This window comes from Culex quinquefasciatus, chromosome 2 (assembly GCF_015732765.1).
Source record: "Culex quinquefasciatus strain JHB chromosome 2, VPISU_Cqui_1.0_pri_paternal, whole genome shotgun sequence".
Classification (NCBI taxonomy): domain Eukaryota; kingdom Metazoa; phylum Arthropoda; class Insecta; order Diptera; family Culicidae; genus Culex; species Culex quinquefasciatus.
Genome location: NC_051862.1, coordinates 194208810 through 194777316, shown reverse-complemented (window position 1 = coordinate 194777316; position 568507 = coordinate 194208810). Strand labels below are relative to the sequence as shown.

The following is a 568507-nucleotide window of genomic DNA, read 5'->3' as shown; positions in this document are numbered from 1 at the left end:
GCCTTCCTCTAACGTGGGATTTCTGCTCCAGCGCCTCTGACGAGACAGGAGAAACCGGGACCGACGTTTTACTTCACCATCCGATAGAAGCTCAGTGGATAAGGCGGGAATCGAACCCGCGTCTCATAGCATCATCGAGATCGGCAGCCGAAGCCGCTACCCCTGCGCCACGAGACCCAAAAACTAGGAAGTGCAATGCAAAAAATGTGTGCATGAAATTTGTATGAATTTCTTATTGACGTTTTTTAGTGATTTTATTTTTTGTTATTGTTTTTTTTTCTATTATTTTTTTCTTGGGACAAAATCATTTTGGTCAATTTCATGTACCATGTTTAACACCTCAAAACATTAGAGCATTTCGAATATTAAAAAAAGTTTCGTTCGTAAGCTCAGTAAAAAAAAACCTAAAAACCATTGAACCATCTAAGCAATATTGGCAAGATATTTGCAATTGTGTCTTCATTAAGGGGGTACAAATGTCAGAGGTTGGTATGAGCACACATTTTATTTTATTTTTTTCTAAATTTGTTTTCAGGGTTTTGAAATATCCATTTTCATCTGCTAACAAAATAAATTTAAAGACATTTGGTTGAATCATTGCAGAGATATGCTATTTGAAGTTAGCAGTTTCAAAAAACGGATGCCACAATATCTCAACACTGCGTTGACCAAATCGGCTCAAAATTTTGGTGAAAACTCGTTGAACCAGTCTCGTGTGCATGCACGCAGAAAAATGTTTTGTAGAATTAGTCTGTATGAGGTTTGTTTCAACGAAAAAAAGTTGAATAACCTTAATTTTCTTAATCAAAACTTTATTTAAAAAAAAGATAAAAATATGTTGTATGTTTTTCATATAAAAAATCGTATTTTTTTGATCTTTGTATTTTTTTAAACAAAATTTAATTTTGAGTTTAAATCGTCTCTAACTCAGTTTATTCATGAAATATCTTCATGAAACTTCCAAGAGTGATGATAATCATTTTCTAGTGAATTCATTTTTTTGCGATATGAAATTTTGTGATTACTTTCATGTATGTAACCCCTTAAGTTTAATTGACTGATTTTATTAGCTTCGCTAGGAGACGGTGATTTTAGCGAATTGCAGACTGAATTTTCGACATGTGATGTGATGATTTTCTAAGCCCAAGTTGCCTTAGAATCATTAATTGGGAATAGAACCAATTCCACCTGAACCAGATTATCATTACCATGGGGTAGCTGTCCATTGTCGGCCACTCCCATCTCCACCGCACACCAGGGACAAGAAAAGGGATTTGGAAGACGAGAAGTGTTGATGCTCCCCTTTTTCAGAGTATTGAGGGAAAATCTTCATGGTACCCTTTTAGTATATTTCGCTTGGAGTTGGACTAAAGTTACTGATTTTATTACTCACAAAAAAATGGGGAATGGCATGTATTTCCACTGGTCAAATGTAGGCATATTGACCTATTGACACTTTTACGTTCCATTACAGTTTCTTAAAAACTTTTCCAACTGAAACCAAGTAATAAACAGCTCAGTAAGAATTGAGTCAAAGACTGTTAATTAAAAGTTTTTCAAAACAATTTGTTTAAATAGTGTTACCGATTAATCATAAAATTTAAATTAGAAAAAAACGCTGAAACGTTTAGATTAATGATGGAAAAGAAAACATTAATTCTACAATATTTTTAAAGGCACTATGGGATTTCAGTTGTTGTTTTTTTTTTTTCATTGTAGCTATGGTTGCTTAGGTTGCTGATCTAATTACTCACAACCATTGATGAACTTCAACATCAACCTGTTGATAAAAATATGAAAAAACGAAGTTGACTTTATAGCTGTCGGCCACCATTGCTAGTACCAACCACTAGTGTCTTCCTTTTAACTACAAGGACTTCGCCGCCCTGGGCTCCTAAGTGTTTTGAGTACGGCACGGAGCGACGGCGCCGGATACCCATATTTACACTTAGAAATTTTAGAGCGCCCGCCGCGGGATTCGAACCAGTAACCTCTGGATTGTGAGTCCAGTGCGCGGTCCGATTGATCCACACGGGCGGGACAAAAATATGCTTGACTTTATTCCAAATTGATATTTGTTGCCAAATCATTGTGTTTTTGAATTATTTTTGAATTCATGAAGATTTCTTTTTGAATAAAAAAAGTGAAAATTACTTACAATTTGCAACAAAAATTTAATGATACTTATTGTTCACAGAGGCCAAGAGAAAATCCACACATGACTCTCCAAAGATCCGTCACACTTTTGCACAATCACATGTTCATTCATTGTAAATAACTGTACAGTGTACCAACGGAACCACGTGTACCGGTCGTATGCATCAGTGTGGGTGTTTACACTTGCCAACGTGTTTTTGTTGTCGCTCTCGACGGCGCGCTGGAAAACATCTCTGTTTATTTTCCAGCACGTGCTTTTTCCCCGCTCGCCTGTGCTGGGAAACTGCTAGTTACTGTCACTAACTCTCCGGTTCTCCCATTTACCACAATTACATAGAAACAACTAATCGAGAGCGGGAGAGAAAGACATTTCCTTGGCGAGAGAGCTCAACGGCATCATTCAGACCGACGTTCGCCGTGGTCAGTCATTCAGTCCCGTGATTTTGTACGCGAATGTTGTACAGCTTTTCGTTTTGTTTCCCCGGTTAGGCGGCTAATCTCACCATACAATCAATCTGGCCAGGACAAACAACTATTCAAAAAAAGAAACCAAATAATGCATCTTTAGTTTGTTTGTCTAGTTGAAGTGCGAAACGGAAAGATTTGGTGAATTTAAATTTTCGAAACAGTGTTTGGACTCAAAAGTGATGATTTGGTTGATTTTGGAGAAGATAAATAAATTTTGAAGAAAAATTTACGAAATTTGTGTAGCTTCAGTGATTTGTTTTTTAAGAAAAATAAACTAAGAAACCCAAAGTAAGGATGTGTTGGAGAATGCAGTTAATAGTCATAAGCTAAATTAAACATAAGATATCACCTATAAATTTATTAGAATATTACCGAATTTTTGGCGATGTTCAGTCGCCACTAACTGCATTATCCAATAATACAATGAACACAATTTTGTAAGCAGCACGCGGAAATTATGTTTGGAAACAACACAGTGGAAATGTGACAAATTTGGCATTGAAAAACAACAAAATGTGTGTTTTAAAATAGTGCAATAAAATTAGTCTCAAAGGTTCCTACCGTTGAATATCTTCAGTAGCATCAACAACCCCGTGCTGTTGAAGGAGTTCGAAAGGAACAACATCAAAAATCGTAACCTTCAAATACCGTACTCAACCATGAACCATCCCCCGAATTCACCGGGTCCGTCCTGAGCAACCTTCTCCGTCGCAACGCGATGCTCTTCGAAGCGGTTCAGTGCGGGGATCTCCCCAGGGTGGCCACTCTGTTGGACGGCGGCGTTGACGTAAACGGTCGCGATGACAAATTCTTCAACACGGCCCTGCACCGGGCGGTCTTCGCCAAGGAGAATCGTCTTGAGCTGGTCGACCTGTTGGTGGGCAGAGGAGCGGACTGCAACGCGCTGAACAAAAAGTATCTGACCGCTTCGGAGCTGGCGCTGGAGACCAAGCAGGATGAACTCGCTAAACGGATGATCCTGCGGGAAACCGAACACCTCGCGAATCATTTGGCGTACTATCTGCTGATACGTCGGGGGAATTTGCAGCTGTTCGAGTACCTGATTTCGATCAAACGGCTCAAGTACGAGGACGAGATTCTGATCATTGCCAAGGCGTACGCCGAGCTGCGACTCAAGAATGTCCCGCTCAAAGAGCACATGGAGGCCTACCTGAACGAGATCCTAATCAACCACGACTACTGGCTGATAAACAGTGGCGGTGGAGGTCGTGGGAGACAACGCAAGGATCGAGTTCAGAACGTGCACCGGATTCGGGAGATTATCGAGAATGTCCGAGAGCTGTTCGCCAAGTACGACAACCACAACCTGATGGATGTGGACAGCATCTTTCTGCTTCGGTTGTCGTACATCTTGGAGAATATTTTCTTCATACGGAATCACTACAAGGAGTTGCCGCTGCATCATGTCGAGTTTTGTATCGGTAAGTGCTCAAATCTGATATTTCATTATGATTTTCGTATTAGAGTATAATATAAGTTACAAAATTTTTAAATACAGACTATGAATTTTTATTGCACATTTGCTTAGCTTTAATGTTTACGTTGAATGGGACAGTAAAACTACAAATTCTGAGTTTATATTCAATATTAAAATATTAATTTTAAACTTTTAATTATATTTAGACATAACATATCACAATATACTCACAACATGGTGCTAATACAAAAATTCCTTAAGAAAAATAACTATCTTGTACGAAACTTTAACAAATGTATTACAAAATAAATCTTTCATGATTTTATTAAATTGAAAATTCATTTAAATAATAAGAGGGATTAATTTGTTGTAATGTTTTTTATTCATTTTGATTTTAATGGTTTTCATAGTAATTATTGATCGTAAATAATTTTCAAAGCTAAATAGCCTGTTTTTTACTAAGAAACACTTAAAAATGTACATGCCTTTGAAAATTGTGTTTTTTGTCTATTTTTACAGAACCAATGAAATTAGTTGTTAATTTTAATTATTTTTTTGAATATCAACGCTTTGTTTTCGAAATAATAATTTCCTATGCATGAAAACTATGCACATGACACTATTCGAAATGATAAAATTAATATGACCCAAAAACTTTTTCATGATTTTTTGAATATTTTTTGACATTTTTATTTCGTTTATTGACTTGTTTTTTTGAAAATCAGTAATCAGAAATTACTCTTAGCTCAGAGATATTTAAAAAAGGTTACCCATTCAAATAAAAATGAATTAAATTTATGATTTCTCTAACTATCCCTTTACTATTAGCTATTTCGAAGATGATTAGTTATTTATTAGTTCTTCTTTTTAGCAGTGAGAAAACAGAAGCCGTAAAAAATGGAATAAAAAAAAGTATACAGAAGTATGAATGTGTTAATATATGAAACATTTAGTAATACATTTTGCTCCAAACTTTTAAAAATTGAAATTTAGTTTTTTTTTAATTTTTATTCCTGATGTAAGAATGATTGATTAATTGATTGATTTTCTTGCTTTTTCAAACATAAATAATATCTTGAATAACATATTTATTTTAAGCAGTTTACATTGGGCTTTGAAATATATTCAAAATACAAAAATAAAACAAAATATTTGTTATTTCTTGATATTTTAAAAGAAATATTGAAAGTATGTATGAAACAATCATTAAAACAAAGTTTGTCTGAATAAAATCAAACACTACTAGACATATGTTTTCAAACGTTTAAGTTAATCTTTTTTTTTATTTTTTTTTTTTTGGGAGGGTGATCCAGCCGCACATCGTTGATGTCGAAACCTCTAAACTGGGCCCTCGTCCTGTCACGTCGGTCAGTAGTCTTGTCGTACATTACAACTAGAACCAGATCTGCCAATGAATTAGTACACTTCGACCAAATAAACACTGACGCTGTATGGATCTGACTCTAGAATAAATGCACAGTTGTGTGTTATTCATAAGTCCAAAATGTTCAATTATTCATATAAGTCCAAATATTCATTTGCGGATAACTACCTAACTTGAATTGAATACAAGATTTAAAGCAACCTATCCGAAAGCTACTCTTATCTCAAATCCCCGACATTTTAATTATTAACCGAAAAAAAACGTTTCTTTTAAAACTTGTCTGGCTTCTTTTAAAAAACAAAAAAAAAATAACGGTTGATATTTTACAAGTCGTGAATTGAAAAAGAGACGACCATTTGTTCGTCAGAATTCCAGTAGATCCTCGATTCGCAACAATGGTCGATACAATCATAATCCGACAACCGTTAGTTCAACAGATCAATGAATTTAGTCCGATATCATTTCACTATTGATTGATCGAGACTCTATGGAAATTTTGACAAATCAGAATGGTTTTTATGCTACTTGAATGAAAATCACCGATTTTGATAGAATTACTAAATTCACAGTTACTAATTTTGTCCCTAAATAACTAAAGGCAAAGTATAAAAAGTTGATATTTATAGTTAAAATCCTAAATTCTACAAACACTATTTTTTTAAACCCGCATCCTAACCTGACACCCACATTAAGATAGGGAAAAATCACATATGTAGCGGTTCATTGTACAAATGTGATATTTCCACTATCAGAGAACCTCCTTGTCTCGATGACAGCTTACCGGCCATCGATTAAGCCCTGAGACTACGCCAAAGTGAGTTCTCGCAGCATGAAGTGGTGTCCATGTGTAAAAATGGAAGCTTCAGCAATATAGTTACTGAACACTTCGATTTTAATTCCACATCGAATCAAATCATACTCTTTGCCAAACAAGCATCAATCCTATGACACTCATCATGACAAAGCCCAGGGTTTTCAAACGTTTAAGTTAATCTTTGTAATTTAAAATTCCCTGAAGTATTTTCATGGCATGTGTTTTTTTTTAAATGTGACATAATTGATGAACTCTTTAAAAAATAATGTTGAAAAAATTAAGAAGCTGCTTTTTCTGGAGACATCTAGTATCTGGAAACGAAATTGATTTTAAATAAATGTGAATCGAAGATTTTATTAGATTTAATTTTTTAAAGAATTATTTAAAATGGATGAAAATGAACATTTTTAAGCATGTTTCTTTTAAAAAGTTGACTCTGGAACACAAATATGATAAAATTATCATCAGAAAATGAGTGTAACTAATGGTGGGCTACCCCAGCATCAGTGAGACCCCCCTCTTTGCCTCAGGGTCGGCATGTTAATCCGGAATCGGAAAGGGAAACACTCGATTGGACCAACGGACAAAACAAACCCACTTTATTCCGGAAACTCGTGTTTTATTCAGCAGACTCAAGCTGCGCGTTCTTCGTTCCTCGATCCCCCACTTCCTTACTATCTAATCCTACCTCACACGACCTTCTTCCTTCTTCTTCGGGCCCTTTCCGGAACTGCTGCTTCCGCTTTCTCTCCACTCTCAGCTCGCGTTCCTGGAACAACGGCTACACGCCTCCACCGACCTCCGGGACTCGGTCAACCGGGGCGGGACACGTCTTCCTCTCACGTTCAGCGACCACTATGGGCGGTCAGATACTGTTCTCGTACTCGACCCTCTTCTGCGCCACCTGCCTCGACGCTCCCGAGTATGTTGACGGACTCTGGGACTACGGCGGACGAATCCACCGGTCTGCCTGGTTTCCGGCGTCGGTTGGTTTAACGCCTGGCGAGGCTGGCGTCTTATCTCGCGACGGTTGGTCCACAGACCAAAATGGCGGCGTCGCGAGGGCGGTTCCCACACCGGAACGGTGTCGCGGGCGATCCTCGTGCGTGAGCGATCGTGCTCGGCGGTACGATGTACCGCGCGGGGAATACCGCGGGTGTCGGGTGGCTTACGGCGGACGGATGCGTCTGCGCCGGCCTGTACGCGAAGCGTACGAACACCGAGGGTTCTGTGGGCACAATGGGGACGGAAATTAGCGATGGCGGAGGGAGGTTGGACGGCGATAGATCGGGAAGCAACGGTATTTACCTGGATGTCCACAAATCAACGCAGGCTCCTCCTGCTTGCGTCCGGATCTCCAGATCGTCGGACGGCTTTTCTCCGGGATGGCGTCTACCGGATCTTCCACTTCACTTCTAAAATTTCACTACTTCGTGACGGTGATTTTCACGGATATCGACCGTCCTCTTCAAGATACCAGGCAAAGTGACCGTTGCAATGGCGGGGTTTTCCCAGCGATCCTCAACCTCCCCCTTCTGGACTCCTTCGTCCCATCGTCCCATCGTCTTGGTCATCGCCGCTACCCAAGGCGGGCGTTTGCGATGATCTCGTGCGCTCCTAGCGGTGACTAGCGCAACTAGCGGTGCAGCGTTGGTAGCGTCCGTAGGGGCTGGACAGCTACGCTAGTAGGTCGTTCTGCCCGCAAGCCTTCTCAAGTGCTCCCTCCGTAACTTGCCGCGGAACAAACGATCGCACTAATCTTGGGATGCAAATACCATAGGTTACATGAGATCTAAGGGTTCCTCAGTGCAAAAATGTACAACCAAGAAATTTACTAAAAGAAAAAGTATCTATTTTATGTGTTAAAAAAAATTCATTAGGGCCTATCTACAATCACTTTACTTCGCACTTCACTACAAAAATCGCACTTAGCTTAGGAATTTGAATCAATGGAAATGAATCTCATCTTCTACAAAGGAAACGCAATCAATTTTTAAAACCCTTTTAAATGCATTTTGTAATTCGAATTTTAATTGATTCTTGCCTAATTTACAGCCTTTTTATGACGTTGACGTTGTTGAACCGTAAAACTTTGTGACCCAATTTGCCTTACTTCCCTCTGACCCAAATACTAGTTTTATATATACAAACAACCCCTGAAAATTTCATTCAGATTGGTGAGGTCCAAACGACACAACATTATTTTGAAATTTTGTGATAAACTCTTCAAAATTCATTAAATTTTCAAGATAAAAAAAATACACACCTAATTCTAAATTCAATATATGCTCGAGACACAAAAAAAACTAGCCAACACTTAAAGTCCATCCAACTCCTTCTCCACAAGTGCCGCTCGTTAACTCCATTCCCGGGGAAATACCTGTGGCCAAAAAACCGCCGAGGTCGTCGTCGGGGCCGTACCGAACCACAGTCACTCGCTCGCTCGCTAGAAAACTCGCAATAGTGCAAGAATTTTTAATTTGTTGTGTTAAACAACCTCCGCTTTGAAAAATTACATTCGCCGAGAGCCTGCCCGGCGCGCGGAAAGTCTGGGGCGAAAACGAAACGCGCGCGCGGTTCCCGGGGTCTGTCTCTTCTACCACGGAACCAAAAACTCGAAGGACTCGACGCCGTCCAAGAGGGTGGGCGCGCGGGGGTTCGGGAGGTTGGAGGTTCCTCACTCTCTCACTCCCTCTCGTACGCACTCGCCAAAAACCGTCGGTGGGTTGTTTAGTGTGTTACGCGTAATATACGCACCGAGATCGGAGTCGCGTAGAGTCAAATATAGGGATGTATTGATGGGGGGTGGGTAAGGGACTGGAGAAAGGTTCCAAGAGCACCCACACCCGGTAGCGGTAACCCCCGCAATGGGTACTGTCACACAATTCTTCTATACATTGAACTGAGGCCTATCGAAGGCAGGGTTGGCAGATTGACAACGATTTTTAAAAGATAAAAAAAAAACAAGTCTTTAAACTTTATTAATCCAAAATCAAAATTGATTTTTATATGTAGTTTTTCTGATATTTTTGTTATGTTATTTGCTTTTAAAGAAACCATATTCTGGTAACGTTTCGAAGTAATATACTTATGGGTCATTCCACCCCAATCGTACGCAAAAAAGTGCAAAATTGAAATGGGGCCATCCATAAACCACCTGGACATTGTGGTTTGGTTGAGCGTTTTAGCAGAATGCATTACTGTGAATACAAAGAGACGAGTTGTTCCTTTTAATTCCGCTATATATTTTTTTAATATCTTGACAGATACGTATTTCGTCTACTACTTGCAGACTTCATCAGTGTTCTGTTCTCGACTGAAGGTTCATCGCTGGTGTATCCATATTTGTAGTTAATGTAGGTACTACCTCCTCGTTCTTCTTTTGTGCCTGTATAGGTAACAGCTTAAACAGCCACGTTGATCCGTTACCTGAATCCTTGTTGAGTAAACGTTTGTTGCCTGCCTTGAAGATTTCCAAACTTTCAGCGACAGCCAGCTTCGATGGGTTAGTGATGTGTCTTAAGATGACCGCGTCGCTAGTTGTGATGTTATGTTTTTCCTCGATGATGTGTTCGGTTACTGCTGACTTGAAATGGGGGACAAATCCTTTCCGTTTTTCCTCCCTGGCAATTTTGACATATGTGTGTATATGCTCATCCAACCTGGTTTGCAGCAATCTCTTAGTTTGTCCAATGTAGCTCATATCACAGTGGCCGCAGGATACCTCGTAGATGCCGGGTTTGCCTAAAGTCGGTATGGGGTCTTTCGTTGAACCTAAGATGGATTCCAACTGGCTGTTTCTACTGCTGAACACTAAATCGATGCCAAATTTAGCCAGTTTTTTTCCCTATACAGGCACAAAAGAAGAACGAGGAGGTAGTACCTACATTAACTACAAATATGGATACACCAGCGATGAACCTTCAGTCGAGAACAGAACACTGATGAAGTCTGCAAGTAGTAGACGAAATACGTATCTGTCAAGATATTAAAAAAAAAATAAATATATAGCGGAATTAAAAGGAACAACTCGTCTCTTTGTATTCACCACCTGGACAGTTGAGGGGGGAGGTTTCTGGATGGTCCCAATCAATCAATGGTTGGGCTGCTAATACTATCAAAACAAGCAAGAATCTCAATTTTCGTCCAATTTGAAGCATCACCTGCTTTTGATACCACCCCAAACTTTCAACTTTTCGCAAAAAAAGTTCAAAACCTTCATTTTCAAACTGCGATATCTCTGAAACGCTCTTAAACAAATTAGAAAATTAGTGTTATAAATGCATTAAAGCAATTCTCTAAGATTTCGGTCATTCGATTTTTTGTATTTTTTAATCCAGCTGGAACATTTTTGGTGCCCCTCGGTATGCCCAAATAAGCCATTTTGCATCACTAGTTTGTACATATAATTTCAGCAGCTGTCCATACAAATTGATAAAGGAAAATTCAAAAATCTGTATCTTTTCAAGTATTTTTTGATCGATTTGGTGTCTTCGGCAAAGTTGTAGGTGATACACGATAAAAAAAATATTTCACTTTTTGTCACTAAAACTTGTCTTTTTTTAAATTTTCTGATATGTTTTAGGGGAAATTAAATAGCAACTTTTCAGAAATTTCCAGAATGAGCAAAAAATCATTGACGAATCAATACTGATTTTTTCATAAAATCTAATTTCTTTTTTTCGATGTAAAATCGAATTTGCAATCAAAATTTACTTTAGATAAATTTTGATAAAGTGCACCGTTTTCAAGTTATAGCTATTTTAAGGTATCTTGTTTCAAAATAGTCGCTAACTGCTCATTTTTTTTAAATTAATGTTTGCCCACTCTTGAAAAAAATATGTTTGAATAGCTGAGAAAATTATCCATATTTTGCTTTTTTGAACTTTGTTGATACGATCCTAAGTTGCTGAGATATTGCCATGCAAAGATTTAAAACAGGAAAATTGATGTTTTCCAAGTCTCACCAAAACAACCCACCATTTTCTAATGTCGATATCTCAGCAATTAATGGTCCGATTTTTAATGTTAAAATATGAAACATTCGTGAAATTTTCATTCAATATTACGCCCTTTTGATGTGTTAGTGGCTATAACTTGAAAATGGTGCACTTTATCAAAATTTCACTAAAGTACTATTTGATTGCAAATTTGAAAATTATTAACAACGGCATAAAGTAAAAAAAAAATGGCATAACGTATCTAATATTTATGTTTGGTACCGGAGTAATGAATTTTAGAAAAATTACAGTTAAAAAAAATAACTAACGGTAATAAAAAATAGATTAATCGGACTGCTGGAGCCTTACAAATTTAAAATTTGTGAAAAATAAGTGTTTCTCAGAACTGTCAGTACCTAACTATCCTTTATTTTCCAACTGACAATGTCTTGAGAACAATTTTTCTAATTTGTAATGTTGAAAATGAAGCCGATTTCATTCTTCGCTTTCCAAATAATTTAATGTTTTTAATGAAGCCTTTCATTTCAAAAAGTCTAACAAATATTTCTGTTGAACAAAGCAGAAAAAAAAATTTAACCCGAACCAAATGTTACTGCGATATCATCAGCTGAAAAATCAAAGATAATTACACTTCAGACTCGATTATCCGAAAGCCTCGAACAAAATTCTACAGCTACTTCTACTATTCTAAAGTGGTTTAGAATTTTTAAATCCAAGATGGCGGCTAAACTAGTGATGATGAAATTTTGAAAAAAAAAAACACCTTTTGTTATTTAAGAGCGAGTCCACGAGCAAAGCATACCCATCTCGCATCGACCTCACCAATCTGCCTGAAATTTTCAGGGGTTGTTTGTATATATAAAACTAACATCTAGCCAAAATATGAACACTCCAGGTCAAAGGGAAGTGGGGCAAATCGGGACACTAAGTTTGAAGGTGCAAAAACATCAAAAATCTTTGAAATGCTGTGACTTAGGCAAAATTCAATTTAATTTTAAAATTCAAAATGCATCCGAAAAGGCGTAAAAAAACAACAAAATGCAGGGTAGAGGGATAGCACAATTTTGAAACTCAAATAAAAAAGTGTTCCATCCAGATATCAACTCGGTTCGACCTGCAACTTGTAGAAGACATCTGGGATTCCATCTGAGACTGAGAACGCTTTGGGAAAGGCAGTTTAACATATGAAAAAGACACTTTTTCTTTTATTGATTTTTTTATGCAAATTTTTGCTCGGAGACCCCTTAAATCAAATTTTCCGGTAATAATTTTATCATATTCGTATTCCTGAGACAATTTCACAATAGAAACATGCATAAAAATTTTCATCCATTTTAACCCTTTAAAAAATTAAAGTTGAAAAAAATTAAAAAGCTGCCTTTTTCTGGTGACATCCTAGTATCCTTGGAAACGAACTTGATTTTCAATAAATGTGAATCTAAGATTTTCAAATGTGATGATGATTCGACTATCCGAAGTCCCATACAAACCTTCGGATAATGCAAGAGCTGTCTTCTATTCCTCGCTTGGTCCAGACCAAAATCCATGATAGAGCTGTCAAAGAGTGAAAAGTAAACAATCTTGGTTTTAGAAGTAGGTGCAAACGGATCAGGAAAAGAAAATTTTAAACATTTTTTTATTCGTTTCTTTGCAAAATAACGTGTAATGTGTAATAATGAAAATGATCAAATAATTTGACGTCCTGAACACAAACAAGAAGTTAAGAGCCATATTCGTCCACTTTAATTATTGATCGCGTTGTCGGTTTTCACCTGAATAAGCTTGAAATTTGTTATGCGGATTTTGTGACTATACATTATGGTGACAATGAAAAAAATCGACCTAATAGATACCCTCTGAATCGATTCCTTAGCCAAAAATAAGTATCTGTGCCAATTTTGAGCCAAATTCAGGTTTAAGGGGGCTTTTTATCTTTGATGTTTATATGGGAAAACCGCAAAAATGTCTGCAGAAAAACATCTTTTCCGTATTTTTCTGTCAGGTGGCGCGGGTCTCGCCCAAAATTGTCCAAGTGTGAGATTCTTGTAGGAAATTATATTTCCTACAATTTCTTCCAAGGGTGCAAAACTGTCCGTGTTGATCCTGATTTTTGATGAATTTTTTAGTAAAAAGTTTTTTATTATATACTTCCCATATACTCCTTATATACTTATACAGCAATTCCCCACGAAAACAGCATGGAAAAAAAAAACAAAAGTGCTCGGATCGGGCTCAAAATTTTTCTGGGGGTTCCCTGGCCGAAATAATTAGACCCGTATTTTTTTGTTTGGCCATTAGGGTGACCTACGCTGTCTTAGGGTGGTCTGAAAAATGGCCATTTTCGTCGATTTTCGCAAAAACCACTTTTTTCAAAAAATCATAACTCCTCGCCATTTCAACCGATTTCAATTGTCTTATACGCAAATGAAAGGTGATAAGTTGGCCTATCAAAAAAAAATAATAAAAAGTTTCAAAAATCTAGCCTAACATATGAAAAGGTCGAATGAAACTTTAAAATGCCGTTTTAATGGTGTCTGGACCAAAGAGTTCATGTCTGGAAATATTTTTATCGGATTCCCCGGACATTTTTACATGAAATACTAAAAAATGGGAGGAGTTCATTAACAGGATTCTGAGATATGATTTTTTGAAAATAAAATCCGTGTTTTTCGACGCGCTGCGCGCAAAAACACGAAAATGACAAAATCGGCAAAAAATCAAGTTTTTCCACTAAAACTGCGATAACTTAAAAATTTCAGCGATGACCTATACATGTCTATGTACCAAAATTTTCGTAATTGAAAGACGCAACTTTTGGTACCTAGACATGTATAGGTCATCGCTGAAATTTTTAAGTTATCGCAGTTTTAGTGAAAAAAGTTGATTTTTTGCCGATTTTGTCATTTTCGTGTTTTTGCGCGCAGCGCGTCGAAAAACGCGGATTTTATTTTCAAAAAATCATATCTCGGAATCCTGTTAATGAACTCCTCCCATTTTTTAGTATGTTATGTAAAAATGTTCGGGGATTTCGATAAAAATATTTCCAGACATAGGCTCTTTGGTGCAGACACCGTCAAAACGGCATTTTAATGTTTCATTCGACCTTTTCATATGTTAGGCTAGATTTTCGAAACTTCTTATTATTTTTCTTTGAAAGGCCAACTTATCACCTTTCATTTGCGTGTTAGACAGTTGGAATCGGTTGAAATGGCGAGGAGTTATATAAGCTGATTTCTTTTCATCGCCTTGCTCATCAGGATCAACTCGGATCTTCTTGCACCTTTCGGCAAAGTTGTAGGATGTTAAATTTCCTACAAGAATCTCACACTTGGACAATTTTGGGCGAGACCCGCCTGAAGAGACGTTTTTCCCCAAACATTTTTGCGATTTTTCCCATATAAACTTCAACGATAAAAAGCGACCCTTTTAACCGATTTGGCTCAAAATTGGCACAGTTACTTATTACTGCCTAAAGAATCGATTCAGGGGGTATCTCTTTAGATATTACAAAATTGACAATGAAAAAAATATTTTTCACAAATTTAATTTCGTTACTTTTATTATCATGCAAATATTTTCAAAAAAGATGCAAAATATGACATCACTTCTCCTAAACCTAACGACCAATTCGTCGGTCATTCAGCGCGTTCCGCAAGGAAGACGCACGTAAGGTGCTGCTCTCCTCCAGGACTGGTCCCCTACCTCCCACAACCAACCCCCAGGATGCATACCCGTTATGTGCATGTGCGTGTCTGTGCGAGCGCGTATCTGCTCACCACGGTGTATAGTTTGCACGTACACAAAAGTGTGCAAACTGCACTCACTCACTCCTACTGCTCGCTGTGGTGGTGGTGGCGCATTTCATCTCCCTAACGCGAGCTCGTTTTTGTTTTATAATAGTGTTTTCTTCTCGCGTGGTTCGTCACTTCTGCCTAGGGGAGTTGGGTGGGTGGGGAGACCATCCCACCCCCACATCGTGACCCTGGTCCCTGGTCGATTGCGGTTTGGTCCATTGGCTGGAAAGCGCAACTTTCACACACCCAGATATTGAACGACCCTCGCGCGTTTGGTTGGTGGCATTGTTGGGAGGTGTGCGAGCTGATGACGGTGGCCTTTCTTCACCACGTGTCTGTCCCTCGGTTCAAGTCCCGAACCCGAGATGACCTGCACGCATCTGGTACAGGACTGCTGACTGTCTATATCGCCTCACAGATCTATCGGACATGGGACATTCAATCACAAATTTAAGGTTAAAAATTTAACGGTCATTATTTATGAATTTGAATCAAATTTTTGACAGCTGACTTCTTGAAAATAATATGTTTTTGTTACATGTTCATGTTACACCAATGAACCTTTTTTTTCTTCAAGAGTCACGACTGATAGTCTGTGATTACAGAGGGCAATATTTTGCGAATTCCGCCGATTGCGTGCAGCACACCAAGCAGAGTGCAGCCCTGGCAGGATGCACACTTTGTGTATTAGCAACGGCCATCCAGGGATATGCCCATAGAGGGACAATGTTTGCCGAAGAGACGGTGCAGAAAGAACGAGTGCTCGCGCGCGAAAGTGATTAAATATTTCTGATCGATAGTGCAACCGCGCTGGTACGAAATATCGGGTCGTGTTGGAGGAGAAGAAAAACCACGGGATTGTAGGAAAAAGCTGCACACTGACTTGACCATTGTTTAATGCTGGTCTGGTCAATATTGTTCACTCAAGAGATTTTTTTTGTTTTAAAAAAATAAGATTTATATTGCATTTATTGATGGTAAAAGTGTGTAATGATGAATTTGACTGACAAAATGATTTTAAAACTTAATCACGAAATCTTGTTTCGTGCATTCCTATTACACTTTTTGCAATGAGGTAATGCTTTTTATTAACCACAAATCAGTTTTTTTTAAGATGGACATGATTTACTAAATTATAAGATAAATCCCGAACAGATTTCCAAATAAGCTAAATAACACGACCAACTCCGCTAACAACCTAATTATGTATCACTTTTCGTCACAGATCGTTTAGATTTGCCATTGCCCGCTAAGTAGCGATATTCACACCCATCTCAGTCCAATCCCGTCAGACCGTATCAAAAACGAGCTGGATTGGGAAAAATGCCAACGCCGGCGAATCCCTCATTGCTCAACGACGCATCATAACACCCTCACCTCTTCCGTTTCGTCGTTTGGTCAGTTCCATCCCTTACCTTCGGAGTTCAACCCCTTCCAAACAGCTGACTCTCGGGTGGTTCTGCACCAAAGGGTGCCTCGAAAACTTTTTCCCTGACATTGGGTGGGGGGCCAAGGTCGGAGGTTTCACCCGCAGTAAGCGGAAGGACCGGCATGTCTAGCCACCGCCGCCGTCGGGGGTTGGTCAGGTCGGCTGGACCGAAAATTAAAATTAGGGCTAAACCTTTTCAGCGATGTAAATTGATTAAGTTATTTACTCGGAGCGAACCGGTACTGACCATGGTTAACGGTCGCTGCAGTGACCTTCGCCGGATCAGATATTTTACAGACAAGCTTCCAGCTACAACTAATTAATGCAACAATATTTTTTCACATCGTATTTATTTCTTATCGCTGGAATCAACTCATCCCAGCGGCGAAAACGTAGCTATACCTTATAGATAACCTTCTCTAGTCAGGGCCAGTAGAGACAAAATAAAACTTTGCCAGATGCATTTTCACACCAGGAGGAGAGGTTAGTCCGTAACTAAACTAAACAGAGAGGACTTTGCAGCCAGAGAGAGAGAGAGAGAGATAGTGAGGGAGAGAAAAAGTGCACTTTTATTGCCATTCTTAAATAAATATAGGCGAATATGCGAAAAAAAGGCACACACATCGTGTTCCATACGAAAGGCAATAACAAAAATAATAAATAATAATAAAAAAATGCAGTCGCGAATAAAAATCCCAGAACTGTTTGTTGGTTGGCACTAACTAGGGTTGCCATTAAAACTACAGATCGAATTAAAAAAAGTTCAGATTCCTTTGGCGGAATAGTCTGGATTTATTAATCAGAGTTCTCGAATTGTTTTCTTCCACGTTGATAATCTTAAACGAATTAGAAAAAATAACATAAACTCGTAGTGCTTCTAAGGTTTTATTATTTTTACTCAAAGCATTTCGATTTTCATTTCGGAGAACTTGTATATTTATTTTAAATTACAGGAGAGACAGAACTTTAGGAAACCAAAACCAAATATTCAGAATATTAATATAATGCTTAGCAAAACGACGGATCATCGATAAAAGAATCTTCATAAACACTAATACTTCGACGCCAACATTTCGAAAAGCATCATGTACAAACCGTGCATTTTGAGAAAAACGCATTTGAATGTTGAGCATCATTTTTCAATTCCCATTTTAATATAAAAGCAAAAGAAGAAGTTCTAATGATAACAAACGATGAAAAACGTTGCTTTTATTGATATCTGATCATCCGTATTCTTTTGAAATCACAAACGTCTATATCACCCTGCTGTCATTGGAGGTGAATGTCTTTAGCAAGTGGAGGGGAAGTTTTGTTATTATTCGCGTTTTGTCGGCAAATGTACATGGTGTCTTTTTCATGATGCTTTTTTTTCGTCACGAGGTTCATGTAGTCTTTTATTTGACAGGTTGACAGGGCTGTATAAGCAGGCTTTGCCGACGCCAGCGATTATGTTTATGTTACTTTATTTAAAATCATTATTAAACAGGCTTTACTGAATTAACTTTTGCTCGTTTTGGTGGAGAGGTAGCTTATTAGGAGTACTTTCAGAATATGTAATAACCCAGAAAGTGTCCAAATGTACTGATGCCTTTTGAAATGTTGCTGTCGATTTGTTAAAAAACTATTTTTGTTGAAATGAAGCTTTAAAATAATAATAAAAATACACCACCTTATTGTTTACCTTTCTTACTAAAGAAAGGTTTAGGTTGTTCTTTATTTTTGGACATCATTTCTATCTTCGAAAATATTACATTTTACCATAATTTTTCTTCGGAAAATCGCTTTAAAAAATCACACTACATCGATTTTTTATGCTTTATCGATTCATAAAGACAGAATTCGTCTATCTTCAGCCCTTGTTTGTATTACGTTTTGTTTTTGCTTTCTGAAAAAAATACACGCCACTTCTATGAGATTTTTTGATTTTTAAGCTCAAAAGTCAAATTTTAAGATTTAAGGTGATGTCACGATTTTTTTCGTTCAAAATTTTTGAGGAAATAGCCTAAGATGTTACAAAAAGACTGACGAAAAATGCTGGATGGTATTTCTCTCCTAAAAAAACAAAAATCATTTACTAAAACTGTTATTCTGAAAAGTAAAAAAAAACGATAGTGGGAATCGATTTGCCCGAACATTTAACATAAAAGTCTCCATATTGACCATTGTCCTATGTCCAATCCTTGGGAAGATACAGCGGCTTAAAAAAATTAAAATGTCGAAAAAATTGGTGGTTTTTGGCAATTTCTATACGACAGACTTGATTTTTCAGTCTCGTAAATATTTTTACCGGAAAGCTCGTCCTATTTTCCAAAAGTTTGCCTCTGACAGCTTAAATTTGATTTTTTTTTTATTGCTAAATACAATTTTTCAAATAACTTACGCCCTTCTAAAATGTTATTTTCGAGTACAATTGCCTCCATATACACAAAAATGGCTTATATAGGCCTAGTATAACATGTCTACAACGTTTTATTGAAATCGGAGAGGGTCGGGCACAAAAGTACCAGAAAAATTCCTGATTTGAGCTGGAATTGCTCTAAAATATTTAAAATCAGCTGAACAAGTTAGGGGCCATCCATATACCACGTGGAACTTCAGGAGGGCGGGGATGATGACCACCGTTTTGTTATAATTGTCCACGAAGGGGGGTAGGTTGCTTTGTTATTTCCAAGAAAGTGCCCACGTGGTTTATGGGTGGCCCTTAATTGTTTTTTTACAATGAATCCTCCAAGAGCTCTTACTTATACCTTGTACCCTACGACTGTTTTGTGATTTTTATTGAGGGTTTAAGTTGTTGTTTGAAAATATTACTGATAAATTAGCTGAATATTAAAATTAAATAATTTCAAAACTAATTTCTTTCAATTTGAGCGTGTCCCTACAAACTAGCTAGTATTTTCAACTACTGCAAAAATACAGATAAATTTGTGCAAGTCCGAAGGGTGGAGGCAGAGGGCAGTTTGCAGGGCAGGGAAGGTGAGAAAAAAGATTGCGCGCAGTATATTTCGCGAAAAAGTGTCCGACGAATGAAGAAGTAGGGGAAGGTGGGGCAAGACGACCATATGGGGCAAGAGGAACAATCGCTCGTACGGCCGTAATTTTTACAATTTTGATTATTTCCAGTATGAGGAATAGTTGCTAGTAATGCAATTAGCTGATTCTACTACCACATAACCGCCAAAACGACGTAAACGCCACGGGGCATGAGATTTAATGAAGTTTTTTTCAAAACCTTTGTTTTCTTATAATATTTGGAAAGTACAAAATAAGGCTTAGGGTTCGATTTAAGGCTCATTTTATCAAAATGCTATTTTTCCTAGATCAGTAGTGTCCCTACCAATGACTTGCACCTATTATAAAGTATGATTTAACTTTTGGCTATTTTTGTTGAGAGCTTTTAAAAAACCTTGTCCAGGTGGGGCAAGTGTACCATATGGATTTTTATTATGGAAAAAATACGAATTGCTGCAACATCATATTTTATTGGGAAATAAATACATAAAAGTACTTAAAAACTGATAAACAATTGATAAAAAAAATTCCGTACAAAATATAGTGATATTATTAAAATTTCCTTTTTTTCATCTAAGTAATAATTTGTTTTTTTATAAACGATCAATTTTTTAGTAAAATATTATTAATTAATCTAAAAATTAAAGAAACGTTTCAAATACATTCTAATCTGATGTACCTAAGTGATAACAGTTCAATTGTTAGCAAATTAACATGTTATTTCATGCATTGTTCCTCTTGCCCCAACGGGTTGTTCGTCTTGCCCCACTAGTTGAGAAGAACGTACGGAAAATCATTTTTTTTTTAAATCAATTTTTTACATTAAAAAACAGGATTTTTAAAAAACTTCTTCTATCAAAGTCTTAGTCAAGACCTGGAATAAGATGATTATAAAAAAATCCGACAGATTTTTAACGTTTTTGATGGGTTATAACGAGCATTTCCTTAGCTTGTTACACTTGCCCCACTTTACCCTAAAGGCCGCGGCGGTGCTGGAAAGAAGAAGTGTGCAATAATGGTAGTTTTGCATCAGTTGCATGCATAAATATAGGAGGGCATATACGGCGAGGTGTGTACGAGCGAGTGTGTGCCATATCCAACAGAGAGAAAAAGAAAGAACGAGAGCGAGCAAAGAGTTTTGGCGCAGCAATCAGCCAGAAGACAGAAAGAAGGCAGTTGGGAAGGATAAGGGAAGGGTAAGTTAGGAAAGAGAGGAAGGTAGGATAGATAAACAAATGATGTGTACTGCAGCGAACGATGCAGTTCGCAACTACACAAGACTTGCGAAATAAGATGAAACAGATTCACGCGAAGGTTTGAAGGGGAAAAAAATAGTTGTGGTTGTTAATGGACACTGAACCGCAGCGAAAAAGTCTTCCAATATTGATACAAGTTGGCTAACTTAGACTTAAAAAAAATAGCATACAGTATCAGTAACCTGAGTTATAAAAATACAAGCTCTTCCCGGCAAACTTCGTCCTGCCCTTTTTGGTTTCGTGACGTTTCATGCTTGTTTGCTTATTCAGCCTCCTGTGATCAAAATTTGATTTTACGTATCTTTTCCCATACAATCTGCAGCTTTTCCGGAATCGGTTCCAGAGTGGCCAAAGTGTCAATTAGATAGCGTAAGAACCTTCCTTGGGCTTATACGAACCCAACGCAACAAAGAGCACCTCGATCCGACGCTCCGTATTGAACTGATTCGCGTTCGAACAAAACCGTCGAAATTTTTTATATATATAGATGTAATAAATACTAATTTGTTCTAAATATATTTCGATTTTTACCAAATCATATCTATATTTGTCTTGAATTTTAAAATTGCTCTCAGCAACAGTAACTAATATGTCTAAATTGTAAAAAGTGCAAACACACACACACTAGTCCCAATAGAGAGGCAGTGCAATTGCACCCATATGAGTACGGTAACGCGCGCGTGTTTGTGTGTGCAAAATAAAACAAAGCAAGAAAAACTGTTTAAATTTAATAAAAATTGATGGAAAAAACGAGCAAAGAAACGGCCCGGAGAAAGAAAGTTTCCACTGCAGCTCGGAATGCAAATGCAGAGAACGCAACCTGACGTTGTTGAAGGGGGAGAAGGTTTGGAGAAAGAATTGCACACCCATGGTCTCGTCTAAGTTATAGTGAGGCAAAAAATAATAATAAAAAATACACCAGCACTGGGGAAAGCAAAACAACGCAGCCGGCGAAAAAACACAAACCCGTAAAAAAAGATAGAAAAGTGCAGCAAAATCTCGTGCGTCCGTTCGGTAAAGTTAGCACACATTGACGCAGACAAACCACCAACCCAGGGAGAGCTCTATTACCATTGTGCCCGTATTAAGAGAAAGTGTCAACATTAAATTTAAAAAAAATATAACTGAATTTAAATGTAAACATGAAGAAAGAGCAACTATATGATTGTTTTAAATCGGCATAACTATTCATTTGTTATTACTTTTTATCTAATAAGGAAAACTACTCAAATTTCTAAGAGGATAAGGGAAAATCTCCACGGCATCATCAAATAACTTTGCTTTGATGTTGGCAGAATACACAGCAAATAATACGATGGTAAAATCGCATGCAAAATCATGCACTTTGTGAACAAAGTCACTTAATATTACACACTGCATGTATAATTGTGCAAGTACATATACATTTGGTATTAGCGATGATCCACACAAAAAAGGAAAAAAAAGAAATCTGAAAAACTATATTTACGATTTCAAAAATAAATGCCATAAAAAATATTGAAAATAAAAAACCAAGACGGAAATGGATCCAAACGAGAGTTAATCCTTCCGATCATCCTCGATTGCTCGGGCATCCGGACAGTCTATTCGGGGTGCTGCTCAGAGTCCGGGTTCCTTCCATACTAGACACCAAGTACAGAACTTATGAAACTGTAAACTTTGCAGTGTACACACACACTCGGACCGTGTGGCGCACATAAAGAATGGCGATTTTTTGTTTTATTTTATTTCGCGCTCCTACCGCAATATGCATTTTGTTAGAGTGCGGATGTTTTTTTTTCGCTGTCTTGCTTGCCTTTGGAGCGAAAAATCTACAAATCTTTGGACGAAGGGATGGTTCGGGAATTTCGTTTCATAAAATTACTTTTTTTTGATTTAGTTGCCAATAATTTCAAAAAAAAAATCTTCAAATAAAATAACATATGAAAGTAAAATTTGCTAATTAAAAAATTACAGCAAAACAAAAAAAGGTAAAAACTACCATTTCATCTCATATGAATAATCCTTTCGCCACCGTTTTTACTAATCCCTTGCAGTAAACATATCTGAAAAACCCCAATACACTCAACCCCCGTGTTTGGTCACTTTTTTGTTCGACACTTTTTTAGTTTGTACCCCGTTGGTTGGTCAAAGTCAAACTAAAAAGTGACAAACTGTCACTTTTTTCACGGCGCTCACGCTCACTATCAAAACAAACGTTCAGTAGTGTGTGTGTGAACTCCATGTAAAAGGGGTGTTAAACTAAAAAGTGACCCCGTTCGTTTGACAACAGTTGGTGTCAAACCATCGGGGTTTGAGTGTACCAGCTAGAAGAACCCAGACTGATGATAGTAATTTCTCCTGGCAATATTCTTCACCGAAGCACGAACGATGCTAAGAAGTATGCTAGTATGCCATAGTAAATTCAAAACTAAGGTCTGCGTACCAAGTGTGGCGTGGCAAGGAAAAAAACGATTCTGACTTTTGAGACAGCTTAAACATCTGACGCAGTGTTGGTGACTGCATCCACCAAGTAACCGTAACCGTTCTGAGAAACGCTATAATGCGTTGAGAAGAACTAGCAGTTGCACAAAAAAAAAGTTGGGTATGGTTGGGTGAGGTTAGGAATAATACATATTGTAAAAACATATTTTTAAATGATATGTTAACGTTGACGCGACAATTTTCTATAAATAGTTTAGTTTTGTTTTTTAAGTTACTTAGAAGATTAAATTCATCTCGATTCGGAGTGTTTTACATTTAATTGAATAAGAGTATTTTTTCAATATTTTGGAATTGCATAAATGTCGTACAATTACAATCATTTGTTCAGGTGACTTCACAACAGATTTAACAGAATTAACAGATTTATCATTTTTTTTTCAAATTTATAAAACATTATCTCACCAAAAACAAAAAACAATCACCGATTTTACAAGAATGAGCAACATTATCAGAAACCTATTAAAGCTTGAACAGCCATAGCGTAATCTCTACTGCACTACTTGGCATCTGGAGAAAAGAAAACTTTTTGTCAACAGGAGTCCCATAACGATGACGACATCATCAAGGATATGGTCTGCCACCTCTGAATCTACATACTTTCTTTTCATTGTCTTTTTATCACCAAAATTTGTGACTACACGGAGAAAAAAGAGTTCCCAAAATCGTGAACAAGCGTTCTTGAAAATGGGAACCACGAACAAAGTGTTCAAATCCCATGGTACGTGTTTGGAAATCGTACCATGGGATTTGAACACTTTGTTCGTGGTTCCCATTTTCATGAACGCTTGTTCACGATTTTGGGAACTCTTTTTTCTCCGTGTAGAGAGGGTGTGGTGACATTTAACCAACAAATGGTCAGAAATATTATATTAAAACGAAAAAAATATATTTTCTAATAAATATACTACAATTTCATTTTTGATAAAAGCCTAAACCGAAAAAAAAGTTCTTCGATCGGGCTCAAATTTTTTCTGAGGGTTGGCCAAAATAATTATACCCGTATTTTTTTGTTTTGCCATTAGGGTAACCTACTTTGTGCTAGGGTAGTTCGAAAAATGGCAATTTTCGTCAATTTTCGCAAAAATTACCTTTTTCAAAACATTATAACAAGTTGCGTCTTTCAATTACAAAAATTTTGTTACTCAAACATGTATAGGTGGTCATCGCTGAAATTTTTAAGTTATCGCAGTTTTAGTGAAAAAAGTTGTTTTTTTTCTCTTTTTCGTCATTTTCTTGTTTTTGCGTGTGGCGCGTCGAAAAACCCAATTTTATTTTGAAAAAATCATATCTCGGAAACGTACGGTTCAACATCGCCCAATTTTAAAATTAATATTTTCCGAGAAATCCGATAAAAAAAAATGTCAGACAAAGGCTTTTTGGTCCACACACGGTCAAAACGCCATTTTAAGTTTTCATACGACTTTTTCAAATGTTAAGCTAGATTTTTGAAACTTCTTACTATTTTTCTCAAATAACCAAACTAATCACCCTTCTTTTGCGTCTAAGACAGCTAAAATCGGATGAAACAACGCGGAGTTATGATTTTTGAAAAAGGTATTTTTTGCGAAAAATTACAAAAATTGCCATTTTTCGAACCATTCTAGCACGAAGTAGGTCACTCTTATACCCAGAAAAATTTTGAGCCCGATCGGAGAACTGCGATAACTTAAAAATTTCAGCGATGACCACCTATACATGTTTGAGTAAAAAAAAATCGTAATTGAAAGACGCAACTTGTTATGATTTTTTGAAAAAGGTAACCCCCCTAGCACAAAGTAGGTCACCCTAATGGCCAAACAAAAAAAGACGGGTCTAATTATTTTGGCCAAGGAACCCTCAGACAAATTTTGAGCCCGATCGGAGAAGTTTTTTTATTTTATAATCTCAAAATAAAGTTGAATTTTCAAGTGCCGATAACTTTGCAAATATGCGTCCGATTAACAATGTCAAAAAATGTGAAATTTTTGAAGCATTCGAAAAAATATTTTCAACATTTTGTTATGATCCCTCAAATTTGCTGTCCCATGTACTTATTTATTTTCTTCTGTTATTTGTGCAAAAACTGTCCCGATTTGTCGTTTATATCCTGGCTCATCCCAAAGATCCTATCCTTCCCGAAAATACATTTCCTCGAATGCCACAACCCCGCAAAGACACTTTCCCGAATTGTTATTTTCCCGAAAATCTTTTTCCTGAACATTCCATTTCCCCGAACGGCAACTTCTCCGAAAAAAAACATTTTCCCGAATGAGCCCTTTCCCTAAATTGCCACATCCCCGAAAATCGTTTTATTGATTGTTCATATTACCCAGAACGGGTTAGTTTGTATCATTTGGAGAAATCAAAATTAGGGATTATATAATGAGTTTTCTGAAAAAAAAACCATTCGGGAAAACGATAATGAGCAATTCTCTACGAAATATATCTTTTTCCTTAAATTTTAATTTTTGTATTTTTTAATCCGACTGAAACTTTTTTGGTGCCTTCGGTATGCCCAAAGAAGCTATTTTGCATCATTAGTTTGTTCATATAATTTTCCATACAAATTTGGCAGCTGGCCATACAAAAATGATGTATGAAAATTCAAAAATCTGTATTTTTTGAAGGAATTTTTCGATCGATTTGGTGTCTTCGACCAAAGTTGTAGGTATGGATATGGATTTCACTGAAAAAAATGATACAAGGTAAAAAAAATATTAGTGATTTTTTATTTAACTTTTTGTCACTAAAATTTAATTTGCAAACAAACACTATTTTTATTTTTTTATTTTTTGATATGTTTTAGAGGACATCAAATGCCAACTTTTCAGAAATTTCCAGGTTGTGCAAAAAATCTTTGAGCGAGTTTTACATTTTTATTTTTCGATTTAAAATCAAATTTGCAATCAAAAAGTAAAAAAAAATTGATAAGGTGCACTGTTTTCAAGTTAAATCCATTTTAGGTGACATTTTTGAAAATAGTCGCAGTTTTTCATTTTTTTTTTTAAGTTAGTGCACATGTTTGCCCACCTTTGAAAAAAATATTTTTGAAAAGCTGTGAAAATTCTCTATATTTTGCATTTTTTAACTTTGCTGATACGACCCTTAGTTGCTGAGATAATGCCATGCAAAGGTTTAAAACAGGAAAATTGATATTTCTAAGTCCCACCCAAACAACACACCATTTTCTAATGTCGATATCTCAGCAACTAATGGTCCGATTTTCAATGTTAAAATATGAAACATTCGTGAAATTATCCGATCTCTTCGAAAAAAATATTTTCAAAATTTTTAAACCAAGACTTACATTTTAAAAGGGCGTAATATTAAATGTTTGACCCTTTTGAAATTAAGGCACCAAAAAAGTTTCAGTTGGATTAAAAAATACAAAAAAAAATCGAATGACCGAAATCTGAGAGAACTGCTCTAATACGATAATTAGATAAAATGGCAATTTAGGTAAATGATTTTCGGGAATGTGGCCTTTTTGAGGATATGAATTTCGGGAATGTAGGATTCAGGGAACAGGGATAAATCCCTCCTTTTTTCGATGGATTCTTCATTCCCTTCAAACAGCATACTTCGATTATTTCGTTCTATTCTATTCTTTTTGACAAAGGAGCGACTGTATTGATATTTTGGATATAATTATTCAAAATTAGGTTGTTACAAAATTTACTTAATTATGTGAAAATTCCAAATCTTGATCAGAAAAGGGATGTCAAGCAATCAAACAAAATTCAAATTTAGGAAAGCAACTAAAGTTGTATCAGACCAGTATTTTATAACAGTAAATTAAATTAGAATTTTATTATTAAGGTTCGATCGCCTACCCAATTTGACCACACCGAGTTCCACTCTTGGATAAATTTACGCCCTTGTATATTAATCGATGGCCCTGTGCTCTCTTGCAGGAATTCCTATCCAGTTAACATAAGAGAGCACAGAGCCATCGAAACTCATGCGTTTTCTACGAAGAAGAGAATCAGATTCAAATTCAAATTTTCCGACCAGTTCTTTTCCGACCGTGACGCCGGTCCTACACATAAGATGCTAGCACTAAAAGGTGGCAAAAAGCTCCCGGGGCCAAGACACCATCCAAGAAAATGCTCTTATTCTTATCTGCTAGTCCCCCCCACTTGGCACCCTGCATCCCTTGCACTGGACCACACTGTTTTATATTTGCATAAGAAAACCCAAACCAGGATTCTGGGGACGTGTTTGGACCATCCTACCCCCACCCAACCTGGCCAATAGTACATCATACGAAGAAATGTATGTGGAGTGGAGTCTCGAGTCACCCAATTGTTCAGCATCTGTCTCGTTCTTTCTGCCTTTCACAATAGCGTCCAGTCGTTTAATTTTAAACCACCCTCAGCCCTGCGGAGTGAGAAAACGAGGGGTTATGTACCCCCACCTCTCATGTGTGAAAAGAACCAAAGAAAATGGAACCATGCATGAAAGATAAGACATGTACACACATAAAATGTCTAAGAAAATTTCAAGACATAACACACCCCGGCCATCACCGGAAGAAAGTGCTGCTGCTGCTGCGGCTGCTGGAGAGCATGAAAAAGCTTTATAACCAGGTCTCCCCAACCCTTTACCGAGTCCAAGCCGAAGACCACCATCCGGTGGCCAGCCGTAAGAAAACACACAAAACGTCTTAAACAACAGCATTCGCCCTTCCACCCCCGTTCCTTCACCTCACTGCACACGTGGTGCACGTGCAGCACACATACAGTCAGGAGGGGGTTGTGTGGTTTGGGCTGATGGGTGGTCTAACCACCCACCGGACGTCCAAGAAACAAAGTTTGTGCTATCCTTTAAACGTGTGTATGAGTGAGTGTGTGTGGTTTAAGATATGCAAATTGCCTTCGTATGTGTGTGCGTGTGTATGTGCGAGCAAATATATGTGTGTGACCTGTGTGTGTGTGTGTGTGTGTTTTCCAGGTAAGATTTCTCACCCTACACCACCCACAACAGTCTTAAGATGGCAGGCACGCCACCTGCACATACAGGCTGGCTTTCTTAAGATGTTCCTTTATGTCCAAGAAAGTAACAGCTTCTTGGAATGGGCAGGGTTGCCAGTATAGGCTTATGATTAGTTAGAATCTTATTTGCATTTATTATATTAGAAAACAATCCTCAGCTAAATTTAAATCATCCAGTCTCTCCCCATTAATTACTGAGCGGATGTAGTACAAATTACAATTAAAACTAAATCTTTCTCAGTTCATAAAGAGAGCACTCTTGCAGATAATCGAGGCCGCCATTTACAAACCGGATTTCAGAAAGTCATATTTTCAAATTAAAATTGTCTTAATTACCTTCAAAAGTGTAGCCATTTTATTTTTATTTTTTCGAAGTCTTTATAAACTCCTACAAATTTTTTAAAGTTCATACAAATAATGAATCATTTAATTCATTATTCATCATTGGATTTATTTCATGAATTCTTAATAGTCTTATCAATTATCAGTTGATTTTTCTTTAAACTACACTCAACTTCAGAATTGTCACATATTCAAACAAAATTTATTCCAAAAAAATGTAACAATTTAAATATATTATTGATTCTCTACAAGTTTAAACTATCTCAATTGAAATATGCATGGTAAAATTCAAGTTTTTTTTATTGAAATAGTCTTAAAATAATGTTAGGACGATGGATATATCTTTATCAAAAAAAAATTTTCATGAAATTATGTTAAAAAAGATACCTACACAGGTGAAACAACATGGCAATATTAACCTGAAATTGAATAAATCTGCCACCTTTTGCCTTCCTTACTAAAGAAAGGTATAGGTTTTACTTTATGACTGGACATCATTTGTATCTTCGTAAATATGAAGATTCAGCATGAATTTTAATTGAAAAAATCGCCAAAAAATCACACTGCATCGATCTTCGACGCTCTATCGATTCACCTTGACAGAACTAGTCTATCCGCAACCCTCAAATTTTGAGAAAATAAATACCGTGGAGTTCGGGTGATGTCCGTGTGTGGTAAAATTTCGCAAAATTTTGTGTCGCGTAGGGGAAATTTTCGTATGCTTGGCAGGTTAAGCACTCGCTCCTAATTCCATCTAATTTGCTGATTTTCACTATTTAAACAACTAATTTCGCCAAACTTTTGATAGAAACTTGCTTGCTCACTTCTTATTGCGCTATTTATCACTCGATTTCAGTTGAAAGCGCTTTGAATTAGCGTTAATTGGATGCCAAAGTTCTGACCTGCCAACATAAGAGGCACGCTGAAATTAGATGCTGTTCTCCTAGTCCTCGGCTCCCCTATTTTCGATTTTGATTGTTCCAAGTGCATTTGAAAGCTAGTGTGCTGAACCCGGACCATTTTGAGGTCGAATTTAGAAATATCCATCTGTTTTCGGATGTGGCCAGACTTTTCAACGAATATTATGGTACATTTTTTTCATTTTCATATCATTTATTTATTTCAAAAAATGCATTTTTCGAGCTCTCCAACCTCCCAAATTTTCATCGAGATTCAAAATTTGGTTCTGGAATTAGAGCCATTTGATTAACCTTCCATAAGAAAAAAATCCCTAAAAAACGGTAAAAGCCCAAACATAGTCGATGTTATGAATTGAAAAAAGTTCTATCATTGTTATATTCATTTGTAAGAAAGGCTCTATCTCACCCCTGGTGGGATTAAATCGGGTTTTTGGTCGAAATTATCCCTCCCAAATTTACAATAAAGAGGCAATTTTTTAATCAAGATTAACATTTCAAGGGGTCAACTATTCAATATTGCACCATTTTTAAACGTTTGTCTTGATTCCATTTTCTGAACTTTCCGGAAATATGTCTTAAGAAATCGTTACTATATGTATCGAAAATCGAATAACATTTTATTTTATGCATTTTATGTTTAAATGACTATATCTCAAAAATGGTGCACGTTATCAAAATTTTTGTACTTGAATTTTACACTTTTTGATTACAATTTTAATTTTACATTGAAAACTTTAGTCGAAAGCTGTATTATGATATATATTTTATCCAAAAAAAAAAAAAATATTGTAGCTCGGTGGCAAAATATTTCTACATTTTCAATAATTCATTGCACAGTGGTCCAGATAGCAAAATTAAGTGGAAAATGGATTTTCCGAAAAATGGTGACGTTTGGAGCTTTGGTGTCTTCAGAAGAGTTGTTGCAAATGGAAAGGGGCAACTTTTGGTTTGGTTGAAAATTAGGGTGGTTCACGATTAGGGTGATTTTGAAAATCTAACTTTACAGGAACATTTTTGGGATTTTTTTTCGTCTTCTAGAAAGTTGTTGGGCAATTGGATATTTGACCATATTTTGGGTTTAAATGAAAATTTTACATGGAAGCCCAAAATATGGCCAAAAATCGATTTGTTGACGCTTTGGTTCAATTCTGAGGGCAGATTCAGATTCAGCCAGCAAAATTACACGGAAAAACATATATTTGGACAATTTTCGAATTTCGCTAGCGTGGTGCCATATGGTTTTCCCTTGAAAATTAGACTTTTTCAAATGAGAATATCTCGAGTTTAAAGAAAAACTAACTTAATCCACCTATGTGGTTGATGCCTTCCTCTTTTTTTACCAACAATGGGTAATATGAGTGGTTTGGACACATATTTCAGCTTTTTTTTTTGAATCCAGAAAAAAACGTACACACATATAACTTAAGTAATCATAACTCGAGACAAAGTTGCCAGATCTTCAATGTTTTGGACTCGTTGGAAAGGTTTTTCGATTATCTAACCAACGATGGGTCGGGTGGTGGATCCGGACATAGTTTACATACATTTAAAAGAGATCCGGCTTCCAAAAAGTACATAAATATTACTTGAGTGGACATATCTCGAGACAGGGTTGCCAGATCTTCAATGTTTTGGACTCGTTGGAAAGGTTTTTCGATTACCTAACCAACGATTGGTCAGATGGTGGATCCGGACATCGTTTACATACATTTAAGTGGGATCCGGCTTCAAAAAAGAGCATCAATATCACTTAAGTGGACATATCTCAAGACATGGTTGCCAGATCTTCAATGTTTTGGACTCGTTGGAAAGGTTTTTCGATTACCTAACCAACGATGAGTCGGATGGTGGATCCGGACATAGTTTACATATATTTAAATGAGATCCGGCTTCCAAAAAGAGCATCAATACCACTTAAGAGGACATATCTCGAGACAGGGTTGCCAGATCTTCAGTGTTTTGGATTCGTTGGAAAGGTCTCTCGATTACCTAACCAACGATGTGTCGGATAATGGATCCGGACTTCGTTTACGTACATTTAAGTGAGATGCAGCTTCAAAAAAGTACATAAATATCACTTAAGTGGTCGTAACTCGAGACAGGGTTGCCAGATCTTCAATGTTTTGGACTCGTTGGAAAGGTCTTATGATTACCTAACCAACGATGGGTTGGATGATGGATCCGGACATAGTTATCATGAATATAAGTGAGATCCGGATTAATGTGAAAACACATTTTTATATATAACTTTTGAACTACTTATCGAAACTTCAAACAATTCAATAGCGATGTATGGGACCCTAAACCAAGTCAAATGCAACTGATTTGATCAAAATCGGTCCAGCCAGTGCTGAGAAAACTTGGCAAGATTTTTGAACACAAACATACATACACACACACACACACATACACACACACAGACATTTGTTCAGTTTTCGATTCTGAGTCGATAGGTATACATGAATATAGGTCTACGAGCTGTATTTCAAAAGTTCATTTTTCAAGCAGGATTATAGCCTTACCTCAGTGAGGAAGGCAAAACACTCCTGAGGTTTTTTCAGCGTTTGTAGTGCTAGATCTCCTCTTTCAAATGCAACCTGGTGGTTAAAATTTGGCTAGCGCCTTTTCGAGATATTTAAGTTTTTAATTTGCATCTTTTTTACCTTAAAATGGCTGTAACTTTTGACCCTTAAGGCCAAATTGACATGTCAAAAAATGAAATTGTTCGTTTTTCGAGCTCTAAAAGTGCTCCGAATATCACTTTTCTCTAAAAGTTAACCCTGAATTGCCACGTTCAAAAAACTGATTTTTAAAGGTTTGCTCAGATGCTTTCTATAAATTTGGTCATAGAAGGCGTAGATTACGAGATAAAATTTTGGTATCTTCGACAAAGTTGCTTGAATTGGCCAGCTCAACAACTTTCTAGAAGGTGAAAAAAATCCCAAAAATATTCCTGTAAAGTTAGATTTTCAAAATCACCCTAATCTTCAAACAAACCAAAATTTGCCCCTTTCCATTTGCAACAACTCTTCTGAAGACACCAAAGCTCCAAAACGTCACAATTTTTGAAAAATCCATTTCCACTTAATTTTGCGATCTGGACCACTGTGCATTGTCTCCAGATGTCTCAGTCTTATTTCAATTGTTTCCTTTTTGGCTGCTACCAATATTTTTTGAAGTTTTTTTTTATTTTTTGCTAGAATTAGACATTTTTTTCTAAGGCAATATTTTCATGATGAGCGGCAGTACACTGAAAAAAAAATCAATTCTAGAAATCGTGAATTAAATACACGAATGCGAGAACCACGAAGGAATATATTCATCATTTTCAACATTAAATTGAAAACTAATTGCTGCTGTTGAAACTCTGCCTGTCATTCCATTTCTTTGCACCCTAATCTCTATCACAGGGACAATTTTTTTCAAAAATACAAAGTTACACAAAAAAGATGTAAATTGACAAATCACTCTGACACAAAATCACAATACACAACTGTAAATTTTAACAACCGATAAATAAAAGTTCAATAGTCACATATGGCATCACTTCGTCTTCCCATTTGCATATCCAACCCCACCATTATCCCTAGTCTGAGACACACGCTCAGTGGGTCGAAGAAAACTCATCCCACAACCCGGTGGAGTCGCACGCACCAAGATCGAAACCAGATCAAGAACAAACCACCACCACCCAACACCTTCCACACTTCGAAGCAATGCACAGTGGGCGGAAACCCACCTCTAATCCCATTAAATTGAAGCCGCTGTTTTTTTCTTCTGAAAAATAGTTTTTCTTATGTAAAAAAATCTCAGGAATCGATTGGCGCATAGCAAACCCACCGGAAATGACGGGAAAGGGTCCATTTTGCCCCATTTGTCCTAATAATTGGAATTTTCTGTATTTTCACTCTACTAGTTAACCATATTAACATTTATAGGATATCTTTATACTTATTTTGATGTAAAATTAGCAGGGGAATCGAATGGTGATATTTTGGAACCATTTGAAGTGACCCATTTTGCCCAACGGGCCCTTTTTGACGATTTTAGCTAATTTTACTTCTTTTTACAGCATTCAGCGTAGGAATTTTGTAAACTTATTTCTGCTATGCGTGCAAAGTCGGCACAAGAATCATATAATGCAAATTTAGGATTACTTATAATAACCCGTTTTACCCCATGGGCCATTTTTCCCTATTTTTCCTAATTTAATTTGTTTATAAGTCTTTTGCATATAATTTTAATAAACTAATCACTGGTATTTGCATAAAATGGCCATGAGAATTGAAAGATATAATTTTGGAATTATTTGAAACTTCCTATTTTGCCCCAATTCCCCTTTTTCAAATATCTCATGTAATTTGAATTGTTTTTCGAAACAATTTGCAAAATATGGTGATAAATGAATTACTTTGTAATGTGTAAGATGTTCAAGTAAATTAAATCTTGATATTGTTTGAAATAACCCATTTTACCCCATTAGCCCTCTCATCATATTTTAGGTCATTAAGTTCCTTTTAGACACTTACTACACTTTGCATAATGATAATTATCTGTGTTTTATGGACAGAAGAATTAAACATAGGTATTTTGGGATTATTTCGAACAGTACGCGATCAGTGAATCCTGCTCGCTCCCAATGTAAACATCAACAGCGTGACCAGAAAAAACAGTTTGAAGCTGATTGATCTTGTTGAAAAATAAATAAAGCCGTTGCACATATTTTTTTAAAGTTTATGTCCCTCAACATTTGAATGAAAAAAGTGTTTATAATGCATTTTAAACCTGTCCAGTTGTTTTGTAATCATTAGTTTTCAGAATATCTATGTTTTGACGATTTGTTTTGTCCGAGAAAAAAACTTTTTCGAAACTGTACATCTAAAGAAGTTTTTTCTAATACAACAATAATTAAATTAAGATGTTATGGAAAAAACATAATTGATTGATCTTCATAATCTTATTGGGTGATCTCATCCGATATTTTTATCATGCTTTAAACATACTATATTTCATCGATCACAGATATTCAATAGACTGAATGACACATTTGAGGTCTCCTCGCAGTACTTAGCGGATTTGGTTGCCAATTTCTAAGATTGAGGATCTTGTGAATATTCACCTTATCTTCCTGGAGCTCGATTCTCGTTGATTATTTTCATTATTTTATTTAGTATTTAGTTGAAAAAATGCTATAGAAGTATTTCATACCGCCCGCGCGAAAAGTCTATAATAGGGTGCTCATTTTCCCTGGATTTGAATTTCTCTAGAAACGGAAAAGTATTTGTAGAATCCTGGAAATTTACGGGATCCCGAGATATTTAAAAAAAAATAATAAAAAACATTTATCACTACATTTGTTATGTATTCAAATCTGTCCAAACTGCAATTTGAACAAGGAGAGCAGATATTTCAGATATTATAATTTTAATATAATTTAAAAGCATCAAATGATTTTTGGAAATTAATTGTTATTATTATTTATTGAATGTTTATTCAAAATCAACAACAATTCTTTATCCAATGCGATTCATACTAAATAAGTTTTGCATGTTAAATTTCTTTTCTTGTTTAGTATTAATATTTATGTAAAAGCTTAAAAATAAAACACAAATTTATGAACATTGGATGTTAATGTTAAATTTAAAATAAGTTTAAAATTAAGAATATTTTTTTAATTTTCTTTTATTTCCATATAAGTCACTATCGCCAACTGAAGCAAATCAGGACTAAAGTCTGATTAGGGACAATAGATTTTCCAGCAATAAATTTGGAAATCGGTGAACTTATTTTGTTGTTCAGTGTCTGTTTTAACCGAAATCAAAAATAAAATACACACATTTTAAAGTATATAAAATTACAGAGAAAACATTTCAAACAAATGAATTTTCAGGTCAGAACACTAAAATTTCAAAAAAAAAATCAGTAATCCAAATTAATCCTTACCAAGTATTCAGCGTTTCCACTGTTCAAACAACCAAATCAAAATTTTCCAAAATATTTTTTTCAATTTCGGGAAAACCTGGACAAAAAATAAAAACCTCCCAGGATTCGGAAATTTCCAGTTAAGGCAAATTCCCATGAAATCCTGGGATGAACGCACTAACCGATAAAAATAAACTCAGAAATGGATTTTTAGGGGTTATTGAGTTATTTATCGATTTCTCAAGTACATTTGCATATTAAACTTCTCAAAGTCTTTACAAAAAAACGTATGAAAAAGATTTTCTTTGTCATTTTTTTAACCTCTTCTCACTTTCGCAAATAAGAAAAGTACTTCAGCAAAAAATATTCAATCTCTGCTATAAATTTGATGTCTAAATTTCCTGATTAAATTGATTATTATTAAATATTATTATTTTTTGAGCTTTATTTTAAAGGAGTCTAATGCGTAAACCAGATTATAAAAAGGCAATATTTTCTCGTGCTTTGAAAGAACCATGAATTAATTTATGGATAATACCAGCTAAGGCAACACAAAATAATTGAATGCAAAAAAATAATTATGGTCAAGTTTTTGGAAACCAGAATTTGGTTCATTCTAATGCTTGTATTCCTGTAATTTTATTTAAAATAGGTGAGCAGATAATATTTTGAACAATATTTTATTCATTCAATTAATATTTAACGACAATCTTATCGAATATAATTAAACATTTTCCAGTTTGTTGTTACATGTTAACAAACAACGTTAATTCTTCTTTTATGTGGCTAAAACTTTGTCAATGATTCTCGTTCACCAAAGAGGGCATTTTGCATCATAAATCTGTCCATACAAATCTTCATAGCTGTTCAAAGTAATCTTTACAAAAAATGTATCTTGATACTTCGGCAAAGCTGCGTGTACAGATAAGAAGACTTTAGGAAACAAGAGTTTTGTTTTTACATAATAACAGTAACCAACAATGGCAATGGACTTTCAAATGAATTTGTAGGGAAATGTAGTAAAAATTAATACAACACAATTATGTATTTTTAAATCAGGTTATGAATGAAATTATGATAATTAGAAAAGAAAACAAAAACAATTGTCTTAAAAAACATATGAATAATAATTATTTAGCCTGATATTTAATCTTTTTTATGATACAAATTTATTAAAATCAAAACTCTGTACCGCTATGATAAGCCTTCTAAAATATTTCAAAAATAATGAGAAAAACAAAATTATATTTAAATATAAATATAGCAAACAATTTTGAATGTATTCCAAAAATAATGAGAAAAACATTTTTTTCAAAACGAATTTTTGGAAGCTTTTGCAAACAATTTTAATATATTCAATCAAATCAAATATATACTATGAAATTTCAGGTAACTTTAAAATCAATAACAGTCAAAAATCTAAAATTATTGTTACTTCGATGAATTGTTCAGTAAATTATTTATCAATAGTTACAAAAATTATATTTCAATTATCAGAAGCAAAACATTTCTTCGAAAATAATAGTAGAGTCAAATTAAACCATTCAAAATAACATTTCATTATAAATTATGTTTTATTCAGTTTAAAATAGTTAAAATTTACCGAAAACCTTTTTTTTACACATAAGTTTTTTGTTGAAATTTAGGTTCTTTTAACTGAAAGCCTCCCAAAATCGTTCAAATATATAAAGATGAAGATTTGATCCGCAACATTAACATGTTTTTATTCACTTATTTTTTTTTGTTTTTCGATTGAATAGCTGTGATCGCTATAATACATTTATTTTTAAATCGATCAGTTGAGTTAATCCACTAAGAATATGAAGATCAATCAATAAAGTTGTCATTCCATCACATTCTAATTTATTTTTTATAGGAGTTGTTTAATTAGGTTTCTTGTATTTATTTATTTTTCAACAAGATCAATCAGCTTCAAACTGTTTTTTCTGGTCACGCTGTTGATGTTTACATTGGGAGCGAGCAGGATTCACTGATCGCGTACTGTTCGAAATAATCCCAAAATACCTATGTTTAATTCTTCTGTCCATAAAACACAGATAATTATCATTATGCAAAGTGTAGTAAGTGTCTAAAAGGAACTAAATGACCTAAAATATGATGAGAGGGCTAATGAGGTAAAATGGGCTATTTTAAACAATATCAAGATTTAATTTACTTGAACATCTTACACATTACAAAGTAATTCATTTATCACCATATTTTGCAAATTGTTTCGAAAAACAATTCAAATTACATGAGATATTTGAAAAAGGGGAATTGGGGCAAAATAGGAAGTTTCAAATAATTCCAAAATTATATCTTTCAATTCTCATGGCCATTTTAAACAAATACCAGTGATTAGTTTATAAAAAAAATATATGCAAAAGACTTATAAACAAAATAAATTAGGAAAAATAGGGAAAAATGGCCCATAGGGTAAAACGGGTTATTATAAGTAATCCTAAATTTGCATTATATGATTCTTGTGCCGACTTTGCACGCATAGCAGAAATAAGTTTACGAAATTCCTACGCTGAATGCTGTAAAAAGAAGTAAAATTAGCTAAAATCGTCAAAAAGGGCCCGTTGGGCAAAATGGGTCACTTCAAATGGTTCCAAAATATCACCATTCGATTCCCCTGCTAATTTTACATCAAAATAAGTATAAAGATATCCTATAAATGTTAATATGGTTAACTAGTAGAGAGAAAATACAGAAAATTCCAATTATTAGGACAAATGGGGCAAAATGGACCCTTTCCCGTCATTTCCGGTGGGCTTGCTATGCACCAATCGATTCCTGAGATTTTTTCACATAAGAAAAATTATTTTTCAGAAGAAAAAAACAGCGGCTTCAATTTAATGGGATTAGAGGTGGGTTTCCGCCCACTGTGCAATGGGCGAAAAGTCATTCCGAAAGCAGTTCAAGTTCCCATTTCAGGGTTCATATTCGTAGAAACAAGTCTTGCCAACTCCACCTCCACCCATCCCCCGGTTTTAAGTGTGTGTGACGTGTCTGTGTGCAACCACCCACTTTAGTGCCAGCAAAAGACCAAGTTCTACAGGTCCGCTCCACGGAGCTATGGAAGGTGGTGATGAAGATGCAACACCAGGTTGCGTTGTCGTCGTCATCGTCTACAATCAACAGCATTTAGGGGAAGTCGGAGATTAAACAGTCAAATTTAAACAAAAGTTAAACTTGAACAACTTAAGCGTTCTGAAAGTTCCCTATTGGGAGGGAAAACCCCCAACCGGCAAGTGCATGGTACAAGTTTTCCTCTAACTTTCTCAAGAAAAGCTTCGCACCACCGCTTAGCTGTAAGTGTGATTTTATGTGTGGCGAATGCCTTCTGGGCCACATACAAACAAGTACGTACACACACACACGTACTGATGTGGCAGAGAACATAATCACCCAGAATCCGTGCCTCGAATGGGGAATTGGCAGCTTTGGATAAAAACGAAGATGTTGTCGTTGCTGATGTTGGTGGGTTGATCAATGACGATGATAGCTCATCCGAGTTGGGGATGATTGTTGTTGTTCACCGGAGGACTTCCTGAAATGCTGGACGTGAAGGGATATCAGTAAATGTTTGTCAAAATAACCTTATAAATAAAGCTATGCTGCCAATGTTTTGTACGTAAACATTTACTCCTTGTAAGACATGGAACCTCCGAAGTGGTGGTGATGAACGAATGACTGCGATATTTTCCTGAAAGGAAATTTCCTGTATTATTGTTTAGCTCATTAAAATATCTTGGATCCTGTTTTTAACAACAAAGCAATCAAGACACTAATGATTCAACGATTGTAACTTTTCCAAACCAACGAAAACAAATCGTTGTTTTCGAAATCGCAGAAAATTTCCCAGCTAAAAAAGCTTAGGGCAAATGAAATAGAAACGTTTTTTTAATTTGTTTAAAGAATTGCTCAATTTTCAAATATCGTAATATATTAACAAGGGGAAAAAATAAAAATCATTTATCTATCATACTCTAGTACAATTTTAAACATTATTTGAAAAGCTACCTTAAATCATTGCCTTTAAATTTCGTTTCCAATACAGAAACCGTTCTCCCAGTCAGCTTCAAATTTTGCTTTCTTTTTCTAGAGCCACCTTTTTAAATTTAAATTTTACTACCCTTTCCATAGCATCATACCACCCACCTCAACTCAAAAGTCCACCGCCCCGTTACCAACGAAATTCAATTAAAATTATTTTTCAAGTGCCAGTTTCTCTCTTGAAAGAAAAACTCTCCACCATCAACCAAGCATCGCAACGGGCATTGAAAAGTGGAGGGGAAGGAGGAGAGTTTCAGTTTGTTCGTTTGCTGATTATTTTTTTGTTTCGCCCAGCGAAGCACGATTTTTTGTGCCACCCAACCCCCGACCCCACCTCTCTCCCTCTCTTTCATCTGTCTGTGAGTGTGCGTGCGACGTCCGTTCGTCGGAACCGATCCCCGCGCGCGCCAAAAGTTTTCCCGGACTCCAAGTTTTTCCAGCGGAGCGAGAGAGAGAGTAACGTCCAATACAGGGCACAGAATATAAAAAAAAAAGTTGAAAAGAGAAACTGCGAGAGCAAATTGAGAAAAAAAATGGGCACCCCACCCCGGGGTGAGCCCACTCCCACCCCACTTTCTCCGCCACCAATAAAAGGGGTGGTGGTGGTGCCTAGTCGAAACCATACACGCGTTTTTCCAGATCATCTGCGAACCGTCCACACGGGGATTGTGCGAGAGAAAAAGAGCGCAAAAGCTTCGGTGGACGACGGCCAATCACACCGCCACCACCACCACCGGAAAATCGATAAATATGAGGCGCACATCCCACATGGACCCACGGTCTCGGGGACCACCAGCTTTTGCCACGTGGAGGGGTTAAAATCCGATACAGTGCATGACGAGAGATAGAGAGAGTTTGAAGTGTGGTCCACGAATTTAGCTTTTCAATGACAATTGGGCTAGAAAATGCATTTTTTTAATGCTCAAAACTATATCATCTCGGTACGTGATCAAACTCACGACCTCTGGATTGGAAATCCAGTACGCCACTTGCTTGTAATCCACCTCGTACAGGTCCTAGCGACCATTACTTTTTTTTGAATAGACAAATAAAAACTGAACCCATCACCTTTCGCTAAACAGTAAAAAAAACATATTACATCATTTATGTCATAAAAATTGTTTAATTTACCTCTGGCAAACGCAAGGCAAAAAACGTTACTTAATCCACCCTTAGGTGGTTAATGCCTTCCTCACATTTAGAGGGTAATGCTATTCAAAATAGTACACAAGGGCGGACCTTTCAGTGTCCTATCAACTTGATTCATTATTCATACCATCAGATTGGGTAGTCAGATCTTCATAATTTAGGGCACTTATGTGCTTATAACTTTTGATAGGGTAGTCAGATCTGCAATCTACTGAACTCGTTGGAAAGGTCTTTTGATTACCTATCAATCGACAGGTCGCATGATAGATCTGGACAACGTTTTCATCGAAATATATGAAATCCAGTCTCTAAAAAGTTCATAAATGACACTTAAGTGCGCTTAACTTTTGATAGGGTTGTCAGATCTTCAATCTTTTGAACTCGTTGGAAAGGTCTTTTAAAAAACCTTTCTAAAAATGTATAACATGACGGGGATTCTTACAAAAACCTCCCTTTTTACAATCTTCCGGACTTTTGTTAGAATCGTTTTTTTAGCATAACTTTTGAAGTACTTAACTAAACTTTATAATTTTCAATAGCGACTTATGGGACCCCAAGACGGTTTGAATGAGACCAATACGGTCCAAATCGGTTCAGCCAGTGCCGAGATAATCCAGTGCAAATTTTTGTGATCAATATCCCACCACACACACACAGACATTTGCTCAGAATGTGTTTATGAGTCGATAAGTATACATGAAGGTGGGTCTAGGAGGTCAAATTAAGAATTTCGTGTTTCGAGTGATTTTATAGCCTTTCCTCAGTAGAGTGAGGAAGGCAAAAATGAGGGTTTGGCTTTTGTCCATGCTCCATACAAACAAGTCCACAAATGCGAGAAGAGGTTTGAGATTTCAAAAACAGGGTTACCCGTGGTTTATGGTAAAATCGAAAGTATTATCAAACAAAATTTCAAAAATCATATTGCAATGCAAAATCTACACACCAAAAAAAATCTGTGTAAAATCGCATACACATCACCTTTGTGAGCATGTAATGTTGTATTTGAAAACGTGTACACAAAAAGCATGTACGGAAGAAAGAAAATGCAATTTTCATTTTCTTTTGTACCGTCATCTGGGGCGAATCGGGACTCCAGTCTGAATAGGGACAGCAGTGTTTACAGCACTTAAATGTTTTAAATTTGGAAATGGATGAACACATTTTGTTGGTCTGAGTCTGTTCTATCTGAAACTTACCAGTAAAATCAAAATATTGTGCTCTAAGATGGTTAAAAATGCTGTCCCAATTCGCTCACAACGGTAATGTGCATACAATATTACTATTTTCACGCTCAAAAATTGCAAATTTCACGGGACCGTAATTTCAAAACACCAATTTTCACGGAAAATGTTAAATGTTAAAATAACTCTGAAAATCTTATGTTTAAATCACAGAAACTACTTTTTATGCTTCTTTATATATTATTCTTTAACAAACTAAAAATAACTTCACTAAATTTGAACGTGCCACAAACATATCTGTTCCATTTTCAAAAAAAAATTGCATCTATTTTAATCTTTTTACATTAAATTGAAGTTCATTTCAAAGCAGGATTAATCAACCTTGTCCAGCCAAAATGATTGAAATAGGTTTAATTTTCTAAATGTGCAAGCTTTCAAAGAAAAAATACAAAATACTTTTTGGTATGAGAATAACTGAAATCAAATGATTAATGTTATCATCCTTGTGATTACTTGATGATTACGAGATATGTTTATTACTTAGAGTGATTTTTGTTAACATGATTTATGTATTCACAGCATTCACTTTTCATTAATTATTGTCACAATTTTATGGTTATTTATGTTTTGCTAACCATTCTTCAAATGGTTCACACAAAAAAAAAATAGAGTACTTTAACATTTTCAAAAAAAAAATATCTAAAAATGCTCATAACTTGATAACAGTACACTTCATAGAAAAATGTGTGAACTATTTTGATATTTTCGAGAATTAAATTTAATTAAATTTCAAGAGTTCAGATACCCTATCTGCAACTCTTTTTTTTGTATAGATACTTTACCATTTTACTTTAAAGCTAATAATACCATTTTACAGTAAATAAAACTAAAAAACAATCAGAAGGTGACTGTAAACATAGGAAAACTTGTAATATGCACAAGATGCATTTAAAAATAATGAAAATAAATTATGAAAAACATAGAACAAGAGATGAAAAATTTATCGCAGAACAAAAGTTTGCTAACCATGAAACATGAGAAAAAAAATATTGTGAAAAAATAACCAGTACATTCATTGCAAATTGCTATAACTTTTAATGCATTTTTATTTTGTTGATATAGTGTAATCTGGCCATTGCAGATTCTGCTAACTTTCATACGTTCAAGAAACTTTAATGAATGAAACCAAATGCATAGTTATAGAAACCTATACCAAGTTATTGCAGAAGTCAAATAAAGAATGCTATTCTCTAACTATAACTCTTTATTTTGAAAAGTCCTTAGCAAAATAGACGTGCCTTTGCAAGAAAAGACCTTCCGAATTGGAAGATGATCCGACAACGAGGTAAACATGTCGGCACGCACAACATAACCTCTTTCTCCCAGCTCCGTGTGTGTTCCCGTGTGTGGAATTGATTTAATCAGGTTGGGGGATGACCAGGTTTAGTCACGTGGTCGATGGAGGCAGCAAGAAAATCGAGCAAAAGGAGGCTTAAGCAAACACTAGGTATATTCCCGTACTGCAGAATTCTGCAATTCTGTACAAAAACGGCAGCAGAGCGTTCCCGTACTTTTCTGCAACAAAAGTAACTTTTCTCTCAGGTAGAACTTCTGCAGTGAGAGAGGTAGAAGTTGCAGCAAAACCGTTCCCGTACTTTTCTGCAAGCTCTCTCTTCTCTTTCTTGTTGAAAAGTTACTGCAATTTGGTGTGATGGATGTTGAGTACACACTTACGTAAAATTTGCAAGTTGGGTGAAATCATCAATTTAATTATTAGTTGCAATAAACTTTATGTTTTATTATTAATAAATTAAAGTAGTCTTTTTGAAGGGAAGTTTGTATATTTTGAATTAATGGATTTTTGGGGTAGTTTTTCTAATATCTGTTTTTAATGAGAACGGTTTCAGGCTTAGTTCTTTATGATATAGCGATTTTTTAGTGTTAATATTTTAACCTGACAAAAAAAAGATAGCTAAAGTCAGTATTACAGCACGGCTAATACCTCAACAAAAAAAATATTATAATAACAGATTGTTTCAAAAAATCTTTTAAAAGACACATTTCTTTTGTGTTTAATAATTTCAAATAAATATTTGTTTAGAAATAATTTTTGATCTTCAATTGATTGTGAAAAGACTAAATATGTTTGTTTAAATAATAGGTAAATTTAATTGGCAAATAATTCATTGTACCTTTAACGGTGCTACCAATTTGTATTCTTATATGAACCAAAAAAAATTGATGTGGTTTTGTCGAATTCTTCTATTTTAAGAAATTTAAATTCTAAAATTCGGAAATTTTTAAATGCCGCCATCTTGAATCATAAAAGTACAATTTTTATTGGAGTCATATTTTAGGTTAGAAGCTCAGATTAGAGGTTTTAGAGGTTGGAAATTTTGACAAGTTCTTCGGAAAATAGAGTATTTTTTTAATATCTGAATTTTAAAATTTTTGATTCACAGAATTTTAAAACATTACTTATTTTGAAATTTTTAGCAACCTTTTTTTAATTGTAGCTTTTGAATTTTTGGTGTTCTGGACTCTGAAATATTCAAACTTTTGATTTTTTTATTCAGAATTTCAAAATATAAGAATTTTTAAGTTTAAGAACTTTTAAGTTTAATTTGAATTTTAAAATTATGATTTTTTTGATATTTTGAACATTTTGATATATTTATTTTTAATTATTTGTATTTTTCAAGCTTTGAACGAGGCTTTGAATTTGTGTTTTATTTTTTTCTGATATAAATATTTGCATTTTTAAATTTCTCAAATATCAGATTTTTTTTATGTTTCTCAATTTGAAAATATAAGTTTTTTGTAAATATTTTTAATCATGAATTTCTAAATGTCTAGATTTCTAATTTTATGATTTTGTGATTCACTTATTTTTTAAAATTTGTCAATTTCGCTGCATCACCGTTGTTCTTCTATGTGACATCCATTTATAATTTATTTATGGTTTCCTGAATAATCTTTTAAACATTTTGCTATTAAAACGTGTATTTATGGTACGTGTTTGTCATTTTTTAATTATTTTTGTAAAACGTACCTGCAACCCTCACTATTTTTACCTAATGTAAAAGTTTTGAATAATTTTAATGTATAATTTCTACCTAAGCATAATTTATTTCTAGTTACCTAATAAATGGTACATGCTTTTAAATAAAATATTAAGTTGAATAAAAAAATAATGCCCCCGTTCTAGAGGCAAACTCCTTTCAATTACTGTTTTTCTCAATCCCCTCGTCAATCCCTCTATTTTAATTTTTTGAAATAATTAAATAACTTTCATACCCAATTTGAGTAAATCCATTCAACTGTGTACAATACTGCAGAAAAAGTACTGGAACGCGCTACCCAGGCAAAATAGTTGCTGCTTCTCTCCTTGCAGAACTTCTGCAAAAGAGAGAGATGAAGAGAGCGAGTTGAAAAGTACGGGAACGTGCTGCAAAAAAGTGACTTATGCGGGCTGCAGAATTCTGCAGAAGCTGCAGAAATTCTGCAATTCTGCAGGTACGGGAATAGACCTACTGTGTGCCACATAAATCTTGCAAATGGCTTTTATGATGGGAAGTAAAATCGCCTTAAACTTTAAAGTGTTCGTCCCTCTCCCCACCCACCCCTTTAATTTTGTGGGGTGGCTCGGTTGTCGTGTTGTGGGTGGAGTCCGGTCGTTATGTACACATTATTTTGGTTGAGTGAGCCCCAAACCGACCGACCGGCCGGCCGAGTTGATACCACCCCCCCATACAGATTGAGCAGGTGCCGACCTCCAGCCTCCCCATTCTTAAGCTGCCTCAGGGAGGTTGTCTGTTTTTGCGTGCCAGCAGTTTATAGATATTTCCTCCGGCGTCGACGTCGTCGTCAAGGAGGCATCTTGAGATTCCTCCACCGTCCATCCCCAGGAACTCGTCATTATCATTAACGAACCATCATCAAACCTCCCACCCAAGATGTAACACTCAATCCACCCCCGAAATGTGGGTGGTGAGGTGGACTTTGCCAACCCCACACTCTCTTGGGGTGGGGGTGGGGGTGTCTTTGACTTGGGGCGATTTCATCGACGTCGTCATTATCGGCACCAACCCCCTCCAGCTTCGCTGTCAACACCTCTTCTTGTTGCCGGTATCGAGCGGTATCTTAAAGTCTTGTCCGCTTGCTACACTGACTGCCTGCCTGCCGGATCAACCGTCGTTGTCGTCGGTGGCCTGATTTGCTGGAGTAATTAGTGACAGTTCGTTTGCCGCCGAGCATTCCACTTCCAGATGATGGGATATTTATTGGACACGATTGCGTGCGTACGCAATATTGGCATCAGATTCGAGGTATAATTTGATCCCATGAAATTGTATTGAAAATATTGCTTGAAATTAATTCTAGTTACATACAACTGAAAAATATTCTAGAGAGGACTTGAGGATATGCAGTGTATTACACAAGCTAGCTTCGCGAACAAAACATTGAATAGTTACTCCATTGCTCGATTGTTACATACAAGACTAAGTAACGATACATTCAGAATATTCACAACTAACTTTTAATTACACATGTCACTTGTTTGGCCTTCCCAATCCAAACTTCGGACACGTTTGGCCAATTTGCTTTCAAGCCCTGTCCCCCAAACTCAAATCCACCCCAGCTGTCCAGCCATCGACGCCAGAGCAACTTTTTTTCTCTCTCCTAATTTCTCGTAATTAAAAAATAACACAATTAAAACCTCATCAACTCAATTCAACAGCCATTTCACTCTGTGTAGCACTGCTGGAACCATGCGACGCCAGAAATTAAGAAAGAATCCCGCGTCCTGTCCTGGTCTGTGTCCCCTTGGTCGGTGAACCAGTGGGACGACGTCGTCTTGAAAAGAAGCAAACATTTCTCAAGGATTTCTTCCATTTGGAGCGGAAACGGGGTGTACCTCTTCCCTTTGCAGGGGAATGAAAAAAGTTGAGTTTTCTTTTATACATTTTTTCTTTCAACTCGAAATTAGCAAATTTTGCTGTTCTTTAAACTAAAAACTAAAAACTAAAAACTAAAAACTAAAAACTAAAAACTAAAAACTAAAAACTAAAAACTAAAAACTAAAAACTAAAAACTAAAAACTAAAAACTAAAAACTAAAAACTAAAAACTAAAAACTAAAAACTAAAAACTAAAAACTAAAAACTAAAACTAAAAACTAAAAACTAAAAACTAAAAACTAAAACTAAAAACTAAAAACTAAAAACTAAAACTAAAAACTAAAACTAAAAACTAAAAACTAAAACTAAAAACTAAAAACTAAAACTAAAAACAAAAACTAAAAACTAAAACTAAAAACTAAAAACTAAAAACTAAAAACTAAAAACTAAAAACTAAAAACTAAAAACTAAAAACTAAAACTAAAAACTAAAAACTAAAACTAAAAACTAAAAACTAAAAACTAAAACTAAAAACTAAAAACTAAAACTAAAACTAAAAACTAAAAACTAAAAACTAAAAACTAAAAACTAAAAACTAAAACTAAAAACTAAAAACTAAAAACTAAAAACTAAAAACTAAAACTAAAAACTAAAAACTAAAAACTAAAACTAAAAACTAAAAACTAAAAACTAAAAACTAAAAACTAAAAACTAAAAACTAAAAACTAAAACTAAAAACTAAAAACTAAAACTAAAAACTAAAAACTAAAAACTAAAACTAAAAACTAAAAACTAAAAACTAAAAACTAAAAACTAAAAACTAAAAACTAAAACTAAAAACTAAAAACTAAAAACTAAAAACTAAAACTAAAAACTAAAAACTAAAAACTAAAAACTAAAAACTAAAAACTAAAAACTAAAAACTAAAAACTAAAAACTAAAAACTAAAAACTAAAAACTAAAAACTAAAAACTAAAAACTAAAAACTAAAAACTAAAAACTAAAAACTAAAAACTTAAAACTAAAAACTAAAAACTAAAAACTAAAAACTAAAAACTAAAAACTAAAAACTAAAAACTAAAAACTAAAAACTAAAAACTAAAAACTAAAAACTAAAAACTAAAAATTAAAAATTAAAAATTAAAAATTAAAAATTAAAAATTAAAAATTAAAAATTAAAAATTAAAAATTAAAAATTAAAAATTAAAAATTAAAAATTAAAAATTAAAAATTAAAAACTAAAAATTAAAAATTAAAAATTAAAAATTAAAAATTAAAAATTAAAAATTAAAAATTAAAAACTAAAAACTAAAACTAAAAACTTAAAACTTAAAACTTAAAACTTAAAACTTAAAACTTAAAACTTAAAACTTAAAACTTAAAACTTAAAACTTAAAACTTAAAACTTAAAACTTTAAACTTTAAACTTTAAACTTTAAACTTTAAACTTTAAACTTTAAACTTTAAACTTTAAACTTTAAACTTTAAACTTTAAACTTTAAACTTTAAACTTTAAACTTTAAACATTAAACTTAAAACTTAAAACTTAAAACTTAAAACTTAAAACTAAAAACTAAAAATTAAAAACTAAAAACTAAAAACTAAAAACTAAAAACTAAAAACTAAAAACTAAAAACTAAAAACTAAAAACTAAAAACTAAAAACTAAAAACTAAAAACTAAAAACTAAAAACTAAAAACTAAAAACTAAAAACTAAAAACTAAAAACTAAAAACTAAAAACTAAAAACTAAAACTAAAAACTAAAACTAAAAACTAAAAACTAAAACTAAAACTAAAAACTAAAAACTAAAAACTAAAAACTAAAAACTAAAACTAAAAACTAAAAACTAAAACTAAAACTAAAAACTAAAACTAAAAACTAAAAACTAAAAACTAAAAACTAAAAACTAAAACTAAAAACTAAAAACTAAAAACTAAAAACTAAAACTAAAAACTAAAAACTAAAAACTAAAAACTAAAACTAAAACTAAAAACTAAAACTAAAAACTAAAAACTAAAAACTAAAAACTAAAAACTAAAAACTAAAAACTAAAAACTAAAAACTAAAAACTAAAAACTAAAAACTAAAAACTAAAAACTAAAAACTAAAAACTAAAAACTAAAAACTAAAAACTAAAAACTAAAAACTAAAAACTAAAAACTAAAAACTAAAAACTAAAGGGTAATTCTCCGCCAACTCACACAGCAGTTGCCCCGACCCTCTTCGATTTGCGTGAAACTTTGTCCTAAGGGGTAACTTTTGTCCCTGATCACGAATCCGAGGTCCGTTTTTGATATCTCGTGACGGAGGGCGGTACGACCCCTTCCATTTTGAACATGTGAAAAAGAGGTGTTTTTCAATAATTTGCAGCCTGAAACGGTGATGAGATAGAAATTTGGTGTCAAAGGGACTTTTGTGTAAAATTAGACGCCCGATTTGATGGCGTACTCAGAATTCCGAATAAACGTATTTTTATCGAAAAAACACTAAAAAGTTTTAAAATTCTCCCATTTTCCGTTACTCGACTGTAAAAATTTTGGAACATGTCATTTTATGGGAAATTTAATGTACTTTTCGAATCTACATTGTCCCAGAAGGGTCATTTTTTCATTTAGAACAAAATTTTTCATTTTAAAATTTCGTGTTTTTTCTAACTTTGCAGGGTTATTTTTTAGAGTGTAACAATGTTCCACAAAGTTGTAGAGCAGACAATTGCAAAAAATTTGATATATAGACATAAGGGGTTTGCTTATAACCATCACGAGTTATCGCGATTTTACGAAAAAAAGTTTTGAAAAAGTTGGTCGTCATCGATCATGGCCATTCATGGTCACCCGCGACAGACACGGACGACGAAACAAAGAGAAACGCAAAATGTAACTTTTTCAAAACTTTTTTCGTAAAATCGCGATAACTCGTGATGTTTATAAGCAAACCCTTATGTCTATACATCAAAATTTTTGTAATTGTCTGCTCTACAACTTTGTAGAACATTGTTACACTCTAAAAATAACCCTGCAAAGTTAGAAAAACACGAAATTTTAAAATGAAAAATTTTGTTCTAAATGAAAAATGACCCTTCTGGGACAATGTAGATTCGAAAAGTACATTAAATTTCCCATAAAATGACATGTTCCAAAATTTTTACAGTCGAGTAACGGAAAATGGGAGAATTTTAAAACTTTTTAGTGTTTTTTCGATGAAAATACGTTTTTTCGGAATTCTGAGTACGCCATCAAATCGGGCGTCTAATTTTACATAAAAGTCCCTTTGACACCAAATTTCTATCTCATCACCGTTTCAGGCTGCAAATTGTTGAAAAACACCTCTTTTTCGCATGTTCAAAATGGAAGGGGTCGTACCGCCCTCCGTCACGAGATATCAAAAACGGACCTCGGATTCGTGATCAGGGACAAAAGTTACCCTTAGGACAAAGTTTCACGCAAATCGAAGAGGGTCGGGGCAACTTTTCCCGATTTCGTGTGAGTTGGTAGAGAATTACCCAAAAACTAAAAACTAAAAACTAAAAACTAAAAACTAAAAACTAAAAACTAAAAACTAAAAACTAAAAACTAAAAACTAAAAACTAAAAACTAAAAACTAAAAACTAAAAACTAAAAATTAAAAATTAAAAATTAAAAATTAAAAATTAAAAATTAAAAATTAAAAATTAAAAATTAAAAATTAAAAATTAAAAATTAAAAATTAAAAATTAAAAATTAAAAATTAAAAATTAAAAACTAAAAATTAAAAATTAAAAATTAAAAATTAAAAATTAAAAATTAAAAATTAAAAATTAAAAACTAAAAACTAAAACTAAAAACTTAAAACTTAAAACTTAAAACTTAAAACTTAAAACTTAAAACTTAAAACTTAAAACTTAAAACTTAAAACTTAAAACTTAAAACTTAAAACTTAAAACTTAAAACTTAAAACTTAAAACTTAAAACTTAAAACTTAAAACTTAAAACTTAAAACTTAAAACTTTAAACTTTAAACTTTAAACTTTAAACTTTAAACTTTAAACTTTAAACTTTAAACTTTAAACTTTAAACTTTAAACTTTAAACTTTAAACTTTAAACTTTAAACTTTAAACTTTAAACTTTAAACTTTAAACTTTAAACTTTAAACTTTAAACTTTAAACTTTAAACTTTAAACTTTAAACTTTAAACTTTAAACTTTAAACTTTAAACTTTAAACTTTAAACTTTAAACTTTAAACTTTAAACTTTAAACTTTAAACTTTAAACTTTAAACTTTAAACTTTAAACTTTAAACTTTAAACTTTAAACTTTAAACTTTAAACTTTAAACTTTAAACTTTAAACTTTAAACTTTAAACTTTAAACTTTAAACTTTAAACTTTAAACTTTAAACTTTAAACTTTAAACTTTAAACTTTAAACTTTAAACTTTAAACTTTAAACTTTAAACTTTAAACTTTAAACTTTAAACTTTAAACTTTAAACTTTAAACTTTAAACTTTAAACTTTAAACTTTAAACTTTAAACTTTAAACTTTAAACTTTAAACTTTAAACTTTAAACTTTAAACTTTAAACTTTAAACTTTAAACTTTAAACTTTAAACTTTAAACTTTAAACTTTAAACTTTAAACTTTAAACTTTAAACTTTAAACTTTAAACTTTAAACTTTAAACTTTAAACTTTAAACTTTAAACTTTAAACTTTAAACTTTAAACTTTAAACTTTAAACTTTAAACTTTAAACTTTAAACTTTAAACTTTAAACTTTAAACTTTAAACTTTAAACTTTAAACTTTAAACTTTAAACTTTAAACTTTAAACTTTAAACTTTAAACTTTAAACTTTAAACTTTAAACTTTAAACTTAAAACTTAAAACTTTAAACTTTAAACTTTAAACTTAAAACTTAAAACTTAAAACTTAAAACTTTAAACTTTAAACTTTAAACTTAAAACTTAAAACTTAAAACTTAAAACTTAAAACTTAAAACTTAAAACTTAAAACTTAAAACTTAAAACTTAAAACTTAAAACTTAAAACTTAAAACTTAAAACTTAAAACTTAAAACTTAAAACTTAAAACTTAAAACTTAAAACTTAAAACTTAAATCTTAAAACTTAAAACTTAAAACTTAAAACTTAAAACTTAAAACTTAAAACTAAAAACTAAAAATTTCATATATTTACGTTACCATTTTGTAGACCAAAAAATTGTGAGCAAATTTAGAATTCCAAAAAGAAATAAAAAATGCTATTCAAACAATTAATTTTGTTTTTGTCTTGGAAATCAAAAAGAACTGTTTCGAACAACTTTCACGAAAACGTAAATCAAGGAAAGCTTTGTGACCCAACGACCGGAACAAATATTTGGCCATTAAAATGGTCTTGGCACGATTCGAAGAGGAAGAGACAACGAAACTTGAATGAGATAACAAAAAAAAATCTAACGACTGTCCACTAGCACTGCAAACAAAGTTACGGAAAATGTCCTGTCTTCGGGAAAAACTTGCTTCCCGTATCAAACCCGAGCAAAAAAAGAATCCCGCTGCAAGATAATTTAATTATTTCAAAAAGAAAATTTAATTGAATGGAGATAATTTATTCTCCCGTTAGCGACGACGGGCCGGGACGCAAAATGTCATCCCCCGTCCAGCGAGAAAGAAAATCTTGGAAAAAATGAGTTTTTCCTGCAAATGAAGTGCATCTCGAAAGACGACAAGATAAGAACTGAAGGCGCGCGCTCGTCGCCTTTTTCTTGGAAGAAGAACTGCAGAATAAATAGCATCATCATTATTGAAGTACCTGGGTTGGAGCTGGTGCTGCTGGCCATCACTGCTAGGGAATCCTTTCTCCAAGATGAAAAGGACATTCGCGGGTTTTCTTTTTTTTTGCTAGTCTTGCGCTCAATTTTTCATCTGCTGCTGCAACTGATGGAATACCTTCCCCGCTGGGTTGGAAAAACTACAGTTGCAGCAGAAGAAAACTGAGAAAAAATAGATGAGCTTTTTTTTCACTTCATTCAGGATGATAAATTCTACGCTGTGGTGCTAATGGACAGTGTTGCCATTTTCAGAATAACTAAAAAAAAGCATTTTTACAATTAGAATTTAAATAAAAACTGAGTATTTTTCACTTTTGAAATGTTTATTCTGAAAATAATCTGATAACACGGTCTTTCAGACCAAACCTCGGTACCCATCAGCTCCACCTCCTCCGAAGGGGACTGCAGTTTATTTTCCGCCATGCTTGTTTTGAAGAAATAAATTATTTTTTCATCCAACTCAGTCTCCGAGCGCGCAAACAGAGAAGCGGAATACACATTTCACCATAATGGCGAGCTTGGAAAAAGCTTCCCCTCGGACGTCGGCGCCAGAATTGAACAAAGAGCAAGAAGGGAGGGTCGTGACTATGAAAGGGACACAAAAAAAACAACCAAACTCCCACTTTCTTGGTGCAGAAAAAAAGAGAACTCAGGACGACGCCCGTCATCTTTGCGTCATTATCGTCCCCATTCGCGACTAGTTTGTACTGCTTCATCGTGCTTTTTTATGGTACTGGGTTGAGGGATTGTGAGAGATTCGAGGATAAATTTGGACAAAATATTAACCAATCTTCTGAATTTAAAGTTACTTTTTTGACTAATAGTAGTTTAGGCAACGAGTTGCAAAAAGAAGATTTTTAAGCACGGGTTCTACACTTATCATTCACAAGTTTTTCAACGATTCACATACAACTTTTTTTTTTTCAATTCCGAAACAATCTTAGAATGGAATTGTAATTTAAATGGCCATTAGGGTGCCAAGAAAAAATGACCCCCTGCTCCACAAGCGGAAAACGGTTTATTGGGTTATTTTTTAGAATCTGTGCCAATTTTAAGCAAATTGCTTGAGCCTAAGTTGATGAAAACAATGTTTTTTCATACTAAAATGACTTTTTAAAATACCTAATAACTTTTCAGGTTCAATTTTTACAGCTTTGGTATGTTCTACAAAGTTGTAGAGCATAAAATTTCAATGAGAATCTCACTTCTGAGAATATTTTGATGGAAGTAGCGTACCATGCAGACCAAACCGATTTTTCCCATACAAACTTCACCTTCGATTATCAATGAGTTAATGTTGACCGATTTTGCTCATATTTGGCCCAGAGTCCGAAAAAAAGTTCAAGGAACAATATTCAGCTAGTGGAGCGAGATTTTGAGAAAAAGTCCCATATTCAGGGCACCCTAATGGCCATGCATATAGTCGATCCACCATTGAAATCAAAACAATTTTAAAAAGTATTATTTTTTAAAACGGGTGAACTTTTTAGCATCCATTGCAGGGCTTATAAGGAATGTAAACAATAATATTCTGTGCATTGCCCCGAAGTTTTGTTGAATTTGGTTGCCGAAGTCCCGAGTTATAATCAAACATGTTTACGGTAGACGGGCATGTACGTATGTCAAACGCGTTCTGCCCCGAACTCCCTTTATCCAGTTGTCTCACTAACACCAATGTCAGAGTGTGTCAAGATAGCACGACAAGATTAAAACTTCTTTCATATAAAGAGAGACAACAATGCACGGAGTTTTTTCGGTTTTATTTAATATCTGGAAATTGGTCTTTAAGCAATTCTCTGAGATTTCAGTCATTAGTTTTTTTTAATCCAGCTGAAACTTTTGAGGTGCCTTCGGTATGCCCAAAGAAGCCATTTTGCATCATTAGCTTGTCCATATAATTTTCCATACAAATTTGGCAGCTGTCCAGGTATGGAAAAGGACAACACTGAAAAAAAATATTCACGTTTAAAAAAAAGATTTTTCATTTTTTGTCACTAAAACTTGATCAGCAAAAAAAAATACTATTTTTTTTTTTTTTTTTCATTTTCTGATATGTTTTAAGGGACATCAAATACCAACTTTTCAGGAATTTCCAGGATAGGCAAAAATATCTGACCGAGTTATGAATTTTTGAATCAATACTGATTTTTTTCAAAAAATCGAAATATTGGTCGCAATAATGTTTCAACTTAATTTTTCGATGCAAAATCGAATTTGCAATCAAAAAGTACTTTTAAAATTGATGCCCATGTTTGCCCACCTTTGAAAACAACCCGTCATTTTCTAATGTCTATATCTCAGCAACTAATGGTCCGATTTTCAATAGTAAAATATGAAACATTTGTGAAACTTTTCGATATTTTCAAACTTTTAAACCAACACTTTCATTTTAATAGGGCGAAACAAATATTATAAAATAATAATATATTATAATTCTGCAAATTTGTCCACCCGACCCCCCGCAGTGCCACCATCGTCACCCCATTTCTTGTAAGAAAGCTATAAAATGAAAAACCGGAGAAAGCAACAAAAAAAAAGAGTCGCTCCCGAGAAGCCCTGCGAAAATATATAGATTGTCTTGGCTCTTCTTTCATTTTGCTTATGGAAATGAAAGAAGGAAAAAAACTAAAAGGAGCTTCGGCGCGAGCTGCTCGGAAAAACTATACCCACACCACCACGACCGCCGCCGGAGTCTGCGAGAGAAATTAATATCCCTCGCCGCGTGTCCTTTCTGCCACCCGGGTGGCACACGCCTCCTCCCCCCACTGGGGACACTACTGGCGAGGACACAACTCCTCCCGGAGTGGGTCTTCAGTGGGGTTCAGAAAAACGAAAGGAATTGAGGGCGGAAAAAACCCAGCGACATCACGATCGTCGTTGTGTTGAGGTGGGAGGTCTGGGGAAGGAAAAAATTAAATTATCTTCAATTTCTTTTTGGTATTTCATTTACAGAACTGTATATAAAATGTATGAAATATTATGCTTTCTTTGTTGAAGTTGCCAATTGGTTGGGGAAGGTGAATAAAGACGTGTTCTTGTAAATTAAAATTATTTAGTTTTTAATTAATGTTTGTTTACTTGTTATGTTTGTTTGTTATAATTTTTACATCGAAAATGAGTTTGAATCAGGGAACGGACCACAATTTAGAACAATTTTACACTAAGATAAGTAAAAAATAATTTCTTAGTTACAAGTTTGAAGTGTTATTTTAACAGAGTTCAAATTAAAATATATAGGCAGTAAAACAAGTTTCTTAATAAATATGGAACAAAATAGTATCCCCAATGCAATTGTTCAAATTCTTGAGAATATGTTTAAAAATGTTTTTTTTTTAATCATATTTGTAGAACAAGTTTATTTAAAAATGGGTGAATTTGTTTAAAAATGTATCATTTTTCTGAATTGATCTCACACTTTAGTAAATCTCTGACACATCAGACAACGATTTTTTTTATTTGGATAAAACTTTGCAAAAGCAGACATTTCACATCATTAGTTCGTACATACAAATCTCCAAACAATTTTATCAGCTGTCCTTCCATACAAAAAAGCTATTAAAATATTCAAATATCCGTATCTTGAGAAAGGATTCTCTATTCTATTTAGAGTTTCCGGCAGAATTTTCGATCCTTCCAGAAAAAAAAAGTTTCGTTCTAATAATCAAAAGATTCATCTTGTAACACAAAACAATTAATTGCTCAAAACAATTTCTGCCGTTGTTGCAATTTCATTTTTGGGTATTTTTTAGAAGACACAATTGACCGATTCTTAGCACTTGTTTACCAAGCAGTAATTTTTTCAAGTTGAACTTTGGATGGTTCTGATAATTTTCCATGTTTTCCCACTATTTGAACCACACAAAAAACATATTTCCACACCAAAGTTCCTATTCTAAACATATATGTGAGCAGATGTTGTAAAATGTATAAACGCTGGGAATTTTTAATTTTCCCAACTGTTTTAAATAAAAGCTCAAATTAATGGAAGGAATGAAGATATTTAATCAATCTAAACGGTATTTTATAGTAAAATGACTCTTTTATAAGCCCTCTTATTGACAGAAGCAGATTCTGTAGGTATAAAATTATACATATAAAATTATATATGGAAGCGTTGTCCCGTCACGAAAAATGACAATAGTTTAATTTGCAATAGTTTGTGAAATCGATTTTGCATCATATTTTGGATTCTCTTTGTACTCAAAAAACCCTTTAAAATGCTTATTAGAAATCGAAAATTGGCCAAAAGGATCCAGAGTTACGGCTGACGCAAGTTTGCGTTGTCCCGTCACGCCAATTTTTTGGTCAAGGCACGAATTCAAAAAAAGATGCTCATTTCTCGTGTCTAGAAGCAAATCGTGTAACAGGCCAGTTTTTGATCGATCTAGACTAAATCGACCCTCCAGAATCCAAATTTGCCTGTTGATTTTCCTGAGTCTCAAAGGGAAGCGAGATATTCAAGATGGCGTCTAATATGGTGGCAGAATGGAAAAAACACCATAAAAGGATTTTTAAGTTCTATCAACTAGTCAAATTTAACTAATCTGGGGTCGCTGAACTCGAATATGAGCCATATAATACTCCAAAGTACTCAGAGAATGTGCAATCCAAGATGGCGGACAAGATGGCGAACCTAAAATATTGGAATTTTTATACAGAAATGTAACAGGCAGTCAACAGGTCAAATTTAATTAATTTGGGGATGCTGAACTCGAATATAATCCTTAGAATATTCTAAAGTCCTTAAAACAGTCTGTGCGGCATAATGCCAAATACGGTGACAACTAAATAAATAAGTACTCAGGGAATGCAATTCAATTTTCTAGCTTCGCCATCTTGGATTGCACATTCCCTGAGTACTTTGGAGTATTATATGGCTCATATTCGAGTTCAGCGACTCCAAGTTAGTTAAATTTGATTCGTTGATTTCCTGTTACAACCCTGAACAAAAAAAATCAAATTTTCTAGCTTCACCATATTGGCCGCCATCTTGGATTGCACATTCCCTGAGAACTTTATTTTTCTATGGCACATATTCAAGTTCAGCGACCCCAAATTAGTTGAATTTGACCCATTGATTGCCTGTTACACATCTGAAAAAAAAATCAAATTTTTTAGCTTCGCCATATTGGCCGCCATCTTGGATTGCACATCCCTGAGTATTTTGGAATATTCTAGAGCTCATATTCGAGTTCAGCAACCTTTTGTTAAATTAGACCTGTTCATTGCCGGTTACATTTCTTTGTAAAATATCGAATATTCAAGCACCGCCATATTGGCCGCCATTTTGGATTGCACATTCCCTGAATACTTTGGAGTATTCTAGGAGTCATATTCGAGCTCAGCGACCCCAAATTAGTTAAAGTTGACTAGTCAGTAGAGATTTTCACAATTGCTTCATTTCGTGACGGGACAACGCGAGCAAAACCCTCTTTTGCAAAATATCTGCGTTGTCCCGTCACGAAAAGAAGTACCTGTCAAATCAACAAAATTTGACGAAATTGGGTGATCCAGTAAGCAAAATCTTCGTTTTTCATTTTAGAAACAACTGTAAAAAAGGGTTTTTCCAAAAACTTACTAGGAGAGCAGAGTTCTTCACTTTTGTGTATGAAAATCAAAATGATCCAATTGTACGATGTTGTCCCGTCACGCTACATTTGTAACTCTCTTGACTCAAACTTTGTGTTTTTAAATGTTTGCTGGAGTGAATCTTATTGGAAATTTAATGTACTTTCCAAATTTGTATAAATATTGGTACCTTTTCTCACAGATTTTGAAGTTATCAGCAAAAAACTGAAAACATAATGCGTACAAACGTTGTCCCGTCACGAAAGAATCGGTCAATTAGCATCTTTTGAGCTATGGCACTAGCTTGTTAAAAAAAATTTGACAATGTCGCTAATTTAAAAAAAAAGGAAAAGAGTGGAAAAAACCAAAAAACTTTATTGATTTTAACAAATTTGTTTTCACGTTTCATCGAAATTTAAAAAAAAAACAACTGCTCACCTACAATTTTGCTGAAACACCAAAGAATTTTCAAATTGATTTGAGTGCTGAAAAGTTGATCTTTTCAGCCAATAAGTATTTATTCTGTGTTGAATTTCGACACTTTCTTGACGAAAAATAATAATCAAGCGGGGTAACAAATATTCACAGAGAAAATCCTATTCAAAAAGTGTTTTCCATTTGTTTTGCAAATTTGCAAAACAAATGTATTTAACTCCTTGCAAAACTTGATTTTTTTTAGCACAGCAAATTTTTGAAATTTACGACTGTGTTGAAAATTTCTTTATTCTGAAATAAAAATTAAAACCCGAATTTTTCTTAAACTTAGGCTTCATTTCCAGGAAAAATGAAAAGCACCACCTTTAAATTGCATGAAAGATGTTGATCAAATAAGGATCGCGAGAAGGGACGTAAGAAAAAATCGTGCCTTTTCCGCAGTCGAAAAAGCCAAAAACGGCGGGGCACGAAATGAGAAAAAATGTGTTTACTTTTGTTATTTAAACAACTTTTTATCTGACAGTCTTTCTTGACGCCTTCTCCTCCCCTTTCCCCACCTGCTGCTGTTATTACTTATATACATTTTTTTTTTGCTGCCGCAAGTCATCTTACCCAGTGGCTCTTGCGCCAACTTTGGGACTGTTGGGCTGACTCTCTGGTTGGTTTGCCTTTCCGCTTCGGTACCCTTTTTCATTTGCTCCACCTCTTCCGGTTCTTCCAAAGTTTTTCTTTTTTTTTTTTCGCTCTTTGGGGGGGTGGTCGGACGAAATTTGTTCTCCCTCGCCGAAGAAAGAAAAAGCTCCCTGGCCAAAAGACAGGACTTTGTGGCGTTTGGTTTCGGGTGGACGTTGCAGGAAACGGGATAGCTGGTAGCGCTGCAAATTATAGCTTTGGAAAATTTTAAATTTCTGTTAATTACAGTACAGTCATTCAGCGCCGTTCTAGAACGAGGAGCGACGGCTAATTTTGGGACGATTGTGGGAAAATGCTGAATTGAGATTAATTTAAATGATTATTAGAAAAAAGTTGAACACAGGTCGAAAAAAAATTAGAGATTGTATTTTTTATTTTATTTTAATTGTAGAATGTACTAAGAAAAATCTTTTAAAAAATATGAAAAATTTTGACTATTTTTGAAATATATAGTATTATTTAAGGAATAGTATAATAAATTATAAACACCCAAAATTGATATAGAAATGTATTTTGAATAAATAAGAATACATAAATAATAACTGACAAAGAATATACTTTCGAGGTAAAATGCTTACCGCCTACAAAATAATTTCAAAGAGAAAAAAGCAACGATTTTTTATCGAAAATCGGTATTGTTTGTCACACTCATACTTGAGGCTTCCCAGAAAAATGTTCACACCAGGGAGTCTGTGAAAAACCGAGAAGAATTCGTCGCTGTCGTGCTTACTTGTCGCACGTGCATTTTGGACCAAATTAAGTTAAGAACACCTCACCTATTGACCTTCACAGATCCCCAATAATCGATTTCAATCATGAAATATTCAATAAAAACCGAAAAAACTTCGTGCATTTTTTCACTTTTCATACGAAAGAAGTTTCAATCTTGTCGTGCTCTTTTAACACAGCCTAAAAAATGATGTAAGTGCGACAACTGACCAAAGGAATTTCATATCAGAACGCGTTTGACACACGTACATGCCCGACTAACGTAAACATTTGTTATTGTAACTCAGGACTCCAGCAACCAAATTCAACCAAATTTCAGGACAATGCACAGAATGGTCAACCAAACCAAACGTGTTTGTTACTGTTTACTTTGCGTGCTCTTGTTTTTGTTTAAAAAAGCGACGTGCGACAAGTTCGCACGACAGCGTCGAATTGTTGACATTTTTCACGGGTTGAGTGTGTGTGTGTGTAACTTTACACGATCAAACTGTCGCGAGCTGTTCCCTCTCCTCCAAGTTTGGTGTGTATAATTTGAAAAATAACTGCTTATTTTTTATGTGACACCATCCGACGTAGCTTGGCAAATTAAGGGTTTGAGGGAGAAGGGGGTGGGGCGAAAAGACAAAAGCCAAGTCAAACGCATGCATGAAAAGTGACACACACGCGCGAGGAAAAATGAGAAAAATCCGAGAAGAAAAATTAGAGGAAAATAAAAACAGGTTGATGGGGAAGAAGATTTGTGGGTTGATGGGGAAGAAGATATTGGCAGAAGGTGAAAGTGATGTGCTTGCGGTAAAAAGTTTTTATTGGATAATTTAGAGCTTTTTTATACTTTGTTTTTTTTTTTAATTAAGAAAACCTAGGATTGAGTATGCTTACCCAAGTGAATATTCGATTAATGGCATCGTCTTAGCCATTAATCAAGGAAGTTGATTATGCTTCAAAGAAACGATTAAAAAATGGTTTTAAATTTCATGAATGTTAATCTATCACGTACTGCAGGGAAAATATAAAGAAAAACATGCGAATTGCAGCACAAAAAACCCACTTTCCCTAACGAATCATGCAGAAAAGAGCCATGTACAACTCCGGTAAGATTCGGGGCACTTTTTAAAGAACTCAGGAGAAATCAGGAGAAGGGGGGCAAATATAACCCACGTCGGCAAAAGAACTGTGCGGAACACTGCTTTATATCCATATTTTTCACCGAAGAAAAATTAAAACCAAGCAAAAAATAATCACACACGAAAGACGGTCCAAACTGGGTGGAAAATCGAGAAGAGTGAGCTGGGAAACGGAGAAATGAGCGCTGCAAACAAAAGAAAATTATGTGGAAAAGGGGAAAATAAGAACATCACGAACGAAATGGAAATAATGGGACGGGGGGAGGGGTTGAGATTTGCGGGGAAAGGTCGAGTGAAGGAAAAAATAAGAACTCGTACATGCAGCAGGGGTTACTGAAAAAAGTGGATGCCACCCCGAAGATATATGGACCAAAGTTGGGAAATTTGGAGGAGGTGGAAATCCCCCAACTCTCACAAGAAAAGTGCAGGAAAACACACACAAGAAGGTGCCGCTGTCTGGTCTCGAAACGGTCACATATTCACCAAGAAATTGGAAAAGCAGACAATTTTAGGAAAATTAAGAAAAACAAAATAGAACTGAAAATTTGGAATCTTTCAATATCTTACAAAAAGAAAGTTTTTCGCAAATCACTCTGTTTCGCAACATCTAGGAAATTTAATTTCGCCAAACCTCCAAAATTCAACAAAAAATGCCTCAAAAGATAAATTTCTTTGGTGAAACATTTCTACCCCATCATTCTGAGGTTTTCACTTTTTCTCACCCCTCAAAAACGCACACACACACACACCCAAACCCGCAGCCGGCAACAAAGTCAGTGTGTTCAGATTAAAATACCGACAAAACACTTACGCAAACATTGAATGTTCAAGAAAAAGGGCCCCAGCATCACCGCCCTCCCGGTGTGCTGTGGCAGGCAGGCATCAATAATTCTCAAACCCCTGTCACCTGGCGCCCTGTCCCCACCCTCCTGATCGGAACCAACAAAAAAAGCTGCTGGTTGAGCGGAGATTCTGGACCCCACGAGAAAGGAAAGACCCCTTCTTGGGGTGTTTCGACGGGTTGTGAAGTTTTGGGGGAAAAAGCGTCGGGTGGGAAGAAGGATGAGCTTTTGTGTTTTTCACCACCTCAGCACCTGGCTTTGGAACGGGTGAGGCTTGGTTTTAGGAAAATTGGGACGTTTTTACATTGATTTGATAATGAAAATATAACGCTGCTATGTTCAGACAATTCTCTGAATATAAAATATGAAATAAAAGCAAATATTTGATAAAGAAAAATAATTTCAAAACAATCAAATCAATTCCACGTGTTCTGGGACTTCTCGGGTCCTTTCTACATTTATGATGTTCAAGTCAGTTTAGCGCCAAATTAATTATTTTGTCAAAATTGGTAAAAAAAACCCGATTTAATATCACCAGAGGTGAAATAGAGCCTTTCTTACAAAATGATGAAACTCCGAGAAATATATTGGTGCAATTAATTTTTCAAAAACATAATGATACCATCCAGTGAGATTAAGGCTTCGAATCATTTTAGGCTAAACCTCAAATGCCATTTTTTTTAAATTTCAGAAGTACATTATTTGTCGCAATTTAAATTTAATTAAGAAAAACATATTGAATTGACATTATTAGAAAAAAAAATAAAAAGTACTCAGTCTATAATGTTAGTGTATGATTAACTTAAAAAAATATGTATCGCTATTGCACTTTGTTAATCAATTATGAGAAGCCAGAAAGAACACTTTCACGCGCAGCGTAAAACGCGCAAGCGTAAAAGCCCTGGCGTTGAAGCTTCGACTTGACGACTTGTCGAGCTTTCGAGCGAGACTTCGAATTTGATGTTCAGTATATGATTTTGTATAAATCCAAAAATTTAATAGGAGAAAATAGGGTAAAAATAAAACGAAAAACACTAAAATTGCTATATCTCTAGAAATACATTTTGGAAAAGCTTCAAATTTTGGGCCCAAACAGTTTATGGCGCATGTTTTCAAACGGCTTTTTGTTTGAAACTGAATTCTTTAAATTTGCTAGTGTTATCTGTAAAATAGTCCAAAAAATACCTCTAAAAATGGCTTTGACCACATTTACTGGTCGAAAATTGTGAATCTAAAAATAAAATGTTCGTCTCCGACCCCACGGCTACAGATCTAACTTTTAAAAATTGTGGGTTTTACGAGCGGTTTTCCAGTGATGGAAGACACAAATTTTAAAGAGCGGATACAGACATCGGCCATGTATTTCAGAAAAAGAGCTCTCAAAAACCAGACTTTGAGTTCCGGGTTTCGGGCCAAAATTCAATTGAAAGAGCGCATCTATACCTTCAATTTAGTAATAGGATTTTTTCCTGGGACGAATCCTCGCCGTGCACGATTTTTTTTAGATTTCTGAAAAAAGCGTTTTTCCAAAAGCAAACCTTAAACCTTTCTTTTGTAAGAAAGGCAAAACTCATGGTTTCAGCATTCAGAATTTTAGCGCAAAATTAATTATTTTGTCAAAATTGTCCCATAGTTTTAGAGGAATTTGATAAAATACTGTAATCCCAAAAGAATACCCAAAATGTGGTGTCCGACCATTGACAAAATCTAAAATCTGCAATTTTGCAATATCAAAACAATACCTTAAATTGGTATGATACAAAATTTTGCTCTTGCATAATTCTTAAGACAAATTTGTTTATTGGTACCAGTGAAAGGTATTATGACGCATTTCCCTTGTTATTTACCCATTCTCGGGTAGTGACATCTATATCAAAGCCAAAGTACGACAAGACACTATTTTGACCAAAGATTTTTTTTCAAATTTTGTTCTTGATTTGAAATTTTCAATCTAAAAATTAAATTAAATATAATGACAGTAATTATTCTTCCAAATAAATCTAAATATCTGGGAATTCATGTATAAAAATAATTCCCAAATACCGATATTGATTTATCAAGTTGTCCGTGGCTTGCTGTTTAAAATTTTTAAGAAGGAATATCCAATTTAAAAAGACTTCAATCTTTACAAATAATTCTTTGCAAAAAAAGGATGTATTTTTTACATTGTTCATATTTTGAAGATCAAAAATAAGCCTTTAATATATTTTTTTCGTTCAACACGAAAACCGTTTGAATTTAATTGTTTAGCATCTTTAACTTGTGAAATTTTAGCATTTTTTACATATACTCTTTAAAAAATACCGGAATCAAATATTTTAGCTAAAATATTCAAAATAAAAATAAATTAATACATTTTTCTATTGATTTCGATAAACTTTCAAAAATAAATGTTGATTTAACAAGTTTTTAGTGTTTTATTGTTAAACTTTTTTTAAAAGAAAGTTCAGTATAATAAGACTGTATTCTTTGCGATTTTTTTGTTTTTTTTTTAAACATTTTTATCATATTCTCAATAACTAAAATAAGTGGTTTTATTTATTTAGCACGAAAAACTTTGGAATTTGATTTGATACTTAAGCACTTAAGTTTATCTACTGTTTTTTTTTTATTCGAGCTTATTCTTAAATTTTAACATTTGAACATTTTAACAATTCAAACATTTGAAAAATATATACAATGGCTCAATGAATCAATTCTCAAAAATACTTTTACAAAAATTACAAAAAATTTAAATTGTTTTTCAAAGATTTACGCAATATGACAAAATGAAGCATAATAACATTTCTAAACTGGTGCTTAGGTTGCGCCACAAATGCAAAAAGGTGAGCTAGACCGCATAGGCGGGCAGAATATCATAGTTTCATGCCCACAAAAGCTCTCCTGAAAATTTCAGTCAATTTGGTCAAGAATCCGAGGTGCCCATACGGTTTAAAATTTGTATCGGATTTTGAACCCGTTAGTATGGGGAAAACAACACTTTTTACATTTTATTGCCCTAAAAATCCAAAATTGAACCAAATAACTTTCTGGGCGAGCCGTTTATAGATTTTTATATGGGGAACAACTTTGTAGAACATCGCAGAACGATCTGAGCAGATCTGGCTTAGTTATAAGTGGTTTAAGCCAAACGTTTTTTCCAGGGTCGAACTTAGGATTTAGGTATAGCCTTTTTATCTATATGGTAACTGTGATCAGAAAAAATAGACTGACAAGTGATGGATTTCTTGTTGAGAGCTAACGACATCATGGTCGTCAAACAGGACAATAATTCCACTTTTTGTGAACTTCGGGACACCGGAAGGACCTAAAAGGATAACAAACTGGTCAAAGTATAAAGAAAATCAATGAAAAAGACTTAATTCTTACCTCAACTCTGCTTTCATTGGAATTTGCAATGAAACTGTTGTCAACAAGAAATCCATCACCTGTCAGTCTATTTTTTCTGATCACAGTTACCATATAGATAAAAAGGCTATACCTAAGTCCTAAGTTCGACCCTGGAAAAAACGTTTGGCTAAAACCACTTATAACTAAGCCAGATCTGCTCAGATCGTTCTGCAATGTTCTACAAAGTTGTTCCCCATATAAAAATCTATAAACAGCTCGCCCAGAAAGTTATTTGGTTCAATTTTGGATTTTTAGGGCAATAAAATGTAAAAAGTGTCGTTTTCCCCATATTAGCGGGATCAAAATCCGATACAAACTTTAAACCGTATGGGCACCTCGGATTCTTGACCAAATTGGCTGAAATTTTCAGGAGAGCTTCTGTGGGCATGAAACTATGATATTCTGCCCGCCTATGCGGTCTAGCTCAACTTTTTGCATTTGGTGCTCGATGAAATTATACTTTTTTCCCATTTGTTTTTTCTCAAATATTATTTTCATTCTCAAATATATCAAACAAGTGAAAATTGAGTTATGTTAACAAAACGAATTGAATGCAACTAATTTGATAATTGTAGAAAAGATTTTAATCATTTTCAAGAGTTGAATCGTATTTTTAAACCGGGTATGCTGAGGATTTCAAAATTTTTGGCAAGAAATCTCGATTTTTGCGATATTTTGTCGAATTTCTGACTTTTCCGATATCGCGACTAGAGACCCTGGTAGAACTCAATGTTTTCATGATTCTTTCAAATATTCTTTAAACACGTATTATAGATACAATTCTGCAAAGAATTAAATTGAAGTCAATTATTTCTAGCACAAGGTGTTAAAAAAAATCCACAAAACGTCCTACTTTGCTACGTGAACGTGAATTTTAGAACAGAAAACTATTTTACTTTTCACAGCACACCGGATGGCACAAAATACAAATCCTGTTATAAACTTAAAAAGTTGAAAATTATTATAAATGAAAATTTGTCGAAGAAGTGATTATTTTTTTCAAAGAAACAATAATTTTTTTTTAAAGTTATGTCTTCTTTTTTCATTTACATTTCAATTTTTCAATTCAATTCGGGTTTATTTGTGAATAATCCAAGTTACAATGAGTTCATTTAGGTATATAACAGAGTTTTGGTGTTCCTTTCAGCTGTGTTTTACATCGTAATTCAATCGAAAAATTATTACTTATAACTATGGAATAGACAAGAGTAAGAAAAAGTTTTCAAAAAACTGACAGAATTCACACTTCAAAAATACAAAAGTAGTAACATTTTATTGCAGATTTTCAAAATGGAGTGGCTTGTTCAATTTCAACCTAGACCAATTCAAAAAAGCTGCTTTCATCACTACAGGCGGAAAGAAAAGACCCAAGGGGCATCCACCGTCACCACCCAACCGAGTGTAAACGAATTTCTATCGGCCGGAGGCTGAGCCCAAAAGGTTAAGAAGAACCAGCCCAAGGTGCCCTACACCAGCGCCACCCCCAACTTTTCTCCCACCCACCTTCTCCAGAATGATAAATGTTGTACGGCTTCTCAAGCCAAAAGAGGGGAGAATGACTGTAAGATCCTTCCATTATTTTTTTTTCTTCCTTCCTGTGAGAGAGGGTGAAGAAGGCCAACGAGATATATGCCAAAAGTAGATTGCTGTGGGTTTCCGAACCGAATTGGTGAAATTGTTGTGGGTGGTGAATCTCTCTGTCTCTCTCTTTCTAGGGAGGGGGCAAGAAATTTACCCAGAAAGACAGCGCATCGACCAAAAAAAAAATAGCTCAGGAAACTCAGCAAAGGAAGTTGTTTGGATTATTGGGAAATTTCGGGCAAACACACAAAAAGTGAAAAATGGGCTTCGTCGAAGCTTTGAGGGGTGAAAAACGATGGCGCAAGCAACTTTTCGGGAAAACAGCCGAGCAAATATGCCTTTTTTATCGAAAATGAATTATTAATCTCCCAGGGGCTCTTTTTTATATTTTCCTTGGCCAGAACCTGCCGGCTTCAGCCAGGGTCTTTGTGTTCTTCTGACAGAGTGCCAAAGCACTCTTTTTTTCTGCCGGTTTGGAGATTCTCGGATCTCCCGGCCAGACCATGAAGTTTGGAACCTGGGGAGGTAGGTGGTGCTACTGCGAATGCTCCGTTGGTGATAAATGAATGTTTGCTGTTGATTTTTTGTGCAAACGCCAACCCAGCACCGCTGCCGGGAGGAACTTTTCGTTAACTTTACTTCAAGTTGGATGCTTTTTCATCCCTGATGGCCACTGGGAAAAGAAGGCAAACGGTGAGGATTCGGAGAAAATGAATGACTTTTTCTACCTTTTGTTGTCGCCGGTAAATTATATACCAGCTCCTCAGTAAATGAGCTTGATGCAACTTTTTTTTATAAATGAGTTTTTTTAGTCTTCAATTTCATGTTGAAATGTTGTGGTGATATGAAAAACAGAACAAATAAACGAACAAAACACAACACATTTTTTGCACAAAAAACCACATAAATTCATAAAAAAAAGTCACACGCAATTAAAAAAGCGATTTAAAGTTTTTCAAATAAATTTTTGACGATTATCTAATCAACATTTTCAAAAAAAAAATCAATATTGAAAACTACAATTCTCATGGAAAAAAACCTAACCTTTCGCCCAAACAATAATTACATTTTTCCTCGATTTTATTCGCAAGTCGATATTCTTAAATTATGTAGATTTGTCTGTGCTCTCACGCGAGGATTTTTCTAACCCTTTCTCCCCGAGTGAGACGAAACTTTTCCACCCAGCTCAATAACCGTCATCAAAGTTCGATTCCAGCCAGTCACACAGCCACAATATGCCAGAAAAAAGAAACGACTGCCTTTTTCGACCCGTGTTGAAACAAAAAGCTTTCCCGCGAACCACACTGAGGTAGGTGAAGAGGGTGGAGGAGGTGATTCGTTGCCAATATAGAGATAAAATTGGCCAGGACGAATGTATTGACATTTTGCCGAGACCCGCGAGCTCAAAGTGGGAGAGCGCGAACGAGAATTTTCAAAGTACATACATACATCTGACGAGGGGGGAGATGGCAAACTTCCACCCACACCTACGATTCTAATCGCGATTTGTACGCGTGTTCCACCCGAACACCACCCCCATCGTATCACCCCCTCAAAGGCAGAACGGGAATGAAGTCAATAGATTTCCCTCTCAAAACTAACCCCCCCAGTCGCACATCACATACATGAACCTCACACCAATACCAGTGTGTTCGTCACAAAAGTTCGACCCGGTTTTTCCGATTTTCGTAAAGCCATTCCCGGTGATCGGATCTTTCGTGTCCCTATCGGATGCCGGTATTATCCCGCGTGGAGCGGCATGGCATGGCTCCACGCGTCGTACATAGAAGCAGCATTGTGTCCCGTCAAAGGATGGTGGACAGTGTGGCCACACAGCAAATAAAGTAGTAATCCAGCTGCGTGTAAAAGGCCTGGATGTAAAATAAAATTTGCATTATTTTATGAAATTCTATGTAATATTACACCCTGAAATATGTAGCCCATCAGTATGGGAAACCTACTTGACCGAAATGTGAAGCTTACATATACGTTTATCCTTTCCATTTTACATTGGTCTAATGGCCGAGCGGGCTAAGGCGCCAGTCCTTACTGTAGGTGCTGGGTCGTCCCGTCGGATGCAACTTTTTTGTGTGTTTAAAAAAATTGTACATGCAGCGTGTAATATTAAGTGTCCAATTATGCTCTCAAAAATTCAGATAAAATCTAAGACTGAAAAAAAAGATCGGATAAGAGTTTAAAATTAATTAAAGTAGGAAAATTTAGAATGACGTTTTTAAATCGATTCCTCATTCATCAAATTTCTGCCAACACTTCCCACACGTGTGTTCCATACGGATCCACTACGGCACCACCACACCGGTGGTACGAACGACGCTTCATCCCGTCAAATTCGCAACGTGTCCTCATGAGTCTTCCCCACCAGAGCACCTTCTACCCCAACTATCCCGTCTCATTCCAATACAATCGCCATCATCATCATCATCCTCATTCCCAATGTCGTCATCGCCGTTCCTCTTCCTGTTGGTGGTGGACTCTGAATGCCTCCTCAAAGGACCCTTCCCTCCTTCCACAGCACACAAATGAATCTCCCACTCACACTCACACGACCATTTACACACACCCTCAAGTGGGGAGAGCGAACGAACGCGTTCGATTCCTCATCGCCACTACTTCGTCCTTTGTATGAATGTATGTGTAAACGTGTAGTTGTGTATGTGTGCATCTCTTGGTCATCACTTCGCCCACGAACTCTTGGAAGTGCGCCGCGTGTCGTCGTGGTCGTCGTCGTCGTCGTTGTGTTTGTACGTACGTACACCACTATCAGTTATTATTATTTTAAGGCAAGTGAACTTCATAATGAAAGTTGTTTAAAAAAGTTGTCTAAAAAATAGCGCTCCGCTCTGCAGCTCACGGAATTACGTCCAAAAGCACCGCGAGAAGCGTTGTTTAAAAAACCTAACCTCCTTTTGCTGAACACGTTGAGAATCTTCAGTGCGTCTTCACGTCCTGAACGCCGTCCTGCGTGTCCTTGGGCCTTTCTCGTCGGCAATTTCTCCAAGAAGTGTGCCATTCATGCCGACGAAAGGAAGTTGCACCCCTCGTCCGTCCGGACCTTTCCTTCTTGACCTTCCCAGCGTCCAACAACATTGTGTACGCCTCAACGCCATTGATCCGGAGTTTGTCCTACTTTTGTACCCCCGTCGTCCTGCTAGACGACCGAACGACGACGTCCTACTCCTCGTTCCGTATATCGTCTACAGTGGCTTGGGACGTCGAGTCGAGGTATGATCCGCCGGCTGATGTCTGGGTCGGCATGGTGGTGTAGCCATCAACAGCTGGCCGACGACGACGAGGACGAGGGGTCGGTCTTGGTTAAAAGTTCGACGTTCGGCAATAGACACACCAGCCGGGGCGGTACGGAGAGCAGGTCGAAATTTTTGAACCCCAACCCCCCCTCCACCACCATGGTCTCAGCGAAAGGGAAAGCTTGCAATGCCGGTGGAAGCTCGTCCTGAAGCAAAGGAAGAGTGTTCGCTTCTAAAGCCTCGCTCTATGTGTTTAGGAAATCTCTACATTTGCATCATTCATCCGTTTGGGGCAGGGCTAAGAGGGGTAGACAGCAGGTGAGGTGTGATTGCCGAAAAATATTCCGACACCCCCATCATTATCAGCAGGTAGAAGGCCGGATGTGGGCAGTTTGGCAGGATGGTTCCGGTACTGCATGGGGTGATGATGACACACATTTGGCACATAAGAACCGGCAGTTAATGGTAATGTGCTTCCTTCATGAATATGGATTGAGCTAAGGATTAAAGTATTGAGGATATTTTTCAAGAAGCTGGCTTATTGCATCTTGGGATGGACTTAAATTTATGCTGTAATAAATAATGTATGCTCTAAAAATAGAATATTATTCTCCATCAATAAATGATTGAAGCTCTAAAAAAACATATGAAAAATTAAAATGTTATGGGGAGATTTGGTCTTCGGGACACTTGTATCCCGAGGACACTTGATCACTAGCTTGTATCTCGTCAGCGAGTGGAAAATAATGCTATGTTCTAGAAAGTTTTGCTAAAATGACACAAACTAACTGTATACATAGTTACTATACTAACTATAGTTATAGTTAGTTACTATGGTAACTGATTTTTTTAAAGATAGCGTAGAGTTGCACACATTTCTCTAAGAAGTATTTCAAAAATCACCTAGATATCCTTTTTCTTTGTTTTTGTTAAAATTGCCGTGATTTTCAAAAATAATAAAAAATAACAGAATCGAATAGAACAACGTTTCAAAACATACAAAAAAGGGGATCAAGTGACAAGACCCCCTTATTATTCTACTATCTACTTTGCCGTAAGGCCGTAAAAACAAAATGGAAAATAAAATGTTTTAAAGTACTTTACATTTTTATTTAATAATTTAAAAAAATTAAGGTCACGAAATGGAGTAGCTCAGAGACAACTATTTTTATTTATTATGTTTATTTTTTATTTTTTTTATAAATATTTTTTTTTAGTTCAAGATCAAGTTTTAAGAAGATTTTTTTTGTGATGTACATTAGAAATTTACAAATTTTCTAATTTTACAATAAAAAAATTTTAGCATCGACGATTTTTCTGCAGAAAAAAACATTGTACATTTTACAAAAAAAACAATCCAAATATTTTTAATCAAAAACTAAAATTTTGTAAAGGGTAATTTATGCCAATTCACACAAAATCGTAAAAAAAAAGTTGCCAGACCCCCTTTCGATTTGCGTGAAACTTTGTCCAAGGAGTAACTTTTGTCCCTGATCACGAATCTGAGTTCCATTTTTCGATAAATCGTGGCGGTGGTTCAGTACGACCCCTTTCATTTTTGTACATTCGAAAAAGACGTTTTTTCAATAATTTACAGCCTAAAACAGCGACCAAATAAAAATTTTGTGTCAAAAAGGCTTTTAGGAAAAATTGGATATGATGGCGTGCTCAGAAATTCAAAAAAAATATTTCTCATCGATAAAATACAAAACCAGTTTCAAAAATTCTGCCATTTTTCGTTACTCGACTGTAAAATAGATTATGAGACATGTCTTTTTATGGGAAAATTTATGTACTTTTCGAATCTGCAATAACCCAGAAGAAAAATTTCTTCATTCAGAAAAAAAAATTATTTTTTTTTTGTTTTTTTTAAGAGTATAACAATGTTTTAAAAATCGTAGATCAGACAATTACATAAAGTTTGATTATGGACAGAAGGAGTTTGCTTGAAACTAGAGGTGGGCAAACCCGCTCTTTGTTATGAGCCGCTCATTTTCGTTCGCTCATTAAAAAGAGCCGGTCTTTTTCAATTTTTTTATGAAAAGGTTTTTTTTAAGAATCGTGTGATTTTATAAGTTAGTTCACATTGTACTTTTACAAATTATTTGATAAAAAAAATTAAAACTGAAAACGAGCCCTTGAAAACCATAGCTCTTTGCTGTCACTATGTCAAGATTTCTACTCGAACCTAAACATTCGAGTAATTGAATGGCACCCAAACTTAAATCAAGGATGTTGGAAAAAATGCCATTAATTTTAAAATTGCGTTTATTTCTGCAAGAATTGAACTTACACTGATATTTAATTTGGAGAAAACATTCTGTGAACTCTTTTCTACGTTCTGATTTAATTGATAAAGTCTATAATCGCTAAAGTTTAATCGGACAAAAGGATTTATTTTTTTCCAAAATCACTAAACTATTCAGTAGATTTTTGGTAATGTTTTACAAATTATGCAATTTGAAATGCTTAAATTTGTATTCCGGTAATACTTAAAAGTATAATCAGTTGTAAAGTGAAATTTTTTTCTCATGTTGTTTAAAAAATCATTTACCCCTGGGATAAATTTTTATAAGCATTAAAACATTTGAAATTTCATTTTCAATTCACAAAAACAAATTTAATACTCTTTTTTTGGAATTTCAATAAATTATATTTAAAACAAAAATTATGGCATCTTGAGCCGTTTCTTTCAAAAGACCGAAGTTTAAAAAATAATCTCGGTTCTTTTTTGTGAGCCACTTTCGCTCTTTTCTGTGAACCGGCTCTTTGAGCGACTCGCGCTTTGTTTGCCCACCTCTATTTGTAACCATCACGAGTTATCGCGATTCTACAAAAAAAAATGTTTTGAAGAAGTTTCTCTTTTGATTCTTTTTGCTGCGTCGTTCGTGTCTGTCGCGTGTGATCTGAACGGCCATGATCAACAACGACCAATACTTCAAAACTAACCAAAAAATCAAAATCAAATTATTCGCTCTACAGCATTGCCTTGGCGTTCTCGATTGCGAGATTCCTACTCGAAACTAGGTGTCCGAAGGCTTGATTGTTGAGGCAATTGGGTCCTAAAATGAAGCTTAGATTGCTGATATTATTGTTTACAGCGATAAAGCTTATTTTTCTGAGTACAATGACCCTTTGTACGACCACAAAGAGTTTAAAATGGATTTTCAAATTAATTTTGAAAAATTAATCTCGCGGTCCTTCTTGACAGAAAAGCTCCTACTTGACAGCTCGTTCCAAGGGGACCATAGTTAATCCATCGAAAAAATGTTGTCTTGTCAAAAAAAATTTGCATTAAAATGAAAAAAAGTGATCAGAAATTGTATTTAATCGTGTTTTTTAACGTTGTACATAAAAATTGACATAGGGCTTTAGTACCCAATTGCAAACCTCTTTCTACACCCAAGCTTCCATCCACCCCGGGATTCAAACTGACGACCTTTGGATTGTGAGTCCAACTGCCTACCAGCGACTCCACCAGTACAGGACCCAGGGAGATGACACCTGGTTTGAGCTACCGACCTAACCTCTAGGTTAGACCGGGGCCAACATTTACTTTCCCGTCCGACAGAAGGCGTGATCAGGTAAATCTCGTCTCGAAAAATACCACCGGGACCTTCTGGGATCAAACCCAGCCTGACTGGGTGAGATGCAACCACGCTTACCCCTACACCACGGTTCCCGGCTTCAAAACTAACCATGCAAAAAAAAACACGAAAAAATGAAAAAAAAATGTAAAAATGACCCTTTGGGAAGAAGATTCGAAAAGTACATTAAATTTCACATAAAATGACACGTCCCAAACTTTTTTACAGACAAATAGTGCGTCCATCCCGGGAATTCCCGGGACAAAAATCCCGGGATTTTCCCTAAACCGGGAATTCCCGAATCCCGGGATTTTTTATATTTTGTCCCGGGAATGTCCGAAATTGAAAAATAAATCATTTTTTGGTATGGAAACTCAGATTTGGTTGTGGAAAAAGATGAATGAATATTTAGTAATCGAAAAGAATTTTAAAGCATTAGCAAATTTGTATTCGGCACATATCAACATTTATTTGGCTTATAAGGAAAAATTATTAAAATTTTGCAGAATGCTTAACGCTTTAAATATTTTACATTAAATTTTATTTATTTTATAAATATTTACGTTTTGTGATGATTTTAAACTTGAAAAAAAATAATTATTTTTCATCAAACATCGGCATCTGGAGCAAATTAGGACAATAGTAACGAACTTAGACAGCTGTTTAACCCAATATTTTTTGCATAATGTTCTGATTTAGTATAATAATTAGTACACCGATTTTCTAATGTATTGCTCTAAAATATCCTGAACCTATTCAGACTGCAGTCCCGATTTCCCTCAGTTAGCAATAGTGGCTTTAAGATAATTTTTTAAATATTTTTTTTGTAAAACATGAAATTATAAACTTTTCTAAAATTTAACATTTGATGGTATCATTTTATTTGTTTTCGTTTCTTGTTTTTGTTTACAGTTTCAATGAATTTCTTTAAGCGTAAGAAGTCATTTTCTATGAAAAATAATAGAAATTTTTAATGATTTTAAGATGATTTATATGAAATAATTTAAATCACATTGGATTAAAAATCATGATTCATTAAAAATCCAAAGCACAACAAAAAACAACAATATTTAATATTTTTTAAACAAACTAAAAATCACTCTTTTTGTTTAGATTGAAGTATAGAATATCAAAAAATAACAGTATTGAGCTTATTCTATATTAGTAAACTTGAAAAACATAACAAATTTAATAAAAAATTAGATTTTATGGTTGTTTAAAAAAAAAATCCCGAGATTCCGGGAATTCCCAGGATTTCAAAAATATTTTTCCCGTTTCCCGGGAAATTCAAAACCCGGGAAAATTGGACGCCCTACAGACAAACAACAAAAATGGCAGAAATTTTGAAACTATTTTTTTATTTTTTTTCGATGAAGAATACGATTTTTTTTTTAATTCTGAGTACGATCCAATCGGGCGTCCAATTTTACATAGAAGTCACTTTGACACCAAATTTACATATCATCACCATTGCTGGCTGTCGAACAAAAACTAAATTTTAAGTGAATTTATTTTTCTAATTATTGCTCCGAAATATCTGGGAGCGAAACAAATTGTTTGTGTACAAAGTGTATTCAACTGTGAATAGCACAATATTTATTCGCCATCATTGTCACTATGTTTTAAAAAAAAATTAATTTTTTTTTTTTTAATCATCAACACGAGCTGCAACCTCGCTTCCCTCTGTTTCAACCGGACTAAATCTTCGTGCACTCTTCCCAGTCGTTCAGCTCGTCGAACTCCAAATCGTCCGGCATACTGCCGATGCCTTCGCCTCCGCAATCCTCCACTAGATGCGTGTCGAAGCAAAAGAATGGTGGCACCTCGAATCGCAAGTTTTCATAAAAAATCCTAATTAAACTCGCGACATATTTTCTTTCTAAAACTAAATCAAAACAAACTTGACAGTTCTGCCAGCGAAAGTGACACGAGGCAAATCTATGTTTTCAAAGCAGGTGTGGTGCTGTCAAATATTAAATGACGCGAGAAATTTAATTCCTTAATTAATTAAACGCGAAAATTAATACATTAAGGCCAATGTCACGCCCCTCGATTTTAACTCTTTTTAAAATATTTTGAATAATTTTTAAATAAAATAAAATATTTTGCTAATACTTTTTGTTTATCAACCAATAAATCAATAAAACATGCAAATCGACTGTTGGATTTATCATGGCCATTTTTTTAAAACTCGACTCAATTTGTTAAATCATCGTTCTGCGCATTGTGTCGCAGATTAATTAATTATTATTTTCTGCCGAATTCTCGAGTTACAATGAAAAATGTGAAAAACAGAAGTGCATGTCAAATGCATAATTGTGACAAAAAAAATTAATTCGTTCAAATTAAGGGACACTGAAGTCAACAGCCTTCTGACTTATTCTTCCTTTTTACTATATGACAACTTCCGTCCGTATTGTCGATAGTCCCAATCGGTGTTGCGAACAACACCGATGATCCCACATGGTACAACCCTATACACCATCCGGGGGGATTATTAAACAACGCGTCGCGAAAGCTCCGACAGCGGTCGAGCATCCGGAGTCCTCCCCAGTGGGCACACATACGCGCAATACAATGAGCTTTTCCACCTCATCACCACCTAGCGCATTCGATCGTGGTGCGTGCACAAATTGGAAAATGAGTAAGAGAAGGAAAAAAAACCGCAAAAATGCCTGACATCGGTGCCAACATCCGGAAAGCTCTCTCCATCCTGGTGGTGAAAAATGGTGGAAAATGGTCACAACTAGTCGGTTCAGGAATATGGGAAAGAGCAGAAAAAAAATCTCTCTCCCTGTTACACCCCTAACCGTGTCCAGTGTTATGCTGGGGAGGGATAAGTCGAGGGGGAAAAAAATGTGCCAGAGGAAAAAAAAGCTTACGTCCGAGAAAAAGTGGGCGGAATTTTTCCCAACCTTTTTTTTTCTTCTTCTCTCCTCTGTATTGTATTGTGTTATGTATCACCACAATTCAACGAATCATCATCGACCTAGCAGGAAGCGGTTGTGTTTTTTTCACCGATTTCCACGCAGAAAACTCCATTGCGAGGGGGGCATGTGCGTGCCCTGAGCAGCGAAAAAAAAAGCCTGTTCGCGTTGAATGGATAAAATGTTTTCACGAGGGGGATGAAAAGTGGGTGGGGGGTGGTTGTCGATAGGATTACCAGCACACAAAATGTACTATATTCACGCAGAGGTCCTCTGCTAATACAGTGAACGGACGAACCCCGGGAAAACCGGGCGTGTTGTTTTTTCGCAGTGTTTTTGTTGCCGGTGAATGGGGAGTTGGGGGGATGCAAAAAAAAGTTTCAGTTTGTCCAATCCGGTGCATTGGTAGGGCTGCAATCACTGGCAAGGGGGCAGGGAGCTGCCTGAACAGTTCGGAATGGGATGTTTATTGTTGTGTGGGCGATAGTCACGATACAGAGGCCTCAATTTTATTGGGAGGAGCCAATATCGAGGTGGTGATTTGAATGAATGATGAACGAGTCGATGGCACTTTGGAGAAGTTAATGTTGCAAAATGTTTCTTTCTTTAGAAGACTTTAATCACAATGTCTTCAACGAAGGAGAGATAACAAAAAATACACCAATAATTGAATGAATAATTTTTTACATGAAATGGATCAAATTTTGAGCGTACAATCTCCTTGACAAAATGACCGCTGTCATGCTAACTTGTCGTACGTCGCTTTTTGACGTTCCGAGAAAACGCGTTTTAATGTTTGACCTTGATAAACAAATACGAGAGCACGCAATTTAAACAATAACAAACATATTTTGTTTGGCTGAACTTTCTGCGCATTTTCCAGAAGTTTGATTGAATTTGGTTCTCGAACTCTCGATTTAAAAAAAAATTAAATTATTAGGGTAGTCGAGCTCGTACCTGTGTCAAACGCGTTCTGACCTGAATTTCCTTCGGCCAGTTATCGCACTTACATCAATTTTTAGGCTGTGTCAAGTTAGCACGAATAGATTAAAACTTCTTTCATATGAAAAGTGACAAAAATGCACGTAGTTTTTTATTTTTTTTTTTTTAATATCTTAGGATTAGAATCGATTTTTTGGGTTCTGTCAAGGTCAAAAGGTGAGGCATTGTGAGTTGCACAAAATGGCGTTCTTAACTCAACTTGGCCGAACAAAAAGGTTATTTTCGAAAAATTTAATAAAAAATGTCAAAATTTTTGTTATTGCCGGTTCTTTAAGTATGGGTTATTGCAGTTTCGAAAATTACATAAAATTTCTCTTCAAATGACGATCTCACGATTTTTTACAGTTTAGTAACAAAAATTGGCAGAGGCAAAAATACATTTTGAAACTTTATTTCTGATGTAAATTACGTTTTTTTTTTCAACTGTTTGATTCTCCATGCGTTTTTGCCCATAGAATTTGAATCTGCTCTCAAAATTGAGCCAAAGTGTCAACATATCGATTTTGATCATATTTTGAAATAATCAAAATCAAATTATTCGCTCTACAGCATTGCCTTGGCGTTCTCGATTACGAGATTCCTACTCGAAACTAGGTGTCCGATGGCTTGATTGTTGAGGCAATTGCAATCCTCTTTTTACACCTAAGCTTCCAATTCCACCCCAGGATTCGTACTGACGACCTTTGGATTGTTAGTCCAACTGCCTACCAGCGACTCCACCGAGACAGGACCCAGGGAGACGACTCCTACACCTTGACTGAGCTAACGACCTAACCTCTTGGTTAGACCGGGGCCAACATTTACTTCCCTGTCCGACGGAAGGCGTGATCAGACAAATCTCGTCTCAAAATTTGCCACCGGGACCTTCTGGGATCAAACCCAGGCCGACTGGGTGAGAGGCAAATTTCTATCTAAAATTATCATATAAACCCATACAAACGCAAATGTTTGTTATTAAAAGCTCTAAAAGTGCACAAAACATCACTTTTAACTGAAACTTAGGCCTGAATTGCTACGTCCAAAAAGATTTTTTTATGGTTTGCTTAGATGAATTCTTTAAGATTCGTCGTAGAAGGCGTAGATTGCGAGATAACATTTTGGTGACTTCGAAAAAGTTACTTTTATTGGAAAGCTCAACACTCAACTAGAAGACAAAAACAATATTCCTGAAAAGTTAGATTTTCAAAAACTCCCTTCTCGTGAACCACCTTAAATTTTCCGGGATTCCCGGGATTTCCCGAAAAAAAAAATATTTCCCGTTTTCCGGAAAATTTGTAAATTTCCCGGGAATTCTCGAAATTCAAGTGGAAGTATACATTTCTTAAATTTTTTGAACTTTTTTTTGAAGTGCTCTGAAAAAATAATAAATGAACAAACTTAACATGATTTTGTTAAATTAAATGTATTGTTTGGTTTATATATAATTAATCAGATTATCAGAAATTATGACATCAAAATTATTTCAGATGATACTTTTTTTAAGGCAACTGGGAATAGATCTTGTTTAATGAGTATTAAATTTCATTAAATTTCCACAGATTGATGTAATTTAATCAAAACAATATCAAGTCCATACCTCCAAATTAAAATTGTGATTTTTTTACGTTTTTGTTTACCATGATCAAATGAGATGAAAATCGAATTTGTGCAAAAAGAATTAATTCAATTGGTTGAATACCTAGTACTAAAGAAATTACAATCTGAAGTAAAAGAATTATGGAGCACTGGTGCAACTACAGGTGTTAGAGGGTTAAATGCGAAAAATAGAAGACTTTTTGTGGATTGATGTTAGTTTATCGTGTAATTTAAATTATGTAACATGATAATAAAAAAAAATCATTGATAAATTACTTTCTATTGTTTATTCTCAAAAAAATGCAAGAATATATTCAAAGTTTGCTCAAATATTTGGTTGTTTGGAGTAAAACCAACACTAAAAAGCTTTACCATTAATTCAAGAGCTGAAACCAATATTTGTCATGAAAAACATAATTTCTGCATGTTTTTTTTCTCATTTCAATAAACTGGTCACAGAGGCATGTTTAAAAGTTCTCATCAAAAATACCAAAATACATTTTCTTGTAGTTGAATGATTTTTCACATGCAGCCAAGCTGTTAATTGATCTTCACATTTATTTAAACCATTTATGTTGATGACCTATACAATTTTGTTGCTTAATATTAATTACGTTTACCGGGAAATTGGACGCTCTAGTTCGTCACTTTTGAGTTTGACTTTGACCAACCAGCTAAAGCTAAACTAAACTAAAAAAGTGTCAAACGAAAAAGTGACCAACCACCGGGGGTTGAGTTTATTCTTTTTTCTTCTAAGCATTTTTCAATTTATAATAGTTTTTTAGATCGATTTTGCGCCTTCGTAACTTAGGGGAACAGTATGTAATTCCATCGTGCACTAAATGTTGTCACTTTGGTAATTAATTACATCTCCGAAAGGGAATTTCCAACTGAAATCGAGTGATAGGTAACATAGTTGTTCAATGAGTGAAAATCACCAAATTAGATGTGCAATTAAATAAAAAATATACTTTGAATCAATCTTGTTAGAAAAATAATATATCCTTCAAAGGTCCCAATAAAATCCACACAACCGATTAAATTCAAAAACATAACAATTTTCTATCCGAATCCAACCCCCTCAAATTCAAATTACGAAAGAAAATTGAATTTCAAAAATATTAAACACCATAAAAATGCGAACGACCCACTCAAAGTTGGAGGCAAACTTTGTAAATAGCTGGCACGATTCGCATCTCGAGCGACCAACAGAAGGAGGAACCCCCTCACCGGGATGGGAAAAAGCAAACGAGGAAAAGTTGAAGGAAAAATTGCGAAAATTAAAAAAGACAGACGACCGGACGCTCCGGGATGGAAAGAAGGCAAGCACAAAGTACAAATTCGAAGCTTTCCTGGGAAAAGCATTTTCCATTACGGGTTGCGGAAGGTGGGTCCAGGTGCGTGGTGGGTAGATTTAATCGACAAAAATTTTAAATTATTTTCCATTTCTTTTCCACCTTGGGACCCTGTGGGGGGGGGGTGTTGGAGTCGAAGTAGGAAGTGGGTTTGATGGCCAGTTCGAGGAGAAGCACAACACAGCAGAAGGAAAATCGTTGGCATAGTTGAAACGTGCCAGCAGCTGCCTTCAGGGTGTTACTGCTTTCCAGGATTATACGGAGCGTGGGAGGGGAGAAGTTCGTGCTAAGAAAACAGCGTTTACGGCAGTTGCAACCCGTTTTCTTTGTACAGCTTCTGTACTGGGAAATTTACAAAAGTGCAAACGATTGCAAGTGTTTTCTTTTTATTAACAAAACAGATGATGATTTCGAACGCAATGAAGAGATTAAGAGCGATAATATCGGACGCGATTTACTGAAAAGGAACTCTTTTCTTTTCTTCCACAGGAATCTTTTTGCACATCTGGAAAAATCCCCCCCATTATGACACGTATAAAATGCTGATTGACAAACGCCAGTTGCTGACATACCTGGAAGCAGTCGCCAACGAGTTGAAGAAAATAGTCGTTCTACCGTGCTACAATTTGACGCCATCACCAAGTCCTCCACCGTCCTTGTACTTCCCGTCATCCCCAACTCTATCCTCGAACCGTTTTCGGTGGTCTCTAGAACTAAACCGTGACCTCATGTTCTGCTATTACGTCGTTACCGGAGGTGGTCAGAACACCATCGGCTACCGTAGTCGTCTACAGGACCTCTGGTGTACACGTCAAACCTCGTACGGACACCTCACCGAACAGAACCTACTGAGTCAACTGCGACGGATTCAACGGGATCACCTGCTGCCGGAAGATGTCCTGCGAAAGGTGCGCACCGAGGCTAGCGAGTACGAGTTCGACTATCACTGTTCCAGGTCAAGGCCACTGAAGATCTCCGACAAGAATCGAAAGGTTTTCCGCAAGATGGCGAAAAACTACAGCCGCATGAAGGAACTTCACTCGATCAACCGAGCCCTCAGCTATGTGAACTCGGTTGTAGACATGAAGTTCTGTGCCAGTCGCGAAATTGACGTGCTAGCCATGAAGCGGGTCGTGCAAGTCCTAGGTGAAACTATCCGAAGTAGTAGAGATATGCCCAACATTGGCCGCCATTTGACTAGCTTTCTCAGCATTTTGATTCCGAGGTACTTTCTGAGCGATACCAAGGTACGTCACTATCTGTCGCACTGCCGTAGAGATTTCTCCTCCTTGCTGGAAACAATGGACGAAGAGGTCGACTACGCCGAGCTGCATCGTAATCTTAAAATTTTGAGAAATCTTCTCTTGTACATACAAAACTTGGGCTACATATTAGCGATCAAAACCCTAATGAACCGTCTGTATGATAGTAAATGTTTAGAGGAAATCAAATCGTACTACGCTTACATTTTCCGCAACAACTCGACGGATCTTCTAAAAGATTTAGAATTCGCACCGTTCCTACTGCTGGAAATTGACACCATCGTAGACTCGATTGCACAGCATCTGCCCACCACCAAGCTAAGCGATCGTTTCGAAAAGATCAAACTCAGCATCAGAAAGGAAATTGACAGCTACAAATCTCTTCACAATCATTTCACCAACGCAATCCTACTGTTTGACTGTATCGTATCCAAAATCAAATCCAATCACAATCATGATAAAATCAAACACCTCTTTCGATCACATCTGCGAGTTTTCCAACTCGACCGGAAAATCAATACCCTCTTCCTTAACCGACTCAAAACCAACCTTCTAACATTTCTACAAGAAGATCTTCCGTCAATTAACGACGATCAGGTTGAATCCCGAATAATTCTTCTCGTGACTCGAATTCGGCACGCCATTGATACACACCAAACTAACCTCCTCAAACCTGCAACAGAAAATTCCAGAATCTCCTTCTTTCCCTCAGTAGATGACATCACGGATCTAGTCAGTCGACTCGAAAAACGTACAGGTCGATCATTAACCACACTAGCTCAAGATCCACTATTTCAAAAAGCGAAAGATTACCCCGAAAAACGGTACGACCTTCTCCGTCAGTGTCTGCAAAAGCACAAAATTGCCATAGATTCAATAATCCTACAAGATCTCAAGCAGGAAGACCAAAAACTGATCGACGCAAAGATATCCCAAATGCAAGCACTATTTATGGACCAAAACATGAACCTGCGAGCTTTCGATCAAACAGAGGAGATCGCGTTCGAGATGCTGATGCTCGAAGCGACCTGGGCACTGTCTTCAAAGTTGCTGAACAATGCCGAAAGCATATCTGGCTACGTCCCCGTCCTAACCGGGCGTAACATGAGAAACTATCTGGCCCATGGAGGACTAACGTACGAAGTGCTCATCCCCAATACCAGCTCGAAAACGATTCTTCAAAACGCGCTCAGCGTTATGAAACTCTCGAAGAACATCATCTCCGAGATCTACGAGCGCCACAGCTGGAGCTTTGCAGATCGCTTGGAGTGTCTTCAACGTCAGAGCAATACGCTGGAGGGGTTTCGGATACAAAGCTGCGTTGAAATACTGGACACCATAAAGGCGGAGCAATACTTGATCGGACAGGATCATCTGCACCGGGGAGTTGTCGATCGGCTGGTGCAAACGCAGAGTTGCCTACTGTTGGGACACTTGCTCGACCTGCGCAATGTTGACGAGCTGCTGAAGATTCTATCTCATCTCATGGAGGACGTTAAAGTCATTCCCTGCACCGTCAAGTTCCACGATCTGCTGACGAACCTGACCGCGAGAATACGCTTTTGCTTCAACCTTGCCTTGCTCACCAACGAAGAGGACGTACTGCTGAAAATTGCGTCCGACTTTGGTTACGACCAGATCGAAGCGATCCCGATGATCTTCACGTTCGACAAGCTTTTCACAAGCTTCCTGGAGAATCACCCGGATTACGACGTAAATGCCGAATCGAACGCAGAAGTCCTACATTACGCGGTACTGTCGGGTAATGTCGAGCTGCTGAACCTGCTGCTGGATCAATGCGAAGATCTGAACCAACAGGACGCCTACAGCCAAACCCCGCTCGATGTGGCATGTAAGCTAAGTAACGTAGACATGATCAAATCGCTTACCAACGCCGGTGCGAAATGGTACTCGAAAAATGCCAGTCAGTACACGTGGCTGTTTCTGAACAATGATCACGAAGCTATCATATTTTTAAAGAACAATGATTTGCTTGACGAGAAAATAGCAATGAGTTGTATCACTCTGTTTCTGCAGTACTGTGAAGACGATAAGGAAGAAATGGTGGAATTTATGCTAAATTATGTAGAATACACAGTTCTTTACCCTTTAGCTGCGCGGCATCGAAGGCTTCACGCACTGAATTACATGATCGCGAATGATCCAAGAGTAAAAATCAACATTAATCGGAAAGATTCGTTTGGCCAAACAGCGCTACAGATATCTTGTCACAGGGGGTACCGGGAGATTGTTGGGCTTTTGCTGAATCACAGCGGTAATCCAAATCTACAGGACGTGGCAGGAAACACTTGCCTTCACTTAGCAGTTGAAAATGGTGATAGCAAGATTGTTCGTTTGCTGTTAAAGCATCACGTGAAAGTTGAGACAAAAAATCTGCTGGGTAAAACTTCGCTGGATCTTGCCGTCGAGTTGGGAAATATTAGAATAGTCCGAATGCTTCTAAAACACAAACGATCGCTGAAAGCTGTCCAGATTCCGGAGTTTCTGCACTCCTTGGAGATTCTGTATCTGCTGAAAAAGGCAAATTTACAGTACAAATTAGAAGCTGAAGACTGTTTGACACCACTGCACATTGCCAGCGATGAAGGACGAATACGAGTCCTGTTGAACTTCTTTGAAGTTGATACGCAAACTTCCAAGTATTTAGACACTCCTCTGCATATAGCCTGTCTAACCAATCAGACCAACGCGGTGCGTGTTTTGTTGAAGTATGGAGCCAACCACAATCTGCTGAATTCCAACGGCGTATCGCCGCTTCATTTCGCTGTGATCAATCGAAACACAGATATGGTCCGAATACTCGCCTGTCACAGTAATCTGCTCGATCCGGGTCACGTCAATTCAGCTATGGTAATCTCAATTCAAAAAGGATATCTGGAAATTGCCAATATCCTCCTGAACTGTGGGGCAGATATATCATTAATTGCTGAATCAATAGCTCCACAACAATATTTGCTTCATGCTGCTGCACGCTCAGGTTTCGTAAGCATTCTACGATACCTGCTGCAAGGGCATACCTTGAACGTCAACGGGCCAGATTCGACCGGATCTACCCCACTCTTCCACGCGGTGACCAGCGCAGACATTCAAACAGTCGAACTCCTTCTACAGCACGGTGCTGACGTTGAACACACGAACAAGTCAGGTCAAAACGTAATTTCTACGGCAGCGATGTTCGATCGACTGGACATCATTCGCTACCTGATCAACAACTTCCCAAACATAACCCCGTTCATCCTAGCTCCGTACGTAGCACAGAACCGTTGCCTACACATAGCGGTTCTGAAGGGATCCCTCGAGATGGTACACTATTTTATCAAACTGCACAAAGACAACAACTTCCATCTGAACTATCGCAACCAGGAAGGCTTCACGGCGCTTCACATCAGTGCCCAAACCGGAAACGTACGGATATTCCAACTCCTGCTGGACAGCGGTGCCGATCCGAGCATCCCCCTCATCAATAAACAGTCGATTCTGCACACGGCAGTCTCGAACAACAATCTCGCCATCGCTCGGATCTTGCTTACGCGAGCGTTGATCGACGTGAATGCGCTGGACGATGACCGGCGAACGATTCTGCACTATTCCGTGTACTCGCGCAATCCCAGCTCCGTACGAGAGCTGCTCAAGATCCGGGTCCTGCACATCAACGGCCAAGATCGGGTGGGCAATAGTGCGTTGCACTTGGCCGCAGAGCATCAGTACGTTGATATTTACAACTTGTTGCAGAAGCGAATCGATAACGGTCTGATAAATCAGGACGGGAAACGTGCAATCGACATCTTGCTGAGAAAGTAGGAACTCTGAATCGATGTCTTAAAAATGCTGTTGTATTTAATCCATCTTACAGGTAGAGTAGAAATGTGGTTCTTGCAACCAAGTGTCGTCGTGTGATTTCGTGTACATTTGATAACAAAACAAAAAATAGATTTAATTAAGAAATATTAACCAGTAGTTTAAAAGATTTTATCCGTAACATCTGCTACAGCATTTGAAGGCTGATATGTTACACCTAACAAAAGTTAAGATTAGTGGAAAGAATGGTGCGATCTGTACAGAAAATGTTTTATTCATGTTTAAAACTGGATAAAGAAGTCATAAATATCCAAAACAATCAATGTCCAATTACAATCAATCATTTGGTGACTAATTTGATTACAATGTTTGAAAATCAGACAAAATTAATTCCGATATTTAACATAATCAAACCTCGCATAAAAATTTCGTAAACTCAACACGTTGAAATGAAAATTGCACTTAAATAGTGCTTATAACCAAGGGTGTCAATCGCAAAAACAAGTGCTAGTGTTAATATATTTAAAGAAAAATGTATACTTTGAAAAAGATGAATAAATCTTCGATTTCCAAATATTGCCAGTTTCTCAAATATGCCCGCAGTCCTTCAACTCACTGGAAGGAGCGACATCTGCCACTCGATAAGGCGCAATAGTATATAAGACAAACAATAGCTATTCATATGGGTGTATTCACAGGAAATAATACACACACATATAAATAGAACCGGAAGCATTATAACATTACACATACAATAATAAACCAATTTTTAACGGGCAAATACAAACAATTGGAAAATCGTGCAACACTACAAACCTAAGTTAAACATTTTAGTTCAAAATTACCGACAGATGAACCAAACATGGTCCGAAGTTTCCGCAACTTCGGAGCATGATAAGATAACTGCAAAACTGAAACTACCATAAGTTTACAAGTACAACATTTTCGTTACTCAAAACTGCAATAAACAAATATATGTAAACTCAACAGATTTATATATAACCACAATACAACCACACAGATAAAAAACTTATATTGAATGGCAGATGCCGCGCGCGCGGTTCACAACATTAAATGTCCAATAAAAGCACAGTTGCGCAACTTCAAAACAGCTTACAAGAAGTTTGGTGTCTTGAGCGGACACCATCCGGCTTGCTGGAGAAAATCGTCAAAATGAAATAAAAGTCTACGAACAACATAAAGTATCTCAACCATCAAAGTGGAATGCTAGTCAAACAAAGAACTATTACAAAAAAAACATAAAAAACCATATTGTTTACGTTCTCAAATTCGATTATAGTTGATGGCATAATAGCTGATAACCCTTCAATGCCGTCAACGTTAAACGATCAGCCATTACGTCTTTAGGAATACTTGTATGTTACTACCATATTGAATGTGTAACCCTATTCTGGCAGAAAAAAGTTTATAAATAATCATAAAAATAAATTTAGTTCATCAATTCTCGGTTTTACAGTTTCAAAAAAAATATCTTGATTAATTTGTTTGAAATTTCTTGATTAGGGTTACAAATTCAACTATATCTAGTTTATAATACTACAAATACAAACGAAAATCAGCACAAACCTGCAACATACTGCGAAAGAATCCCATGGAAACAAAAACTGAACTAAAAGAAGAACTAAGATGTATTACCATAGCAGCAAAAAAGAAAAGATAAATCGCAGCAAAAGAAGAAACATATATGTAACTTAGATGCAAGTTTCTTGAACGGTAGGTCAGTCAAAGATTGTACTAACAATATAGAAGAAAGTATTGCATTGCTACATACTAATGATCGAAACAACACAGAAACATAACAAATAATTCACATACTTGTTATACACATTTTCGTTACTAATGCATGTTTGTGTAATCAATTAAAAAATACAAAACAAAAATTGAACAAATAAAATTCCAAACTAAAAACCAATAAATTACTCATCTCATGGAATAAATTAGACGATGTTGAAATTTTAGACCATCAAGTAACACGTTTAGATAAGGATAATCGTTTGGAATACTGTCCGGGAGAAAAAGAAATTGATGGAATTTCGGAAATAAAGATGCAGTTTAATTTTTTCATCTCACAGTGAGTATTATAAATTGGGGTGTTTTGTTTTTTATTTAAGCGAGATATCACAGTCCATGTTAGATTTGCTTTTTCCTATTTGCAAAATAAGTTCGAAATAAATACCTATTGTTAGGCGCCGACGCTTTTTTTCCGAAAAGTTCACGAATATTTAATGTTTTAACTTAAGAGCTGTTTTCGATGAAGTTCATGAACAGAAGTAAAAGCAAGCAGCAAACTTAGTTGTAGCTGTTTTATTTCTCAGAAACGAAAGAAAAATTCTTCTTTTGAAAAAAATAAATCAGAAATAGGGAGTCAAACTAGCAAAGGAGCCAAAAATGAAATAAACCGAGAAAAGGAAAAGAGAAGAAACGAGTTGAGTAATCTGAATAAAAAGGAGTAGAGCAGTAGAAAGAAGTAGAGAGTAGAAAGGAGTTAAGAGGTTGAAAAGCTTAATTATGAGCTTCTTTCTACTCTTTTATTCTTTTCTACTCCTTTTCTCTTTTTTACTCCTTTACTTTTTTTTACTCCTTCTAATCTTTCCGGCTTCTCCTGTCCTTTCTATTCCTAGAGGAAAAAAAGGAGAGAGAAAGGATTTAGGATAAAAGAGTAAAGAGGAGTAGAAAGGGGTAGAGAAAAGAAGTAATGAAGTATTGATCCTTGCACTGTAACTTGGATTTGGCCCGCACTTTTCTCTCGCACTTTTGACAACAAAATTTCCAAAAACTAGGCAACCAGCAGTTATTTATTTACATTTTCAGTCGCAGTTTCCACCAAACTGGACATTCGCACTTTAAAATTGCGATTGACAGGTGAGCAACATCGGCTCGCTTTGATCATTTTTTGAGAAAATTAAAATTTCCCAGGCCAGTTTGACAAGTCGCAATAGTGCGATCGATAGCAATAATTTAGTGCGAAGTCCAAGTTAGTGAGAATTGCGCAATATTGTATCATTATTATTATTTTGTTTTTACTTGTTTTATTTTTGGCATCTTTTTTTCTTTCTATTCCTTTTTACTCTGTTTTATTTTTTCTATTCCCCTTTACTGCCGATGTTCGCATAAATGTCCCATATACAAAAACAGCCTGATAAGTTTTCTCGAAAAAACTGGATTTCCTCCTGATTTCTAGAACAAAGTACTGGATGTTATACACTTTTCTGAAAGATCGCACGATTTAGAACAAAACTGCATCAAAAACGATGAAAATGCATATGGGACATTTATGCGATCAGGGGCAGTATATATTTTTCACTCCTTTACTTTGCGTTAGAGGAGTAACGAGGAGTAAAAAAATAATTAAAAACAGTAAAAATGAGTAGAAAGAAGTAAAGGTGCTATGACCAAACGAGTAGAAACATTTTTTTATCTTTTTCTTTCGTTGCTCTTTGCCATTCTTTTCATCCCATTTTCTCCTTTCTACTCCTCTTTACGCCTCTTTACTTTTTCTACTCCTTTTAATTGTTAACTCCTTTCTTCTCCTTTACTCTTTCATACGCATCTACTCCTTTACTTTTTTACGCGTCTACTGCTTTCTGCTCCTAGAGGAGTAGAAATAAATAAAGGAGTAGAAAAGATTAAAGGAGCAAAACAACGACGAGTAACGAGGAGTAGAAAGGAGTAAAAGGGAGTAACGAGGAGTAGAAATGAGTAAAAAGGAGTAAACAGGAGTAAAAGGAGTAGAAAAGACTAATCAAGTAATGGAGTAGAAAGGAGTAAAACGTTTGCTTCCTGGCATCTGTACTCCTTTCTACTCCTTGATACTACTTTACTATTATTACTTTTTGTTTTTTTTTGTAACAGCATGGCACTAGGCAGACGAATGCGTTTTAAATCAAGTTAACATTTATTTTTTAAATTTATTGTCATAACCAGACCGTACGCCATTTTTATCATTCCTACATACTGCCATCTTGCGTTGACTAGTTCAATTAAGAAGGTGTTCGATTTTTGGTAAACTACGTATTCAATGTAAAATTCTTTAAACAAAATTAATAACATTAACAAATTAAAACAATAAACTTAACACATTTATCAGTTGAAACATATTCCTCAACAAATCTACCGCAATTTATGGATGACCCACAAACCTCCCCCTCTCCAAAAACCCCTCAGCACAACTACACCCAAACGGTTTGTTTTTGTTTACCATCTCACGCCGACAGTCGCCACATGTGCCTTGCGGCAAGTTCATCTCAGATTTGCACCGATAACTACAGCCCCACAAAACCATGAATCTGCTACCCAAAACGGCCACCGAGTTCGGTACGACCGAGTACTGGAACAACTTCTTCAAGAAGCGCGGCAAGCAGGCCTTCGAATGGTGAGTGTTGTGAGCTGCGAGGTGTCGAGGAGATGTGGGTTCTGAGGTTGAGATTTTTTACAGGTACGGCGAATATCCGGAACTGTGCGGCCAGCTGCACAAGTACATCAAAACCAAGGACGAGGTGCTGATGGTCGGCTGCGGCAACTCCAAGCTCAGCATGGACTTGTACGACGTTGGGTTCAGGTAATGAGGTGTGGGTGGTTGGGAGTCGGGGAAGTTGCTAATTTGGTTGGTATTGTAGACAAATCACCAACATCGACATCTCGCAAGTGGTCATCAAGCAGATGCAGGACGCGAATCGGACGACGCGGCCGGAAATGCTGTGGTACCACATGGACGCAACCGCGATGACCGCTTTCAGTGACGAGAAGTACTCGGTGGTGTTGGACAAGGGTACACTGGACGCGTTGTTCACTGATGAATCTGAAGAGACGATCACGACGGTGAGGAAGTACTTTTCGGAGATTGCTCGTGTTCTGCGCGTGGGAGGTCGTTACGTGTGCATTTCGCTGCTTCAGGAGCACATCCTGAAGGAAGTGTTGAGCTTCTTCCCCGAGCACGAGTTCATGTTTCGGGCGATTCGGTGCGTTGAGGCGGAACAGAAAACGGCGGAGGGGAACAGCGATGGAACGTCTATGCCGGTGTTTGTAGTGGTGGCGACCAAGTTCCGCAAGCTGCCGATGAAGGTGTACGAGGTTTGCCTCGCCGGAGATGAGATTCAACGGGTTCAAAAGCCGGAAGAAATTGTTCTCTCGGTGGCCGCCGCCCAGAAAGCTTCCATGGTGTGCAACGGGTTGGTCAGGGGGAGTATTGCCGGGATGAGCGAGGTATCGCTGGATTTGCATCGACCTGGCGAGGAAATTGCGCGTTACACGATCCACGTGCTGGACCAGAAGCCGATCCGGGGAAACGGGAAGTACGCGGCGTTTATTGTGCCGCAAGGGCGGGAAACGGAGTGGCTGTTTTCAACTCCTCAGGGTCGTCAGAAACTGCTAGCTTCGGCAAGTCACGATAGGTTGGCGATTGTTTCGCTACATCGCGGACAGGTCTACGCAAGTTGGGATGCCGTCAAGGATGAGTTGGCAGAAAGTGTCAAATCACTGGCCCCGCACGGATTACACGCGCATATTCCGTATCTTTCACTGGGTTCGGAAGTTGGTCAACGCGAAACGATCTTCAAAGGACACTCGACTATGTCCGGAGACTACATCGTGGAGGAGATCTTGGGCAACGACAATCGCATCTTTAGACGCCTGATCTTCCTGAACAACCAGTTTGTGATTCAATCGGAGGCCGCGGTCAAGCTGGTCAAGGGAAAAGGCAAATCGAAAGCTTCGTCAAAGGTCGTCGACCCGGGATATCTCGCCTGTCAACACCACTTGTACATGACTGTCGGTGTCCACCTGGCGACCTGCTTGGATACTAACCAAACAACGAACCCCGTCATGGTGGTCGGTTTGGGCGGCGGTGGCCTGTGTACCTTCATCCATCAGTGCCTGCGCAACACCAGTCTTGTCGCGGTCGAGATCGACCCGGAAATGCTAACCGTAGCGACCAGCTACTTCGGCCTTGCCCTGGACGACCGACTGGCGGTTCAAATCCGCGACGGCATCGACTACCTCGCGGATTGCGTCCAATCGTCGCAACGCTTCCGCGCCATCCTGTTCGACGTCGACAGCAAAGATCCAACCCTCGGTATGAGCTGTCCACCGCAGGCCTTCGTCGAACGAGCCGTTCTGGACAACGCCAAGACGCTGCTCGGCTCGGACGGACTGTTCATCCTGAACCTCGTCTGCCGTGACGAAACGCTCCGGGAGTCCGTGCTGGAGGAGCTGCGCCGCGTGTTTCGGTACGTGCTGTCGTACAAGCTGGAGGAGGACGTCAACGAAATTTTCTACTGCGCCGACAACGCCGCCCTGGACAGCGCAGACAAGTGGCAGGAGGCGATGAAACGATCAGCGCAGGAGATCAACGCGCTCGCCAAGAAGCATAAGCTGAGCCGAGAGGAGCTCGTTGATTTGGAGGAGTTTGTGCAAGCGTTGAAGATTTAAAATAAACGAGTTGACCACTGCTTGGGAAATGTTCTTTTTGTTCTACGCGAAGGAAAATCAGTCGTACCTTTTATGTTTAATACAGAGCACATCATATTGTGTGTGTTTTATTACGTTTCGTACTCGTACTTTTTTCCACATATTTACACACAAAGCGTCAAGCTTTTCAAACACGTACGATCAATAGTTATGACTAAACGTAAACATATTAACAGAGCTAAGGGTTAGGCTATCCTCCTTCTTCGCAAGCAGGCATGATGGGTATTTTGTTTTGTTTTATATTTTGTTAAAATATCGTTCGTTTTTTTTTTTCTAAGATTTTTTTTTTTGGGTTAGCTCAACATGATTTTTTTAAACGCTTCAAGCGTTTTTTGTTTATTTTTTAGTTTAGAACTTTCTACGTGTGTATGTTGTGTTGTGTGTAGATCATAGTTTTGAACAAGTCTTAGGTTTGTTATTTTCTAATTCCTCGTAGGAGGTTAGGAGAATGTATCGCGAACGTAATCGACGAAATTCTAAAAATCTCAATGTATTTTTCTGTCTAGTTTTATTAATTTTTATGCTATTTTTAGGATAATTGTATCAAGCTGAAAAATATTAAAATGTAATTGAAATTATCAAAACTAAAAGAAGTAAAAATGCTTTCTCTCAAAAACTACAAAACACTTCAAAGACTGACGCAACAATAAGGCCACATTACTTCTTAATAAGTCAGCAAAGAACCCATCCAAGAAGTTTCAGCCAAATAAAAATCATTTTTTTTTAATTTGGTTATGTCTTTAGTAAAAACATCAAAAAGAGATAAATAAAATAGACTAGGTTAAAATATTGTTCAAGAAGTCTGGTTGAGCACTTGAAAATTTTGTTATTTGTGGTTGTAAATAAAAGTCTCAAATTTTGAAAACGCTTTCATGGCTTAAATGTGAACTTTATTACCGAAACATATGAATTTCAACAGCAAATTGACAAACAATCACGAAACAAAGAACCTTCATTGCGACACATACACTGATAATGACAAAAAAACGATTTATCGATGCACAACGCCGATCCACGAATAATTTAGTTAGATATATTTCAAGATATACTTTGCCCTACATGTACAATTAAAAAATAAACGAACAATTACTATTTTCTTTTAGTTACTGCAGCAGTGTTGTGTGTATGTTGTGTGTAGTTGTTTAGAGTACGCACGCACACGCACGCGTCCTTCATTCATGCGCTTTTAAAGCTCCACCCACCTTCTTATCGGTCTCTCTCAGTCAGTCAGTCTATTAAGGAACCACCCCCGCCACAGTCGTCCTCGCGGACCTGCGGCGGCCCGCAGCAGCAGCAAAACTAGAAAACCTTCCGGAACAGCCGCCGGAAGCTGCCCCCGTTGGCACTCTTGCTGTCCGAGCCGCCGTTAAAGGACAGCGACGATTTGAGCGCCGACCCGTTGCCCACCACGTCCGCGTCCGGGCTTTCCGATTTGGATTTGCGTTTGGTGAACTTGTCTTGACTAGAGGACTTTTTCAGCTTGTACCACTCCCAGCCGTTGCTGGAGTTGTTGTTGTTGGTGGTGGTGGATCCGTCCACCTGGCAACTGTCGGCGTCGTCTTCGACGGCGATGGCTCTGGCACTAGGGCTGTGAACGTTAATGCTAATTCGAACATTACTACTTCCTGCGTTACTACTCGTGTTACTACTGGCACTGCTTACATTTTGGCTGGGTGTGGACTTTTTGCCCGAGGATTTGCGGCTGGACCGCAGCAGGGATGACTTGAAGAAGGCCGGCGAGGAGAGTCGTCGGCCCTTGCCGGATTTTGTCGACTTGGAGTCTATCGACGAGGTGGAGGAAAGCATCCCGTTGCCGGTTTTGTTGGCCTCAGAGGTCGAGTCGGGCACAAACTCGTTGTAGGAGAGATCAGAAGCCGTTGGAATGATGAACTCATCGTTGTCTTCGAGGAATGGGATCTCGTCGATACGGTTGGTATCGTCTAAGCTGGTGACCGCCTCGGGCGATGGCTTACGCGGTTCCGGCGCAGACTCGGTTCGCATCAACTCGGTCTTGGTCACCGCTTTGACCGCGGGAGGTTCAACCGACGCGGCTCGTTTGGATTTCCCGTTCACCTGCGGTAACTGAGACTGCGTCATCGCCGGTGCTGAAACCTTTCGATGCTTATTTCTACCCTTTTTTCGCTCGACCTTGGCGCTGTCTCCTCCCCCATCGTCGATCAACAAATTCTCGTACGTCCCACTAATGTTCAACGCCTCTTCACTGGGTCGTTTCTTCCGCAGCGTTCCACCCGCGACCGACTGCACCGAGCCTCCAATAACTCCATCGATCGACTTTCTCCTCAACAATCGCTCCCGAATCGGCTTCCCACTCGCACTGACCTGCGCCAACTCCCGATCGATCGAGTCACGTTCGGATTCCCCCCTCGCTCCACTTCCCCCACCACCACAACTCCGCACCAGCGCACACACCATCACGATGTTCACCACCGCGAAGCCCACCAGCCCGATCGTGATGTTCTTCCAGCTGAGAATGCTGTCGCGAAAGCCAACAAACTCTGCCCGCAGCCGTTCGTTCTCCTCGCGCAGCGTGGCCTCACTCTCGTGCATCCGCCGAGTCTGCTCCTCGATCTCGTGCAGCGTTTTCGCGTGCGACTGCTGCAGCTCCTCGACCTGTTTGCGGTAGCGACGGCTAAGCTCCTCGAGGTACTGCCCGGACAGACTCATGTTGCGCTCCAGGGCCTAAAAGAACGAACATTTGCGATTAGTGCTGAACCGAAACGAACCTCAGCGAATCAAACCTACCTTAATGCGATTGGAAAGTCGCAGAAACACACTCTCCGGTTGAACCTTCTGACCAGCTGCTGGAGATCCCGGCGTTGGCGTCGTAGTCGTGGTGATCATCGGAATGCCACCGTCATGATGATCTAACAGCAAGCTGTCGTCCAGATCTTCCTGGCTTGAATGCACATCGTCATCAGGAGCGACGTCCGAAGGAGGTGGCACGATCAAGGGTTCTTCAAGGCGCTGCTCACTTCCCGCGGATGGGGGCGGTTCCAGCGGAGGTGCTTCCTCGGGAACGTTGAAGATGTTTACGTTGTCTTTCTGGGGTGTCTCCGGGTCTGTTTCGGAGGAGGTCGCTGGACGCGACGTCGTTGGTTCGTCTTTAGTTGCAGGTTTCGCGGCGGGGATCGTGGTGAGCGTTGGCTCTTCTTGAACCACTTTCGTTGGGGACTCCGTGGTCACGGTTGAGGTCGTTTGTTCCGCCGTTGTTGGCGCACTCGGTGGCTTCTCGGTGACTACGGTTTTTAGCAGGCCCTTCTCGTACGCTCGGATGTTGCAGAACGCCGCGATGGTGTCGGCGGGCAGCAGGTTGATCACGCTTCGGTTGATGTTCTGGCTTGACTGCTGGGCGGATTCGTCCAGGCAGAACCCAAGAATGTTGGCACATAGCAAATGCTGAGATTCGTCGAACGACGCACTGATTAGGTCGATGGCGAGTAGACTAGTTAAGAGGTTGTGTTTGCAGCTCATGGTCTGCTCGACGCGATCGCGCAGTTCCGGGGAACAGGACACGCATCGCGGCTGGTAGGGGAGTGTGAAACAGTGCACGCGACACTGCGGTTGTGACAGTCCGTGGAGGACGACACTCAGTTCCGTATCGGTTTCGTTCTGGTCACCTCCACTAGGCTCCGTATCATTACTTAAACTGTTATTTTCATTAGTCTTGCCCAGAACTTTCGCTGCCTTCTTGACAATGTTCATCACAGCATCCGAAGCAGACTTCAGGATGTTACGATCGTTCCCATCAACCCCATCCACATGCTTCCCCGTGGAACCTCCCGTCACCAGCAGTTCCTCATCGTCGTCCCCTTCGTCCCCCAACGACGGCGTATTGTCCGTCTCGAACGCCTCAAACTCCGACGTTCCGTACACCCGAAACAACGACACTGGACAGTAGTGTTCAGAGTTGTAGTGTGAGTGGATCTCAACCCGTACAAACTTCCCAAACAGGTGCGGATGCAGGTTAAAGTTCTGCACGTCCCGTTCGTCCTTCGCGGTAAACTTACCCACGTTGGACCAGTCCCTGGTCGGAAACCGATTGCTCACCGCCACGGAAAAGTCCTTCGGCGACGATGAAAACAGCTCAAAGTTCGCCAACTCGACCCGTTCCGCCTGCACGGGTTCACACAGCTCCACCACGAACCAAATCTTGCTCGTACACGGGTTCAGCAGGTACTCGTCCTTGTGGGACGTCAACACCGAGCCCGTACTCTGCGCTTCCGGGTTCGAGGCGATGATCTTCGCCCCGCAGTCTGGCGCGGCGTAATTCTTCGCCCGTAGCTTCAGCGGCGGCATCTTGTGACCGGGAGGTTTCGCGCTGCGCTTCTTTTCCGAGGCGTTCACATGCTCGCCCAGCTTCTTCTCCGCCTCGGCCATCTGCTTCTGGGCCCATTCCGAGAACACCGGCATCGGATTCTCCTCCGTCAGGTTGGACTCCTTCGTCGTGATGTTCTGGACATCCTCTACCACGCGGTCCTCCGCGGATCCTCCTCCAGAGTCGTTAATTTTGTCATCCAGCAGGGTCGGTTGCTCGCTAGGTTGCGCGGGAACGTCCGCTACTTCCGCTTGCTTCTCGTCCGGTTCAACCGTGACTTCATCTGCCGCGGCGGCAGGTTCTCCCAACTGGTGGGTGATGTTCTTCAGCGTCGCTTCGATGTTCTCCTCGAGCTTAGACTCGATGTTCATCTCACTGGTCTGGTAATCGACCAGGGTGATCATCGACGGCGTACCCGGAATGTCCTGCAATCTGTAAAGAGAAGAAAAAACAATCAGCTCAACGCCTTCCAAGATCACCAACAACGCACACCGCCTCCAACACGTAGAACCAAAACATCTTCAGGAAGATCATCATCATCACAACACCGGTGGACTGCTGCCGAGTCCGTCCGGTAGGAGCTACAACTACAAAATGACCAAACACGCAAGAAATCCTGCAGACTCTGAGAGCATTCCGCGCCAAGTCGACCCAGGAGTCTAAAATTACAACCGATCAAATCGGTGGCGCAAATATCGGCGGCGACCGCTTCGGCGTGTCCGCTGGACCACGCAGAACGCAACGAAACAAGATTTTTCTCACCTTTAGCTGCTGCGTGGCAAGGGTGGGTGCGTGGGCACGGACACACGTGGACCACCGTGGCGTACTGGAATGCGTGATTGAGCAGCGCAAGGATGGGGATTGTCAACTTGGAAGGGTCTTCCGATGTTGAGGTGGCACGAGTTTCCTATTGAGTCAATTTCTTCAGCTGGTGTGTTCAAACACGTGCCACGACCAGATTGTTTGGAGCTATAAGTTTCCGCAGGTGGGTATCGCATTACATGGATACAGGTATGAAGTAACGGAGGTGGATAGAATTGCAAACAAAACAAAGTGTAGGTTGGTGGGTTTGCTGCTGGGGCACGTTCTAAACTTGCTCAGGTGTGGTGGCAGTGAAAGTGTTGCAATTTTTCAAGCTATTTCAAGTTGACGGAATTTCAAAAGTAACAGTTCCCAACCCTTCCCCACCCACTCTTCTTACCCATCGTTGTAGAGGCTCGAGATGGCCAGTATCTGGGACACCAGCAGCACCCAGCAGAACGCGAGCAGCACGGTCAACTTCCGCATCTTGCGGGCCCGGTCAAGCAGCGTCTCCAGCAGCTTCATCGAGAGCCTCCATTCGACGTAGAACCACACCACCAGGTACAGACTGACCACCATGTACATGGGCCGGGGTGTACGCGGGGTCAAATTCCAAGTATTCTAACTATTTTTTATGTTTTTGTATCACAATAGTTTATCTTTAAAAGGTCGTCAACGATTTCGGCAGTCCAGTCTTCTTTCGTCCCGTGAATATTGTATGGTATGTGGCACTTTGACTGCAATGTTCACCGATTCAGGGTTGCACATCTTCACCCCCTTGAAATCGTGCACTTTTTGTCACTTTTCACTGAAAGTTTCACGTTTAATTGGTTTGCAGCAACATTCTGGAAACTGGAAGGAAACACGACCAAAACGTTTATCTCGACCCGTTTAGCAAGATGTCACACAGCAAACTGATAAAACAAACAACTCGGAATTCAGAACGGCACGAATTGTGCGAATGTGTTTGGCGCGACTGGCGCTAATTTGTGGGCCGTCTCTGATGTGCCTGACGTGGCCCAACGTGGAAACGTGAAACTTTATGGTCCGCAGAGTTCTTATCGGGGAGTGCTGTTTTGCTACAGTTGTGTTGGAACGAAATTAATACCCCTATTTTTTATATATGCAAATCATGAGTAGACCAAAAAGTAACAACACCCGAAATGTACTCAATCTTACAAACCACAAACAACGCGTCAATTCAATCGCTTTCAAAATTTCGCACAAAATATAAAATTTATTAAAACGCTGAAACCCAAAACGTGACCTTCAGCGAAGCTGAACAAAAACAAAATCCCATTATTACAATCTCTGGATGCATCGTTACCTCCAACACGAACGCGTCCGGGAAGATCTCCGATTTCACGTGTCATGTCTGTGGGCGCGCAATGCTCTTAATTATGACGGATGGTGCATTTAAAAAAAATCAGGCTGCGCCCGGTTGGTCAGCTGCTTGTAAAGGGTGCGAAATTGAAGTTTAAATAACAATTACTTTCACTTTTTCAAAGCATTATCTAAGGGATTGTTTAAAATTGAAACAAGAGGTAAATAGGCAACACCGAGAATGTACAGTACGAATGAAGAAAAAATCTTTACTTTAAATTTATTCAAATAATGAAGAAATGAACAGATGACATAATCAAATTTTTATAATTTTTCGAACAATGTGAAATGTTGTTTGCATTGTTTAAGAGATATTTTGTAGTATGTTCAAATTGTTTTAAAAAAATCAGATTTTCATTTATATTTGCAATCAAAATATACCAAATTTTGTATGCATTTTCACCTTTTTAATATTTTTTTTGCTAAATACTCGAATTTTCACAAATACAAATAATATTTCATAAAAAACTAAAATTTTCATCATTTGCTATATTGTTATTTCATATTCATAACTCGGTCAAAAAAAGTGCCTTTGCTGAGCCATACCCTAAAAAATCTATTTTTTTGTCCCCTAAAACATATAAAAAAAAATCTAAAATAGTATTTTTGAGTATTTCACTTTTCAATTCCAAAAGTTATTTGGAAAACCAGCAAATTTTTGTTAACTATGAATCTATTTTTTCAAAAAGTCCTTACTAATACTTACAACTTTATCGAAGACACCAAATCAATCAAAAATTTCTTTGCGAGGTACAGATTTTTGAATATCGCCATGCCATTCTTGTATGGACAGCTGTCAAATTTGTATGCATAACTGTATGGATAAACCGATGATAAAATTGTGATTATGAGCAGTATTTGTCAATAAACATGAGTCTAAATATAAATATTTTAGCAATTTCATTTTGACTCACTATTCCTTCAATTTTATAATGATGAAATGACCTACTTTTCACCAGTAATAACAGTGCTTAAAAGTTTATTAAAGCACTAAACTTTTGAAAAATAAAAAACAACTTTTCAGCACTTGTGTGAAAAAAAACTTGTTGGCAGCGTTTTGAATAAATCAGTTGACCAAACACATGACACAAATAATCCGATTTTCAATGAAGAGCAGTTCACTCAGATTTCGGTCGTTCGATTTTTTTTTTTTTTTGTATTTTTGAATCCGACTGAAACTTTTTTGGTGCCTTCGGTTATACGTTATATAAGAAGCCATTTTGCATCATTAGTTTGTCCATATAATTTTCCATACAAATTTGGCAGCTGTCCATACAAAAACAATGTATGAAAACTCGAAAATCTGCATCTTTTGAAGGCATTTTTGATCGATTTGGTGTCTTCGGCAAAGTTGTAGGTATGGATATGGACTACACTGAAAAAAATGATACAGGGTAAAAAAAATTGGTGATTTTTTATTTAACTGTTTGTAAACTTAATTTGCAAAAAATGACACTATTTTTATTTTTTTTATTTTTTGATATGTTTAAGAGGACATCAAATGCCAACTTTTCAGAAATTTCCAGGTCGTGCAAAAAATCTTTGACCGAGTTTTTTTTTTAAACTTCATCATCCCGGTACGAGAATCGAACTCACGACCTCTGGATTGGAAACCCAGCACGCCGCTAGTCGAAACCCATCCCCTACCGGTCAGTATTCCCAGTGAGTAGAATTACTCTTTGAAGGGATCTGACTTTGCCGAGCCAGACAGGAATCGAACCCATCACCTTCCGCTTACAAGGCGAAACCCGTAACCTCACGGCCACGGAAGCTCGGCAAGTTATGAATTATTTAATTAATACTGATTTAAAAAAAAAATCTAAATATTGGTCGCAAAAATTTTTCAACTTCATTTTTCAATGTGAAATCAAATTTGCAATCAAAAAGTACTTAAGTGAAATTTTGATAAAGTGCACCGTTTTCAAGTTAAATCCATTTTTAGGTGACTTTTTTGAAAAGAATCGCAGTTTTTAATTTTTTTAAATTAGTGCACACGTTTGCTCACTTTTGAAAAAAATATTTTTGGAAAGCTGAGAAAATTCTCTATATTTTGCTTTTTGAACTTTGTTGATAAAACCCTTAGTTGCTGAGATATTGCCATGCAAGTGTTTAAAAACAGGAAAATTGATGTTTTCTAAGTCTCACCCAAACAACCCATCATTTTCAACATTCGTGAAATTTTCCGATCTTTTCGAAAAAAATACTTTCAAAAATTGTAAATCAAGACTAACATTTTAAAAGGGCCAAAAATTCAGTATTGCGCCCTTTCAAAATGTTGTGTGTGTGTGTGTGTGTGTGTGTGTGCAACCAATCAAACGGGACCACGCGGCCGCTTCTTACAAATTGAGTTGTTTCCATGTATTTTAGATTTTTTATTCTATACATGCAAATAACTCGCATAGGCATTTGGAAGGTGTTAGCTCTGCCGAGCTTCGGTGACCCATTTCTACGCTGGCTAGCCAAGCGCGAGGTACCTCCGCTGAACCGACAAGCCCCGCCCTAAAGAACGGTTGCATCAATTTGAACCAAACGTTATTCAGAACTTCCGGACCCTCGTCAAATGGACAAAGATCCAGCGCGTATATAAATGTTAGCAGTAACAGTATTCCTAATTTCAGTCATAGCTCATAACGCCGCGAATCTGGACGGGGGATCGAACCTCGCCTTGAGCAATTTTGATTTTTGTTCATGTTTAGGAATTTCAAGAATTTATATTTCCTTAACTTTCTCGTTGGGAGCAGATGGGAATCGAACCCAGAACTATTCGCTTATAAAGCGAACACCGTAACCAGTCAGCCACGGCCGCTCTTATTGCGCCCTTTCAAAATGTTTGTCCTTTTTTTAAAAAAATTAAAATATTTTTTTCGAAGAGATCGGAAAATTTCACGAATGTTTCATAATTTATCATTGTAAATCGGTTGCTGAGATATCGACATAAGAAAATAGTGGGCTGTTAGGGTGAGACTTAGAAAACATCAATTTTCCTGTTTTTAAACACTTGCATGGCAATATCTCAGCAACTAAGGGTCGTATCAACAAAGTTCAAAAAAGCAAAATATAGAGAATTTTCTCAGCTTTTTAAAAATATTTTTTTAAAAAGTGGGCAAACATGTGCACTAATTTTAAAGAATGAAAAACTGCGACTATTTTCAAAAAAGTCACCTAAAAAAACCACTTTATAAAAATTTCACTAAAGTACTTTTTGATTGCAAATTTGATTTTACATCGAAAAATGAAGTTGAAAAATTTTTACGAGCAATATTTCGATTTTTTTTAAATCAGTATTGATTAAAAAATTCATAACTCGGTCAAAGATTTTTTACACAACCTGGAAATTTCTGAAAAGTTGGCATTTAATTGTCCTCTATCTTAACCTATACCCTAACTGGCTCAATCGGCCTTGCCATCACGGAGCCGTGTGTCTATTTATAGATCTCGAGATCTATTGTTCTTGTTCATGATGGATGATGATGATCTCCAGGGGGGTCTTCTTGGAAGAGTCTTCCTTCCTTCCTTCACCTGATCGTCTGCTTGGAAGGCAGATCGCTTAACCATCAAGCTAAGTACCCGGACAAGTTGGCATTTAATGTCCTCTAAAACATTAAAAAAAATAGTGTTTCTTTGCAAATCAAGTTTTAGTGACAAAAAGTTAAATAAAAAATCGCCAAAAAAATTTTTTACCGTGTATCATTTTTTTTTCAGTGTAGTCCATATCCATACCTACAACTTTGCCGAAGACACCAATCGATCAAAAAATTCCTTCAAAAGATACAGATTTTCGAATTTTCATAAATCATTTTTGTATGGACAGCTGCCAAATTTGTATGGAAAATTATATGGAGAATTTAATGATGCAAAATGACTTCTTTGGGCATACCGAAGGCACCAAAAAAGTTTCAGTCGGATTAAAAAATACAAAAAAAATGGAATGACCGAAATCTGAGAGAACTGCTCAGCAACTAATGGTCCGACTTACAATGTTAAAATATGAAACATTCGTGAAATTTTCCAATCTTTTCGAAATAAATAATTTCAAATTTTTTAAACCAAGACTAAAATTTTAAAAGTGCGTAATATTGAATATTTATATTAATTTTTTTTCAGTTAAGTCCATATCCATACCTACAACTTTGCCGAAGACACCAAATCGATCAAAAAATTCCTTCAAAAGATACAGATTTTTGAATTTTCATACATCGTTTTTGTATGGACAGCTGCCAAATTTGTATGGAAAATTATATGGACAAACTAATGATGCAAAATGGCTTCTTTGGGCATACCGAAGGCACCAAAAAAATCATTCGGATTAAAAAATACAAAAATTAAAATTCTAAAAAAACGATTTCGTAGAGAATTGTTCTGAAGAAAAATAAGTGTTTTAAACCCGTTCAATATATGACTTCTGGTTTAAAAAAATAGAAATATTTTTTCATGAACAGAGCAGTAAATTTAACACAATCAGACCATTTTTCACTAAATTTCAACTTCAACCGGCTGCATCAAAGCAACCATCAGTCCGATCAACAATGGTTGCGTTGGGTGCTACCGTCAACAGGGGTGACATTGGGTCTGGGGTGAGATTGGGTCATACAAAAATGCTAAAATTTTTATGACTCAATCTCACTCCCAGACTCAATGTCTCCCCTGATGACGATAGCATTTTTAAATTGCAAAAAAAACTGAACATGTTTCTAAAAAGATTACCTTAAAATGCCTTAAAACTTGAAACTATACATGTTGTAAATTTAATTTTTCATTCAATGTTTTATTTTATGTTTAGGTTAACAATATTTTAGATTTTTTTCAAAATACACGTTTCAACATTCATATCACTGGTACCAAATAGATGCTTTTTAAGACCCTTTAAACAAATGGAAAATTTCGAAAATGCCAAATTCCTTTTTTTAATTAGAATTTTAGTAAAAAAAAGTAATAGAATAAATCGGCAAAATTTTGAACAGAAGGGGATGTTCAACCAAATAAAAAAAAATACAAAGAAAATCCGTTTTGCGAAAACGTAGTACACAGAAAAAAATATTCCTGTAGATTTACATAATTTATCATGTACTAAAAGGTATCATGATAAATGATGTATATTTACATCAACTTCATTGGAAATTTACATGACTTTCATTGTAAATATTGAAATTGAAAACCTCGTAGAGTCGTGTAAATTTCCTATGAATCTAATGTAAAAATACACGAACCAAAAAAAATTTTGCTCCGCTGAATCTGGAATCCGCTTTAGATTCCAGATTCAACGGAGCAATACATATGTTATTTGAAAAATAAATCAACCTGGTTGAATGAAAACCTCACCAAGGAAAAGTTTAACCAGAACTGTAACAAAAAGCGTCCGAGGGTTGAAAATATAATTATTTGTTGCAACAATGCTTTCTCTGCTCAAAAATTGAAATTAAACTATAAGCGGGCATTTAAAAAAAAATCCAAATTTTAAATGGGCATAAGAGCATTGCTGATATGGCCTTTTAATATTAGTAAACAAAACTCTTTAGAACCGCCTTGGTCGAATCTAATGTAATTTTCAAAAGCATCACGATTTCTTTTAGCATGAATGCATATTTGAAACACAATCATTCTTATAGTTTTGTTTTAAATTATTTCAAGCTAAATACAAAACAAAACTATGCAACTCCAAGTTAGAAAAGCAAAACAAATGCAGGCTTTTGAGAAAAGTATCAAACTCTTAATTCAACAAGGTTTGAAGGAGGGATGAATTGTTTTATTTCTACTCTAACAAGACATTCTTATATGTTTGGCCGGTTAAAGATTTGGTTGTATTTCCATCCAATTTGCCAATTCTCACTATTTTTTTTTTTTTTTTTTTTTTTTGGGAGGGTGATCCAGCCGCACATCGTTGATGTCGAAACCTCTAAACTGGGCCCTCGTCCTGTCACGTCCGTCAGTAGTCTTGTCGTACATTACAACTAGAATCAGATCTGCCAATGAATTAGTACACTTCGACCAAATAAACACTGACGCTGTATGGATCTGACTCTAGAATAAATGCACAGTTACGTGTTATTCATAAGTCCAAAATGTTCAATCATTCATATAAGTCCAAATATTCATTTGCGGATAACTACCTAACTTGAATTGAATACAAGATTTAAAGCAACCTATCCGAAAGCTACTCTTATCTCAAATCCCCGACATTTTAATTATTAACCAAAAAACGTTTCTTTTAAAACCTGTCTGGCTTCTTTTAAAAAACAAAAAAATAACAGTTGATATTTTACAAGTCGTGAATTGAAAAAGAGACGACCATTTGTTCGTCAAAATTCCAGTAGATCCTCGATTCGCAACAATGGTCGATACAATCATAATCCGACAACCGTTAGTTCAACAGATCAACGAATTTAGTCCGATATCATTTCACTATTGATTGATCGAGACTCTATGGAAATTTTGACAAATCAGAATGGTTTTTATGCTACTTGAATGAAAATCACCGATTCTGATAGAATTACTAAATTCCCTGTTACTAATTTTGTCCCTAAATAACTAAAGGCAAAGAATAAAAAGTTGATATTTATAGTTAAAATCCTAAATTCTACAAACACTATTTTTTTAAACCCGCATCCTAACCTGACACCCACATTAAGATAGGGAAAAATCACATATGTAGCGGTTCATTGTACAAATGTGATATTTCCACTATCAGAGAACCTCCTTGTCTCGATGACAGCTTACCGGCCATCGATTAAGCCCTGAGACTACGCCAAAGTGGGTTCTCGCAGCATGAAGTGGTGTCCATGTGTAAAAATGGAAGCTTCAGCAATATACTGAACACTTCGATTTTAATTCCACATCGAATCAAATCATACTCTTTGCCAAACAAGCATCAAACCTATGACACTCATTATGACAAAGCCCAGGGAATTTGCCAATTCTCACTATTTAAAACATTAATTTACAAAACTTTTGATAGAAACTTGTTGCTCATTCCTTCTGAACTATTTATTGCTTAACTCCAGTTGAACAAGCTTTCTACAAACTGTTATCGAAAGTCTAAGATTAATATTACGTGTTCGATGGAAATACATGCCGTTCCCTTATCGTGATCAAATTTTACATGAATAGCAATTTGAGAACAAATTTTCAAGAATCTAAGTGTGATTAGCAAAACAATAACACAGAATTCTTTCTTTACTCACGGTTTTTATTGAAACGTCATCGGCTGACCATAGCTGAACCTGTTAGATTACCATGATCATGTCGTCGACTGGTTCTGCCAAAACTGACGTCTGATGTTGGTGCCGTGGATCGTTTGCCGCACGCCTTTCGCGGGAGGAGTTTTGTTCGGTAATAAGCATGCGGCTCATGGACGTCAATCTTGAAAATGTACGCATCCACGAAGGGCCCCTGGAGTTTCTGGAAAATAAATTGCGTTAAACTAAGTGCCAAGGTAATTCTAGGGTTCAGCTTACCTTCTGAGCGTGCCGAATCTGTTGACCATTGGGGTAAAACCGCTCTAATTACAAATACAAATTTGACCTCCAACGTACTGCTCGATCGCGCCGTTTCGAGTAACAAGCGTTTGTAAATCTTATTGTGCGTTAATTGAGAAAAGTTTAGCTAGGTGCCGCCGTACCGGAAGCGAACTCATCATCGAAGGCTACAAATCTGCGATGATAACGAAACCGCAGCAGCGCACTGTTTACTGGAGGTGGATAAAAAGAAATTCTCGATGATTATTTTGCACGAAAAACCTTTTACCAAAAGAAACTTATTACACTGAGTGCGACGGGAACATCGTTCCCGGCTGGATGCTATTGCTCGAGTTGAGGCCAGGATCAAAACCGTCACAGGCATGCGAGATCCCCGACATCAAGATTGACGCTCCGTCCGATATTTTATGCCGTCAGCAGAACCGGACAAAATAGTCCTACGTCAAAAGTGAATCAGCATCAAAATAAACAGTGCACGCTGAAACAAAAGTAAGACAAATCAGACTAAAGCTTCATCAAGTTACACGTTTAGAAGCTAACAATAAGTTTATATTCAGTTTAACCCTTGATAGACTCACGAAATGACTACTTTCTCCTCAACGTGCAACTCAGGAGAAATATTTTGACGTTTCAAATCTTGACCAGAATAATAACTGCTGTAACAGTGATGTAACCATGACCAGAATAATAACTGCTTTTTCTGCGGAGTTTGTGTACCTTCCTGTGATGTAGTGCAATTGCCACATTATTGATTCTCGGGTTCCAGTCGCGACGCGTTTATCGAGTTGATGTGCCCTGCCCAGTAGTTCCTATCTGGACCCGGTTCTTACGATGACGGCCGAACCGATACCTCCACCAACAGCATCGGTCAACCTTAGATTTTGGTTCCACCGAGTCATTGTCCTGCGTGATCTCGAACAGCTGTTCGAGAGTAAACACTAGTTTGACGGCGCTAACTACTTCGCCACAGCTTGTCGTACCGGAAACAACTCGAGCCGTGATTATTGAGGCTATCTTTTGGATTGTCCCACCTAGGAATCTTAGATGCATTACTATGCAAGCCGATTCGTTGCAGTGTTTTTTTTCTGTGTGGAAGATGCAAAAGGAAAACAGGGTAATTAAACACGAATATAATCTATTTTTCAGTAGGAAAAAAACAAGAGATGCCAACAGGCAAGCAGTTAAATTGCCCAATATTTTTCGCTTCCACCCTCAAACGTCTAACCATACAAATTTGCTGCCGATGCTTTTCCGGAAGCGATCCGGCAACAAATTTGTATGATTAAGTTGGAGGTTGGAGTCAATGTAAACAAATCAACTCGTTCATCGCCAATAGTATCGAATATTTACCTCTTTCGACGCCGATTCTTGAAGATCGTGACGACGCACTTGATAACTTGCACCATCTCTACTGACAACTCATTCAAACACTTATTTCGACAAAAGCCGATTGATCTTAAAACGTAAACAATCTCTCAACAAAGCACCAAACAAAACTGTTTCGATTTCCTTGCTATCATCCGCAGCAGCACTCTTTGCTTGAACTTTACATGTTTCAAAAAAATACATTAGCAACATTTACATTATTTTCTTCATTTACATTGTTTTGATTTGTCAAAATTGAGCAAACGTGGGAATATTTACATGCGATGCATCAATTACATGAGATTTTATCTTACATCATAACCAATTACATGACATTTGACTTTTTACATTATATTTCAACATTACATTGAGTAAGTTTACATTAGAAACATGGTTTACATGACATGGAAATTTACATATTTTTTTCTGTGTACCTCATAAAAAATTTCATCCAAACAAAACGAAGAAAACATTCTACCTCCCGAAAATTTTCCACCAGGACCAGCAATCCAATGATAACTCAATACGTAATCTTCAATGAACCATTCAAATTACCAATTCATCACGTACGAATGAGAGAAAAAGAGAAGGCTTTTGTTGCAAACACAATCGTGGAATTCATCGAAAACAAGCAGAAGCCAAAGCAAACACAAACAGAGCGTCGATTCTGCTCGTTTGAACCACGAATTCAAGGTCGAAGTGTGATGATGGATGCGCAATAAGACTAAACTTGGACTCGGAAGTGCGTACTTCCTTAATCAATCAGTTTGGAATCGAATACTTTTTGAGATAAGTAAATTTTGTAGTGTTCATGTAAATTTTGTAGTGTTAATGTAAATTTCAAGTTTGGAAAAAAATATCAAAATCTTTTGAAAATTCCGTAAATTATTTTAAAAACACTATTTTTTACAAATAAAGAGCTCATATTTAGAAACGACTGAAAATCTTTAACGACAAGAACTATGCGAATCACTCTTAACCCAAATTGCAAATTAATCAAACGTTAGTCACAGCTAGTTTTGTGCTGGGCGCTACTTTCTCTACAATACATTGCAAGAGGTCGTCGCGACGTCGCCTTCCGTCGTCGTCTTCCACTAATCAATTTACAAAACGACGTCGCAACGTTGTCGCGGTCACATTCTGCACCCAATTGGCAATTGGTCCACGTCATAACTTTAAATGGTGTGGCGTGAGATTCCATACGTGAGACACGTAGCCGTGTATGTCACTCAGTCACCGCTAAAGGGTATACTGTACTGATTGTGGACAATTGAGTTTCTTGGAATTACAGTTTTTGAGTTCGTTTTTCTTGTCAGGTTTATTGTCATTTTTTATTTAATGTCTAAATCTTTGGAGTGATTGTACCATACAAAATCAGATTCCAATAATAAACTGATAGCATCGAATAAGCTAGCAAACTGGAAATCACTGACAAGTTTTGTCCAAACTGTTCTTGAAACCTGTCCTAAATCAGTGTTGGTAGGTCCAAAATAGGGACACCTACCTTACCATGTTTGCATACTCAGACCACCTCACCGGCTGACGACGTCAAGTAGCTGCCCAAAAAGTCAAACAACTACACTCAGCAGATAGTAGCTAGTACAACAGTCCCCGTCACTTCAACGCTACGCTGAGCCTACTATACCGCTGCTAATTTGTTTACGTGTTGATAGCGACGTCGCGCCTGAAGGGAACTTTAAACGTACCGTGGCCCTCAAGTGGGTGAGGGGACACCAGGGGGCAGTGCCGAGCTTGAAGCTGCTGTTTTGTTTTGGTCTAGCTTTTCGTAGTGGACGTTGTTTTGATCAGCAGAATTGTAGCAAGTTGTTGAATTAAAATGATTCTTGTAAAGTTTTAAATTCCGAAGAATATGTTTTTCAAACAATTATTTAAAAAATAAGCACACCGTGCTCGTCCATTTGAGTAAACAATCCAAGTGGACTTATCGCACAGTTTGTTTGCGATTTAAGTTGATTTTTCTCTACTACCAAAACCGGAATGTACACCGATCTCTATTGGCTTGTGGCGTGCTTCAAACCATCGACCAATGATAGTGTGTGGAAAAGCAACAACAGCGCAAACTAGACGCTTACCCTCATTTTCCATGCATGAGTTTTACGATAATTATGGAGCAGGTACTACAGTAGAAATGAGCACTGTCACTATCAAGGTCGAGGCGCATCGTGGCTTCACGGTCGATATACCGTAAAGCGCGGTTCAATGTCAATGCTAGACAGTTAGTCTCCACACCGGTACCAGCACGACTGACAGAAAGCTACTGAACTGATGAATCGTTTCCTCGTCCTCCTCTGCGAACCGGTATGTAGATAGGAGCGGTTAGTTGCCCAATGTGATTAGGCTGTACCTGCTCTAATGAATGAGCGATTGGAGAAAGCAATTTGTGCGGTCGTTGTAACAACATTGATGCATCGATATTGATCGATTTGGGAAACGATTTGTTACAATGTTATCATACAGTCATATTTAATTGAACAATTTTGTAATTGATGAACAAAGTAAGTAATCATCATTACATTTATTAATTAATTTAAAGTAAAAGTACAGCCATGATACAGATATCTCCCTCATAAAAATAAAATTTAATTCAGGGATTCTCTTAAGGTAAAAATGTAAAACATTTAGTATAGTCCCATTGCGACCTATTAAGATGCGACCTATCATAAGATCATAACATAAATAAGTCAAGTTTCAGTTCGATTAACAAAATTATAAATAGCAATCAACTCCCAATCGTCATCAATCAAGCAATTGTCAGCTTTGCAGTCGATTTTGATTCAAAGATATCATCAAAAGGACGTATTTTTATATAAAACTTCAACTTTTAAACTAGTTGAATCCAATATATCTACTAAATAATTTATTCGTTTGCGAATCACAAGCACAAACTTGTTTGCCTCCATCAACAACAGTATTTTTGCAGCTAAAAATAGAATCTTCAAATGATAAGCGGTCTCAGCTATGTTCGTTGACGCCATCAGCGATTGGCGAATGATGTAAAAAAGCATATACGTCATTGCATTAGTAATTTAAATTACGATTAGTTTTGGTCTAACGTACTGGAAGTAAGACCGATTAATTTATGTAAAAACTTTAACATTTCAATGCAATTTTAACACATCTAACACTAATTGGGTACTAAAGCATTGTTATGTACAACGGTGAAAAACACGATCAAAAACCATTTCTGATCACTTTTTTTCATTTTAAAGCAAAACAAAATGACAAGACAACATTTTTTCGATGGATCAACTATGGTCCCCTTGGTAAGAGCTGTCAAGTAGGAACACTGTGGTTAATTTTTAAAAATCCATTTTTAACTCTTTGTGGTCGTGCAAAGGGTCATTGTACTCAGAAAAATAAGCTTTATCGCTGTAAACAATAATATCAGCAATCTAAGCTTCACTTTAGGACCCAATTGGATAAAAGCAATATCTACTGAGCAGTTCTCTACGGAATTGATCTTTTTTTTTAAATTTAAATTTTTGTATTTTTTAATCAGGCTGAAACTTTTTTGGTGCCTTCGGTATGCCCAATGAAGCCATTTTGCATCATTAGTTTGTCCATATAATTTTCCATACAAATTTGGCAGCTGTCCACACAAAAATGATATATGAAAATTCAAAAATCTGTATCTTATGAAGGATTTTTTTTTATCGATTTGGTGTCTTCGGCAAAGTTGTAGGTATGGATAAGGACTACACTGAAAAAAATTATACACGGTATATTTTTTTGGTGATTTTAAATTTAACTTTTTGTGACTAAAACTTGAGTTGCAAAAAACACTATTTTTATTTATTTTATTTTTTTTTCAAAAAATCTTTGAGCGAGTTATGAATTTTTAAATCAATACTGATTTTTTTTCAAAAAAACGATATATTGGTCGCAAAAATTATACTACTTCGTTTTTCGATGTAAAATCAATTCTGAAATCAAAAATTACTTCAGTGAAATTTTGATAAAGTGCACCGTTTGTAAGTTATAGTCATCATTAGGTAATTTTTTTGAAAAAAAAAATCAAAGTTTTTTTATTTTATTTTTTTCAAATTAGTGCAAGTGGGCAACCACTTTTGAAAAAAAAATAATTAAAAAGCTGAGAAAATTCTCTATATTTAGCTTTTTTTGAACTTTGTTGATACGACCTTTAGTTTCTGAGATATTGCCACGCAAAGGTTTAAAAAAAGGAAAATTGATGTTTTCCAAGTCTCACCCAAACAATCCATCATTTTCTAACGTAGATATTTCAGCAACTAATGGTCCGATCAACAATGTTAAAATATGCAACATTCGTAAAATTTCCCGATATTTTCAAGAACAATACTTTCAAAACTTTCAAATCAAGACTAACATTTCAAAAGGGCCAAACATTCAATATAATGCCCTTTTGAAATGTTAGTCTTGATTTGAACATTTGGAAAATATTGTTTTTGAAAATATCGGAAAATTTCACGAATGTTGCATATTTTAACATTGCAAATCGGACCATTAGTTGCTGGATATCGACGTTAGAAAATGGTGGGTTGTTTGGGTGAGACTAGAGATGGGCCTATTTGAGCGAACCGTCCTTATGAACCGGCTCAAGCTAAAGAACGAATGAGCGACCGCTCAGAAAAAATGAGCGGCGGTTCATTTTGTGAACCGGTTCTTTTCAAAGAACCGTCAAATCAAAGAGCGAGTCGAAGAACGAACCGAACGAGAGCGAATGAGCGAGATCGAATGAACGGAAGGAACGAACGGAGCGCTTGATAAGCGTCGCTCGCCCCGTCTTCGACGTCGTCAAACGGCGTCGTTTTCGCTCACTCTTTCGTTATTTCGCTCTTGCTCATTCGCTCTCGTTCGGTTCGTTCTTCTACGCGCTGGTGGTGACGGTGCTGTTGAGAAAAGAGGGGAAACTAGGTTCTCACCGGTAAGAATTGTTCCAACATAATGGCGCACTTTATGCTTGTTGCTAGCCTGTTTCGGGGCGCCTGTGATTTTGAATCAGCTGACTGTCGCCAGATGTTGCATGATCTCATTATTAATATCGATAGATTTCTCAAATGTCATGTACATGTAGTTGTTACACGTAAAGTGCCTAATAGAAAGTGGGGACAAAGCACTCAAGATGCAATGCCACTCACAGTTGGTCACTCAAAATTTACCAAGCGTTTAAATGGAAGGTGTTCATTTTTTGACAAAACCTATGGAAGAAGTAGAGATTGTAAGCACCTTATCTGTAAGATCTTGGAGGTGCTCAATTTTTTGACAGAAAATCGCAGGGTTCTCAGTTTCTCGTGTCCCCACTAAAGTGCCTAATAGAAAGTGGGGACAAAGCACTCAAGATGCAATGCCACTCACAGTTGGTCACTCAAAATTTACCAAGCGTTTAAATGGAAGGTGTTCATTTTTTGACAAAACCTATGGAAGAAGTAGAGATTGTAAGCACCTTATCTGTAAGATCTTGGAGGTGCTCAATTTTTTGACAGAAAATCGCAGGGTTCTCAGTTTCTCGTGTCCCCACTTTCTATTAGGCACTTTAGTCCCCACTTTCTATTAGGCACTTTAGTTACACGCATTCGAACATAGCTCGTATGCTAGTTTGCGGGTTAAATCCATTTATTGGACCGTTTGTGATTTAAAATGTTATTTACCACAGCACATCACACAAACTTGGTACTCTTTTGTGGTAATTGTTCAATAGTTTTCTTAAGGCATTTGTTCAGATCTTCTTATTTCAAGACTATTTTATCAAGTGCAGCAAAACGCTACCTCAAATATGCCTGTTACTGAACACAGAATAAAAACTATTGTTTCACAAAATAATGGGAAGATAATTATCAAAACGATAATTTAGCTTACTTTTCATTACTTTTCCAGTCTATTTTCTGACTTTGAGCGAAATGAGCGGATGAGCCGCTCAAAAGAGCCGCTCATTTAAATGAGCGAACGAAAATGAGCGGCTCACAGAAATGAGCGGTTTTGCCCACCACTAGGTGAGACTTAGAAAAAATCAATCATCCTGTTTAAACCTTTGCATGGACATAAACTTTGAAAAATATTTGCAACGGCCTTATCAAAATTTTACTAGAGTACTTTTTGATTTCATAATTGATGTTACATCGAAAAATGAAGTTGAAAAATTTTTCGACCAATATTTCGATTTTTTTGAAAAAAAATGTATTGATTCAAAATTTATAACTCGGTCAAAGATTTTTTGCACAGCCTGGAAATTTCTGAAAAGTTGGCATTTGATGTCCCCTAAAACATATCAAAAAGTTAAAAAAATAGTGTTTTTTTGCAAATCAACTTTTAGTGACAAAAAGTCAAATTAAAAATCACCCTTGAAATCACCAATTTTTTTTTACCGTGTATCATTTTTTTCAGTGTAGTCCTTATCGATATCTACAACTTTGCACAAGACACCAAATCGATCGAAAAATTCCTTCAAAAGATAAAGATAAGTTTCAGTCTGATTAAAAATACAAAGAAAAAACGAATGAGCGAAATCTGAGAGAGTTGCTCTGCCGTTCTACGCATAATTGTCCCATGTCAGTTTTGGACGATTTTGACTTTATGACATTTTTAAGTTTAGTCTGATGTGTACTTTAAGAAAAACACGTAAAATCTGGTACTTTGTTCGGAAACTCATTATAAATAACATCAAGTCTGTTTGTCCCATCGTTGTATTTCTACGCATAATTGTCCCACCCACTAAGAAAATACACAGAATCATTAGTTTTACGAAGCATTATGTCTTGTTTACCTGTAGTGTAGCAGGAGAATAAAAAATAAGGGTGATAACTTGCTAACTGGGGTGATTAGGGACACATAGGGCGAATAGGAATCCACGGGACAACTATGCGTAGAAACACCTTAATCGGTCGAACAATTTCAATCGAGTTTTTCTCAGTTGCACTTTTTTGAACATGGGACAATTATGCGTAGAACGGCAGTGCTCTACTATCAAATTGTTTACACCTATTTGTCAACTTTTTCAATTGCGAGCTTATATTACACTATCCCCATTTCAAGATTGCCCTTGCCGATTACATAACATCGACACTTTGGGGTTTGTTTTTACTCGGCCTTCGTGCGAGTGTCTGGCAATGGAACACCCTTTTATTGGAAAGAATTCTCCTCGACGAAAACATTCTACCAAGGAAAAAAAAACAACAGCGACAAACTGAGCCCATTGGGGCACTAAATTTACCATACACTGTCTGGGTAATAATTTATTGCAATTTCCACCATCGATGGTAATCGATTTTTTGTTCGTCGCTGCAAACGCTATGTGTAAATTTGAATGGGTGCAAAAGGAAAGATGAAGAAATGCTTCAAACGAGTGACATGAAACTAATAAATTTTGTAGAACAAGTTACGCAACATGACTCGACGAGATATCGAACTGAAGGACTTTCTCCCTTTTTTTCGCTCTTACTGCATATCGGAAATGACAAATGTTAGCACATGTCACTAATGGATAGTTCGTGTAATGCTGCTGGAGTGATTTTCCTTCTGGTATTAGGTTCGACTCAGACAACTGTGATTCGAAAACTTCATTTTGATCATTCCAAGCTTCCTCTCCAGACTCAGAATGTAGACCTGATCTATTTTTGTACTTCAAGGAGACCTACAGCAATAAGGTTACAAGTTTTCTTACTGCGCGGTTGACCATTCACCAATCACCCAGCAAAAAAGTTCACGTTCACTTTTCTGCACTTTTGGAGTCATTACGACGCACTTTGGTTGGCAGCTGTCATCTAACAACCCACAATGACATTTCAAACTCTATGGTGGCACTCATAATCCAGTTGCATAAACTTCGGCTGCGCCGTGCACCGATAATGGTCAGTTATTGCCAAAAATGATAGATTCCCGCTGGTCTGGGAACCTCGATCTTCAAAAAAAAAGTATCAGCAGCAAAGCCCCGGCGTAATAACCGGTTCGCTATTTTTAGCGGCCACCCTTGGGATTGGATGGCTAGCCTTAGTTAGTAGCTGGGGTTGCAGCATAATCTGGAGTTGCAGCGATCTCCACAATTGGAAAGTGAAAGCATAATGCGCAATGAGCTGCTGCTGCTGCTGCTGCTGGTGTGGACTCCTTGACTTGACACAGGTTCCCATTGCGCCATCGCAACGCAACGACCAGCAGAAATGTCCGAATTGAGTAGGTTGCACCTTGCTGGAGTTGTGATTTAATGGTGCGAAGGGGTTGGCCTAAATTTGAGCAGATTTTTTGTTTGGATACTTATGCAACCATGCAACATGCTTGAAGTATCTTGTGTTTTGGACACATATTTAGAGACACACAGAAAAAAAATTGAAGCTGAAATTTGTGTGGTGTAAATTTATCCCAATCACACGAAAACAACACTTCTCGTGAGGATCGATAATCACTCTCAAAATCAAAAAATCAAATTATTCGCTCTACAGCATTGCCTTGGCGTTCTAGATTGCGAGATTCCTACTCGAAACTAGGTGTCCGAAGGCTTGATTGTTGAGGCAATTGCAAACCTCTTTCTACACCTAAGCTTCCATCCACCCCGGGATTCGAACTGACGACCTTTGGATTGTGAGTCCAACTGCCTACCAGCGACTCCACCGAGGCAGGACCCAGGGAGACGACTCCTACACCTGGACTGAGCTAATGACCTAACCTCTAGGTTAGACCGGGGCCAACATTTACTTCCCCGTCCGACGGAAGGCGTGATCAGACAAATCTCATCTCAAGATTTGCCACCGGGACCTTCTGGGATCGAACCCAGGCCGACTGGGTGAGAGGCAATCACTCTATTTAACTTTATTTGCCGTTCGTAAAAAGATAATATAATCCTTTGTAACACATTTGATAACGTCGTCTCGTTCACCAAATTGATGATGGACAGTTTTAAAATAACTTTGTATCACTTATCTGCGTAATGCTTACGCTGTTATTCAAGTACAGTTGAGCAAATAAAGGCAAAAAAATGAAAAGATTTTTTTTTAAATGTGGGTTCTGCGGATAACAAGTGAGGCATGGTTCGACATAATAATTTTCTCAAAGTCGTAAAACAATCAGCAACCCTAACTCTACAAAATCAGATAAACTGACCACTGCTCATCGTCGTAATTTTGGCACATTTTTTGCTGCCAACTTCCTTCCGACAACGCATCGAACCGCCTAATTGCAAATTGAAGTGCACCGCGGCGGCATCGGCTCCCCATTAAACGGCCACTTGCATTGAAAAGGTGGATGCAACCTGGCGCGGTACGGTTATGACATGGTGCGAAAATTGTCCACGAGTAGAAAATAAAAAAATGGGAGTGTTTTGTGCAACTTTGCAGACCCAATCAACGAGACTGCTTTTTTTTGGTGAGAAAAAAACAACATCTAAATTGACGACTTATAGGACGAGGAGAAAGTTTTTTTTTTCGTTTATCTGAGAAAATTATCACATTGGAACCATTTCAAACATGATAACCGTTCAGGTTTGCAAAGCCATAAATATGATATCATTTTCGTACAACAGTTTATCACCTCAAACCGCGATCAATCGATTAGGGGTTTTGAGGTTTGTACCCGCAAACAAAAATCCACAGTCTTGTTGTTGGCAATAATTGAAAACATTCGCCGGACGCCAGATTTGGCAAAACCTGTTTGACCAGGTTCGGTAACCAGAATAAAGCCAACTTTGGTGCTGGTGTCTCTTGTTTGCGTTCTCGAAACCAGAGTAAAAAAAATACAGCAAAAACCAGTACGCAGCTAGTTTTATAAAGGCGGATTAATGCCGGTTGGAACTGGAACATGCAAAGCTCGATGACGGAGTAGAGTTGGATCGAAAATGTGGAGCAAGTAGGGCAAAGTTTAGTCCTGATTCTATGCAAGTTTGATGCTTTAATTTTATTTTAAAATTTGTATTGTTTTCGAAATAATAAAGGTACTCAATTATTATAAAATCTTCAGTGCTTCTAAACAAAACAAATATTTCAAAAGAGCCTACACAGAAAAAAATAATGTAAATTCTGAAGCTTTAATTTTAGATGGCTGAATATTACCTCTTTTATGATGTAATTTTACCTCAATTTAGACTGAAAAAGTGACATTACACCAGAAAAGTGGTAAAATTACACATTTCCAGAGGTAAAATTACACCTTTTTTCTGACATAAAAGATGTACCCCTTCCCAGATGTAATATTACCATTATTTTTTTTCTGTGTAGCTAGAATTCAAATCGAGTTCGTTGGATAGGTTTTCTTAAAAACCAAGCTCCACATTCTTTTAGACCCAATAAAAAAACACCTGTGTTTTTGCACGTTCAATTCAATCCCATGCTTGCTGACCGGCAGCGAAATTATGGGAAAGTGTAGTTTGTATCAGACTAAGATTATGCTTATCTCAGGACATTTTATTAGGTGGTAAAAGCCCTCGCGCTGATTCCAATGCATAGTGATCCAAATCGCAAAATTTAATGTAAAAGTGATGCCTGAAGCATTGGCGCCTCAAGAAGAGTTGTTGCGAATGGATCAATATTAAAAAATCTGTGACTTTTGAGTAAATTTTCTGATCAATTTGGAGTCTTCGGCAAAGTTGTGGGTATTGCTGAGGACTATTCAGAATAAATAGATACATGAAAAAATCATTTTTCGCTGAATTTTAACTATCTTTTTTCACGAAAACTCAATTTCCCAAAAAAAATTGATACGTTTTAGGAGACAAAACCCGCAACTTTTGAGCCACAGAGAAGTAGGGCGTCCAATTTTCCCGGGTTTTGAATTTCCCGGGAAACAGGAAATTTTTTTTTTTGAAATCTCGGGAATTCCCGGGATCCCGGGATTTTTTCAAAGAGTCATAAAATCTATATTTTCATTATATTTGTTATGTTTTCAAGCTTAAAATCATAAAATCAGCTCAATTATATTAATTGGTGATAATCTACACTTCAATCTAAACATAAACGACAGCTTTTAAATAGATTAAGGGGTTACATAAATGTAAATCAGCATAAATGTCAGAGATTGGTATGAGAACACATTTAATTTTTTTAAATCTATTTTCAAGACATTAAAATATATATTTTCATCTATCAACTAAATAAATTTGATAACTTTTGGTTATACCATTGCCGAGATATAACAATTTGAAGTTGACACATTCAAAAAACGGGTGCCACGATATCTCAACACAGCTTTGACCAAATCGGCTCATAATTTTGGTGAACACTCGTTAAACTGGTTCTGTGTTCCTGACGAAGGCCGATTTTCATAAAAGTTCTTTTGTGGTCCTTTGTGGTCTCTATTGCAAGTTTCTGCTCGAACCTAGGAGTCCGAAGGCTTGAATGGGGAGAGCACCCAAACATCTTTCTACTCCAAGGAAATGTGTTTGAACTGACGACCTTTGGATTGTGAGTCCAACCGCCGCCAGCGATTCCAAAGGAGTAGGCTTGGTTTGGTGTGTTGTTTGTACTTATGGCATGGAGACGACTCCTACACCTGGAATGACTTAACGGCCTAACAACCAAGGCCGGGACCGACATTTTACTTCCTCATCCGATTGAAGGTTGCAGTAGATGGAAATCGAACCCAGAATCATCCGCTTACAAAGCGGACAGCGTAACCATTCGGCCACGCACTGCCAGATAAGAATATTATTTTTTTTTTATATAAAAACAAGAAAGCTTTTGATTATTGCATTTTTCAAATATGCAAAATTTAAAAATCAGACATCGTCATGCACATGGGAGGTCTTGTGAGTCTTCTCCCCAAATTGCAGCCAATTTTGTCCATCCTATCTTGGGAAAAAAATGTTCACAAAGTTTGACAGTTTGCTTTGCGCATGGCAAAATTTTGTGCTTAAATCGTCTCTTACTCAGTTTAATAATTCAATATCTACATAAATCTTTCAGGAGTGATCATCTTTCAAGTGGATTTAACAATTTTTCAGTCAATAAGATTTTTGCTTTTTTTACGGGCCTACACTGCCGTTCTACGCATAATTGTCCCATGTTCGAAAAAGTACAACTGAGAAAAACGCGATTGAAATTTTTCGATCGATTTTTGCGTTGCTACGCATAATTGTCCCGTGGGTCCCTTTTAGCTCTATATGTCCCTAATCACCCCGGTATTCGTTTTATCATCCTTATTTGTAATCCTCTTGCTATACAAAAGATAAACAGGATAAATTGCTTCGTAAAACTAATGATTTCGTGATAGAAAATACTTGGTGGGACAATTATGCGTAGAAGTACAACGATGGGACAAACAGACTTGGTGTTGTTTTTAATGAGTTTCCGAACAAAGTACTAGATTTTATGTGTTTTTCTGAATGTTTACGTCAAACTGAACTTAAAAATGATAAAAAGTCAGAATCGTCCAAAAATTACATGGGACAACTATGCGTAGAACGGCAGTACAGTCTGAATATATTTTTACCAATTTTTAGAATTATTGATATTCGTAAATGTAATAACCAGTCTTTTAGAAATATAGAGAATTAAATAGCAAATATTTAAAGCACTAGGCATTTTGTGAATCTTTTAACTCATATTTCAACAATTTTCCCGAATAATCCTAATTAATGCTGACATATGCCAAATACAAATTTTAATGCATTTAAATTCTTATCTATTACTATGTATTCAGCTATAAACGTATATCTACCAAAAAATATATTTCCGAGCCAAAATTTGATTATTTTTTTTCGGGAATTCTCGGTTTTGGAAAAATCCCCACTATAGAGAAGTATGATATAGTGATTTCCAGAAAAAAAAATTAAATTTTATGTAAGAATTATGTTTGACCTACTTTTTCAATTAAAATTGAATTTGAGTAATTCTCTACCAACTCACACCAAATCTGAAAAGTTGGAAACACACGAAATTTTAAAATGAAAAATTGTTGCTTTGAATAAAAAAATTACCCTTCTGGGTCAATGTAGATTCGAAAAGTACATCAAATTTCCCTTAAAAAGACATTTTTTAAAATATTTCACAGTCAGGTAACGGAAAATGGCAGAGTGGCAAACTTTTAAAGTGTTTTTTCGATGAAAAACACGATTTTTCGGTTTGGGGTATGCCATCAAATCGGGCGGTACATTTTACATTACAGTCCCTTTGACACCAAATTTCTTATCACCGTTTCTGGCTGCAAATTATTGAAAACACCTTTTTTTAGCATGTTCAAAAATTAAAGGGACACAAGTTACCCTTTAGGACAAAGTTTCACGCAAATCGAAGAGAGGTCGGGGCAACTGCTGTGTGAGTTGGCAGAGAATTACTCATTTGCAATCCAAATGTTCGATTTCAGCGAAATATTTGCAGTTTTTCGATTTTTAAAAATAGTGACCATGAGCGACCATTTCTATTATTTTTTTTTCAAATTCAGAAAAGTTGCTATAAAATTGGTTGCTGAGATACACCGGCTTAAAGAAAACGAAACAAGCAAATTGAAGTTTTCTAAGTTTCAACCAAACAACCCATCATTTTCTAATGTCGATATCTTAGCAACCAATGGTCCGATTTTCAATGGTAACACATGAAACAGTCGTGAAATTTACCGATCTTTTCCAAAACAATATTTTCAAAAAAAAAATGTATCAGGATTAAAATTTTGAAAAGGCCAATTATTCAATATTACGCCACACAATGCATTTATCATAAATCCAGTTTGTTGTTTTGCAAACATTAGTTTTTTTTTAATATGTAAGTATCGACCAAAATATTTATTGCGGAAAAAAAACTTTTGCGGTGCTGTACATCAGCATATCATTTTTTTTTAAATGTTCTTAAACGAGCCCACACATGCTGAGTATGAGTATGGACACGGGAAAAAAAAATCTAAAATCAAACAACACTTCAAAAATGTAAAAAAAAACAAATTTGTGATTATTCAAAAAAAAATTTTGAAGTGTTTCTTGAATTTTTTTACGACTTTATAAAACTTTAGGTAGGAAAACATCCGTAATTTTTTATTTTTTTTTTTGAAGAGCTGAGAAAATATCCAAAAGCTTCCTTTGTTTGAATTTGATAATAGGATTGCTGGATACTGAGATACAGCCTCTTGAAGCTAAACATATTGTGCAAAATGATTTTTTCTTAGTGTCAACTGATAACTCCTTCAATTTTTTTTTTTTTTTTTTCAAATAGAGAATCCAAAAGTTTTGTTTTCCGTGTACCTTTTTAATTTTTTTAAATCCATATGCTTCTGTTAAATTTCAAAATTTTACGCATTATTTAGGTAATGTTACGATTCCAACCTGCCCAGTTATTTTTTTTGTTTTGTTTTTGTAAGTGCTATTTTTTCTTCGTGAATTGTCACACAAAATTTCATAAAATAACGCAACATTTGTAATCAATCTACGACTTTTACATTCAGCTGATATGATATTTTTTTAAGCTGTGATTTACTGAAAAATATTTTTGTTAGTTTTTGTAAGTGTATTTTTTGAGTCCATAGCCCCAAATTTTAAAAACTGCTGTAAATATTTAGAAAAAAAATATAGGCAAAATAAGCTAAAAAGATGCATTTAAAATAAAAGATTTACAAGTGGTTACAAAAAAAGCCCAATAACGTTAAAATGAATTATAGAAAGACATAAATCTTTCCTCTAAATTAAGCTGATTTGCACTGTAAACGTATTGCTGCAAACCAACTGATTATGTGCACATAGACAGCAGCTTTTAAAGGGCGACGTTGTAAAAATCTGCCCACAAATCTTTACGACAATTTCACTGATTTTTATCGTTCACCCGTAAAATCGCGCAAAACAAGTGTTTCCCTCCTTCTTTCGTTACACAACTTGTTCCAAGCCACAACATCGCATTCTCACTTCCGATAATCACGCTGATAAAACACCTTCTTACTGGCGGATCCGTTTTCCACCGTTTCACGTATTCCACGTGAGTTAGCCGAAATGTTTTAAATCACAGCACACCTCAGCCGGCCCACTTCAATTAGCTCCAAACCCGTGGATGCTTCAAGCAATAAGGTATAGCTATCGATCTTCACAGATCTTCAAAATCTGATCTTCCTTACGCCGTTTTGCACTACACACTTCGGAAACCCACTCATCCGACATAATCTAGTTAAGAGCACTTCCGCTGCGGGCCACTTGAACTACACCACAAACTTTAATTACTGCGCGAGGCAGATCTCGGTGGAATGTTATCCCAAGACCGGTTGGGGTTCAACTCATCTCGCTTTTCCTCATTAAACTTGTTTCTTGAGGTGGTGGAAACTCGCGACGGATTTCGGGCATCCCTACAGACTCGTCTCAGTCTGCTGATGGAGTCTGGACAAAAACAGCAACATCAACCGGGGACGACGACGACGGCTGCACATCCAAAATATCGACCCGGCATCGTCGTCTTCGTCGTTTACCGCATTATGCTGGATTTGAACGCTTGATCTGCCACTTTTTTTTCACTTTACTTCAAGTCAAGCGCTTCTTCGCGAGATTCCTTCTCCAACTCCAAATTCCACCAACCCCTGTTTAATACGTTATCCAGAAATGCACTTGCAGCTGCACTTTGGGAACAACCGGCGTCGCGGCGTTTGGACCTGCTCCTCGAAGCGACATTCCCGGCGAGTGTTTCGACCAAGACTGGCTGGCTTGTGTTGGCACGGTCGGGCCAAGTTTAGTGCGGAGAGAGAGCAGCGACTGCCAACTTGCCACATGTGTGTGGGAAGGAATCGGTGACGGTGATGACGTTGCCGAACCAGTTCATGGAGAAGCGCAGCACCGAGTGAATGTTGTTTTGCCGTTTATTGTTGTTGGTTTTGTTCGGAAACAAGTGAACACACTTTTCCGTGAGAAAGAGAGGAAGAAATTGCTCCGGAGAAAATACGTCGGATGAACCGCGCGGCAGCACGTGCAATAGTTGGCGATTAATTGAGTTGTGTTGAAGAGTTGCCAACAAAACGTAATCGAATTAATTGACAATTTTGTAAGTGAGATATTAAATCACCTGGTTATAGAAGCAGAACCAAATCTCGATATATTAAATATCATAAAACTTATTGTATTGGCCTAACTGATTTTTTTTTCGAATTCTTAACTGTGAACCAATACGTTCTATTTTTCTGAAGTTTTATCCCTGTTCACAAACCACACGTGGAAATCAACCGAGGTTGTGGAAAACTCTCTTTTTCCCTCCGGCAAGTCACGTGTTCCGACCGACAACAACAACAACGTCTTTAGCGCGGTCGTCGCGTTTGTTTGGCATCACGCAACTTAATAACTGCGTCGAACGCGTCTTGATAGGGGACGGTGGGGCAAGACGACCATATGGGGCAAGAGGAACAATCGCTCCTACGGCCGTAATTTGTACAATTTTGATTATTTCCAGTATGAGGAATTGTTGCTAGCAATGCAGTTAGCTGATTCTACTACCACATAACCGCCAAAATGACGTAAACGCCACGGAGCATAAGATTTAATGAAGTTTTTTTCGAAACCTTTGTTTTCTTATAATATTTGGAAAGTACAAAATAAGGCTTAGGGTTCGTTTTAAGGCTCATTTTATCAAAATGCAATTTTTCCTAGATTAGTAGTGTCCCTACAAATGACATGCACCTATTACAAAGTATGATTTAACTTTTGGTTATTTTTGTTGAGAGCTTTTAAAAAATCTTGTTCAGGTGGGGCAAGTGTACCATATGGATTTTTAGTATGGAAAAAATTACGAATTGCTGCAACAACATATTTTATTGGGAAATAAATACATGAAAGTACCTAAAAACTGATAAACAATCGTTAAAAAAAATTGTACATACAAAGTATAGTGATATTATGAAAATTTACTATTTATCATCGAAGTAGTATTTTTTTTCTCGTAAAAACGATAAATTTTTAGTAAAATATTATTATTTAATCTAAAAATGGAAGAAACCATTCAAATACATTCTAATCTGATGTATCTAAGTGATAACAGTTCAATTGTTAGCAAATTACCATATTTTTTCATGCATTGTTCCTCTTGCCCCAACGGGTTGCTCGTCTTGCCCCACTAGTTGAGTAGAACGTACGGAAAATCAAAAATTTTAAAATCAATTTTTCACATTAAAAAACAGGATTTTTTAAAAACTTGTTTAAACAAAGTCTTAGTCAAGACCTAGAATAAGATGATTATAATAAAATCCGACAGATTTTTTAACTTTTTAATGGGTTATAACGAGCATTTCCTTAGCTTGTTACACTTGCCCCGCTTTCCCCTACACTCACACGAAGTAAAGAAGGATCCAACAATTGGCGCAATAGGGCATGAAAATTGCAACTGCTAGGTTGGTTGATGCGTTCACGCTCTGTTAGTTCTGTTTTCGTCAGGTGCAATAAATGGGCTCTGCTAGATGTTGATGGTGTTTGGGCAGTCGAGTTGGATAACCCATAACACAGAAATGATGGATAACAGATTTTTCTTGTCACGCCTCTCCGAATCGCTGACCGACCATGTACAACTATAGCTACCTTGACTTGGTTTTTAAAGCTCACGTATATTGGAGTGCGGGGGGAGGAGAAAATCGGCTTAGTCATAACAACTACATTGAGGGAGAAATAAAGATGAGCAAAAACTGTGATGATTTGTTGAAAGATTCATTGGAACCCTTATATAACATGCTATTTTAGGAGTAATTTTGATGAAGGAACTATTAGTACAGGGTGGTCACTCAAATGTTTTTTTTTAATTATCCTATTTTTTTCGCAAACGGGATGGAATTCAAAAACAAGATCAAAAAATGTCAAACAAATAAAAAAAACAAATTTTTGTTTAGAAAAAGGAATTCAAACTAAATAAATAATTTCAAAATAGAAGTTCTCACAACTCTGATTCAGAGAAAAAAAGCCAATTAAACCTCGCGGGGCATTTTGATAATTTGCGGCATAATTGCGGGCCGCATGTGAAATATCATTAAAAAATACTGAAAATAGCAGAATATGAAAAAAAAAATGAAAGTTCAATCAACTAATTCATTAGATTTGGAAATCCTATTTATTGTTTTCGAATTTACAAAAAAAAACTAAGTTCATTCCAAATAAATTCCATCTTAAACTATTTTCTTTGCAAAAAAATATATGTACTTTTGTTCATTTCGACACTTTTAAAATTTAAACTTTTCAATTGCTTGCAAACATGTTTGGATTGATCTATTTTTAATCTTGAAATTTGGCTGGCTACTTTTCCCAATGCACAGTGGTCCAGATCGCAAAATTAAGTGGAAAACGGATTTTCCGAAAAATTGTGAAGTTTTGGAGCTTTGGTCTCTTCAGAAGAGTTGTTGCAAATGGAAAGGGGCAACTTTTGGTTTTGTTGAAAATTAGGGTGGTTCACTATTAGGGTGATTTTGAAAATGTAACTTTTCAGGAATATTATTGGGATTTTTTTTGTCTTCTAGAAAGTTGTTGAGCTTGCCAATCCAAGCAACTTTGTCGAAGACACCAAAATTTTATCTCGTAATCTACGCCTTCTACGACCAAATTAATAGAAAGCATCTAAGCAAACCTTCAAAAATCAGTTTTTTGAATGTGGCAATTCAGGGTTAAGTTTTAAAGAAAAGAGATGTTGGGGGCACTTTTAGAGCTCTAAAAAACAAACAATTTTATTTTTTGACAGCTCAATTTGAACTTAAGGGTCAAAAGTTACAGCCATTGTAAGGTTAAAAAGATGCAAATTTAAAACTTAAATATCTCGAAAAGGTGCAAGCCAAATTTTAAGCACTAGGTTGCATTTGAAAGAGGAGATCCAGCACTACTTACGCTGAAAAAAACCCAGGGGTGTTTTTCTTTTAACTCGAGATATCTTTATTTGAAAAAGGCTAATTTTCAAGGAAAAACCTTATGGGACAACCCTTAAGAATTTTTAAAATTGTCCAAATATATGTTTTTCCATGTAATTTTGCCCGCTGAATCTGAATCTGCCCTCAGAATAGACCCAAAGTGTCGCAAAAACGATTTTTGGTCATATTTTGTGTTCAAATGATAATTTCACATGGAAATTCAAAATATGACCAAAAATCGATTTTGCGACACTTTGGGTCTATTCGCCTTTTCGAGATATTTAAGTTTCAAATTTGCATCTTTTTTACCTTACAATGGCTGTAACTTTTGACCCTTGAGTCCAAATTGACTTGTCAAAAAATAAAATTGTTTGTTTTTAGAGCTCAAAAAGTGCCCCGATCATCTCTTTTCTCTAAAACTTAACCCTGAATTGCCACATTCAAAAAACTGATTTTGAAGGTTTGCTTGGATGTTTTCTATTAATTTGGTCGTAGAAGGCGTAGATTACGAGATAAAATTTTGGTGTCTTGGACAAAGTTGCTTGGATTGGCAAGCTCAACAACTTTCTAAAAGACAAAAAAAACCCAAAAATATTCCTGAAAAGTTAGATTTTCAAAATCACCCTAATAGTGAACCACCCTAATTTTCAACAAAACCAAAAGTTGCCCCTTTCCATTTTCAACAACTCTTCTGAAGACACCAAAGCTCCAAAACTTCGCCATTTTTCGGAAAGTCCGTTTTCCACTTAATTTTGCGATCTGGACCACTGTGCAATGATTTTTAAATGTATTTTTGGAATTCTCATTTTCAAATTATGATCTCAAAGTACAATACTTTTGGATTTTTTGATGAAATATAATATTCACAGAAAATTTTATTTGGCTAAAGAATCAAAATAATGTTGCACAAGTGTTTTATTGTAAAATAAGATAGAAATACTTTTCTTATTTTTTATTTTCCAGTTTAATTTGTATTGAGCAAAGCAGCGAAAGTTTGTGATTGTATTTGAAAGATTAATAGAAAAAACTAATGTGCGTTAAATTTTTGAGCAAAAAAAAATTATTATTCATTTAAAAAAAAATATTATTGAAATAACAAGCCATAGTTTCAGCATTTGCATGGACAAAGTGTTTTAAAATGTATTTTACATTAGTTCAGTTGTTTTTCAATCATAAATTTTCAAAAAATGAAAGATTTTACGAAAACAATGCTAAAAGTGATTCTAAACGCAGGGAAACGCATTTTAAATTGATTTCAGCTGATACTTGTACTTAAATTTCCAATAAAATTTTGAGGTTTTTTGAAAAAATACTTCAAATAAAATTTGTACCAGCCTAATTTGAATTATTTATAATTGTAAATCAAATAACACTTGTTATGAACATGTATAGATTTTTATTTAGTCCGTTTTTGAGACACAAACAATTATTTTGTCACGATTTTGCTCAATATTTGTATAATTTATGTTTCCCCCCAATTGAAACAAGTTTCAAAAACTATTATTCTTCGATTTATTTTAGCTCGTACCATTTTTTATTTGTTTTGAGACCCTGATTTGTAATTTTATTTTCTTAACTCTTAACTTTGTGCATCGTTTAGCTTTAGCTTGATCTATGGAGCTGAAATTTGGCTTACAATTAATGTATTAATTTAAATTTGAATTTGAAATTTTTCAGGAGGATCTTTGGTTGTCCACAGAATCTAATTTGACGTTTAGAAGTGTTGGATATTTTTCTGGTATAAACGGCATGAAACATCGTGGTTTTCAAAATAATTAACACTTATTTTTAGAAACACAACTATATCAAAAATCTAAGTTATTAAAAAACGAAATGAAAGTGTTTATTATTTTCCAGTCGTTCATTCATTTATTTCCCACTGTGGATCAAAACATTTTTTTAAATATTCAATTTTTTTTTGTTTTTGATTTTAGTTTAAATTGTTTTAAATTATTTTTAACATTTGTATTGAGAGAAATTTAAATAACAAAATATTTAAAAATATGTGGAACGCGCAATGAAGAAAGATTTCGCGAAAATGTATTATTTTAAAATACAAATCAGAATAAAAAATTATTTTGAAAAGCTTTATAAATACTTTCAGAGGTTATGACGTCATGACGGAAAAAAAAAACAATTTTCCTCCATGCCATTTTAACATCCCACTAATGCTCATTATCGCACAAACTTTCCGCACTTTTCTAAGGTCGTCCGGTTGTTTTCGCTCAAAACTTTGCATCGTCAGTGTGAGGAGGAAAAAATTAGAGAAAGGCGATTTATTCATGAAAAACCAGCTCAAACAAAGCAAAACGAAGACGACGGCTTGGCGACATTTCCGCTAGCTCGAGGAGAGAGAGAGAGATTGCATAATATTGGCCATTCTACTAAAAAACGACGACCGCGACGTAAACGACGCCGACAGTCAAAAAGGTGTTTGTGTGCGAGATTCGATCTTTGCTTCGTCGTGTTGGCCTTTTCATTCAAGTCGCGTGTATTTGTAGTGGTCGTACGACAAAATACAACAACAAAAAAGAAAACAATGGCAAGGGTCTTATTTTAGTAGCGCTGTTTGACAACAAAATGGCAATGTCAATGCCAGGAGGTTCTATCTTGCTTCAATATCGAGCTTTTTTTAATTTCCCCAGCTTGTACTTGTTAAATTTAGTTTTAGTTGACTAATGTCAGTCACCCGACCGTCGTTTCCGGAACTCGTGACGAAAGGAAACCGGTCCGCGTGACTCACATGGCTTTGAACAAACTTGGGAGTTATTTTTCCTTCATTTCAAAATTTTCCCTTGAGTAAACGTGTGCGCCACACCGCGCCACCTTTTCCCGTCGGCCACGTTTATGAAGACATTGAACGCCACCACCAAGAAGAAAACACGAGGGAAATAAGCCCTCGCAGGTTTTGCTGCGACGCCGAAGAATTTCCCAGGGTGACTGCTAAGTTCTTGTTAACGTGACTTTAAGCAACAAGCATAATTAAGAATATTTTTGATGAAGTGACTGAACCAACCTAAATAGTTTAATAATTTGTGCTGATCACAACATTCAATGTTAAAAAATTAAACTTTTGTGAAATTCATAGCTTTTTTCAATAAATACTATTTTGAAATTCAAAAATCAAGCTCGACAATTTAAAAATGTCCAAAATAAGCCCATTCAAAAAGTTACCATTGAATCTAAAATTTCACGATTATATAATCTGTGTTTTTTTAATTGGATGAAAGTTTGTCCATACATTCCCTATGTCAAAATAAGCAATTTTGAATATTATTAATCAGGGTGACCACTCAAATTCCATTTTCAAATTCCCGACTTTTTCCCGACTTTTTTCCAGACTTTTCCAGAATGTTCAAATAATAGGCATTTCTTATCTAAAGAATGATTTCAAACAAAAAACTTTCTATAAGAACAGTCAATATTAACCAGCGAAAAAAAAATCACAATGAATTTTAAAAAAAATCCAAATATAGGCATTTTTTGTAAATACAAAAACTAAACAATAAATAAAAAAAACACTTCAAAAATGGAATTTCATTATTATGATTCAGAGTAGAAACACAAACAATTAGTCTTTGAAAAAATAATCAAAAGTTCAACAATACTTATGATTTCCATGTTATTTTTTAAATTGGCAAACGTATAGTTTTTGATACTTCGTTTCAACTGAAAATGACAAAAAGTTAAAGATAACTGAACATAAAATAGCGTTCCTATTTTTTCAAAACTTCATCATCATTTTAAATCAAAGAATGATTGAAACATAATTGCTGTTATTATTTATTCAAAGGATTTAGAAAAATGTCAAGGAATTCATAAAAAAAATGTTTTTGACAAGTTCCCTTTTTAATTTTGTTATTTTTATTAATTTTCTTCATCAATTTGAATTTATCTAGTGGTCAGTATTTAACTGTTTTTTTTTTTTTTTTTTTTTTTCAATGAATATGAAGTTTGATATGATTTTATGTTTTCAAACTTATTTGAAGCAAAATAATTGAAAAAATATTTTTTTTTAACAATTTTGCAATAGCTAAAAATTTCTTGGATTATTTTTTTTGCAATTTCAATATTTTCTTTAAGTTTCCAGAGCGTAAAAAAGTTTTTCAATTTTGGATTTTATTCGATATTTAAGTTTTCCGAAAACTGAAAATCAAGCTTTATCTATGGTAGGTAATTTACCCATACTCACAAAAAAAGTTCAAGGGCAACATTTGGAAAAAATAATTTTAAATTACTAAATGAATTTAGTTAAACAATTAAAAATATTCACCAAAAAAAAACCATTGCCAAACTCAAGTTGGAATCTGTTACCAAATATCCAATTATGTGACAAAATGAAATAGAATCATAATTCTAAGCTGGCCATAAGGCTCTATTTTTATATTAGTTTTTCATTAACTTCACCTCTTGTTTGATGAACAAAAATTAAAGCGATCATTTGATTCATAAAAAATATTATGAAAATATGTGTCAAAGACTCCAATATTCATTAAGATTTTGAATGCCTTCAACAGTTTTTCTATACTCAAATATATTGAAATAGTGAATCAAAAATCAAATTATTCGCTCTACAGCATTGCCTTGGCGTTCCCGATTACGGGATTCCTACTCGAAACTAGGTGTCCGAAGGCTTGATTGTTGAGACAATTGCAAACCTCTTTTTACACCTAAGCTTCCATCCACCCCGGGATTCGAACTGACGACCTTTGGATTGTGAGTCCAACTGCCTACCAGCGACTCCACCAGGACCCAGGGAGACGACTCCTACATTTGGACTGAGCTATCGACCTAACCTCTAGGTTAGACCGGGGCCAACATTTACTTCCCCATCCGACGGAAGGCGTGATCAGACAAATCTCGTCTCAAAATTTGCCACCGGGACCTTTTGGGATCGAACCCAGGCCGACTGGGTGAGAGGCAATCACGCTTACCCCTACACCACGGTCCCGGCAAATAGTGAAAAGAACCTTAAATTTAAAGTAAGCTACTAAGACCATCTCCACCGGGCGCGCGCAGTAAGGATTTGGAAGCGCTCCACCATCACTCATCCCCACACCGGTCGCTCACAAACGCGCTCATAAAATAGCAGCTCGACCCTCGGTGAACAGCGGGTGACCAAATTTAGTCGCCCGCTAGTAGCGCGCACAAATATTTGACATCTGCTTGAAGTTAAAGGAAAATCAAGATTTTTTTTTAAATGGTCTTTTTATGGTTCCACGGAACTGGACATTGATGATGGACAATTTCATTGTACTGGCCACAATCCGGATTGGCCCAGGTTCCCCGGGGGATGTTCCGTTGGAAGGATATTGGCGGTACCTATGAATATGGACAGTGTTGGTGTCAAACTTCACGATTTTTTAAATCGCATATGAACATTTCGAAAATGGACATTTTTAGTGGACTGGCCACAACCCGGATGGTTCCGGGTTTCCGCGAGGATGTTCCGTTAAGCGGATATTGGCAGCACCGTATGAATATGGGCAATATTGGTGTCAAACTTCACGGTTTTCAAAATCACATATGGAAATTACGAAAATGGACATTGTGAGTGGACTGGCCACAATCCGAATTGGTTCAGGTTCCCCCGGGGATGTTCCGTTGAGCGGATATTGGCGGCACCGTATGAATATGGGCAATATTGGTGTCAAACTTCACGGTTTTCAAAATCACATATGGAAATTACGAAAATGGACATTGTGAGTGGACTGGCCACAATCCGAATTGGTCCGGGTTCCCACGGGGATGTTCCTTTGAGCGGATATTGGCGGCACCGTATGAATATGGGCAATATTGGTGTCAAACTTCACGATTTTCAATATCACATATGGAAATTACGAAAACTGACATTTTAAACGGACTGGCCAGAACCCGGATTGTTCCGGGTTCACCGAAAGATGTTCCGTTGGAGGGACATTGGCGGCAACCATGAATATGGGCAATATTGGTGTTAAATTTCACGATTTTCAAAATCACATATGGAAATCACGAAAATGGACATTGTGAGTGGACTGGCCACAATCCGAATTGGTCCGGGTTCCTCTGGCGATGTTCCGTTGAAGGTAAATTGAAAGAATTTATTTTTTGAATTTATTTAAATTGTGGATTGTGGATGACTTTAGAAAAAATCATTTGATATTTCTTTTCAACTTCAATATTTCTTATTTATTTATTTGTGCCGATAAGGTCCCTTCAACGAAACATACTCCGGGGAACTCGGACTGATGCAGTTTGTGACGAATAAACTTTATAAGTTCATTTTCGTAATTTCGATAGGTGATTTTGAAAACCGTGAAGTTTGACACTAACATATACATATAACTTCCCCCGGGGAACCCGGAACTGCCTGGAGTGAGGTCAGTTCACTCAAAAAGTCCATTTTCGTAATTTTCACATGTGATTTTGAAAATTATGAAGTTTGATACCAATATTGCCCATATTCATACTGTGCTGCCAATGTCCTTCCAACGGAACATTACTCGGGGAACCCGGAACCATCCGGGTTGTGGCCAGTTCGTTAAAAATGTCAATTTTCATAATTTTTACATGTGATTTTGAAAATCGTGAAGTTCGACACCAATATTGCCCACACTATGCGCTGCCGCAAATGTCCCCTCAACGAAACATCCGATTCGGGTTGTGGCCAGTCCGTTTAAAATTTCCATTTTCGTAATTTTCATATGTGATTTTGAAAATCGTGAAGTTTGACACCAATATTGCGCATATATTAATACGGTGCCGCCAATATCCGCTCAACGGAACATCCCCGGGGGAACCCGGACCAATCCAGGTTGCGGCCAATCCAGTTTTTTTTGGAAATAATTACTACTGGCTTTGAAGATTTTGGCAAATTGGTCATGCCAATAAACTGAAACTAATTTTATTTCGAAACGGCAAAATAAGCTGATACTCACCCCCGGTGGGGTTGGCAGTGACTATATTACCAACCCGTTTTATCAACGACCGGTGTGGGAAGGGTGACTAAACTAAAATAGTAGCGCTGTGGGTGAACAAAATAGTCACTCATTTATGTGCGCACCGGTGGAGATGCTCTAAAGCAGAAATGAGTGAATTCAATTTGAAAATTTTACAAAATATTCAAGAGCTAAAAAATAATTTTCAATCAAGCATGCTCAGAATTCCCGACTTTTCCCGACTTTTTGACAAAAATGATAAATTCCCGACTTTTTCCCGATTTTTGGCGGATTTTGGAGAATTCCCGACTTTCCCGATTTCCCGACTTGAGTGGCCACCCTGAATTCATAATTCAAAGTTTTTTTTTTCATACAACTCTCCATACAATTCTGCGGGCTGATCTTACAAAATGTGTAGATTAATATATGAAAATCTGTATCTTGAGATTAGATTTTTGATCGATTTTGTGTCTTCGGCAAAGTTTACATTATAATTACACGGAGAAAAAAGAGTTCCCAAAATCGTGAACAAGCGTTCATGAAAATGGGAACCTCGAACAAAGTGTTCAAATCCCATGGTACGATTTTGAAAAACGTACCATGAAATTTGAACACTTTGTTCGTGGTTCCCATTTTCATGAACGCTTGTTCACGATTTTGGGAACTCTTTTTTCTCCGTGTAGGACTGATAAAAAAAAATAGTTACGCTCTTAAAAAAAATACCGATTTCACAGATTGTTAGATTCCCAAAATACGTATTTTTAATTATTTTTAATGAAAAGAGCATCGAAAATAACAACAATTTAAAAACCACTATTTTCCGAGATTGCGAGAAAAACTTTCTTTTACCAAGTTTCCTTTTTAGTGTTGTGTATTTGATGTTTAATTCGAAAAAATCCATATTGATTTATTAATTTTAATTCGGTTTTATTGGTGAATAGTCAAGACAATAAGATTAGAGCGTCCAATGTCCCGGGGTTACGAAATTCCCGGGAAACGGGAAATTTTCAACAAATTCCCGGGAAATTTGAAATTTATTAAAAATTGTTCTGGTCCTGGGTTTGATTAATATTTTGCAACAAAATTGTTTAGAATAGCAACTATAATGGTCAAAATAAGTGTTGGGTTCAATTAATGCCTTGGCTGCTTGAAATAAAACATACAACTTCAAGAAAGCTGTCTTTCAATTCGTTCAAAATATAAAAAAATGATTAGTATTTTGTTTTGATAAGAAGTAGCTAGGTATTATTTTTTTAATCACAGTTTTTGGAAAGTGAGTAAAATGAATCCATGCTCCAAAACGATAAAATTGCCTTTGAATACGTCTCTGTGACCAGTTTTAGAGAATATGATAAAGAATAATATTGATAATTTAGTTGAAATGAAGAAAAAATCATGCAGTAAATATGTTTTTCATGGCAAATATTTTATCCAGAACAAATCTTACTGGTTTGAGCTCATGAATATATAGATAAGCATTGAATTTACCTTAAAAATGTGCTGTTCACTTGAAATGCTATTTTTATGTAATCACAACTCAATATTTTCAAATGTTTGGAGCTAGTATTTGATATAAGTTTGCATGTAGTTTTTAATGATTTTTAATGATTCGGCATAATAAATGACTTCGGTTAAAAGAAATTTCACAGCAAAAAAAAGTAATTTAGTAGTTTCATATTTAAACCTATTAAGTCCTTGGTAGCTCTAGTGCTCTATAAATTTTCAACTTTAAACTGTAATTTCTCTAATTTCACTTTTAAGAAAATTAACATTTTGAAAAAAAAAATTCTTTATTAGTCCTTCATTTTTTTTTTTTTGTAATTAACGTGAAGACTTCCATCATTGTCATGATTTTTCGTTCAAAGATATAAATTTTGCGTCACTTTCAATATTTTGACAAAACTCCTTCAACAAGTTGTTTAGAATAGTGCCCTACACATGCTGATTCCTTTTGGTAAAGATTATCCCATTCCTTGTAAAGTTATGGAAATCGTCATTAATCAATGATTGCCAACTAGGATGACTGTGCCACAAAATTATATAAATTTTGAAGCACAATTGATTTAGATCAAAAATTCTTTCAGTGGCTTCAAGAAGGCAACAATGGGCACATGCTGATTCCTTTTGGTGCTGAAATTCGTTAAATTGAATTTAATACAGAATATTTTATAGTGATGATCAATTTTCTTCGAAAATGATCAACGGCTTCACCTTAAAAAAATGTACCAAAAAGTTAAAAAAAATTATACTTTCGCTTGAATTTCGGGAATTCTCGGAAAATTTAGAAATTACCCGGGAACCGGGAAATATTTTTTTCGGGAAATCCCGGGAATTCCCGGGAATTTTTTCCCGGGACGGGAAATTGGACGCTCTAAATAAGATACAGAGTTTTGAAGTTTCTTTCATTTCTAAATTGGCTGTGCCCAAACCGAATTGAGTGCAATTAAATTGAAAATTGAACAAAATATCACAAAACTATTCAAAAGTTAGAAAATCATTTTCATACGAGTATGCTTGGGATTCAAGACTTTTCCCGACTTTTTGCCAAAAAAATCACAAATTTCTGAATTTTTCCTGTGTTTTTTTTTTAGGATTTTGACGAATTTCAGACTTTTTCCGACTTGATTGGCCACCCTGAGAGGCTGTTTTTTACCAACCAGTAGTCCGAGGCAGTGATATATTTTTGCTGCTCGTGATAAAATTGTTATGAGTTGCAGTATTTTGTTGGAAAAGAACTACTTTTGGTAGTGAGATTGAAGGGTCGAAAGAAAAGTTGCATTTTGTATCCGATTGATAAATTACCACAAAAATGTTGACTTTTTACAAAAATCACAAAAATAAGTTTTTTGGGGAACTCAGTTTTTAAGTGATAAATTGGGATGTGTTTTCCGTGTACCTTTTTCTGAAAAGTCCAAATCATAACCTACAACTTTGCCGAAGAAAAGAATGCTTGGAAACCCCTAAAATGCATGCGAGCACAAAGTTTCACTAAAAAAAATCAAATGAAATTGCAAAGTTTAGAAAATTGGTCAGTTGCCAAAACAGCAAGAAGAAAAAAATGCAAGACATTTCCTATTTTTGTAGACAGTACTTGTTCGGTAACTGGGCTGAACGTAAAATTACGAGGAGACCATCGATGTAGACATCAAAAATACAATTAAAAAGTACTTTCTACTGAGTTCATTGAACACCTTTTTTAAGTATTTAATATTATTTTATTTTTTTATTATATCTCTATACTAAATGATGTCGCCACCCTGCAATTTCCAAAACAAAAATATTTTCCGACTTTATACTGTTGTCCAACCCCCGACAGTCAGTGACCACACCGGGTGCGGACAAGGTTTGCTAAATTTACGATCTGCCGCTGCGGATACACTCCCCCAAGAAGAAACGATCGCAGCCCCAGCTATTATTGTAACACAACCGACGACCAACCACCACAGGCACACGCAGGTTCAAAACAACAACACTGCTTCAAGGAGATGCATCCCCAGCGTGTTGTCTCTGCGTACAGTGACTCCGGCGTGGCGACGTGACTTTTTGGTATTTTGAAAAATGATGCGCGTGCAAAAGCGGTTCGACTTTGAGGAAATTCTCTTGCTTTTTTTCCCCGCTGTTAGCAGTCGGGAGGTTTATCAAACGATGTGGAAAAAGACTCCACACGATTTTTTTTTCTTTGCGAAACACCTGCAAAACGGCCAACGATTTTTGCGCTGTTTGATTTCGTTTTACACATTTCATCATTAATTATAGAGAAACGGCTCTTCGCCGGCTGTGGCAGGCCACGTCCGTCGACGCCGCATTCCGTTGAAATTTATATTATTTATAACATTGTCTAGCTGCCTCTTTTTGTTCGCGATGCTCTACTGATTTCGCTGAAAATGTTTCCCAACTGATAGCTCAATCCTTATCAGCTAAAACCAAAAAGTCTTCGAACTCACCCGCTGTCGGTGACGCCGGCGTTCTTCGACACCGTCTCCAGAAAGATGACCTCCTTCAAGTCCGGCGGTTCGTCCGGCTTGGCCGGCTTCTCCGTCAGCATGTCCTTCCGCCGCGAAGTCCGTTGCGTTTTCTTCCTCACTTTCCGCACACCATTCCTTCCGGGTGGATCACTGCCCAAATTTTCACTACCGCCCAATTCACTGACGCCACTTGGCGTGCGACTAACACTTTGCACATTCACTTCCGGCGGCGATGGCGGCTGGAAGGCAGAAGGCTCGTCGCCACTTGGTTTCTTCTCCGGTGAGGACTCCTCCGGATGGGGTTCGTGTTCGGTCGTGGGAACACGCGGTGAATGCTCTTCTTGGTGGTGTTGGTTTTGGTGCACCTGGTGACCTAGCGGTTTCGATGCTTCCGAGGCCACCAGAATGAACAGCATGCCACTGAAAGTTCAAAGTAAGTGAAAAGCAGGGATGATTATCTTTAACATGCCAAACTGGAAAAATTGAAGAGATCAGAAAATTTCACAAAGGTTTAATTTTTCATCATTAAAAATCGAACCAATAGTATCTAAGATATCGTCAGTTTTAAATTGTAGGCTCGTTATCTTTTAATTTGAAATTTTTAATTCCTCGTCCTTGGTTTTTACTTCATACAAAATTTGAGCATGTTGCATGGGCCGTAGCAAATTTTCTCAGCTCTTCAAAAATATTGTATCGGGGGTGCTTTCCTTTCAAGTGTTTCAAAGTGCAAAAAAACGAAAAGAAATCGAAAACATATACCCAAAAGTTTTATCAAAATTTTGCACCATCATGGCTCAAAGATGTATTTTTAGTCCTTTAAACCAAGAGTGACCACAAAGACTTTAAATAAAATTTGAACCAGCCTAAAATGGGGTCGCAGAACTCGAATTAAATGTTATTTTTTTTTGTTCTTGGTTCGATTATCCGAAGTCCCATACAAACCTTCGGATAATTAAACTCCGGATAATCGAAACTTCAGATAATTGAGGCTTCGGATAAACGAGTCTGGACTGTAGTATATTTAGTATAGTATTTTGAAACTAAAATTCAATAACTATGAGTTTCCTGTACAGCTGTCTAGGCTTAAACGAAAATTTACTCCTAATTTTACCAAATTTATTAAGATATCCAGCAGCCACCGTGCCCATTTCCTCTCCTTTCAAGGTGCAACTTTTAAACCCCCTTTTTCGTCATCACGACACATCCCTTCTTTTTTCACTCTCGAGGTCCTTGAAGGGCTGACAATCCCCCGCGGGAAACGCACAAACAACCTCTAGCAATAAGAACGGAAGACAGTACGCAAACCAAGTATGTACACGAGGGGTAATCAACAAAGAAAAGTGCCGTTTAACGCTGACAAATCATCGGCAGGCCAGACGGCGCACTGACGCCACAGCTTGAATTCTGACGATAAGAGTGACGGTAATCCGACGGGCTTCCGGAATTGCTTACCTGGACACCAGCAATATGAGCAGCAGAGTGCAGTACGTGTAGCAGAGTCGGGGCTTCATGGTTATCCCCGGTGGTCCTACGGAATCTACGATACGGACACCATTTAGGAGTGCCCTTTTTTCGGGGTCCGTCTTCTGTTTCGGAAGCAAAGGGGGGAGGCAAAAGTGACGCGCTACGCAATCGAACGCAAAATTTTTCAGCTTTCAGATTTCGCGAAACAGTTTTACCACAAAAAAACAACACCCACGCGCAATTTCCACCAAATGCTTTTTGTTTTTTGTACTATGGACCACTCGCGAAACCGAATCGGGGTAGTTAAACACAAACGCTAATTATTTTGCGCGAGGAAAACTTGACTTTTTTTATTCTTTTTAACCGAGCAAAAGAGGAGATTCCTCCGAATCTTTGCGTGCGCGAACTGCGAATCGTTGGGCGGTCTGACAGTTCGCAAGAAGAACAAGAAATCTGACGTGTTGTTTTGGGTGATGCAGTATTTTCATAGGGGGGTCGGCGACCTTGGACAGGATAGCTTGCCGGTATTTTCGCGTGATGTGGTTTCCGGGATTTCTACGAGTATCAGAATAAAACATATCTTGAGTTTTATTTGAAAAGGTCCTATAAACATAGGAAACCCCATATCTCATAGGACCTTTAAAAAAATCAGGGCAAAAAAATCAAAATAAAATTATTCGCTCTACATGAATTGCCTTGGCGTTCTCGATTGCGAGATGCCTACTCGAAACTAGGTGTCCGAAGGTTTGATTTTCAAAGTAATAGCAAACCTCTTTTTACACCTTAGCTTCCATCCACCCCAGGATTTGAACTGACGACCTTTGGATTGTGAGTCCAACTGCCTACCAGCGACTCCACCGAGACAGGACCCAGGGAGACGAGTCCTAAATCTGGACTGAGCTAACGACCTAACCACTAGGTTAGACCGGGGCCAACATTTACTTCCCCGTCCGGCGGAAGGTGTGATCAGACAAATCTCGTCTCGAAAAATGCCACCGGGACCTTCTGGGATCGAAGGTGTACTTAGCCCAAATCCCAAATATGAGCTAGATTTAATGCGACAGTTTCTGGCCCTTTAACGATTTTTGTTTTTTTTTTTTTAAAAAGCAAGCTCATAGATGCTCATAGCACTTGTTTCATGGAACAACTATGCTGAAGAGTGCGACTAACACCGCCGCTGAAAACTACATTTTTTTTTCTTGGACCAATTCTCGTCCACTTAAGAGGCAGTATTTGTAAATATTGCTCGGTTTGTTCTAGAGGTCGTTTCGAGGTGCTCCGATTTGGATGAAACTTTCAGCGTTTGTTTGTCTATACATGAGATGAACTCATGCCAAATATGAGCTCTCTAGGACAATGGGAAGTGGGGCTTTGAAGCTTGAGGTCCAAAAAACACGAAAAATCATAAAATTGCTCCCATTTGCGTAAAACTTCATCATTTCCAACTCTCTTAGATGCATTCAAAAGGTCTTTTGAAGCACTTTAAAATGTGCTATATACATCCAGGATTGGTTTAAATTTTTCTCATAGCTTCTGCAAATTACTGCTAAAAATTGATTTTTTCAAAACCTTAATATCTTTTTGCAACAGCCTCCAACACCCATACTTCCATAGGTCAAAAGATAGGGAATTTTATGGACTATAAGCCTACGGTAATAACTTTTTGGCCAATCGCAGTTTTTCTCATAGTTTTTCGATTTGTTTATAACAAACTTTTTACAAAGTTAGTTTTTGCCCTTCAGGCCCCCATAGCGGCATTTTTTGGTCTCAATTTTGTCATATTCGGAATCCTCGGAAAATTTCACATTAGTTAGAAGTATTGAAGTTGTAAATTTGATTTAAAAAATAGTTAAATAAAACATTTTTGAATAAAGAAATAGATCTTATTTACTCTGTGGTCAACACGTCAAACGCTGTATCAAGTAGGCGAAAACCTGTTTTACCCGAGGTTTTACCCCTAATCCAACAAATTGTTAAAAAAAAATATTTTAAATCATTCTAAATTGCATTTTTTTTCAATCAAATTTACAACTCCAATACTTCTAAGTAACGTAAAATTTTCCGAGGATTCCGAATATTACAAAATTGAGACCAAAAAGTGCCGCTATGGGAGCCTACAGGGCAAAAACTAACTTTGTAAAAAGTTTGTTATAGAAAAATCGAAAAACTATGAGAAAAACTGCGATTGGCCAAAAAGTTATTACCGTAGACTTATAGTCTATGAAATTTCCTATCTTTTGACCTATGGAAGTATGGGTGTTGGAGGCTGTTGCAAAAAGATGTTAAGGTTTTAAAAAAATCCATTTTTAGCAGTAATTTGCAGAAGCTATGAGAAAAATTCAAATCAATCCTGGATGTCTATGGCTCATTTTGAAGTGCTTCAAAAGACTTTTTGAATGCATCTAAGAGAGTTGGAAATGATGAAGTTTTACGCAAATGGGAGCAATTTTATGATTTTTCATGTTTTTTGGAACTCAAACTTCAAAGCCCGTTTTACCCCACTTCCCATTGTCCTAGAGTGCTCATATTTGGCATGAGTTCATCTCATGTATAGACAAACAAACGCTGAAAGTGGATAATTTTCGTCTCTTTTGTGTAGCTCTTTGTGTGCATGAGGTGATTGGGCATAATAATTGAATAATGCCATTAGAAGTGCGGTGCTTCGGTGGACGCGCAGTCCTGTTTTTTCGTGTTATTTTCCGTCTCTTTTGTGTCGCTGTTCGAGTGCATGGGGTGATTGGCTATTATAATTAAATAATGATCGGAAGGCACGCCGACGGAGAATTTCTGGAGAATCGCGGTCGAATTAATACTATATTTTAATCCCTAGATAGCTATCTTTCCGCAGCCGGCTGCCTAAGATTTTTAAAATTTCAACCGATAAACAAATTGCTTATGGTCGCATCACCTACCACAGTGAATCCTGACCTCAGACCCATCTTACTAACCCCTCAAAACTCATGTGATACTTTGTCGGAGACGCAGTCGATTTGGCGGTCCCATCACTCAAGTATCGGACTAACATTCCCATCCACTTCCCCGTGTCTTACCACTGGTCGTGGCCGGCGTCGGTATTGATCAGCATGATAGGGACCTTTGAAAATTGCGAAGGGGTGATGATTGGTTCCTACTTTTCATCTGTGGTCCACGGAGCAATGTTTGGGGGTCCTGGTCAATAACGAAGTAGCAGCTACGGGTAGACACCAATGCTATGCTATGCTATGCTATGTATAGACAAACAAACGCTGAAAGTTTCATCCAAATCGGAGCACCTCGATACGACCTGTTACACATTGGTGAAAAACTCGCTCTCAATTCCTCACTCACCTACCACGACCCGTGTTTGAAAGCTGGCAATGAATCTTTTGGTTAGGCAATGTACTGGATGAGAGAAACATTCGCCTTAAATTAAAAAAAAAAAAACAACTTTTAGTCTGTTCACATTTTGAACTTGTGATGTTTCACTGCACTAGTAATAAATAAAAGTTATAGAACTATTGGCTAAAAAGTTTACACTTTCAAATGAACAAAAACAAACTATATTTTTATCTCTCTGACAAAAAGAATTATTGATCTAAATAACAATTTTACTTTCATTCCAGACATTTTTTCCTCAAATTTTGTTTGAACGGCAGGTTAAGTTTTAATTCGTGATATTATTGTTCACAACGATAAAGCTTATTTATCTGAGTACAATGACCCTTTGTACGACCGCAAAGGATTTAAATCGAAATTTGAATGGATTTTTAAATCGATTTAAAAAATAACTTCACGGCCCTTCTTGACAGAAAAGGTCCTACATACTTGACAGCTCGTTCCGAGGGAACCATACACTGAAAGTCAAAAGTATCCTTTTTTCAAGTTCACCCGTCGTCACCCTTTTAAAAGGGTATCGAAAATGTACCAAATATGACGTACCCTTTTGAAAGGGTGACGCCGGGTGAACTAGAAAAAAGGATAGCAAGTATCCTTTTGAGGGATACTTTTGATTTTGAGTGTTGTTAATCCATCGATAAAATGTTGTCTTGTCAATTTATTTTTTTGCATTAAAATTTGAAAAAAAGATCAGACATGGTTTTTAATAGAGTTATCTACGTGTGCATGTATTGCGTGTACGTACACGAAAATGATTGAGGTTAAATTTTATGTCCTCCAGCAAAACAAATGGCGTGCTAGTGTGCATGAGATCGGGCTAAGATAACTCTACACTCAAAACCCCGATGGTTTGACACCAACTGTTGTCAAACGAACGGGGTCATTTTTTAGTTTGACACCCCTTCTACACGGAGTTCACACGCACTACCAAACGTTTGTTTTGATAAATGAAGCTTAGTTTGCTGATATTATGGTTTACAGCGATAAAGCTTATTTTTCTGAGTACAATGACCCTTTGTACGACCACAAAGAGTTTAAAATGGATTTTTAAATCAAGTTTGAAAAATTAACCTCGCGGTCCTTCTTGACAGAAAAGCTCCTACTTGACAGCTCGTTCCAAGGAGACATAGATCCATCGAAAAAATGTTGTCTTGTAATTTTTTTTTGCATTAAAATGATCGCGTTTTTTACCGTTGTACATAAAAAATTACATAGGGCTTTAGGACCCAATTCTTTTCAAAAACTTTAAATAGTTATAAAAAATCCCGGTAGCCAACTCCCCCAAGCCCCTTTGCCATTTTCATACCACCTTTCATAGCACTGTTGTACGTCATCGCGAGTTTGTGTGATACCTGAAAAATCAATCAAAACAAAAATCTCCACGGGCCAAAACATTCGCTGCGAATTTTGCTCAAAAATTGAACTCAATTCAGAATTCCAATGATAAACTAGACAAAATTTAACAAAATGGGCCAAGTCAAGAGCCAGTTCAGCGAGGAGGAGCTGCAGGACTACGAAGATTTGACGTATTTCACCAAAAAAGAAATTCTCTAGTAAGTGCTGCAACAAAGAAGGAGTGCCATTTTCTCTGTGCTCTCCACGTAACAAGTGCTAATTAATTCCGATTTAATCCACTTCCTGATTTCTAACCCATGTCTTTTTTTCTCGTTTAGTGCGCACAAAAAGTTCAAGAGCCTCGCCCCGGAAAAGGTCGGCCACAACAAGAACGCCCGGCTGTCGATGAACAAGATCCTGCAGTATCCGGAGCTGCGGGTGAATCCGTTTGGCGATCGGATCTGCAAGGTGTTTAGCTCCAACAACGGCGAGATATCGTTCGAGGACTTTCTGGACATGATGTCGGTGTTCTCGGACGCGGCCCCCAAGTCGGTCAAGGCGGAGCACGCGTTCCGGATTTTTGGTTGGTTCTTTGGGATTACTTGGAAGGGTTGTTTGATTTATGAGCTTTGAACGATTCTTTTTTTTAGATTTTGATGGCGATGACATGATTGGGAAGAATGACCTGAAGCAGGTGATTCAGAGATTGACGGGCTACAACAACGCCCTCAGCGATAGCGACATTGACCAGCTGATAACGGTGAGTCTGGATTTTTTGGTTTCGTTTGTTAGTTTTTTACACCATCTTTTAAACAAAGAGAATTTGTTAGATTTATAAAATTTAAGTTATAAAAAAAACAATTGAATGTATTAATTCTAGAACATCTTGGAGGAAGCCGACCTGGACGACGACGGAGCGCTCTCGTTCGCCGAATTCGAACACATTATCGACAAATCTTCCGATTTTACAAAGTAAATTTAATCAGATCATACCTAAGAAGATTCCCAAACTTACACAATCGTCCAATTTCAGCTCATTCCGCATCAGGCTATGAATCGAGAAACGCCCGCATACAACGTTTAGCTCAAATTATTCTTCGAACCAAGACAAACCATGTAATCTCTACATTTGGAACGTATTTCTCCCCACTCCACGCAAGATATTATAGCATGTTTAGTGTAAAATTTTGACAATTTTATTCGGTGTCGTGTTTTTATGTACTATTATTATGTGTTTCTCATGCAATAAATGCCCACAATTATTAGTAAAAAACCTTTAGTTTCGATTTTTGTTCATGAGATAGAGTAAGAGAAAAGAAAGTCGCCACTTCCTTAAGGTTGCAGATATCCGGGCAGCTTCATCCGCATAAAGATCCAGGTGGTGAAACTAAAACATAAAAATGTTATTAAAAAATTGCAATTTGTGTACATTTTAACCATAATTTACATTGACACCAGAATAAAAATGAAGCCCATCGCGATGAGCAGAATCTTATTCAGCTTCGGCTTGCCCGGGGTGTGTGTTTGGTCCATGATGATAAAGCCAAGCCCTCCGATCGTAAAGAGGAAGCTGCTGGCAAGGCCCTCCATAATGTACTGGCCATTCACCCTGTACGGCATGAACGCCACCGGCCGGGAGTGGCCATGTTCGTCCGTCGTCGAACCAACGCTCGGAGGTTCAACGATCACGTCGTAGATGATACCTAAAAACAAACCAAAATCAATCGATTAAACATCACACACCCCAAAACACCCACCCACCAGCCTTCAAACATACCTCCGGTGACCAAGAAGTACGACAGCAGTACGAAGGAGAACACCGTCATGGCCGAGGGCTGCTGGAACCAGCTCGGTTTCTTCAGCTTGAGGTTCGGCACCTCGAACAGCATAAACGGAACACTGTACAGCGTTTCGATCATTTTCGTTTTGAAGTTCGTAAAGAAATCCGGAGAAAAATGTTCCGGCGATTGCGGCGAGTGACGTGACACACAAAACAACAAAAAGCTAGAACTGACAGCATGCGCGGTAGCGGCGCTGTCTGACGTAAAGTGACAGCCCAGCTTGCAGCATGGCAGTGTTGGCAGTTGAGCCAGTGAGGAATTTCAAGATTGATAGGTGTTTACCAAGTGTTTACAGAAATATTTTTTAAAGGCGGAGGGCAGAAAAACGCTCGTACAGAAAAAACGGTCAAAAAACGGGCAAAAACAAAAAAATAAGAAAATAATAACTACAGAATTTACAAATTAAAGAATTAACGAATTAAAGAATTTAAGAATTTAAGAATTTAAGAATTTAAGAATTAAAGAATTAAAGAATTAAAGAATTAAAGAAATAAAGAATTAAAGAATTAAAGAATTAAAGAATTAAAGAATTAAAGAATTAAAGAATTAAAGAATCAAAGAATTAAAGAATTAAAGAATTAAAGAATTAAAGAATTAAAGAATTAAAGAATTAAAGAATTAAAGAATTAAAGAATTAAAGAATTAAAGAATTAAAGAATTAAAGAATTAAAGAATTAAAGAATTAAAGAATTAAAGAATTAAAGAATTAAAGAATTAAAGAATTAAAGAATTAAAGAATTAAAGAATTAAAGAATTAAAGAATTAAAGAATTAAAGAATTAAAGAATTAAAGAATTAAAGAATTAAAGAATTAAAGAATTAAAGAATTAAAGAATTAAAGAATTAAAGAATTAAAGAATTAAAGAATTAAAGAATTAAAGAATTAAAGAATTAAAGAATTAAAGAATTAAAGAATTAAAGAATTAAAGAATTAAAGAATTAAAGAATTAAAGAATTAAAGAATTAAAGAATTAAAGAATTAAAGAATTAAAGAATTAAAGAATTAAAGAATTAAAGAATTAAAGAATTAAAGAATTAAAGAATTAAAGAATTAAAGAATTAAAGAATTAAAGAATTAAAGAATTAAAGAATTAAAGAATTAAAGAATTAAAGAATTAAAGAGTTAAAGAGTTAAAGAATTAAAGAATTAAAGAATTAAAGAGTTAAAGAATTAAACAATTAAACAATTAAACAATTAAACAATTAAACAATTAAACAATTAAACAATTAAACAATTAAACAATTAAACAATTAAACAATTAAACAATTAAACAATTAAACAATTAAACAATTAAACAATTAAACAATTAAACAATTAAACAATTAAACAATTAAACAATTAAACAATTAAACAATTAAACAATTAAACAATTAAACAATTAAACAATTAAACAATTAAACAATTAAACAATTAAACAATTGAACAATTAAACAATTAAACAATTAAACAATTAAACAATTAAACAATTAAACAATTAAACAATTACACACCGGTTCCTTCCGATCTGCATATTAGCCTTAAGAAATAAGGAATTTAAGAATTTCCAAATTTCCTAACTTAGGAATAATTTCATAGTTTCCAAATATCCTAATTTCCTAATTTCTTAACTTCCAGACTTCCTAATTTCCTAGTTTCCTCATTTCTTAATTTCCTAACTTCCTAATTTCCTAATTTCCTAATTTCCTAACATATTAATTTCCAATTTTTTTAATTTTCCTAATTTCCTAGTTTCCTAATTTCTTAATTTCTAATTTCCTAATTTCCTAATTCCTTAATTCCTTATTTTCCTAATTTCCTTACTTCTTAACTTTCTAACTTCCTAATATCATAATTTCCTAATTCCAAATTTGCAAATTTCCCAATTTCCTAATTTCTTAATTGGGTCCTAAAATGAAGCTTAGATTGCTGATATTATTGTTTACAGCGATAATGCTTATTTTTCTGAGTACAATGACCCTTTGTACGACCACAAAGAGTTTAAAATGGATTTTTAAATCAATTTTGAAAAATTTACCTCGCGGTCCTTCTTGACAGAAAAGCTCCTACTTGACAGCTCGTTCCAAGGGGACCATAGTTGATCCATCGAAAAAATGTTGTCTTGTCAAAAAAAAATTTTGCATTAAAATGAAAAAAAGTGATCAGAAATGGTTTCTAATCGTGTTTTTTACCGTTGTACATAAAAATTGACATAGGGCTTTAGTACCCAATTCCCTGGTTTTCTAATTTACTTATTTCTTAATTTCCCAATTTCCTAATTCCTTATTTCATAATGTCATGGTTTCATTGTTTTTTTAGTTTCATAATTTCCTTATTTCCCGATTTCCTAATTCCTTCCCAGATTTTCTAATTTCCTAATTTTTCAATATCTTTATTTTATAATTTCATAGTTTTATATCTTTTTAAATTTTAGTTTTTCTTATTTTAGAATTTAGAATTTCTTATCTAATTTTGTGTCCTTTTTTTTTTTTTTTTTTTAAATGAGTTGCGTTGGAGAATTTGAACGGTGTGCGTCGCGGTCCTCACGCAGGATTTTCGTTGCCGTTTCCGTCTCTGTTGTCCCCCCGATTGTGTGTGTATTTCGATCCGGGCGGTTTCGGGATGTTTGACAGTTGCGTTGGAGAATTTGAACGGTGTGCGTCGCGGTCCTCACGCAGGATTTTCGTTGCCGTTTCCGTCTCTGTTGTCCCCCCGATTGTGCGTGTATTTCAATCCGGGTGGTTTCGCGTTTTCGCATTTTATTTCGTTTTATCTTTCCACAGCCGGCTGTCTAAGATTAAATCATTTCGACGGTAACATTTCAAAAGGCATCATGTACATTTTGACACTTTCTGGGTTATTGTATATTCTGAAAGAACTTCTAATAAGCTACCTCTCCACCAAAAATGAGCAAAAGTTACTTCAGTAAAGTCTGTTTAATCATGATTTTAAATAAAGTAACATAAACAAAATCTCTGCCATCAGCAGTCCCTGCTTATATAGCCCTGTCAATCTGTCAAACAAAAGGCTACATAAACCTCGTGACGAAAAAAGCAACATGAAAAAAGCGCCATGTACATTCGGCGAAGAAAACGAATCATAACAAAGCGCCCCCCTCAGTGACAGCAGGGTGATATCGACGTTGGTGATTTCAAAAGAATTTATGTTTGTTTTTCTCAAATAAAATTACGGAAATAATGTTTTATTGAATATGGATGATCAAGTATCAACAAAAGCAACGTTTTTCATCGTTTGTTATCATTAGAACATCTTATTTTGCTTTTATATTAAAATGGGAATTGAAAATGGATGCTCAACATTCAAATGCGTTTTTCTCAAAATGCATGGTTTGTACATGATGCTTTTTGAAATGTTGGCGTCGATTTATGCTAAACTCAACACCAAATAACCGGGAATAGTCTCATCCGCATACTCCGACTGATTGCCTTGAGAATGCATAATACATCACACCATTAAACAAAATTTATTGATTATTGGGTCGCATCATCATCCTCTATGTTGAATCCTGACCATTACCCTTACCCATTAACAAAATCCCAAGTAGAAGTAGTTTTCCGGCACACGCGGGGGTGTGGATTTCGTATAGAACCCACCCTTGGTAGCAGCCTGTGCTAACTAACATTCCCGTCCCATTCCCTCGAGATCTACAAACTGACATGGCGGGCGCCGTTGGTGGCCAATGACTGTTTCCTATTCGCACCGGCTCTAGTTTTGATAATCGTGATGTTTTATCTTTTCAGCGCATTCATGCATGCTGTTGATAAGGGAAACATCATTTGATCGTTGAAGCGTGTGACCGGTTGTGCTGATGGGATATTATGGTCCTGTTCAGCAACGGAGAAGGACAACCATGGGTGGTCTCTCATGCTCATGCTCATGCTCTAATTTTCTGTTTTTTTTTTTAATGAAATGTTCAATTATTGATTTCTTAAGAGGGAGTTTTTCACCAATGTGTAACAGGTCGTATCGAGGTGCTCCGATTTGGATGAAACTTTCAGCGTTTGTTTATCTATACATGAGATGAACTCATGCCAAATATGAGCCCTCTACGACAAAGGGAAGTGGGGTAAAACGGGCATTGAAGTTTGAGGTCCAAAATACATGAAAAATCATAACATTGCTCCCATTTCCGGAAAACTTTATCAATTCCAACTCTCTTACAAGCATTCGAAAGATCTTTTGAAGCACTTCAAAATGATCCATAGACATCCAGGATTGGTTTGATCTTTCTCATAGCTTTTGCAAATTACTGTTAAAAATTTATTTTTTTTAAACCTTAATATCTTTTTGCAACAGCCTCCAACACCCATACTCCCATAGGTCAAAAGTTAGGGAATTTCATGTACTATAAGATTACGGTATCAACTTTTTGGCCAATCGCAGTTTTTCTCATAGTTGTTCGATTTTTCTGAATCAAACATTTTTCAACGTTAGTTTTTGCCCTGTAGGCTTCCATAGCGGCACTTTTTGGTCACAATTTTGTCATATTCGGAATCCTCGGAAAATTTCACGTTAGTTAGAAGTATTGGAGTTGTAAATTGGATTTAAAAAATAATTAAATAAAACATTTTTGAAAAACGAAAAAGATCTTACTTACCCTGTGATCTATACGTCAAATGCTGTATCAAGTAGGCGAAACCCTGATTTACCCCTAATCCAACAAATCATTAAAAAATATTTTAATTGATTCTAAATTGCATTTTTTCCAATCAAATTAACATCTCCAATACTTCTAACTAACGTGAAATTTTCCGAGGATTCAGAATATGACAAAATTGTGACCAAAAAGTGCCGCTATGGAAGCCAACAGGGCAAAAACTAACGTTGTAAAATGTTTGATTCAGATAAATCGAAAAACTATGAGAAAAACTGCAATTGGCCAAAAAGTTAATACCGTAAGCATATAATACATGAAATTCCCTAACTTTTGACCTATGGGAGTATGGGTGTTGAAGGCTGTTGCAAAAAGATATTAAGGTTTTAAAAAAATACATTTTTAACAGTAATTTGCAAAAGCTATGAGAAAAAGTTAAATCAATCCTGGATGTCTATGAGTCATTTTGAAGTGCTTCAAAAGACCTTTTGAATGCATCTAAGAGAGTTGGAATTAATGATGTTTTACGCAAACGCGAGCAATTTTAAAAATTTTCATGTATTTTGGACCTCAAACTTCAAAGCCCATTTTACCCCACTTCTCTTTGTCGTAGAGGGCTCATATTTGGCATGAGTTCATCTCATGTATAGACAAACAAACGCTGAAAGTTTCATCCAAATCGGAGCACCTCGATACGACCTCTAGAACAAACCGAGCAATATTTACAAATACTGCCTCTTAATTTTGTTTATAAAACATAATTATTGTTAAAAGTTTTTGAATGAACATTTTTAATCTATTTAATTTTAACTTTTGAATATTTTTAATCTTTTTATTTTTTCCCCCAAAGAACCTCAAGCGCGCACACCGTCAAAAGCGCTCATACCGAACTGTCAACTTTTCTTGGGGGTGGTCTCGAAAAGAACACGCAACGATTCTTGACCGCGTTCCTTCCGATCTGCATACTGAGCTTATGGGTGGGAATTGAAGTTTCTTGGAAGTAACCTGAGAAACCCAGAGTTACTCTCGGAGTTACTCCCAGAGTTTCTCACTGAATTGGGTCCTAAAATGAAGCTTAGATTGCTCGTTTCAAAGGGACCATAGTTGATCCATCGAAAAAATGTTGTCTTGTCAACCTTTTTGCATTAAACTTAAAAAAAAGTTATCAGAAATGGTTTTTAGGCGTGTTTTTAATCGTTGTTCTCCGAAATTTACATAGGGCTTTAAGACCCTATTTCCCTTGCCCCAAGCCTTTGCCTCTTGAGAATCTTATGAGAAATAAATGTAAAAAAATAGTGAGATTCTAAAAAACAAGAATCATATTGTAAAATTTCCCAAATTTAAAATCCTAAATTCTAAGAAACATTAATCATCAATTTAAAAAAATAATGGATATTCGGATTTTCAAAAATTTAGAAATTCAAGCAAAGCAATGTAAATGGGCCAAAGCCGAATTGAAAATAAAGAGTCTGTCCCGCTTATCCTAACGTAAACATCCACTGACGTAAGCAGTACAGACTGTTTGTTAACATTTCAGCTTTGGCCCATTTTCATTGTTTTGCTTAAATTGATTAATTCAAGAATTTAGAAATTCGGAAACCTCGTCGGAAACTTAAAAATTCAAGCAAAACAATGTAAAAGGACCGAAGCCGAAGTGTAACTTTATTAACATATTTTAGTGTTAAATGAGGTTAAATGTAAATATTCCAAGAAGATAATGTACAGCTTGTGACGATAAACTACCTTTCCTTTACTTAGAAATCGTATCCAGAAGGAAAACGATCACCAGCTATGTTGGTCCGCACCGGGTTCTGAACTCCCATTTGTGAGGCGGAAGCCTTACCGCATGGCTCGATCTTAACAAAAAAAATAACTAGACAATAAATAACAATTTCAATTTACAAACCTAAATATTAAATAAACTTATTTTCAAATTTACTTATAAATGGCCTGTATACCCTATTTTGTGCAACCAGTTTATGGAGCATTCACCCTATATCGACTGTCAAAAGTGAGGTTCACTTTTTGACAAGCTTGCCACCAGTCTGAAACAAAGAGTCTATCCTGCTCACGTCAGTTGATGTTCACATTTGGAACGAGCAGAATAGACTCTTTGTTTACACTTCGGCTTCGGCCCTATTACAATGTTTAGCTACACGCAGAAAAATAAGGCATATTTGAATCAACAAAACGTTTTGTTGATTTGAACATCAAGAATTTTGTTGAATCAACGCTAAACGTCAATGCAACTTTTTCAAAACAACAAAAGATTTTTGTAGAATTGAGAAAATCAAGGTTTGTTTCGACGCAAAATCGGCGTTGATTATATTCAACAAAATTTTTGTTGAATCAAACCTCATACAGGCTGATTCTACAAAATATTTTTCTGCGTGTAGAATTATAAAATTCATAATTTTTTGACAAATAACTTTGTCCATGCCCACCTCCATCATCTTGAACCGCTTGACAGCTGGGCTGGCAGCCCTGTCCTGTGGTGGTGTGCGTGGCGGTTACCAACGAATTGCCAGACAAGAAAGAGGTTACCAAAATCCTGTCCCGTCGCCGTCGTCGCCATCCAACTCGCACACTCAACTCAACTCATCGTAGGGGAAATCTACCCTTTCCAATCAAAAACCTATCTTCGTCATATGGAGAGTTTGATGCTCGATTAAAGCTCCAAAAATACTATTTGGGCTATAAACTTACCAGCAACAGCACCGCCTCGAGTAAGCACGCAAATGTATGCCACTTACTGGCCAAAAAGATCACATTTAATGCACTTTTGATCATAATTTGTATTTTGCGAGACCTCTTCTCATCATTTTGTTGGCACACACAGTGACACACACGAGAATCCCTCAAACGCTTAATGAATATCGCCAAAATTAACTTTTCACTTTCGCTTACTTTTTCACGGCGCTTAAGATATGAAATTGCTTCCAACTACCGGCAACATGTTCTTTTGATCATTATTAAGGCACTCAATTGAAGAATAATCCCGAAAAATGTAATAAATTAGCAAGCGCCATCAAAAAACAAACGCGCCAAGTCGTTTGACGTTTCAATTTTCACTTTGCATTCCACTCGAAGGCTGAAGAAAACCGAGCGAGAGACGAAGGCAAAAGAACAAAGGCTGGCCGTCCACACCACCAGCAGCACAGCCAGCGATGCCAGGAAACTTTCCCTATAAATGCCACTTTTCGTGAGTGTTCGTTTGAACTGTCAGCGCAAATGGCAACACTCGACAGAGTGTTGGAAGAAAAAGAACTAAGCCGATATTAGAAAAATGGGCGTGGCCCAATGCATTCGCCTCGATTAGAATACCCTTGGGAATTTTTTTGTTAAATGCTTGGTAAAGAAATAGAATAACTTTTAGTGAAAGTGAAAATAAACAGAAATGTTCACAAAAACTTGCTCTACTCGTTGGTGTACTTGGTTTTAGTAAAATTCAAGGGAGACTCTAGATTATCCAGCATCATTCAAACACGACCGCTTATTAGGATTAAAATGGGTAGATTTCCCCTAGCAGGCCCAGCTCGTGTTTTTCGATTGGGGTTTTTTGTGTGTGGCTCGTGGTTTCTCTCTGCTCCAACCTCCTCGGAAAGTGTCGCTTTTCGCCAGTAAATCTCGTCCGAAAGTGTCCGGCATGGTCGTAACCGGATGCGTGTGCTTGTGTGCCGTGTGATTCGCCTGGAACTGGACCGGTGGCCGTCGAGGTGAGCTGGAAAAATTCGATTTTTTTGTGCGGGTCTTCAGTGGCCATTTGGGCTAAAAGAGGGCCTTCTTTTTCGTTCGCCATCGTCGTCTTTCAAGTTGTGCGAGCGAGAGTGAGAGAGAGAAAGTGGAGAAAAGAAAGAGACGGCGAACGGCAAAGTCAGCCATCATGTTTCCCCCCACAACTCACGCACACACTGACAGGATGAGGCGGCACGCATACTTGCGCAAGTGCGCACTTGTCGTGTCGAGGAAAACACGGTGGGGCTGGGAACGGAATTTTTGTTTTGGTTTTTGAAGATTGGAGAACGGGTTTCTCAAGTTTGGAATTTCAACACGTTTTGTTTTTATTAGTTTGATGAGTGACTATCTTGGTGACTATGATGTTTTTTCAGTTCTATTTTTACATTTTTTGTCTAGGAACTTTGTCTTAAAGCTTTATCTGCGTTGTCAATCCAAATTATTTGAAGATGACGCTAGATTACCACCTAGCTTAAATTATAGATGAGTTACTTCGATAAGTACGCATAATTTTCTAAGTTGATTGTAAATGACGACCGTAAGTTACGTATTTTCCTTAGTAACTTATCTGTTTTACTTTACTTAGATATTCTAAGGTAAGTGGTTGAAGATACACTCAACCCCCGGTGGTTGGTCACTTTTTCGTTTGACACAAAGTTTGAAACTTTTTTAAGTTTGTACCGTTGGTTGATCAAAGTTAAACTAAAAAATGACGAACTGTCACTTTTTACACGGCGCTCACGCACACTATCAAAACAAACGTTTGGTTGTGTGTGTGAACTCCGTGTAAACGGGGTGTCAAATTAAAAAGTGACCCCGTTCGTTTGACAACAGTTGATGTCAAACCATCGAGGTTTGAGTTTAGCCGTCATCTACAATTAACTTAGAAAATTTGCTGGAATGATATACGTTGCTAAGCAGTTGTTTGTTTACCTTTGTTATGTAAGCGTCAATGTATCGTAGATTTTGAAATTTTCCAATCCCCATACGTCAAGTTCTTAATTTAATTACTTTTCAATTGGGTACTAAACTGCCCATGTTCGCAAAAATGTCCCATATGCAAAAACAGCAAGCTGAGAAAAACGCATTTAAAGTTTGTTACGGTTTCACGAAAAAACTGAATTTTCTCCTGATTACTAGAACAAAATACTGGATGTTATAGGCTCTTTTGAAAGAGCATACAACTTTGAACCAAACTGCATCAATAACTTGGAATCGATGAAAATTCATATGGGACATTTATACGATCAGGGGCAGTAAAGCCCTACATCAATTTTTATATACAACGGTAAAAAACATGATATAAAACCATTTCTGATCACTTTTTTCTGATCCATTTTTTAATGGATCAACTATGGTTTCCTTGGAACGAGCTGTCAAGTAGGAGCTTTTCTGTAAAGAAGGACCGCGAGGTTAATTTTTTTTTAAACCCATTTTATAACTCTTTGTGGTCGTACAAAGGGTTATTGTACTCAGAAAAATAAGCTTTATCGTTAAGCATAAGCATAAGCATAGGTGCCCACCCGCAGTTGCTACTCCGTTATTGACCAGGACCTCCAGAAGTTACATCCACGAGCCGTGGAAGATGAGTGGGTGCTATCTTTCCTCGCTTCGCAACTTCTCAAAGGCCCCTATCATGCTGATCAATACCGGCGCCGGCCACGACCAGTGGTAGGGTCACGGGGAAGTGGATGGGAATGTTAGTCCGATACTTGAGTGATAGAGACCGCCCAATCGACTGCTTCTCCGACAAAGTATCACATGAGTTTTGAGGGGGTTAGTAGATGGGTATGAGGTCAGGATTCACGAGTGGCAGTGATGTGACCATGAGCATTTTGTTTATCGGTTGAAATTTTAAATCTTAGGCAGCCGGCTGCGGAATGATAAATAATTGATTATCTAAAAAGTTTGTTTTAATCGAACGCGTGCCAACCGAGCGGTAGTGCTATGGGCTGGACTTATCAGTATATTTTTACTGTCGATACAATCAAGATAACGCGAGCAAATGTCAAAAATAGTAGATGAGTTAATACTAAAGCTGCCAGTTGGAATAAATTATTACGATCAACGAATATAAACGAAAAGAAAACAGGACACCACGTAACCGATTGTAATGAAATTAAAACAATACCTTAAACGAACTTAACCGGCGGCGTGCCTTCCTATCAACGATGATAAAAGAAGGACTTATAAATTTAAAATATAAAAAGACTCCAAAAAATACGTTGCATAGTAACCGCGAAGTCCCGCTACTCACAATCGAATCCAAAAGATAGCTATCTAGAATTTTAAAGGTAGTATTAATTCGACCGCGATCCTCCAGAAATTCTTCGTCGGCGTGCCTTCCGATCAACGGTGATGTAAGAAGGGCTTTATTCATTAAAATGATTTTATATCATAAGCCTTAAAACATATTCGTCGGCGTGCCTTCCGATCATCGATGATATAGAAAGGACTTAATCCAGCAATACGACTTGCTTGTCTCGAAAAAAAGAATTCGGATCGTTTCTATCGAAAACTATGTAAAGAGAACAAAAATAAACTCATTGGCCAACGAACGCGCGAACTAAAAATAAAGAAAAAAGAAGAAGAAGAAGAAGAAGACCAATCACCCCATGCACACAAACAACGACACAAAAGAGATGAAAACAACACGAATCAGAAGAAATCCAGTAACCCCATGTACACAAATAGCGACACAAAAGAGACGGAAAATAACACGAAAAAACAGGACTGAGCGTCCACACAGGCACCGCACTACTGATGCCATTATTTAATTATAATGACCAATCACCCCATGCACTCGAACAGCGACACAAAAGAGACGGAAAATAACACGAAAAAACAGGACTGAGCGTTCACACAGGCACCGCACTACTGATGCCATTATTTAATTATAATGACCAATCACCGCATGCACTCGAACAGCGACACAAAAGAGACGGAAAATAACACGAAAAAACAGGACTGAGCGTCCACACAGGCACCGCACTACTGATGCCATTATTTAATTATAATGACCAATCACCGCATGCACTCGAACAGCGACACAAAAGAGACGGAAAATAACACGAAAAAACAGGACTGAGCGTCCACACAGGCACCGCACTACTGATGCCATTATTTAATTATAATGACCAATCACCCCATGCACTCGAACAGCGACACAAAAGAGACGGAAAATAACACGAAAAAACAGGACTGAGCGTCCACACAGGCACCGCACTACTGATGCCATTATTTAATTATAATGACCAATCACCCCATGCACTCGAACAGCGACATAAAAGAGACGGAAAATAACACGAAAAAACAGGACTGAGCGTTCACACAGGCACCGCACTACTGATGCCATTATTTAATTATAATGACCAATCACCGCATGCACTCGAACAGCGACACAAAAGAGACGGAAAATAACACGAAAAAACAGGACTGAGCGTCCACACAGGCACCGCACTACTGATCTCAGAAAAATAAGCTTTATCGTTGTAAACAATCTAAGCTTAATTTTAGGACCCAATTGTGGAAGACCAGATTATTTTTTTTTTTTGATTTGATGAAATTTTAGGTGAAATTGAGTTGACGCCTTGAGTTTTTTTTTTGAAAGGTTCAATAAAGCATATTTTCAGTTTTTGCTTTTTGGCTGTTTTTTTTTTTTTGAACCTTGACTCATGGCTGTTTCAAAAACACCCGAAAAGCAAAAACTGGAAATTTGGTTTATTGAACCTTTAAAAAAAAACTCCAGACATATTTTAGGTTGTCTTTTGAAACCATTAACATTTAAATTTTAAATAGCTCTCAAACAAAAAAAAAGTGTAAGATAAATGTGGATTTTAATCATTTTTGCTTCCTTCACCTTATTGAGGAAAGGCTAGAATTTTTTTTAATTTGACCTTCTAGACCCACCTTCACGCATACTATTCAACTCAGAATCATGTTCTGAACAAATGTCTGTGTGTAGGTATGTGGACAAAAATTTGTAACTCGATTATCTTCGCACTGGCTCAACGGATTTAAACCAGTTTGGTCTCATTCGATCCGTCTTGGGGTTCCCACAAGTTTCTATTCAAAATCAGCAAGTTTTAGAGTGTACAGTACTTGTTCGGTAACTGGGCTGAGAACGTAGCCCAGTCACCGAATGCTGCTCGTTAACTGGGCTGAACAAAAGATAACGAGGGGACCACCGATGCTCAATACTTTCCTGATGAAATATAAAAATAAAAGTTACTCAAATTTATTTTCATTGCTTACTTTTCATATCTCTTATATTGTGACTTTAAATCAAATAAAAGTTTGAAATAGATTTTTTTTTATTTATTGAACATGATTTTTGCATCCATTAACCCCTCGGTCATTTCGGTTTGTTTTGGTTTTTTGACGTTTGTCCTGCTTTTTAACTGGGCTACGGCCCAGTTATCGAGCGCCCAGTTAAAAAGCAGCCCAGTTACCGAACAACTACTGTATTGAAAAGACCAGTTCAACGAGCTGAAAAAAATTAAGATCTGACAACTCTGTCAAGAGTTATGTCTGTTATTTGAATATCTTGCAAAAGTGATCACTGAATTCAATAAATAATAACCCTCTAACGAGCTGTTTGCTTATCCTAAAAATAGTAAGTGGTTAAATTTTGGTACTTTACTTTGGCCCACAATCATCGAATTGGTGCAAAAAAATAAATAAAAATAAATGAAATTTGAAGTCGGTGAAGATGGTGCATCAGGAAAAAGAGCGACTTTTTTTAAACCACAAAAACTCGTTTTCTTCAAAACTATTGGTTCAGTTGTTTGAAAATGCTTTGTAATGTGTTTAAAACTCTCAAACACCCATTTTCATTAAAAACGAGGAAAATAATTAGCAATTCCAGTTCAAATCAGTAATTTTTCTGGTACTTTTGTACCAGACCCTCTCCGATTTCAATGAAACTTTTTAGACATGGTATCCTAGGCCTATATAAGCCATTTTTGTGTATATGGAGCCAGTTGCACTCGATAATGAATTTTGAGAAGGGCGTAAGTTATTTAAATATTTTCGTATTTCGTAATTTAAAAATTGCTGTATCTCGAAGCCGTTGCATCGTATCAAAAAGTGTTCAAAGACAAACTTGTAGGAAATTTGACGGGCTTTCCGAAAAAAGATACACTGAAAGAAAAATACACGCCATTTTTAAGAGATTTTTTGATTTTTATGTTTAAAGGTGAAATTTTAGAGTGATGTCACGATTTTTTTTCGTTCAAAATTTTTGAGGAAATAGCATAAAATGTTACCTAAAGACTGACGAAAAATGCAGGATGGTATGTCTCTCCTAAAAAAATACAAAAATTATTTACTAAACCTATTTTTTTTGAAAAGTGGTCTAAACGTCAACATTTTCAAAAACCGAAAGTGGGAATCGATTCCCCAGACAATTTTACATTAAAGTCTCCATATTGACCATTGTCCTATGTCCAATCCATGGGATGATACAGCGATTTTAAAAATGAAAATGTTGAAAAAATGTTTTTTTTTCTGTGGTTCTTGACAATTTCTATGTATATGACAGTCTTGTTTTTTCAGCCTCGAAAATATTTTTACCGAAAAGCTCGTCCAATTTCCCATAAGTTTGCCTTTGACAGCTGGTGCTCTGAAGTAACCATGGACGGGGGAGGGTTAAGCAAATTATTACTTAATATGAGAACTTGAAACACAATAAAATCACATGTTGTTCCTCTAGTTTGGCCGAAAAATAGAAAATAACTGATTTAACTAAATGCAGATTACACATCAGATTTTACACAAGTTTTAAACTTCATTAGATGTAATATTTTGTAACACAATAATCCAAAAACAAATTTTAATTTTGTTTTCCAAAACTGTCCCATGTCATCCCAATATTTACATTCCCATCTTCTTATTTTTCCGCACATTTTTCCTTCCACAGACCCTCTTTGTGAGCAGCAGCAGTAGAGTTGCAGGGTCGTCGCCGTCGTCGTCGTCGTGGTGTGTTGGAACACCAAAAAGGAAAACCGTACGCGCGCCTCCTCTCTACGCGTTTCTCACACACTCTCTCTCTCTCGCATACCCATCGAATCGCTGTTTGTGTGTGCGGGCCCGTCGTCATCATCCAGTCGTCGTCGTCGTCGCAACTCAGGGGTACAAGACCGTCCGTCCGCGAAATAGACCGAGAGCGAAGAGACGGGTCGACGGGGCGAAGATTTTCAACGCCAGTCAGCCAGCAGCAACTTTGAAATTGAAATTGCCTTCGCGCATTTCACAGCCAACAGCAGCAGAAAAATCAAAAGCCAAAATTGCCATCGACAGCAGCAGCAGTGTGGTGTGAAGTGTGTGCTGAAAGCAGCGAAATTTATGCTGAAAATCGACAACCATTGAACAACGGAGGCCATCCGAAACTGGGGCTGTAGCTTTTATAGTTGGAGGTTGGATGATTTTTTCCTTCCTTCTTCGCACAAACTCACAGTCTGTGTGTGCGTGTGCGTGTGTGTGCGAAGCGTTTGTGTAAGTGGCCACCCCGAGAGTCGAAAGGGGGCAGCAGCACCAGAAGCAGCTGGAACCGGAGGAGACGGACGAGTTGAACCTACAACAACAACAGCAACAGAAGAAAAAAAAAGAGTTGGAAAATACAGCAAAAAACCCTACAAAGAGCCACACAATTTCTCCGCAGCCAAGGAAACAAACGCGAAAAAGCAACAAGGAAGGCAACCTGGCCATCCCGGGTGCGTAAGCTCAGGTGAAGAAGCACACTGCTGGCCGCCAACAAAATAACCTCGAGCAGTGAAAACATCTCTGTCGCGCAGAACGCGGACGGAATCGAGGTAAGTGCGGTCGAGCCTTCAGTGCCCCCCCCGAAAAGGGTTCGGGAGAGAGGGGGGTTGTTATTATGATTTCGGCGGGGCGGCGGGCTCCTTGGAGTCGCGCGCGATTGTCGCCTGTTCGGCGCGAATGTGTCTGCCTGGGCTGTCCTTTATTAGGGTTTGCTGCGCTTGCTGATTGTTACTTTTGGGCGAATTGATTGCAGAGTGAACTGAGACACACACTCTAGAATTACTGGCCGGGAAAATCTGTGACGACTGTGTATTTTGAAGGAATTGCGGATATCTGCAAACTTCGATTCAGATTCAGCGTGCACTCAATTAATCATCAAAAGAAGTTTGGCTGAGTCAGACTCATTGTGCGGAAAAACTAGCGAGCCATGATTTCCCGGGAATCCGGTGGCGCCTCACTGTATTGCTGCGCCAGTGATGTTGACCTCCGGGCGTGCGTATGCGTATCGTTTTATTGGATTACGATGTAAATTTTAGGACAGTGATGAAGGTAGAATTTTGCTCAATTTGTAACTAATTAGATTGCTCGTTTAAAGTGAGTCGAAAAAACGTATCAGAGAGGCAAATGTGTTGTGATCCGATAACCGTTACGCTTTGTTCTTTCTGACAAAATCGTGTGAATTGCATTGGGGCAAAAGCTCTGCGATCAGTTTGGGTTTTCACTATTACTTATAAAATAATGTCATCTCTCCTAGGACAGTGTCCGAAAGTTATCTGACCTCTTGAGAAGTCGTGCCAAAAATTTCATTAGGGCACAAAACTATTACACTATTCCATTCATTAGAACACTCCCTACATGCCCTGCAAGAATCAAATTGATAGCAAACAATTCAGTAACAACTTTTCAAAAGGCCGAAACCCTCAGATGTAAGCAAACTGAGTTTTCGTCAGAATCATGTAAAGCGAACAAAACTTATTCGAAAACACCCTCCAACATCTCAAAATTCCATAATTTACCGGTTCTTGGGTCATCTGGGGATTCTGGATCGAGCAGGACAAAAAGTTAGTGTAGGGAGGTTTAGGAGGAATGCCGCACAAAATCATCGCCTCCGTAACCATTGAAGCCCATCTGCTGCAACCTTCCATAGGATGAGGAAGTAAAATGTCGGTCCCGGCCTTGGTTGTTAGGCCGTTAAGTCATTCCAGGTGTAGGAGTCGTCTCCATGCCATAAGTACAAACAACACACCAAATCAAACCTACTCCGGTGGAATCGCTGGCGGCGGTTGGACTCGCAATCCAAAGGTCGTCAGTTCAAACACTGGAGTGGAAGGTTCCTTGGAGTAGAAAGAGGTTTGGGTGCTCTCCCCATTCAAGCCTTCGGACTCCTAGGTTCGAGCAGAAACTTGCAAAAGAGACCACAAAAGACCCGGGGGTCGTTAATGTGGATGGTTTGATTTTTTTAACCATTGAACTGCCGTTCTACGCATAATTGTCCCATGTTCAAAAAAGGGCAACTGAGAAAAACGCGATTGAAATTTTTCGATCGATTTCTGTGTTTCTACGCATAATTGTCCCGTGGGTCCCTATTCGCCCTATATGTCCCTTATCACCCCGGTTAACATTTTATCGCCCTTATTTGCAATCCTCTTGCAGATAAACAGGTAAACAAGACAAAATACTCCGTAAAACTAATGATTTCGTGATAGAAAATACATGGTGGGACAATTATGCGTAGAAGTTCAACGATGGGACAAACAGACTTGGTGTTGTTTTCAATGATTTTCTGAACAAATTACTAGATTTTATGCGTTTTTTCTGTAAGTATACGTAAAACTAAACCCAAAAATGATAAAAGGTCAAAATCGTCAAAAAATGACATGGGACAATTATGCGTAGAACGGCAGTGAAGCTGTGTTAAGATTGAGAAGGCATGACGGCGTCGCGGGGTGGCCTAGTCGACACCCCAAGGAACGTCACTTCAATATAGACCACATCCTCAAACCAACTTACTACTTACTGTGTATCAAAGCCATGATCCTTGCTCAACGATTCTTGAGCTTAATCGGACTCCTTCTAAAGGCATTCTAGACCCATTTTTTAACTCTGAGGTTGCAAATATCACTGTATTATCACTGACTGTAACGTTTCACCATGATAACCACTTGTTTAACCACTTTTTTCCTTAAAAACCCGAAAAATGAAAAAAATACACAAAAGGGCGAATCTGTTGTTTACTTCTGCTTTTTGGCGGTACCGTTGTTTTGGTTGGGTGGGTGGCCAATACGGTGGGGCGAAAATGTAGACACGTTCTTCAAAAAGGCGTAATTTCTTTTTCTCAATTTTTAATAGCAAAAACACCTCAATCAATTTCAAATTGCTCTCTGCAAACGCAGATTCGCCCTCTTGAACTGTTACTACGGAATTTAACTAGCTCCTGCGACTGCTGTTCACTACACTTTTGTTGATTTTTAACGTCTCACGTACATTGTAGGGGAATTTCGCATATGTTTGGCTGATTAAGCGCTCGCTCCTAACTCCATCCAATTGGTTGATTTTCATTAAGGGTTAAACCAACTTATTTCGACGTCGTCGTGCTATCATGTCACATCCGCCATTTCGACGTTCCGAGAAATACGCGTTTTAATATTTGACCTTGAACAAACAAAAACAAAAGCACGCAATGTAAACATCAACAAACACGTTTTGTTTGGCTGACCATTATGTGCATTGTCCCGAAGTTTGGTTGAAGTTGGTTGCTGGAGTCCCGAGTTGTAACTACAAATGTTTACGGAAGTCTAACTTGTACTTGCGGCAAACGCGTTCTGACCTGAAATCCCTTTGGCCAGTTGTCACACTTGCATCAATTTTCAGGGAGTGACAAGATAGCACGACAGGATTGAAACTACTTTCATATGTAAAGTGGCAAAAATGCACGGAGTTTTTTTTTCGAATTTCGTTGAATATCTCAGGATTGAAATCGAATTTTGGGAATCTGTGAAGGTCAAAAGGTGTGAGGCATTGTGAGCTGCACAAAATGGCGTTCTTAACTCAATTTGGGCCAAAATGCACGTACGACAAGTAGCACGACGGCGACGATTTGGAAAACTGTGTATAGAAACTTGCTTGCTCACTTTTTATTAGGCTATTTTGCACTCGATTTCAGTTGAAAACGCTTCAAAGCTGTAATTGAACGTCAAAGTACTGGTATGGCAACATTATAGGCACGATGGCATTAGATGCTGTTCCCCTACCTTATCTACACTATTCTATCACTAAACTTTCCAAATTTGGCCTCCAACATTGAACATTTTTATTGTTACTGTTTTAAGGAGGTAATTTTGAGCAACTATTGTTTTACGAAAAAAAAAAAATTACTTCGTTTGTTTTATGTTTTTCTTGATTCATTTTTATTACTATTATTTGCATTTATCTTGTTTATGTTATGTTTGTTTTGGGAAGTATTATTTGGCATATTCTTCCACCCCCTTCATTATCTTTTGTCTATTTAGTTTTGTCATGTTTTTACAGCCACCTTTTACAATTTTATGCTTGTTTTTTTTTACATTTTTTACTATAGAATTTACTACTACATATAGAAGAATAACTTACGACACGGTTGCCAGATCTTCATCCGGATATATGCGAAAACAAATTTATATACACAACTTTTGAACTACCTAACTCGAAACATAAATTTTATTGAAACTCGATCTATGGGACTCTAAACCAAGTCGAATGCGACTAGTTTGTAGCCAAAGTAGACTCCATCAAAAATTGTTTTTTTTAGGCAAGTGAAACTTCCAACCCAAAAAAAATCCAAGACTTTAATGGTTCCTTCTTTTAAATCCTTTTTCTAAGATAAAAACTAACTTAATCCACCTATGTGGTTGGGGCCTTCCTCACTCATTACCAGCAATGGCTGTACACAAATTTCATCTTTTTTTTAGATCCAGAATAAAAAAGTACATGAATATTCCTTAAGTGGCCATATCTCACGGCAGGGTTGCCAGATCGTCAATGTTTTGGACTCGTTGGAAAGGTCTTTTGATAACCTAACCAACGATGGGTCGGATGGTGGATCCGGACATAGTATACATACATTTAAGTGAGATCCGGTTTCCAAAAAGTACATAAATATCACTTAAGTGACCATATCTCGAGGCAGGGTTGCCAGATCGTCAATGTTTTGGACTCGTTGGAAAGGTCTTTTGATAACCTAACCAACGATGGGTCGGATGGTGGATCCAGACATAGTTTACATACATTTAAGTGAGATCCGGCTTCCAAAAAGTACATCAATATCACTTAAGTGACCATATCTCGAGGCAGGGTTGCCAGATCGTCAATGTTTTGGACTCGTTGGAAAGGTCTTATGATAACCTAACCAACGATGGGTCGGATGGTGGATCCGGACATAGTATACATACATTTAAGTGAGATCCGGATGTAAGTGAGAACACATTTTTAAACATAACTTTTGAACTACTTATCGAAACTTCAATCTGTATGAAACTCGATCTATGGGACCTTAAATCAAGTCGAATGCAACAGGTGAGCAATTCTCTACCAAAACCGGAAATGGATTTTATTTGTATTTTTTGATTTGGCTCAAACTTTGTGGGGGCCTACCCTATGACCAAATATGCTATTTTGTGTCATTGGTTCACCCATACAAGTCTCCATACAATTTTGGCAGCTGTCCATACAAAAATGGTATGTAAATATTCAAACAGCTGTAACTTTTGAGTGAATTTTCTGATCAATTTGGTGTCTTCGGCAAAGTTGTAGGTATTGTTGAGGACTTTTGAGAAAAAATAGGTACACGGAAAAAAATTTGCAGATTTTTTATCAACTTTTTCACTAAAACTCAATTTCCCAAAATACGTATTTTTGATTTTCGAGATTTTTGATATGTTTTAGGGGACAAAATCCGCAACTTTTGAGCCATAGAGAAACATGGTCAAAAAATCTGCCGCCGAGTTATGATTTTTTGAAAAAATAGTGATTTTTGGAAAAAAATCGAAGTTTCATGCAAAAACAAGTTTGACATTATTTTTTAATGCAAAATTGAATTTGCAATCGAAAAGTACTTTACAGACTTTTTGATTAAGGGCTCCGTTTTCAAGATATAGCCACCGAAAGTTTGATTTTAGCGAAATATTTGCAGTTTTTCGATTTTTAAAAATAGTGACCATGAGTGACCATTTCTAAAAATATTTTTTTTGAAAAGTTCAGAAAATTTGCTATAAAATTGTCCAAGAGACATTGAAGATTGGACCTCTGGTTGCTGAGATACAGCGGCTTAAAGAAAAAGAAACACGGAAATTTAAGTTTTCTAAGTCTCACCCAAACAGCTCACCATTTTCTAATGACGATATCTCAGCAATTAATGGTTCGATTTTCAATGTTAATACATGAAACATTCGTAAAATTTTCCGATCTTTTTGAAAAAAATATTTTGAAAATTTTTAAATCGAGACTAACATTTTAAGAGGGCCAAATATTGAATATTACGCCCATTTAAAATGCTAGTCTCGATTTAAATTTTTTTTTTATATTTTTTTTGAAAAGATCGGAAAATTTCACGAATGTTTCATGTATTAACATTGAAAATCTGACCATTAATTGCTGAGATATCGTCATTAGAAAATGGTGGGCTGTTTGGGTGAGACTTAGAAAACTTAAATTTTCGTGTTTCTTTTTCTTTAAGCCGCTGTATCTCAGCAACCAGAGGTCCAATCTTCAATGTCTCTTGGACAATTTTATAGCAAATTTTCTGAACTTTTCAAAAAAAATATTTTTAGAAATGGTCACTCATGGTCACTATTTTTAAAAATCGAAAAACTGCAAATATTTCGCTAAAATCAAACTTTCGGTGGCTATACCTTGAAAACGGAGCCCTTAATCAAAAAATCTGTAAAGTACTTTTCGATTGCAAATTCAATTTTGCATTAAAAAATAATGTCAAACTTGTTTTTGCATGAAACTTCGATTTTTTCCAAAAATCACTATTTTGTCAAAAATTCATAACTCGGCGGCAGATTTTTTGACCATGTTTCTCTATGGCTCAAAAGTTGCGGATTTTTGTCCCCTAAAACATATCAAAAAATCTCGAAAATAAAAAAATACGTGTTTTGGGAAATAGAGTTTTTATGAAGAAAAAGTTGATAAAAAAATCTGCAATTTTTTTTTTCCGTGTACCTATTTTTTTCCTCAAAAGTCCTCAACAATACCTACAACTTTGCCGAAGACACCAAATTGATCAGAAAATTCACTCAAAAGTTACAGCTGTTTGAATATTTACATACCATTTTTGTATGGACAGCTGCCAAAATTGTATGGAGACTTGTACGGGTGAACCAATGACGCAAAATAGCATATTTGGTCATAGGGAAGGCCCCCACAAAGTTTGAGTCAAATAAAAAAATACAAAAAATAAAAATGGTCGAAATCGGCCGATTTCGTAGAGAGTTGCTCAGGTTTGGGTCAAATCGGTTCAGCCAGTGCCGAGAAACATGAGCTAGTTTGTTGGTCACATACATACATACACACACACATACACACAGACATTTGTTCAGTTTTCGATTCTGAGTCGATATGTATACATGAAGGTGGGTCTACGACGTTTTCATACAAAGTTCATTTTTATAGCAGGATTATAGCCTTACCTCAGTGAGGAAGGCAAAAATTGGCTGAAAAAATGAATTTAGACGAATTTTTAGATCGAAATTATTTTGTAGAGGGTTAAGATTCCGATAAAATGGTCATGCTCCTAAAAAGTAACTCCATCTGACCCCCAAAACCTTTCTCCATCTTTTTCAGTACATCCTGCAGGAGATTGGCACCGGAGACGCGGTTGAAAGAAGCTTGATCAAGTAGAACCCCCCCACCCACAGACCGCACAGACACACACGATGGAACTGCGCGTTGGTAACAAGTACCGGCTCGGTCGCAAGATCGGGTCCGGCTCGTTCGGTGACATCTACCTGGGCACCAACATCTCCACCGGCGAGGAGGTCGCCATCAAGCTGGAATGTATCAAAACGAAGCACCCACAGCTCCACATCGAAAGCAAGTTCTACCGGATGTTGCAGGGCGCCGTCGGCATTCCGACGATCAAGTGGTGCGGCTCGGAAGGCGACTACAACGTGATGGTGATGGAACTGCTCGGTCCGTCGCTGGAAGATTTGTTTAACTTTTGCTCAAGACGGTTCACACTGAAGACGGTGTTGCTGCTGGCAGACCAGATGATTTCCCGTATCGATTTCATACACTCGAGAAGCTTTATCCACCGTGACATCAAACCGGACAACTTCTTGATGGGGCTGGGGAAGAAGGGCAACCTGGTGTACATAATCGATTTTGGCCTGGCCAAAAAGTACAAGGACTCGAAGACTATGGCGCACATTCCGTACCGGGAAAATAAGAACCTCACCGGAACGGCCCGTTACGCCTCGATCAACACACATTTGGGCATCGAGCAGAGCCGTCGTGACGACCTGGAATCGCTGGGCTACGTGCTGATGTACTTCAATCTGGGAACGCTGCCCTGGCAAGGACTGAAAGCGGCCAACAAGCGCCAGAAGTACGAGCGCATTTCCGAGAAGAAGCTGTCGACGCCGATCGAGGAGTTGTGCAAAGGCTTCCCGCCAGAATTCGCCTCGTACCTGTCGTACTGCCGCCAGCTGGACTTTACGCAGCGTCCGGACTACTGCTATCTGCGGAAAGTGTTCCGAACGCTGTTTGCACGACAGGGTTACACCTACGATTACGTGTTCGACTGGAACATGCTGAAGTTTGGAGGTTCCTCGCGCCACAACAACGCAACCGAGCGGAACAAAACGGGTGCCGTCGTCCAGCCGGGAGATCCGGGAGCGATCGGCACCAGCATGGTAGCGACGGCCGGGGGTGGAGTGGTCACGACCGTCACCGGAACGACGGCCTCGCTCGCGAAGAACGATTCCTGCAAACAGCTCGCCACTAGGCTGGTCCAGATGATGGCGCAGTCGCGGCCACCGGGCGTCGACGGCCAGCAGGTTCCGGTGGGACCCGGAGGACAACCCGTGCAGCAGCAGCAGCAGCCGCCACACAACAACAACGCCGGCAGTGCAAACCCGGAACCGACCTTCTCGAGGCACGACACGCCCGAGCGGCGCTCGTCGATCCGCTTGCGCGGCCAGAACCTAGACTCACGAAATATTGAATAATATTAAATTCTTTCCCTAAGTTTTTATTATTTGCATATATAATTTTAATATTATATACGTGAGAACTGTCGGTTATGCAAGCGCAGGAAGAGAGTAAGGCAAGCTAAAGCGGACTGCGCGGAAAGGGCGATCCTTGTTGGCAACATTTTTTTTTAATTTGTACTCTCAGCGCCAAAGGATCGCCGCAGAATATATATATATACATAGACTAGTTAGTGCGAAAATTTACAGACATAAATACACGCAGTAAAGCCGGGATTATTGGAAAGATGGTAAGAGAGCTCTCAAACTCCCACAAAAACACACACACATACATACATACACGCATTATTATTTGTTTAAGGGCCATCAGAATGTGTAAATGCAAAAGTTGGCCTCGAAGAGCGCAGACAGATGAGGAAAACACAATTTATAAGAAAGTATAGATATAATGGAATTATTGCTTAATTCAAAAATTAATTATACATAAATGTAGCACTTCAACCTGAAAAAAAATGAAACAAAATACACATTAGAAAAGAACCCGAAATGAAGATGAGCACATCCTCACTTATACAAAACAAAGAACCTAACAAACACACACACACACACACATAAACAATGCGACCGTATTGTTCATCTATATTCACATCCAATTTGCGTGACGGTACAGTAGAGAACGTAACCTTTAAGCGTAGTTAAGCGAGTAAACAAAAACTAACGATTTAATCTTAGGCTAAAACACAAAAACAAAACTGTACTTTGATCGGCCACAAAATGAAGATGTGAAGATCCGGATATCCTATACCAATTTGTACTAGAACTTCAATAGAACACTACTGCCCCCTGTACCAGCCAGTCAGCGAATGAATAATGCAAAACAGTCTTAAAATCTGCATGTTACTGACTGATGAAAGTGTGTACGTTTCCGTTGAAGATCATCCAAATAGTCCAACACAGATTAGCTTTCTTAGTTTACGGGCTAGCGCATCATCGTAGACGTCAATTGGAAAAAATAAAACAAACTTTCGCACTTTAGTTGCATTACAAATCTGTAACCTTTGGTGTATTCATCTAAAGATTGGTGTGACGACAAGACCACCCACTTTGGTTACAGAGCATTCTTCTTTCCGATATAGTAACCGTTTTTTCCCTAATCCATGACCCCTGTACTATGCGTAGTTTGTTAGTTTTCAAATCGAATAACATCCTACATCTTAAAATTTGCGAAATACTGAAGCTCGAGATATTGTGTTTGATACTGTGTAGTCGGGAGATGTGCATGGCTTGTAGAAACAGCGCGTGTGAGCGTGAGCGAGATTTGGATGAGTGCGCACTGTAGAATGAATAAGAATGAGCGCTGGTGTGATTCTGTGAAAGATTATCCAACTGAGCAAACACTGTAGAAATCGATACCAATATGGCGACAGAAACAAGAAAAGAAAAAAAAAACACTTGCATTCTACTTTAGAAACAAGAGAAAGATACAACTACTAATATGGTAAAGAAACAATGATTTAGTATATATACAACTAAGAGTAAAAAAAAGAAAACAAAAAATACCAATCGTGATAGTAGAGAAGTAAAATACCAGAAAGAAAACAAAGCAAAACATGCTGACATCATTAAAAACAATGAAGTAAAGAAATTACAATGAGCGATAAGTGCGTACTACTGAGAAGAAAGCCCCTTTGACTGGTAACGTGAGACGTAACAAATGAAGAAAACATTACTCAACACCCTTTATACGTTTCGGGGACGACGCGAGAGGTGAACATTTTTTGCTGCAGAATTCTGTATGTTTGGGATCGATAAATTCATGCTGTCATTTAACTTAATTATTAACAAAACAAACAAAAAATTAGAACTTTCATCCAATTTTCGAAGTTAGAATAAAAAGGCCACCCGGAAAGTGGGAGAAAAAAGTAAGAGTAAACAAAAAAATCAATGCTTCTGCGTCTAACTTATAGCAGTGTTTATCGATAAACAAAACCTATGAATATAGTACATTATATATTAAAAAAAACAATGATATAAACTCTAGAACAAAAAGAACACACTAAAAATCTTGTTTCACTGTGAGAAGAAAAAAAAAGCATGAAACAAAAAATATACTATATAGGTAAGAATACAGTGAACGGATTGATGAAACACTTTTAGATGGTGACCACAATTACAATTGATAAAACCATTTATTGCCGTACAGATAGTAAAAAAAAAACAAAACAAAAAAAAACTACTGCAAAAAACCAACACTGAATGAAATGATGAAAAATGGGAAAAATACTTTGTTTTCTGTTTTATTTTTTCATTTACATTAATAAAAATAATTTTAAAATGAATTATTTTATATTGTGCAACCACGCGCTGTCGCAACTTCCTTCGTATCACAAAAGTCCTTGATTATTATTCTAAGTCCTTGATTATTATCTAAATTATTCTAAAAGGCCCAATACGCAGCTCTGAAAAAAGCGGTCATGAAATAGCTCTGAAATAGCTTTACGATCAGCAGAGGAATGAGGGAGGGGATGATTTGGGAATTTTCATCATCCTCTTTGGCTTGCTTTCGCTGCCGAACATTGTAAACGTTCCTCGACTCTTTTTGTTTCCTTACAAAGGGCGCACACAATTTTTGAATTTGAGTTTTTTTTTTTAATTTTCCTTTTTTAGAAATTTGTTATTTTTCTAAAAATTTCTAAGTTTCAATTTTTTCAATTCAACCTAAATCTAAATGTCAGTTTAAAATTCTTATATATTTTCGTTTTTTTAATTTTTTTTATTTACCATTTTATTTATTTATTTGCTGCGCTGCCTCTGCTGCCCATTTGATTTTTTTCTTGACCGGTTCCCGGTTTTCAAAATTATTTGATCAAATTGTTGGGCTTTTTTATATGGAATTTTGCGTTCTTTCCGAGCTCCGTATCAGGTTGAATCGCTAATCAGCTAATATTAACTGAAAACTGCACTACTGAAATTTGCAGTTAGTCTTTCGCTGAACTTCAGTTAAAATAGAGCTATCTAAGCCCGATCTCACGCACACTAGCTTACCATTTGTTTTTGCTGGCGGGTACAAATTTTAACCTAAAAACCCTTCGTGTACAAACACGCAATACATGCGCACGTAGATAACTCTATTTGTATGGAGCTGTCAAAGTTTGCTGAAATTTCAGCAAGTTTTCATGGTTTTCATTTACCGTCATCTGGGGTGAATCGGGACTACAAAATCAAAATATTGTGCTCTAACATGGTTAAAACTGCTGTTTCAATTTGCCCCATGTGTCCCAATTCGCCCCAGATGACGGTACTGAAAATTTCAGTAGTGCAGATTTCAGTAAATTTAGCTGAATTCAGTAATAAGAAATTGGTGTGTAGGTTAGCGTTGCTGAGAAAAAGAATTAATCAAATGGTTTCAGCACTGCAACTTCAGCGTGTATGATGGGGCCTCTACTGTGAGAAACGTCAAATCCACGTGCGCGCAATTTGGAATCATAACAAACACCGAGAATCAGCTTGTTCTTTGCGAATGTTTAGGAAAATCGCTTTTGAGTGAAAGTTTAATTTAAATCTACTGCTGATTTTAAAATAATTTTGCCAATTTGATCAAAGATGAATAAATACACCGGCTTTAGTGATTTATGTATACCGTACACGGAGTCAATAAAAGATCTAAAAGAAATCTTGAAAGAGCTCATTGAATGTAAGTTTTTTTTTAACTTGCTCAAATACATATTTTGAAATAACGTTTTATTTAAATTTTAGTAGGATACAAAAATGTTGCTATAGAGCAAACATACGATCACGTGAACAACAATGGTTCCAAGAAATCCGATCCAATTCCACCGGCGATAGATTTGACCAATATCAGCGTAAGTTTTGAAAAGACTGTTGTTCAAATCCAGGTGATTAAAATCACCCAATAATTACAGAAAGAGCTCAAGGGCAAGCTGCAACTCCGGAACCGCATAACCATCGTGTATTCCGACGCCTCGGTGACGCTCGTAACGAACCGGTCGGCGAATCTCCGTGGGTACAACCTGGTAGCGGTCATCCCGACGACCCCGGACGCCTTCAACCATGCCTGCCAAACGATGCCCTGCGACATCATCTCGTACAACGCGGACACCGTCAGGGGAAAGATGAGCCGGAAGTACTACTTTCTAGCCGTCAGCAGGAACATTATGCTCGAAATCAAGTACGCGCCGGCCATCGTCAACTCTAACGAGCGCAAAGAGATCATCAACCGCGCTCACAAGTACCACTCGTACGGCAAGTCGAAGAATGTGGTCATTAGCAGTGGGGCACACAACCGTTTTCAGGTGCGCGGGCCGTACGATATCGCCAATCTGGGGCTGATCTTCGGGCTGAGTGAAGAGCAGTCGAAAAATGCTATTCTGGCACTTCCGAGGAAAGTGCTTATTTCGGCGGACGCGAGACGACATGGCAAGGCTGGGATAGTTGTGCGGCGGCAGCAGGATGTGGTCGACAGTGACGACTACTCGGAATCGGAACTCAACGAGGAGATCCAGACTAGTGACGAAGAGGAAGAGGAGGATGTAGATTGTTCCGAGGATGAAGAAATGTGTGAGGATGAGGTTGTAGAGCCACCGAAGAAAGTGGCGAAATATGAGAAATGAAGCCGTACAGAGCTGGTATTTCATTGCTGGAAAGAAAAAATCATGGCTGGGATGTTATGAAGTGGAGGTTGAACACAATATTCAGCATATATATTTATTAAAAGCGTTTTTTCGTCAGTTTGTTGGCAGAATCAGAAAAAAATTTGGTCCACCTCCAAGCGAAACTTATTTGGAGACACCATGGAGATTTTCCCTTGTCCTCTTAAAAAGTGGAGCATCAAAACTTCCCGTCTTCCAAAACACTTTCCTTGTCCCTGATGCGCGGTGGAGATGGGAGGCTGGCAATGGACGGCTGTCATGGTGGTGGAAATCTGGTTCAGGTGGAATTGGTTCAATTCCAAATTATCGATTCCTAGGCAACTTGTCTGTAATCCGCTAAAAATCACCGTCTTCAGTCAAAAGAGAAAAATCAAAAAAATAATTGGGAAAGTGTTTTTTTTTGTTTTAATAGCTTTAATCATTCAAAATTTCGAATATCTAATAAGGCTTTCTAGGCCCAGTGAAAAAAATATAATTTAACTCAAAAATGACGAACTCCTCGTCATAGTGTCCTGATGCAAACAATGATCGAGCTGTAGCTGTCACAGCCCTGCGAAGTATGTTGGCTGACATATCGGGCAGTCAGTCAAATAAACCAGCTAGAAGTCGCTTGACAAAAAAAAATTGCTGGAAAGAGATAGGAAACCTGATGCAAACAAACGTCCAGCTGTCATGTAAACATACTTTGAATGTGTTGGTAAATTTCTGACTAGAAAGCCTTATAGGAAAACTCCCAGATACTTAGCCATAGAGTTATCTAAGCCCGAGCTCACGCACACCAGCACCCCATTTGTTTTGCTGGCGGGTACAAAATTTAACCTCAATCTTTTTCGTGTACGTACACGCAATACATGCGCACGTAGATAACTCTATAGAGCTATCTAAGCCCGATCTCACACACACTAGCACACCATTTGTTTAGCTGGCTGGTACAAAATTTAACCTCACTTTTTTTCGTGTACGTACACGCAATACATGCGCACGTAGATAACTCTATTAGGTGGGAAAAACATACTTGGTGTTGTTTTCAATGAGTTTCCGAACAGAGTATAGAGCTTTATGACGTTTCGCGTACGCACACTAGCGCACCATTTGGTTTTGCTGGCTGACAAAATTTAACCTCACTTTATTTTCGTGTACGTACACGCAATACATACGCACGTAGAATGCTCTATTAAATTTGAAGTGTTTTTCTAATAGTATACTCAAAAATACTAAAAGGTCAAAATCGTCCAAAAATGACATGGGACAATAATGCGTAGAACGGCAGTTAATCCAATAAAAAATGTAGTCTTGTCAATTTATTTTATTACGACCGCTGAGAAACGATAATTTACCGCGAACTACTTTCGGTCACAACATATTTTTTGCATTAAAATTAATTTATTGATCAGAAATGGTTTATAACGAGGTTTTTAATCGTGTTTTTTACCGCTGTACATAAAAATGTATGTATGATTTTAGGACCTTATGCTTTAATTCTCACTTCTTCGTTCTTATAATTTATTCATTTTCAATTTGTCGAATCATAGTTTTCTCAATTGGGTACTAAATTAGTTAATTTTTTTTCTTAGATTCTCCAGTTGAGGCTTATTGTTCACAACGATAAAGCATATTTTTCTGCATGAGTACAATGACAGTTTGTACGACTTCATAGGATTAAAAATGAATTTTTAATCAATTTAAAAAATAACTTCGATGCCATTCTTGACAGAAAAGGTCCTGCTTGACTGCTCGTTCCAAGGGAAACATAGTTGATCCATTGAACAAATGTTGTCTTGTCAATTTATTTTTTTGCATTAAAATGAAAAAAAAAGTGATCAGGAATGGTTTTTAATCGTTTTTTCGTTGTTTATAAAAAATTACAGAGGGTTTTGAGACCCTACTTCTTCACTTCTTCCATAATAGGGACCTAATGGGGTAAAATCGTTTGCTGCGTCGAGTGCCCAACCCCTTGGTCGTGAGCTTGAAAGGGGCGGTACGACATTGCTCTTACGGCCTTTCGTCCCATTTAACTAAACGCGTCTACTAAGACCGTAAGATCAATGAGCTCCAGAACCTGATTCGCAAACTACGCATTTATGAGTAGCTTTCATTTTGACGCATAAATTCGCGCATTTTACGCAACCTCAAACAACCGTGTATGTTTGGTTGTGTGCGTGCGTCAGCTTGTTTGTCAAACCAAACTCCGCTCGTCTGGCAACTCTGGTCCACGGCGCGGCTGCCTCTCCGATTTTCCGACTGTGTGAAATCCAGAATGTGTGTGAAACAAAATGGAGGTGTTTTATAAAGGTGCGTTTTATTGTTAAATAGTGCCGGAAAAACAACTCGAACCGGACCGAAAATACTTTCAATCTGTAGCGCGAGTGTCCGGCGACGGATTGGCGATATTTTTCGCCACTTTTGCGTGTTATTTCGGGCGAAAATGGTGTTTGAAGTTTTGGTGAAGATTTGAAGATTTTTTTTTCTCTTCATTTTCTGCCCGATGACTTCGTTTTATGCTGCTGCTGCTGCGCTGGGGCGCTGTGTTTGAGGGAGCCACTAAAGGAGGAGGAAGAAAAAAAGAAGAAGCAGCAGCAAATACGGCTCTTGCAAGAAGAACAAGAAGTGCACGCAAGCAGCAGCAGCACGAGAGAAGAGAGGCGCAGTTGAGGAAGTGAAAAAGGAAAATAAAAGAGCAGAAAAAATGCTACAGATTGGCAACTTTTTCATACCGTCAAAGTTTTTTGGGTTCCGGAAAATGTCTGCAATTATCGGACTATTTTTTAGTATCTGTGCTGTTGTTTTTGGTTTCGTTGTAAATTTGTGATGGTTTTTTTTTGTTTGTTTTGTTTACCTTTTTCAAAAGTTGATTCTGGTTGGAACTTTAACCGGTAAACACCTCCGCCGAACTTTAAAAGCATCAAATAATTGGACTTATGGTGAAAAGTGCATCTAGACGTTGACTTTTTGGTAAGTAATCCTAAACTTGATTTTTGTGTACCAAAATACATTTGACTTGATACAAAGTTACACCAAAACAAAATAATAATAAAACGAACAAACATTAAAGTCAAAGTACGTATGCCGTGTTATAACCGCAATGACGTAGAATAACTTAATTCATATTAGTTAAGTCCATCGAGAGGTCCAGTAAATTCAATGGTGGCCTTAGTGAGCGTTAGATGTCATTCAAAATGTTATGTATTCTAGGTACTTGAAGTTCACATCGGTGTTAGAGAAGCGCTTATTCGGTGACCAATGTTATGCATTATAAGTACGTGACTTTCACGTCATTGCACAGTGGTCCAGATCGCAAAATTAAGTGGAAAATGGATTTTCCGTAATATGATGAAGTTTTGGGGCTTTGGTGTCTTGAGAAAAGTTGTTGCATATGGAAAGGGGCAACTTTTGGTTTGGGTGGAAATTAGGGTGGTTCACTATAAGGATGATTTTGAAAATCTAACTTTTCAGGAATATTTTTGGAAACTTTTTTGGCTTCTAAAAATCTGTTGGACTTGCCAATCCAAGCAACTTTGTCCAAGATACCAAAATTTTATCTTGTAAACAACGCATTCTACGACCAAATTTATAGTAAGCACATCTGAGCAAACCTTCAAAAATCGATTTTTGAACGTGGCTATCCAGGGTTAAGTTTAAGAGAAAAGTGGTATCCGGGGCACTTTTAGAGCTCTAAAAAACAAACATTTTTATTTTTTGACAAGTCAATTTGGACTTAAGGGTCAAAAGTTACAGCGATTTTTAGGTAAAAACTTTACCTAATCCACCCTTAGGTGGTTGGCGCCTTCCTCAAATTTAAAGGATGCTATCCAAAATCCAAAAAGTGCGTAAATAACACTTAAGTGCTTATAACTTTTGAAAGGGTTGTCAGATCTTCAATGTTTTGGACGCGTTGGAAAGGTCTTTTGAATACCTAGCCAACGATAGGTCCATGAGAGATCCGAACAACGATGTCATCAAAATCTCTGAGATCCGGCCTCCAAAAAGTGCGTAAATAACACTTCAGTGCTTATAACTTTTGATAGCGCGTTGGAAAGGTCTTTTTAATACCTTTCTGAAAATGTGTAGCATGACGGGTTTTCTTACAAAAACCACCCTTTTTACAATCTTCCGGACTTTTGTTAAAATCGTTTTTTTAGCATAACTTTTGAAACGGATCGAATGACGCCAAAACGGACAAAATCGATTCAGCCAATGTCGAGATAATCGAGTGACAATTTTTTTATCAACATCCCACCACACATACAGGCATTTACTCAGAATTTGATTCTGAGTCGATATGTATACATGAAGGTGGGTCTAGGAGGTCTAATTGAGAAGTTAATTTTTCGAGTGATTTTATTTTTTCAGTAAGGTGAGGAAGGCAAAAAGGAAGGATTTTGTTTTTTTGCTCAAAATGGATTGAATGAAGGGAAAATACAAACGATTATCGATATTTTGATTGGCAGGCGATTTCAAAAATTGAAAATAGTGATTTACAAACTTAAAAAATTGGAAGCACGGAATTTTGAATTTAAGAAAAGAAATAAGAAATCTAAAAATATGTACAAAGTTTTTTTTTTAAAAAGGTCCTACACTACAGGCTACTGTCTTTCATATGTTGTTAGAACCCACTCAAAAAAAACTCTAGATATGTTTGCAAATTAAAAAAAAAAAACAATATTTTAAAATTGAGAAATGTAAAAAATATTCAGAGATTTATAAATTTTAAAATACAAATCTCTGGTTAGTTTGCAATTCGTCGTAAGAGCCATCGCGACCTCAGACACTTATTTGAATTTTTCTCTGAAAAAAAAAACAATTTTCGTTGTGTTTCAGTAAAGAGCCTTTAGAGGACGTGCAGATGAACAATTCAAAGCATTTTTGAATTTGGGAATTCGTAAATTGTATGAGAACCAATCGAAAAACTGCTTTGTTTACAACTGGCGCTTAAGACCATTTCTAATCTAATCTAATCTAATCAGACCCTAGCGCAGCCAATCTTTCGAAGGGATCCTGGAGAGTGCCTTAGGTTAGATGACGCCTAGCACTCTTCTTGTCATTTATTAACATTTGTAGTGCGCCATTGCATCGGAATGCATTGGAACATTACAAGCGTAAAAGCGGCCAGGCCTACTGCGTAAAGCCGTATCGCAGAGATGACTCGTAATTGGGTTGAGTTTGAGCACTAATTGTTCGAACAACAACACAATTCTGAATCGACAGGGGAGGAAGAAGCGTGGGGACACACCACCATGCGCTCCGAGATTTTGGTTGTTTTCGTTGGGAGCACCATGCTAAGAAGGTTTGATACTCCGGGACCCTCTGGGATGGGACATTGTATTTCCACGAATGCCCTGGACACTATTTGCCGTGGTTATAGCGCCACAACTCGCTCTACAACTGGCGCTTAAAACCATTTGAAAACATACCCGAGAAAAACAGTACTTGTTCGGTAACTGGGTTTAAAACCTAGCCTTTAAATTGATTCCATAGCTAAGTTTACAAGTCTGGAGTTTTTTTTGAAAAGGTCCAATAAACCAAATTTTCCCGTTTTTGCTTTTTGGGTGTTTTTGAAACCGCCTTGAGTCAGGGATATGAAAAAACGCCCAAAAAGCAAAAACTAAAAATTTAGTTTATTGGACCTTTTTTTTTTTAAAAAAAAAACTCCAGAAGTTTCCTTTAATTGTGACTTGAGCGAGTTGTGGCGCTATAACCACGGCAAATAGTGTCCAGGGCATTCGTGGAAATACAATGTCCCATCCCAGAGGGTCCCGGAGTACCAAACCTTCTTAGCATGGTGCTCCCAACGAATACAACCAAATCTCGGAGCGTACGGTGGTGTGTCCCCACGCTTCTTCCTCCCCTGTCGATTCAGAATTGTGTTGTTGTTCGAACACTCCGTGCTCAAACTCAACCCAATTACGAATCATCTCTGCGATACGGCTTTACGCAGTAGGCCTGGCCGCTTTAACGCTTGTGATGTTTCAATGCATTCTAATGCAATGGCGCACTGCAAATGTTAATAAATGACAAGAAGAGTGCTAGGCGTCATCTAACCTAAGGCACTCTCCAGGATCCCTTCGAAAGATTGGCTGCGCTAGGGTCTGATTAGATTAGATTAGATTAGATTAGAAGTTTCCTTTAATTGTGACTTGAAATTTACCAAAAATTTAAAAAAACTTGTTTTATGTATTACACTTTTTTTTTAAAGGTCCAATAAACTAAATTTTCAATTTTTACTTTTTGGGTGTTTTAAGAACTGCCTTAAGTCACGTGTATTCAAAATCACTCAAAATGCCAACAGTGAACATTTTGTTTATAGGACCTTTAAAAAAAACTCGAGACTTGTTTCTTGCATCCGTTGACCCTGTGGTGGGCTACAGCCCAGTTATCGAGCGCCCAGTTCAAAAGCAGCCCAGTTAAACAACGTCCAGTTACCAAATAAGGGACCATTCATAAACCACGTGGACACTTTTTTGGGAATCTGTTACCCCCCCCCCCCCTCGTGGACAACTGTCCATACAAAAAAAAAAATTTTTTGTATGGATCGTGGACAATCGCCATACCCCCCCCCCCTAAAGTGTCCACGTGGTTTATGGATGGTCCCTAAGTACTGTATGCGTTTAAAAATAAATCACAAAGTCAAAGGTTCAAAAAATTTAAGTTTTAAAAAATTAAAGTACAGAACACCAAAAATGCAAATATTTAACAATACTTCAGTTTGAAAGTTCTAAGAAATTATAATTTCAAAAACTATTTAAATTTAAAAGTTTAGTGGTTCAAAATTTTAGAACTCAATACAGTCCAGACTCGCTTATCCGAAGGCCTTGGAAAAATTGCACTTCGGATAATCGAATCACGAAAAAAATTAACTACTCTAAAATGATTTAGAATTTGTAAATCCAAGATGGCGGCCAAAATAACGATGTTGACATTTTGAAAAAATGCATTTTCAAAATTTAAATATCAATCAAATATTCAAATTTAACAAAAATGGGGTCTCAGAACTCGATTTTGATTTTCAAAGTAAAAACATACAAAAAGAAGAAAACAAAATTTTTGGTCGTGATTCGATTATCCGAAGTCCAATACAAACCTTCGGATAATCGAGGCTTCGGACAATCGAGCCTGGACTGTATTCTATATTACTTTTTCAAAACCACCAATGCGCCATGGGTTTCCTATGTACATAGGACCTTTTGAAAAAGTAAGCGAGTATTAAAAAAAACAAATACCTGAGAATTAAAAAAAAAAATAAAGACAGTTACAATATCCACGAAGTCCTCGTAAAATTTTCCAAACTCAAAATTTACGTTATCAACCAGCCTAAAACATGACGCAATTTTCCTTGACCGCGTTCCTTTTAATGTCCAATGTCTTCAAAATTCTTCGGATAATTAAATCATGGAAAAAATTTGTTTTTTTTTTATTCGTGCTCTCAAACCTCAAGTTCGTCTGATTTCAGTCGTTGTTCGCATGTAAGATTACTGACATGAGATTGTTCAGCCAGCTTATAATATTTGGAGCATTTTGCTCAACTACCCAAAATTAAACAACAACAAAAAACGTAATACGAATATTTCTAAGGTGAGTTTTCATTTTTCGTTTTTCTATTTAATTTGTTTCAAGTTTAGGGCGGTAGAAGGACGTGTAGATGAACAATCTCAAGCAATTTAGAAATTGGTTTTTCGTAAGTAGGTCGAATACCGCTTCGCTTCGCTAGGAGACGGTGATTTTAGCGGATTGCAGACGGGATTTTCGCCATGTGATGTGATGATTGTCTAAGCCCAAGTTGCCTAGGAATCGATAATTGGGAATAGAACCAATTCTACCTGAACCAGATTCTCACCACCATGGCAGCCGTCCATTGCCGGCCGCTCCCATCTCCACCGCGCACCAGGGACAAGGAAAGGGAATTGGAAGAGGGGAAGTGTTGATGCTCCACTTTTTTAAGAGTATTAAGGGAAAATCTCCACGGTATCCTCAAGTAAGTTTCGCTTGGAGTTGGACGGTTTTTGGGAAGGTAAATGGTCTGAGGAGCCGCCCTAGGCGAATGGTAACGACCTTGGGCATTGTTGTTTGAATTCTTCGTGTGTTCTCATTTCTGGAGTTTTTTTTGAAAAGGTCCAATAAACCAAATTTTCAGTTGTTGCTTTTTGGGTGTTTTTCAATACCCCTGACTCAGGGCGGTTTCAAAAACACCCAAAAAGCAAAAACTGGAAATTTGGTTTATTGGACCCTGGGTGCAGAATAGTTGTCCGCAAAGCGGCCTCAATTTAGAACTGTCAAAGCGGAACCAATTTACTGTTCGCATAATTATACCAAGAAGTGGCAAGTATTGTGATCGATCTATAATTTATTTAGTCAGGAATAAAAAAAAATCGATGGCTATTGAGGTATTCGAAGTCAAAACATCTTAATAAGAGGGTTGAAATTGAGATTGGCATAATTCGTCGCTAAAATTTTATAATCGCTTTGTCTCACGCAAAACCTATTTTATGACGCTCTTTTAAATGTTAGCGACGAATTATCAATAACTATGAATAGTACTTTCCAAATAATATTGGATAATCTTACTCCGATATTATCACTACACATCAAAGATACATAATCTCGGAACTTCCATTTCACGAAATTCCAGCCACTTTTGACACAATTTTTCATCACGTGGAAAACAAAAAAAGGCCTCTTTTGGCCGCCCATCGTTTAGTCTACGAAGAAAAAAGTGCGAAGCACTTAATTTTTCATTGAAAACATCAACATCAACAGATCCAAAATGTTTTATAATAATTCACTTCAGCAGCAAAAAATATGTCGCGCTTGAGCTTGAACATGGCCTTCTACTTTGTTTATGTTTACAGCTGTAGTGCAGTTGTATTAGTGGGAAGCAGTGGGGAGCTTTCGAAAATCACGTTACGCATTCTGTCTATTCAGCACCCAGATTGGACCTTTAAAAAAAAACTCCAGATTTCTAATGGGAATGCTTTCACTTCTTCTCATCTCTTATTGGATGAATTCTATCAGTCGCCCGCCCAGGCTATTTTTAGCGAGGTAGTTTTAGATTCAATTTTAACTGCGCTTGCAAACCTTGCATGCAATCTTGTTTGAGTTCTGATGTCCAACTTGCATTCAATGTGATTCTAAGTCCGATTCTTGGATTCAACTATACCAGTCTAATTCCTCCTCAAGCTATCAATGCTCCACGGTTAAGTGGAAAGCATTTTGCTTGCCAATCCTAAGGACAGGGGATCGAACCCCGCCGTGACAGCTTGAAGTTTTTTCATTAATTCCAAATTCGATGAGTCCAGAACTTTCTCGTTGGGAGCAGATGGGTATCGAACCCAGAACCATTCGCTTATAAAGCGAACATCGTAACCATTCAGCCACGACCGCTCCCTGCTTTCGTAAGTAGGTCGAATACCGATGCCAAAAGGTCTTTGTTTAAAAATGGCTCTTACGTCTTTTTGAAAACTAATCAGAGATTTCAAGGTTTGAATCGAGCCAAGATAGTCTAACCTGATCAAACCCAGCGTAGCCATTTTTTCCAAGGGATCCTGTAGAGTACCTTAAGTTAGCTTAAGCCTAGCCCTCTTCCTGTAATTTATTAACATTTGTAGTGCTTTGTGGTTTGGTTGCACCATTGCATTAGAATGCATTGAAGCTACGCAATCGTTAAAGCGGGCAGACCTACTGCGTATAGTTTAATGCAGAGATGATTTGTTGAAGTGGGTTAAGTTTGAGCACGGCGTGTTCAAACAACAATAATTGTTAATTATTCTGAATCTACATTGGAGGAAGAAGCGTGGGGACACGATACCATACGCTCCGAGTTTTTATTTTGAACAAAATTATTCGTTTGGAGCACTATGCTTAGAAGTTTTGGTGCTCCGGGTCTGACGTCAGATCTTGGCTCATTTTTCTCTGTAGACATCTGTTAGGTCCAAACGACTTCAGTTTGGTTTATTGAGAATTATAACCTCTTTAGCACAGTTACTACTGATATCTCCGATTAAAAAACGTGTTTTTTTATAATGAGACTGTAGGAAGTTAGATTTGCAATCCAGAGGTCGTGAGTTCGAATCACAAGAAATAAAGATATTTTTTTCCGAAATTTAAATTAACGATAAGGACTGATTCGACTGCAGGTCACCCAGTTCCCGTCCACACAATCAACGACTGTATTGATTCAAGTAATTCCATGCACTGCGCAGGGCACCTGTTCCGAGCGGTGCTTAATAAATCAAAGCTTGGCTTTCCAGCCAGCAACAACCCCTCCTGTATTAGCACGAAAAGTGGTTTTCAAAGTGGTCGACACTGTCGCATCTTCTAGTCGACTCTTGTGAGGCAAAAAAAACTAAGGCTCTCTCCCCCATTTGCTTTGAGGGCTCTTGGTTTTTTCGTCGTCATTTCCCTCCGGTTATCCGAAAAAAAGCGGACTCTCGGACACTGCTGGCGTGGCTTAGGTGGACCTGGTGGATGATGTCGCTGTTGCTTTTTTTTTGTTTCTCAAGCATAATGATGGCGAGTTGAGAGTTTGTGTATATAGGAGAAGTTATGTTACAGCTAGCCTGTAGTCAGCAGTGGTGGGTCGGTTTTTCGCCAAGTCTCGACGACGACGACGGTGTTCCCGACTTCTTGTTACCCACAGCCTTCGCTACGCGGCCGGAATGCAAATGTATTGGTGCAACCTCCCGGAAAGCAATCGAACAAATACAGAAAACGACGCAGATTCGAATCATTTGTCGACCACGGACGTAAGGTGTACCGATGTGATGATGATATGAACGGATCTCGCTCTCCGGAAGAGGGGACCCAGCAGCAGTGCTGTCAGCGGTCCAGGTGGCATTGCTGGGCCAGTTTGATTTTAAAAAGCTCAAACTGGTTGCACTGGTGTGGCTTTTAATCAAACGAGGTAAAAGATGAATACCACAACCAGATGAAATGTAAATTATCGCCGTATCGGCCATTGTACAAAATGTAAAACGCAAAACGCATTTTCACATTAATAACACTTTCTAAAACCCCCAAAAAATAATTAAGAATCACAAACTTACAAATCCAATGTGATTCAACGTGCGAAAAAAAAGTTGCCAGCTTCAGCGGAGCCGTCGCCGCCATAATCGAAACCCGAAAAGTTAATTAATTTTTGCCACTCCCCTTTGCTCGTCTCGATGAGAAGTCATCGCGGATCAACGGTGTTTTGGGGAGGATGCGCGCACAGCAGCAGCAGCAGCATAGCGTTCCCCCAGGGTTACCGGAATGCCGTTTTTTCCAACCTTCTTGCTTGATATGCTGTTTGATCTGGAACTGAACCTTCCAGAATGTAGCGATGTATGTGTCGTGTGATTGAAATGTTATTAATCAATGTTATTTTATAATTTGATCTGAGATTTCATTGCTTTTAAACAAAAGTATTTTTAGTTGCAATAGAAAAATCTAAAATAACAACCAAAATATATAAAAAAAAATATTCTGATCACATCCATCACATATTTCACAACCTTGCGCAACTTATAAATCTCACTTACCTAGTAGGCATAGCCAGTTCAGTTTAAAATAGGTTCTTAAATTTCAGAACCATAACAAATTTCAAATGCCGATGACATTGTGCAATTTGTAATACTTATCGTTTTTATTTTTTTTTGGAAAAAGTTGTTAATCCACTTCCCAGTGAGAATTTTGCCTAATTTAAGGAGTGATATTCAATGACAGGACTGGCAGATCCTACGATGGCTTTCATAATGGGCCATTTACCATCACTTAACTATTAGACTATGACAAACAAACAAACAAGCTTTTTCCTGTGTGACAGCTGGTTAAAATCGCCAACAAATACAGACAAGCAAACAAAGGTGGCAAACTTTTAAAAAGTTTGAGTTTGTTTGTTTGTTAGTCTAATACCTCCTTAAGTTAAGTAGAATGTAGAAAAAGTTAGTTACTTTGCAGTTGTTTGTTTACCTTTGATATGGAGACGTCAACTTACCCTAAAATATTTTAATTTTCCAAATCATACGTCAAGTCACTTATTTGCTAATTTGCTTACTTTCCCATTGTAGAAGATTAGATTCCTTTGTATGGATTCAAATACCTACGCTACGTACTATGTTCTAACTACTGGAAGTTTCATGATTAAAATTGTTTCATGATTAAAATGAGTGGAAGACGATTTAAGTTTTAAGTTTTGCCAGGCGCAAAACAAACTGTCAAACTTTGTGAGCATTTTTTCTCGAAACACCGAGTAGATCGAGCCGGGTGCCACGATATCTCGAGATTGGATGGACCGAATTGGCTGAAATTTTGAATGAAGACTCTCAAAACATACGTGCATGACGAAGTCCGATTTTGAAAATCTATTTTTATAAAAAAATACGAAAATCTAAAACTGACTATTTTTCATATGAAAAATACAAAAATATTTTTATCTTTTTTTAAAATAAACTTTTTGAAAAACGGCCTTCGTCATACACACAGGACCGCTTGAACGAGTCTTCACCAAAATTTTGAGCCAATTTGGTCAAAGCAGTGTTGAGATGTCGTGGCACCAGTTTTTTGAAACTACTAACTTAAACAGCTATATCTTGGCAATGATTCAACCAAATGACGTCAAATTTATTTTCTTAACAGTTGAAAATTTATATTTTAATGCCCTGAAAACAGATTTAAAAAAAAGTTCAAGTGTGTGCTCATACAAACCCTTAACATTTTTGTCAAATTACATGTATGTATCCCCTTAAGTGATTGTAGATATGCCATAAGATTTTTAAAATCAACTATTGGTATTGCTGCCTATCATTGATAAGTGGCTAATATGTTATTTGACCAAAATTGAGTTTATTGCTCTATATTGTGTCTTGTTGTCTAAATAATCCCCTGAAACTTTTTTTTTCAAAAAAGTATATGGTTGACCATACTCTTCATTGTCCTGAAGTTTGGTTGAATTTGGTTGCCGCAGACCCGAGTTATAATTAAGCCCGATAGACGGGCATGAATGTATGTCAAACGTGTTCTGCCCTAAATTCTCTTTAGCCAGTTGTCGCATTTATAGCAACTTTTAGGGTGTGTCAAGATAGCACGACAAGATTGAAACTTCTGTCATAAGAAAAGGGGCAACAATGCACGGAGTTTTTTTTTCGGTTTTTGAATATCTTCGGATTGAAATCAAATTTTAGGGATCTGTGAAATGTAGAGAGATCAAGTACCTAGAATGCATAAAATGCGTCAGAAAAAATGCGCTTCCCTAACACGGATTGAAACTTCAAGTACCTACAATGCATACCATTTCTAACTCATAATTAAATTTCTCTAACCTCTCGATGAACTAAACCAACAAAAACTACGTTATTGATCGCTGTTCAGGATTATGTCACGGCATAACTATTTTATATTTTTGATATTGTTAGAGATAAACCCTAATTCTAAAGTTTTGAAACTTGTTAGTGTTTACTTTTTATCAAGTCAAGGTGTTATATCTGTATTATACGACTGTTTTCATCATGGTATGATCGTTGAAAAAATAGTTTATATAAGTGCCTATTGTTGGTTTCATCATGGTATGATCGTTGAAAAATAGTCAATAAACAAGTACCGCCGTTTTCATCATGGTATGATCGTTGAAAAATCCTCGTCTTCCTGTACGGAACCCCCCGTCCAAATGTAACCTTCCATAACAGATGAATGAACGGACCCCCTGCTGCCTGTCACTTTGCTCTCGTTACACGACAGGACACCCAGTCATCCCGATTCCAGAACTCTCAACAACTCGTAAGGTTGACACACTAAAAAACAACAGTTTCTATAAGCAATGTTTCTCAGAATTTTTGCACCGTGTCATTTTCCGTTCCTGTATCGGATGCCGGGAGGGAGGGCTTCACCAACACACATTGACCGTGCGGTGATATTATTTACGATTGTGGGTGTGAGATACGCGCGGTCACGCTCCTCTCACACAAACTGTTACAGTTTCAGTTGCTTTGCCCTCGTGTCCGGATAGGCGTTTGGGTTTGGTGGTGTGCGTGAGATGGGTGCGATCGCACCAACACAGGCACGATTCGTTTGGGATTTTTGCGATGGTGTGCGTGTTAGCGCGCTTCGGTCGGATAATAATTATTGAATTGAAAGTTTTTTTTTTCGCCACATTCGTCTCTGAAAGAGGTACGGAGAAACAATGATGTCGGCGTATGTTTTAATTTTAATTGTGAGTTTAGTGGCTTTGAGCTAAAGTTGAAAAGGCGATTTTTGTCGTGGAAAAATCGTCCGGACGTGGTCGTGACTATCGGGAAAAGTAAGTTCGCGGGATTCGGTGCGTCGTGGCGGTGGAATTTGGCCTGGATTGACGTCGGAACACACGGGATTCTCGATCGGGATGAAATTTTGTGACGATGAAAATTAATCAATGAGACAGCTCGCTCTCATTCGCCATCGTCGTCGTCGTCGGCCATTCGGGTATGTTAATGGTTGGAGCACCATTTGAAAAGAGAGAAACCCAGTGGGGGGAAAAAAGAAGAATCTGTTCGTTTGTTCCGACGAAGTGAAATCGCGTTTTTTTTTCTTTTTTTTTTCTGGTATGAGTACTGGATTGGGGTCCGGTCTGAAATTCTCATTGATTTTTCTCGATTGTGATTGTGGCTTCGGTAGTGATGAGCAAAGGTCTTTTAAGTTTGAAAGGTGTCAACCTGAAAGTTGTCCAACATGTCGGAACTTATTAAGATGCAAGTGTGTGTAACTTTTCAAGCTAAATATTCGTAAAAACATCAAAACAAAATATCGTAGAAAACATTCAGTGTGAAAAACAAAGTTTTTTTTCCGTCTCCTCTTTCTCGTGACATTCTTCACACGCTTATGTCAGATTTGAGTTTGTATTTTTGCCCTATTCCATGTTTTTGTACAAATTTTCTTAACAGAAGCAAGAAAACAAGTTATTTTCGATAGTGTGTGTTTCGAGAGTAAGAAAAATTCCTTCGGCTCGAGAAAATCGATTGCATGCGGGTGACATTTTTAATTGGAAAAATGAGTTTTGAGGTTAGAATCATCTAGAGCATTGTCTCGGGCAGTGTTGGTGGGTTGGCAGCAGTGTATGACACTCGGAGAGCGAAAAGTGTGCTTTCGAAAACCGTCATAAAAAAAAAACCTTTACACAGAGTCGTCCGTCGACGGTTGGTAATGGTTGTAGCAGCAGCAGCAGCAGCCAGAACAGGCAGATACACAAGCCCCGAGAGGTAATAATAGAGGCTAAAAAGGGAGCAGAGGTGAAAAAGAAGAAAAATAATAGGGTAACCTACCATTGCGGGGTTTCGGGAGTGAAGAAAAGAAGAGAAGAAAAAAAAACAAGAAAGTCCCATAAATGAGTGAACTTGGGAGACGCCAAAGTGCCTCCTTTTAAGTGATTGTGTGTACACAGTGTGTGACGACGAAGATGTCCTCTCTTTCTGGTGGTGGTGAATGGACGAAGAAATGCAAACTAGTAGCAAGAAGAAACATCGTCCCAACTTGAAAGAGAGCAAGTCCAAATGGCCACAAAGAATAACAACAACAACAACAACAAAAACAACAGCACACAATAACGGCTAATAGAATGATGAAAACGCGAAAACGGCAGCAGAAGTAGCAACCGCCGTACCTATTTCGGACATTCGAAACGAGTCCAGCAGTGGAAGCAAAAGAAGCTGCAAGTCCCGTGCGGACTTGGACTTGACTTGAACTGCAGAGAAGCCTGTTTTTCTTTCTTTCTTTCGATTTCGGTAATGTTGGTGAACAACTCTCGTGACCGAGGAGGAACCGCGAAAGCAAAACCAACAACAACAAGAAGCCCAAGAAGAAATAATGGATCGCAATGTTAATACACAAATCGTAACAATTTGGAATCCTCTCGCGGCGCGCGCTGTACAGTACGGGGCTTGAGAGGAGTAGGATTCCATTTTGTGAAATCAAAATGTGTATATGCGTTCAGCGATTAGAGAGACACGAGTGTGGGGTTGATGGATTGACGTCTGAACTGTGAGCACAGAGACGATGGTTTCAAGTCAGCAGCAAGCACACAGTTCGAGAACGAAAATGTAGCTTGTTCTTTGTGGTACGGTATCGGATTTTGCGAGTGGCCTTGGGCGAATGAGTTCGAAATTATTATTTTTTAACGCAATAGAGTTGAGGCCTTTACAAACTTGACTTAAACATTTTGGTCTTCGATCTTGGTAGAGGTCGACTCTGCGCAAAAAAAAAACATTTTCCAATTCTTAGTCAAAATGCTTTTAAAATTGAATGAACTTTATTTTTTCTCTTAATTTCACTCAATAACTTCGGCTTATTCTAATACAGTCCAGACTCGATTATTCAAAGGTTTGCATGGGACTTCGGATAATCGAATCATCACAATTTTTTCCTCGCATTTTTTTTATTTTCGTACTTCAAACATCAAAATTGAGTTCTGCGACCTAAATTTAGTCAAATTTGTCTGCTTGATTGCCCATTATCTAATCTAATCTAATCTCTAATCTAACCCTAGCTCGAGGACATCCTGGAAAATGCCTTAGGTTGATTAACGCCAAGCATCCTCTTGTCATTATTAACAATTTCAGTGCCCCAATGCAATAAATTGCTTTGAAACACCACAAACGTTAAAACGGCCAGGCCAACTGCGTAAAGTTAACCGCAAAGATGTTTCGTTGAATTGCATTGAGTTTGAGCACGAATGTTCAAACAACAACACATTTCAGAATCTACAGGGGAGGAAGACACGTGGGGATCCCCCGCTCACGTTCCTGTTTGTTATAGCAATAAATCGTTGGGAGCACCATGCTAAGAAGTTTTGGTGCTCCGGGACCCTCTTGGATGGGACATCGTATTTCCACAAATGCCCTGGACACTACTTGCCGTGGTTATAGCGCCACAACACGCTCTTGACTGCTTGATTGCCCATTAGATAAAAAAGGCATTTCTGGAGTTTTTTTTGAAAAGGTCCAACAAACCAAATTTTCAGTTCTTGCTTTTTGGGAGTTTTTAAAACCCCTGACACAAGGCGGTTTCAAAAACATCCAAAAAGCCAAAATTGGAAATTTGGTTTATCGGACCTTATAAAAAAAACTCCAGATAATTCAATATTTCATCCCCGACATTTTGGCCGCCATCATGTCTGCCTGTGTGGATCAATCGGACCGCGCACTGGACTCACAATCCAGAGGTCGCCGGTTCGAATCCCGAGGCGGACGCAAAAATGTTAAGTGTAAATATAGGTATTCGGTGCCCTCTCCCCGTGCCCTAGCGTGGCTCACGGATATATGAAAAAGACAAAAGTGTTCAATTTCGAACGCCTCGACCGGAATTTTGTAGCAATATGGCCCCAGAACATAACCTGAAATTTTGAGCGTATTTGGTTAAGGTTTAGTACTTCCACCATTGACCTGAAGTTAGTATGGAACTTCTAAAAATTTACTATGGGAAATTTTCACTTTTAACCTCTTCATAGAGAAAGTTTCCCAAAACCCAATCAAAATTTCCTATTCTCAGGTTTCTCATAGTTTTTGATCCGGGGAACAACTTTGTACAACATTGCAAAGCGCTAGTAATTGATCCCGAAAAGATACAGGATATTTTTTGGAGTACGGAAACAAAATTCAACGTTCTCTAAAAATTTGTCTGTATCTTTCCGGGATCAATTCCTAGCGCTTTGCGATGTTCTACAAAGTTGTTCCCCGGATCAAAACCTATGAGAAACCTCTATTCTGAAAAAAATCATACGGCATAGGAAAACTTTCTCGAAGAAGAGTTAAAAAGTTGAAAATAAATAAATTAAATTTATTGAAATTTCTTTATAACTTCAGATTAAGAGTGGAACAACTAAACATTAACAAAATGCGCTCAAAATTTCAGGCTAGCTTCTGCGGTTATAATGCTACAAAATTTCGGTCGAGGCGTTCGAAATTGAACACTTTTGTCTTTTTCATATATCCGTGAGCCACGCTAGCCCATACCTTCACACTTAGCAGACCCGGGAGGCGGAGTCTTGTCGCGAAAAGAACGATACACGCCTGTGGATCCGTTGACGAAACCGCAAGGTTTAAGAGGGCCACATTATAAGGTGTTACGTCGATTCCGTTCCGTTCCGTTCTTGGATTTAAAAATTCTAAATCACTTTAGAGCAGTTTAGGGGTCATACTTAATCTCAACAATCAAAAAAAGGACAACGAAAAAATATAATGTTATATAATCAATCATATTTTGTGGTTCAATAATCCGAAGTGAAATTTCGCCCAAGCCTTCGAATAATCACCAGTTGTGTTGGTCCGAGCCGGGATTTGAACCCCGATCTACCGCTTACGAGGCGGAAGCGTTACCACTGGGCTATGTGGCTCGGTGATCTTTTCCCTTCTGGAATCGATTGCTTAGTTAAGGGAAGGTAGTGTATCGTCACAAACTGGACCTTATCACGACACCTTAGGGAGGCGACCTATGGAATGTTAACATTAACCTTAACATGTTAACATTAAGTTGAGAATGAAACTGCCACTGAATCTGCTTTGTAAATGCCGGCCCCGATACTCTGCAAGGGTGTTCCCCTCAGGAACTGGGAAAGATTTACTTTACTTTTACTTACTTCGAATAATCGAGTCTGGACTGTATCTTTTGCCTTTATAGTTTTATTCATGTTTTACAGCCAATTTTTAATTTGTTTTGCTTGTTTTTCACATTTACTCCTATAGAATGATACCATTATCATCATTTTTATTTGAAAACTTGTGAATAATTCGCTTATTTCTGCATTTAAAATCAAATAATGTTTGATTACTTTTTGACTATCTAATCTTATTATAAGTTTTGAATTCGGTGACCACCCAATTGGCACAAAACATAAAAGTTTAAGAAAGCAAACGTTTTCTCAAACTCATTATTATTTTGTAAGTTTTGTGACATTTCCTTGCTTCGAAATTTCCCAAATCAGACTCGAAATTTATAATTTAGATTTTATTTTATTTTCGACTAGTCGACTAGTCGTGAACAGAACACTGATGAAGTCTGCAAATAGTAGTAAAACACAAATGTGCTTTAGAGTAGTTAAGCTTAAGTTCGACAATCATATAAAAGACAACTAAAAATGTCGTTATTTAATTATTCGAAGGGAAATTTTTGCTGGGCCTTTGGATAATAGAGTCTGAACTGTAATAAAAGGGAAAATCAATTTGCTTGCGAAGTCCTAGCAAATTTTTCAGCTAGCTTGGAAGATTTCGATATTACAGGGCGTTTTGAAGTGTTTAAATGACTGAGATATTGGTATATTAGGTTATGATGTATTTTTATTTCAAAGCTGGTCTTCTACCTGAAAATTATTGCTTGAATTTTCTCGTTTTGCTAAATTGAAGAAATTTAGCTCACAATCAATGGACAAAATCGGCATTAGGGGAATTATACCATTTCTCAGCCTATTTCTATTATCGGCCTATCAGCACTTTGATCATGAATTACAGCTTTCCTAAAGTGTTTTTGACTGTTCCAAAGTAATAAATAGCTCAAACAAAAGTGAGCAAGCAACTCTGCATTGTTGATACATCTGAAAATGTTGATTTAATAGCGCAAAACGGCAAAAGTGATGAGAATTGGCCGAACGGCTTAGACTGATTAAAATGGTTATATTTCCCCTATAATGATTGTATAATTCTGGAGTTTTTTTTTTTTAAAGGTCCAATATGCCAAATTTCCAGCATTTGCTATTTGGGTGTTTTTGAAACCGCCTTGAGTCAGGGCTATTTAAAAACACCCAAAAATAAGGCTGGTACAAATTTTATTTAAAGTTTTTGTCCCCCCCCCCTTCCTTCAATGTTGGCCCGAAAAATCGAGGGGCAAAAAAATATTTTTTTTCAAAAAACTTCAATATTTTTATGAAAATTTAAGTGCAATTAGTTAAAATCAATTTAAAATGAATTCCCCTGCGGTTAGAATCATTTTTATCATGTTTGGGTTGATTTAAAAATCTTTTGAATTTATGAAAATTTTCGATGTCTACTATCGCTAAAGTTTTTTTTTTTCGATAAAATTTTTGTTTTCGTCAAATTTACCATTTTTTGAAAACTTTTATTGCAAAACAACTGAACTAGTGTAAAATATATTTTAAAACACTTTTTCCATGCAAATGTTGAAACTATGGCATGTTATTTTAATATTTATATTTTTTTTTTCAAAGTTTATGATTTTCGTCGTACTTTGAAATTTTGGAAACTTCTGATTGCAAAACAACTGGATAGATGTGTAATGCATTTCAAAACATTAAAATGTTGAAACCGTGGCCTGTTTCTGATCTTCCATACAAATGCTTCTTGCTTGATTGGTACCCCGATTTGATAGATCGTTCACACAGTCATGCAAATCAATCGCCAAGGGAGGTGACGGGACGTGCGCGCTCCGGAAGTGATACCGGTCGTGTCCCGGCATCAGGTTCCTTCAGAGTTTCTCCCCCCATTCGCAAAACCAGATCCCACAGAACTGTACACGTAGATAAAAACTGTACAATCTGCTCTGCCAGGTCTGCTGCGTCGTCGTCGTGTGGTCGTCACACTTTTAGGTGAGCAAAGAAGCATAATAGCAACGCTTTGTGACCGAACCCCCGGGCCCGGACTCGGGAGTTGGCGGTTCTGGCGAAGCTTGACCCAAGTGGAGCGACGCGTCTATTCCGACTCTGGACTTGACGACGACTTCTGCTGCTGAGAGCGAGAGAGATTGAGTGGAACGCAGAGAGTGAGGAAAAAACAAGCAAAATATCAGCAAGAAGACAATTGGGCAAGAGCTTGGACGATTTGAGAGGGTTTTAATTCCGTTTTCTTGTGGCGTATTTGTGTATTTGGGATGTACGCGTTTACACATGCATACACGGACGATCGGCCCCATAACGGCCAGCAACGCTAATCGAACCAGGTCCGGATCGATGAAGATGGATTCGACGATTTGGGTTTGCCTTGTTGGTGTCGTCGTTGTTGCACTCATCCACACTCAAAAGTGCCGTAATGAATGCCAACAGCAGCTAAAAAAACAGACACATTTCTCACCACACCACAGAGTTTTGCATGTTCTCTCTCTCTCGCGGTGAAGTGTCGCACACATTTCTTGAGATGTGTTTGTGACGCTTTTTGCACCATAGAGTTATCTACGTGCGCATGTATTGCGTGTACGTACACGAAAAAAAGTGAGGTTAAATTTTGTACCCGACAGCAAAACAAATGGCGTGCTAGTGTTCGTGAGAACGGGCTTAGATAACTCTATTTGCATCGGCTATCACCATCTTTGTGGCCACTTTCGAAAAAGTTAAATTAAAAAAATCTTGAGGTAACTTTCAAAGCGTCATAATCAATCATTCCACATGACTGCCTTAAATAAAAAAATCATCTTAAAATTCAACATTGAAAAAAAATCATCATCCTAACCAGTAACCATTTTCAAACATATGTCGTTAAAAGTACTTGTACTCCGTGCATACCTCTCTTTCTCTCTCTTGTACTGCTTGGCTCAGAATTTTCCATTCGAGCTAAAAATATCCCGCGACATGTCACGACAGAGGGGGCAGTGCCAAATTTTGCGACGTTTTCATAACATGCCTTTTGAAAAAACGTGTATCCTAATTCTTGTCACGCAAAAAATCCTCTGATTAAAGATTTGTTGGTTTTTTCTGTACTTTTGCATGTTTGCCTACTTATCAAAAAAGTTAATTTTTTTTAGATCTGTCAACGCTACCTTGAATTAAAAATACTTAGTAAATACTTGATTTAAATTGATTTTTGCAGTTCCGTTGTAAAACTCCTTACTTTTGCTGACATTCTCGAACGACGAAACAGCCTACTTTTCTCTACCAAAAACAACAGAAACGAATAGCAACCCTTTTCAAAATAAATGCTGAAAAGTTCTACTTTTCAGCACTGAAATGGATGCTGGAAAGTTTAACTTTTCAGTACTTGTTTGGAAAATAATTCTTTTCAACATTTTTTTTTATTTAATCGATTTATTGACTAAATACATGCACATTTGACCTATTATTTCTTGATTTTCGGTGAACCTCGTTGGATAAATGGACTCGTGCTGAAAAAATCCTCTTTTTGCAACATGTTGCATAAACTACTATTTCAAATTTAGTCTTTGTGTAATTTTAATAAAAGTGATTTTCTGAACTATCTTACTGTAGATTGCTAGATAACATTGGAATGAACGTAGTCGTTAATTTGAAGATTTAACAACCTTGGTGAGAATGGTTTTTTTTAAATTAAAAAAAATATTTTGAAGAAAATACTATGAAAATCATTATGAAATATTTTTTTAATCTGATTTTTTTTTTTGGAAAACGAACAACATAGCTTCTTACGGAAATTATTTTTAGACAGAGACTTAAAATGTAATACAAGGTTCATAATTTTCTGGAAGTCAAAATTTCTATCTGATTCGTTTTGTATCATTATTAAAAAACTAATCATCAATTCAATACAAAAATGACTGATAATGACAGACTCAATGATCCGAAGTTTCGGCTATCCAAAGTTCGACTATCCGGGTAATCGAATCACGAACAAAAAAATCTTTTTTTTTATTCTTAATTTTTAACAACTAACAATTAAATAATAATTATTAGACTGGTACTAATATTCTTTGAAGTTTTAAATCACTAGATTAGTTTACGAGTCACACTTAAGCACGACTATCAAAAATAAGCCAACGCCGATATTCGAATCGGAACAAAATATCATTGAATTTATGAATTTTATTTTTGTCCTAGATTTAAACATTTTGTTCCGATCTGTGGTACTAAAATTCAAAATTTCTCGGATAAGTTTTCAAAAGGTTCTATGCGCCAGTTGTAACCATAGTTTCAACATTTGCTTGGAAAAAGTGTTTTAAAATGTATTTTACACTAGTTCAATTGTTTTGCAATAAAAGTTTTCAAAAAAATGTAAAATTTTACGAAAACAAATATTTTAGCGAAAAAAAACTTTAGCGATAGTAGACATCGAAAATTTTCAAAAATGCAAAAGATTTTTAAATCAACCCAAACATGCTAAAAATGATTCTTAACGCAGGGGAATTCATTTTAAATTGATTTTGACTAATAGCACTTAAATTTTTAAAAAATATTGAAGTTTTTTGAAAAAAACATTATTTGCCCCCTGATTTTTCGGGCCAACTTTGAAGGGGGGGGGGGGGGACCAAAACATTAAATCAAATTTGTACCAGCCTTACTTAAAAAAAAAATAATCAAAATTCGATTTGTGTTAAAGAAAGAATCAAATAAGTGTCGGAGGTCGCAATGGCTGTAACAGCGTATTGCAAACTAACTAACTTGAAAGATTAAAAAGTCTTTATTTGATTTAAAATGCATAAATAAGCGTTTTGCAAAGTATTATGAATTATTAAAAAAAAAACAATGAAATATTTAAATTTATCAGGAGTTGCTCTATAATTTTTCAAAGAAAGAAATCTATGATTTGAGAAAGGCTATCAAATCAGTATTGGCACCTTAGCTCTAAAGCTCGAAAAAAAGAGGGGTTTTGTATGGAAATTCTCTCTTTTTCTCGAGCTTGGGAGTTTAGGTGTTAATGAAAGGACACAATCCACAAAAAAAAAAAAAAACAATTCGAAATTTGAAAATTTTGAGTCCTGTTTCTCAGTATTTTCAAATCCGTCTCCAAATTCCCGGATTTAAGGAATTATTTTCCAGTTTATTTTCATCTATTCTTTTGTGTACCCAACCGAATTAATTTGATCCCCCCCCCCCCCTGCCGTAAAACATGCCGTTGCGAAATGTTGCCTTCGGTACAAACCTTTTTACATAATTTTACCAAACCCTAACCCCTCGAATTCTGTTTCAATCCTGTTTCTCCAGTGCCGCCGCACACACATATTTCCGGAGTCCTATTTCATCCGGGGCTCGCTCGAACGTGTACATTTGTGTGCTTAAAACCAAGAGTTGGTATTGGCTTCTCTCGGCTTCCCATTGGGCCCTTCCACCTCCTCGTCCCGCTTCTCGTTCTCTTCACGAGACTCCCATCAAATGAGCATTATTACGATTTCCATTTGGCTTTTTTTTTTCGCTCTCATTGTGTCGCCGCGTCGGTTCTCGTCGTCGTCCATTTTATAGACACAACTCACAACTCGGCCGTCCAAAGATTTTCAATCTAAAACTTTCCGATTGCGATGAGCCAAAAATCCCAATTTCCAACAGTCTTGCCGGGTGGGGGGTCACCCAAATCCCAAACGTCAGACCTCGCAGGTGTATCTCGGTGTGTCGCGTGTTGTTCATAGAGGAAGAAAACGAGACCCAAGCCCCGAGGTCGTTGCCATTCTCCTTCTTCGCCTTTTCGGTCGTTGTTGTTGTTGTTCGTCAATACGCTTCTGATTACCGGCCGAGAGCCGAAACTCTCGAGAGTTGGTCTGCTGCAGCTGTAGCAGACCAAGACGACGACTATCAAACGCGGCAGCCATCTTGCTTTTGGGTCGAGGAACAAGTCACTGAACACCTGTGTGCCGCCCTGGCGTGGCGTGTCCAACATTCCGCCAATCGATTCCAATCAGCTTCCGTCTCCTGTGTCTGGGGGGCGGCTGCTGGCTGTGTGTTTCAACCCACACGTGCTCGTGTCATGGACGACCTCGAGCTATACGCGTTGTTCTGTGTCTACCCCGCCCTGCCCTCCGACACCGCCCACCGGAACATTTCGCCGTCGAAGCCGGGTTCGCTCAGCTGATTCCCTCTAAATCGATGTCGGAGTCGGCCGCCGTACACGAGACTCTGCCACACCATCATTGTAACGTCATCCTGAGGATCCCCGCTCCCCTCTAGTAACCTCCTGCTGACAGCCCTCCCTGCTCTGCTGGTGTGACGGCAGGCAAGAGTCGGCACGTAGTCGATTCTGGTAGACAGCACCCTCCCCCGCGCGCTCGCTCAGGAATATACATATTATTCGAAAAACGGAGTGGAAGTTGTTGAGTTCACGTCGTCGTCGTCGCCATTACCACCACTAACGCGCAGCCAGCGTGTTGTACGAAGGAACAACACCATTATCATCGCACCTCTTCTACAGACACACGGAAAGTGGTCGTTTGGTGTTTGAGTGCTTTTGTACGGATTTTGAGGGAGGCAGTGGCGTTTTAGAACTGATTCATGAGAAAATACCGAATAATTTTCCATGAATTACTTTTATTCAATATGAAATTTTAAGTTTTTGCTTTTAGCACTGAGGAAATTCTATAAATCCCGTCACGAATACTAACAGACAACCGTATCAATAGTTATAAGTACCTGAATATTTTTTACATACTTTTTAACCGGATCTCAACAAAATTGATCCATCAGGTAAAGGTGGTATTAGACTATGACAAACAAACAAACTCGCATTTTTTCGCGTTTGACAGTTTGGCAAACTCGCATACTAGACATAATGTATGCAAGCTGACGTTTCTGCAAACAAATGTTGGCGAACAAACAACGTAGACAAACTTTTAAAATGTGCGAGTTTGTTTGTTTGCCGTAGCCTAATACCTCCATAACCCTTCGTTGAATGGGTTATCGAAAGGCCTTTCCATGAGCTATAACTTTCCGAGTTTTGATAACCCTATCAAAAGTTATAAGATTAAAATGTTGAACCTAAATCTGAATCAGCAAAAACTGAAAATTTGGTTTATTGAACCTTTTCAAAAAGAATCTCCAGATATTAATTTTTTTTAGAAAATCAAATGTGAGGAAACCTTAAATGAATATCTCATGTGTCGATTAAGAAGTAATTTTTGGATCCAAAATACGAAATTTAATTTTCGATTTTTTTTTAAATATCTTAGTGGACTAAAAAAATCTTTTGAGTACAGTGCATGATGGCTTTTCTAAGCGTCAACTAATTATTTTGTAATTTTCAACTGACGATATGTCGGAAACTTTTGGTTCGATTTTCAATGTTAAAAAGGAAGCTTTTGTGGAATTGTGTGATCTTTTCAATACAAACAATAAAAAAATAAAAAAATCAGGCATGGTTTTTGAAAAGGTCTACAAAATTTGAGTTAAACGACTAAAACAAGACAACAACAATGAAAAAAATCTAGAGGTGGGTAAAAAAGAGCGAACGAACTATGGCCAACTAAAACGAGACGCGGTTCCTTTTGAACCCGGGCTTTTTTAAGAACCGTTCCAAGATGAAATTATTTTGAAAACTTGTGTCTTTTTTCATGTTTACAAATTTTATTCATTGAATTTCCAACAAATTGTAGCCACAAATTTGTTTTTTCCGAATTGTAAATGTAAATTTTACATACATTTCAATGCATATAAAAAAATAATTCTAAAATTGTCCCAAGGTGTATTTATTCAAATACTTTACGATAAAAAAACGGCTCGAACAAGACTTTAAATTTTTTCAAACTCAGTTATCCAGTTTTCTTTGAAATTTCAAAAATGAATTACATTTAAACAAAATTAAAAAAAAAAACTTTACACTGTGTAGCTGATCGTAAGTTCAAGTATTACTCGAATATGAATTTGGAAATTTTAAATTGCTTTAAATTTTACCAAAACATAATTAATAGCATGAGAGATTTTGGGAAAAATCAAATCCTCTTAAACATTTATCGCCTTTATCGATTTAATCAAAATGTAGAGAAGAATTCGCAGAATATTTTCTCCAAATATCAGCTATTGTTCAATTTTGACACAAATAAATGCAATTTCGAAAAATTAAGACCAATTTTCTCAAAAATCCTAGATTTAAGTCTGGGTGTGATTCAATTGTGGTTTGGTTGAGCGTTTTAGCAGAATGCATTACTGTGAATACAAAGAGACGAGTTGTTCCTTTTAATTCCGCTATATATTTTTAATATCTTGACAGATACGTATTTCGTCTACTACTTGCAGACTTCATCAGTGTTCTGTTCTCGACTGAAGGTTCATCGCTGGTGTATCCGTATTTGTAGTTACTGTAGGTACTACCTCCTCGTTCTTCTTTTGTGCCTGTATAGGTAACAGCTTAAACAGCCACGTTGAGCCGTTACCTGAGTCCTTGTTGAGTAAACGTTTGTTGCCTGCCTTGAAGATTTCCAAACTTTCGGCGACAGCCAGCTTCGATGGGTTTGTTATGTGTCTTAAGATGACCGCGTCGCTAGTTGTGATGTTATGTTTTTCCTCGATGATGTGTTCGGTTACTGCTGACTTGAAATGGGGACAAATCCTTTCCGTATTTCCTCCTTGGCAATTCTGACATATGTGTTTATATGCTCATCCAACCTGGTTTGCAGCAATCTCTTAGTTTGTCCAATGTAGCTCATATCACAGTGGCCGCAGGATACCTCGTAGATGCCGGGTTTGCCTAAAGTCGGTATGGGGTCTTTCGTTGAACCTAAGATGGATTCCAACTGGCTGTTTCTACTGCTGAACACTAAATCGATGCCAAATTTAGCCAGTTTTTGTCGTAATGGGCGTGTTATCCTGTAGTCGAATTCTACTGCTGCTCTTCGTAGTGGCTCTACTGATGGCGTAAGGGTTGTGAGTGAGGTTCTGTGGAGTTTTCTTTCCTTCTTATCGATGATTGCTTGGATAGTTGTTCTGCTGTAACCGTTGATTTCCGCTGTTTCAAATATGTACTCCAATTCTTTCTGTTTTCCTGCTTCGCTGAGGGGTAAAGTTGTCATCCTATGTATGAAATAATGATATGCTGCCATCTTATGTTGGAATGAATGGTTTGACGTGGCTGGGATTGTTCTTCTGGTGTTTGTTGGCTTCCTGTAGATCTCCTGAGGTATCCTGCGGCCACTGTGATATGAGCTACATTGGACAAACTAAGAGATTGCTGCAAACCAGGTTGGATGAGCATATAAACACATATGTCAGAATTGCCAAGGAGGAAATACGGAAAGGATTTGTCCCCCATTTCAAGTCAGCAGTAACCGAACACATCATCGAGGAAAAACATAACATCACAACTAGCGACGCGGTCATCTTAAGACACATAACAAACCCATCGAAGCTGGCTGTCGCCGAAAGTTTGGAAATCTTCAAGGCAGGCAACAAACGTTTACTCAACAAGGACTCAGGTAACGGCTCAACGTGGCTGTTTAAGCTGTTACCTATACAGGCACAAAAGAAGAACGAGGAGGTAGTACCTACAGTAACTACAAATACGGATACACCAGCGATGAACCTTCAGTCGAGAACAGAACACTGATGAAGTCTGCAAGTAGTAGACGAAATACGTATCTGTCAAGATATTAAAAATATATAGCGGAATTAAAAGGAACAACTCGTCTCTTTGTATTCACAGTGATTCAATTATTCGAACGTTAAGGTTTGGGTAGAAATCTTGACAAAGAGATAGTCAAAACCTATGGGTTTCAATCGCATTTTCTCGTTTTCAGTTTTTTTTTAAATCACACCATTCTTGAAAATATCATTTTTTCAAAATTTTGAAAAAGCGCGAAAGAGCCATTCAAGAGAGCCGCTCTTATTAATGAGCGGACGAAAATGAGTGGCTCCTAAAAAGTAGCGGTTTTGCCCACCTCTACCAAATCGATTATTCGATGTTTCCAAGGACTTCGGATAATCCAGTCTGAACTGTACTGCAAAATTAGTTTCACTTGGCCCCTTGCCTAAGGAAATTGCTTTGTTTCAGTAAGAAAAAAGGTTATTTTTTGCAAAGATAATTTCATCAAATTGTAAAATGACTGAAACATAGTTCAGATTAGCATTTTCGCCACCAAAAAACGCAAGTTCTTTGATTCTGTCAGTAGAGGACACCTGCTTAACCCAACCTTAACCCTCTAACGGCCATGGTCTCTGTAGTAACCACTAATTTTTGTCTTCAAAATTAAATTTCTCTAAAACCATGCATTTTTTTCAACTTGGTTTAACTTGCGTTAGTTAATATAGAATGTAAACTTATAACCATTTAAATTTCATCCAATTCGGTCGATCCAGTTCATTCAGTATGTAGGGGAAATATACCCATTTTAATCACACTAAGCCGTTCGACCAATTATCATCACTTTTGCCGTTTTCCGCTATTAAATAAACATTTTCAGATGTATCAACAATGGAAAGTTGCTTGCTCACTTTCATTTGAGCTATTTATTACTTTGGAACAGTCAAAAACTCTTTATGTAAGCTTTAATTCATGTTCAAAGTGCTGATAGGCCGATAATAGAAATAGGCTGAGAAAGGGTATAGTTCCCCTAATATTAAATGCCTTTTATCAAAAAATGTAATATGCTTTTGCATACGATTTTACCATCGGATTTTTTTTTGTAATAAAATTACTATATCAAGCTTTATTAGTGGTCGAAATCTTTAAAAATAATTCATTAAGGCAATACAAGTTAACTTCAAACTGCGTGTAAAACGCCTGTGAGTTAAATAAATTTTACATTTTTTATGGAATTTCATGTAAAATTACACGCACTTTCATGTAGCCTGCAACAAGATATTTATGTTTTATATCTGAATGAATAGATTTTCGAGGTTCTTCTCGATTCTTCTACGCCACTGTGTCCCACCTCCCGCTATCAGCAAAACAGCACTTACACCCTGTTCCACTCTGTTTTCATACCACCACCAGTGGCTGAGGGCGTCGTTACCACACCATCATCACCGTCCTCATACTCTGGGCCGTTGTGTGTCTGTCAGTAAGCCCCATTCGTGCTGATGTGTTTTATACATGGCCCGTACATACATACGTGGGTATTCGCCGTTTCATACATAAAACGCGTTGCTCGGTTCACCCAACTCGACAGCGACACAGGCCTGCCTGCCTGAGCTGGTAGTCGTCCTCGCACCAAGTTGGTCTTGGTCGTCGTTCCTCCGCACATATTTTCAGCAAAATTTTGTTTTTATTCCTTTGAGCTGGTGGTGCGCTCGACATCGGAGCTTGAAGCCGGTGCCGGGGGTTGCCTCTCTGACTCTGTGCTGTGACTAAACGCGCTGCTGCTGCTTGTGACGTCAGCCGAATTGTGTCAGGGAATTTCCCGGCACCGGCCCTGCCGGGGCTGGTGGTGTTTGTGGACGGGTTGGTGTGCGCTGCCGGCGCGCCGTTGATGGCGTGGCGTTGAGCGGTGGGTTTGTTTTTGTTTTGCTGGGTTTGGATTCTCTATTACTCTGACGTTTCTGGCGTAGCAGCTGTGTTGTGTGGTGGCGAGGATGACACACGAGACAGGTCGTCGGAACGACGACGGGGTGGTGCGTTGTGTGTGGCACGGGGAAGGTCAAGGACGTTTCAGGTCGTTGAGCTCTTGGTTATTGTTTCTTTTGGTGGGGGGCAGGCAGGTGGTGCAACGCCACTTTGGGTAGCGTTGGAGTTGGGGTTTGCGACGGGACGGGTGCACTTTGGAGCAGCGCACTTTGAGTCTTGGACGATGGGCAACGCAGTCGGAGACCGTCAACCGTCGACGACGTTGACGATGATGACTTTTCGTTCGATATGTAGCGCACTAAAAGCGCTGAGAAAGAGCAAAGTGAAGCATTGGCGGCACATACATACACAAACACATGCAGCAGGAGCTACCTTTCGAAGCAAAGAGCCAACAGAGAAAAAAAAAACAGAGGAAACGACGACGACGAGAGTCATGAGTTGAGCTTTGGCGAGCTGTGCTCTGTGTGTACACGACGGACGACGACGACGATGAGTGCGAATTAAAATGGAGGAAATGAAAGTTTACGTTCGTGTTTAAAATGTGTGTTTTTACTTTTGGCCAAGCACTTAGAGCGGAGTTTGAGAGAGGCTTCCGCACAGGGTGCCTCACTCGCAACTCCAACCGGGTAGCTGCCTTTGGCTCAACTGTGTCTCACCCTGTATGATCCATTTAGTAGTTTTGCTTTTCTTTGCTGCTTCGTTAGCACAGCTTGCTTGGATTACGTAAAACGACGTCAACGACCACGACACCACACCAAGCACCAGGCGTTCTAATCGCCCAGCGCCAACTTGTGTGTGGTGCTGTCAAGAAGAGAAATCGACGTTCTGTCAATGGAAAGTGGTGGAGTTTTGTGGTGGGTGCGATTCAATCACAAGGTGTGCTCCAAACTCTGTTCAGGTTTGGCGAAGAGCATCGTGTTTATCGATTTGGCTCTTTTGGCAATTGTGTGCTGGGGATGGTGTTTGTGTGTGTTTTAGTGTTGCCACATCGCAAGTGACCTTTTTTGTGCTGTGGCGAGCGCGCGCCCTCTCACTTTGGAAAAATACCAACCAAGCACCAGTGCTGGGTTTGGGATTGGGGTTGGTTAGAGAGCATCATCATCCCCCTTTCTCCTCTTCATCCTCCGACTATGAGAATGGAAGGATGATTGTTGTTGTAGCTGTTCAAGCTTAAAAACATCCGAATGTGCTCGGTTTGTGCTTTTCTAATGGTGGTGGGGAAGACAAATGGAAATGTGATTTTTTTTGGGGTTGCCCGACTTTTAAAAGAATGTTCGACAATCACTGAAACAAAATTGAATCTCCTGGTTTAACCCTCGTATTCGTAAACAAAATGTTAAGTGTTTGAAATTATTTTTTATACATTTTATTCAACAAAAGCTTAAATACTTGGTTTAAAAGGGCAAAAGACAACACAAAAAAGATCGATGTAGGTATTTGATCGATGAAGATGAGGGATAAACAAAATTTTGAATTTCATGTTCTGATTTTTTTTTAGGTGAAAAGTTTTACAAATGCTAGGCTCGATTATGCGATGTTTCGATTATCCGAAGTTTGATTACAGTCCATATTGGCCGCCATCATGGATTTAAAAGTTTTAAATCACTTTAACGTAGTTTAGGGGCTCGTCAATAAAAAATTAGGCATCGAAAAAAAAAAAATAATCGTGATTCGATTATCCGAAGTTTCCATTATCCGAAGTGAACTTTTTCCGAGGCCTCCGGATAATCGAGTCTGGACTGTATCCGAAAGTTTGCATGAAACCACGGATAATCGAATCACGAACAAAAAATAAATCGCGTTTTTGAATTTTCTTACGTTTAACATTAAATGCGAGTTCTGCGACCACATTTTAGTCAAATTAGAATGATTGATTGCCTTTTTTCAATATTTCAACACCGCCATCTTGGATTAAAAAATTCTAAATCACTTTAGGTTAAAGGTCATTCTTAAGTTTAACAATAAAAAAAATAAGACAAGCCTTATTTGATGATGCCAAGATGATTGAGGAATTAGACCCGTTTTATTAAATTTATTAATTTTTTGATTTAAGGCTGGTACAAATATTTTTAAAAGTTTTTGTCACCCCCCCCCCCCTTCAAAATTGGCCCGAAAAATCAGGGGGCAAAAAAAATATTTTTACAATAAACTTCAAAATTTCAATGAAAATTCAAGTGCAACCAACTGAAATCAAATTAAAATACATTCTTCTGCATTTAAAATCATTTTTAGCATGTTTGGGTTTATTAAAACATCTTAAGATTTTTTGAAAATTTCGATGCAAAATCTTTTTTTCGATACAATTTTTGTTTTTGTCAGGTCTTAGATTTTTTTGAAAACTAATGATTGCAAAACAACTGAACTAGTGTAAAATGCATTTTAAAACACTTTTTTCATTTAATTGTGAAGACTATGGCTTGTTATTTAAATTTTTATATTTTTTTATTTTTTTGCCCCCCCCCTTGACCTCGGTCAGGGCCGAGGGACAAAAACTTTTTTAAATATTTGCATCGGCCTTATTTTATAAAAACTTTTTTTTAATTTGTTTTAGTTTTTTTCATTAGTTTTTTTATTTATTTTTATTTATTTTTTTTGCCCTTAATGTAACCTACGCCGTGATGGAGTGGTCCGAAAAATGCAATTTTCGTCGATTTTCGCAATACCACATTTAAAAAAATCATAGCATTGATTGAGCATTTAAAGATAAATAGTTTAGAGCCTAATATTTAAAAAAGTCGTATCTAGATTAAATTTTCACAAGGTCAAATCTGCATAAAAAAACCCATGACTCATAGGTTGTTTTGAAAATTTACTCCAGATTTGAAAACTTGAAATGCGGTTTTAGACTCGAGGCCTTCATTAAGCCTACGTCTGAAATTTTCATTGGATCCTCGGACAATTTAAACATAACATATTTCAAAAAAGTGAAGTTTTATTAACCGGATTACGGAATATGACTTAAAAAAAAACTGGGTGCAAAAACTGGAAAAAACTACTTTTTTCAATAAAAATGCGGTAACTTTTAAATTTAAGCAATGACCTATACTTTCGTGAGTACCAACAGTAGCATCTTTAAATTACGTCTTTAAAATACGAAAAATGTATTATTTTTTTGCGAAAATCAACGAAAATTACAAATTATTGGACCACTCTAACACGGCGTAGGGCCAAACTAAAAAAAAAAAACGGGTCTAATTATTTACCCTACTCCAATTTTGGGCCCGATCGGATTTTTATTTCGAATCATGTTGTTTTGGTGGGGAATAGCTGTTGTCCCAAAATTCTGAGTTTGTAATAATCTAAAAAAGTTTTCTGAATATTTTACAATCGTTTTTGATTTTTCTTCCATTTTTTGGAAAATTTTGAGGGGGATATAAAATTTACAAAGTTATTATCTGTAGTTTTGATTATCCGAAGTGAAAATACGATCTGGACTGTATATTTTTCTATTTGTTCAGATATTAAACGTTATTTTGATTATTGCTTTTATTGAAATTCTTTTCTTTTATACAGCCTATAAACTAGCCCACTTTTCAAAAATAGTTTTTATTAGAAAATGGACTACACTTTTCGTGATGCTAATACACCTTAGAATATATTTAAAAAAAATATGTATCGTAAAAACATTAGTCCAGGACTCACCTACAAATTTTACTTCTTAACCTTAAAATCAAGTTGAGCTTGTAGAATAATTTTTCTTTTAAGCTCTTCTCAATTGATATTCTCGAGTTCATCTGGCATCCGAAACAAAAAAAAAAACTGCCAAGGATAATAGATATGTCTACAAAATTGAATTGATGGTGGACAGGAGAGCAGATTCACAAAAAATCTTAGTATTTCAAGTTTTTATTATTTAAACTAGCATAGCATGGCATAGCATTGGTGTCTACCCGTAGTTGTTACTCCGTTGATGATTTCTGAAGTTTTTGTTACTTGAACTGATAAAAATCACGTTATTCGTCAAATTTGAACGTTTAAGTTGAATAAAATGTGAAGGGTAACATAATTTTTTTTCACCGTCCAGAATATCAAATTGTAAAAAAAATGCAAATAACTAATGCTCAAGTTTAATTTAGTTTGATTATTATTTTTTTGATCGCAAAAGGATCAAACCTAAGATTCTTTCGATGTTTATAGTTGCTTGACATTTGCAATTTTTGAGGAGCAAGAATTGTTTTCATTAATTCAAATCTCATTCTCGTCCGATTCCACCCACCCTAATTGCCACAATCCGCTGACTCGGACGTTTTTTTTTCGGCAATGATGAATCAAAGGCGAATCTAAAGCTCCTCTGGCCTAATTTCACGGGGATTTCGACCGACCTCCCGCGCCCTCGCAACCCACCATACCATTGTGTCCCTCCCTGTTGTTTCAGGGATGGCGGGTGGCGTACTCGGTGCGCGCGGTGACGGGCCATCGAATCACCAGAGTCGAGCAATGTCGACCGTCATTATTCTGAGCCCCTTCCTTCGAAGAAGGGAGAAGTCGTCCTTGTCGGAGTTTGCTCGAATTCGGAGGGGTTGATTTTACCCCTTTTTTGTCGCTTTGATTGCGTGATATGAGGGGACTCTTCGATTTCTTGATTAGAAAGGGTGACAGACACTTGTTTCTTCGGGATTTGCTGCTTCTTGGGTGGCCCCGGAAACGGATTCGTTTTTTTTTTGGGTTTGAAATCCGGACCGGTTTGGAAGAGATGAAAAATCGAAGCCTGAGTGACGAGCGAGGAGGGTGGAAGGTGGTCCCACAAATGAATTATTGTTTTGTTAATTTTTAAGCATGCGCATCAGTGTCGCATCCTTGTGCCCAGGGTGAGGGTTGACAATTGTGGGCGTTTATGAGTGGGAGTTCAGGGTGATGCTTCGATTGCACCTTATTTGATCTGGGGTTAATAAACGGCACAGTATTTTTTTTCACCCACTGGATTTTAAATTCGTATTTTCATACATTATTGTAGAAATCAATTTGATAGAATAATACAGTTTGATCTTAAACATTCAATAGAAATTCTATTTCATGTTAAAATAATCTGGCCACGGCACAGAGTTTTGACCCGAAGCGCAGTACTCACCAGTCCGATATTTATGTAATTAGATTGGAAATAGAAAACGTACCGTGTATCATCCACAGCTATATCAAAGGTTTATTAACCTCTCTGGGTTTGCTTGCTTGTGCCTGGCTTGGTTAACTCATGCCTGCTCAATTCGCTCGTGTTTGCTGCTCCTAGCATTGAGTTGAGCTGTCTTTTTTATTCGTGAATTGCTCTCTGGTCTGCCCTGTTTTGAAGTTGTGCTCTCTTTCTAACGTGTTTTAATAACCACCCAGCTGGTGCCATTAAGTGCGGTTCGATTTTGACCCCACTCGATTGGTGTTGTTGCCTGGCTCATAAATTTTTAAATTTTCAAACAAACACCTCTGCAAAAAGTTTAAGAAAGACAAGACTAAGATCTGATACAAAATAACAATTTTCCATAATTTCGCTGCCGGCCGCGGGTATTGGATGATTGGTTTTCCAAAAATAACTTCATATACGAAAACTTTGATGCGTTTCTCACTGAGAAAAAGCTATAAAATCATTCGAAAATCGAATTCCTAATGTGATCGACTTCTACAGGTATAAGGTAATTGTTGCAAAATTTTGAAATTTTGAATCTCATATGTTTTGAAATAATAATAAGCAGCTCGAGTGTTATGGCCGCTTAGTATGAAGCAACCCTTATGATATGGTGTTACTTAAACATAACATTTTTATTTAATTTAAATTGCATTTAATTTTTTAATCAAATATGTACATTAACTGCTTAACTTTCTTACCATTCGAAACTTGAAACGCTTCTTCTTGCCAAGATTAACCCCCCAATTATCTTTCCCTTTGTTGGCGTTCAGCAAAAGGCAAATGGAGGTGCGGTACAGTACTCGAGCAGGCGACTGTGTTGTTGAATTACGGAGAGTAGGGGACACATACCTACTAAACTTTCGCTAGTTCACCTCTAGAGACTGTAGCCAGGCCGCTCGGTTCCACTCGGTTACACCGTTCCAATCACTCTTTACTGAGAGTTTGGCTTCGTTTGGTTTTTTGTTCGGTTGTTTCGTCTTCCTCCTTCGAATGTCCCAGGCGAGAGCCAGCAGGTCAGGCCTTAAAAGTGTTCGTCAGTTTAATGGGCCTCCTCCGGATCCGTTTGGTTAATCTCGGCACTTTTGGTGTGTGTGAGTTTTTTTTATCGTTTTGCTTTGGGAAATGATTTCTTAAAATCTATTCTTTATTTTCAACCATAACGATTATTTGTGACAAATTCAATAATTTATTCCAATATGCAATTCATGAAGCTCAAGGCTACTCAAGAGCAACTTTGCCAACAAGCGAACGGTAATTCGCCATGTTTCTTTTATTTTATCTTTTTTTTTTTGTTGCTTTTGCTGCTGCTGAAGTGTAAGCAGTCACAGTCCTATCATATATGCCTCGATATACACATCTTTGCGCCCGGCTAGCTGACGCGCAAGCACACCAATACACAAAGCCAAAGCATTTTTTTCAAGAGAGCGCCTCAAAAAAAGTATTTTAATTGGCATCACCGATGTGTCCAAATCGATCGTTTTGTTGGATGTCATGTTTGGTTTTTATTTTAATTTGATTTGTGTGATTGAAACTGAGTTGAACGATTGTCCTTCGAGAAAAAAAATATGTTATGAAAAAATGTTTCTTCAAGGTCGACTCCAAGTCGACTCCATCAATGATATTATTTTTCGGTCAAAGATACTTTTTCATCCCAAAAAAAAAATCTTCCAAAAAACATGCACATTCATGGAAAGAAAAATCCGACACATCCAGGCATTTTACCAAATAAATGATAAATTGTACCTAAACAGTAAAAAAAAAACAATGTAATATTACATCTGGGAAGGGGTACATTTTTTATGACGAAAAAATGTGTACTTTTACCTATGATAATGTGTAATTTTACCACTTTTCTGGTGTTTCGTCACCTTTTCAGTCTGAATTGAGGTAAAATTACACCATAAAAGAGGTAATATTCAACCTTCCAAAATTACTCCTTCCAAACTTACAATTTTTTTTACTGTGTATATTTCAGCTGCTAAACGTTGCTGTTAATTTTCGAACAGTTTTTTTAATGATGAACATATTTTTTTCCTAAACATTTACGTTTTGAGATTATCAATTTTATGGAAATTGTCCACGAGGGAGGGAGGGGGTGGAAACTACAAATTTTTCTCTACCAAAAATAACAGTACTGAAATGGATTCTGAAAAAAAGTAACAGTTGTCAAGATATTTTTTTGATTTGAATGGTGAATTGACTTAACACATGTTTGACATGAAATTACATTCAAATAGTTTTTTTTATCGAAATCGCAAAAAAATTAGGAAGCAACTAATTGCAAACCTTGTTTGTTCAGCACTCGTCGTTTTTGATCGATTCGGTAAAACTCGTCGAATGGCAATGAAGCACAGACAAAAATGATGGTAATATTTAGGCTTAGTGATTTTTCACGCTTGAAAATTGCAAATTTCACGGGGACCTCAATTTAAAAACATCAATATCACGCAAATTTCGTGGAACTTAAAAAATGTTAAAATAATTTTGAAAATCCTATGTTTAAATCACAGATACTTTTTTATGCTTCATTATATATTATTCTTCAATGGTTTATGGATTATTTGTTTTTATATATTCGTAGGGCACGCGTATTCTCATTTACTGAACTGCTCTTTTAATATTCGACTAATAATGCTAAAATGTTTTCGCAAATTTGCTTCTGTTACATCTTTTTACATTTTAATGAATTTCATATCAAAGCAAGATTTAACAATCTTGTTCAGTCAAAATGAGTAAAATAAGTTGCATTTTCTGCAACATTTAGCCAATTAAACATATGTTTTTAGAGTTTTAGCTCACTTTTCAAAAACTAAATTAAAATCAATTTGCAAAAATAATATGATTTACAACAAAATCGAAATTTTTATTCTAAGTGAGAAAAGAAAACAAAAAAGTAGATTTTTTTTTTACTTTCATGGGAATTATCCACCCAAATAAACAAATATCGTTAAAATTAAACAGGCCCAAAAAGAATTGATGTGTTTTTTTTTAAACTGTGATTCCAAAGATAAAAATACTCTTCATTTTATTTTGAATAAAACAAAGCTTGTTTCTTTTATTTTTGTTTTCAAAACTAAACCTTTGAAATAAAATAGCAGTAAAATTTTAAAATACAGCGAATGCAAATATTACTAAATTCAGTTAGTTTCTAAAAACACAAAAAAATCTGAGCATTTCTTGAAATGGTTCATATCAACTTGACATTTATTTATATTCAAGCTTTTTAATTGAAAACAAATAAAAATTACTTAAATAGTCTTTTTGGATGAAATATTTATTAAGTTGTTATTTAAAATAAATGATTTGAGAAAATTGATAAATTTCACGAATTTCACGCCGTCCATGAAATCGTCAAAAATCACTAACCCTATATTAGTTTTTAAACCAGGATATTCACTCACTCAATTCTACAGTAGTTCATGCGATTATTTTTATTCCTTACGAGTTTGATAAATTATTTTGAGAAAAATCGTTACATTTTCATACATACATAAAATTTCACGGGATTTCGCGGAAAAAGCCAACGCTGTCACGCTGTCCGTGAAATCGTGAAATTTCACTAACCCTAGTAATATTTATCAGGAAGAGGTTTCAGATTTTGTGTAAAAAAATGTGTAATATTACATCAGAAATTGGTGAATAATCATCATTTTCTGATGAATTTTCACCAGGTTAACATTTTTACACATTTTTTAAGTAAAATTAATTATAAAAAGATATAATATTGAATCAACCAAAATTTCAACCTTCCAAAATAAAAAAAAAATGTGCGGATCGTGCTGAAAAAATCTTCTTTTTTAATAATTGTTTCATACACTATTGTTAAATAATTTGTATGATTTAAAAGGTAAAAAAGCGTTATACAATATCTTCTGATTACTGAATACTTCCAATGAAAATTTAAATTTTAGTCGATAATCTTATATTTTATTTTTTGGAAATTGTAAAGGGGTGACAAACATTTTATATAAAATTTGGTAACTATAATTTCTAACTTTGAGTGAATTCGAAAAAATCGAAAAAAAAACATTGATATGTTCACCTAAATTTCGCGGTGAAGATGCGCTCGATAGATTCATATCTGGAAAATGGTTGGCACTGTCATCAGGGGTGACATTGGGTCATACAAAATTGCTGAAACCCCTGATGACGGTACATACCTGTATGAAGATGGAAGGTACAAACTTGTTTTTAGTTTTTAAGCACGTGTGAATTTGCGTTATTGTAGGTAAATAATTGTTATAATGAAAACATAAAATAGCAAATGTGAATGTTACAGCATAGGCAATACGAAAAAGTGACGAAAGTGTTTTATAAATAGGTACAGCTTCCAGCGAAAAAGAAAATAAGTGTGAACTAACCAACTACGCGATAAGACGCGCGACGACTGGCAGATTCTGAAGGGGGAAATCCTGTGCGCTCTATGTTGCATTTTATCGACCCATAAGCGTATAGCTTTTCCCATTCAGCGTGTGCCCATGAGCAACGTTTCGGAATGTTCGGTGTTAATTCAGTGTTAGTTTGTGTGATAATTGTGATTTCAACAAGTGCTTCAAAATCTAACAATTGGGGAAAAAATAACATTTGCTTTCAATTTCGTCTACCTTCGACAAAAAGGGTCGAGAAAAATTCAATAGAAAGAAGAGAAAAAGGAGACACTTGTCGTGAGGGAGGCAGGAGTGGAGGCCATCGGCGTAATAAAAAGAAAGCACACTACTGCGCATATCACCAAAACTGCATTTATTTTTCATTTCGACACCGCACCACCAACACCACCGTCGTCGAAGCGCTGGGTTCTGGGACGGAAAGCATCTCCTCTCCCTTGTACATGCATATATCTCTCATTTCCCGTTGATGCCCAAATGGCACATTATACTCGCATTTGTGTGGATGTAAATTGGCAATATTTTAATTGATTTTTACCTTTCTCTCCGGTCTCCATTTGCAGGTCTCAATTGAAGCAGCGCACAGTTTAAATTGTTCCACCCCGGGATAAAAAGAAGCGATTCACCATCAGCCATAATTCTTCCTTTTTTTTCTTGCAATTTGAAACAAAACAAAAAGTGCACCATCAAACACAACGAATTTAGAGCGATTAGGCATTTACTGAATGCTCAAAAAAACACAAAACACACTCACACAAAAAATGAAACAGAAAAACATTCGTGTTACATGTAATCGATTCTCTACACAGGAAAAGCACCGACATCAGCAAATGAGTCAGTCAGAAGAAGCAAGTGAAACCGCTAGCATTTATTCATTAAATTGCTAAACGTTTTCCGCGAAAAAACGGAACACCAGAACCAGAATCTACCGACCCGCGAGTTGAGAAGGTAGACGGAGTTTACGCCGGAATCGGGATCAGAGGTTGTCCAGATTTTTTTAAACAGCAAAATGTAAGTACATTTCTCCAAATATAATTATTTCAAACCCTCCACCCAGTGCGATAGATAACTCTCGTGCGCTCTGGGCGGTTACGAAATCAGTCGAGCGTGGCGCGGAGAAATAGACAGTCGAGCAAATTAGGCTATTTTTAGCCGGATCGATTGTTAGATTTCATGCGACACATCGGCTCTCGATGCGCGCTATAAATATCGCCGCGGATTCTCGCGACGTTCTGGGCTGCTGAACACGGTGATAAGTGTTGCGTTTTTTTATTTTACCTTCCAGGGACGCCTACTATCGATACGATCCGACGGCGCCGCGGGGCATGGGACCACCTGGGAACGCCGGTGGGCCTTACGCTCGGCACAGGGCACCCCACCCGATGCAGCAGCAGCAGCCACAGTCACAATATCCCACGTACCAGCCGGCCACGACCGACAACATGTACTCGATGCCGGATCACAGCTCCGGTATGGCCGGCATGGGAGATGCACTGTGGGGTGCCCAACCGCCTCCACCACCTCAGGCGAATCCGTACGGTGCCCCGATGGGTTACGGTCATCCCCAAGGGCCGCAGCCAACGCAACGGCAGACACCGGCCAGCTATCGGCAACACATGACCGGCTATCCCCAGCAGGACTCATCAAAGCTTCAGTACCCCACACAGCAAGCGATGATGGGCGGCATGATGCCCCAGCAAGGCTACGGATCGTTGAGTCAGCCTCAACAGCCGACTCAGCAACAGCAACAACAACCGCAACAGCCCCAACAACAGCAGCAACAGCAACGCGTTTCACAGCACTACCCTCAGGCGGGCCACTCGATGTACCCGGGAGCGCCCGTGGTCCAGCCTCAAACGGCGACGGCCCAGGCCGGATACGCGTCGTACGCACCCACAATGCACCAGCAGGCGAACCGATCGTCGCAGCACGTGTACAACCAGCACCAGCTCGATCAGACCGGGTACGGCCAGCACATGGTCGGTGGCAACCAGGTTCCCACGAGTCTACACCAGATGAGTACGGCACAGCAACAACAGCAGCAACCTCCTGGCCATCCACCTCAGCAGTCCCACCTGCCGATCCCAGGCCAATCGCCACAAACACAACAACAGCAAATGCACGCCAGCCAGATGCAACCGGTTCAGCAACAGCAACAACAACAGCAGCAGCAACCACAACAACAACCTACCCATGGAAGTCAACCGACGCATCCGCAGGCACATCCTCAGCAACATCCCGGTCTGGCCGGACTGAGTCAACAGCAGAGCCAACAACAAAGTGGCCTGCTCGCGAGTCAACACCCCGGCATGCCCCACTCCCAGCAACCGAACAGTGCCGCCTTGATGCTGGGAGCTGGCATGGCACAATCTCAAACCAGCCAACAGCCAGGCAGTCATCACAGTACTAGCTCGCTTGTCGGTGGACATCAAATGTCGCACAGTTACGGTACGGGTGCCCCACAGCAGCAGTCGTACCTACCGAACGTCGCCAGCAAGCAGCAAACCCAACAACAGCACGGAAGCAGTCCCCAGTACCGGGCGCCTTTCCCGCAGCTGTCCCCTCAAATGTCGCCGCGCCCGCCCCAGATGTCTCCGCACACGCAAATGTCCCCCCGGCCGGTCATGTCCCCTGCGAAGCCACCGGTCGCGTCGCAAGCCCCACAAACGACGCTCTCGACCACCTCGATGTCCTCGCATCCGCACCTGACCGGCTCCGGCGGCGGTAATATCCAGAGCCCGCGACCACAGCAGCAAACCATGCCGGTCACCAAACTGTCGACGGCAGCGTCCGGACCTTCCGGACCCGTCAACACGCTGCAAGCGCTCGAACAAATGGTGATGCCACCGTCGGCTGCCGCAGCAGGTAAGATCCTTGCGTCACTTAAATCGACACAAAATCCCCGTACTAATCTGTTACATTTTCCTCCAACCACCAGGAATGGAATACTCCCAGGCCGCAGCCTACCGAGGGCCACCTCACCAGCAGCAAATGCAAAACAATCCCCTGTCCCCGTTAGGGCCCCGGTTGCCGATGTCCCCACAGCATCATCAACAGTGGCCCCCGATGGTACAGCGACCCGGCAGCGGTGGAATCAACGGGAACGCTCACCACGCAATGCAACAGCAGCAGCAGCAACAACAACCTCCCCAACAACAGCAACACGGGAACCAGCATCTGCCACCGATGCACTCCCACGCGCCGCACCTGCACGTATCACAAGCTTCCCATCCGCCGCCCCCGCACGCTCAACAGATCTCACAGTTGAACGACATCTCCAGCCTGATACCGCCATCGCAAACGATGCCTGTGATACCACCCACTCAACAGCAACAACAACAAGGTCCACCATCCGGGCTGCAGTACAGCAATCTAGACGATAAGAGCATGGTCGAAGCGGTCCAGCAAACTCCCCAACAACAGCAGCACAGTCTTCATCAACCCCATCTATCACAAAGCCAGCAGCAGCAGCAGCAACCAACAACTCAACAACTTCCCTCGATGCACACGCCACACCAACTCGTACCGCAACCTGTGCAGCCGCAACAACAGAGCCAGCAACCAATGTTGACGCAGCTGCAACCACCAACGCATCTCCAGCAAATGCAATCCCAACACCAGAGTCAGCATCTGCCATCGATGCAATCCCTGCAGCAACAGCAGCAGCAACAACAACAACAACAACCATCACAAATTGCGTCTGTTCCTTCGGCGCACTCGATAGCCCAGCAGCTGCAGTCGCCGTCATTTAATGACGAAATGTTGATGTCGCCAAGCGGCCAATCCCAGCACCAACAACAGCAGCAGCAGCAGCAGCAACAACACCATCCTAGTGCCACTTCCGTTCCCTCACCAATCGCACCACCGTCGGTCGTAGCCCAACAGCAACAACAACAACAGTCGCAAATTCCAATCTCACAAGCAGCACCACAGCTGAACGATCTGCAGTCGATGCAAACGGTGACGCCACCGGCGCCCATTCCCCAACAGCAAAAACAACAATCTCAAGCGATGTCATCGGCGTTGGAACTGCCTCCGATTTCGACACTCACGGCGGAACCAGTTGTAGTGCCGAGTGCGGAAAGTTTGGCGCCCCAAACGAGTGCCGAGCAGCAGCCGTCGACCGATCTTAGTCTGATTGATAGTCTCGCGTCGAGCAATGCGAACGAAGCGCCCTCGAGTTTGGGTGCGGCCGGTTCGATTCCGGAATCGGCGGTAAGTGAAAGTGATAGCATGCAGCAGCGACACTCGGCTTCGGAGCAGAACAGTAGCAATGAGGAGTCGCGGGACAGTATTGTGCCGGCGCCGGCCGAATCCAACACGGACGAGAGTAAATCGAGTAGCTCGTTGATGTCCGGGACGGACTTTGAAGCGTTGAACCAGGCGGCAAACAACGGCGGAACGGCTGGCTCGTTGCTGAGTACCGATGTTGGTGGATTGGACGAAACGATTCGGGAAGGGCAGACGCTCGGGTTGGACAGTGTGGCAGCGGATGCCAACGACAAGCGGGATGATATTTACCACTCGGACAACTCGAACCAGGCGCCGTCGATTGCGGACGCAAAGAAGACTGAAAGTGAATCGGTAACGGCGGTCCCCGACCCGGTGACTTCGGTGGCATTGACTGAGGTGCAGGCTCCCGAGGTGACAACGGCCACAACTACGACGGCCAGTCCCGAGCAGATCCACTCGATCCCAACGTCTACCACGACGCCCACGTTATCTACTCCGACGTTGCCATCGTACCCAGCGGAGCAGATGCCAGGAGAACCGATCATTTCCACAAGTACACCAGCCACGACGATTCCGACCAACACGACGCAAATGCCACCACAACAACATCCGCAGATGCACCCTCAAATGCATCCCCAGTACGGACCAATGGGAACACCCGGCATGGGACCGGCCCCAGGTCAACCGCCCATGTACGGAATGCACATGCCTCCGGGTGGACCAATGATGCACGGAATGATGGGACCGGACATGATGTCTCCGTATCCACCGGCGTATCAAACGCACGCCCAGGAGCGGGCTGCCATCCAGCAACAACTCCAAGATATTTACAAACTGCCAATGGCCGACAATCAGGAGAAGATTATGCGCATGCAGGAACGCATCTCGATGCTCCAGCAACACGAAACCACGGACGGATGTCTGGGTGGTCCGCAGTGCATGATGCAGGCCCACTCGATGTACTCGTCGGCGATGATCGACAGTCCACAGGTGACGAGCACCACCGGTCGACGAGGTCGTACGCCATCCAACAAACCACGCAAGCCCCGACTGAAGAAGGCCGAGAAGCTTGCCCAGGAAGCAGCTGCTGCAGCAGCGGCCGCCTCCGTCAATCCTCAGATTACATCGGGCGATGAAACGTCTCAAACTCCGACGGCCATCACGGCACTTCCCGTTTCGGAAGACGCGGTTACCGCCGGCACGGGCTTGGCCGAAGTCACGTCCGAAAGTTTCAACGAAGAGCATAACGAGACGGAGTCCCAGGATAATCTGTCGATTGGCGATCTGGACACCTCAACCGATGCCAGCGGAAAGAAACTCAAGAAGCCACGCAAGCCTCGGGAACCTAAGAAGCCCAAAGAGGCCAAGGAACCCAAGGAGCCGAAAGAGAAGAAAGAACCCAAGAAAAAGGAACCGAAAGACGGAGACAAAAACAAAAACAAGAAACGCGGTCGAAAGAGTCAACCCTCCGAGGGTGACAACTCGATGGACAACAACAGCCTGGACCACGACCATGACCATGATCAGGACTTGTCAAAGGCAACTAGCGAAGCGGACGAAAATCAAACGCTTGCCTCGTTGATGCACTCGCAAAACTCGACCGACGCAACGTCGGGTCCGGAAAAGGACTCCAAGCCGGAAGCTTCCGGTTCGTTGGACGATACCGAAGTGACCGACTTTGACGACATTCCAGTGTCGAAGATTCCCATCAAGAGTCTGCTGGAGGAGAGCGAAAAGAAAGAGCACGAGAACGAGGACAGCGCCGGGGATGGTGCGGACACCGAGGGAGAAACACCCAAGAAGAAAAAGTCCAGCAAGAAGAAGGATCCTGGAAGTGGCGAGGGAGGCAAGAAGAAAAGTTCGAGCTCTTCGCGCAATCGCAACCGCTCATCGGGTGGAGGCGGTGGCTCCAAGAGTAGTAGTTCGCGTAGCAAACGCACCCGCATGACCATCGAGTCCGACGGCGAGGGAGAAGATATGGCCAGCACTCCTCCGCCGTCCCCACCACCGGATCCTGAAATTGATAGCTCCAAGCGAAGATCGGCGCGTAACACGCAACGCAAAAAGTACGTCGACGATGTTATGCTGCGCTTCTCGGACGACGAGTCGGCAATCCTATCGCCGGCGCCGAGCAGCTCACGGCGGGAGCGCAAAGCCGACCAGGAGAAGAAGGAAGCCGTCGAAAGTAGTGCCGGCGAGGTTGGTGGTGAAGTTGGGGCCGATGGTGCCGTGGCAAGTACCAGCGGAACCAGTGGTGGCGTCGAGGGCGAGGAAAAGGTTAGCACTTCGGAGGTCAAGACTGAGTTGCCCGCCGGCAGTGGTGACCAGAAGACCGACGAAGTTAACAAACCCAACTACGTGTACGTCAACACTGGCGATGAGGATTCAATGGTAAGTAGTTTTTTTAAACAAGCCTGTAACTTGAACTCGCTGGTTCTCGACCATAACTTTTTTTTTCACAAATTACCAAAGATTTTATGTAACCGTTCTAAATAATTTGAAAACTTGGCATTCACAATTTAATTTCTAACGCTCCGTTCCAATCCAACAGGTGGTCCACTACGTGCTCGCGGTCCGCATGGGCAAGCGTGAGCTGAAGCCGGACCCTCCGCCACCACCGCCAAAGGAGAAAACTCCCGAGCCGGCGGAGGTCAAGCCCGAACCTGCCGAAGGCAGCGAGGAAAGGGAACCGTCGGAAGACGCCACCGGCGCCGATTCTGAGGAAGCAGCAGCAAAGACGAAGCAGGAAGGCGCTGAGGTGAAAACGGAACCGGAAGGAGCGGATTCCAAGACTGTTGGCGCTGATGAGGAGTCGGAGGGCAAGAAGGACGACGAAAAGGAAGTGAAAAAGGAAAAGGACGCTGTTAAAGCGGAAGATTCCGAGGTTAAGATGGAAACTGACGAAGCGGAAGCTGCTCCGGCAGCGACAGTTGACAAGGTGGATGAGAAACCTGACGAGGAAAAACAAAAGGATGACAAAGAAAAGGAAAGTGACAAGGCGCAGAGTAAGGAACCTGTGTCGGAGAAGATGGACACTGACGAAGCGGAGGAAAAGAAGGAAGTGGACGCTGAAAAGGCTTCGGAAGGCGAAAAGCCGAAAGAAGAGGCCGTGAAGGTTGAAGCGGAAGTTAAGAAGGAGGACAGCGCTGAGGAAGCAACTGAGGCGGAAAAAAAGACGGAAGATGTAAAAATGGAAACTGATGCAGTGAAGGAAGAAAAGGACAAAAAGGTGGAGGAAAAGCCGGAGGAGAAGAAGGAACCGCCGGTTTACATCGACGTTGAGGAGTACTACGTCAAGTATCGTAACTTTTCCTACCTGCACTGCGAGTGGCGCACGGAGGACGAGCTGTTCAAGGGAGACAAGCGCGTGGGTAACAAAATCAAGCGCTTCCTGCAGAAACAGCAACAGCAGCTCAACATCTTTGAAAGTTTGGACGAGGAGCCGTTCAACCCGGACTTTGTTGAGGTGGACCGAGTGCTGGACGTGTCGGAACATACCGATGACGACGGCAAGACGGTGAAGCACTACCTGGTCAAGTGGAAGAGTTTGCCGTACGAGGACAGTACGTGGGAGCTGGAGGATGATGTGGATCTTCCGAAGATTGAGCAGTATTACAGGTTCAACAAGATTCCACCGAGGAGCGAGTGGAAGACGAAGAAGCGACCTCACCCGGACCAGTGGAAGGCACTGCCACAATCACCGATCTACAAGGCCGGCAACAGTCTGCGTCCGTATCAGCTGGAAGGTCTCAACTGGTTGCGCTACTCGTGGTACAAGGGCAACAACTGCATCCTGGCCGACGAAATGGGTCTTGGTAAGACGATCCAGAGTTTGACCTTTGTCCACTCGGTGTACGAGTACGGAATCCGGGGACCGTTTTTGGTTATCGCACCGCTGTCGACGATTCCGAATTGGCAGCGTGAGTTCGAAGGCTGGACGGACATGAACGTGATTGTGTATCACGGTTCTGCCAACAGCAGGCAGATGATTCAGGACTACGAGGTGTACTACCGGTACGAGAACGGCAAGTACATCAAAGACATTAACAAATTCAACGTGCTCATTACGACGTTTGAGATGATCGTGACGGACTATCAGGACTTGAAGCCGTACAATTGGCGCGCTTGCGTTATCGACGAGGCCCATCGGCTGAAGAACCGAAACTGCAAACTATTGGAGGGCTTGCGTCAGCTGAACCTCGAGCATCGAGTGCTGCTGTCCGGTACGCCGCTGCAGAACAACGTGAACGAGCTGTTCTCGCTGTTGAACTTCCTCGAGCCGAGTCAGTTCTCGTGCAACGAAGAATTCTTGCGTGAGTTTGGCAGCCTGAAGACCGAAAGTGAAGTGCTGAAATTGCAAGCCCTGCTGAAGCCTATGATGTTGCGTCGTCTCAAGGATGACGTCGAGAAGTCGCTCGCCCCGAAGGAGGAAACCATCGTTGAGGTCGAGTTGACCAACATCCAGAAGAAGTACTATCGCGGTATTTTGGAACAGAACTTTTCGTTCTTGATGAAGGGCACCACTTCGGCGAACATCCCGAACCTGATGAACACCATGATGGAGTTGCGAAAGTGTTGCATCCATCCGTACCTGTTGAACGGAGCGGAGGATCAGATTCAGTACGATTACCGCATGCAGCACGGTGAAGACGCTGAGGCTTACTACAAGAACTTGGTCGTTTCTTCGGGTAAAATGGTGCTGATTGACAAGCTGCTGCCGAAGCTGAAGGCCAACGGGCATCGTGTGCTGATTTTCAGCCAGATGGTGCGCTGTTTGGACATCCTGGAGGACTACCTCATCTACCGAAAGTATCCGTTTGAGCGTATCGACGGACGAATTCGCGGCAACTTGCGCCAGGCAGCTATCGATCGGTACTCCAAGCCCGACTCGGACCGGTTCGTGTTTCTGCTGTGCACAAAGGCCGGCGGGTTGGGTATCAACTTGACCGCCGCGGACACCGTAATTATCTACGACAGCGATTGGAACCCGCAGAACGATCTGCAAGCGCAGGCCCGTTGCCATCGTATCGGTCAGCAGAAGATGGTCAAGATTTACCGTCTGCTGTGCCGTAACACGTACGAGCGGGAAATGTTTGACAAGGCTTCGATGAAGCTGGGTCTGGATAAGGCCATCCTGCAGAGTATGAACACATCCCAGAACAAGGACGGTAGCCAGAAGCAGCTGTCCAAAAAAGAGATTGAAGATCTGCTCAAGAAGGGCGCGTACGGTGCGGTCATGGACGACGACGCCGGAGACAAGTTCTGCGAGGAGGACATCGACTCGATTCTGCTGCGCCGAACGCAGGTCATCACGATGGAGAGCGAAAAGGGCTCGACCTTCTCGAAGGCATCGTTCGCGGCGGCCGCCAACCGGAGCGATATCAACATTGACGATCCCGACTTTTGGAACAAGTGGGCGAAGCGGGCCGAAATCGACCCGGCCGCCTGCGAAAAGGACGAAACGGAAGATCTGGTCATTGCGGAGCCGCGCAAGCGCACCCAGATCAAGCGGTACGGCCACGACGACGGCGTCATGGACATGTCGGAGGACTCGTCGGGCGAGCACGGCAGCGGAGACGAGGACGGTAGCGGGTTGAGGACGCGCAGCAAGCGCAATCGCAGCGCCAAGGACAAGCACAGGAAGGTGGTCAACGAGAAGGACGATTACATCCCGCGGGACCGTGACACGCTGGCGGCGCTCGGATTCGAGGACGTTTCGTACGGAAACTGGGCCCGATCCGAGTGCTTCAAGGTGGAGAAGGGACTGCTGTCGCATGGGTAAGGGTTTTTTTGTGGGTGTTGTGTTGATACTGGTTCTAACGATTTTGACCTCTTTCAGATGGGCTCGCTGGACCGAAATTCTTGAACTGGGACAGTTCAAGCGAGGCTGGCGCGAACAGGACGTCGAAGACTGCGCGCGTGTCATTGTGAGTATCGTGGGATCATTTCTTCTTGCTGTTCTTGTTTCTCCATGATGATTGCTATGCTAATATTGAGGAAACTTTAGGTTTTCGCTGAGTAAAACAAAGTTAACTTCTCGACTTAAAACTGATTCTCGAGCGATCTTTTAAAAAATTTCTTCAAGTTAAAGGTCAACTTATTCAATCATGTAATTTCTTGCAGCTCCTGTACTGTCTGGATCGCTACCAGGGCGACGAAAAGATTAAGAACTTCATCTGGGACTTGATTGCCCCATCGGAGGGTGGCGAGCAGCGCGAGATCGCGCGCAACCACAGCGGCCTCCACAACCTGGTGCCGCGTGGTCGTAACGCCAAGGGTAAGTGTTGAGAAGAGCCCCCTTCTCGTTAGAGATTTTATTAATAACTGAGTGTTCCCATCGCACAGGTCGCAAATCTACCAACCCCTCGTCGGCGTCCGCTACGCCCCGGCACGACGGCAGTGTGGCCGAGGTGATCGAGGACGCGTCGTCCAACTCGTCCGGCACGCACAAGGAACCGACGGCGTCCACGTCGCAGCTGCAGACCCCGTCGAAGCCCAAGTCCGGCTCGGACAGCGGCGGCACGACGACGCCGGTTGGCGATCCGCGCCACTGGAGCAAGGACGAAAAGTACGACGCCGATGCGCTGCTGGACATCAACTACAAAAAGCATCTCACCCGGCACGCCAACAAGTGAGTTTATTGGGATTTGTTGCAGAAGAGTAGTTGGAACTGATCGTGACCTTGATCGTTTCAGAGTGTTGCTGCGCGTCCGGATGCTGTACTACATCAGGCACGAGGTCCTCGGGGACCTGGTGACGCAGATTAACGAGGGTGCCAACGCGAGGTATTTGCCCCAGCGCGGGCAGCTTTTCTTTTATCGTATTTTATTTTTTTGCTAATCGTTACTTCGATAAATCAGATTCATTTCATTTTCGTTCGCTCTCTCTTTCTCTCTATCTTTACAATCGTTCTAACTGTGTTTTTTATACAAATATCTTGCTGGTTCAATCTCACCCCGCGTTGAGATGTTTTAACTGTGTTACTTATACTCTGGCTGTGATTCTTGACCCTTGAATATAGATTGTACAATTTGAACAAGCAGCAAACACATTCTCAGCTTACCATCGATCGTGCGCCACACACCCACACCCGCTCATCTTTTCGTGTCATTACGCGCAGAACTCACCACTTACTCCCTCCTCCTTCGTTCATTTAGTTTAGTGCGCCGCGATCGCGATCATCCTTTTCTTCATTTCAAGCAAAACACTGTGTTTTTTTACCGCTCTCTTCTCTACTCAGATATAACGTTTTTTTCCGTGTTTTGTCGCCTTTTTGTGATTGTTAACTCACTCTATCTCTCTTTTGCGATCTCTCACAAACAACTTCTTGGTGGTGTCTCTCGACATGTGGTTTGTTCTCGTCGAACATTGTTTTTCTTTTTTGTTGTACAATATTTTCTCTGAGTGCGCGGGCAAGTTCAGCGTGCGGCGATTTGCTGAATGAAGGTTTGATTTTTTTTTTGGTGAGATGTTTCACTTTGGATGAGCGATTTTTTTCAACGAAAGCAGAAAGTGGCGAATCTGAATGGCGTTGCTATCACAGTAGTTCTTGTGATATTTTTTAGGTGGTTTCGTACGAGAAAAATATGCAACTTAGTGGAATTTAACAAAACTGATTTTTACTTTTTACGAATCGATTTAAATGTTTAAACCTTGAAAAAATATTTCGTTAGACACTGAATAAAAAGTTAACTGCAATTCGAGCACCGATTTATTCAAAGCCGAGCTCTACAAATATTGACTATGATCGCTTAAATAAAATCAAAATATTTCTATTCCCGATTGCCCGATAGCAATGCATTTCTATATTCATCTACATTTTTTAAACTGCTCGTAAAACTATCAATTTCGATCACAAAAATTTGAGAAAGTTATAATTTAAGAGTTTGAATAATAACAAAAAATAAAAGGAACCAAAAACAACAACAACAAAATACAGATCCGTTAATATCAAATTTTTGAATTCCTTACTTCCAAAATAAATAAATTTTTAAATTCATAAATTCCTGATTTTTTGAATTCAAATGTCCTCAAATCCTTTAATTTTTAAATTCCTAATTTTCTAAATTCTAAAATTCCAAAATTATAAAATTCTAAATTTCTAAATTCTTAAAATCTTAAATTTGTAAATTTTAAAATTCCTAAATTCTTTACTTCTAAAATTCTGCAAATCATCATTTACTAATTTCTAAAATTCCAATATAAGAAAATTCTAAAATTCTTAAATTTTTAAATTCCTAAATTCTTAAATTTTTAGCTTTTAAAATTCCATAATTTTTAAATTAAAAAATCTTCTAAATTCAAATGTCCTTCAATTCCCTTATTCTTCAATTCCTAAATTCTAAAATTTGTGATTTTTTTTTAATTCCTAAATTCTTTACGTAACATACTATCTCAAAAAATAAAACTTGAATTGAATTAAATTCAATAAACTTTCGAGTTTTTAATTTTTTTATTTTTTTAATTTTCAAATTTTTAAATCTTAAAATTTTTCAATTCTTCAATTCTTAAATTCTTAAATTCATAATTTCTAAAATTTTTAAATACTTAAATTCTTGAATTCTTGAATTCTTAAATTCTTAAATTCTTAAATTCTTAAATTCTTAAATTCTTAAATTCTTAAATTCTTAAATTCTTTAATTCTTTAATTCTTTAATTCTTTAATTCTTTAATTCTTTAATTCTTTAATTCTTTAATTCTTTAATTCTTTAATTCTTTAATTCTTTAATTCTTTAATTCTTTAATTCTTAAATTCTTAAATTCTTAATCTTAAATTCTTAAATTCTCAAATTCTTAAATTCTTAAATTCTTAAATTCCTAAATTCTTAAATTCTTAAATTCTTAAATTCTTAAATTCTTAAATTCTTAAATTCTTAAATTCTTTAATTCTTTAATTCTTTAATTCTTTAATTCTTTAATTCTTTAATTCTTAAATTCTTAAAATCTTAAATTCTTAAATTCTTAAATTCTTTAATTCTTTAATTCTTTAATTCTTTAATCCTTTAATTCTTTAATTCTTTAATTCTTTAATTCTTTAATTCTTTAATTCTTTAATTCTTTAATTCTTTAATTCTTTAATTCTTTAATTCTTTAATTCTTTAATTCTTTAATTCTTTAATTCTTTAATTCTTTAATTCTTTAATTCTTTAATTCTTTAATTCTTTAATTCTTTAATTCTTTAATTCTTTAATTCTTTAATTCTTTAATTCTTTAATTCTTTAATTCTTTAATTCTTTAATTCTTTAATTCTTTAATTCTTTAATTCTTTAATTCTTTAATTCTTTAATTCTTTAATTCTTTAATTCTTTAATTCTTTAATTCTTTAATTCTTAAATTCTTAAATTCTTAATCTTGAATTCTTAAATTCTTAAATTCTTAAATTCTTAAATTCTTAAATTCTTAAATTCTTAAATTCTTAAATTCTTAAATTCTTAAATTCTTAAATTCTTAAATTCTTAAATTCTTAAATTCTTAAATTCTTAAATTCTTAAATTCTTTAATTCTTTAATTTTTAATTCTTTAATTCTTTAATTCTTTAATTCTTTAATTCTTTAATTCTTTAATTCTTTAATTCTTTAATTCTTTAATTCTTTAATTCTTTAATTCTTTAATTCTTTAATTCTTTAATTCTTTAATTCTTTAATTCTTTAATTCTTTAATTCTTTAATTCTTTAATTCTTTAATTCTTTAATTCTTTAATTCTTAATCTTGAATTCTTAAATTCTTAAATTCTTAAATTCTTAAATTCTTAAATTCTTAAATTCTTAAATTCTTAAATTCTTAAATTCTTAAATTCTTAAATTCTTAAATTCTTAAATTCTTAAATTCTTAAATTCTTAAATTCTTAAATTCTTAAATTCTTAAATTCTTAAATTCTTAAATTCTTAAATTCTTAAATTCTTAAATTCTTAAATTTTTAAATTCTTAAATTCTTAAATTCTTAAATTCTTAAATTCTTAAATTCTTAAATTTTTAAATTTTTAAATTCTTAAATTCTTTAATTCTTAAATTCTTTAATTCTTTAATTCTTTAATTCTTTAATTCTTTTATTCTTTAATTCTTTTATTCTTTTATTCTTTTATTCTTTAATTCTTTAATTCTTTAATTCTTTAATTTTTAAATTTTCAAATTCTTAAATTCTTCAATTCTTTAATTCTTAAATACTCAAATTCTCAAATGCCGCTGTTTTGCCTCCATCACAAATGACTGAAATTCAGACTTTTTTAAAGTAATTTTTTAGGCTAGAAATCTAAATTTTGAGATAGATAAAATTATCTTGATTGGATTATCCGTAGTTAAATTTTGAGGACTTCGGGCAATCGATTATGAAGTGTTTTTTTTTATTTGGTAAATTTTTGGATTTTAGAATTTTTAAAATTTTTATTCATACATTTTTTGAAAATTTAATTTTGGATTTTTGAAATTGACTTAAAACTTCATCGATCCACAATTTTTTTTCGTGATTTGATTATTTACCTAATTACCGAATTTTTCCGGGGACTTCGAAAAATCTATTCTGAAGTGTAGTTGCGTTTACAAATTATAGTTTAGGGCACCCTGTATGGGATTCGAATCAGCAACCTCTGGATTGTGAGTCTAGTGCGCGGTCCGATTGATCCAAGTAATCGGGGTTGCCATTGTAGGATTCTTAATAAGTATTGCAAAATGTTCTCTTTTTTTCGGTCGTCCTATCAGGGATTGTTTAAATAATTTGTTGCATACTGTTTTCGTACGAAACTTTTTGCTACGATTATTTCGGACCTCAATTCAATTGGCAAACCTCTACTTTTCTGTTATTTTTCCACAACACACTTTAGTTTCCCATACTTTCTACCTCTCTATCTCTCTCTAGTAGAACCGCAAGCTTTCTATATTAGCTTACCGTTGTAAATCTATGATTTCAGTACGTAAACGCGGCAAATTAGCCTCCGTTCTGTTCTATTGAATAACGATTAGCAAAATTATTACAATTACTTCAAATTGACCAAGTGTCAGCAAATTTACGTTTCCAACCATCCTCAAACGATCTCTTCTATTTTTCTCTTTCCTTTTCTTGAAAACCTCAAAAAACAAATAAATCCAAAAAAAAAAAACTCTGTAAATCTAAACAAAAAAAAAACCCCCGTCGAACCGAATGAGTAGCGATCTCCCCATTCGGCCGCCGCCCACGCCCGACCAGCTGCCCTGCTCGTGGTGGAATCCCAACTGCTGCGATCGCAGCCTGTTGGTCGGCACGTACCGGCTCGGCTGCGAGAACTACCGCGAGATGCGGGCCGACCCGAAGCTCTGCTTCCAGAGCCACTGCGGCCCCGGCGACGGCACCGTCGAGGAGGCGTCCATCGTGGTCAAAGAGTAAGTGTCTCCTCTTCTTCTTTCGTTTCTATTTTTTCTTGCATCTTTTTTTCCAAAGACTAGCGCGTCTTCTCGTGTCTCCTCTTCTCCTGCTCCTCGCACAAAACAATTTACTTTCTATGTCTGTTTCTCTCTCTCTGTGTTTTCGTTTTTTTTCGCGATGATCTTCGTTGCGAGTCTTGTTTCTTTTTCACTTTTCCTCTTTCGAGATTTTTGTTTTTCTATCTTTTTCAAATCTTTCCAACTATACTTATTGTGTTGAACTCGAGGGGATTAGTTTTTCTTATTTTTACCAAAATTCTTGCTAGAGTTTCGGTGTGTATGTGTGTTTGTCCCTTTCTCTCCTAAGTGTGTGTCTGTGTGTTTGTTGCCATATAAGTTCGAAGGAATAAACCAAATTTAAGTAAGTATTTGCTTCCTGGTTCCGCCGCGCTTGGTCTTCTACTAAATTTTGAAGCATGAAGAGCGTCGTCTTCGTTTCCAATAACAACACAGACACCGTTTTGTTAACTAATCAACGGATTCATTCCATTTGCCAAACTCATGACCATTTTTCCCAAATCCATTTCCCCGAGGGTCATTTACTAAGAGCTACACGGCTTAACTCATATAAATCACCATACACACACAAACACGCATACACCCTCGAGCCATTTTCGATAAGTTTCTCCAAATATCTGTACCTATGCAGAAATCACTAAAACGTCTCCCTCCCTCTTCAAACTTGTAGAGCCGACGACGATGCCAACTCCAAGCAGGGAGACAACGAGGACGACCCGGAGGACGGACCGTCCGAGGCGCGCTCCTCGTCGGCCGGTGTCGAGTCGAAAGACGGTAAGTTACGACGGCCCGCGTACGGCCACCCACCCCACCACCAAAATCTCCAACCCACGCCCAATGCCATGCCCCCAAATACCACCGTAGAAGTTTGTAGTAGGTTTGAGTTGTTAACGGATTGCTCAATAAACACTAATACAGATGATGAAGAATCCACAGCTGGGACCGCCACCAGTGCCGCCCCGACGCCGGCCCCGTCCGACGGGGGCCCGAACCCGGAGCTGATCTGGCCCTCGATGCAGGACCTCAACACGCGGCTGCGGCGCGTCATCACCAGCTACCAGCGCAACTACAAGAAGGAAGAGCTGAAGCAGCAGCAGAAGGCCAAGGTGAGTTTTTTTTTCTCGGAATTGAAAGAAGGAAGTCGAAGCAGTTCATATAAAAAACCATCCATTCTCTTGTGCCGTTTTGCATCCACAACTTTGCATGAATTTCACACAAACACACACACTAAACTTCAAATGATTGTACGATAATTTTCAAAAGAAAATCAAATATTCGATATAAAGGGCCAATACGCACCTCCCAAGAAAAGGGGCAAGAAATGACTTTACAAACAGCAGAACAAAGGAGAGGGATGGATTTCTTGGGGCTTTTCCGAAGTGCGTATACCGCTAAAGCGAGTTATTTTAAATTAAACATTTTACCAGATTGAAAAAAATATAAACATCTCAAACGTTTCTTTACCCTAATCTAATTCAGTGTTATCGAAGCTAATCATTCGGAAACATCCTGGAACTTGCAATGTCAATTAGTGATTGACAATTACACTCAAACTCCGATAGTTTGACACCAAATGTTGCCAAACGAACGGACTTTTTAGTTTGACACCCTTTTTACACGGAGTTCACACACACTATCAAACCTTTGTTTTAATAGTGTGCGTGAGCGCCGTGTAAAAAAGTGACACTTTTTAATTTGACTTTGATCAATCAACGCACAGTGGTCCAGATCGCAAAATTATGTGGAAAATAGATTTTCCGCAAAATGGGGAAGTTGTTGTAAATAGAAAAGGGCAACTTTTGGTTTGGTTGAAAATTAGGGTGGTTCACGATTATTGTGATTTTGAAAATCTAACTTTTCAGGAATATTTTTTTGTATTCTAGAAAGTTGTTGGGCTTGCCAATCTTAGTAACATTTCTGGAGCAACATTTGAAAAGGGCAGATAAGCATTTTGACAGTTTTAACTATTTTGCTAATTCTTAGGCTTAAGGATATTTTTTCACAAAACTCAAAGAATAAAACAATAGCTGGTCTCTCCAGCTACCTCTCAACACTTCTGGATTTGTTAAATAGTTGCCTGTTGTCTAGGAACTTGCAAAATAGCTTATGCGCCCTTTTCAAATGTTGCTCCAGATTTTATCTTGTAATCTACGCCTTCTACGACCAAATTTAAAAGAAGCATCTGAGCAAACCTTAAACAATCAGTTTTTGAACTGTTAATTCAGGGTTAAGTTTTAGAGAAAAGTGATATTCGTGGCACTTTTAGAGCTCTAAAAAATATCTTATTTTTGTTTTTTGACAAGTCAATTTGGAATTAAAAAAAAAAATGCAAATTTAAAACTCAAATATCTCTATGAGGCGCAAGCCAAATTTTAAGCGCCAGGTTAGGTTGCATTTGAAAGAGGAGATCCAGTATTCTCAGGGGTGTTTTTCTTCAAACTCGAGATATCTTAATTTGAAAAAGTCTATTTTTTAAGGGAAAACCATACGAGACCACCCTAACGAATTTTTTAAATTGTCCTAATATATGTTTTTCCATGTAATTTTGCTCGCTGAATCTGAATCTGCCCTCAGCATTGAGCCAAAGAATCAAAAAATTGATTTTTGGTCATATTTTGTGTTAAAATGAAAATTTTGCATAGAAACCCACAATATGACCACAAATCGATTTTTCAACAAATTGCAAAATAGTTGCAGCTTTGAAAACGCATACGCCTTTTTCTAATGTTGCTCCAAAATTCTTCTTAAAGACAGGAAACACAACTTTACTGGTGTTTTGTCTTCCTCACCTCAATGAGGAAAGGGAGCGTTCTTTTATTACGTAACGCGAAAAATCGAACTTTTAGACCCCCTCCCCCCCTCGTAACAAAATTTCCATACAAATTTTAAAAATTTTGTATGGAGCGTAACACGGCCTCCGACCCCCCCTCCCCCCCCCCTCCCCTACTGCGTTACGTAATAAAAGAACGCTCCCAAAGGCTTTAAAATCACTCGAAAAATGAACTTCTTTATTTGACCTCGTAGACCCACCTTCACGTATACCTATCGACTCAGAATCAAATTATGAACAAATGTCTGTGCGTGTGTCTGGATGTGAGTCCGTGCACCGAAAAATATGCACTCGATTATCTCCGGACTGGCTGGACCGATTTGGACCGTTTTGGTCTCATTCGATCCGTCTTGGGATCCCACAAGACCCTAGTTAATATTATGAAGTTTAGAAAAGTACTTCAAAAGTTATGCTAAAAAACGATTTTAGCTAAACTTCGGAAGATTGTTAAAAGGGTGGTTTTTGTAATCATGCTATATATTATTAGAAAGGTATTTGAAAGACCTTTCCAACGCGTTAAAAAGATTGGAAATCTGACAACCCCATCAAAAGTTATGAGCACTTAAGTGTTATTTATAGACTTTTTTGAAGCCGGATCTCATATATTTTGATGAAAATTTGTCCGGATCTATCATGCGACCCATCGTTGGATAGGTAATCAAAAGACCTTTCCAACAAGCCCAAAAGATTGAAGATCTGACGACACTATCAAAAGTTATAAGAACTTTAGTGTTTTTGATACACGATAATTTGAAAAAAAGTGTCTTTACTTTATGAATGTGAGGAAGGCACCAACCACCTAAAGGTGGATTTAGTAACGTTTTTTAAATTGGCTTTAAATTTGAGAGGGGTTAGGCTAAAACAACAATTTTGCTTCAGTTATACTCTAAACAAAATTTACTCATTTTTATTGTTAACGTTTATATGTTTTTTTTATGCAGTTATGACTTTTTGAATAAAAACATGATTCAAAGAAATATTTAAAACGTAGGTTATCAACCAAAAAATCGCAAAAAAAAGTGACAATATATGCTGATTACTGAAAATAAGTTTTCTGAATCTAGAGTTTAATTTGAAAAGATCATACAAACAGTGAAAATCCCATAACTTATAGGACATTTTCGACTAAAAACTCTACAAATTTTGAAAAAATTCTATGCTATTTTTATCTGTGTCATTTCTATTGGAGCGTTTGATACGGTATGTCCACGCGCACTTCTTCCCTGTCGATGCTGTGAAACGTGATCCATTCTCAGAATCCTCTCTGCGGTAAACACAACGTGGTAGGGCTGGCCGTTTTTATTTTTGTAATATAATTATTATTATTTTCATTGCTTTCATCGAACTGGGTTCGTCTGTGCTGTTTTGATTAGATTAGATCAATTTTATTTCTGTCAAATCTGCGATTTTATTTGGTCATTCCTTTTTTGACCTTATAAAAAAGGTTAGGAGCTTTGATTGTTTTTGAAGTCTTTTTGAAAAGTAAAGAAAACACTCAAAACCGCTGTGATTTTTTACATCTCTTTGCAAAGAAAAAAATCAAAAAAATTAAAACCTGCTGTCATTTAACCCTCTAACGCCTATGGATGCACCAGAGCACCACTATTTTTTTTTTTACTTCAAATCGAAATCTATTGGATGAAATGAACTCGTTCTTCCTGCACAATGTTGATTACACAATTCAAATTTCATCAAAATTGGTCAAGTCTGTAAAAAATGCCAAGGAAAAACGTAAAAAATCTCGATTTTGCTCTGGACGGGAAGGGGTTAAAATACAATTCAAGCTTTTTTGAAATGCTTGAAATAATTTGTAAATTGTCCTTTTAATCTGCACTTACAAAAATTTTGCCAAATGCTATCAAAAACAAACATAAACTTAACAAGATTAATGACAAATAAAAATTCTAAAAATCGAACAAGAAAAGCATAAAAAATAATCTTCGTAACCAGTTGCTCAAAATGACCTCATGAACACTGAAAAAATAAAAAATAAATGGGAAAAAATTAGTATAAGAGGGTTAAACTCGCTAACAGTGCATTTTAAACAACAAAATGATCTTTGGATTTTTAAAAGTTTGTTTTCCAAACATTTAAAAAAATATTATTTTTGAAATATGTATAACTTGGTCGAAAATAAGTCCTTAAAAAGGGATTAAAAAAATGCGTAAATTTGTCTTTGAGTGTAAAATTTTTACATGTGCGTTTCCTAATTCTCATTCTAGCCAACAAAATAAAGAGTAAAAACGTAACCCTTATCCAAAAACAAACCCTAAAAACGTTACTTAACTGAAAAGGATTTCGAAAATTTTTCGAACCATTCTTGAGTCTTATTTCTCAATGATTCGAGAACTATCGTACAATCACCACGCAATCACAATACTCTTCCACACAAATTATCCTATCACGTTATCACCGACACACCAACACAAATAGTTCAGAGCATGGTAAAACTGTAATTTGTATTTGTCCCGAGTCACACACATCCTTGTTGTCTTGTCCTGCGTGCATCGTCAGAATAAAATTGTTGAAATTAAACACAAACGAAAATTAATTGCAGGACTTGCACAAACACCAAGTAGTTGCAGCCGATCTGGCCTCGCGTATCGTTAGTGCATTGTAATGTTGAGTTTAGACTATAGTTTTGTTACTAATTAGTAGATCTCTCTCTCCATTTGTCAAAGTTGAAGAATTCTATCGTCGCAAGAAAATTTCGTCCGCTCTGAATTATATGTGCCGTTCCATTACTTCAAATTCACAATACCATTCCATCTGCTGCGACATTCACAAAGTTATCATTTTCGAGAGTCTTGAAATTTAAATGACCAAATTTCCTTGTATTATCCCTTGTCTTTCTCAAATAATAACAAAATCAAACGCGAAATATCACCACCACGTAAACGAAAATCCCAACAGCTCCAGGCGATCGTTCCGCCGGTGTCGTCCCTGACCGGACAGTCGTCGTCTACGCCGTCGACTCCGTCCACCACGCCCGGCCCGATCATGGGCGGCAATCTGACGCCGCAGCACCAGCAACAGCAGCAACAGCAGCAGCAGCAGTCCCAACAGGCGGCGGGCTCGTCCGGCGGTGGAGCAGGTTCCTACGCTGGCACTAGCGGTCTGAGCAAGAGCCAACAGCAGCAAGTATCGGCCGGGGGCGGAGGTCTGTCCCTGTCGGGGGTGGCGCCAACCGGTGGAATGCCCACCGCGGCCGACTTCAGCCTCATGCTGAGTCTGGGGCTGGGCCTCAACCCGGCCGATGCTTCGCAGCTGGCCAATCTCGACCTGCAAAAGTTGGCCATGTACTTGGTTAGTATGAAATGGTGGGATCGGACAATCGGGATACACAAACACACAGATATTTGTCTCTTTTCTTTAGTTCTCTCTGTTGTTAGTTTCGTTTTAGTCTTTTGGTTACGGGTATTTTAGTTTTCTCGTTTCTTGATTGTGTAGAATTTTGAACTTTATTTTTTTAGTTTGTTCAAGTTTATCCCGAAAGTACCGTCAAACACGAAACTAAACAAAACTTGTACATTGCAGAAAATGGAACGTCGCGAAAAGACGGAACAGGTGATGCGCGAGCGCGAACGTGTCCGGCTGGAGCAGATCCCGAAAAAGTGGACCCGCCGCGAGGAGAACGAGTTCATTCGCGTTCTCACCGGGTACGGTATCGATCTGCTGCCGAACACGTCGCAGCCGACTCCGGACTGGTCCAGGTAATTACTTGCGGTTGTTGTTTCTCGGTGCAAAATTTAACGTCTTGCTTTCACAGGTTCAAGGCGTTCGCCAAGCTGGACAAAAAGTCGGACGAAAATCTGAGCGACTTCTACAAGGTGTTCATCGCGATGTGCAAGCGCCAGGCCGGCGTCAAGCTGAGCGAGGACGAAAAGGGCCTGGACGGGCTGGTGGACGACGTGACCGAGGACCACGCCAAGCTGATCCTGGACCGGCTGGAGCTGCTGTCGAAGGCGCGCGAAATCATCAAACACCCCAAGCTGGAGGAGAACATTCGGCTGTGCGAGAACAACCTGGACACGCCCGACTGGTGGATCTCGGGCAAGCACGACCGGGAGTTGCTGCGGGCGGTGCTCAAGTACGGTATCTACCGGTCCGAGCAGCTCATCCTGGCCGATCCGGAGTTCCCGTTCTACGAGGCGGCCAAGAAGTACCTGCAGAATCTAGAGATGCAAATCCAGCTGCAGAACCAGCAGCTCATGAAGATGCAGGCGGCCAAGGCAGAAGCGGCGGAGAAGGCCGAAGCAGCGGCCAAGGCGGAAAAGGAGTCGGCCGAGAAGGCGGCTGCGAGCGCTGCCAGCAAGGATGATGCTGTGGTCGAAGAGGAGAAACCTGCCAAGGAGGTTGAGAAAGAGCCGGTTGAGAAGCCGGAAGCAGCTGACGCTGCGGAGAAGGTTGGGGAAGAGGACAAGAAAGAGGACGAAGTCGCTGTAAAGAGCGATGAGCCGGAGAAGGAAAAGGTCGAGGAAGTTAAAGAACCAGAGGACAAAAAGGAGGAAGAGAAGGAAGCCGACAAGGAGACCACCAAGGAGGAAACCTCCGAAGAGAAGAAGGACTCCGAAGACGACGCTGCGGAAAAGCCTGCCGAATCGGCTGAAAAGCCGGAGGCGATGGAGGTTGATGAGAAGGTGCCTTCCGAGGAAAATGTCGAAAAGAAGGATGAGGCCAAATCTGACGCAGAAGAGGTTAAGGAAAAGCCAACCGAGAAGGATTCGTCCTCAGAGGAGACTCCAATGGAGACGACGGCCGAGGTTGCTGAGAAGCCTGCTGAAAAGTCAACAGACACCGAGGAAGGATCGCCATCCAAAAAGTCAGAGCCAGAGGTGCCTGAGAAAAAGCCGGAACCCGAGCGCGAGTCGTCACCGGACGTGATCATTCTGGACGAACCGAAAGCTACGGCGAGCGAGGCTAAGCCGAAGCTTCTCACCGACGAGGAGATGTGCTCGAAGCAGGCAGCCGAGCTGAAGGCTCGCTTCCCCGACCTGGAGGTGTTCCAGCCTCTGATGAAGCTGAAGCAGCTGGACAACAGTGTGTCCAAGGAGGACATTAAACGTGAGTTTGATTCGGAGGAAACCTAGTTGAACCGTGCGAAAGTAACACATTTTTCCCTTCTTTCAGAAATGACCAAATTCGCCAGCATGATCGACACCTCGATGATCGTCAAGTGGTTCCGGGACTTTGCGCTGGAGCGACGCGTTGGCCACGTCATCTACTGCGTCGAGCACGGCGAGTGGCCCGTCGGCAAATCCTACTCGGCGTACACCGGCTGTCTCGGCATCGATCTGGACATTCCGCTGCACGAGACGATCAAGCGCATTATCCCGGTGGACGGCGCGGGCAGCGATTCGCGCCGGTCCGCGTCGAGCACGCCGGACGTGATCACCATTACGACCGATCACGCCGGCGCGAAGCAAATTAGCCAAGCGGCTTTGTCCGCGCAGACCGCGGCGGCAGCGGCCGCGGCCCTGTCCGCCGTCGGTCTCGGGGGAAGTGGGTCGGGGTCTGGTAGCTTGCAAGGCCTCAGTCAGAGCCAGATGGCAGCTGCGGCTTCCGCGGCCGCCGCTGCCGCCGCCGGTGTTTCGCTCTCGTCAAGTAAGAAACGCAAGAGACACATTGCTATTGATGTTGAAACAGAAAGGGCCAAATTGCATGCTTTGTTGAATAATACTCAGAGTCCAGGTAAACATAATCAATTGGCTTTCCTTATTTTATTCTTTAGTTTTAAGTTCCCATGGGAGCTTGTCAGAATGACTAGGAGTAAATTTCATCCAAGACCCACTCTGACAAGCTTGCCGACTGATACAAAATTCCCCAATTAGTCGCTTATTTTCTTCTGTGAAAATCAAAATTCAATCGATGTTGTAATCTCCCTTAGTTTTGATGTTTCCCCCCCTAAAAACAAACCACAAACCAATTCGCAACCATCTCATCCTCTACCTCGTCCCCCGTCTAACCTTCCAGTGCCCAACCAAAAGCAGTCCCAGCTGCAGTCGAGCCTCTCGTGGAACGACGACGACATTGTGGATGCTCGCCGAAGCGGCGGTGGAGGTTCGTCATCGTCCGGCAGTGGGCTGCAGCCGCCGCCTGCGCACCAGCACGGTTCCGCGCGCAACCAGATGTCGTCGTACGCGGCGTCCAAGCCGCAACTCATTCCGGGCACGTCGAGCACGCTGACGCCGATAGATTTGTCCTCTGGGTAAGTGGAACGAACGTTTCTGTGTGCGATCAATTCTTGCTGAAAACCGGAAATCGTTTTTATTATTTTACTGAAATTAGTGATAACAAAATATTTCTGCCAAGAAATTGATTTTAATCGTTGTTCCTCTTCCCTATTCCAGTTACGGCCTGCCCAAGGTCAACATGGCGGACATGCTCAAGAGTCCGATGGACCTGAGCGAGGTGCAGGACTTTTCGATCGGCAAAAAACAACGCGGCGATGGCAGCCGAAGCGGTCTGAGCAACACCAGCATCAGCCTTTCGAGTGCGCACGGGGGTAGTTCCTCGATGCCGTCCCCGTCGGCGGCAGTGGCTGCGGCCGCCGCTGCTGGCAAGGGCAAACTCAACGACATGCTGTCCAAGCTGATGAAGAAGAACAACGTGAGCGTACCGATCGAGGAGCCACCGCTGGGCAAGGAGAAAAAGCGCCGAAAGTTGGACGAAATTGTGCTGGGGCTTTCCGCGGCCAAGGAGCAAAAGACCATCTTTGGAGATCCGACGCCGCCCGGTGGAAGCTTCTCCGGCAGCTCGATGAAGAAACCGCAGATTCCACCGTCGGTTTCCGTTACGCCGGCGTCGGCGCCGACTTCGGCAAGTCAGCAGCCGCCACAAAAACCGTTCACAATTACGGTCACGAGCGTTCCGGGTACTTCGAAGGGTGGCCAGGGATCGTCTAGCTCCTCAAACTCAAACAGTGGACTGGCTGCTCTGCAGAACATGTCCGGTGGTATGGGAGCACTCTCGACCAAGGACAGTTTGAACGCGCTCTTTGCCCAAGCAGCTCAGGCCGAACAACAAGCTTTCCTGAAGCAGCAACAGAAACTGATCCAATCGCTGCCGGCAAATTCACCGCAACGCAAGGCTTACGAAGTCATGTTTGCCGAGATGAAACAAGCGGCAGATTTGAGCTCCAAACTGGGCCAGTACGGATCGGCGGCTCACGACGCCAAGGTCAACAAGTGGCTGGCCGAGCAGACCGCTGCTCTGACGGAACACGCCATGGGAATGGACTATCTGTCGCGGTCCTCTCGACGATCTTCATCGTCCGCTTCCCAATCGCAAGCAACAACACCAACTTCATCACGATCTACGAGAAACACCAACGCGAGCATCCAACAACAACATCATCACGCTCAGCAGCAACAACAACAACAACAGCAACAACAGCACCAGCAGCAGCAACAGCAGCAACAACAGCAACAAAGTGATGCCGGCAATCCGATGGCGTTCAACTGGAAGAACCTAACCGGAGAAGAGTACGTCTCGGTCATCAACAAAATCAACGGCAAACGACTAACTGGAAACAAGGCGCCACAGCTGAAACGCCTCACCCAGTGGCTCGAAGACAATCCGGCGTACGAAATCGACCCCAAGTGGGCGGAATCAATAACCCTACCACCAACCGGACCCATTTCTCACCCGAAGCAGTCTTCGTCCGACTCGGCCAGTCCATCGGCGAAGCAAATGCGATCGTCCTCGTCCGCGTCCTCAATGGCACAGGCACAGGCGGCTGCCTCCAGCAATCAGTACGGTTCAAGCAGTGGCAATCAACAGTCGTCCTCGTCGTCGTCAACGCCGTCGAAGAAGCACGGAAGCAGCGCTAGTAGTAGCAGTAATGCGGCCGCCGCGGCAAACATGCAGTTTGCTGGGCTGGCCGGTCTGAATGCGAACCTGTTGTCGAGTATTCCTGGGTTGGGCAACTTTGACCCCAAGTCGAATCCATTCGGCAATCTGATGCCGTTTGGAGGAATGCCTGGCCTCGCTGGGTTGGCCGGACTGGGCAACTTGAACAACATGAATCTCTTTGCCAGTTTGGCTGGGCTGCCGGGTTTGTCCGGCATGGACGCACAAAGTTTGGCCACGATGATGGCTGCAGCCGGACTGGATCCGGCAACGGCCCTTGCCGCGGCAACCGGTGGAACACCGACGAAGAGTGGTGGAAGTAGCAGAAGCAAGTCTAACAAATCCTCGAATGACCAGAGCAGTTCGTCGTCGCAGCAGAGCTCAAGCAAAGCGGCCGCAGCGGCTGCGGCAGCTGCTGCCAATAGCCAGTTCCCGTTCTTCTTCCCCAATCCGAGTTTGCTGTACACGCCCCTCGGACTGGGAGGGCTAAACCCGTACGGAATGCCACTCGGAACTAGCGGAGTCACGACGAGTACATCATCCTCAACGACGACCTCGCGCCAATCTCAGTCAAAGCAAAGTAGCAGCTCTCGTGGAATGAGCGGTGGAGGCTCTCAACAGTCGGCATCGTCCCCAAGTAGCAAATCCAGCCGTAGTTCCAGTCTGACCAGCCAACAAGCGGCCGCGGCGCAACAAGCCGCACTGGAAGCTGCCCAGTTGCAGCAGTTGCTTTTGCCGCACGATAAGCATCTGTTGGATTCGCTTACGCGATCGGCCGGACTTGACATTACGCAAAGTTCTCGAGGAGGCGGTAGCAGTTCGAGTGCTTCGGATAAGCGAGCCCGTGAAAGTGCGGCTGCTCAACAGGCCAACAAGCAAGCTCTGGAGAAGTTGGAACGTGAGCGGAGGAAAATCTTGGAAACGCTCTCCCAGGGAGCCTTCCCGTCGGATTTGGCAGCGATGCAAGCTTTTGCCACGGGCAAAATGCCTGGTTCATCATCGTCATCTTCCGGTCACGGATCGTCGTCAAAGAGTAGCAGTAGCAGTAGTGCGGCGGCGGCAGCAGCTGCAGCTGCAGCGGCAATGAGTGCTAAAGATCTACAATTGCCACTACCACCAGAGTTTTCACAAGCGCTGTTTGCGGAGATGGCGGCCCAGGCATTGTCCGCGAGTGGCGTGTCTGGCTCCGGATCGTCATCAAAATCGTCGTCGTCGAAATCTCGCGACCAAGGACTCAAGGAAGCGTTCGAACAGCTGAGCAAGAACCCGATCGAGCTGTTGGCTCGTAGCCTGGGCGTTGGACCGGCGATTTCGCTGATCCCAACGTCATCTTCATCCACATCAACGTCAACATCGGACAGCAAGCGATCGTCGTCTTCGTCCTCGCGGCAGCACGACCTTCAGCAACAACAGGCCGCCCAACTGCAGCATCATTTGTCCAAATTGGACCCGAAGACGATCATGATGGGTGCCGCGGCTTCGCAGGAAGAAATGAAGAGTCCAAGGACCAGGTCCTCAACCGATTCGATTCCTAGCTTAGATAAGGTCACCCTGACTCCGGTGGCTGCAGCCAGCATAGCTGCTTCGTTGCCCTCGCAGACCACAATCTCGCTAGCGTCGCCCGTCGGAATGCCATCCGGCGGTGGAGGTGGAGGAGCGGGTTCGTTGAATCTGAGTGCCAAGAGTCCTGCAGCGTTGTCGACCTCGTCGGCGAGTAGTGAGCGAGAGCATCGCGATCGGGAACGAGAGCGTAGTGAGCGGACGGAACGACACGAACGAGCCGAGCGAAGTGAGCGAAGTCTACGGTCCACTGATATGGCTGCAGATTTGAGTCGGGGTTCGTCGTCCAGTTCGGGAGCTGGTGCCACTGTCACGGCGGTGCCGATTCCTGCGACGCCACAAAACCTGTCTGCGACGACGTCTTCGGCAAGTTCGGCAGGGCCGGCCGCTTCGGTGACCGTTGTGGACGCGGCACACAACGCAGAAATGGACCTGGAAGATTTGATAGCACCTTCGAAGTTGTCAAAGTCTGGAAATGTACTGAACGACGAAGACGATCCGCAGAAGCAGATCATGATTCTGAAGCAAAAGCAGAAACTGCTTCAGCAAGAACAAATGAAGAAACTCCAGGAAGCTCAGGATGCGCAAAGGCACATTGAACAGCAACGGATAGCGGAGCAGAAAAAGCTCGCTGAAGAACAACAACTGCAGCAACAGCAGCAACAACAACTGGAACATGAACAGGAGCAAGCGCACGCTCGTGAGCTGCGACACAAGCGTCGCAGGGAACGGGAAGAATCTGAGCGTGAGTTGAAACGACAAGAGCTGGAACGAGCGGCAGCTCTGAGTGAGGACGTTGCAGCTCAGCATCTTCAGCTGGATCACCATCCTGCGGAGGAGGCACCAAGGCTGGAAGAGTCCGCACCCGCCCATGAAATGGACACCCGCGATCAACAGGAATTGCCATCGGACCTGCGCCAACAAGACGAGCTGGATCGACACGAGCGTCGATCGTCGTCCCGAAGGCGAAGCCTACACTCGTCCGAACCACCATCCCAACCCGACGAAATCGGCAGCGGTGGAAACAAGTCGGACCTGGAGAAAACTCCGGAAATGCATCACCCACCGTCGCGCAAGTCGACCCGCTCCAGCACGGACGCGGCCAACTCGTCCGGCGGAGAGTCGAGCAGTGCTCAACCAACGACCCCCTCGGGGCCCGGTGGCCGAAGGGCGACCCGCTCCAAGCGACGACGCAGCGGAGATGAATCCGAGGCGGCGCTGGGCGTTCCGGAGCGAAAGCGTGAGTTGCGATCGAGCGCGGGACGACAAGCGGCGGCCGCAGCAGCACGAATGGCCGCAGAAGCAAAGGCAGCCCGGGCAGCTGCGGCAGCGGCCGCCGCAGCCCAGTCCGCCGAGGGAGGTTCGCTCAACCTGAGTAAGGATCAGCCGCAGGACCACTCCGACAAGGAGGACCAGCAACCTATATGACTAAAAATGAGTAAATGACGCTTATAATTTTAGGTTGAGAAGTTTTTTGATTCTGTGTAAAAGTTGATATTAGGCGAAGAAAGTTTTTGTTTTTGTTTTGTCGTGTAGAAAGTGACACAGTGAGAAAAAAACACGAACATTTGTAATTTATTAATATTAGTATCGATAGAGAGAGCGAGAGGGCAGAACAGCAGAGTGAGTGCGCGATGTAAAATCTATAGGTTTAGGGTTTAGAAATGTCGGACGGGACGGCATTGCTGTAGCTGCTGAAGCCGTGTCCGACGGGATAGAGATTACGGAAAGGTGTCTGCGCGGAAGAGCTGCTTAAGAGCGTGATCTTAAATATTACGCTGTGCAATATTTTGTGGGGGATTGCGCTCTCGACCGGGCTCTTTTGCCACACGCTGGCTGTTGTTGTGGGCTATTCGCGTTGGTCCGTGCTTCAGCAGCTGCCAGTGCCGACGACGAGTCTTATCATGCAAACAGATCTACACTAAAAAGCTGTTATATGTGTACTATAATTCTTGTCTTAGTAGTGTGTAAGTTTAGATCGCGCTAAATCACTGCAGGAAAGAGGTTCCGCTAGCTATCAACATCAAGCGTTCTGTGTAGTGTGTACTATTATCAAAATTAGTAGCAACTGCAAGTTGAGAGAACTGACAAGTGATTCACTCGCGCCCTTTGCAAATAAAAACAAGTAGCAAACCCTATAAATATACTTTTAGAACAAAAAATAAGTATAAGGCTTAACTGATGTAGCATCTAGAGAAAAGGAAAAGAAAAAAAAACAAAAACAACACTAAGATATCTAATTTATTCTCAGTTTCGTCGCCACAAAACAAACCTGTACATAGTAAATAAATAAACAAGCTATTTTAAATTGTAGACAAAAAACACACACACTCACATCAATGTAAAAATCGACTAATCTCGATGGAAGAAACTAAAAAACGTCTTCACTCAAGTTCATGTGAAGAAAAATAAAAATCATTAAAATTATTTTAAAAAAAACAAACCAACAAACAAAAACTCACTATCACAACTCATTATTTCGCATTTATTCACTACGGGAAGCGAGAAAACTACAAAAAATAGCTGTGCTTGTAAAAAAAAATTGGGGCAAAAATCGGCTGTTGAGTGCGCGCTGCTGCACGTGCATAATTTGGGGGAATTTCTACCGAAAGCTGGCGAAAAGGGCAACAGGGAGGTCAGATTCGCGTAGTCCTTTAATTCTGGTTGCTGCTGCGGAAGGTTTGCGTGAATTGGCTTTCTCTCCCCAAAGCTTCACAACGTGTAGAAATCAAAGGAAAGAAAAAACAACCTAGCTTGCAGAGTTTCACGAAACAACACGAAATAGACTGAATATTACAAAAAAAGAGAAAGAGCGGGGAAATCAACTTTGGTGGGGAAACTGGCGCGCTTCAGCGCGATCCTAATTTGAAGTATTCGTGAAAAGAGGGGAAGCGCTGATTCGAAGTGTGTATCGTGTAAATTTGTTATTTTTTTTAAATAAAATTAGTACTCATTCTTCAAACTCACAAGGATAACACAAGAAACTGTGCTGCAAAAGCTGCTCATCCCCTCTCAGAATTTCCTCATCACAAAACACAAAACACACACACACCACAACAGTTTCCACACGTGGCTATTTGCAATTTGACTTATTCGTGCAGAAGATTTCGAATGTGAGGGAAATAGTAAAGTGCGAAGGTCATGGTCAGGACAAAGCGCGCGCGCCGTCGCTCTCTGGAGCTCTAGGAGGTACGAAGAGTCGGTCGGGTTTGTCACATCCTGCCAGAAGCGCGTGGAAAATAGAAGAAAGAAGAAAAATAACAGAAAAACCGGAAAATAAAGCCGATGCAAAAAAGTGAAATCTAGAACCTAGTAGTAATTTATCTCCAATATTGAAAATTAAAGTTTACAAAAGTATAAAAAATATAAGCTCTAGCAAGAAAAAAAAAAAAAAAAACACGTGACAATTATAAAATACATACAAAAAATCTGCAAAAAAACTAATATAAATAATGAAAATTCATGAAGTTGTACTCTTCTGTATGGTCGTTGATTGAATCCGAAATTCCACCACTTATCGTTCAAAAGGTTTTCAAAGTTTTAGATTGTTAGGTCATTCCAGGTCTAGGAGTCGTCTCCCTGGTAGGTATAAGAATAAACAACACACCAAACCAAGGTATTTTTTTACGGACTACTGCGACACTTGCGAATTTATTGTTCTGTTTTAATGTTTTCTGTTTTGCTGTTGTCTGCAGCCTGCCGAACGATCGTCTTCCATAGCGCTATTGTTTGAGCGAGACAGTATTGACGAATTATTCGAGCCCCCTCTCATTCCTCAGACCAATTAACCAATGCCACGCCACACGAGCACGAGAGACCGATCCGAGGGCGTGGAGATGAGCGAGATTGAGGGGAAACCTCGTTTATTTTGTGACCCATCTAGAGATCGTTACCGATCTCTACTGCTACAAAGTTCTTTAACGCCAGTGGCCACTCAATTCGGGAAAATACGTGAATTTGCCAAAATATGCAATGAATAAAAATCGGGAATTCGTGATTTTCTACCAATAAGTCAGGAAAAGTTGAAAATCCCAAGCTAACTTCTCTAAATAATATGTTCAAACTCTTAAACAATTTTGTACTATTTTTTCTCGAATCGGAACAGAACACTGATGAAGTCTGCAAGTAGTAAACGAAATACCTATCTGTCAAGATATTAAAAATTTATAGGGGTAATTCACAGCCAACTCACACGAAATCGGAATAAATTTCCCCGAGCACTCTTCGATTTTCGTGTAACTTTGCTCCAAGGGATTTTTAGTCCCAGATCACGAATCCTAGGTTCCATTTTTTGATATCTCATGCCGGTGGAGCAGTACGACCCTTTTCATTTTTCTGGATTTTCATAAAGACACGTTTTCAGTGATTTGTAGCTCAAAACCGTGAAGAGATAGAAATTTGGTGTCAAAGGGACTTTTGTGTAAAATTGGACGCCCTATTAATACAAAATGTACAAAAATAGTTTCGAAATTGCTGCTATTTCCCGTTGTTCAACCGTCAAGAATCGTGAGACATGTCATTTTTGTACCTTTGCAGGGTTATTTTTTAGAGTGTAACATTGTTGTAAAGTAGACAACAACAAAAATTTGATACATAAACATAACGGGTTAGTATTTTGTCATCAAGAGTTATCAGAATTTGACAAAAAAGTTATTTTTAAGTGATGATTTAGACAATTTTTGATCAGTTTTTCAAATTGATTGACTGTAAAACTTAATCGTGTGCTTTTGAAAGTATTTTTTCGGTAATTTTGCATAAGAATAACCCTTTGTACGATCCGTTGGACTTTTTGTTGAGGGGGCACACAGCGGTTGGCGGAAAATGACCCATAGTGTTTGGGTGGAACCACACCACCGTGTAAGATTTGAGTAAAACCTCTTGAGCGTGCAAAACAACCACAACAAACTGTCAGTTTGCCACCATAAACAATAAAGAAACCAACGTTTAGAGTTCGCCACGCGTTTAATTCCGTTTCCGACCAAAATCCGAACATTTATGGTCCTTCGAGCAACCGGATAGCAGATCCGACCCAACATGGAAGCAGTCACCGCGAAACGGAATGTGCTTTTCGAAAAAGTGAAGCGCGAGCTCGAAACCGCGAAACGCGTCAAGTCGCAGGAGCCCTCACTTTGCGAGGTTAGGGAGCGCCTGGAACGGCTCCAGCAGCTGGGTAACAATTTCTTCGACGTCCAGGACGAGATTGAAGACTCAACCCCGAAGGCAACCCTGCAATCACTGATCTCGGTCTTCGACTATCGGAAGGAGTTCGAGGATCGCTACTACGAGGCGAAGTCGATTTACGTCGAACTGGATGAAGGATCCGTTGCGAGCGATGTCACGGACGTTCAGCCGGCGAATAACATCCAATCTGCTCTGGCGGCGCTACTGCAAACACAAAGAGCGCTACTATCGAACCAAGCGGCTCAAGCAGCCCAACTGAACCAGCTTCAGCAGGGCAGCCAACAGGCGGCAGGCCAATCCTATCCTGCACAACCCGACCCTTTCATTGACGTGCGGCTTCCTCCAATCGAGATTCCTAAGTTCAGTGGCGACCGCAAAGCCTGGCGTTCCTTCAAGGATCTCTACGTCAGCACCATCCACAGCAAAGAGACGCTGCGGCCGTCGCAGAAACTGAAATACCTGAAGTCGTTCCTCGAAGGCGATGCAAGCACCCACGTAAGTTCGTTCGACATCTCGGACGCCAACTACCCGCTGGCGTGGGAAAAACTCCTCAAACGTTACGACCAGAAGAAGTACACCGTGTTTGCGCTGGTTAAGGAGTTCTTGGACCAGCCAATCGTGTCAGACGCAAACTTCGACGATCTTCAGAAGCTAGTCACTACGTTAGACGAGGTCATTCGACAGCTCGACACCCTTGGCGAGCAGTACCAGACACGAGACTCCTGGCTGATCCAGCTTCTTCTGGAGAAGATTGACAACGAGACACGAGCGCTCTGGGCGCAAAAGGTTGTCAACATGGATAATCCCACGTTCCCGGACTTCGTCAAGTTCCTGGAAGACAGATGCGATGCCCTCGAAACCTGCTCGTCATTCTCCCGGCAATGCACCGTAGATGGAGATGCAGCTAAGAAGAAGATGAGCAAGCAGCCTCTCAAGCCCGCAGAGAAACCCATCCAGAGCTACGTTGTGACCCCACAACACTGCCTCAAGTGTTACAAAGCACACAATCTTTTCCAGTGCTGCGAATTCAAGGCGATCAGCGTCGCCGACCGACTGGAGTTAGTACAGAAATCCAAACTGTGCTTAAACTGCTTGAAGCCATCGCACACGGTGAGATCATGTTCCTCGAAGCGATTCTGCAAAATTGATGGATGCAGGCAGCGGCATCACACACTCCTCTGTCAACACGACGACAGCCCGGTAGCTACCGCAGCACTTCAAAGTCAAAGGCAGTCGACGATTCCGGTCCAGCAACCGGTCACGGAGACTCAACCACCGGAGGATTCGAGTTTGAAGTCTGATGCTACTGGTGATCCACCCGTCAAGACCACGGTTCTTCCTACTGCCCTCATCAAGCTTCGAGGTAAGCATGGCAAATTCCACACGGCCAGAGCAATGATCGACTCGTGCTCCGGTGCATCGCTGATCAGCGAAGTCTGTTTGGCGCGCCTTGGGATCAACCGGAGCAACACTCGATTCCCGGTCACCGGAGTGGCTGGAACGCAAGCTGGAACTACGCGAGGAACGACGCAGTTGGAGATCGCGTCCCGTTTCAACAACGATGTAATTCTGAAGACGCAAGCGCACGTGCTCGAAGTGCTGGCACCCCTACACCGTACCGAAGCGTTAACTTCAAGCAGACGAAACTACTAGAAGGACTTCCGCTGGCCGATCCCGGTTTCAACCAAGCAGGACAAGTAGACGTCATCCTTGGTGTCGAATTATTCTTGCCGATGCTTCAAGCTGGACAGATCGTAGACGGGGATGGCTTGCCTGTTGCACAGAAGTCGTCGCTCGGCTGGCTTGTGGCTGGCAAGCTCGAAGAAGAATCAATGCTGTAAACTCAACTAACGTCCCCTTCGTGCAGCTGGATGTCAACGTCGAACCTCAGGGTGGAACTCAAAGTTCCGGAACACTGTCAAAGAATTGAGGCTACTGCCTCAAGGTGGGGAGGATGTTTGGGTGGAACCACACCACCGTGTAAGATTTGAGTAAAACCTCTTGAGCGTGCAAAACAACCACAACAAACTGTCAGTTTGCCACCATAAACAATAAAGAAACCAACGTTTAGAGTTCGCCACGCGTTTAATTCCGTTTCCGACCAAAATCCGAACACATAGTGAAATTGAAAGCAACAACTCGTCTCTTTGTATTCACTGTAATGCATTCTGCTAAAAAGCCTAACCAAACCAGAAATACATAATAAATGTTTATCAAAAATAAATTCAAAAAGCTCGCTTTACATCATGATATTGGCGTACTCTATCGCAAGATTCCTACTCGATAATAAGTGTCCAAAGGCTTGAAATGGTGAGGCAATACAAACCATCAGAAAAATCTCGTCTTGCAAAAAGCAACCACGGCCCAAGCAATAAATCGATGCCCTTGTGCTCTTTTGTTCTATCTTGATAGGAATCCCAGCAAGCTTAGTACAAAAGAGCACACCGGCATCGAAATATTAAATATTTATTGCGGCTCGCACTTGCGGAAATCACAGATGACCCTTAGAAGGCTCAACTGCTGAATAAAACTCTGAAATAAGGGTCGTTCCATCTCAACCAGGGTTGTTAAAATATCAAAGTATCAGCTCTCAGCAACTACAATTATCTCGCCTGAATATTCATGCCTCAAATACAACTGATCTTCTCTCTTCATTGAAACTCTCAGCGCCGAACATAGCCGAACACGTTTTGGTGTTTACCCACTCGCGATTGACATTTTCCTTTTCTCTCTCATTCCCGCTTCCACGATCATGCTACCGCAACAGCGTTTAACCACAAAAGCCGCCATAAAACCAATTTCGCAAACGCAGTTTAACAGGACGTCATGCGTGGTCGGCTCCTAATCGCCATCTCACGTTCTCTCATTGCAGTTTTCGGAGAGATTGAGAGACTCAGCGGTGAGAGCGCATAGTCGAGGAAAAGGGGAAGAGTGATAGAGAGAGAATGACATCGCTGGGAATCACGAGACACAAGAAGAGATCTCACAAGCTACAGTGACGGCCGCTATACTCTCGGATATTTTTGGTGCAGAGATAATCTATTGATAGCTTTTTTATCACTCATTTGCAACACTGATCTCAACTGAGTACACTTTTGGACTAGACCTACACCGATTTGGACCAAACTTGGAGGAAACGTTCATCTATCGATAGTTAACAGAAATCTCAAGTTTGGTGCTGATCTGACCATCCTTCTATTTTTGGCACCGCCCTCTTTTTTGACGATTTTCTTAAAAACTTTTTTTTCTTTTAATCATAACTTTGCAACTATTTGAGCAAAAGACTTTTTACATGTGAGCAACTCTCTACGAAATCACCCGATTTGGTCCATTTTTATTTTTTGTATTTTTTTATTTGACTCAAACTTTATGGGGGCCTTCCCTATGACCAAAGAAGCTATTTTGTGTCATTGGTTCACCCATACAAGTCTCCATAAAATTTTGGCAGCTGTGCATACAAAAATGGTACGTAAATATTCAAACAGCTGTAACTTTTGAGTGAATGTTCTGATCAATGTTGTGTGGCAAAGTTGTAGGTATTGTTGAGGACTATTGAGAAAAAATAGGTACACGGAAAAAAATGCCGATTTTTTAATTAACATTTTTCACATACACTCAATTTCCCAAAATACATATTTTTTGATTTTCGTTATTTTTTTATATGTTTTAGGGGACAAAAACTCGCAACTTTTGAGCCATAGAGGAACATGGTCAAACAATTTGCCGCCGAGTTATGAATTTTTGAAAAAATAGTGATTTTTTGGTAAAAATCTTAATTTTATGCAAAAACAAATTTGACGTTATTCTTGAATGTAAAATTGAATTTTCAATCGAAAAGTACTTTACAGATTTTTTGATAAAAGGCTCTGTTTTCAAAATATAGCCACCGAAAGTTTGATTTTAGCGAAATATATGCCGTTTTTCAATTTTTAAAAACAGTGACGTGAGTGACCATTTCTTAAAATATTTTTTTTTGAGAAGTTCAGAAAATTTGCTATAAAATTGTCTAAGAGACATCGAAGATTAGACCTCTGGTTGCTGAGATACAGCGGCTTAAACAAAAAGAAACACGAAAATTGAAGATTTCTAAGTCACACCCAAACAGCCCACCATTTTCTAATGACGATATCTCAGCAATTAATGGTCCGATTTTCAATGTTAATACATGAAACATTCGTGAAATTTTCCGATCTTTAAAAAATAAATAAATCAAGACTAACATTTTAAAAGGGCCAAACATTGCATATTACGCTTAATGCCTGCCACACGAGCACAAGAGACCGATCCGAGGGCGTGAAGATGAGCGAGATTGAGGGGTTTCCCTTCGTTTTTTTTTACCCATCTAGAGATCGTTGCCGATCATATAGCCCAATCTCCAGCTCGAATTTTGCCTGAGAGCATGTGACCGAGTCGGAAGTAGCATTTGAAGCTCTTTTCTGTGTACTGCTACCAAGTTCTTCAATGCCAGTGGCCACTCAATTCGGGAAAATACGTGAATTTGCCAAAATAATCGGAACAGAACACTGATGAAGTCGCCAAGTAGTAAACGAAATACCTATCTGTCAAGATAATAAAAATATACACTCAAACCCAGATGGTTTGACACCAATCGTTGTCAAACGAACGAGGAACTAATGGATTGCAAATTAAACAAACTGATCATAAGAAATATAAACCTCCAAACTGTTGACATATTTAAATCTTTTTTTTTTTCTAATTTTCAAACTCAGGGAAATCTAGAAACCCTCAAAAAATCCTAAAAAGAAACCCTCAAATTATTCAAAAACAAAATCAGACCATACCGCCGCACTTTGCGCACTAGCCGCCTAGAACTACAGAATGGTCGATTAGGTATCTTGCCATTAAACGTACAAAAAAGCTCTTTTTATGTATGTTTAAAATCGTGAAAGGAAGGGCTAAAAGCGATTTCGGCACACAAAAAAAAAAAAAAAAACAATTCAGATTTTTAATGTATTCTTTACAAACATTTATCTAGTTATAAATTCAACCTGTTGAGTCCAGGACAAAAGAAAAACATTATCGAACCAAATCTCCAACCATCAACTCTCAATCTCCATTAGCTGCTTCGGCTCCTGTCCGTCCTTCGCCGCTGCGTTGTCATCATCCTTTCCCCCATCGACAGCCTTCGCTTGCTGCTGCTGCTGCTCCAGTTTTTCCGCCTCGGTAAGCCGTTTCGCTTTATCCCGGCGGGTCTTGATGAATAATTTATGGCCCGCGCAGTCCCGATCCTCGTGGTAGCACCGAACCCGGCAGCAAACACGACACAACTGATGGTCACACTTCAATCCCTGAAGAGATAAAAAAAAGAAGGAGAGAGAGAGGAGAAATCGGGTTAATTTATGTTGCAAAAATTCAAATTCCACATCCCACACATCAATTACCATCGGATTGGTGCAGTCGAGTTTGGTGTTTTTGCAGATATCGTCAAACCGCCGGCTGGGTTCGCGCTTCGGATCGGAGGGAAGGAGACCGGCCCGGTTTGGTCTGCGTTCGACGCGGCGCATCTTTTTCATCTTTTTGCGGGAAATTTCGTTCCCGTCCGAGTCGAGGAAGATGCGCTTTTCGCGGTTCGGATCGGCGGCGGCCCGTGCCGAGTCGACCATCTTTTGCCGGTGAACTTCCGGCGGGGCCCGGATGTACGGTTGGCACAGCCACGGTGGAAGGGCGAGGTTGTAGGTTGGTTGGTCGGGTTCGGATTCCGGCGGTTGCTCGGTGTTGGTCTCTTCGCCGGTCCAGCGTTGCAGTCCCTCGTGGAACGGTTCGTACTTGGCCTCGAGCTGCTTGACGATGGCGCGGAAATCGGCCACCGAGTGGCTGGTGGCCATTTGCTCGCGAAGAGGTCCGTTGGATTTGAGGTTCATCCTAGAGAAAACGTTTGTCTTAAAACGGTTAACTAAATTGAAACGTGTTGTTTACTCACAAATGATGAAGAATTTTGAACAAATGTCCTCGAATGTACGAAATCGGCGCAGGATATTTCTCCACAATGTCCAGATATTCGAGGGCAACGGTCCAACTAGTCGGATTGATTCCTTCGAAAAGGAACGGGTTGAACAAGTTGCCCTCCGCAGTCATAACTCCGTTCACGCCAGTTTCCTCAATGCAGCGATGAACGTCCTCAACGGACATGATGTTTCCATTTGAAAGAACCGGAATTTTCATAATTTCTCTGTAATAACCAACATTTACTTTCAATACAAACCCAAATTCAAAACTAAAAAAAAATCTACTCACTTCAACACCTTGACATACTTCCAGTCGGCCACACCGGTCAGCGGGCCCTTTTGGTCGCGCGTTCGGCCGTGAACGACCAGCATCTGGCAGCCGGCCGACTCGAGCATCTTTGCGTACCGGATGGTTTTGGCCATGTCCTCGAAGATACGTACCTTGCAAGTTACCGGAACGCTCAGATTCTGGTGCAGCGTGCTCACTGTGTAGGAGGTTAAAAGGAGAAGGAAATTAGCAAGCGGAAAAAATACAATTATTTGAAAAGTTGCGTTCTTAGATTTGATTTCCAGCGTGGATGGAGGTTAAAGAGAAAATATGGGGACGCTTGGTAAATTACTACAAGGACTGCTTAACCGGGCGTCTCCATATATTTATGAGAAAAATAAAAGATTCAAATGAAAGTGGAATGCAATAAATTTGATTTCTGTAAAAGTCCAATAGAGATTACAAAAATGAAGTAGAGCCATGATTATTTTTTTCAAAAGTTGTTTGTATCGAACATGATCGAAAATTCCTTTTTAGTTATGCTGTTACCAATGTTTTTCAATGTTTATGTAGTGTGAAAAGTTGGCATTTGATGTCTCATAAAACATATCAGAAAATAAAAAAATAAAAATAGTGTTTTTTTGCAAATCAAGTCTTAGTGACAAAAAGTAACATAAAAACTATTTTTTACCGTGTATAATTTTTTTCAGTGTATTCCTTACCCCCTAACTTTGTCGAAGAAATAAAATTGATCAGAAAATGTTTTGTATGGCCAGTAGCCTGTCCCATTTTGAGGTCACGTTGAGGAATTTCAGTTGCTCACTTCTTAAATGGTAGATTATGATGTTAGGAACAATGTTTTCTTAGACAAGAAAAAATAATAAAATACTTTCTCGCACCCCCTAATCGATTTACTGAAAAAAGTCACTTTTTTGAACAAATTTTCTAAAATCGCTTGGAATCAATACAAAAACTGATTCGATCAGGTGTGTATTATCTTCAAACGATAGGTTTTTGTCCATAGATTAAGATGCACTATCAGTATTGGACGAAAATTTAAGTTTTTGGACTCTCCCAGGCGGATTTGTGTCGAAAAAATCGCATTTTTTCGAAACTTTTTTCAGAAATGTTTTTTTAATTTAGGGTAGCCTATTTTTTCCAGTAAAACCAATACGTGCAGCTTGTAGGAAATTTCATGGCGAACATTTTTCCTTCTGAGAAAATGCAATTTCGACACTCCAGAGCCGAGATATTTGAGTTTTAGTGAGGAAAAAAGTGCCAATTTTCAAAATTTCTCAGAATTCTGAAGCAAGGCCTACTAATTACACGATGTAGCAAGCATGTGTCTCAAAGGTCAGGGTATGCTTTTTTATAGTAATTTTGGCCGCTAAATCCGAATCTGAAATCAAATTTCGTGCAAACAGTGATGTTTTGGAGCTACACCCTTTTGGAATGTTATTTGCGTGTTTAAGAGGCAGTTTTTGTAAATATTGCTCGGTTTGTTCTAAAGGTCGTATCGAGGTGCTCCGATTTGGATGAAACTTTCAGCGTTTGTTTGTCTATACATGAGATGAACTCATGCCAAATATGAGCCCTCTAAGACAAAGGGAAGTGGGGTAAAACGGGCATTGGAGTTTGAATTTTCCGAGGATTTCGAATATGACAAAAGTGAGACTAAAAAACAGGACAATAACTAACGTTGTAAAATGTTTGTTATAGAAAAATCGAAAAACTATGAGAAAAACTGCGATTGGCCAAAAAAGTTATTACCGTAGGCTTATAGTCCATGAAATTCCCTAACTTGAACTAAAAGAGTACACTCAACCCCCGGTGGTTGGTCACTTTTTCGTTTGACACTTTTTTAGTTTGTACCCCGTTGGTTGGTCAAAGTCAAACTAAAAAGTGACGAACTGTCACTTTTTACAAGGCGCTTACGCAAACTATCAAAACAAACGTTTGGTAGTGTGTGTGAACGCCATGTAAAAGGGGTGTCAAACTAAAAAGTGACCCCGTTCGTTTGACAACAGTTGGTGTCAAACCATCGGGGTTTGAGTGTATGGGTGTTGGAGGCTGTTGCAAAAATGTATTGAGGTTTAAAAAAAAACAATTTTTAACAGTAATTTGCAAAAGCTATGAGAAAAAGTTAAACCAATCTTGGATGTCTATGGCTCATTTTGAAGTGCTTCAAAAGACCATTCAAATGCATCTAAGATAGTTGAAATTGATGAAGTTTTACTTAAATGCGAGCAATTTTAAGATTTTTTATGTTTTTTGGACCTCAATCTTCAATGCCCGTTTTACCCCACTTCCCTTTGTCTTAGAGGGCTCATATTTGGCATGAGTTCATCTCATGTATAGACAAACAAACGCTGAAAGTTTCATCCAAATCGGAGCACCTCGATACGACCTTTAGAACAAACCGAGCAATATTTACAAAAACTGCCTCTTAAACACGCAAATAACATTCCAAAAGGGTGTAGCTCCAAAACATCACTGTTTGCACGAAATTTGATTTCAGATTCGGATTCAGCGGCCAAAATTACTATAAAAGCATACCCTGACCTTTGAGACATATGCTTGCTACATCGTGTAATTAGTAGGCCTTGCTTCAGAATTCTGAGAAATTTTGAAAATTGGCACTTTTTCCTCACTAAAACTCAAATATCTCGGCTCTGGAGTGTCGAAATTGCATTTTCTCAGAAGGAAAAATGTTCGCCATGAAATTTCCTACAAGCTGCACGTATTGGTTTCACTGGGAAAAATAGGCTACCCTGAATTAAATGAACATTTCTGAAAAAAGTTTCGAAAAAATGCGATTTTTTCGACACAAATCCACCTGGAAGAGTCCAAAAACTTAAATTTTCGTCCAATATTGATAGTGCATCTTAATCTGTGGACAAAACCTATCGTTTGAAGATAATACACACCTGATCGAATCAGTTTTGTATTGATTCCAAGCGATTTTAGAAAATTTGTTAAACAAAGTGACTTTTTTCAGTAAATCGATTAGGGGGTGCGAGAAAGTATTTTATAATTTTTTCTTGTCTAAGAAAACATTGTTCTTAACATCATAATCTACCATTTAAGAAGTGAGCAACTGAAATTCCTCAACATGACCTCAAAATGGGACAGGCTAATGGCCAGCTGCCAAATTTGTTTTACAATTATATGGACAAACTAATGATGCAAAACGGCTTCTTTGGGCATTCTGAAGGCACCAAAAAAGTTTCAGCCGGATTAAAAATTCAAAAATTAAAATTGAAAAAGTCAAAGTAGTTATGTCACAGACATAACCGGAATGGCGTAGACTACGTAAAGTTTTGAGATGTGGACATTGAGTTTTCCATATCTTAATTTTGAAGAATTAGCTAGATACTTGAAATACATTAACGGAATAAGATCGTAAATGGGAGATGGACCCCCCGACAAAACAGAACTTAACACTCCAGTCAACTCAACTGTCATGTAACCATACTTTGAATGTGTTGGTAAATCTTTGACTACACCCAAACGGCGGTCGCATGATTGTGATGCATGGCGGCATGAAAGTATATCAGAATCTGCATGAAAACTGTCCTCATGCATTTTTTGCTATATAGGGGTATGACATTTTTGCCCGTTACCGACAATTATCGAAATTACCGACGGCTTTTTGGTTGTATTTCACAAAAAAAACCCTTAACAGAATGAGGATTGAACCACCAACTTCTTGGTTATTGATCCGACCCGCTACCACCGCGCCATGGACGCTTGATGAAATGTGAGTGAAAGAGCACCAACATATTCTTCTCTTTGGAGTGTTACTCTTGGACGGGCCAGCTTTATATGTGTTGGTGAGAACTGCAGATCGCTGAAATGTTTACATGCGGGCAAAAATGATCTACGGGCTTGCTGCAAAAAATGTTTTAAAGTGTGACATTTTCTGCAGCAAATCCACTGTTGCAGATTTTGAGATATATTTTTCTTTTGGGTGTAGAAAGCCTTATTTAAACAATGGAAACATCGAATGGAGGAGAGAAAAACGAAAAACGATTTTTTCGTGAACCGAATGAAAATTTGGTACCATAATGTGGGGGAGGGAGGGGTTCAGAAAGCTGTGCAATCCGTCACCCCCGAAGACCAACACTAGTTCCTGAAAGACATTTCACCGACTCATCACGGGTGGGACGAGAGACGGGGAGTTAGGCAACTCTTTCAACAGTTTGGAATTGGACACGACGTAATTCTTTCAGAAGCGCTCGCCGCGAACGCGACGAGCTAGTTGGATGTCTTGATTGTTTCACAACCACGGTTTGACCCACGAGAGGCTCTTCAGCGGAAGGCAGCAGGCGCGCGCCTCATCTCGTTGATGCCTCGTCCCGGGTGGGACGAGGGACGGGGAGTGAGGCAACTCCGAACCACGGCAACCACGAAAGATCCAAACGGTCCGGCCATCGACGAGAAGGCGATGCGCGCTTCTTTTCCAGTTCTGGTCCCTCTCTCCTGCTGCTGCTGCTCTGGGCTGAGCTTTCCTGCTGCTGCTGCTGCTGCTGCCGGTCCGACGTCTGAGACGTGAATGATAAAATGGGCTCAGGCGCGCGTTCTTATATAGTATTTCGGCCCGCTACTTCCCCTCCTTTTCGCGACCGACACTCGGTCGCGTTGCTGGGATAATTTTCCCCTCAAAATAGGTACTTGACATTCCCGTCCGTGAGTGGGAAGCGCTCATTTTGCTTACAAAATCTGTGCATTTTGAAAACATTTTAAAACATTCAATTGTTTCAATAGTTAAACTATTTTGCCAACAATGAAAGTTTTATAGCAAATTGCTGAATAATTTTCGAATCGAATGGAACATAAATCGTGTTGATTCAATTAGAGGGAAGGAAGATATAAGCGTTTGACGGATGACGCAGTAATCCAGGGCCTTCGGCCCGGGTTTTTTGGAATGACACCCCAGTACCTTCGACAAAGACGTAAGTCTACGTCAAAAGACGTTACTCAATCCACTTTTAGGTGGTTGGTGCCTTCCTCACATTTATTATAACATCGTCGTGTGTGTCCTTTTTTATTACACGTCCTATCTTTTTACAAAAGACTTGTCACAAAATCGCACACTAGCGATACCATTCAGCCAAAACAGCATCATTCATTAAAAATATTTAATAATTTAACCCTCTAACGCCCATGGTTACTCCAGACCACCACTAATTTTTGGCTTCAAAATTAAATTTCTCTTCTACCATGCATTTTTGCAACCAGGTTCAACCTGCATTAGTTTATATAGAATGTTAAATTATAACCATTAAAATTTCATCTCAATTGGTCGATCCAATTACGAGAAATGTAGAAAAACTTAAACAATCTCGATTTTGCTCTGGGCGGGAAGGGATTAAGCTTCATAAGTCATTTCTTTTGATAGGATTGTCTTTTAGGACTATCAGAAAAATCTTTCAATACCTTTCTTTAAATAAGCAAAATTACGGATTTTCTTGGAGAATCCAAATACAGTAGTTGGAACAACTGGAACAACTACATTAACACAGCAATTCCCCACGAAAACAGCATGATTCGAAAAAAAAGTTCTCCGATCGGGTATTTTTTTGTTTGGCCATTAGGGTGACCTACGCCGTGTTAGGGTGGTTCGAAACATGGCAATTTTCGTCGATTTTCGCAAAAACCACTTTTTTCGAAAAATCATATCTCCGCGCCATTTTATCCGATTTTAGCTGTACTAGACGCAAACGAAAGGTGATTAGTTTGGCTATTTGGGACAAAAAAGTAAGAAGTTTCAAAAATCTAGCTTAACATATGAAAAGGTCGTATGAAAACTTAAAAAGCTGTTTTGAAGGTCTCGGGACCAAAAAGCCTATGAAAATATTTTTATCGGATTCCTCGGAAAATTTCACATAGCATATCAAAAAATGGTGAAGCTATGTTTACGATACTCTGAGATACGATCTTTTGAAAATAAAAATCGACTTTTTTTTTCACTAAAACTGCGATAACTTGAAAATTTTAGCGATGACCTATACATGTTAGGGTACCAAAAGTTGCGTCTTTCAATTGCTGATTGTGAAAAACTGAAATTTTGCACATTTTTTTTCGAAAATACGTAGTTTTGTAAAACATTTAGTATTTTCAAAAAAAAATGTGATACAGCTTTCGAAATGTATGAAAAAAATCCCTATCGTTTGATATCAATATTGTAAAAAAACAGAAATTTTTAATGTTTTTTTTTCGAAAAAATGTTGTTTTGTGAAAATTTTAAGTATTTCCAAAAAAAGAAATGATACTGTTTTTGAAATGTATGAAAAAATCCCAATCATTTGATACCCATATTGAAAAAAATACTGAAAATTTAGTATTTTTTTTCGAAAATACGTAGTTCTGTGATTTTTTAAAAGTATTTTCAAAAAATGGTGATAGTTCATTCAAAATGTATAAAATTCCGAACATGTTATTGTTATTGAGCAACTCTCTACGAAATCGGCCGATTTCGACCATTTTTATTTTTTGTATTTTTTGATTTGACTCAAACTTTGTGGGGGCCTTCCCTATGACCAAATATGCTATTTTGTGTCATTGGTTCACCCATACAAGTCTCCATACAATTTTGGCAGCTGTCCATACAAAAATGGTATGTAAATATTCAAACAGCTGTAACTTTTGAGTGAATTTTCTGATCAAAGTTGCAAAGTTGTAGGTATTGTTGAGGACTATTGAGAAAAAAATAGGTACACGGAAAAAAAAATTTGAGGATTTTTTTATCAACTTTTTTTTTTACTAAAACTCAATTTCCCAAAATACGTATTTTTTGATTTTAGAGATTTTTTGATATGTTTTAGGGGACAAAAATCCGCAACTTTTGAGCCATAGAGAAACATGGTCAAAAAATCTGCCGCCGAGTTATGAATTTTTGAAAATATAGTGATTTTTGGAAAAAATTGAAGTTTCATGCAAAAACAAGGTTGACATTATTTTTTAATGCAAAATTGAATTTACAATCGAAAAGTACTTCACATATTTTTTGATAAAGGGCTCCGTTTTCTAGATATAGCCACCGAAAGTTTGATTTTAGCGAAATATTTGCAGTTTTTCAATTTTTAAAAATAGTGACCATGAGTGACCATTTCAAAAAATATATTTTTTGAAAAGTTCAGAAAATTTGCTATAAAATTGTCTAAGAGACATTGAACATTGGACCTTTGGTTGCTGAGATACAGCGGCTGAAAGAAAAAGAAACACGAAAATTGAAGTTTTCTAAGTCTTACCCAAACAGCCCACCATTTTCTAATGACGATATCTCAACAACTTATGGTCCGATTTTCAATGTTAATATATGAAACATTCGTGAAATTTTCCGATCTTTTCGAAAAAAATATTATGAAAATTTTTAAATCAAGACTAGCATTTTAAATGGGCGTAATATTCAATGTTTGGCCCTTTTAAAATGTTAGTCTTATTTTTAGAAATGGTCACTCATGGTCACTATTTTTAAAAATTGTAAAACTGCAAATATTTCGCTAAAATCAAACTTTCGGTGGCTATATCCAGAAAACGGAGCCCTTTATCAAAAAATATGCAAAGTACTTTTCGATTGCAAATTCAATTTTGCATTAAAAAACTAACTTAATCCACCTATGTGGTTGGAGCCTTCCTCACAACAATGGCTGTACACAAGTTTCATCTATTTTTTAGATCCGGCTTCCAAAAAGTACATCGATATCACTTAAGTGGTCATATCTCGAGACAGGATTGTCAGATCTTCAATGTTTTGGGCTCGTTGGAAAGGTTTTTTGATAACCTAACCAACAATAGGTCGGATGATGGACCCGGACATAGTTTACATACATTTAAGTGAGATCCGGCTTCAAAAAAGTACATCAATATCACTTAAGTGGCCATATCTCGAGACAGGGTTGCCAGATCTTCAATGTTTTGCACTCTTTGGAAAGGTCTTTTGATAACCTAACCAACGTTGGGTCGGATAGTGGAGCCGGACATAGTTTACATACATTTAAATGAGATCCGGCTACAAAAAAGTACATCAATATCACTTAAGAGGCCATATCTCGAGACAGGGTTGCCAGATCTTCAATGTTTGAGACTCGTTGGAAAGGTATTTTGATAACCTAACCAACAATGGGTCGGATGGTGGATCCGGACATAGTTTACATACAGTATGTAAAAAAAGTATTTACACCCCTTGGGCACTATGCACATTTTGTGATGAAACATGTAAAAAATTTAAAGTTTGACAGGAACCTAGGACTACGTTTTTTTCAGAAACTCATGCCGAACATTTTGCTACAAAAAGCTCATGAAAAGATGATTTCTATAAAAAGTTATATAACAAATACTATTACGAAAATAAAAAAGGTGCAAAAAAAGTTTGTACACCTTTCGAAAAAATAACATAAATAATGTTATTTGTTGACAAATCACCATAAATCCAGTCTCCCAACTCTGAATAGGCATCCTTGACTTATTAAAAAAATAATTTGGATTGAATATAAAGTTAATTAACTACTTAGTATAAAAGTTTATATAACTCTGGAAATTCTATATAAAACTTATCTAAACTTAATTTTGCAAACTTTTAATTCAAATAAATGTCAATATATTACCATAGAATTGCTAAATAAACATTTTGGAGTGGGTATAACACCGTTTTGGGGGTATTTGTATCGATAGAATAGATTTTTCGTTGGAATTTCGTATCAACCCGGAATTACGTCGTAGGAAAATCCGCCGGCATCCGAACCGGTCCACGATTCACAAGTCAACCTATGTGGAATCGGAAAGGGCATAAAATTTCCGATCTTTTGATACCCATACATCTAGGTTTTCTACAAAACCCACGATTTTAAATACCTGGGCAAAAAGTAAGTTTGATCCACGAGAACAAAAATTACGAAATTCCATACATTTTTGGCAGGTTGCTCAAACGAAACCATAACAACGTTTTTGCCCAGGTATTTAAAAACGTGGGTTTTATAGAAAACCTAGATGTATGGGTATCAAAAGATCGGAAATTTTATGCCCTTTCCGATTCCACATAGGTTGACTTGTGAATCGTGGACCGGTTCGGATGCCGGAGGATTTTCCGACGACGTAATTCCGGGTTGGTACGAAATTCCAACGAAAAATCTATTCTATCGATACAAATACCCCCAAAACGGTGTTATACCCACTCCAAAATGTTTATTTAGCAGTTCTATGGTGATATATTGACATTAAGTTGAATTAAATGTTTTCAAAATTAAGTTTAGATAAGTTTTATATAGAATTTCCAGAGTTATATAAACTTTTATACTAAGTAGTTAGTAAATTTTATATTCAATCCAAATTATTTTTTTAATAAGTCAAGGATGCCTATTTGGGGTTGGGAGACTGAGTTTATGGTGATTTGTCAACAAATAACATTATTTATATTAAATTTTCGAAAGGTGTACAAACTTTTTTTGCACCTTTTTTATATTCGTAATAGTATTTGTTATATAACTTTTTATAGAAATCATCTTTTCATGAGCTTTTTGTAGCAAAATGTTCGGCATGAGTTTCTGAACAAAACGTAGTACTAGGTTTCTGTCAACATTAAATTGTTTAGATGTTTCATCACAATATGTGCATAGTGCCCAAGGGGTGTAAATACTTTTTTTACATACTGTACATTTAAGTGAGTTCAGGCTTCAAAAAAGTACATCAATATCACTTAAGAGGCCATATCTCGAGACAGGGTTGCCAGATCTTCAATGTTTGAGACTCGTTGGAAAGGTATTTTGTTAACCTAACCAACGTCGGGTCGGATAGTGGAGCCGGACATAGTTTACATACATTTAAGTGAGATCCGGCTACAAAAAAGTACATCAATATCACTTAAGTGGCCATATCTCGAGACAGGGTTGCCAGATCTTCAATTTTTTGCACTCGTTGGAAAGGTCTTTAGATAACCTAACCAACAATGGGTCGGATGGTGGATCCGGACATAGTATACATACATTTAAGTAAGATCCGGCTTCAAAAAAGTACATCAATATCACTTAAGGGACCATACCTCGAGACAGGGTTGCCAGATCTTCAATGTTTTAGACTCGTTGGAAAGGTCTTTTGATAATCCAACCATTGATGGGTCAGATGATGGACCCGGACATAGTTTACATACATTTAAGTGAGATCCGGCTTCAAAAAAGTATATCAATATCACTTAAGTGGCCATATCTCGAGACAGGGTTGCCAAATCTTCAATGTTTTGGACTCATTGGAAAGGTCTTTTGATAACCTAACCAACGATGGGTCGGATGATGGACCCGGACATAGTTTACATACATTTAAGTGAGATCCAAATATATGTGAAAACACATTTTTATACATAACTTTTGAACTACTTATCGAAACTTCAATCTGTATAAAACTCGATCTATGGGACCCTAAACCAAGTCGAATGCAACAAGTTCGGGTCAAATCGGTTCAGCCAGTGCCGAGAAACATGAGCTAGTTTGTTGGTCACATACATACATACACACACATACACACACACACACACACATACACACACACATACACACAGACATTTGTTCAGTTTTCGATTCTGAGTCGATATGTATACATGAAGGTGGGTCTACGACGTTTTTATACGAAGTTCATTTTTAGAGCAGGATTATAGCCTTACCTCAGTGAGGAAGGCAAAATAATGCCAAACTTGTTTTTGCATGAAACTTCGATTTTTTCCAAAAATCACTATATTTTCAAAAATTCATAACTCGGCGGCAGATTTTTTGACCATGTTTCTCTATGGCTCAAAAGTTGCGGATTTTTGTCCCCTAAAACATATCAAAAAATCTCGAAAATCAAAAAATACGTATTTTGGGAAATTGAGTTTTAGTAAAAAAAAAGTTGATAAAAAAATCCTCAATTTTTTTCCGTGTACCTATTTTTTTCTCAAAAGTCCTCAACAATACCTACAACTTTGCCGAAGACACCAAATTGATCAAAAATTCACTCAAAAGTTACAGCTGTTTGAATATTTACATACCATTTTTGTATGGACAGCTGCCAAAATTGTATGGAGACTTGTATGGGTGAACCAATGACACAAAATAGCATATTTGGGTATAGGGAAGGCCCCCACAAAGTTTGAGCCAAATCAAAAAATACAAATAAAATCCATTTCCAGTTTTGGTAGAGAATTTCTCTATTGTGAAAAAATGAATTTTTGATTATTTTTTCAAAAATACGTAGTTTCGGGAAAAATTTTAGTGATTAAAAAAAATGTCCTAACTTTCGACATGTATGAAAAAATTCGAATTGTATGATACCCAGTCATGCAATTTGAACGGAACCCGTTCTGCGTTCGTTCTCTTTCTTCAAAATGAACTGAACCCACCGCGCAGGAGCCATTGCTTTTCGTTCCAAAAACAGAACATCACTTTTTCGTGCCGTTCTCTTCAAAGTTTGGAACGCGTTCTGTGAACCGCCTGTAGCCAGAGGCTCTCTATGGCAACTGTTAAACTTAAATAAACATTCAGTAAAATGATTTGTACAGAGCTTAGTTGGCTCGGTGGTTACGTGCAAGAACAATATTCAAAGGAAGTGAGTTCGAATCTCAATTTTTTGAAATATTTTTTTTGTATGGTTGGTTACCAACTTTTATGACGACGATTGAAATTACATTTTATACAAATCAAGGAACACTCCAGCTGGGAGGCTAGGGAGACTAAATGAAACGGTTAAAAAGCACCCCAACTAAAATGAAGACGAAAACTTATTGCCACCGTAATTTAAAAAAATCAATGCTTTTCTCGTTCAGGAAAAATGAGATTCGAACTCACTACCTCTGATATCTAAACCTAATTGTTACCACCAAGCTAGCAGTACTGATATGTAAACGGTTGATTAACAGTCAATGAAGTTTAGCTAGTCTACTGAGGTCTTATCAAAGGAAAATGTTGAAGTTCTGAACTGAGTTCTCCGTTCGTTTAAAAAAAGCCTACTGAACGAACGTTTCTAAGAGACGAGCGTTCGTTCTCAGAGCTGTTGTTTTTCGTGCTGCTGTGTGAACTTGAACGAACGGAGAACCCGTTCAAAAGCATGACTGATGATACCCATATTGCAAAAAACTAAAATTTTGAGCATTTTTTTCGAAAATACAAAGTTTTGTGAAATTTTTAGTATTTAAAAAAAATTACATTCGAACTATATGAAAATACCCGATAATTTGATCACCATATTGCAATAACAATAATTTTGAGTATTTTTTCGAGAAACATTGCATTTTCAAAATACTGGATAAATACGTATTTTTGTGAAAATTTTCATGAAATTATTATTGCAATCGATAGTGTCATCCCAATTCCAAAACACTATATTTTTTTATGTCAGTATGATTTTGCAAAACCGGGGCACGACTGTAAGTGAAGATGGTCTACGAGGTTGAAAAAAGTTGATTTTTCGAGTGATTTTATAGCCTTTCCTCAGTAAGGTGAGAAAAGCAAAAATATCGATTTCGAAGAGAATTGCTCTTAAATGTTTTGAAAATTAGGGACAGAAGCATAACTGTGATAATCTATAAGGAAAATTATAATATTTCCTTTTGCTATTTTTTTAAAACTATTTTGGAGGGGGGTCAAGTTTTCCAGAAAAGTGTCCACATAGTTTATGGATGATCCCTAATGATTATTGTATTGTTTTTAACAAATTTATTACAATCTAAACAAACAAAGAAAAGGATCAAGAATTGGCGAAACTGTTTTGCATCACAGATTAAGTTGAGGAAATCGAAGAATAACATTTTAAAACGAGTATTCCTAAATTGATTTGATTCCATGAATCTGAGAAATTTGTCAAAAAAAGTTGACTGTTCATGCAGTCTTCCTAAATTATGCATTAGCTTATCGGTTCAACAAAGCAATCCTTAGAATTTAAAATTTGTCAAGTTTCTGCAGATTATCTGCCAAAATACACACTGAGCCGCCGCCGTCTGAAGCAAGAGGCCCATCATCCGTGCCTGCGGGGTCGTCTCTTAACTTTCCTGAACCAGAACCAAAACTTTCCTGAACGTGCCCTGCTTCTTTCTTTGCTACGGCTTAAAGCGTAGTAAAATTGAAGCGGTCGGTGCTAAAAAGAAGAAAAAGAAAAAGGTTTTGTCACCCGCAAGTAATTCAAAATATGCGCGTCCACGTTCACGCCCTACTGGCTTGCTTCAGTTTTGGTGGTAATTTTTTGAGCAGGCTTAAAATTTATTTCTTTGTGAAATTTTCAAATTATAATTATAAAAAATCTAAACTCGATCTAAATTTGTTGAACCTTTTGCACCGTTACGCCATTTTAAAATTTTAAACAATTGTGGAACAAAAAATTAGGAGGCAAATAAAACCCTGAACCGAGGGGTCCATCACTAGCAACAAAAGTGTGTATACAAATACAGCAGTTGTAGTAGAGTGACAAAACGATAGAAAAAAAGATGAAAAAATTGGATAACTTTGGCCCCGCAGGGGGAGACAAACCAGATGAAACTCGGCTTCCTGGAAAAGGAAACTGCTGATGGTGGGTAAAGGAATGGAGCAAAAAAAAATCTCCTTCCGCCCGAGTAATCCCTCGGGAATATTCCAGCAGCAGCAGCAGCAGCAGTTGTGAAAAGGACATTCAGCTTGGGCAATGCAAGTCAGTCAGTGGAGGAGAGGTTGACGAAAGGGCGAACCACCAACAAGGGGGGCAAGGGAGTCGAGTGAGAAGCCTTATTGCTAACTTTGATATCAGACAGCTGACGGGTTTTACTCCTCATATACACTACGCGATAACGCTGGGGGTGATGGAATCTTCCAGCGAGAGGAGGTGCAGGGCTAAAACATAAATGGAAGGGATGCTGGGGAACATCGATGGGTGACAATTTTCTTAAGACTACCAACTCTTAGTAGTGTAAAATAATTTACAAGAAACAATTTAAGGGATTGAGTTTAAAATGTTTAAAATACCTTTGCGTTTTGTTTATATAACTGGTTTAAATTTATTTCATTAGGCCGTTGCAAATATTTTTCAAAGTTTATGTCGCCCCCCTTCAAAATCGAAAAATCAGGGGGCAAAAACATATTTTTTCAAAAAACTTCAAAATTTTAAAAGAAATAGAAGTCTAATCAACTGAAAACAATTAGAAATGCATTTTCCTGCGTTTTAAATCATATTTAGCATGTCTGGAATCGGTAAAAAATATTTGTGGAATTCCACACTTGGATATTTTGAAAACTAATGGTTGCAAAACAACTGGGCAGGTGTAAAATGCACTTTCAAACACTTTTTTCATTCAAATGTTGAGAGCATGGCTTGTTATTTCAATTTTATATTGTTTATTTTTTTTAAATGCAAAAATCAAAAACTTTTGATTTTTTAATATGAAATACATTAATGCACACCGGACCGGTTTAATGAGACTTCACCAACATTTTCAGCCGATTTGGTCAAGGCAGTGTTGAGATATCGTGGCACCCGTTTTTTGAAAATGCTAACTTGATATAGCTGTATCTCGGCCAAATTGAGTTAAGAACGCCATTTTGTGCAGCTCAAATTGCCTCACCTTTTGACCTTCACAGATCCCCAAAATTCGATTTCAATCCTGAGCTATGCAATAAAAACCAAAAAAGCTCCGTGAATTTTTGTCACTTCACACATGAAAGTAGTTTTAATCTTGTCGTGCTATCTTGTCACTCCCTGAAAATGGATGTAAAGGCGACAATTGGCCAAAGGGATTTCAGGTCAGAACGCGTTTGACGCACTTGCAAGTTAGACTACCGTAAACATTTTTAATTATAACTCGGGACTTCAGCAACCAACTTCAACCAAACTTCGGGACAATGCACAGAATGATCAGCCAAACAAAACGTCTTTGTTATTAATTACGTTGCGTGTTTTCGTTTTTGTTTATTCAAGATCAAACATTAAAACGCGTTTTTCTCGGAACGTTGAAATAGCGGGTGCGTCAAGATAGCACGACGACGTCGAAAAGTCTTCAAATTTATTTTGTTAATGGTTGAAAATGTATATTTTAATGTAAGTTTATGTCTCTGACATTTTTGCCAATTTACATGTTTGTAACCCCTAAACTACTCTAAGTGGTTTAGAACTCGGTTTAGAACGTTTATGTCCAAGATGGCGGCCAAAATAATGGTGATGGACAAAAACTTTTAAAAATATTTGTACCAGCCTAAACAGTGTCACAAAAAAATCTGCTTGAGCCCAAAAAAATACAAATACCTCAGAAATATTTTAAAAAAATCATTTTATTCTTTCAAGAAATGTCAAAATTCACAGGAATTGAAACTTTAATAGCTATTTTTTGGTAAAAAACAAATGTTGTTATTAGTAATCAAAGAAACTGAAAGTTGCAAAGAATGATTCAAATAATGATTCAAGACATTGAATTTCTATTGAACCCTCATTCCCCCCCCCCCCCTATAATGGGGGGAATTCCTCACCGGTTGAGAAACACTGTAATAGACTATCAGCCCTTCAAATTTGACTAAAATGGCGTCTCAGATCTTGAATTTGATGTTAAACGTAAGAAAAGAATAAAAAATAGATTTTTTTTTGTTCATGATTCGATTATCCGAAGTCCCATACAAACCTTCGGATAATCGAACTTCGGATAATCGAGGCTTCGGATAACTACTAATGACTTAACTGTTAAAATGAGACATATAAACAAAATTCTATATGAGAGTAACAAATCCGTAAAATACGGATAAAATCTGTAAGTACAGTTGTAGCATACCTGATTTGCTTTTTTTTTTAAAGATTCGCTCCCATAGCTTTTGTATTAGGAAAAAAAATCAATAAAGTCTTGCTTTTGCATCGTTTTGTAAAGTATGGGAAATATACCCATTTTAATCACTCTAAGCTGTTCGACCAATTCTCATCACTTTTGCCATTTTCCGCTATAAAATCAACATTTTCAAATGTATCAACGAGTTGCTTGCTCACTTTTATTTGAGCTATTTATTACTTTGGAACAGTTAAAAACACTTTATGAAAGCTGTAATTCATGATCAAAGTGCTGATAGGCCGATAATAGAAATAGGCTGAGAAAGGGCATATTTCCCCTAATGCTTCTTTTCTTCGATATTGACAACCAGAGACTGTATAATTTGTATGTTTCAATAAAGCGATGCTATTACAATCATCAGAGTAGGCGGTGCTCGTTGTAAAACAAATAACGTCATGATTCGAATCCCCGGACGCATCGAAACCCGGACACTTCAACTTGTTTTATCAATTATTTGGATATAAGTTCGCATTATGAATATCAAAACTGTGTTATTTGATGAATTCTAACATCAACTTTCATTTAAAGTTTGTTTGAATGCTGTAGTTAATGTCAAAACAACTAAATAAAATAAAATTATAAGATTACCAAAAATGCGAAACATTTCACCTGAAATATTTCACAGACGTCCGAAGCACTGGCAAGGTAAAGTAGAAATTTATGGTTTTGATTTCCTTAAATTCTAGCAAATTTATACATAAAATATCGATTGTTTTGATGTTAACAGCTTATTTGAGACCTATTAGAAGAACTCAATCGTTTAGACTAATTAGTTAGGGAATGAGAGCAACACAAAATTAGCAAGAAGCTTAAACAAAAACCACCTCACTCAGTTTGAAACATTGTAACATTTTAAAAGACATGAAGTCTTACGTTACTTAATTGAATAAATAAATAAATAAATAAATAAATAAATAAATAAATAATGCCATTCACTAACATTTCAGTCCAAATTTGTGCGATTCATGGGAAAAAACGAGTGTCCGGAATTCGAAGCAAAAGTGTCCGGATTTCGAATCAGCTTTTATGAGTGTCCGGGATTCGAAGCACAACAGGTCATTTTAATTTTCAAATTCTAGTGAAAAATGTTAGAATTTACATATTTTGCAAGCATTCTTTTAAAACTGACTGTTTATACAGTCAACTCTCTGGTTGTCAATATCCAAGGGACCGTCGAGGAAGAGAATCATCAGTTTACAGAACGATGCAAAATGAAGACTCGATTGAAAATATGTTTTTCTTGGTACCCAGCTATGGGAGAGAATCATGGCAACGTCCAGCAAACAAAAACAAACTAATGTCAAACACCCTTCAAAGCTTCGTTTCGCAAAGAAAAATGTCTATGCAAGCCATGAGATAGTGGCAATATTGACAACCGGAAGAGATTTTTAAAGCAAACAGAATCCAAGGGACCGTCGAGGAAAAGATCCTTCAAGCAAGAAAAAATATCGAGGAATAAAGCCAATCGAAGTATGCAGTTTGAAGGGACTGAAGAATTCATCGATAGATGGAGCAATATTGATATCGAAAAGATCGACAGCCAGAGAGTCGAATGTATTACATTCTGATGATATTTCTTCATTTCCAACTTATTACATGATTTGTTGTCAGCTATAACGAAAATGATATGATACTAAGTGTCCGGATTTCGAATCATGACGTTAATTGCGCATATCTGAGCTTGTATTGTTCTAATTTATGTTAAATGTCTGAAAATAGTTAAGTGTAACGAGCAAGACTTCATTCAAATTTCCAAAGGTGGTTTCTGCACAACCCATTTTAGTTTTTTCATTGAAACCGGCTCCGTGGTTTAATGGTTGCGGCTTCTGCCTCGAAAGCAGAAGGTTCAGGGATCAAATCCCAGTCGGTTCCCTTGAGAAATTTGGAATCAGGAATTAACCCTTTCAGGCCTGATGGGTCATATATGACCCATACCGAAATTCGGTTGTATAAAATCACACAGTGCTCAAAACATATAACATTGTTCAGCAAAGTTGTAATTTATGAGTTTCTCTACCTAGGAAAAAATGTTTGAGTGGTTGTTAATGGCCTTTTGACGACCTAGAACATCCTGAAAACCTGAAATTTGGAAACTTCAGAAAATGTTGAAGATAATTCAGGTTTACAACGATTTTTCAAGGCAAATGAAGTTTAGTTATTACCAGTCACATCCTCACGACCATTTGGGACCACTTCGATCCCTTTGGATCTCTTTTGGGATGATCTAGGTCCTCCAAAGTGTCCTGGAATACAGATCTTGGAGTCTACCGCCATAACAACACGATTCTACCAAGTTTCCGATTATGGTTCATATTCAGTGATGTCCCTGGGACCCTTTGGAAACACTATGAGCTATGTGGGTCACTTTTGGGATGATCTGGGTCCTCCAAAGTGTCCTGAAATACAGATCTTGGAGTCTACCGCCGTAACAACACGATTCTACCAAGTTTCCGATCATGGTTCATATTCAGTGATGTCCCTGGGACCCTTTGGCAACACTATGAGCTATGTGGATCACTTTTGGGATGTTCTGGGTCCTCCAAAGTGTCCTAGAATACAGATCTTGGAGTCTACCGCCGTAACAACACGATTCTACCAAGTTTCCGATTATGGTTCATTTTCAGTGATGTCCCTGGGACCCTTTGGCAACACTATGAGCTATGTGGATCACTTTTGGGATGATCTGGGTCCTCCAAAGTGTCCTAGAATAGAGATCTTGGAGTCTACCGCCGTAACAACACGATTCTACCAAGTTTCCGATTATGGTTCATATTCAGTGATGTCCCTGGGACCCTTTGGCAACACCATGAGCTATGTGGATCACTTTTGGGATGTTTTGGGTCCTCCAAAGTGTCCTGGAATACAGATCTTGGAGTCTACCGCCGTAACAACACGATTCTACCAGGTTTCCGATTATGGTTCATATTCAGTGATGTCCCTGGGACCCTTTGGCAACCCTCTGAGCTATGTGGGTCACTTTTGGGATGATCTGGGTCCTCCAAAGTGTCCTGAAATACAGATCTTGGAGTCTACCGCCGTAACAACACGATTCTACCAAGTTTCCGATTATGGTTCATATTCAGTGATGTCCCTGGGACCCTTTGGCAACACTATTAGCTATGTGGATCACTTTTGGGATGTTCTGGGTCCTCCAAAGTGTCCTGGAATACAGATCTTGGAGTCTACCGCCGTAACAACACGATTCTACCAAGTTTCCGATTATGGTTCGTATTCAGTGATGTCCCTGGGACCCTTTGGCAACACTATGAGCTATGTGGATCACTTTTGGGATGTTCTGGGTCCTCCAAAGTGTCCTGGAATACAGATCTTGGAGTCTACCGCCGTAACAACACGATTTTACCAAGTTTCCGATCATGGTTCATATGCAGTGATGTCCCTGGGACCCTTTGGCAACACTATGAGCTATGTGGATCACTTTTGGGATGGTCTGGGTCATCCAAAATATCCAGGAATACAGATCTTGGATTTTCCCACCGTAACAACATGATTCTACCAAGTTTCCGATTATGGTTCATATTCAGTGATGTCCCTGAGACCCTTTGACGTACACGAGAAACCAATCCGCGAACGTGGAGATAAGTGAGATTGAGGGGAAACCTCGTATATTTTTGACCCATATATAGTTCGATACCGATCATATAGCCCAATTTTCAGCTCGAATTTTGCCTGAGACTATGTTAGCGAGAAGAAAGTTGCAGTTGAGGCATTTCTCCGTGTATTGCCACAGAGTTTTTCAATGCTCAGATTAAGCCGCCCACAGATCGTTCGAGAGATTGAATGTGTTGGGTTTTGGGAGGTTTATGACTTGAACAAATCCAACTAACGCTGCAGTCAAAATCCTCCCTCGACCGCCACCTACCCCTTTTGCCTCGACAAATGGGATTCAAGCCATCCTTTCGCTTACAAAGCGAAACCCGCCAGGAGCTGGCACCCTTTAGCATTACTAGACTCCAAGAACTGTATTCCAGGACACTTTGGAGGACCCAGATCATCCCAAAAGTGATCCACATAGCTCATAGTGTTTCCAATGGGTCCCAGGGACATAACTGAATATGAACCATAATTGGAAACTTGGTAAAATCGTGTTGTTACGACGGTAGACTCCAAGATCTGTATTCCAGGACACTTTGGAGGACCCAGAACATCCCAAAAGTGATCCACATAGCTCATAGTGTTTTCAATGGGTCCCAGGGACATCACTGAATATGAACCATAATTGGAAACTTGGTAGAATCGTGTTGTTACGGAGGTATACTCCAAGATCTGTATTCCAGGACACTTTGGAGGACCCAGACCATCCCAAAAGTGATCCACATAGCTCATAGTGTTGCCAAAGGGTCTCAGGGACATCACTGAATATGAACCATAATCGGAAACTTGGTAGAATCGTGTTGTTACGGCGGTAGACTCCAAGATCTGTATTCCAGGACACTTTGGAGGACCCAGACCATCCCAAAAGTGATCCACATAGCTCATAGTGTTGCCAAAGGGTCCCAGGGACATAACTGAATATGAACCATAATTGGAAACTTGGTAAAATCGTGTTGTTACGACGGTAGACTCCAAGATCTGTATTCCAGGACACTTTGGAGGACCCAGAACATCCCAAAAGTGATCCACATAGCTCATAGTGTTTTCAATGGGTCCCAGGGACATCACTGAATATGAACCATAATTGGAAACTTGGTAGAATCGTGTTGTTACGGAGGTATACTCCAAGATCTGTATTCCAGGACACTTTGGAGGACCCAGACCATCCCAAAAGTGATCCACATAGCTCATAGTGTTGCCAAAGGGTCTCAGGGACATCACTGAATATGAACCATAATCGGAAACTTGGTAGAATCGTGTTGTTACGGCGGTAGACTCCAAGATCTGTATTCCAGGACACTTTGGAGGACCCAGACCATCCCAAAAGTGATCCACATAGCTCATAGTGTTGCCAAAGGGTCCCAGGGACATCACTGAATATGAACCATGATCGGAAACTTGGTAGAATCATGTTGTTACGGTGGGAAAATCCAAGATCTGTATTCCTGGATATTTTGGATGACCCAGACCATCCCAAAAGTGATCCACATAGCTCATAGTGTTGCCAAAGGGTCCCAGGGACATCACTGAATATGAACCATGATCGGAAACTTGGTAGAATCGTGTTGTTACGGCGGTATACTCCAAGATCTGTATTTCAGGACACTTTGGAGGACCCAGACCATCCCAAAAGTGATCCACATAGCTCATAGTGTTGCCAAAGGGTCCCAGGGACATCACTGAATATGAACCATAATCGGAAACTTGGTAGAATCGTGTTGTTACGGCGGTAGACTCCAAGATCTGTATTCCAGGACACTTTGGAGGACCCAGACCATCCCAAAAGAGATCCACATAGCTCATAGTGTTGCCAAAGGGTCCCAGGGACATCACTGCATATGAACCATGATCGGAAACTTGGTACCATCGTGTTGTTACGGAGGTATACTTCAAGATCTGTATTCCAGGACACTTTGGAGGACCCAGAACATCCCAAAAGTGATCCACATAGCTCATATTGTTGCCAAAGGGTCCCAAGGACATCACTGAAAATGAACCATAATCGGAATCTTGGTAGAATCGTGTTGTTACGGCGGTAGACTCCAACATCTATATTCCAGGACACTTTGGAGGACCCAGAACATCCCAAAAGTGATCCACATAGCTCATATTGTTGCCAAAGGGTCCCAGGGACATCACTGAATATGAACCATAATCGGAATCTTGGTAGAATCGTGTTGTTACGGCGGTAGACTCCAAGATCTATATTCCAGGACACTTTGGAGGACCCAGAACGTCCAATAATGAAATGTAACTTTTTTTTGCCTGTTTCTGTTTACTCATGGAAAAAATGAACTACTGGTACCAAAATTGTAGATTAACACAGCTCAGAAAAATTCAGGCCTGAAAGGGTTAAACTTTGAATATGAACAAAAAACCTTTAAGAATCAGGTGGGATTCGAACTCACACCTTTGGATTGATGGTCTGGGACGCTAAAGGGTCGGCCATCATGGAAACTTTGAAGGTTTGTACCGAGCTTCAGGATGCTCCAAAATTCAATGTTATATGTACCTTAAGATGCACAAGGATCTGGCCTACACGCCAGTGTTGTTGAAAATAAAGTGTCCAAAATGTCTCAAAAAGTGACATTTAAAAAAAAAACCTTTTTTTACGTGTTAAATCCCATTTAAAATTCAAATACAAAGCGCCAGCTCCTGTTACGTCCAATCAAGCTCATATTTGGGATTTGGGCTTAGTATGCCCACCAGAACAAACCCCTGAATGCCCGTCAAAAAGTCATTTTTGTTACATCCTAATACATACATACATACAAACATACAACAAGATTTCTGTAAATTTAATTTATCGTTGTGGATAGTATCACAACTTTAAGCCTAAATTTTAGGAACCTATTAAAAAGCTTTTGCAGGAAGGGTACTTATATCTGGTTTAGATTTTGCCAGCTGAGTGCTCTTTTTGAAAAAATGTAAATATATTTTTTTGAGAAAGATCCTAGAAATTTCAATTTAAAATAACGAAAATCTGGAAAATTACTCTTAACAAAAAAAAAAGTTCAATATTTAAAGTCCACAAAATTACTTAAATTTAAATCCCAGCACGATCAACTCTCCCCTACACTCCATAAAACAGGAAGGATTCGTTTTGATGGAAGGGGAGTTGAGAAGAAAGACTTTCTTTTTGCACTACTTGTTGAACGTTCTATATACTGCTGCTGATGGCTGGCTGTTATTTTATATCTTGCGGTGTGGGAAACTGTTACTGGCTGGCTGATGCTGGAACCAAATGTTTAGCAAAATATGGGAGGGTGTTTTTGGGTAGCGGGGGAGGAAGATTGGCGACGACAGGCAAAAGTTTATCATAAACATGGATGTCCAATCAACTTGTTTTACACAATCCATTTAGGGGTGCGGTGCCAGATGAAACCGGTGTGACAGATTGATGCTGCCGTGTCAGTTTGCTGTCCATCACCTTTGGGTGAGGACACATTTTGATCGCGGGGACAGGTGTGATCAATAAATAAAATGACGGGGACGGAGAAAAGGTTTTCGCTTTTACAGTAACGATGATTGATTTCTTTCAATGTGCACGTGATTAGCTTTAGTCAGAGGTTCTTAATCGTTAGATTGATGAGTGAATTAAGGCGCTTAAGATTGAGACTAAATTAATTAAGGCTTAATCGTAATAAAACCGATTAGGTTTTTTTTCGATTAGTTTTCATGATATTGACTAAACGTGACACGGTAACCGTACATTTTATTCATAGTTCACCCACAGTATATTTGGTATAGATCAAAGCACCCAAATTTGACCTTCTTGCACGTGCTCTTCCCTTAAATACAAGAAAGGGAAATCCAACTAAAAGTTTTACTTTATCCGTAACCCAATTACCATCCAATCAAAGTTTTTTGTCCCTACTCCTCAGGCTTATCGAATCGATTGTATTGGAAAAAAGTTGTTTATGCCGCCCTTAATCCCAAAGGCGTATCCCCCTAGAATTTATCACCCCCTTTCCCTTTTGTACATAACTCCACTATAGTTACTATGCGTGCCCTCTACCAAAACAACAACAACAACTAAAAGGGTGGGGCCGTGGAAAAAGAAGACTGCAGCAAAATCAAATTTCACGCTTACCGATTTTCTTAAGCAGATCCCATTCGTCCTGCAGGAAGGCCCCGTAGTGGCCACGCTTGGCAATGGCCTGCGGGCACCCGAGATTGATGTCGATGGCATCGCAGTGGTCCTGGGCGAGCAGGCCCGCCTCGAGCAGCACTTTCGGGTCGTTGCCGCAGAACTGAAAATGAGAAGAAAAGGAGAGAAGGTGTTGTGGGAAATATGTTCATAATTGGATACCGTCGTGTAGGTAGGGTAGTCATCAATGAGACACTTTTGGTTTTCAACTTTCAAAGATTTTTCTCATTTTTTCATCAGCATGTTTTAATGAGCTTTTTGTTGCATTTTCTTTCTTTTAATGTGTTCTAACATTGACCAAAATATGAGATCGATCTGACATCTACAGCCAGAGTTATTCAGTTGTCTCATTGTAGACGCACTTGGCAGGAACAATGAGACAGCTGGGGAACAATGAGACACACTACGAAAATCAAGATTTTTCTAATAAAACATCATGTTTGGAGCAATTTTGGAGCAATTTCGCCAACATGAAACTTTAATTAACAAAAGTTATACTAAAAAGTATTTAAATTTTGTAAAATCCATATTTTTATACCAAATAACTTTGTATTTTTGGTTAAATGAAGATAAACCCCTATAAATATGCCAAAAAATCACTTTTAATTCATGTTTTGAAAGATTTCCATAGATTTTGAAAAGTTTAATGAAGAAAAATCAAAGTGTCTCATTGTTACCCATGAGCTGCAATGAGTGGGGAACAATGAGACTGTCCTGTATACTGGGTATATTCTAAATTTTGGCCAAACCTAATGAAAGGACATTGTAGCCCAACTCAATCCCTATGGAACGTCGAAAGAAATTTGAAGAAATATTAGTTTTGGTGTTAATGGCAGCCTACGAGCGAAAAAGTAATTTTTGTCCATAATTTACTTTTACACCCCAGAATCAAACATTTATGAATAACTTTTCAAGGGAGCGTCCATAACCAAAGCCACTATTATAGCCGACGTGTATCCAGTAGATACACCTTTCCCCCAAATATGAGCCTGATTGGTTGAAACTACGACTTGTGAGAGCCATTTTATCATTGTTCCCCGTGTCTCATTGATGACTACTCTACCCTACTCAATGGTACATCTAGTGTCTGCTAGGGCTGATCGACTTTGCGTCTCCATCAGAACAAATTGATCACAATAAATTGGAGAGTTTTTTTGAATAGGTCCTATAAACATATGAAAGACTTATAGGAACTTTAAAAAAACTCTAAAATTGATGAAAATACATGGGGATATTCAGTGCTTGCAGTGATAAATTGCCTGGGCTTTTGGAATTCACCAGTTGTTTGTTTAATTAGGTTTATCATTTATGTACTTTGCCTAAAAACTGTTTTTGCATTTTTTCTCAATTATAAAAGTAAAACAGTTTTACTTCTATAATTGTGCAAATAATCTCAAATTTCAAGCATTTTTGACAATTTTGATAAAATTCAATTGAATACACTGATTGCTGAGGGATTTCAACAGCATAGTTGAAATTGATAACTTGCAGTTAGCTTACAGAAAACAAAACAATAAAGAAGAAAAATACAAAAAATGGGTTGGTTGCATTTCAGATATTTGTTAAAACGGATAACAATAACTATGATTTTTTTTTTAGATAGCTGCTTTCAAACATCAAAAGCGTCGTAAATGTTGAAATAGGTAACAAATGATATCTAGGTACAATCTTCGGATTTGATAGATGCGATTGATTTTATACGCTATTAGGATAAAAGATCACGAAAAAATATTGTTTATCCTTCCTTCACACAATTTTGACAGCTACCCATAAACAAATTGGTAAAATATTCGAAAATCTTTAGCTTGGGAAGAATTTTACGATACAGATTTGTATTTTAAAATGTTTTTCAATCATTAGTTTTTTTTTAAATATCTATGTATACAGCAGTTCCATTTGAAAAGAGCCTAAACTGGGGGTTCCTTGGCCAAAATAATTAAACCCGATTTTTTTTTGTTTGGCCATTAGGGTGACCTACAACGTGCTAGGCTGGTTCGAAAAATGGCAATTTTCGTCATTTTTCGCAAAAACCACAATCATATCTCCGCGTTATTTCATCCGATTTTAGATGTCTTAGACGCAAAATAAAGGTGGTTAGTTTGACTATTTGAGAAAAATAGTAAGAAGTTTCAAAAATCTTGAGTTTTGACCGTGTCTGGACCAAAGAGCCTATGTCTGAAAATATTTTTATCGGATTCCTCGGAAAATTTCACATAACATTTAACAAAATTGGCGATGTCGAACCGTCCGAGATAAGATTTTTTGAAAACAAAAACTTAGTTTTTCGACGCGACGCGCAGAAAAAGTAAAATTACGGAATCGGCAAAAAAAAATCAACTTTTTTCACTAAAATTGGGATAACTTCCAAATTTCAGCGATGACCTATACATGTTTGGGTACCAACATTATCGTAATTAAAATACGAAAGTATAAACGCATATGTCTATAAACGCAGGAAAATGCATTCCTATTTCCATAAAATTTTAATGTTTTTTGAAACTGAATTTTCGAGCTAACTTTGAACGGACAACGACAAAACAAATATTTGCAACGGCCCTAATGTAAAACATATTCATTTGAATTATAAAATCAAGTCTAAGTCTTAAAATGGCCAATGAACATAATATTTAGCAATTTTAAAATGATAGACCTTGAAAAATATTATACAGTATAAAAAAAACAGGAGACTAACCGGCATCTTTCAGACAAGGAAAATTTCGGATAATATTAGCGAACTGCCCCCATCTGCTGCAACCTTCCATCGGATGAGGAAGTAAAATGTCGGTCCCGGCCTTGGTTGTTAGGCTGTTAAGTCATTCCAGGTGTAGGAGTTGTCTCCATGCCATAAGTACAAACAACACACCAAACCAAGCCTACTCCGGTGGAATCGCTGGCGGCGGTTGGACTCGCAATCCAAAGGTCGTCAGTTCAAACACTGGGGTGGAAGGTTCCTTGGAGTAAAAAGAGGTTTGGGTGTTCTCCCCATTCAAGCCTTCGGACTCCTAGGTTCGAGCAGAAACTTGCAATAGAGACCACAAAAGACCCGGGGGTCGTTAATGTGGATGGTTTTTTTTTTTGTTTTGTATTAGCGAACTGATGTTATTAAAAAATCATCAAATTTATTGTCCAAAGATCAAAACTCAACCCAACACAGATTACAGCCAGTACTTGTTGTATCCATAACCACCATAGTTCCACGCTCCATTATCGACGACCTTGGTCACAACTGGTGCCGCTTGGTATCCCCAGGTCTTTCCGTACACTGGCCAGCTTCCGTATGCTCCCGGGTAGCCGGCATAACCTCCCAGCACGGCAGACTTTCCGTACAGATCTCCGTAGGCTGGCCAAACCGAGCTGGAGACGGCTGGAACGGCTGCCGAGTATGACACCACACTTGGGACGTAAGATCCGTCGACAGCGACGGCCAGAGCCAAGGCTAGGACTGCGATGACGAACTTCATGGTGAAGGCTGGTGGTTTACAATGCTTCTGATTGTGGTGAAGTGAGAACGCTTTGCTAACTGATGACTTCTGGCGGTAGCTGTTCACTTTATATATGGAACTTAAGTTGACGAAAAGTACATCCAAGTAAATGTATTTGTTGAGATTCACTTTGATTTGTTGTGTTCAGTTTCAGTGAAGGTGACGGTCAACAAGATTGTCTTGCTTGAGTGATTTTCGATGACTGTGCAAGGAGGATACGTAGACTTGCACTCAACGAAGCGTAGCTGTGGTATCCAATCTATTCCAGAAAATTTATTGGTCTAATTGTTGCGACAACTCTCCTTTCATAAGCAGACCAAATCGTATATAAAGCATTGGCACAATTTTTCAATCCAACAGTTAGCAAAACGTTCTCACTTCACTACAGTCAGAAGCATTGTAAACCAACTTTGTCTTCACCATGAAGTTCATCATTGCAGTCCTGGCTCTGGCTTTGGCCGTCGCTGTCAACGGATCATACCTTCCAAGCGTGGTATCCTACTCGGCGGCTGTTCCGGCCGTCTCCAGCTCGGTGTGGCCAGCCTACGGAGGTCTGTACGGAAAGTCCGCAGTGCTGGGAGGTTATGCCGGCTACCCGGGAGCATACGGAAGCTGGCCAGTGTACGGAAAGACCTGGGGATACCAAGCGGCACCAGTTGTGACCAAGGTCGTTGATAATGGAGCGTGGAACTATGGCGGCTACGGATACAACAAGTACTGGCTGTAAACTGGATTGAAGTGATGACTTTGGATTTGTGAAATAAAAAGTGTTGAAAGGCAAAAAAAAACTCTTTGTCATTTTACCTGTATGATCAGCGGTCGATCCTCTGGGCACGTTTGCAGCGAGTCTTTGCGGTACTTCGGATCCTTGGTGAAACAACTGCTGTGGAACATGGGCGAATAGCAAAGCTGGGCACCGTGCCGGCGGCTCAGCAACCGCCAGGCCAACTCGCTGGCATCCACCATCGGGGCCACCTGTTTGTGGATGAGATGGCACGTATATTAGTACTAAAAGGGGGACAAATTTATTGCTCCATTGGGATTGGAGCATATTTGGGGGTGACAACGTTTAGGTTGAATTAGGTTAGCTGAAAGGGTCGAATTTTGCTAAATGAGACTGAAAGTGAAACAAATCTCTACTTGGGGAAACGGTTGTTGTACGCAGTGTTGCCAAATTAGTTCAAGTGAATGGCTTCTCAAAATGCTATCATATTACCTCTGCAAATCTATTACCATCAGTCATTTCCTCGAACTGTTTACCCCACGAAAGATTTCGACGAAAAATGCCACCCGAAACGTTTGAACTCCCTCCCCTGACTATTCAACCTACCACATATTTCGGCGAACCCAAAATTTTCTCGTAAAACTCGAATCCGGCCAGCTTGGGTCGCTGCTGTCTAGTGGCCACCACGGGTTGTTTTGCTGTCCTTTTGGCTGTTTTCACGTCGCAAGGTGTTTCGCCCGTAGATTCCGGTAGAGTGTTGTGGGACGATGAAGTCGCTTCTGGCCCTTGGGGCATCGTCGTCGGTCCTGCCGTTGACATCGAGGATGACGATGACGTTGATGATGATGGGGCCGGTGGCAATGAAGCAAGAGTTGTGCCGGGATGTTCCTGCTGACGGTTGAAATCGCTGGCGTCGTTACTGGTAACCATAATCTATTGTTCCGCCGAGAGCTTGAATGCGCCGGAAATCCTTTTAAGGGGCAGAGTGGGATAGTGCGATCGCACACGCACACGCTGGCAGCAGCACCGTAGGGCAGCTTTCGGGACCTTTGCGACTGTTGCTTGCGTGGATGAGCAGAAGTGGCCGGAAGTGCTGACAGCGCTGTTTACATTTGGTGCGTCACTTTTCGGTGAGTAACGGCTGGAACGTGATGATTAATCCGCAAGGAGTTTTGCTGGAACAAATGACAAAAAAAAACCTTTTTAGACATTTTGCTCAAGGCATAATTTAAGTTTTGATACTGCCAAAAATTGCAAATATTTTTTCCTATGATTTTTACGTCTCTTACAATCTGAGTTCCTGTGAATTTAATTAGGCTGGTACAAATTTTATTTAATGTTTTTGTCTAGCCCCCCTTCAAATTTGGTCAGAAAAATCAGGGGGCAAAAAAAATTTCAAAAAAATTCAAAATTTTAATGGAATTAGAAGTGCAATCAGCTGAAGTCAATTTAAAATGCATTCTCCTGTGTTTAGAATCATTTTTAGCATGTCTGGGTTGATTTAAAAATCTCTTGAATTTTAGAAAATTTTCGGTGTTTAAATATTATCGCAATTTCTTTTTTCGCTAGAATTTTTGTTTTCTTAAAATCTTACATTGTTTGAAAATTAATGATTGCAAAACATCTGAACTAGTGTAAAATACATTATAAAGCACTTTTCCAAGCAAATGTTAAAACTTTGGCATGTTATTTCAATATTTATAATTTTTCACCTGGTAGAAGTTATTGGTTTCAATGCACAAACATAATCAAAAAAATTAGATGTTTACATAAAGATTGCAGTTAAAACAAATTAAAGTGTTAACAACGAAATAAACTGAAGTACAGACATCGCTGGTTTGGATTTTAAAATGCGTTGTAATTTACTTTTACTTTTATTTTTTTTGAACGTTTATTTGATTTAAAGATTTTTAAAGTTTATTTATTATCTAACACATATTTTTTTAAATTTATTTGAATAAATAAATATTCACATAAATTTTGATCTTTATATATATTTTTTTAAACTGCTCATGTTTAATTAAATAAACCTCACAATAAATATCTTATGACAGTTTTATAAAATTTGTTTCTGTTTATTTTCACAAAACAACTCTTGTTTAAAATGCAATTCAGTGTTCTGCTAATAATTTAATAATCCATTATTAAGAAGGTTGCAAAAATTCACAGCAATTTTTATAAATAGTTTTCCCAAAAATGTAAAAAAAAATTTCCATGCAAATTTGGCAGCTGTCCATACAAAAGTGATGTATGAAAATTCAAAAATCTGTACCTTTTGAAGGAATTATTTGGTCAATTTGGTGTCTTCGGAAAAGTTGTAGGTATGGATACGGACTACACTGGAAAAAAATGATACACGGTAAAAAAATGGTGATGTTTTATTTAACTTTTTGTCACTAAAACTTGATTTGCAAAAAAACACTGTTTTTTATTTCTTTTTTTCATTTTCTGATATGTTTTAGGAGACATCAAATGCCAACTTTTCAAAAACTTCCAGGTTGTGCAAAAAATCATTTTCCGAGTAATGATTTTTTGAATCAATACAGATTTTTTCAAAAAATCGAAATATTGGTCGCAAACATTTTTCAACTTCATTTTTCGATGTAAAATCAAATTTGCAATCAAAAAGTACTTAGGTGAAATTTTGATAAAGTGCACTTGTTGGACGAGTTGGAAATGATACGCACCTTATGTGCAAAACTTTGTTTTGTTTTTACAGTACAAATATTTTTCCGTGTATCTGATAAGTGTCAAAATAAAGATAAAGAGTTTAGCGTGTAACAGAAAAGGCAAGACGCGCGCGTTTTTACTCGATCCGTTCGCGGAAAGAAAAAATACAGTCCACTCGAAGTAAAACGGGAAACAGCACTGTTTTCAAGTTAAATCCATTTTCAGGTGACTTTTTTTGAAAATAATCGCAGTTTTTCATTTTTTAAATTAGTGCACATTAGGGTGGTCCAAATCTGGACTTTTTTGGGGCTACCCACTGAAATCAAAGATTGACCCATCACTAGGCTAAATTCCAAATTTGAGCTCATTCTGACCACGGGAACCCCTCCCTCCAATCGCTTGAAGTTTGTATGGGAAAAATCGTCAAAATGTATGGAGAAAAGCAACTGTTTTACTTTTTACCTGTGGAAGGCGCCATAGTTATCCGATGCTTACCATTTCTCAAATGTAGAACCTTCATTATATTTAGAACAACTTTCCCGAAGACACCATATTTTTAGGATTTTTTCCCACAAAGTTATTAGCGCCCAAAACTAACCATTTTTGCGCGGCCAGCTGTAAGGGGCTACCTAGGGACCATCCATAAACCACGTGGACACTTTAGGGGGGGGGTATGGCAATTGTCCACGATCCATACAAAAAAGATTTTTTTTGTATGGACAATTGTCCACGAGGGGGGGGGGGGTTGAGATTTCTAAAAAGTGTCCACGTGGTTTGTGGATGGTCCCCTAACAACGATGTTTATTTCCAATTCGTACACGCACGTGCTCTCTCTCAGGTTCAAACTCTCTCACGAGCTTGCTCGCCTGCCTGCCTGCCTGTTTACCTACAAGCGCGCGCTGTTTCTCTGCTTGGACTTTTGTCGTCGTCGTCGTTTTCGTTTGCTATCCGCTGCGCTGCGTTCCTGGCATGTTTATTATAATTTTCAAGATATATTTCGATATTTATTTCGAGATATAAAATTAAATGTAATATGTGATTAACAATAGATATCATATTATCAGAGCGTGTGTGAGAGAATACAAATATCGATAAATTAGTTCCTCCATGAATTGTCATCTGTTATGTTATGTAATTGAAATTTATTTCTAGTTTTGGTATCATACCAAACTCAAGGCTGGGATTTTAACTCTTCTAGAAAAAATATAAGACTTTGTTTCAACTTAGTCAAGTATAGATTTCAGGAAAAACAATACACTTAGACAATTCATCGATTTTTCTGTTTTTTCCACTTTTGTATACCGTAATCTGGGGCGAATCGGGACTACAGTCTGAATAGGGACAGCAGTTTTTAGAGCACTTAAAGCTTTTAAATATGGAAATGGATGTACACATTTTGTTGGTCTGAGTCTGTTCTAACCGAAACCAACCAGAAAAATCACAATATTGTGCTCCAACATGGTTAAAACTGCTGTCCCAATTCACCCCATGTGTCCCGATTGACCCCAGTTTACGGTACTATCAAACAAGCTTAAAAAGAAAACATTTGAAGTTTTTTCGTAGCCCTATGATCACGATTATTTTTCATTCCATACAAAATATTTTTATCTGCCGAAAATATAAAAAACTTCCTTACAACAAATTGCGGTATATTTTGCCTTTGACGATTATTAGAAGTTTACGATTCCGAAACATCCAAAAAGTGCAACGATGTCTAAAAGAAAAGCCTCAAAAATAGAGATTGTTGAGCTAGCTAGTTTGAAATCTGTAATCAAATCGCCTTCGAATGGACAAGCAGTTGGTCAGATGATATTTAGAGTAAAAAAAAACAAAATTTGTATTACCTGAAGATTTTTTAAAATAATTGAATCATTCTCTCTAATGAGCATATACGAACAACTGCTTGTAATGCTCGGAAAAACGAACAAATCCTGTTCATTTGCTTCAATTTTTTAAACGAGGCTAAGCCAAGGCCTAAGTCTTTTATTCAAATTATTTTGTTAATGCACTTTTTTTTCAATTTTGACATAATCTAAGAATTTATATGCTAAATATATCTCAAAAAAACCTGCTATTTTAGTTGAAAATTATAATAAACATGCCAGGAACGCAGCGCAGCAGATAGCAAACGAAAACGACGACGACGACGATAAAAGTCCAAGCAGAGTAACAGCGCGCGCGCTTGTAGGCAAACAGGCAGGCAGGCAGGCGAGCAAGCTCGTGTCGTGAGAGAGTTTGAACCTGAGAGAGAGCACGTGCGTGTACGAATTGGAATTAAACATCGTTGTTAGGTAGCCCCTTACAGCTAGCCGCGCAAAAATGGTCAGTTTTGGGCGCTAATAACTTTGTGGGAAAAAATCCTAAAAATATGGTGTCTTCGGGAAAGTTGTTCTAAATATAATGAAGGTTCTACATTTGAGAAATGGTAAGCATCGGATAACTATGGCGCCTTCCACAGGTAAAAAGTAAAACAGTTGCTTTTCTCCATACATTTTGACGATTTTTCCCATACAAACTTCAAGCGATTGGAGGGAGGGGTTCCCGTGGTCAGAATGAGCTCAAATTTGGAATTTAGCCTAGTGATGGGTTAATCTTTGATTTCAGAGGGTAGCCCCAAAAAAGTCCAGATTTGGACCACCCTAGTGCACATGTTTGCCCACTTTTAACACAAATATTTTCGAAGAGCTGAGAAAATCCTCAATATTTTGCATTTTTGAACTTTGTTGATACGACCCTAGGTTGCTGAGATATTGCCATGCAAAGGTTTAAAAATATGAAAATTGATTATTTCCAAGTCTCACCCAAACAACCCACAAATAAAAAAAATAAAAAAAAATAAAAATAGTGTTTTTTTGCAAATCAAGTTTTAGTGACAAAAAGTAAAACTAAAAATCACAAAAAAATTTACCTTGCATCATTTTTTCAGTGTAGTCCTTATCCATACCAACAACTTTGCCGAAGACACCAAATCGATCAAAAAATTCCTTCAAAAGATACAGATTTTTGAATTTTAATACATCATTTTTGTATGGCCAGCTGCCAAATTTGTATGGAAAATTATATGGACAAACTAATGATGCAAAATGGTTTCTTAGGGCATACCGAAGGCACCAAAAAAGTTTCAGCCGGATTAAATAATACAAAAATTAAAATTGAAGAAAAAAGACCGTTTTCGTAGAGAATTGCTCTATTGGAAAAATCATTTTGTATTGTTTCAATAAATGTCAAACTTCACATGATTTTTTGGGAAAAAAACTAATGCAGGGTGGCCACCAGATTTCGATTTTCAATTTCCCGGCTTTTCCCGGTTTTCTCCCGAGACCAGAAGGAATTTTGCCGAATGTTTTTAAATCAGATTACAATGTTTTTTAGGCTAACGTTAGTATCTACATACTTTTTGAACGTATACATTTGGTTCAAAGTTTGAATTCCTCAAGAAAGCTTTCAAATGTCTTGATTACAAAGTAAGCAAGTTGTAAACGGAGCCATTTTTATCTGTTTCCAATTCAAACCTCTAATTTCCCTAATGATTGGTATTTTTCATCATCATGCTCTACAGATTTTACCAACTCAAAGAAAAAAAAATGTTTTCGTTCTTTTAAAATAACATAAATTATAAATTAAAGCAGGAAATGTCATTTAAAATGTATTAATGTTTTAGTAAAGATTTGCAAAAATACATTGTTATGAACATTTAAAAAAATTACTTTATTTGTTTTGTGCATTCAAGAAGTACGATTCTTCCAATAATTATCAATTTTAGTGAATTAATTATTTTTTTTGTCTAAAATTATGTGTGTGCGTTATTTTGAACCAAAAAGTTTTTTTGCTTAATTAGTCCAAACAAAAATTTATAAATACACTGCAGTGTAGGAAAATTGCCATACAGATGTAAACAAATTGGTACCTTGAAACGTTTTTTTTATCGATTTAGTATCTTCAGAAAGTAATGTATTGATGGGATAAATTTTCGAAAATCATATCAATTCAAAATTTTTTCTAAAAAAAACCCAAAACAAAAAATGGAAAAATCGTAATAAATGACCGTGCTGCGTTTTTTTCAAAAACGCATAATTTTTAATATGAACTCAATTTTTGTTGATAAAGTAAGGCCGTTTTTAAATATTTTTCAAAGTTTAAGTCGCCCTTCTAAATTGGTTCGAAAAATCAGGGGACAAAAAATATTTTTTCATAAAACAGGAAAATTTCAATAGAAATAGAAGTCTAATCAACTCAAAATAATGTAAAACGCCTTTTTCTGCATTGATAATATTATTTAGTTTATTTGGGCTTGTTTAAATATATTTTGAAGTTTTATAAAATTACAATGTTTAGCATCAGCACCGCAAAAACATTTTTTTTCTCAAAAAAAAAAAAATAAAATAAAATTTTCGTCAATACTTATTAATTTTGGAAACTTATGATTGCAAAACAACTGGACAGATGTGTAATGCATTTTAAAACTCTTTTTCATTCAAATGATGACACCGTGCCCAGTAATTTAAATTTGTTAACTTTTTTATTTTTTCTCGGTAGAGCTGCTAGTCGATTACACTAATTCTCACTAACTCTCCATAAAAACCATTCGGTCCTGCCTATAATTTTTGAAAAAAATCAAGGTGCACGTGTTTCTGAGGACCCCAAAGTTCATGCTTCCCATCGTGTTGAGCCTACGCAGCAATCGAAAGGTCGTTAGTTCAAATACCGGGGAGGATGGGAGCTTTGGTATTTGGCGTTTCAAGCCTTTGGACACCTTGTTTCGAGTGAAAATCTCTCAAAAGAGAACGCCAAAGACATGCTGTACACAGCAAAAAATTGTGTTAATTTGGAAGGTGTAATTTTGGAAGTTTGAACATTAAAAACAGATTCGCCAAATAAAAATATCATAGGACAGAAAAAAAACATCCATAGCCAAGAAGCTTGTATCCATTACACAAAATCAAACATAGTTTTCACGAATACTTTATTTAGAATAACAGCAATGATATACTAATTGAGCAAAGAACATATTGAATACGTTTAAGAGGCTTTTGTCAAATTTTAACTTAACATAAAATATTTTCTCTGTTTGTCAGTAGAACTCCCGAGTTTTTCCCGGTTTTCTCGCGGTGGATAAAAATCCCGGGGTTTTTCCGGTTTTTTTCCGAAGTAGCCACCCTGAACTAATATCGTTCTTACTAATCAAAGAAACTGAATGTAACATAGAATTGACAAATAATGACATCTGTTTTGTTTTTTTTTTGCAAATTCGGTTGAAGCCATTAAATTTCATAAATTTTCAAAATATTGATGTTAAAACTATGATTTTTTTCTTTTGCTTGATTTTGTGAAATTCCCGGGATTTTTTTCAAATTTCCCCGGAAACGGGGAACGTGTAATCTCGAAAATTCCCGGGATATTGCAAAGTATTTTTGTTACAACTTCATATTTTTTCATATTTTGTTTTATTTGTTTCAATTTTTTAGAACAAAGCTTCATTTTTTTGAAGGTTTTTTTTTCAATTTTGACTTTATTCGGCACATTGAAATACCGTTATGTGTTTCTGGTGCTTTTAAAAATTTGATGTTTGTGAAGTAGTTCAAACTAGTGTGCTTTCACCAACAAATATCAACCGCAATTACAAGTGACAGCAATGTGCGACAAATGCGTTACCAAATTTAATTAAAGTCGGTCGTTCTCAAACGTGCCAAAATAACAAAAATTGACAATGACTGTTTCCTTTTCTTTCGTTGGAGTTGGTTGTTTGCAACGAGCAGACTAAACAATACCCACGAAAAAAAAAAGGTGGAAAGAGTGACACACGAGCAGAGGGACGCAGAAAACGTCCCCAAAGCAATAAAATGTCCATCAAGCCCTCTCCCCAACCTCCATACTTTTTTTTCCACAGGGAGTGGGAAAATTCGCTGGAAAAGCGGCATTGTTGCTGCTGCCTTCGGTCGTTGTTTAGTCCGGTGGCTAGTCTTTTTTTTTGCACGCGCTCGCGCCCGTTTCCAAGTCCAAGAGACTCTTCCAAGGATGAAAAGGCCACTTAAATGATTATACATAATAAATCAAACAAAAACAAGTGAGCGCGGTGAGCCGGAACGTTGGAGGTCGTGGAGCGGAGAGCAGTGACTTGGACCAGTTTCCTTATGTCCGGCAGCAGTGCCTTTCCATTATGGTCATTTTATTCATATGTTTTTTTTAATGTTACGAGGGGGACAACATCCTTGCAGGATGATAAGGATAAGGCCGGCTATTCAAATAAAGAGGAGATGAGTTGTGCCAGATAGCATTTTTCATTCGGATTTGCGGCAAGGGAAAACATACAGAAGAACTTTTGATCCTTGAGATTTTTCAAATCGATTTGGCAGGAAAAACAAAAAGACAGAACAACGATTGAAAATGACTAGTGACGTATAATAAAGATATATAAATTACTATCAAGTTTCATAAAAAAAATGAAAAAAAAAAAACAAACCAAAATTGCGATTTTAACCGCAGAAATGTTAACAATAAATTGTGCAATGAAGAAATTGTTTTAAAATGGATTTCAGCAATTTCCAAATAAGCTCTGCCTGCAAACACTGTTTCAGGTCGTTGAAGATAAAAAAATAAAAGTTTCCATGTTAAAGTCCACTAAAAGTCATGTTAAGAAGGCATTCGCCACTGTTTGAGTCCAACTTTTCTCATGTTTTTTTCGTAGTTTTGACCACACCACACTTTTGTCGTCTCCTTTTCTTTGGAAAATCCATTGTTGAAAAACTTTTCGAGACAAGAAAAATGGCTTGTCGTGTGAGTATGTATACTTTCTCTTACTATTTTGGGGGAAAATGTTCACGTCTAATCTCGAGTGCGTTGTGCTTGAAACTCAGCAGCAAACTAGTGAAAAGTTATTCAGCCAACATGGTTCTTTGAAATGTTTAGGAAATAAAGTTCTTCTTATCAAAAGCAGGACGGGTTCTTTTCTCTGGCAAAGTTTCCCCTCTCCGAAAAAATCCACCTCACACGCCGTCATAAAATATACTAAATCGCGTCCCGAATGATTTTCCGTTCGACGTATCTTCCTGCGTGAAAGTACCACCCCACCCCCGTTCAATAGTTGGTTCACAAGTTTTTCGTTTCTTGAAAACCGCTCGCTGCAAAGCTGTAAGGAAAATATCAAATCAAAGCGAGCAAAGTGAAACTTACTAACATTGCGGAAGGGGGAAGTCCATCCGAGTCGAAAACTAGTCCAGCTGGTTGGGGAAAAGTTTTCTGCACTTTTCCCCACGCCCCTCCTTCCCACGCCCAGCAGCTTCCTTCCGGGCGAGTGAGGAAGCTAATGAGAAAACCACCCCCGCACAGCGAATGGCCAGCATCATCAGCGAGCAGCAATTCGAGCGAAGCTGAAAAGTAAGCTTTTTTAATGCCAACTATTGGTTTCTGAAGTTGGCGCTGCACTCGGGTATTGCATTTTCTTTGACCAGCCAACGCACAGTTTTCTGGGTGGGGATTTTTCGAATTTTGTCATTTTTCCGATTCGATTGATTTTATCGTCAGTAAGTCGACCTCAAATGACGGATGTTTTTAAAGGAGAGAATCGATTGTGCTGCATGTTTAGCTGTTCTTCAGAAAAAAAGTTTTTGATGATGGCAAGGAGGGGGTGTATTTCGATCACTGAATATCGTGACTGCATAAGTAGTTTTTTTCTTCGTTTTCTGAAAGTTTTTTAAAGTTATATTCCGAATGACAGCAATCAAGTCAGTTGAAGACAGTTGAATAAGATTTTATTTTGCTTTAGTTTCTGAAGAGTATTTAAATTTTTCTAGTTGATCTATTTAGTGTTTTCGGATCAAAGATAGATATTTTTTAGAGGTCGATTGAAAAATGATGTTTACAAACTTTGGGGCCTCCACAGGGCTGCAGTAAGCTCAAACTTTATATTTTATATAAATACCAAATTCATCGTAACAATCTGGCCTACATGTCTTTGTTCTTGAAATTTATCCCAAAATGGACAATTCTGAAAAAATCGCATTTTATGGGTAAAATTCTTATTAAAAACGGTTTCTTCTCAAGGCAAGTGAATTCAATCAAATGAGCTAAAAATTTAGCTTTAATTCCAAAACAAACAAAAAAGTTCAATTTTATGCTACATGCCAAATTTTCAACACTCTTTAGAAAAACCATTTTTAAATCGAATCAAATTTTGAATATTTTTGACCCGCACTTCAAAATTAACAAAAAAATACAGAAAAATCATTACAAAATAATCATCTTAATAGTCTGAGTAGTCTGAGTTTTGAATCTTTTTAAATAAACATCTCATAAAGCCTATTTTTTCAAGGTTAAGCTTCCGAATGAAAATTCACGTAGTTTAAATATAATGTTTTTTAAATAGCCTTTTTGCAATTCCGTCGTGAAACTACTTACTTTTCCTGTCATTCTTGAACGACGAAATAGCCTACTTTTCTGTACCAAAAATAACAGAATCGAATAGCAACACTTTTCAAAATAAATGCTGAAAAGTTCTACTTTTCAGCACTCCAATGGGTGCTGAAAAGTTGAACTTTTCAGCACTTGTTTCGAAAAGTAACACTTTTCAAAATTTTTTTTTATTTAAGCGATTTATTGACAAAATACATGAAAATTTTACATAAAATTTCACTCAGTGTGTGTTTTTTGGAATTGCAAAAAATGTTGTATGGAACTCGTTGCAAAACTTGATTGTTTCAGCACTCTTCGTATTTATCCAACTCGGTGAACCTCGTTGGATAAATGTACGACTCGTGCTGAAAAATCCTATTTTGCAACTTGTTGCATAAACTACTATTTTCAAACGCGACCAATTATTCTGAATAGCTCCTACATTTGGAAAAAAAAACAACACCTGCTCAAACTGACTGCCAAAATTGTTTGAAGACTTGTATAGAAAAAAATAATGAACTGGATGCTTTTAACCCTCGTAAATATAATTATTATACCTAAGGCTACCAACTGTACTGAATTTTTCCTTACCATACGGATTTTCGACCCCCTTCGCGGATTTTTAACAGCCCGGATTTTTGTATGTATTTTTCCGTATAATACGGATTTGAGCGAAATTTTAATGTTGACAATAAATAACTTTTAATTTATTAAACTGTTCTTTTGATTTAACCAAAACTTTTACTAATTTGACATAAACATTTTAACACGGACGAACGGACATGACACGGGGTTTCAAAAAGTGAATCAGGGTTTCTTTTACTTCTTCTGGGCGAAAACCTGCGCAAGCGAGATCGCTTATGTAAAAATCTTCGCGCCACGTGGTCTTAAACGTAAACAAAGCCAGCTGATGATGCAAACTCATGGGCACTTTTTGAAATGGTCGCATGATTTTATATTAAAAATACAATTACTATAAATCTTTCGGCAATTTTAGTAACCATGATAAGTTACATTGAATCATAAAGACAAACTTAATGCCAAAAAAACTGTTTTAAGTACAATACTAATGCTAAGTGTTTTAATTAATTAATGCATAAGACATTTTTAAGGAATCATGCGTAATCGCGCAATGCTACTTCGACAACTTGAGTGTAGATGGCGCAAATGACAGGTTTGCATCAGAAATTTGAAGAAAATTTGTTCCTGGAGTCATGACCGTTCGTCCGTGATTTTAATTTAACTTTCAGTTTGAATTTAAAAGGATAATTCGGATAGTTTTCCGGGTTTGCCTCAGTTCAAAAATGAATAAAATATTATTGTTCTTTTCAAATTCCTTACAAATCATACTAATCAAATAAGTGATCCGCAGGTTTTTTAAAGCTTCGAATGGTGACAAATTTTGCGTAAAAAATTGTAATATTACATCAGGAACTGATGAATATTGATCAGTTTCTGATGAACTTTCATCAGGTTCACATTTTTACAAAGTTTTTGGGTAAAGTTACGCAAAAAAAGTAAAATTCAACCTACCAAATTTGTAATCTTCTAAAATTAATTTTTTTTGATGTGTGTACAAAATCGGCCTATTTTCCTCAAATATTGTAGGGGCCATTGAACATTTTGGAATAAAGCAATTATATATTAGGCCCTTTCAAAAATTTAAACTTATTTTGGAATTTTCAAAATATTGTTTTCGAAAATATTTGGGTTAAATCTAAAATTCGGGACACTTTTTCAAAAAATCTGTTTTTGTTTTGTTGATTGCATATTCATAAAAATAAAAAAAATGAGGTGATAACATTGTCTGTATCAAATTTCGATTTTTCCAAAAATCAGTATTTTATCCAAAATCTGTATTCCAGGATCTGTATTCCAAGATCTGTATTCCAGGACACTTTGGAGGACCCAAAACATCCCAAAAGTGATCCACATAGCTCATGGTGTTGCCAAAGGGTCCCAGGGACATCACTGAAATAGGATTGTATTCCAAGATCTGTATTCCAGGACACTTTGGAGGACCCAAAACATCCCAAAAGTGATCCACATAGCTCATGGTGTTGCCAAAGGGTCCCAGGGACATCACTGAATATGAACCATAATCGGAAACTTGGTAGAATCGTGTTGTTACGGCGGTAGACTCCAAGATCTGTATTCTAGGACACTTTGGAGGACCCAGATCATCCCAAAAGTGATCCACATAGCTCATAGTGTTGCCAAAGGGTCCCAGGGACATCACTGAAAATGAACCATAATCGGAAACTTGGTAGAATCGTGTTGTTACGGCGGTAGACTCCAAGATCTGTATTCTAGGACACTTTGGAGGACCCAGAACATCCCAAAAGTGATCCACATAGCTCATAGTGTTGCCAAAGGGTCCCAGGGACATCACTGAATATGAACCATGATCGGAAACTTGGTAGAATCGTGTTGTTACGGCGGTAGACTCCAAGATCTGTATTCCAGGACACTTTGGAGGACCCAGAACATCCCAAAAGTGATCCACATAGCTCATGGTGTTGCCAAAGGGTCCCAGGGACATCACTGAATGTGAACCATAATCGGAAACTTGGTAGAATCGTGTTGTTACGGCGGTAGACTCCAAGATCTGTATTTCAGGACACTTTGGAGGACCCAGATCATCCCAAAAGTGACCCACATAGCTCATAGTGTTTCCAAAGGGTCCCAGGGACATCACTGAATATGAACCATAATCGGAAACTTGGTAGAATCGTGTTGTTATGGCGGTAGACTCCAAGATCTGTATTCCAGGACACTTTGGAGGACCTAGATCATCCCAAAAGAGATCCAAAGGGATCGAAGTGGTCCCAAATGGTCGTGAGGATGTGACTGGTAATAACTAAACTTCATTTGCCTTGAAAAATCGTTGTAAACTTGAATTATCTTCAACATTTTCTGAAGTTTCCAAATTTCAGGTTTTCAGGATGTTCTAGGTCGTCAAAAAGGCCATTAACAACCACTCAAACATTTTTTCCTAGGTAGAGAAACTCATAAATTACAACTTTGCTGAACAATGTTATATGTTTTGAGCACTGTGTGATTTTATACAACCGAATTTCGGTATGGGTCATATATGACCCATCAGGCCTGAAAGGGTTAAATTAGAGAACACGATTTTTTTTCCAGAAAACCAGCTTGCAAAGTAAAATAGCTTGCAGAAAATTTTACCACAAACATTTTTTTTCAATTTCAATGTTGACACTAAAGAGTAGAGATATTTACGCTATAATGAGAAAAAAGTGCCGATTTTCAAAATTTCTAGGAATTTACAAATATTGCCAACACAAGTTTGTAAACGCTTAGAAGCCAGGGTATGGTTTCTAATTGAAATTTGGCCGCTGAGTCCTGATCTGGAATCTATTTTCATGTAAACAGTGATGATTAGCAGACGCCCGTTTGGAAGGTTGATTGTGATAATTACCTGTAATTTTATTTCCCATTGAATTCGGTTGTATTTTGGCTTTGTTGACTCAAAATTGATGATAAGCTACAAATTTTTGTATGGAGAATTTTATTGTTTTACGTTCTGATTATTTCCAGCAAATGCCCACTTAAGTGATATTGATGTACTTTTCGGAAGCCGGATCTCACTTAAATGTATGTAAACTATGTTCGGATCCATCATTCGACCTATCGTTGGTTAGATTATCAAAAGGCCTTTCCAACGAGTCCAACACATTGAAGATCTGGCAACCCTGTCTCGAGGTATGGCCACTTAAGTGATCTAATCCGGATCTAAAAAATAGATGAATTTTTTGAAAAATTCCATCATATCAGCCATTGTTAGTAATAAGTGAGGAAGGCTCCAACCATATAGGTGGATTAAGTTAGTTTTTTGTTTAAGTTATGAACGGATAATGGTAAAAAAGTTATGAACGAATAATGGTAAAAAATAACCAAACTGTTGATGAGTTTCCCAGATTGTCAATCAACGTTGATGAAATGGATATAGAGAAAAAATGTTTCGTTGATATATTTATATTGCTCAGCAATGACAAACATCAAACAAAACACAAAAAATAAAACCGCTGACTAGTCCAATCCCATGAAACCACGTTTAACTACCGGGATGGCGTTGGCCATCGCCCTCGCAACGGTCATCATCATCATCATTGCCATAAATGTCTGGGAGGTGTAAACTGGTGAAAATATTTGTCCCTCAGTCCGGCCACCCTCCATCGTCGGCCGAACGTGACTTCATACCAGCGCGAAAAGCCCGGAGAAGTGGTATTGAAACTGAGCCAAAAAATCGTTCGCATTCCTGCCGGCTCAGAAAAACGACCAAAAAAAGAAGTCCCTTTGGTGACTCCCAGGTCATCAACGCTGCTGGTGCCAAAGAAGCCAACCGGAAAAAACCTATTCACCTTTACGATTATTTCACACGATAAAAATTATGCCCATGGTCACACGGAGATTTCCCTGGTCCACACCTTGAAGCAGGAATAAGCGCGTAAATAAACTGCACCGCTTTATTGGCCACGGCCGTTCTCGTCTGCCCCCTGGGGAGAATCACGGTCCACCGAGAAATGGTCACCAGGAACTGTGTCGCATGCGATGAAGCAGAAAACGAAATTAACGCCCGGGCAATTTGTCCAGCGCAGATTCTAACGGCCACCAATGACGACCCTTTGGACGCATTTGTCGCAGCAGCAGCATTCCGGGCATCAGTGTTCCGGACCATTGGCTCTGGGTTCACCAATTTAACTGAGAATGTTTTTTTTCGAGCCTCTCTCTGTCTTATTTTGGAAATACGTGGCGCACTGATGCGGAAGTTTTTCCCACCTGTCATAAAATTAATGCCACCGAGGGCGATAATGCGAGCGAATTTAATTATCTCGTTAGGATGCGGATTAGTGTTGGATTTATTTGGGGAAGCTGGTGCGCATCTGGCCCAAATGCTTTAATGTGATGAGTATCGTGGCATGTGCAAAAACATTTTCCCTGATTGTTTTCAAATTTGTAGCCGATGTTTAGTTTTGGATTATAATCTAATGAGGCCGCAAACCTCGGGTTTTCAAATCAATTAGTCAATAGATTATTTGTTTTGAATGAAAAATGACGCAATTTTATGTAATTGGACGATAACTCCAACGTCAGTCAGGACCCAGGGAGACGACTCCTACACCTGGACTGAGCTAACGAGATCTTTTTTTATTTTCTCTTAAAAAAAGTTTTTTGGCCAGTCCACACAGAGATTGATTCAGTTATCGATTTAGAGTTGAACCCAAGGGTAGAACATTTATTTTATCCATAAGGTATAGATAGTTATGGTGGATCACAATTGATTAATTAGGGTGGGAAAAAAATAATTTATCAATCTATTTTAACTTTACAAATAAAGAAAAGTGGTCAAAGCAGCCAAACTAGTAATTTATGCAACAAGTTGCAAAAAGAAAATTTTCTCAGAACGAGTCGTAAATTTATCCTACCAAATTAGCTGAGTAGTCCCCTATTTTTTATTGCCAATATCACAGAAACCAGTGGTCGGAATTTTAATGTTAAAAAATTAACATCTGTTAAAATTTACGATACCCTAAAAAAATTACAATTTGGAATCAAAACAAAAATTTTTAAATTGCCAAATCTCAAATGCATAAAAAACTACATTTTTTTTCATAAAATTATAACTTAGCGGCATTTTTTTTGTTCGTCACTTTGGCTTAAAATTTACGGGTTTGTGTCCTCCGAAACATAAATAATATTATTTTTGAAATATTAAAAAAATATATAAAAATACGGATTTTCGGAATTTCAGTTTTTGTTAAAATAAGTTTATTTGAAAATCGTAAAAAAAAACATTCCTTAACAGTCCTCATCAATAGGTCAACTTTGCCGAAGACACTAAACCGATCATAACATTTCTTCAAAATATACAGATTTTCGAATACACACCAGCACAGTTGTATAGAGACTTGTATAGGTGAACCGATATCAAAAAAATGCTTCTTTGGTGAAAAAGGAAGAACCCCAAAAATTTAGAGCGAAATAATAATAATAATAAAAATAAACAATTTTAATAAATTTCCAGAATTTGGGGAGAACTGCTGTCCTACCTTATGTCTTTCTATCAAGGAACATCACACCGCCAAAAATGCAGTTGCTTTATTATGTTTGAAGTTTCATTTATAGCGTGTACTTTCTAGTAGAAATTTAAATCTGCAAATAGCTTCTTCTGAGATACATTTTGTTTAAAAAAAAAAACTAACTTAATCCACCTATGTGGTTGGAGTCTTCCTCACTTATTACCAACAATGGCTGATATGATAGAATTGTACAAAAATTTCATCTATTTTTTAGATCCGGAACAAAAAAGTACATAAATATCACTTAAGTGGCCATACCTCGAGACAGGGTTGCCAGATCTTCAATATTTTGGACTCGTTGGAAAGGTCTTTTGATAATCTAACCAACGATGGGTCGGATGATGGACCCGGACTTAGTTTACATACATTTAAGTGAGATCCGCAGTGTTGAAAATCTGGCGACTATGATTAATGTTGCGATTAATCGCTGCCTGTTACACCCCACGAATAAGACTGCTGAGAATAGTCTTTATTCTCAAATTGCCACGACTAGCTGTCATTCGTCAAGAGTGCTGTCGATGATTGTAACAACTCATGACTGCTGGCAGTAAAGGGGCAAGATTGGATCTTGATCGCAGCAAGTTGATGACTAAACCCAATCATTCAAATTTGTATTCGTCTCTGCCACACCCAGCGATCAAGTGGCAGTCAGGAAAAACGAGATCAAAGCATACTCAGAGGGCCTTTCTTCAGACAATCATTATTCGCTCGAAGAGATTTTTTTCAACCTTGGAGATCCGGATATATGTAAAAACACATTAAATAACTTTTGAATTACTTATCGAAACTTCAATCTGTATAAAACTCGATCAATGGGACCCCAAACCAAGTCGAATGCAATAGGTTCAGGTCAAATCGGTTCAGCCAGTGCCGAGAAACATGAGCTAGTTTGTTGGTCACATACATACATACACACACACAGACATTTGTTCAGTTTTCGATTCTGAGTCGATATGTACACATGAAGGTGGGTCTACGACGTTTTTATACAAAGTTCATTTTTAGAGCAGGATTATAGCCTTACCTCAGTGAGGAAGGCAAAACATTTTTAGGTCATCACTGGAACTTAAAGTACAATGCGTCCCCAGTAAATAAACTGTGGAATTTAAACTTTGATGGAAGCGCACGGTGCTTTAAGTTTGAATTTCCATTTCTTCATGACTAAACTTGTTTTAAAGCAGAACTTTTGTAGGAAGAATACGATATCTTTGAGAGGATGGTCGGCGACGTTTTCTGTGAGGGAATGACTTTCATCTAACACTCAGAAATGAGTGTACGTACAGCAATTTTGCATATTGTGTGGTTCCGTCATTTCGTCAAGAAAAGAAGCCATGTCCATTTTAAAGCACGGGTTTTTTTTCAAATTCATAAAACGTTTAAAAATTATAATGCTTCTTTTCTTAGTTTGTTACGCAAGACGATTTGGCGGACCTTACCTTGAGAAATATCTTCCCATCATCATGGCATAGATCTGAGCAACTACCTGATGTCCGACATTCCTTCACCGGTGTTGAACTACATTGCCCCTCAGGTCCTGAACTCAAACTGAACCGACTCGGGGAGCATCTGCTTGACATCATTCGAAGGCGCCCTAAGCACACAAACCAAAACCTCAACCAGAGTGCCACCTAGTACTGATGGTACAGCTGCGTTATTTGCCAGTGGCAAATCCTGCTTTGCCTCATGAAAAAAAAAAGCCAGAGCAACTCACCGAAGCGTTAGTATTTATTCTAAGAAATAAGCGGTTTTCCTTTGTCGGATTTTGTTGCGGGTTTTGCTTTGTGCTCTCGAACCTGTCGATACTCAGTTTGACCGGAAATCATGCCACCAGATAGTTGGACTGAGGGGTAGGTCATTCAGGGTGGGAAGATGGAATCAGCTGGAAGGGTGCTACTGACAATAGATGTTTTACGAAGAAATGTTTGTTTCTACTACACGATCGGTTTACAGCTTTACAGTTCATAGCGTTTGTGAGGTTTTTTTTTGGGGCACATTCACATCAATGGAATGCTGCTTCCATTGGGGTTGGTTACGGTGTTTACTTTGCTAATTGAATATTTTTTGGTATGGCTGAGATAAAATTACCGAAATTTAAAGTTTTCTTGCAAAACCTCGCCAAATCGATTTAAGCAGCTTTCTTCGCCCTTTTGCAAAGACGTACGTCACACAATAGAATCTGTCGCCGTCACCCTCCAGGGGCGGCCATTCAACGGTTCCTGGAGATGGTAAAACCCTGCCTATTCATTCCCTCGCTCTTTCTCTCTCTTTGAGATACGGCATTCATGTCACGCATTTTCAATAATGATAGGAAATATTGCATGTGCCAACGAGGAACGGGTGAATTGAAAGCGCAAAAGCGCAAAGGAATTTCAAGTAGAAAGACGTCTCGTTCCGGGGTTGAAGATTTGCTATTTTGGTTTTTACATTTTATTTTGAATTTTCATCAAGGGTTTTACATTCAATCAATTTTAAGACTAAATTTGAATTCTAAAAAAAAAACGTTACTGAAAAATTGTTAAAATTTCAAACATATTTTTTTCTCTGTGTAGACCACATTCTGTAGGGCATAGTTTTCCACATGCAAATTAATTCCGTTAGTTATGTATTTTATGTATTCTCCTCAGCGCAGGCAGGCAAAGAAGAATGTGCTTCCTTCGATAGACGAAGTTATGCAGGGGGGTGGCGGGAAAATGTTGGTCTCTTTGCAGGCTGCAAAATTTGCAAATCTTCAGGGCTGGAGACGTGAGCGAAAAATAGGAATCCCGCCATTATCTACCACATTTCCACATTAATGTGGTATACATAACGAAGCTTAATGGAGGGGGAGATTCCATTCTTCAAATTTATCGTTACTTAGTCAACATTTTGCCAGTAATATATTTAAGCGCAAACAAAAAAAAAACTCTAAACGGCCGTCACTCGTAAAGGCAAAATGTGCCAAACCCCTTACGGAGGAACGTAACGGGACGGGACCGGGCAGCTTTTATGTTGTGAAAGATTACTTTTCTTTTAGCCTTTTCGACCTACATTTCCGGTGGGTCGATGATTGATGGTGGGCTCGCGCTCATTATACATATTTCGACTCAGGAAGTTTGCGCGAAAAGATGGATGTGTGCACGTTAAATTTGATAATTTTGGGCGGGAGTTCTTTTTTGTAGGTAATTTAGTACTATGAGCTTCTGAAGTAAATTCAAAAAAAAAAAAAATTAACTCTTGGTTAACTTTACGTTGTAATTTTTTTATCGAACTTATTTTTAAACAAAGCAGGCTTCCTGAGAGTTAAATTTCTGAGATTTAGTGACATTTTAGCTCTAGCAAAATTCCCCGTGATAAAAAAAAACTGAAATCAATAATAACAATACATAATGGGCTGTTTCTGTTGCAAGAAGAAAAAGCCTGCACCGGTTCCAAAGCCGTGCAAACCAAAGCGAAAGGCATGGACCCAAGCCGAGTGGCAGAGACACGGCCGCTATCTGTCGAAACTTGCAACCCCGAAAAGGAACTTCCAGCTGGAGTTGCTAGGCCAGATCAGGGTTTGTAGAGGTTTGATTTGAATCGAACAATTTTATAATCAAACAAATATTTTCCACAGAAAGAGCGAACGGTTCCCCTGTGTGCGCTGTGTCCCCGAATTGTTCGGCTGGCTTGTCCCAAACCAATATTTTACCCCAGAACAACCTGCGGCAGATGTCTGTTGGGTTCGAGACGATGTTACTGTTAAGTTTGTAGCTTGAAAAAAAAAAACAGCTGAATAAATAAGAAATTGCAACATAAAATGAATAAAATCACAAGTAAAATCATGAAATCGAAATATTGATAAATCGAATTTCAAAGACTAAACGAGAAAACAAAGTAGGCTGTAACACATTTGAAATTTGAGATAGTTTGACATCCTTGCATCGGCTAAATTCTCCGTTAAAAAAAGAAATCTAAAAAATGGGCTGTTTTGGTCGCAAAAAGAAAAAGCCAACACCAGCGACAAAAAAATGCAAACCCAAGCGAAAAGGTTGGACCCAAGCCGATTGGCAAAAGCACGGCCGATACCTGGAGGAGCTTTCCATCCCCAAAAAGGACTTCCAAGAGGAGTATCTGAGGCAAACCCCTGTACGTAATTTCAATTAAAGCGATAAGGTAACAATTAAGGAAAATTTAATTTCAGAAAGAGTGCAAGCTACCCCTGAGTGCTCTGCGTCCCAAAATGACCCGGTTGGCTCGTCCCAAAACCATTTTCGACCCCAAAATAACTGCCCATCGGTGCCATTTGGGCCCGGAACGGTGTCACTGCCACGCAGCGGATCCCATCCGGCAGGTATCCCGAGAGGCCCAGCAGTACAAGGCCACCAAGCGGATCAAGATGCTGAGTCAGCCAAAGTTTGACTACCGCGAGGTTGTCCGGTGCTTCCCCAAGCAGGGCATCGCGTGCGTGGGAGATCAAGTTTTGCCCAAAGGCCTTGGCCGGTTGAAGTCACTGGCACGGCCAAAGTACCAGTACCTCTGCTTTCCCCAGCAGGACCCGTTCGCGGTCAAACCGGAAGCACTGATGGCGGTTGCCAGCCCCAGAACCAATATGCTTTCAAAGCCCAAGCCAGATTTTTCAAACATGTTTAAACGAAAATAAACGAACAATCTAAAAATTCCTTCTGCTTATGCAACGAAACATAATTCCACCCAATCCTGATGAGACCTAGTAAGTAGTAAAGCCAACACGAGACACGTTGAACCCCCCGTTCTTAACGAAAAACTTTTCCCAGAAGGGGGCGCGCGCGAAAGGGAAGAGATTGTAAAGCTGGTTCCACAATTTTCCCCGGAAAGCAGCAGTTGTAATTCTGCTGCTTATCCAACCTACCTCACCTACTTGGCACCCATCACAGCTCAACCCACTTACCGCACACTTCCTGAACAAGTTAAACGCTTGATTGCAATTAGCACCGAAGACTAACTACGACCGGTGGCGGGGACCCACAAGAAACAAAGGAATTTACATCAAATTTACCCAGCTCTCGACTAGGCTAGGAGGGTGAGATTGTTTCCTTTTCTGGTCTCGGTGGAGGGGGAAACTGTCTTTCGAATGAAACAGCTCTCGCTGGCCGAAAGAGCTCGGAACTCGTTACGTCAGTTATTGTTGAAGTTGCGCTGAACAGGTGCAATGAGACAGTTGGTGAAACTTTGGGCAGGTTTGATTTATTTGCATTTTGTGGAGATTGACGGGATTGAGAAGTTTGAGATAACTGCATTCTGGTTTGACTAATTTTGAAAATGCAATATTGAAAGTGGAACATTTCTTTAAAGTACAGTAGTCACTATTTTGTCAATTATTCTCATTGGTTTACTTTGAATTTAAAAGTCTTTGTTCCTCGGGGTCGAGGAATAGGGCAAAAAGAAATAAATTTCTTATTTCAAGTAAGTTTGAGATACAAATATATGAATTATTACGAAATACATGAAACGTCATTACATTACTGCTGCCATCAAATATTTAAGAAATATCTATGAATTCAAATATCAGGTTGACCACTCAAATCACATTTAAAAAATCCCAACTTTTCTACAAATGGGTAATTCTCCGCCAACTCACACAGCAGTTGCCCCGACCCCTCTTCAATTTGCGTGAAACTTTGTCCTAGGGGTAACTTTTGTCCCTGCTCACGAATCTGAAGTCCGTTTTTTGATATCTCGTGACGGAGGGGCGGTATGAGATAGAAATTTCAAAGGGACTTTTTATAAAATTAGACGCCCGTTTTGATGGCGTACTCAGAATTCCGAAAAAACGTATTTTTCATCGAAAAAAACACAAAAAAGTTCTAAAAACTCTCTCATTTTCCGTTACTTGACTGTAAATTTTTTTGGAACATGTAATTTTAAGGGAAATTTAATGAACTTTATGAATTCTACAATCAACAAAATTTTTCATTTTAAAATTTCGTGTTTTTTCTAACTTTACAGGGATATTTTTTAGAGTGTAATAATATTCTACAATGTTGTAGAGCAGACACTTACAAAAATTTTGATATACAACATAAGGGGTTTGCTTACAAACATCACGAAATATCGCGATTTTACGAACAAAGTTTTGAAAAAGTTACTTTTTGCGTTTCTCTTTGTTTCGTCGTCCGTGTCTGTCGCGGGTGACCATGAACGGCCATGATCGATGACGACCAACTTTTTCAAAACTTTTGTCCGTAAAATCGCGATAACTCATGATGTTTATAAGCAAACCCCTTATGTCTATATATTAAAATTTTTGTAATTGTCTGCTCTACAACTTTGTAGAACATTGTTACACTCTAAAAAATAACCCTGCAAAGCTAGAAAAAACACGAAATTTTAAAATGAAAAATTTTGTTCTAAATGAAAAAATGACCCTTCTGGGTCAATGTAGATTTGAAAAGTACATTAAATTTCCCATAAAATGACATGTTCCAACAAAATTTACAGTCGAGTAACAGAAAATGGGAGAATTTTTAAAACTTTTTTAGTGTTTTTTTCGATAAAAAATACGTTTTTTCGGAATTCTGAGTACGCCATCAATTTGGGCGTCTAATTTTACATAAGGTCCCTTTGACACCAAATTTCTATCTCATCACCATTTCAGGCTGCAAATGATTGAAGAACACCTCTTTTTTCGCATGTTGAAAAATGAAAGGGGTCGTACCGCCCCTCCGTCACGAGGTATCAAAAAACGGACCTCGGATTCGTGATCAGGGACAAAAGTTACCCTTTAGGATAAAATTTCACGCTAATCGAAGAGGGGTCGGGGCAACTACTGTGTGAGTTGTCGGAGATTTACACACAGAGAAAACAAATTTACTTTAATTTTGAATTGTGTTCTTTTATTTTCTTAAACATGACTTAAAGCTATACCTACTCTTTCAAAATCTCTAGATATATGAAGGAGCTATTAGACTATGGTAAACAAACAAACAAACAAACTCGCACTTTTTTTTGTTTGACAGTTTGCCGAACTCGCAAACTCGCAAACATAGTCGAATGTATGCAGGCTGACGTTTCTGCAAACAAATGCAGGTAAACAAACGGAGCAGGCAAACTGCCGAACTGTCAAAAAATTTGTTTGTTTGTTTGTTTGTCGAAGTCTAATACAATCTTAAGAATTCACGCAAGAATTTTGTTTTCAAGTTTCCTTCATAGTTTCTTGGATTTTGATGTTTTATTCAAAACCACAATGTTAATTTAATATGTTTTCAGTATTTTAATGTTTTTAATGATATTTAAATGTAAATTCCAGTCGACTAAGAATTCGTGCTTTATTTCTTATTTTATTGAAAATTCTTATATAGGTTTTACACATAACTTTACGTTTACGAGTATTAATAGTTCTGAACAAATATTTTTAACAATTTAACTGAATTAATTTAGTTAAACATTTTGAAATAATTAACAAATAAAATCTATAGCCAATGTTGGATGTTGAACTATTCGAAATATTTTCAAATATTTAAGCAATGTTACAAACTGAAACTGAATACTAACATGACACTGGTAACATTCGTTGAAATTAAGCTCAAATCGACTACGATGCAGCAAATGCCCGTTCCCTCTCAACACAATCGTAAACAAACCTAAACTTATAAATATTTGAAACGTCTCTTCATGCTGTGTATGCCCAAAACCACCCCAATTCCGCCTCGTTCAACATCTGCAGACGCCTTAATTCTAAAAACCCCGTGCAAAGCTCCGAGCTTTCGTCGTATATACTTGACTTTAAAATTGCCTCTACATTTGGGCCACATCAGCTCCCCTAGCAAGTAGCACGACACACTCCTTGCAAACACAGATGAGGACACTTTTTGTCGATGCCCTTCGACTAAATGCTGCCGTACAAGCCGGCCTAAACCGGACGTACACTGCTAATGCCCTTAATCCAAAACGGGTCTGGTGTGACCCTTTAAACTTTAGCTTCTCTCATTCGGGAATTGTGATAAGTGCACGGTGGGACTCTGGCGTTGAAAGAAAGGGCGGAGTTTGGGGGCCATAATTTGTATTCATTGGAAATTATATTCATATCAAGGCCCGGTTTGCCGGTGGCCACTTGCGGACAAACCCGGCACGGGTGCCAAAAAGTGACTGCATGTCAAGGCTGGAGTGGTTCCCTGTGTGTGTGTGTTATTCCAAAGAGAGGTCTTCCCGTTTTTTGGACAAACAGTGAAAAGTTTGCCACCAATTGGGACGCCACGCTGAGGGAATAGGGTCAACGGGCCGATTGTGGTCCACGGGGGTTACACTATGTCAAACGTTGTACGAGGACCCTTCTGATGCAAAAACTCAGATATTGATCCAAAGTCCTCTACATATCTTGAAAGTTAGATCGTTCTTGGCCGTGGAGATGAAAAAAAAACGCAATAGTCATGCTTCATACATATGTTTCTTGTAGCCACGTTGGCCGAACTGCAAACAGCAGAACCAGAGCAGTTTGCCAGCGACCAGAGAGCAGTGCATCACCGCAGAATATATAGACGAATTGGTTTGGCCGCAGCATCCATGTGAAAGTGTAGAGAATCTACTGGCACTTGCTGGCTGGCAAGGGCCAGAAATTATAACCCATTTGGCCCCGGGCCAATGTCAGCCCTACCAAACACACACATACGACACAGGAAGATCGTTCTGTTGAGACAAAGTATCAAATTAGTTGAAAATTAATTTCACCAAATCGGAACGATTGCTGCTTTTTGTCGGGCCCCGTTCCCTTCGATGACGATGGTTCTTTGGAGCGTTGGAATGTCCGGCTGACCTACAACCATAATGCGACATGTTTGCGCACTCCGTTCTACACTCTCGAACTAGAGGGGGTTCTTGCTCGTGCTGCCGAAGAAATGTTCAATGTAGCAGAAATGAAAAGTTTTGCACTGCCGGAACGATGCCATGTGCGTAGTTGGATGGAAAATTGGAAAACTTTTTAAGCCGGGGTTTCAAGCTGGGAGCCAAGCTGTTTAAACATAGGAGGTAATTGTAATGGGATTATTGTCTGCCGGTGATGATCAAAATTATCATTAATTTTAAAGTTTGAAGGCTCAAGTGTTCAATAGTTTAAAAAAACACTTGAATACATTTCTTGCACTTTTAAATACTTGAAGACTTCAAACTTAAACATTTAAACACTTGGCGAGACTTTAAATTTTTAGACGTAAAGACTTGAACAATAATTGAACAACATTTGGATAACTGAACATAATATAATGAACAATTCAACAATTGAACACTCAAACGCTCAATCACTTGTAATTTTGAACATTTGGACTTTTAAAAGTTCAAGCATTCAAGTGATCTAGGGTTCAAGTCATCAAGTCTTCATGTGTTCAAATGTTGAAATTTGAAATTTAATGTTCATGTGTTCATTAGGGTGCCCAGAAAAAATGACCCCCTGCTCCACAAGTGGGAAACGGTTTATTAGGTTATTTTAAGCAACTGCGAAAATTTTGAGCGAAATTGGTTGATATTAACCCATTGATACCTGAGCCTAAAGATGGTAAAAAAAAGGTTTTTCATACATACACCCAGAACTGGGCATCGGCATACGAGGAAATAAAGAGCACGATTCGGTAGTAAAATGGTACTGTGTGCGGACTGAGAGGATAAATCCCAAAATTACCGAGAGTACTTTACTCATGGGTTCACCTTCAAAAAAAGTTCATCTATCAAAAATAAAAGTACCGGTACCGAGACTCGAACCCAAGACCTTCGGCATATTGAACCGTGCCTTTGCCGTATGGGCCACCGCGGTTCGGTGACAAAGTGGTGGTCATTTGTCCATATAAGCCACTCAATAGGATGAACTGTTCCAATGAACGAATGAACACGCGAGAGGACTCTACTCTAGCAAAATAGCACTTTCCTCGCGTTTCTTTTCGTGAGGACTATCCTCTCGTTCTTTAACTTTGGGTGTAGGTTTTCCTTGCATTCATAAAAGTGAATACCCTACACAGCCTCAAAAAAGTGTAAAAATAACACTTATTTTTATCAAAATATCTGATATCCGACCAAAAAAAGTGTATATAAAACACTCAGATGCTCAATCTCTTGGGCTTATTGGATAGGTCTTTTGATTACCTATCCACCGATGGATCGCATGATAGATCCGGACAGCTTTTTCATCAAAATATTTGAGATCCGGCCTCAAAAAAGTGTATAAAAAACACTTAAGTGCTCATAACTTTTGATGGGGTTGTCAGATCTTCAATCTTTTGAATGCATTGGAAAGGTCTTTCAAATACCTTTCTAACAATATGTAGCATGACGGGGTTTCTTACAAAAACCACCCTTTATACAATCTTCAGAAGTTTAGCTAAAATCGTTTTTTTAGCATAACTTTTGAAGTACTTCACTAAACTTCATAATATTAACTAGGGTCTTGTGGGACCCCAAGACGGATCGAATGAGACCAAAACGGTCCAAATCGGTTAAGCTAGTCCGGAGATAATCGTGTGCATATTTTTCGGTGCACGGACTCACATCCAGACACACGCACAGACATTTGTTCAGAATTTGATTCTGAGACGATAGGTATACGTGAAGTGGGTCTACGAGGTCGAATAAAAAAGTTCATTTTCGAGTGATTTTATAGCCTTTCCGCATTGAGGTGAGGAAGGCAAAAACTTTTTTAAATTTCTAATAACTTTTTAGGATCAAATTTTACAGTTTTGGTAATTTCTACAAAGTTGTAGAGCATTAAATTTTCAATGAGAATCTCACTGCTGGGAATATTTGAACTGAAGTAGTGCATCCTGCAAACCAAACCGTAAGAAAATTGGATTTTCCATTCATTTTTCGATTATCCCCATACAAATTCATTTATCAATGGGTAAATGTTTACCGATTTTGGTCATATTTGGCTCAGAGTCATAACATAGCTCAAGGAATAATATTCAGCTTGTGGAGCGAGGTTTTGAGAAAGTCCCATATTCTGGGCACCCTAGTTTTCATGTGTTCAAATGCTCCACCGTATTTAAGTGTCCAGGAATTGTAAAGTTTGATATTAAAAATTTTGAACGTCAAGTCTTCAAGCAATTCAGAGTTCAAGTATTGAAAACTCCAAGTGTTTAAAAATGTACCGCTACGCCCATGCTGCGACCATGACACGTTATACGTGACCGGCCCCGTCATCCTGTTGACGTTGACATGTCCTCAGCTAAATCGACGGAAGCGTGCATAATTATGATCCATTGCATCCGTGCAGATTTGTCCGATGCCTCCCCATCATCCCGTACACCCATCCATCGAAGACACAAATCCTGCGGACGTGTCCTAGAGACTCAAACATTTCCTAATTAGTTTATTCGACCTCTGGATCCGTTTTTCCGGAGCCGGACGTCAAATTGGCCGCCGCACACACCAACGCGGCTCATCAATCTTGCTTTCACGGATCCGTGACTCCGGGGCGTTTATCCTTCAATTGTGCGTGAGATGTGGCGGCTGCATTCGACACGTAATTTTTCCTCCTGTCATTCCAGAGCTCCAGCTCCAGCTAGGTATTCTCATTGTCTAGTTTTGGCCAAGTCACGATATGGGTTCGCGTAATGGACGCTAATTAATTTCGGCTCTCTTGAGACTTGGAGGGATGACAGCAGAGGCAAAAAAGGATGCTGTCGTTGGCACGTTGTACCGAGCTTTGTATTCAACCATCGTTAGCAGATGGAGTCATTATGAATAAAAAAAATAGATGACGAAAGGTGGATATATTGTTAAGTTTTACCATTTTTATGGAGTGTTGCTTTTTAGAACATAAGAGTATTAATTAAAATGCGAATGTATCATGCCTTCATCTGTGAAAAGCTTTGAAATAACATGGACAATTATTTTCTTGATCGTTTTGTGTTTTTTTTTTAGAAATTTTCTATTTTTCCTGTGTTTAGGTAGTCGTTTTGAGCAGCATAAATGTTCTAGTTACTCTGCCATTTTTCGTCAAACAGCAGTAGCCACGTCATCAAAAGGAAAATTTAGTGTACTTTTAGAATCTGTAATAACCTAAAAGGATCATTTTTGCATTTAGAACAGAATTTTTCGTTTCACAATTTCGTGACTTTTGTAACTTTGCAGGGTTATTTTTTAGAGTGTAGCAATGTTCTACAAAGTTGTAGAGCAGACAGTTATTAAAAAGATGTATTAACATAAGTAACTTTTTACGAGTCGTGATAACTCGCGATGATTACAAAATCACCCCTTATGTTTATACAACATAGATTAAATTTGTGTTACACCTAAAAAATAATCAAAATTTTTATTATAGAAAAAAAACGCTTTTTTGGAATTTCGTGTACGCCATCAAATTGGTCAAATTTTACAGAGTGGTTTCCAAACCAACACCATTTAGGCTGCAAATTATTGTAAACACGTCTTTTTTTGAATGTTCAAAAATGGAAGGGGTCTAAAATGGAAGGACTAAAATTACCCCTTGAGACATAGTTTCACGCAAAGCAAAAAGGGGTCGAGGCAACTGCTATGTGAGTTGGCGGAGAATTACCTAGAAAATAATTTTTACTCAGACGCAATAAATTTATTAAATTTTGTTCAAATCATTGGCTTAAATTCCCGGGAAATAGCCAAATTCAACTCTTGATTCCCGGGAAAATCAAAATCTTGAGAATCGTCACGCTCAAGTTGTTGATAATTTTGATGATGAAATCGGATGCATCATTTTGTACATATTTGGAAATGAATTTTAAAAAAGGACATTCCTACGTGTCGTAGTGTTTGATGATCCGGCAACCCTGGCATGAGATTCTCAATTCTCCTCAATTTCCCGGATACTTCCCTTAAATTTGTCCCCATTCGGTTCCATATTTCGTTATCGTCCAATGGGACAAATATAAATTGCTAGAATGAAAACCTAGTGTCGTATCTCATCATGATCTAAATTACAAAAATTAATACGATTTTGCTTCGTTCGACGTCCTTTATTTGCTATTCTACATTGCTGCGAAGCTGTAGATGGAAACAAGCTTTCCTTCCTTTTCCCGAAAACTTCAAGCGGAACGACAATTCGTACTTTTCCTTATTTTTTTCCCTGGACCCAGATGTATATCATGATTGATAAAGGTTGTTGCTGATTTCCCCTTCTCTCGATACCGATATGGATGCAAACTTCCTCGCATAGGCAGAAAGCGTGTTTCTTCCTGCTATCAGACGGTAACGGCTGAATATTGTCTATCAACAGAGGGGCAACATTGACAACCGACGACGGAGACGACCCCCAGCCAGCCAGCGGGCCCAGGATCTATGGTAATTGATTCCCTCTCGGATCGATGGTCGATACCTGGTAAACAGAGACGGGGGAGAAGGACCCGGCCAAGTGTTTGCGTACGGATCCGATTTCACCGCATACAGATCGATTTTAATTATACGGTAAAAGCTCCTGCCATAGCACCTGGTTCGTGTTTCACTGCTCCACCAACCACCCCCAACCCGCTTTTCATGGCTGGAAGCCTTTCCTTTGCCCTGCTGTCAGCTCAGGATGAAACGAGCCAGAGCTGGAAATTGCTAGATAAATTTGAAATTTATTGCTTGCAATTAAACTGAACTCCCACATTTTATGGCCTGTGGGATGTGTACAAGCGTTGTTGTTGTTGTTGGGCGGTGTGATCTCGGCCAGGAATGAATCAATAATCTATTAAATATTTAGCTTAACTTTCTTTCTGCGAATTGGATTTCCAAAGCAGCAGCAGTCGGGGTAGAATGTGCTTCGGAGAAGGGATATTTCCCACAGACAGGGGGTAAGTCTCTGTCAATTGGAATTTGAAACTTCATTTTGATGGTAGCTGTAAGCAATTATTTTAAATTGCTTTTTGGTTTGTAAAAGTTGATTTTTCGTGGATAGATCAAATCTCACTCATTCAAATTGACAATATGATGCAAAACATAGTTGAAAGGAACAACAAATTTCTATAAGAAACGCATAACAAACACATTAAAATTAAAATATTTTTTACAATTAGAACCATGAAATATTAAGGACAAAAAATCGAAAATGTTCTATATCCAAAACTTTAATACTTTCCAGAAATCGCAATACATTGCAAATCCTGTTTTATGCATCGGGTCCCGAAGCGACTGTCAACGTAAAGTGACTCACAAGAGCTCCCAACACGAAACGTGCAAGGCCAACAAAACGGCCGTGCGCCGGCTGACACAGGAATCACAGTCCATATGGTGGCAATATCAGCGTACACTCCATCTTCATCTTTTAAGCCATTGCCGGCTGGGTGACACATATTCCGCCATCCCCTCCGGTGGGTGTTTCGGTTCTTTTTTTATGCTGCAATACACGCCACCACCTTGAAGCTCCACACTTCGTTTTATATGGCATCGTTACACACATGTCTCAAGTGTCTCAATAGGACGACTTACGGGTCGGGATGGCGCAAAGTCTTGGGTTTCTTTTGCCTTTGAAAAGCTCCTTAGCTTCTTACAGAAGCGATATAAGTAGATAAAAGCGATACATCTCCTTTAACCTCAGTGTGCTCTACTTGGCATGAACCCTTAACGGATTCTGCCTTCGTCGTCGTTCTTCGAAGAGTTGTTGTTGTTCATCACAATCGTGTTTACGTCCCACTGGGAGACTGAAAGTGATGAAATAACAAGTTTTTTTAATAGCATCTGAGACATGAGACACCTATACGACCAACGTAATGGAGACGGTTCAGCATAAACCGCTGATGAAGAAGTGATGAGCTTAAGCCCTCCGTCTTCCACGTCTCAGCGAGAAATGACAGCGGCTTTCCATTTCCTAATCCGCAACTTTGAAATTTTCTACGTCGTGGCGAGCCCGTACGCAGCCTCCAGAGGCAATAATTCTAATGAAAAACATCCAAATCCTAAATCTTCTCCGATTGCGACGTCGACGACGACTTCATCAGTCTCGAAATCCGAAACGAAAATCTTCACGGAAGGACGTCCCACAAAGTTAGCAACAGTTCCTGGAAACCTGCTGCTTCTCGCACAATCAGCATTATGATAATGGCAATGAAATTGCCTATAATTTCGAATTTCCACCCCCCCCCGAAAACTCAGGTCAACCCCACCCTCCTCCACCAACTCAAACATTTTAATGCTGTTAACTTACTTTTCCCTCGGCGTGAGCCGTCGTTTTATGTGGGTCCGGGGGTAAAAAAGGCCAATCCCAATCCCCCCGAAGAAACAAGGGACGTGCTAGCGTTCGTCCTCGTGCAACTCGGCTGCTGCGCGCTGCAGCGGAAAAATCGGGGTCGTAAAAATAAGATCACGGAATCCTTACGACCCCACGTCCGGCAAACTGGGCCACTGAGGAACTTAGGGGAAATCCTTTCGAAAGTGAAGTTGAAAATGGGATTGAGTTGACGACGGTGTAGCGTCGGGAAGATCCGCCAAGATCTCGTGGAAAGAGTGGGAAATAAATTAATAATGACACGCTATAAAACGTGCTACGTGCACTGCCGATTTAGTGCAATTGGATTAAATCTGACTGTCTTTCAAAGTTTTTGCAATAAATAAAAGGCTTTTGTAAAGTTTGGCACAGGCTCAAGCATTGACTACTATTTTAATTTGCTGAAAATTTTCAAATTATTCATCCATTAAATAAAAACAATAATTTAGTAGCATTCGAAATAGGAGTTAATGCAACAAGTTGCAAAAAGAGGATTTTTTCAGTACGAGTCGTACATTTATCCAACGAGGTTCACCGAGCTGGATAAATAAGACGAGTTTTGAAAAAATCAAGTTTTGCAAAGAGTTTCATACAACATTTTTTTGCATTTCACAAAAACACCCATTGAGTGAAATTATAAGTAAAATGTTTCGAAACAAGTGCTGAAAAGTAAAACTTTTCAGCATTTATTTTAAAAAGTGTTGCTGTAAGTAGTTCGACGGGAGCTTTCCCATAATAACGAAACAATTTACTGATCCTTACTAGCCATTTAGAATTTGATAAAGTAGTACCGTAAACCGGGGTGACTTTGATAGGTTTTAATTTGTTTTTGGAATATTTTTCAACAGGTAAGGTATTTCTCAAGATTATTATTTTTAAAGCATTTACTGGGGTAGGCCACACAAAGTCTATGCACTATTTTGGAACAAAAAAGTTTTTTCAATAGTTTTTAGAAAAATAGTTACGTTAAAAATTATTAGTTCAAATTCCGGGGTGGAGTTTTTCTTGTTAAAATCATATCTAAGATATAGTTCTTAAGAAAAATATCAATGTTTATATTTAGTTAACCAAGTTTATAAGCTTTTTAACAAAATACATATAAATTTTAGGTAAAATAGTTAAAAAGACGGAATTTGGCATGATATTTGTTAAAACTGGGTTTTTATACTGAATTCGAAGCACGAATCAAAAGTTTTCACATTTTACATGAAATTTGTTCAACTGAAATCGCCTATAAATTTGGAGATTTTTTAAATTGTGTTTCAAAAACACATATTAATTATTATTAAAAAACTTATTTACCCTTCTCCTAGTGGAAAATTGTCTAATGAATCCGAAAATAAATTCACTTTCCGATTCAAAATCATGTTCATTGTGAAAATCACGACACTTTGAGAAATTTAAAATAATGACTTTCATCAACATTTTCTTACTTTTAACACTTCTCTACCACGGTTAGTATGATTCTAAACAATTCCGTACGTATTTTAATTGTACTCTTCACAGAAAAAAAAATCATGGTAATATTACATCTAGGAAGGGGTACATCTTTTATGTCAGAAAAAAGTGTAATTTTACCTCTGGAAATGTGTAATTTTACCTCTGGAAATGTGTAATTCTACCACTTTTCTGGTGTAATGTCACTTTTTCAGTCTAAATTGAGGTAAAATTACATCATAAAAAAGGTAATATTCAACCTTCTAAAATTACAGCTTCCAAATTTACATTATTTTTTTCTGTGTTCATTTTGTGGAAAAACCGGAAACCTATCAAAGTCACCCCGGCTATCAAAGTCATCCCGTTTAATGGTTTGTAGATTTTACGATTTCAAGGAAATTCACAGAAATTCGTGAAATTTGGAAATGTTTGGTAAATCAACAATTTTCTCATCCACTAAGCATATTTAGGTTAATTATTTTAGTTTTCAATTGAACATCGTAATATCAACATTCAATCATGAGGTAATTTAAAGCAAATAATATTATTTTTGATTTAGGGCCTGTTTAAGATTTTTTTGGGCCGAAATTTCATTATTTGATTTTATAGTGTACTTTTTGTGGGCATTCAGAGGCTTGTTTCGGTGGGCGTACTGAGTCCAAATACGAGCTTCATTGAACTGGCGCTTTAAATTTGAATTTTAATTGAAATTTAACCCGGAAAATTACAATTTTTGGTCACTGATGGATTATTTTCAACATAACTGGCATGTAGGCCAGATCCTATATATTAGCTGAACTTACCTTAATGTAGTCAAGCAAGTTTCCTGCAATAAAGAAAATCCAAAACAATTAATAATCTTTTTGAAATGATAACAAATTTATGACCTTAATGAAAAATCCTGGACGTAAATATAATCAATAAAAGTACTCAGACAAAATAACCGCAACTAGATACAAAGGAACCCAATTTCATCACGATATAATCCAATATGCACAACTAATTAAAATATATCGCACAAAGCCATACGCAAGCCCAGCCTTTATGGTTGACCAGAGTATAGGGGGGCGTAACGCATGGTCAGATTTTTGGCACGCTTCCCGCCTTTTGCTCATTAAATATGAACCGCTAGACCGTTAATTTCAATTTAGATAATTGTCAGTGTGGCTCCACTGCAGCGTGGCGATAATGATGCCAGCCCATGCATAATCCGCACATCGCATCGAGGTGATAATTTCATGACACTGCACAACAGTACATCTGGTCGATTGATCCACTCAATCGTGGTCCCCTATATTATGGAAAATGAATTGAAACGCTACACTCCTACTCCCCTCTTATGTGCTCGTCACGTGTTGATGGATGATTATCGGCGGAAAATCGTCACTAAAGCACTGCTTGACTCGCTGTATAGGGATTTAGGTGTGAAGGTGGACATGAAATTTTAAGGAACACCATCAGCGTCACCATCGGCATCATTATCCGTTTTTTGCACTGGCATGTTGCCAGCAATAGAACGTGCCGATTTCGGTTTCGATTTCACTGGATGCTGCTGGACCAACCCCAGGCACAGGTGCTAGGCTGCGGGGTGGACGATCCGAAACGGACAGATGTAAATATTTAAACGGGATAACGAAAGGTATTCCCAAAAGAAGATGCCCCTGATGAGGGGGTGGGAGAAGGTGTTTTCCATTTAGCTACGAATTCCAAATGTGGAAAGGGGATGGCAGAAACGGTTGGCAAGATTGGCAAGACCAATTCGTGAGGCTGGATTTCGCTAGTTGTGGAATGAAGTCGCTAGCCTAGCGATGGTCGGATAATGTTCCGCCAAATTGACTCTCTCTAATTTGTTCAGGACGATTCGGTGGCGTGGGAAAGTGGGGGCCAGCTAATTGCGGCACTTACGGAATTACCGCAGATTATCCATTGGGTGGTCAATTATGCAAATTGTGGGACGACTCCGGAGGCTAAATGTGCGGTTCGGTTGTCGTAATACGAAATTGGTTTACATATATTCTGGGTTGATGGGTAGTGATATAAATCAATGAGTAACTGTGAAAATACAGTATGAACGCGAATGGGTCGCTTGGTCATGTTTGAATCCTATCAACATAAATTAAGACTTTTTCAGTGACTGTTAAAATGCAGGGTCTCTCTTGAGGCACTTTTATTTGACAACTGATTGTATAAATAGCAGTAATTTCGAGTTATCATTAAGTACGTAAAGATTTTAGAGTAAATCTGTTTAAGGAAAATCCCATAATCAATGGGTTAATTTGTTGTCCTGAATTAATCTGAGTTTAGTTTGTTAGAAACTTGCTTGGCACTTGGCAGGGCTTACTTATTTTAAGTGGAACTAACCCATCATTTACTGAATCCAAACAAATCATAAGTAAGGACGAAAGTTAACTCATCGGTAGTTGGAATTATCTTAAACCGTGAATTAATGCGAAATTTGAGGAAAACAGTCTTTCAAAAGGTTTCTGAAAATTATTTAAAAAGCATGTTTAAAAGATATTGACCTAAGTCTAATCAGTTGGACCTCTTTTTTCCTGATTTTTTTAAACATTATGATAAAAAGTGTACAGAATAACTAAAAAAATCCTCTTTCGAGGTCATATAATTAAATTTTTGTTGTTTTTCCAGCTCTGGTACAAATTTTATTTGAAGTTTTTGTGGCAAAAAAAAACATGTTTCCAATAACTTTCAAAATTCTTAAATCATTTGAAAATGCATTCCCCTGCGTTGAGATTCATTTTTACCATGTTTGGTTTTATTCAAAAATCTTTTGAATTTTTGAAAATTTTCGATGTACAGTACCGCAAAAAGTTTTTTTTTTCGCTAACATTTTTGTTTTCGTCAAATCTTACTTATTTTATAACTAATGATTGCAAAACCACTGAACTAGGGTAAAATAAATTTTAAAACACTTTTTTCAATAAAATGTTGAGACTATGGCTTGTTATTTAAATTTTTATATCGGACAGAGCCGAGGGACAAAATTTATGAAAAATATTTGCGTCAGCCTAACTGATATTCAATAAAATATTGTGATTTTAAAGACAAAAGCAAAAATACGAACTAGGCGAGTTCAAATCTTTTGCCCTAATTTATTTTTGTTTATAATTCTGGATTGAAACGACGAACTTTTCCAGATCCTTCAATGGACTCATCAGCATTCATATGAAAATAAAACAAAACACTATTCCTAAACTTTCATCAAACCAAACGCATTCACCCCCTATTCCTATGAAAAGTTGCCCTGTTGAACATCATTAATCCATTTATAAATGTTCGTTCAAGCACATAAGTGTTGCATAAATTTCCGGCATTCTCCTCGCTCAGAAGCAAAGATAAAAAAAATCAACCAAGTGACACTTATCCCCACCCGATGGCAACTTTTACTTCTTCTTCCTGATTTCGTCGAGCGTATTCAAAAACCCACTCTTTCGTCACTTATCATAAAGGCGACAGAGATAATGGCTCACGACAATTCACCCGGGGTGCCACCATATGATGGATCGCTGTGTGTGTGTGTTTGTAAGTGCAATGTACATACACACACAATATGTAACAATAGAACAACCACTTGACTTTTCCACCCGGTTTTCCATCCCGTTATACATCCACTTGAGAAAATTTTCCCACGAGTGCTGAACTCACACACACGTCCATACACAATCACAATCACACAAAAGAAAAAGGGAAATAAAAAACGGGTGGTTGAACTTTAGCTTCCTCAAAAAGGGGAGGATCCCCCCCTCCCCCGCCTCCCAACTGCCTCCCCACAGGAAGAGGAATGATGACAAAACTACCACGTGAAATGTCGCGCCACAACGCCTCGTTGTGAAAGCCTTATCACGAGAGCATTTCTCGGCTTGGCTTAGGCATTCATACACGCTGCTGCTGCTGCTGCTCTTTGGTTGAGCTGGCAAGCGCAGAAAGCTACTTATAAATTTCTAATGGTTTTATTTACAGTATATCTTTGTTTTCAAGACAAGTGTGCCTGACGTCGGAACAATGAGCATCCGTTAACTAAGGATACGGAAACATTGTCGCTTTTATGGGGAAGCTGCCAGAGGTGTGAGGTGGGAAGAATAACTGCTGAACATTTCGATGGAAAATTGAGGATTTGAATAGGGAAATCGGGCTTACAATAAAATATTACTTAACAATATTTGTATGTACTTGCTGTTTTGAAATTGCATGTTTTCAAATTGAAAGTAATTGTTCAATATGTTGAGTCAATGTCAAAAAATGAATATTTATGATTTTAAATTTATGAGCTCATATTTTTAAACAAATCTTATTGAATCTTTCCTATAGACCAAGCGCATCAATGGAATCAAAGTTGCATTTAAAAAGTGGTCATTCGATTAGATTCAATTTAGGCGCGGATTTTTTCATCTCATCCGTTACCACCATACTTGTGTTTCCATTGACTTAAAAAATGTTGAGTCACCCGAGCAGACGGAAATAACATTGAAATAACATTTTTTGTTATTTAAAAATACTAGGCCAATAACTTTTTATGTTATTTATAACAAGTTTTGTTATTCGCCGTTATGTTTTTTTTTTGTTATTGGATTGTTATTGTAATAACAGACTAATAACATTTTGAGTTATTCTTCGAACAAATCTTTGTTATTTTTTTTTGTTATTTTAACAATTAATCCGACAATCCCAATAACAGTTGGAGGTATTTTTCCATAACAAAAAATGTTATTCCCAAGTTGTTTTGGCTTTCAACCAATATCAGACCAATAATAAATTTTGTTATGATAACATGAACTGTTATTAAACTCTTATGCAAAAATGGATTCTGCAAGAATATTCCATAACACTTTTTGTTATTTTAACAGTATTTGTTATTGAAATGGTATGAATTTTGTTATTACCGTCTGCCCGGGTATGTGTAATATTAGAAACCAATCGTTTTAAACCATTTTTTTACAAGATTCCCTTTGATCTAAGCTGGTGGTGCCAAAGTTCAATAATAAAATTAACCGAATGAGCAATTCTCTGAGATTTCGGTCATTCGATTTTTTTGTTGTATTTTTTAATCCAGCTAAAACTTTTTGAGTGCCTAGTTTGTCCATATAATTTTCCATACAAATTTGGCAGCTGTCAATACAAAAATGATGTATGAAAATTCAAAAATCTGTTTCTTTTGAAGGATTTTTTTTATCGATTTGGTGTCTTCGGCAAAGTTGTAGGTATAAATAAGGACTACACTGAAAAAAAATTATACACGGTGAAAAAATTGGTGATTTTTAACTTCACTTTTTGTCACTAAAACTTGATTTGTAAAAAACACTATTTTTAATTTTATTTCATTTTCTAATATATTTTAGGGGACATTAAATGCCAACTTTTCAGAAATTTCTATAATAGGTATGGATAAGGACTACACTGAAAAAAATGATACAAGGTAAACAAAATTTGTCACTAAAACTTGATTTGCAAATAAAACACTTTTTTTTCTAATATGTTTTAGAGGACATAAAATGCCAACTTTTCAGGAATTTCCAGAATGGACAAAAAATGTTCGACCGAGTTATGGATTTTTGAATCAATACTGATTTGTTTCAAAAAATCGAAATATTAGTCGCAAAAAAAATTCTTCTTCATTTTTCGATGTAAAATCAAATTTGCAATCAAAAAGCGCAAAAGTGAAATTTTAATAAAGTGTACCGTTTTCAAGTAATAGCCATTTTTAGGTAACTTTTTTGAAAATAGTCTCAGTTATTCATTTTATAAAATTAGTGCCCATGTTTGCCCAAACATTCAATATTACGCCCTTTTGAAACGTTAGTCTTGACCTTTGCATAGCAATATCTCAGCAACTAAGGGTCGTTTCAACAAAATTCAATAAAGCAAAATATAGAGAATTTTCTCAGCTTTTCAAAAATATTTTTTTCAAAAGTGGCAAACATGTGCACTTATTTAAAAAAAAAAATGAAAAACTGCGACTATTTTCAAAAAAGTTACCTAAAAATGGGTTTAACTTGAAAACGGTACACTTTATCAAAATTTCACTTAAGTGCTTTTTGATTGCAGATTCAATTTTACATCGAAAAATGAAGTTGAAAATTTTTTTGTACCGGTATTTCGATTTATTGAAAAAATAAGCATTGATTCAAAAATTCATAACTTGGTCGAACATTTTTTGTCCATTCTGGAAATTCCTGAAAAGTTGGCATTTTATGTCCCCTAAAACATATCAGAAAAAAAGTGTTTTTTTTTTGCAAATCAAGTTTTAGTGACAAATTTTGTTTACCTTGTATCATTTTTTTCAGTGTAGTCCTTATCCATACCTACAACTTTGCCGAAGACATCAAATTGATAAAAAAAAAATCCTTCAAAAGATACAGATTTTTGAAATTTCACATATAATTCTTGAACACGGAGAAAAAAGAGTTCCCAAAATCGTGAACAAGCGTTCATGCAAATGGGAACCTCAAACAAAGTGTTCAAATTTTTACGTTTTTCAAAATCGTACCATAAAATTTGAACACTTTGTTCGAGGTTCCCATTTTCATGAACGCTTGTTCACGATTTTGGGAACTCTTTTTTCTCCGTGTATGGACAGCTGCTGCTGCTTTTTTTCAGCAGGATAAAAAAAAAAATAAGAAAAACGACCGATTTCGTAGAGAACTGCTCGGTTCTGAAATTTGTTTTTATTATCTAAATTATTTTATGTAACGTCAAACGAATTTAAAACACCATAAAAGGTTGAAGATGTCAACATTTCCATGAAAAAACGCATGGTGTTTAAAAAAATGGCAAAATTTCAAATTACGAAACTCCCCAAAACATCCCCATTCTCACCGATTGCAGTTCAAATAGACCGGTAAAGCAATCAAATTGTTCAAATATGTTGATTTATCCTTTTTCCCTGTTGCGATGTGGTGAGGCTCCATTCGTCCTTTCCAACAAAAGATGCGCTCCGGTGAGCACTTCTCAACACCACGGAGAAGTTTCTAGTCACCGGAAGCTCCACTGACAGCAGCAGTAGCAGGAGGGAAAACAAAAGCTTTTGTGCAGCAACACTGTTTTCTGAAGAAGAGGTGGTGGGGCCTTTTGTGCGCGGCAAATTGTGCCCTTTTGAGTTGTTGGGGGGGGGGGCAGGTTGAACAGGTCGAGTGGCCGAGTGTTAACGGGAGGAAGCGTCGAAAAGCGGTAGCAAAACGGTTTACACTTCAGGCATATGCTCGACACATAACCGGTTGATGTATGGAGGTGGAGGTTCGGAAGGACGAGCAATAACTGCCTGTGTTGCGAGGTGTGCCTATCTGTACGAGAAAACGATGGAGCCCTAGCGCCAATTTTGCATGCATTGAATCATGGCAAAATGGCAGCCAGGAGTGCCGTTGGCAAAAGGTGAGCAAGATATTGTAATGATTGCAGTGAATAACAGCCTTTTGCTTCAGCTGGTTACGTTATGCAAAAGCTGAGAAGATTTTTGTTTGTACTGTAACAGCAATTTTTGAACCACGTTGTTTGGGGATGGTTTCAAGGACATTTATACGTATACTACTTGCAATCTTGTATGGAGCGCACGAGTTGAATTCCCGGTGTAAACAGTTTTATTAGCCAAACAGTTCCATGGAAGTTGGACAACATCTATGACAACGTATAGTGGTCGGTCGTCAGCACAAGTGTGTAATGGATAATGCATTTCCGCACTGTTTACTGAAACTATTCACCAGGTTCCGGAGCGTTCGGTGCCTTCAATCCGGTGTGACACACAGTGCAAACAGTGCAATGCATGCTGGTTGGTTGGTTTGTGCAATTGCACTTGAAAGAACACACTACTTTATCATTACCTTCACTGGGCTCTAGGGTGCCTAAAACTGAAAGGTTTATTTTACAAAAACATTATAAATTTTTCCAAAAATGTTGTTTTGATGGACTGCAGCAGTGATGTCGCAATATGTCGCTCGCTATTTTGTTGTTTAAAAACTTTCTTTTCATGTCCTTCTGAAGCAAAGGAACATCCTTCTTTAGTTAGCCTTAATCTTAATTGATGTTGTGATTCCTTTGAATCTACATAGTTTAAAATCTCATGATCCTAAAAAACTTAAATTTCAGCCATTTCAACGAAACGTATGCCAACAGGTTTTTTTTTTTTTTTTTTAATTTATATTTATTCAAATTTCTTTTCCATGTACATTCATTCAGTTAAAATATTATTGAGTGTTCAATCACAAACGATGACTTTTCACCTCAATTTTAAATACTAGCAACTTTCATTTATTCATGAAATATTGTAGCTTTCGCTATTCAGTGATTTCAAATGTAGGAGGTCCTACATGTACAAAAGGAAAAGGGATACCTTAAAACTAACTTATAAACTATATAAAGAGCGGATCAATGCAGCTGAAGACTGCAATGATTTTTGTCGAAATGCATCAATTATCTTATTGGACATAACATCCAAAGTGTCAACTTCGGCTAATTGATGAAGTTCACTGGTGCTGAACCAGGAGGAAGTTTCAGAATCATTTTCAGAATTTTGTTCTGAATCCTCTGAAGTTTTTCTTCCTGGTTAAGCAACAGCTTGTCCAGATCGGCACAGCATAAAGCATGGCAGGTCTGAAAATTTGTTTATAAATTAACAGTTTATTCTTGAGACAAAGTCTAGAATTCCTGTTTATAAGTGGATACAAACATTTAATATATTTGTTACATTTAACCTGGATACTTTCAATGTGATCCTTGTAAGTAAGGTTTTTGTCAAAACCAAGTCCAAGATATTTCACTTGATCCTCCCACTTTAAATTTACCTCATTCATCTTTATAATGTGATGACTTTTGGTTTAAGAAAATCAGCCCTTGGTTTGTGAGGGAAAATAATAAGTTGAGTTTTGCAGCATTTGGAGTAATTTTCCATTCTTTCAAATAAGAATTGAAAATATCCAAGCTTTTGTAATCTTCTTGTGATGACACGAAGGCTTCTGCCTTTGGCGGAGATGCTTGTGTCATCAGCAAAAAGTGATTTCTGACATCCTGGGGGCAAATCAGGCAAGTCAGAAGTAAAAATATTGTATAAAATTGGACCCAAAATGCTTCCTTGAGGGACGCCAGCACGTACAGGTAGTTGATCAGATTTGCTATTCTGATAACATACCTGCAGAGTACGATCCGTCAAATAATTTTGAATAATTTTCACGATATAAATCGGAAAATTAAACCTTTTCAATTTCGCAATCAAACCTTTATGCCAAACACTGTCAAATGCTTTTTCTATGTCTAGAAGAGCAGCGCCAGTAGAATAGCCCTCAGATTTGTTGCTTCGAATTAAATTTGAAACTCTCAACAACTGATGAGTAGTTGAATGCCCAAGGCGAAATCCAAACTGCTCATCAGCGAAAATTGAATTTTCATTAATGTGCGTCATCATTCTATTAAGAATTATTCTTTCGAATAATTTACTAATAGATGAAAGCAAACTAATGGGCCGATAGCTTGAGGCTTCAGCAGGATTTTTATCCGGTTTCAAAATCGGAATTACTTTGGCATTTTTCCAACTACTGGGAAAATATGCCAAATCAAAACATTTGTTGAAAATTTTGACCAAGCAACTTAAAGTTACTTCTGGTAATTTTTAATTAAAATGTAAAAAATGCCATCCTCACCAGGGGCTTTCATATTTTTAAATTTTTTGATAATAGATTTTATTTCATTCAGATCCGTATTGAAAACTTCATCTGATGAAAATTCTTGTTCAACAATATTCTGAAATTCTATTGAAATTTGATTTTCAATAGGACTCAAAACATTCAAGTTGAAATTATGAGCACTCTCAAACTGCTGAGCAAGTTTTGAGCTTTTCCCCATTAGTTAATAGAATATTATCACCATCTTTTAAAGAAGGGATTGGTTTTGAGGTTTCTTAAGAACCTTTGAAAGTTTCAAAAGGTTTGGAATAAGGTTTAATTTGTTCGACATCTCTTGCGAACTTTTCATTTCGCAGGAGAGTGAATCTGTGGTCAATAACCTTTTGCAAATCTTTTGAATTCGCTTCAGTGCAGGATCACGAGAACGTTGATACTGTCTTCGGCGAACATTTTCAGACGAATCAGAAGCTGAAGATCGTCATCAATAATGGGAGAATCAAATTTGACTTGGACTTTAGGAATAGCAATATTCCTAGCATCCAAAATTGCATTAGTTAAAGATTCCAAGGCTGAATCAATATCAGCTTTGGTTTCTAAAACAAAATCATGATTTAAATTATTCTCAATATGATGCTGATACCTGTCCCAATTAGCTTTGTGGTAATTAAACACAGAACTATTGGGTCTGGTAACTGCTTCATGAGAAAGTGAAAAAGTTACTGGAAGATGATCAGAATCAAAATCAGCATGAGTCACTAAAGGACCACAATACTGACTTTGATTTGTCAACACCAAATCAATTGTTGATGGATTTCTAACAGAAGAAAAGCAAGTTGGCCCATTCGGGTATAAAACCGAATAAAGACCAGAAGTGCAATCTCTGAACAGAATTTTACCATTGGAATTTACTTTTGAATTATTCCAAGATTGGTGTTTGGCATTAAAATCACCGATGATCAAAAATCGAGATCTATGCCGAGTAAGTTTATTCAAATCCCCTTTGAAATAATTTTTATTTTCCCCAGTGCATTGGAATGGCAAATATGCAGCTGCAATCATAATTTTCCCAAAAGAAGTTTCAAGTTCAATGCCCAAACTTTCAATAACTTTTAACTTAAAGTCACGTAACGTGCTATAAGTCATACTACGGTGGATAACTATTGCAACTCCACCGCCATTTCGATTCATTCGGTTATTAGTTATAACTTTATAATCTGGATCACTTTTCAAATAAGTGCCAGTTTTCAAAAATGTTTCGGTTATAACAGCAACATGCACGTTATGAACTCGTAAAAAGTTGAAAAATTCATTTTCTTTCGCTTTTAAAGAGCGAGCATTAAAATTCATAATATTGATGGAATTACTTAGATCCATGATTAAACTTCAGGGTAAGAACAACATCATTCGCAAATTTTAATCCAATCTGGATTGCTTCCATCATGGATGTAGCATTACTCATTGTTTGAATCAAACCAAACAGTGAGTTTTGCAAAAAGTCATTTTTCAAACGTAACATCGCCGAGATCAGAAGATCCCAAAGCGTTGCCAGCAGAAAAATTTTCAAATGAGATTTGAGGTACCTGCCCAATTTCAGAAAGATTGGTAGAGGATTTAAAATTCGTGGATGAACCCGAACCCGAAACGACGTTAGCATAAGAAATGCCATTGTTGTTACCTAACTTTTCCACGGTAGGGGTATTTCTAGAATTGTTCGAGTGAGACAGCACGAACGTTTGATTTAAAGATGCAGGTACAACCTGACTTTGAGAAAATTTCGGTTTGGATTTCGGCTGATGCTTAGCACGAGAATCCAAAACCTTTTTCTGATGGGGCAATCCCAGAAATTTGATTTGTGATTTCCACCACAATTTGCACATTTAAATTGGGTGACTTCTTTCACGGGACAATTGTCCTTGTCGTGAGAAGAATCCCCGCAAACCATGCATTTTGGAACCATGGCGCAATGATCAGTACCGTGACCGAATGCCTGGCAACGCCGGCACTGGGTCAGATTCTGGCCATTACCGCCATGTTTCTTAAAATGCTCCCACTTTACCCGTACATGGAACAAAAACTGAACTTTGTCCAAAAGTTTCAAATTGTTGATTTCATTTCTGTTGAAATGAATCAGATAAAATTGTGAAGTCAAACCAAAGCGAGAAATATTCCCGTTTGATTTTTTCTTCATCGGTATTACTTGGGATGGGGCAAAGCCAAGCAACACCTTAAGTTCGTTTTTGATCTCATCCACCGACAAGTCGTTGGAGAGACCTTTCAAGACCGCCTTGAATGGCCGAGCATTCTTGGTCTCATACGTGTAGAAATTGTGTTTGTGGTTTTCAAATAACCAACAAAAGTTTGGTGATCTTGTAAAGATTCCGTCAACAAGCGACATTCTCCTCTTCGACCAAGCTGGAACGAAACCTTCAAATTGCAAGTTTCCTTGCAATTCTTCAGTTGCGTTCGAAAGCTGGCCAAATCGGAGACGGAAGTCACAACAATTGGCGGAGCCTTTACTCGTTTCTCGACGGCAGAAGGCTCAGTACGAAGAGAAGGTTCCTTGTCTTCAGTTTCGGATAAAACACCGAAACTGTTTGTCAATGGAATTGGAGGATTGACCTCACATTCAGAATCAGAATCAGACCTCAGAAGAGGCTGTTTTCCTTTTCTGTTTCCGTTAGCCGGTTTAGCGTTCAAACGCTTCACCGACGTAACGACCAAATCTTCAGAAGATTTGCGTTTACCTTTGTTTTGACGCATTTTGCAAGCAAAGTTCTCTTAAAAAGATGGCTTCGTTTGTAAAATACAACAAAATTTCAGGCGGGGTTAGTCTTGAAAAGACTGTTTAGAATTTTGGAAAATAACTCAGGTAGTCTTTAAAAAGACTGTGAATTTTGTTTTGAAATAACTCTGAGCTTAGGTAGTAAAAAATACCGCAGCTCTAGTGTCCGTTCACCACGAAGGTTCGCAAGACACTGATGTATGCCAACAGGTAATAATTCACATTACGCGTTCATTAGCCTGTACAAGGGTGAACTTGTGACCCGAAAAGGTTCTCCCCCCATCGCAAGGGACTACTACCTAGAGTACCAACCTACACAGTCACCAATATATATATATCCTACAGATATCGTCCGAGAAGGCACAACACAAAAAAGCACTTGCGAAATGAAAATCTATGCCGAGTGTGGCGACACCGAACGGAACCAAACGGCAGAATGGACCCACCGAGGAACGGACACGGATGTCGCCCTAGCTCTGGACAGGTGTGATTTATGGTGGTCCGGATAGCGCGTGGGGCCGAGAAAATTACTGCCATTTGTAAATGGTTGCAGCTGCTGACGGCTCATTTGTTTTGCGTTGCACAGTTAAATGCGATTATTTTAATTGAGCTAATTCAAAATTTGAGGTTTTCTATTTTGGCATCGACATTTTTTGTTTGAAACCTTTTTTGTGCAACTGTGATATAAAAAAAAGTCAAATGTAGATCAACATTCACCCTAATTACCGTTTTAACAAAGTATTTGAGACATTTCAATAATTTATTCAAATAATATATGAGTGATTTAATTTGTTAAATTGCATCAACTAAATACAGTTCTTAAAGATTTCTGATTTTCCTGAATTTCAATGTTCTCAATCATTGAAACATGTCAGTCTTCTAGTTAACACCGCATTGAAAGAATGTTATGGAATCAGGCAAATTTGTACCGATTATACATATTTACTGTTGTCACGAATGTGTCCAAGTATAAAAATATATTTATATACAGTGAGCAAATGGGAATCATATGCACCTTAGAAGGATTAAAGCATAACGAAGATGTTAGAAATATAACAAATTTCAGAAGTTCAATTTTGCAACTTGGGGTAGTAACGTTCAGGTTGTAGAACAATTAAATCTGTCATTAAATAAACTCATTTTTCGGTAGATTCAAAACAAGGTGCAACTTTCAAGATTATTTGTATTTCGTATGTTGAAAGAATTGGTAGAAGTGTTTGGCTTGAAAATTGGAGTGCGCTTCATGTCAGTTTTAACAAAAAAAAAAAAAAAAAAAAAAACACAAATTGTGAAAATTTAAATAAATTATTTTTCTTTAGAAAAGACACAGCAACTATCAAGCAACTTCTGTACACTGGAATAATTGATATGGATATAACATTAACATCGTTTGCACCATTCCGACGGAGTTCTAGACCCTTGCAAATTGAAAGGTATTTAGTGATATTTGTAGGAGAACAGAAACTAATTTGGAACTCTAGATACAATCTTTACGTAAAACCAATCGGGCTTGATGAACAGCCTACATTTTATTTACAAGTATTTTCAAATTGGCTTTGGTTATCGATCCTGGGCATTCTTTTTACAGTGACGGTTGGAAGTTTTTTTGCCTCTAGAAAAATGGTAAATATTCCTCAAAGGTTATTTTACTGCTACGAATTGCTAACTAATGAAGGTATGAATATCAATAATGCTAGTAAAATTTACCTTGATCGATTTTACATTGAATTAACTGGAATTTTGATAAAATCGATCAAAGTCAGTATTTTTTTCATGGAAAGGTGAATTAATTTACTTTTATTTATTTAGAAATCATTGACCCACATTTACCCTGCTCTTTTCGCATACTGCAAATAATTTTTGCCACATTTAGCATGCTCATTTTAACGGCTCATTCAACCGTTTTGTTCTCTGTGCTAACACTTCAAAAGCATCTGCTTCCATTTCGGAGTATACTGGAACTTGTCGAAAACTCTCAATACAAGTTGTGCATCCAGGAAGGAAGCGCTTTGAAATATTTTATGGGTATTCACAAATATGACAAACGTTTCAGCGATCTCGAAAACAGAATTGAGATTGAAAAGTGTCCACTAATGTTCAACGGTGTGCTTTTGGAAACCCAGATTGAAAACATTTGTAAATCTAAAAGCATGTTGGGGTTTATAGCACCAAGCAGTACAGTTGATTTACATAACCTTATTCGTGGAAGTTTAATGTCGTCTATATCGTGTGATCTGCAAATAGTACAGCGCAATGTTTACACCAGGACCACGGCCATACCAATTGGGTCCCATTTTCGTTCGTTGCAGTTGTTCAACATGATGTATGGTGAATTTTTATTTTTGAACTTGTGTGCAATCTTCTGAAAATTTTTATTTCAGATTACTGAGATATCAATCGGCCGGATTGTTAAAACGCTTGAGAGATCACAACTCATTTCGAAAGAAATTTGTGGAGACTCTAGAGGACCCGGAATTTTCCTTGAGTTGGAAAAATTTGCAACTAGCATTCATTTCTTATAGCTGTTGTGTTGTTTTGTCTTTGTTAGTTGTTGTTTTTGAAAAACTATTTCAAAGATACGAAAAAAAATTCAATTCATGAAAATGTTGGATATAAAAATGTAAGCAGATAATGTTTAAAATCTTTTATTGAGTTTGTTAAATGTTATTCTTCAACGCTAAAAACTCATTTACGAGCAGCCGTTACGCTTTGTATTTCACAAATTTCATCTATATAGTAAAAATAACAAAAAATAAAATAAAATATTAGACTGATTAAGAGAAATAATTGAAATACAAAGCGTAGCATGTGTATAAATTGGGGTTTAATTGTATTATTGTATTGCATGTAGGGAAAAGTGAATGTGCCTTCACAATTAATTAAGACGCATCTATATACTAGAAGAGCTGCCGTCAGAACATTCCATCTTTCCACTTTTCCGAAGTTGAAATTGCATGCAATAGGTACTGAACACTGAACAGCACTGATTCTCCGTAAATACTTATGAAAAAAAGACATTTCGAATTAAATGTAAAAAAAAATCCTTTAGGCGAACTTACACGTTGATTACAGTTATTATGATTTGAATTGTGAATGCAATTTCGTAATAGTGCTGATAAAATTTAAATTCTAGATATATTTAAACCTCTTTAGATCTTACATTCTTTTTTAGTCGTTGAGTTTAAATATTCGTGTTAAGATGTTGTGGAATCAGGCCAATTTATACCAATTATACTAGTTTGCTATGTTCACTGATATGTGCAAGTTTAGATATGTATTTATTTACAGTGAACATATGGATTCAATATGAATCGTGAATCGTGAGAAAAACATAAGTTCTTTTCAAAATTCAAATTTAGAAAGTGCTGTAATAACACACACGTGTCAACAAAATAAAGCCGATCTTTTTTTGATGTTTTTCATTACCAGATGCATAAGAAGGTAATCCTGGGAAGGATAATTGTGCAACAATTGAATGTTTTCAGTATGGGAGTTGGAATATTTATCGCGTGAGTATGCATTAGGGTGGTCCAAATCCGGGCTTTCTCGGGGCTACCCTCCGAAATCGAAGATTGACCCATCACTAGGCTAAATTCCAAATTTGGGATCATTCTGACCACGGGATTTGGCTGAAATTTGGGGTATTATTAAGAAACTATCTCAAGATTAAGTTCCTGAAATATGAATTTGGTCCGATCAATATTTTTGGAGATTTGTTTAAAATAGTGAGTGTCGGTCAAAATCGTATTTTTGAGACCTTCTCATAGCTAGTAAAACAAAAAAACCTGTGTTACCTTTCCAAAACATAATATATCTACACCCAAAACTGGCAGCGCTAGTCCGAGAGAATGATGGTCTCGAGTCGAGAGAATAGTGGTACCATTCACGGACGCAGAGAACACAGCTCGAGATGGGCGATAGAACTATTCTCTCGAGGTTCATTTGCAAAAAAGTTCATCCGTCAAACAAAAAACCAAAAGTGTCGACAACGGGAATCGAACCAGAGACCTTTGACAAACCAATCCAATGACTTAGCTGCCTCGGCCACCACAGCTTGGTGACCATGGAGAAGTCCGAAGTCGATGTATGACACTTGTTGGAGATTTATTGATTCAACTAACGAATGAACTCATTTGTTATGATGGTGTGAGTTGGTACCATTATTCTATCGATTTTGGCACTGAGCCCTCAATAAATTTTAAGAGAACGATTATCTCGATTCTGAATTTTGGGTGTAGCAAAAAATCCTCGATACACATTTTCCATTGAGGAAGGTACAACATTGAGATATTTCAAAAGCATTCACAATTAGGATAAACATTTTTTTAAATCTCGAAAACAAAATTGAGATTGAAAAGTGTCCATTAATGAACATATGAACACATTTTTGTTTTATAGTTTTTGTGTCTTGAAGATCAAGATTTTTATTAATGTTAAATGAAAATTTCAACGCTTAAACTCAAAATGACATGCAATACAGTTGCACAAAGGACTCAAGCAGCTTGAACTCGGTCAATTTCCTTGTACCTAATTGATTTCCCACGCTGAATTGCACGTTTTCCCGCTCGGGAATGCACACCAGAATGCTTACGCGTACTCGCAATAAATCTCCGAATTGTACCCTGGGCGCGTGGAAGAACAAAAGGTCATGCAATAAAATATAGCTCCCCAAACAAAGCACGATTCACGATTCAATCCGGAACCGTGAAACCGTTGTACACTATAGGGAAATCGGGGTGTATCAGCCCTCCCCTGCGGGAATCAAGTGCTCTGGAATCACATTCAGCTCAAATGGTGCGCCAATAAATCTCCGCCAACGTTCACCGCCCGTGACTTTTGGATCGATGATTTCTCGAAACATCAGAACCATCCGATATTAAATCCTATCCGTACACAGTTACAGGTGAGTATTGGAAGCTGACTAGAAGAATCGGGGTAAAATAAATTATTTCTATTCCTATTCAAGGAAAACGAGTTTCATTTTTAGCTTATTTTTATTCTTTGAAGCATTTTTTGAATCGGTGTACTATATCTTTTTATGTCTAAATTTTATTTAATTTTTATTATTTAGATCTTAATCATAATTATATAACCGGTTGAAATCACCCCAATATCCCAAAAGTCACGTCATTGCAGTATTTTGAGTCGTCATGCCGTGATTAGATTCAGGAGTGAACGTAACCACCCATGGTTTGCCAGCTGGTCTCGAACAAGCCATGCGTACATCGTTTGCACTACACGACTTCCCGGAACTGAATCCGTCCATACAATCGGCAGGACACGTGTCCATCGCCCAATCGCGCGACGAGCCTGACGTTTCCAGAACAATTCATCAATTATGTGAAATCCATTCACCTCGAAACCGACAATCACTTTCAGGCTTTGTGGTTTCCTCTGTTCTCGCCATTCTCTCCGACCTTTGTGGACCGTTTAGAGCAGATGAAAAGTTTGGAAATTGTCCTTCGTCACTTGGGTGGGTTGGTATGTAATGCTTCGAGTGATTGCCTTAGCATAAGAAACCACAAAGCACCAACCTTTTTGGCTGGATTCGTGCCGTTTTATGAAGGAACTTTCTAGTTAGAGAATTTTCATCATTTTATAAAGGTGTATGATCTTTTATATCGAAATAGAGCAGAAGCCAATTAAAGTGACAGTCTAGAGAGATTAAAAAAGGACATGGTATTGTTCTTAGACAATTGGCTAACGTCCACCCCTGGAGCAACAGTGCACCTGTTTTACAACATTTAGTACATGAATAATTTCCCACCCACCACCAACTACAGTCATCGCCCAAAGTGCAAAAGTAACCACGGACGTTGGCCCAAAAATAGAAAAAAAACACAAACAGTTCTCAGCAACAGCTTGCAAGAATGGTTATTTTCTCATCCATATTTTCATTTTCCAACCCCTAGAAGCTCAACCCCCTCCGTCGGCGTTGAACATAAATAATCCGCCTGGAGGCTTTATGGCGCATAATGGGTCGCGGCTAGTAGTGCTGTACGGTGGCCGATATAATGCCTCCAGCCATGCAGCAGCAATCGTTCCCGGGTGTTAGTTGGTTGGGGAAAAAAAAGAGGGAAGTATTTTTAGCAACAACCTTGAACTTATTCTGGCCCCGGCAGTGGACGGAACTCCATGCTGAATGGATGCCCGACACGGGTAGAGTGGTCAATGGAGTGTTGTAATTAACATGTTTTGCTTTGTTTCACTCTTTATTACACAATGCTAAGTATTTTGTTTGCCTTTGAGCAGGGAGCTCAAAGGGCATTGCTTGAAAATTAGCACGAGTTTACATAGATTAAAAGACAGAAAATTGTGTTTTGAAATTGAAAATGAGATTTAGCACTAAATCACGCATCATATTTGATTTCATGTAGCTGATTTTAAAATTACCATGTTTCCAGGATGAAAAATTTGAAACAATTTTTTGTGTTACATAATGTTAACATCTGCCGCCTCACAGGGTTTAACCTCTAGTAGCATTCTCAATTATCAATGATTTTTGCTTCATTTTATCCGGAAGAAACTTTAAAACAATCTGCATTGTTTTGAATCTAAAATAACAATCATTTTTTCTATTCTCGAAAATAAATGTAAAAATATAAATAACGGTTAAAAACAACAGAAAAACATAGCAGATTATAAAAAATGAAACATTTATTAAGGCTGGTACAAATTTCATTTAAAGTTTTTGCTGTTGTACTGGGTTGTTATTATTATTACTATTACATTTGTTTTATTTAGTTTAAAGTTTCGATAATTTCAATTTATGAAAATAGTCCTTTTTAAGTATAATTGTTGTTTGTTTGTTGCATAGATGTCATTATATCATTGTTTCAACATGATTTTGTTATGAATGAATCCATTTTAGAAACTTTATTTTTTCTCCATGGGAAATTTAAGTGCGCACACTTGCCCCAAACACCGTGTACATTTTTGAAAAGGGTGTAGTACAATTTAAAGAAACAGTTCAGTGAATATCTTTACACGATTTTACTGGTAAATATCTCAGTTATCAAGCTGCTTACTAGGTTTTTTGATTTGGTTAATGTTATGTATTGTTAACCTTGTGTTCCAAACATGAAAGCACAGATAGCATACCCAACCCATAGACACATTCATCAGCCAAATATTGGAAATTTTCATTGCAATCAAGGCCAGAAAAGGCTGGAGCGCTGTTCCGGTTTACTCTAAATATGTAAAATAGTATTTTTTGTGTCAACTTTGGCCACGTTTTTAACTGATATGTTTCAATGCAATTTGATGCAACTTTTAATCTAGTGATTCAACTTATAGATTTTCTCTGTTTAAATGCAAAAAATGAAAAGGTTACTGAAAGACATGAATACTGATAATGATTTGAGGTTGCAGAACAGGAAAAAAATTAAAAACTTTTCGTTATTCTACTTTGAAAAAAAAAAAAACGAAGTTGACTTTATAGCTGTCGGCCACTATTGCTAGTACCAACCACTAGTGTCTTCCTTTTAACTACAAGGACTTCTATTCTATTTTGGACCCCTCTGAAAATGACAAAAACGGTGAAAATCAGCTTTTTTTGCTTACATTGTTAAAACTTTTAAATCTAAGCGATGACCTATACTTTTTTGGGATCAAAAGTTGTGACTTTCAATGATGAAATGTGATTTTTGGGAACATCAACGAAAATAGCAATTTTTCAGACCTACCTAACACGGCTTAAATCACCGTAATGACCAAACAAAAAATAGGGGTCTAATTATTTTGGCCAAGGAATCCCCACAATTTTTTACCCCAATCGGAAAACTTTTTTTCGGTTTATGCTCTTTTCAAATGATTTTGCTGTATAATATACAGCGATTCTACGTCAAACAGTATCCAAATCAAAAGTGTTAAACATTTGCAAAGGTTCTATGAAAATTTAATTTGCTGATTTGAAGGTCTTGGGATCAAAGAGCTCATATCTGAAAATATTTTTCCCTGGTTCCTTGTATTATTTTGCATAACATATCCAAAAAATTGTGAATATCCATTACAAGGTTCGGAGATATGATTTTATGAACATACGAGCGCAGAAACGGGAAAATCAAGCAAACAAGAAAAAATCAACCTTTTTTACTAAAAATGTGATAACTTGAAAATTTAAGCAATGGCCCAAAATTTTTTTGGGTTCCAAAAATGCAATTACGTAAATTTTTATACCCAAAAAAGTTTATATTATGTCAAAAAACCATAACCATCTGCAAGTGAAAGTAACTTTTGCAAAATCAGAGCAAAGGACATCCAAATTAAGTACACAACTTTTTCCCTATGAAGTGTTCCGATCTCGTGACGCACGAAACGCCATCCAGGACTTGCACGATAAGGATCCCCAAAACTGTAAGATTGGCCTTGAACTCGACACCTCCCGGGCCTCTCGTATACAAGAATCGTGCTGCGCCTTAGAAATGAACCGGGAGACCCCCGAAAAAAAAACATATCGCACAATCGCCGAAAAAAAAAACAAAATCCTAGCAAAGTTAACTAGCCGTCTCATGAATAATTCACTTCGCACCAGAACACGTCGTTAGCATGAAATAAGGTGGTAAGGTTTATAAATATATGCCTTGAGGGGGGAATGCGTGGGGGTGGGGGAAATACCTCCGCAAAATGGGAACCAGTTGGGGGCTGTTTTATTTATGAGCTCCCTGGGATCAAAAATGGCATCCCCCTCGGAGCCGTTTTTGGGGCTCGTTTTGTTTTACGAGCCAAACGTGAAGATCTAATTTTATAATTTTTAACCATGAGTCACGAGTTATAAATTTGTTGCGCACATTATACATTAGAGGGCGAAATTTAATCAACCAGAGATGAGTTTTCGCATTCAATCATACGAAAGCAGTAGTACACAGTAAACATTTGAATAAGAAAGGTGAATATGTTGATGTTATATATTAACCTTGATTTAGTTGATAAAGTGGAATAACATAGTTTTTAGGCACAAAAAAACTATTTTTGAAATTTAATATTACACAGCAATAAATGTGTACGTTTATTGCGCGTAGAACGTGGGTGGGTGTTACATGATTTCTGGTGGCGGGCTGAATAGAGATGAGTTTGTGGATCCACAACTCAGCTGATATATGGCATTACATAAATCATGGACCGAAGGCTTTTGAAATTGTCTCGTAATGGAGATTCTATACAAAATTGCGAATCCATGAACCATGGCAGTGGATTATTCAGAAAGTTAAATTATGAAAAGTAGACACATGAAACCGAAAATATTTTTTGGGCAAAAATCAAAGGTAACTTTTCAATGTTAAATTTCTTTCCAGAGAAAACTTTTCAATTAAATTCTATTTAAGGCATGTTATTAATGAGTAATGCAACGGATAATTGTCATGTAGCACAGTTATTTACGACAGTGCAGAAGATTGTCAGCTTGATAGCATGATTCGCATAATAATGGTGTTTTCGGATAATTAAGCATAGTGGACACCAAAATGATAGTGCTGTTTAATTTATGGCCAGCATATTTTATGCATCATTTTAATGTGAAACAGAGAAACCGACATCGTAAAAGTCCGTCCGGTCGGGTAATGAGTTTTTTATTTTTTCATAACCTTAAATTGTTTTTAATCGCCTGAATTCAGAGCACCACTTTATAATTCATCGATCCGGAGAGTACACACACGTGACCAATCAACTCTGCGGGGTGGTGGCCAAATTGAGAACTGGCCCAAAACATGCAACCCCAAGTCGCGTTTGCGTGACACGGTCCACCAGTTGATGGGGGGAAGAAAAGAGTTACGGGTTCACAGTCGATAAGGCCCGGTTGATTGTAGTGATGAAGTCGTCCGGATAGGTCAGAAGTGCGAAGCCTCTCCCCGTTTTCGCTGTGTTTGGCAGGGCTGCAGAGAGGTCACTGTATAACTGTCGGTATATCTAGGTAGTTGATTATTTGTTCGTGTTCGATGAAGGTGTGAATTGGTTTTCCACTCCATTTGTATTATCGTGAGCTTAAATTTTTCATGAATTTATATTAATGTTTAAGATGTTTAAGAATTAATGACAATTCTTTTTTTAAGGCACGCAAAATGATAAAATTATCTAATTTAAATGGATATCTCAAAGATTGAATTTGTGGCGACAGACCGTCGAATTTCACAGCTTCCAAATTTACACACTTTAATGTGTATGGCGATTGCCTAGTAAAATGTTCTCAAAGGTTATTTCGATGCAAATTAGCAACACTTTCTGAAGGAGACGCTTTTTCGTGATTGACAGTTTGCCAACTCGCAAACAAAGCAAAAAGTATGAAGATTGTCGTTTCTGTAACCAAGTGCAGGCAAACTGTAAAAAAGTGCGAGTTTGTTTGATTGAAGGGATGGAATAATCACAAAAAATCTTTTTCGCTTGTGAACTTTCTTCACCCGCGAAAGAGAGTAAAAAAAAATCGCTCCCTAAATCTCGAAAAAAAAATCAGTCACCAGAAGATCTTTTGTGAATTTCTTTGTTAGCGCCACTTTAGTTAATTCATTCTGCTTTGTTTACAAACATTGTTCACTACGAAAAGTCTTTCGTGCGCGAGTGAGGAGAGTCATGTCCTTTTCCATTTTTTGCCTTCCTCACTGATGTAAGGCTATAATCCTGCTTTAAAAATGAACTTTGTATTAAAACGTCGTAAACCCACCTTCATGTATACATATCGACTCAGAATCGAAAACTGAACAAATGTCTGTGTGTATGTGTGTGTGTATGTATGTATGTGACCAACAAACTAGCTCACGTTTCTCGGCACTGGCTGAACCGATTTGACCCGAACCTGTTGCATTCGACTTCGGTTTAGGGTCCCATAGATCGAGTTTTATACAGATTGAAATTTCGATAAGTAGTTCAAAAGTTATGTATAAAAATGTGTTTTCACATATATCCGGATCTCACTTAAATGTATGTAAACTATGTCCGGATCCACCATCCGATCCCATTGTTAGTTAGGTTATCAAAAGACCTTTCCAACGAGTCCAAAACATTGATGATCTGGCAACCCTGTCTCATGATTTATCCACTTAAGTGATATTGATGTAATTTTTGGAAGCAGGAAATCACTTAAATGTATGTAAACTATGTCCGGTTCCACCATCCGACTCATCGTTGGTTAGGTTATCAAAGACCTTTCCAACGAGTCCAAAAAATTGAAGATCTGGCAACATTGTCTCGAGATATGGCCACTTAAGTGATATTAATGTACTTTTTGAACGAGTCCAAAACATTGATGATCTGGCAACCCTGTCTCATGATTTATCCACTTAAGTGATATTGATGTAATTTTTGGAAGCAGGAAATCACTTAAATGTATGTAAACTATGCCCGGAACCACCATCCGATCCATCGTTAGTTAGGTTATCAAATACCTTTCCAACGAGTCCAAAATATTGATGATATGGCAACACTGTCTAGAGATTTATCCACTTAAGTGATGTTTATGTACTTTTTGGAAGCCGGATCTCACTTAAATGTATGTAAACTATGTCCGGATCCACCATCTGACCATCGTTAGTTAGGTTATCAAAGACCTTTCCAACGAGTCCAAAACATTGAAGATCTGGCAACCCTGTCTCGAGATATGGCCACTTAAGTGATATTTATGTGCTTTTTTGTAGCCGAATCTCACCTCAATGTATGTAAACTATATCCGGATACACCATCTGAACCATCGTTAGTTAGGTTATCAAAGGACCTTTCCAACGAGTCCAAAACATTGCAGATCTGGCAACCCTGTCTCGAGATATGGCCACTTAAGTGATATTTTTATACTTTTTTATTCCGGATCTAAAAAATAGATGAAATTTGTGTACAGCTACTGTTGGTACTGAGTGAGGAAGGCTTCAACCACATAGGTGGATTATGTTAGTTTTTCTCTTGATGAGCGTGGAAAAATATTCTTTTGATAAAGATTCTCCCATCGCTGTTTGTTTGTCATAGTCTAATACCTAGTTGACTGTTTGAAAATTGTACCTGAGGCGATTTCTCACTTGGTTTAGTGGTGATATTTTTACCAGGGTTGCCAGATCTCAGGCTCGTTATTTTCCAAATTTCTTTAGAAAGCAAAAATGCACCGAAAAGATTCCTTTGGTCATTTTCTGTAAAAAATACGTCATCCGGAATTGAAGGGATTTGCCAGATAATCGTTATCTTTCCTGAATTTTAAAAGATCTTTTGTCCAGTTCATTTTTCGAATGCCAGTTTTCAGAAAGAAAGGCAACAAAGTAGATTGAAAGATTAAAACGCATGTCGATAACGGGAACCAATTTCCAGTAGACCATTTTTTGTTGCTGTAAATTCCATTTATTCTCGTGATGATGAATGAGGGAGCATTTTTTTATCCTGATGCAACAGCATGCAATACTGGTGAAAGTGCAACAAACTGCGATGCAATTTTCATTGTCCGTCGACGTAGGCGTTGATGATGGGGTTTGGTGTCGAACAGGGGACATCTGTTACACGTTTAATTGTTTTCCAATACAATGAATGATTTGTGTCGGCATTTGTGGTTGTTTGTGTGATTTATGGGATAATAAAATAGAAATTTCATCTCGTTTGAATGTTGAACAGATGGGTTTTAATTTAAATTTGATAGTTTAATTTGATTTGAATTCGACGGTTTTAATTCTTTTGAAAAAGTAATACATATTTTACCAAAAAAAAATTATCGCAAGATTGAAAAAAGCATGTTTTTTTTTGCCACTCTGGACCCCTAAAACAAATGGCCTCAATCAAACTTCCAAGCCATTTCTCAATACCACGTGCATCCTATTGTGGTGCAGCTGGTTCAGATCACCTTACAGAAAAAAAAACAAACAAACTGTAGTTCCATTTGCATGGCCTTAATAAACACTTGCGTAATGACCCAACTCCGGATGGGGCCAAACGCATCCCACCTCCCCCCTCGAATGGTCCTCTGCTGCAGGCTTTGGTTGGCATGATCTGCTGCAAAGCTGCCTCCAATAAAAAGGCCGGCGGAAATCGTGCAAAATAAAGTCATAAATTATGTGTGTGTGTTTTTTTTCACTGTCATACCCTCTCGGTGGTTGGTCCACAATACGGCGTAATCTCAGGCCTGTGTCCCTCCTGCTCCAGCTGGGTGGCCTGCAGATTTTCAAGCCCACGTGGCCTCGCGAGGACAGAAAAAAAATGTTGGAAAAAATGTCCCGTGGTGGTGGAAATGACTGCAGCAGCGGTTTTAGATGAAACTGTTAGGGGGTTGGGTTTTGTTTTGGGATTTAGTCTCTTTCAAATTGAGTTTAGAAGTACAATTTATTTGAAAAACAATAATCCCTTAAACTTTGATGGCGTCATATTGATCGAGGAATATTTAAGCTTTTCCAGATTTGATATTACATTTCTGGAGCCACACGAGAAAAGGGTGGATAAGCATTTTGACAGTTCGAACTAATTTGCGAATTCTAAAAACAATAAGGCACTTTTCCAAAAAAAAACTTGAAATGTAAACAATTGCACTGCAATTTTTGTTAATTAGTTACCTGTTGTCTCCGAATATGCAAAATTGTTCCGGCTTTCAAAATATTAATGCGCCCTTTTCAAATGTTACTTAAGTTTTCTGTTGTGGATTCTCGATTTTCCCACTTTTTTGTTATTCTAAGTCGAGTGGCCACTTTGCAGCTAAAGAAGGGGCAGTTAATGTTATACATGATGCTCCCACTTTGTCCATTACCGTTGCAGATCTTGCCGAAGTGAAGCAGACTGTAAAGTTCAGTATCATCGTCATTAGCATCACTACTCCTGGCTGCCTAGAACCACTTTAGCCTTATCAGAGAATTAATTTCGAATAACCCTTCTCTGGCATGGCAAATGGTCCTAACTAGATTAAGCAACTTTGTAATGACCTGGCGATGCTGCTGTAGACGTTGGAGAAATTTCACAAGTGCATTTCAAAACCGGAGAAGCATCTTGTCTCGACACGACACAACGATAGCACGTCGAAATACATAATGCAGCATCATCATCCCTCGAAGTCCTCTAAAGAGCCTTCGTCGTCGTCGTTCAGTTTCTTCTTGTAAGTCGTGTAAAACAGTAATTCCTCCCCCATGGTGTGCTTTCAAATCTGAACTGCACACTTAATTCAATCCCTCTGGGGCAATCAAGATTAGCCCCCAAGACTGTCGGGTTCCACCTCGCACCACTGGATCCCGAGCACCTCATCAACGGGAATGTTTAATGAACGCTAAATTGCTTGATGCGGAACGAAGAGCCTAATCAGGGCGGCCCGCAGGACGAGTGTTCCCTCGGGGATTCTGCGATTGCCACGGTCGGTCCGGTACCGAAGTGGACACCAACAACGTCATCGACGTCTGCGGGGGTGTGTTTTCGTTGCTGTGGTTATGCTTCAACGGTCGGGAATGGCGCCGGGCAAATAGAAATCCGGAAAAGTAAACATTATGCGCTTCAGAGCTAATATTATTAAAGCACTGCGGGGCGACTAATTGTTGCACACACACCAACGCCCTCTTCCCCCAGGGGGGGACTTGAACTGACTGAGGTTGACTTTACGTGTTGACGGCGATGCGGGATATTTGTGGCGGGAAAACTTTTTCACTGTTAATTTGTGATTGTTTGTTTGGGGATGCCCAAACAAATATAAACTTATTTAAGGATAAATATTGGCTTTTCATTGAGCATTTGCATTTACGTTGCTCTGTATTTCACTGAATAAAAACAAATGGAAATGAACACTGTGGATAATGTTAGGTGATGCTTAGGGCTAGTGATTTTTCGCGATATCACGAAAGCCGCGTAATCCGTGAAATAAGGGAAAGTGGGGCAAGTGTAACAAGCTAAGAAAATTCTCGTTATAACCCATTAAACACGTTAAAAAACCTGTCGGATGTTTTATAATCATCTTATTCCAGGTCTTAACTGAGACTTTGATAGAAGAAGTTTTTAAAAAATCTGTTTTTTAATGTAAAAAATTGGTTTTAAAATTTTTGATTTTCCGTACGTTTTGCATGAAACAACATGTAAATTTGCTAAAAATGGAACTTTTATCACTTAGATATATCAGATTAGATTGTATTTGAAACGTTTTTTTCCAATTTTAGATTCAAAAAAATTTTTTACTTAAAAATTTGATCGTTTTTACGAAAAAAAATTATTACTTAGATGATAAATAGTAAATTTTAATGAAATCATGAAATTTGCTAAAAATGGAACTTTTATCACTTAGATATATCAGATTAGATTGTATTTGAAACGTTTTTTTCCAATTTTAGATTCAAAAAAAAATTTTACTTAAAAATTTGATCGTTTTTACGAAAAAAAAATTATTACTTAGATGATAAATAGTAAATTTTCATGAAATCACTGTATCAGTTTATCAGTTTTTAAGTACTTTTATGTATTTATTTCACAATAAAATGTGTTGCTGCAGCAATTCGTATTTTTTTCCATACTAAAAATCCGTATGGTACACTTGCCCCACCTGAACATGATTTTTTAAAAGCTCTCAACAAAAATAACCAAAAGTTAAATCATACTTTATAATTGGTGCAAGTCATTGGTAGGGACACTACTGATCTAGGAAAAATAGCATTTTGATAAAATGAGCCTTAAAACGAACCCTAAGCCTTATTTTGTACTTTCCAAATATTATAAGAAAACAACGGTTTTGAAAAAAAACTTCATTAAATCTTATGCCCCGTGGCGTTTACGTCGTTTTGGCGGTTATGAGGTAGTAGAATCAGCGAATTGCATTGCTAGTAACAATTCCTCATACTGGAAATAATCAAAACTGTAAAAAATACTGCCGTACGAGCGATTGTTCCTCTTGCCCCATATGGTCGTCTTGCCCCACCTTCCCCTAAGCCTTCGGCCGTGAACTCTGATCAATACTGTGAAATGCCGCAAAATTCGAAAAATTGCTCCTCTGTTTTTGAAAATTAGATTTTTGAAATGAAACAAACCACAAGACGAGCATTTTGGAAGCGGCTGTTAAAATAATTTAAAAAAAATGCATGGTTGATCTCGTATTTCGGTGTTGATAACAATAGCATATTTAAATGATTTAGATTTTTTGTTGTAATCAATACTAAATGCTGCAAAAACTGTTATATATTAAGCTTTGCCCAAACTTATTCAAAATAATGAATTATTCTAATTCTACCTTAGCACCTTAGCAAATTATTTTGATATTTAAATATTACCGTCTGTCAGATGTAACACTGGGCACAAAACACTATACTCATACAAAAATTGTAAAGAATATTTAGATCAGGGGGTAATATTTGTTTATTTTTTGAGTTATTGTTGATTCTCAAAGTAACTTTCCTCTTCACAAAAAGTTACAAGAAAAACACGTGATTTTAAAATTAAAAAAAATGTTCTAAATGAAAAAAATACCCTTTTGGGTTATTTCTGATTCGAAAGGTACTTAAAATGTCATGTCTCACAATTTTTGACAGTTGAGTAACGGGAAATGGTTGCGATTTAAAACTATTAAAAAAAGTTTTTTTGATAAAAAAAGTTTTTTCGGAATGTTGAGTACGCCATCAAATCGGGCGATCAATTTTACATAAAAGTCCCTTCGACATCAAATTTCTATCTCATCACCATTTCAGGCAGCAAATTATTGAAAAGAAACATGTCTTTTTTCGCATGTTCAAAAATGCCCTTCCGTCACGAGATATATAAAAATGGCTTTCACGCAAATCGAAGAGGGGTTGGGGCAACTGCTGTGTGAGTTGGCGAAGAATTACCCCACTATCTTAAGGCTCAAGGAAGATAGTGCTAACAGTGAAGAACATGTTTGTGTTTTGCAAAACATAACCGTTGAAAAATATTGCATCGACCGTTTTCTAATAACAAAAGCAAAATTGATTAGTATTTTTTTTTGTGTACAAATTTTGAAAATTTGGTAGTGATTTTGTTTGGCCCTCGCCTCAAATTGGAGTTTATTTAATTCCAGACTTATATTTCATTGAAACGTCACAAGAAAAATCTTTAAAAAATGAAAAGTTCGTGTTACGTCCAGTCATTTTAAACGCAGTAGTACTGCTACTGTTGTGTTATTTAAAAGCAGTTTGGGTCAGACATAAAACACGATAAAACCTAATTTCATAATTTAATAGTTTTTTTTTTGACCTGTTGGAAGTTGTACTTTTAACATCATTACGGTTAAAAAAAAAATTGTGCGCCCTATATGTGGGATATTTGTTTAATTCAAGTATAAAATTTCGAAAGAATTTGTGAACAAGTAATCAAGCTAAAGTTAAAACTTTTAAACTGAGGAGTTCAAATTCGGATGAGCTTAGAGTAAATTAATTAGTACTTCTAGCTGGTGTTGTCCTGTTGTCTGACACAGTTTCAAAAATCCATTTTAGCTCGAAGCTCGAATTTTACACCCCAGAAACCGGTTGAAACCGCTAATGGAAGAACGACAGCGAAATATTTTGTAAAAAAAAAAAACGATAAGAACTGGAAAAGCGTTATGGGTACATGCTATGTAATTCAAAAATTATTATTATTTGTTTATTTTAGTGGTGATAAAGGAAATGCTCAAGGTCTCAAATTTCGTAGTGATGTAGTGGATATAAAAATTGCTTTAAATCTTTTTCCATCATCCCGAACATTATAGCTTCAATTAGAGTCAAACAACTTTCAAGTGGTTTGGGGGTGTCGGGATGGTATGAATTTCTAGCCTTTTCTCGGAAGTTGTTCCACCACAAGCCGTGCAATTTACATAATTTATGCGTAACGAAAGATTAAAGGCTTGCACGCTTTCGGATTGACTCTTTCGCACACAGATTAAATTATCGAGTTACGATTTAATGTGCCAAGGGGATCCAATGTCCCCGGGTTGGCAAAGTGGAACATGGTCGTCCGCCCAGCAACAACAACAATTGGGTCCGGAAAATGTTCACAGTTCACCGATGACAGCGACACTGCTCGACCTGCTGCTCTGGGACCACACTGTGGAAAGAGCAATGTCCAGTTGAAGGACACCACTCGTGTGTGCATGGGGGGCTTGCTTGCTTGCTGTACGAGAATAGAGCAGAATAATTCAAAAATAAATTACAAAATGCAAATGACACGTCTGGAGTACCGGCGGAAAGCAAGCAAAAGGACATCCGGTGGTAGGCTCCCCCCTGGGGGGGAGACATTGTTTGACCACGGCTTGAATTCTTTAAACGTGGATGAGTTTGAAAAAATAGGTTGGATGGAAAAAGCTTCCGAATGAAAATTTGATCCAAATAACACCTTATGTACCATACAGAGACGGATGCCTACAGCTGACCTTCTCTGCTAAATGCGACCGGTTGAAGAGGGAGAAAAATGGCTGGAATGTGTTTGGTCTGGTGACCGCCTCGAATTCCTTTCCAGGTCGCTTCCCGGGGCTCAAAATCTCTTTTTGATGACAACGGAGTATAGTGGTGGCCTGCTCTCGACTTTTTCGAGAGGATTTCCGGCAGTCTAGGGAGGTTTCTCTGCCAGTATGGAAAGCCGACACAAAACAACAAAAAAAGCGGAGATAAAACGGAAGGATGCACGTGAAGCTCCATATGACGACAAGGGTAGTAGTGTCTGGTTTTTTCTCATCCTGTCCAAATCCTCAACTTCTCAACGTCGCTGAATAGAGCTTTGGTACGGCCTGCCGGACACCAAAGCATTATCTGCACAGCATTACCGTTTGCGTCAAATTGAAATTCTTCCACAAGGGTGGACATTGTCCCGCCAGTAGGTAGTGAAAAAAGTCCGAAAATGATAGAAAGTTTTGTGAACACTTAAGAGAACCAAGTTAAAAAAAAAGCAATATCTTATCGAAATGTTCACCAAAGCTGACACAAATAGCTTCCAAAATGTCTCGAGAAAACCGAACCATTTTCACAAACAAAAAGCCATTCTGAAAAATCTCTTCCCATCGTGACCAGTTGGTGGTGGTGATGCTGCAAAGTGGAAAAGCTTTTCCCGCGCAATCCATAACGGCTTTTACATGGTGCTGCTTCTACTATACAACACACCCATTTGAATGCAAATGGTTACGGTTACGATTTCCATTTAGTGAATTAAAATGTACATTAAGGCGTGATCATGCTCCCATATTGCAAACGTACGAGAATGATGTGTGTGGTGAGATTTAGTCGATTGAAAAATAAGTTCAATTTGTGAATAAAAGCTTTAAAACAAAATTACAAGCCGCAATTCAAACATTTGACTACTCTCCCCTATGCTCTAACGGTTTCCTTTTTCGCTGGAGCTTCCCAAAATTGCTTGATCATAACAAGGAGCCAAACGCACAACATAAGAAGGCTTTTCCAGCAGTGCTGATTGTGCGCTAAATTTCTTAGTTGGAAAATATGGCAGCCAAAAGCGTCGTTTGCGGTTAAACGGTAGCACCAATCTATAGTATAATCTTCCTTTTTTCAAAAGGTTTGTGTGCTAAGAGTAGGTGCTGTCAGTTTTAATCTTTTTTTTTAAATATCTAGAGCTTCTTTCAAATAATTGTTGTTCGAAAAATAACTGAAGTAATTTTGTTACGAAGGTTCTGCAATCACATTTTTCTATCTGATCATTGCTGCAACAAGTCATCGTTGCAAATAATACCGAAAAATTTCAAACCATAAACAAGTTCAACTCACTTTATTCTCATTTCGATAACGATTTCACCAATCTGATTATGATACTGTAATCGTTGTAATTGCTTCTCTGTTATGCTACACGCTTAAGCTAAAATCCAATATCCGCTTCTCAGGGTCAACCGTTCGTTACATATTATGTAGGATAATCCATTTTCCAAGAGTATACACATTCCGGTCCATCATGATGTTATCTCACGCTATACGTTTAGAACTCATGTAGCCTCCGGTTTACAGAACCTCGCACAGTCAATATCTACCTATAAACAGCTATAGAGGTGGAGGTCCGCAGTGTACGATGGCTGGCGTTTGCTGGCTACTCCCGTGACAGTACACCCAAAAATATCTGTGTGAGTTTGTAGTCTTGTGTTAATTCCCTCCCTGCCGGAGTACGTGCTAATGTTCGCATGTTCCAGCAAGCACCGACCGCATCATCGTGGTTCTACGTCAGAGAACCCGGTGTGTCACGTCCGTAGCCGGGCCTGCCCCGGTATTCACATATTTCCGCCAGAGCGGTTCGTTGGCTAGCGGACCGGAAGGAAGGATTTCCGACGGGATGAACCGCACGAGGGGCCGGAGCCAAGATTTTTATTACACCTTTATCTGACGAATTTGTGCCAAGATTAATTTTGCGGGGCCACACATTTGGGGAAGACGATGCCCAGGCCATGGTGCGATGAAACGTCAAAGAGTGAACGCCAACAAGCCAACGCCACACGTTCAGAATCTCAACCGACAGGAAAACAAAGCTTATGCGAACGGATGAGCAAATTAAGGGCCAACACATTTGATGCTAAACGATGTGTGCTTTGAGCGTTGATCGGGCTACCTTTTAGGAACTGAAGATTTTTTTTGGTCCAAAGGGTGAGACTTGGAACATTATCAGCAATGTATCCTCTGTAATGTGTCATGGAGAAAATTTTGACCTTTTTTGTACAGTTTCTGTTGATAGCTTTTACATTGCATCATCTCAACCAAATCCAATAAATTGCGAAATGAAATTCCAGCTAAATTTCAATCGATTTACCATCTGTGTCCCGCAGTATACCGTGTTATACAGCTGCCAACCTCTAGCCAAACCAACGCCATCAACAGTCGACTCTCGTATGCATAAATTTCCCATAACTTGGGAAAATTCATCGCTGCTGACTGGCTCGGTCGCGTTGACTATCAGCGTGGTTTGACGTGGAATGTACATCTTCATCAACGTCAGAGCAAGTTTTGTCGGTGGAATGTACTCGGCGAACCCATTTCTTGGTCTGTGCTTTTTCGTCAAGATCAGTGTGGTCCACGGGTGTAAGAATCAGACAAATTTGTTGTTTTCTTGTGCAACAACTGTCAAAAAATGTTTTCCTTATTTGTTTTCATTATTTTGATTGAACAATATTTGCAAGAAATAACCGTTAATCAATGTCTTTGATTTTTGTTTAATGCAAAAGTGTTTGCTTATTAAACACATTTTTTTTAGAAGAAGCAGTAATTGGATAAGCTAAACACAAGTTATAAGGTTGAGTTTAGTGAGAACAACCTTGACCACTTGACCAAATCTTACCCCCAGACGAGATGCATTCAATGTTATAGGGTAATTCTCCGCCAACTCACACAGCAGTTGCCCCGACCCCTCTTCGATTTGCGTGAAACTTTGTCCTAAGGGGTAACTTTTGTCCCTGATCACGAATCCGAGGTCCGTTTTTTGATATCTCGTGACGGAGGGGCGGTACGACCCCTTCCATTTTTGAACATGCGAAAAAAGAGGTGTTTTTCAATAATTTGCAGCCTGAAACGGTGATGAGATAGAAATTTGGTGTCAAAGGGACTTTTATGTAAAATTAGACGCCCGATTTGATGGCGTACTCAGAATTCGAAAAACGTATTTTCATCGAAAAAACACTAAAAAGTTTTAAAAATTCTCCCATTTTTCGTTACTCGACTGTAAAAATTTTGGAACATGTCATTTTATGGGAAATTTAATGTACTTTTCGAATCTACATTGTCCCAGAAGGGTCATTTTTCATTTAGAACAAAATTTTTCATTTTAAAATTTCGTGTTTTTCTAACTTTGCAGGGTTATTTTTTAGAGTGTAACAATGTTCTACAAAGTTGTAGAACAGACAATTACAAAAATTTTGATATATAGACATAAGGGTTTGCTTATAAACATCACGAGTTATCGCGATTTTACGAAAAAAGTTTTGAAAAAGTTGGTCGTCATCGATCATGGCCGTTCATGGTCACCCGCGACAGACACGGACGACGAAACAAAGAGAAACGCAAAAAGTAACTTTTTCAAAACTTTTTTCGTAAAATCGCGATAACTCGTGATGTTTATAAGCTTATGTCTATATATCAAAATTTTTGTAATTGTCTGCTCTACAACTTTGTAGAACATTGTTACACTCTAAAAATAACCCTGCAAAGTTAGAAAAACACGAAATTTTAAAATGAAAAATTTTGTTCTAAATGAAAAAATGACCCTTCTGGGACAATGTAGATTCGAAAAGTACATTAAATTTCCCATAAAATGACATGTTCCAAAATTTTTACAGTCGAGTAACGGAAAATGGGAGAATTTTTAAACTTTTTAGTGTTTTTTCGATGAAAATACGTTTTTCGGAATTCTGAGTACGCCATCAAATCGGGCGTCTAATTTTACATAAAAGTCCCTTTGACACCAAATTTCTATCTCATCACCGTTTCAGGCTGCAAATTATTGAAAAACACCTCTTTTCGCATGTTCAAAATGGAAACCGCCCTCCGTCACGAGATATCAAAAAACGGACCTCGGATTCGTGATCAGGGACAAAAGTTACCCCTTAGGACAAAGTTTCACGCAAATCGAAGAGGGGTCGGGGCAACTTTTCCCGATTTCGTGTGAGTTGGTAGAGAATTACCCTATAGTAATTTTTAAAGATAGTATTATTTTTTTCTGAATAATCTCTTAACTTTAAAAAATAGCTAATATTTCTAGGGGTGCTCCCAAGGTCAAAAATCTGTTAAACATTTGTTGAAATAAACACAATAATAAAATATCCGTGGACCACACTACAGTCAGCATCCGAAAGAGAGCGAACATCTCAAGCCATTTCCTTTTCGTTCTGGGAAGGGGTGTGGAAAACGTGCAGAAAAACAGTACCATAAATTATGCATGAAACGAGTCGCGGAGGCCTAGGCAAAAATTCCATAAAACTTCTCGACGAATATCTCGATTCCGGTTATGGCTTGTGGCAAACAAAAATCATCATCGAAAAAAAAAATCCATTTTTCCCGCCCCTTTCGACACCAAAAGTACGGTCAACTCGGGTCCAGATCGAAGCGGATAGAAGCGCGAATGATGAGTGGAAGCTAGCAGTATCCAATTCAGCAGGATGCTACACCCTAGACGTGACAAATGGAGTGCAGATAATTTGCTCCAGCGGCAGCTGACCGACCGACCGGCCAACCGAAAGCCCTTTTTTGAACTCAGTGAAAATCTTGTCGATGTATGTAGCAAGCAGAGCACTGCGGATGAACACCGAACGACAATGGACAGTATATGCACGGAGAAGCTATCGTACGTGTTACAGTTCTGGAAGTATAATTTTTTTCTCAACTGTGCAGATTGCGAGGTGTTCACGAAAAAAGAAAGTCAGCAGCAGCGACCATTTCAGCAGCATTTATCAGTGTCCAATGCACTCCCTTGCACTTAATCCTGATCAACTGCTCCAGAACAAGTTCAGCATTTTGATGCTGTGTAGGGAATATCACCAGGCACTGGACTCAATCCAGCTATTAATCACTCAACGCGCCGAGACGTGCCAAGCAATTTGCTGTGAAATTAATCAAACTTTCGTGCAGAGTCAATTTATGTGGTGGAAAAGTTTACCAGCGGACCTGACCTTTCACGAATCAAAGTAAAAACCACAGAGCTGAGAATCGAATCGGCCATTGTTTCATCTGGTGGTGGCATAAATTTCCCGCAATAGAAAAACCATCAAAAAAAGGAGCAAGAAAAACGCTGCGTCACACAAAAAGCTATACCACATGAGGTTTCTCTTGGTTTGCTCCGGAACGTGCCGAAATGTTAAAGTTTAATTGGAAATTAAAAACTTTTTCTGAGCATTAAAGTATTCCTCGGCTAGGGCTGCATCTGTTCCAGGGTGTTGGTCAGGGGAAGTGGCCCTACGTAAAAAAGAACAGCTAGAGGTGTTATTTCAATTGGATTGGAAAATTGCTCTTTTTTTGTGGCGAAGGGAGCGTAAAAGGACAGAGTTTCGACTTTGGCAATGGAAATTTAAGCACAAAGTAACTTGCTGGGAAAGTCATTAAAATCACGTCAGATCAATGCCAGACGATTGTAAATCAGTACGTTGCCTTTGGAATTCTGGAGTTTTTCATTTTAATTTTATCTGACAGCAAGAATTTGGTTTTTTAAGAGGATGATTCTTTTTGTAGCCATTCTCAAATTCACACTGCTATCCAAGTCCTTAACCACAAAGTAATTCTGTGCCGAAATACAACTATCAAATGTTGAACCTGTCAACCTCCTCCAACAAACGACACACCACACACAACGGAACCGGTAATTCTGTTACGGGGTAGTAATTAAATCATTAGAAATCCAGAGCTCTATTACATTCATTATGGGTTTTCAAGTTCCTCGTCCCTACCTGAACGTCAAGTTCCGTCTCAAAGGACATCCTACGATGACGTGTTTGCGCGGAAGTCTTGTGCAGTATCAGCATATTTTCCCTCTCTATAACATTGGGACAGATCCCGTCTCGTCATGCCGCACACGTGGCTTATGGGAGACAGAAGCAAACATTGGCAGAGAGCTAAGGAACGGCAAGATACTTCCTGCACATGTACACAAATCGTTAGCACTGAGTACCCCGGCAGTAGCTGCACACTGCACACCTCATTAAATCTCGGAGTTAATTACACACTCTGCCGTTTCCCGCTGCAAACGAAGCAGTTTCCCGAACTTTTCCGGCATGACTTTTGGTTTGCACTTTTAACGAGGGTTGAATCATTAAGATTATCCCATGTCAAAAGTTTTGTATTATTAGAGGAAATTTCAAAAACGGTTTCCTTAAATACATTTGAGAAATTTAAAAGATTGAACTTAAATAGTACACAAAAATTAACAAATACAAAGTTGTCGAAAAAAACTTAATAATAGTAGTTTATGCAAAAAGTTGCAAAAAGAAGAGCACAAGTCGTACATTCGTCGTACAACACCCTTTGAACAGAATTATAAGTCAATTTCCATATATTTAATCAATGAATCGCTTAAATAAAAAAATGTTGAAACTTTTCCAAACAAGTGCTGAAAAGTTCAAATTTTCAGCATCCGTTTTAGAGCTGAAAAGTAAAACTTTTCGGCAAAAACTTTTCGGCATTTGTTTTGAAAAGGGTTACTTTTCGATTCTGTTACTTTTGGAAGAGAAAAGGAGGCTGTTTCACAGTCCGGGAATGACACGAAAAGTAATTAGTTTCACGACAGAATTGCAAAAAACATATTTTTTGCAATTCCGTCGTGAAACTACTTACTTTTCCTGTCATTCTTGAACGACGAAATAGCCTACTTTTCTGGCCCAAAAATAACAGAATCGAATAGCAACACTTTTCAAAATAAATGCTGAAAAGTTCTACTTTTCAGCACTCAAATGGGTGCTGAAAAGTTGAACTTTTCAGCACTTGTTTTGAAAAGTAACATTTTTCTACATTTTTTTGATTTAAACGATTTATTGACAAAAAAATGAAAATTTGACATAAAAATTTCACTCAGTGTGTGTTTTTTGGAATTGCAAAAAATGTTGTATGGAACTCGTTGCAAAACTTGATTTTTTCAGCACGAGTCGTACATTTATCCAACGAGGTTCACCGAGTTGGATAAATGTACGACTCGTGCTGAAGAAATTCTCTTTTTGCAACTTGTTGCATAAACTACTATTAAAATTCTTTGTGTAAATAAGAACAAAATTCAATGGCTTTCAAGACGCAGCTTTTAAAATTATAACCATTGATCAAAGTTCGAAGAACCTGTTTAGCATACTTCCGATTCGATCAATCGTCCGCCACTTGTGGATAGCTCTGGTATTGAGCTTTCAAACTTTTCCTTCGGAACGAAGTGAAGAACGTTGAAATTCGTTTCCTTCCGTCTTTGATGTTTGATAGCAGGATACGATTGAATTCGCCCGGAAACCAAAACACATTGCGTTTAATGCGACTGATTTGATAAACCAGAACTGGACATCGGCATACGAGAGGATAAAGAGCACGATTCGGTATTAAAGTGGTACTGTGTGCGGACTGAGAGGATAAATCCCGAAACTACCGAGAGTACTTTACTCATGGGTTCATCTTCAAAAAAAGTTCATCTATCAAAAATAAAAGTACCGGGGTACCGAGACTCGAACCCAACACCTTCGGCATATTGAACCGTGCCTTTGCCATATGGGGCACCGTGGTTCGGTGACTATGTGGCGGTCATTTGTCTATATAAGCCACTCAATAGGATGAACTGTTCCAATGAACGAATGAACACGCGAGAGGACTATACTCTCGCAAAATAGCACTTTCCTCACGTTTCTTTTCGTGATAACTATCCCCTCGTTCTTAAACTTTGGGTGATAGTTGAAGCTAATACCGCTTGCAATACACAGAAAAAAAAACAATTCTGGAAACCGTGAAGTCAGTTCACGATTATGAGAACCACGAAGGAATATATTCACGTTTATGGTGCAAATGCACCATACTCATGAATAAATTCCTTCGTGGATCTCACATTCGTGAACTTAATTCACGTTTACGGGAATTGATTTTTTTCTGTGTAATCTGTATGGTACTGAAAAAGACAGCCTCAAATATTCAATAATTCAACAGGATAACATTCAACAATACTCCGTACAAGCCACAATATTTTTCTCCAAAACACGCCAGCATTTTACGCGAGACAAAAATACACCATTTCCAAGTAAGGCTTTTCCACGCTCAAAGTTCTGTTTATCTTTTGTGTAAATGTTGATTCTCCCCAAGCTCGCCCACTTCTGCGACAGGAAATGACAATACGCAATAGGAATAAATTGAAAAGTAAACTTCAGCAGACTACCTCCATCGCCGGGGTTCAGCATCTTGATGAGTGATGCTCGTCTTAAGTATTATTTTTGCGGATGTTATTTCCGAGGCTGGCGACACTGAGAAAAACAGCCTACGTCGATCACTCATTCCAACCAGCAACTTTTGCCCAATGTACGTCAGACCCTCGACGTGCCGCATTCAAAACTCCGGACTCCCGCCAAAGTTGTATCAGTCATCAAGGTAACGCTCCCGAAAAATATGATTAAATATTTAAAGCTGTTTCAAAAAGTTTGTCCCCCCCCCCCACTCCCTTCGCCGTCGCCCACACTTGAGCGACTCAACGTGTTTGACAGCTCGAAACCGGGAGGGTTTGCTTGCTGTTTATGTTTCATAACAGGGCGGGAAACATCTTTTTTTTTGGGGATTGAGCGAAGATGTAAGCCAGATGAAAGAATAACTTTGCAGCACAATGTTATTGTGCTTGAACAGATTTGCGTAGCAAAGCACGTGAGTTGAATGATAATTTTGCGATGAATGAACGATTTGACGCAAATTTCGCGGAACGTGAAAAATGTTAAAATAACTCTGAAAATCTTATGTTTGAATCACAGAAACTTCTTTTAATGTTTCATTATTTATTATTTTTCAATAAACTGAAAATTTTAAAAAAAGTTTCCTTCTGGTTTATGGTCTCTATTTATATTTTGAAACAAAATGCAGGGTGTATTCTCATTTATTGAACTGTTTTTTAAATATCCAACTAATAAAGCTAAAAAGTTTTCGCTTTATCATTTTACGTTTTATTTAGTTTCATATCAAAGCAAGATTTAACAATCTTGTCCAGCCAAAATGAGTAAAATAATTGGAATTGTCTGCGACATTTAGCACAATAAAAATAATTTGGACAAAACTAGTATAATTTGTAACGAAATCGAATTTAAGAGTTTTTTTTTTCAACTTTTAAAGGAATCATCCACCCAAATAATCAAATATCGTTACTCGAAAAAAAAAAATCTGAAATGGTTTAAAAGGTGATTTCAAAGAAAAAAATCTCTTCATGTTATTTAAAGAAAACAAAGCTAGTTTCTTTTAATTTCTTTTGAAAGTTTACCTTTGAATATAATATCCGTAAAATTTTCATTACAGTGAATGAAAATATTACTAACTTTAGTTAGTTTCTTTAAAAAACAGAAAATCTGAACAATTCTTTAGCATCAAAAAGTAATAAAATTTACTTCAAAAGTCTTTATAGATGAAATATTAATAACGTTGTTATAAAATATTTGAGAAAATTGATAAATTTCACGGCATCCCCGAAATCGTCAAAAATCACTAACCCTATATTAGTAATTAAATTAGGGTATTAACTCGCTTAATTATACAGTAGGCAATAAGATTATTTTTATTCCTATTTGAGTTTGATAAATTATTTTGAGAAATATCGTTTTAGTTTCACACAACTATAAAATTTCACGGCGGAAAAAGATAAATTTCACGGATTTCACGCTGTCCGCGAAATCGTGAAATTTCACTAACCCTAGTCAATATTGTATACATAAAAGTAGAAAAATATATAAAATTTAAATTACAAGTCAGAGTTGACACATTTCAATAAAAAAAAACTTGTTGGAAAACGACGAAATGGATTACTTATCATCACCAAAAATAACAGTGCTGAAAAGTTCATTAAAATACTCATTTGTATGCTGAAAAGTTAAACTAATCAGCACTTTTTTTCATAAAATTATTTTTATTAAGTTCTTTTTGGTGCTGAGACCTGATTAGGAACGAGTCGGCTTATGTAATTATATTTGTCTTAAAGCTAAAAGTAATTACAGAGGATCTGTTGTTCTATTCAATTGTAAAAAAAACACTTCTCAAATTGTTCAAAACACTTCTCAAAACTAAGCGCCAAAGCAAAAATATTATTGAAAGCTATCACCTCTTTTCGTTTTTGGAACATTGTTGATCAAATAACGGGTTATTGACATACGGCCTCAAAAATAATAAAAATCAAGCCCTTAACATTGCAACAAATCATTTCCCCGTTACTTTTGGTTCGAATTTCAATTTTTGTAATAGTTATGTTTAAGAAAGCTCATTTTCTTTCAAAAATATAAATTAAATTCAATTCTTACATACGATATATGATAAAAAATTCCATTGAGAAAATAATACAAAATAAAAAAATATTTAAAAAAATATGCACAATTTTCCAAATTACCCAATGAATAAAATATGTTGGTTCCATCGAATAAATGATTAACTAAACAATTAACATAGAAATAGAACCAAGAATAATCAGAGGAGAAGGAATATTTTTACTAAAATATGCCCACGTGGCGTGTAAATGGTTGTAAAATTACTAGTTCAAGATTTCACACGATTCTACAAACGATTCAATAAACGAAACTTTGTTCTTGCTCAAGTCCAGCCTTTGTTAGGTGTTGTTATAACGCAAAAAAAAAAATGATGCCAGGGTACATTTCCTATTTGCATTATTAAACCTTTAGTGACCTATATTTCACACCGCGATCTAATGACTAGAAGTAACAATTTTCATTTCAGTTTCATAAACTCCCACCAATTCGCGGGAAGCCACATGGGTGAAACTAGTTTATTCATGAACTCATAATTATCCGGTTGAGGTGGACCAACCACTCAACCACTAGCACATTTCATACCACATCAAACCACACTCCACCCTTAAATTCCGCGACAATACAAAGCAAACACTTCGCACCTCATTCGTTACGTCATCTATGACTGGTGACCTGAAAAAACCCTGATTGCCGGAGTGTACAAACGTTGATTCGCCGTCGTCGTCGACAGGAGGACAGAATTTTAAAATAAAAATCAATAAATCCTTTTTCCAAACACGCCGCTGGCAGGCAAGCAACACGGAAAACCAGCCAGCTGACTACGCCGAGCTTGCATAGGAAAAATTGGCTTTATTCTACGCCATTCGGCAAGGGCTGCGCGGGTGGGGTTGTAGGAAAATTGGGGACGAAGACGTGGACTGTAGCTAGTCGGGGAGTACAATTCTGAATTGGCAGCAGCAGAGCCGGAAAGTCAATCAATTCGGGGATTAATTTGGTAGTGTTCGGTGGTTTAGTTTTTGAGTCTATTTAAATATGGATTTAAAACATTATTGTATAAAAGCGTTCAATTTTGCTAGATGAACCGAAAAGAAAGAAAAATCCCAGATTTGAATACCGAGCAGTCACTGGGTGCAGTGACTGGATTTAGTATTGTGACATGATTTGAAACTCCCATTCACAAGTGCTACTAAATTAGAGCTTTTCCAATATTCTCACCGTGTCCTTGATAAACTTTTCAGCGTGCAGTAGCGGACTGTGTTGTGAAAAGATACCGACACCGAAGGACACAAGGCCAAACATAGGATGATAGGATACGGTTCCGTATGTGCTACTTCTACGCCACGGAGTTTTCCACACATACACACAACTAGCACATGAAGTGTCAAACGTAATCCAAGTGATGCAATCCGTGTGCTGGACATGTGGTCTTTCTTGAACTAAAAATAGAGAAGCAATAAAAATAGCTGGTATTTTCGAAGGGAAAGCTTTCTCAAGTTGTCACTAATTTCAACAAGTTTTCCACGAATAGAGCCGCTGCAATCCACTAAGCACCGATTACCACCGTGATAAAAATAGGTAAATGGAGCAACTTTCATGCTTCCGAAACGCTATTACCCTTCGGAGGGTCGTTATATTTTCTCATCGAATCATAGAAAACGCAATCACTTTTTATTCCTTCTAGAAACAAATATTTTATTACTATATATTTTCTTTTTTAAAACTTGTTTCCGCTTTATAAAACAAATATATAATAATATATAGGACGCCTTATTTCCACTTATCTTCTCCTTTTTCAACTTCGCAACGGTTTGTGTTTCACAATCACTTTAGTTTAACCTACCGCTAGTTTAGATATTTTGTGTTGCACCTCTCTTCTTATAGGTTCAATCAACAGTCCTTGAGGTTTCAAATTCTTCCAAAAACATGCATGTATCCAAAAAATGAACAATTCACCTCTCCCTTCTCGTCGTCACTAAACGTGTTTAGAAATTTCAATTTCGTTGTTTCACAAATACTTTGTTCTTGATCTTACATTGGTTGTTTTAGCTACAAGATTTAACACTGAGTTTGTGTGGGTGAGTACACGCGCACACATACATTAATATGGAAAGAGAAATAGAGAGATAGAGAAAGGGATAGTAGAGAGTTCGCGTTCTAGTGATAGATGCTTGTATTGGGTGTATACTAGTGAGTACATGTGGTACAAATAGTCTGCGAAGGGTACAATTGGGATAACAGATGTACGCTGCAAACGACGCGCTCCAAGTACAAGTCAGATAGGTCTATCTACGGTTGTTGACGTCGCTTGGGCTCCGCTGGAACCACCGCCACACACGTTGGCAGCCGCTCCGGAAGCCAGCGATGAGATGCTGGCCGAGCACGAGTGTCTACAGAGTTGTGGCGAGGTCGGGTTCGACAGGCCGGACTCGTGGATCGGCGATAGCGTTGGGCTGCGGTTACGTATTAAGGTCTTCCGTCGGCTACGACGGTACGATGGATGGATCGGAATTCGGATCATCGGTTGTTGATTCTGCTGTTGCTGCTGTTGTTGTTGTTGTTGCTGGACTAACGCGAGCGTATTGACGAGATCCTGCAGGTCATCGGTGGTATTCTTGAGCTTACGCCGTACGGGCGGTGGCAAGGCCGGCATCGTTGGCGGAGTATCCGTTCGGATCGTCGATGTCGGAAGCATTGTGGGAGATCCGGATCCACACGCGGTCATTCCAGCGACCACCGTCGCCGTACACTCGCTGGTTGACAGGGGTCTAACTTGGTTCTGTTTGACAGATCCGGTTGCCGCTGCTGCTGGAGCAAGCCCAGGTCGACACCGTGGTCTACGGTAGCGATCAATCATACGCATCATGTGCCGCAGTCGAACCACTGGCCAGGGTCGCACAAGGCGAGCTCGGGGCCGCTTCGGTACCGGCGAGACACTGATGGGGGTTAGTGAGACATCGTTCCCGTTCGCATCGTTCAGAATACGGTTGTTGTTCCCATTGCTGGTAGAACTGATGTTATAGTTGTTGTTGATAGCGTTGTGATCTCCGACTGATATCAGATTTATGTCGTAGTATCCATTGCCACTACCGTTTCTACTGTCGGTACTAGTGCTACAGTTATTGTTGCTAACACAGTTATTATTTCTAATGTTATTGGCACGATTTGCATTATTTGTCAGTTCATAATGATTCAACTGTTGCTGTTGTTGTTGCTGCTGATGTTGCAGATGATTATGTTCCATCACATTGGTGATCGTGGGAAAGTGTTGCAACACATCTTGCTGTGGCACACCGGCGGATATGGATCTCAACGGATCGCCGGGAACGTCTGGGCTGTCCGGCACGTTCGAGCAGCAGTTCCATTTCCTCTTCCAGCGATGATGCTTCGTGAGAGACTTGACGCAGCATTGCTTCTCCTGTAGTGCCGTAATCTGATCGGCTTTGTCCAGCTCATTTCCAGCGGGTTTCATTTTGACACTGCAGAAGGTGCACTGTTCACTGTACTGGACAAAGGACTCGGACGTGGTCGTTGTTTCAAAGTCTTCACCGTTGACCGTTTGTCGATACTGCGAGCAGCAGTGGAACGTGCGTGATTCGCACTTTTCCCGGGGATGGCCCTTGACAGCTGCTACGTTTCGCTCTTCCAGCATTGAACACATGTAGAAAGCTGATTTTTGACGGGTAGTGGTGGTAAGCGAAGCACTGGTAGCAGCCGTAGCTAGCGAAACCGAATCCAGGTTGCGAAGACCAGCCGATGTGATATTGTTGGTACATTCTTTCGAGTTATCACAGCAATGCAAGGTACGGGGTCGTTGTCTGTTCAGGTCGTTCAGGGGCCCTGGTATAGACAAATCGGCGGCAGGGTTGGCCGATGAGCAGATGTAGATTTCCGGAATAGTGTGATGGGATTTCGTACAGTTGGACAGCATGGAAAGCTTAGAGGTGGCACCCACGGTTGATGTGGTGGTTGAAGGACCATTTGCAAGAGATCGAGCATCCTGCGGGAGTTGCGTGGGTTGATTTGTCATTACATTTTGACGATTATTGCGTATGTATTCGTAGGTGGTGAGACCAAGGAATGAGATGTAGATGTGGAAGAAGCACAGATGCAGAAGCAATCCGGCAGCTATAGCTGCGAGGATGCCAAGGAATCCGATAATGGCAAGGAAAATCGTATTGTTGACACTGATACCGGTTCCCGCGGGTGATTTATCGACTGGGGAGTCCGTGGCTTCATCGGTGACGTTATCTGCCGTTTCGTTGATGAAGAGAGTTTGGTTAAGTAACAAATCCTGAGCCGAGCTAGTGATGTTGTCCAAAAGAGACGGTAGTGTAGAGTTTGCAAGAGTATCATTGTTGAGATCAGTGTTTGTTTGATCCGAGGTGGGATCAACGATAGCAGTAGTGTCGGAGCTATTCGCGAAGCCAAACCAGGCTACATTCAGCCACTCAGGCTGCACGTGGTACAACACAATCTCCACTACAGCAGCGGCCAGAATGACCAGCGCTGCGATGACGGCGCTCACCACGCACATAAGGAATGCCACATAGTTTCGACCACCAACACAGTGATTTAACCATTTGCAATGATGGTCGAAGGTACCGACGCACTTGTTACACACACTGCAATGTTTGGTCCGGTGGCTGGTAGTTTTGATGTTGCACAGATGACACCGTCCGTTCTCAATCACGTGTGAATGCTTACTGCGGTCAAACTCGGGCACGACCGCTCGGCTGCTCTTGCGACGCAGCTCTACGTCGGCCGGATCGAGCAGCAGTGCTGCCAGATGTGACACCAGATGCAGCAGATACAGCGTTGCTAGCACGTAGTAAAGCGGCAACTGAACCGAAGGCTTCAGAGCCGGGATGAGCAGAGCGAAGGTCGAATAACCGAAAAGAATCAACGCGAACCAACCGACCAGTTGCAGCGGATGCAACGGCAGTTGCAACCCATGCACCCGACGATCCTTGCGATACTCGGAAGCGCCCAAATTATCTTGGGATGAGCAGAACTGATTGCGCGTAAGCTTGCGACTCTGCCTGGCAAGGGCTTTGCGAAGTGTCGTCGCTGTGGCACCGCCTTCGTGTCGTGTCGTCTGCTGCTGCTGTCGCTGGGTTTGCTCTGTGAGCATGATATTCAATCCAGGAACGATGGGTTGTTGACGCCTCTGTTGTTATTGTAGATGGGATAGCTGGCGTAATTGTTGTACTCGCTGTTGTTATTGGCAATCGCTCTAACATTATAGCACCCACACAGACCCACACCGTCACTTTTTCACTTTCTGGATTCAGCGTCGTAAACACGTTCCACACGCGAGCGGTCTTCGCGGCAACACGCCTCGGTTGGTTTTATCGATTGCAATTACTTTTCACACCCGACGTGACTCCCACGCATTCTTAGCCAGTCAAAGGAACGGAACGAAGCGATGGCTTTTTGTTCCGAAAATTTCCCTCCCATCAGACGATAACACACAATCGGAAGGTCTTTTGGGAGCGATTACTGTTCACACAAGTCGGCCCAATGACCGATGACACCGTATTCCGTATCACATAGCCCAAACCAAGCTGTGTGGTGGCTTGATCCTGCCGACTCAGTTACTGCCGTGTCACGTCATTCGAGTTCATCGGTACGGTCGCTCACGCCCGATTCAGGACACACTCTCTCACGCAATCCGAACAACACACTGGTGTTGCTCTGCTGAGCTATTATATAATGGAATTCACCACCGAGTTACCAGCCGTGGCCCGTGAACGAATTTTGTTTTCAAAACATCTCATATGTTTGCTTCTCACTACCGTATTGTGGGCCTTTTCTTCCGTTGATTGATGCGTTCGGCCTTTTCTTATGTAATATCCACACATTCGCACTGCTCATCAGCTGGATACCTCTCTGTTTCGAATAAGAATCCCAACAACACCTGACGACGTTCTACTGAACCATAATCATCCACTGTTTAATTCAATCGCTCATGCACTATTTACTCCCAATGAAAGCTCCTTTCCACTGTCTAGTCGTCGCTATAAGCTACAAACATCCTGGGCCATAAATCACGGCCCTGCCAGGTGTAGGACGCTCCCTCCAGCAGCTTCGCTCTTCGGCTGATCCTGACTGTCGGAGTATCGCCCACGTCCACCACGACGAGCATATCCAACGGTCCTGGTGACGGTGTCCAAGCAGTAGTTCACCGAGGCCGACGCAACACCGACGACGCGACCGACCGACATCATTTTCCACTTTTCATTATTTCTACCCGCGAACACCCCCTTCTTCTTGCTTGTGTGTTTCTAGTAAGAAAGCGGGGACACTACCACAGTTACAACCGACCGACCAACCCCCAAACCGGCACACGGCGGTTCACGGGTGTGTCTGTGCAAGCGAGCTTGATGGGGGGGAGGGAAAACGGAGTTGTGTTGTATTTTTAGACCTTTCGTTCGTCCTTCTATGCTTAGCTATGTTCTAGGCGGCGAACACCGTCCCCCACCGACCGAATCCACCTGTACACCGTGTTTAGCAAAAGAACTGCGCTGTTCCGGGGTTTTCACGACCGATTCGGATTGTGGCTCGACTACGACTGAACGGTCGGGTTCGGCGCTCGGCCAAAGGAGGCCGACAGGATGAATGAAGGTACTCGCGTGGTACTCGGGGGCACTCAGAGCTGGGAAGGATTCCCCTCTTCGGAGTGATCGGGAGGAAAATGTTATGCCTTATCAGTTGGTGTTCATTTTGAGGGGAGTTGATTGATAAGCGTACGCTGGGGATGCCGATTTCTCGATACAACTCATCAGATCCTCGATTTTACGAACTTCAATGGAACTATCCGAAGATAAGATTATCTGATCATATATTTTTTCTTACTTTGTTGATTCGATCTTTGGTTGGTGGTTTGAACTTCAAAGAATAAAAATCATAACAATGAGTGTTTTTAAGTTCCAAGTTCCAAAAGTAAGTTCCAAAAAAAAATATAAAAATTGAAATAATATGCCATGGTCTCAACATTTGAATGAAAAAAGTGATTTTAAGTGCATTTTTTACCTGCCCAGTTGTTTTGCAATCATTAGTTTTCAAAATATCCAAGTATTGAAGAGATTTTTTTTTCGCTGAAAAAAAACTATTAGCGGTGCTATACATTGAAATTCACAAAAATAGAAAATATTTTTGATCAATCTCAGACATGCTAAATATGATTATTTTAAACGCAGGAAAATGCATTTCTAATTGTTTTCAGTTGGTTAGACTTCTATTTCCTTTAAAATTTTAAAGTTTTTTGAAAAAATATCTTTTTTGCCCCTCGATTTTTCGAACCGATTTTGAAGGGGGGGGGGGGGGCGACATATACATTAAAAATTATTTGCAACGGCCTTATTGTCGGAAAAAAGATTAAATTTACCATAAAATAATAAAGGCTTCAAAATGATTTTTTATCGTTTTTTTTTCTGGTGAAAAATACGTTTTTTAATGAAACTAATATCGTCACCGTTGTGCTAGCTTGTCGTACGTGCATTTTGGGCAAAATTGAGTTAAGAAAGCCATTTCGTGTAGCTCACAATGCCTCACCTTTTGACTTTCACAGATCCCCAAAATACGATTTCAATCCTGAGATATGAAATTCCCGAAATTGATTTTTTTTTTCGGATTTGGTTGTGGAAATAGATGAATACCTCATAATCGATAATAATTTTAAAGCATTTTTATTTGCATTCGGCATATATGAGCATTAATTTGGTTTATTGTCCCGCTCGTGTGGAAAACTGTTGAAATTGACTTTACCGATATGCAAAATGCAAGGCAAAATGCCTAAATTTCCTATTTGATTTTATACATATTTTAAAGATTGAGATATCTACGTATATTTATGATTTAAGATTTGGAAAAAATCAAATCAAATTATTTTTCATCAAACACCGGCATGTGGGGCAAATCAGGACAAATGAAACGAATTGAGACAGCCATTTGTTTTGTTTTGCATGATGATTTGAATAACTTTGATTCAAATAGGAACAGAACAAAACAATTTTACAGAACATCGATTTCATAATTTATTGTTTTTTTCCTAGTTGGCGGTAGTAACATAAAGAAAATATGTATAAGTTGAACTTTTCAGCACTTGTATCAATAATTTTTTTTTTAATTTTAGTGTTGAATTTATTTAACACATGGATGATTGCCAAAATTCCATTCAAAAGGCGTTTATTCGGGATTGCAAAAAATGTTGTAAGCAACTTGTTAAAAAACTTGTTTTTACAGCACTAGTCGTATTATCACATTATCAAAACAAGCAATGCACCAAGAGTTTCTTATGTACATAGAACATTTTGAAAATGTAATCGAGATTTATCCGATGAATGTACGACTCATGTTGAAAAAACTTCTTTTTGCTACTTGCTGCAAGATTTTTTATTATATGAAACATGAAATTCAAAACTTATTTAAAATTTCACACTGCCTGGTGTCATTCTATTAGTTGTCGCCTCTTGTTTTTAAAAGATATTTTCCAAGCTTTTCTGGTCATGTCATATAAAAAGAAATATATTTAAATAAGATTTATTTAATTTGAATTACATTGTAGTTCATTTATAATCAAAAGCACAACATAAAACAAAAAAAAATATCATTTATGCTATTTAAAAACTGTCATCCTTATGACAGTTTCAAAAATTTCCCGGGATTCCAAAAATATTTTCCCCGTTTCCCGGGAAATTTGGACGCCCTACAACGAAATCCGAAAAACTCCGTGCATTTTGTCACTTTACTTATCGACGCTGCTATCTTGTCGCATCCGCCATTTCGACGTTCCGAGTAAACGCGTTTTAATGTTTAACCTTAAACAAAAACTAGAGCGCGCAATGTAAACAATAACAAACACGATTTGTTTGGCTGACTATTCTGTACATTGTTCCGAAGTTTGGTTGAAGTTAGTTGCTGGAGTCCCGAGTTATAATTACAAATGTTGACGGTAGCCTAACTTGTACGTGCGTCAAACGCGTTCTGACCTGAATCCCTTTGGTCAGTTATCGCACTTAGATCAAATTTTCAGGGAGTGTCAAGATAGCACGACATGATTGAAACTTCTTTTATATGTATAGTGACAAAAAAGCACGGAGTTTTTTTTTCGGATTTCGTTGAATATTTCAGCATTTAAATCGAAATTTGGGGATATGTGAAGGTCAAAAGGTGAGGCATTGTGAGCTGCACAAAATGCCGTTCTAAACTCAATTTGGCCCAAAATGCACGTACGAAAAGTTAGCACGACGGCGACGATATGTCGATGGACCCCGCAAAATATCGGGAAAGATCCCTTCTTTCATGGTGCAAAATATCAAACTTCGAAATTTTTACCCTCAGTTTATTCTACGAAATACACTGTGTGTAATGATGTATAAAACATTTTGTGATATTTTTCCCCTAAATTTTATGAAAATCAGGCTTGATATTTTGTATTTTCTCCACGCTGAAGAATAACACTGCGAAGTAACAAAAACACGTAATGTAAAAATTCAAATTTTTGTTCCACATGAAAAAAAACTCTCTGGGTAATTCCAGATTCGAAAAAAGATCACATTTCCCATAAATAATAACAGTTTTGAAATGATTTTTTTTACGTTTTTTTTCAGGAACTAATATAAGGATGATAAACAACATTAGAGTCACCTTGTGCTCAAAACTCACGCAGATTCATTCAGTAACCCAAACCAACGTTCATCCTGCATAGTAAGGACCTCGGTCAGTGCGCATGTCCTCCCGACCGACTCCGAGCCGTGTCGTTTGAGAACCGTAAACAAACTTACTACAGCACAACATCACGTCCGCCGTGACGGGCCAGTGACGACAGCAGCGGTCATGAGTCCTCCTCCGTCAGGACAACCGCTTCTTCGCTGCACATTAAAGTCAGTCAATGCCATATCGTATCGGTCGCTTTGTCTGTTGCTTTTCCTCCACCCACTGGAAAACTTGTTTGGCCCAGTAAACAAAACTCGCGTTGCTCGCGACTCCATCGACACACACACGTACTGCATCAATCATTAAACTTTCAAGCGGAAACCTTCGCAAGGATCGTTCAAGTCATTGGGTTTTAGTTTGGTGGGTGTGGAGGTTGATATCGATCTTTGGACTTATAAACACCCTGGCACTATAGTTACTGAAGTTGTTGCCTTGGCAGCTTCGCCCCACAAAAGTGGCAAAGTAACACACGTAGCTGTAACAACTTTGAACTTTGAACCGACGCTGTTACTTTGGCCCAAACGCGCAACCTAAAGGGGAGGTTGTTTTCCAGGGCAACTGTTTGGTAAGTGTTGCGTTGCATGTTGTGGTGGTGGGTACCCTTTTGATGCCGTTAGTGGTTTGAGGGAAAACCCGACCTCTGGCTGCACCCAGGCTAACAACCCCCCAGGGTGTGCCTCACAAATTGGATTGCGCACACAAGCTGGGAAAATTTATGATGATTTTTTTGTGTGTGTTTTACTTTCCATTGGAGGGTTGAGCGGGGAAAACACACACGCGAGAATCCACTTTCACTGGGAGCTTTGGGGACGATAAAAGTCAAGCGTTTGCTCCTTGGGGAGTGGGGGTAGTTCAGTGGTAAACAATCTGCGTTTGCTCCCTCCCACTTGAAACTCAGATGCTGGAAGGAAGTTGCGTTGTGCAGCTGCTGGTTGGGACATGGCACTTGGGACCTGCATGCAGCACCAGGTGGGTGGGTTGATTTATGGCGAGTAATTGTTTTGCTGGATGCAGGAAGTTAATCGAGATGAAAATTTAATTTTTAAATGGATGGAAACTATTTTATTCCACGGTATATTTATTTCGAGAACATTAAGATAAAAAATACGATATTTTGCTAGAAATATTTTTAAGTTTTTATTTTATTGGATTATTCAGTTTTTATTTTATTGGATTATTCTACTAAAAAGTAGCTGAAAATTGATGAATTCTTATAGATATCCATCACATTTCTTATGAATATGCCTTGAGAGACTCAAATTACGTAATAGACCGATTTTCACCTCAAATAAAAGATTTCCGAACCAAATTGACAAGATTTCAAAAAATCCAAGCTGGAAACCCCAATACAATAATATAATAGTCATTTGTTTGTACAATTTGTCATGTAAATATAGCAACCAGCGATGGAATAATCAACACCAAAAGAAAATCTTTGAACGTTTATCAAGAGAAAAAATCTGAAGGGAACCTTAATATCCTCTCTCGCGGACGAATTATCGGTAAAAAAATCATCATCTTGATTATTCGGCGGAACATCTTTTTCACTACTACACTTGCAAGTGTAACGTTACACGTCGTAAAATAACATGTCGATGGGCAATATGTGTAAACAAAGTGAAATAAATGATTTAAGGGAGTGCTGACAAGGAAATTCACAGAAAATCATAAGTAGATTGATTTTCTTGGAGAACCTTGGGAGCGATTTTCTTTTGCGTGATTCACCTCCTTTCTCATTCGCGGGCGAAAAAGGTTCGCAAGCGATAATGATTTTTTTTTGCGATTATTCCATCTCTGACAGCAAGAGACAGCCTTTTAAAAGAAATACTGGCATTTTTAAATAAAATACTCTAAGTTTAATGCTCAAATTTGAATCCAGATGGCTCAAATTTGATTTTATGGCAAATTGTATAAAGAAAAGATTTTCATTCGCTTATGTTGGGTTTTCTAGCTTTAATGTTTGCGTATTTTCAAAGAAAGTAAGAAATCTGGAAAATTTGGTTCAGAAACTTTCCATTTGACTCGAAATAGTCTGCGATCGGCTTTGCTTGATCATTTATTAAACTGCTTTAAATCAATGTTATCAATGTTTGCAATTTTGTTGATAATACGACATTTTTGACACATATGACAAAGAATTCCACAATTGCAAAATCAAATTGACGACAAACTGTGGTATTGCAGGCCAAGTGAGTGCCACGCTATTATTTTGTTAGGTTCTCTCCTCTCTGAGCATATTCGGTAGTGACTCGAAATATTTGTATTGCGATTGATCCAGCCGCTGGCAGCTAGAGAGTCGTGTTCGCTCGCGAATGGTTGCGCGCTCCAGTCGGCAAACATTCGTTCGGCGATGAGTGAGTGATTTCTGCTCTTTGAGCCAAAAATCAGGACGACCCTTGCCTGAATCCATAGATTTTCAGCAATTTTTGTGAAGAAAAATTGAAAACACCGTGATGCAACTTGATAATGAAAAATACTTTGAATTTTCACGTCACCAGACATAAGAATAATAAGCAGATGTGTTTCATGTCAAATCTAAATTCTATGTAATCGACAAAGCTAGGGTAAATTTAGTGTTTTCCGAAAATTATCACAAAATGCTTGAAAAGTAGATGCCGCTCACCTTACAGTGAAATTTTGATTTAAATTCGATGACAATTTAACAGTTTATAGTTGAAATTGTTGAAGAACGTTTGAAAAACTATTAGATCTTCAGAAGAAAATTATGTCCATATCTTAAATCTTGGTTTTTGGTAAGAAGTAAGGAAGCCACTACATGGGTGGATTTCGTTAGTTTAATTTTTTAATGTTAAATATAAATAATTTTTTTTATTTAATGTTTAAAATTCGGCATTTTTTCTTCAATGAATATTTGTGTAAGTTATTGAAAACTCTTTAAAGCGAACATTTTAGTTTAAGGATAATAAGAATCACGTGTGGTAAATTTTGCAACGTATTCTAGCATTTCATTTGCTTGGAAATTTACTTCAAAAAACAATTTAGTATCAGTTTTACAAAAAATAAAACATTATTTACTTAAAACTGGTAAATCATACAAAATATTTTTAACAGCATGAATGGTCAATAACAACGATCAACAATAAAAAAACGGAAGAGAAAATGATTTAAAAGGGAATTTCAGTATTTTCATTTGGACTTTGTCGATCAAATATAACAAGAAATTGTAACAAACACTTACCACAGCGAAGAACGTGGAAATCACAATGCCTGCAAGTAAACAAAAATAAACAGTTAAATTGTGAATCCCCTTAACATAGCAAAAAAAAACCCGAATCTTTGACTCAAATCGACTTAACTATGTCGTTTACCAGACATTTTTATCCACAGATTATTTCCCCACCCTAAAACAACAAAACCAAACGTGAGCACTTCAATTCAAGTCCCTTCAAAACAATAACACCGCCAAAATCCAACCCAATGAACATGATCTGCACGCATTCGGGGCTGTCTTTCCGAAAAATTTCCCACTTCCTGGAGCTAGGAACTGTTCTAGCGTATTTAATCCGCTTTTATATCCTGCGTCATCCAATAAACTGTGCGGTCATTTAACAGAGCACTTCCTCATCCTGCTCTCGGTAGCGAGAAGCGCCACTACCCTCCAAATCACTGAAATCCCAAAGCCGGTCGAAATAGTCCGAAACATCAACTTTATACGGATAATTGCCCGGTGGGAAGTTTCAGTGTGTAAATTTTCCTCAGCGCGTTGTTTGAGGGGATGCACAGAGCTCTCGGATGACGCGACGATGCAACCGAACTCCCGGCAGGAATTCTGGTCTGGCGCAGGAACCGGAGTCTGTTTTTTCTGCTTTTTGCGGGGATTGGAGGACGGGATTGGGGAAGTGGGGGATTAAGTTGCCTGAACTGCAAAATAGTACCAAGCATGAGTGATTTAAGGGGATTTTTGAAATCTCAAACTTAGATTCTTCAATACTTTTTTTTTATAGAAAATTTGTCCTCCAATAGTACTGCACTAAAAACTATTAAAATCATTAATGTATCAAATTGACCAATAACCCCAAGCTCCCCTACACTAAAGCACACATTTGAACACGGCAATCACAGCAGGATGTGTTTTGGCTTCTCGTGCAATAAATGAGGAAATTGTGCATCAGCAGCAGCAGCCAAAACAAAAACAGTCGACAGTGCAATAGTGCGCGCGGCTTCCTGGCTGACTAACTGAAATTTTCGAGCTTGATTCTGCAGTTCCAGCAATTTGCTACGATTTTTTTTTTTGCTTTAAAAGAGGAAAAACTTGTGCAAATGATGTACGCCTGGATGGGGTTGTTTGTTTTGTGCGTCATAGTCACGGACGTGAGAGAAGTTTTCCTTCTTTTTTTGTGCTTTTTTTTTAATAAAAATTCAAAGTCAGGATCATTTAAAAATCCATTCAAAAATGTTTTGGTAACAAGATTCGATCTTGAGACTTTTGGCTTATCGAATATGTATCTCTACCGTATCGGCCATCACAGTTTCGTTGAAAATGTGATGGTCACCTGTTTTTTTTAATTCAAAGTGCACGTGTTTCTGGGAACCCCAAGTTTATGCTTCTGCTAGAGGTGGAAGTTGTTATTATTTATTAATTAAGTAGTAACAAAGTTAGTTAGAAGTTAGTCGTTAGAAGTTTTGGATTTGAAAGGAGGTTAAAATAAACTGAAGAAAAGTTCATATTAATTTACATACAACAAATCTCGCTCATTTTTCAAAATGTAATATGTGAAAAACAATCCCATTGCACATTTATTGTTTTGAAAAAGTTCTCTAGAAATCATTTATCAATTAATCAGATAAGTGTATATCATTACCATCTAAGATTAACAAACATTAATTACAACTTTAAGCAGAATATTTATTTTTATTTTAAACAGCTAGTTTTCTATTCATTTTTTAAAGCTGTGTTTGTTCCAATTCCGTACCACTTAGCATTTAGCATCGTGAAGATCCTTTTTTGGTTAACCCTCTATTGTCGAAAACGAAAAAAAAATCATGAAACTAATAAGAGTTAAGAATTAATAATGTGTAAGCATAAAACAATTCTAAAATTCATAGAAAATAAAATTTAAAAAACCAAAAAAGTAAAATTTATAATTAATCAGAAGGTTAAGTGAAATTTCAGGATTACGCGGACAGCGTGAAATCTACGAAATAAGTTTTTTTGTGAAATCCCGTGAAATTTTAAGTTTGTGTGAAAATGTAACGATTTTTCTTAAAAATAATTTATCAAACTCAAATAGGAACGAATACAATCTTATGAACTACTGTAAGCGAGTGAATGCTCTGGTTTAATTACTTCTAAATTATCTAAAAAATAATAATAACAACTTAATAAAGATTTCATCTATAAAAACTATTTAAGTAAATTTTATTGGCTATCAATTGAAAAGCTTGATATTAAACATTTGAAGAAATGTTTAGATTTTTAAGTTTTTCAGAAACTAACTGAATTTAGTAACATTTTCATTCGCTGTAATACAGATTTTACTGCTTGATTTGCTATTTGAAAGATATAGTTTCAAAAAAAAAAAGAATCAAGATTTGTTGTATTCAAAATAAAATGAAGAGTATTTTTTATTTTTGAAATCACCTTTTCTCATTTAGAATAAAAAAATCGATTTTGTTGAAAATTATATTAATTTTGCCTATTGATTTTGAATTTAGTTTTTGAAAAGTGAGATGAATTCTTTGAAAATATGTTTAATGGGCTAAATGTCGCAGAAAATTCAATTTATTTTAGTATTTAATTTTAATTTTGGCTGGACAAGATTGTTAAATTTTGCTTTGATATGAGCTATAAGCTTTATTAGTCGAATATTAAAAATGAAGTCCAAGAAATGATAATACGCAAGCTCAACATTTTGTTTCAAAATAAAAATAGAGCTCATCCATAAACCAGGAAACTTTTTTGAAAATTAAGACAATTTTTTGGTGGTGTAACGTTCAAGTTTAGTGCAGATTTTTTTTAGTTTATTGAAGAATAATATATAATGAAGCATAACAAGTAGTTTCTGTGATTTAAACGTACAAAGTAAAAAAATTCTGTGTAAAATCGCATGCAAAAGCATGCATATCACCTTTGTGAGCAAAAGCATGTAATTTTGTATGAGAAAACGTGTACACAAAAAGCATGTACAAAAGAAAAATAATTAAATTTCGCACACTCCAAAAATAACATCAATCTGGTGAGAGTCATATCCAGATTACCAATTCCGCGCCCCAACCATCTCGGCTATCTCGCCGCTGTGAATTTAGTTAAATCAACACCGATGTAGCTGTACGTTCCCCATACATCGTATACAGTTAATTTAGTATACGACTTACGGGAAACCTACTGGTACATCGGCGTAGAACACTGAATTTACAAGACGGTGAGATAGCCGAGACGGTTTGGGCGCGGACTTGGGAATCTGGATGTGACTCCCACCAGATTGAAAAATTTTTTGTTTTTCTTTTGTACATGCTTTTTATGTACACGTTTTTTCATACAATATTACATGCTTTTGCTCACAAAGGTGATGTGCATGCTTTTGCATGCGATTTTACCATCGGTTTTTTTGCTGTGAAGGATTTTCTTAGTCATTCTAAGATTTTTCGTGTTCCGCGAAATTTGCGTGTAATTTTGTGTTTTGAAATTGAGGTCCCCGTGAAATTTGCCATTTTCGAGCGTGAAAAATCACTAAGCCAATATAATCAGACAAAGCTAAAAACTCAAATAAATAAAATACAATCAAAACCCGAAGGTTAGAACACTCTCCCGGCGCTGATACCAACCGAGACTACTCAACCAAGGTCTCAGACAACCGTCAGCTTATCACACTTACTGATTTGCATGGAAATGCTGCAACAATTTCCGTGCTCGGTCCGTTTCGTTGTGCAAGTATTAAATTATCATATTTTCCAATTCCGTGCGCTCTTCCCCTTGCTGCCGTACGATGGCGGACTCCGTGGGGTTAACCTTGGTAAAAGTTTTTTTTTTTTGTCTTGGCGGATATCCGCTGGGCAGAAAAGGACATTTGAGGAGTTTGGACTGGGTGGATCTCAGCTTGACCTATCAGGTTATCTACCAAAGGGTTGGGTCAAGTTTGTGTGGCTTTTCCTGTGTTATTTTTTTCTTAGTGTTTAAAACATCATTTTGAATCAAAATGTCTAGAAACGAGCACAGATATGGTTATACTTTAAGATTTCGTTGACACAAATTTAACCAAATCTCGTGACTTAAAACGTGCCAAAGATTTGGGGTTTATCCATTTAAGCAAGTAAAGTCTTCTTTGCACACCCACCAAGGCCCGATCCTAATCCCAGCTTCCGAAATCTCTAAGGAGAGGAAACCCAACACGCAAAGTATGCAAGATCAACGCGGGGTTTGAAACTCTGACAATTTCATGAAAAATTATGCAAACAGCAAAAAAGAAGAGCAAAAATAAGCAATAAAAAGCAAAACGGTGAAAAATAATCCCTCACCTCAGGTTACGCAGAAAAAAAGGATACAGAACTCTGGTTGGAGAAAAATGGATTTGCATGTTTGTGTATTTTTTTTTTCTGTCAAACCAAGTTGACTCGTTTCTACTAGTTTAGTAACATCACCCCCTAGGCACGAGGGGGGAGGGTTGCTTGGTGCTGCTATGTCAACAGGGGTGAGAAGTTATTTCGTTTTGTTTACTCGTTGGTTTGGGTGGAAATTTGGTTCGTTGAAACTCGGCGAGCCTTTTCCCGGTTGACATTTCCCCAGTTTAAACAGATCAACGTTAACCCTGAAGTGTGCATTCAGCCTAGTTATTTTTTTAAGGAATGAGGCATCCATTTAGTTTTTTTTTAAAGTGAATTGAATTTGTTTTCATTATTTTATTTTATAAACATAAAATAATATTTTTCAACATGGAACTTACAGGGTGCACGCCTACCACATGGTTGGAAAAAGGGACAAAATTGCATTCCAGACTCGTACCGAGAAGGAAATCTGTTGGGGTTGAGCCAGCAGGAATCACGATGAGGTGGCTCAGTTTCTCGTATTAGTTGTAAATTGGGCTGGAAAAGGGCAGCCACCGAAAGGGTGAATAAATTATTAACTCTGCAAACTCGCTGTCTCGGCCCAAATCCGGCCAGGTTGGGCAGATTTCAATATAACGGATGAAAGTTATGCCGGGGTGGGTTGTAGAGAGCATGTAAATTGAGTCTCGGATGAACTGAATATTGCTAGAAAAGGTAGAACAATATGGTACAGGGTAGGTGATATGTTAAATTTTGGGTCTATTATCGTTTGGCTTTGTGGCTCAGGAGATGAGCCGGAAAATTAATTTGATGTACCCCTTCCCAGATGTAATATTACCATGATTTTTTTACTGTGTAGTAAAAAAACGATTTTGATATTGATTTCTTATTATTAGCTAATTAGGCCGTTGCAAATATTTCTCAAAGTTTATGTCGCCCCCCCCCCCCCCCGACCCCCCCACTTCAAAATTGGTCAGAAAAATCAGGGGGCAAAAAATTTCAATGGAAAATGGAGTTGTCTAATCTACTGAGAACAATCTTAAATGCCTTTTTCTGCATTGATAATCATTATTTAACATGGACAGTTGTATGATGCATTTTAAAACACTTTTTTCATTCAAATGTTGACACCGTGGCCCTTGACTTTGATCAGAGTCGAGGGACATAAACATCAAAACATATTTGCAACGGCCTTATAAAAATTTAATATTATTGCTTGGTTCCAATTAAATATTTTTGATCAAACTGTTGGTTACCTTGGAGAGTATATCTATGATTTAAAAAATCAACTTTCAAATTTTTTAAATGGTGTCAGTAAACGCTTTAATTTAACCAACACAGCAAATTTTGGATTGCCATTTCAGTAAAATAATTAACTGAATGCGATTCAGTAATCATCACTTTTGCTGAAATTCGGTAATGAACAAAAACATTGCTGAAAAATCAGTAACTGCCAAGGGGTTGGAAACTCTTAGAGCTATATTTATTATGTTCACCAGTATATCAAAATATTTGTTAGTATACTTATTATTTCCTTTACATATCGCCAGTATACTTACCAATATACTGAGAGTATCTTTAATATACTAACAGTTTATTGCTTTTCGGTTAGTATACTAACAAGTATACTGGAATATCGTTAGTATACTCAGTATTCCTAAGTAATATTAGAGTTTCCAGCCCCTTGGTAACTGCCTATCTGTCAAACTGAAATGTCACTTATGGCACTTATGGTTTGGATGCTGCCGAGAGAAAATCCTCTTTTAAACATGTTGTGGTTTTTAATTTTTTGATTGTGATCTTGAGAAACCAAGGTAAGAAAAATGTTAATAACAAATGCCTCGATTCTAACCACTTGTTTTTTTTTAGGTTTGGACGATTGATGAAATAATTGTATAAATAGCAGTACTAGAAACATTTTCAATGATAAGAAAAATCAAATTTTGATAACTGAAATACCAGCAATAATTGCTGAATCTTCAGCAAATGATCTGTCAAACTGCCACAAGAAAATTACTGAATTTTCAGCAAAATAATTTGACGTTTCTTTTACTGAAATTTCAGTAAATCATCTGTCAAAGTAACAAATATCAGCTAAGGCCGTTGCAAATATTTTTCGAAGTTTATGTCCCTCTGACCAAAATCGAGGGGAGGGGACAAAAAAATAAAAAAAAGTATAAAAATTGAAAATAAGAGCCTTGGTTTCAACATTTTAATGAAAAAAGTGTTTTAAAATGCATTATACACCTGTCCAGTTGTTTTGCCATCATTAGTTTCCAAAACATCTAAGTATAGACGAAAATTTTATTTTTCGCGAAAAAAACTTTGTGCATTGGAATTTCATAAACATTCAAAACTTTTTTTAACAAGCCCAAACATGCTAAATATTATAATCAATGCAGAAAAATGCATTTTAGATTGTTTTCAGTTGGTAAGATCTAAATTACTGAATATTTACTGAAATTTCAGTAGCTGAAAATTCAGTAAAAAAAATTGGTGTGAAGGTCTTGTAGATTTGAGCTCGCTGAACACGCTACAATCGACAGAATACAATTTTAGTGAATTCCCTGCCAATAAATAAAATTGTAAATTTCGGGCATAAGTATGAGAAATTATATTAAGCAACCATGCGCACCCACTAGAGCGTCCAGTTAAAAAAAAATATTTTCCGTTTCCCGGGAAATTTGTTAATTTCCCGGGAATTCCCGAAATTCAAGCGGAAGTAAACATTTTCTTATCTATTTGAAACCATTTCTTTGAAAATGCTCTGAAAAATATAAATAAATGAAGAAACTCTACATAATTTTGTTCAATTCATTTTATTGGTCATTTTATTTGATATTAAGATTTGTATCTGATAATGTTAATTTCTGAAGTATCTGGAAATAGATGGACCTTAATTAAAGTAAAATATTTGAATTTTGGCAAACTTTTCAAAGAATAATTGGGGCTATTTAATTTTTTAAAAAATAAGCCTTTCCTGCCAAAGCAAAACTGAGATTTTTACGTTTTTTGTATACCATGTTCGAATGAGATGAAGCTTTTTTTAAATAATTTAAATAGGTTTGAGCAAGAAAAATTACTTCAATTTGTAAATTTCCCGGGAATTCCCGAAATTATGCGAATACTTTCTACTTACTACTTACTACTTTACATTTTCTAAAACGTTTGGTTTTTTTTTATTTACAAAAAAATGATGAAACAACTCAATTTTATTTTAATAAATTCAATTTACTATTTTTATTGAACATATCGTCTCAAAATTTCTTTTTCCGGGATTTCCAAGGAATTTTGTAACCCCGGAAATTGGACGCTCTAGTTGCTCATAAAAGGGTGCGCAGGTCATAGAATCACAAAATTTCAGCCAAATAAAGAAATATAAAAAAAAATCTAAAATTGCTTGTTCTAGGATGATTTATTAAAGGCAGTCAAACTTTTACTTATTGTGTATTACTAAACTCGAATTAGATATGAATTAAACTTATTTTCAAGTTTCAAAAAGAAAAACATACAAGAATAGATGTAAAGTTTTTTGTAGAGCAAAACATGCTAAAAATTGTATACAATTTTACATTTTAAAAGTGAGTAAAGTAGAATAGGACCAGATTAAGTATTCTGTTTACTAGTACAGAGTTTTTGGGTGATCCTTACAGCTCCATACATTTATCTCAAAGGATGGAAAAAAAGTTTGTTGTAAAAAGAAGCAGAAACAGGAAAACAACTCGCAAAAAACCTTTTACTATTGCTAGGATATGATGAGGAAAAGGGTGCTTAGCTCCTTTCGAACCTATTTTCAGCAGTTCAATCTATTGCGAATAACATTGTTTCCTTTTTAAATCACACAAACTCACAAAGCACCAATTCGATATGTGTGCGCCGAAAGAGTCCCAAAATGTGGCCCAAGTCAATCAAAATTTCATTTCTCGCCCAACCCCAAACGCCGTTCTGTCCCTGGGTCGTCTAGGCACGGGTTTCTACGCAAACATCATTATTAATCCAGTATTGGAACCACCCCTCACACGCTTCCCAACACCGCCCAACAATACCATAAAACATGGCAGCAACAGAAACCAATCAACTAGCGGCGGCTTCCGCTTCATATATATGAGTGTGTGTGTGTGTATGTGGACAACCAACGACAACTGACAGACTGGTCGAAGATGGAAATGAAAACGTGGAAAACAGAGCGAGAAGAAATAAAAAAAATGCTACCCCAAACCGGAAATTGCATCAGCAGTTTCTGTGGAAGGATTGAAAAAAGGCGGTGGCGGAGGAGGTGATGGGGTATCGAAACGACGAGCAAAACATTTCTGGATTGATTCTAGCAAAACAATGCCAAAGGGCCGTTGTGGGTTTGTAAACAAAGAGTGTATCCCTTTCATGTCAGATGTAAACATCCTCTAACGTGAGCAGGACACACTCTTTGTTTACAAACCCACAACGGCCCTTTGGCATTGTTTTGCTTGGATTGATGTTGCTTCGTGTTGCAAATCGAACGGAACAGAAATTTAATAAATTAACATGCAACAATGGAAAAATTGGTTGTCACGGGGCAATCAATTTTACTGGCGATTGCGGAGCGTGTCAAAGATCCGTTTTTTAAATAGGTATTTGTAAAAATTCAGATATTTGTACACAATGTTGTCATTTCTTGTGGTGCTACTTCCCATTGATGGCTTCACAGAAAAGAAGGGAATAAGAAATAACGTGAAGAACAAAATGGATCGCGTTTTTATGTGAAGTCAGAGTGTTGTATTCCTTCATAGGACAGTACAAAAAGAGTATATTGCTAGATAAATAATGATGATACTGATGGCATCTAATAAAGGATTTGACACTTTTTTGTCCAGATTTCTGCGTTTTGTGCGTATATAATACTGGCAGCAACAAGTCGGGTGTTAATTTGTCATGAGAAGCAGTCGTTGGTATATTTTTTCTATTTTGGCAGTGATTTTAATAAAAATTCTTGCGTAGTTTGGGATGTTGAATTGGTTAGATTTTTTTTTGTAGATTGAGTGCTTCAACCAAATTCCACCTGGTCAAAAATTCTTCTCCGGTTTAGAGAACTGTAACCAATAAAATTGTATGACCAAATCAGCAAAATCCACGCCTTTTTTTAAACTGCCCCACTCAACCTTCTAGTTTTATCAAACTGGATAGCAAATCAACTGCATAAAGTGCGATATTTATTACTGTCCCCTTTGGGCCCACGCGACATATGTTTCTATTCGTCCTGCCAGAAACCACTTCGCCCCAAACGCCTCGAAACTAGGTCAGACCGATTTGTCTTCACTGCATTAAACTTAATTAAATTGCTCCGTTTAGCACAATGGCGAACATCCTCGCAAATGGCTCGCATCACGAAAGCGGCAAAAAAAACTTTTCCATTTCCTCCTCCCCCAAAAAGAGCTTTTCATGATATCGTGCAAAAAATATGCAGTTAAACTTTAACGAGAACATTTGGTAAGTGGGGAATTATGGTATTAAAGTTCATCAAAATGAAGAGTTGGCAAATAAACCCTTAATTTCCAAATGACATTAAACCTTCAATTAACCTTCCACGTGTATAAGTGCCAGTTGGTTTAGTGCATCGACAGTTAATGGCGTTTTACCTTCTTCGTTTCGAAACTCCCCCAGACATCGTTTACGACATTGCCGAGAAGACTCTCCGGTGCAGTTTCGACGATAATGCTGATTAAATTCAATTTTCGCGGAATTAAACCCATCAGTGCTTCACGTTTCTCCCTCGCCGACGTTTTCCCCAGTCTTCATAATCGCAAAAAGCGCCCAATGAGGCACATGATGTCACGTACCGGCACCAACACCCCAACTCCTCACCCCCTTCTTTAGGGTGTATCTGACGTCAGAGAGTGCGAGTGTACATAAGGCAGTTAATTAAGCTGTTTTGTGTTTTTACTGAGCTGCAAGGACGTGACTTTTACCCCCTCGAATATAGGTATGGTGTGGCTGGGTTGCTCGAGGTACTCGGAAGGGTTCGGGGAGAGCATTGAGACAAGCGATTTAATTTTTACGGGTAATTTCCGATAATGCTGGCGTGTCACTTAATCTGAGTAGAAATTCTTGTTAATATTCGAAATTTGAACAAAAAAAAGACGCTGTTTCTACAAAATTTCATCCGGTTTATTATGTTCCATTTTCAAGATCAATCAAATTCACAGCCAGTACTTGTTGTATCCGTAACCGCCATAGTTCCACGCTCCATTATCGACGACCTTGGTCACAACCGGCGCCGCCTGGTATCCCCAGGTCTTTCCGTACACCGGCCAGCTTCCGTAGGTTGCCGGGTAACCGGCATAACCTCCTCCCAGCACAGCAGACTTTCCGTACAGACCTCCGTAGGCTGGCCACACCGAGCTGGAGACGGCCGGAACAGCCGCCGAGTAGGACACCACACTTGGAAGGTACGATCCGTTGACAGTGACGGCCAGAGCCAGAGCCAGGACTGCGATGATGAACTTCATGGTGAAGAGAGTTGGAAAGAATGCTTCTGACTGTAGTGAAGTAAGAGCGTTTTGCTAACTGATGGTTTTAAAAATTGTGCCAATGCTTTATATACGAATTGCTCTGATTGTGGAAGGATAATTGTCGCAACAATTACACCAATAAATTTTCTGGAATAGATTGGATACCACAGCTACGCTTCGTTGAGTGCAAGTCTACGTATCCTCCTTGCACAGTCATCGAAAATCACTCAAGCAAGACATCTTGTTGACTATCACCTTCACTGAAACTTTGGAACACAACAAATCAAAGTGAATCTAAACAAGTACATTTTCTTGAATGCACTTTTATCAACTTCTGTTTTATATATAAAGTGACCAGCAAACCTAAAAAAGTCATCAGTTAGCAAAACGTTCTCACTTCAACACAATCAGAAGCATTGTAAACCAAACGCCTTCACCATGAAGTTCATCATCGCAGTCCTGGCTCTGGCTTTGGCCGTCGCAGTCAACGGATCTTACCTTCCAAGCGTGGTATCCTACTCTGCGGCTGTTCCAGCCGTCTCCAGCTCGGTGTGGCCAGCCTACGGAGGTCTGTACGAAAAGTCCGCAGTGCTGGGAGGTTATGCCGGCTACCCGGCAACCTACGGAAGCTGGCCAGTGTACGGAAAGACCTGGGGATACCAGGCGGCACCGGTTGTGACCAAGGTCGTCGACAATGGAGCGTGGAACTATGGCGGCTACGGATACAACAAGTACTGGCTGTAAATCTTCTGTTCTTATGATTGTAATAAATGTTTACAAAAGCATTTGAATATTATAATATTTCTTTAACATGCATCAATACCGGTATAAAAAAAACACGCGTAAAGCTAATTCCTAGTAATTTTATAATATACCTAGCGACCAATCGGACTGTAGTGAACGAATTTAAACGCTTTAAGTTGCAAAAAAGAGGTATTTTTATCCACTGTTTGACCGTGGTAAAACGTCTCCGAGCGGCCAAACTGGTTTCGGACCGATCCGGATTATCCGACGGTTTTGTTCCGAAAGGCAACTTTTACAACAAAAAAGCAATCAAATATGTGTAAACAATGAGTTTTTTTTCGGTATTTTTGAAAATATTACGTAGGAATTGGGGTGTGAAATACTCATGTTTTGTAAAGTTTTACATGCCTAAATAAGTAGGGGAATGACATACAATCAATATTACCTCAAATGCTTTAATAATAAATAATAAGTTTAATGCTATGTAGATTAATGAAATGTATGGACAAATGTTTTGCCCGATTTTGGGACTTTTATGATTAAATCCCCTAACTCAAGGCGGTTTCAAAAACACCCAAAATGCAAAAACTGGAAATTGGGTTTATTGGTCCTTTTCAAAAAAAAAACACCAGATTTTAATTTGTAATTTGTTGTTTTGTTCGGTATGATTTAGTGTTTGTCACCAAATCTCATTCAAAGCAATTTCCCATAAGAGAGGCATATTAACCGTTTGGTTTTTAGCATCGGCAGCCAAATCTAAACACTTTTTTTTAGTGAAATTCAAGTTTCAGAAGATGCGTTTGAACATCCTCATCCACCTGGTGCTAATAACTCGTTTTTGCCAAAAGTGGATATTAGCCGTTTTTTCAATGATGGGCAGCTTTCGTGTTGATTAATATAAAATAGTTGGAAATTGAGAACTCAAAACTATGTTTACTATGCAGATCGGCATTTTTCATTATTTAATCTAGAGTTTACAACAATACAACGGTACAGTGCTGTACGGACAATTTTTGATAAACAGCACTTATTATTACAGAATGGGAGTACTTACTGACACAGCTTATCTACAGTTCTGCAATCAATTCCACTTTTAACACTACTATCCACTATCACAACCAAGTTAATACCTTCACAAGTATTTCACTAATTTTTCTCAGAAAAAGCTCAAAACCAAATAAAAATCCGTGAAAAGTACCACGCGAAAACCACCACGCGATTTATGGAACCAAAACAAACCTTGCGCAGCTGATTTCACGATTTTTGACGTTTCTCCAGTCGTTCGGCCCTTCGGAAACATGTTGGATGGTGTTATTTTTTGTTGAACGAATAGGTGGCGTGCTTACAAATGCACTAGGATGCTATAAAATTAACTTTTTAAGCCATTTTTACCATTTTGGCTGTTGCAATTTATTTCATCAAAGGTGCGTAGGCACGATTTTTGTGATTAATTTGGTTCATATATTCAACTAGCTTAACCCGCTAACGCCCATGGTACACCATGGACAGCACTAGTGCACCAAGATCGAATTTCCCGAAGATGTGTCTTTTTTTAACTGCTTCTTTTTGCACATCGATGCCAACATTTCAAAAAGCATCATGTACAATCCATGCGTTTTGAGAAAAACGCATTTGAATGTTGAGCATCCATTTTCAATTACCATTTTTATATAAAAGCAAAATAAGATGTTCTAACGCAAGGGGCTGGAAACTCTAATATTACTTAGGAATACTTACGTTGCTTTTGTTGATACTTGATCATCCATATTCAATAAAACATTATTTCCGTAATTTTATTTGAGAAAAACAAACATAACTTCTTTTGAAATCACCAACGTCGATATCACCCTGCTGTCACTGAGGGGGGCGCTTTGTTATGATTCGTTTTTCTTCGCCGAATGTACATGGCGCTTTTTTCATGTTGTTTTTTTTCGTCACGAGGTTTATGTAGCCTTTTGTTTGACAGGTTGACAGGGCTATATAAACAAGGACTGCTGATGGCAGAGATTTTGTTTATGTTACTTTATTTAAAATCATGATTAAATAGACTTTACTGAAGTTACTTTTGCTCATTTTTGGTGGAGAGGTAGCTTATTAGAAGTACTTTCAGAATATACAATAACCCAGAAAGTGTCAAAATGTACATGATGCCTTTTGAAATGTTACCGTCGACATGTTTAAGAAACATATCTAGAGTTGTTTTCTTAAGGTCCTATAAGCTGTTGTATTTTATATGTATTTAGGACCTTTAATAGTCAGGACCCGGTGCCTGCAATTCCCGTTACAGTTTATATGACATTCCAATAAGAATGTAACAGAACAATTATTCATCGGGTCCAGACTGTTAAAAAAAAACTCTAGATATAAACTATGAGGATTTTTTTGAGAAAATTATCAAACACTATTTTTGCAAACTTGCATAACCAACACGAAAGGATTTTAGATACAAAAAAATGTTTAGGAATCATTTGGACCCATCTTAAGAGCCCTTGCCCATTAAATTTGAAATTTTTACTTGTTTGATTTTTTTTACGGCTTTTTCAAAATGGTGCACCAGAGCACCATGTAGCATGAGGAGAAAAAAAAATCTTGAAGGCTGATTTTTTCAAAGTACTCTGGTATCAATAGTTTTGTGACAAATAAGTTTGAAATAGTCAGAACAAATGAAAAGCAAGTTGATTGTTTGCAAAAATATAAAAAAAAAGTATAAAAATTTAAATTACGAGCCATGGTTTCAACATTTTAATGATTTTTTTTTTTTGTAAAATGTATTATACACCTGTCCAGTCGTTTTGCCATCATTAATTTCCAAAATATCTAGTATTGACGAAAATTTTATTTTTTTCGAAAAATATTTTTTTTGCGTTTCAGTTGATTAGGCTTCTATTTACATGGAAATTTTTATGTTTTTTGGAAAAATATTTTTTTGGCCCCCTGATTTTTCAGACTAATTTTGAAGGGGAAGGCGACATAAACTTTGAAAAATATTTGCAACGGCCTTGTTCAATTTCAAGTACCTATTTCTACCAAACTTTTTCAACAACTTTCATCGATTTGGTCCTCACTTTTTTATTATTGCGAAAAGAGTTAGTTATTACATTATATCTTATTTATTTTATTGTTTAAGCATTAGATGTATGAAGTTACTATCCATAGTTGAGATGTGGACTACCTTTCAACAGCTGATTAATTCAAATATGGGAACAGCGTTCGCGGGTGCTTAAAGAATCGAGTAAATCTTCTGAAGGAAAAAAATACAATAAAATTCAAAAAAGAAAGTAAGATTTGTATTTTAATATATTTGCTTTACTTTTTGCAACAGAACCGATAATAAGAAGTTTAGAATTGTAGAATTCCCTTTTTTATTTTTGTGTAAAAAGGTGAAAAATGCATTTTCTATTGTGTATCTTTTTCTGCGTAACAGAAACTTTGCCGAAGACAATAAATCGATCAGAAAACAACTTCTCATGAATCAATTCTTGTATTCAACCCAATTCCCACAGTTTTTAAATAAATAAGACAACTTTCTTTCAGGTAAGGAACAACAAACTTTTTTTAACATTTTGCATTTATTTCAATGGATTGAATGTGTGAATAGCTCGATATTGATTGGATGTGTACGAGTACATGTGTATGTTGTGTATGTGTTTCAATTATTACAATAGCATAAGAGTAAGTCTGCGTTCATCTAAATCACTACGCGCGATTATACAACCGATTTTCGAATTTTGATCGCTCTCAAGGCAGAATAGATCAGGGTAAATCTATAGTTTAACTTAAATAAACCTCATACATTTTAAATTTACAGTAAAGTACAACATAGATAAGATTTTGTTTTGTTTCTTACAACAAAGTGCGTAAAACTAACCAGGTCATAGTTACAAACTAGCGTACAGACAAAGGAAGAAGCTTAACCGAGTTCAAAATACAGCTTTACAGCGAAGAGTTCAACAACGTCTTAAACTAGTAGCAGTTTGTCTTATCGTAAAAATAGAATTAACCACAAATAATATACGCTTTAAATTAACAGATTTTACACGATTTAAGGAGGCTGTATTTGGTATGTTTCCGTTGTTTTTAATGAGTTGTAATCCTACAAATCCAAGAAGTTAAATTACGCTGGGGTTCGCTTTAAATACACGTGTGTAAATGTTTGTTAGAAAATGTAATAACCGCACTAGCAAAAAGTGTATAAATAGTTCAATCTACTTGACTTAATGCACTAATAAGACTGGTGTGTGTGTATATATTATGTAAGAAGGACGCATTATATTGGTGTTGTTTCAATTTTGCTTTTGATTGTTACTGTTTTGTTTTACGTTATATATTTTCACTAATATTACATTTTTGGTCACCCAAGAGATACAAAACTTATTGTAACGTTGCAGAGTTTTATAGCAAATTTGTCTAGCTCGATAAGTTGCGATTGTAAGTTGGTACGTGTTGATGTAAGTTTAAAAATACGTTCTATAAAGAGCTTGACCAAAGGGCTAACGGTCGTGTAAACGTGGTTAAATAACTGCCTATATAAGAAACAGGTGTGTGATTGCTTGTTGTTGGCTAAATATGAGTGTGAGAAAAAACTTTGGAAGACGCTATTGGCTAAGCACGCGTGCACGTGTGTGTGTATGTGTATGAGTTTAAGACTGCCGGTCGATGGTCTGGAAGAACCACTCGGTAAAGCGGCGCAGCTGTTGAACCGCAGCCTGGCTTTCGTCCTGCAGCCGGCGGTTCTCCTCGGTCAGCCGACGGACGGCATGCTCGAGTGATCGTCGGCGGCGTTGCTCTCGCAGAACCCGATCCGAAAGCTGGGTCACCTGGCATTGCAGCTCCGGCAAGCTGTGACTGTTCTGCATCATGGACTGCTGCTGGTTGCTGTTGCTGGCGGTGCTTCCACTTCCAGTCGAGACCGGCGAGACCGAGCTTGGGGTGGAGGAGAGCTCGGAGAAGACCGGCGTTCCGGAACCATTCTGAAGCGGTGGGATTTGCAACGAATTTTGCTGTTGTTGTTGCTGCTGCTGTTGTTGAACTACTCCGTTCAGCACTTGGTTGATGTCGTCGTAGTACACGTTGCCCTGCGGGTGGGACTTGGAGGCGGACTCGGTGAGCTAAAAGAAAAAAAAAGAACTCATTAGTATTTAAAGTTACAAAATAAATCAACAATTCAACAAACCTGCGTCATTGCTTTGGTAGCCGTGTCGACCAGACTGCTCCAGTCCATCTCCTTCATGTCGGGCAGGGGTATCTTCCCACCAGATCCGCCAGCCCCATTCAAGCTATTCTTCAAAATTCCCCCAGCAGCCGCGGCGGCCACCATCATCTGCTGCTTCCTGCTCGGCGACATCTTCAGATGGTCCTCGTTGATGTGCAGTTTGTTGCTCGAAGAGCTATTGTTGTTCAACTCGCTGGCCGGGCTGGAGCAGTTGCTTGTCGTGGACGAAATCACCGTGGCGGGTCGAGCCGTCGTGAAGATCACATCCGACTCCTGCTCCGAACCGCCACCGTTTCCGTTCTGCTTCGCCACCTTCAGATTGTTCGACGAGCCCAGGTTGATGCCTTCACGAGAGCGTGACTTTTGTGTTAGCTGCTGGATAGGTTTGAGACCGCTCGCGGCCGTCAGAGACGAGATGTTCCCCAGACTGTGACTGTTCGGGTTGCCCTTTTGCATCTTTTCGAGCGAGCCCCCGTTGAAGTTGTCGTCACTGGCGGCCGCAATGTAATCCGGATTGATCAGCTTCATCAAGTCTTCCTGGAGCGAACTCCCGGTGTAATTCACGCTATTTCGCTGAGGAACCGGATTCTTCGAACGAAGCTTTGCGTCGCTAACGCCAGCGTTGGGCCGGGGACTGTTGTTCCGTGAGCTATTCGTACTGCTCGAACTCAACGCACCTCCCGTCAACGCCGCTGGCTTTCTGCCGTTGATTCCGTAAATGTTTGTCGTCGTGGCCGATCGCTTGAGCTGGGGAGAGTTGTGCCGCGACAGGTCCTCTTCTTCGGTGGCGCTGAGCTGGTGGTGGTTCGCCAGGTTCTTCATAGAACTGCTGTACAGCGGTTCGCCGGAGCCGTTTTCGTGGCCGTTGTTCTCACTGATGATGAGTCGCTTGAGCAGGGCTATGTTGGCGTTTGCGTTGGCATTGCTTCCGTTCGGTAGGTTGCGTGGGTCGGTGTGCAGCGAAAGTGGGCGAGGAGTTCCGCCGGCGAGGGGCAAGGAATTGCTGGAGGCGGTTAGCTTTGGGTGATGATAGCTGGGAGGTTCTTGGGTTGGAGGCATTGAAGGGGCGGGAGTGTCTTGGGGCGGATCTAGCACGTCGTACCATCGTTCGTCGTTGGAAGAGTGACCACTGGATGAGCTGGTTAGCGTGCCCATATCTGGCACGTATCGGTGGTCGTTCGGTGGAGCAGCTCCATTTTGTCCACCATTCAGTGCGGTAAAAGATCGACTGCTACTGCCCGTTCCGTAACCCGAGCTATTGCTCGACCTCGGAGGTGAGAAATTCCGTTCGTACCTTCTTCGGTGGTTCGCCGACTGAAGCTGCGCACTGGGTAGATGCTTCTTGCCATTTTTGTCCGCTCGATCCGGAACCGTGTCGTAGTCGTTTTCGTAATTCATCGAGTTGAAGCGACAGTTCTGCAGAGAACATCCACGACGAGGACTAAAGTCCGCGAACGACTCAATCACCGTGACCGTTACCTGCGCGGAGGTCTTCAGCAGATCCACCATCTGATCGTGCGATAAAGTCGCAACAGCAACCTTGCAAATCTCCACCAATCGATATCCCTGCCTCAAACCAGCAGTCCACGCCTGTCCAGATATCTCAACCTGCGTCACAACGCCATCCGGTTGCACGTGAAACCCAAGCTGACCCATCGGATTCCTTCTCAAGCTGAGCTCCAACGCACCACACCCGTTCGTAACGGCACGAAGCCGTTCAATCACCTCCAGCTGCTCGTCCCGATCTCCAGAGTCTCGCATATTCAGCGTTACGCATTCCCCCTGATGATGATACACTCGCAGCGAATTCTGGCTGGTTGACCAGCCCAGAATCGCCTTGCACGGCGTCACGAAGATGATCTGCCGCGAGCATTCCTCGATCAGGACAAACGTTTCCGCGGAAATGCCCAGGAAGCAGTCGACCTGCGTCGATTGCCCACTGTCATGTAGGACGACCTGCCAGCAGAACGCACCCCGTTGGGTCAAATCTCCGGAGAATCTCGGTTTGCTACGTTCGCGTTTTTTGCTCGGGAAGATCGAGAACTTTTGGCCGGTGTCAACCAGCGTCGCTGTGGTGTAGTTGCTGGTAAGATCCTTCAGATATTCCTGCCTCGTCCGGGTGGCCATCGTGGCAAACTTTTCCGAACGGTGCGCGGCGTTCTCAGCGTTGATCACCTTCGACAGCAGAAAATCGGCAAAGTGTTTGCCCTTGGCGTAGTGAGCACCGGGACGAACCGGTGGTCCGAACACGGGAACCTCCTTCGAGCGGGACACCGCGACTCGGTACTGGGTGTGTTCCGTGCACGGGTTGACCGCTCGTACGATGAGAAACACGTGCTGGAACTGGCTGCGGATGTTCTTTGGAGTGAATGGGAGGGCGCCCGGTTCTTGGAACACGATCGTCACGATGTCGTTGCCGATGTGACGCTTTCGGAGCAGCTGCTGGCGATTGTTGGGCGTGAAGGGGAGCATTGTCGACACGTGGAACATGATCTCGCAGTCCTGGTAGTTGGCGTACAGGGAGTGCGTTCCGGTGGAGTCCGTTTTGTTATCCAAACCTGCTTTGTAGTGTTCGAAACCCTTTAATCGGACCCGTTTGCCGATCGTATCGAGGAATTCGTTGAATGCAGGACCGGCTTCTTCGTTGTTGTACATGTCCTCCTCGGAGGATTGGCCAGCGCGACAGTACAGGATACCGACCTTGTACTTGTTAGTCAGCCCTTGCTCGTCTAGCTTCAGCAGCTGCTGTTCGCACTGTGGCGTGTTGACCCCGAGCCGGAGACAGCTGATTTGTACTTCTGGCGCGACATACTCCAGAATTTCTTTGGTACTGATGTGTTTGCCCGGCCCGCGAGGGTTCGGGATGGAGTCTTCGATGACGGATCCACGCAGGGTTAGCAACTCCGACGTTCGCACGATCAACCGGTACAGGTGTTGCTGAGTTTGGCCCGTCGCCGGTGAAACATCCGCTCCGTGGATCGTAATCGCAGGCGTTGCACTTGGTGGAAGCTTCTCCTTCTTGATCGAAACCGCGATCGGTCCGAGCTGTTCGTCCATTCCGAACCAGTTTTGGTGTTCTTGACCGAAGAAACACTGCCGGTAGTACAGCGCACCGTTGTCGATTTGCTCGATCGGTCGGGGCCCGCGCTGGTACGGGCATGTGCTTGCCTTCCAGAGGGTTTCGTTCAAGCCACACTCCAGCAGGGAAACTCCGTATGCAAGCACGGGTCGATGTATGGCTCGTCGCTGTTGACCCGGTGGAAGTGGGTTCTGCATGCGGGTCAAGCTGACCTCACGCTCTTCTTCCCCGCCAATTTCGTTCCTGAAGAATGGACAACTCTCCAGCAGTTCGTTCCCCTGCCCATCGCCGTAATCTTCGTCTATACTGTCCCCATCGGGCGTGGATGACCTCGTCCCGTACGTAGCAGCCGCCGAAGCACCGGTCGTCGTATTTCGTCTCCGTGCCAGCAGCAACCCGCGTAGTTTCGCCGCGTACCCCAGGTTGGCGGTCAACGACTGACAGTCAAAGTGGGCAAACGCTCGCCTTCGCTGGCGCTCCTCAATATCCGCCGAGGACACCGTCGTTGTCGTGGTCGACGTAGCACTAACGTTCGAGAGGACCGAAATGTTCGGATTTAGGGACGCTTCATCCAGCGAGGCACTCTGTGTTTGTCCCCGTCCAGCTTTCGCGCCTTGACCCGCCGAAGAAGACCATAACCGGTTGAACTTCATTCGCAGTTTAGGGCTTGCGTTGCCCCGATCTAAGCTATCCTCTCCAGAGGAGATCATACCCCCGTTACGACCCTCGTGGTGTCCGTGGTGACCAGGATGGCCATGTTCCATCCCAAACACCGCCGGTCGATACTCCTGCAACATAGCCAGAAAACTCTCCCCAGTACTCTGACCCACGTGATGTCGATCGGAAGAGATCACGTCAATCGAACCGTGACTACCATACTCGCGCCTCAAGTTCGTTCCCGGGCCCGGGTGCAACCCGTCGTGGTTTCCACTGTGGTCGTGTATCAGCTCCAAGCTCGAATTGCTCCGGTACAGATTCTCCGAATTCTGGGGAGCCAGCTTGCCGCCGCCACCGCCGACGTTCATCCCCAGGTGCCGTTGGATGTACGGATACCGTTCGTGGACCGAATTCCTCGGCCCGGCCAGTCCCGCACCAACGCGTGCCCGCAGCACGTTGCTGTTGTAGTACTCGACGGCGTGCATGGCCCGCTCGCGGGCAGTTCCCCCGGAACGGCCGCCATTCATCTGCTGCTGCTGCTGCTGCTGTTGCTGTTGAGATCCTGGTGGATGAAGATGCGGCGGGGGACCAGGGTGGTGATGGGTAGCTCCGGGTGGCAACAGGCTACCCGGCCCATTGGGACCTCCACCGGGTGGGCCGCCCATTGTCATGAGCTGCGGCGGAGGTCCCCCGAGCTCGGCCTGTAGTCCGATCATCCCATTGCTAGCGTCCTGGAAGGAATCGAGAGAACGAGAAAGCGATTGTTAGAAGACTATCACAGCTGGGCGATCTCTTTGAATTGAAATCGAGGTTCAAAACCTGCGGGTCACAGCGTAAATGGGAAATAAATGGAACTCCTAAAATTGGATCAAAGCGGGAACGGCTGATAACAGTCGGTTTGGAAACAACCTGTTTCCTCTGAACACGCGAAGGCGTTGGAAAGGCAACAAACAAAAAGCCGGTGGGAAAGTTTACGAGTCCCTTTTCTTCGGTCCTTTTCCGACAGGTTCTAATCGTTGGGGTCGTAAATTGCTATCCTAAATGGGTCTTGAGCTTGAGGATACGCGCGCGTTCGCTGAGTTAAGATTACGAGTCGGAAAGCGTGGGTTCAACTTGAGGTGATCTCCGGCGGGTCGTAAATTACCGGCTTGTCTCTTGAAAAGTCCACACCCACCGAAATATGGTGGGGCCGACGCGCAGAGAGCATTTCTTCGTGTCGATCTAAACGACCTCAACTTAAATTAATTTGAAACGTCTCAATATGTAAGTAATTCGATTGATACAAGAACCTAGAGGGAGGGAATGAGATACGACAAACGACGAGGACAGAGAGAGAGAGAGAAGTTTTGAAGTGACCGGAATGTAGAGACCCAGTGAGACACTTTCAATTGACTGCAATTGACATCAATTTGTGACTAGCTCCGAATAGTACCAGAAGGGACTGGTTGCGAGCTGTTACAAGATAGGAATGTTGGAACTGCAAATTTCTTCATAGATTTTTTGCAAAGATTAAAAAATGTGGACTAATCATACTTTTTATCTTAAACTGACTCACAATTTGTCAACTAAGCAAAATTTGGGAAAATTATATTTTTTTAAACCAGAACAAAATCTATAAAAAAGATCTTCTGAGTAGTTATATAGATTTTTGCATTTTTTTAGGATTTTCAAATTTGTATTTTTTTTTTATTTCATGGATTTTTGTCCATGCAGAATGGCCAAAAGAAGCATTTTTGCATCATTAGTTGTTTTAATCAAGTTTCCATATTATTTAGAGCGCTGGTCATACTAAGTAGGTACGTAAATATATGAAAATCTGTATCTTGAGCGTCGATTTTCGGATCGATTTGTTGTCTTCGGCAAAGTTGTAGATTATAATTATGGATATTCATTTCATTATTTATTTTTTTTTTTTTTCAAATAAAGTTGGATTTCCAAAATAAGTATCTTTTTGATGTTCAATTTTAAATGTTTCATCGGAAACAAAAAGACATCTTTTAAGCCACAGTGCTTATAATGGTGCTAAATCTGGTTCCAGAGATACCAATTCATGAAGAAAAAAATGAGGAATGACGAAAATGTGGTCAAAAGTTTTGATTCGAATTCAGTTTAAAATACAATATGAATCGATTATATTACATATTTACAAAACTTGTTTTAACAAATTTCATGCAAAATTGTGACATTTTAACAATTTTACCTAAAATTTATATGTGTTTTGTTAAAAAGTTTATAAACTTAGTTAACTAAACATAAACATTTATATTTACGGTACGTTATCCATTAGTGGACCCCTTTCCTATAGTGGACCCTCTGAAGGGTTTTTGATAAAAAAATTTAATAAAATCTCAACTTTAAAGCGTGTTTTGTCTGCGAATCTTTTATTTGGCTAGTTCAGCATCATTTCAAACAGTGTTGACTGACATTGAAGTGTCCTTTTCGCCAAAATAAGTGTTTTGAGTTCGACGTCTGAAATCACTAGCACTTTCATAACAATACAGCATTTCTATTGTATGATTGAATTAACTATCCAATCAATTTTTTTTTGATTATTTAACTTCAGTAAGTGGAAATAATGCAAATTTAAGGTACTTTACTAAAATAAAGCGAAGAACTGCTCATTTTCGAGCAAAAATAAGGGGGTCCAATATAAGACAACGAAAATCCTAACTTTTCCATAAGTGGACCCCAGTTAATTCAGCCTTCAAAAAAGAAGAAAACTGTGCATTTTAGCAAAAGTTTCTCTTAAACATACCGTAAACTGAGGTGACTTTGATAGCCCGGGGTGACATTTTTAGAAATTTGATTTGGCCACTAATTTTGATACATCCAATGTAACAGTTACATTTTTGCATATATGTTCGATAATAAGCTATCTCTTAATTTATAGTTTTTGTAACGTTTTCTCTGATCTTTTTCGGAAAAAATGTGTTTAAATGTCAAAATTGTTAACAAAACATATTTGTTTATGATGAAAAGTGAGCAAAATTCATCTTTTATTCATTATATCTATCATAAGACCTACACCATGTATCAAAACATCAAATATCGGTTAAATTTCGTATAAAAATAACAGTTTTCCTATAGTGGACCTGGGTCCACAATCGAATTATGGACCCGGGTCCACTATAGGAAAAGGGGGTCCATAACAGGCAAAAAACTTTTTTTTTAAATGGCTATTTTTCTGCTCAAAAACAAGTAACTGATGAAACAAATAGTCAAAATTGTTCAAAAGACTTCAGATTTCCTTGTTTTGTACAAAGCGTTATGGAAAAGTGCTTAAAATATTGAAAAATTGTAAAAAATGCGCAGGGGGTCAACTAATGGTTAAAATACCCTACTTTAAAACTATATTACCTCCCTTAGCGATAGTAAATTTGATATAAAAATAAAAATTTACCAACTTATATTTAATTTTAACGAGAAAAACAATGACTTTCAAAGTCACCCCGGAATTCTGATCGATGAAAACGAGTTATATGGTGCAGACAAAGTTTATCTTTCCATAGTATATTTGTTCTATCATTAAAAATTTACTACAACAAGAAAATTGAAACATCAGTTGTTTTACCCATTTCATTTAAATTTTTTATCATTAATGTAGTTTTGCAAAAAAAACAAATTAATAAAATTCTACAAAAGTATAAAGCCAATAAGGACAGTTGGACAGTCAGGAAGAGAAAAACACGGACACAAATCAATCCTCCCACGCAACTCGTCGCAACATGTCCAAACTTTAATGAAAGAAAAAAAAATCGTCGTTAATTATTCTCCAATTCCCAGGAATTCCCTCGAAAAAACGTAATGCGTTTTAACGACCATACACACTTGACTCTAAACGCCGGCCGGCCAATTCCACCTCTTTGTACACCGTAAAATTTGAGTAAAATAATACCTTGATGATGAGTAAAAATTTGTTTAATTTAATTTTGTTCTATTTATGTTGCCTGAACAAACTCTTTTTTGGAAAATTCAACCAATTTTACGTGAATTTAACCTTTATTTCCAACTGTGTCGGCATTCCTCATGCAAATATCGCCTTCAATCAACTTCATTCTCAGTTCTGTTGTTGTTCTGTTCAGACATCAAGACTCACCAGCGTTGATCGTCGCCGTCGTCGGTTGACGGAAAGCGAAAGAATTTGAATAATTTTATTTACAGCCGACATAATGAGTCGATTGTTTCAGCTGTTTTATTGTTGACTTCTGTGGGGGTGGTGCCAAGAATAAAGCCAAGAAAAAGATTGTTGATTACTTAACTTGCCCGTCAACGGCGAACCATCCGTCACCTCTGCCATTGACCATTTGCGGCGAGGTTCTTCTATATAAGTGGTTTATTTGGCACACACACACACCAACCGCGTCACCGTGCCTGAAGTGGACGACACATTCTGGACGGCTGAAACGAGCCAGAAATGCAAAGTAGCTCAGCGCTCGGACGGGGCACGTGATCGGAATTGGCATGCCGGCCGAGAAAAGTGGGCACTTTTATGGATGGACTCTTCGTCACTTTCGAAAAGGCATCAATCGGATTGATGGCTGACGGGAATTGCAGGCGGCCCGTAAGAATCGACCTTGAGTTAAGTTTGGTTGGGGTTCGTGCTGAATTGTAGAAAGTTTTGTCCAGATTGAAGTTACCGAAACTAACTCCCCTGCAATCAACTGATGAATAACTAAAGTTGCAGAGCCTCTACCAAATCGACGGCAACATTTTAAAAAGCATTATGTACAAACCGTGCGTTATGAGAAAAACGCATTTGAATGTTGAACATCCATTTTCAATTACCATTTTTATATAAAAGCAAAAGAAGATGTTCTAATTATAACAAATGATGAAAAACGTTGCTTTTATTGATACTTGATCACCCATATGCAATAAAACAATATTTCCGTCATTATATTTAAGAAAAACAAACATAACTTCTTTTAAAATCCCAAACGTCTATATCACCCTGCTGTCATTGGAGGGGAAGCTTTGTTATGATTCGTTTTTCTTCGCCGAATGTACATGGCGCTTTTTGCAAGTGGAGGAGAAGTTTTGTTTTGATTCGTTTTTCGTCGGCAAATGTACATGGCGTCTTTTTCATGATGCTTTTTTCGCTATTTAACCACGCACTGCTGATGTCAGAGATTTTGTTTATGTTACATTATTTAAAACCACCATTAAACAGACTTTACTGAAGTAACTTTTGCTCACGTTTGCTGGAGAGGTAGCTTATTAAGAGTACTCTCAGAATATGCAATAACCCAGAAGGTGTCAAAATGTACATGATGCCTTTTGAAATGTTGCCGTCAAAATATGACAGAAGATTTTGCCACTCTCGTTTAGGTGTAGTTAGCAAAGCTAGGAATGGAGAGACTCTAGAAAATTCCGAACAGAAATGAAGTAACTGAATTAATTGAAGATTTGGTACAAACAATAAAACATTCGAAACAAAGAAGTTTTTTTCCTTCCTCACTGAGGTAAGGCTATAATCCTGCTCGAAAAATGAACTTTTGAAATACAGCTCGTAGACCTATATTCATGTACAGTCATGCCTCGGTTTAGCACCGCATATGGGGGATGCAAAACCGAGGCGTGCATAACCGAGGCACAGAGCTTATGTGATTTTGGCTATATGGGAGACAATGGCTAAAATCGTATGAAAAATCATGCAAACATTGAAAAATTATAGTATTTTGGAATCGGGATGATGTCAGCTATCCATTAAAATTATAATTTCATGAAAATTTTCCCAAAAATACGTATTTTTCCTGTATTTTAAAAAAGCATTTTTGTCTCTAAAGAAACCAAAAACATATTGATATTACAATATGGGTATCAAATGATCAGTTTTTTTTTCTACATTTCGAATGTCAATTTTTTTTTTTTTTGAAAATGATCAAAATTTTTACAAAACTACGTATTTTCGAAAAAATACTTAAAATTTCAGTTGTTACAATATGGGTATTAAACGAACGGGATTTTTCTATCATTTGGAATGTGATGACAACATTTTTTGGAAATACTTAAAATTTTCACAAAACTACGTATTTTCGAAAAATATTAAAATTTCAGTTTTTACAATATGGGTTTCAAATGGTCGGGATTTTTTCATACAATTCGAATGTAATAACAACAATTTTTAGAAATACTAAAAATTTTCACAAAACTACGTATTTTCGAAAAAAAAAACTCAAAATTTCAATTTTAAATATGGGTATTAAACGATCGGGATTTTTTCAAACATTTCGAATGTTATAAAAACATTTTTTGAAAATACTCATTTTTTTCACAAAAATACGTATTATCAGCAAAATACTCAAAATTCAAGTTTTGGGAAAATTTGGAGAGTTTTCAAAAAAATATTACATTCAAAATGTATGAAAAACAAATCCCGATAATTTTAAACTGAAATTTTGAGTACTTTTTTCGAAAAAACGTAGTTGTGTGAAAATTTGGATTATTTTAATTTTTATAATAACATTCGAAATTCATGAAAATATCCCGATCGTTTGATACCCATATTGTAAAAATTGAAATTTTGAATAATTTTTCGAAAATACGTAGATTTGTGAAAATGTTGAGTATTTCCAAAAAATGTTGTAATTACATTCGAATTGTATGAAAAAAACTCGTTCGTTTGATACCCATATTGTAAAAATTGAATTTTTGAGTATTTTTTCGAAAATACATATTTTTGTGAAAATTTTTAGTATTTAAAAAAAATGTGTTATTACATTAAAAAATTTTGAAAAAAATCTCGTTCGTTCGATACCCATATTGTAAAAACTGAAATTTTGAGTATTTTTTCTAAAATACGTAGTTTTGTGAAAATTTTGAGTATTTCCTAAAAATGTTGTTATTACATTCAAAATGTATGAAAAAATCCCGATCATTTGATACCCATATTGTAAAAATTTAAATTTTAAGTATTTTTTCAGAAATACATAGTTTTATGAAAATTTGGAGTGTTTAAAAAAAAATTTACATTCGAAATGTTTGAAAAAATTCCAATCATTTGATAACCATATTGATATAACAATAATTTTGAGTATTTTTTCGAAAAGCATTGTATTTTGAAAATACAGGAAAAATACGTATTTTTGTGAATATTTTCATGAAATTACAATTATAATGGATAGCTTAGATCATCCCGATTTCCAAACACTATAATTTTATGATGTTTGCATGATTTTTCATACGATTAAAGCCAATGTCTCCCATATAGCCAAAATCCCATAAGCTCTGTGCTTCAGTTAAGCACTGGGCCGTGCTTAACCGAGGCAGCTGCACGAATCATAACCGGGGCAGTGCAAAACCAAGTCGTGCAAACCCGAGGCATGACTGTATACCTATCGACTCAGAATCGAAAACTGAACAAATGTCTGTGTGTGTGTGTATGTGTGTGTGTGTGTATGTATGTTTGTATGTGTTCAAAATTCTTGCCAAGTTTTCTCAGCACTGGCTGGACCAATTTTGATCAAACCGGTTGCATTCGACTTGGTTTAGGGTCCCATACATCGCTATTGAATTGTTTGAAGTTTCGATAAGTAGTTCCAAAGTTATATATAAAAATGTGTTTTCACATTTATCCGGATCTCACTTTAATGCATGAAAACTATGTCTGGATCCATCATCCAACCCATCGTTGGTTAGGTAATCAAAAGACCTTTCCAACGAGTCCAAAACATTGAACATCTGGCAACCCTGTCTCGAGTTACGACCACTTAAGTAATATTTATGTACTTTTTGGAAGCCGGATCTCACTTAAATGTATGTAAACTATGTCCGGATCCACCATCCGACCCATCCTTGGTTAGGTAATCAAAAACCCTTTCCAACGAGTCCAAAACATTGAAGATCTGGCAACCCTGTCTCGAGATATGGCCACTTAAGTGATATTGATGAACTTTTTGGAAGCCGGATCTCACTTAAATGTATGTAAACTATGTATGGATCCATCATCCGACCCATCGTTGGTTAGGTAATCGAAAAACCTTTCCAACGAGTCCAAAACATTGAAGATCTGGCAACCTTGTCTCGAGTTATGATTACTTAAGTTATATGTGTGTACGTTTTTTTTCTGGATTCAAAAAAATAGCTGAAATATGTGTCCAAACCACTCATATTACCCATTGTTGGTAAAAAGTGAGGAAGGCATCAACCACATAGGTGGATTAAGTTAGTTTTTATATTCAAGGCCGTTGCAAATATTTTTCAATGTTTATGTGCCCTCCTTCAAAAATTGTCCGAAAAATCAAGGGGCAAAAAAAATATTTTTTTAAAAAACTTCAAAATTTCAATGAAAATAGCAGTTAAATCAAAATACAAATTTTCTGCATTGATAATCATATTTAGCATGTTTGGGCTGGATTAAAAATATTTAGAATTTTTAGGAAATTCCAATGCACCGCAAAAACCATTTTTTTAACGAAAAATAAAATTTTCGTCAATGCTTAAATATTTTGGAAACTAATGATTGGAAAACAACTGGACAGGTGTAAAATGCATTTTAAAACACTTTTTTCATTGAAATGTTGAAACCATGGCTCTTAAATTTAATTTTAAAACTTTTTTTATTTCCCCCTCCCCCCTCGACTTTGGTCAGAGACGAGGGACATAAACTTCAAAAAATATTTCTTACGGTCGAATAGAAAATCACAAGTTATTATTTTAATTTTGACCTAATTTGAGATTTTCCACTAATTTGTAGTGCGCTTAATTTCATGAACTTTTTTCCTCAAAATTATGAACAATTTGATTTTACATTCTACAAATGTACCCAAAAATCTATCCATCGCTTGGAAATTCGACATCCGTCCGCCTTTTCTTACATTCTTGTCCAAACTTTCGTCACGAGACAATTGTAAGAAATTGCTTCCCTACCTCCCTCCACCATCGATCGCCTCCACGAAATTCTTCACTCGAATAAAAGATCAATTCTGTTTTCATTAGCGCGTCATTAGTCTTTCTGGTGAAGAATGGGGCAACTTATGGCAAACCGAATCCAGAGCAGACTCCTCTATGCTCATCATCGCGATCAACCATCATCATCTCGCCGGCCTGCAAAAGGGCAACGAACCTGGGTCGCGCTTCCAACCTCCCGACTCCCGGCTTGACCGCACCATACGTGCAACTCCCGTCCAAGCCGTTGTTGTTTTTATTCGCCACTAGGCTTCCTCCCGTTTTTCGTCCGAGTTTCTATGCTCACGATTCTGTACGTACACAACACTCCGCGGTTCGTCTCTTCCCGCCTAACGTGCACATCACTTTGAGCTAGTTTATAGCGTTTACATTTGATTTGAAGTTCAACTCATTTATCCATCATCATCATCTCTGGATAGACTCTACGGACGGAGCGCAACGTGCCGCGGCTAGTCGGAGACGACCCGTGTGCAGTTTGTCCACACCACGGAGATTCAACCTGCCTTAGGGCCAACGTGGATGTTTGTTTGATCGTAGACGACGACGATGACGGCGGTGCTGCTTTTCAACACCTTCTCATGGCTGGAGTTGCTTCTGAAGCCCCAAGAGCAGCTCCACGTGATGATCCAGAATTTGGACGCGCGAGGTTGTGCAGAGTCGAGGTTCAGGAAGCGCGCGCACATGTGCTCTCATCGTGTGATGGATATTAGATTTCATAAATAGTTTGTAATGACGGGTAATAACACTAGTGGTGTGTGTACTATGCTGGTGGATCTGGACGATGTTTGTCTGGCCGTCTGATGGGTAACACAACAGACCATAAATGTGCTTATGTTGTCACGACGTCGCCGTCGACGTTCGACGACGTCGTGCGAGCTAGCGAGCGAGCCGGAGGGGAAGAAATTATAGCTAATAATAAAATGTTGCTTGTTTGTTTATTGATTGGGAGGTATCTTTTTATTTGGTGCGCGCTTGAGTGGATACACTGAACGGATATACACTTTTGCTGGTGCTTTGTTGGACGAGGCTGACTCACAAATAAGTTAATATGTGGCTAGATTTTGACCGGGTATGATAATGTTCATTTAGTATCTTTTTAAAAGCAGGAAGAAACTGAACAGATTAATTACATTGAGTAATTCACAACCCACACAAAATCGAAAATAGTTGCCCTGAAATTTAGCTCTAAGGAGTCTTATTTAACCCGTATATACTGCCGCTCTAATCTTGTCCGTCCCATATATAAAAACAGCAAGCCGAGAAAAACGCAAGGCAAATTTGTCCCGCCCGTTATGCTACATGATAGGATTATACGAAAAAGTACAATTGGCACTAATTTCAGGAACAAACAACACAATTTCATTAGTTTTTCTGATAGTTCACAAGATTTTGAACAAAACTGCATCATTAACTCAAAATTGACGGACTTGATTTGAACGGCAGTAGGGGAACAGCATCTAATTCCAGCGTGCTTCTAATGTTGCCATATCAGCACTTTGACATTCAATTACAGATCATTAAGAGCGAGTTTTTCACCAATGTGTAACAGGTCGTATCGAGGTGCTCCGATTTGGATGAAACTTTCAGCGTTTGTTTGTCTATACATGCGATGAACTCATGCCAAATATGAGCCCTCTACGACAAAGGGAAGTGGGGTAAAACGGGCTTTGAAGTTTGAGGTCGAAAAAACATTAAAAATTTTAAAATTGCTCGCATTTCCGTAAAACTTCTTCTTCTCTTTTTTAAAAAAAAAAAAAACGTTTTCAACTAAAATCGAGTGATAAATAGCTCAATAAGAAGTAAGCAAGCAAGTTTCTATCGAAAGTTTTGAAAAATTAGTTGTTTACAGTGTTGGGATTCGAGCGAGAAGAAGGAAAGCATTTCTCGTTCGCGAGCGAGGGAGAGAACTTGTAGTACTTTACTCTTCTTGCTCGCGCTCGCATTTTCGTTGGCGTTCTTGCTCTCGTGGCGAGCGCTCGCGAGCGCCTTGTGCTAGCCAGGCGACGGTATAAAGGTGTAACTTCAATCGCTGTGCTTTTTGTTCGTTTCTAACACGTTCAACTTCTCGCGAACGGGCAATTTTGGCTCGCGAGAAAGCCCGTTCGCGAGCGAAGGAGAACACGGGCAATCGGCGAGTTTCTCTCGGCAGCTCGAGACTCGCGGCGAGAAAGCGTGAGAGAGGATTTTTTTCGCGAGAGCGCGAGAATATCAACACTGGTTGTTTAAATAGTGAAAATCTGCAAATTGGATGGAGTTAGGACCGAGTGCTTAACCTGCCAAACATACGAGAATTTCCCCTATAAGTCTGCAGTAAATTTTGTTGCATTTCAAGATATGTTTTTAAAAAATGAAAAAAAGCATAAAAAGCAAAGCAATCCACTTTAACGACCCCTGTGTATTTTGTTGCAAGTTTCTGCTCATTTAAAGGCATCCGAAGGTTATGTGTGGTGAGTCACCCAAATCGCAAAAGGATCGACGTTTTACTTCCCATCCGATAGAAGGCGTGATCAGGCAAATCTCGTCTCGAAAAATGCCACCGGGTCCGTCTGGGATTGAACCCATCCCTTGCTGGGGTGAGAGGCTACCACGCTAACCACTACACCACCGAATCCGAATAAAAGCATAACATATTGAAGATAAGTACGGAAATATGAAAGCAAAACATAACGATTGGAAATGCATGTTATAAGTATATGAAGAACATGACAATGGGGTATTTTTTGGCAGATTTGAGCGTGACGTACTTTATGGATGAAGCCTAAATAAATTTATTTAAATATTCTTAAAATGTCAAAGTCAAAGTGTCGGAAAACGGACTACATTCTCGGATTCTTTGGACAATTTTACATTAAGAACAGCTTAAATTATTTTCGAAGTTGCAAGTTTTTTTTTGCTTTTTTGCAAAAAAAAACTTGCAAAAATAGCTATTTTCTCAAGTTTGGCTTTTCGAAGAAACTATTGAAACAATCAGATCAGTTTAGGTCTTGTTAACTTTGCATAACATTTCTACAGGACCGAATACAAAAAGTGAGACTCTAACTGTTTTGTATTCAGATTTATGACAATTTCCATAAAAAAGTAGAAGCAAAAAATGTTCGAGTTTTTAATGTAAAATTGTCCAAAGAATCCGAGAATGTAGCCCGTTTTCCGACAGAATATTTAAATAAATTTATTTAGGCTTCATCCATAAAGTACGTCACGCTCAAATCTGCCAAAATTTCGGGTTATTAAAACAGAAATTATAAATAACTTCAGATTTAGGCATTTTCAGTAGGACTAATTTCAAAGTTGTTTTGGAAAATGTTTGAATGAGACCATCCATAAACCACGTGGACACTTTAGGGGGGGGGGGGTATGGCGATTGTCCACGGTCCATACAAAAAAGATTTTTTTTTGTATGGGCAATTGTCCACGAAGGGGGGGGGGTTGAGGTTTCCAAAGAAGTGTCCACGTGGTTTATGGATGGTCCCAATCATGCTACAAAATTTATTGGATGGTAACAAAAAAAAGGTTTTCTTTATTAAAAAATCATTTTTTAAATGAATTTTAATCAAACAAAAAAAATTTTACTAACTCAATTCCAAAATTATAATAATTTTATAAAAAGTTAATACATTGAGTTAAACAAATATTAAGTTATGATTTTTTCAAATGAATCATAAATAACCTTACTGATGAAATTCGACTTGAGAAAAGTTTTAACCTGGGTGCTGCATAGTGATTCGCAAAATGGTCTCAATTTTGAACTGTAAAAGTGGAACCAATTTACTGTTCGCCAAAAGTGAAGAGTATTGTTATCGATTATTAAAAACTTTTTTTTTACTGCAAGAATGAAAAATGTGGAGTTGAAGTTACGAAATCTTAAGAAAGTTGAAGGCGAGATCGTCATTTTTTATAATTATGAATGGAAGTTGTTTATGGAGTCGATGCGATTGTATCCATGCCGATATCCATGCAGAAGCAGTCTTTATTGCTTGATTCCGTTTGAAAACCTGGGTTAGTGAAAATTTTCTCTGCTGATTGGTTCAGCTTCGCTAGAATTAGCGATGCTTTTTCGCTGGACCAGGAAGGGCTGCAGGATTCAGCCAGGGAATTTATCTGCGACATCGCAAAATGACACTCTCACCGCAGTTTTTCTTCACCCGTAAAAAAGAAAAATCTTTTCTAACCGATTGAAACGCGACAATTTTCTTGCAAAAAATTTCAAAACCTAGACAAAATAAAACACATACTACTGATTATAAAACAGCACATTTACAGTAAGAAAAAAGTCATACTTGTGCTTGAACAGCCTCCTATAGGTTTACTTTGTAGATGTAAAAAAACTGGGATAGTTCGAAAATCACGTTACGCATTCTCTCTATTCATCACCCAGGTTTTAACCGATGAATTATATTTAAAAATGAAATAGAAATTCTATGCTGAAAAAAATGTCTTTTTGCAACAAGTTGCTGCAACATTTTTTTTTGCAATTCTGATTACGCTTTTTGAATGGAATTTTATGTCAAACATCCATATGTTGACTAAATTCGCCACTAAACACTTTTTTTGGATAAATTTAACTTTTCGATACTACTGGTATTGAAAGGTATTAATATACATTTTTAAGTAGGTAAAAAGTAGGCCATTTCGTCGCTCGAGAATGACAGTAAAAGTAAGTAGTTTCACGACGAAATTGCAAAAAAACCTTTTAATTGATATGTATTTGAAATCTGACAACACTGTCAAAAGTTATGAGCGTAAAACGAATAGAAATCGATGCCCCATTTTGACAAATCCTTTCGTAACCGACAGATAACTGGATTTACCCTAGTCCAAAGTCATATCTGCTTACACCAAACAAACAGACCGATTGTCACCACTTCTCCAATTTCCAAGCAAGGAATCCTCTCCCAGCTAAACCCGGGGACAAGTTGCCGGTAGAATCATCACAGCTGTGTTTATTTACCTGATGCGTGCGTTTGTGTATTCCTGGGGGTCACTTTTATTGGCTTATATTGAGGGAAGCCGCCGTGTCTGATCAATGAATTTCAATGGAACCACCCAACAATCGGTTGATTGTACGAGGCGTATGCGACTTTTAGTTTTCTATATTTAGTTCAGCAGCTAGACTGAAGTTTGAACTGCAGTTGTACTTTATTGAAGAATACGAGAAACTTAGATTCAATAAACTCGTTGATAGAATTGTGACGAGTCGGTATCTTCTAAAACCGCTGACATTGGATAGAACATCTGAGTGGGAGGTCCCCGACGACACTGGGCCACATCAGCTGAGTAGGCACAACTCCACACCACGTTACGAAACTGTTCGTCGATGTCCATCATCCAACACAACGCTGCTCCGCGCCCTTTGACAGCATTTGCGGCGTCGCGCGTGTGTTCAAAGAACTGGAAGTCTGACAAGTCTTCCCCATCTATTCCATAAGCGGCGCACGCTGCACTTTTGCACTTTATGAATATATGCAACGGCGGAGCTATAGCTGAGAACCGCCCGAAACGGGCGGCGCACGGCAGGCCAATTGTATAATCTGATTAGCGTTTTTATTTACTCTATTCTGTGTGGGGCTTGCGATTTTCATAACAGCCGCGACGAGCTGCACAATAACACGAAGTCCTACACGATCGTTCCGAGGAGAGAGAGGATGACGACGGCTTTGTGTCACACAAACGAAGGTTTAGAAGTCTACTTCTGGGTGAGGTGTTTGATCTGAATTCTCGTGGGATGTACTGCGCAAGGAAAGGCCAGTGAACGCGCGCTGTAGATCCTATTAGGTAAGCGGGATTAGACCGCGTCCGTTTTGGGAACTGGGGCATTGAAAGTGAAAGCTGCATGTTGACATTGGAATTCCGCGGGACAGCGCGAGCTGAAGCAGCTGATAAGAGAAGGGTTGCTACTGCCGGTACTTCCGTACTGAAATCGCGCACATGACTGGTATGTAAATAGAGATAGAGGGTCTTCACTACCACAGAGACATTCCTTCGCGAACTGGGGTGTCGCGAGTTCACTTACAACGGGCTTCCCACACACCCCATCAGGTCAACTGGTTGATGTAGGAATTCACACGGCTGTCGATCACTCGAAGACCCACAAGTGTGGGTAAGTGTTGAACGATTCCAATGACCGACCAACACCGAACGAAAACACTGTAGTGGGGGATGTAACACGGAGTCTATTATTGAATTACGATAAAGTGCCGCGTAAACAAAAGTGAAAGGTCATCAATCCCATTGTGCGATTCATTCTGACTTCTCGCACGAAAATTGATTCTTCCATGAACTTTAGCGCCCACCAAACATCTTCTAACCAAAACCAAAATAACCCCAAATCTAATTATCCATAATTGCAGCTATTTTTCACGCGCATTCCGTTTCGGTCTGGCCGGAGAGCTATTAGATCCCGTCGCGGAGTCGGCAGTAGTCATGACCTATGGGGCGATCCGAACGACGTCAACACGTGCTGCTGCTCGTCTTCGCCCGACGACCTGGTTTACATCCGCAACTTCTTCTCGCGCAAATGTGTCACGTGTAAAGGCGTCCAAAAATGGAACTCAACTCCGCGTGTGTTTTTGCAAATGAGCAACGAAAGTGTGTTTATACGTTTCCGGCAGCCGTAAAATCCGTTTGCGGAAAGTGTGCAAAAAAAAAACAACAACATTTTAGAAAGGGCGCAACCAGATGTTGTCAATTTAATTTATGCGACTCAACGAACTCACCATGCGGCTGCTATCAGCAGTGTGAGTTGAAACGTGCACGTACGGAACACCCAGAGGATAAATCCGCAGCATGAGCGTCGAGTTCTGATCGCAGAAGGAAGAAGCACCGAGTAGATCAAGAAAACGTGACGGTGACGAACCCACAGATGATCCAATCATTCTTGACGCATGGTTTGGATTTAGACTAAGCTGGATTAATCAGACTGAATGATTCGTGGCGGGTCATTTGTGAACAGTTTTAAACTGGCCAAGAACTGGGTGTGCGCCAAAAGGTCGAATGAGCATCTACAATCAAACTTTCACAAATTCTTGCGAAAACAATCTTTAAATGGATTCAGATGTCAGTCGAGTATCGACCATCGGTTGCTGCGATCCCTGTCTGACATCGCAGTAACAGAATAAACAGGGACAAAAGTGACAGACGCAACCAAGGGGATGATGGAACGAGAGGAATCACAAATCCGTATAAATATTTTCAAGATTGTTTTTTGAGATTTTTTGAGCGCCAATTAGAAAAAAATAATTTTCTATTTCTTCCTCACATTGTTTTATTGACGTATTTTTTTTATTTTGTGAAGCTATAATGTATAAAAAGTTAAAATACACAGTTTTTGAACAAAAAATTACTTATTACTTTGAGAAAAGTGGCTTGCCAGATTTTTCCCAGATTTTTTGCCAGATTTTTTACTCTTCAGACCTGGTAACCCTGGGTGTAAACCGAAAATGCGATCAAAAATTAAAGAGGACGAATAAGGCTCTGAACCGCATATTTAATTGGCGGTGTACAGGACGCAACCCAAAACTCGTTATTGAATTGAAAAAATAAAATTCTTTTTCAAATTTTCTTTTCTTGATTTGTGTGCACCTACGTCATGGCCGAGATTGTTTATTTTTTTCTCTTTGGTCTGACAGTCTTGCCCCAAGTAACATTTTTAAACCAACTAGCCACCACTTAGTTACATCAAAATTTTATGGTAGCATCTTGATTGCATAATAGTTTTATCTGGGCATTCACCGCAATCAATAAGCAAGAGCTAATTGACAGGTTCTAACAGGGTTTTATGCATCGGACATAAAACCTTGTGACAATAAAAGCTAAATGGCCTTCAATAATGTTTTATGAAAGTTTTAAGAGAGTCTTGAAAACCCAATGGCAATGTCATGCCAAACGGTTTTATCGCATGCTTTTATAAAACCAAGGGTGTTTTAGCTGTCAAGTGCCATTAGACATGCAAAAATCTTACTTAAAACGACAAGTCCTTAAAAAGCTTTTAACGCGGCTTATTAGCAGTGCATAAATATGGAGCTAAACGCGTGTTCTGATTAAATGTGATTGACCGTCATCTTGGTTGAAAAAATAGAGAACTGAGAAATTTTATTTAAATTTGACGAAAATACTCATTTATGCTGAATTTCTGATATAATTAATACAACGATAGATGTTTCAAAATAATTTGAACATATTTTTTTTCAAAGAATTGCAATAAAATATTTTTGAGCAGCGTAATTTGAGCCACCAATTGCGAGAAATAAGTTTTCAAGTTATTTTGATTACCTTCAATATCAATTATTTATCATCGCCATTTTTGCAAACCATCTCCATTTTATCATTTGGCAAGACAAAGACTTATTTTTTGCCAAAATAAAACCTATTTGGCATAAGACGTTCGAAGACGTATGAAATATCATTTTTCCTTAACGTGAAGACTTCCATCATTGCCATGATTTTTCCTTCAAAGATATGAATTTTGCGTCACTTTCAATATTTTGACAAAATTCCTTCAACAAGTTGTTTAGAATTGTGCCCTACACATGCTGATTCCTTTTGGTAACGATTATCCCATTCCTTGTAAAGTTATGGAAATCATTATTAATCAATGATTGCCAACTAGAACGTCAATGACTGTGCCACAAAATTATATAAATTTTGAAGCACAATTGATTTAGATAAAAAATTCCTTCAGTGGCTTCAAGATGGCAACAACCGGCACAAGCTGATTCATTTTGATGATGAAATTCGTTAAATTTAATTTAATACAGAATATTTTATAGTGATGATCAAATTTCTTCGAAAATGATCAACGGCTTCACCTTAACTCCTGACTAGGTATTAACAAAAGTTATATCAAGGCTTTGAGAATGTTGTTACGATTTGAAGCCTTGAATTCCTATTAAGTTTTATAAATAGGCAGTGACAACCTTTTGCGGAGATCCTTTTGGGTTTTAAGTGAGGTTTATCGGTGTTCTGGGGAAGCTGTTACGATTTAGTGGTTTTAATGTTGGTTTTGGCTGATAGGTTTTATAGCGGTTGTGACAGCTTTGATAAAGCCTAAAATGTTACTTGGGTAGTCTGACAGATTTGGTCTGACAGCTTTATCATGGATTTAGGTCTGGTCTAGGCGAGGGACAGGACACAGCATCCTCCTGGACGCAACATTCTGCGATTTGCCATTGAAGTTCAGATTTTACTATACAGTCCAGACTTGATTATCCGAAGGCCTTGACAAAATTTCACTTCGGATAATCAAAACTTCGGATAATTGAATCGCGAAAAAAATTTCGTTGTCTTATTATTGATTGTTGAGCTTTAGTTTGACCCTTAATCAACAATATTAAACTGCTGAACAATTCGGTAAACTGAAAGGAACTGAATTCTGTGAAAACTTACCGCAATGGAGTTAATTTTTCTACATCCGATTTAAATTTGACCGATTTTCCAACTATCAAATTCGGTAAAAAAAAATCTAAATGTGTAGGAAACTTTAAGATCGATATAAACACTGTTGTAACTAGTCTATTGATGAATCAACCTTTTTCGGAAAACAAATCCTCCAACTTCGAAAAACAAACCGATAGCCGTCAATTCGAGCAGTACGCATGGTAATCAATCGTAGTTCGTAGAATAAAAAAAAGGCAAGCCAAAGCTCTCTCACAGCATTTACTTCAAGCTCTGCATAGGAGCAACAGGAAATCTACCGCACATTTAAATGCGCGCGGAGAAATAAATTTACACAAAATTATACTTAAAACGCCCCATTCTCCGGGGTCCCTGCAGCAGGGTTATGACTTCCCAAATCGTAGATTCTACCACGTTCAGTTTGACCTTTCCAAGGGAAGTTCAGCAGCGAATGCTAGAAACTCTGTGCGGGGAAAGCATTTTAATTTTCTCTTTCTTCTACCGTGTAACATCCATAACATCAGACAACTTCTTTCTTTCTGGTTTTTTTTCTACTTTAAGCTGTTCGCTATTATTACGCATTTAAGCATAAGCCCCTCATGCGAACGTATACATAATTATTTATGTGCGTTCGCGTATCTTCCGTGGGGAGTGGGGTACACTTTGCACAGAACACGGTGAGAAGTGAGCAAAAACAACTCACAAAGAGGAGGTCGAGGGACCCCAGAGCACACCTGGGTCTGCGCTGTGATTCATTCAAGAAGTGTGTGCACGAGGTTCCAGCAAAGTCAGAGAGCAACACAAACAAAAAAAAAACGAGACCAAGATTTGAGCTCCCTGATTGTAAGTGGGGTACGCGTTGGGGTCTTTAAATCTGAAGCCATCCGGGAAGGGGAAGCCAGAGCAGTCATTCAGAGGGAGCTTGAGCAGGGATTTGGTGAAAATTTGTTAGATTTTTAAATGCATCGCGAGACCCACACAAGACAACAAAGGAAATCGTAAGTTGCTTGTGAATTAATTCGTTCCAGCCCCTTGCGTCCCCGACGAACCACCAGAGACCGCAAGTCCACCCAAGTCCACCCAACCAGCATACAAGCCGTGGAGCGAGAGAAACCCTAACCTAATGCTCGATGTAGCACGTTTTCGAGAGTTCCAAGCGTTGAAGCGCACAAAAAACGGGTTAAATAAAGAAACATCGGGGCTCCAGGAAGGTCTGGGACGGCGAGGGGACGTGAGGCGCAACCAGAAACCGGTTCTCTCGAGAGATCTCCCGGTCGCGGCTGAGCCGGTGTGAGTGTCACGGTTATCCGGACCTTCTTTTCTTTTTGTTATTGTCGCGGGCCGCGCAGGCACCAATACATGGAAACACCAGGGAACGAGCCCACAAGCAGGGGGACCCTTAAGATTACCCCGTAAACCAGCAGTTATGGGTTCGGGTCGGAGATTGACAACATCCACCAGGTTGATGTGGTGTTTGTGAGGGCTTAAATTGAGCGCTCGTGTTGGAGAGGTGAACGAAAAAAAAACAAGCTTGTCCAGGAATCAAGTGAAAAGGAAGCTGAGCGGAAGGGACCTCTAGAGTTTCATGTTCCTTGAGGGTTGTAGTGTTATTGATGATCATTACGGCACAATGGCCGGTGACGAAGGAGAAATTTTACAGTTAATTCATGGCAAAATATCGTCAAAAATCAAAATCAAATTATTCGCTCCACAGCATTGCCTTGGCGTTCTAGATTGCGAGATTCCTACTCGAAACTAGGTGTCCGAAGGCTTGATTGTTGAGGCAATTGCAAACCTCTTTTTACACCTTAGCTTCCATCCACCCCGGGATTCGAACTGACGACCTTTGGATTGTTAGTCCAACTGCCTACCAGCGACTTCACCGAGACAGGACCCAGGGAGACGATTCCTACCACCTGGACTGAGCTAACGACCTAACCTTTTTTTTTAAGGTTAGTCCGGGGCCAACATTTACTTCCCGTTTGACGGAAGGCGTGATCAGACAAATCTCGTCTCGAAAAATGCCACCGGGACCAAAACTGGGCAAAATATCGTGTCAAGCATAAATTTTTCATCTGTTTCAAACATAATCAAAATCTTACTAATAAATAAACCAATTAGTAATATGTAACATCAAATCGAAATCAGTAAGATTAATCAGAAATACATGAGATCATATCTGATTATTGATTTTGAATTTGACCATGTAAAATTTTTGTTTTTAAATTTGTATGCCTATTTTCAAGCTGTCAAAATTCATTTCTATCATATTTACCTTAATTTTTTACTAGAATGTTTGTAATCAAACTAAAATCAAATTTAATAAGGGATATAATAACTCTCTAAAAAATGTAAAACATTCAACTACCTAGTTTTTATATTATTTTATTATTTTATCAGGAGAATGCGAATTTTAGCAACTTTTTATTTAAAAAGAAAGTTACTTTTGTTTTTTAGCAATAGTTTTTGTGTGCATCTATTTTTTCTGAAAAATTCAAAACATAAATTCAAGCTTGATTTTCGAGACCATTGCAGTTATGCTACTATAAAAAAATAACAAAAAATCTATGAATTTATGAATATTCTGGTTTGCAATCGATTTTACAAGTGTATTCAATATTCAATAAATTTTCTTTGCTTTAGAAGCAGGGAACAAAAACTTGGAATAACATTTTCACCTAAATTTTTTTTCTGCAAAAAAAATCTTACTCAGTACTTGGAACTAATGATTACAAAACAACTGTTCTGGTGTAAAATGCATTTTAAAGCATTTGTTTGGTTAAAATGTTGAAATAATGGCTTGTTATTTGTGTTTTTTGCTCTTCAGCCAAAAACTGAATATAAATTATGAAAAATATTTGCAACGGTCTAAATCACAATCGTATTGTTTCGAGCAAAAAAATGTTGAGTTGTGTAATGTATGGCATCCAAAAACCACTGTGCAAAAACTCTGCTGCATTATTTTTACAACAAATGAAACATTTTTTTTAACTGACACATGAAAATTCTAAAAATTTAAAAGGTCGTCAACGTAATACTTACAAAGTAAAAATAAGTAGAACATTCAAAAAATCAAACGTCAAAATTACCCTCCACTAGAGGGCCCTGAAACTTGGGGTGATGTTTACATTATATCCTCAAAAGAGCAAATTGGTTTGAAATTTGAAATTGATTCATTTTAGCGTAAAATCGACATTTGTAAAACATTATATCATTTTAAGGTATGAAATAAACAGCTTAATTGATATAACCAAAGATTTGTTTGTGATGGTCGATTTAACCTGTTCATTATCTGATTCAAAATAAGGATTTTTTCCAATCAACCAAAATCTTATTAATTAGTTGAGAATGTAAGTTATTCAAGTGGACTAATGTTTTTTAAAGTCACTTTTACCATCATAGTCCACCACCACTCTGTCTTAAAAAATTTAAAATGGAATGATTTTCAAAATCTAACCTCATTCTCGCGTTTTTAATCCAGATCTCAGCATTTTCAATGAAAATGGCAACTTAGCAAAAAATTGAAAAAGTCAATCGATAATACTTTTTATTTCTTACCTCCTGTTGACTTTATTTTAATCCAACAGATCATTTTTCATGAAAAAATCTTTAAAAAGTTTTAACTCCTCTTTGCACTTATCGTGCAAAAACGTAAACGTGACCTTCCACCAAAGTTCTCCTACTCGAATGTCGATGGCGTATCGTGTTTTAAGTTTTGGTTTTGGGGGCCTATAACACTAACGATATTACAAAATGTATCGTTTGGTATGGTTAAGGCATGTTTTGGTATGTCCACGCATCCTTCCACGCCTGTAGATCTGTCAAATGTGGTAAGTTCCCAGAATCCTCTCTGCAGTAAAAATCACGCAGTAGTGGCCTCATTGATTTCAGTTATATTTATTTGATATTATCTGATGTACTACAATTTTAATACTGATAAGAAAATTGCTTGGGGCGTAATCGAACGTTAATATTTGTTAGATTAGAATTTTAGATAAAATCCCTTTAAAAAAAATCAGCAAGAAATTGTTAGTTATTTTTACTTTGCCTAAAATCTATTTCCTTAACTGCAGAGAGTTAAAATTTCTTGCTCCATAGTGAAGTCAATTTGCCCCAATTTTAATAGATCTGTCCAACTAAATATTTCGTTCAGCATCATCGTCCTTCACTTCTCAATTCCATCCACTGGACCACCAAAACAGATGACCAAAGGTTCGTTCAACAAATTAAGCAAACAATCACAATAAACCAACAACCGCGCGCGTCAAGGTACTGCGTGAGTGCAATCTCATTAACTAGAGAGAAGTCGATCCAATTTTTCTTATAGCCCCCGTGAAATAAAAAAAAAGACACCAAACTCTTCGCGGCAGATATTGCTCGCTCTGCTTGAAACTGCCTCCACCGTGAAGTAACCCAATGCAGCACCAACCAGCAGAGTAATAACGAAACCCTAATTCAGCCTTTTATTTAAATCCAAACGAGCTGAAAGCTAATACAATTTTACGCCACATTACCCACCGCGAAGCAACGGCAACAACGGCAACGCGCATCTGGAATAAAATCTGAAGCTCTGCACAATGATCTTTCAACAGCTACTAAAATTGATCTATAAAACCCGCGCGGAGAGGGCGAACGAATCAAAGTTCAATTCAGGGCCCCACCGCCACAGGCCGGCGGAGGAGAGAAGGTTTCATTTTGGGCAGACGGTAAACAAAACATTAGTAACACTAACCGAACTCCACGCGGCCCATAAACCGTGACGCGTTGAAGCAAGGCAGTGAAAAGAGGTAATAAAATTAAGTAACACTCGTAAGATGTTGCGCTCGGACCAGTATCGATTCTTGAGTCCGGAGAGAAGGTTCAAGGTGGCAATTACAATTACCTTTCCCCCGGAATCGCCGGCTCCGAAATGCTTGACTGCTTGATGACCGGCTCGCGGTATCGATTCTGATGCCTCAGAAGTTCAAAGAGGAAGCAAGGTAATTCGATTCGGTCCAATAAGTTCTGTAAACTTGGGGAAGTTCTGGCTCCAATTTGGGCCAGCGCCGAAGCGATGGCACTCTTTTATTGGCTCAAGCTCACATTACTAATGGCTTGAAATTCGTCGTTTTCGACACCAATCCGACGTTCTACAGTGCCCCTTGGGCTTGTGATTGAAGGATTGATTGTAGGCTATTAGCCAAATCGATTTGGTGTCAATCCGGTCGTCGCTCAGAACATTCGTTTAACTGTGTCTGACAAAAACTTGGGCGAACAGTAAAGAACCAGATTTGCCGCCCGTTCAGGTGAAAGAATCGACTATGGCAAGACAACTTCAGCAAAGATGAGCCCCCGGAGGGGTGGTTGCAAAAAGTGTAAACAAACGCATCGTGTACGCGAAAGAAGGAAGCTGACCAGGCCAGTTAGTCCGCGGGACCGGTTTTGCAGTCTATACGCAGATGGAGTTGGAGCAAAAAACCGCAATACCGCAGCAACAACTTGGACGTGACCATCGGGGATCATGTTGCGCCCGTTGGACTGTCAACTTGGGTTAGATCCGACGTAACATGGTGCTTGAACCACGCGCCGTGGATTCGATCGAGACCTTGGTGGAAGGGGTCGAGTTTGAGTTTAATGTTGAATCCAGATATGACTTAGTTTGAATTAGCTGACGAAATAGTAACACGGAAGCGCTCAAATCATCTGACAACTTTGACAGTAAACAATGCAAGAATAGTGAGGTGATATGTCAGTAGCGTGATTAACACTAAATGTCAGCGCAGTTTGGTTTGGGTGTACAATCGATCAATCGATTAGAATTTAATCCCGCACACTTTGTATTACAAATTGACAGCATTACTGGCAGCATTATCAATTACTTGAAATGATAGCCTTTGAATTGGAATCGCTTCCGAGGGCTTACCTACACTTCCCCGCCGTATAATTACAGATCGTATCACCAACGACGATGATACTGTAGAAGTTGGGTCTAACAAAGATCTTCTACGCCAGCTGGTGCTGGTCAAGAATGATTCGTCAGCATGTTGTTGCTCCCGGCACAAAGGGCCCAAAACAGACCCCAATTAACGCGTACAAACATGTTCAAAGCTACCAACTTCTTTCGGCCAGTACTTCATGTTCCAATAAACGACTAATAACCGGACCGTATGGTATCCGAGGGCAAAAACGTTAACCGGGAACCGCAGCAGGTTCGATCGTTATCTTACCGACTGGGTGCTGATAGTAGATTGAAGATTTGGGCAGCCCCAATTAGACACCTACTGGGAATTATTAATACTTTTTTGTTCTGTTGCGTACAATTGGAGTCTATATTGGCACGAGCAGTTCGCTCAAAGGGGTCTTAAATGGCCATTCAGAGAAGAAGAGAAAAAATATCCCAAAATTGATTTCCACTCGTGCTGAGGGAAGACCCCTTCAGAGAAGGAAGAAGCGAATTAATCTACACAACAAAAACATCGTAAAATTACGACCAAATGCTGGGATTTGTTCGCTGAAAAGCGGAAACAGAATTGATTCTTTCCGCTTTTTCGGCCCGAGAATGGAACTATACCGCGGTTAAGCCAATTACGCCGAGTAGATCTCCGGCACGATCGCGCACGAACGCAAACAGAATGATCTCCAGAACTCCGAATCCAAAACAACGGATCTCTTACCCAAACAACAACAAATAGGGGAGAGTGGGGAGACTTGATCCCCGGGGACACTTGATCCCAAGCCTGTATCTCGTCAGCATGTGGGTAAAACAATTAGCTTTGTTCTAGAAAGTTGTGCGAAATTAACTAAAACTTATTGTAGAAAACAAAGAAAAACATTAAAAAATGTTTAGATTCAGTTACACACATTTTTCTAAAACGAGCTGCAAAAAACTTCCAAGAGATCTTTTTTTCTTTGTATTGATATGTATAGAAAACACTCAAAAATTATTCAAAAAAATATTTTTTATACATGAATTGTTTGATAAATTTATCAACTCCAAAACCCTTACGCATTTGATGTTAAATTTATCGTCATACTATTTTTACAATCAATTGTTTAAAAAGTGTGTTTAGGGAGACTTGATCCCTGCATTTTTACAGTCACTGGAATCAGCCTCAAGATTAATTAATTGGGCTGGGTTTTCGTACATAGTTTCCTTTAGTATAGTTGTACATAACTTACTGCAGTTTGAACCATTTTTCAAAAGTTTCGTAAACAAAAATTTCCAGCTTTTGTAAACATGCTTAATTTTGGTCTAAAAAATAATATTTTAAGTTTTTAAATATTTAACATAATAAACTTGTTATATTTTGAACACAAACGTACAGGTTTTATGTGAAATTACTGTAACTAATAGAAAATTAAAAGTTTGGATGAATAAGAAACATTTTGCTTAAGATTTCTTCAAAATGTTGAAAGGGGGATCAAGTTACCCCTAACATTTTTAAAATGCCGGTTTAAAATATTTTTTTAAAACGCTTGGCATGATTCGAAGAGTTTATCTGATGAAATATCCTTATTAGCCAAACACAGATGAATGTTTAAGCTTTCAATTCATGCAAAAAGTTTATAGTTTTGTGAGAAATTGACAGAGTTATGTGCGATACAAAAAAAGGGGATCAAGTCTCCCCACTCTCCCCTACTGAAAGAAGCCTTACAAAACCAGTTTCTTTCGTAACATTGCCTCCTAAGATCGAGGGCTTCTTCTGGTCTGCTACCGCGGGGTCTCTCTCTCTAGGAGTGTGGCGCTTCTGTCTGCCTCCGCTTCGTCCGCAAGTTCACCGGGATGTGTGGCCACATGAATATTAATTACAGCTCGACCCACAGAGCAAGGGAGATGCACGCCGGAAATCGGAGTTCATTAACAAATTTTAGACCCCGCGTGTTGTGCTGTTGTCGATCAAGACCAAGAGTTTGGGGATGATCTGAGCGCTGACATGATCTCCATAAAGGCTCCCGGATTCGAACTTACTGATCAAACTATTAATAATCAAATTATACGGAATTACAACCCGGAGCGGGATGGATGCGTACTCGCGCCCCCCGGTCACGGTAGGACCCCAGGGATTCCCACGGTGAGAGTGAGTTCTGTAGCGATGATGATTGGGGCTTGGCCGCGTGATCTTCATTGCGCGCCGGAAAGAATAAATTATCGGATTGGAGATTCGTTCTACTTGTACGTTGTGGATTTGCTCTGGGCTGGGACTTTGATCGGAGTGACGTTTCAATTATCGGTGGGAGCTAGCGCTCTCATCGTTGCTCTCTCTTTCTATAACCATCTTGTGATTTGACAGTTGACGTTATTTGGTTGGCAGAAAAGCTGAGGTCATTTAAAATCTCATAATTGATTCGGAGAGCTACTATCTCATTAAGAGTTACGTACTTAACGCAGACAGATTGGATTGTAGTCAACAAAGCAGCTCGAGGCTTCCTCATCCATATAATTGTAAAACGCGTTGTTGGGAGCAATCAAAATGGTAATCCCATAAACAATGGACCACGCGGAACTCGTCAGATATCTGTCTTATTTGCACCACCCGGAGATGATTTATTTTGACTGCCGTCGCACCTCCGGGTGCCATATCGTACCGATTAAGATCCGCCGAGGATTGTATTCGAATCGGTGTGCATTTTGACAGCTCAATTAACTTTCGGAGCACCCACAATGGGACGGCTCTGTCTAATTGGCTTGACGACTTGATTAAATTTATCGCTCGAAGCTTCCCAGCTAAAGTGCATTTGAGGTAATAACTCTAAACGATGTGAACTACTTGGTGGCATATCTGCCGAGAGCAGAACGATTTATAATGTCGGTATTACGTGACAAAATTTTCCGAGACATCTCGCGCAGACTTCCCCCTGAAACAATACACGAGTTCTGTCATTTGCATCACTAATCCATCAGCCGAGGAGGCTGCCCGTAATGAACGATCTTCTACTGCTTTTTAATTATTTTGAAGCCTTAATGGGCACGTGATCCGTAGATTTGCGTGGCACATGCCACACAATGGTCCGAAATGACCGTTTTATGACTCCATCGTGGCGTCCACGGACGCCATCTCCAAATGTCAACCACTGTAAGTAGTGTGACTCAAACGAGCGATTCAAATCGCGTTGCGCTGCGGGGTGTCAAGTTAACGAAAGATTTCAATTACACGTGTTGCTTTACTCGGTGATGAATCTCTTGGGCGGTTCCTTTCACCTGCAGTGGGTGCCACGGTGGCTTTTTTTGAGGGGAAACGGGGCACGACATACCTCAAAAGAACTTTTCGATTTATTCAAAAGGTAGCAGCAACCCCCTTTCACCTTATTGCGTTGAAATATACTCAAGTAAAAAGAACGCACGGATTAAAAACTGGTAGAAGGACAAGTTCGCAAACATGGCCCTCTGGAGAGGGCTTATCCGCGCCTTCTTTTTTCGAATACAATGTTGCAGTCGATTTCCGTTCAAGTCGCGTGGCATAATCAGGGTCATTAATGCCAAGAGGGAATGATTAATGCGACAGAGTGGTAAATATTTTTCCCCCCGAAGACAGCTTGAGGACATCGTTACAATACGAGATGTGTCATAACTTACGTTAAACATCTAGTTGGTGAAACTTACCTAAAATGAGAAGAGAGGAAAAAAATCATTAGTAAAATGTCAATCAATCAATGTATGTCACAGTAGTAAGAATTATACAACAATTTCCGACAATCGCACCCACTGCGTACCGTTATCAGGCCCATTTTCGGTTATTCGATGTTTTATGTCCCGATGAGGTTCCATAACAAACCAGAAAGACAATATCCAACGTAACCGTCCCCCTCGGAATTGTGCCACTTTTTAGACCCCGTCAAAATTTCTAGTTTGTGTCCACGGGGCAAACCTCCAATCGATATGTAACAGCCTCGGTGACGGCCCCAAGTCAGCTGGGCACACACCACACACTGCAGACCGAACTGAACGTAAACATTTATTGATAAGGAAAATCATTGACTCTTTTTATAGCGATGACTATTCCGCCGCCGCAGTGCGAAGGTGCACAGCTGGCGACTTCCGTCCGATAAGAACGCACTCGAAGCAGACTGGCTGCCTCGGCCCTTCTTTTTAGATCGACATTTTCCCACAGCGAATCCCCAAAACTGGAGCGAATCGCTGATCCCTCTAGTCACAGAACGAAACGGAATGTCCCACTTACTGCTGAACGAACTTGGACGACTGACCAACCGAGAGTTGGATCGCCGAGTGCCGCGGTAACTCTCACGAGACAACGAACCCCGGCGGCGGCGTGACGAAGTGAGTCAGCAGCCTAGGGTAGCGCCGCAACTCCGCGATCTCTATGATCTACAAAACGTGTAGAACTCTTATTGGTCGCGTGTGCCGCCTGTCAAACCGATTGGCGGTCAATTTCGTAAGTAATTGGCTTCATGCCGGGGTCCCCGAGTAACCACAACAGGCTATCTATCTATAAGCTCTCGCACCCGCAAATGTGGTGGGCGCCCCCTCAAACCTATGATCTATCGATCGGTGCAGACTTGATGGAAAAGTGAGTCCGTTGAAGTGCGTAGGACTTGGACAGTTCGTAGCAGCTTGGAGCCACGACAAGGACAACTCAAGCTTTCGACGTGGAGACCTCGAACCCGTCAGAAAGTGGTGCATTTCAAAACAAACTATCCGTGTATCGGCGAATGGAGAGTTAGAATCAAAAGTAGCGGACTTAGCACTTCAACAAGTTCACGAAAATAACTACAATTGATACTGGCAACAATTTGACAGTAATACGATCATGACCTAAATTTATGACCTCACCCTCATATATCGATGCCATTGACAAAACCAAGACCACAGGCGTTACAAAGGTTCCATCAAACCCATTCACCCAAGACGTATCATCTCTTTTTCACTTAACACGCGCAACAGCAACAGGCGTGAAATTGAATTATTAATTAGATCCATTATTCTGTGACTGAAGAGCCCCACATATTGGCCAATAAGCGTCAATATTTTTCCAGCTCCGTCAAAACCATTCACTGAGCGAAACTACTTCTTTCACGCCTCCCCTTCATCACTCTTTTTATACGACTGAGTCTGGGACGGAATTTCTGCCCTGTCTGCCGGTCTGTCTAATGGGCACCAAATAGTACCAATTAATTCATTTACAGAGTGAAGTGAAAAATTGCCAATAAAGTGTGAGCTGTGCTCTTCCTCCCGGCGCGATATCACGGGCCACCAGCAGTTTTATGTGAAGATGCATCTCGGTTAATTGCAGGGTTTTAGTTTCTTTAAATTCGGAAATTTGGTGTTTCTTTATCTCTAAAAATATGCGGTAAAACTGCTTAAAAATTCTGTAAAACTGTTTTTTTTTTCAAAAACGATTGAAATGTTTAAGTCAAGATGTCTTGAAGATTGACAGATAAACAAGATTTCAATGCATCGTTAACCAAAAGGTCAACAACAGTGAAAAGCTGGCAACCTTGTAATTAAGGGTCCTGATTTTCGGTTCAAAGTTCATAAAGCACTCACTCATCACCGAACGAATCTTTGCAGGAGCCCGCAACCATTCGCGAGCGAACACGACTCGCTAGCTGCCAGCTTCGTAGGGGAACAGCATCTAATTCCAGCGTGCCTCTAATGTTGGCAGGTCAGAACTTTGACATGCAATTAAAGCTAATTAAAAGCGTTTTCAACTGAAATCGAGTGATAAATAGCTCAATAAGAAGTGAGCAAGCAAGTTTCTACCAAAAGTTTTGCAAAATTAGTTGTTTAAATAGTGAAAATCAGCAAATTGGATGGAGTTAGGAGCGAGAGCTTAACCTGCCAAAGATACGAGAATTTCCCCTAGTCAATCGCTTCACATAGCGGTACTAATACTTCGTGAATTACTTTGCCTTTTCCGTCCCGAGCCACAAACCAATATGTTCAGAGAGAAGAGAATCTAACAAAATACCACATTTACCGTCAATTAGAATTTGGTATAGTGGAAATTGCCGTCAAATGCGTCTCTCAACAAAATTTCGAAATAATAATGCTAACATTGATTTTAAGCAATTTCTTAAATGATCAAAACAAAGCCGACCCCAGACCATTGTGAGTCTGCTTTGAGCGACATAGCACAATCGATCTTTTTGAGTCGCTGTATCACCCGATTGGAGTGAGAGGGAGAGCATAAGAGAGAGTTTTTAGTAGCGATTGGAGTGGAAGTGACAAACGGTAGAAATGGATCAGTTTTGCGTCGTGTCGATTTGTGCTCACGAGTGATAAACTGACGAATTAGGAAAACTTTCAATCATTTTCTATTGTCAAAAAGCCTTTTTGCATCATAAGTTATACCAGTTCTGTACTATATACAAATTTTATCGATATTTTCAAAAATCCGAATCTTCAAATCGGGGTTTCTGATCGATTTGGTGACATTGGAAAAGTAGATATTGATGAGAAGAATTCATGAGAAAATACGTTAAGCTTAAAAAGTTGCAATTGTTTTCAGTAATACACAAGACCGTCTTATTTAATTTAATTTTTTATTGAAGTGCAAAATGGATTTGGGTCCAATTTTGTAAATTGGGTCAAAACATTCAAATTCGAATGTTGGTGAAAGTCTCAGCCAAAAAAAAATAACAATAATTAAAATTCCACGACGATTTCTAGAATATCCGCTAATCACATCTCGCTCCAATAAAATCGCGAAAAGTTTCATTTCAATTAGCGCAAATTCTCGTAAGCCTCAAAAGTGCCTTCACGCTCACCCCGCAAGAGAAAGTACAAACAGAGCTTTTGTTTGTCACTTCTATCAAGTTGATCGTGACCGCATGCCCGTTCAACCATCTGCGCGGCAATTCGCGCAAATTTCGCGATCATGATCTTCTCGTGTCAACCCCGCACGAGTGCACTGCCCATAATTGAAAATTCGGCTATTATGCCAAATCAAGTATTCCGAGAAAAACGCGTTTTAGTGTTTGTGACAAAATCTCTGTCAAGGCAATTCCCCATAAGAGTGGCATATTAGCCGTTTGGTTTTTCGCATCGGCAGCCAAGTCTAAGCACTATTTCAGTAAAATTCAAGTTCCAGAAGATGCGTTGGAACATCCTCTACCACCTGGTGCTAATATCTCGTTTTTGCCAAAAGTGGATATTAGCCGTTTTTTCAATGGTGGGCAGTGCAGCACGTCTGGGTGCAATAAAAATAAAAACAAAAAAAAACTTTCCGAAACCGGCCATAATCCAAACTTATCGGGTTCGATCCGCCGAAAAGTGAAAGGAAATCGAAATTCTCTCTCATTTTTAATACAACTGGGACGAAATTTATCGATCGGGGTGCGGTGTGTTGACGCACTCTGTCACAGTCCAGTTCAGAGGACGTTCTCGTACTAATTATCGCTGGCTGCGCCAGCCAGTTTTGCTGCAAATCGTAATCCTTTTATTTTTATATGGAACCGATTTCTCAACGCGTTGTTTGACAGAGGCAATCATCGAAACCTCTTGATCCAGATAAGATACACGTACGTTTCGCGTGTTTGGATTTTCAAGGTTCATTGATTCGACTCATTTTTCAAAAAATGCTCTCTATTTTGAAATATTGATAAATGTTACAGATTGCAGTCGATTCGTCCAATTTTGGGAAGCAGTTTAGCGTATAATAATTTTTCACCATTCTCGTTTCCCTTGTAGCACTTTGGGCCAATTTTGGGCTCTGTTCAGATCTGCCCGATCTCCGGATTCCGTATTGATAGAGCAGCGCTCATGGTGTGAAACAGTTTAATTGTTTCATTTTCAATTACCAGCGTTGGATGCTTGCACTTTGCGAGCACATGCTACTTTGTTGTTTTGACGAGCTTGAAAGCTCAAAAGATGCCAAGTACTTTGCTCGAAATGTTTTGATTTCGAAACCCCGTTCAAAGTTTATCTGCTCATCAGTGAGCAAAACTACCCTGAACAAACACACCAAGCTCGAGTTGGTAAACAAAAATCATGGAAATAATTTTTCGGAACGTTAAATCTCAACCACAGCAGCACCATCACCCATCAGGAAAAAAAAATAGGTAAAATGAAAATTAACCTGAAATAGCTCCAAGTCGGAGAGCCGCGAGGTCGTTTGTAAGTAGTCAGCCGCGGATGAAATTGGGCTTGAAGATTTGCCGGCTTGTAAACGCCAAAGGAAAACAATGCAGCAGTGTGTGTGTGCTTTGGGGGGAATAGGAAAAAAAATAGGAAATTTTACGCTGCATTTTTGATTGCTTTAACAGCTGAGCGCGCGTTGTTGGGACGAGATCAGGTGTGTGGCACCCGTGAAGGCCAAACTGAGGAAGTTATTTTCATGCAATTTGACTTGCTGAACAATGATTGAATTGGAATAGCCGATTTCTACCGTTTGAAATTTTGACTAGTACAAATCGTTATTAAAATGATTTGTCTAACTTTTCTCAGTATTTTTTCAACTTATTCTATTTATTGCCAAAAACTAAAAATGGAATAATTTTTAACTATTTGCAAAGCATTTTAATTTATAATATCTGCCCAATTTACTGAAAAAAAATTGTTTTGCTTACGCGCTTTTTTACAAAAAAAAAACATCTCAGAATCCTGTTAATGAACTTCTCCCATTTTTAAGAATGTTATGTGCAATTATCAGGAAATCTGATAACAATATTTTCGTCGTTTTTGTGGTCAACACGGCGCATATTTATGTTTCATACGACATTTTGAAGTTTTAGCCAGGATTTTAGTTCCACAAAATATATTTCCAAAAATGTCTTTCACTTGCCTCCAGAGAACTAAAAATGAAAATTAATTTAATAAAATCCAGTCTAACTGAATCACTTAATAAAATCAAAAAGTTACTGTCAGTTTTTCTGTATGAATATAAAAAATATACATTTATAAAACTCGTTTAGAGAATTACGTTGGAGCGTGTAAAATATTTTTGAATATTTTAGATTTTAAGTTTTTTGCAAACAAAAAATTAATAAATATTGGCAAATAAAAACTAAAATTCTTAAACAGACTATATTTCCTTAAATAACCTTTGATTTGCGCCTTAGCTAAAATCGGTTGAAAAAAAGATGATTAAAAATCTATATCATCGACAAATTCTCTTTTAAGAATAAACTGGCTAGGACCACCCTAACGCATAGATAAAATAACATGTGCCTTATTATTTTGGTCAATCCTGACAAAAATAGTCCCTTTAAAAAAATAAGCATAACCCTCTACAGCCCAATTTTTTTTCGAAAATATTTATTTTTCCCTTGTTCGGGAGGTGATTTTGAGCAACTCTTGTTCTACGAAAAACCTAACTTCTCTTGTTTTATTTTCCTTATTTTATTTTTAGTACTTTAATTTGCATTTATCTTGTTTAGTTTATGTTTGTTTTTGGTAGTATTTGGCCTATTCAACCACCTAATATAATTACATTATGCCTATCTAATTAATTCACGTTTTTACTGTCACTTTTTTCAATTTTGCTTGTTTTTCACATTTTCTGCTATAGAATGGCACCATCATCATTTAAATTGTAAAAATAATGCGTAGAAACATAGTCTAGGACACTACCAAAATTATTGCATACATGTATTTAGACATTAATAATACAATTTAAACACTCCACAAGATATTTAACAGGAATTTGGAAGCTGTTATGAAATAAGTGCATTAAAAATTCAGAACTCATTTTTAATGATATTGTTTACGAAACAGTTCGAGCAATTCCAGCTCAAATCAGGAATTTTTCTGGTACTTTTGTACCCGACCCTCTCCGATTTCAATGAAAGTTTTTAGACATGTTATCCTAGGCCTATATAAGCCATTTTTGTGTATATGGAGCCAATAGTACTCGAAAATAACATTCGAGAAGGGCGTAAGGTATTTAAATATTTTTGTATTTTGCAATTTAAAAATTACGGTGTCTCGAAGCCATTGCGTCGTATCAAAAAGTGGTCCAAGACAAACTTGTAGGAAATTGGATGGGCTTTCCGAAAAAAATACACTGAAACAAAAATACACGCCACTTCTATGAGATTTTTTGATTTTTAAGTCTAAAACTTAAATTTAAAGGTGTTGTCACGATTTTTTTTCGTTCAAAATTTTTGAGGAAATAGCCTAAGATGTTACCAAAGACTGACGAAAAATGCAGGATGGTATGTCTCTCCTAAAAAATACAAAATCATTTACTAAAACTGTTTTTTGAAAAGTGGTCTAAACGTCAAAATTTTAAAAACCCACAGTGAGAATCGATTCTCCAGACAATTTTACATAAAAGTCTCCATATTGACCATTGTCCTATGTCCAATCCTTGGGAAGATACAGCGGTTTAAAAAATAAAAATGATGAAAAAATGGGTTTTTTTGTGGTTTTTGGCAATTTCTATATGACAGACTTAGTTTTTCAGTCTCGTAAATATTTTTACCGGAAAGCTCGTCCAATTTCCCATAAGTTTGCCTTTAACAGCTTTTTGATTTGACTCGTTTTGATATTTACGTAAGCTAATTTATTATCCAGGTTTCTACCACACTGAAAAAAATATTCTCTTTTCAGTTATTAACAATGTAATTAAGCTTATAACTGTAAGCCCTTACATCCAATTGAAATGCTGTCAAAGGCAAACTTATGGGAAATTGGACGAGCTTTCCGGCAAAAATATTTACGAGACTGAAAAACCAAGTCTGTCATATAGAAATTGCCAAAAACCACCAAAAAACCCATTTTATCATCATTTTTATTTTTAAAACCGCTGTATCTTCCCAAGGATTGGACATAGGACAATGGTCAATATGGAAACTTTTATGTAAAATTGTCTGGGGAACCGATTCCCACTATGGGTTTTTTTAAAATTTTGACGTTTAGACCACTTTTCAAAAAAACAGTTTTAGTAAATGATTTTTGTATTTTTTTAGGAGAGACATACCATCCTGCATTTTTCGTCAGTCTTTTGGTAACATCTTAGGCTATTTCCTCAAAAATTTTGAACGAAAAAAAATCGTGACAACACCTTTAAATTTAAGTTTTAGACTTAAAAATCAAAAAATCTCATAGAAGTGGCGTGTATTTTTGTTTCAGTGTATTTTTTCAGAAAGCCCATCCAATTTCCTACAAGTTTGTCTTGGACCACTTTTTGATACGACGCAATGGCTTTGAGACACAGTAATTTTTAAATTGCAAAATACAAAAATATTTAAATACCTTACGCCCTTCTCAAATGTTATTTTCGAGTACTATTGGCTCCATATACACAAAAATGGCTTATATAGGCCTAGGATAACATGTCTAAAAACTTTCATTGAAATCGGAGAGGGTCGGGTACAAAAGTACCAGAAAAATTCCTGATTTGAGCTGGAATTGCTCGTTCAAACTATTTTATATTCAAATAAAATGTTATAACGTGACGAAAAATATTTTGGTTATAAATGAAGGTTTTTTAGCAATTTAATATAAATTACAATACATGTTGAACGATTTTTAAAGCATTTTGCATTGTTCAATGTTTATGATTTTCTGACAGTATCAATAACTAATTAAAAAAAACTACTATAAATTGAATTTTGCTTTTTTTTTCTTGATACTCAATTTTTCCTTTCCAAAATCACAAATTTATTCCACTTATTTTTCTTATTGTAATGGAGATATTTTGGCACAACCAATTTCTAAAATTGCAGTGAAAGATTCAGGTGATGAAAATAGTACAATTTTTTTTAATGAACACTTCAATCAAGGGGTTATATTTCAGTAACTTTCCAGTACAGAAATGCATATTCTATACTTTTTTTGCGTTTATTAGCAATGTTTGGAGTACTGTGAAATTCCAATGTTTTGTAATTAACATGCCACGAAATTTCTTTTTTGTCGTGAGAAAATCACTAGCCCTAATAATTGTTACTCAGGTCCCAAGAAAGTTAAATTTTGGAGTTTTTTTTTAAAAAGGTCCAATAAACCAAATTTTCAATTTTTGCTTTTTGGGTGTTTTAGGATAGCCCTGACTCAAGGCGGTTTCAAAAACACCCAAAAAGCAAAAACTGGAAATTTGGTTTATTGGACCTTTTAAAAAAAAACTCCAGAATTTTCGTATGGCTAAAAAAGGTTAAATAATACAAAAAAATATTGTGAAATAGGAAAGTTCTTTCAGAAATATTTTAAAAGTTAAGAGAAACAAAAAAAAATAGTCACATTATGCAGGGTGAAAAAACAATCACTTCAATTAATATATTTTATTATTCTAACACAAAACAATACAAAAATGATAACTGAATATCGCAAAATTTTCTACCCCGTGGCAATTCACCATTTTCACTTTTCATTAAACACATAAATGAATCGCGCGGTTAATGAAATATCGCGCACAGATAAACAGCCCGTCTGTTGTGTGTGTGGTTTGAAGAGATTGTTTTCTTTTTCGTTTTGCATTGCAACTGAACGGGGGCAGGGTGGATGGCTTCATTGGGCGGCATCATGTCGGTGGGTTATGCTTCCATGTTTTCACAGGGTGGGGGCGCAACAGGAAGGGGCACAACAAGTGAGTGAAAATAGTTTTGTTACGCGTCAGTGCTTTTGTTATGCTCGCGTGCACCCATGACTGACTGACTGACTAAGAGCGTTTGTGTGTGTGTTTAGTTTAATCGGGATTACGCAATCTCATTATCTCCGTGGATCTGTGCGGGTTAAGCCATGTTAAGGCATCGAGCGCCTCAGATGGGATTAAGCATAGTGCAACATGCAGCATGTTGCCTCACAGCGGCACGATCCACCAACGCCGTTGAAGACAACGTACAGTCTTGAAAATTAGTAGCAATGTCTTAAATTCTGAAATTTTAAAATGTTCATGAAATCTTCGTCAATTACAAGCTTGAGGAGAATGTAATTATCATGCCACAGTTTTGCCTTCAAAGAAGTGAAGGGAAGCTTTCTCCAACTCCGGTATCGCTCGACGGCAATGAAATTAATTTGATCGCATTTTTTAAATTAACCATAACGACTGGCCATAGGCGCATCGTTTAATCATCAAAAGCGCGCACGCAACTGCAAAATATTGAGGCGCACATCATCGTGTTTACTACCCGCGAATTCCCCTTCAATTTCTCCGAATCCCAATGGCCGATATAGCCCGCGCGCCACAACTGGGTCACTGTCGACGATGCCACCTTGCCGCTGCGAACATTCACTGTCCGTTTCGCGTCCAATTTGCTTAGTCCAACGACCTATCCTCGTGGGTATTTTACTTTCTTCCAGTCGGACTGACTAACTCCGCTGGCCGCGGAGTCCCAGCTATGCAATCGAGCCATTTTTATGCGCTGCCTAGCGCGAAGTACGTCGTTTGACTCGACAACGATTCCACGACCACGATTTCACCCAAACATCTCACCCGGTGAAATGGAATGTCCATCGGCCCGCGCGCGTACTCAGAATTTTGGATTTCACCAACAACGATGACTTGGGCCGGCAGTGCGTAACAGCACACTGGCACAAAGGTTTGTTAAGGGTGTAATTAAGTCACGAAGGCAAATGCCCTTAATCGTTCGCCGTGTGGTGGTGCCATTGTCCGCTTAGGGACTTACACGTGTTCGCTTGGGCGAGAACTATGATACCTTATGGACACCGGACAATAGGCAGCAGCTCTACATTTGTAGCTACATGCGTTGGACATACCACGGCGCGCTAATCCGTAAATGAACGAGCATAAAGCAGTTCGGTTGTTTTGCTTTTTTTTCTGTTGAAATTTGGAGCCCGCTCGCGGAGGTATCGCATTTCACGCGACGTCGAGCGTCACAACAAGCTGGCGGTGGTCACTTTCACTGATATTTTGTAGTTGTTGGATGTATCTTTGGTGGACGTCCGTGTCCAAAAAAAGGTTTCGCAAATCCGATAATCCACTTAACTGGTTCGTTTCCGATGGCGTGGGACACATAATTGGTGATCTATAGAAACAACTGATTTCTATTATGTATTTGCTTGTACATCCAGAACAACAACAGATTTTTTATGTAATATGGTATTGCATATTAGGACTCACAGATATTAAAAGATATCTTGGATTGTGTATTCGAGGGGCTACCATAATATGGACATCCAGAATCTTTAAAAAATATATTAAAAATACTGAATAAAATTCAAGACATACACTAGAGATGGGCAAAAAAAAGTCTTTTGAAAGAACCATTGCAAGATGGCATGGTTTTTGAAATAAATATAATTTATTGAATTTCCAAAAAATGTAGCATTAATTTTGTTTTTGAGAATTGAAAATGTAATTTCAAATATTTCATTGCTTTCAAAAACTAATCCTAACAGTGAATGATTTTCTAAACAAAATGAAAAAAAAACGCATTTCATTGTTTTACTGATTGTACATCAAAGTATTACTGGAGTACAAATTTGAGCATTTCGAATTGCATAATTTGTAAAATATCATCAAAAATCTTCTGAATAGTTTAGAGATTTTGGAAAAACATAAATCCTTTGACCGATTAAACTCTTAGCGTTTATAGACTTTATTGATTTCATTAGAATGTAGAAAAGAATTCACAGAATATTTTCTCCAAATAAAATAACAGCATTAGTTAACTCTTGCAGAAAAAAAACGCAATTTTAAAATTACTACCATTTTTCCAGTATGCCATTCAATTACTCAACTGTTTAGGTTTGAGTGGAAATCTTGTCATAGAAACCACCAAGTCCTTTGGTTTTCAAGGGCATCTTCTCGTTTTTAGTTTTAATTTTTTTACCAAATAATTTATAAAACAAACCTTTTCAGCCAAATTTTGAAAAAGAGCGAAAGAGCCGATCAAAAGAGCGGCTCTTTTTAATGAGCGAACGAAAATGAGCGGCTCCTATAAAAGAGCGGTTTTGCCCACCTCTAATATACACAGACAAAAATCAATTCCCGAAATCGTGAATATTGTTCATGAATGTGAGAACCACGAAGGTATTTATTCAAGAGTAAACGTGAATATATTCCTTCGTAGTTCTCAAATTCATGAGCAAAATTCACGATTTTGGGAATTAACTTTTGTCCGTGTTCTGTGAAATAATAACAGCAACTCACTTGAGCAGTATTGTTCTATCGTTTTTGGTAACAAATTGAAAATTATTTGGTTACAACTGATCAAGATATGACTGTTCGGCAAATTCCTCGTCTCTCTCAACGATCCCAAACACCTGAATGGAGTTCACCATTGAACTTGACAGCCATCACGGTGATGTCCCAAAGATCGCGAATCATTGCCAAAAGAGCAAACACATCGAAGAAGAAGCGTACTCGGCAGCAGTCTCTCTCCGGCCAAGGCTACAAAGTTGCACCTTTTACACACATCAACGTCACCGTGCGCTTCTGGTCACACCGCCGCCGCAGCCGCAGGTCCACCGCGATCACCAATATGGAAAGTACTCACGGACGAGGAAGCGAAAAAAAAAACACCAACAACAACATAACCGCCAAAAACCTGTCCTGGTTTTGTTTCGTGCTTCTTTCTCCAGCCACGCCACGCCGTTTAATGACGTTTCCAATTTAGAAAGTGGTCGCTTGCGGGTGAAATGCGCAGCGCGTTGGAGGGGAGTGCGCGAGCGATCGCGCGCGCTGAAACTTGTTTTGGTCATTCAGCGCCCGAGCTGTGCGCGTCCCTTTAAAGATGTTGTTCTTGTGCGTGGCGTTGTTGTTCTGGCCATAGCGATCGCAGGTCGTAAAAACGAACAGCAAAAACCGCATTTCCTGAGCCGGAAAGTACCGCTACGAAACGTTCTGGAACTGTTACGGCCGAGGCTGCGTCAAGATGTGTCCCAAGTGATGACCGATACGTCAATGAACTGCACACACGGCTTCAGGAAGTTGTCCGTCTTGATGCGGATCGCGCAACGTTGTTCTTGAGGCGTAGAACAACGCGGTTTGCCAAACAAAGAGATCCCGTTCGGTCGCGCCAAAGCTCGCAAATGTCATGATATTTACATCGCAGCGCAATAAACAGTCGGATCTCTCTCAGGCCGAGACACTTTGGAGTACTCTCGTTAACCTATTTATCGAACTGCTGTGTTTGGGTTTTGCGGCTCGGGCGCCACGAAACTCTCCTGACTTCACGACGAAGCGAAACAACACAACTCTTAAATTCACGATCACGACGCTGCTGGGATCGAACCGGTGAAACCGGATTGCCGGGCGCGCGCACTGGGTCATGGCGTTGAGCTACACCTACAACACACAGGTGGCTTCTAAAACGCATGATCATCGAACACTGGAGTTGCAATTATGACACAAACAAGTAATCCGGTATATTCACGTAGGATGAATCATTCGATTGGCAGGCTCCAACGGACTAACCCCCTCCCGAGGTTGAACTCTACCTTGGTTGACTCATACCCCATAGCGAATCCAAGTCAGGCTTCTAATAACCTGGTACCATTCAAATACTTCCAACTTGGAGGGACATATTTATGCTAGGTGGTTCACCCATACATCATGTGCGGAGAATGCGTTGACCATCAGCTGCTGGAACTTGTCCGGTAACCCGATAGTGGTCAACCATGACGCACCCATCTCTGAACCCTGGTGGTACTGGGTGTGAAGGATTTTAATTGTTCTGACGTGCCTGCGGGGGAACGCTGGGAGTGAATTATATTGACGTTTAGTGGGGTACCGTTCCGGACCGAAAGCGATTTTTTTGCTGTGGATCTAATTAACACAGAAACCCACAGTACACAGAGTACGCGGTCAGAACGTGGACAACAAAACAACCAACTCTGAGCGTTACATGAAGAGAGAGGCGGGTGGGTTCACCAATATATCAATCTGATGTATGCGTTGATGTTTGTGGCGCTGACAGGTCCGACATCGTGAGCTTATGGGTTTATGGATTGGCCGGACCGGGCGAGTACCGTTCATAGAACCATGCGTGCGTTTGGGCTAATAAGCATAACCGTTGGCTGCAGTCGAGAAGTGTGTCAACTCGGAAGTGAAGTCACATACACTCAACTGTTGCGTTTTGAACAGTGATGAGAGTGTTTGTCGCGCATTTTCCTGCGTACATTATTGGAGAGGGTCGTTACTAGAGCAGAACATCACGGAAGAAAGTCCGCAGGTGCTTGACTGTGATTTATTTTTAAGTGGGGACATAAACAAACAGGAGCTTTACTCGATTCTTCCGTGAATTCTTGATAAATACGGAACAACTCTTTTTCATTAGGCCATATACTAAATGTATTTGACGTCAAACCGAGACATAACAGCTCGTTAACTGGTTGTTAAACAGACTTTGCGCTTAAATCACGAAAAATTTTTTTTCTCAAATTGAAAGTATATATCTGAAAGAAATACCTATTCAGGAATAGTACTGTAACAGTCCAGACTCGATTATCCGAAGGCCTCGGAAAAAACTTTAGATTATCGAAACTTCCGAGAATTTTTTTTTCGTTGCCATTGTTTTGCTTGTAGAGCTTAATTATGTCCCCTAAACTACGCTAAAATGCTCTAGAATTTAAAATCCAAGATGGCGTCCAAAATGGTGGTGATGTGATATGAAAATAGTAGTTTATGCAACAAGTTGCAAAAAGAGGATTTTTTCAGCACGAGTCGTATATTACGTAAATACGTCGAGTGATGAAAAAAATAAGTTTTGCAACGAGGTCCAACCCCTTTGCAGCAACCCTTTGAACAGGATTATATAATAAATGTCCATGCATTCTGTTAATGAATCCTTTAAATGAATGCTGAAAAGCAAAAAAAAAAATCAGCATTTGTTTTGAAAAGGGTTACCATTTGATTCTGTTATTTTTGGTACAGCAAAGTAGGCTGTTTCGTGTTCAAGAATGACAGAAAACGTATGTAGTTTCACGACGGAATTGCAAAAAAATCATTTCATTGCTCAATAGGCAATCAACCACTCAAATTTATCTAAAATGGAGTCGCAAAATAGTAGTTTATGCAACAAGTTGCAAAAAGAGGATTTTTTCAGCACGAGTCGTACATTTAGCCAACGAGGTTCACCGAGTTGGATAAATACGACGAGTGCTGAAAAAAATCAAGTTTTGCAACGAGTTCCATACAACATTTTTTGCTATTTCGAAAAACACCCATTGAGTGAAATTTTAAGTCGAATTTTCATGTATTTTGTCAATAAATCGTTTAAATCAAAAAAATGTTGAAAAGTGTTACTTTTCGAAAGAAGTGCTAAAAAGTTCAACTTTTCAGCACCTATTTCAGTGCTGAAAAGTAGAACTTTTAACATTTATTTTGAAAAGTGTTGCTATTCGATTCTGTTATTTTTGGTACAGAAAAGTAGGCTATTTCGTCGTTCAAGAATGACAGGAAAAGTAATTAGTTTCACGACGGAATTGCAAAATCGGATTTTATGTTAAAAACAAGAAAGTGAAAAAATACGAAAAAATGTGTTGTTCGTGATTATTTGAGAATACAAACCGTCGGATAATTGACTTCGAATATCCGAAACTTCGGATAGTCGTGGCTTCCGATAATCTAGTCTGGACTGTATTCCAAACAAATTAAGTTATGTAAAATTAAAACCAAGTAACAAGTGAGTAACACTTTCCGCTATTATGTGAAAAACTGACCGGCAAAATTTTCACTTTTTCCCCAAGCATTTCCCATTCTGTGGAAACCACATGTTACCACCGTCATGATTTCATCTGCGGCGCCCCGACGGACACCGACTCCCTCTGCTGACTTACTGACTGACTGACTGACTGGCGAATAGCTCTTCGTTTGTATCGCAGCCAATTTTTCCTTTCCGTTGTTTTGCTTGCCATTTCTCACTTTTATTGAAATGAAAACAAAATTTGCAACGTTTTTTTTTCTTCTTGCTATGTGCATTCATGCGTGCTACACTTGTTTGAGGAGAGTGCAGCGATGAGGGGGTGGTGTCTTATTGTATGCTAATTTTCTAATAAGTGCTTATCGAACACCCCCGCTTGCGCGGAGGAAATTTTCCTCCCAAAACAACAATACAATCGGTCCTCCTGCCTCTTGCTGCTGCGCAGCAGGTGGGAAGAGCCAGCTTTTCCTGTCTTGGCTTTTCTTCGATGGTGCGTTCGTTTGATAACCGCTGGAAAACTGTGCATTTATGTTACGAGGTGCATCGCGAAGCCAACGGAGACAATGGAACCGGTTGAACAATTGTATGTTCAAGGGGCTTGCTTGATGCAACGTGAATAATTTACCGGTGTGGTGTCTTCTTCGGAAGACGCGAAAAGGCAAGAAAGGAGAGGGTTCCGGAGGGCATGACTTGCCAGCTTGACACAGATTTTGGTGCAGTCGTTGAAAGAGCAACTTGTCACTGATGCCATATCGGGTGAGATGAACCTCTGAATTTGCAGTAGAGTGATGGCTACATATTGTCCGGTAATTGTTGTTCATTTCGAAATCGATGGAATCAATGTAACAGATAGGGGCCGACAGGGAAATCGAAGGACAGAAGGCTCATAAGTCATTATTTTAAGACCGAGGTATTATGTCTTAATATTTTGCGAAATATTAAGTGTGAAAGATCTTTCACAATTTTGTGTTGGTGTACGTTTAAATAGAAACCTCTTTTTACGCGATGGCGTTACGCTTTTTGTTTCGTCGATTTATCTTAAACCATACATTATTTTTGCATGATTCAAAAAGCGTTTTAAAGGTCTGAACAAAAATGTTGTGTCGTTCCAGAGAATTCGACAAATTAGAAAAATGTAACGCATCGCGTAAAAGAGGTTTCTCTGTATCTGATTTCGTGAGCATAATGCTCTCAGTGTCACCCTCATTCTCTCAATCTAAATCGAGACCGTTCTACTCTCCACTGTCGAATGTTGGTGTCTTCAAAACATTCACTATAAACTATCTCTTCTATACTAAGTTGCTATCCGTATTTGCCAGAAATCAATTACGATTTTATAGTCTCTCCTGTGGCCACATGCCATCCGCAAGAACTCGGTTTAATTGGCCTTGAAAAGGCATACCACCGACTCAGGACCGGACTGCCCGAGCCTGATGTTCGGCCATCATCGTAGCAAATAGCCCATTTTTCACGCTCGGTCGAGCTTTCTACATTCATCAGCTGTTGGATTCCTGGCCCGGCTTTCGGGCTCATTATGGCGCGATGTGGCTGCACATCGCAGACAACAGTAAATAGTAAATAAAAAAAAGCTTAATCGAATCATCCATCCTTGGACGTGATGCCGCCGGCATTGGTGGCCTATATTTCCCGAGTCCCGTCAAGCTCGCCCGGCTGTCAGGTATGTGTGTGCTTGCAATTCTCCGGTGCTCTGTTTTTAAGAGGTTTTATGTTCTATTAACTATGGGGAATTAATACGAAGTAGAGCCGAGCGGTCCCGAATTAATTACTCAATCTTTTTTTTTTCTTCTTATAAAAATATAACATGGATTGTTTATCGGTCTCTAATGAGGTGGATCTTAAGTAGCTCTGGCGCAACAAAGTTGTTTTTGCTGACGATGTTCCGCCGGAGAAGGTCCACCAGGCCAATGACCGTAGATCCGCGCTGAAGCGTGCAAAGACAACCAAATCGACCATTGTTCTCCGGAGGCAAGTCACACATAATTCTGAGTTCTCTCAGCCAGATCGTCCAACCGAGCAGCAGAAGTCATCGTGTGAAGGTGAATTTTAATAAGAACATCCGAGTTCTCCGGGGGGGTCTTGGACGGCGTGGCGATGATCCCCGCAAGCGCTAATTGAGCTATGCCATTCGAACGGACGGGGGGATCTAAATTATTACATTTTGGGGGTGTCGAAATCCACCCCCACATCGGTACGAAACTCATTAGAGGAACGATGACGACACGTTTGCAAGCAACAGTCAAATTAACAAGTGTGTGAGCAACAGTTGCAGAGTTGCCCAAAAGCTTGGTTCCGCGTCCAATTCCGCAAACGTGGACACAAATGAGGCCTTCACGGTTGACGGCCGAAAACTGTCGACAGCATGGCACACACAATGCAAATAAAGCGTGTTTTCGAAGGGAAAACTATCCGGGCCGCGGAAGGGTGAGGGCATAATTTTGGACGGTTCGGTGACTGTGAAAATCCCCCCTTCTTGTTGGGTGCCGACCAAGGTTGGAAAGTCGAAATTGTCGTTTATACTCACTGCCATCTGTGCGGAATTAAGTGTTCAACGTACCTGCAATAAAACAAAAGAAAAAAGCGAATTAGTTGAATGAAAAATTTACCCGCAAAAAAAATGTTGACAAACATCTACAGATAGAACACAACTCTACAAAGACTTGTAAAGAATGAAACGCGCTAGAAATTCGCCGAAAAATTTCCGCGATTCCCAACAGAACAACATAATCACCCCACTGGAACGACAATTAACTAATCTACTCGGGCCACTTGATTCTAATCGGCCTTTCACACGACTTAAACTACGCTTTTTTTGGGGTCATTACGTTGACCTATTCGCGCCCGCGTGGTTGTCACAAGTTGGGACCCCCTGGAAACCATCCGGCAACCCTTGATTTACCAATGTTTGTTCTTCTGAAACCATTGATTTTTATTTTATATTGAAATTACATTATAAAAAAGTAAATTCATTAAAAAAATTAAAGAAAAGGATTTTTAAATTAATTTTAAACTACATCTTTTCAAGTGTCAGGCTAGATTATAGAAACATTAAACTGTTTTTCATTAAAAGCCTATCGGTTGAAATGGTGCGGAGCTATGATTTTTTGAAAAATGTGTTTTTTTTGCGAAAATCAACAAAAATTACGAAAGTCTCCCTAATGTCCAAACAAAAATAAACGGGTCTTAGTATTTCGGCAAAGGAACGGCCACTGCAATTTAAAGCAAGATGACATTTTTTTTAGAATCGTGCTATTTCGTTTGCAAAATTGCTGTTTACAAAAAAAAAAACTATAGTTGTATCGTATTAAAATGAAGTTGAAAATGTAAATTTCTAAATTTACCTGATCACTGCCGCCATGTTTATGAAACCAAAATATTCGATGACAAACACAAAGAAAACAAAGAAGAAAGGTGTCTACTGTCAGATTTTGAGAAATAAACAAAGTGGTGGGTGAACAATTGTCGATCCTCGGTCCCTGATTTTCCCGGTCGATTCGGATTTTTCCTTTAATTTGGTTTATCCTCCATTGCTATTGTAGAAGGTTCTTTACTTACTCCACAATTCAGAGCAGCTTTCGCTAGGATTCTTGCTCCGAAAAAACAGGAACCCGGCCGGTACCGGTTTTCGGAAGAGGTAAAAAAATTTCTCCGTTTTCCGGCTGCAGCCAGCCAGCCGGCCGATTCAAGAGCTCCTTGGTTTCCGGCCTCATACACACACGATAAACGTCCGGAAATATACCCAAGATACACAGGACCACCCGCGTGACCACTTGACTCAAATTTTGTAATAATTTTATCACAAAATTATTATTTTTGATAAGGCGCGCCATTTCCCTATTTTTATGTAAACAATCAGAAGACACCAATACTAATTCATTCACACATACTAATGCGTGGGCTCTTTGAGGTTTTGGTGACTGTCAAACGTTCTAGGCATTAACAGTGGTGCCAGGGGGCTGTCTAAAATATTACAATGACAAAGTTTATTTGTAAAATGTTTTGGTTTGAACTAAAAAAAGTTTTGATAAGGCCGTTGCAATTATTTTTTGAACTTTATGTCCCTCGGCTCTGACCAAAGTCGAGGGGGGGGGGGGCAAAAAAATATAAAAATAAAAATTACAAGCCTAAGTTTCTACATTTGGATGAAAAAAGTGTTGTAAAATGCATTTTACAGGCGTACAAAAATACTTTTCGTGGGACTGTACAATTGGTATTTCATGAAAATTTAAAAAGTTTTAAAAGTTGAACTCATGCTGAATTAATTATAATCGTAGGAAAATGCATTTTACCGGGTTTTTAGTTGATAAACTGTAATTTTCATTAAAATTTTGAAGTTTTTCGAAAAAATATTTTTTTTTGCCTTCTGATTATTCAGGCCAACTTCGAAGGGGAGAGGGGGCATAAACTTTGAATAATATTTGCAACGGCCTAATTTATTTACAATTACTAAAATAATTATTTAAATTTATTTTATTTTTATTCAAATGTAATTTGAAACGAGTTCCAAGTCAAAAATCAATTTGAATATTTCATAAAAAAAAATCCATATGCTAAAATATACGGATTTGTTCAGATCCAAGAAATTTCAAAAACAAAATTTTTAATTTGCTTCGAATTTTCGAGCAGATCTTTACAAATCATCAGATCTTTAACCTTTGAAATTGAAAAAAAAAATCAAAAGTAATCTGCTTAGAATTTGATAACAGATCTTTGTAAATCATTTAAATTGCTTAGTATTGTTTTCAAAAAAAAGTTGAAAAATACCACAAAAAACTTCTTTATGTTAGAAATAATGATTCAAATTATCTCTAAAAATGTGTAATTTTATTACTTTGTCGGTGTAAACCACTTTTTCATTCTGAAATGAGTATTTTACAATACAATTTTACACCTTCTAAGTTTATACATTTTATAACTTTTTATCGGCTAAACTGAGTTAACCAATTTTGATCATATTTTACCATCTTGGAATTTGAAAGTCAAATTATTCAATTATAAATTCGAAGTTTAAAAAAATATGTATCGTTAAGTCATTAAAAATTTAAAATTGTATCAACTCAGAATGTAAAAAAAAAATATGATAAAGTTTAATTAAGATTTAACTGAATTACAAAAAAAAAATCTCCAAGGGTTAAGTGGAAAATAATACAGTACGCTACCGTCACCGTTTTAAGTTCGGATCCTCCACCCAAAGCTTCTTCACCACTTTTGTTAGGCTGCAGATTTCGTCTGAGAAAGTCTTTCAATAAAAGAAAGAAAAAAAAACTGTTTCTTTTGACCGCCATCGTCGCGCGGAGTCCCCATCATGTCAAAAAGTGAATGATGGTGACCACATTCAGAAGGGGATTCGGGGGTCCCAAAAAAAGAGCGCGCCTCGGTGACGGATTATTGCGGAACTGGAATTATTAATGGTCGCGCGCGATGATGCTGGGTGTCTACCTCTTTTTTTTATAAAAGTGCTAATTAGGTTTAACGATTGGCCACGGCCGGCCTAGAAGGTCCCAAGCCAAGCGGGAGGACAGAATTTTACGATCGGCCAGAATTTTATGATTCTGGGGCAAGAGATGGGTGCCCTGATTACGACGAGCATCACACAATTGGACGCATTAGAGGCGCTGCTTTTTGGGCGCGGTTGTTAATGGAATTTCTGATTACATAATGTGTGAATAAATCACATAACGTTTTTGAAGTTGTTGTTCAGTGTTTTGGCGGTCGGTTCGGTTTATGCTGCATTGTTTATTAATTTCGACAATTACGGCAGTAATAAAATTAACTAATTCACTGACTCTTCTCTTCTGGACAACCCTCAAACAATTTGACTCTAGAATAAAGGCTGGTACAAACAACAAATAAAATAGCCAAAAATTTTCCTTTTTTTTTGGGACGCTGCCTTGGAATCTTAAAAAAAATGTTTGGTTTTGGTTCTGAACCGTTACAATTAATTGTATTTTACCCTAATCCAAAAGCAAAGTACATTCGGAAGTGAAACATTTTAAATACCGTTCTAGCGAAACTTGTTTTTCACTTTGAACCCCAAAACCACACAAGCCCGCGGCGGTTTTCCACGAATTAATCCAAAAAGAACTCTTCTGGCTCGGCTCGTTCCCGGCGGATGTTGCTCTTTTATCCATCGCTGTTGCTACATTTCTTCTGCAGTTCACTCCTCCAATTGAGCCGGCCGCGGTCTTATGTGTGGCTTATGGCAATAAAACTTTCAACTTTCATCCTGTATTGCACTCGAAACCCTCTTGGCTCCTCGTTTGCTCACACCACTCCCAAGTTTACTCATGTGTAGACTTTCATTAAAAGCTTTTTTCCCCCGCACCGGTTGAACCGTTGCAAGATTCTGACCTCGCGAGAGGAAGTTTCACGCCGCCGCCGTAAGGAGATCGCGCATATCTATGTAGATTTTCTCGCGCATAAAATCTAACCAGTCATCGTCATTATTTTAATAGCCAGCCGCAGTAGATCGAGCAGAAATTAACAACACGCTTGGGAGTGGAGATTTTGAGTCTGCTAATTTTTCATAAAGTTCATCGGAGGGGTTTAAACGGCGCTACGAACCGTGCGGAATAGAGCGTACCCGGAGCAGGTCTGGTGCTACCTGTGATACACCCAAAAGAGGGAAGCCAAATCTTGTGACTCCGTTACAACTGCGCTAGCGCTGTGTCGCACCTAACGCCAATGGTCTATCGTTTGGGTTTAGGGGAAATATGCCCATTTTAATCCTAATAAGCGGTCGTGTTTGAATGATGCTGGATAATCTGGACTGTTCCTTGAAATTCACTAAAACCAAGTACACCAAAGAGTTGAGCAACTTTTTGTGAACATTTCTGTTTATTTTCACTTTTATTAAAAGTTATGCTTTTTTTACAAGCATTTAAAAAAAATATTTCCCAAATGCATTCTAATCAGTCGAGTCGAGTGCATAGGCCCACGCCCATTTCTCTATTTTCAGCTTAGAAAATTGATCAGCATCACTGGCTCACTCCAACAGGCGCGGTGGTGGTGTTGGTGGCCACCCTTTGTTCTTTATTTGCCTTCGCTCCTCGCTCGGTTTTCTTCAGCCTTCGATTGGAATGGGTATTCAAAATTCAAATGTCAGAAGACTTAGCGCGTTTGTGTTTTTGATGGTGCTTGCTAATTATTTACATTTTTCGAAATTATTTTTCAAGTGAGTGACTAAGTAATGGTCAAAAGAACATGTTGCCGGTAGTTGGAAGCAATTTTATATCTTAAGCGCTTTGAAATCGTTAGCGCAAGTGAAAAGATATTGATGGCGACTTTCGTTAAGCAGTTAACCTCTGATCTTGCGTGTGGATGTGTGTGCCACCAAAATGATGAGAAATGGTCTCGCAAAATAGAAATTATGACCAAAAGTGCATTAAATTTGACCTTTTTGGCCAGTAAATGGCATAAATTTGCGTGCTTACTCGAGGCGGTGCTGTTGCTATTTTTGGAGCTTTAATCGAGCATCAAACTCTCCATATGACGAAGATAGATGTTTGATTAGAAAGGGTATATTTCCCCTACCTCCTGTCTGCAGGAAAACTATAATTGTTTGTGCCGAATTCACGGCGAGGAAAAGCAGAATCAACGCTTTTGTTTACGTTTAACCCGGTCGTTGTGCACCGTGAACACTGCTTAGATTTGAAGCCTCTGCACAAAACAAATGTTGCTTCCTGCTTCTGTCCAGCAGTCGTTCCGAACGCGTTCATGGTTCAACGCGGTGAACATGATGACGACAGCACGTCGATGTTCCACGTGTCTGTGCTACCTTGTTTGAGACATTGTATACAACATTCGACACGACGAGTAGGGAGTTGTAGGAGCACACAAAAAAAAGAATATATTTCATTGTATGTTCGACAGAGGTTTGTGTTTTTCTGGCTGATGCTCTTTTGGATCATCCAACTCCGACGATACGGCAAGTGTGTCGTAAACGCGACATCTGATTTGAGATGTGTTTTATTACGTGGTAGGCGCTTACACGGCTGAGATTGATGCCTGGCAGAGGGGGTGGTAACATTAGATCTGGACCGTCAGATATTGACGCCTGCCATAGTGACTCACTCGACTACAGAGTTGTAGACTCCGACGTTGGAGACTCCAACGAAGTACAAGCTCACGGACGCTGCTCAGAACTGTACCGTACCCCCCAACATCAACGTTGGCGGCGGAATCGCAGGAACCCACGGAGAGTTGCCGTTCAGAGATCAAAGCGTACTCAGCGAAGAAGATCATCCACCAAAACGACTCATTACTTGTGTGCCGCGGAGTAACGCCTCTTTCCGCAAATTTCGCGGACACGCGCGCCTATTGGCACTTGTTCCGACGACGACTGTGGCAACTATTGTACCCGCGGCGGGACGGTCTTTACGGGCGGTGCGGACAAAATTTATATTTCTAGATTACTTTTTCAAAACAACCAATGCGCCATGGGTTACCTATGTATATAGGACCTTTTGAAAAAGTAAGCGAGATTTCCTTCATCCGCCGGTACCGCACAAACGGCCAGATGCTGTGCGAACTGCCGGAGCTGCTGCTGCTGCTGGGAAAAGGAAATAAAACTGCACGCAACTTCATCTGGGTGGGCCCGCGTCGTGGACGTCGAACAGCGATAACATTTGAACTTGAGTGTTTTTGTTGTGTGCAACTATGAAGCAGATTATAAACTAATGCGCTACAATTTGTTATGCAACTCATTAGAGGGTAATTATAGCAGGGGTAGTCATCCCATCTACAAATTCCTCTCGATTCAGCTTGGATTCCAGCCTGCTTCCCGTTTCAAAGCGGGAAACCTGCCACACCTTCTTGCCAAATTCTTATACAATATCCCATTCCAACGGGCAGAGCAAAAAAAATCATAACTCCAGCACGTCCATCAACGATTTTTTTGAACAACAACCGTCGCAGACGGAGAACACAGCGGATCCCCCGCCGTTCTACACCCGCCAACCTGTCCTGACGTCGTCAGGCTATTGACCCAGAAGAGGAGTCGTTTCGCGCGCGCGTTTCGGTCTTCCTCGAAGACCAAAACAATGACGACGATTTTTTGGGTGTTTCTTGTGCTGGTTCGTCGAACACGACATTCCATCGCGCGCGCGAATTTCGCGCAAAATCAGTGCTATGATTCATCCAACCTGTTTCGAGCTTTGGAGGGTCGGTTAACTTCGCGTGCGCCCACGTGAAATCGGAGGAATATTGCACACAGGATTATAGTTGCGGCTGGGGAAACTTTGAAGTTTGAGGTTTTTTTTTTGCGATGACTTTCAGATGGGGAGATCTCACCTGTGACGACCTCAATTTTTTGCCTGTTTTTTGCTTCCTGTAGAAGGATTAAATTTCAAAATATTTTACCTCCTTGGACGAAGGACGCTTAAGGTTCGTGATCAAAGTGTTAAAGACAAAGGAAGCAGGAAGTGGTCAAATTTTGGATATAGGAAGGTTGTTGAGGGTTTTGAGTCCTAGTTTAAGTCGGAATATATAAAATTTAAGAAGCTTTGCAGTCTGGACTCGATTACACACCTCAGCATTTTTGAAGTTAATGTCAGTAAACGCTTAAGTTTCGCAAGAGTTTGCGCATGGTTGCTTAAGACCAGCATTCCATAGAATTTATACCAAAATTTACTATTTTATTTATTGGTAGCGTGTTCACGGAGCTCAAATCTATCATACCTTGACAAAAGTTAAGCGGTTATTGACATCAACTTGAAAATTAACGAGTTGTGTTATTCGAAATCCTCGCAAAAAAAACCACTTCAGATAATCCGAACTAAGGAGTTGTAGTTTGATGACCAATTGGTAAAAAAATCACTTACTTTTCCAACACTGCATCTTAGAACAGTGTTGTCAAATGATCAACTTTTCATACTTATTGGAAAGATTCTCCAAATATAAATAACTAACGGTTTTCAAAAAAGTTACCAATTCTATTAACATTTACAACATCTGGCTACAAAAAGTTAAGTGATTTCCATTTATGTTTTAAAATATTCTAACAGTGTTGCCAGATTACTTTTTTCCAAGAATGTACCGAATAATGACTCAGGAAGTTATTTGCAATACCAAAATCCGGCCCTCAAACATTCTTGATATTAGACACGATATGTTATGACAGGGTTGCCAGATAGTTATTGTTTTGACTGATCGGAAAGATTCTTCTAAAAAACCATTGACATCTTAACGCATACAGTCCGAACGTCTGATGCGAGATACCGAAAAAAAACTTAAAAATGTTGTATCTTTGGCCTCTATGGACCAAATAAGTTCGTTCACCCCTCAAAAGAACCGGAATCTCTATTTTCAGAATCTACAAAGAAATCCGGAATAGGTCACTTGGCCACGGAGTTATTCCGGAACCTAGGGTAGGTATTTGTGGATGGACCAATTTCGGTAATTTCACAAATGTAATTACCGATATGTCAACCAACACTGCTTTTTGCTCAGGAACTCAAATTTGACATCCTCATTACCATCTGGTGCCATTTGTCCACCCTGCCACCAACCCGGAATATCCGTAACATGGTTCCGATGGACCAATTTCGGTAATTTCACAAGAACACTTTCCGACATGTCAAACAACACTGATTTTGGCTCAGGAATTCAAATTTAACATCCTCGGTACGTTCTGGTGCCATTTAGCCACCCTGCCATCAACCCGGAATATCCGTAAAATGGTTCGGTTATTTCACAAGTGTACTTTCCGATAAGCTTTATACCTTCCAAAAATGGTTCCACTTTATAACTCTCGAATGGATCTTCAAATATGATTCAGTGTTGCCATTTTTGTTTATCTATACCAAAAATTCGAATAGTAATTCTAAACCTTTTTCAACATTATAGATTTCAACTATTTCTATCATTGAATTAGTTTAGAATTAATCGCATAGTTTAAAAACAATTTAATAATTTAAGCCATTTTAATTTCATAACAACTCATATCATACTATCTCACCTCAACAAAAGCACCGATCAATTAAAACGAAAACCCTCAATCAGTGACCCTGTAACCACAGCCACAGGATTGCAGGGCCTAGAATCAAACAGAGCGAGAGCAATCCCGCAGCAATTTAAATTAAACATTTCCGTTTTCAATTAGGAGAACCGAGAAAACAATCTTCTTGCATCACGTTCTAGCGTATGAGAGCCGGCGCGCGATAAGCCAACGAGATCACAGCGGAGTGAAATATGGAGAATGGAGCGAAGGAGGGAAAGCAAACAATTTAATTATCCCCGGGTTGAATGAATGAAACAAAAAACTATATTAAAACGTAAAAAAACAACAACACAGGAAGACACCCGTGGAAGCCGTACCAAATTGAATCAAAGCCAAACTCCACGGAGAATCTGAATGAGTCGTGTTCTAGTGCTGGATCATAAAAAGTGGGGAGATTGGTAGGAATTATCTTAAACGATCCCTCGTATATCATGGCTGCATGTGTGTGAGCTGAGGTTTCTCGACCATGCTGACAGCTTTACGATCGGGCTACCACTTCTCGGCCGCAGATATCCACAGTGGGGATGTCCCAAGAACCACCTCAATACGATTTATTAGAAGCTGCGATTAAAGAACACTTTGTTCGCGCTGCTATCACGTGTTGAGAGGAGCTCCACCACTCATAACAGACGAAACGAGTAGATTGATGACTTACAAGTGATAAGTTTGACATAATTAGGCTGTATAGAGCTCGCCAACGCCCCAGCGTCGTCCATTCGAATACACCATGGACTCCATGGTTCCATACGGAATGCACATGACGTACGATGAAAGCCGTCTGCAGTTATGATTGCTGGTGATGGCAGCAGCTATTTGTTTTAATTTATGGCTTGCATGTTTGTTTAGAAAACTGTGACTGTGAGATGCTCATTTTTTGTTGTTTTTCACTTGAAGAATGGAATGTTTCATACTTTCCAGCAAGTCTGCTTCGCGCAGCGGTTTAAATACCACGAGAAGTTGGCATCGTGCTTCAACGAGGCTCAGACTTCATGAACGGGAAACATTCAACCAGACGGTAACTTCCGCAGCAGCCTCATTATATTGAGACCTGGTCGGTATAGATTGGCCGTATACCTTCAAGTGAGAACAACGAAAGGAAGCAATTTTGGGTTTTAAATTCTCATGGACTCAGCTTTCTCTCAGCGGGGAACAACTTCATCGGTAGTATACTTGGGATGAGTAGCTCCTCTTTCCGTAAAAAGTTGCATGAGGATCTGCTCGGAGCAATTACTGCAATGTTGTATCATGAATCCACGGAGAACTCGGGTTGAACTCCCCAGGACAAACAAAGCCCAAGTTACCCTGCCCAAACTAAGTAGTCCAACGCAAACTGCTCCAAAACATTCTCACGTGCAGAGCATCCTTTTTTGGCCCACTGCCAGCCAACTCTTGCGAAGATTGCTCTTCTCATAACTTCTTAGCCCTGTTTCTGCCTGTCCAGAACGTGAGAAATTTTGCATTTTCATAATTGCCGCTAGCGCTGACTGGTTCGTCGCAGGCTTATTAAGTGCGGGGACCCCCTCAAAACAAGAACTAAATGGTCTGAAGAAGCCCCGTCCGTCCCAACTCGGATTACCCGCGGCTCCAACTTTCCACAAAAAGGGCGTCCGCGTACAAATTCTCGGTAATAAATTAATGGCTTTAATTCGTCTCAACTATTTCTCGTTGTCGCGTAGATTTAAGGAAGCATGGGATTTATGTTGGGTTGGTCGGTCCCGCGCCAAGGATAGGAAATTCTGCGGATTCCGACGACCGGGCAATTAAAACTGTCACTGTCAGACGCGTTGCATTGCGTTGTTTGTCTACGCGGGGCGAAGTTCTTCGTTGGAATTCGTGGTGGTTGGATGATGTGGTTGGTCTTCTCACGCCGCCGCTAATCTGGCCCGGTCACGGGACGACGGGTTGGTGCACCACCCGGGTAAACAGAGCTGTATTTGCCGAGACTAAATAATTTCTCTTCTGGCCAAGCAGGTTTGCGGTTGTTTCGTTGGGCGCGTTTTCGACGGATTTGGGTGGAATTAGACAGTGTGGCGTTACGTGCGCTTGGATTAGACCCGTCTGCGACAATTTGGATCGTCACTAGGTTGAGATCTGGGATGAAATCTTGATCCAGAGTATAAATCACCGTCACCAGCGTGATTTTTGGATTACGGAATTAATTCTTTAATTAACTCTTTTAAGATTGAGCGAAACTAATCTAAAAAAGAGTTCTAGGAGCAATTCAACCTGCATATGTTTGATAGGTTTCACCAATCTGAGTACTATGCATGAGTTGAGCAACCACGTTTTATGTCCATTACGTAAACAGACTCTTAAAACTAGACGGGGCTAAATGGTTCGCTTGACGATGTAATGACAGTCTCTGATCATTCAAATTAGTCAATCTAGGGCTTCCTGCCCTAAGGGCAACAGAGCTTGATACTGCTCAAGCGAGGGATTTATAAGCTAGCAAAGTAATAGGACAGAATTGAAGCTTTTCAAATGAATCTTGCTAGCTTCGTTTATTCATAAATTTGTTTCAAAAGTTTTATGTTCCGGGTTTTTTTGTTCTTTAGTCTTTCTAATAAAAATAATACATTAAAAACATAAGTTTTAAATTCAGTGTCCCAATCGAATTGTCAAAACCGGATTTGTTGGAGCTGCCAAAAAAGGATTTTTCATCGGTATGATATTTCATGCCATGTCGGTAAAAAGTTTGGCGGGGTTTGACACTCCTACGCCAAATGTCTGCCTGACATATGGCATTTAAAAAAATTAGCAAATAAAAGAAAAAAAAAAGATTTTTTCGTGATTTGATTTTTTTCTACAACAATAAAAGCTCAAGTTAAAAAATTAAAAATGTCAGAAAAACTTTGACTACATTGTTATTCAAAACCAAACATTTTTTAAATGTCTTATCCTAATAACGGTTATCTATACCCGTTAAACCGTTAATTTCAACGAATTATAAATGCAATTTGACCTTAGGCTACCATTAATTAAAACTAGTGACGCTGAACTTAAAAAAGTACCGCACAGGTTGATCGACTCTATTAACCTCACGCGCCGAGAGATCGCGTGTCCGCGCGTTCAGAACGGTTTTCCGCCAACCACCAAAACATGACCTATTGCCATGTAAGAATAGACAATAGACCGGGTGGTATTTCCTCTCGCAGATCTCAAACATGTAAGCTTCTTTGACACGGAGAAGTTGAGTGATTTTCCAACCGCAATCCCACAACCACAGAACAAGCGCACGAAGGAGATGTATTGAGCAGAACACGTACGCATTAGAAGTACACCAGCCTGCGTGGTTTGCGTTGCGTTACCGGTAATTAATTTAATTAAACTGTAATAAACAGCATTAGTGACCGCGATTTTGGACCTGCTGTAACCCCTCTAACGGAGCAAGGCCGGATTGCGTGCGAAGATGGGCTCCTACGGCTTTACGCGTCAACGCGCAGACGAGTCACAAAAATAAATCTTAATTTATCGTCCCCAATAATTGGACTGGGCGACGACGGCGTTGATTGGCATCACAGGTCGTAACTTTTCCAGGCGGCCCATACAATAGAAATAATTGTGTCGAAAATGGGCGATTGTTTTGACCACTGGCCGATGACTTATGGCCTCGACATTAGCGCGCGTGTGTAACGCAGGAAGTCTCTACGCCAATGGTGGATTCATCTAAGATTGATTAACAGCTCCCGCCAACGCTTCGCTTTCGTGGAGGTTTGCTCGCGACACAGATTAACAAACAAAGTGCCATCTTCGAAGCCATGAATCAAACGATCGCGCCCCCGCGGCCCTCCTCTTCAACAGCTCGTTAACAATTACATCGAAAAAGCGCGTCAACCGATGATGATGGTGATTTACGAAATAGCTTCCACAACCGCGCCATCCGTACGATTCTGGGTGACCATAAATCCACTCTGGACTGCAGGGAAAGAAGGGAAGCAGCAAAAAAAACAACCGCATTTGAATATTTACCCACATCTGGCGTTCTAGGAAAGTTTCCCCGAAAAAACTTCACAATAAGCAAATAAAACTATAAAGGCATTCCATGCTCGTGTACAACATGGGGACTGCGAGCAAGAGAGAGAGTACGAGGGGACCGAACAAATTCCCCACAGTAAAATTTATATATGATAACTGAAAACGGAGTGAATGCAAATGGGCACTTCCTTGTATGGCGCCAGCCGAGCAAAGTCAGAAGCATTTTTCAAATAAACTCATATAAATCAGCCGGACCACCATAAAACGATTGACCAACTAACGGAGCCGTGGTCCACATTTGCCAATTGTTGACCTGAATGTTTTCGAGTTTGAGTTTAGAGTTTGACCAAAGATTCTTTTTGCCTCAATAAGCAAATTCACTCGACAATTTAGCTTTTAACACTCACAGGAAATGCATATTGCAGAAAGTGCCATTCTGGTCTTGCAACATAAAATAATTGCTTATCTATCAAAATATGCATGAAACACGGTGATTGTTTTAATTTGCCATCCCCCAATATGGCAAAAGAATCAACGTAGGATGATTTTTTTGAATAATTCAAAAAAAAATTTCTTTGGAGTATTCAAATTAGCTCAGTATCCCCAAACAAATTAAATACTTTAAATACATTAATGAAAGTATTAAATTTGTTTGGGGATACAGACCTCAATTTGCTCTCCATCCGCATTGACTATTTCCTATTCCTAATTTTCTGTTCTTCTTTTGCTCTCCCGATTATCTGTCTCCAAGGGTCCTGATTTTCGGTTCAATGAACAGAAACCACTCACTCATCGCCTATCCATTCGTCGCCTATTCTAACCCGCTAGCATTCATGAGCGAATGATACTCACAAGCAGCCAGCGAGTGGCCCGAACTGTTCACTCAGCGAACAAATACATCGTGAAATTTTTTGCCTACTCCGTCGCTCGACGACACTCACACACTACCATGCTCAGCGAAGAGCCATTCTCACAAAACGCCAGCGTGGCAGTCTTTTTGTTTTCCCACCCTCAGTTTGCCGTCAATTTGATTTTTTCTTGGTGGATGTTTCTTTGAATGGTGTCTACAATGTTATGAAATCAAAATAAATGCACAAATTAATTGATAACATTGATTTTAGGCAACCCAAATCAATGAGTATAACGCAGCGCATCAGAGAAAAAATGTTTTCAGTTCAGAGTGATCGGCGACGTTCGGCCTGCCTGACTGACGGAGACTGAGCCGATCAGAGAGAGAAGGAGAGTAGAAAAGAGAGTGTTCGGGAGCGATTGGCTTCAAAGTGACAAACAGTAGGAATTCATCAGGGCAGTATCGCGTCGCCTGCTATTTGTGCTCGCGAATGGAGTGGTTGATTTTGAGCAATCAGGACCCTTGTCTGTCTCTAATATGTCCCTGTGAGGGGATCATCGATCCATCCGCATAGACACACTATCTTTTCAATTTTCTACTTGGCTTTCTTTATATTTTTCATTGCTTTTTTCACAATTACTACCAGTCTTTGTGAGGGGATACTGAGCTCGATTTGCTCTCCATCCGCATTGACCTTTTCTCAACTATGTTTTTCCTTTTTATGAGTAGTTAGAACCAAAGCCGGAGATTGGGAGGGAGCATCAGGCCAGTGGACGGTATGCTGTAATGGCGGAGATTGGATGTAGATAGTGGAAGACCAAAACTACATCACAAGGGGGAAATAGTTTATAAATTATACAATTCTAAAGGATTGTCTAATTTCAACATCTATTGATCTCTGTCAGTCTCCAGCTGTCTGTCGCGCCTTTTTAAGCCCCCAACAGGGTGCGAGCCCTGTTTTTCAGCTTTGTCAGACTTTTTTCGGAGTTATTGGAGGTTACTGTCGGGAGGAGATTCTCTTCCCCTGAGGACACCGTGAGTGATTTTGCTTGTTGGTGGCCCTTCATACGGTAGTAATTTGAAGATGTTTCCTTTAAGTCTGAGCCACTGTAATTCTAGGCAACCGCTACATAGGTCATCCTTGTGGCTCTTTTGGTTATCAAATCAAATTGAAAAAAATCTCTTTGGCCATTCATTATAGCTGGCTACACTATCATGAGATATCGAAACAAAGTTTGATGATCTGACTTATTTTTCATATCATGATTAATTTTGGACGTAAAATTTAAAAATCTGGAAAAATTGGCAAGATGAGTACATCTACATTTTAGTTATTTTTAAAACCGAATGTTTTTTTAATGAAAGGAACTTCCAAAACCGTTACCATAACGATTATGATTAAGCAAGGTTTCAGAAAAGGTCAGACGATGCAAAATTTACTGATTAATGTCCAAGTTGACACGTTGGTAGCACATTTTCTCACTTGCCTCAACCAAAGAATCGACCCCGGAAGCAGCTTCTCAAATTTACAACTCTTTGGCAGTGCATTAAGTTTTTAGAACATCATTACCATTACGGATGCCATAAAAAAAAGAATCTCAGCTATTTCAATTTGTACGCTCCAACACCATCTAACGACGGTGGGAACAGCTGACACTTGGTGCCATATCCGGCGCGTGGCGCCACCGCGTGACAATTAGAACACAATGTGTCATAACGCGATGATGTCCAAGGATCCTGAAGCGACGAACCACGCAAAACATCTTAATTCCACCCGAAAGGTCGTCCACATCACGCACCTGCATAAATCACACCAAACCTTACCGGCTCTCACGACTCAATCTCGTCAGTCCGAGTTAAGTGCGGCTTAGCCATTGTCACCAAGTCATGTCATCGCGATTGTTCGGTACTAACGCAGGCCTTGGTTTGGGGGTTGGAACCCCACGGCAGAGGGGTGGGCTGGTTAGTGCCTCTAATTTCTTCAAGTCTACGACTGTGTCGACATTGGTCAATTCTATTCAAAACAGACCGGGAGGGACGCCATCAACGGGACATCAATTGTTAGGCATGCGAACATAGACAAACAAGTATAATTCGTTGAAAAAAATGTGAAACCTTGAACGAAACTAGCGCAATCTGTTGTCCTTTCGCGAAACCACAAATGAACGACCAAAATTTTAGTGAACGCCAATTTTCGTAGCTCACTACTGTCAAATGCGACTTTGTTTAAACTGACCGTTCGAGTTAAACATCTCGTTGTCTGTGACGCAACCTTAATGAGCAAACTTTTTCACCAACTTGGGACAACCCATCAAGTGTCCATCAACTTTAGCTGTGTGGGACTGCGGTGAAAATTAATTTTCACCTCATTTTGAGCCATCTTTGCGGGGGTCACAAATTGGCGAAAGGGCGGTTCGCAATTAGTCGCTTCGCGGGGGCGAAGCCCACCATCATTTCGTTGCCGCGCGGTAGCGGGCCCGTTATCAATCCCCATTATGGCCATTATGTAAAAGCTAAAATGCTAATGGAGCTCGTTTTTTTTTTCGGCGAACCAGCTTAATAAATGCGATTAGCTGCCCCCGCGAGGACGTGGAATTACTTGGAACTCGGAACGGCTCCAAGTGACAGCGTGACATTCCCAGCTTTCCCGCGAGGCTTTCGTCGTCCATCCATCCGTCTGAATTCAAATCGCCAAAATGCTCGAGCATGGTCGCCCCAAACTGCCTGGAAGCGAAACATGGCCGCAGAAAAACGTGACTCTCGTTTCGGAATCAACCCGCGCTGTGTTGAGCCATATTCTGTATTTAGAAACCGACTAAGCCGCATATGCATGGATGCCCTCGAGAGACTCAACGTGGAACGTGAATCATTAAGTACCTACTTGCGCGGAATTATGCTAATGCCCTTACGGTGCGCGATCTTTTTTCAAAATATTAATGGTGAATTATTGATTTGTGGGTCTCCAGCCAAACTGCCTCATCTATAATCCACCCCAGCGCATCACTAAAGTGTGTCGAATGAGTTCCGCAGACACCTGACTTGGCAGATGACGACATTTATAGACAGTAACTAGCTTGAGTCACCCCGTTTCGAGATGTTGAAGCACTCTGCTGAGAAATTGCGTCTTACTTTGCTGATTGAAACTATTGGAAGCTCTTGGAATCGGACCCATTCAGATTTTATTATTTACTTAAGGAAAAAAAAGTTGGATCCCGTGGGATTTGAACACATCTTATAACGAAACGACACCGTCAGCGTTGCGCCGTTACCGTTCGAGCTACAGTAACCGCTAGAAATAGCAAGCACAGAACGCAACACTTTGCGTTCTCTTTTGTTCGTCTCTTCGTAACTCGTATTTGGGCGTTTCTTCGGCGAAGTAGTAAATTAACAAATTTCCGCATTATCGCACAAATTTTTGAACCGAGCAAGCAGGTTTCCACTTAAAATGTGACCCCTGAACAAATCTAAAAACAATCAGAATAAGCTTCCTAATGACATCCGACACTCACCGCAACAAGGAATCGATCGGCGCAAGTTCACTGCACGCTTCACCAATCAACGTTCACGTCACTTTGCAATATCCTTCTGAATCTCACCACTAAATCAAACCCCATAAAAGCCCGTTCTTGTTACGGTCACTTTGGCCGACTGACCACAAAGATTACTCATTCAGGTGAACCTCCGCCGCCAGGTCGCGACTTGTGGTTTCTGGGTTGGAAAAAAAACTGCTTCTCGCAGGAAATGCTCCGTCGTATTTTATACCGCCCGTTCTTAACTTTTATTAATATATCAGCGGCAGGAAGATCTACCTTGCAGCGAGAAGGATGTGGAAAGACACAAAAACTACAGCAAAACTACATCGAGATCGAGCGATCGAGAGAGAGTCACAAAAAAGAGACACACCGGAAATAGGATCGTTAAGAAGAGAGAGAGAGAGAAAAAAAGGGTTGACCGAAAAGAAGACCAAACCGAGCTTGAGAAGAGAAAGGATTCGAGAGCGGAAGAACGAGATAGAGTGAAGAGCCACACATCAATAATGACAAAAACTTGGTTATTACCTTGGTCTTCTTAGCGATCGGGTAGTGGACGGAGGATGCTCTGGTCCTATGATACATGCAAAACTGTGACCACTTACCTAAAATGAGAGAGAGAAAAACATAATGTCATTAATTAAATGTGTCGTAAAATTAACGCAATTTTGGCGCACTGTCCCACAAAACGTGTTGTCACTTGGACAAAAACCACAAAACCAGAAATTGAAACACGTGCAATAATACCAATTAACTAGAAAAATAAACGCAACCAGTCGATACTGACAAAACAACTGCACCTACAGAAGTGCATCTGTTTCCATTGCAGCGTTTAAGCGACTGATAATGATGCACTGAACAGAGTGAGCATAACTGTCTTATATGCCTCTTTTTTAACGTTTTGAAATTTTGTTCCCACACCAGATGATCGCGAGTAAAACGGACTCAAATTGATCAGAGAGAATAATCGTAATTGAGAGAGGATGATGCTGAGTTTGAGATGATCAAACTGCAGTTAAGACAGATATCCGATCACCCCGTACAATCACCTGGGTACTTTACACTAGCCTCTCGACAATGACATTGGGTCAGCGAGCACGCGGGTATCGAATACAGCCCAGTTGTTGACGCTACATGTTTACTTGGAAGCTGCAATACTTGGCCAGAGAAAAAAAACGCTCATCAGAGTGCAAAAAAAAACCTGTCTGGTGATGAACTGCAGCAGCTACATCGAATGATGCAACCGTTTTTGTCATCGTCCGAAGCCGTTTTGCCGATAATAGCACTTCCGGCGTCGATTCTGGGCTAAAACCGGTAGTCGCGATATAAAGGGGCTGTGAACGTTGGGTTGGGGGCAAGAAATCGCTTTTTATTTATGCCTAGTTTCAAGTCACCGTAACTTTAGATTACATTCAAAATTAACCATTGTTAAGTTAAAATATACCGATTATCTCCGGCCAGATAACAACAGTTGCGGTTGCTCATCTTTTCGGGTAAAATTTGTTAATAACGTCATTATGACTAAACGCTTTCCTTCGATAATTAAATTTGCCGAAACTCTCTCAATTTATACCGGAATCGGCCATTGTTCGTCGGAGCTCGCAAGCGTCGATGTCAAGCCTAATTTCAAATTTAGACCCCTCCGGTGACCGTTGCTGTTTGTTTGTGCGTTCAAATTTTCGACCATCAACAGAGCAGTTGGCCACAGAGATAAATTATCTTCATCTCCTTCAGCTACGCACCACACTCTTCACTCGGGGTTGCGGTTTACCTGAGCGGCTGATATGCTGAATATTGCCCCCGAACAGCTTATCTTGGGACTGTTTTCTCTCTCCAAAAACTAACTCCCCTACTTGGTTCACGTCTTCCATACTATTTGAACGTAGAAATAGGGGAAGGTGGGGTAAGACGACCATATGGGACAAGAGGAACAATCACTCGTACGGCCGTATTTTCTACAATTTTGATTATTTCCAGTATGAGGATTTGTTGCTAGCAATGCAATTAGCTGTTTCTACTAACACATAGCCGCCAAAACGACGTAAACGCCACGGGGCATAAGATTTAATGAAGTTCAAAACCTTTATTTTCTTATAATATTTGGAAAGTTCAAAATAAGGCTTAGGGTACGTTTTACGGCTCATTTTATCAAAATGCTATTTTTCCTAGATCAGTAGTGTCCCTACCAATGACTTGCACCGATTATAAAGTATGATTTAACTTTTGGTTATTTTTGTTGAGAGCTTTTAAAAAATCTTATTCAGGTTTTTGGATTTTTAGCATGGAAAAAAATACGAATTGCTACAACAACATATTTTATTGAGAAATAAATACATAAAAGTACTTAAAAACTGATGAACAATTGTTAAAAAAAATTGTCGATGCAAAATATAGTGATATTATGAAAATTTAGTATTTATCATCTAAGTAATAATGTTTTTCGTAAAAACGATTAAGTTTTTAGTAAAATATTATTATTTTATCTAAAAATTAAAGAAACGTTTCAAATACATTCTAATCTGATGTATTTAAGTGATAACAGTTCAATTGTTAGCAAACTAACATGTTGTTTCATGCATTGAACCACTTGCCCCAAAGGGTTGTTCGTCTTGCCCCACTAGTTGAGTAGAACATACGGAAAATCAAAAATTTTAAAATCAATTTTTTACATTAACCCTCTACAACCCAACCCCGCCTCTAGACGGGCTTCGATTTAAAAAATCGCCAAAAATCCATTTTTCAACCAATTTTTGATCTTCAAAAAGCATTGGAAAGAAGAACTTTTAAAATTTTGGAAAATTTTAGGGTTGGAAGTTTGACTTGTTTTATGTGACTTTGCCAATGTTTTTAAAAATGTCATTTTTTTAGGGGTCAACTTTGGCTGTGTTTTTTACTAACATTTCCTATATTTTAAGTAAAAAGAAGTATGCAGTAATTTTTCTAGTGCCCCAGACTATGCCTCTACGCATTTATTTACAATTTAAATGATAATGGTTCCATTTTATAGCAGAAAATGTGAAAAACATGCAAAAAATTGAAAAAGTTACTGTAAAAACATGAAAAAATTAGATAGGCAAAATGTAACGATAGGAGGTGGTAGAATAGGCCAAATACTACCAAAAACAAACATAAACTAAACAAGATAAATGCAAATTAAAATACTAAAAAGGAAACAAGAAAAACATAAAACAAGAGAAGTAAAGTTTTTCGTAGAACAAAAGTTGCTCAAAATGACCTCCTGAACACGGGAAAAATAAAAATTTTCGAAAAAAAAAATTTGGGCAGTAGAGGGTTCAAAAACAGGATTTTTTAAAAACATGTTCTATCAAAGGCTTAGTCAAGACCTGGAATAAGATGATTATAAAAAAATCCGACAGATTTTTTTACGTTTCTAGTAAGGGAGCGTTCTTTTATTACGTAACGCAGTAGGGGGGGGAGGGGGGGGTCGGAGGCCGTGTTACGCTCCATACAAAATTTTTAAAATTTGTATGGAAATTTTGTTACGAGGGGGGGGGAGGGGGTCTAAAAGTCCGATTTTTCGCGTTACGTAATAAAAGAACGCTCCCTAAGTTATAACGTGCATTTCCTTAGCTTGTTACACTTGCCCAACTTTCCCCTATACTGGAACAAGAAATTAGCATTAGCATTAGCATTTGGAGGACGCCACACCACCGGAAGGCTCCACAACGCTTATCCCACTGTTTGGTGTGGTTGTGTTAGACCCTCATCCGGAACAATAATCCAACACGGGAGATACCATGTCTTCATCTTTTGATGAGTGTGTAATACAACCCAGGGCATATGGGGGTCCTGGCCGGGTCCAAGCTATCCTCAGAGATGGGGAGGATCGTTAGTAAACACCTATCTAAAGTGCGCAAAGACCCCTACGTCACCTTAGTGGTATAGATGTTTGTAGGGAGGTTTTGGACTCAATGTTAGTAGGAGAGGTAGAACCCTAGGATATACCACGAAAGGTATTGCGGGTTGGTTGTAACAGTATTCCAAATTCCAATCTTTGCTCACCAAGTCGTCATGGCCTAGTGGTTAGAATTTTTGCTTACCAATCCAAAGGACGGGGGATCGAACCCCGCCTCGGGTGACTTTGGTTTTTCGTTCATTTTCATCATTTCAAATTTCTGTGTTCTTAACTTTCTCGTTGGGAGCAGATGGGAATCGAACCATTCGCTTAAAAAGCAAACACCGTAACCAGTCAGTCACGGCCGCTCCTCCCTATACTGGAACAAGAAATGTACATTTATCCAGGAGACTTGACTAGTTGGAAACATATGGCGAGTGCTGAAAAAATCGAGCTTTGCATCGAATTCCATACAATATTTTGCGCGATTCAAAAAAATAACTTTCAGATTCTTCTTTTAAAAGCTGCTGAAAAGCATTTAAAGATCAGAATTGAAGCCTTTCCTCACTAAGCAAAGCTAAATACAAAATTTTGCGGCCGGTTCTCGGACCAAAACCCGCTTGCCATTATCATCGAAAACGTGTTCGATAAGGCCGGATGGTTCCGTAATATCGGCAGCAGCAGCTGGCTCGTCATTTCATTTACCTCTCTCCATCCAGCTGGTCCCGTGATGCTGGAGAGGAAAAAATGCACAATTTCGGGCAAGCAAAAAAAAGCATACACGAAGTTTGTGTAAACAAAAGCTTGGCGAAAAAAAAGGGGGAAAACCTTTGACAAATGCCCGATGAATTGCCCGGCGTTATGACCGGGGGATCATAAATCTTTGGACCCGTCAGGCTCGACAAAAGCAAAGTTATGCGATTAGCTTTTATTGACCCCGGACTCACGTCCGAGGTGCCACAGAGAGCCATTAATATGTGCATTTATTTTGGTTTTATTTGCTTTTTAGCTGAAAATTCGAAACAACTAATTACCCCCTGCGTCCGAGATTAACGCATCTGGGCCCGGAGAGGACACAACTGTGAGAGATTGGTTCGTTTGCGATAAGTGCGTAGGTATGAATTTTAAGCAGCGGCCTCCGAGCTTAAACCTTAATGGGAAGTTTACATGAGTTTCCCATCGCAGGTCGGTAAACAAAACGAGATAATTGCGAAGGCGACGAAACGTTTGGTATCGGTGGAGGATTTTCAGCCTAGAACTTTGGAAAATGTGTTTGAATTATTCAATAGTTTTACTTAACAGCAAGTTGTTAAACCAAATTTAGACTACGAGCTGATTGCCCACGGACTTGTTTCAAATTAGCTTTTTAAAACAGACCTTTGATAACTTTTAGAATATGATTTAGTTAGGCAAGATTCGATTTGATTTGAAGACTCTAATTCGCCTTGTGAACTTAATCAACGCTTTCTCTAGGACAGAAATGTACCAATTCACGCAAAGAGGTCATAAGATTAATGTTATTACGCAAAATTAACATCAATTTCGTTTGTCCAAAATTAAACCCTCCAATATCTAATGGATGTAGGAACAAAATTACAACATTCCACGTTCCAGAGCAGCAAAGCATAAATGCATACATCGCGATTTACTCAAAGTAATTGTACACCAACCTTCCTGCGCCTCACTCAGACGTAAGACCTCTTGACTCACCCCGCTTTTTTAATTTTTTTTTTTTGCTTCGCTCTACTCATTCCCGAACCACCCGGGTTTTGAAGTTCGTGGTGCTCACTGCCAGTGGCAGGGTCGGAATGCCTTCTTCAAGTGCCCTCAATCAATTAGTTTTGAACTTTGCGCGAACGCGCGCGTTCCTCCAGAAGTTTTCGCGAGCTACGTGCGTGACCTCATTGTACACTCGTTGCAAGTATGAATTTACAATTTCATTCGCGCAGCTGCCTGGACCCGTAACCCATTCCGTTCCGCAGCGGTGGTCCTTCGACGTTGAGTTCCAGCCGGTTTTCATCAACCCATGCTGCTGCTGCGCTTCTCCAATTTCATCTCTGCGAACGTCTTTATTTTTAATCGTCATCAGGGCCAGGACCGTTCTTCTTCCCTCGCATACGAATTCGTTTCTTTTTATCGTTTGGAAGGGCGACCAACCCGACCCAGAGAGGTCTCCCACATGACGGTGGCGAATTCTAGATGAAATGTGCACGAGAGATGAAAAGTGACACTCCAGGCGATGGCAGTGCGCGCCTCGAATAGCTGCACTCTAGCCGATGAGCGCCGGCGATCCAATTTTGAATGGAATGTACGTGACTTTGGTGCGGAACAGGAAATTCCATTCCTCTGATTAAAATCCCAGGATATTTGAGTGTTGTGGCGTAGCTGGGAAACACTTTGCTTCCCCTGCTCTTCCTGAAGAGGAACCCACGGGAAGAGGAGGAAAAAAAATGTTATTGACAATTTGCATAATGGAGCAGCAGCAGCAGCCTCCGTGGAGAGATCTTGGTGGATAAGAAGGACTCTCTCGTACGCAGCAAGACACACTTGTCCTTATCACATCGTGAAAGTCATAAAGTGTGATCCCCTCAGGATTTGACTTCAATTTCATTTCCGTCGACCTCTTGTCGCCGTAGGAGGTTGTAGGAAGGAGAGTTGATTGTTATAGCAAATGCAGCAGAAATTTCATTTAGAATAGTACCATCTGTGTGACTGACGTCTATGTATGGTTTGATATACGTTGTGGTAGGGTAGAAACAATTTGTAAGTGCATGGCCAAATTAAGAAAGATTTATCTTTTTTCAGAATGACAAACTTTATGTACTTGCAATTATAGCATAAAAATGCTGTCGATACAAAAAAAAAGTATTAAAATATCTATCTTGGTATCTTGAAAGATTCCTTTCTGATAATCAATCAAAGAGTCAAGGAGGAATTAGACTACGCTTGCATACATTTTTTCTTATTTGTTTGAGAGTTTACCGCAAACAAGTTTGCGCGTTTGACGAACTGTCAAACGCGAAAAAGTGCGAGTTTGTTTGTTTGCCATAGTCTAATACCTCCTTCAGCCCAACAATGGCTACGATATCGTCATCCTGGATAGCTATTGGACGCTTTTTTGTTGACACTAATCCAACCTTATTTTGCCAATTGGTTTTAAGAACAAACGTTAATGTTGAAAGCAAATTAAAAAAACAATTGGAATCAAATTTATAGGAAGTTGTACAATGTATCAATCTTTTTTATGTTAAATTCATTGATACATTCGCAAATGTTAAACACAAAAATTGAAAAAAAAACTGCAGAGATGTGATGAAAAATGGTAAGAATCGGATAACTATGGCGCCCTCTACAGGTAAAAACGGAAACAATTGGTTTTCTCCATACGTTTTGACGCTTTTTCCCATACAAACTTCAAGCGATTAGAGGTCCCGTGGGCAGAATGAGCTTAAATTCGAAGTTTAGCTTAGTGATGGGCCAATATTTGATTTCAGCCCGGATTTGGACCTCCCATGGGTATTACGGGTATCAGGATTAATTATCATTCCGCTGCGATCGTATCCCGCCATTGCGGAAATCGCAGAGGTCCCTCAGTAGGCTCAATTGTTGGCATGCTCGATCAACATGCTTCATTTCATATCTGAACAAGTCATGTGATTGCAAAAAAAAATCTGAAATAAGCAGAGCATGCTTGGCAAGCCATGCTGGTTTTTGGTATCCTGAAATGAAACGTGGTCGTGAAATGCGTTGCGCTACACAGAAAAAAATGATGGTAATATTCATCAGGAAATGGTGACAGATTTTGTGGCAAAATAAATGATAAATTTTACCCCAGAAAATGATGAATTTTCATCAGATTTTGATGAATATTCATCAGGTTCACATTTTTACACATTTTTTATGCAATATTACACAAATAAAGAGGTAATATTCAACCTACCAAATTTTCAACATTCCAAAATTCAACTTTTTTTTCTGTGTACTCAAAGTGCGCTTTATAGTCGCATCCAACCTACAGGTCAGAACAGACCGTCGCATTTAGCCAGACTGACGTTATTTAGAACCGCAGAATGTTAAAATATCTTGCCATTAAAAAAATAAATTAAAAAATCCCGAATTTTTAACCACCAAATTCCTAAATTTGAAAATGCTCAAAAGAGTGTTTTATGTCTATCATAAATGTTAGATTGTATCGATAATCTTGAAAATATTTTAACTGAAAAAGGCACACAATTTTACATAAGCCTATTTTTTAACTTTGAAAGTCGGTCCAGTAAGTGAAGATACCGTCAATTGAAAAATTAAGGTTGAAACACATTTTAAACTGAATTGACCTGTACTGTATCAAAATTGTGCAGTTGCTTACTGCTTTTTTCAGAACTTAATACAAATAAAATGAAACTCTTCAAAACAAGCAAATCAATTTTCTGTCCAATTAGCTCCAATTGCTGTCCATTCACGCTTTCGTGATAACGTCAACGGAAGTTGACGGCTCGGTGAACAATAATAACAGCAAAGGTCGTGCACCTCTTATCGGCCACCACCGCGCCAATAAGAACAAAAAATCGCATTGAGCAATTCAAGCAGTCCGGCATTCCAGCGAAGGTTCGCACAGCTATTACTTATCGTCGCCGGGATTCTTCTCAGGAATTCTTTCCTCCGACAAACACACCTCTCCGAGTCCGAAAATCTATTCAACCGCGTCGGCAAGATCCGTTCCAACTGTGAACTGTTTTGAGTCTGGGCATGTGTGTGAGTCATGAATGAGCCCGATTCATTGACGTTCGATCGACGCGGAAGGTGGTGGTAGCACAAGAAAGAAAACGAACCTCGACACAGGGATTCCGTATACAGAACTTTGCCGTGTTGTGTTGGTTTTCTTCACCTCTCTTCTCACGACGACGATCCGTAAGGCTTCCTTGCTTCTTTTGCTGATTCTTGGTTGCATTTCGCTGCGCTGTAGCTTCACACTCACTCGAGATCACCGCGTCTCTATAGGATCGATTCTTCAATTCGATGCGCTGCTTCCCAGCCATACAGTGAGACAACTGTCCTTTTTGGACCGAGCCTCATCGGAACAGCTGCCAGCAGCTGTCCGCAAACGCGCGTACCTGCTGCATCTACACCAGGAATGGCAAGATCCAGTTCACTGGCTTGTTAAATAATCGAGCATTCTTCAACCTTTTCAGGTAGGTGGTTGCTGCTGCACCGCGCTGTATTTGTCAAGATCTCCAAGTTCACACTCGGATGCCCTCTCCGATTCTGGTCGATCTCTACTTGGTGAGCTGGCCAATTTTATTCTCGTTTAGGGCCTCGAACTAGCGGATGGAATCTACGCGAGGAACAGCTGAAGGTTCCAAGCTGACATTGACTTTCGGGTCGAGATCTGGGCGCGAGATCAGCGCCCCGCGTCTTTTGGGCTCAACCGACCATGTACCACGCCCCAGCAGAGTGGCCCCGCGGCAAAAAAGCGAAAGTCGCTGGTTGATATCACAAAAATTTATATATTTTTAATACCAACCTGGCCGCGAAGGCTCCGTGAAAAGTGAAAGACGCCCGTCACACGTGTGTGTGTGTGTGTGTGTGTGTGTGTGTGCGATGGCATCAGCGGCGAACCGTTTCTTAAGGTCACACTTTCCTTTCGAGGTGTGTTTTGATTGCAGCGATTTGGGAACGCATTTTAAAACACACACAAACCGGTTACGGCGACTGACCACGAGGGAGGGGGCGCTCAGCTGCGTCATTTGGGGGCCATGTTTTATCAGTGTGGCCGAAGATTTGGGGGAGATTTGGAGCTAAATAAGGCGCGATAGCGGACTTGAGGTTGTTTATTTTTGTTTTGGTAGAGCCGACGTGGTTCGACGTGGTTTGAAAGTAAAAGCATTCATATGCAAAAAAAAGCAGTTTTGATCAACATACTTTTACTTGCAATTTATTTGGGTTTTAAATAACTTTTTAACACATAGATTATAAGCAAAGATAAGAAGCTGCTTTTTCTGGTGTCATCTAGTATCCTTGGAAACGAACCTGATTCTCAATATATGAGAATCGAAGATTTTTTTTAACTTTTATTTTTTAAAGGGTTAAAATGGATCAAAATAAACATTTTTATGCATGAACACGAATATGACAAAATTATCACCAGAAAATGGGATCTAAGGGGTCCCCGAGCAAAAAATTACAACCAAAAACTTCACTAAAAGTAAAAGTATCTATTTAATATAAGTGATTTTTTCTTTTTTTTTACCCAAATGTATTCGATTAAATGCAAAAATGTAAAACAATTTGAAATAAATGAATGAATGTGAACAGTTAATAATAAAACGAAAAATACAACAAAGATGAAGAGCATTTAGCCATACCACTTAGAATGTAAATGAAATGTAATTATTATAAGAGAGTTCAATAAAGACATATTTAATTAAATTCTATTTAATATGTTAAACTGCCTTACCCAAACCGATCTTAGTCTCAGATGGTAGTCCCAGATGTCCCCTACAGGTCGAACCGAGTTGATATCTGGATGGAACACTTTTTTATTTGAGTTTGAAAATTATGCTATTTTTTCACTAAAACGCCAATAACCCCCTTTAGCTTTAATCAATCGGGATGCTCTACCCTGCATTTTGTTGCATTTTTCAAGCCCTTTCAGATGCATTTAGAATTTTGAAATTTAATTGAATTTTGCCTAAGTTTTAGCCGTTTTAAGATTTTTGACGTTTTTGAACCTTTAAACTTTGCGTCCCGATTTGCCCCACATCCCGTTGACCTAGAGTGCTCATATTTTGGCCAGATGCTAGTTTTATATGTACAAACAACCCCTGAAGATTGCAGGCAGATTGGTGAGGTCGATGCGAGATGGGTATGCTTTGCTCGTGAACTCGCTCTTAAGTCTCACCCAAACAACCCACAATTTTCTAATGTCGATATCAAACTTTCGGTGGTTATATCTTGAAAAAACAGAGTCCTTTATCAAAAAATCTGTAAAGTATTTTTCGATTGGAAATTCATTTTTTTCCAAAAATTACTATTTTTTCAAAAATTCATAACTCAGCGGCAGATTTTTTGACCATGTTTCTCTATGGCTCAAAAGTTGCGGGTTTTTGTCTTCTAAATCATATCAAAAAATCTCGAGAATAAAAAAAATACGTATTTTGGGAAATTTGGGAAAATTTGGAAAGTTCCCACAAAGTTTGAGCCAAATCAAAAAATAAAAATGGTCGAAATCGGCCGAATTTGTAGAGCTCAACTGAAAGACTGGTCTAACAAGTTATCAGCAATCCCATCGCTTGAAGTTCGAATCAGAGTCTGAGAAGTTGGAGATGTCAAAATTAGAGAATTCGGAGCTTTAAATCATCAGAAGCCGGAGTCGTGTCGGTTAATTTCAACAACTTTGTTTGGGAGCTTTTATGGTCGTTTCAAGATTTCGCAGACTTCTGTATTAGACTGGTAGAAGATCTGGGATACGCCCTAAGCAAGTGTTATGACCATAGGATGAAGTTAGGAGTTGGACCATCAGCCTCAGCGCCAGTTTCTCAACACATGCTTCAATCGATCAGCCAAAAACCATCGAATCAATTTTCAGAAGAAAAGATCAATCAAAGAAAATGAAGACACCCGGTTAAAGAGCTGGGGCGCAGCACGTGATGCATACCGGGTGGACACCTTGGCACCGATTGGTGGCGGGCTCGACGCATCTTTCGAAGGTCTACGAATCGAACCACTTTTGCTTTTTGGTGAAATTCTTCTGCGAAGGTTTCGATCGTAAAAAGATTGGAAAGCGCGAGCACGCGCGGAAATTAAAAATTTAGTTATGAAAAGTAATTAAGACGTGTTCGTTGGATAACAAGATGTTTGTAATGCAAAATGGCGTCTACGAACACACAGACTTTTGTGGCATTAAGACAGCGCCTTAAAAAGTGAAAAATGATTCGGACAAACAAGTCATAACACCTCGCGCAGCAGCACTAAATCAGCTGATTCAATTAAATGATGGTCGATTTTGACAGATATACGACCCATGTAAGCCTCTCGGCATGAATTATGGAACGGACCCAGGCCGTGATGGACATCATTTTCGAAAGCGAAACAGCAGCATTCCTTTCGCGCGTAAATCTGCGGAATCCAGTAGAAAATCGCATACCTCGGTTCGCATCTGCATCCATCGCGGGTGGGAGGCATCACTGATTCTCACCGGACTGTTAAGTTTACTCGCGAAAATGTGCGCAGCCATCGCAGTCGGTAAATGTATAAAACAATGTCGGTGCGGATTTTGCTTTCATCCACTCAATTCCAGAGGCGCCTCCAAATGGGCCTCACCCCCCTCGGACTGATGGTCACAGCTTGCGGACACGATGCACGCGCGGTGCTTCCAAGAGAGGGGAACATCCCACTTTTGCACACCTCACCGGTTCCGAGTCTTGGATGGTGGTCGGTGGCCGATTTACAGGTGTTTTTGAATGAGTTATTGGTCTTTCTTTGAGCAAGTTGTAGAAAAAAAGCTAAATAATTGAAAGTATAGAAGACGTTACTAGTTAAACAATGGTTTCATACAGGTTTCAGACCTTCATGTAACGCTAATGTACCCCCATCTGACATCCAAGTGAATACCAAATTACATCACGGATTGACAGATAAACAATAGACGAGTCAGAGTGAAATGATCTCGATTTGGATGGAGAGTTTGACCCTTTTGAACTGATCGAGAATTTGTGAGTATAATGCTCTCGACCGTACACCATTCAACCACCAGATTGAGAGTTCTGTCATCTCAGTTGGATAATCGTATTTTTTTCAGTTCGGTAGTTGCATTTTCAACAAAACCCCTAATCTAAGCTCGTTCCTGACAGTTACAAGGTATCTCTCATTGTTTAAATCCCCGTTGTCCATTCAAAACAAAGATCCAGGTCGTCCAACTATCAAATCCTTCCCACACCTCCGTCCTAATCCTCTTGGTCGTCGTCGCCGCGGCGCGACCTGTTAAGAGGACGATGACTCTGCTGCTGCAAATGCAAAGTCCTTTGTCCGGAAAAACTCGTCGTACTTCGTCCTATTTATCTGGTTCAATGTGCCACAGAGCCTGTCGAACAACCCCCCCAGAACCGAGTCGGGGGTTGACTCTGGCGGCGCCACCGTCGGCGGCTGCAAAAAGGGAAACGAACATGACATGAGCTATTATAAAAGCCGAGAGAGAGAGAGAGTTTCCGATACTGATAACAAATCGTCGTTCGACTGTGGGGCGGTGCCAGACAGAGTTCCGGTCGTCTGCTGGCGATGTTGTGCGCGTAGACCGGTTCTCGAGCCGTATGATTACGTAGAGAATCTACTAGGGCGAAAGAGTGTTTCGTCACAGAGTTGCCGCTGGCGTGGTTTGAACATGCGAGGGGATTGGAGAAGGGCAAGCATTACATTGGAAGCACATCACGACGATCCGCTTTGATCTGCGAGGTACACCTGTTCATGGCGGAACAACACACGCCAGGCCTGTGCAATTATTGACGATGACATAGTCCGAGACTATCCGGAAGCACGAGAGAAAGTGCTGTCCCCCCCGCAGATGGTGGAGGGCCGGTGCGTCACGAGACGCAGCATTTAATGATAAGCGTTTTTCTGCGGTGAAGACCTGCCGTGTCATGTCACCTGCTGGGGTTGTACCTTCCTCGTCACACGAGGAAGATTGGAATTTTGGGCGTAATTGGACACGCGGCCCACCGATAAGGTTGATGAAGGTGGAGTAAATTAAAGTTTGGTGCGTAGCGAGATTGATATCAACGCCCCCCAACCAACCCCCAACCAGGTAACGTTGAGTGTCATCATTGCGGGGTTGGGTCACACATAACCCAGAAACACCCCGTAACCTAGAAATGAAGCAATGGAAGAAGCGCGTCGTAGGTCCCCCCCACTCGGAGAACAATGCTATCTGTCAATCGTTTTACGACTTCATCAGTCCGCAAATTGACGAGCAGTTGATGCTGAAACTGGGCTACACACCGCTCTCTGGCAGTAGGTGTGATCACCGCGAGCGCTTAGCGGTTCACCAGTCTTTCGAAAGATGACTTAAATTTCGTTCAAGATAGCCAACTAAGGGGGTGCTGCTGATTTAATTCGCTACGCAAACTTTGGGCAATTTCCGTTGCGACACCCTTAAGTTGTTTGCCAAAGTACACGAAATCAGCGCGGCGAAAAAAGTGCAGCTCGGAAGACAATGCGCGGACCTGTTGCAGACTGCACAAAGCCCCGCTGCATGTTCTGGTACACGGCAATTAGTTGCCTCCATGTGGGCATAATAAAAATGTCTAACTCTGGGTTTCTTTCTCGATTGGTGGAGTTACACTACGCTGACTTGGGAAAAACGCGCGCGGTGGGTAGAAGGTCTCTCCATGCGTTGACGACCGTCGTATACGCAATCCCAGTCAGTCAGGGCTGTTCGCCACCAGGGCATGGGAAGGGAGACAATGGCCAGCCAGCCAGCTCACCGGGGTTGATGTTGTAGAATGGGGACGAATGCCTCGCGCGTTGATTGCGCTGCAGCACAGAAGTACCGAGTCGATTGTTGGTGGGACATTCGGAAAAAAGGTGTATAAAAGACTAGTTTACCAGCAGCGGGTAGTAGCAGCTTGTAATACGTCTTCTTCATCAGCGCTGTTATTCTACGCGGCAGTGAAGTGATGACGACTATGGCGTCGGTGATGTTCTGTTCCAGGAATCACAACAGTTACACTGCAAATGCGAGTGAGTGGGGCTGCAGCGCGAATGACATACGGATGGGGCCGTTTTCCGTGCGACCACATGGCACATCGGCGTCAGTAGCCACTGACAGGGCAGTATTTTTATGCGAAGCTGGCTTTTAGTGAGTACGTTCAGAGGTAGCTGATTATTCCTTGTGAACTTGAAATAAAGTGGTACTTCAACTTTTTTTTATTATTATAGACATTTTACCACTTTTGTGGCATTCATGTCTTACTTCAACTTATGTTTTCACGAGGGAATATTAATTACAATTCGGCAATTTTTTGGGAGTGTTCCCAGTTTTCATAATTCTCTATCAAATATCCAACTTCTAATATGTAATAAAATAAGTTTAGCTAAAGCGAAAATGTATTGCGATCGTGTTGCCAGATCACCAATGTTCACAAATTATCGAAAAGGTTTCCAAATACTACCGAATAATGTACAGTGGGATGGTTCCAAAAATCCTTTTCATTAAAAAATTCAAATTGAAATTTGAAATTTTCTCAGGTGTCAATTTGAGTACAGAGTTGCCAGATTTAGACCCATCGATTTAAAAAAAACTTTTCACCAATTCACCAATTTCACAAAAATCTCGGAATGTCTGGTTAAGTTTCGGTAATTTTGGATAGGGTTGCCAGGCATCATTGAAAATGTTTTTCTAATACCTTTCAAGAATATACAGTCCAGACTCGATGATCCGAAGGTCTCAGAAAAATTACACTTCGGATAATCGAATCACGATAAAAATATTTCAATGTCTTATTTTTTATTGTCGAGCTCTAGTAAGAACTCTAGATTTGATCATTTTTATGGCAATGAAACATTCAAATTTGACTAAAATGGGATTGCAGAACTCGAATTCGATTAAAAAAAAAATAAGAAAATGAAAAAAGAAAAAAAAACATATTTTTTTGTGATTCCATTATCCTAAGTCCCATACAAACCTTCGGATAATCGAACTTCGGATAATCGAACTTCGGATAATCGAGTCTGGACTGTAATACAGTCATGCCTCGATTTTGCACGCCTCGGTTTTGCACTGCCCCGGTTTTGCACCGTTTAGCTGTCTCGGTTAAGCACGGCCCAGCACAGAGCTTATGGGTTTTTGGCTATATGGGAGACATTGGCTTTAATCGTATGAAAAATCATGCAAACATCAAAAAATTATAGTGTTTAGGAATCGGGATGATGTCAGTTATCCATTAAAATTATTATTTCATGAAAATTTTCACAAAAATACGTATTTTTCCTGTATTTTGAAAGTGCATTTTTTTTTTCTCTAAAGAATCCAAAAATATATTGTTATTGGAATATGGGTATCAAATGATCAGTTTTTTTCATACATTTCGGATATACTAACAAATTTTTTAGAAAAAACTCCAAATTTTCACAAAACTACGTTTTTTCGAAAAAAAAATACTAAAAATTTCAATTTTTACAATATGGGTATCAAACGATCGGGATTTTTTATACATTTCGAATGTAATAACAACATTTTTAGAAAATACTCAAAATTTTCACTAAACTACGTATTTTCGAATAAAATACTCAAAATTTAAATTTTTACAATATGGGTATTAAACGATCGGGATTTTTTCATACATTTCGAATGTAATAAAAAAAATTTTAGAATATACTGTAATTTTTCACAAAACTACGTATTTTCGAATAAAATACTCAAAATTTCCGTTTTTACTATGTGGGTATGAAACGATCGGAATTTTTTCATACATTTCGAATGTAATAACAATATTTTATTGAAAATACTCAAAATTTTCACAAAACTACGTATTTTTGTAAAACTTTTCAAAATTTCCGTTTTTGAAATAATGGGTATCAAATAATCAAATCATTTTTTTTTCAAAAATACGTAGTTTTGTGAAAAATTTGAGTATTTTCATTTTTTTTAATAACTTTCGAAATGTATGAAAAAATCCAGATCGTTCGACATCCACATCGTAAAAACGGAAATTTTGAGTAATTTTTTAGAAAATACGTAGTTTTGTGAAAATTTGAAGTATTTTCCAAAAAAAATGTTATTACATTCGAAATGTATGAAAAAATTCCGATGGTTTGATATCAACATTGTAAAAACGGAAATTTTAAGTTTTTTTTTCAAAAATACGTAGTTTTGTGAAAATTTTGAGTATTTTCTAAAAATGTTGTTATTACATTCGAAATGTATGAAAAAATCCCGATCGTTTAATACTCATATTGTAAAAATTTAAATTTGGGTTTTTTTTCAAAAAGACGTAGTTTTGTGAAAATTTTGAGTATTTTCTAATAATGTTGTTATTACATCCAAAATGTATGAAAAAAACCTGATCATTTGATACCCATATTGCAATAACAATATATTTTTGGTTTCTTTAGAGAAAAAAAAGCATTTTCGAAATACAGGAAAAATACGTATTTTTGTGAAAATTTTCACATTTTAATGGATAGCTGACATCATCCCGATTCCAAAGCACTATAATTTTTTGATGTTTGCATGATTTTTCGTACGATTAAAGCCAATGTCTCCCATATAGCCAAAATCCCATAAGCTCTGTGCCTCGGTTATGCACGCCTCAGTTTTGCATCCCCCATATGCGGTGCTAAACCGAGGCATGACTGTTTAAATCCTTCGTTTTTACAACAAAATAAAAAGTATTTGTACTCACGATTCCTTGATATTAAAAGTCAGGTTTCAACATTTTGTGATATGGTTTCCAGATTTTATTGAAATGTGTATCAAATACCATTCTAAAAATATACTTGCTAAAAGTTTTTAGTACTATCTTTAAAACAAAACCGACAAAAATCGAACAATCTTGTTCTGAGAACACTGAATTCCGCAGTGTTCTGAATATTTTTTTCTGAAATCTTATCAATTCTATAAATATATTCTACCTTTTAAAAAACACGTCTCGCCCTGTTTACTCAAGAAACAGAACACGCTGACGAAATTCTAATCAAAAAAGAATTAATTCGGTAGCTCTCACGGTAAACTGCCAAATGCTGTCACATTAGCAGAGCAATTCGGCCACCCCGAACCGTGACATCGTGTGGACACGGACACACATCAGTCCATACGTCACGACTCGCCCCATGATCTCATGGAACAGGCATTTCTCTTCAGACAGCAGCCTTTAACCTACACTACGGCAGCTTTGGTGGCACATTCGTTTGAGCAACTTCTTGGTCAGTTTCGAGTTCCAGCTGGGTTGTAGCGTTGTGGTCAGAGAAATTTGAAGATTCGTTAGCGTTGACTCTCGCTACAAAACATATCAGTGCGGAACTGACCTTCAAACGATTGCGACGGGTTAAGCCGTCGTCGTCGTCACCTCTCCGTCTCAAAAGCTCGTTGATTCAGGGTGTGAAATTCCGGCTTGGCCAAACCAGCCGATTTGCATGCATACCTCTTTGCGACTGTGACTGTTTCTTCCAGTCGTTGAGGTTTTTTTTCGGCCGGCGTCAATGAAGTCGAACGAGTCGGTGTGTGCGATTTGCATGCCGTTTCAAGTTGGACTTGAAGTTGTTCGAGAGATTCCAACGGCGACATTGATTTCTTTGGAATTTTTTCATCCGACGGGCGTCCTTGACACAGGCGAGTTGTGCGTGGCGTGGCGTGGCGTGACGATTCTGAGGGCTACCGTTTCGGGGACCAACTCTTTGATTGGCGATAACCTTCACTTTGGTTTAAGTCGAACTTAATTACTACTTTTGTGTAGGTTCCGCTAACCGCGGGAAGGGTGCGGCCGGGGAGGCCTGTGTTTAGGCCGAGATAAGCGTGTTGATTGTTTGACCGGCGAATGTAAATTGAGCAATTTGAATCAATTTATGGCCCCAGCCACGGCGACGGCGGGCACTTCCGTTTTGATAATGGATTTGTAGGACAAAAACGCGGTATCACGTTTACGGCGAGGTGGAAAAACTACATTTCGCCCATAAAAACGCACTTTGCAGTCGATATTGGTGGATGCGCGCGTTATTAAATCCGAACCCATAATCATCATCATTGCTCGTTGCAATCCTCGCAAAATAATAAAAAAACAACTCGCGATCGTATTAATGTTTTATGGACAGAAAAAAGGCTCACCAAAAGCTCACCAGGTGAGGGGTGCAAATTACTTCGAAATTAAGCGCCTTGTAAGACGCTTTTTTTGGACGACGGATTTATGCATCGCGAAGGGGGACTCAGAGGTAATCAGCAATGAACTTGGCTAATGGGGTGGAAATTGGGAATGATTTTCCAATAATGCTCATCAAATAGGAATCAAGCTATTTAAATGATCGAATTGCAAGTTTTATTAATATCATAATATTCGTTTCTGCTTTTACAAAATAACAATCGCCATTAAACAAATTTTAATTAATATTTCTTTTTTTTTCTCCGCCAACTCACAAAATCGGAAAAATGTCCCAATCCTTTTTTGATTTACATGAAAATTCGCTCTATTTGATAATTTTGTTTCCTGACCACGAATTCGATTTTTACTAAGGCACATTTTCTATGATTTCTAGCTCGAAACCGTGAGTAGATAGAAATTTGAGGTCAAAGGGACTTTTGTATAAAATTGGACGCTCAGTTTGATGATCTACTGAAAATTCCGAAAAATACTGATTTTTCAACAAAAGTTCTATGAATTGTTAGTTAATTAGTTTTAAAAAAAATATTAAAAAAATTACTGCCATTTCCCGTTATTCAACTGTTCGAGAGACATGTCATTTTATGTAAATTCAAAGTACTTTTCGAATCTGAACAAAATTCTAAACTTTCATTTTAAACTTAATTGAGTTTAAGAGAAATTTTTAAGGGTAAGCAAAAAAATAGGTCAACATAAGACAAAACCAATCATTTCCAAACTATAACACCATATTACACCTTATTGTACATATTTCTTCGAACACATACCATGTACTCTTTTTCACAATTATCATTGCCAGATATCTTGAGCACCTTAATAAAGTTCATTAAAATTGCACCCGGAACATTAGTTGTGAAGTTGACAAAAAAAGAACCCGAGTCAAGACTTCCCGTACTGGCAACACTGTTCCGATATATCGTAATTTAGATGGAATATACAATACTTAAGTAAAGTACTAGTTCGGTAAGTGTTGTTTAACTGGTTTGCTTTTTAACTGGGCGCTTGATGTAACCCAGTTTTAAAAACTAACAAACGTCAAAAAACAAAAATAAAGCCAAATGATCGAGAGGTCAGTCGATGCATTAATAATTCTGGAGCAACATTTGAAAGGGGCGGTACGACATTGCTCTTACGGCCTTTGATTCCATTTAAACGCGTGCAATGCGTGCAATCAAAGGCCGTAAGAGCAATGTCGTACCGCCCCTTTCAAATGTTGCTCCAGAATTATCAACAAATAAAACTCTTTTTTTTTCAAGTTTTCATGAAATTTCATGTCATATTCAAAGGATATTCATAGGGTATGTTCTGAATTTTTAATTGAGTTACTTTCATATTAATTTTGTGTTAAGAAAATATAATGCATTCATGTTCCCCTCGTCATTTTTTTAACATTAAAAATACGTAAACATACACAGCAAATTTTGGATTGCCATTTCAGTAAAATAATTAACTGATTGTGATTCAGTAATCATCACTTTTGCTGAAATTCGGTAATGAACAAAAACATTGCTGAAAAATCAGTAACTGCATATCTGTCAAACTGAAATGTCACTTATGACTTATTGTTTGGATGCAGCCGAGAGAAAATCCTCTTTCAAACGTGTTGTGTGTTTTAATTTTGTATTGTGATCTTTAGAAACCAAGGTAAGAAAAATGTTAATAACAAATGCCTCGATGCTAAACACCTGTTTTGTTAGGTTTGGACGATTGATGAAATGAATGTACAAATAACAGTACTGGAAACATTTTTAATGACAAGCAAGATCAAATTTTTATAACTGAAATACCAGCAACGATTGCCGAATCTTCAGCAAATGATCTGTCAAAATGCCACAAGAAAATTACTGAATTTTCAGCCAAATAATTTGACCTTTCTTTTGCTGAAATTTCAGTTGTTTTAGCAACCATAATTACTGAAATTTCAGTAGATGAAAATTCAGTGAAACTTTACAGAATTTCAGTAAAAAAAATGTGTGTACTCACATTCACATCGGAAGAATCAGACGGCAGGCGTTGTTTCACCGGCACGCAAAACAGCGCCAGATTGTCCTATCCTTGCTCGAGTTCACACAGGACAGGACACTTGAACTTGTTTTCGTTCTGCTTCTTCTTCTTCCTCGTCCTCCTTTTCTTCTTATGTGTGGATAGTTTGCGTAGTTCAGCCACAGGTCACTTCCGGTGTTGTTGTCGTCGTCGTCGTTGTTGCTTGCGTTGTTTTTCGACAATTACTGCACCATTCCACCTTCCTACACACAATTTCACGGAACCATGCACAACTTAATTGGTTCAGAGGTCTGGAACCCAGGGGTCCAGCGGGTCACTTTGTCACTGCGTACACCCCCTCACACTAGCGCAAAACGGAACTCCGCAGTCGATCGCGCGGTAATTGAACCGAAGCAAATGGCATTAAGTAATCCAATTTGCGCGGCGAACGTGCTATTTTGTATGAGTTGAGTTGGTGTCGTTGTTTATGTTGGCAATTGTTTGCTTTCAAGTTTCAGCATTTACTCGATAGTTATTTTGAATTTTATTCACACTGAATGTGTTGTCAACAGAACTTCTTTCCCCAACTTAGAATGGTATTAGTGGCGTACAAGTCACGTAAACATGTTGCTCTGGCATGGAGCAGTAGAACGCAACAAGTTTTTACTTCTGCCACTTCCACACTTTTTGGTCTTCCGTAACTCCGACGTCGACTTCGCTGTATTGTGCGGCCGTTCAGTGGCACATGTGCACTGGTGTTGGTTCGGAATTCTCGTGGACACTTCTGATTCCTCCACACACAAGTCACTGGATCAAGCCTGAGAGTGCGAATAACGTTTGAAAGCGTAACCCAAACTTCGATACAACAATACGACGATAGCTCGCGATAGTTGGATGTATTGAACCACAAGGTACTGCAACTCGAAGAAAACTTCAAACGGGGACACTAAATATTCATGAAAGGGCACGTATTGCTGGTTCAAGATCGCACATCACCCGATCCATTGGATTCGCTTCCTTCTTCACAATCCAATTACCCTTCGATGGTTTAATTCATTCCCGATTTCCTTCTGTTTCAGAACGCAATTCACAGAAAAAACTTCGAGCCAGCAGGATTTCCGGAGCACTCACCGCGCTCGCTCCCCTTAAGCCTCAAAAGAAACGCACAATCAACAATTATTATTATTCCAATTCCATTCGAATTAATTCGAAATGAGGAACAGCAGCATAACAACACTACAACAACCACTGCACAGCAAAGCAGAAGAGCTCCAGAGCTCCCTCAACCTTTCTTTTGTGCTGTACACGCACTCTTCTGTGTGCGGTTCTTTGCCAGCACACACACTCTCTCTCTCTCTGTACACCGCACAACTCCAACAACTCCCCGCGCGCCAGAAAATCACAACACACAAGAACAACAAAAAGAAGGATGCTGGAGGAGTTCACGCGAACGCTTGCACGACCGACAGTACGTCCGCTTGCGACCAAGGCTCAACTACGAATGACGCGCTGGATGTGTGCGAAGCGTCAGCAAAGCTGCACAACTCTCCAAAGTTCTCTCTCTCTCTCACTGACACAACTAATATGAAGACAAACGAAGCTTGTTTTGTATCACTTCATTGAGAAGTTTTGCGAGAGAGAGAGAGTTGAGCGCACGAACTGTTTCTCTCTCTCTCGATAATGCTTTGTTATTGTATGTCCAAACACGATTGTATCATCTTGTTTTTGTTGCAAATTACGATTTGTTTTGCATCTTTAACGAATTTCATCTTTACTTTTTAAATAACATAAAGCTTTGCTCAGAAAGCCGCATAACTTCAATCGAAAAGCACTGTGAAAAACAACCATGACAACCTAATTTCCCTAATACGGACTTCAAATGTAAAACCAACGGACATAATATTTCAATTGTTAACAAACGGATCAGATACTTGAATGCTAAAAACAAAAATCTTTTTCTAAGCTGCATGCAACCATGCTTAAACATTAAATTATGCTTTTCAAAATTTAGTAACATTAAACATTAAATTATGCTATTCAAAATTTAGTAATTTAAGTCTAACATTAAGAAAGACTGAACTTAACATTACTACTTTGTATTCATTTTATTGTAATTCAATGTTGAGTTTCTCGTTTGATTACTCTGATTTTTAATTCGCATTCTCACTGTCAACTTCGCATTGCAAAAAAAAAAATCTTCGCTTTGAGATACAATTGTAGCCGTTACGTATAAAAACAACGGATTTTTTACTTACCTAATACAACGGGTTTCACACATCTTAATAAATAAAGATCACCATATTTGTTATGAAGATCTGCACCTTTCCTGCAAAAAGAAATAAACGTTAGTTTTGTTACTTCGAAAATGCATTAGTAGCCGTATATGACACATCCAACCCGACCCGATTATTCAGTATAATTCAGTACACTAAGAAACACTGCCAGGTACTGAATTCTGAAGTCCGTAATAGAAGAGCAACTGTTTTTTCCAGTCTCATCGCTCTCCAAAACATAACTTTGGGCGCTAAAGGGTTTAACGCAGCTCGCGCGAGCTTTCCAACTGGAACCAAAGCTAAAAGTAGAGCTTTCTTACAACGAAGCTCGAGGAAACAGCAGCAACAAACATTTGGACGTCGATGATCGCATCGGGTAAAGCCATCAGACGCTAGAATAACCAAAACAGTTATTTAGAGCGATTGGATTTGTAAACATTGAGGCGAGTTCGATCGAAGGTTCAACAATTCATTTAACAATGTCAATACATTTACTGTGCCTCACATCCGATGGAGGCGTTCCAATATTCTCCAAAAAGAAGGGAGATTGCGAAAATGTAAGTTTGCTTTCATGATTTACGAATAATAGCTAGAACTAACAGTGGGTGAGGTTTAATTTAGCCCAAATTTTAGCACAATCTAATTCGCATTCACGGATATAACTGGATATCGCTAAGGTGCTGGTATTTTTGGTGATTTGAAATGGGTTCGTAATTCCTGAATTACTCAACCATTACGATAACTAATCCTAAAAAATCTTACAGCTTCCGTTCTCCACGATCGCCTCTCTAAACGGCGTTCACATGTTCTGCAAGTCGCAAAGCGTAGACCTCTCGATCACGTACCTGGAGGACGGTATGATCGTGTGGAAGGAGTACGACGGCACGCTGATGATGATCGGGATTGCCCGGGGCATTCCGGAAAAGGTTCTGCGCAGCTTGATGGACTACTCGTACTACGCGATGGTGTTCTGCGTGGGAATCGCCGCGATCAAGAAGATCAAAAATATCGATCGGTTCAAGCGCGAGCTCAAAAACTGCTACGCGCTGATCGATCAACTGATGGAAGTAACGGAGAGCGATTTTTTTCGATTTACGGAAGCGGTCTTGTGCTCGGAAAGTATGGCGATGCTGGTAAAGCTGAACGAGTTTAGTATTCAGATTGGTTCGCCGTTCTGTTCGATACTGGTTCGACAAAAGATAGCTTGCGGGACGGAGGGATGGTGGGACTTGGATATCGTCGATCGGAAGCTGTTGATGGTTCTGCTGAATGCTTCCAGCACTATCCAGCAAGATGTGCCTGTATTTCTACCCAAGAAAAGTCCAGGAATTGCGTACCGATTCATCAGCATCCCGATAACTCAAGGAGTCAGCATTTGCGCACTCTGCGGAGCGGAACCACCCTACGACAAACTGCAAGCCTTGAGTCAACAGTTCTGGATGAACGAAATCGATCTCCTCATTACGGCTGAACAAAACTACCCCAAAAACTATCCGGCCACCATCGAACTGGACCCGAGCATTCTTGGATTTCTACTCCTCAGCAAAGAACAATCAAAGTACGTAATTTCGCGGAACGTGCACCAAACGAGCACCGGGAAGCGGACCCTGTCCGGCAACCATCGGTTGGACATTTTGAGAACGTTCTTCCACCAGTCGGTCGACACCATGGAGGACATGTTCCGCGAGGGTGAAAAGGTGATCAACCTGGAGCAGTACTGGTGCTCGGACTATCACAAGTGTCACGCGCTGCTGGAGGACCAGAACACGCTCTGCGTTCTGTACACATCGGTCATTCCAACGCACATTATGAGGTGGGTTTTCGGGATGTTTTCAGCACGTAAAATGACACCCAACTGTTAGTAAAATATGTTTATTTTTCAATTCCCTTTGAAGTTGCGGTTTGTTTACTTGTATAATTATTATCCTTTTGTTGCTTTTGGGAGTAAAATAAGTTCGCACTACACTGCAACTGTTTTATTACGTTGTGTATAAATGACGATTATCAGTTAAGTAGTTCTTCCAATATTGTCACCAAATATTTCCACTTTTTTTTTCATTACAGGCTGATAACACAAAAAACACTGAACACACTAATATCGGATAAGGATGTTTGCTGGTAGGGGGTCGTTATGTTCTATCAACTTCAAAAGTTAACACATTTTGAGCGCTTCATTTATCGGTTAATGTGACTCTAATTTTGTGGAATGCAATAAATGTGGCAGCTATAGAGTTGTTTCTACAAGTTTTGCTGTAAAGCACACATTCAACAAGTCGGTGGATGTTATTTAGAGCTAGGAAACTATGAGAAACAACTCCAAACTGATTTACTAGCAGTATTTTTGACAAGTTATTATTCAATTTGTAAGACTATTCATATCACATGTCCTAAAGAAATTTATTTGAAAATTCTTGAAGTTAGATGAAAGCACATTATAAAAATAACCCAAAATTGAAAGGAAGAAATCACCACAAATCTTTTTTTTACCATTCAACTCGTAAATTCGTTACTCTTCATTCTCACGCGTCTCTTTACCGCCTAAATAATTGTACTACACTTATATCAATAGTTGGGTTCGAAAACAATTCACAGTGAAGAATAGATTGGTCGCAGAGGAAAACTTAACACGGATAGTCTAGTAACAGGAGTTTCAATAGAGTAGAGTACAGACAGTTTAAACGTAGGTTTTTTTTTAGAAAATAATTCCTCACAGGCTTACGCTACTTATTCAACACATTTTATGCTGATGTATAGATTATTGTCATGCTAATAGTGGATTGGCAAGACTATCGTATCGTTACGAGATATTGTAGTTTATGGTTTTTATGCCTCTTTTTTGTTTGTTTTGGTAGAAAAGATATTTAAGCTGTTGTCATAAAAGCAGGGTTGTAGACAATTAGAAATTCTGATAATATTCTAATTACTACACTTTCCTTCAAAAATATAATTTTAGTCATTTTATAACAGATTTTTTTCCTCTGAAAAATAAAAAAAAATGTTCTGTAACTGGGCTTAACGAAAATTTAAGAGGGGACATCCGATTCAAAATATTTTCCTGCTGAAATATAAAAATAAAAGTAACTCAAATTTACTTACAATGCTTACTTTTCATAATTCTTGAACTTGACTTGAAATTAAATAAAAGTTTAAAAAATGGGTTTTACTAAACATAATTTTTGCATCCATTAACTTTTTGGTCATTACGATGTGTTTTGGTTTTTTGACGTTTGTCTACTTTTTAACTGGGCTACGGTCCAGTTATCGCGCTCCCCTTTTAAAAAGCAGCCCAGTTCAGTTACCGAACAAGTACTGAATATCAACATATTTTTAGAAATGACAACCCTGCCAAGAATTGGAAGAATAATAAAATCAATTGCTTTTAAAGAAAAAAAAAACAAAATAAAGAAAAAAATCTTTCTGTATAAACGTTTTATTACGGCATAATTCGTGGCAATTTTGGTTAGTAGTATCTCTTAACAAAGTAGTTTTAGTGATGGTCTACAATCACGACAAATTTGACTATAAACACGCAAAAGTAACGTAACGCGTCTACATTAGAAACTTTTGCAACACTTGCTCCAGCTCGGCCTGCTTTTAGAATGCTACAATATATTATGATAATACACAGCTCACTGTTGGGCTTGCTTCGAGTCCAAAGTGCCTCTGTTACCTGCCTAAACTAAAATGTAATAATCACACTGAGAGCTTAAGATTCCACCCTTTTCACTAGTAGGAGTTCTCCCACGCACAGTTTGTGTCTTTTCTTACGCGCAATACTATAAATATATGTGTTATTGTTTCACTTTCGATAATATAATTTACAGCTTCAGATTCTTAAAAATTTAAGAATATCCATATCCTACATGCACGCTCGCATAGTACGTAATTCTGCGCGCTTTGTGTGTGTGTGTGCATTTCCGCTCAACTCAACCCGAATTTAGTGCAGATTCGGGTTGATGATTTGTGCCACGCTGGTGTACGTGCCGAACACGAACCCACAAATGCCAAACATCATGATGCCAATGTCCTTCCACAGCACCCAGTAGTGCTTGCCGAGGCCGTCCGGCCAGAAGGTGACGATTTCGATCAACGGCGGAAAGATCAACGCCAGCGTGCTGCTGCTGACGGCTCCGACCAGCGAAATGACCGCTCCCAGGTTCGGAATCATGGCCGCCAGGAGAAAGGTGAACACTACCAAACCAACGCGCATCAGATACTCACCGATTAGCTGGGCCTGCTCGGAGTGGAGCCGTCGCTTGACGGACGGCGACAGGATCGAGATGGGTACGTAGAACTGCAGCCCGTACGAGAAGAAGATCGCGAGGGCCATCATGATGCGGACCAGCTGGGCGATGCTGAAATGATTTTGTTAGACGACTTGTTTGAGATTTAGAGAAAGCTCGAACTTACAATTGATCGCCTGGAAGATTTAGCGTGATGCTACCCTGCACGTCTTCACCGTACTTGAGATAGCCGAAGAAGCCGACGGCCGTGTACAGACAGGCAACGATGACCATGCCGGTGTTGAGCACTCCGGTCATGCCGCCAAAGTCCTCCGGCGTTTTCATGTTGTTCTCCAGCGGAAGCACAATCCCAATTCCTTCGAACGCGTACACGGCCGTGCCAAAGTACAGCGGCAGCTGGGCCCAGGTAGCGAACGGTTTGACGGTGTGCGTGTTGGGCAGATCCTGCAGCACGTAGTAGAACGTGCACGTGAGACCTGTGAAAGAGGAAATCGTCGTTAGAAGATGATGAGATTAAAGTCTGTTTTGTAGAACTCACCAGCAACGGTCAGAAACGCGGCAATCAGCGAAATCGGCGTCAAATACTTGAGGTTCTTGACCAAGTTCAGCAGCACCATCGGGATGAGCAGCAGCAGCAGGTAGATTCTCGTGTCCAGATCGAAATAGTAGTGCGCTACAACTTCACGAATGTTCGCCGCGACAAACACAAAGTACACGCAGCAAAAGCCCAGCTGCGTTATCACCAGGAACATGTTGATCAGATTCCGGACCAACGTTGAGTACCTCCGCAAGCCGATCGGCCCAGACTCGAACGACCGGTGGCACACCTCGGCAAAGTTTAGCGACGGTACCTGGAGCCGCCGGCACAGCTCGTGCGAACACTTGACCAGCATGTGCATACAATGCGTACAAATCACGCCCATCAACAGCGTCCCAAACAGTCCCACGTACAGACCAGCATTCTTGAACGCATCCGGCATCGCCAGAATCCCGGTGCCAATGTTGCCCTTCAACAGATGGATCATCGTGTCCAGGTTAGTCGTGGGGTGCTCCAGCGTACGATGCATCGAGGGATCGTACGTTTCGTTCACCGACGAACCGTACGTTGGGTCGTCCCTGCTGCCGGGCACAAGACTGTCGTTTTCCTGACCCACGTCCACGATCATGTTCTCCGGCGAACTGCGCAGGTCCGGCCTCGCTAGCAGGTGCTGTTGCTCGTTGGTGTCCAGCGAGTTGTCCGAACCACCCAGCAGGGGATCCCGCTCGTCCTTCATCCTTCGCGAGCTCTGTTGAATGGTGGGTCATTAGAGCTTCTCCAATTGCATTTCCAACATTAGTGAGTTAGTGAATTAGTATCTTTACAGAGAGTGCAATGTGTTAGAAGAGAGTTCAAAAATGTGCCAAACTTGCTCTCAAGATTCCGACTTGATCACTGAAGCTAATTATTTGCAGAATAACAAAATACGCGTGACTAATTAAAATCCAAAAAAAAGTACTGATAGCGGCTACTCAAATCAACTCTAGCAGGGACAAATAACAACCAGCTGGCCTTACCGATCGACCACCCTTAGTAAGCATTCGCTTCAACGCTGATAGAGGCATACCGTAATTTGCCAAGGTTGACCCACTTCACGAAATTTAATTTAAATTTATTTTCAAAAAACAAAACCGAAACAACAAAAAAAATCGATCCTACCGATTCGAGCTCCGGCAGAAGACTGACAAGCTGGACCGAAATTCGATCCTCACGAAAAGGAGTCCGAGGGGCGAAACGAAAGAGCATGGAAGAACCTACGATTGGGACGATATAGGCGGGCTTTCCGAGTAGAATCGCTCCGAACAGGAGGACAATGAACGAGCGTTAGGCGCGGGGGTACCGAATTGATAAGCCGGAATCCTTATGCAAGTGAGGTTAATCATCATCGTGGAGAATAGACGATGGAATTTTTGATGTATTGACTCAATAGATCACTCGAGGATTAATGGATTTGTTGCTAACAGAATATTTAAAAAAAATCTGAGGATGTTTGTTCACAAGTATTGCTTTCAAAATCACAGCGAACGTAACATTTTGAAAAAAAAAATCTTGATTAAATATTCAAAACGTCAGCAAAAATTAACAGTTGTTTTAAAATTTAATCATTTTCAAGAACAATAAATTATTTAAATATATTTTGAACATGATTGGTTTAATTATTTACAATGTGTATTCTAAAAGATATATTTTTAAAATTAATATATTAATCAACATCAAATATGAAAGCATCCTGTGAATCTGACCAAATATTAAAAATAACAAAACAAAACTTTACATTAAAAGTACTTTCTATCCTAATTCTCACAATGAACGGAAAATTCCACTCTCTTTTGGGATAGTTTGCCAAAACTTTCCACTCACTTTATCGAATAGTGTACAAGCAAAACGCATAGCAAAAGCTCTGCTACCTGATGACTGCTAAGAGAGCATTATGTACTTATAATAAGATTCGGTTTAGAGCTTGCTAGAATCTTATAAGAAGCTGCATAACAGATTTTTCAAAATAAACGTAACTTTGTCCCAAATTCCCATTCATTGTATAAGGAATCCAAATTGGATTTAAAAATGTCAGAATTGGCTTCCTGAGCGTTGACACTTTTTACGCAATTAACAGATGATAAATACAATTCACAAAAAGTTGTTTTTTTAGGAAAATAGGGAAAACAATTTAAAATTACCTAAAGCAACCTTGAACATCCAGAATTCGACGGCAACATTTCAAAAAGCATCATGTACAAACCGTGCGTTTCGAGAAAAAAGCATTTGAATGTTGAGCATCTTTTTTTCAATTCCCATTTTAATATAAAAGCAAAAGAAGGTGTTCTAATGATAACAAACGATGAGAAACGTTGCTTTTATTGATTATTGATCATCCAATAAAACATTGATTCCGTTATTATATTTAAGAAAAAGAAACATAACTTCTTTTGAAATCACCATTGTTGATAATCACCCTGCTGTCATTTGAGGGGAAGTTTTGTTATGATTCGTTTTTCATCGGCAAATGTACATGGCGTCTTTTTCATGATGCTTGTTTTTCGTCACGAGGTTCATGTAGTCTTTTATTTGACAGGTTGACAGGGCTACATAAATCAGGCACTGATGATGCCAGAGATTTTGTTTATGTTACTTTATTTAAAATCATTATTAAACGTACTTCACTGAAGTAACTTTTGCTAATTTTTGGTGGAGAGGTAGCTTATTAGGAGTACTTTCAGAATATGCAATAACCCAGAAAGTGTCAAAATGTACATAATGCCTTTTGAAGTGTTGCCGTCGAATTCTATCTTGTTCAAAAAATAATCTTATTAAACTATGCTATGATAAAAAAATGTTTGAACCTTTGAAATTTCCAACAAATTTGCTTCAAACTCCTATTCTTTTATTAAACCTAAAACACCTCCGTGAAAAACAAGTCTAAATCAACAAACCTCACAAAAACAAACCAAATTTAAAAATAATGCGCCCGCTACCGGTTATTTCCATCGAGCCTTCTATTTGTCTGACGCTCTATAGAACAAATAACAATAAAAGTGAAGCGCCTCAAACGGAGAGATCCGAACAAAGTAGGGGAGAGTGGGGAGACTTGATCCCCTTTTTTTGTATCGCACATAACTCTGTCAGTTTCTCACAAAACTATGATCTTTTTGCATGAATTGAAAGATTAAACATTCAACTATGTTTGGCTGATAATGGTACTTCATCAGATAAACTCTTCGAATTATGCCAAGCGTTTTATAAAAATATTTTAAACTGGCCTTTTCAAAATGTTTGGGGTAATTTGATCCCCCTTTCAACATTTTGAAGAAATCTTAAGCAAAATGTTTCTTATTCATTTAAACTTTTAATTTTCTATAAGTTTTACATTTTTAAATTAAACCTGTACGTTTGTGTTCAAAATATAACAAGTTTAGCATGTAAAATATTTAAAAACATAAAATTGTCTTTTTTAGATCAAAATTGAGCATGTTTACAAAAGCTGGTAATTTTTGTTTACAAAACTTTTGAAAAACGGTTCAAACTGCAGTAAGTTATGTACAACTATACTAAAGGAAACTATGTACGAAACCCCAGCCCAATTATTTAATCTTGAGGCTTATTCCAGTGACTGTAAAAATGCAGGGATCAAGTCTCCCTAAACGCACTTTTTTAAACAAAAACGAAGTTGACTTTATAGCTGTCGGCCACCATTGCTAGTACCAACCACTAGTGTCTTCCTTTTATCTACAAGGACTTCGCCGCCCTGGGCTCCTAAGTGTATGAAAGTATGGCACGGAGCGACGGCGCCGAATACCCATATTTACACAAAGAATTTTAGAGCGCCCGCCGCGGGATTCGAACCGGCGACCTCTGGATTGTGAGTCCAGTGCGCGGTCCGATTGATCCACACGGGCGGGAATAACTTTTTTAAACAATTGATTGTAAAAATAGTATGACGATAAATTTAACGTCGAATGCGTAAGGGTTTTGGAGTTTATATGTTTATCAAACAATTCATGCATAAAAAATATTTTTTTGAATAATTTTTGAGTGTTTTCTATACTTATCAAAATAAAGAAAAAAGATCTCTTGGAAGTTTTTTGCAGCACTTCTTAGAAAAATGTGCGTAACTCAATCTAAACATTTTTTTAATTTTTTTCTTTGTTTTCTACAATGAGTTTTAGTCAATTTCGCACAACTTTCTAGAACAAAGCTAATTGTTTTACCCACATGCTAACGAGATACAGGCTTGGGATCAAGTCTCCCCGGGGATCAAGTCTCCCCACTCTCCCCTATTGGGCGTCTGATCCGACCGAGAATGGTGGAAAATCACCACCCGCATGCATTTCTAATTCAGTCAATGACCGAGCGCGTGGACGACAGGCGGGGATCTCTTTTTTTCCTGACAGATCCGACCCAGTGCCATGCAGTCATGCAGAAGGAAGAATAGTGCAATCGGAGTTGCGGTTCTTGTTATCAACTTAGAAAAAGGGATGCCGATTAGGGTGAGAGGGTGTTTTCATGACCTCATACTGGCGGACATATGCTGGACAATGTTTCAACAGTATTTTTAATGTTTTTAGTGAGTTGTTTTATAAACTACGATTTTCTTTATGCACGATGTTAACTCTTTCACAACCCGCGAAGTAGTTGATATAGCTCGTTAACACCAATCATAAGCCGGTAGTCGACTGAGTGTCACTTTTCAATGCTGAATACAGCAATACGGACCGCTTGGCTTCATATGTTTTGCACATATTCAGCAGCACATGTGATCGTATATCGGAGTGACTCACCCCCAGCAGTGTCGATAAACTTGTTTTTGCTGAGTTTTTTAAATTACTTCACTAAGCATGAGAATGGAGAGAGTTGCACCGCACAAGAGTCAAGAATGATGACTAAGGACTCCTGCATTGATAAATGAAACTTTTGCCTCAAATCGAGTTTATTTGGCATGGTATCAAACATCCTGTCGATTTAAGGTTTTTTTTTTGTTACTTAATCCACTTGGTTACTTGGTTGGTGCCTTCCTTATAATAAAGGGTAATGTCAAAATAGAAACAAAAGGGCGGACCTTTCAATTCTATCAATTTTACTCATTATTCATACCATCATATTGGGTAGTCGAATCTTCAAAATGCAGGACACTTATGTGCTTACATCTTTTTATAGGGTTGTCACATCTCCAATATTTTGAAATCGTTGTAAAGGTCTTTTGATTTGGGATCCAACGACAGGTCACATGATATATGTGAGCAGTTCTCTACGAAATCGGTCTTTTATTTAAATTTTATTTTTTTGTATTTTTTTATCCGACTGAAACTTTTTGGTGCCTTCGGTATGCCCAAAGAAGCCATTTTGCATCATTAGTTTGTCCATATAATTTTCCATACAAATTTCAGCTGTCCATACAAAAACGATGTATGAAATATCAAAAATGTGTATCTTTTGAAGGAATTTTTTGATCGATTTGGTGTCTTCGGCAAAGTTGGATACGGACTACACTGAAAAAAAATGATGCACGGTAAAAAAAACACTATTTTTTTTTTAAATATGTTTTAGAGGACATCACATGCCAACTTTTCGGAAATTTCGAGCTTGTGCAAAAAATTTTTGACCGAGTTATGAATTTTTGAATCAATACTGATTTTTTCAAAAAATCGAAATATTGGTCGCAAAAAATTCACAAAAAAATCAAATTTGCAATCAAAAAGTACTTTAGTGAAATTTTGATAATTTAAAAGGGCGTAATATTGAATATTTGGCCCTTTTGAAATGTTGGTCTTGATTGAAAAATTTTGAAAATGTTTTTTTTTCGAAAGGATCGGAAAAATTCACGAATGTTAAATATTTAGTTGCTTAGATATCGACGTTAGAAAATTTTTAAACCTTTGCATGGCAATATTTCAGCAACTAAGGGTGGTATCAACAAAGTTCAAAAAAGCAAAATATAGAGAATTTTCACAACTATTCAAAAAAAAATTTTAAAGGTGGGCAAACATGTGCACTAATTTAAAAAAAAATGAAAAAACTGCGACTATTTTCGAAAAAGTCACCTAAAAATGGATTTAACTTGAAAACGGTGCCTCTTATCAAAATTTCACTGGAGTTCTTTTTGATTGCAAATTTGATTTCACATCAAAAAATGAAGTTGAAAAATTTTTGCGACCAATATTTCGATTTTTTTAAATCAGTATTGATTCAAAAATTCATACCTCGATCAAAGCTTTTTTGGCATTTGATGTCCTCTAAAACATATAAAAAAAGTGTTTTTTTGCAAATTAAGTTTTAGTGACAACAAATTAAACAAAACATCACAATTTTTTACCGTGCATAATTTTTTTCAGTGTAGTCCGTATCCATACCTACAACTTTGCCGAAGACACCTAATAGACAAAAAAATTCCTTCAAAAGATACAGATTTTTGAATTTTCATACATCTTTTTTGTATGGCCAGCTGCCAAATTTGTATGGAAAATTATATGGGGGTAATTCTCCGCCAACTCACACAGCAGTTGCCCCGACTCCTCTTCGATTTGCGTGAAACTTTGTCCTAAGGGGTAACTTTTGTCCCTGATCACGAATCCGAGGTCCGTTTTTTGATATCTCGTGACGGAGGGGCGGTACGACCCCTTCAATTTTTGAACATGCGAAAAAGAGGTATTTTTCAATAAATTTGGTGTCAAAGGGACTTTTATGTAAAATTAGACGCCCGATTTGATGGCGTACTCAGAATTCCGAAAAAAAACGTATTTTTCATCGAAAAAAACACTAAAAACGTTTTAAAAATTCTCCCATTTTCTGTTACTCGACTGTAAAAATTTTTGGAACATGTCATTTTATGGGAAATTTAATGTGCTTTTCGAATCTACATTAACCCAGAAGGGTTTTTCCATTTAGAACAAAAATTTTCATTTTGAAATTTCGTGTTTTTCCTAACTTTGCAGGGTTATTTTTTAGAGTGTGACAATGTTCTACAAAGTTGTAGACAATTACAAAAATTTTGATATATAGACGTAAGGGGTTGGCTTATAAACATCACGAGTTATCGTGATTTTACAAAAAAAAAGTTTTGAAAAAGTTGGTCGTCATCGATCATGGCCGTTCATGGTCACCCGTGACAGACACGGACGACGAAACAAAGAGAAACGCAAAAAGTAACTTTTTCAAAACTTTTTTTCGTAAAATCGCGATAACTCGTGATGTTTATAAGCAAACCCCTTACGTCTATATATCAAAATTTTTTTAATTGTCTGCTCTACAACTTTGTAGAACATTGTTACACTCTAAAAAATAACCCTGCAAAGTTAGAAAAAACACGAAATTTTAAATGAAAATTTCTGTTCTAAATAAAAAAATGACCCTTCTGGGTCAATATAGATTCGAAAAGTACATTAAATTTCCCATAAAATGACATGTTTCAAAAATTTTTACAGTCAAGTAACGAAAAATGGGAGAATTTTTAAAAAAATTTAGTGTTTTTTTCGATGAAAAATACGTTTTCTCGGAATTCTGAGTACGCCATCAAATCGGGCGTCTAATTTTACATAAAAGTCCCTTTGACACCAAATTTCTATCTCATCACCGTTTCAGGCTGCAAATTATTGAAAAACACCTCTTTGTTCGCATGTTCAAAAATGGAAGGGGTCGTACCGCCCCTCCGTCACGAGATATCAAAAAACGGACCTCGGATTCGTGATCAGGGACAAAAGTTACCCCTTAGGACAAAGTTTCACGCAAATCGAAGAGGGGTCGGGGCAACTGCTGTGTGAGTTGGCGGACAAACTAATGATGCAAAATGGCTTCTTTGGGCATACCGAAGGCATCAAAACAGTTTCAGTCGGATTAAAAAATACAAAAATTTACATTCTAAAAAAAGAAAGATTTTGTAGAGAATTGCTCAGTGATGATCAACTCTTGGAAATGCCAATGCGGTCAATAGGGCTGCCGAATATTAATTTTTGAATTTTTTTTTTTTTGTTAAATTCGAAATTTTTTCAAAAAAAAATTATCAAACCTAATTTTGTGGTGTAAATGCAATTTGGCATTCACAATTATAGGAAAAATAATGAACTTTTCAATATTGAAAAACAAGTCCCCATTTTTCGAAAAGAAAATTTCGCTCAAGTTCATATGTCAAACAAGTAGCGTCTGAATACTTGTTATTTCAAAGATCTTACTGTACAGTTGATAAATACGATGTACGTGACCGACGGGCAATTAGTTACAGCATAAAAAGTAACACGGTCCAAAACGTGTAGGTGTGGTTGACTACGATTTCTAGAATACAAATTAGGTGAAACGAAGTTTTACAAGACGCAGAGTCAATGCTTTTAATTTAGAAAAAAATATGATGGTTTGTTCATTTTTTATATCTCTGCAAAACATTGTAAAGTTAACTTTGATTGAAAACTTAACATTTAAGGTTTATTTAAAAAAAAATCCGATCCACAAATTTAAAACTCCGCCTGGAAGGAACTTTAAAGCCCTCGAATCAATTATTATTATTCCTTGTATGTGTGCTATTTGTTGCTTGCTTTTCCTAGCTGTAGAAAAAGTTTATCCGAAGGCATTCACGTTTGATTGCCAGCGCAGAGAAAATACATAAGAAATATTATCCTTCCCTTCTTTCCGCCCAAACCCTAGAAGTTATCGACCAGTCAGTGTGGGAGCAATGTATTCTACGACGACTCAAATATTACACTGCGAAATTCCTCGGATGCCTGCGCGCGTTATCGCATCGAACTCGGTTCTGCTGTTTCATCTCTTTAAACTTGTCCTCCTCGGCCAGGCCCAACCGTCCAGAGTTCCATCGGAGATGAAAACGATAATGCCGCCCGCCAAAAGCCTATTATACGAAAATGTCTATTTGTACACCCCCACGCACAGACCAGACGAAACCACCCCTCGCCAGAATTTTGGGGTGAAAATCCTCTTTTCTCCCCCACCCACTTGAGCTGTCAACAGGAGAGCCTTGTCAGGTTTTTCCGGGGTTTCCACGAATGCCGGCACTGACTGGCGGGAGTGCGGTTTTTTTGGGGGTTCTTGTTTAGATAGCACACATCATCACACATACGTGTGTGGCACGTGCGCCGGCTGCCGATGCTGGCGACCGGCATCAACCGCCGGAAGTGACCATAGGATGGGATTGCCGTGGTTAGCGACAAGCCGGTTTTCACGGGCTGTGGCGAAAAGGGGATGATTTTTCCATGGTGGATTTTCGGAACTTCTATTTCCGGATGGCGGATGTAGGTGAAGTGCGGATTAAAAGCTTCAAGAGCTATAAAGATTTATGTTTTTTGTGCAATGGTGTTACGAATGGTGCACACCCGGAATGTCAGTTCGCGCAGTGGTACCAACATTAGAAAAAGAGTGTGGCTGCATGCCATGGCACACTTTTTTGTAATGTTGGTACCACTGCGTGATTTTGACATTTCGGGCGTGCACCATTCGTAACGCCATCTTCGCTGAAAAATCTGGATATAAACAGCAAATTAATACATTGAGCCTGGGTTAAAATAAAAAAGTGGCTCAAAAGGTATATGAGATTGCCTGAAAGAGTACTAGAAATTGGGCAAAAAGTCAAAATTTCAGCCTGTTGTTTGAAAACTGGCTTGCCGGTAGCAGGAACGAATTAAACCGTAAATAGTCACTTTTTGAGGCATATTTTCACCTGGGTGCAGAATAGTGGTCCGCAAAGCGGCCTCAATTTAGAACTGTCAAAGCGGAACCAATTTATTGTTTGAAAAATGATGCCAAGAAGTGGCAAGTATTGTAATCGGGGGGATGGCAACCCTATTCCGACCAAAGCAAACTGACAACAGTCGACATTAGCACGGTTGTCAAATGAGAGCCCACAACAAAAACACTAGCTGTAAAATGGTAGCCCATAACTAAGGCTACCAACTCTTGCTGAGCAAAAATCCGTACACTTAGCCGATATGCCACCATGGTATAACAAAAACTGTCATCGAATTATTTAGATAAATTAAATTCAATAAATCTTAGAATTAAAAATATACAACTGTGTCGTTTTTACAGCTAACAAATTTTACAAAATGCTATCAGAGTGCTTATAACTTGCACGTTTAAAAGTATTCATAAAATAAACCATGATTTGAATTAAATAATTATGTTCTTCAATTTTGTTTTGTTAAACGTTCAAAAGTTTACGAAATGTCAAGATTGTTTTTACGAATAATATCGCTCTTAGTGTTTTCACGAACACTTTTCCAGAGTTTTTTTTTATTGAAAAGGTCCTATAGTATGTGAACACAACAGTTTATAGGACCTTTAAAAAAACTCTAGAATTGTTAAATGTTCAAATGTTTTCACAAGTTTTAGAAAGCTTTTAGAAATGGAATATATTTAGTAAGGAATTTCTAAAAGAACAATTCTAGAGTTTTTTTAAAGGTCCTATCAACATAAGCAAGACAATAGTTTAAAAACTCTAGAATAATTGATAATCAAGTTTGAATTGAAGAAAACCCCGGAAAACTCTCCCTTTTTAAATCAAACTCACAGAAACCAAAAATTTCTAGTTAACAAAACCTTCGACCAAATCAAAAAAGCAATTCAATGATTAAAAAGTTGTTAAAATTCCGTACAAATCCGTATTATGCGTAAAATTCCCTACAAAAATTCCGGCCTGTTAAAAATCCGCGAAGAGGTTCGAAAATCCGTATGGTAAGGAAAAAATCCGTACAGTTGATAGCCTTACCCATAACTAATCATTGTTTGGGTTTTTGATTTTCAAATTTTCCACAATTTAAACGATAAGTTCCAGAAAAAAACACGTGAATTGTGTTGCTGATGGCAAATTCTATCATATTCTTGTAGATTCCATCTTCCATCCCAATATTGGCTGAAAATTCATATCGAAAAAGTGATTTTTCTGTTTACCTTTTTTTGCTTAGTACACTCAGAATCGGCATTACACATTTTCCAGTTTGCTTTTACACATTTGCATGGGACTTTTGAGTTCAACCAGGATAACACACTTCGTGTAACCATAGTAATATGTATAAGACTGATTGACAGTGTTTGTTTTCTGAACTTCCAAGATGGCGTCTTCTTCGCTACCCCCTGATTGTAATCGATCTATCGAGGTTTTTAAGCGAAGATGGCGTTCGAATGGTGAACGCCCGAAATGTCAAAATCACGCAGTGGTACCAACATTACGGAAAAAGTGTGCCATGGCATGACAGCCATATTTTTTTCTAATGTTGGTGCTACTGCGCGATTTTGACATTTCGGGCGTTCACCATTCGAGCGCCATCTTCGCTTAAAAACCTGGATAGTTTTTTTTGTCAAAAAAATCGAGGGCGTCGAGCTTTTGAGGTATTCAAAGTCAACAATTTTTTAGAAAAGGGATGAAAATTTCAAAGTCAACCAATTTTTAGAAAAGGGATGAAAATTTCTATAGATTCGATTTTTTTTAATCGAGATTGTCATAATTCGTCGCTAACATTTCAATAAGCGCAATGTCTCACGCAAAACCTATGTTTACGAATTGTTTACGACGAATTATCAGTAACTGTGAATGACACCTGCCAAATAACATTGAAAAATCTTACTCCTGTATTATCACTGCGCTTCAAAGATCCATAATCTTCTCTTTCTCTCTGGTTGCTCCTCTGATTCACAAAATTCCCCCACTTCAAACGCAATTTTTCATTACGTTGAAAACAAAGAAGGACTCTTTTGGCCACCCATTGTTTGGTCTACGAACAAAAAAAAAGCACGAAGAACTTAATTTTTCAGCGTAAACTTTAATATCATCAGATCCAAAATGTTTCAAAACGAGTCACTTCAGCAGCAAAAAATATGTCACGCTTGAGCTTGAACAAAGCCTTCTACTTTGTTTATATTTACAGCTGTAGTGCAGTTGTATTGGTGAGGAGCAGTGTGCATCATTCGGAAATCACGTTACGCATTCTGTCTTTTCAGCACCAGATTTTCACTAATGCGATTTGCGAAACTTTTGGTATATATGACATTGAATTCTTGAGCTTGTTAAATCGAGTACCCGATCCGATTGAAAGTGAACAATATATTTATTCGGGTACTCCATAGAAAACTTAACATCTTCAAAAAAAATATTACAAAATGCCTATAAATTATGCCAAAACGGTGTACTAAATCATAAAATGTGATTATTTTTTTTTCTTAAATATTTTTATGATTTTTTAAATTTTGTTTGACAATGCTTTCATTATTTTCCAAAAATCTTTTTTAAAATATCATATGAGAAACAAACAAACAAATTTCAAACAAACAAACTTTTTGACTGTTAGTCTGCTTTGTTTGCAGAAACTAAACAAAAAAAACAGTTTGGCAAACTGTCAAACACAAAAAAGTGCGACTTTGTTTGCCATAGTCTAATACCTCCTTCAGATTTTCCTTCATTTTTTCAGGTTCAAGAATTTAATTTTTAAGTGATAAAAAGTTAAATATGTACCGGAAAAAAATTCTGTCCTTTTTTTCTGTTAAATTCCTGATCATATCATGAAAAACAGATCCTCCATTCTCAATAAACTGATTTTAGAATATTCATAATTCCTTTTTGTATGACCAGCTCGCAAAATGTTTATGGAGCCATGTACGGATAAACTAATTATGGGACCATCCATAAACCACGTGGACACTTTTTTGGGAGTCTGTTACCCCCCCCCCCCCTCGTGGACAATTGTCCATACAAAAAAACTTCAATCGCCATACCCCCTAAAGTGTCCACGTGGTTTATGGATGGTCCCTATGCAAAATGGCTTTTTTGACATAGTGAACGCATAAACGGAATTTCGTCTAAATAAAAGAAAAATAAAATCTCGAAAAAAAATTGCGAATGTCTAGAAAATCAATCATGTATTAGACTATGGACCATTGTAAACAAAATCGCACTTTTTGCTGATTGATAGTTTGCCAAACTCGCAAACAAAGCAAAATATATGCAGGCTGACGTTTCTCCAAACAAATTCAGGCAAATAAACAAAGCAGATAAACCGCCACACTGTCAAAAAGTGCGAGTTTGTTTGCCGTAGTCTAATACGTCCTTAACTCCCAAACAATGCCAAATGTATGCAGGTTGACGTTTCTGCTAGCATATACAGTCAAACAAACAAAGCATGCAAACTGCCAAACTTTCACAAAGTTTGTTTGTTTGCGAGTTTGTGAGTGTGTTTGTCATAGTCTAATACGTCCTTTACTCTTCTAAATTTTACTTTTCTTACTAACCTAACATTTCCTAAAACTATTTTTCGAGGAAATAATATTACTCAACAAGCAGGTTATCAACATTATTAGAAAAGGACGGATAAAATAACTTAACAAATAATGGAGAAAAGTTCTGTAGTTTTGATTTGATTTTAAAATTATAAAATGTGTTTTTTTTCGTTTCCTTGCAAAAGGGGTTGACGCAGGAAAGCTGTGGAGGAAAACCATTAGAGCTGGCATACTTCCGGACCTAGAAGTTATACTTAAATCTAAAAATTTTGAATTGTATAAATGCTTAGCTCAATTTATCATCATGTCAAACATTGACATGTGATCAAATAATTTACGGAAAACCTGAAAAAAAGTACTTAACTTATTTTCCACAGATTTTCTAGAAAAAAAAAGATGCGAACGAGAATAACCTAAAGAAAATTAACCATATATTCGTGTGATAATATTAAAAAAAGTAGTACAATAGTGATTGCAAAACGTTCCACACTAACAACTCTTCTAAAAGTGCAATTTCAAAAGGCAACCTGTGAGGTGAACTAGCAAGTATTACGTGAAGGGCCGGGCACAAAAGTTAGTACAAACGGTTAGTTGTGTGCATGGGGGGAAGTTAGTGCAAGCCAACGGGAAGAGTTAATGTTTTATGCAAACAACAGTTTCTTTGAGTTTTGAACCAGAACAGGAGGATGGTGTCGGCGGTGGCACCACACAGTCTGGATTTCAAGGTGAACGGGAGCAGCAAAAAAAAAAGGAAATCGGGGAAACATAAAAGAAAGAACTCACGGATGGCAAAACCGAATTGTGAACTCTCGGTTCGCGACTGTTTGTGTCCTCCCTCACTGTTGAGCAACAGGAACCTCACGACGAGCAGCGCGAAAATTGTAATCTGTTTGCTTTTTGCGCTGCTGAATGGTGCTGGTTTTTTTATTTATCGTTTAGATCCTTGCAGGTAGATTTTTTTTATGAAGGGTGAGGACAGCGTTTTGCAGTTTACTTTCTCTGTTATAATTTATGGAATCAGTAGAAAGCAAAAAAAATCTCATGTTAGCAATGGTATTATTTCAGTAATCCTGGCAATTGTTACAAACTCATTCATAAAGGTCTTTTAATGGCAGTGACTCCCCTTAAAAAAAAGAGACACAGATCCTGGGGTGCAAGTGGGAGAGATTATCACAATGGGAGGTGGGAATCACTCGCGACTGCAACAGGGAAGATTCTCTCCCATCCAAATTTTCGGTGTGGAATGGGATTTGGAACAATGTGGGAAGGATAATTGCAGGAAAATTTCCGCAAAGATGGAAATTGTCTGGAAAACAGGATGTTTGTGTCTTTGTGTTTGCTCGGGAGCTGTGACACGCACAGTAGAGTAGAGTTTGTTTTGGGAGAAATTTAAAGGACCAAGAGCTACTACCTGTAGATTTATTAAAGGTGTGAAATCCTCCATTATCGGGGGCGTGGGATAATCCTGAGCGCAAATTCTTTTACACCCTCCGCCGACAGTATCGAAATTTGTTGTTTTTATCGGTCTTCCAAGCTTCTTGCGCTGAAATTGCTTTGTTATTTGATACGCGCCTTGCAGGAAGGTCACTATCGCTCACCAACACTCAACAAAAAGGAGAAGAAAAAACTTTTTTCTGACACAATTTGCACAATCTTAGAGCGCACTTTTAGTGCACTAAACTCGCTTATTTCGACATTTCACTACACGAAACACGTAATCCAACGTGGAAATCACGCAATAACACACGAATCGCACGAAAATTCGGAAAATTACTCCCGAAAATTGATTGCACAAAAATATCCTCAAAAGGGGGGGCAGAACGCGATATAAAATCGACGAGCTTCCCTTCACGGAGGAGCTCTGAACAACGAATGACACACCGAGCAAGAAGCAGCAGAAACAGAAAACAAACAAAATCGAATACACCCAAAACAGCAGCCAAAATGTTGCGCAACATGTGTTGCGTCAGGATGACATATCTGTCGCGGTGGAGTATCGAGAAATTAAAAGTGAGAGAGTGTGCGTGCAACATGGAGTTAAACTTTTCAAAGTACCATGGTAATCTTCACAGCAACTTCACAGAAAGTTTAACTCCATGTTGCACACACTCTCACTTTTAATTTCTCGATACAAAAATATCGACGATTCTTTAAAAAGTGTTGCCAAAAGCAATAACCTCAATCGTGCATAAAAAAGTGCAAAATAAAACCAATATTATTTTCAAAACGCATGGTGTACATGATGCTTTTTGAAATGTTAGCGTCGAATTGGGTACTTCGACGCCAAAATTTCAAAAAGCATCATGTACAAACCATGCTTTTTGAGAAAAACGCATTTGAATGTTGAGCATCCATTTTCAATTCCCATTTTAATATAAAAGCAAAATAAGATGTTCAAATGATAACAAACGATGAAAAACGTTGCTTTTATTGATACTTGATCATCCAAATTCAATAAAACATTAATTCCGTAATTTTATTTGAGAAAAACAAACATAACTTCTTTTGAAATCACCAACGTTTATATCACCCTGCTGGCATTGAGGGGGACGCTTTGTTATGATTCGGTTTTCTTCGCCGAATGTACATGGCGCTTTGTTCATGTTGCTTTTTTTCCGTCACGAGGTTCATGTAGTCTCTTGTTTGACAGGTTGACAGGGCTATATAAACAGAGACTGCTGATGGCAGAGATTTTGTTTATGTTACTTTATTTAAAATCATGATTAAACAGACTTTACTGAAGTAACTTTTGCTCATTTTTGGTGGAGAGGTAGCTTATTAGGAGTACTTTCAGAATATGCAATAACCCAGAAAGTGTCAAAATGTACATGATGTCTTTTGAAATGTTACCGTCGACTTAAGCCCTATGTCAATTTTTATGTGCAACGGTAAAAAACACGATTAAAAACCATTTCTAATCACTTTTTTTCATATTTATGCAAAATAATTGTCAAGACAACATTTTTTCGATGGATCAACTATGGTCCCCTTGGAACGAGCTGTCAAGTAGGAGCTTTTCTGTCAAGAAGGACCGCGAGGGTAATTTTTCAAAATTTGGTTTAAAAATCCATTTTAAACTCTTTGTGGTCGTACAAAGGGTCATTGTACTCAGAAAAATAAGCTTTATCGCTGTAAACAATAATATCAGCAATCTAAGCTTCATTTTAGGACCCAATTGCCTAAAAATGCGTAATGTGAACCCAAATTTAAAAAATACTAAGATTTAAATGCCTTCATTTCAATGTAATTGGGCCACTGTCGAAATGTAAACATAATCTGGCGTGTGCAGCATGAACTCTTTGTTTACACTTCAACATTGTCCCATTTAGATTGTTTTGCTTGATTTTCAGAAGTGTTGGAATAAATAAGAAAGATAAAACTATTTAAAAACAAATCTTTTAAAATTTAGCATCACCATCTCTCTGGCATCACTGCCGTTGCACTTTGAAAAATATCGCGCCCAGCTCTGCCGTTTGTCAAATACGCCTCCAAACGTCAAAATTATCGATCGTGTCCATTCTACGTGTCCCGTTTGCAAGTCGCCGATCCGCCGACGTCGATTCTCCGGTTTCAACCCGATTTTGTGCACATTCCGGTTCCCAAAAGCCAACTCCCACTCTCCCCAAAATGACCAACATCAAGTCGGTGCTGACCAAGTTCTACGATGAGTACACCAACAACACGCCCAAGAAGCTGAAAATCGTGGACGCATACTTGCTGTACATTTTGCTGACCGGCATCACGCAGTTTGTTTACTGCTGCCTTGTTGGAACTTTTCCGTTCAACTCGTTCCTGGCCGGGTTCATCTGCACCGTCAGCTGTTTCGTGCTGGGAGGTGAGTTCGGCCTTATTAATTATAATTGAAAAGTTATTTTTAATGAATCAACTCGTCGTTTCAGTTTGCCTCCGGCTGCAGTCCAACCCGCAGAACAAAGCCCAGTTCTTTGGAATCTCACCGGAACGAGGATTCGCCGATTTTATCTTTGCGCACGTCATCCTCCATCTGGTTGTGATGAACTTCATCGGTTAAGTAAGTTCGTGTGCATTTTCCATTTTAAAAAAACTTCTCTAATAGCGAATAACTCACTGTGTGGAGCAAAATGTGTGTCCAATTAAAACGAATCCAGGACGGGAATCTCTCCTGCTGAAAAAAAGATTTGTTCTCGGAGCGATGTGAGATATCCGAAAGCCTGTGACTTCCACCCTAACTATTCAAGGGTTGTTTGCCTATGCTCTTCAACATTCCAAAATTCGAATCTAGATCTACAAAAAAAAATTGCACAAAGTTGATTAAATTTAAGCAAGCATCTATTTAGTAGTTGTCTCCATTTTCGCAAATCGGCTTTGCATTGTATTTTTTTATGAAACTTCGTCTTTTTATTCTCTATGTCAAAAGAGTCAAAAGAGTTGGCTTTTTTTTATACAAGTCTTAATACAATTTTGGAGGCTGGTCATTAGAGTGTTATAATATAATCGTTTTTCCAATACATCAATTTTCCGGTTTCTTTTGAGGTCCTAAATAACTCCCCAAAATTTGGGAACGATTGGTCAAGTCCTCACTTTGCGCAAAACGACTTTGAATTTATATTTGATTGCTCTGGAAGGTGCTTTACAACTTTCCCGAAGAGAGTATGGTGCTCAATTGCATTTAATTCTCAGTAAGGTGAGGAAGGCAAAAAGATACAGCGTGTTTTGTAAAGTCTCTATAATAAAAACAAACAACAAACAACAGCGTGTTCGAAAACTGTTAATTTGTTTTAATGGTTAAAGCCACCTTTGGGTGAATATTTCGATTCCTTTTTGTTTTTTTTATGCATTTTAAAAATATTTTTAAAGAAAAAACACTTTCAAAAAAACTATTTTTGAAATGTTGAAAAAAAATTCTAGAATTTCTCTCTTAGACTTTGGAAATTGGACAATACGTTTCCAAGATACAGCATCACAAAGAATTCGAATCTATGAAAATGAGTTTTTAAAGTGTCAACCAAGTGCATGTAATGTTCAACTGACGATATCTAGGAAACTATTAGTTCGCTTTTTTGTGAAATTTCTGAACTGTAACTTTTGTGAAGTTACTGATCTTTCGATCAAAAATAAAATGATTAAAAACAGTATTTTTCAAAACTGAATTGAAGCGTAGCAACTTCAACTTCTACACATTCAACCCCGAGAAGCCCCCTGTTAAGGTCGTCTTGCAGGGTTATCAAGACCGTCCGATCTCTGACCTAAAGAAGCACCTTTCGGACGCCGGAATAAAACCGCGGGAGATAAAAGTGCTCTCGCGCAAGACAACGGTAACAGGTACTCACACCTCGACTCACACACTGTACCTGTTGTACTTCGACCGCGGCACCGTCAAGATCCAAGACCTGCGGCGGACTGGACGGTTTTTGTGTAAACTGGCGGTTTTACATCAAGAACCCGACGGACGTAGCGCAATGCCACCGTTGCCAGAAATTCGGCCACGGCTCGCGGAACTGCAACCTCCGGCCCCGCTGCGGTGAGTCACACCTCTCGGAGGCGTGCGTACTCCCACGAAAGGCGGACTTGGGGGACAACGCAGAACAAACCAAGCCGCGCTTAAAGTGCGCGAACTGTGACGGTAACCATACCGGTAATTACCGCGGATGCGTCGCGCGCAAGTCCTACCTCGAGGAGCAGGAAAAGAGGAAGAAGAAAGCAGCAGCGTCCCACTCTCCTCAGCGAAGTACGAGCGTAGCCGTTCCTGCAGCTGGCCAGCGTACGGTTCCAGCGGACAACCCAGCATTCCCTCCTGGATGGGGGCGATCGTTTGCAAGCGTGGTCCCTGCCGGTAGCGGCGATGCGGCCCAGCAAGGAGTCACCGGGGAAGATCTCTTTACCCTGCCGGAGTTTTTTGCTCTCGCGGGGGGATGATGACGCAGTTTTGGACCTGCCGTAACAAGGCGGAACAATTCCTGGCCCTCGGGGAGCTGACGATCAAGCACATCTACAATAGATAAAAAATAACTGTGATCTAGTGTAAGGTTTTTTCTATTTCTATCCCCTTTCCTTTGCAATTTTAGTAAGTTTTTTCTATATTTTTTCTAGCAGGCCAAGGGTGCATGATACTGATGATACTCGTCGGTTGACACACCTAGGCGAGGAACATCCCGGAAGGAGCCCAACTACATCCGTAGTGCTGTTTGAACAAAACAGCATGGCTCTGGTTCCTTGCAAGTGTCCTATTTTCTTACCTCCACGTTGGCTTGGTTTAGTCATCATGATGACAAGGTGTAACCTAGCTGGTGGCCTGTGGAAACGACTCGTAAACCTTTGACCAGCGAGGGTCAGAGTAGAGACGGCTAAAAGAAAGGGGCGCGACAATGTGGGAAAGGGAAGTAATTTGTGATTGCAGACGGTATTGTTTTGATTCGCAGTATGTTGAGTCAACTGCTGTGGATGTACCTGAGCATCGCAGAACGGGGTTTCTCTTCTTTCCATTTCAGCTATCAGCTATCTTCTGTTTATTTTGTTTTCACTGATTTTCTAAAACGGCTTCTGTTTACTATCCTCCATTTAATTTCGATTTTAGTTATTTGTTTCTCTTATTTCTCAACGCTTTTCCACTCTATTTTACCAATTGATGTTGCTGTAAAAAAACTGTCTGCTTTCCCTTAATTTGGCAGCGATGTCAAATTTGTTTATCATGTGCCTTTTCTTTATTTATCTATTTCAATAATTTCTCATCTTCCCTGTAAATTGCCCTCAATACAATCTAAGCTTGTTTGTTACCTCTTTTTATTAACTATTGTTAATTTCTATATCTACTTCATAAATTACTATCTTCCTTTTACTACATAGTATATTTCCTTCACTGTCCATTGTTTTGAAACTTCACCTTTTTCTTAAGCAATTGAGGTTCGAGCCCTTACTCAATTTATGGAATGATTAAAGGATTAACACAAATATTACTTCTGTACTTTTGAAAAACTTTTCTAAAATGCTTAGGACCAAAATATTGTAACACAACACCGCGACAAAAGAAATAGCAACAGATAAACACAACTCAACAATAGGGGAGATTTCAGATTTCAGGAGAAAACAATACACACTAAATAACAATTAGTTTTTGAATTCAAACTAAAAATAAAACAGTTTTTGCTTTAATGAAAATTGATAGGCACACTATAAATGGTTAGGCGCGTATACTTACATCAAACCCTACGTAATGTACCACCCCCGGCCGAGTTAAAATGCGTAACCGGAAAAGAAGGTGTGCATGCCTGGCACGAACACTCAAAGCGTGTTCTAGCGTGCTGCTCGTACTGACTCAGAGCAAGGGTGAGATGTAGGTGTAAGGGCAGTGCGTGTTCGTCGGGAACCTGGTGCATAAGATCGGTCAAGGCCCGTTCTTACACTGAAAGTTGCGAATTGCGAATTGCGATTTTTTTCTATATTTTTTCTAACTCTTGGTAATCTCTTAGTTATAAGCAATAATCGTTCCAAAATGGAATGAGATTCAACACACAGCTGAAAGGAACTCTAAAACTCTGTTATGAACTGCAAAAAAACTTATTGTAACATGATTATTCACTAATAAAACCGAATTGAATTGAATTACCAATGACACAAAATGGCGAGCAAAATGGCATCTTTGGTCATAGGGAAATCCTCTTGGAAAGCTCACACAAAGTTTGACTGAAATTAAAAAATGAGCAACTCTCTACGAAATCGGCCGATTTCGACCATTTTTATTTTTTGTATTTTTTTATTTGATTTAAACTTTGTGGGGGCCTTCCCTATGACCAAATAAGCTATTTTGCGTCATTGGTTCACCCATACAAGTCTCCATACAATTTTGGCTGCTGTCCATACAAAAATGGTATGTAAATATTCAAACAGCTGTAACTTTTGAGTGAATTTTCTGATCAATTTGGTATCTTGGGCAAAGTTGTAGGTATTGTTGAGGACTTTTGAGAAAAAATAGGTACACGGAAAAAAAATTGCAGGTTTTTTTTATCAACTTTTTTTTCACTAAAACTCAATTTCCCAAAATACATATTTTTTGATTTTCTAGTTTTTTTTATATGTATTAGGGGACAAAAATCCGCAACTTTTGAGCCATAGAGAAACATGGTCAAAAAATCTGCCGGTGGCTATATCTTGAAAACGGAGCCCTTTATCAAAAAATCTGTAAAGTACTTTTCGATTGCAAATTCAATTTTGCATTAAAAAATAATGTCAAACTTGTTTTTACATAAAACTTTGATTTTTTTTCCAAAAATCACTATTTTTTCAAAAAATCATAACTCGGCGGCAGATTTTTTGACCATGTTTCTCCATGGCTCAAAAGTTGCGGATTTTTGTCCCCTAAAACATATCAAAAAATCTCGAAAATCAAAAAATACGTATTTTGGGAAATTGGGTTTTTGTGAGAAAAAAAGTTGATTTAAAAATCTGCAAATTTTGTTTTCCGTGTCAATATTTTTCTTCATAATAGTCCTCAAGAATACCTACAACTTTGCCGAAGATACCAAATTGATCAGAAAATTCACTCAAAAGTTACAGCTGTTTGAATATTAACATACCATTTTTGTATGGACAGCAGCCAAAATTGTATGGAGACTTGTATGGATGAACCAATCACACAAAATAATTTATTTGGTCATAGGAAAGGCCCCCACAAAGTTTGAGCCAAATAAAAAAATACAAATAAAATCCATTTCCGGTTTTGGTAGAGAATTGCTCATATACAAAAAAATCCTGTGTGGACGCGCAGTCCTGTTTTTTCGTGTTATTTTCCGTCTCTTTTGTGTCGCTGTTCGAGTGCATGGGGTGATTGGTCATTATAATTAAATAATGGCATCAGTGGTGCGGTGCCTGTGTGGAAGCGCAGTCCTGTTTTTTCGTGTTATTTTCCGTCTCTTTTGTGTCGCTGTTCGAGTGCATGGGGTGATTGGTCATTATAATTAAATAATGGCATCAGTGGTGCGGTGCCTGTGTGGACGCGCAGTCCTGTTTTTTCGTGTTATTTTCCGTCTCTTTTGTGTCGCTGTTCGAGTGCATGGGGTGATTGGTCATTATAATTAAATAATGGCATCAGTAGTGCGGTGCCTGTGTGGACGCGCAGTCCTGTTTTTCGTGTTATTTTCCGTCTCTTTTGTGTCGCTGTTCGAGTGCATGGGGTGATTGGTCATTATAATTAAATAATGGCATCAGTGGTGCGGTGCCTGTGTGGACGCTCAGTCCTGTTTTTCGTGTTATTTTCCGTCTCTTTTGTGTCGCTGTTCGAGTGCATGGGGTGATTGGTCATTATAATTAAATAATGGCATCAGTGGTGCAGTGCCTGTGTGGACGCTCAGTCCTGTTTTTCGTGCTATTTTCCGTCTCTTTTGTGTCGCTGTTCGAGTGCATGGGGTGATTGGTTATTATAATTAAATAATGGCATCAGTGGTGCGGTGCCTGTGTGGACGCTCAGTCCTGTTTTTCGTGTTATTTTCCGTCTCTTTTGTGTCGCTGTTCGAGTGCATGGGGTGATTGGTCATTATAATTAAATAATGGCATCAGTGGTGCGGTGCCTGTGTGGACGCGCAGTCCTGTTTTTTCGTGTTATTTTCCGTCTCTTTTGTGTCGCTGTTCGAGTGCACGGGGTGATTGGTCATTATAATTAAATAATGGCATCAGTAGTGCGGTGCCTGTGTGGACGCGCAGTCCTGTTTTTTGTGCTATTTTCCGTCTCTTTTGTGTCGCTGTTCGAGTGCATGGGGTGATTGGTCATTATAATTAAATAATGGCATCAGTGGTGCGGTGCCTGTGTGGACGCGCAGTCCTGTTTTTTCGTGTTATTTTCCGTCTCTTTTGTGTCGCTGTTCGAGTGCATGGGGTGATTGGTCATTATAATTAAATAATGGCATCAGTGGTGCGGTGCCTGTGTGGACGCTCAGTCCTGTTTTTTCGTGTTATTTTCCGTCTCTTTTGTGTCGCTGTTCGAGTGCATGGGGTGATTGGTCATTATAATTAAATAATGGCATCAGTGGTGCGGTGCCTGTGTGGACGCTCAGTCCTGTTTTTTCGTGCTATTTTCCGTCTCTTTTGTGTCGCTGTTCGAGTGCATGGGGTGATTGGTTATTATAATTAAATAATGGCATCAGTGGTGCGGTGCCTGTGTGGACGCTCAGTCCTGTTTTTTCGTGTTATTTTCCGTCTCTTTTGTGTCGCTGTTCGAGTGCATGGGGTGATTGGTCATTATAATTAAATAATGGCATCAGTGGTGCGGTGCCTGTGTGGACGCGCAGTCCTGTTTTTTCGTGTTATTTTCCGTCTCTTTTGTGTCGCTGTTCGAGTGCATGGGGTGATTGGTCATTATAATTAAATAATGGCATCAGTGGTGCGGTGCCTGTGTGGACGCTCAGTCCTGTTTTTTCGTGTTATTTTCCGTCTCTTTTGTGTCGCTGTTCGAGTGCATGGGGTGATTGGTCATTATAATTAAATAATGGCATCAGTGGTGCGGTGCCTGTGTGGACGCGCAGTCCTGTTTTTTTTCGCGTTATTTTCCATCTCTTTTGTGTCGCTATTTGTGTACTTGGGGTGATTGGATTTCTTCTTCTTCTTTTTTCATTTATTTTTTGTTCGCGCGTTCGTTGGCCGATGAATTTTATTTTTGTTCTCTTTTTATAGTTTTCGATAGAAACGATCCGATTTTTGTTTTTGAGACAAGCAAGTCGTATTGCTGGATTAAGTCCTTTCCATATCATCGAGGATCGGAAGGCACGTCGACGGATATGTTTTAAGGCTTATGATATAAAATAATTTTAATGAATGAAGCCCTTCCTACATCACCGTTGATCGGAAGGCACGCCGACGGAGAATTTCTGGAGAATCGCGGTCGAATTAATACTATATTTAAATCTCTAGATAGGTATCTTTCCGCAGCCGGCTGCCTAAGATTTTTAAAATTTCAACCGATAAACAAATTGCTCATGGTCGCATCACCTACCACAGTGAATCCTGACCTCATACCCATCTTACTAACCCCTCAAAACTCATGTGATACTTTGTCGGAGACGCAGTCGATTTGGCGGTCCCATCACTCAAGTATCGGCTAACATTCCCATCCACTTCCCCGTGTCTTACCACTGGTCGTGGCCGGCGTCGGTATTGATCAGCACGATAGGGACCTTTGAAAATTGCGAAGGGGTGATGATTGGTTCCTACTTTTCATCTGTGGTCCACGGAGCAATGTTTGGGGGTCCTGGTCAATAACGAAGTAGCAGCTACGGGTAGACACCAATGCTATGCTATGCTAGAATTGCTCATATACAAAAAAATGGTCAAAATTGGACGATTTCTTAGAAAATTACTCATATCTTTTTTTTATTATTATTGAATTCTGGAGTTTTTTTTGAAAAGGACCAATAAACCAAATTTTCAGTTTTTGTTTTTTGGGTGTTTTTTAATACCCCTGACTCAAGGCGGTTCTAAAAACACTCAAAAAGCAAAAACTGGAAATTTGGTTTATTGGTCCTTTTCAAAAAAACTCCAGAATTTTATATTTATTGATATCCCCAAAGTTTAAATTTCTGGAGCAACACGAGAAAAGGGCGGATAAGCATTTTGACAGCTGGAACAATTTTGCAAATTCCAAGCCAACAAATAACTTTTTCACAAAACTCAGAATGTAAATCAGTAGCTGGCCTTTCCAGCTACCTTTTAACACTGCGGGTTTTGTTAAATAGTTACCTGTTGGTTCGGAATTTGCTAAATCGTCCTGGCTGTCAAAATGCTTATGCGCCCTTTTCAAATGTTGCTCCAGATTTAATAAAATTTACATTCCTGGATTGCACGAACTCCGCCCACTGCGTTGGGTGACAGCTACTGTCACCACACGTGCTCACTTCTGTTTACCAACAAAAGTGCACTGTGCATCCACATTCAGAGTCCCGCGTCGCGACATCACGTTTCGAACGAAGACAACGGCATGTTGTGCAATAACTTCGTACAAAATTAAAAACGCAGCTAAAACCATGTTCAAACTCCTAAGTTCCGCGGTCCGCTCGGCGGCGAGTCGTGTTCAACGCCAGCAACAAGTCCCTTCGGCGACCGCCGCCCTGTACAGTACGTTCCACCCGCGCGAGTTCCAGTTCGAGTCGTCGGACGGCGAAACGGGCACGCTGATACACCGGTTCTCGCGGCACATTGCCCTCACCCGGCGGGACTTTGACGACCGGACGCGGTTCGCGTTCAAGTATGCGTCCTTTTATCCGGTATACAGTCCGGATGCGTTTTTGGGTGAGTTGCGGAAGGTGAGCTGCTTGGATTTGGGCAAGCTGATCTGCTTGACGGCGGACTTCCGGAGCAAGACGGACTTTCGGCTGTTTGCGGATGTGGCGAACGCGCTGGACGAGGAGAGTGAGGGCCGGGTTGAGGGGGCGAGCTTTAACGAGCTGGTCACGATCCTGCACGGGTTCATGTATTTGCTGCCGAACAAGATTACGAAGTTGAAGAGTTATAGGAAAGCGATGCCGAGGTTGGTGGAGCTGTTTGCGGAGAAGCCAAACGGGAAGGACTTTATGACGGTGCTGTTCTTTTTGGGGATGTGGAAGAAGAATGCGTTTGGGGGACGGTTGATGGACCAGTATCTGCAGAGTTACTTGGGGGAGTTCCTGAACGATCAGCTTGATCTGATGGACTTTGCAATTTTGGCCAATGCCAGCTATAAGACGAGCGTAAGGATAAGCAATGAAAGATTTTTGGAACGGCTCGAGAACGAAATTTGCAACTTTGAGGGCAAGGACATGGCGCTGTTTGTGACATTGATGAAGTGTGCCCGGATGAACAGGATGCGGTCCGAACGGGTGCTCGAGAAGCTCAGGTCGATTCTTGAAAATGATGCCACGGCGTTGGATTTCCGTGGATTGTCGCACTTGTTCGTGTACTTAGCGGAAATTTCCGTCAAGGATGATTCCCTAAACAAGCTGTTCCTGGACGAAGCTTCCCGACGAATAGAAGAGGAGATTTCGACCAACGAAGAAGAGGAATCTACGTCTCAAAGCTTTCGACCAAAAGACCTGGCCACGTTCCTGCACGGCTGCGCAACCTTGTCCATACCAATCACCGAGCTCGATCTGGAACCCAACAACCTGCTCAACCAAATCTTCGAAAAGATCGAACGCGAAGAATACCGCTACACCCCGGACACGCTCGTCGACACGTGCCTCTCCCTGTGGGTCATGAACCTACCCTCGGTAGATCTGATGTCCTCGATCTTCAGCGATCGCCAGATGATGCAAAACTTCAAGCGAGAGCGCGTCAAAATCGAATCACGCCGTGACCTATTGCTAGCTTGCGCCGAAATTGAACGTCCCGAGGCGTTCAAGATCATCTCCCGACTGCCACGGGTGGACGCCTTCCAGCTGGATCGCAACTGTCCGGAGTTTCTGGTGCGGCATCGCACTCAACTGCAGCGAGTAGCGAGTTGTCTGGAGGCGGCGCGGGAAAAACTGCGGATAGCTCACGTGCAGTTCAGCTTGCCGGTTAAATTCCTGAACATTGCTGGGCTGTTCGTTACGCTGGACAACGGGGTGGAGTTCAACGTGGACGTGCTGGAAAAGACGAACTGCTTGTCAGATGAGCAAACACCGACGGGCCTGATGGGATTGAAGTTGCGACTGCTGGAACAGATGTCGGCGCCGAACGTTATGGTGAGTTGAAGCAATCTGTTGTATTGATGAAGATTTTTTAGGAAATTTTAAATAATTCTAGATCAACTCCTTCGCGGAACAATCCGACGAACAGATCGTTTGCAAAGTGGAAGAGGCTATCCAAGGATTGCAGCCTACCAAAGGAAAGCGAAAGAGCAGGAAATCGGGTTAAAATTACAATTTATTAAAACACAACATCCAATACAGATTGAATTTATAACATTGATAAACTAAAAAAAACAGCTCGTTAAAATCATTGCGTCCGAACGACGACCTTTCAAAGCTTTCCCTCCGACTCCAGCTGGTCCAAGCAGCGTCCAAGCACCTGAAAAATCGCATCCTTTGTCTGTTCCGAGCTGTACGGCTTGCCGACGCTTGGCACGTGAATAAAAAGCGTTCGATCCCGACTGAAATCCAACGACTTGAGGTAGATGTAGCCGCACAGGTAGTTGCCAACCTCCGTCGAGTGCACGCACCGGACCGTGCTCAGCTCGCGTGCAATCGACTCCACCTTCAGATTCGTGTCCAACCTCACGCACTTGCCTCCATCCTCTTCCTCCCCCGACGGCACACTCCTCAACGCCACCTTATCGCACGGCAAGCACTTGTTTGCAAAGTCCGGTCTGCAATATCCGGCCGAGTAGGAACACTGCTCCAAGTTAATCGTGCTAATGTTCCCGTGGACGCCACAGTGAACAACCAGCGCCGGACTCTCCTCCCACACCCGAGGAACGACCGCGTCCACCGCCTCGTACGTCACCGGGACCTGTAGCTTCTTGAGGGCGTACTCCCTGCCGCCGTGGACGAGCGAATTCGGCAACAGTCGGACCGCTTCCCAGCTGGCGTTGCGCTCTTCGTGGCCGGCAAACGGACCAAATCCGGTCACCACAATCGTACGGCTGGGCATGACGTGAGTGTGTGCGATGTGATGAGCGCGACGATGTTTGTCCACCCACGGACTAAGATTTACTGCTGGGAGATAGAAGCAAGGTGAATCTCGGAGAGAATTATTTTTATTTTGGGTTGCGTGGGGTGGCGATGCAGCAGAGAAATGTCACATCGGCTTTGTTGCGCTGGTTACAGCAGACACCTTCTTTGTCGCGAGCGTCGCGTGGGATTAAATCGAAAAATTCTCATCGAAAACGAAATGTTAGACCGTTGCGAATATATCAGATATATTTGTAACGGCATTATTTGAAGACAAGGAAAACGAGAATTTTTAAAACTAAGAAATTTTCAAAGCTCAATTTGCCTTCAAAACTGGCACAAAAATCAGTGAAAAAATAAATATTCAGAATTAAAAATTAATGGAAACTGACATGAAATAATCCAAAACTCATGCATCATCCTTTCCCAGCTTTTTTTATTCGGATGAAGCATTGATCTTGCATTCCCTATATTAAAAGAAGTCATTTTGCATCATTACTTTTTTCCATACAAGTCTCCATACAGTTTTGGGGGCTGGTCATACAAAATGTATAAATTCTGTATCTTAAAAAAGAATTTTCAGATTAATTTGGTGTCTTTGGAAGAGATGTAGGTATACAGTCAAGACTTGATTATCCGAAGGCCTCGGAAAAATTTCACTTCGGATAATCGAGCCTCTGAAGTACGCATAAATGATTTTTTTTAATTCAATATGGCGGCCAAAATGGCGGTGATTTAATATTGAAAAAATGCAATTTATTATTAATTATTCAAATTTAACTACAACAAGGTCGCAGAACTCGAATTAGATGTTTAAAATAAGAAAAAGAAAAAAAAACGATTTTTTGTTTGTTCGTGATTCGATTATCCGAAGTCCCACACAAACCTTCGGATAATCGAGGCTTCGGATAAGCTAGTCTGAACTGTATTATTCTTAAATTTAAAATCATGAATATACGTATATAATACTCATGGTGCTGCAGTATTTTCAAAAATATATAAAATTTAATAGAAAATAAGCGCAAGGCATTTTGCGGATCTGTAAACTAAAATTTTAGCAATTTTCCAAAAGCCAAATAAATGCTGATATATGCTGAAACAAAAAAAAAATGTAAGGCTATAAAATTCTTATCGATTGCTAAGTTTTTAACTGTTAATCTTTTTCCACAACCGAGTATGAATTTCCAGACCATTGTGTTGTAAAATGATTTTTTTAATTCCGGGAATTCCCGGGACCAAATCTGGATTTTTTTTTTTTAAAAAAAAAGGTCCAATAAACCAAATTTTCAGTTTTTGCATTTTTGGTGCTTTTTAATGCAGGCCAAGGATTGATACCTAAGAGCATGCAATGGCACTGACCTTGTTGCGTGCTCTTCGGTTGACGTCCACGTAAGGAACATCCTGGAAGGAGCGTAACTAACTACATCCGTAGTTCTGTTAGATCATCCGAATTATCTTGATCAGAACAGTATAGCTCTGGTTCCTTGCGAGTGTCCTATTTTCTTACCTCCACGTTGGCTTGGTTTTCATGATGACCTAGCTGGTGGCCTGCGGAAACGGGTCGTAAACCTTTGACCACCGCGGGTCAGAGTCGAGACGGCTAAAAGAAAGGGGCGCGACAATGTGGGAAAGGGAAGTAATTTGTGATTGTAGACGGTATTGTTTTGATTCGCAGTATGTTGAGTCAACTGCTGTGGATGTACCTGAAACATCGCACAACGGGGTTTTTCTTCTCTTAATTCTCAGCTACCACCTATCTCCTATTTTTATTTTGCTCTTCTGGTTCCCAATTCTTCACTGATTCTTCTATTTAATATCCAACATTTGATTTTAATTTTACTAACTTTTGATTCTCTTATCTCTCAAAGCTTTTCCACTCTTTTCTATTAATTGACACTGCTGTAACAAACTTTGCTTTGTTTTTTTTTTCCTTAAAAATATACTTTTCCTTAATGTACTAGTAATATCAAGTCTATTTATCATTCGCCTAATCTTTTTTGATTTTATTGCGAATTTATTTATTTGAATAATTCTTTATCTGCCCTCTAAATTATCATTACTATAACCTAAGCTTGTTTTGTATCTCTATTTATTAACTATTGTCTAATTTTACATCTAATACATCTAGCTTCTCATTTTTATTCTTCAAAATACGCTCATCATTCTCTTACTATTGATACTTGATTGTTATAAAATAAATTCTCTTTTACTGTCAATTGTTTTCAATCTTCACCCTTTTTTTCAAACAAGTGAGGTTTGAGCCCTTACTCAATTTATGGAATGGTTAAAGGATTAACACAAATATTACTATTGTATTTTTGGTAAACTTTTATAACATGCTTAGGACCAAAAATTGTAGCAAAACACCGCGACAAAAGAAATAGCAACAGATAAACAGACTCAACAATAGGGAAGATTTCAGGAGAAAACAATACACAGTAAATAACAATAAGTTTTTGAATTCAAACTAAAAATCACGGCGTGTTTTCTGGGCAACCTTAAGGAGAAAAAATAGTCATCGCTACTTTCAAAAGTGTCTTATAGGAAATTTTCTCAGCTTTCCAATGCTTCTAAGAGCGAAATGTTTCATCGGGAAATTTCTGAGATATCTCAATTTTATTTAATTTGTTTTAAAATCCCTAATTATTCATTGGAAACTTTTAAATAACAGTCCAGGAAACTTGTCAAATAATGTGTTTCATGTGTCATTTACTCATCAAAATGTACAAAGCTAAGACAATAAACAACTTTGTAGAAGGTTGTAAATCGCCAAACATTTTGAAAATGAAGTTTTAACCGATTTTTTTAATATATGGGATTTATTCTGAAATTGAAATCATAAAACCGCATTAAAACATCATTTTTACAAGAATAAATAGATTATTACATAATTGTTGTGTACAAATAACACCGGTCTGCTCTGATTCAGCTTGGAATTAGCTGCTACAACCAAAATTTTTACAGGTTTGAGATTGATAGGGTATTACAAGATTTGTATGAATAAATATCATATTTCCTTAAACAAACATTAACCAGTTGCATCGATACAAAATATGATTAATACTCGAAATTTAACTGCAAACTACTGTTGCAGGCTTTAGGAGAAATACTTTTCATTAGTATGAAATGATTATTTTAGTTTTTTGTATCAAATGATCAAGGAATTACCAATATTTTAGAAGTTTATAAGCTTCTCATCTTAAATCTCATCTCTAAAAAAATAAATATTGCTTGATTTTTGTTCAAATAGTTTCTAAAAGGTTTTTGTTTGATTTTGTTGTTGTTAAAAAACAAGTTTGTGACAGTGTTTTCAGCATTCTGAATTGGAAGACTCGAGTTTTATTGCTACTTTTAAGTGCATTTTCAACAGGAAATATTTTATAAAATTTTATCTTTATTTTATACTCATGAAAAAATGACTTTTGAGGCTTGCAACAGTAATATGTAGTACATTTTCGATTTTAAATCATATTTGTATTTATGATCTTGGTTAATGTTTGCTTAAGAAAATATAAAATTTATTCATTAAAATTTAATAATACCATTAACAATCACAAACCTGCCAAAGTTTCGGTTGAAAAAGGTAAATCAGAGCAGACACGTGATATTTGTACACAAAAAATGTAATAATCTAATTATTCTTGCAAAAATTATATTTTTACACTGTTTTATGATTTTAATTTCTTTGTAGAAACTTTGTAGAACGTTGCAAACCGCTAAACATTTTGAAAATTATGTTTTGTCTGAATTTATGAATAAATGATATTTATTTATCATTTATTCATAAATTCAGACAAAACATAATTTTCAAAATGTTTAGCGGTTTGCAACGTTCTACAAAGTTGTTTCTTGCCTTATTTTGCACATTTTGATGAGTAAATGACACTTGAAACACATCATTTGATAAGTTTTCTGAACTGGTAGTACAAAATTTCCAAAAAAAAAAAAAAATAAAGGAATTTAAACCAAAAAACTTAAAATAGAGATATCTCAGAAATTTCCCGATGAAACATTTCGCTCTTAGAAGTATTGGAAAGCTGAGAAAATTTCCTATAAGACACATTTGAAAGTAGCGATGACTATTTTTTCCTGAAAAGTTTGTTCTAGAAAACACGCCGTGAAAATAAAACAGTTTTTGCTTTAATGAAATTTTTAGGCACACTTTAAATGGTTAGGCGCTTATACTTACATCAAACCCTACTTAATGTACCACCCCCGGCCGAGTTAAAATGCGTAACCGGAAAAGAAGGTGTGCATGCCTGGCACGAACACTCAAAGCGTGTTCTAGAGTGTTGCTCGTACTGACTCAGAGCAAGTGTGAGATGTAGGTGTAAGGGCAGTGCGTGTTCGTCGGGAACCTAGTGCATAAGATCGGTCAAGGCCCGTTCTTACACTGAAAATTGCGAATTGCGAATTTTGGTGCTTTTTAATACCCGTGACTCAAGGCGGTTTCAAAAACACCTTTTCAAAAAAAAAAACTCCAGAAACATAAAAAAAACCTGGGTTGCGGGAATTCCCGGTTTTCGAAAATATTCCGGAAATTCCCGGAACGGACGCACTAAAAATGACAGAATTCTTCGAATTCTTTGTGATGCTTAATCTCAGAAACAATTTACCCGATTTTCAAAGTCTCACAGAGAAAATGATAATAAATTTCTTTCGATTTTCAAGAAGTATTTTAAAAACCGAAAAATGTTAAAATATCAAAAAATTGGGTCCTAAAATTAAGTTTAGATTTCTGATATAACTGTTCACAACGATAAAAATTATTTTTTCGAGTGCAATGACCCTTTGTATGAAAACAAAGAGTTTAAAATGGATATAAAAAAACAGTTTCAAAAATAAACCTCGCGGTCCATCTTGACAGCTTGTTCCAAGGGGTCATAGTTGATCCATCGAAAAAATGTTGTCTTTTTAACCTTCCTACGGTATTGGGGTCCTTTTCGGCCTTTTTGAAAATTAAATTTGCCATAACTTTTGTTATATACATGCTAGAGCATTCAAATTTTTTGACATTAAATTTATAGTATAAATACACATTTCACATAACAAATAAACCTCGGACGACCCCTAGGGGAGCGTCCATAACAAAAGTTACTTTAAAGGTATTGGGGTCCTTTTCGACCCCAAATTTTAAAAAATCGTCAAAAATCCAGTTTTTGACCGATTCCGGTTCTTTTGGTCACAAATGAAAGCTTAGAACGTCCCCTTTCCGAAACCGACCCGGAAAACCGGATTTGGTCACTGTGGCCACCGGGAATCGGCTACAACCGAAAAAAGGCCTTTTTGAGACCCCAACTTTGACGACCTGTATCTCCGGCAAATTTAAACCAATCAGGATGCTCCGGGTTGCATTCGACAGGTATATACCTGTACTTTGACCTCAAATATTAATATCAGGGCCAGATGACCTACCGGTTCTGTAAATCCGGAACATCCGAAAAGTTCATATTTTACTGTTTTTCACGTATATGTGATACCAATACTCTCTTGATAGTTGAAATTGATCCATAAAACTTACTAAAAACACAATACACGATTGCCAGAACCACTCTGGAGTGTTAGTGGCCACTTCCGGGTAACCTGGAACCGGTTCCCGGGTACCCGATGAACGGCCAATTTGATTTTTTGTTGAAAACCCATCATGTCGCATATCAAACTTCATGAAATTGAAAGATATGTCCATCTTTGGTAATGCCGTTAATCGCTGAGCCATCCTGGCCAATCTGGAACCGGTTACCTGTGGCCTTGGGGACACTTCCGGAATATGAGAGAAACCCTATCATCCGACATATCAAACTTCATGAAATTGAAAGATATGTCAATCTACGGTCATGCCATTGTTCGCTGACCCATCCTGGCCAATTTGGAACCGGTTACCGGTAGCCCCTTGGGGACACTCCCGGAATATGAGAGAAACCCTATCATCCGACATATCAAACTTCATGAAATTGAAAGATATGTCAATCTACGGTCATGCCAATGTTCGCTGACCCATCCTGGCCAATTTGGAACCGGTTACTGGTGGCCCCTTGGGGACACTTCCGGAATATGAGAGAAACCTTATCATCCGACTTATCAAACTTCATGAACCTGAAAGATATGTCAATCTACGGTCATGCCAATGTCCGCTGACCCATCCTGGCCAATCTAGAACCGGTTACCGGTGGCCCCTTTGGGACACTTCCGGAATATGATAGAAACCCTATCATCTTACATATCAAACTTCATGAAATTGAAAGATATGTCAATCTACGGTCATGCCGTTATTCGCTGACCCATCATGGTCATTCTGGAACTGGTTACCGGTAGCCCCTTGGGGACACTCCCGGAATATGAGAGAAACCCTATCATCCGACTTATCAAACTTCATGAAATTGAAAGATATGTCTATTTACGGTCATGCCGTTGTTCACTGACCCATCCTGGCCAATCTGGAACCTGTTCCCGGTGGCCCCTTGGGGACACTCCCGAAATATGAAAGTAACCCTACCATCCGACATATCAAACTTCATGAAATTGAAAACTACGTCAATCTACGGACATCTACGGTTCGCTGACCGTTGGTTGACATATCTTTCAATTTCATGAAGTTTGATGCGTCGAATGATAGGGTGTCTCTCATATTCCTGGAATGTCCCCAAGGGGCCACCAGGAACCAGTTCTAAAATTGCCAGAATGGATCAGCGAACAACGGCATGACCATAGATTGACATATCTTTCAATTTCATGAAGTTTGATATGTCGGAATATAAGGTTTCTCTCATATATCGGAAGTGTCCCCAAGGTGCCACCGGTAACCAGTTCCAGATTGGCCAGGATGGGTCAGCGAACAACGGCATGACCGTAAATAGACATATCTTTCAAATTCATGAAGTTTGATATGTCGGATGATAGGGTTTCTCTCATATTCCGGGAGTGTCCCCAAAGGGGCTACCGGTAACCGGTTCCAGAATGACCATGATGGGTCAGCGAACAACGGCATGACCGTAGATTGACATATCTTTCAATTTCATGAAGTTTGATAAGTCGGATGATAGGGTTTCTCTCATATTCCGGGAGTGTCCCCAAAGGGGCTACCGGTAACCGGTTCCAGAATGACCATGATGGGTCAGCGAACAACGGCATGACCGTAGATTGACATATCTTTCAATTTCATGAAGTTTGATAAGTCGGATGATAGGGTTTCTCTCATATTCCGGGAGTGTCCCAAGGGGCCACCAGTAACCGGTTCCAAATTGACCAGGATGGGTCAGCGAACATTGGCATGACCGAAGATTGACATATCTTTCAATTTCATGAAGTTTGATATGTCGGATGATAGGGTTTCTCTCATATTCCGGGAGTGTCCCCAAGAGGCTACCGGTAACTGGTTCCAGAATGACCATGATGGGTCAGCGAACAACGGCATGACCGTAGATTGACATATCTTTCAATTTCATTAAGTTTGATATGTCGAATGATAGGGTTTCTCTCATATATCGGAAGTGTCCCCAAGGGGCCACCGGTAACCAGTTCCAGATTGGCCAGGATGGGTCAGCGAACAACGGCATGACCGTAAATAGACATATCTTTCAAATTCATGAAGTTTGATATGTCGGATGATAGGGTTTCTCTCATATTCCGGGAGTGTCCCCAAAGGGGCTACCGGTAACCGGTTCCAGAATGACCATGATGGGTCAGCGAACAACGGCATGACCGTAGATTGACATATCTTTCAATTTCATGAAGTTTGATAAGTCGGATGATAGGGTTTCTCTCATATTCCGGGAGTGTCCCCAAGGGGCCACCAGTAACCGGTTCCAAATTGACCAGGATGGGTCAGCGAACATTGGCATGACCGTAGATTGACATATCTTTCAATTTCATGAAGTTTGATAAGTCGGATGATAGGGTTTCTCTCATATTCCGGAAGTGTCCCCAAGGGGCCACCAGTAACCGGTTCCAAATTGCCAGGATGGGTCAGCGAACATTGGCATGACCGTAGATTGACATATCTTTCAATTTCATGAAGTTTGATATGTCGGATGATAGGGTTTCTCTCATATTCCGGGAGTGTCCCCAAAGGGGCTACCGGTAGCCGGTTCCAAATTGGCCAGGATGGGTCAGCGAACATTGGCATGACCGTAGATTGACATATCTTTCAATTTCATGAAGTTTGATATGTCGGATGATAGGGTTTCTCTCATATTCCGGGAATGTCCCCAAAGGGGCTACCGGTAACCGGTTCCAGAATGACCATGATGGGTCAGCGAACAACGGCATGACCGTAGATTGACATATCTTTCAATTTCATGAAGTTTGATAAGTCGGATGATAGGGTTTCTCTCATATTCCGGGAGTGTCCCCAAAGGGGCTACCGGTAACCGGTTCCAGAATGACCATGATGGGTCAGCGAACAACGGCATGACCGTAGATTGACATATCTTTCAATTTCATGAAGTTTGATAAGTCGGATGATAGGGTTTCTCTCATATTCCGGGAGTGTCCCCAAGGGGCCACCAGTAACCGGTTCCAAATTGACCAGGATGGGTCAGCGAACATTGGCATGACCGTAGATTGACATATCTTTCAATTTCATGAAGTTTGATAAGTCGGATGATAGGGTTTCTCTCATATTCCGGAAGTGTCCCCAAGGGGCCACCAGTAACCGGTTCCAAATTGCCAGGATGGGTCAGCGAACATTGGCATGACCGTAGATTGACATATCTTTCAATTTCATGAAGTTTGATATGTCGGATGATAGGGTTTCTCTCATATTCCGGGAGTGTCCCCAAAGGGGCTACCGGTAGCCGGTTCCAAATTGGCCAGGATGGGTCAGCGAACATTGGCATGACCGTAGATTGACATATCTTTCAATTTCATGAAGTTTGATATGTCGGATGATAGGGTTTCTCTCATATTCCGGGAGTGTCCCCAAAGGGGCTACCGGTAACCGGTTCCAGAATGACCATGATGGGTCAGCGAACAACGGCATGACCGTAGATTGACATATCTTTCAATTTCATGAAGTTTGATAAGTCGGATGATAGGGTTTCTCTCATATTCCGGGAGTGTCCCCAAGGGGCCACCAGTAACCGGTTCCAAATTGACCAGGATGGGTCAGCGAACATTGGCATGACCGAAGATTGACATATCTTTCAATTTCATGAAGTTTGATATGTCGGATGATAGGGTTTCTCTCATATTCCGGGAGTGTCCCCAAGAGGCTACCGGTAACTGGTTCCAGAATGACCATGATGGGTCAGCGAACAACGGCATGACCGTAGATTGACATATCTTTCAATTTCATGAAGTTTGATATGTCGGATGATAAGGTTTCTCTCATATTCCGGGAGTGTCCCCAAGGGGCTACCGGTAACCGGTTCCAAATTGGCCAGGATGGGTCAGCGAACAATGGCATGACCGTAGATTGACATATCTTTCAATTTCATGAAGTTTGATATGTCGGATGATAGGGTTTCTCTCATATTCCGGAAGTGTCCCCAAGGGGCCACAGGTAACCGGTTCCAGATTGGCCAGGATGGCTCAGCGATTAACGGCATTACCAAAGATGGACATATCTTTCAATTTCATGAAGTTTGATATGCGACATGATGGGTTTTCAACAAAAAATCAAATTGGCCGTTCATCGGGTACCCGGGAACCGGTTCCAGGTTACCCGGAAGTGGCCACTAACACTCCAGAGTGGTTCTGGCAATCGTGTATTGTGTTTTTAGTAAGTTTTATGGATCAATTTCAACTATCAAGAGAGTATTGGTATCACATATACGTGAAAAACAGTAAAATATGAACTTTTCGGATGTTCCGGATTTACAGAACCGGTAGGTCATCTGGCCCTGATATTAATATTTGAGGTCAAAGTACAGGTATATACCTGTCGAATGCAACCCGGAGCATCCTGATTGGTTTAAATTTGCCGGAGATACAGGTCGTCAAAGTTGGGGTCTCAAAAGGCCTTTTTCGGTTGTAGCCGATTCCCGGTGGCCACAGTGACCAAATCCGGTTTTCCGGGTCGGTTTCGGAAAGGGGACGTTCTAAGCTTTCATTTGTGACCAAAAGAACCGGAATCGGTCAAAAACTGGATTTTTGACGATTTTTTTAAGTTTTGGGTCGAAAAGGACCCCAGTACCTTATGTGTGATTTTTTTTTTAATACCAAGGGAAGGTTAATTATTATTTTTTTGCATTGAAATGAAAAAAAAGTTATTGGGTAATTCTCCGCCAACTCACACAGCAGTTGCCCCGACCCCTCTTCGATTTGCGTGAAACTTTGTCCTAAGGGGTAACTTTTGTCCCTGATCACGAATCCGAGGTCCGTTTTTTGATATCTCGTGACGGAGGGGCGGTACGACCCCTTCCATTTTTGAACATGCGAACAAAGAGGTGTTTTTCAATAATTTGCAGCCTGAAACGGTGATGAGATAGAAATTTGGTGTCAAAGGGACTTTTATGTAAAATTAGACGCCCGATTTGATGGCGTACTCAGAATTCCGAAAAAACGTATTTTTCATCGAAAAAAACACTAATTTTTTTTAAAAATACTCCCATTTTCCGTTACCTGACTGTAAAAATTTTTGGAACATGTCATTTTATGGGAAATTTAATGTACTTTTTGAATCTACATTGACCCAGAAGGGTCATTTTTTCGTCTAGAACAAAATTTTTTATTTTAAAATTTCGTGTTTTTTCTAACTTTGCAGGGTTATTTTTTAGAGTGTAACAATGTTCTACAAAGTTGTAGAACAGACAATAACAAAAATTTTGATATATAGACATAAGGAGTTTGCTTATAAACATCACGAGTTATCGCGATTTTACGAAAAAAAGTTTTGAAAAAGTTGGTCGTCATCGATCGTGGCCGTTCATGGTCACCCGCGACAGACACGGACGACGAAACTAAGAGAAACGCAAAAAGAAATTTTTTCAAAACTTTTTTTCGAAAAATCGCGATAACTCGTGATGTTTATAAGCAAACTCCTTATTTCTATATATCAAAATTTTTGTCATTGTCTGTTCTACAACTTTGTAGAACATTGTTACACTCTAAAAAATAACCCTGCAAAGTTAGAAAAAAACACGAAATTTTAAAATAAAAAAAAATTGTTCTAAATGAAAAAATGACCCTTCTGGGTCAATGTAGATTCAAAAAGTACATTAAATTTCTCATAAAATGACATGTTCCAAAATTTTTTACAGTCAGGTAACGGAAAATGGGAGTATTTTTTAAAAAATTTAGTGTTTTTTTCGATGAAAAATACGTTTTTTTCGAAATTCTGAGTACGCCATCAAATCGGGCGTCTAATTTTACATAAAAGTCCCTTTGACACCAAATTTCTATCTCATCACCGTTTCAGGCTGCAAATTATTGAAAAACACCTCTTTGTTCGCATGTTCAAAAATGGAAGGGGTCGTACCGCCCCTCCGTCACGAGATATCAAAAAACGGACCTCGGATTCGTGATCAGGGACAAAAGTTACCCCTTAGGACAAAGTTTTCGCAAATCGAAGAGGGGTCGGGGCAACTTTTCCCGATTTCGTGTGAGTTGGTAGAGAATTACCCTATTAGAAATGGGTTTCAATCGTGTTTTTAACAGTTGTACATAAAAATTTACATAGGGCTTTAGTACCCAAATATAGCCTCATAAATCGCTCCCTATGATATTTTTAGCTCGAACTCGTTGTTGGTAAACCGAGCAGGATGGCAATGATAAAATATTTGTTTTGCTACTTTTAGAAATCGAAAAACTCAAAATTTCAATTATTTCAAAATTGAAAACATGCTTTGGAGCGACAAGGAGTAAACAGGTACATGTAAACTTAACAAATGTATGGCAAATCTATTTTACCTGTTTCGGCTCACCAGCTCACGTAACAAATTCACGCCCCATCTGGAGCGAGCACACCTTCTGTGAGCGCTCGCTCATTAGCAACCCTGCCTAAAAGTGAGAATATCTCTAAAACTGTATTTAAAAAAAAATGGGTTAAGTTGCAAATTTGATTTAGCTTTCAACATTTTTTTTAATTCATATCTCTGGATCATGATTTTTCACCATCCTATATATGAAGCTCAAAAAATGTGTTTTGAGTAAGTGTTATTTTTTCATAGAAGTTTTCAAGCCATTTTTTCATACAGAAATAACTTATGTGCAATTTACTCATCTAAACACCAGAAAAAGTTCGATAAAAAGTTAACAGGAATTTTCTCAATATTTCCTCACACAAAAAGTAACTCCACACCATTTATTGCACATTTCTCTCATGACATGTATTCTCTGTTTCAAGAAACGGGAACTACAATGATTAGGAAAGTTTTTTATGTCTTTCTCTTCTATGTGTGGATGCCGTATGCGGTGGTTGATGTGTACGTGTGTGTGTCTGTGCACTGTGTAGGTGGCGGGCAGCACGTGATGCTATTTACGTGAGTACGTTTGGTGGTGTGCCAATTTATTTGTTTTATTTTTGGGTTTTTTTATGCTTCTTTCTTTTTATAAATATAAAAAATGTATTTTCTTGCTTTCATTCTGCACGTTCGCACGCTCTCCTCCTTTCCTTTCCAATCCAACGGGGATTCCGCCTGTATTCCGACTGTTTCCAGTAATTGTTCAGCACACACAAAAGGATTTTTTTCTTCTCTTACTTAGTATTCTCTTTCCCTTTCCCATTAATCAGACTTGTTCGCTTCTCTAATCCCTAGTGACTTTTGAAGCTCTGTTCGCTTAGGTTTGTATAATGTAACGACAATTATTTCGAATTGCATTCAGTTTGCTGCTTTTTTCACATGAATTACTATTTTAAAATGTTTTATTTGTATATATAGATTTTGCAATATATATATTAGTTGTAGGTGTGATGTTTGTTCGAGAGCTTCTGCAATGAATTCCAGTTGTTTGATTTTTTTTTTCTGTTTCGCACATTAAACTTTTTTGGATATTTCAAATTCTGTAATGAATCTTGTAAATTTTTCTTTTTGTATTTTCCTTTTCAACAATCGCGCCGTGATAGCGTTTCAACGTTGCGATCTCACCCGGACAATCTTAAACTATTTACAAAAGCTAGATTAAATTTATATCATTCACCCTTGAATTGCTTATACATGTAAAGAGTTGCCTTAGTTGCTAATTGATGAATTACAAAAGTCGCATCGATTGTATGACAGGAAGTTTCGGTGAACAGTATCATGGGAAAGCACAACGAAAGAAAAGGGAAACGCACCTTTAAAAAAAAACTCAATTCTAAAGAAAATACAATCTTACAATAATAGAAAAAAAAATGCAAAATATTTACAACAGAATAAATCCACTTAAAAATAATTAACAATTCGCAACCTTTAATATTTACGGACCGATTGAGTTTTTTGTAAAAAGGGTGTAAAGAATGTGAGTTGGAAATTGAATTCGGTGCGTGCGTGCGCGGCGGAGGTGTCTAGTGGGAGAATAACCGTGAATCGGGTGCCGTCAGGTAGTTGAAGTATATCGGTTTTCGTTAGTTTTGGCCTCCGTTCTTTGAGGTCACATTGATGGTAGAAATGTCTAGTGAGTTTTTGTTTGTTTGATAAAGAAACCAAAGTTTGTTTGTATGAGTTTTTTGCGTGAAATATTTTCTTTAATTTTAGTAGTTTGATTTGTTGGTCTGACTACGGTTTTAAATACAGTGTGGTTCACATTTTGTACGTCATTTGTTCAATTGTTCTTAGTTACTGAAACTATTTTTTTAACTCGATTTTGATATTCAAAGCACATTAACATGCAAAGTTTGTTGTTATCTTTCTCAATCGATTGTTGCAACGAATTGGCTTACTAATCATAGTATTAATGCTGGCTGTCGAAATAAAATCTTTTACAACTTGGCGCACCTGGCACGATTACCGTTAAAACCAAAAAAAAAAAAACGACTCGAAGGAAGACAACCCCACCTCGATACGCATTAGCTTCGGCATTACTCTGAGTTTTTTTTTTACTTTTCCGCAGTGCACCGGAAGCCGTAAATATTTATCTAGCTTTTCTACCCCAACACCCCCTCCCGTTTTTGTTTCCATAAATGACTAATACATACATACTAAATATATATACTCTTTAAGTTGTCACCGATTTACGGTCGAATCCTTTCTTTGCTGGCTCCTGCTGCGTGACCAGAAACGCGTTCGAAAAAGCAACGAAACATGATACTTGTAACACGGAGCGCGCGGGAACACAAAATCGAGTACAATTCTCTGTTCTACCTCCTACCTCAAACGACCCCTCTTAAACGTCATGGCTCAGCAGCGGCACATCGTGGAGCTTCCGATTCAGACTGGCACACGGGAACATCCACATGACCGGATGCCCACGGCCGCAAACCTCCGCCAGCAGCGCCATCTTCGGCCGATGACTCCGGTACGGTCCCTTCTGCTGAACCGCCTCAACGGCCGTCTCGTCGTACAGAATCGCGTGCATCTGGTCCACCATGATCGCAATCACAAACAGCCCAAACAGCGCCGACTCCAGCAGCAGCAGCACGCTGTGCAACATCCGGCTCTGCGTTTCCGGCACCGTCGTCGTGCAGTTCTCGCACGGGTACACCCACGACGCGATGATCAGGAAGATCGAGTACAGCGCCAGCGCGCAGACGTACATCAGAAACTGCAAAAAGTACTTCTGGTTGCGCTCGCCCACGCAGTTGTTAATCCACGGACAGTGGTGGTCCATCCGGCGGATGCACCGCTTGCAGATCCGGCAGTGGTGAGCCCGTGGAGGCCGGTACGTCTCGCACCGCGTGCAAACCGTCCACTCCTCGTGCTCGCGGTTGTAGTTTCGCTCCGAGTGCAGGTCGGAAAAGTCGATGCGCGTCTGGGGCAGCGGCACGGTGCCCGGGTCGAGCAGGACCGCCTTGAGGTGGGCCATCGCCAGCAGGAACACGATCGTGTTGAACGTGACCACGTGGAAGGGGGCCCACAAGCTGCGAAAAAAATGAAGGAGGAAAAAAATATTTAAAGGTCTGATTCTAGGCTTAAAACAAATGAGTAAATTTTGCCCTTGGAGTACTGAGCCCGAACCCCAAATATGAGGGGCTATGTTTAAAATTATAATCTAATCAAATTAGCGCAACCAGTCCGAAGAAAGCATCCGGGCAGTACTTGTGGTTAGAATACGCTTCAAGTTGAATCTTGCAGTACTTTCGAGAACTCCGAAATGTACTACACTCCTTGAAGCGTCCCGGCCTACTGCCGAGACAGATTGTACATTTCATAGAATCACCAGGGGGAAGAAGAAGACGTGGACCTATCGTATCAAACTCATGTACTCGAATTAAGGAACATTCCTTTGATTCTTAGGCATGAACTAAAAAAAATGCTCAAATTCATTTTTTTTTTCAACTATTATTTTTCCTCGTATTTAGGAGGGCATTTGTTTTAACTATTCACGTTTTTGCCATTTTTTTTAGTCTAATTTTCTGGGACTAACTTTGGCTGTGTATGCAAAAAAAGCATTTCTTTACAATTTAAATGATAATGGTATTGTTTTATATCAGTAAATATAAAAAAACAAGCAAAAAAAAAAGTGACAGTAAATCAAAATATTATATCGGTAAAAATTGCGTTTTTCTGAAATTTAAAGTTTTTTTTATTTATAGCACGAATTTTTAACTGACCAGGCCTTAAAGGAGGATCGATCTTTAGAAATTATTTGTTTGTAAATCCGTTTTTTTTCATCGGGACTGGCAACACCAGCCAGCAACAGTCAACTGTTCGGAGCTCCTCAAACTTTTCGATTTTTTCGCCGTAATTAACAGTGTTTACCCGCGAGTTTGCTGCTCCAGCATGCCAAGGGCCGGCCGTGGCCGAGGCAGTTCGAGTGCGGCCTCGAAAAACCCGCGAAGTTCATCTACCGGCAGAGTGCAGAAAGGTAAACATACCAACGCCGCATCGACCGCCATCGCGCACGGAGCGTGCCCGGTGACGTCACCGATCCTTCTTTTTTACACGTGTCATACCGTCCACGTGAGTCCCCAGTACGGACGAGACAATCGACCCGGGCATCCGGAAGTACTTCCGACCAGCAGCAGCAGCAGCAGCAGTCCACCAGCACTACGACAACAACCACTTCCAACGTTCCCACCAGCAACGAATTTGAGATGCTGAGTGGAGAAGAAAACAACACCGCCAGTGACAGCAGCAGTGCTGGCGACGACGATGACGATGATGAACTTGCGCGCAAGCAAGGAAAGCAGAAAAAGTGTAACTCTCCGAAGGAACGACGACCACCTCCAATTTTTGTTTTGGATACGTTGGCGGACGATGTTGACGAGTTGCTTGAGGGACTCCAATATTGCCTTAAAATTAGTAAAACTTCGGTGCAAGTGATTACGCATAAAAACAGAATTTCGACTTGGTAGTGAAGAAGTTGAAGTTGCGAAACTTCAAATTCTTCACATTTGACCCAGCAGAGAAGGTCCCAGTGAAGATCGTCCTTCAGGGATATCCGGACCGCCCGATCTCCGACCTGGAAGAACACCTGTCGGGCGTCAAGGTTAAGCCTCGAGAGGTTAAGGTGCTCTCGAAATCGACAACGGTGACAGGTACGTACACATTGTACCTCCTGTACTTCGATCGTGGGTCGGTCAAAATCCAGGACCTACGGCAGATCAAAGCACTGGACGGCTTCTTCGTGACGTGGCGATTCTACACGAAGAATCCGACCGACGCAGCGCAATGCCACCGCTGTCAAAAATTCGGACACGGTTCAAGAAACTGTAATCTTCCGCCCCGGTGCGTTAAGTGCGGTGAGACCCACTTCACCGAAAGGTGCAATCTTCCGCGGAAAGACCAGCTGGGGGAAAACGCCCAGCAGCACAAAGCGCGCGTCAAGTGTGCGAACTGTGGTGGAAACCACACGGCGAATTTCCGTGGCTGCGCCGCGCGGAAAAAGTACCTCGAGGAGCAGGACAAGAAGAAGAAAGCGCCAGCGTCCCGCCAACCTCCAAAGACTTCGAGCACGAACGCTGCAGCAGCTGGCGGCGGAGCGGTTCCACCGACCAACCCAGCGTTCCCTCCCGGTTGGGGAGGTTCGTACGCTAGAGTAGCCGCTTCTGGGAGCGGTACTTCACCGGGACAAGCAGACGTTACCGGATATGATCTCTTCACGCTTCCCGAGTTTTTCGCTCTTGCTGGAGAGATGCTCACGCGCTTTCGTGCCTGCCGGAACAAGGCAGAACAATTCCAAGCTCTGAGTGAGCTTATGATGAAGTATATCTACAACGGATAAGCTGCCTTGTGCAGCGAAGTTTTTCGACGTCAAAAGACAAAACAAACTGTGATCTAGTTTTAAGCTTTTCTATCTCTATCCTTTTCCTTAGCAAATTTAGAAAGTTTTTTTAATATATTTTTTCCTTCTGTTGGCAAATCCATTGTTAGAATATCCAATTACATCAAAATGAACTATAGTACAAATCATAGTTGAAAGGTACTCCAAAACTCTATTAGGTTATAAGAATTACGAAATTGTGAATTGATTATTTACTAATAAAAACTAATTGAATTGAATAAATCCGTTTTTGATAGTCATAAGATATTCCATTTTCAAGACAACCATTTTTTATGCGAACTTCGTTTGACCTTGAACCTCTGGGATGTTTGTCACTCAAAAATCAGCCAAAATATGGTTGTCTTAAAAGTGGAATATCTTTTGACAATCAAAACGAATTTACAAACCCTAAAAAGTTTTAAAGGCGAGACATTTTTCTAAAACCAAAAATCTCAAAGTTCAGTAAAACGCAATTTTCACCGATATTATATTTTGATTTTTACAGATTCTGATTCAGGCCTGTAAAACACAACTTCCTACGTATGAATCTCGGAAGGGGTATCTCGGTACTATAAGAAACACACTTAACCTTCTACTGCCCATTTTACGATTTTTTTTGTTTTTCCCGTGTTCAGGAGGGCATTTTGAGCAAGTTCTACGAAAAACTTTAAAGTAAATTTTGTTGTTGAGCTTAAGTATAATTTCTAAACTACCCGTTGCAAATATTTTTCAAAGTTTATGTCACCCCCCCCCCTCCCTCCCCCCTTCAAAATAGGTCTGAAAAATCAGGGGGCAGAAAAAAAAATTTCCAAACAACTGCAAAATTTCCATGAGAATGTTTGGGCTTGTTTAAAAAAAAAAATACTTAGAAATACTTAGAATACTTAGATATTTTGGAACCAAATGATGGCAAAACAACTGGACAGGTGTATAATGCATTTTAAAACACTTTTTTCATTAAAATGTTGAAACCATGGCTCGAAATTTCAATTTTTATACTTTTTTTTATTTTTTGCCCCCCTCGACTTTGGTCAGAGTCGAGGGACATGAACTTCGAAAAATATTTGCAACGGCCTAAGTGATCTAAAAAAAACTTTGAATCAAAAATGTTGGCCAAAATGGCGGTGAAGAAATATTGAAAAAAAATACATTTTCTAATCTAAGAGGCATTCAAAAATTCAAATTTGACTAAAATGGGGTTGCAGAACTCGAATTTGATGTCTTAAAGAAAGGAAATAAAAAAACGAAAAAAATAATTTGTTGTTCGTGATTCGATTATCCGAAGTCCCATACAAACTTTCGGTTAATCGAAACTTCGGATAATCGAGGCTTCGGATAATCGACTATATTTTAAGGGATTACATGTAGGAAATCACAAAATATCATATTACAGAAAATTTATTGAATGCACTAAAAAGATGATTTTCAATCACTCCTGAAAGTTTCATGAAGATAATTCTTGATTAAACTGAGTTACAGACGATTTTAAGCTTTTTTGTCGTGCCCAAAGCGGACTGTCAAACTTTCTGAGCGTTTTTCTCGAAACACCGCGTTTGATTTACGAGTGCCAAGATATCTCGAGATGCGATGGACCAAATTGGCTGAAATTCAGAGTGAAGATTCTCAAGACATATCCCGTGTGCATGACGAAGCCCGATTTTAAAATTTGGCATTTTGAAAAAATACGATTTTTTATATGAAAAAACAAAAATATTTTTATCTTTTTTTAAAATAAGCTTTTTGAAAATCGGCCTTCGTCATGCACACAGAACCGGTTTAACGAGTACAAAAGTTGCTCAAATGACCTCCTGAACACAGAAAAAAAAATCAAAAAAAAAGTAGAGGGCAGTAGAGGGTTAAGTCGCAACAAAGTGTCTAAACATAACCTGGGATATAAAAAAAAACTGGTAAGACTTATCTCCAGATTTATATTTGTACATACATGACTGAGGAAGGCCACACAATTTGCATGTACATTTTCTAAAAAAAAATATTTAAAAATACCTCAGCTAAAATTTTTTATTTATTATATCTTAAAAGTTTGCAATTGAATCGATTATGTGAAATTTACCATAAGAAAGGTTATACTTTTAATGTTCCATTTGAAAAAATTACCCCTGGGCTTTGTCATAATGAGTATCATAGGTTTGATGCTTGTTTGGCAAAGAGTATGATTTGATCCGATGTGGAATTAAAATCGAAGTTTTCAGTATATTGCTGAAACTTCCATTTTTACACATGGACACCACTTCATGCTACGAGAACCCACTTTGACGCAGTCTCAGGGCTTAATCGATGACCGGTAAGCTGTCATCGAGACTAGGAGGTTCTCCGATAGTGGAAATATCACATATGTACTGCCGCTCTAAGCTAGTCCGTCCCATATGTATTTTTGTCGATTTGAGATAAACCCGAGAAAAGTCTTGTTATAACATCTACTTCAAGCCTATTTGATAAAATAGTTATGTTTGTTCTAAAAAAACCAAAATAAAAATAACTATTGTGCTGTCCCATATGCAAAATAAAGGCAAGTCAGTTCTTGTATAGAAATGTCTCATAAATCGATAAAATAAATGTGTGATTATTTAAACAACACACATACTATGTCTTTAAGAGCTTGTTGAACTTAAAAAAACTTAAATTGTTGAGATATAATTTAAAATATTTATGGATTTTGCAGAGGCGACGCGTGGCCAAAATGTTTACCTGTTCAAACAATCTTTTCAGTAATTTTCAAGTTTTTTAGCTCAATTATTTTTAAAAAATATCTTTTATACATGATAAAGAGAAATTAGATGATGTTAGCAATATTGTTGTGAGAATTATTGATCACATGATTTTTATTGAAATAGTAACTTTTTCAAATTACAGCAATGATCATCCTTTAAGAAGTGTAAAATTGAAATGGTTTTTACATTGTAGTTTTCTATAATTAGCTTGTTTTGTAAATGAATAAAAAACTAAATCAAAACTCAAAAATGAGGCGTAATCCAACCACAAGTTTTTCCCTGGAGTTTTCTTTAGAATGACTTCTCTTATGTTCCAAAAATTATTAATTATTTTCAAATCTAACTAAGCAAACCTTCCGGATGTTGACAGTTCTAATCCTGAAATCACGTGTTCTAGTTTCCTGACCAAAACAATTAGGCCATAAAGAATGTATTTTACGTTTCTCTTCAAAATTTCCCTAAAAAACTAGAAGAGAAAAAAATAATATCGATGATAATAAAAAATTTCATCTAACAAAAACTCGTGCAATCGATTGGACATTTAACCTTTATTTTTGCATTGATTTTCAAAATGGGCTTTTTAAGCATATAACAAATTTAGAATTGATAGCCACAAATAAAAAATAATTGCCATAATTAAGTATAAAAAGTCTGAGATTTTTTGTTTTTTTACTGCGTCTCATATCTCAATATAAATCCATAAAATAAAATAAAAAACATCACTTTATAAAATTTTCCGAAAAAAAAATTTAAACGATCAAAACTCAAGAATTCAAACCAAGTAGACATTATTACGACAGCTTATTTAAGCTTTGTTTTGATTTTTCTTTTTGTACAAATAACTTTTGAAGTAAATTATTGTATGCTTGGTAGGTTAAAGATTTCGTTCTATTTTCTTCCAAATTATTTTGCAAATCTGTCGATATGAACTTACTTGCTCACTTTTGACAGAGCTATTTATTACTTTATTTCAGTTAAAAACGCTTTTTTGAAGCAACATGCCGTTCTACTATTTATAACAATTTAAAAAGTTTTACTAAAATATTTGAGCAAGCACGCCAAATCGTCTTGGAATCATGGAACAGCCAAGCGCATTCGTGTCCATAGAGCTCTCAATGAAAATCTAACGCGCACTGAAAATCCTCCCAAGCAGCCACCAACCTGTTCGGATTTCTCCATGCACGAGTTCCCATACAACGCATCCAAAAATACACAGAAAGCCGCCCCTATATGTACACGCTGGACGGTATGAATGTGGTAGTTCAGGGTGTGCATGAAAGCTTTTGCACAGTCGACATAAAAGCGCGCGAGCCGGGTCGCGAGCAGGGAGGGAGCAAAGTTCAAAGAGAGAGAGAGAAAAACTTCAAATTTTGCTCTCTTCCTGCTCGTGTCTCGGCTCGCGCGCTTTTATGTCGACTGTGCAAAAGCTTTCATGCACACTGAACTACCACATTCATACCGTCCAGCGTGTACATATCGTTTATGGGAATGCATGGAGATGAACATGCGATTTTCAGTGCGTTAGATTTTCATTGAGAGCTCTATGGATTCGAATGCGCTTGGCTGTTTCATGGTTCTAAGAAGAGTTGGCATGTTCGTTCAATTATTTTGATGAACATATTTTAATTCTTTCTTCATAAAGAAATCAAAATGATCCACCTGTCCTATGAACAGGTTGAACAGGTGGACGCGACGCCTCTGGGATTTTGAAGTGTAATAGTCGACACCTATTCTGCCTTTTTTCCTCATTCAAGGGACAACCACGGTCAGAAAAGAAACTACATACCGTTGTAACTAATATACAAAAAAAAGTTCAAGATGGTATGTCAGAGACATAACCGAAAGACATAGGACCAAACAATTTGAATGTGTTTTTGGATTGCTAGTGAAATCTGAAATAAGATTATTTTATTTTGTTTCATAGATTTGTCGGCAAAATTGTCATAAATGTTCTCCCAAGGTGAACCTTCTATGAGGGCACCGGCAACTCCAGGTTGTGGCCACTACGGTCGAAATGTCAATTTTCATGTTCAGTATCAAAACCATGAATTTTGATATCCATATTGCCACAACTCGTATGGTTCTGTTAAAGACCCTCCGGGCCCCGGGAAACCTGCTTTGAGATCACCGGTCACTCAAGGTTGTGGCCACTACTGTCGGAATGTCAATTTTCATGTACAGTATCAAAAACCATGAATTTTGATACCAATATGCCACAACTCGTATGGTTCTGTAAAAGTCCTCCGGGCCCCGGGGAACCTGCTTTAAGGGCACCGGCCACTCCAGGTTGTGGCCACTACTGTCGAAATGGCCATTATGTTCAGTATCAAAACCATGAATTTTGATACCCATATTGCCACAACTCGTATGTTTCTGTAAATGTCCCCCAGGCCCCGGGGAACCTTCTTTGAGGGCACCGGCCACTCCAGGTTGTGGCCACTACTGTCGAAATGGCCATTATTATGTTCAGTATCAAAACCATGAATTTTGATACCCATATTGCCACAACTCGTATGTTTCTGTAAATGTCCCCCAGGCCCCGGGGAACCTTCTTTGAGGGCACCGGCCACTCCAGGTTGTGGCCACTACTGTCAAAATGGCCATTATTATGTTCAGTATCAAAAACCATGAATTTTGATACCCATATTGCCACAACTCGTATGTTTCTGTAAATGTCCCCCCAGGCCCCGGAGGAACCTTCTTTGAGGGCACCGGCCACTCCAGGTTGTGGCCACTACTGTCGTAATGGCCATTATTATGTTCAGTATCAAAAACCATGAATTTTGATACCCATATTGCCACAACTCGTATGTTTCTGTAAATGTCCCCCCAGGCCCCGGGGGAACCTTCTTTGAGGGCACCGGCCACTCCAGGTTATGGCCACTACTGTCGAAATGGCCATTATTATGTTCAGTATCAAAAACCATGAATTTTGATACCCATATTGCCACAACTCGTATGTTTCTGTAAATGTCCCCCCAGGCCCCGGGGGAACCTTCTTTGAGGGCACCGGCCACTCCAGGTTGTGGCCACTACTGTCGAAATGGCCATTATTATGTTCAGTATCAAAACCATGAATTTTGATACCCATATTGCCACAACTCGTATGTTTCTGTAAATGTCCCCCAGGCCCCGGGGAACCTTCTTTGAGGGCACCGGCCACTCCAGGTTATGGCCACTACTGTCGAAATGGCCATTATTATGTTCAGTATCAAAAACCATGAATTTTGATACCCATATTGCCACAACTCGTATGTTTCTGTAAATGTCCCCCCAGGCCCCGGGGAACCTTCTTTGAGGGCACCGGCCACTCCAGGTTATGGCCACTACTGTCGAAATGGCCATTATTATGTTCAGTATCAAAACCATGAATTTTGATACCCATATTGCCACAACTCGTATGTTTCTGTAAATGTCCCCCAGGCCCCGGGGAACCTTCTTTGAGGGCACCGGCCACTCCAGGTTGTGGCCACTACTGTCGAAATGGCCATTATTATGTTCAGTATCAAAACCATGAATTTTGATACCCATATTGCCACAACTCGTATGTTTCTGTAAATGTCCCCCAGGCCCCGGGGAACCTTCTTTGAGGGCACCGGCCACTCCAGGTTGTGGCCACTACTGTCAAAATGGCCATTATTATGTTCAGTATCAAAACCATGAATTTTGATACCCATATTGCCAAAACTCGTATGTTTCTGTAAATGTCCCCCAGGCCCCGGGGAACCTTCTTTGAGGGCACCGGCCACTCCAGGTTGTGGCCACTACTGTCGAAATGGCCATTATTATGTTCAGTATCAAAACCATGAATTTTGATACCCATATTGCCACAACTCGTATGTTTCTGTAAATGTCCCCCAGGCCCCGGGGAACCTTCTTTGAGGGCACCGGCCACTCCAGGTTGTGGCCACTACTGTCGAAATGGCCATTATTATGTTCAGTATCAAAACCATGAATTTTGATACCCATATTGCCACAACTCGTATGTTTCTGTAAATGTCCCCCAGGCCCGGGGAACCTTCTTTGAGGGCACCGGCCACTCCAGGTTGTGGCCACTACTGTCGAAATGGCCATTATTATGTTCAGTATAAAAACCATGAATTTTGATACCCATATTGCCACAACTCGTATGTTTCTGTAAATGTCCCCCCAGGCCCCGGGGGAACCTTCTTTGAGGGCACCGGCCACTCCAGGTTGTGGCCACTACTGTCAAAATGGCCATTATTATGTTCAGTATCAAAAACCATGAATTTTGATAACCATATTGCCAAAACTCGTATGTTTCTGTAAATGTCCCCCCAGGCCCCGGAGGAACCTTCTTTAAGGGCACCGGCCACTCCAGGTTGTGGCCACTACTGTCGAAATGGCCATTATTATGTTCAGTATAAAAAACCATGAATTTTGATACCCATATTGCCACAACTCGTATGTTTCTGTAAATGTCCCCCCAGGCCCCGGGGAACCTTCTTTGAGGGCACCGGCCACTCCAGGTTGTGGCCACTACTGTCGAAATGGCCATTATTATGTTCAGTATCAAAAACCATGAATTTTGATACCCATATTGCCACAACTCGTATGTTTCTGTAAATGTCCCCCCAGGCCCCGGGGAACCTTCTTTGAGGGCACCGGCCACTCCAGGTTGTGGCCACTACTGTCGAAATGGCCATTATTATGTTCAGTATCAAAACCATGAATTTTGATACCCATATTGCCACAACTCGTATGTTTCTGTAAATGTCCCCCCAGGCCCCGGGGAACCTTCTTTGAGGGCACCGGCCACTCCAGGTTGTGGCCACTACTGTCGAAATGGCCATTATTATGTTCAGTATCAAAAACCATGAATTTTGATACCCATATTGCCACAACTCGTATGTTTCTGTAAATGTCCCCCCAGGCCCCGGGGGACCTTCTTTGAGGGCACCGGCCACTCCAGGTTGTGGCCACTACTGTCGAAATGGCCATTATTATGTTCAGTATAAAAAACCATGAATTTTGATACCCATATTGCCACAACTCGTATGTTTCTGTAAATGTCCCCCCAGGCCCCGGGGGAACCTTCTTTGAGGGCACCGGCCACTCCAGGTTGTGGTCACTACTGTCGAAATGGCCATTATTATGTTCAGTATAAAAAACCATGAATTTTGATACCCATATTGCCACAACTCGTATGTTTCTGTAAATGTCCCCCCAGGCCCCGGGGGAACCTTCTTTGAGGGCACCGGCCACTCCAGGTTATGGCCACTACTGTCAAAATGGTCATTATTATGTTCAGTATCAAAACCATGAATTTTGATACCCATATTGCCACAACTCGTATGTTTCTGTAAATGTCCCCCAGGCCCCGGGGAACCTTCTTTGAGGGCACCGGCCACTCCAGGTTGTGGCCACTACTGTCGAAATGGCCATTATTATGTTCAGTATAAAAAACCATGAATTTTGATACCCATATTGCCACAACTCGTATGTTTCTGTAAATGTCCCCCCAGGCCCCGGGGGAACCTTCTTTGAGGGCACCGGCCACTCCAGGTTGTGGTCACTACTGTCGAAATGGCCATTATTATGTTCAGTATAAAAAACCATGAATTTTGATACCCATATTGCCACAACTCGTATGTTTCTGTAAATGTCCCCCCAGGCCCCGGGGGAACCTTCTTTGAGGGCACCGGCCACTCCAGGTTGTGGTCACTACTGTCGAAATGGCCATTATTATGTTCAGTATAAAAAACCATGAATTTTGATACCCATATTGCCACAACTCGTATGTTTCTGTAAATGTCCCCCCAGGCCCCGGGGGAACCTTCTTTGAGGGCACCGGCCACTCCAGGTTATGGCCACTACTGTCAAAATGGCCATTATTATGTTCAGTATCAAAACCATGAATTTTGATACCCATATTGCCACAACTCGTATGTTTCTGTAAATGTCCCCCAGGCCCCGGGGAACCTTCTTTGAGGGCACCGGCCACTCCAGGTTGTGGCCACTACTGTCGAAATGGCCATTATTATGTTCAGTATCAAAACCATGAATTTTGATACCCATATTGCCACAACTCGTATGTTTCTGTAAATGTCCCCCAGGCCCCGGGGAACCTTCTTTGAGGGCACCGGCCACTCCAGGTTGTGGCCACTACTGTCGAAATGGCCATTATTATGTTCAGTATCAAAAACCATGAATTTTGATACCCATATTGCCACAACTCGTATGTTTCTGTAAATGTCCCCCCAGGCCCCGGGGGACCTTCTTTGAGGGCACCGGCCACTCCAGGTTGTGGCCACCACTGTCGAATTGGCCATTTTTCATGAGAACCGCCGCATCATCGCGACTTCCACGCCGTCCGCTTCGCTTGGATTTCCTCCTTCTGCTGCTGGTGGTTCTTCCTTCTGGTTGCTGGTCCTCTTCTTCTATTGGCCGCTGCTGCTGCTGCTCCGCGCCGGCCCGACGTGCACAGTTCGAGTGCTCGTTCCAAAGTGACTTGCTTTTGCGAAATTTTCTGCTTAAATAGCGGCACAACCGGAGAACGGCACAAAAGGGGCGCGGTCTCGAATGCATACGCTCGCTCTGATTGGTCATCTGTCCGATTTGTACCGAAAAATTACTCATTTTGATTGCATGTTTTAAGTGCTTTAACTATGTTTAGTCAGACTATCTATGTAGTTAAACAATAGCTGAAGTCTTCCTCTTTCGATTGGTGGTCCAACCATCTGGATTGATTCACAGGGAAAAAAGATATAAGCGTTCAAAATGTCCCCTTTTTTAACGCTTAAAAGTGACGCTTTGGATCGAATTTCTGAACTGGCCCCCCAATATAGTAAGTAAAGACATAGTCCTATGTCAAAAAACAGTTCTGTTCCTTCTTGGTTGAATACTTTTGATCCCGGTTCTGGATGAGGTTGCACTTCCGACGCAGATTGTGGATTACTCAATTTCATGGGTTCATATGCTGAGACGTGCATTCAAATATCTTCCGCTTTGCGGCAAAAGAAATTGCTTGTCTTGGCGCTGGTAAAGTTTCATACTAAGGAAATTTACTAAAACTATTCAGTAATTAAATTAACCTGAAACAAACAAACTTTAAGATAATTTAATCAAAATTACTTGGAAAAGTACCAAAACAAACCAACAAATGTCAGGAAAATTTCTGTTGTAAATGTTCAAGCCTACCTTGATACCGGCACTGACTTGCCTTTATTTATGGACAAATATAGTCAAGTCGGTCTCCTGCTAAAAATTTCATAAATTTACCTCCAAATTGTTGGTTTAAAAAATCAAATTTATGGTAGTGGTATTTTTTAGACTCATATTGAAATAACTGTATAAAAAAATATATGGAAATAGCTTGTTTAGAATGGAAAAAATGGTGAAACTTTTTTTGGGCTTCTCACAGCGTTATCTCAGCACTCACTTTTTACATATGGGACGGACCAGATTGGAGCGGCAGTACAATGAACCGCTACATATGTGATTTTTCCCTATCTTAATGTGGGTGTCAGGTTAGGATGCGGGTTTAAAAAAATAGTGATTGTAGAATTTAGCATTTTAACTATAAATATCAACTTTTTATACTTTGCCGTTAGTTATTTAGGGACAAAATTAGTAACAGTGAATTTAGTAATTCTATCAGAATCGGTGATTTTCATTCAAGTAGCATAAAAACCATTCTAATTTGTCAAAATTTTCATAGAGTCTCGATCAATCAAAAGTGAAATGATATCGGACCAAATTCGTTGATCTGTTGAACTAACGACTGTCGGATTATGATTGTATCGACCATTGTTGCGAATCGAGGATCTACTGGAATTCTGACGATCAAATGGTCGTCTCTTTTTCAATTCACGACTTGTAAAATATGAAATGTTAATCTATTTTTTTGTTTTTTTAAGAAGCCAGACAGGTTTTAAAAGAAACGTTCTAGATTTTTTGGCTATTAATTAAAATGTCGGGGATTTGAGATAAGAGTAGCTTTCGGATATGTTACTTTAAATCTTGTATTCAATTCAAGTTAAATAGTTATCCGCAAATGAATATTTGGACTTATATGAATAATTGCACATTTTGGACTCATAAATAACACACAACTGTGCATTTATTCTAGAGTCAGATCCATACAGCGTCAGTGTTTATTTGGTCGAAGTGTACTAATTCATTGGCAGATCTGGTTCTAGTTGTAAATTATTTTTTTTTTAATTTTTTTAAATGTACGACAAGACTACTGACGGACGTGACAGGACGAGGGCCCAGTTTAGAGGTTTCGACATCAACAATGTGCGGCTGGATCACCCTCCCGAAAAAAAATGTTCAATTTGAAAAAATTACAATCAAAACTAAGTTTAAAACTTTTGATAAAGTATACATAAATTTGAGGAGTTAAAAGCTACCAACTTTTGCTGAACCAAAATGCGTACCCGGTTGAGAAATGATTTAACTAAGTCGCTTTTGTTCAGCTACAACACAATTTCAAGATTTCGACCCACTAGACATCAAAAAGCTTTCAATGTATTTTTTTAGATTAAGATTTTTTTTAGATTAACTACAGAGATTATATTTATTTGAATTTTTTTTTCAAATTAGAAAATCAGCTTCAAAATTTCTAAAAAATGATTTTTAAGTTCTTTAAAGCACAGACGAACAATAGCACATAAATCTTTTTGAAATTTTACGACAAATTTTAATGGTCGAAAACTCATTTAGTTTTTTTTTTTTTTTTTTTTGGGAGGGTGATCCAGCTGGGCCTCCGTCCTGTCACGTCCGTCAGTAGTCTTGTCGTACATTACAACTAGAATCAGATCTGCCAATGAATTAGTACACTTCGACCAAATAAACACTGACGCTGTATGGATCTGACTCTAGAATAAATACACAGTTGTGTGTTATTCATAAGTCCAAAATGTTCAATTATTCAGATAAGTCCAAATTTTCATTTGCGGATAACTACCTAACTTGAATTGAATACAAGATTTAAAGTAACCTATCCGAAAGCTACTCTTCTCTCAAATACCCGACATTTTAATTAATAGCCAAAAAATCTAGAACGTTTCTTTTAAAACCTGTCTGGCTTCTTAAAAAAAAAAACAAAAAAAAATAGATTAACATTTCATATTTTACAAGTCGTGAATTGAAAAAGAGACGACCATTTGATCGTCAGAATTCCAGTAGATCCTCAATTCGCAACAATGATCGATACAATCATAATCCGACAACCGTTAGTTCAACAGATCAACGAATTTGGTCCGATATCATTTCACTATTGATTGATCGAGACTCCACGGAAATTTTGACAAATCAGAATGGTGTTTATGCTACTTGAATGAAAATCACCGATTCTGATAGAATTACTAAATTCACTATTACTAATTTTGTCACTAAATAACTAAAGGCAAAATATAAAAAGTTGATATTTATAGTTAAAATCCTAAATTCTACAAAAACTAAATTTTTAAAAACCCGCATCCTAACCTGACACCCACATTAAGATAGGGAAAAATCACATATGTAGCGTTTCATTGTACAAATGTGATATTTCCACTATCGGAGAACCTCCTGGTCTCGATGACAGCTTACCGGCCATCGATTAAGCCCTGAGACTACGTCAAAGTGGGTTCTCGTAGCATGAAGTGGTGTCCATGTGTAAAAATGGAAGCTTCAGCAATATACTGAAAACTTCGATTTTAATTCCACATCGGATCAAATCATACTCTTTGCCAAACAAGCATCAAACCTATAATACTCATTATGACAAAGCCCAGGGGGAACTCATTTAGTTTTCGAACAATAATCGTTCATAACTAGATAAGACTGGTCGATTTAATTAAAAAACAAAAAATCAATAGAATGTTTAATGATCAAAGTTCGATCAGATCTAAAATTGTAGAATGTATTCCTTAAACCCTTCCTTGCCCTGATACTGGATACTTGCCCTGAGACTTAGTGTAAACTAACAGGATATCGGATTTTGCAACGTGCTGATAATGCTGTTTTACAAAAGCAACACAGAGCAAATTACATGGAATTAAATAGTACGGCTTTACTCGTGTTGAGATATATAGCACTGAACATATTTTCTCCTTTGCAGATCCTTCTCTTTGTCAACAAAATTATTGATTTCAATCGCTTCGATTCCATCTTGTGAGTCATATCTCCTTAGTTTGTTGTTGCTTTTCTTTCGATGACCCCCAGCTTACGGCCACCGACCGTCAGATAAGATTAGATACCACCCCTCACGCCCATCCCTCCCCACAAGTAACACCACAACAATTTTTAAAGAAAATCACAAGACACAACCAAGGCCCTTGACCTCCTCCATCCCCCTTTTTCGATGGCTCACCTATTTTGCATGGTCTGCAGAATGATCCAGCGGGTCACCACATAGTCGGCGTAAATCACGGCCAAGTAGGTCACCAGCACGCAAACAATTCCGCACGGATCTTTGACGAATCCCATGGTCGTCGTCGTCGTAGATTTCACTTGATTCCGCAGGTTGCGTTACAAATCTTTGAGGTGGGGTGTCGCAATTCCTCTATCAATATCGACGTTATTCGATGGAATCGATGCTGTCAGCGATTCCGACAATGCTCAGCCAAATTCCGGAACCGGTGTCGGCGGAACCCCGCACCCTAATCTTCCCGTCTAGACGTTTCGCGTTTCTTTTCGCTCTCTCTCTCCTAATGACAGTCAAATCGATGCATTTCCACCATCAGCCGAATTCGATCGGGCATTTTGCGGTGTCTGGGCGTCTGAATTCCACTTTGACACACACCCGGACTCACGTCTACCGTCGGTCCCAACACTACGGTGCACGGTTCCCGTAACGATACACACAACACGCCCTACTCTTTCCGACGGCGACGAAACATAATCCGAGGGGGACACTGACAAAACTTATGACTTTTGAACAAGGGGGTTGACACTCGATCATTCTGGAATCATTCCAGTTTAATTCCGGAATGATTGGAATGATGAGAATGATTTGTTGTGTAAATTGAGTTTTCCACATTAGCATGTAAACGTCATAACAAAAACAGAAGAATTTTGGCGTGATTCATTTTCCTAACTTACTTTTGGAAAATCTTTGCGATATTGCCCTAAAAAACCTTACGAATTGACCTACCTTTATCAGTTTCGGCACGTTACTTTTTGAAGATCGGTGTAGTGAAGAACGCATTTGCGTTGGGCAGAATACGATTCGGAGTTCTAGTGCCGGGTCCGGTTCCTCCGGTCGGTTCCCAAACTGCCGCATCCTCGCAATGGTTGAACTCTAAGTCGGCCTGCTATCTCCTGCACTTACTTCCGCTTATCCGTTACGGTAGTGCGCAATCCCGGATGTAGCGAGGAAAGTTTTATTTTGCCAATTACGATCTGATTAAAAACCTACGGATCTCCGGACCAGGGCCGTGTACAAGGGGGGGGTTTTAGGGGTTTAACCCCCTGGCAAATTAAGTTAGTTACACCCCATGCGCCCCTCGGCCCGAAGGGCCGATTTTTTTTAGCTATGTTGCTAAAATGCCAAAGAGATTTTTTTTTTCAAATCGATATGAAAAATTTGACTGGAGGCGCCCCCTAAGACTTATTTTTTTTAATACAGATATGCAATATAAAAATTTGACTGAAGGCGCCCCTACGTCTTAAACAAATCATGCAAATTCTCGATATGAAAAATTGAATGGAGGCGCCCCTGCGACTTTAAAAAAATCATATTAATTTTATTATAAAAATTGACTGAAGGCGCCCTTATGACTTGAAAAACATGAAAATTCTCGATATGAAAAATTTGACTGGAGGCGCCCCTATGACTAAAACATTTTTATGAAAATTATGAAAATTTAACTGGAGGCGCTCCTAAGACTTAATTTTTTTCAATACGAATATGCAATATAAAAATTTGACTGGAGGCGCCCCTACGACTTAATAAAATCATGCATGTTCTTGACCGAGCCACGTAGCCCAGTGGTAACGCTTCCGCCTCGTAAGCGGTAGATCGGGGTTCAAATCCCGGCTCGGACCAACACAACTGGTGATCTTTTCCCTTCTGGAATCGATTGCTTAGTAAAGGGAAGGTAGTGTATCGTCACAAACTGGACCTTATCACGACACCTTAGGGAGGCGACCTGGGAAAGATTTACTTTTTTACTTTACATGTTCTTGATATGAAAAAATGAATGGAGGCGCCCCTACGACTTAAAAAAAATCATACAAATTTTATAATGAAAATTTGACTGGAAGCGCCCTTATGACTTAAAAAAATCATGCAAATTCTCAATATGAAAAATTTGACTAAAACATTTTTATGAGAATTAGGAAAATTTAACTGGACACGCGCCTATGACTTAATTTTTTTTTCAATACGAATATGCAATATAAAAATTTGACTAGAGGCGCCCCTACGACTTAAAAAAAACATACAAATTTTATAATGAAAATTTGACTGGAGGCGCTCTTATGACTTAAAAAAATCATACAAATTCTTATTATGAAAATTTGACTGGAGGCGCCCTTATGACTTAAAAAATCATGCAAATTCTCAATATGAAAAATTTGACTGGAGGCGCCCCTAAGACTTATTTTTTTCAATACGAATATGCAATATGAAAATTTGACTGGAGGATCCCACATGACCTTTAAAAATCATGCAAATTTTCGATATGATAAATTTGACTGGAGGCGTCCCCATTAACTAAAACATTTTCATGAAAATTATGAAAATTTAACTGGAAGCGCCCCTAAGACTTATTTTTTTTCAATACGAATATGTAATATAAAAATTTGACTGGAAGCGCCCCTACGACTTAAAAAAATCATGCAAATTCTCGATATGAAAAATTAAATAGAGGCGCCCCTACGACTTTAAAAAAATCATGCAAATTTTGTTATGAAAATTTGACTGGAGGCACCCTTATAACTTAAAAAATCATGCAAATTCTCGATATGAAAAATTTGACTGGAGGCGCCCCTATGACTAAAACATTTTTATGAAAATTAGGAAATTTAACTGGAGGCGCCCTAAGGCTAAATTTTTTCAATACGAATATGCCACATAAAAATTTGACTGGAGGCGCCCCTATGACTTAAAAAATCATACAAATTTTATAATGAAAATTTGACTGGAGGCGCTCTTATGACTTAAAAAAATCATACAAATTCTTATTATGAAAATTTGACCTATAACTATGAATGAAACATTTTTATAAAAATTCTCAATATGAAAATTTAACTGGAGGCGCCCCTACGACCTAATTTTTTTAAACATATTCTCAACATTAAAAATTTTACTGGAGGCGCCCCTATGACTTAAAAAAAATCATGCAAATTCTGGATATGAAAAATTGACTGGAAGCGCCCCTACGAATCATTTTTTTTAAATCCAAATTCCCAATGTAAAAATATGACTGAAGACGCCCCTACGACTTTAAAGGCATATGGTCGATATGGCAACTTGGATTGAAGCGCCCTTATGACTTAAAAAAATATAAAAATTGTTATTATGAAGATTTAACTGGTGCCACCCTTACGACTTAATTTTTAAAACAAATTTTCTATATTAAAAATTTGACAGGAGGTGCCCTACGACTTAAAAAATGATGAAAAATTTCGCTATGAAAAATTTAATGGATGCGAAACCTACGACTTTAAAAAATTCATAAAATTTCTTATTATCAAAATTGACTGGAGGCGCCTTCATGACTTAAACAGTTTTATGATAATTCTCAATATGAAAATTTAATTGGAGGCTCCATTACGACTTTAAAAAACCATGCAAATTCTCGATATGAAAAATTGATTGGAGGCACCACTTCGACTTTAAAAAAATCATACAAAGTGTATTATGAAAATTTTACTGGAGGCGCCCTTATGACTAAAAAAAATCATACAAATTCTTATTATGAAAATTTTACCTATGACTATGAATGAAACATTTTTATGAAAATTCTCAATATGAAAATTTAACTGGAGGCGCCCCTACGATCTATTTTTTTTAAACATATTCTCAACAACTACGACTTAAAAAATCATGCAAATTCTGGATATGAAAAATTGACTGGAAGCGCCCCTGAGAATTATTTTTTAAATACATATTCTCAATGTAAAAATATATCTGAAGACGCCCCTACGACTTTAAAGGCATATTCTCGAACTGGCAACTTGGATTGAGGCGCCCTTATGACTTAAAAAAATCATACAAATTCTTATTATGAAAATTTAACTGGTGGCGCCCCTATGACTTAAACATTTTTATGAAAATTCTTAATATGAAAATTTAATGGGAGGCGCCACTACGACCTAAAAATCATACAAATTTTGTTATGAAAATTTGACTGGAGGCGTCCTTATGACTAGAAAAAATCATGCAAATTCTCAATATGAAAAAATTGACTTAAGGCGCCCCTACGACTTAAAAAATTCATGCCAATTCTCGATATGGAAAATGGAATGGGGGCGCCCCTATGACGTAAACATTTTTATGTAAATTCTCAATATGTAAGTTTTACTGGAGGCGCCCTTATGAGTGGGGAAAAAATTGGTAAAATTATTGAGAAAAAAGTTGATTAATCGGTGCCCAAAGCAGCTAAAAAATGATAAAAATATTTTAAAAATAAGATTTTACTGGAAACGCAACATAAAGACTGTTTAATAAGAGCCAAACAAAGTTTGGCGTACGATAACATAACAAAATAAAAATTCTGTTTTACGTTCTAGCTACAACATTTTTTTGCGCCGGTTGGCACACTTTGTTTGACTAGTTTTGAACAGTCTTTATAGCTTGAGGAGCACCTATAGCCAAATAATTTTATTTTGTTCTTATTTTAACAAAACGCCGCTGGTAAAGTTCTTTTTTTCAAAATATCTCTGATCTTTTTAAATGTTGCTCTACTTTTTCATTTTTTTTATTTTGTCATGACCTCTAGTGAAATTTTATTTTCAAAAAGGTAGTCAAATTGTTTTATTTAACATTTTTATTTCAACACATGGCGCAACTTTTTATCATTTTTATGTTGCTTAAGCTATTTTTGTGATTATTTTTTTACGTGTTGTGAAACTTTCTTTGAAATCTTATTTTCAAAATATTTTCATCATTTCTATGGTGCTTTTCTGGCGTTGAATGTATTTTTTAATATGTTAATTATTTTATCATTTTTAAATTTTGTTTATGAGAGAGGTGCCTTTTCGGAACATTTTCTGGGGTAAATCGAAATATATCTTTGTTTCCTGTAGCAACTTTGTTACTTTTTATCGATTTTCTAGGACGTTTCTTCAGAAAAGTCAAGGAATCGATAGAAATATATTCAAAATTATCTTTTTCATTTTTATACTCAAAAGTCTGTTACAAATTTTTGATCCAAAATTAAGTTTCTTATCTAATTTTTCAGATTTTCAGAAAATTCCGTCCAAAGATACAAAATTTCATACGTTTACATACCCATTCCAGCCCTCAAAATTGTATGGAGACTTGTATGGAAAAACAAATGATGCAAAATTGCTTCTTTTAACATAGGGAATGCAAAGAAAAGTCGATTGAAAATCGGACCAGTAGTTTCCGAGTTATGATCAGTTGAACACATTCAGTTTATCCAGCTACAATCCAACCCCACCTCTAGACGGGGTTCGATCTAATAATTCGCCAAAAATCATTTTTTTTACAAAATTTTGACCTTTAAAAAGCAATGGAAAGAAAAACTCTTAAAATTTGAAAAAAATTAGGGTAGAACGTGTGACTTGTTTTATGTGACTTTACTAATGTTTTAAAAATGATTGTTTTTCTTGGCTGTGTTTTTCACTAATATTTTCGGTATTTTTTTCTATTGTCTCAGACTATACCTCTAAGCATTTTTAACAATTTAAATGATAATGGTTTGTTCTAGAGTAAAAAAAAGGAAAAACATACAAAAAATAATGAAAAATTGGCTGTAAAAACATCACAAATTAGGTGCTAGAACAGGCCAAATACTACAAAAACAAACATCAACTAAACAAGATAAATGCAAATCTAAAAACTAAAAATTAAACAAAAACAACATAAAACAAGAGAAGTAAAGTTTTTCGTAGAACAAAAGTTGCTCAAAATGACAAGGAAAAATTAAAAAAATCGAAAAAATGGGCAGCAAAGGGTTGACACTTAGAAAAATCAAGTTCATAGATTTGATTTCTTTGAAATTGTGTATCTTAGAAACAAATTGCTCGATTTGAAAGTTTCAGAGAGAAAGTTGTACAAATTTTTCTTGGCTCTTCAAAAATATTTTTTAGGGGTACTTTAAATTCCAGAAGTGTTATTTTAAAATGAATAGAAACCAAAATAAATTGAAAATGTGTGTGTGTGTGTGTGCAACCAACCAAACGGGACCACGCGGTCGCTTCTTACAAATTGAGTTGTTTCCATGTATTTTTAGATCTTCATTCTATACATACAAATAACTCGCATAGGCATTTGGAAGGTGTTAGCTCTGCCGAGCTTTGGTGACCCATTTCTACGCTGGCTAGCCGAGCGCGAGGTCCCTCAGCTTTTATCGACAAGCCCCGCTCTGAAGAACGTTTGCACCAATCGGGTTCAAACGTTATTTAGAACTTCCGAACCCTTGTCAAATGGACAAGGACCCAGCGCGTATATAGTTTGATAGTAACAGTATTCCTAATTCCAAGCGTCGTTCACCAAGCCTTGATGGCCTTGTGGTTAGCATTTTTTGCTTACCAATCCAAAGGACGGGGTTCGAACCCCGACTCGGGCGACTTTGATTTTTCGTTCATGTTCAGTGTTTCAAGATTAATATTTCCTATACTTTCTCGTTGGGAGCAGATGGGAATCGAACCCAGGACCATTCGCTTAGAAAGCGAACACCGTAACCAGTCAGCCACGGCCGCTCCTAACCAAAATAAATTGAAAATGCAGTCCTAAAATTAGCTTTAACCTGAAAACGGTACATTTTGTTAACAAAATTGCTTCAACCATTTTTGTCCACTTTTTCGTTTTTTTTCTTCAAAAAAATCATTTCTCCTAAACCAGATTTTGCACCATCACTAAAGTTCCGTAGATGTCTTTTTTAGTCCCCTAAAACATAAAAAATCGGATTTTTTGCTTTGCCCAAGACACCAAATCGATCAGATAATCCATTGTGAAGATATAGAAATTCATTCATTTGCATATAAATTTAATATGACCAGCCCCCAGAATTGTATGGACATTTGTATAGAAAAACGAATGATGCAAAATTGCTTCTTTTGACATAGAGAATGCATGGTGCATGGCAAAGTTTCATCCAAATAAAAAAAAATAAAAGTTAAAAATCGTGAAAAAAATTTGCAAAATCGTAGAGAACTACTCTTAATCTAAAAAAAAACTTATGAAACCTTGTTTTGAGCAATTACTGCTACACTTCTTCATAGAGCGTCCAATTTCCCAGGGTTTGCAATTTCCCGGGAAACGGGATATTTTCAACCAATTTCCCGGGAAATCCCGGGAATTTTGAAACTAATTGAAAATTGCTCTAATCTTGATTCTGAATCATATTTCGCATCAAAATTGAATAGGACAGCGACTTTAACGGTTAAAATAAGTATAAAGATCAACTAATAGCTTGACTGCATGTAAAAATGCATACAACTACAAGAAAATGTATATTTTTTCTAATTTATAAGCTCAAATCGTACAACAAATCAAAAGTGATCTCTTATATTTTTGTTGAAAAGTACGTTTTCATCAAAGAGTTTGGACAGTAAGTAAAATGAATCCTTACTCCACAATCTTAAAAAAATTTAAAACTTGCCTCTGTGACCAGTTTGAGAGGGTATGCATACCCTGGCACATTAAGTTGAAACGAATAAAATCATTCAGATTTTTTTTTTCATAACAAATAACTTTTCTAAACCAAGATATATCGATTTCAGCTCTTGATTGGTAAAGCTTTTAAGTTTTTCTTTAAAAATCTAACTTCTCGTGTTTGTTTTACTTCAAACAACTCAATGTTTTCAAATATTTGAAGCAAGTTTTTAAACCATGTTTGCATATTTCGGGCACCTATTAAACAATACAAAGTAGTTTTTCAATGATTTTAAATTGTTTTTTCCTCTTGGTTTCCAGGTTTATAATTGACTTCTGTTGAACGTTTTTTTTATGGAACGAAAACATGATTTAAATTATACGATAAATTGTCATCAACCCACTACCACTCTTCGATTTTTTTTTTCATGTTAAACCTTCTAACACCCATTGTTGCATCCATGCTCCATAATTCTTTTACCTTAAATTGATTTTTTTTTAACGAATTGAAGTAATTCTGCTTGCAAAAACCTATTTGAAATATTTAATTATACCAATTAAATTTACATCTAATTTGATCATGGTAAACAAAAGCGTAAACTATTCGTATTCTTTATTCTGTATCCAATTATGTTTTAAAAAGTTTACTTGAATTGTAAAAGTTTATTTACATTTAGCAAGGTCAATTTCCAGTTTCTTCAGAAACTAATATTATCAGAAATAAATCTTGATATTAAATTGTGTTTCTTCATTTTTTCTAGAGCACTTAAAAAATATATGGATCCAAAAAAATAATAAAATGTATACTTCCGCTTGAATTCGGGAATTCCCGGGAAATTTATAAATTTCGGGAAATGGAAATATATTTTACGGGAAATCCCGGGAATTCCTGGAAATTTTTCCGGACGGGAATTTGGACGCTCTACTTCTTCACTAAAACTCAAATTCGCTCAAACTCCGAATTAACGCCCCCCTTCATGGCGCTATTCAACACGATTTGCAGCGCCAATTCAAAAAGTGTAGTCTCCTGTTGCACCAATGTAAAATATATTAAAAAAACGAAGTTGACTTTAGATCTGTCGGCCGGTACTAAACCAACCACTGTCTTCATTTTAACTACAAGGACATCGCCGCCCTGTTTGAGTAAGGCACAGAGCGACTGCGCCGGATACCCGTCCGCCTCGGGATTCGAACCAGCAAAATATATGTAAAATATACCAAAGTATTATTTATTGAGATTAAAGATTCACTGTTAGCGCCCTTTCGCAATCTAAACAAGCACCCCATGCGCCCCTTTCGAGAAAACCCTCCCCTTTCGAAAATCCTGTGCACGACCCTGCTCCGGACAGGTCTCTTTTATGATAGGAAAACTACTTGGAATAGCTATCCTTCAGATAAATATTGACAAATCCCCCCCCCCCTCGTGGACAGTTGTTTATACAACCCCCCACCATGACCATAAGCATCCGCTCTCTTGGAAGGTGGTGCCAAGTAGGCCATCATCTCGGCTCCTTCGGGTGATGCCCCAACTTTCGTCGTCCGTTTCAACCTGGACACGTACAACTCCTCGATGAAGATCGTCTCGACGCATCCTCAACCACCAACTGCCTGGCCCAGCTGACCAAGGTCATCAACGAAAGCTTTGGCATCTTCGAGGGTTTGATGATCATCGTCCATGCCACCAACTCCACGCAGTAGAACGTTTACGGTGTTTTCGGTGAGATGTGGCGTGACCTAGAACCAGATCATATAGTAGGACATGTAGGCCGTTTGATTATCAACGACTGCCAGTCGTTAACGCTCATCTTCTTGTACGACAACGAGTTAAGTTCTAGAGTCCTTTTCAAAAAAAACTCTGGAGTTACTTCATCCGTGTCGTCAACCTGTACAAGTTCATGTAGAGCAACAAAAAAATTCAACAACAGAAATCAATGAATGTTACTCTTCAGAAAGAGGTTTATTTTTTACGGGGATTCCATCTTGAAAAACATTGACTTGAGCCACTTGAGCTTTAAGGTTAATCTGAGGCATCGTTCCTTAGCCACAGCGCAACGATTGCTGCTCAATTGGTTATTCAGACTCTGCTTTAAATGCTGCTGATTGCGTAACCGCTTCCACCAACGGTTCTTCAGAATGCGATCCTCGCGGCCCTTCTTTATCACTAACGGCGGAGGCTTCTTCCTGACCGTGGCATTCTGCGACTTCTGTGGATTCGTGTTCCTCGATCTGGCCAAACAATCTGCGAGTAGCAAGGGGCACATTTAAAAGGAAAAAGAAAGTTCCGGAGATAGTTGGTGCTCCGTTATCAGCCAGCTACGGCGGTCCATTCCGGAGTCGCTGCAGCAACAGTTAACTGTTATTAGTTTGGCTGCTGTCCGCCAAACGAAGCCGGAGCAGTTGATTGCAATAACTTCGGCGATTCCTGCTACTAAGGCTGAGCGGACGGGCCCCTGCTTTGCTTATGTTTCGACGAGCGGTCCGTTTTCGCTGCTGCTGGCCACCGTATTCAAACAAGCCGGTGTCGACGGGGCACTCTTGGCGCGAGAACAAGACTTTTCCGGCGTAAACGATAGATGCGAGGAACCTTCCGGTAGTTCCGAATGCTCTCCGGCGGTCAAATCCGGTCAAAGAATTGCTCGACGATTCCACCTCGAAAAAAATAAATTAGTAAAAAACTAAGTACAACTTCTCACTCCCAAACTAACTTCTTCCTTGGATGTTGCTTTTCCAACCGCTCCCGTTTTGTGACCCGACAGAAGCTTGTCGAACGCGTTGCTTTGGCCCGTTACAGCTCACCGCGACAACAGCGAGTGCGATTTACAAGTAAGTGGCCACTCAGCGTGCAGTTGCACTTAAACTTCCGCCGACTTCCACTAGCAGCGGAGACAGAAATGCTTCTACTACTGCTGTTACTATCGGTACTGCCATTTCCGCTTAAGGTACTGAGAGAAAAGACGGCAGTTTGTTGAAGCTGCTCCGCTTTCCCCGTGATCGTGATCTAAAGGTAGAAACCCGTTTCCTCAATCTCGATGTTTTCCTAATCGTAATATCACAACCTACCTTTTTCTTGCCAATGTTGTCGCTTCCAACTCAACTTCTTGAGGGCCTCCATCGATTCCGGATTAAAATTTCCGAACCCCAAAAAACATCAACAAAAATTTAATTTACATTTAATGTTTACTTTTGAAAGTATGACATTTCGTTTTACACGTGAAATGGAAATCAGTAATACCCATCAAAATTCTCATCATTCCCAGCATCATTCCGGAATAATTCTGGTATAAACGGAATAATCAGAAGCAAAATCAGAATCAAAAGTAAATCATTCGAGTTTTATTCCAGAATGATTGGAATGATAAGAATGTTTTGCTCTATTTTTTTTTCAGCTTTGTAGAGATGTCGGTGAGCATCTCTCTCTGCATTACCCAATATTTGTGTAACCTTTCATGAGAATGAGCTTGTACTGATATCCGTGTTACCGGATGATTGAGGGATCGGGAGAGAGGGACAGATCGGGAAACGTGTGTGACGTGTACGGAGCGGAGCGGATCTCGACTGAATCCGAACAGGGCAATCTGCAACCGGACCGTGGTCAGTGGGCGGTCGGGAGGATGGCTACTGCAGCCTTCGTGCTGCGTCCGGAAGCAGGACGTCCCTACATCTGGCGACGAGGAGAAGAATGGTAAGCGAGTTGGAAAGTGAGTTCAGAGCGCGGGCGTAGCGCCAGTTTGCTCTTGCTTGAGATGAGTCTCATTATTTTTGCGGCTGCTCGGCAAGATTGCTGTATGGCCAGGTTTTATAGACTGCATGTTGAACTGATTTACTTTGTGGAAAGTTGTCAAATTCAGCGAAAAAGTGAACAGCTTTTAAGTGTTTGAAGCCATCAGGAAACTTATTTTTCATGATGATTGATGCTCCATCCTAGCGTTGTGCTGCTGTGTTTGTTTATCAATTTTTATCATTTTTTTTGATTTCCAAACCGACTGAAATTGCAGTACTGGAAGGCAGTATGACGTAGGGCTACGTTGACAATCTGAACGAAGTTTTTTTTTATGGAAGAGTTAATTGTTTTAAGTTCGATGGAAATGCTTGATTCTGAGACTTCGGTTTAAAAAAAAAATCACGAAGGAAAGAAGAATTTTCTTAACTCTGAGGAGTTCTTGCATTTTCTGAGGAATTTGCTGAGTAGTTAAAGTTCGCTGTTACAAAACTCTGAAAAGTTGTTGCATTTTCTGAGGAATTTGCTAAGTAGTTTTAGTTTGCTGTTACCAAACTCTGAGGAGTTGGAGCATTTTCTGCGGATATTCTATGTTCTCTGAGGAGTAATTCAATCTTCAAAATAAACCGGGGTTTGTTGTTACAGAATTCGGGTTGGAGCATTTTCTGAGGAATTTGCCAAGAAATTTATTTTGCTGTTACACAACTCTGCGGAGTTAGAGCATTTTCTGAGGATATGCTTAGTTCTTTGAAAAGTGATGGAAAGTTATATGACATACGCAGATGGCGCCGGTGAGAGTTCGGCGGAGGAAGTACACGATTCATCAACGGGTTGCATCGAAGAGGTTCGGTGACTTTTCACATCGTGGCGTACGGCTGCCATGTTTTTGTTTTCAAGATTCTTACAGAAGTAAACATACAGTGTTTTTACTAATACAATCCCATTTTTCCACGTACAAGCCAAACAAACGCACGCATACTGCCCTATTGCAAGGATGAGGAAGGTTGCAGTGCTAGATTGAAATTTGACGTAGGACTATTTTTGGTAAAGAATAATAATAATATAATCAAAATACATTTTGAGTTGACTGTGTTTCTGAGGCGTTTAACTGGTCGAACTAGAGAAACTCTGGGAAGTGCTGAAGGTACCGTTAAAACAAAATAAAAATCGAAGTTTGTTGTTACATTACTCTGAGGAGCACATTGTCTGAGGAATTTGCAAAACAATGAATGTTTGAGGATTCGAGTATTCTCAGAACAAATCGAGATTTGTTGTTAGAAGGAAGCAATTCTGAGGAATTAAATTCATACAAATTCAGATAAAACTCTGAGGAGTTGATTCATAACTAGTTATTCTGAGGAATCTATTTCAAACAAACTCTGAGGAGTTATATGAGATGAAACTCTGAGGAGTTGATTCGGTACAGACAATTCTGAGGAATTGATTTCATACAAACTCTGAGGAGTTGATTCATTACAAATGATTCTGAGGAATTTATTTCATACAAACTCTGAGGAGTTGATTCATTACAAATGGTTCTGAGGAATTGATTTCATACAAAGGAGTTGATTCAGTATAATACATTGCTTTCTTACAACTCTGAGGAGTGAATTGAGATAAAATTCTGAGGATTTGATACAAGCTCTGAGGAATCGATTTCGTACAAATTCGACAATCTCTGAGGAGTTAATTCGGTGCATGTTCTGAGGAGTACAAAAAAAGCTATAGTTTACTGTGAATTAAATTTTGAAGATTGTAATTTGCTGTGCACTGAAGAGTTGCCGTTAACAAAGAACGTAGTAGATGTGATAGACGAGTGATATATCAACAGTTGTTATTTGAGTTTCGATGATTTCAATAATGAAAATGTACATGGTGTCGGTGTGAATCAGAGAGATTTATTAGCAGATAAATTTTGTGATGAATCAGGAGAAAAATTTATTTCTGAGATATTGTAAAATAATAGAGTGGTATACAAGTCAGAAAAACTGATGGAGAAGAATTTTTAGTATTTGAATGGGCAGAAATTGAACAAATGAACTCCGAGAATTAATCAAGTGATGAAGCTCTGCGAAGCTTATTCAAATGTAGCTCTAAGGAGAAAGCAAACTCTGGGGAGTTAGTTCAAATTTGGAGAACCATTTTCGTAAAATTTAAAGGACCATTTTCTGAAACTCTAAAAAGTTGGCATAATGAAATTCTAATGGCAACTGTAACAACTTTATGTACTTTTAATGGGTTTTCGTTGAGATTGCTGTTTGATTATAATTCTGATTAATATTTGAAATGACGTTTCGGCTTAAATAATTTAGAAGTTTACTGATCACTTATATTTAAGGAATTTTGAGGAGTTTACAGAGCATTGTACTATGAGTGATGACGGATTCTGTGTAGTTTTCTAAGTTCAAATTCTACGGAGTAATGATACCACCTGGTAGGTGAAGAAAAATAGTTGTTTTCGCCTTTGGTTTGAGATATGTTTAAAATAAAAGATAAATACAAACTCTGAAGACTGATGTTCTGATAAGTTGAACGTAGAAAAGATGTATATTTTTGAAGTAGCCAAATAATTCAATGTGATTTACTGACAGCGTTAAATTTGGACGTGTCACATTCTAGAGAAGTGTTGAAGAAGATAATGAATTAGGTTTAAGTTCGCAAAAAAAAAAAAGAAATAAAGGGAAAGATTCGGAATGACGGGCATTTTCATAAATTGCCTTTACAAACCGGTACTACTATTGAGATGAAATCAAATGAAGAATTCATATAACTGCAGAACATTTTTGAGTGCTTTCCTCAAACGCATGTGGTCAATAAAAAGTCTTTCAGTGAAGGCGGCGAATATCTGTGGGTTGTGGTGCTGATCAGACATGCACAGGCACCGTACTTGGCTAGCATGCGTGCAAAGCGTACCAATGCACGTCTGGTGCTGATGATTGTATTGTTATATTGATGATTACAAATGAATATAAATAAATTCAGAAGTTTCTTGATATAGTTCAAAGATCTGTGAAACTTTGGGGGGGATGTAGAGATGTCGGTGAGCATCTCTCTCTGCATTACCCAATATTTGTGTAACCTTTCATGAGAATGAGCTTGTACTGATATCCGTGTTACCGGATGATTGAGGGATCGGGAGAGAGAGGGACAGATCGGGAAACGTGTGCGACGTGTACGGAGCGGAGCGGATCTCGACTGAATCCGAACAGGGCAATCTGCAACCGGACCGTGGTCAGTGGGTGGTCGGGAGGATGGCTACTGCAGCCTTCGTGCTGCGTCCGGAAGCAGGACGTCCCTACAAGCTTGTCTCTGGCTTGATTTTTAAATCATATTCTTCAACCGGCAAGGCCATGGTTCCGGGACTGCTTAGTGAGACATTCATAGAAGCACACCGGATCGTCTGTCTGAACAAGTCCGAGGATGACCGGAACGCCGCCGGAAATATTACCTTGGGCAGGCGCGGCTCTCACCGAAGAAGCCTGAACTGTGATTGAAGGGGTGTCATTGTGCTAGAGAGCAACAAATTGAATAAATTCTGTGTGAGAAACAATTTGAAATTTTATTTTTGAACCTTCTTAAATTTGTTAAATTTCTTAAAATGCTTTCCACTTTCTTCTCGTGCATCAACTTGTCCAGATTTTCCTCCTCGACAAACTTTCGCTCAACCGCTCCTTAAACCGGTCATCTTTCACCACGAACCCGAACCGTTTGCCAAATTCTTTTTGCATCTTGTCTCCTTCCGCAGACGGTCTTTCCGCTCTACTTTTCGCTGTTCCAGTTCGTGTTTCCACTTGGCATCCATCTCGTCCGGATCACGGGCTGCTCGAGCAATTGCTTACGCCGGTAGTTTCCCTCGGCTTGTCAAAGTACTTGTTCATCTCCGCTTCGCGCCGGGCCACGCTGACCTGCATGACGATATGCTCGACGAGCCGCTGGTGCACCGGATGTTCCGATAGCTTCGTGTCGATTAGAGCTCTAATTACCCCCAGAAATGCCAGATCGCATGGGAATCGGAAGATTGAAATTGAAAGGCCTGCCGCTTCTCCGCCGAAACCGCATATTCGCCTTCAAATTCTCGTCAATCTCCCGCTCAGTACCCGGTCCGCCTCGTCCACCACCAGAAATTGTAACGCCCGGAACGAATACGTATTAAACCCGGTCAAATGGGCCACCAACAATGTGTGGTCGCGCCAGAAACTGTTGTGACTCCAGAAGCTGATCCGTCCCGCCAGTGACCGCGCAAACCTTCACCCCCATCGGTTGACTGGCCACCGAAAATTGTTCTGTAATCTGGTAGGCCACAATGCATGATGAATGCTCGACGTTTGGTTTTAAAAAGATGTTTAATTACTTTTTTCAACAAGAAAATGACAGCTAACACGCATAAATGAAATTAAGTAGAAACGGAATAATTAATATTATGCCAGCATCATTCCAGAATAATTCTGGAATGAACAGAATGATTCGAATGAAAATATTCGATGTGTCAACCCCCTTGCTTTTGAAGCAGGCTTAAAACTTTGCGACTCCGCCACACACGCACCAAGCCATCATCGTCGTCGTCTCACGAAATTTACGAAAAACACAAACACCAGTGCGCAAGCCCGTCGCGAATTTCACCAGGAAAAGCGATTCCGCGGAACGATGGAAAACATGAAAAAGGATCAGCTGCTGGTGCTGGAGTTGTGGATGGACTGATGGACACTGACTGACAGATCTCCGCGGGGCAAAAGTGACAGTTTTCTTTTTCTTTGATGCGATGTTGGATTCTGGGCTCCGAACTCCGACAAATGGAACATGTAGGGCATGGGCGTTGGGAGAAAATGGGGGCATATTTTATTTTATTCCTATAATTTTTTCTAAATCTAAAAATATCTTGAAAAAAACGCGGTCAATACACTCAAAATCAGAAGTACCCCTCAAAAAGGGTTCTTTCTACCCTTTATCTGTCAACACAAGGTAAACAAACCCTTTTAAAGAGTTTCGGTGCCGTAAATTTGACGTTTTCTCCGGGTTTTTAAAGTTTTTTTTCATACCACTGTAAATAATATTCTATTGATTAAATTAAATATCCTTCCTACCCGTGTTCCTACCTCTTCTCCATCTTCCATTTTCCTAATCCCCATTTCTCCATTTCCGCGAACCCCCCTTAAATATAATTATATGCCAAATTTACTCTTATACACACCCAACAACAACTGATTTCCTCCCCCGTAGATTCTGTGAAATGTGATCCGTTCACAGAATCCTCTCTGCGGTAAACACAACGCAGTAGGGTTTGCCGCTTTAATTTTTGCTGGCTGCGTTTGTGTTAGATTAGATTAGATTGCGCGATTTTTAAATTTTACTTATTTTGTTTTTTTTTACTGAAGCATTCGAATGGAGCACCCGTTGTCGAGCAATTTTTGACAGTTCGCCTCATAAGAAATACATTGTAGAAAAAAACAAAAACTGCTCGAATGGAAGTGCTCCATTTTAAATTTTTGAGGCATTGATTTTTTTTAATATTTGGTTTTTAAGTTCATAACTTTTTGATTTTTTCAACATGTTTTTAATTTAAAAATTTAGAGATTTTAAAAAAATTAACGCCACTTTCCCTGTCCGTTCCTTTCAACTTTTTGCCTTCCTCAACTCAAAGAGGAAAGGCTTTAAAATCACTCGAAAAATGAACTTTTTATTCGACCTCGTAGACCCACCTTCATGTACACCTATCGACTCAGAATCAAATTCTGAACAAATCGATGCCAACATTTCAAAAAGCATCATGTACAAACCATGCGTTTTGAGAGAAACGCATTTGAATGTTGAGCATCCATTTTCAATTACCAGTTTTATATAAAAGCAAAATAAGATGTTCTAATGATAACAAACGATGAAAAACGTTGCTTTTGTTGATACTTGATCATCCATATTCAATAAAACATTATTTCCGTAATTTTATTTGAGAAAAACAAACATAACTTCTTTTGAAATCACCAACGTCGATATCACCCTGCTGTCACTGAGGGGGGCGCTTTGTTATGATTCGTTTTTCTTCGCCGAATGTACATGGCGCTTTTTTCATGTTGTTTTTTTTTTCGTCACGAGGTTTATGTAGCCTTTTGTTTGACAGGTTGACAGGGCTATATAAACAGGGACTGCTGATGGCAGAGATTTTGTTTATATTACTTTATTTAAAATCATGATTAAACAGACTTTACTGAAGTAACTTTTGCTCATTTTGGTGGAGAGGTAGCTTATTAGAAGTACTTTCAGAATATACAATAACCCAGAAAGTGTCAAAATGTACATGATGCCTTTTGAAATGTTACCGTCGAAATGTCTGTGCGTGTGTCTGGATGTGAGTCCGTGCACCGAAAAATATGCACACGATTATCTCCGGACTGGCTGAACCGATTTTGACCGTTTTAGTCTCATCGGATCTCTTGGGGTCCCACAAGACCTTAGTTAATATTATGAAGTTTAGAAAAGTACTTCAAAAGTTATGTTAAAAAAACGATTTGGCTAGAGTTTGAAAGATTGTAAAAAGGGTGGTTTTTGTAAGAAAACCCATCATGCTATATATTGTTAGAACGGTATTTGAAAGACCTTTCCAACGCGTTCAAAAGATAGAAGATCTGACAACCCTATCGAAAGTTATGAGTTAATTATATACTTTTTTGAGGCCGGATCTCAAATATGTTGATGAAAAAGTTGTCCGGATCTATCATGCGACCCATCGTTGGATAGATAATCAAAAGATCTTTCCAATAAGCCCAAGAGATTGAAGATCTGACAACCGAATGTACATGGCGCTTTTTTCATGTTGTTTTTTTTTTCGTCACGAGGTTTATGTAGCCTTTTGTTTGACAGGTTGACAGGGCTATATAAACAGGGACTGCTGATGGCAGAGATTTTGTTTATATTACTTTATTTAAAATCATGATTAAACAGACTTTACTGAAGTAACTTTTGCTCATTTTGGTGGAGAGGTAGCTTATTAGAAGTACTTTCAGAATATACAATAACCCAGAAAGTGTCAAAATGTACATGATGCCTTTTGAAATGTTACCGTCGAAATGTCTGTGCGTGTGTCTGGATGTGAGTCCGTGCACCGAAAAATATGCACACGATTATCTCCGGACTGGCTGAACCGATTTTGACCGTTTTAGTCTCATCGGATCTCTTGGGGTCCCACAAGACCTTAGTTAATATTATGAAGTTTAGAAAAGTACTTCAAAAGTTATGTTAAAAAAACGATTTGGCTAGAGTTTGAAAGATTGTAAAAAGGGTGGTTTTTGTAAGAAAACCCATCATGCTATATATTGTTAGAACGGTATTTGAAAGACCTTTCCAACGCGTTCAAAAGATAGAAGATCTGACAACCCTATCGAAAGTTATGAGTTAATTATATACTTTTTTGAGGCCGGATCTCAAATATGTTGATGAAAAAGTTGTCCGGATCTATCATGCGACCCATCGTTGGATAGATAATCAAAAGATCTTTCCAATAAGCCCAAGAGATTGAAGATCTGACAACCCTTTCAAAAGTTATAAGTACTTTAGTGTTTTTAATTCACTTTTTTTGAGGCCGGGCTCAGATATTGGGCTGACAGAAATGTCAGCAAATTAAAATGAAATTGGGTCTTAAAATGAAGCATAGATGGCTAATATTACACCTGGACTGAGCTAACGACCTAACCTTTTTTTAGGTTAGTCCGGGGCCAACATTTACTTCCCGTCCGACGGAAGGCGTGATCAGACAAATCTTGTCTCAAAATTTGCCACCGGGACCTTCTGGGATCGAACCCAGGCCGACTGGGTGAGAGGCAATCACGCTTACCCATACACCACGGTCCCGGCTAACTTTTGATGGGGTGTATCCCATTTGGCATAAAGCCATTTGGCATAATGCCGTTTGGCATAACGCCGTTTGGCATAATGCCGTTTGGCATAATGGACGTTTGGCATAACGGTCATTTGGCATAATGGCCATTTGGCATAATGGTCATTTGGCATAATGATATTAAATTTTCAAAACTATTTCAATTCCATAGACTGGCATCAATCGGCACTACAGTTTGAATAAGGACAGGAGTTTTTAGTACATTTTAAAACTTGACATTTAGAAAACGATGCACTTTTCTGAATGTTACAAAATTTATAACGGAAAAAAACGGAATCGACGTAACACCTTATAATGTGGTCCTCCTAAACCTTGCGGTTTCGTCAACGGATCCACAGGCGTGTATCGTTATTTTTGCGACAAGACTCCGCCTCCCGGGGCTCCTAAGTGTGAAGGTATGGCACGGGGAGAGGGCACATTTATAACACCACCGCTGAAAATTTCAACTTTTTCTTCAAGCTCGTCTGGTAGCTTGCTTGGGTTACATGAGAGTCGCCCGTCTCAATCTTTTCTGCAGTAGCAGCATGTGCTGCCAGAAGAGCTTAAAGAAAAAGTTGAAGTGTTATACACCGTGTTATACATTCTGTACCATTCTTAATATTTGAACATCTTTCCGCACTTTTCGGTTCCCAGGTTGTTCCTGGGTTGTTCCCTAAAACACGAACTATGAGCTCGTGAGGTTGATGAAAAATTCAAAAATCATTAAGGGACTCAAAACTCAAAACCAAAACGCACCGATTATACGGGTTTAAATCCCATCTAAATTTTAAAGTCAAAGCGCCAGGTCCTGTCACAACCAATCAAGCTCATATTTTGGATTCGGGCTTAGTACATCCAGGGGATCATGTCCGCAAAATTTACCCATTTTGTTACATCCTACCAACATATACTCATTAACATTACAAGGTGAATATTAACAAGTGGCGCTACTTCCATTCAAATATACACAAAAGTGAGATTTTTATTTGAAATGTTAAGCATTCCACTTTGCATATACGTAGGGACAAATTAATTCACCGTCTTCAGCTTTGGATCTAACCCAAAAAAGCTGCGGGTCATTTTTTTGAACTCTCAACTGCTGACTCAAGGTTTATATTTCCTTTAAAGAAAGGAACACTTTCTAGACTTGTGACAACTGCTTAAAAAATTGAATTTTTCTTCTAAAGTTGAATTTTCTTTATTAAACAGGGGATAATGTGCTTCAGCTGTGGTCACAACTCAAGCAAGTTTTCCCTTGATTTAAAAATATTCACCTATATCAGCAGTCAAAGAGTTTTCCCTTCTTTAAAGAAGAGAAAATTCAACTTGTATCAGCAGTCAAGAGAGCTTTCTCTTCTTTAAAGAAGGGAAAATTAAACTTGTGTCAGTAGTTATCACAAGTCAAGAGGATTTTCCCTTCTTGATTGGAGAGAAAACTCAAACATATAGGAATAATTCAACTCGTGTTAGTAAAAAGTAAAAAGAATTTTCCATTTAAAGAAGGGAAAATTCAACTTATGTTAGTAAATAATGGAAAAAAATTTACTTGTGTTAACCACTAACACGAGTTGAATTACCCCTATATGTTTAAATTTTCTTTCCATTAAAGAAGGGAAAATTTTCTTGACTTGTGATAACTGCTGACACAAGTTGACCACAGCTGAAGCGCATTTTCCCCTGTTTAATGAAGAAAATTCAGCTTTAGACAGGAAATTCAACTTTTTTCAGCACACAGAAAATAAATTATGGTAATATTCATCAGGAAATGGTGACAGATTTTGCGTCAAAAAAAAAATGATTAATTTAACATCACAAATTGGTGAATATTCATCAGTTTCTGATGAATATTCATCAGGTTCACATTTTTACAAACTTTTTAGCTAATATTAATCAAAAGAGAGGTAATATTCAACCAACCATATTTTCAACCTTCCAAAATTCAACATTTTTCTGTGCAGTTATCGCAAGCCTAGAAAGTGTCCCTTTCTTTAAAGGAAATACAAACCTTTATAAATGTCGAACATATTTGGCTCAATAACTTAAAATAGCCCTGGGAACAATATTCAGCATGTGGAGCAACGTTTTGAACAAATGTTTCAAGTTCTGGATACCCATAGCCAGCAGATTTCAAATCAAGAAAAAAAATCTTAAAGAAAGAAATTTTAACATCATTATGCCAAATGACCATTATGCCAAATGGCCATTATGCCAAATGATCGTTATGCCAAACGTCCATTATGCCAAACGGCATTATGCCAAACGGCGTTATGCCAAACGGCATTATGCCAAATGGCTTTATGCCAAATGGGATACACCCCTTTTGATGGGGTTGTTAAATCTTTTGAACGCGTTGGAAAGGTCTTTTAAATACCTTTCTAAAAATTTATAGCATGGCGGGCGGTTCAGCCAGTCCGGAGATAATCGTGTGCATATTTTTCGTTGTACGGACTCACATCCAGACACACGCACAGACATTTGTTCAGAATTTGATTCTGAGTCGATAGGTAAACGGTATACGCACTTCGGAAGCAACCGGTCAAGAAAAAAATCAAATGGGCAGCAGCGGCAGCTAAAGCAAGCCAGAGAGGGTGAAGAAAAGCCCCAAGAAATCGCTCCCTCTCCTTTGTTCTGCTGTTCGTAAAGCCATTTCTTGACCCCTTTCCTTCCGATCAGCGTACTAGCCTGTATACGTGAAGGTGGGTCTACAAGGTCGAATAAAGAAGTTCATCGAGTGATTTTATAGCCTTTCCTCATTGAGGTGAGGAAGGCAAAACATTTATCTTCAAAATAAATGTCGGAGTCAGTAAACGCCAAATCCCTCCCAATGTCGGAATTCTCCTCACCCACTGTCCAATCCCTCTCCGTGCACTGTCAAAATCGCCCCCTGTCGAGCACTATTTTGATTTGATTTATCATCGCTTTCGAGCAGCAACATCATCATCACAGTCGCGCAGTCAAAAAACCAGAAAAGTCACGCAAACGTCAGACGAAGCGCTGTCGCGACATTGCAAATTTTTCGTTTTTACTCCGGGTTAGTTTCCGCCGCGGCATCCGAATCGGCCTCGAACCGCTAGCTAACGACACGGTGCACCGAACGGCGGTCAATTTGCGCGAGGAAAAGTCGTTTTTGGGGGTGAAATTTGCCATCGAAAAAAAACAAGTTAGTTGTGTGTGCGGGTTGGTGGACAAAGAGAAGTGTGAGGGAGAGGAGAAGGAAAATCGAGCTGATTATTTTCTTTCTCTGGTGGAGGAGGTTCTCGAGCGAGGGGGGACACCAAATTTGAGGTGGAGCTGTTTTTGCTTTCCTCTTGCCAAAGAAAGGAGGAGCGACGACGGCCAAATAGAAAACAGTCATCGTCGTCGCGCAAAACAAAGTGCGTTTTATTTGTACGCTTCCGAGTTCCGAGCGGAAAGTCCTTGAGTCATCCGAGTTGCCTGAACTTCCGGAAGGTTGACCAGCAGCAGCGCGCACGATGGGAATATTCAAAACGCCATCCACGTTGACAGCGGACATAGGTGAGTCGGTCGGAAGCATATTTCGTCATCGTCTCTGCTCTGGAGAACGATGACTAATATAAATCAACGTTCGCTGTCGAGACGGGACCTTTTCTGACCTGTGAAACCATACCAATTCTCAGGGCTTCATTTCGTCGTTATCATCTGAGACTGTGTTGCTGAACCAGATTTGGTTGCCTTTTCTTGCTGCCTCAACCAACACACGTCGCGCTTTTCGCTCTCTTCACACTTGATTTATTAATTAAGTTAGCTGCAGCAGCAGGCACTAGTTCGCTGGCTTGCGGTTTGGAAACAACATTCGAGACAAATTTGCACCTCAAAAGTAGCTCGAAAACGTCGAACACAAAGTTTCCTTTAGACTGATTGATTTAGAATCAGCAGTCGATCTGGAAAAAAAGTCAACGAAAGTTCCCTCCAGCATTTAATAGTATAACAAAATCAATTACCCGCAAGCGGTCGGTCGGTGAGTTCATTTCCATCTAGGTATTTGTTCTCCCCTTTCATTGTTGTCTGCTGCTGTTGCTGCAGTGCGAGCAGTAGTGTCCTCGATGTGCGAACATCATGAATAAATATCAACAGGGTGGCTGATTGATAAAAAAATAAAATAACTTACGTATATGGGTTAGTACACCTTAAACGTTTCAGCGCTCGCAATAAACTTTTTCTGATAAAGCTCAAATTTGGTGGATGAAATGTCCACTTCCAGAGAAGATTCTTAAGGCCAAAACTGGTAGTTCTAGCGGGAAATTCTACAAATCTCCTGAAAAATCTACAATCTGAACCTTTTCAATAGGGTGACAATTAAAAAAAAACATCGTCATCATGAATACCCCCTGGCTCGATTCTTTAAGTAATACGTAATAAGTAACTGGGTCGTTTAAGTTGGTACAAAATCTTTCCTAATAAAAACTAAATTGCTAAATTACACGGATCATTTTGCGGTCTTCGACAAAGTTGTTGGTCATAACGACATAAGAATCTCACACTTGACAATGAACCGACGCATATAACGCCACCTATTGGTGGAATTTTTGCTTTTCCCTATAAGGGGCCAAGTCCGGGCTTCCTCGGGGCTGGCCCCTGAAATCAAAGGTTGGCCCATCACTAGGCTACATTCCAAATGTGAGCTCATTCTGACCACGGGAACCCCTCCCTCTAATCAAGCGATTTTGTTTTTAGTTTTTATGGGAAAAATCTTAAAAATGTATGAAAAAAAGAAACTGTTTTACCTGAGGAGGAAGCCAAAATTGTCCGATTCTTAAGGAGCTATTACACTACCGCAAACAAACAATCAAACTCGCACTTTTTCGTGTTTGACAGTTTGCCAAACTTGCAAACAAGGCAAAATGTATGCAGACTGACGTTTGTACAAACAAATCCAGGCAAACTGTCAAAAACTGCGAGTTTGTTTGCCGTAATGTAATAGCTTCTTTACCATTTCTCAGATGTAGAATCTTCATTAAACTCCAAGCAATCATCGACAAGAAGGATAGAAAACCCCGTAAAAAAAAAATCCGACAATTCGCATACCTTAGTCGAATCTAGTCGGGTGGTTTCGGCCGATTCGTTGGCCAACGAATCGGCCGACCGGGCAACAGACTTCTGTGTAATCTTTACATAAGCATCTGGTGGAAAATCAGTTATAAAAACAACCGATTTTTTTACCGATTTAGTCCGTGAAAAAAAGAAAATCTGACTCAACCCAATTTAGTCGGTCTATTCGTAGGGCAACTAAAAATCTTACTCCTGACGCATCCCGACTAAATCGGCAACTGATTGGTTGTTTTAGATTACCCGATTTCGTAGGGTGTTTCGTCAGGTCGAGAACTGTCAATTTTTATACGGGGAACTCTATAGAACATCGCTCACAACCCTTGCGCAATCAGCCGGGCCACTACGGAATTAAAAGAAACAACAACTCGTCTTTTTGTATTCACAGTAATGCATTCTGATAAAACGCTCAAACAAACCGCAGTATTATACCAAGTTTTCAAGAAAATTGTCTTACTAAAAAGATTTAACTGTAAAAAAATATATTTTGTAAAGACAACTTTCTTGAACATGTTTTATACTATTTTCTATTAGAGTTTTGATTTAAAAAATAAATAAATAAATAAAAGCATAAAATGGTATGTCAGAGACATAACCGAAAGACATAGGACAACATATTTTAAATGGGATTACTGATGTTTTAAGATTGTTAGTGAAATGGGAATCAGGCTATTTTATTTTATAGATTGGACGGCAAAATTTTCATAAATGTTCCCCCGGGGGAACCTTCCAAAAGGGCACCGGCCACTTTCTTAGTTTGGATTGTTGTGCTTTTGTATGACCCCTTAACTACTCTAAAGTGACTTAGAATTTTTAAATCGAAGATGGCGGTCAAAATGGTGGTGATGAAAGATTGAAAAAGCTAAGGAAATGTTCGTTATAGCCCATTAAAAACGTTAAAAAATCTCCGACCGATTTTCACGTCATGACCCCTGACATTTTCAGCACTGCTTTTGAGCCCTAAAAGACGCTAAGTGGACTAAGGAGGGAGGAAGGGAGGGGAGGGGGGGTCAACGCTCCATACAAAAAAGATTTGTATGAAAATTGTCCACGAGGGGCAGAGGGGGGGGGGGGCGCTGAAATTACAAAAAAGTGTCCTCGTGGTTTATGGATGGTCCCTTAACTTAGTAAATTAAAATTGGAGTCCAAAATGACGGTTTTTACAAAATAATGTAATAGGCAATCAATTGGCCCCTTCAATTAAGCTTGACTTTCTAATATTATTGTTCACAACGATCAAGCTTATTTTTCTGAGCACAATGACCCGTTGTACAACCGCAAAGAAATTAAAATAGATTTTTAAATCAATTTTGAAATATTAACTTTGTGGCCCTTCATGATAGAAAGTACCTTACTTGACAGCTCGTTCCAAGGGTAAAATCTGGAGTTTTTTTTTGAAAAGGTCCAATAAACCAAATTTTCAGTTTTTGCTTTTTGGGTGTTTTTAAAACCGCCTTGAGTCAGGGGTATTAAAAAACACCCAAAAAGCAAAAATTGAAAATTGAAATGAAACACGGGGAACAATGATAAAATGGCTCTCACAAGTCGTAGTTTCAACCAATCAGGCTCATATTTGGGGGAAAGGTGTGTCTACTGGATACACGTCTGCCATATTAGTGGCTTTGGTTATGGACGCTCCCTAGAAAAGTAATTCATAAATGTTTGATTCTGGGGTGTAATGGTAAATTATGGACAAAACAAACTTTTTCGCTCGTAGGCTGCCATTTACACCAAAACTAATATTTCTTCAAATTTCTTTCGACGTTTTATAGGGATTAAGTTGGTCTACAATGTCCTTTCATTAGATTTGGCCAAAATTCAGAATATACTCAGAATCCAGGGCTGTCTCATTGTTCCCCACTCATTTCAGCCCATGGGTAACAATGAGACACTTTGATTTTTCTTCAATAAACTTTTCAAAATCGATGGAAATCTTTCAAAACATGAATTAAAAGTGATTTTTGGCATATTTATAGAGTTTAAACTTCATTTAACCAAAAATACAAAGTTATTTGGTATTAATATATGGATTTTACAAAATTGAAATACTTTTAGTGTAACTTTTGTTATTAAAAGTTTCATGTTGGCAAAATGCTCTAAAATGTTCAAGGCAAGTCACCTGCAATGGAACAATACAAAAACATGATGTTTTGCTAGAAAAATGTTGATTTTCGTAGTGTGTCTCATTGTTCCCCAGCTGTCTCATTGTTCCTGCCAAGTGCGTCTACAATGAGACAGTTGAATAACTCTGGCTGTAGATGTCGGATCGATCTCATATTTTTGTCAATGTTAGAACACATTAAAAGAATGATAATGCAACTAAAAGCTCATTAAAACATGCTGATGAAAAAATTAGAAAAATCGTTGAAAGTTGAAAACCAAAAGTGTCTCATTGATGACTACCCTACCCTAATGTATGAATCCACACAAAAGATAATTTTCAATCACTCCTAAAAGTTTCATGTAGATATTTCATGTTTTAAGTAAGTAACATACGATTTAAGTTTGCAATTTTGCCCTTCGCATAGTGAACTGTCAAACTTTCTGAGCGTTTTTCTCGAAACACTGAGTTGACTTATGGGTGCTACGATATCTCTAGATTGGATGGATGGGATGAACTTAAAAAAAAACTCATATATCGCGTGTATGGGTCCATTTTCATAACTCCAGAATTCTTGTTTCTTGCCCCGTAAAAAATTTGACAGTTCTCGGCCTGACGAAACACCCTACGAAATCGGGTAATCAAAAACAACCAACCAGTTGCCGATTTAGTCGGGATGCGTCAGGAGTAAGATTTTTAGTTGCCCTACGAATGGACCGACTAAATTGGGTTGAGTCAGATTTTATTTTTTTCACAGACTAAGTCGGTAAAACATCGGTTGTTTTTATAACCGATTCCGTCGGCTGATTTCGACAACCGATTTTCCACCAGACGCTTATGTAAAGATTACACAGAAGTCTGTTGCCCGGTCAGCCGATTCGTTTGCCAACGAATCGGCCGAAACCACCCGACTAGACCCGACTAAATTATGTGAATTGTCGGATTTTTTTTTACGGGGTGCTGCTGAATTCTTGTCAAACCGGTTCCGAACCGGTGCAACGTTGTATGCAATTTTATAGCAACGCAGCCAAAACGCGTTGCGTCTTTTGTGAAAACTGCTGAGCAATGTCATACTCCTGTCAAGACCAGCTGGTGAAAAAACAAACACAAACTCAGAAAATGTTGAAAAATAGGCCTCACTTTGATGAAATATTCTTGAAAATAAATAATGTTACTAAATTTTACAAAAGTTCCGAAATAGGGTCTCAAGGGGCAGGTCTCAAAGCAAAAATCCACTGATTTTGTCATGATTTTGCTTTGTTCGGACCAGCTTGTGGCCAGAGTTGGATAATCTTGGCCACTCTACCTTTTATCGACCGACTCCGACTAAGAACCTGCGGACAGCGGACTATGTCCTGGATGGCGGCAGGAAAAACAAAAAACTTTATTCCGGTGGTCAAGACAGATGAAACTCTGCCATCCGATGTCGAAATAATCGGGGAGACCATCCTCGTGTAACCGTCCTTCCGCGCGAAAATCTTTCCACCGGACAAAACTCTGCTCACCTTCCGAGTCGAACCTCAAATCGTCACTTCCACCCAGTTTGTTTCCCAAATAGCCGGCGGAGTCAAACCACTGATCTGGACCAAAAAGACGAAAAAAATTCAAACCCGATGGAAGCTTCGAACTCGCTTGACCCCTCGGAATCGACAAACGACCAAATTCTTGGTCGACCAGCCCAAGCACTCCGCATCTACCGCGGCCTTCGTCGACTATCCGGACGCTCTTCACGAGTACTGAAACGGCGTCCAAAAAAGGAAAGATCGCCAAAAACTGACCGTCGAACAAAAGATGGAAAACAGCCGGGTGAATCGCCGTATGGAAGTGATGTCCTACGCGATGCTGGGGGAGATGGGGCCGAAACGAACACGTTCCTGAAAAACACGACCTTATTGGGGCGCAGATTAATTTCTACAGGAACATCATGCGGCGTCTCGAGCTGGCGCATAGGCATATGTCTTGGATGGCGGCCAGATGAAAAAACTTTTCCGGATCAGGATCGTTGTAATTCTGCCATCCGACGCGAAGTGAAAGGAACTTACTTTGTCTGTGGACCAGAACTGGCCACGAAAGGACGCCGTAATTAGGCATCCACAATATTTTGAAACAAAACGAATCGAATGACAAAATGTACACAAACATCTGTCAAATCGATTTATAGCACGAATTTTTGTTTGCTATAAACTGATTCTTGCTCGACAAGAATTGAATTCTTGTACGACAAGAATTGATTTATTGTCGAACAAGAATTCAATTTTTTTCCCGCTCACTTCGAATTTTCAACATCAAATTTTTCAAAGATTTCATTACGAATTTATGAAAAAAGTATGTGAATCACTTTGTTTCAAGTAAGCAAGCATTTTTCCGAGTTGCTTGATCAAAAATAAACGGAAAATGACTGAAAAATAATTTATGTTAAAGTTGAACCGGTAACAAGAATTCAAGAACATGAATTCTGGAGTTATGAAAATCCACCCTATTCAAACATTAAAACTCTTGCATATCGAACAATCTCAACATAAGCTTCCACCCTGTACATACCTTCCACGTACGTATAATATCTATTCACCACAAAGCGAAATGCACTGTGTTCGCTTGCGAAGAAAGTGCACAGAAAGCAACGATTTTAGTTCCATGGTCAACGTTAGCTAAGGTTGGTATGCAAAAAATGTCTTGCACACCAGACATACCAACTAACCTGTTATGTTGAGGTGTCCGAGGATCGCCACCGTAGCGTAATTAACTAATATAAAAGAAACTGGAATGGCGCTTTAATCTGTCCACACTGTTAAAACGAAGAAGCCTTCTTATCTCTAAAATTGTTGCGTTCACTACGCACTATCGTTCACGGGTTCACGGTTTAGTCACGCGTCGATTGACTTGTGTCCTAATCAAATTCAACTTTCAATCCGCAGAAAAAGCGACCAACGAAAACAACACACAGGAGAAATGGGGCCTGATCATGGAGGTGTGCGACAAGGTGACGAACGGTGCCGCCAGCTCGAAGGAGTGCCTCAAGAACATCGTGAAGCGGCTGAACCACAGCGACCCGCACGTCGTCATCCAGGCCATCACGGTGAGTTTTATCAACCTTATAGTTGAAATTAAAATTGATGATGATTTTGTCGGTTGATTTGTAGCTGTTGGACGCCTGCGTCAGCAACTGTGGCAAGCAGTTTCACCTGGAGATTGCCTCGCGCGAGTTTGAAACCGAGTTCAAGAAGTTACTGCAGAAGAGTCAACCCACGGTTAATACGGTGAGTTTTTTTTTTGTAGGGGTTTTGGTTGGTATATTGAAACTAAATACGTTTTTTGTAGCGTCTCAAGCTGTGCTTGAAAAAGTGGGCCGAGGCGGAGTTCAAGAGCGACCCCCAGCTGAACCTGATCCCGTCGCTGTACCAGAAGCTCCGCTCGGAGGGGCACGACTTTAGCGATCCGGCGACGACGCCCAAGCGGGAGCAACCTTTGAGCAAGGACCCGAACGTGGTCTCTAGTCAGCAGGAGGAGGAGGACATTGCGAAGGCGATTGAGCTGTCGTTGAAGGAGACTAAGGCTAGTGGTGGCGGCGGCGGCAGTAGTAATCAGTCACCGAAGATGGCCAGCGGTGGTGGTGGCGGGTCGTCCCTGTATCCTTCGGCACTGCTGGCGACGGTCCCGGCGGCGGAAGCGAGGAAGGTTCGTGCCTTGTACGACTTTGAGGCGGCCGAGGACAACGAGCTGACGTTCCAGGCTGGGGAGATTATTATGGTTTTGGACGACAGCGATCCGAACTGGTGGAAAGGACAGAATCAGCGCGGCGAGGGGCTGTTTCCGTCGAACTTTGTGTCGTCGGATTTGAACGCGGAGCCGGAGCCGAGTGTGAAGAGTAAAAAAAGTGTGCAATTTTCGGACGAGAAGAAGGAAGAGGAAGTCGGAGGGAAAGACCAAGTGGTGGAGATCAACGAGGAGAAGATCGACAGGTTGCTGCATCTGCTGCACGAAGCTGACCCGGAAGATCCGTCGACGGATAGTGAGGAGATGTTGAAGTTGGAGCAGTACGTGAATCAGATGGGACCGTTGATAGACACGGAGCTGGAGCGAGTTGACCGGAAGCACGCTCAGTTGACACAGTTGAGCAGTGACCTGGTGGAGGCGATAAATTTGTACCATACGCTGATGCGAGAACCGGACCGCTCGATGATGATGGGAATGGGACCGTCCGGATATGGAGGAGGCATGCCGGGCTTCCCTGGCCAGTCGTCAATGCCGGCCATGTACAACATGCACCCGTCGATGTACGCTGCAAATCTACCGGGAATGAGTTTCCCTGGAATGGCACCACCCCCGTACGGAATGCCCCAGCTGAGGCACGACATGGGTCAAATGAGCGTCAGCTCGGTTCCACAGTTTCCTCCTCCACAGCAAGCGATGCCCTCGATGTCTCACAATGGACCAACCAGCTTGCCACCCCAGCAGCAGCAGCCACAGCAAATGCCTCCAACGACCCAGCAACCCCCAGTCCCGGGACATCCTCCACAGCACATGCCAAATATGCCGCCGATGGTTGGACCAGGACCAGGACCACAACAGCCGCCACCGGCCAACGCCGCTCCGCCTCACACCATGATGACCATGAGCCATATGCAGTCCCCGTTGCCACAGAGTTTCCCCAATCCCACTTCGCCTCCGCCAGTCGTCAGCTCCGCGGTCGCCCCACCACAACCAACATCGTTACCACCCCAAGGCGTACTCCCGAATCAGGCCGGCCCACGACCAGGCTTTCCCACATACGGCCCACCTCAACAGCAACAACCACAACCCCAGCAAGCCCCGGCAACCGCTCCGCCGCCAAACGGCATGAACCACGGTCCTCACGTTGGACCGATGCCGCCGTTCCAGAGCTCGCCCCTCCCGCCTCAGTACATGCAGATGGGACCACCGGGTCACATGCCCCACCATCACCACATGCTAGGCATGATGCCGCCACCGGGGTCGCCCCTGTCGATCAACACCGCGACCGCTTCGCCGCAAAACATTCCGATCTATCAGCAGCAACGGTAAACTTGTTTCACGACACCCAAAAAAAAAAAATCTTTCTCTTTCGATTCCGGTTTCCGGGCTTCTCTTCGTGCGCAACTCCTGTACATAAAAATAATCTTGTAGTAGGTCAAAAGTTTCCCCCTCCCCCACACTTTTAAGCATCGAATGTGTGTTGATTGAATGTTGATTTTAACTCACTCTTGCGAAAGGCTTTTAATTATTTTTTTCTGTACCAAGTCTAACTTTTAAACTTTATTTCCGTTTTTCAAACGCACGCGTTTGAAGAGCTGCGGGCGGGAAGAAGGCGACAAAAGCGGCGGTGGGAAAGGAAGCGAAAAAATCGAATTGAAGAAGGAAACCCTGTGGAAGGTTGCGAAACCGAAGAAGGAGTGTGAAAACTGTTGCAAAATTGCATTGAGTTATAAATAAAAGAAAGAAAAAAAAAAACAAAAAGAAACAAAAAATGTTGCATGCAAAATGATATAATGAACATACAATACTATTATGATAACTATGTATTTATGACTAATGAAGAAAAACTGAAAAAAAAAACAATTTAAAACGTGAACAAAACGCTAAAATTGTGAGGTTAGCCGAAAATGCTTAGTTTAGCGGACTCTACAAAAACTAAAGTGTAATATATTCTGGGAAAACCAGTAAAGCCGGCGGTAAATAAAGTTTATTCAATAAAATTTAAATTTGTGATTTTTGTTTGAGAAAAGAATAGCCCAAAAATTATTTTATTTTAATCTAATGAACCATTATTTTCAACCATAAAAAACATAGAAATGCTTATACATAATAACATAAAGAAAGAGATGAATGATCTGATTCCATTCGTTTTTTTTTTTTGTTTTTTTTTTTTGTTCATATTCAAAGCTCAATTATAGTCAAATAATTTCAAGGAGACCGGCCGGAAATCGACCCCGGGACCTTCCGCTTATAAGGCGGGAGCCGTAGCTACGGACCGATCATAAAAAATATAATTTAAAAAAATAATTAATTTAAAAATTCTAAAATTATTAAATGTCGCCGTCTAAGATTACAGAAACTCAGAAAACTTTGGAGAATTTTGAATTCATGTTTTAGATTACAGTCCCACATTTTGAGAAAAAAAAAGCTCGTGTCTAGATTATTTATCTGGCGTGAAATTATCCGATGACTTAGGATATTCAAGTCGAAACTATGTTTATTTTTTTCCAACTCCGTAGATTTCTTTTTTTTAATTTAGGAATATTAAATTTTATTATTTTAAAACTTTTATTTTTAAAATAAAAAAAAACAATTTTTTGAATTTAAGAG

General features: G+C 38.7%; 24 protein-coding genes, 3 long non-coding RNA genes and 1 pseudogene across 55 annotated transcripts; 15 read left to right on the top strand and 13 right to left on the bottom strand.

The window, feature by feature from the left end:
• The first annotated feature begins 2584 nt into the window (after window positions 1–2584).
• LOC6034867 lies at window positions 2585–87710 on the top strand. 3 transcript variants are annotated; one of them, XM_038253242.1, is made up of 3 exons: window positions 2585–2913; window positions 3071–4067; window positions 81013–87710. In XM_038253242.1, exons 2-3 carry the CDS (start codon window positions 3344–3346, stop codon window positions 85605–85607), a joined length of 5319 nt encoding a protein of 1772 aa, XP_038109170.1. In that variant the 5' UTR covers window positions 2585–2913; window positions 3071–3343; the 3' UTR covers window positions 85608–87710. The 3 variants fall into 3 exon arrangements, with proteins under 3 accessions (XP_038109170.1, XP_038109171.1, XP_038109169.1); XM_038253243.1 differs by having other exon boundaries at window positions 3068–4067; XM_038253241.1 differs by having other exon boundaries at window positions 2585–4067.
• A 2103-nt stretch (window positions 87711–89813) lies between these two features.
• On the top strand, window positions 89814–92080 carry LOC6034869 (eEF1A lysine and N-terminal methyltransferase homolog). Its single transcript, XM_001845087.2, has 3 exons — window positions 89814–89997; window positions 90061–90183; window positions 90242–92080. The coding sequence occupies exons 1-3, from the start codon at window positions 89906–89908 to the stop codon at window positions 92049–92051; spliced, it is 2025 nt and encodes a 674-aa protein (XP_001845139.2). The 5' UTR covers window positions 89814–89905; the 3' UTR covers window positions 92052–92080.
• Window positions 92081–92115: 35 nt separating this feature from the next.
• On the bottom strand, window positions 92116–138985 carry LOC6034870 (SUN domain-containing ossification factor). 5 transcript variants are annotated; one of them, XM_038258454.1, is made up of 5 exons: window positions 138526–138985; window positions 137053–137493; window positions 94854–96858; window positions 93753–94790; window positions 93538–93678 (listed from the first exon to the last, which is right to left on the bottom strand). In XM_038258454.1, the coding sequence occupies exons 1-5, from the start codon at window positions 138582–138584 to the stop codon at window positions 93673–93675; spliced, it is 3549 nt and encodes a 1182-aa protein (XP_038114382.1). In that variant the 5' UTR covers window positions 138585–138985; the 3' UTR covers window positions 93538–93672. The 5 variants fall into 5 exon arrangements, with proteins under 5 accessions (XP_038114378.1, XP_038114380.1, XP_038114379.1 ...); XM_038258453.1 differs by having other exon boundaries at window positions 93551–93693; XM_038258450.1 differs by having other exon boundaries at window positions 92116–94790.
• On the bottom strand, window positions 105604–107149 carry LOC119768077. Of its 2 annotated transcripts, none has more exons than XR_005277894.1 (4): window positions 106800–107149; window positions 106368–106560; window positions 106062–106294; window positions 105604–106005 (listed from the first exon to the last, which is right to left on the bottom strand). It is a non-coding gene; the product is annotated as an uncharacterized LOC119768077 (long non-coding RNA). The 2 variants fall into 2 exon arrangements; XR_005277895.1 differs by having other exon boundaries at window positions 106441–106560; window positions 106800–107138.
• Window positions 138986–143253: 4268 nt separating the features above from the next.
• Window positions 143254–144514, top strand: LOC6034872 (calcium and integrin-binding protein 1). Its single transcript, XM_001845089.2, has 5 exons — window positions 143254–143465; window positions 143586–143830; window positions 143898–144007; window positions 144128–144219; window positions 144281–144514. The coding sequence occupies exons 1-5, from the start codon at window positions 143380–143382 to the stop codon at window positions 144300–144302; spliced, it is 555 nt and encodes a 184-aa protein (XP_001845141.1). The 5' UTR covers window positions 143254–143379; the 3' UTR covers window positions 144303–144514.
• LOC6034873 (putative oligosaccharyltransferase complex subunit CG9662) lies at window positions 144507–145270 on the bottom strand. Its single transcript, XM_001845090.2, has 3 exons — window positions 145025–145270; window positions 144695–144950; window positions 144507–144634 (listed from the first exon to the last, which is right to left on the bottom strand). The coding sequence occupies exons 1-3, from the start codon at window positions 145164–145166 to the stop codon at window positions 144580–144582; spliced, it is 453 nt and encodes a 150-aa protein (XP_001845142.1). The 5' UTR covers window positions 145167–145270; the 3' UTR covers window positions 144507–144579.
• Window positions 145271–153207: 7937 nt separating this feature from the next.
• LOC6034874 (casein kinase I) lies at window positions 153208–170450 on the top strand. The gene is made up of 3 exons (XM_038252276.1): window positions 153208–153395; window positions 159335–160226; window positions 166999–170450. Exon 3 carries the CDS (start codon window positions 167091–167093, stop codon window positions 168381–168383), a length of 1293 nt encoding a protein of 430 aa, XP_038108204.1. The 5' UTR covers window positions 153208–153395; window positions 159335–160226; window positions 166999–167090; the 3' UTR covers window positions 168384–170450.
• Window positions 170451–171839: 1389 nt separating this feature from the next.
• Window positions 171840–173003, top strand: LOC6034875 (ribonuclease P protein subunit p30). Its single transcript, XM_001845092.2, has 3 exons — window positions 171840–172059; window positions 172122–172228; window positions 172289–173003. The coding sequence occupies exons 1-3, from the start codon at window positions 171969–171971 to the stop codon at window positions 172994–172996; spliced, it is 906 nt and encodes a 301-aa protein (XP_001845144.1). The 5' UTR covers window positions 171840–171968; the 3' UTR covers window positions 172997–173003.
• Window positions 173004–175238: 2235 nt separating this feature from the next.
• On the top strand, window positions 175239–243553 carry LOC6034877. 10 transcript variants are annotated; one of them, XM_038251822.1, is made up of 18 exons: window positions 175239–175327; window positions 213441–213642; window positions 213917–215496; window positions 215570–219255; window positions 219416–222642; window positions 222704–222791; window positions 222988–223141; window positions 223210–223495; window positions 223560–223649; window positions 228007–228216; window positions 228947–229050; window positions 229204–229382; window positions 234020–234412; window positions 234644–234819; window positions 234876–236170; window positions 236237–236797; window positions 237080–237314; window positions 237457–243553. In XM_038251822.1, coding segments are annotated over exons 2-18 (16755 nt in total). In that variant the 5' UTR covers window positions 175239–175327; window positions 213441–213640; the 3' UTR covers window positions 241946–243553. The 10 variants fall into 10 exon arrangements, with proteins under 10 accessions (XP_038107750.1, XP_038107751.1, XP_038107745.1 ...); XM_038251823.1 differs by having other exon boundaries at window positions 229195–229382; window positions 236237–236710; XM_038251817.1 differs by having other exon boundaries at window positions 229195–229382.
• A 1998-nt stretch (window positions 243554–245551) lies between these two features.
• LOC119766456 lies at window positions 245552–247351 on the top strand. Its single transcript, XM_038251012.1, has one exon. The coding sequence runs from the start codon at window positions 245552–245554 to the stop codon at window positions 247349–247351; it is 1800 nt and encodes a 599-aa protein (XP_038106940.1).
• A 3304-nt stretch (window positions 247352–250655) lies between these two features.
• LOC6034878 (tRNA-dihydrouridine(16/17) synthase [NAD(P)(+)]-like) lies at window positions 250656–380276 on the bottom strand. 2 transcript variants are annotated; one of them, XM_038252513.1, is made up of 10 exons: window positions 380102–380276; window positions 367515–367543; window positions 314229–314251; window positions 280303–280871; window positions 279777–279947; window positions 275434–275593; window positions 251954–252149; window positions 251640–251888; window positions 251101–251581; window positions 250656–251007 (listed from the first exon to the last, which is right to left on the bottom strand). In XM_038252513.1, exons 4-10 carry the CDS (start codon window positions 280624–280626, stop codon window positions 250759–250761), a joined length of 1830 nt encoding a protein of 609 aa, XP_038108441.1. In that variant the 5' UTR covers window positions 280627–280871; window positions 314229–314251; window positions 367515–367543; window positions 380102–380276; the 3' UTR covers window positions 250656–250758. The 2 variants fall into 2 exon arrangements, with proteins under 2 accessions (XP_038108441.1, XP_001845147.1); XM_001845095.2 differs by lacking the exon at window positions 314229–314251.
• Window positions 278632–279228, bottom strand: LOC119766772. The gene has a single exon (XM_038252517.1). It carries the CDS (start codon window positions 278949–278951, stop codon window positions 278646–278648), a length of 306 nt encoding a protein of 101 aa, XP_038108445.1. The 5' UTR covers window positions 278952–279228; the 3' UTR covers window positions 278632–278645.
• On the top strand, window positions 279343–279747 carry LOC119766770. Its single transcript, XM_038252515.1, has one exon. The coding sequence runs from the start codon at window positions 279394–279396 to the stop codon at window positions 279697–279699; it is 306 nt and encodes a 101-aa protein (XP_038108443.1). The 5' UTR covers window positions 279343–279393; the 3' UTR covers window positions 279700–279747.
• On the top strand, window positions 300741–301476 carry LOC119766455. The gene is made up of 2 exons (XM_038251011.1): window positions 300741–300962; window positions 301018–301476. The coding sequence occupies exons 1-2, from the start codon at window positions 300795–300797 to the stop codon at window positions 301474–301476; spliced, it is 627 nt and encodes a 208-aa protein (XP_038106939.1). The 5' UTR covers window positions 300741–300794.
• On the bottom strand, window positions 356260–361185 carry LOC6034879. Its single transcript, XM_001845096.2, has one exon. The coding sequence runs from the start codon at window positions 359727–359729 to the stop codon at window positions 356871–356873; it is 2859 nt and encodes a 952-aa protein (XP_001845148.2). The 5' UTR covers window positions 359730–361185; the 3' UTR covers window positions 356260–356870.
• Window positions 377938–378348, bottom strand: LOC119766769. The gene has a single exon (XM_038252514.1). It carries the CDS (start codon window positions 378298–378300, stop codon window positions 377992–377994), a length of 309 nt encoding a protein of 102 aa, XP_038108442.1. The 5' UTR covers window positions 378301–378348; the 3' UTR covers window positions 377938–377991.
• LOC119766771 lies at window positions 378693–379081 on the top strand. Its single transcript, XM_038252516.1, has one exon. The coding sequence runs from the start codon at window positions 378742–378744 to the stop codon at window positions 379045–379047; it is 306 nt and encodes a 101-aa protein (XP_038108444.1). The 5' UTR covers window positions 378693–378741; the 3' UTR covers window positions 379048–379081.
• A 2321-nt stretch (window positions 380277–382597) lies between the features above and the next one.
• LOC6034881 (signal-induced proliferation-associated 1-like protein 2) lies at window positions 382598–472354 on the bottom strand. Of its 8 annotated transcripts, none has more exons than XM_038251693.1 (5): window positions 471882–472354; window positions 470845–471107; window positions 450673–450749; window positions 384221–388726; window positions 382598–384155 (listed from the first exon to the last, which is right to left on the bottom strand). In XM_038251693.1, the coding sequence occupies exons 3-5, from the start codon at window positions 450727–450729 to the stop codon at window positions 383688–383690; spliced, it is 5031 nt and encodes a 1676-aa protein (XP_038107621.1). In that variant the 5' UTR covers window positions 450730–450749; window positions 470845–471107; window positions 471882–472354; the 3' UTR covers window positions 382598–383687. The 8 variants fall into 8 exon arrangements, with proteins under 8 accessions (XP_038107621.1, XP_038107622.1, XP_038107625.1 ...); XM_038251694.1 differs by having other exon boundaries at window positions 471976–472354; XM_038251697.1 differs by having other exon boundaries at window positions 472012–472354.
• Window positions 472355–473489: 1135 nt separating this feature from the next.
• Window positions 473490–475361, top strand: LOC6034882 (protein fuzzy homolog). 3 transcript variants are annotated; one of them, XM_038253047.1, is made up of 4 exons: window positions 473536–473674; window positions 473739–473823; window positions 473882–474930; window positions 475182–475361. In XM_038253047.1, exons 3-4 carry the CDS (start codon window positions 473921–473923, stop codon window positions 475237–475239), a joined length of 1068 nt encoding a protein of 355 aa, XP_038108975.1. In that variant the 5' UTR covers window positions 473536–473674; window positions 473739–473823; window positions 473882–473920; the 3' UTR covers window positions 475240–475361. The 3 variants fall into 3 exon arrangements, with proteins under 3 accessions (XP_001845150.2, XP_038108975.1, XP_038108974.1); XM_038253046.1 differs by having other exon boundaries at window positions 473540–473674; window positions 473751–473823; XM_001845098.2 differs by lacking the exon at window positions 473739–473823 and having other exon boundaries at window positions 473490–473674.
• On the bottom strand, window positions 474974–492987 carry LOC6034883 (proton-coupled amino acid transporter-like protein CG1139). 3 transcript variants are annotated; one of them, XM_038253045.1, is made up of 5 exons: window positions 492511–492987; window positions 491883–492098; window positions 477900–478647; window positions 477528–477837; window positions 474974–477472 (listed from the first exon to the last, which is right to left on the bottom strand). In XM_038253045.1, the coding sequence occupies exons 3-5, from the start codon at window positions 478633–478635 to the stop codon at window positions 477055–477057; spliced, it is 1464 nt and encodes a 487-aa protein (XP_038108973.1). In that variant the 5' UTR covers window positions 478636–478647; window positions 491883–492098; window positions 492511–492987; the 3' UTR covers window positions 474974–477054. The 3 variants fall into 3 exon arrangements, with proteins under 3 accessions (XP_038108973.1, XP_038108972.1, XP_038108971.1); XM_038253044.1 differs by lacking the exon at window positions 491883–492098 and having other exon boundaries at window positions 492511–492642; window positions 492698–492987; XM_038253043.1 differs by lacking the exon at window positions 491883–492098.
• A 1601-nt stretch (window positions 492988–494588) lies between these two features.
• Window positions 494589–495253, top strand: LOC6034884 (dolichyl-diphosphooligosaccharide--protein glycosyltransferase subunit DAD1). Its single transcript, XM_001845100.2, has 2 exons — window positions 494589–494934; window positions 494999–495253. Exons 1-2 carry the CDS (start codon window positions 494727–494729, stop codon window positions 495127–495129), a joined length of 339 nt encoding a protein of 112 aa, XP_001845152.1. The 5' UTR covers window positions 494589–494726; the 3' UTR covers window positions 495130–495253.
• Window positions 495254–502961: 7708 nt separating this feature from the next.
• Window positions 502962–505000, top strand: LOC6034885. The gene is made up of 2 exons (XM_001845101.2): window positions 502962–504760; window positions 504822–505000. Exons 1-2 carry the CDS (start codon window positions 503084–503086, stop codon window positions 504930–504932), a joined length of 1788 nt encoding a protein of 595 aa, XP_001845153.2. The 5' UTR covers window positions 502962–503083; the 3' UTR covers window positions 504933–505000.
• LOC6034886 (pyroglutamyl-peptidase 1) lies at window positions 504924–505785 on the bottom strand. Its single transcript, XM_001845102.2, has one exon. The coding sequence runs from the start codon at window positions 505665–505667 to the stop codon at window positions 505038–505040; it is 630 nt and encodes a 209-aa protein (XP_001845154.1). The 5' UTR covers window positions 505668–505785; the 3' UTR covers window positions 504924–505037.
• A 12144-nt stretch (window positions 505786–517929) lies between these two features.
• Window positions 517930–536585, bottom strand: LOC6034887 (palmitoyltransferase ZDHHC3-A). The gene is made up of 2 exons (XM_001845103.2): window positions 536018–536585; window positions 517930–520622 (listed from the first exon to the last, which is right to left on the bottom strand). Exons 1-2 carry the CDS (start codon window positions 536131–536133, stop codon window positions 519929–519931), a joined length of 810 nt encoding a protein of 269 aa, XP_001845155.1. The 5' UTR covers window positions 536134–536585; the 3' UTR covers window positions 517930–519928.
• Window positions 536586–542833: 6248 nt separating this feature from the next.
• On the top strand, window positions 542834–545134 carry LOC119766454 (annotated as a pseudogene).
• A 230-nt stretch (window positions 545135–545364) lies between these two features.
• On the bottom strand, window positions 545365–546375 carry LOC119766957. Its single transcript, XR_005277227.1, has 2 exons — window positions 546142–546375; window positions 545365–546085 (listed from the first exon to the last, which is right to left on the bottom strand). It is a non-coding gene; the product is annotated as an uncharacterized LOC119766957 (long non-coding RNA).
• Window positions 546376–550454: 4079 nt separating this feature from the next.
• Window positions 550455–551649, bottom strand: LOC119766958. Its single transcript, XR_005277228.1, has 2 exons — window positions 551506–551649; window positions 550455–551444 (listed from the first exon to the last, which is right to left on the bottom strand). It is a non-coding gene; the product is annotated as an uncharacterized LOC119766958 (long non-coding RNA).
• Window positions 551650–557953: 6304 nt separating this feature from the next.
• LOC6034888 (signal transducing adapter molecule 1) lies at window positions 557954–567899 on the top strand. The gene is made up of 4 exons (XM_038253657.1): window positions 557954–558534; window positions 565102–565262; window positions 565327–565443; window positions 565505–567899. Exons 1-4 carry the CDS (start codon window positions 558492–558494, stop codon window positions 567224–567226), a joined length of 2043 nt encoding a protein of 680 aa, XP_038109585.1. The 5' UTR covers window positions 557954–558491; the 3' UTR covers window positions 567227–567899.
• Window positions 567900–568507: the final 608 nt, after the last annotated feature.

Coding starts and splice junctions, on each gene's coding strand:
- LOC6034867 (XM_038253242.1), top strand. CDS start 3,344: ATGCTCTTCGAAGCGGTTCAGTGCGGGGATCTCCCCAGGGTGGCCACT. Junction 4,068..81,012: donor TCATGTCGAGTTTTGTATCG/GTAAGTGCTCAA, acceptor TTTCTTCCACAG/GAATCTTTTTGCACATCTGG.
- LOC6034869 (XM_001845087.2), top strand. CDS start 89,906: ATGAATCTGCTACCCAAAACGGCCACCGAGTTCGGTACGACCGAGTAC. Junction 89,998..90,060: donor GGCAAGCAGGCCTTCGAATG/GTGAGTGTTGTG, acceptor GATTTTTTACAG/GTACGGCGAATATCCGGAAC. Junction 90,184..90,241: donor TTGTACGACGTTGGGTTCAG/GTAATGAGGTGT, acceptor TTGGTATTGTAG/ACAAATCACCAACATCGACA.
- LOC6034870 (XM_038258450.1), bottom strand. CDS start 138,584: ATGAAGCCCCGACTCTGCTACACGTACTGCACTCTGCTGCTCATATTG. Junction 137,494..138,525: donor CTCATATTGCTGGTGTCCAG/GTAAGCAATTCC, acceptor TTGAACTTTCAG/TGGCATGCTGTTCATTCTGG. Junction 94,791..94,853: donor GACTTTCCAATCGCATTAAG/GTAGGTTTGATT, acceptor TCGTTCTTTTAG/GCCCTGGAGCGCAACATGAG.
- LOC6034872 (XM_001845089.2), top strand. CDS start 143,380: ATGGGCCAAGTCAAGAGCCAGTTCAGCGAGGAGGAGCTGCAGGACTAC. Junction 143,831..143,897: donor GCACGCGTTCCGGATTTTTG/GTTGGTTCTTTG, acceptor TCTTTTTTTTAG/ATTTTGATGGCGATGACATG. Junction 144,220..144,280: donor AAATCTTCCGATTTTACAAA/GTAAATTTAATC, acceptor GTCCAATTTCAG/CTCATTCCGCATCAGGCTAT.
- LOC6034873 (XM_001845090.2), bottom strand. CDS start 145,166: ATGATCGAAACGCTGTACAGTGTTCCGTTTATGCTGTTCGAGGTGCCG. Junction 144,951..145,024: donor GTACTTCTTGGTCACCGGAG/GTATGTTTGAAG, acceptor GTTTGTTTTTAG/GTATCATCTACGACGTGATC. Junction 144,635..144,694: donor ATTTTTATTCTGGTGTCAAT/GTAAATTATGGT, acceptor TTTATGTTTTAG/TTTCACCACCTGGATCTTTA.
- LOC6034874 (XM_038252276.1), top strand. CDS start 167,091: ATGGAACTGCGCGTTGGTAACAAGTACCGGCTCGGTCGCAAGATCGGG.
- LOC6034875 (XM_001845092.2), top strand. CDS start 171,969: ATGAATAAATACACCGGCTTTAGTGATTTATGTATACCGTACACGGAG. Junction 172,060..172,121: donor CTTGAAAGAGCTCATTGAAT/GTAAGTTTTTTT, acceptor TTTAAATTTTAG/TAGGATACAAAAATGTTGCT. Junction 172,229..172,288: donor TAGATTTGACCAATATCAGC/GTAAGTTTTGAA, acceptor CAATAATTACAG/AAAGAGCTCAAGGGCAAGCT.
- LOC6034877 (XM_038251817.1), top strand. Junction 229,383..234,019: donor AGCAGCAGCAGAAGGCCAAG/GTGAGTTTTTTT, acceptor AAATCCCAACAG/CTCCAGGCGATCGTTCCGCC. Junction 236,798..237,079: donor GAATAATACTCAGAGTCCAG/GTAAACATAATC, acceptor CTAACCTTCCAG/TGCCCAACCAAAAGCAGTCC.
- LOC119766456 (XM_038251012.1), top strand. CDS start 245,552: ATGGAAGCAGTCACCGCGAAACGGAATGTGCTTTTCGAAAAAGTGAAG.
- LOC119766772 (XM_038252517.1), bottom strand. CDS start 278,951: ATGAAGTTCGTCATCGCAGTCCTAGCCTTGGCTCTGGCCGTCGCTGTC.
- LOC119766770 (XM_038252515.1), top strand. CDS start 279,394: ATGAAGTTCATCATTGCAGTCCTGGCTCTGGCTTTGGCCGTCGCTGTC.
- LOC6034878 (XM_038252513.1), bottom strand. CDS start 280,626: ATGGTTACCAGTAACGACGCCAGCGATTTCAACCGTCAGCAGGAACAT. Junction 279,948..280,302: donor TGGGTTCGCCGAAATATGTG/GTAGGTTGAATA, acceptor ATCCACAAACAG/GTGGCCCCGATGGTGGATGC. Junction 251,889..251,953: donor AAGTATGTCAAGGTGTTGAA/GTGAGTAGATTT, acceptor TGGTTATTACAG/AGAAATTATGAAAATTCCGG.
- LOC119766455 (XM_038251011.1), top strand. CDS start 300,795: ATGGGCTGTTTTGGTCGCAAAAAGAAAAAGCCAACACCAGCGACAAAA. Junction 300,963..301,017: donor AGTATCTGAGGCAAACCCCT/GTACGTAATTTC, acceptor ATTTAATTTCAG/AAAGAGTGCAAGCTACCCCT.
- LOC6034879 (XM_001845096.2), bottom strand. CDS start 359,729: ATGCTCACAGAGCAAACCCAGCGACAGCAGCAGCAGACGACACGACAC.
- LOC119766769 (XM_038252514.1), bottom strand. CDS start 378,300: ATGAAGTTCATCATCGCAGTCCTGGCTCTGGCTCTGGCCGTCACTGTC.
- LOC119766771 (XM_038252516.1), top strand. CDS start 378,742: ATGAAGTTCATCATCGCAGTCCTGGCTCTGGCTTTGGCCGTCGCAGTC.
- LOC6034881 (XM_038251693.1), bottom strand. CDS start 450,729: ATGTATCATAGGACCAGAGCATCCTCCGTCCACTACCCGATCGCTAAG. Junction 388,727..450,672: donor CGATCGCTAAGAAGACCAAG/GTAATAACCAAG, acceptor GATTCCTTCCAG/GACGCTAGCAATGGGATGAT. Junction 384,156..384,220: donor CTACCAAAGCAATGACGCAG/GTTTGTTGAATT, acceptor TTTTTCTTTTAG/CTCACCGAGTCCGCCTCCAA.
- LOC6034882 (XM_001845098.2), top strand. CDS start 473,597: ATGTCAATACATTTACTGTGCCTCACATCCGATGGAGGCGTTCCAATA. Junction 473,675..473,881: donor AGAAGGGAGATTGCGAAAAT/GTAAGTTTGCTT, acceptor AAAATCTTACAG/CTTCCGTTCTCCACGATCGC. Junction 474,931..475,181: donor ATTCCAACGCACATTATGAG/GTGGGTTTTCGG, acceptor TTTTCATTACAG/GCTGATAACACAAAAAACAC.
- LOC6034883 (XM_038253043.1), bottom strand. CDS start 492,543: ATGGAGGATTTCACACCTTTAATAAATCTACAG. Junction 478,648..492,510: donor CACCTTTAATAAATCTACAG/GTAGTAGCTCTT, acceptor ACCATTCAACAG/AGCTCGCGAAGGATGAAGGA. Junction 477,838..477,899: donor CGCGTTTCTGACCGTTGCTG/GTGAGTTCTACA, acceptor CCTCTTTCACAG/GTCTCACGTGCACGTTCTAC.
- LOC6034884 (XM_001845100.2), top strand. CDS start 494,727: ATGACCAACATCAAGTCGGTGCTGACCAAGTTCTACGATGAGTACACC. Junction 494,935..494,998: donor CAGCTGTTTCGTGCTGGGAG/GTGAGTTCGGCC, acceptor TCGTCGTTTCAG/TTTGCCTCCGGCTGCAGTCC.
- LOC6034885 (XM_001845101.2), top strand. CDS start 503,084: ATGTTCAAACTCCTAAGTTCCGCGGTCCGCTCGGCGGCGAGTCGTGTT. Junction 504,761..504,821: donor TGTCGGCGCCGAACGTTATG/GTGAGTTGAAGC, acceptor AAATAATTCTAG/ATCAACTCCTTCGCGGAACA.
- LOC6034886 (XM_001845102.2), bottom strand. CDS start 505,667: ATGCCCAGCCGTACGATTGTGGTGACCGGATTTGGTCCGTTTGCCGGC.
- LOC6034887 (XM_001845103.2), bottom strand. CDS start 536,133: ATGGGATTCGTCAAAGATCCGTGCGGAATTGTTTGCGTGCTGGTGACC. Junction 520,623..536,017: donor CTGCAGACCATGCAAAATAG/GTGAGCCATCGA, acceptor TTTTTTTCGCAG/CTTGTGGGCCCCCTTCCACG.
- LOC6034888 (XM_038253657.1), top strand. CDS start 558,492: ATGGGAATATTCAAAACGCCATCCACGTTGACAGCGGACATAG. Junction 558,535..565,101: donor CACGTTGACAGCGGACATAG/GTGAGTCGGTCG, acceptor TTCAATCCGCAG/AAAAAGCGACCAACGAAAAC. Junction 565,444..565,504: donor GTCAACCCACGGTTAATACG/GTGAGTTTTTTT, acceptor CGTTTTTTGTAG/CGTCTCAAGCTGTGCTTGAA.